Here is a 576,716-nt window from a genome sequence, read left to right as displayed (position 1 = left end):
TTATCACATAGAATTAGGCATTCCGTGAAAGTAAATGCACAGATACCCAACAAAGCAGTGACAGGTTTGATTTGCATTAAGTCCCAGGACTACTACATATTAGCATAGATTAAACCATGAAGATGTGAGGATTATATGGATATTATGATCTACGTTATGAATCGCTAGATTGCCTTTGAGTGAAAAGTTACTTGCAGATTTAAGTCTTCCACCTACTGTGCTTGCTTTGGCAGCCCATATACCAAGTTTTCCACCTACTGAATTTTGCAGGATTATTTAAGTATAATAACGTTCAAAATCAATCTAATATTTCTTGTGTAATTTTCGAGCAAATCTTTAATTGACTTTTATACCTCTCTAGGAATAATCTTTCAAATGAATACCTTTATTAGACCTATACTATGTGGTAAACTATGCAGAAAGTGAAAAATATCACATGTACTGTTGATAATCCACCACCTGTGAGAGAGTGGGCTGTATATTTTTCTGACTTAAGTAATAAAATGCCATTTATTAACAGGGGAAGTCCCAGGGGCATTCCCAGGAATCTTTGGAGGTCTGGTCACTGACCTGAGCTAAAGAGTCTGCTTCCTCCAGGGACAGTTGAAGATGCCAGAAGTTTGATGGGCCCATCTCTTTCTCCTGCTTTGTAACCCAGCTATTCACTAAAAGCAGTTTCCATCTGGTACAAGGGCAATTTGGGAGTCCCTGTGTATGAGGATGATGCTATTCCCTAAAGCCACTTCCCTCAAGTCCAGTAAAGGGGGGCCTCCTCAGAAAGCTCTGAGGCGACTGCATCTGGCTCGGCGCTCTGCACTCGGTGGGGAGTCTGCTTCTCTCTCTGTCTCTCTCTCCTTCTTTCTCTGCCCCGCCCCCCACTTGGGCTCTGGCGCACGCTCTCTCTCTCTCTCTAAAATAAATAAATCTTTAAAAAAATTATTTTTAAAAAAGCTCTGTGGCTCTAAGTATGGTAATTCTAGTTGCTGAACTTGGGCATCTGTTCTGATAAGTGTAATTATCAGACAAGGAGTTTAGCAATTTAGAAACTGCACCTGAAATTCGTAGAATTGCTAACGTTTATTTTATCTATGGTTGATTTGATGCACTGTTTACCAAATTTATTCAAGTCCCGAACTGTTTTTCTATCACACAGGTTACTAGTTAATGAACTAGTGGGTAATGGAGACCACACTTTGGTTTACGTGGTGATAGATGATCTCTACAAGCCACCTGCCCCTTGGTGCTATATCCTATTTAGTTGAGAGGGCAATCATAGCAGGTTAGTACTTTCATTACATGGATTTTATAACTGAAAGAACTGAAGCATAAGGAGTGTTAGCATAGGGCAAGGTCGCGCAGCTAGTGCAGGGCTTGCTGGCCATAGACCTAGGAAGTCTGACGCTACGGATCACATTCTTATTTACTGTACTATGTGGCCTCTAATATTTCCTAACTGCTGCTTATGCATTGAATACTCACCATGATGACCCATATATAAATGCTTGAATATAAATCACTGTACCATTTTGGATATTTTTACAGAGCCGATATCCTGCTGCAGAGCTCGTTGGCCAGGCCACTGCTAACTTATGGCTTGACTCCAGAGATCATTAGGTCAGTATCCTGCTCTGTAAAATGGCTACAGATAGAAGCAGTCCCTCACAGAGAGGATAATGACATAGTGAATCAGGTTAGCTGGCCTCGTAAGCTCTTCCCTGGCAACGAGCCAGGTGCTTGTGGAAGCTGAATGGTTCTTTCAGTCGATTAGGGCAATCTGGGGCATTGTCACTCCTATGTCCTAAATGTTCACCTAGCAGACCAAAAGCCCGACACCTGCCCATCCCAGGTAACACTCCAAGCCTCCTGCCCTCCTAAACTCCCGCCGTTTACTGTGGTGTGATAACAGTTTCAGCCAGGGAGCTCACGCCTAATAAGGCTGTGGGATTTTGTTTTGTTTTGTATTGTTGTAACTTCTTTTTTAAGATTTTATTTATTTATTTGACAGAGAGAGAGACAGCGAGAGAGGGAACACAAGCAGGGGGAGTGGGAGAGGGAGAAGCAGGCTTCCTGTGGAGCAGGGAGTCCGATGCGGGACTCGATCCCAGGACCCCGGGATCATGACCTGAGCCGAAGGCAGCCACTTAATGACTGAGCCCCCCGAGCGCCCCTGTATTGTCCTAACTTCTTAAAAGTTAAAAATAGTCTGAGGGCGCCTGGGTGGCTCAGTTGGTTAAGCGACTGCCTTCGGCTCAGGTCATGATCCTGGAGTCCCGGGATCGAGTCCCACATCGGGCTCCCTGCTCGGCAGGGGGTCTGCTTCTCCCTCTGACCCTCCTCCCTCTCATGCTCTCTGTCTCTCGTTCTCTCTCTCTCAAATAAATAAATAAAATCTTTAAAAAAAAAAAAGTTAAAAATAGTCTAAGAGTAAGGCAAGTCCATGTTAGGATCTGCTGGTTTTGTCCTAAATCTAACGCATTTTTTAATATTGCGACACATTTTATACTTTATTCATCTACTCATTCACAAAATATGTACTGAGAGTACATCATATTCATGAAACTGTGACAGCTACCTTGAGACACTGGGACCTCTGATTTGTGGGAATTATCAGGGAGGAAAAGCCTAATCATCTGTTCTTTCTGCAGAAGTTATGAAAAACCCAGAGTGTGTGTGTGTGTGTATTTTTTAAAGATTTATTTATTTATTTTAGAGAGACAGAGAGTGCTCAAGAGGCAGGGTCAGGGGAGGCTTGGAGGGAGAGAATCTCCAACAGACTCCCTGCTGAGCACAGAGCCCAACACGGGGCTCCATCTTGGGACCCTGAGATCATGACCTGAGCCGAAATCAAGAGTCCTACACTTAATGGACGGAGCTATCCAGGTGCCCTAACACCCAGTATATATTTTATTTGACTTTTGTTTTATTTTTTTATTTGAGTATAGCTGACGGTCTTACATTAGTCTCAGGGGTACAACATAGTCATTCAGTAACTCTGTACATTATGCTATGCTCACCACAAGTGTAGCTCCCATCTGTCACTACACAATGCTATCATAATACCATTGACTAGAGTCCTTACACTGTAACTTTCATCCCCATGACTTATTCACTCCATAACTGGAAGCCTGTACTCCCCTTCACCTGTTTTGCCCACCCCCACCCTCTTCTTCCAGTATATCTTTTAACTCATTTTTAATAGGATAGAAAAGAACTTATAGTCATAGAAAAACCACCATGGGTTAGGCATTATGATAAATCCTTTACATAGAGCTGACCCTCACTTCAATATTATAAAATTGATATTATGTTTCCATTATTTTTATTACTTACAAACGAGGAAATAAAATCTCAAAAATTAAGAAGGCAGGTACAAGGTCACATAGCTAAGGAAGGATGAGCAGCCTGGCTCCAGAAGCCCATGTTCCTGTCAATAACTAGGATCTCCTCTTCATTCTGGTAATTCTGAGGATAGGTTGTTTGTAATAATTGTCAAGAAGATCCACTGAGGAAGTGATCATCTGGAACCCTAATGCCCAAAACCCGGGATCCTTAGAGAGAACCTTTAAGAGAATGGGCTGTGGAGCAGTCTATGTTTTAACTCTGTCCTTGAAGAGTGCATTTATCAGGACTTAGCATTGTGCAACTTCTGAATTCTTTTCCCAATGAGCCTTCTCAAAATATAAGGTTGCCTGAAAGAGAGAGAGAGAATGGGGTTGGAGAGCTGTGGGAAGCCATGGGAGGAGAAAGTCATGATTAAATTCAGGAAAATGATTGGATGTTTAGACCTAGACATGATTTGGGGGGTTCGCTCACTGAACCTCACTGAATAGCACATATTCTCCAGGACATGCCAGCCCAGGGGTAAGACAGAGCCATAGTAGTCTGCTCTCTCTAACCACTTGCTTTTGTTACAGGGAAACCATCAGTTCCACTGTTTCTGGAAGGCTTATAGATATCTCACCCTTATTATCAGAAGTCCTCTTTAGAAACTTTCAACCTCCATGGATTTCAAGGGGTCCACCCTCCATGAAGCCCCATGAAGTTACCCACCCCCCACGGCTACCCTTGCCCACCCCAAACTCAGGCTGCCTCCTGAGACTCCATCCCAGGCAGAGAGCCACAAGAACAGCTGGTTACCCAGGGAGAGAGGGGCAAGTCCGGCACTTTGTTCCTGAAGCCATAGTCCCCAGGAGTTGAGAGACTTCTAAGAAATGCATCCAGTCATGCCCAAGGTTGCACAGCCCCTTCTTTACTTTGTCTTTGACAAACAACTGCGTGTGTTTAGGGAGAAGCTAAGGGTCACAGAGAATACCAATAGTAGAGCAGATATCAGAACCCTGAAAGTCAATGTTTACTAGGCATGTGATGTTTGTCTATATGACACACACATTAACTCCTCCGGGACAGGGCCTGTGTCCTGTGCTGGTATTTGCAAATCCAGGGCCCAGCACCTGTTCACAATACGTGTTGTGTCCAATACGTGTCGAGGAGAGTCAGATATTCCTCAAGACACTTTCTCTAAAGCCTGCATTGTTTGCCAGTCATCAACATCCTATGCCTTATTTCCAATAATATTCCTCTTGTTGATTTTCAGAGTGACGATGGGTTCTCCTTTTCATCATCTGGCCAAGAACTTTTTAAAGCCTCATGCTAGTGTTGCCTGCAGCATCTGGAACTCAGAGCATCCTCTTGGGACATTTTGCTCATGGCACCATGAGAAGCTGATGGCACCTCGGAGACAGGAAAAGAAGGGGAAACTGTAGGTGCAGGGATGAGTCCACAACCCCCCAAATCCTTCATGCCAAGACATGCCGAGTCAGGTGAGGATAAAAATGGGGAGGAGACACGGGAAAGTCCACATACTGACTTTGTCAAAGCTCTAAGGGAAAAGGTCATCTAAGCAAGAAACCACAAGTCAGCAACTCTGCAGAAAGATTTGGAATTATCAGGCTCATGGACACAACACCTTCTATAGGATGTCGTTTCATCTCCTTCTTTACAGTCAATAATTAGTTGTAAATACGTGGAAAAATACAAGCCTTGACATCTGAACACAAGGGTTTGACTCCCCAAGCTTTCCCACTGCGTCTAGAAAAGCTGACTCACTGGAGGCAGATAAGCTACAATGGTATATATAATATAACGATTTATATAATGAATTGTATATATATGGAATTCATACCCTGCTTGTACAACCATAGGTGGCAACATTTTATTCCAATGTGTTCTATTGTCCTCCCGGGATTCTAGGTTCTTTTCATAGCACCGGGCAGCTGGGAATCCCCAATATTACATTAGTTAAAATTGTAACTGGGCTCTCTGTTTTCAAACTAGCCTGGTTAATACTTGACAGGTGGCAGTGTTTGAAGGCTGCCTTCTGAGAGTGAGTTTACAAGAGCACCCCAGGCACCCTCTGCAGAAGTATTTGTGCTAAATTCACAATCACTTTATTATTTTTTTTTTCTTTAGAGTCGGCTGTAGTTTACATCTGTTTGCCCCATGAGTCCACTCGTAAAACAAGAGTAGAATTAACAGTTTGTGAGGATTCTTAGGGACTTTATATGTTTGTGAAAATGAAACTAATTCAGCCTAACTCCAATATAACCGCTGCTGCATGCAGCGCACAGTGCCCTCCATCCCAGTGGGTTCCGCTAACGGTTGTTGACTGACTGATAAACAAGTTCCAGGGTTCTAATTGGCCACGGCCTCCCTGGCTGCTCAGATGATACATGGCTTTGGGTGGAAGATCCAGCCTATATCACTCAGAAATGAGCAAAACAAAACTAAACAAAAAAGACGGGTTTGCATGGGTCCAACTTACCTAATGTTGAAGCCTATGCCTCTCCTTCCTGGGCAGCGCCGGCCAGCAGACAATGCACTCAGACCCAGTGAGGGTGGGTTAGTAACGCAAGCCCAGCCGGAGGACCTGGAGCCACCAGGGGGGTCCAGAGAAGGCAAATTCAGTTCATACAAAGGAGAGCATTCGAGCTCACCAACCTCATCGATTAACTTTGGGCCAAGTCAGACACTGGAAATGGGGATTTAAAAAAAAAATTTTTCAGTAGAGTAATAAACAAATACATAAATATGAGACTGCGCACTAAGTGCTATTTGAGAGTTACATATAGGAAAATGCCTTGGAGGGTCACCAAGTACACTGGGTGGTGGTGGGGGGGAGGGGAATTCAGGAAAGCTTTCCTGGGCTGAGATTTATGTGTAAAAATAGAAGGGATCCTGGTGAAGATGCCAGGGGAGCCCGAGCAGGAGAGCAAGAGGATGGGTATAGGAGAAAGCCCGGACAGCATGAATGGCCTTGTAACAACTAGCTCACACGTGCACTCGTGTGGTTTGCGAAGGGCCTGTAGAAACTGCTCGGCCTCTCTGCAGTATCTGGAATAGCCTGTCCCATTCACCTTGAGATTCTCTCTTCTCTTGGTCTCTGCACCACCTGCTCTTTCCAACTTATTTTTAAAGAGTTTATTTATTTATTATTTGAGAGAGAGAGTACAAACGAAGGGGTAGAGCGGGGAGAGGGAGAAGCAGGCTCCTCACTGAGCAGGGAGCTTGATCCCAGAACCCTGGGATCATGACCTGAGCTGAAGGGAGTTGCTTAACCGACTGAATCACCCAGGTGCCCCTAAATCCTCATTTTAAATGCTTCTTAGCATCGCAACTTCTACAACTCTGGTTGGAGAACTATCATCTCTTGTTTGAACCACTGCAATAGCTTCCTTTAGGTATTCATTCTCAAGCCTTAGGATCTTTTTTCATATTTTATTCATCTTTTCAAAGTGAAATCAAACAAAATTTTTCCTCCTTAAACGACTCAATGACTTCCCGTTGCAACGAGCCTAAAATCCAAACTTCTTGTCACAGCCTGCAAGCCCCTTGTCACCTCTCTGCCTTGCCCATCCTCTTCACTCTCTCCTCAATTTCTAATGTTTCAGACCCCTCAACCTTCCTTCTGTCCTCAGTTACACCAAACACTTTCTAGTCACAGAGCCTCTGTACTCACTGTTCCCTTGGTTTAAAGTGCCCTTCTTCATGACGCTGGAATGCTACCTCCCCTCCTTCAGGGTTCAGTTCAAATGCCCCCCCAGAAAGCTCTTTTCTGACCATCTGAGGCTCAGCAGTCACCCCCCAACCCCCTCTCCTCTCTATCCTTTTTTATATTCCTCAGAAATTGTGTTGCTGTCTAAAACTGTCTTGTTGGTTTGCCTACTCACTTATTGTCTCTCTTCCCTGTTGCGAGAACAGGGACTTTGATTTGCTCACCCCTGAATCCCTAGTGCCTAAATTAGAGTGTGACATGTAGCATGGGACCAGTAAATACTTGCCAGTGACCTTGTGAATGTCTGAACAAAGGGTGATTGGCAGTGAGGAGCGCCCAGCGGAGCTCACCTGGTCCAGGATTGTCGTTACTGTATTGTGATGGGCTGGACCCATCCATTGGACTGGCTCATTATGAATTGGAGACACTGGGAGTAAGGTTATCAGTTAGCACCAGGGGAGGTAGAAGCACAGATAGAAGGGATGTCGCTATACTGGTGGCCCATTAGAGTGCAGGGGAGTGGAAATGAGCTGCTGGGGAGACAGCAAAATTATCAGATTGCCAAAGCGCTGCAGAGCCTGGAATGTCCAGTGATTTTCTGGGAGGCCTCACCCTGCAGCTTGCAAGATGGTTGCCTGCCTTTCCATACTTCATCGTTAACTACGTTAGCCTGAATGTGTCTCTGTTCCTTACACTTCGCAAGAGACTAACTAATGGAAGTTCTTTATTGTATCTTCACTTTAGCTAAAAGCATGCCGGGATGTAGAGGGAGGGAGGGAGGGAAAGAGGGAGGGAGAGAGGGAAGGAGGGAGGGAGGGAGGGAAGGAGAGACTTGCCCAAGATTGCAGGGCTGAGTCAGGGCTTGAACTTTTCCACTATATCAGTTGCTCCCAACTGTCCTAGGAGATAGGAAGGAAATGAACTACCCCGAGAAAGAATCTCTTATCCCTTAGGTAATTGGCCTGGAAGCTGGATGACCACCTATAGGGAATGCCATAGCAGAGGTCCATGCTTTGGAGTCACAGGAACTAGACTACATTGGCTTCTTAGAAAAATTCAAAGCCTGGGACACCTGGGTGGCTCAGTCGGTAAAGCGTTTGCCTTCGACTCAGGTCATGATCCCAGGGTCCTGGGATCGAGCCCCTCATCGGGCTCCCTGTTCCACGTGGGGCCTACTTCTCCCTCTCCCTCTGCCTGCCACTCCCCCTGCTTGTGCTATCCGTCTCTCCATCAAATAAATAAATAAAATCTTAAAAAAAAGAGAGAAAAATTCAAATCCAGAGAATCCATGATGCCACATTAGAGGAGAGGGAAAGCATGGATGGGTATGACTTGAGGTGTCTCTCCTCACACTGGGTTTTCTTTTCCACAGTCCTGTGGAAGACTCGTTCATTTGGAGATCTTGGTAGGGTAATTCCTCTTCAGGAATTTCAGTCACCAAAACATTCTCCTAGTTAAACTTCTATTCAGGCCTAAATTCCACAGGTTTCTTTATCATCTGGATTTTCTGCTGTGACTCTTCTGGTCAACGAAGCTTTGAACTTCTGATCCATGATACCCTTAGTGATGAGGAGAAGCTACAATTCCTGGGACTTGCTTTCCCCATTCACAATGCAATAGTCCTTTGAAAAGATGGCAGCCGCTACAGCAACAGTATGGTCCCTCCTTGTGAGGTAATTTTGTGTTTTCATAGGGACAGTGACACAACACCACGAGAAAGTGATCTGCAGCTTCACATAGGCCACTCTTAGCCTAGAGTTCAACCTAATCTTAAAGTGCTATGATACTGGCTTTCCTCAGAAAGGACAAACCATGTCTGACCCAATCTAACCCTACCATGGTTCAGAGATCCCCATCATGACACACAATATCCCTTTCACCATAGTAAGCTATAAAATCTGGAGTGCAAAAAGTCAAAGAGATTTGTTCCCAGGTATTTTTTTTTTTCTCATTAAGTCACTGAGAATCATAGGCAAAATATTTGGGACTCTCTATGATGTATTTCAACGTATCCACCACTGGCTATGGAGGATTGCATCCTAGATATACTTCTGCTATATGGGAGGCTCAATGGTGCCCAGAGGTTGGCATCCCACCAAATGCAGCAAAGCATCTGGAGAGCTCTTATTTGCAAGGCTTTGAACATGTAGACACATACTACTGGGAAATTTCCACAAGCAAACCATCACATGCTAACCTGCAGAAAGCCCAGGTAGGGCCCATCACCGTGTAAGCTTGACCACTAGATAGGAGAAATTGGAGTCATGAACCTCTATTTCTCCGATACCTACACAAGATCAGGTCATAGCAAAAATGCAGGCTGTGCTTTCAGATCAGTTTTCTTATTGAGGGTGTTATACCTTACAGGGTGATATAAGACTTTTTATAAGTTAGACCATCCATGAAATTGTTTAAAAAAAAAATCCGGTCTTAAAGAAACGAAGTAGAACAATATAATATTAATTAAAAAAAAAAGATATAACATGGGCCTTAGTGTACTAGAAATGTACTTCAAATTAATGGCACTATTACATGAATCAGATTCTGTTGTTGGCAAGCATATTTACTGCCTTGAAGGTTTTTTGAACTAGTTTATAAAGCTAATAGGTGCTGGTCTACCTGGAAATTTGGGGGTGCTATTTTGCCCAAAGGAACAAAATGAGGGACTTGGAATATCTGTCCCCCTGGGATTCTTTCTAGACATATATGAAGCCACTAAATTCAAAATGAAAGCAAGAGAAAAATACCAAATTGCGTACATTCCATTAACATATACTAATCAAATACCTCCAAGACATCAGCCAAAAAAGGAGCCAAATACGCCGTGCCCCTACCCTAACATTCCCGCCCCACCCCCTCACTGTGTTAAAAAAAAAGTCCCCAAATAAGCAAAGAGTAGAGACCATGAATGCTGTGCAGTAGTCATTCAGTGAAAAACCAAATTAACACTAATTATATTCTGGCTTGCTGTGGTGCAGCCAGTGTGACTTCACAAGGGAAAATGGCATCCGTGGCACTAGGTGGCATCATTCTGACACATTTACAGACCATTAGCCAGCGCTAATATCATTTCAAAGGGCTGGTGTCAAAGTGGGGAGGGCACCCAAGGAGCGCCACTCAGTCCTGTGTGATCTGTGATTGCAAACTGGGGGCACCCAGTGGAGAGGAAGGGCTTGCACTAGGGTTGGGGGTCCCTGCCTAGCTTACCTGGCTCCCTCCATGTAGGTCACTCAGGGCAGGTTGTGTCCTCAGGCATATAAAAAGCTTCTAGAAACTTCTCCTTTTTTGAGGGGGGCAGGGTGGGGGTCTTGTCAGTAAATGCCCTTGCCTCATTAACTCATAGAAAGATGGAAGTTCTTCCTGGGTGCCTGAGACTAATGGCCACGTGATGCAGATGCTTCCTGGGTGAGAGCGGTAGTTTGTTTCCATAATTGGAGTTTCAGAAGTAGGCCCCCTTAGCCTAGCAGGCTTCTACCAGGGGGAGGTGGGCAGGTTGACTGTGACCTAAAGGAGATGCTAGACTGGTGGGGAACTCATGGGTTGTTATTCATGGGTTTCAGAGAACTAGGGCAGGAGAATCTGCCACTCACAGTATGGTCCATGACCAGCAAGCAGGGCATCCCTGGGGACCTGTTAGACGTGCAGTCTCAAGCCACAGCTCTTCTAAGTCAGAATCTACATTTCAGTGAGATCCCTGGGTGATTCCCCTGTGCATATTAACATTTAAAAGGCACTAGTCTGGTGCTTTACTCCTGACCCAAAGGATGCTTTCTAAGAGAAGGGGATTTAATGAATTTCTACACTCAAAGCTCTTGGATTTTCTTGGACCCAGACAGACCTCCACCAAATCTCTTCTATCTGCCTTATGTCCTCTTTTACCAATGTATCCTTCTCCCTCCTTCTACACACCCAGCTCATACACGCTGCCTTCATGGCCATCTGGATCCTGCCAGCAACAGGCCCATTCTGCAGTTAAAGCAGTTGAAAAGTAGAAAAAGCACCCAATTTAGACCAATTTAGACCATAACAACTGAATCCAGACCTTGGTTCTGCAGAATCCTGAAAAGTAAGTCTTTCCATTTCCTCTAATAACACCCTGGATGTTTTCCTGGATGCAGAGATGAAATCGCGTATGCAAAAGAACTTTATGAGCTGTAAAGCATTAAAGATAAACCTAAGGTCATGTTCCCCAAGGAGCTATTTTTGAACATATGCTATTCATAAAGGTGGCAATATTGTATAAAGTTTAAGGGCGTGGGCTCAGAGCAGATTGCTGGGGTTCTAATCCTAGAGCTACCACTTCCTGGTTTGAACACATTTGACCATTTCCTCATTTGTCATGGTAGCTTCTTATTACCACGATAGGGCCATTGTGATGAGTGAAAGAATTAATGTTCATGACATACCTAAACATGCCTTATAAATGTCAGCTACGATTACTATTTATCCCTAAATGTCCATAATATCTGTAAATATCAGCAATGATTACTACTAAGTGCGGGTAACTTTACATCTGGGAACTTTTGCCTTGAAGGTTTTTTGAACTAGTTTATAAAGCTAATAGGTGCTGGTCAGATATGTATCATCTGTAAGGGAAACATAGAGACATGGAATAAATGAACAGAAAACAAAAACTCACAGGCATTTGAGAGTGGGGGAAAGAGAAGGAGAGACAGAAATCCAGAGCATAGGCATAGAGTAATACATAATCTAAGCAAGAGGCAGCCCTAGGTAGATAGAAGGGTAGACTTTATATTATTCCAGAAAAATAAGCATGGGAGTTATCACTGCAGATGATTATTTGTCATAGCTCAGAGCCAACAGAGACTAGAGTCCTACGTCAGGTGCTTAACCACCTGCAGGGACAGAATTGACATGATTGTGCATGGAGGCTAATTCTACATATTACATGAATACATCATCATACCATGCCCTTACATAAATAAGCCCAAGTTAAAGAGAGCATGATTTTATGCAACACAATAAAATTATGAAAATGCATTGAAATGCACTTCCCATAGATCTCCAGAAGTTTTATATGCCTTAGATCTCCAGAAAGAGCACTTCATGTCATCCCTCTTTGTTTTGCTTTTGGTCACTAAACCAGAACCCTGCCCTTAACCGTTCCCTCCCTGCCACACAAAAGACCATAGGACTCTGTAAAATCTGGCCATGGCCCCTTTCCTATGGCCCTGGGAATCCCCATTCCCGCCGTTACCCACAGCTGCTCACATAGTCATGGTCCTCTTTCCTGGGACTTTCTTCTGTCTAGTCTTCTTGAAGGGAGTGTTTACTGTGTCCCTGGATGGTTATTTTCTAGACAGCTAGTTCTCCCTCTGCTTTCTGACGCTCTTTAAGCTCTTTGCTACCTATGCTTGTATCCTCACCTGGTCCAGATACAGGGCTTCCACTTTGGGGGGTTGAAGCAGCCTCCCCCAGTTCCTCATGCAATCGCGCTGTGCTCATGGTCATCATGTTAAAGACTGCACTCTTGAAAGATGATCCTTCTTGTACATCGAACACTTCTCTTCACTTCTGAGGTTCTCTTCCCTTCCCCGCAACGTCCTGATGGTGTCCTCTGTTGAGCCCAACACCCCACCGTGGTACTCCATCCATTCCACTACCATTTGTCGGACTTGCTGTCTGAAATCCTGCCATCAGATATTCTTAATGTAAGTGCCTCTCAGAGGAGTATGCTTAATTAAGCCTTAATGAACATGTGGGGGAGGTTAGCGAAGGGGGATCCAACACCTTAAAGTGTTTAAGACTTAACCAGATGGAACAAAATGATACAGTGTGAGGAAGTTCTTCTTGGGACAAATGTCACCTTGGCTTGAGAGAAAGTAAGTGGGCTCTTGCATCAGGACTTAATTCTTGGGAGGCTGCCTTTTGCAGTAAATGAGATATAATGAGATGGTATTCTGAGAAAGCTTCATTCTGCCTCAGTTATTCTCGAATGTTAATTATACCAGCAAGAGCATTTCCAGAGTTCTCTTAAAATAATTATACATATGAAATTTCATGGATTTGTGTTTGAAGTAGTCAAATCTTCCTGGAGTCCAAAAGACTCCACAGCTTCCTTGAAAATTCAGCTATCATCCTTGCCCACTGACACCAGAGTGCTGGATCGATTGGTATTAAAAACATGTGCTTTGGGGTCCTGGGTGGCTTAGTCAGTTAAACATCTGACTTCAGCTTATGTCCTGATCTCAGGGTCCTGGGATCGAGCCCCCTGTCGTTGGGTTCCCCGCTCAGCGGGGAGTCAGCTTGTCTCTCTCCCTTTGCCACTCCCCCTGCTTGTGCTCTCTCTCTCTCAAATAAATAAATACAATCTTTAACAAACTAACAAATAAACAAAAACATGTGCTTTGGCAAGGCGTAATTTAGTGACATTTGCATACATTTTCCTACAAAAGTTCTGGGAGACACTTTTGGATCTGCTGGTCCAACATATGCAGTAATGTGCCCAGAGGGAACTTAAAATAGTCAGCTAATAAAAATGATTGGGATGAATGATTATTTTTCTTCCTCCCATTCATGAAAATCCTTTCTCTGAGTGGACTCAGTGTATGTAGAGCACAGACTCACGAACGAGAAGAAAGGAACAGAGGATGAAACTGATGAGTGGCCTCTCCTTTGATTCTTAAACAGTCTTCAATATCCATTGATTACAAGCACGTTCACATGTACATTTCAAGGTATCAGTGTGGTTTTTTATTTCATTCACATGCGTGCCCTCCCTGTCTCTCTGCTACTCCTTATCTCTGACTCTCTTGAATTATTTAATGTTTTTCCCCAGTTAATCTAAATTAGAGGGTTTTTTTTTTAAGGGGGGGATGGGAAGACACTAAAAATAGTCACTGAAGCCAGGATATATTACACCAACTGCTTTTGCCTCTGGTGGTTACTGGAGTTTTCTTTGTTGTCCTGTTTGATTGTTTCATTTATATGGCAGGTTAGACAGCAACAGACTTCTGTTATTGCCTTTTCTCAGTGGTGGATTTTTTAGGCTCAGATCCCCCTGAGGCAGCCACTCCCCATCCGCAGCTGGTGACAAGAGGTGCCGTTGCTCTCAGTACTTACACCTACTGGAGAAAGATCAACAGAGATGCTATTAAGTGGCACAGAGTGTCTCCATTTTTAACTGCTTAGGCTTTTGTTGAGAGACACATGCGTGCACACACACACACGCACGCACGCATACACAGAAATCGGCAGAAAAAAAAAAAAAGGCTAAGAGAGAGAGATCACTGGACCAGTTGCACCTTCTAGATTCTTTCTGTCCTACTTCTGCAGCTGCTCGATTGCATTTTTCTTTGTTCTTGTCTTCCCATCCCCAACCTCCATCCTCTCCTTTAAGGATGTTCCGATTTTTGCTGCTATTTTTCAATAAACAGAAATAATTTTCTAACCAAATACATTGAAGTTAGAAAGACATCTGTAGGGCCAGGGTTTTGAAACAGAGTGAGAGTATGAGGATCAGAAATTCGATCCTCGGGGCTATGTTTTAAAGTTCTCCCAGGAAACTTGGGGTCATTAGTTCCTTTCTAACTTTCCATTACTCTTTTAGTTAATGCAGCCACAGAGTCATCCTTGGCATAAAGCTGGGAATGAGGAGATTTACGGAGGAAAAGGAAATGAAACTTTATGAAATTAAACAGATTAGACGGTTCTGGTAATACTTCAGGCAATAAATTAGCACTACAAATTGCAAAGAGACCCGAAGGAATCTTCGCAGTTAGGAGAGGGTTCCTGCCCTTCAGTCTTCGGGCACATTGGCTCCCTTCTTATTTCTACTTAAGTCCATCCAGCAGACAGCCAGGGTACAGAGTCTCCAAGTACTGTTGTTTTTGGTGGTGGTTTTTATTTTTTGTTATGGGCACTAAAAGCAAGGTAAGGTAAGGAAACGAAGGATTAAGGAATATGACCCAGTCTTCAATTTAAGGCCAAAACCACCTTGATCACCTACTATGTACATAATACTGAGTTATATATGACCATACTCCAAAGGAAACATTCAAAAAAATGTTAAAAAGGAGGGACACCCCAGAGCAGGTACCTAAATTTAAAACCATAACAGAGAGGATGGCACATGTCTTTTTTTTTTTTTTTAAGAGAGAGAGAGCATGTGCATGTGAGCAGGCGGCAGTGGGGGAGTGCAGAGGGAGAGGGAGAGAGAGTCTTAAGCAGACTCCCCACTGAGCAGACCCCTACATGGGGCTGGATCTCATGAGCCCGAGATCATGCCCTGAAGCGAAATCAAGAGTTGGACACTTAACCAACTGAGCCACCCATGTGCCCTGAGGATGGCAAATGTCTTTAAGGAGTTTATAAGAGATAGGCAATAGTCTCTGCTGTAAAAACAATGCAAGTCACCAGGTGACTAAGAGGCCAGGTTAAGTCCTAAAGAAGATCAAGGAGGCCAGAGTAATCAGAAATGGCCTGGCTGTGGTGAAATTATCATTGGGAATTGAAAAATGAGTAGGATTTGGACAAGTGTTATAGATAGAAGAAGCCATTTTAAAACATCTCCCTCCTTCCAAAACCACAAACCTAGGAGCTAACTTGGCTGTGTCTTTTAGAAAATGCCCAAAGTTCTGGCTGTTTTCTCATTTGAATAAACCTGATAGGCTCCTATAAATATCATGAACTCACCCCCTGAGCAAACCAAGTGAAAATTTGGTGATGTCATATCGAATACCAGCATGAGGAAGGCCTTCAAAATTCTGTGACTTCAATTTCATTTCTATCCTTGATTAGTCTAGAATGGGATTTCATTTTGAAACTGAGAATCCCTTTCACAAAAACATAATCTTGAGAACCCCCTGAGTAGTTTATAAATCATTTCATCAATGTTGCATGGCACAGGAGAAGGAAATTTTAAAAATAAGATATATTTCATTTAAAGACAGTCTATAATTCAAAATTGTCTGATACATTCTAATATAATAATTTAATATAATATAATATAATAATATTTATGACATATAAGAGTTAATTTTTGCTTTTCCCCACTTAACACATTTGCGCTATTTAATTTACTATTTAATTACATAAGAAAAAGCATTTTTTATGTACAAATTAATTTTTTAAAAAGGTGTTGAATTTGGTTTGGGGGCATCTATATTAAAATACGAATTAAAAATTAACTATTTTACAACATCAAAATCTTTTTAAAATGCTATTATAAGTTCTTATTTGAAATTTTTGCACTTTATTCTAAAGTAATTGCTATTTTTAAAATACTTTTTTTCTTGTGTTTCTAAAGGAGATGATAATGGAGAAGGATTTGGGCTACTATTTGCACTGCGTCTTTGTAAATGATACATCTTAGATATGGATACTCTTTATTCCCAACAAACGAACAGCCAAATTGGCCATAAGTGCTGTGTTTCCAATATGTGTTTTGCAGGACTGGAGACAAGGTAATGTAGAACTCTGATCAGATAAATGTACCCTGTGGGTTCTGGGGAGCCTTTTCAGGGAGAGCTAGCACAATGTGATGTTGGGAGGAGGACCCTGGAGCCAGGCACTTGAATTTAAATCCACCTTTCCCACGTTCTAGCTGTGTGACCTTGAGCAAGTGACTTAACCTTTCTGTGCATCAGTTTCCTCATCTGTAAAATTGGGATAATAACAGTGCCCACCCACCCTATGAAATTATTAAGAAAACTGAATTAATTAGTATTTTTATTTTTTATTATTTTTTAAAGGATTTATTTATTTATTTTAGAGAGAGGGAGAGAGAGAGGGGAGAGGGAGAGAATTCCAAGCAGACTCCCTGCTGAGCGTGGAACCTGATGCAGAGTTGGATCCCATGACCATGAGATCATGATCTGAGCTGAAATCAAGAGTCGGTCGCTCAACCAACTGAGCCACCCAGGCGCCCCTAATTAGTATTTTTAAAGCAATTAGAACAGTGCCCAGTATATGGTGCACACTATATACAGATATTAAATACAGATATTAAATAATAATTTATATTCTCTTCACTAAGTTGTATTAAAATTAAAACACCAGTGTTTTCTTTATGTTTATTACTGGTGTAAATTATATCCTGATGTCTAAGAGTAAAAATTATTTTAAAATGTGTAATGGTTCACATACGAAATGTGGCTAGATCACATACAGGCTCATAGAATCAATCAGGCAGCATGCGAATTACGTCCTTTTTTGCATATGTTCAAGATCCTCCCTCTTTAAAGGAAAACATTTAGATAATTATTTTTTTTTAAAGAATTTTTTTTTTTATTTATTCATTTGAGACAGAGAGATACAGAGAGAGAGAGAGAGAGTAGGAGCAGTGGGGAGAGGCAGAGAGAGAGGGAGAAGCAGACTCCCTGCCGAGCAGGGAGCCCGATGCGGGACTCGATCCCGGGACCTGGAGACCATGACCTGAGCCGAAGGCAGACACTTAACGACTGAGCCACCCAGGCGCCCCTAGATAATTATTTTTTAATTGAAATTGAAACTGACATCATTACCACCTTTTAAAACAGAAATTTCGCGGAACATCTTTACAAACCCCAGGATTTGGAAAACCAAGCCGACAGTGTATCTCTAGATCTGAAGGCAGCTCTTAGCATCTTTGTAAAGCTTGCTTGGATTTTTGGCTCCGTAGCGGAAAAAGTTTCAAGCTTACACACTCTCAGTGTTGCTGGTACAGCTGTGCAGGTTGTACACTGCACATCTTTAGGGCTCCTGCGCCATTTCTTATGTGAATGCTGCCACCAGTGTACAACTGAGCAGCCCCGGGTGCCCTACACCCTGTGTAATCCATTGGGCCATTTAGGACCTATGTTGTCCCTCTGTCACATGGCAGTCTTCCTTCAAATACTTCGAGATAGTGATCATATTATTCCAAGTTTTCTCTTTTCCAAGTTAAATACAATAACTTTCATCAGCCCTGCTTCATATGGCATGTTTCCAAATTCTAAGTTTGTTCATTCAACATTGATTGAGTCTTGACTCTGTCAGATGGTATGTTAGGCTGTGGGGATACCACACTGAATAATGTATAGCCTCTCCCCTCAAAGACCGTATATTCCATGCCCCAGTTTGTTGGATTCCCCTTGTATTCTGCCTAGAACTCAACAACATACTCGGTTGATGAGGTCTGGATTGTATCTTGCTTTCTTGGCTGCCACAGCCTAATGCCAAATTGCTGAGTGTCCAAACTCACATATTCTGTGCTTATCCATGTCTCTCTGTGCCCCACCTTTGGCACTTTGATGTGTGGAGCTTATTTTTGTCCTTGCTGAATTTCATATTCTGAGATTTAGTCTATCAAGCCCCGGTTATCAACATGTAAAAAATATTTGATATGTTCATTGTCATTCCAAATAAAATGACATTTTAAGTCTTCACTTAAGAATGTTAGACAAAGCAGAGTCCCCGATGAAGCCCTGCCCCCCACTTCCATTCCTACCCATTAGCCAGTTCCCTATGCCATCTGCTGTTTGCATGCTGACTATTCATGCTCTGGTCCTCAAACTTGTCCACGAAGCTCTCATGCAAGGCTTTTACAAATTTTTTCCCTGAAGTCTTGCTCTTATGTCGATTACATTTCCCTCATTCCTGGTCTCAGGATCCTATCAAAGGAAGCACTGGAGACGATAGAAACTGCTTGTTTTGGGTGACCCCATGTTGGTTCTTAATGATCACTACTACATTCCCCAGGATTCTTAAGCCAGCCCTTTAGCAAAAAGTCCTGATGCTTCTGGAAGGAGTAATACTAGAATTAAGGGCCTTAGCAGGTTGTTTGCCAAATTTTCCTTTATTCCTCTTAAAAATTACCCTCGGCAGCTCCTGGTCATCTGTTCTGGCATCCCTCTTGTTCTCTAAGATTCCTCTAAGATCAAGGATTACAAATTCAGCCATCTGAATTGCAAATCCTCTCTGCAGAGCTAAAGGCCATGGTAGAACTCTCCAAAGCTGGCAGGAAACATCCCTTGCCTCAGACAGGATCATCCTAATTAATAATAATCACAATAATATTGTGCTTTGCATTTTATCCAGGGACACCTGAACAGCCGAATGCTTTATGAACACTATTTAATTAAGCCTTATGACAATCCCGTGAGGGGAACCTGGAAACTGAAAGATTGGTTTAATCTCTGTGTAGGTAAGGAGACCTGTCAGGAGGAGCAGGACGATGGTGCAGGAGACAGGTTGGGAGGTTAAATAGAGAGGGGGACTGATGGCAGATGTGCACGGAAACCTTCCTAACCAGCCACCAGCCACCAGCCATGCACCTGGAGGAAATTCGCACAACTGAGTCTTTCTGAAATGCTCTGGTGGAGTTTTATGTTTGTCCCTCCAAAATAATAGCAATGCTGTATGTGATTCATTCGTCTAGATGCAATTTTAAATTTATGGAAGAAAATGCTGATTAAACAAAGTTTGTATTTCCTCTCACTCTCTTGCTATACCTCCCCTCTCTCTCTCCTTGGTCACCTCTCTGGGGTTCAGATTTGTCAGTCACAAGACTGAGGCACAATTAAGTAAAGCAAATGACCACATTCATTGTCAGTGCCAAGCCCAGACCCTGTTCCATCCTATCACAGTGGGTGGAGCCTCAAGGTCTAGCTGGAGAAAGCTATCCCAGATTCTTCAAGGGCAATTCCACTCTTGCCCAAGAGGTGCGGATGAGCGCACAGGTGCACAGCCCGGGGCACGGGCTGGTGTCTGCTCTGCCCTGGGAAGCCAGACTCTTTAAAAAACTTCCCTAGTCACCTAAAACACAACCAGAATAGACAGTGAACCTCTTCTTTGTGAAGCTCCCTTGAGAAATAAAGTCTGTGTGATGCTGAGTAATGGTAAAGAAAATAATTTGAAACTTCCTATATTGACTTAAACATAACACCCAGGGACTATTTTTTTTTTTAATTGTGGGCACTTTTGAAATAAAACTTTTACCTAAGAAGTACTTGCTAAGTTAAATTGTCTAAACTTTGCACCCAACCACAAAACCAAGGTGTGTTGAGTCGAACTGAAACACGTTTAATGGAATGCGCTTTCCCAGCTGAGTTTATTGTCCTCCTTCACACTTTGCCACCACGCGGCACTCACGTTGCTGAGAAGTCTCTCGGTAGGCTTCCCTGGCTACGGTTTCCTCTCCTGGGTCACTGCTCACAGTTCCATCCCCCGGGATGGACCAAATGATGGACAAGAAGAAAGCAGAGGCCTGAATAACTGGGCACTGAGAGAAGCATCGACAACCGGTCATTTAGGTTGCTCTTTGTCTTCTGTTGAAAATCGGTCTGGGCTGCCCTTGCCTGCACTTTGTGGAAAATCGCCGTAATTTTCACGTTCACCTTTCTGTAGGGGAACGAAGCCAGTGAAGCAGGCATCACTGGATTCAGAACCGTGAGAATTGCTCCCACCTCTTTCTCTGTTCTTGACTCCGTGTGTGTGCGTCTGCCTCTCTGTCTCTGTCTCTGTCTCGATATATATAAAGGATATACACATACCCAAACGTGGACAGAGAAAATGTGCACCCATTCAATATATGCACAAAGAGGAGATATAGATATTTATTTATATATCCATCTATCCATAGATTCTTCTCCCGTCCACTCACTGCCAACACCAATTGCTTCAGAGATGAGGAAATGAAATGCTATTTTTAGAGAAAAGACTGATCTTTCATACGGATTGTCCAGAACATGACGCAGCCTGCCACCCATTCAGTCCTCAAGGCATTCAAGTGCTGCTTTGTTCCAACGCTTACTTCTATTCAAAGTTCATACTCTCAGATTAAATGAGCCTCCCTCGGCCAAGAGAAAAGGCTCCACCAGCATTGGTACTGATGCCCTTCTTTCTGTGTCTGCCCTGCACGCGAGAAAGGATGAACTTGGGCTTTTCAAAACTAGCTGCCCAATTATATTTTTAAAAAGATGTTTTGCTGACATCTAGAGGCATTGGGTAATAACACTTATTAATAATGATTCTTCCCACTTCTAGGGTGTCTTGCGTCGTGCGAGCCCCCAGCTCTTTACACACATTAATTAATTACGCATCACAGCACCCCTGTGAGGTAGAGTAGGTAAGCATTATTATGTGCAAAGGATTTATTGATTTTTCAAAGCAATATATAGCTGAGGCACAGAGGGGAAAACCATATGAGCATGAATTAAGGAAGGAAAAAAGAGAGATACAGTGAATGTAAAAGAAAACAAATAAAACGAAGAATTACCCCCACTGTGCTCTTTAGAAAGGAATGATTACTTCACAAGTTTCCAGGGCCTGAACGTTAACTAATTTGGTTGTTAGCAACTTAAGCAAAAGGCAATAGGAAATTGGAGGGAGGGAATCGTCAATAAAATATCCAAGTCTTCCTTTCCAACCCTATTCGCAGTGCTCCCTGCTATGGGTGCTCTTCGCCTGGGTGCTCCCACTAGTTAGGAAGGGGCTGTGAGGGTGGGATGGCCCTCTGATTTACGATGGAGGCATTTTGTCTGTGGCGGTGAGGGGGTAACAGGATGAGGTGTATAGAGAAGGATGGGGGGAGAAACTACAGCCAAGTTTCTATGCAAAAATATGCCTGGAGGCTCTGGAATTTAAACTATGCCACTGAGCGCAGCTATAAATTGACTATTTTTTGGAATTCTTCTAGTCTTGTTTTATGGTAGTGGCTCAGCTGCGCTTTTTTAAAAGTGATAACTGTTCTAGGTTCTTATTTTAGGCATGATTCTTATTTATTTCCATGGAGCAAAAACTTCTGGGGCTTACTATTCATTTCCAAGCTGAAAGGTAATATTCTACTTAAAAAGAAAAGTGTCATAAAATCACTAGCTTGCAGACACCTAGACATGAGAGAAGACGCGCGAGATGCTTTATATTCTTCATGTAAGTTATTGTAATGCTTTGTTTTTATGAGGATAACAATAAGTTGTCTTTAAAACAGCTTATTTTGTTCAAAACTCATACTCATTGAGCTTGGAAAAGGCATAACAACAAAGTAAAATGAATGTAAGTGAGCATAAATGGCTATCAGGAATGTGGGGGTGCTTATCCTTGAAGTTGACACTGAAATTAAAAATTACCACCTTTCCCTCCACCTCTCACTCACTAGTGCTCTTCCCCCACATTCCCAGGCACATGGAACCCACACCTGTCACCATAAACACTGCCACCTCTGTTGCATCTTTGTGGAAAACTGAACCCTAGACCGAGGCTCAAAATTAGAAAGAGCAGATATTCTGAGGAAAGCGAGGCCCATCAGGAAAAACACCACTTCCAGGCACAACTTCCTGGTGGACTTCCTTCTTCCATTCTCTACTAGTGGCCATACTGACAGAAATTCTACCAACCCTAAATTTATTAGCATAAATTCTTTTCCTTTCTTTAGACTTCGTACATGACTGGCTTATCAATCATTTGCTCATTGGAATGAAGTCGTTTGATCACTGTGCGTTCCAGTGTGTCGCTCTGACCAGCTATCTTGAAGACGGTGGAGTTTTGTTTGAGGGGGAGGTGAGATGAGTCATTTGGAATTGTGGCTCACTTCGGGGAGAGGCAGGCCAGAGAGTTACATGATATTAGACGGGGGAGAGGGCTGCTGGGTAAGAGAAAGAGGTGTCTATTGGAAGATAGGAGATACCTGACAAATCAGTCTCTAAATGTTGCCTGGGTTCATCTCAGTGACTGAATGAGGGAAGAAACCCTTCTTCTTCCTCTTCCTTCTCCTCCCTCCTGCCCTTTGCCTGACCTAGCATTCCCAGATATCACATCTTTGCTACAATCTAACCATCTTCTGGGCCAAGGAGGCTTCAGGAGCTCATCTGGGAATCCAAACACCATCAATAATCTTGTTTCTCTGGGAAATGTCTTTCAAGTTCCAAATTATGGGATAAAAAGACACTTTGGGAAATCACCCCCCTCAAAAATCAGAGAGTGCTTTACTGTCATCACACAAGTGGTGGTAAGAGAGCCAAGGAATCCCCATAGTCATCTCTCCGGCACTACGCTTTTTTTTTAGTTCCAGGACCTGATTGAGCTCATGGGCACTGCCGTTCATACATTCCATGCTTCAAGAAAAGAATTTACTATCAACCTTTCTGTGTACAATCTTGTCCTACAAAGAGATATGCAGCCACTTGCCTAAGATAGCAACAATTTATACCAAGTGAATGTTAGCGAATAGGGATGTCACTTCTTTTTTATGGTTAGATGCCTCCTGGGTGATCAGCAAGCTGGGTTGTTAAAACATTGCCATGCACTGGTAACACATGCCCATTTGGGAAGCAGCTAGTGATATGAAAGAAAACATGCATGGGTTCTAAAAATCAAGGGATTGGTTAAGAAAGACTTTTACTTTTAGGACTAGGCCTTCTAGGAGGGTCATTTTCAGTTCTGTATTCTTTTAAGCAAAATTTTATTTCAGTAAAACATTTGGAGTTAGTGGAATCAGTGAATGGAGGTTGATACGGACTTTCTGCTGCTTGGCTTCATCTTAAATTCTGGATGATTTAGGGAAAGAGTTAGGAGATACGGAGGGGAGATGTGTTGTTGGTTATACTCAAGCATGGGAGCGCAGAAAGGTCTCTGCCTCATTATCACTGTCTCTCACCACACTTAGGACCTTCGTATTCTTTTTATGATCACAGCAGCAACCACTTGGTTCCCTCATCTGACTGTATGTACTGATCTCTGGTTCAAAAGATTAAAAGACACGCATAATAGAAGCATCTCTCCTTTGTCCAAAACCCCCCAATGACCTTCTATCTCCTGTACAGTAAAAGCTAAAATCCTTACCATAGCTGACATGTTCCTAGCTAGTCTGTTTCCCTCTACCCCTCTGACCTCAGCTCCTATACTCTCCCAGTTACTCCCGCCACTCAGGCCTCCTTGCTGTTCCTTAAGCACTCCTGCCCCGGGGCCTTTACACTTGCCCTTTTATTCTGTCTTCTGTTTCCCTGGATATTTACATGCCTCCCTGTCTCATTTCCTTTAGGTCTTGGCTTCAGTATCGTCTTCTCAGCGAGGTCCCCCTTGGCCTTTATCAACTTTTTCAACACTCTTTTCCCTTCCCAGAGCGTGTATGCGTCTCATCCTTTAACTCTGCTCTATTCTTCTTGTAGACATTTTGATAAGCATAAAATTATTTATATTTTACTTCTTTATCCTTGGTACCCCTCAAGCAGAACCAAAGCATATAAGGTCAGGAATTGTTGCTTTGTTCGCTGCTGTATCCTCAAGACTGAACCATTTCCACCACGTCGTAGGTGCTTAATAGACATGTGTTTAAATGAATTTTTTTTTTAATATTTTATTTATTTATCTGACAGAGAGAAACACAGCGAGAGAGGGAACACAAGCAGGGGGAGTGGGAGAGGGAGAAGCAGGGTTCCTGCCGAGCAGGGAGCCTGATGCGGGGCTCGATCCCAGGACCTGGGACCATGACCTGAGCTGAAGGCAGACGCTTAACTGACTGAGCCACCCAGGTGCCCCTGTTTAAATGAATTTAGTGGAAAGTCCTAGGGATCAAAGGCAGAAACTGTTCATAGAAATCTGATGTGTAAATGTGGGAGCACCAGGCAGTACATTTAAACATGCAGAGAAATTAACTTTCTTTAAAGTGGCCGGTTGAACAAATTGAAATCACAGACCAAATGATGCCAGCAAGCCTTTAATGAAACTGCTACAAGTTCATTCAAGGCCGCCCAGATGATTTCAAAAACAACGTGGCAGAGTGTGTCTATTTCAGAGTGATAAATGCACGTTCTACTGCTAATGCTTCTTTCAGAAATCTTGCATAGCTTCAGTGAAGCTAATTTATAAACCTTAACTACTGTAGCTAATTTAACTCGCTAATTTTAGACATTGTATTGCATTAAAATCTGCATTTTATTGTGTATCATTTTGTCTACTGCTAACCTTAATATGCATTTTGTAATATGGAGCTACAAATGTTTTAAATACATATTTATGCGTTACGAAGCATTTGTGTTAACTAGGTTTTTTTTTTTCTTTTGTATATTTTAAAGGCTGTCCTGTCAGATCGTACATCCACCAGGCAAAGCCTCACATGCTTAGGCCCAGATGGAACGAGTCAGGAGGGGATCCCCAGACTGGAAGGCCTGATAGGAATTCAGTAAATTCTTCCTTTTATTTCTCTTTCCCTATTGGAATAGCAAGAAAATGTGGTCTGGGGAAAGATGCTGAAAATACTGCAGTTGGTATCCACATGTAACCACTCAGACGGTGGAGCCGTAGAGCCAAAAACAAAACAAAACAAAAAAGATGTTATTGGCAAGTAGACTCAAGTCAGTCCAACGTAACTTGGAGGGTCTATAAGCATTTCTGAAGAGTTAATATGTATTACAAACCCTTTCTCTACTCTTTACTGTCCTATAACCTAAGTTGATAAAATGTTAAAAAAATTTCCACCTGTATTCAGTGTATGTTCATTCTTTCTCCCTTTGCGAGCTTCTCCAATTCAGGTCAGAACTTTATGATTCTTGCCTCCTCCCAGTATCCCCCAGACACATCATCCCTTCCCATACTGACACCTTCTGGTACATAACACTTCTATGTATGTAGAAGTAATCCGAACAAATCATTGTTTACAGAAACAAAATAAATCTTAGATTTATACATATGTGTGTACATGCACACCCATTCATTCTGGCCTCTGTGTTGAGACATAGTCGTACTCCTATCACTACAAGATTACCATACCCCCAGAGTGGAGACTAGCCATTCTTTTTCAGGCAGCTTTACAACTATTAAGCCACCCACTTTTTCAGGGAAAGGCCATATCTTTTTATAATTTATTTATCCTGCTTGTGAGATTGCATGTATGCATTTGACACTTATTAGTCGTAAGGGCTCGTGCTATGCCATCCATGAACACAAAAGACTTAGAATAAATGTTGGAAAAGAGTGGCTCCATTATTTGCAGGGAAGTGTACTTCCTTGTTTTTAAAACAAGAAGGATGAAGAGTAACATTCCTTTTCCCTTAAGCGTAATTGGCATTTCCTTTGAGTTAGTATCTATAAAGTACCTTTAAGGGATTGGCCCAAGCTTTAGTAAAAGTAATGAATACATGAAAGAAAAAACATGTATATAAGATATGACTCACAACAGACCTTGCTGGAAGACAGCAAGGGGTAGTAGAAAGAGTGTGGCAGTTGGTAAATCTTGGGTCCCTCACAAACTGTGTGTCATCTTTAGGAGGTTAGCACTTACTTTTATTATTTTTTAAGATTTTATTTATTTATTTGAGAGAGAGAGAGAGCGCATGAGTTGGGGGGGGGCAGAGGGAAAGGGAGAAGTAGACTCCCTGCTCAGCAGGGAGCCCAACTCAGGGCTTGATCGCAGGGTCCTGGGATCTTGACCTGAGCCGAAGGCAGAGGCTTAACTGCTTAACCAAGTGAGCCAGCCAGGCACCCCAGCACTTACTAACTTATTTTTAAATAAGTACTACCATCTTCATTTTATAGATGAGGAAACAGGGGCTCAGAGGGTTTGCAAAAGAAAAGGATCTAAGTACAGTGCTTAACACACAGTAGAAACTTGATGTATTTTAACTCACCAACAGTAATAATAAAAACACGACCTGCATTTATGAAGTCTTTATGGCATTCCCAGCATCCTGGGGATCACTTTGTCTGTATCACCTCATTTAATTGTTACAACATCTTCTGCCCCTTTTTGTAGGTGGAGAAACTGAGGCACGGGAGGCGCACACACACACGCACACACATGTGTGGGCACTATGGCTTTCCCTGGGAAAGACCATAGCTGCCAAGCATTTGCCAAGACCTTCTTGCAGCACCAACAATCAGACTTAGCTTTCCCGACTTGTTTTTTTTTTTTTAATCTCAGCACAAACCCAACCCTTAAACTCTCTTTATACCACAAAGGACAATTACACATTGCGTCATCTTTTCAGGTATTTCAAAACAAATCGCACATTTTCCTGAGCTACCGAAACTAAATGTGGTGCATCTTGTTTTGGAGAACCTAATCTTAGGTAGTTGCCTACATTTGCAAGGTCATTTTCTGCAGCCATGCACATTTTCCCTAAGTTCTGTCTTTCCTGAGATAGCAAAGGAATAAGATACTTGGCCCTATGGAAGTGTGTATTTAGGTGAGTGAACCATTTCTTATGTTAAGACTATCTGAGAGATAGCAGTAATGGTGATTATGATTTTCATAGCAGCTAACAGTTGGTTAGTGCTTTATAGTTGACATAGGATTGTCCCAACTGATGATCACTTTTGAGCCTCACAAGAAGCCAGCGAGATATCAGGGATCCTTGCTCTACTTCACAGATGCGGAGGCTGAAATCTCCAAGTTGAGAGAATCCAAGAGGAAGTTGGGGCTTCGGGCAGGCCTTGTGTAAACATGACCTCCAGCCAGCAGGACAACTCTGCACGGTCCAATTTCACATCCCCACTTTACCGAGAAGGAGAGAGAAATTAAGCAAATCGGCTGACAATAGAGCTGATGAGAGGCAGAAATGGAATTTGAACTCAAGACTCACTGCCTGGCTCCAAGGCCATTGCAGCAGGTCATGCTGACTTCCCCAGGCCTTTCCTTCCCCTCTTTACTTAGCTTCTATTTAGGTCTTTTTAGGTTCTGCACACTGTAAGCCAACCCCAACAGAGCTTTGTTAAGGATCATACATGGGGGGCGCCTGGGTGGCTCAGATTGTTGAGCGTCTGCCTTCAGCTCAGGTCATGATCTCCAGGTCCTAGGATCGAGCCCTGCGTTGGGCTCCCTGCTGGGCGGGGAGTCTGCTTCTACCTCTGCCCCTCCCCCTGCCTGTGCTCTCTCTCTCTCTCTCTCTCTCTCTGTTTTGTATCTCTCTCAAATGAATAAATAAAATCTTAAAAAAAAAAAAAAAAGGATCCTACATGGAAATAGGTCATTTCAGGTCCTTAGACAGATATCACCTTGGGTTCCTAGAAGGGCTGAAAATGTGCAGAGGCAAAGCATCAGCAGTGCTCCCGGTGAACGATTTCTCACAGAGAACAGTAAAGTGGAATCCGTCTAAAACATGTGATAAATGTCCATAAAATTCAAAGACATGGTGCAAAAAGATATACATTTTTTATAAAAAAATGTCAGCAAGACCAGAAAGCATATATGTCAGAAGAGCTTTGGACTCACAGCCTCAGATACCCACTACACTATTCCGTCTTCTGTGGTTTTCTCTTCCCCAAATGTGAAATTCAAGCCTTTTGTCAGATCGGAACAACAGGTGTTTATTGGGAATCTATTGTACAAAACGTAAGGAAATTGAGGTATAACCACTAGAAAAAATCATGTTTCCAGTTCCTCTTGAACCTCAACAGTAATCTCAAACTGCTTGAAAGCATATTTTGTTCCATTTTTCTTAAGCTTTCATATTTTATTTATTTATTTTTAAATCAGAGAGAGAGAGTGAGGACAAGCAGGGGGAGTGGCAGGCAGAAGGAGAAGCAGGCTCCCCACTGAGCAAGGAGCCCGATGTGGGACGTGATCCCAGGACCCTGAGATCATGACCTGAGCCGAAGGCAGCCAGGCATCCCTTTCTTAAGCTTTCTAATTTAATGAAGAATTTTAACGAAAATCAGCTAAAGCTTATTAAGACTCTTAGCCCATGAAATGGAGTGGAGTGTGGCTATATATCTACTTATGTATCTATCCATATATCTATGTATCTATGTGTCCAATGTACCTATCTGCGTATCTATCTGTACTCACCCATACATACATATATATGTATGCATGATTAAGACTTCCTAAAAATGATAATGGCCTCCACAAAAGTCATTGTTTTGCAGAGAGCTAGGGAAACATCCTTACAAGCCAAAAGCCTTAATTTCATTATATCAGAAAGAAGAATAGGCTGCACATACACAAACAAGTCTCCCCTCCCCTCTCTCATCCCACTGTGTTCTCTGCCTCACACAACTTTCCCTTTCCTTCCTCCGGTTCTTCCTCTCCTGCGTCTCTCCCTCTTTTTGCCTTTATTAGGCAGTCTTTGTCCTTTAGCCAGAGGCAAGCCTCCAGGCGATACCCCATGTTCTAATAAAGCAGCCCTTTTGTCAATGGCGGTAATGATGACCTCTTTTGCAGCTGCCCCCAGTGTTGCATTTTGTAACACAATTTGGCCTCTTTGGGCTCTGGTTAGTCCTATTTAACGTACTGCAGGGGTCCCCTGTTTGATCTCTAATTGATATAATTGACTGGGAATAATCGGGAAGGCTTTAGAGATGTTTATTGATAGCTAATTTTCCTTCATCCATTGTTTAATTCGATAAGAGCATAACCTAATTTATTGTCACTCCAATAGGGATCCATTACCCTTTTGATAAATGCTTCTGGGGCCAACTTGTCAGTAACTGATTTCAAAGAGCTGTTTAGCCCACAGAGTCCATCATTAGTTAATGGCAGTTTAGAAAGCTAATGATGTTATAAATTACAATCAATAAGAACATGGAAATTACAGTTGTTGGGCAAGATAACACTCTATTATTAAACCAACACCAAACCACACCTTTGCCTACTGTATGTGTGGAGGGTTTGTGCAGCCGTTTACTAATCTTCATGATTAACCCAGAAAGCCATAGATCAGGAGGGAAATCGTGGGAGTCCTGGTACTCACTCTTACAGCATGTTGCAGAAGGAGAGAGGAATTATGCTCTGTTCCTCTATCACAGAGGGACTCCAAGAGCCAACACCCGAGCACACACGTGTCTGCAGCAACCCATCTTCTCAAGTTTTTAGTCTGAGCCTATCACACCTCCTCGAAAATCATGACTTAGCAAAAGTAACACCTTGAATTTATCAACACAGGTGCTCAATTGACTAACCCTTGGAGTTTCCAGATAACATCATCTATTTTATTCAAAGTGTCTTGTTGACAAGCAGCAATTTTCTCCTTTGGAGAAAACTTCCCTGTAGTCTTTTATGCAGCTGTGTCCAAATACTTTCATATATATATATATATATATATATATATATATACACGGGAAGATGCACACATACAACACAAACACCTAAACATGCATTTAACTTCTTCTATTAATAGCACCATCAATTAGTCTTCTAGAACTTTTGGTGCTCAAAGTTGCAAACTAGCATGAACAGCCAGAGTTGATTCAGGACATCGTGTTGCATCTCCATGCTTACTGGTGTGATGGCTGTCTTCCTTGTTGAGTTCTTAATGGTTGAGACCGGTCAGCTTTTTTACTGATATAGATCATGGGCAGAATCTTTTTGTTTTATTCTCTGGGTCTCGTTTGTTCCTGGCAGTCACTTATCTCCCTCCACAGCTCATCTGAGTAATAGAGGAATAAATGCTGGTTCTTCCAATTACGCATTCCACTTTCCCCGTCTCTATACAATGGATTGCCCATCAATTATTCTCTGAGGGGAGAAAAAAAAAGAAATTGTTTCCTACTAATACAGCAGTGGGCAGGGTGGGCTCAAGACAGAGACTGAGTTACCAGCAGAATCTATCTTTCTGTACTAATGCTTTACTTTTCTAATTCCCTTTTTAAAAAGTCTTATTTGTACCACATAAAGTTAGAAAAACTAAGGCACTATAGGTAAATAAGACTCCGTTGAAAATGGAATTGTCAGATGGTAGAAAATAAAACTATACATTCTGAGAGATTATTCTCAATAATCAGATAAGATAAAGGATGAAAACATCTCTCAGAATAAGGGATTTGTTACCCGAAGAATGAAAGAAAGATAAAATACCACTACTTGGGGGTATGTCATACTTTGTAAGTCTTTATTTCCTAAGAATCTATAAAACCCGAGGCTGCTAAGTTCTGCCCTTTGAGTCCTTCTTAGAACTCCTTGAAGTAAGTGGGGGAAATTATGTACTAAATATAGGAAACAGCTTCTCCTTCCCTTACGTGAGTTATTTTTATCTCTATATGATCATTCTTATTCTTACATCATTCAGTGATGTCTTCTTGCGGAAGTACCCAACTTTCAACTAAATCAATATTCCTCATTGATATGCTATTTAGATCTCAGTAAAGCATAAACACTCATCGTAAACGTTACCAATGTTTCAATGATTAAAAGTAATATTCTCTAGAGGGAAGAGGAGATGGGGAGTTACTGTTTAATGGGTACAGACTTTCAGAGTAGGATGCTGAGAAAGTTTTGTGGACGGTGGTGATGGTTGGACAACAGTATGAAAGTATATAAAAGCACAGGACCATACACTTAAAAATGGTTAAAATGTTAAATTTTATCATACATTCATGTTACCACAATATAAAATTAATACTTCCTAAAGCAATGCTTGCTTTTTGCATTGCTATAATAGTTAGGATATATTAACATTCAATAACCAGAAATTTAATGCAGACAGAAAACAAGAAAACAACCTGGAGAAGGTTTAAAATGTAGGTGATTCTATCTGTGTCCACTCACCTATCCCATCCATATGGGATACTTCAGAGAATTTAACAAATCACACGAATCTTCCTTTGGTTTTTGGTTCTGCAGCAGAAAAGAGAAGCGCAAGCAGGACTAAGAGATTCTTGGTGCACATGGAATGATGTCAATTTAATCAATAGTTAGTTCCCATGGAAATTTTCAAAAGGAAGACCCAAACTTTAGGACTGCATTTCTTTGTCTGTTTGTACATTTAACAAAAATGTATTGAGTGGTTATCATGGGCCCAGTACTGGAGCAGGCACTGGGGATAATGAAAATATTTTTCCTGAGGAGAGCTGATTCTGATTGCAGAGCGAAAACACAAAGTGCAAGAAAAGGGTAAAAACAAAACTGAGCTAATGATACGAATGGCAATGTGGGATTAACCCAAGCAGACTAGGATTATTTGCCACATGAGCTACAAGCCTAGAGCAATGAAAGGTGATTTGGTGCTCGGATCAGAGACATCTTTTTAAAGAAGGTCATGCACAAAGTGAGTGTGGATGTGTGAGTCAGTTCAGAGAGAAGGGGAACAGGGAGGGGAGGGAGTGAGCATGAACAAAGCTAAGAAGGCAATGGATGCAGTACGTCTGGCAAGCGGTGGGGGCGCTCCTTTAGCCAGGATGGACCTTAGGGAGACTCACAGTCACACCGCAGTAAGTGTCCACATCTCAGATGACAAATCCATGTAAGCAAATGGGGTGAGCTAAGATAGAAAGGAGAGACTCTCAACACCATTTAGTGTGGAAGAATCAGGTTTAGACAGATTATGGGATAGGGTTATGGAAGGAGGAATTCAATGCTATAGTGACAGTTGAGGGCCTTTTGTTAACTATGAGAATATATACGTGTACTTATATATACATATACACATATATGCACATTTATAATATTGTATTCTCATATATATTCATGTATAAGCCTATTTCCATATAAGCATATATATATAATTTCTTATATCTAGTGCTGCTTTAAGAAAGCTGAAATGGAAAAAATGATTGGCTCCAAAAGATAAGATCAATATCTAAGATAAGGGGTTTATGTAAATACATAACAAAATATCACTCGTGATTTGAAACATCTTCCTTATTTTATTCACTCAATAAAAATGCAAGCTCTGCAAGGATAAGAGTCTGTGTCTGTCTTATTCACTACTGAATCCTCAGCACTTGGAAGAGCACCTAACACATACTAGATGCTCAGTAAATAAGTTATGGACATATTTGTTAAATGTTTTCTTGCAAAAATACAGATTTAAAGCAACCTTCTACACTATCTCTGTCTCAACAGGCTGGGATAGTTCATTTTTTTCATTCATTTATTCAATATCTATTTATTTAACACTTAATATGCGCTCGATGAGGATACAATAATGAAAAACCCTAAAATAGTCCCTGCTCCACTGGACAGTATACTTTAATTGGGAAGATGGATATTAAGGAAATAATCAAACAACAAAAGAAAATGTCAAACTGTGCAGTAAGAACTATGAAGGAAAAGTTTAAGATTCTTTGGGTGTACAATGAGATGTGGGTCCTTATGGTGACCTCAGGAACTTAAAGAATCTTAATTATCTTAAATCCCGAAAAGCAGGACTCACTTTTTTTTTTTTTTTTTTGGCACAGCATTTAGTTTAGGGTTCTGTACACAGTAATTGATCAATAGATATGTATTGAATTGAGTTATTTTCAAATGGGTGGTCCAACTATTTCACTCATTAGTGAAAATAGTCAATTAGCCAATTACCTAATCATTCTAGATAAACAGATTACTTATTCTCGTTTACTTTTTCCAGAAAAAAAAAAGAAAAAAATTACATGCACAATCCCCCTCATTATATAATTTACATGGTGTAAAGTTAAATTCAAATCAAAAAGTTAGTTATTTCCTGTTCATACTGGTTTCCTCCTCATTATGCCAATTTTATTAATTGGTAGGAAGAGGGAACTCTATTCAGAACTCTTGGAGGGGATGAGGGAACTCTATTCAATGATCATGTGTGAGGTGGGTGTAACGTGTGATGTCTACCATTTCTAAGCTTTGGATTTTCACTGAACCATCACATCAAAGGAACTCTTTTTAACACATTTTTACTGTACAAAGCATGAATATACTATTGTGCATATTTTATGTTTCCCTAAGGCTTCACATTGAGCCATATCATACAGAATCTCCATTTGGGGGCAGAAGGAGAATGGGGAGGAGGGGGGCGGTTTCCACCAAAGCCTCGTCTCTCCCTCCCTCTCCAGTTCTCTCAGCACCTCCACTCCTTCCTTGGTAGCATCAAAATCATTTTCATAGAAACCATTCGTAATCTTGCAAAAATGAATCGTGATACTGGGGTTGGGGATACACAGCAGAGCCGATGAAATCTTAAAAAATAAATGAAATATTCTACATCCAGACATGGGCCATTAACAATAAGCAAGGGAAGCACCGTGCAAGTCCCAGAGAGGAGCGGATCCGCGGCGACTCCGCATCTGTCTTCTGTGAGCCATTGGCGGCCCTCGCACTGCGTTCCCTTTGCTACTCTGAAGCCTCGGCCGAGGGGGGCCGAGGCGAGGAGTGCTTGCAGATTGATTTCCTTGCTTCAATAGCTACTTGACATGGCAAAATTTGGCTCCATTCTGTTTTCAAATTGAAAATTTATACAGAAATGAGAAAAACCACCACACCCAACAATGAATTAATAATAGCTGCCAACTAGCTGCAAGACCTATTATATTCATAATGCTTCCCGATGCTGTTCTCATTGCCTGCGAAAGAGAATTTGTCCTTAAGCTGCTTATTTCCAAACTACATGTGAAGACAACAAATTGTATGGCATGTTTATCCAATAAGGCATAGCAAGGAAACGAAAGAATCAGATGGGAGGGAGTGAAAAGAAATAGAAATTTAGCAGCTAGCCAGCCTGAAATAAAGCAGGCAAGATTACAAGACACATGAACATTCTCCACGGTCCCTAAAGTCTCTAGCGAAAAGGTAGAAATGAACTAATTTATTAGTAAAATCACATCAGGGGCAGTAATTTCATGTTAGTGAATTTACATGTAATAACATTAGGCTCCCCACCTCCATTTCACCAGTGTGGCCCTATCCGATGATGAATGAGGTGCCTAAAGAAAGATGATAGTTTGATTGTTTTCACAGCAAACAGATCAGCATTTTAATTTCTTGCTTCTGTGTTTATTGCTTATTTGGCCCCTTGCTCGGCTTGTAAAAACTTGGCTAAATGGAAATGAATAAATGTAATTACTGCGGGTGACAGTGGTAATCTGTGTGGGTTTTTCATATTGGCTTTGCCAGCGTTAATCTAATCACCGGAGAATATGTGTCACCACACAAATGCACTGATAGAAAGCAGAGTTCTCAGTCAGTGCCAAGCACACACGGGCTGGGAAGTGCAGATGCACAGGGCTGTTTCTGCTCCCACCGCCTCTTTCCCCTCTGCCGGTGGTGGGGCAGAAGCTTCCCAAGTGCCCTGCAAGGTGGATGTGTGTGTATATGAAATGCTTCCCAGTTCGTAGTAGGGGGGAACCCCAAAGGAGGCGCGCACGTGATCTTGAAAGCAAAACAAATGGCGACCAACGTTTTCCCCAGTGGGAGCATGAGGTGTCCCAGGGCACGGGGCTAAGTGAAGACTGAAATTTTCCATTTCTCCCCAATACTAAACGGCTGGGAGGGTTGGTTAATAAGTGGCTTCACCTTTCCGGTTTTGTTTTCCATCTAGAAGAGGGAGATGGGACGAGTCAGATTGTTTGATGTTTGCATTGCGGGAGAAGCAGCAGGGGGTGAACCAGGCAATCAGTGTGGGGTAGGAAGGATGAAGTGAGATAACGGATGGTAAAGTGTCTTGAGAACTACAAAGCAAAGCTAAATGGAGCAGAAGAGAGTCCCTTCAAAACAGACTTTATTATATACAAGATTTATTTTATCAAAGCAGCAGGGAAGCAAAGGATTATTCAGTAAATGGTAGTTGAATGGCTGCTTAGCATTTCAGGAAAAAAAAAGAAAATCAAGACTTGAAACTCCGAATACTGGTCAAAAGTCATTCCAGTCGGATAAAATAATTAAATACGAAAATAAAATGTTAGGGAAACCAGATGAGGAATTTAATATTCCCTGGATTTGGGGGATTAGAGAGAGGACTCTCTATACTGAAATATAGTAAAAGAAATCATGTAGGAAGAATAAACAAATTTGATGACATTAAAGCTACAAACTTCTGCAGTCATAATAAGGTATCCCAAATGGGAAAGGACACAATATTTTCAGTAAATAAGGCAAGGGCCAATAACTATGCTATATGAAAAGCTCCCACATATTTATTTGAGAAAAATATGACCTCATAGATAATTGTCAGAAAGGAAAGAGATGAGAATTGTCCAAAGAGAAACACAATTAACAGATGTGAGAGGGAAAATGTTCCAACTTGCCAAGAATCAAAGAAAAGCACATTCAAGCAAACTAGTAAAAAGGGATGATGCCTGGTTCTTTCCAAGGTGTGGACAGACTGAAAATTTCTAAACTACCAATGGCATGTGAAGTTAGTATAAACTTTTTGGAAACTAAGAAACATGAAAGTTGTCTCATTTTGACCTGGTAATTCCACTTCCGGGAATATAATTTAAATAATATTTTAAAAGACTATCCTCTAAAAATATGTATAATAGTGAAAAATTAGAAATAATTAAATGGTGCAGTTTATTGCTCAACATTCAAGTAATTAAGCAAATTGGCTACTCTTCTTATACAATACCTTTTTTTGGTAAATAAAAATGATGAAGGCTTTTCCAATGTGGCATTATTTGGTAGACAGTTAAGTGAAAAAGAAGTTCTGCAAAATTGTGCTTTCCCAGAAGCCCCCATTGGACTTCTCCAATCTCATAGGCCAGTACGAGGTCACAAGCCCATTTCTAAACCAATCATTGCAAAAATGCAAAAAACAGACAAACAAAAAACAAACAAACAAAAAAACACCCCACCCAAACCCCTGGAATAACCATGATTGACTTAGAATAATCACTCTGGAGAATGGATATTAGGCAATCCTATAGAAAGGAAAGGAATAAAGACCACCAAATGATACTCTTCAGGGAAAATTGATGCTAGACATGTGGGGGTAGGGGAAGAAAGACATGGTATATAAGAAAATAAGTAGAAATTACATGTATGTGGAAAATTGAAAAATTAGGGGAATAACTGTGCTTTCTTAAGTGAGATACCAAAAATAATCTTGTTCCAAAGTTTAGAAGGAAGGAAGGAAGAGAGAGAGAGAGAGAAAGACAGACAAAGAGGAGAGAGATGGGGTGGGGGGGAGTAGAGAGAGAGAATAGGAGATAGGGAGGGAAGGAGGGAGGAAGAAAGGAAAGAAAAAAGAAAATAAGGTAAAGAAAGGACGGAGTAAGAATAGAGAAAGAGAGAAAATCACTTCTATAGAACATCAGTCTTGGGAAAAAGAAACCCTGGTATCTAACCCCTTCTATGTAAAACAAAGACTTTTATCACCATACTTTCAACCTGCAGATGGTATCAAGTATGTAAGGCCTCAGGCAATCTGCTAGGATGGTGGCTGAAAGGCTTAGAACTTACTTATGAAGCCTAAGAAGCATGACGAAACCAAAGTGAGTCCCTCTCAGAGGAAGGCAATACAAGGACTAATCTGACCCAAAGTATAGTAGGGAGACCTCCGCTCTTTTAAGATTCAGTGTGTGAACGAAGTCATAATAAGAGACAGCAAACCAGGAAGTGTAGCAGTCAGTCAGACCTCTCAACGAAGAGCATCTTCACTCAAGAGAGTTAAACTTAAAAAAAAAAAAAAAGCCCTCACGGAATCTCATGTCAAAACCTCTAACCTCCAGAGATGGAACATCAGAGACCTGGGCAGACATGTTTGCAAAGTGCCTCTTGTTGGCAGTTCATTCGCAGAGGGAATGATAATCCATTTCCAAGTCCTTCCACTAGCCCACGTCTCTAGGGTGCGTTGTAATGACTTTGAATAGGAAAGCACGACAGGTGAGGCTATCACTAGGAGAACTAGCCTAGATCCAGGAGTCTAGATCCAGGAGTAGACATTAAACCTTCTCTGCTGGCTTCAGGGAGGCTGTGGACCCATCTTTCCTAGAAGAGAGTTTATAGCTGCTTTTATAGAGTATCTACATAATTCTTTCCAGATCAGGGAAAGATAGGCATTGAACCTTCCAGAAATTGGATTTTCTGGTTCTGTAAGTCAGTGATTTGGATTCTCATTTTGTCTGGCAATCAGAGATGGTTTTCCTCCATTGACACCCAGGAAGCTGGAACCAGTGATCCCAGGGGCAGAGATTTCAAAGCTCTAGCTTTATGTCACCAGCATCTCAACTTCACTACAAGGGAGAGGAAGTCCAGCGGCCTCACTGCCTCGAGTTTGGAAAGTGAGAACGAAAGTACAAACACAGTACTCTCTCTTGACAAAAAATAAAGATGGGGAAAAGTTTCTTTTATGTTTCAGGAAATTATTACATTTTGGTGAAGTGCTTAGAGGTATAATATGAGCTGGATAATTTTCACAGCATTTGATGTAGTGAATGTTGTGGGGCTTTTCCATGACACATAATCAGTATTAAGCCAACATTTATGAAATAAAAAATGAAACCAAGTTTCTCACCAGGAAAATTGGTTTCCCTTCAACAAGATGTCCTACGGCAGCCTTATAATTTTTAGGTTTCAGTTTTCAGTACTCACTTTTACTACAAGGGATGACATTTAGAAAATAAAGAATCCTAGGTGTCCCCTAAAAGGAAGTGTACCAAAATATTAGGAGAGTATCTGACCCCAAGTAAATCAATATTTAATTATAACCATTAGTTTGAAACTTCTTCTTGCCCTTGCACTATGATAAAAAACCCCAATATTGCTGCTTTCTTTATTTTTCTCTTTTGAATAATATTACAGATCAACCCTCTTCCTAATATTGCACTTAGCATAAAAAAATTATTTTGACATGTCTAAGGAGAACTACATAAATTAGTGCTATTATTATCATTATTTTTTTAATTTAGCCTCCATGCCCAGCATGGAGCCCAGGGCAGAGCTTGAACTCACGACTCTTAGATCGAGACCTGAGCTGAGATCAAGAGTCGGAGGCTTAATTGACTGAGCCACCCAGGAGCCCCTAAATTAGTGCTATTAATATTGATTAATATTGTTTAAATTTAAGACATTGTGTAAGATAAGTAGCAGTGTAAGATATAATCCCTGCCCTTTAATAGCATACAGTTGAACAGGGGAAATAAAACATACACACTTATAAAACTAACAAATGTATAAAACATCACATTGAAACTTCTCAACACACAATCTGTATCAGACATATTTAGTATGCTTGTTAAAATGCAAATGCCACCGGGCGCCTGGGTGGCTCAGTCGTTAAGCGTCTGCCTTCAGCTCAGGTCATGATCCCAGGGTCCTGGAATCGAGCCCCACATCGGGCTCCCTGCTCAATGGGAAGCCTGCTTCTCCCTCTCCCACTCCCCCTGCTTGTGTTCCCTCTCTCACTGTGTCTCTCTCTGTCAAATAAATAAAAAAAATTTTTAAAAAAAAATTAAAATGCATATGCCGGGGCCCATCCCAGACTTATTGAGTCAGAAATTCATGGGAATAGGGCCCTGGAAGCGACATTTTACAGGCACTCCAAAGTTTGTGAATATTTGCGTTATATGAAACTTCCAGAAAGGATCAAGTTATCTAAGCAAGCAGCAGAAGGGGGAGATTATATCTAGTTGAAATGGTCAGGAAAGGTAACTGAGAATGCAAGATTGAAACTTGGTGTTGAGCAATGAGAAGTATTTTGGCAGTGGTGGGAAGACAATACAAAAGATAAGGATGTAACATTTGAAAAATGCTGAGGGGGAAAGAAAGTCAACTGGTTTGGCTAATGTTGAGAAGTATTTGGAAAGAAGCTGGAAAGATAATTTAAATAGTCTTGAATGCCTAGCCAAGATCTCTAGACTTTTCCAATTAAAAAAAAAATAGTAAGGTAAATATTTAGTTACAAATAATGCAATTGCACTAATAAAATACTGTCTAGTTTCAAGAGTACACACATTTCTGAGTTGTTGAGATAAAGATGACCTCAACAGAGCATCCAGTATCTTAAAATACAAAAGTGAAAAATCCCTCAAATTCATCTTTCCTAAGTACTGTACCAGCCCCAGAGAAACCAGGAGTTTTATGAGAATTACAAAAATAATTTCTCCTTTTCATTAACTGCCACCGTGACAAACTGCTTCTCTGTTTTCTATTTACAATTCAAGGAAGCTACTGTATGTAATTCTTGCTCAAATGCATTTTCTCTCTTTCACAAGTGGAAAAAAGGGGAGCACTGTGGAAGAATCTATTCCGATCCCCAAAGCCAAACTCCTGTTTCACTGGTGGATGAGGAAGGAAAACTGGATGAAAAGTCAACTGTTAGAAAATCTGTCACAGCGTATTCACCCTACTCTGCATTATGTGTAAATAGTCAGATTCCTACTACTGCCTTTATCTGCAAAGGTGAAACCTGGTGGGAGCATTGCCTCTCCTTCCGGTGCCCCGCTGGTGGCAGTGGAAGAGTTAGGGTACCCGTAATTCACAGTTACATGTCAAGCAGACTCAAGTAAAAGTACACCATGCTGCTTCAGAGATCTGGCTCCTGGCTGGGGATGCCTCCCTCTCTCTGCGAAGGCTTCCTCCTCAGGGGAAAAGTGAAGAATGAAGGAGGAAAAGAGAAAGAAAGAGACTGGACTCTGCAAGAACAGAACAGAATGCAAAAGTTAAACCAGGAGGATGCTCTAAGTCCTCCATTAATAGGGCCATGATTAAGAATAGGTCTTGCACCGTTATGTCCCTGTAGGATGTAGGATCCAACAAGACAAATATATAAGGGGTAGTGGGGTTTAACTAATGCCTTTGAGACTATTTCTGTGCAACGTTTTCCTCCTATTAAGGTGAAGCATGCGAACACAGAAGCATTCAAAGGGACCTGGTACAAAACTAGAGGCTAAAAAATAAAAGTTTAAAGAGGCAAATGAGGTAAAGAATAAGAACGGGCTGTAACTGAAGCTACCAAAGGAGACGGACTTGGAAAAACTGAGGGCAGGTGGGAAGGACGTCGGGGAGTCAGGAGACTTCCTAGTAACCGGTGAAACATACTGAGGGAAATACGGAAAATGCTGATGAAGAAAGCAGCTTCAGAAGCTGTCCTCTGTCTCTTATGGTGTTCATGCCATTTTCCCAGCGCTGGAACACATTGACATTGGGCCGGCCACGTCTTCTCCTTCTGCAGCCCCCGCTGCGGATCCACTTCCATCTTCCGCGGGGCTGTCTTTTCTCACATCCTCTGAAGACCTGAGATCTGTTTGCAAAACTTCTGACGGTAATTCTCACCTGCAGAACCAGGGATGGTGGGAGCAGTGACCCCTAGCAGACCTTCCGTGTTATTTTTCAGACGTACATGCTTTGAAGAGTACTCATCATCACACTTCACATTTTTGTATTGATATGTATTTCAGATACGTCGTGTAAATTTAAGGTGTACATGTTAATTTGATACCTTTCAATAGTATAATACGAATGCCTACAGCAATGATTAACACGTCTACCAATCTTACAGAATTGTCATTTCGTTCTAGGGGTTGAACATCATTGTACTTTTTATTAAAACATGTTACCCACAAATATGGGGCAGGTTGAGAATGATCCTGGCCCTATATTTTGTCCTGCATTTCTGTCTGCTATTTTGTTCCCCTACATATTTAAAGTACACTTGAGTCTTTCTTTCCACAAAAGAAACAAGCAAACAAAATCCTCTTGAGCTTGCTCTCACTTTCTCTGTGTGACACCATGTAGATGAGACTCTTAGTAAGAGTGAGTCATTACATCCTGAATCTTCAAATACTAGCATCATTATTATATTATATTTATATTATGCAAGTCAAGTAAAATGATTATAAAAACAGTAGGTAATTGTTTGTAGATCTCACTATGAGCCAGGCACTGCTGAAGGTACTTCTCATGTGTTAGCACTTTAAATCATCAAAATAAAAGTAGGAGGTAGATGTGATCATTATCCTCATTTTACAGATGTGAAGACTGAATCATAAAGAAGTTAAGTGGTTTGCTCAAGATGACACAAGTAGGAAGAGGTGAAGCAATAGTTCTCATACCTGAGTTCACAATCCTTAAATGATAATAACGTCAAATAACTTTTTAACTTTTAAAAATAGTAAGTGGGATATATTGCCTCAACACCCCACACTCCCAGGCAACAAATACATAGAAGTGTGATTTATGCGAAATGAGCACTCTGTGTGTATCCAAGTGAAAGGTTTATAGAAAAAAAACCCAACATATATAATCATGAGGGACTTAATAATAGAGTCCAGAGAAGCCAAGTGCTAAAGATATGGCAATAGCACCAAAAGAATCAAAAAGGGTCAAAGACCGTGTTTTCTTGTGTTGTGGTGTGTGTGTGTGTGTGTGTGTGTGTGTGTGTGTGTGTGTTAGCTCTGACCTGGATGGAAGCTGTAGGTGTTCATCATGTAGGCAAACATTGGCATGAAGGATACACTCTACAAATTCTTTGAATTGTAAAATTGGAAGGGAATCTACTTGATAAAGGAGAAGCAAGTTGGTGGAGGTTCTCCTTCCCGAAATGCCTCAGAAAGGTCTTTGAGAAGAACCTTTAAGAAAAGGTTCACTGAGGGGTTCGGTGCAGCTAGAACTGAGGCTGGAGTATCTTTGGAAGTTTTCTCTTCACTTGGACCCACCCCTTCTGCCCACTCCACTGCCCAGCTGTCGGTAACTTAGCTTTCATGTGTGAGAGGGTACAAGAAATGACACTGGGAATAAACTCTTGCATTGGTCTTCTATGTCCATTGGCAGTTGTCTCAAGCCTTCCTCCCTAAGGTTTCAATTACAGAAGATAGTGTTAACTTTTCATTGGCTTCAATTTAACATCTGCTCCTGCCAGGTTTATTTCATCTGGCCTGGGAGAAACAACGGAAGGAACACTTCCCTTCTCTGTTGCCCTGCCTGATGAAATGGGATATAAAACCCAGGATGGTGGTAAGGAGGGAAGCACACAGGAGTTCCTCTACCTTTGCTGGATTAAGTCTTCAATGATCTAGGAGAATATTAACAAAGACTTAGGTGGTAGAGGGAAGGATATCAGATGCACTTTTTATTTTTTCTTCTGATGGGTTAGAGAATATGGGTTCTATGTCACTGTGTAACTATCATTAGCTCCCTAGTTTATAAGCGTACTAAAAAGGCTACATGAAGGAGGCTTGATACAAGAAATAAAAATAGTGACTAGAAATAATAATAATAGATGCAAAACTTTTGTATCAAAAGGTAGAAACTATATAATATTTCTTTAATCCTTATTTCTATTTCTGGTAAACATAATAGGAAGTTTTACTATGTATCCTTTAGAGAAACATAGTAGCAGCCCCATGGATTTCAGACAGAGACACCTAGAAGGGACTCTTGCTGACTTTGCTGTCTAGACTAGGGCTTACATTGATTAGTTTATATAAAAATAATGAAAGAACTGGCCAATAAAAACAGAATTAGCTAAAGAAAGGCTTCTGGACCCAAATGTAAGTCAAATGCCTGCAGCTCTGGGAAGAGAATGGGTTATTGGTTATTTGATTTGTTGTTGTTGTTGTTGCCTGCCCATAAGTAGTAGAAGTTAGTTTGGGTACATCCTTTGACTTTAAACCATCAAGGTTTCCCCCAAATATTATTTCTCAAATTGTATTTGTGGAGACAACACAAAGGCTATATAGTTCCCTTCGCTGGTGTATGGCTGCCATTGACAGGAAGTGAAGGTAGAAGTGGTAAATTAAGATAGGACATCTGACATTTTCTAGAAAATGTACTAATTGGACTTTTTTCAAAAAGTCCTTTAAAAAATGCAAAGAAGAATAAAGTTTTAGATCAAGGAAGAGTTTAACATTTTAAAGAAATGACCTTGTTCTTCTGGGTCTGGAATCATTCCCTACGATAAAAATGTCAAACCAGGAAAATCACACTCTTTTATGAAATTCAAGTACACTCACTCTTAAGGAGAGGCTGTGTAATTAAGTGAGACTCTGACTTAAACAAATTTTTATGTAGGTTACCATAAAAGTATAAACATAAACCCAATAAGTTAATTCACTCTATTTGTTAAAATACATCAGTAATAGCTCCAATATGTCACTACATATAAGACATCCATATAAGAATTTGGTTCTAAGGTGGGATGTTGTTCCCACAAAATAAAAGGAGAATACTCTGTAAAGGGTTGCATTGGTGAGACAGACTCTGGATAAAAAAAAAAAAAAATGTGACACCTAGTTTTAGTAGGATGATCAGCCTGGTGAATATCACCCAAGAATGAGAGAAAATCTTACAACGTCAACATTATTTTTAAGGTAGATAATAAATATATAAAATTATAACAAGGCAAAAACTGATTACCTGCTGTATAATCAAAAGGTAATACACCATCCATTGTTTTTTCCCCATATATTAATTATAAAATGATACATAGTAATTATATTTCTTTTTTTTTAAGATTTACTTATTCATTTTGAGAGAGAGAGAGCAAGAGGAGAGGCAGAAGGAGAGAATCTTACATACAGACTCTCCACTGAGCCTGGAGCCCGATGTGGGGCTTGATCCCAAGACCCTGAGATCATGACCTGAGCCAAAACTAAGTCGGACACTTAACCAACTGAGCCACCCAGGGACTCCGTAGTAATTACATTTCTTTAGATCAGTAACAGTTGGAAAATTAATTAAAATTTATATCATTTGTAATGATATTCCAGAAATAACATATTTAAGAATCTATAAAAATATATGTAAAACTTTTTATGGAGAATGTTACATACTTTATTGAAAAGCATTTTAAAGATCTAAATAAATGGAGACACACACTATGTTCATGAATACAAAAACTCAATATCATAAAGTCAAATTTTCTCAGATTGATGTACAATTTTAGTGACATTTCAGTGAAAATGCTAGAGTTTCTTTAAAATAAGAATTGACTAGATGTTTCCTTCTAAAATTTAAATGGAAGAGAAAAGCATTAAAAAAAGTGCCAAATACTCCTAAAGAAGAAAAAGAACTAATGTATGGCATGAGGGGTACATGATATACACCAACAACGAGAAACTCCTTTTTCTAAAGATATTATAGTATTAACTTAGGGTTAGATAATAAAGGGACCAAGGGAATAGAAGTTGAGCCACAAAACAGGTCCATGCATATATGGCATCTTGATATATGACAAAGGTCACATTGCATATCATTGGCCAAAGGATGGGCTATTTAAAACAAGGTGTGGAAGAAAAACCCAATTATTTCTTGGGAAAAAAAAATTAAATTCCTAGCTTATACATCACAAAAATGAATTTCAGATGGATTAAAGACAGTTTCATTCAATTTGAGACTTACTATTTAACAAAATATACTATAAAGGCAACAAAATACTTGGAATATGTATAACAAAAGGATTAGTATATAGAACATAGAAAGAACTCCTATAAATCAGTAAGAAAAAATGTTTAATAGCCAGGAGCAGGCATTTGACTTATAAGGACACACAATTGAACGATAAACATAAATAGAGATCAATCTCATTAATTATAAACGAAGAACAAATTAAAGCCCAAATGCACTAGCACTTCATGTCTTTTAAATTAGAACACAAATAGAAAAGCCTAGAAATGCCTTAGCAAGAATTAATGCAATAAAAATTCTCATCTTCTGCTAGTGTCATTAATGAGCCAAGTTGAATAAATATACCCTCTGACACTCAGTAACTCTACTCTGGGTATACACTTGGAAAAATATGGAATCAATGTTCATGACGACATTATTTGTGATAGCAACACCTGTAAACTATCTAAGTAATTGTCAGTGTAAAATGGAGTAAATTGTGGTATATTTATTCACAAAATGTAATATCAATAAAAATGAATGCTTATTCATAAAATGAGATATTAATGAAATGAATAAAGTCAACTACAAGTTTCAACATGGAAAAATCACAAAAATATGATGTGAGAAAATAATTTGTTTATATAAAATCAAAACAGGCAGAACCAAACAATATATTATCAAAGAATAAATATAAAAATACAAATTAAAAATGTAAAAATGATTAACAACAAATCAGGATTGTCATTACCTGGGGAGTAAGGGGGTGCAAAGTTTCATGAGTGGTTAGGGAGGGGGAAAGGCAGGACACATAGCTGGCTGGTAATGTTTTATTTCTTAAGCCAAAAGGTAGGTATATGGTGTTTATATTATTATTAATTCTTAAAATGAACAGAAAATTTAATAATTTATATATATTTTAATCTTAAAAAATTGTTCACATATAGTAGAGTTTCAAAATGAGTCTAAGATACATTCATTGCTGGGATTAAGGTAAGTTTAGAAATTTCTGGTAAACTGATTTATAGGGAGTGCTGAAGAGATCCTTGGGAAATAATGCAACCTTAAAGAAAGGGGCTAGGTGTGTTACCTCTATTACTGGGAAATATTAGAAAATATAGAGGGTCTTTAACAGGAGCTGGAGCTCCTATTAGACTAGAGGGTTAACAGAAAATTTTAGAATATCCACATGTATCTCATCTAATCCTGTAAGAATTCTTTAAGGTAGGTATACTTTTCTCCATGTTGGCAAAGTGGGCTTGTTATGCATTCCACAGAGAGATGGATACAATGGCATAATTTGTCCTATGGTCACATCTGAGTCAACAGATCTGAATTCTAATCCAGGCATCCACTATCTTTTTTCCTTAAACCTAGTATTTCTCAACTTTCGCACTATTGACACTTTGAAATAGATATTTCCTTATCATGGGGCACTATAAGATGTTCAGTTACCTCTCTGGCTTCAACCCACTAGATACTAGTAGCACCCTGTTCCCCCACCTCTCCTCTGACTTCTTATAACCAAAAAATGTCTCCAGACATTGCCAAATGTCCCTTGGGGCGCGAAACCTCCTTTACCCTCATCCTCTGATTGGGAATAGCTCAAATGAGACCATGATTTTAAATTTGTATGCTTGTATCTCTATACATTCTAATAATAGTGAGTTACTTTTTCTTTTCTTTTTTTAAGATTTATTTATTTATTTGAGAGAGAGAGAGAGCATGATAGGGAGAGGCATAGACAGAGGGAGAGAGAGTCTTAAGCAACCTGAGCCTGAGTGTGGAGCCTGGCTCGGGGCTTGATCCCATGACCCTGAGATCACGACCTGAGCCAAAACCAAGAGTCGGTAGCTTAACCACCTGCGCCACCCAGGCACCCAAGTAGTGAATTTCTGAAAGCAATTTGTCTTATTAAACTCTGTGCCTCTAGAGTTCACAAAAAATTACTTGTAGAGAGTATTTATTAATTTTGAAAGTCGAAGTAAATGTGCATAGAAATACATCTGTATAGACAATTATAAATATAGGAAAAATACCAGATCACATCATTTTTAAACACTGAGGTAGAGAGTCCTTTTTTTTTTTTAAGATTTTATTTATTTATTTGACACAGAGAGAGAGAGAGAGAAAGACAGGCAGAGGGAGAAGCAGGCTCCCCGCTGAGCAAGGAGACTGAAGCTGGCTGGACTTGATCCCAGGACTGTGGGCTCATGACCTGAGCCAAAGGCAAACGCTTAACCAACTGAACCACCCAGGCATCCCAAGAGTCCCTTTTTTAAAAAAAAAAAAAAATTCTGTCTCAAAAATTTTAGATCAATTAAATTCAAATCACTTGAAATAACTCCTGATAATATGAAGGCAAAACTAAGGAAATAAAAGTGGTGGCTGATGCATACATTTAATAAATCAATAACTTTGTCATTTATTGATTATTTGGTTTATTATAGCAGTAATTATTTACATGCCAATCTGGAGATGTTCTGCTGTCTGTATCTATGGTAACATCATTAACTGATTCAAAGTTTCTTGTAATTTGTTAAATTGCAAATTGGAAAATGCATCTCCCCGATTTTCCGTGGAAGGAAGCAATCAGGGGAATTTATCTGAAAATTGAGAATATAGTTTTTCATTTGTTAAAAAAAATATTAGCACCTATTTAATATTAGGAACTGTACTAGATATAAGTAGACGTGTGATGAAGATATTCTAAGATTAATTCAATGATGCTTATGAGACAGTGTTCAATCTATGGGTAGGAATAAGAGTAGAGAGATTTGGCTAGTTTTGTTATGGAGCAAAAGGCTGGCTTCTTGGGAAATTACAATAGCATACATGTGTTTTGAAGCCTAGAGGAAAAGAGACTTTGAAATCTGTTAATGATCTCCTTATACACTGTGCTTAATTAAGACTTCAGTATTGTCATTAAAAACAGAGGAAATATTACTCTTTTAACTAGTCTCCACACCAGAACAATTTTCATCCCACCAAAAGGAGAAGAAAACTGAGAAAGACATCAAGCGTACTGACAATACTTTCGTTCAGTGATTTCTCTTCATCTGACATATCTTCAACATGCTTTATCTATATTTCTATTTTATTAGTGTACACACACATAACAGAATTTTTGCAGGAGTCAGAAAGATAAGAAAAGCCTCTTATCTGAGGTTTTTTATATCTTTTATTTTAAATTATTTTTTAAGTAAATCATTTTTTAATTGAGATAAGATGGGCATATAACATTATATTAGCTTCAGGTAATAATTTGATTTTTGTATTCACTACAATGTGGTCACCACAATAAGTCTAGTTACCATCTGTCATCATATAATTAATCACCTTCAACCATTTCAACCACCACCAATCCCCTTCCCCTCTGATAACCACTAATCTGTTCTCTGTATCTATGAGTTTTGTTTGTTTATTCATTTGTTTTATTTTTAGATTTCACATGTAAGTGAAATCATATGATATCTGTCTTTCTCTGTCTGACTTATTTCACTTAGCAGAATACCTTCTACATCCATCCAAAAATGGCAAGATTTGTTTTCTTTTTGATGTCTGAGTAGTATTCCTGTGTGTGTGTGTGTGTGTGTGTGTGTGTGTGTATAACATCTTCTTTATCCATTAATCCATCAATGGACACTTTCGTTGCTTCCATATATTGGTTATTGTAAATAACGGTACAATGAACTTAGGGATGTATATATTTTTTCAAATGAATGTTTTCATTTTCTTTGGATAAATACCCAGGAGTGGAATAGCTGGATCATACGGTAATTCCATTTTTAATTTTTTAAGGAGTCTTTATACTGTTTTTCATAGTAGTTGAACCAGTTTACATTCCCATCAACAATGTACAAGAGTTTCCTTTTCTCCACATCCTCTCCAACACTTGTTGTTTCTTGTCTTTTGATAATAGCCATTCTGACAGGTGTGAGGTGATATCTCATTGTGGTTTTGATTTGCATTTCCCTGATGATTAGTGATGTTGAACATCTTTTCATGTGCCTATGATCTATCTGTATGTCTTCTTTGGAAAAATGCCTGTTTAGATCTTTTGCCCATTTTTTAACTGAAATTTTTTTTGCTTTTTTTCATTTTGTGATTGAGTTGTTTGAGTCCTTGATATATTTTGGTTGTTAACCCTTGATTACATAAAAGATGTGCAAATATTTTCTTCCATTCTGGAGGTTGCCTTTTCATTTAAAAAATTTAAAAAAAAATTTTTTTTGAGAGAGAGAGTGTGAGTGTTGGGGGAGGGGCAGAGGGAGAGGGAGAGAGAGAATCTTAAGCAGGCTCCACGCTCAGCACAGAGGCTGATGCAGGGTTTGATCTCACTACCATGAGATCATGACCTGAGCTGAAATCAGGAGTCGGATGCCTAACCAACTGAGCCAACCAGGCACCCTTTGTTGCCTTTTCATTTTCTTAAAGATTTCCTTTCTATGCAAAAGGTTTTCAGTCGATGTAGTTTTGTTTGTCTATTTTTGCTTCTATTGCCTTTGCTTTTGAAGTCTTATCCAAAAATTTGACACCAAGATGTTTATCAATGAGATTATTGCTTATATTTTCTTCTAGGAGTTTTATGGTCTTAGATCTCACATTCAAGCTTTAATCCATTTTGAGTTAGTTTTGTATATGGTGTAAGATAGTGGTTTAGTTTTATTTTTTTGCATGTGGCTATCCAGTTTTTATTGAAGATACTGCCCTTTATCCATTGTACATTCTTGGCTCCTATGTCATAAATTTATTGACCTTCTGTGTATGGATTTATATCTGTGCTCTCACAATTCTGTTCCACTGATCTATGTGTCTATACCATACCATACCATTTTGATTACTAGAGCTTTGTGGTATAGTTTGAAATCAATGAGTGTGATACGTCCAACTTTGATCCTCTTTCTCAAGATTGCTTTGGCTATTCACAGTCTTTTGTGGTTCCATACAAATGTTAGGATTCTTTGTTCTAGTCCCGTGAAAAAATGCCATTGGGATTTTGGGTAGGGATTGCATTGAATCTATAGATTGTTTGGGTAATATGGACATTTTGATAATATTGATTCTTCCAATCCATGAGCATGAGCATCTTTCCATTTATTTTTTTCTTCAGTGTATTTCATCAATGTGTTATATTTTTCAACATGCAGATCTTTTGCCCCCTCAGTCAAATTTATTCCTAGATATTTTAGTCTTTTTGATTGAATTGTAAATGGAATTGTTTCTTTTTTAAATTTTATTTTATTATGTTATGTTAATCACCATACATTACATCATTAGTTTTTGGTGTAGTGTTCCATGATTCATTGTTTGCATATAACACCCAGCGCTCCGTTCAATACGTGCCCTCTTTAATACCCATCACTAGGCTAGCCCATCCTCCCACCCCCCTTCCCTCTAGAACCCTCAGTTTGTTTCTCAGAGTCCATAGTCTCTCATGGTTCGTATCCCCCTCTGATTTCCCCCCCTTCATTTTTCCCTTCCTACTAACTTCTTCTTCTTTTTTTTTTTTTTAACATATAATGTATTATTTGTTTCAGAGGTACAGGTCTGTGATTCATTAGTCTTACACAATTCACAGCACTCACCATAGCACATACCCTCCCCAATGTCTATCATCCAGTCACCCCATCCCTCACACCCCCCACCACTCCAGCAACCCTCAGTTTGAGACAAAGAATCTGTACTCAGAAAACTATAAAATACTCATGAAAGAAATTGAGGAAGACACAAAGAAATGGAAAAACGTTCCATTCTCATGGATTAGAAAAACAAATATTGTGAAGTTGTCAATGCTACCTAGAGCAATCTACACATTTAATGCAATCCCTATCAAAATACCATCAACTTCTTTCAAAGAAATGGAACAAATAATCCTAAAATTTGTATGGAATTGTTTCTTAATGTCTCTTTCTGATAGTTCATTATTAGTGTATAGAAATGCCATAGATTTATGTATATTGGTTTTGCATTCTGCTACTTTACTGAGTTCATTTATTAGTTCGAACAGTTTTCTGGTGGAGTCTTTAGGATTTTCTATATATAGAATCACATCAACTGCAAATAGTGACAGTTTTATTTCTTCCTTTCTGATTCAGATGACTTCATTTCTTTTTCTTGCCTAATTACTCTGGCCAGGACTTCCAATTCTATGTTGAATAAAAGTGGTGAGAGTGGGCATTTTTGTACTGTTCCAGTGTTGAGTATGATTTTAGTTATGGGTTTGTCATATATGGCCTTCATTTTGTTGAGGTACTTTTCCTCTATACTCACTTTGTTGAGAGTTTTTATCATAAGTGGGTACTGAATTTTGTCAAATGCTTTTCCTGCATCCATTGCAATGATCATATGATTTTTATCTTTCATTTTGTTAATGTGCTGTTGTCATGCTGATTGATTTGCACATGTCAAACCATCCTTGCATCACTGGGATAAATCCCACTTGATCATGGTGTATGATCCTTTTACTGTATTGTTGAATTTGGTTTTCTAATATTTTATTGAAAATTATTGCACCTATGTTTATCAGGGATAAACCTCTAATTCTCTTTTTTTGTGGTGTCCTTGTCTGGTTTTGTTATAAGGGTAATGCTGACTTTGTCGAATGAGTTTGCAAGTGTTCCTTCCTCTTCAATTTTTTGGAAGAGTTTGAGAAAGATAGGCATTTCTTTAAATGTTTGGTAGAATTCACCAGTATAGCCACCTGGTCCTGGACTTTTATTTGCTGGGAATTTTTTGATTACTGATTCAATCTTCTTACAAGTAATCAGTCTATTCAGATTTTTATTTTTTCATGATTCAGTCTTGGAAAATTGTATGTTTGTAGGAATGTATCCATTTCTTCTAGATTGTCCAATTTGTTGGCATATCATTATTCACAGTGGTATCTTATGATACTTTGTATTTCTGTGGTGTCATTTGTAAATTCTCACTTATTTTCATTTTATTTGAGCCCTCTATTTTTTAGTAAGTCAGACTACAGGTTTGTCAATTTTATCTTTTCAAAGAAACAGCTCTTTGGTTTCATTGGTTTTTCTATTGTGTTTTGGTCTCTATTTCATTGATTTCTTCTATAATCTTTATTATTTCCTCCCTTTTACTAATGTTTGGCTTTGTTCTTCTTTTTCTAGTGTTTTTTAAGGCATAAAGTTATATTGTTTGAGATTTTTCTTGTTTCTTGAGGCAGGCCTGTATCATTATGACTGCCTTCTTGGAACAGTTTTTGTTATATATCATAGATTTTGGAATGTTTTATTTCAATTTTCATTTGTCTCAAAATATTTTTGATTTCCCCTTTTATTTCTTTGTTGACCTACTGGTTGTTTAGTAGCATGTTGTTTAATCTGCATTTTTCCAGTTTTCTTCTTGCAATTGATTTTTAGTTTTATATTATTGTAGTTGGAAAAGATGCTTGGTATGATTTCAATATTCTTAAATTTATTGAAACTTATTTTTCTCTCCTTCTCCTAATGTCCTTCATGCTATTCCCTATATGAAGGGGGGGAGGGATCACAGGGAGAGATGAACCATGAGAGACTATGGACTCTGAGAAACAAACAGGGTTTTAGAGGGGAGCGGGGAGGGGGGATTGGTTAGCCTGGTGATGAGTATTAAGGAGGGCACGTACTACATGGAGCACTGGGTGTTATACGAAAACAATGGATCGTGGATCACCACATCAAAAACTAATGTATTGTATGATGACTAACATAACATAATAAAATTAAAAAAAAAAAAAGAAACTTATTCTGTAGCCTAACAAAATTTGTCTTGGAGAATGTTCCATGTGTTCTTGAAAAGAAGGTGTATTGTGCTGCTTTTCAATGGAATGTTCTATACATTTCTATTAAGTTATCTGGTTCAATGTGTCATTTAAGATCAATGTTTCATTATTGATTTTGTCTAGATGATCTATTATTGTGTTGCTGTCAATTTCTCCCTTATGTCTATTAACATTTACTTTATATACTTAGGTGCTCCTATGTTGGGTGCACAAATATTTACAATATATATATATATAAAATGCACTTTTTTGCCTTTTATTACTGTGTTCATTTTATTTTCTATTACTTTTTTTTATATAGAGAGAGATAGTGCACATGAAGGGAGGAAGGGGCTGAGGGAGAGGGAGAGAGAGAATCTTAAGCAGGCTCCATGCAGGGTTCCATCTCATGACCCTAGATCATGACCTAAGCTGAAATCAAGAATCAGATGCTTAATTGACTGAGCCACTCAGACACCCCTACAGTGTTTGTTTTAGTCTATTTTGTCTTATATAAGAATAGCAACACAAGCTTTCTTTTTGTTTCCATGTGCATGGAATATCTTTTTTCACCCTTTCACTTTCAGGCTATGTGTGTCTTTAAATCTGAAGTGAGTCTTTTATAAGCAACATTTAGATGGGCCTTTTTGTTGTTGTTGTTGTTGTTGTTGTTGTTGTTTTTAATCCATTTACCTACTCTATGTATGTCTTTTGATTGGAGAATTTGGTCCACTTACATTTGAAGTAATTGTTGATAGGGATATACTTACTGCCATTTTGTTAATTGTTTTCTGGCTGTTTTTGTAGTTCTCTGTTGCTTTCTTTTCTTGCTTTTATGGTTTGATGAATTTCTTTAGTGGTATGTTTAGTTTTCTCTTTCATTATCTTTTGTATATGTACTATAGGTTTTTGTTTTGTGGTTACCATGAGGTTTATATATAACAACCTATATGTATAGCAGTCTATTTTGAGTTGATAACAACTTATGATTGAACACATTCTAAAAACTACCATTTTATTTTTCCCCACATTTTAATTTTTGTATGTCATATTTTACATCTTCTTATTTTGTGCATCCCTTAACTAATTATAGTTATAGTTAATTTAACTACTATTGTCTTTTAACCTTCATACTGGTTTTACAATATTTATAATATTTACTAAATATTTGCCTTTCCAGTGAGATTTTTTATTTTCATATATTTTACTGTTACTACTTTGTGCCTTTTCTTTTCAGCTTAAAGAACAACCCTTAACTTTTCTTATAAGGTTGGTTTAGTGGTGATGAACTCTTTTAGTTTTTGCTTGTCTGGAAAACTCTATCTTTCCTTCAATCCTGAATGCTAGCATTGGCAGGCAGAGTATTCTTGGTTGGAAGTTTTTTTGTTTTTCTTTTAGCACTTTAAATATATCATGCCACTCTCTTCTGGCCTGCAAAGTTTCTAAAAAATCAGCTGATAGTCTTATGGGGGTTCCCCTGTATGTAGCAAATTGTTTTTCTCTTACTGCTTTTAAGAATCTGTGTGAAAGCCTTTTATGAGTGGACTTTCTACTCCTTCCAACCTTTCGAGTCTTCTGGATGTAAGCTCTGTTGCTTTTCAGAGCGAGATGTTTTGGGGAACTCTCTCTAGTGTCGGTCCCAAGTGTTGGGGTGCCTCATGTGGAGTCTGAATCTTTCACTCCTCAGGGAAAAACTCTGTATTTGTTTGATCCCTCTAGATTATGGCTCACTGCACTGGGGGTAGGGTTTTTGATGAGACTGCATCACTGCCTCTCCTACCTGTCTTAATGTGCCCCTTTTATCCTTTGTTATGGAAGAGCTCTTCAGCTAGTTTTCAGGTCTTTTTCAGAGGGAATTGACCCATATGTAGCCATAGATTTGGTATATCTGTGGGAGGAGGTGACTTCAGGATCTTCCTATGTCACTGTCTTGAACCACTCTCTTCTTATCTGAGGTTGTAAAAATAATAATTACCTTTATTTCCTGCACAAACTTGAATCAATATACCCATCTTATTCATAAATGTGTGACTGTGTGAATGAATACTATAAAGAGAGATGGGTTATCTGGTTGACAAATTGGTTTGTTACATAATCTTATAATTACCAACATGAATACAATTCTCCCCCTTTCAAAATCTCAACAATCAGAAAGTGAGAGAGGTTCCTCATTTTTCCAGTCTTCTAAAGATTGAAGACCTAGATTTAACGTCGAAAATTATTCTGGATCCTTAATTGACAGTAATTGAATTTGAAATGTATCTATTGACTGGGAAAACATACTATAAAAAACTATAGTTCTATGAAATAATGATTTAAATAAATTTACATTTTATTTATTCTAACATCTACATATATTTGAAAAACAGTAACTTATATGTGAGACATATTGTTGAGTTCACAGAAAATGTCTGGCATGCAAAAGGAGTTCCTATTCTGCAGTTGCTCAGATATCAATAAATATAAAATGGGAAATACTGAAAGGGATAGGGGACCTGCAATGAATTTTTCTCCTGGATCTTGGGAAAGACAAAGCCAGTCAGACACAGAACCAGCAGGGTCCTTAGAGACTTCCAAGGTGTGAGTTTCCTTATCCATAGACTGTGGACAATATTTATCTTCATTTCAAGAAAAGTTTGGTACAGTTGATATTGAATAATTATAGACTAACAGGATTTTTAAGTGAAAAAAGAAATCATTGCAGGATAAAGGAAGTTTTATTCTTCTGAATTATTTTAGCCTATGTCACTCATTTGGTGCTTTAATAGAAATCCATGTAAAGTACTGTTTTCCTGGAGTCTGACTTATCTCCTCCAATTAGATTAAAAATTTCTTTGTTTTTCTTTTAATGTAAAATCCACACTGAGTGTGTAGCCCAACAAGGAGCTTGAACTCACGACCCTGAGATTGAGATCTGAACTGAGATCAAGAGTTGGATGCCTAACCAACTGAGCCACCCAGTCACCCCTAGATTAACAATTTCTAAAAGAATTTTCAGTATCTTTACACAGCCTTTTTGTTCATAATCCTCCTAGCACATACTACTTGTAAACTAGATGTCAAGCAGTCTTCTTGCCCCTTGAGATCTTGGTTCAGACTTTATATGTTTGCCTTGTGAAAGTTAAAAACCTTAGAAAGGGTCCTGTAAGTTATTAGGGAATTTAATTACATTTCTCTCCATTTTAGCTTGTGTGTGTGTGTGTGTGTGCATGTGTGCATACATGCGTACATGCTTGTTATTCTGCACTAAAGCCACTTCTCTAGTTTCACAAAATAATTCATTCACACAACACATTCATGCATAAGTAAGAAGCTTTTACAAGAAGTACTGGTGTGGAGAGGGAATAGAGTTGGGGTTATTGCCCAACCATAAATAACTATAAATAGAATATTAGGCATTGTTGTTTGTGTAATATCCTTTGGTTACCTTGTTATTAAGGAATTGTCACTGGCCTGACGCTGTCACCTTCCCAGTTTTTTTTTAATTTGTGAATTTCTCTCTTCTTTCTCTTACCTGTGGTTTTGGAGATGGTCCTATTTGTTGCCAACCCAACATTCACTTCCCTGTTTTTCCTACAAACAGAATCCTATTTTGATTAAGTATCCACACCTCCCTCAGCAAACATGTTTTAAGAAAGAAAGACCACATCCAGCACAGACATTCCCCTAAATCAGACTGTGGGTCCATTGTAAGTCATTTGGCCTAGGAAGATCCAATCAAGTAGAAGGGAAGGATGCTTGAAGAAGAGGTATTCTTTCTCCTGCTAGTCAGAAACAAGTTCTGAGGATCACTGGCAGCTAGCCTGCCATCAAAAGAAGAAGCTGTGAGTGGCAGAGCAAAGAGACAGAAAAAAAAAAGCTGATTTAATCCCTAGCACCTGCACCACCTCTGTATTTCTTGGAGTATAAGATATTGCTATTGAAGTTTATTTGAATCAGATTCTTGTTACTAAGGGGAGGAAGTATCCTAATTGATTACAGTTCTCTTTTCAATTGTCCTTTTTCTCAGGAACAAAACAACCTACTTTTTCTTTCTTTTTAAAAATTCTTATAAAACACTTTAGTGACCATCCCTTGTTTAGACCCATGTGAATTTTCATAAGTGTGGAGTCTCACACTACTCCAAGTGGGTTATCAGGATAGTTTTCCAAAGATAGTTTCTGTTCTAAGAATTCTGATAATATTTGTTAAGACCATTACCATTTCCTTATTATGCAACCATCAACTATTACTTCTTCTCAGGTCCACCACAGAGCTGAAGCAGTTCTCATCTTTCTACCCCCAGTGAAAATACCACTATGCACCCTCCCCGCAGACTGCTACATGATCTTGCTATCAGAGAGCAGAGGAGAGGGCCTGTATTTACTCTTAGCGTCTAAGAAGGAAATCTCCTGAAAATACCTCACTCTCTTCTTGACTGTCTTACCACCTGCAGCTGCAGAGAAAGCAGATAACCAGTCACCCCATTTAATTCAGCCAGAGGGGGTTACCCACTGTAATGGATGTTGTGCCCTGCTACCCAGATCTCCCTCTGGATTGAAGGACCTATTATCCACCTGCAGGAAGTACAGGTCCACATTAAGCCCTCTGCTTTCTGCTCTTTCCAGGAATTGCCTTCCACTGAAGAGAGCTTGACCCAAAGTTTTACCTTTTCCAGGGGGCAGCCTAGATCCAATGATGGGTTAAAGCAGGACAACAAAGGACCTGTCCCTTTACCTCAACCTGGTCAAACCTGCAAGACCATCTTGGCTACAGAGCTCCCCAGGAATTGCCTGAGCCCACTGTCGTCACTGTGTCCACATTATAGCTCAACTTCTCTTGCACCTGTGCTGCCTTTCTTTCTCCCACAGGTGCTCAATCCATGGGCACTCTCTAAGAAACCTTCTGTAGACATATCCCCATCTGGGGGTCTGCATTCCCTTCCTTGGGAAACTGACTGCTGACAGTTGATACCAGGAGTCAGAAAAAGCAGATGCTGATATGGGATTCTGGAGCTGGCTCACCTGCCCGCCAGTGGGCATGAGTTCCCTATCACTGGTGGAAGGTGGAGCATGCATAACCTGGCACAAAGCAGCAGTGAAGTTAAAACTTCCAACTGAGGTGAATTGTAATGGTACACTGGTGGAAGGAAATATGCTAGTGGTTGTAAGGTATTAGGTGTTTGAGAAATACAGAGATAATAATAACTACAGGAACAATGAAATTGAGTAGGTTTGCTGGGGATATTTGAATCTTCAGAAAACAAATAATGGGAGACTTGGAGTGATTAATCAGAAATTAAAGGCTAGGGATGAAAGCCAGAAGATCCCCTTGGCAATATATAAAGTTAGATCTATCTCACACAGTTGAAAAGCAGAACAACCTAAGGACCAAACCAAGATTTAATCATGAAAATGGCAGAACTCCAGAGAATCTGAGCTGCTCTTCTATGCCAAGGTCAGGGACCTGGGTAGGAAGAATGGCACCCTGAGATAAGTGACGAGATATCAAGCATTATGTGTTGAAAACCACAAACTCCCAAAGTTCCCCTAAACCAGGATTTCTCAACCTCTGCTCTAATGGCACGTGGGGCCAAATAGTTCTTTGTTGTTGGGAGGGGTCAGGGAGGCTGTCCTGTGCCTTGTAAGGTATTTAGCAGCATCCCTGCTCTCTACCCACTAGAGGCCAGCAGCCAGTAGCTTTTCCCCTGCATTTGTGACAATCATTACCAAACGTCTCCTGGGGGTGGGGGGAAACTCCCCAGATTGGGAACTGGTGCTGCAAATTCTCAGTGCTGGCAGGAGTGGCTTAAACCTCCCTGTTAGAGACTAGGGCACATCTTTGCTTCAAGATAGTGCAGAGACTTCTATTTCTCAAATTAAGTAGTTCCCCACTCAGGATATACTCTCAGCTTTCCTCATAGCCCTTAAGCCAATGGTTAGGTTTAAGTCACATACTAACCCAGCTGGGGAATGTTTTGCCTGCCAAGGGGAGTAAAGGACTATACCAAAAAGATGCTCCAGGACCTAGCCATCATACACCAGCAGGACCCTGGAGAGCTCATATAGAACTGGAACCTGAGAATGTTGGATTAAAGCTGGGAGAATATGATGATGGATAAGGGAGAGCAATCTCCCACAACACAGGATTTAATATCCTGGCAAGGACCCCAGGAAATGGTGCCAACGTGCTGCTAGAATGGCTTACAGAAGCTTCGTACAAGGTGAAGTGTAAACGCCGTAATTTCCGTGTCTGATGGTGGAAGAAGGAATCAAAAAGCTCAGAGAAGTAAGTATGCTGGTGTGGATGTGCTATGTATGGCTGCAAAATTTACTAGAAGATTATGATCCTACAGGAGTGTCCAGCAGATGTTTCATTTGCTAAAATAATGGAAAATGTGTTGATGAGATGGGCACCAGAATCACTGAGGGCCTTACAGTAGGAGATAGGAGCTGTTACTCTAGAACTGGGCTCAGAGGTAGTGATGGGGATGACTGGGTCCAGCATTAACAGAGGCATTATCACAATGGCAACTGGATGGCCTGGATATCCCACAGAACATCACACTGGTCCACTTCCTTGATGGCATCCTGCTAATTGGACTGTAGGAGTGTGCAGTAGTACACATGTATTCCAGAGGGTGAGACATAAAGCCTGGGTACTCAGGGGTCCCCTGCAACAGTGAAATATTCAGGGAGATGATGGTTTGGAACATGCAGGGACATCTCATCTAAAGTGAAGCACAGTTACTATATTCACAACGTCCACCATGAAAAATAAAGCAGAATGCTTGGTAGGCCTCATCAAGTTTCGGAGGCAGCATATTCTATACCTGGGAATACTTCCGAGCTGATACACTGATGGCATGGTTTGAGGTGAACACTGAACAGAAATGGCTCCGCACATGACCATGCTCCTTGGTTCACATGATCCAGTAGGCCCTATGAGCTTGGAAATGTATATGGTGGGAAGGATAGCATGTTAAGTTCACAGGAAGCCTTAATGGAATCACAATATAGGCCCCTAGGTTTCTGAAACAAGGCAATGCTACATGCATTGGAAAATTATGCACCTTTCAAAAATCAACTCCTAGTGTGCTACTAGAGCCTGCTTAAAAGGAGCACACAAGCCATGGACTCCCAGTGACCATGCAGGTAGCGTCGCCCATCATGAGCTGGGGTCTGTTAGAACCACTAAGTCATATGGTTGTCCAGGCTCAGCCGCAGTCCTGAATAATGAGAGTGGTTCATCTAGGATAACACATAAGCAGGACCAGAGGATACAAGTGAGCCCAGACTCTCCTATTATCTATCACTGTTGCATCACACCTCTCCTTCAGCTCATACCTGTGGCCACATGGGGTGTATTCCCTTACAACCAGCTGACAGAAGAGAGAAAAGGCCAAGCTTGGTTCATGAATGATTTGGCTTGGTATGAGGATGTAAACGAAAAGTGGACTGCCCTACATTATAGCCTCAGGGGTGGCCTGAACACACAGTGGTGAGGGGAAATCCTCCTAATGAATGGTCCTCCTGGCCATCTACTTTTTGTGGACTCTAATGGGAGCAAGGACCTTGTCTGTCTCCTCCAACTCTGTATTTTGCGTACCTAGAAGTTTACTTGGAGAGAAAGAGGTACTAAGTATAAATTTGTTGAGTCAAGTCAATATTCATTGAGCACAGACTCTGATCCAGGAACTTAATAATGATTGGGGGCTTATGAATTAAGACTCTTGTTGATGTTGTGCCTGGCACAGCAGATTGCCCATACAGAAACTAGGAAATGGGCAGAATCAATTTTTAAAAAGCATGGTTAGCTGCTGAGTCTTTACTGAAGAGAGAGTTCATGCGTGAATAGCCAAGACTGGGGAGGAAGCACAAGTAAGGTATCCAGAGACAGAAACATGGAGAAAGGAGACAGGAACTATCTGACACTATTTTCCACACACATTTCCATAATTCTAAAAGTTAAAAAGTGTTTCACTTATTTTGAGGTAGATGCACACACTGCTCTTGAATTTCTTTTGGAAGGAAAATTACAGTTCCCAGTCATTATTCCATCTTCTATGATAACCCTAACATTTATAGATTTCTGCTGAAATGGATTAAATTTAGTTTGGTGAATGTGCAGAAAAGACAATGAAACACGTAACTTAAATCAAGGAATAGTCTCAAGAGTGGTAAAATGTAATCAATTAGATTGATTTATATGTGACAAATGTGTGCAGTAGTTCACACCCTGCCTGTAGATTGTAATATGAATAATGTGCACACATACACGTACTGCCCTGGTCCTTGCAAAACTTCTGTTCAAAATCCCATATGTAGAAATAAGACTATGATCCAGCAATCATGCTGCCTGGTATCTCCCCAAATGAACCCATGAAATTTGTAATGTCCTTCACAATATTAAATCCCCAGTCACTCAGTCATATTTTGTTCTTGTAATCAGTAAATATTTATTCAGTGCTTAATAAATTCTAGGCACAGTACTAGGCCCTCTGAATCTTGTAGGGAATAAGGCAAATGATGCTCCTTCCCTTTACAGGATTTACAGATTAATGGGGAAGACTGGTTTTTCCCTAAATGAACCATGAAGGAAGAAGAGAGCCCAATGATGTGAACTGTTATTACTTTATTTAAAAAGGCACGGTGAATTCAACCACAGCATCTGACTCTCCTAATCACGTCTAGTACACATGCACAAATATAACCATGCCCGGTGACTTATGTTCTCCTGAGCAGGGAACATTTCTGGATGAATATAACTTTTTTGGAAATTGAGTTGAGATTAAATATGCATATAGTAGGGTCCTTGATTTAGCATCCATTTTTCAGAATTTTGGGGTTCATGTATATGTATTTTAATTTATAGATGAGTGGGAGCTGAATTAAGTCAGGATACTGTCTATACTACCTACCCTTCAGATATGTACCACCGATATGCCAAGATTTCAAGATACCAGCCACATGGGACATGGTGTCTGCTTTTTGGTACTTCTCATTTACCCAGGGAGGCAGGCTGAAGACATGAAAGTAATTAATAATGCGAAGTTCCAGTTCCTCTGCCCCAAATATGTGATTTAGATCATAGTAGTTATAAGATGTCAGGGGAAGAAGAGAAGATGGCTCCTTACCATGAAAATGTGTTTGAAAAATGACGAAGTTCTATCTCAAGCTTAAGCACATATTATCATTAGACAAAAACAAAATGTGAATTTTCTCCATTTAGCTATCTAGTGAGTGCTTGACAGGACACATCGAAATACCTGCAAACATAAAAAGGAGTAACTCACCAAAATCTTCTTTTTAAAAAAAATTATTTCTTTATTTGACAAAGAAAGAGAGAGACAGAGAGCAGCAGAGGGAGAGGGAGAACCAGACCCCTGCTGAGCTGGGAGCCCAATGTGGGACTCGATCGCAAGACTCTGGGATCATGACCTGAGCCAAAGGCAGATGCTTAACTGACTGAGCCACCCAGGCGTTCTCACCAAAATCTTCTGCAGCATAGAGTGAAATGGCACCTGGTACTCTGCAACTTTTTGATACCATTATGATACAGAAGCATAGACTTGACAACCTAAACTGCTTGACTATTTATGAATATGTTAAAACAGGTCACATGTCAGATGTACTTCCCAACATCAGGGTCTCTTGGAATTATTGTGACATCTATTTTCTATTTTTGGTGTTAAATGTTACAGTGGTGGCTACTTGACACCTAATTTTAATATATTTTAAAGATATATCATCTTTCTTTAGTCAAAATTTTGATAAATAACTCTGTAAGAATCACTGTCTAAAATTTGTAATATCCTTCACAATATTAAATCCCCAGTCAGTCAGTCATATTTTGTTCTTGTAATCAGTAAATACTTACTGAGTGCTTAATAAGTACTAGGCACAGTACTAGGCCCTCTGAATCTTGTAGGGAATAAGGCAAATGATGCTCCCTCCCTTTACGGGATTTACAGATTAATGGGGAAGACTGGCATTAACTAAATAATTCCAAATGTGAAAAATGCTATGAAAGTGAATATGTATAGACTCTGCAAGAGTGACCTAAAGCTAGTCTTGTGGGAAGGCATGTACTGAACATTTATATCTTTTCTCCATAATCCAAATGTGAAGTGCTAGATTATCAACCTTTGAAACTCTTTCTGCTCAGGATAAGATCAGAAAATGCTAAGTTCCAAAAGCATTCCATTGGGGGACTGGTAACTTGGGCCTTTGCCAACATCACACCAAAAATAAATAAGCAACGAGACCCATCTATATGCAGCTGTATTGAAAATTGTATTCCATATGTGACAACATATTATTAAAACAGCAAAATCATAGCTTCCATCTGCCTGTTGAGATGCACAGCGTCACTCTTTTCCCTGTAATGTTAGACTTTATTGCGTTTGTTGGCAGCATATTCCATTTTAATATTTGATAAATAGATATAGGAGGAATTGTTTCAAGCCACGATCCTGTACGGCTTCAGCTGTTCACCTCCTTTCTCAAGCAAACTCTCTATCCTCAAACTAATATCCCCCCAAAAGAAAAATCAATTTAAAACGACTGTGAAAATGTGTTTATTTTTCTACCCTCAGGATTAAAAAGCTGAGAAATGATTAATAATAATTTGTCTAGAAAGATAATGCAGGCATTTGGGGGGGTAGTGATTTTGCATCTTTAATTTTCATCAGTTCTCACATTTTATCATTAAAACTGCATGAATATATATATAGAGAGAGATAAAAGCAAATGAGAGAGGTAGTAATACCTCATATCTCTCAGGCGGTATTTCCTACGTTTCAGATTTCTACGTTGTCTGACCCCATTTCAGTCAATTTTCCATAGCCTGCCTGTCTCATATCCGCTGAGGGAACACACTAGTGCTGTGTTTATGCTAATTTTATGCTCTCTGAGTTGTGTCTGTTATTCAAAGCAGTTGAAGCAGTTATTGCCAGTAATCTTATTTCTGTGGGCGCCCCAGGGCAGACGAGGCCTCAAAATCAGGCGTGCAGACCGAGGCAAAACCATCACAGCCTGCTGCTAAATGGCAGTTCTTTCCCTCCGAATCTGATATCAGTTACTTCGCAAACACAGTAATAAAATGAAACAAATCAGATTTTCAAGTAAATAAACCAGACTTCAGTGGGAAGCAACAATGGTCAGGGCAACAGGACTTTAATAAGTGATACATAGGGGGAAATACAAAAGCACTATGGCCTGTTCCTCTACCCTCTTTATTTTAAAGCAACCTCCCAACCTCCTTGACACTGAAAAAAAGGAGGTTGTTTGAAGCCAAAAGCAAGAAAAGGGAAGGAGAGTCAAGTAAAACAAGCAGTAAAATCAATATGGACTTCCTCTTATCTAAAATCAAGCAAAAATACTGGAAATTGTATTATTTACTATTGAAGAGTGGCTAGGGATGTATCAACAGAAGACTCGCAAAGACAAATGGATTTGTCTGTTCTCCTCACCCACAGCAACTAACAGCCTTTTAGGAATCTCAACAAAATGGAAACAGAGTTACCAGTACAGTCTCCTGATGAAGGGACATTTGTCCTCCAGGAACACAAAGCAATGTGGGAGCTATGATGCAACAAGAACAGTCACCAAGGTCTCTTTACCACATCAAAGAATCGTGGACTCTGGAGATCATTTATTTTGGGCAACTTTTTGTTTTCCAATACATTCTTAATTCTACTCATTCTAAGCTACTTCCCCACTCAAGCCCCAGCTATCTTTATCATTTGTTTGTTACAAACAATTAAAATGTTTTCCCAATAAAAAAGAATAACATGAGGAGTATCAAAATCTAAGTTAATAGAGTGATAGAATTTTCCAGAAACCAGTGGTGAATATCTTTGATGAATTTAGATGAAGTGTTATCTTAATAAACTTACATTTGTATATTTTTTTCTTTAATCTCCAGCAACGTACCCCAGTCCTGCCCAATAGCCAACTCATTCATTCATTCAGCCAACATTTACTATCTGCCTACTTTATGCCAGGCACTGTAATAGGAACAAGGAATACAGACTCAGATTCCAGTGAAGAAGGAATTACAAAGTATTGTAACCCTGCTCATTCACCTAACTGCTATGAGTGAGCCACGTAAAAGACACTGTGGGGATACATAGAAGTACTCATGGTTGGAGATGGACTTCTTGAGAAGGTGACTTCTAAGTTGAATTTTGTTAGAAGAATGGACATTTACAAGTCAGGGAGAAAGAGGATGGTATATTCTAAGTAGAGAACTGAATAAGTTCACTTGGAGAATATCAAGGAGATCAATATGAATGGGGCAATTCCAAGGAAGTGATCAAGAAAAAGTCTAGGAAACTAGATTCATTAAAGACCTAGTATGTTAATTATAAATTTCCTACCTCTAGTGCACTTAAGGGTTTTACACAAGGTAGTGACATTTTCAGAATTTGTTTTTATAAAGATCACTTTTCTAAGCAGTATGTAAGATAGAAAAGAGAGACTTTAGCTGGAAACAAAAAAGGTGGCAAATGAAAAAGGAAAGATAAAACATAATGGAATTAGAGGATAGAGGTAAAGGAGGGGATGGATTGAGATATTGGTGGTGAAGATGTCTTGTTCAACATGGCATATCTATCGAGCACATGACTTTATCTCTGCATCTCCCAGAAAGAACACTAAAATGACAGTAAAAGAGGAAAATACTTAAGCCCCCACATAAACAAAGATAACAGAAAAGGAGATGATAAGAGATGAAAAGTGTCAAGAAAAGGTTGAAATGGAAAGTGGATTATGTGTGTAACTGAATTAGCAGAGCAAAGAAGCTAAAACCAAAGTTCTGTGGGGAAGCCAGCTGATTTAATACCTGCTTCAGAAACCCCAAAAGGTCTAGGAGTTGGGGGGGAGCTAGTATCTCTGAAAGATGAACAATGGTTTAAAATGAGGAGGATTGGTTGATAGTATGTAAAGGAATAGTTGAGCCCTTAGAATCTTTTTCCAACTCCAACAGAATACAGGGGATTCGCTTTCCAGAGAGATTGAGTTAGAGAGAGTTTGAATTCAGGCATGCAAGTGGATAGAGAGTAGAGCTGCATCCTAGACGCTGAGAATTTCTTAGCATTCTTTCCCTGGTCAGCTCTCAGAACAATAGTATCTTTGCTCATAAATCTCAAGTAAAGATCAATAGAATTTCTTTTTAGAGGAACTGACCCCATTCAAAATGAAAAAAAAAATGCTACAGATGTTAGTAAGTTATGAATCCAATGCAATAGTCAAATCACAGATTGATCAACCTATAGTCAGCCTTATAAGCTCACTTGTGCATACAGAGCTTTTAAAGTCACCTTTTTAGTGCCTCATCTTAAATATAAATGTACAGCCAAAGATTTCCAGAATTTTAAGGTAGACTTCTAACACACCAAAACAAACTAAAAATAAAAATTAGAACTTAAAGGATAGAGAACTTTCAAAGAAAAATGCGTGTGTGTGTGTGAGAGAGAGAGAGAGAGAGGGAGTATGTGTGTAGGGGTGTGTGTCTCCTATCCTAGGAGAATGAAGAAAAGAAGATATTATTTTCAGGCCTTCATGAAATAAGAACAGGATACTATAAGTCAGGAATATTCTAAGAATAAGAAAGAGATCTTGGAAATGAAAAATATGAAAGAAGAATTTATTTTAAAAATAGAAAAATTGAATGGTATAATAGAGGAATGTTCTCAGAAACTAGAAAAAAGACAAAAAGATGAATTTTTTAAAAGGCAATAAAACTACAGGGATGCCTGGGTGGCTCAGTAGGTTAAGTGGCTGCCTTTCACTCAGGTCATGATCTTAAGGTCCTGGGATCAAGCCCCATGTTGGGGGCTTCTCCCTCTGCCCCTCACCCTGCTCGTGGTCTCTCTCTCTTTCTCTCAAATATATAAATAAAATCTTTTTTAAAAAGGCAATAAAATTAGAGAATTTATATTGGACATTCAATATCTAACAAATGGAAGTACCTGAAAGAGAAAATAGATAAAATAGAAAGAAGTCATCAAAGAAGTAATTCAAGAAAACTTGTGAGACCTGAAATTCATGAGCTTCCAGATTAAAAAGGTCTATTGAATGTTGAAAATAGTAAATAGGAAAAGAAGATACACATTAATAAATTTCAAGGTAACGCTGATAAAGATATTATTTTAAAAACCTCTGAAAAGAAAAAAAAAGTGAGAATTAGAATAGCATCAAACTGTAACAAGAAGTAGAAGGCAATAGTTTAACAACTTCAAAATCCTGGGAAAAATGTTTTCCATCTTGAATTCTATATCCATTAAAATTATATATTAAGCATGAGTATAGAATAAACATATTTTCAGATATATGAGATCTCAAAAATGTGGTCTCTTCATACATCCTCAGAAAGTGATTAGAGAATGTGCTCTGCCAAAACAAAGGATTAAACTAAGAACAGGAAAGAGGCAAGGTCCAGGAAACTGGAGGTCAAACACAAAAGAAGAAATATGTATCACCATTCTAGGAGAATAGTGTAGATAGTCTCATGCACTGTAGTTGTGCAGGTCTATAGAATAACTAATCCTAATTGGAAGAAGAGCTTCACAAAGTATGGTATCAAAATAATGTGGAAATAAAATATACCTGATTGTTTGACCGTAGTGAAAGTATTTTACAGTTTTACTGGAAAGTTTAGGGCTGGGTTAGTGAAAAGAATATAAAAACTAAGAAAATAAAAAAGACAATTATTAACTCTTAGTTAAGTCATAATAGTACAACACATATTTACTATAAATTAGAATAATAATCATCATGTCAGAGTATTAGTTTGAAGACAGGAAGTAATATAACAATGCTAATAATTAAGTTCCATTTAAGTGATTACTATGTGCCAAATACTCTGCTAAATGCTTAATTTGGATTGGTTCACATTTAATCCTTAAAGTAATTCTATGAACTGGGTTCCATTTCTGGCCTCATTTTACAGATAAGACAACTGAGGTAAAATTCCTTATCCAGATGCCATTACAAATGAGGATTTGTCAGAAATGGACCAGATAAAGCAAGAGAAAATTATTTTTTGCAAAAATTACATTCTTTGTCATCATGCCACAAAATTCAAATGTGGAGGATGTTAAATCATACTACTACATAATTTTATTAGAAGAATTACACCAGCAAGGGACACTTCACTAGCTCAGTCAGTAGAGCATACAACTCTTAATCTTAAGGTTGTGAGTTCAAGCCACATGTTGGGCATAGAGATTAGTTAAAAACAAACAAAACAAACAAACCTCTTCCTCCCTTCTTCCTCCTCCTACTACAAAAGCCCCCTCCCCCGAAAAAGGGCTCTCAAATTATACACACCTACTGTGCCTATGAGTATAAAATATATCTCTGAAGAGCTATTATAAAAATTCTCATTTCATGTTCATTGACTCAGAAAAATTGCACCAAAATATAATCATTTACTATTTTAAGAACTGGTGTATTATAGCAATTATACTATAGTTAATGATTTATAAGATAAACATATTGTCATAAAATAATAACTCAATTGTTAACTTAGTCCTAAATCAAATTTACCTCTGTACTCAGGATTATTCTGCCAAATTGGGTAGATTCCATAATATGTTTTTTAAAAAACATATATGTATGTCAGAGTCTGGTGATATTAGTCTTTTCAAATGAACAGGGTCTTAGAAGTATATATGGGCTAGGCTTGAAGACATACCATACTAAAGACTCAACTCTGGCTTCCATACCCAAGCAAAATGAAATGAAAAATATAGTTAATATTTACTGAGTGTTCAATAATGCTCAGTTCTATATCAAGTATGTTACATTTATTACCTTAGTAAATGGTGGGCTTGAAGGTAGTAGATAAAAGCTTCTGAAATTATGAGTTATATGTTTGAAGGTGAGTACTGTTGACTTCTTATAAAACAACTTATGTGAATGGTACACTTTTACCAGAAGTTGCTAACCATCATAAAATCTTCCTTTTTGAAGCAGGAGTAACAAATTATCTTAATTTAACTCTGAAAATAAACACAGGTTCATGTGCTAATGGTCTAAAAGATCTAAAAAGAGGTATTTTTAGAAATTTAATTTTTTTTTTTTTCTTAAGTAGGCTCCACACTGGGTGGGGGCCAAACAACATGGGGCCTGAACTCATGAGCCTGAGATCAAGACTCTGAGATCAAGATCCTGAAATCAAGACCCAAGCTGAGATCAAGAGTTGGATTCTTAACCAACTGAGCCACCCAAGAGCCCCAATTTAATACTGTTTTTAAATGAAATCCACTCTATTGCCTTTTAAGTTTTATTTTTAAAATGATCATATCATAAAATTAACCTTTTTGTACAGTTCTGTAAATTTTATCACATGTATGGATTCATGTAACCATCATCACAATCAGGATCAATTCCATCACTCCAAAGCTTCCTCTTGTTCCATCTTTATAGTCACATCCTCTCCCATCCCAGTCTCTGACAACTACTGATCTGTTCTCCATCACTATTTTTCTGTCTTTTTGAGAATGTTAGGTAAATGAAATCATACAGCATGTGACCTTTTGAGACTGGCTTCTTTCATTCAGCACAATGGTTTTGAAATCCTTCCATATTGCATACATTAATAGTTAGTTCCTTTTTATTCCCAAGCACTATTCTGTTATATGGATGTACCATAGTTTGTTGATTCATTCATTGAAGGACATTTAGAGTTCCCTCCTCCCCCAATTTGGGGCAATTATTAACATAGTTGCTATAAACATTCATGTACAGATTTTTGTGTGAACATAAGTTTCCATTTCTTTAGGGTAAATATCCAGGAGGGGAATTTTTGGATTGTATGTAAATATATGTTTATTTTTTATAGGAAACTGCCAGACCATCTCTATAATAGATGAATGATTTTTTTTATTCCCTCCAGTAATGTATGAGATTTTCCATTTCCTCCATATATTACCAGCACTTGGTATTGTGCTAGCATTTTTTATTTTAGCTACCTGAATGGACATAGCGGTTTTAATTAGCATTTTACTAATGACTTATGATGTTGAACAACTTCTCATGTGCTTATTTACCATCTTTGGTCCTTTTCTGAAGTGTCTAATCAAGCCATGTGCCCATTTTTTAAATTAGGTTGTTCGTTTTACTATTGTGGAGAGCTCTCTATTGTATTATTAATACAAGTCCTTTGTTGGGTATGTAACTTGTAAATTTTTTTGTCAATCTGTAGCTTGTATTTTAATTATGTCAGCAGGGTCTTTCACAGAAGAATTTTTTTTTTTCCACAGAAGAATTTTTATAATTTTTTATGAAGTCCAATTTATCAATCTTTTTTTATGAATTGTGCTCTTAATGTCATTTTAAGAAATTTTTCCTCTAATCTAGGTCATGAAGATTTTCTTTTAGTTTTTTTCTAAAAATATTATACTTTTACATTTCATTTTTAAATCTATGATCCATTTTGAATTACATTTTGTATAAGGTATAAAAAAAGTTTACTTTTTTTTAACCTATGGACACCCAGTGATGCCAACATAATTTATTGAAAACTCTGTTATTTCTTGATTGTCTTATCTTTTCATGTTTCACAAAAGTAAATGGCTCTATTTTTATGGATCTATTTCTGGATTCTCTAAAATTTGCCATTGATTTATGTATCTATGCTTTTGACATTACCACACTGTCTTGATTTGTAATTTGTCTAGAACTTTGTAATATAGTAGTGTAGTTTAACTTTATTCTTCTTTTTCAAAACTGTTTTATTCTATTTCTTTTGCCCTTCCATGTACATTTTAGACTCATCTTGCCTGTATCTATACAAAATCCTCCTGAAATTTTTTTATTGATATTGTGATATATCTATACATTAATTTGGGGAGAGTTGATACTTTATTATGATGACTCTTCCAAACCAAGTATATCTGATGTCCCTCTATTTAATAAGGGATTTTTATATGACTTTCATCAGCATTTTGTAATTTTCAGCATATAGCTTCTGTACTTGCTATGTTAGAATTATACCTAAATATTTAATTTTCTGGCAATTTTTGTAAATGTTCGTTGAAGGAGGTCATTGAGAGGATGTGAGTGCTGGTTGACTCGAGAGCTGGACCCAGGCAGTTGGAGGCTCCTCACCACCCCCCCCATTCTTGGGATAGGTGTTCCACCCTCTCCCCCTCCCATTAAATAGCTGGAGCTGTTTCAAAGATGTAGCCTTGAGAGAGTAAAGTGTTGAGACCACCTGTACGGTGTAAGTGACTGAGTCCAGTTAATGCCTCTGTATAAACTTTTAAGATCCCAGAGAGTGGGTATGGAGATCTACTCATCTTGCAGCTGCTCAAGACAAGCCTTGGTATGTAAATTCCCTTGCTTATTAAAACTGCCTCTTACCAATCTGGAGCAGTCTGCTTCTTTTTTCAGCCTCTCCTTGCCCTTGTTCACAGGGGTCAGTCTCAGATTTCACCTGGGGAACTCCCAAGGTTTCAAATCAATAATGTTATTGTTCTGTCAATTTTTTTTCAGACTGTATGTTACTAGTATGTAGAAATACGATTGATTTTTGTGTACTGATCTTATATCTTATGACTTTGTTAAACTCAGTTTTTTAAACTACCTTGGGTTTTACAACATAAGAAATCACATTTGCGTGTATAAAGACAGTTGTATTTCTTCCTTTCCACTCTGTATGTCTTTTACTTCTTTTGCTTGCCTTATTTCATGACTAAGACAGAGTAGTGTAGAAGATTTTTGCCTTGTTCCTGATATTAGGGGATAAATCACTCAATATTTCCCCAATTAAGTACAATGTTTCCTGCAGGTTTTTTTGTAGACACCTTTATCAGATTGAGAAAGTGCCTTCTATTCCTAGTTTGAAATAAGTTTTTATCATGAATGGATATTATATTTTGTCAAATGCTTTTTCTGCATCAAAGGATAAGATCACATGGTTTCTCTTACTTATTTCATTGATAGAGTGAATTATATTGATGTGTTTTTAAATATTCAACCAGTCTGTATTCCCAGAACAAACCCAACTTGGTCATGGTGTATTATTTTCTTTATATATTGCTGGCTTTGATTTGTTAATACTGAGGATTTCCACATTTATATACATGAAGGGTATTGGTCTGTACTTTTCTTGTGAAGGCCCTTATCTGGTTTTGGTATCAGAGTAATTCAAGTCTCATAAAATGACTTGGAAAGTGTTATCTCCTCTTTTATTTTCTGCAAGGTATTCTCCAGAATTGCCATTATTTCTTTCTTTTCTTTTCTTTTCTTTTTTTTTTTTAAGGTTTGGTAGAATTACCAGTGAAACCCTTTGGGCATGGAAGATTCTTATTCAGGAGATTTTTAAACAACAAATTCAAGTTTATTAATTATTATAGGACTATTCAAGTTATCTACTTCATTTGGGGTAAGTTTTGGTAGTCTGTAGGTTTGGAGGAATTGGTTCACTAGTCTGTTTTTGGAGGAACTGGTCCAATATGCATTGAGTTATCTATAGTTTTCTCTTACTATCCTTTATAATATAATGTGATAAGTACGATACAATACAATGAAGTCTATGGCAATATTCTCTCTTTCACTCATGATAATGGTATTTTGTGTCTTCCCTCTTTTTTCTTTGTCACTCTTGTTAGAGATTTATCAATTTTGTTGACCTTTTCAATGAATCAGTTATTGCTTTCATTGATTTTTCTCCATTTTTTTTTAAATTTCAATTATATTGTCTTCTGCTATCTTTATTATTTCTTTCCTTCTATTTGATTTGGGTTTATTCTTTCATCTTTTTTTAATTTCTTAGGAAGAAAGTTTAGATTGCTGATTTGAGACACTTTCTTACTCTTTTTTTTATTTGAAGTATAATTAATATACAGTGTTATATTCGTTTCAAGTGTGCAATATGATGATTCAACAATTCTATAAATTATGTGCTCATCATGATAAGCGTATTCTTGATTTCCTTTAACTATTTCACCCATTCCCCCACCTAACTCCCCTCTGGAAACCACCAGTTTTTCCTCTGTATTTAAGAGTCTGTCTGTTTGTTCATTGGATTTGTTTCTTAAATTCCACATATGAGTGAAATCTAATGGTAGTTGTCTTTCCCTGACTTAATTTACTTAGCCTTATGCCCTCTAGGTCCATCCAGATTATTGCAAATAGCAAAATATTATTCTTTTTATGGCTGAGTAATATTCCATTGTAGATGTATACCACATCTTCTTTATCCATTCATCTTGATGAACATTTGGGTTGCTTCCATATCTTGGCTATTATAGATAATGCTGCAATAAACATAAGAATGCATATATCTTTTCAAATTTGTGTTTTCATTTCTCTTTGGGTAAATACCCATAGCAATCTATATATTTAATACAATCCCTACAAAAATACCAACAGCATTTTTCACAAAACAACAACAAATAATCCTAAAATTTGTAGGGAACCACAAAAGACCCTGAATAGCCAAAGCAACCTTGAAAAAGAACAACAAAACTGGAAGTGTCACAATCCCAGTTTTAAGATATAATATAAAACAATATGGTACTGTCACAAAAACACTCAAATAGATAAATAGAATGGAATAGAGAGCCAGAAATAAACCCATACTGACATGGTCAATTCATCTACAGCAAAGGAGGCAAGAATATTCAATTGGGAAAAGGCAAGTCTCATCAATAAATGGTGCTGGGAAAGCAGGACAGCTACATGCAAAATGAAACCGATCACATTCTTATATCATACACACAAAAAATTCTCAAAATGGGTTAAAGACTTAAATGTGAGACCTGAAACCATAAAACTAGAAGAGAAATTTTCTTATTCTAATATAAGCATCTAACTCTATAAATTTCCCTCTAAGCATTGTTTTAGCTGTATCTTTGAAATTTCAGTAAGTTTCATATTCAATTTCAGTCAGTTCAAAATGTTTCATAATTTTCTTTGAAACTTCCCTCTGGCCCCTGGATTATTTAGAAGTATGCCATTTAATGTCCAAGTGTTTGGAGATTTTCCTGTTATTTTTGTATTGTTTATTTCTAAGTTAATTCTATTGTGACCAGAGATCATACTTTGTTTGACTTCAGTCCTTCTAAGTTTGTTCAGATATGTTTTATGGCCTCTCCCCATGAATATGTATACTTGGAAAAGTACTGCTGCTGTTGGATCCAATGTTCTAGAAATGTCAGTTCGTTGATGGCATTATTCAGTTCTAGATTCCATCCAATTTTTAAGGTCTGTTGTTAGATAAACAAACAGCATTGTTATATCTTCTTGATGAATTAACCCTTTTTCAATATATAATGTCTCTTTTCTCCCTGAATAATTTTCTTTGCTTTGAAATCCAGTTTGTCTGATGTTAAGATAGCCATTCCAGCTTTCTTTTGATTAGTGTTTGCACTGTATATCTTGTCACATCCTTTTTCTTTACAATATGCATATCATTATAAAGTAAGTTTGCTCTAGACAGCATATAGTTTTGTCAGACTTTGTTCACTTTTTTCAATGTCTGTCTTTTGTTGAGATTAGATCATTTCTATTGATCTGTCTTCAATTTCAGTAACTACTCTGCTCTCTCTTCTGCTATAGAGCCCTTTGAATGATATTTGTCCTAGTTATTGGATTTATCAGTTCTAAAATTTTAATTTGGTTTTTTATCTCTATTTTTTGCTGACATTTATAGTTATAATATTTAATTCATGTGTTTGCAATTGATCATTACATTTGTATATTTTATGAGTTGTTATAAAGACTCTGTCAGATAATGCCAACATTTGTATCACTTCTTTGTTGGTGCCTATTGATTATGTTTTCCCAAGCATATTGTGGTTGGTTCTTTGTAGGCTGAGTAATTTTTTTTATTGTAGCCTGGACATTTTGAATATTATGTGATGAGACTCTGAGTATTGTATTAACCTAATGGAGAATGTTAATGTTTTAATTTTAGCAGCAGCTGACCTGGTTAGCTTTAGACTATAGGTTCCAATCTGAGTGCAGAGGCTGTGGTTCTAAGGTCAGTTATGTTATCAAAGCTTTTGAAGTGCTGTTCAGATTAGTCCCATGTATGAGACAGGCTTGGACTTGGGCAAAGGTCTATTCATTAGCTCAATTCTCAAAGTCTTTGTTATGTTAATTGGGATCAGATCCAGCATGTACAGGTTGGGGAAGAACCCTTGAGTTCATGAAGAAATTTATGGGGTTACTTTTCTAAGATCTTCCCTATTTTCCATATCCCAATACTCTCCAGTTCCCTGGGTCTCCCTTTTATTTTTGGTCCTCTGGCCAGAAACTGCCCACTTCCATGATCGCACCATGTCTGCTGCCAATCTTCAGGAGGACACACAGAGAGAAACCTCACAAGATGACCATCATTTGTTGAATGATTGAATAATTATAGCAATAAGAATCATGTTAGAGGGCTTATTAAATGTAGCCCTCTTGCCTCCATTTCTCCCAAGGCATTAATAGGATAGATATAAAGATCCTAAATTGAATGTGAGGCATCTACCCACATTCAGAATTTACAAATGAAATGTATCATAATCAGTTTCATGACTCTGGGGCTCCTCTAATAGAAACCCTTTGCTCCCAAGAAAATGAAAGTGTAAGGATAGATGTGTGAGTAGTTTTCTTTAGAGAAAGCTATTGCCATTTCATGAGGCCAAATTTAGGAAGTGATGGGACTGTAAACTCTGAAAGTGGATCTTGTCAAACCACTTGGAGAACTTGAAATACCTGCCCTTCAGTATAACATGGAGGATTGGTGCCTGACTCATGCCTAGGAGAGCTAACGTGGCATATGTCAACACTAGAACTGGCTTGCATTTGCAAAGTTTGAACATGTATGCCTTAGTACTTCCTATGTACCAGATGTTGGCCACATGGGAGAAAGAGCCTTCTTAGAGATTTTTAGGTCTATTCTTTTAAGAGTGAATACATTTTAACAGGCAGAGCCTGTGTAGTGTGAACGGATGGAAAATCAGGCACTGAAAAGGGAGCAGGGAGTCACAGGGAATGCATTACCTATGAGAATGGAACTGTAGTATAGAGGTTTTCCAAAGCAGATGATGCTGAGGATCTACAGAATATCTCCTTTTTAAGAATTGTGAAAGATTTGAGATTTTACCCCTTTATAAGCTAACTTCATGAATGATGGTAGAACAGGACTACTAGGTCATAAAACGAGGATTTATTACTCACATCAGTAGCAATACTCAGAGTATCAGCATTTTCTTGCACTAGTTTCTCAAGCTCTGATTTCCACAGGGATTTGCAAAAAGGGTCAGATGACAACTCCATGGGCAGTAGGTTGCATTACAGAAGAGGAATCCTGAGCTCAGGAAATCTAAATCTTTTTTATTGGACAATAAACATGCCTATCAGTTTCTTTGGAGGGAAACACTGTTCCTGTTTTTTTAAGGATGTTAATGATGTAAACACCCTTGAAAAGATAGTCTGGAACAAAGGCAGTCAGTGCCTCTGCTCATGAGATGCTCAGAAACCGAAGAGACCCATGAAGGATTATCTTCCAACACCACAAAATCATCTTTAAAATTCTGCCCAATGAGAGTGGCCCAGGAAGTGTAAAAGTCAACTTCCAGTTTGTTCTCTAGAGGGGAGGTGGTGGGGAGGGGAAAAATAGATAAAGGGGATTAAGAGAGGATTATCTTAATGAGCATTGAAAAATGTATAGAATTGTTGAATCATTATATCTTACACCTGAAACTAATATAACACTGTATGTTAAATATACTTCAATTTAAAAAAGGTAAAATTCTTAAACAAGGATGAAAAAAGTCAACTTCCAATGGTATCTGTTACCTGGCCAACAGGTACTTTCCTCTCCCTACTTTGTCACTTTGGCCCCAGCAGCTCTTAAGAGGAGGAAGGGATGAGCAGAGTAAGGAAGCAGAAGCCAACCATACCGATTTTCTCCAAGGCAAACTGTCCATCAGTGCAAGCTGGTTGGAGTAGTCTTGTTCTACCATCATTCATGAAGCTAGCTTATAAAGGGGTAAATTGGGAAAGAGTTACTTTTCAATGAAGTTGAAGTGTTGATTGGTACCTTGCATGGGACACTTTCTTTTTCTGTGTTTCTATATCATAAAGTGAACACAGAACTATTTAATACTTGTGGAAGAACAGAAAAATCATGTGGTCTGCTGATTTTTCACCTAGTGGCAGGGGAAAAGTATTCTCCACCCATAAAGTTTAAAAGGGTGGTAAAAGATAAACATGAGTTGCCTTTTGGTTATTACATATTCCATGCTATTTCATTTATTGGTTACAGTAATTGTAATGGCTCTCATATTTCAAATGTTACCAACCTTCAGCCACATTCATGTTCCTTTTACATAGATTAACTGATTTCGCCTTGTAACAATCCAAATAGTAGTTGCTACAATTATGCCCACTGAACAGAAAAGTAAGGCATAGAGAAGTTAAGCAACTTGCCCAAGGTTGAGGAGCTGGTAAGTGGTGAAGATTCAAACCCCAATAGCTGATTCCAGAGCCTCCCTCTCTAACCGCTAAGCTGACTTATGGCACCTTCCTCTGTTAATGTAAGCACAGGTGTAAAGGACCAATTGGAGAAGATAGGGAGGAAGAGAAGTTGCTTTATGGTTAAAATCTATTTAAATTTTAAGAGCATTCTAATGATTTCCGAAAGCCACCACTAAAACTGTGTGAGTGGATATATAGAAGGCTTACTAATCAGAGACTTTCAAATTGTCTTTGTTTCTTTGAATTTAATGCTTTAATCTATGAAATCTAATTCCCTATCTGTAATACAAGAGTAATAGATGGGAAGAATTCTTAAGTTCTTTACAATTCTCTAACTCTAGGGGCGCCTGGGTGGCTCAGTTGGTTAAGCGACTGCCTTCGGCTCAGGTCATGATCCCGGAGCCCTGGGATCGAGTCCCACATCGGGCTCCCTGCTCAGCAGGGAGTCTGCTTCTCCCTCTGACCCTCCTCCCTCTCATGCTCTCTGTCTCTCATTCTCTCTCTCGCAAATAAATAAAATCTTAAAAAAAAAAAATTAAAAAAAAAAAAAAAACAAAAACAATTCTCTAACTCTATCATGGCAAATCAAGACACCTATGAATTCAAACAATAGACAAAAGGAGAGAAATGTACTTAGAATGTATTTACAATAGAAACAGACAAATAGATAAATCTAGAAATAGAGAGAGTATATAGCCACATAAATAGATGGTATATGTGTTTTGTGTTGTGGAGTGAAGAAGTTGGCACAGTTTCAAGAAAGTGTAAAACATACTTTAGTTGAGATATGATCTTGTCCCAAACCGATATTTAGGTAATACAATTTTATTCCTGAAGTAAATTTTGGATCATGTCGTGTAAAAATGGAACCCACAGATCAAAAGGATGACTCAGAGTTTTGCACCTTGAGTAAGACACAACACCTGTGGTCTGACTTTCTGGGTGGGATAGCATGGATCATCATCATGCAACCACTTAGAAGAGCTAGCCTTGAGAATGACTTGACTTCCCTTTAACCAAAACACTGGTGTCTTGGGAGGTTCCTGGTTTTAAAGTCAGGAGAGTCAAATTTATTCAAAACTCAACTAGTTCTAATATGTCTTATGTTGGAGAAATCACTTTACATTCCTGAGCTTCAATATTGTTAAGAGCAAACAATAATTATAACAATACAATCCTCACATTGTATAAGTTAGGATTAATAACAGGCACTCTCCTTATTAAATGGGTTTGATGTTCAGAGTGGATCAGTTTAGATTTGTGATTTACAAAACTCTGAAAAGTCATTATTATGATAAAAGTCATTTTATAATTATTTCTCTCTATAGAATATAAAACGGTACCATACTTTTTAAGAATGTATTTATCTAGGGCTATTTATATGACACATTATATTTAATCAAAATGCTTGAATTCAAAAGAAAGTATAAGCTATCTGGTGTCCTGAAAAGGCAGCAAAGTGAATCTCAGGTGACATAATTTTGTTTCTAAGATGTATACGACCTTTGCTTAAATCTACTACTTTGCTCATCTGAAAAATAGGACTCAAACTATTTTATTACTATATTTTCCTCATTGGAAAATATTTGTATCACTACAAGCTATAATTATTGTTTCTATAATTATCAATATAAAGGTTTTTTTTCCAAGAAAACTGTATACTTGTCAATTCTCCTTTAACTTGCTTATTCCATTTCAAGAAATGTAATAAGTTCACGGTATTCATATAAACATTTAGAAAGAATAACAAGAAAAAAAATTCATAGGGGCAATCTAATTATCACCAGCAGCTGTAACCTGTTGCATTCAATGCTGGAACTACAAGATAGCTGCTTTAACCAAATGTTCAAGCATTTAAAAGACTTCTTTTATCTTTTCTGGGGATTCAAAAGCAAATTACAGAGGAAAAGCCTGATGTAGGATACAAATGTGTTTTCTACCACACAGAAAAAGTCTTAACCCATCTCCAATTAGCTTTGACACTTTGGAATTATGAGTCCCCTCACCTCTCAAAAAACTAATCCCATCTCCTAGAGATAGAGATGTCAAGTATTTCACATCACAGGCTTTCCTTTTCTCTATTATATATCTCTTTTAAGAAGATATCACTGTAGGTTGTCTTAGTGTACAATGACTGGAATAAACTGGTCTGGTTTTTCATAAGAGAGTGATCATATTTTAACCCAACACAATCAACAAAAAAATTCAGATTCAGCCTGATTATGTTTGGTTTGAAAATCATAATTTATTTGATTGAAAATCATCATTTAAAATAGTCACGATTCATTTAGATGGTTTGATTGATACACACATACACAATTCGCTTTGTGCTTCTTAACAGCTACTAGTTTGTGAAGGGAAGGATTCCTCTGATGAGGCAGGATCATTTCTCGAGTTGCAATAGGTTTGTCTATTCCCTTAGGTATATCATCTTAAATAAGCTTACTTATAGCACATGAGTGGTAAACTAGCAAAACTTTTTACCGAAGATTCTGCTTAGTATGAATGATGCTCTACTCTCTTTAATAAGAGAATTTTCCTCATTCATATGGGAAAAGGGTAAAAGCAGAAAGAAGCTTGAAAATGAAGTATAAGAAGAGAAACGTGTAAGAGACAAAAATAATTAAGACTTCTACAGACTATTCTCTTATAGATAACGCAAACAACATGAGTGAAACTGTAAGAAATCTTGTCTTCCTTTGTTTTCATTGAAACAAATTGTGATTTCTTTTTCTGGCAGTCATTGGGTACGGAAACCTTAATGATTTGTTTTATAGATTTTGAAAATTGATATTTTTCCTTTCTAGTTCCCTGTCATTTTTGCTGAGGATGTGGTAATGAAAGAATTTTGTCTGGTGACTTTTTCCCTCCCTCCTTCCTTAAAATAAAGTTTATTGCCTTTCCTATCCCTAGTAAAGGAAAAAACATATATTGTTGAACTTATTTTTTAAAAAAGAAACCTCAAATGTTGTGTGTTCAAACATTTCTCCCCTCACATAGAGGCTTGGGAAGAATTTAGTGCTAAATAAATGCTGCCTCCAACCAGGCAAGATAAAACATAAATCATTGCATTAAAACCTCTAACAAGTCTATCTGCTTTTTGAAATGACTGGAAGATGAAAGCGAGGAGTCTCATTTAAGAAGGCCCAGCGGATCGGTTCTGCATTTATATAGCTGTTATCAAAAGCAATTCATTTGGAGATCAAATAGACTGACAGATAGGACAAGCAGGGGATCACCACTGCCTTCAGGCAGCCCCGAGCCAGGACGGCTCCCAAGCACCATCACTGATATTGAGTCTAGTCAATGCTCCTGTACATTACCCTTCCATCCTGGGCCGGCTGCACCGTACTGCACCCTTCTTCCACCCCTTCTTAGTCAGGCGGCTGTAGGGAAAGAGCAGTAAGAATAATGTTTCCCCACTGGGTCTGGTGGAAAAACCTCTGTGATGAGCAGACTGCGTTCACCCTCATTTTGGACAAGGGTGAGGACAGTGAAGAGGAATAATAGCAAAAAATAAGAGGGGCTTGCCAAGGGACCTTGGGTTCCATGACCCCTTCCTGGCTGCAGATTATGCTCTGTCCTCTCCGGCCGATTCTCCCACAGTGGGGCAAGAGGGAAGCATGTCAGTGTAAAGTGACTTTGTACAGGTAGGCATTTTCAAGGCTAGCACGGGAGGGATCTGTTTATCACCTAGGAAGTTGGGGTCTCTAGTCTTAAAGAAAACTTACTGTTTTGTTTTTTTTAATCTCATTAAAAGGTAACATGTTAATTGTTGAAAGTCTGAATAAAACAAAAAGAAAAAAGAAAAAGAAAACAAATTGTGAGAGATAACACCTGTTATCACATATACATATATAGGGGCATAAATGTACGTGCATAAATTTATGTGAGATTATACCCTGTTTGCATGCTGTATATTCGACTTTAATATTAAAAATAAGGATTTTATGCAATTATTTGAAAACGTAGTTTTTATGAATCAAAACCTTTAATTATGGGGATAAGCCAATCTTGATTTAATTAAATTCACATAATTTTGTCAATAGTTTAGGGAATTTGTTGTTGTTTTGGCATATGAGTATAGTATATATTTTGTCTGCATATTTTTCAATAAATTATTTAGTTAAATTTTTATTTTTTAATCACTTATACAAAATATATGTGCATTTTAAAGTCTTTTGATAATGATCAAATTGCCCTCTATAAAGTTTCTACCAACTGATAGCCACACCAAGAATGCATGGGTATGGTTATTGGACTGTATTTTTGCTAGCATTAAAGAGTCCTCCCACATACTGAGTATTATCATTTCTTTAAATGTTTGCCAAATGCATGGGTGAAATGTGGCATCACTTTGTTGTTATTTGCATTATTATTGAAATGAAGGTTTTCACACGATTACTTGCATGTATTTGTTCTATTGTAAGTATGTTTGCTAGTTTTGAGGGGAGTTGGCCGTGGTTATTTTTTCCTAAAGAATTTTCAAAGGCTTTTAATTATTAAAATTTGTTTTCTATGCTACCAATAATTTTATCCAGTGACCAGAGCTTTGAAGAAGCATTAAATTAAAAATCTAAAATGGATGTAGTAATGACTACTTTAAGCCATTGTATCTCTACCAATGGTTCTAAAGCATCATGTGATTATATAAAACTTAGGTTTTATTTATTTTTTTTAAAGATTTATTTATTTACTTGAGAGAGAGTGAGGTGCTTGCGAAGGAATGAGGTGGGTGGGGGGAGGGGCAAAGGGAGAGGGAGAGAGAATCTTAAGAGTTTCTCAGATTCCATGCTGGGAGTGTGGAGAAAGAGGCAGGCTTGATCTCATGACCCTGAGATCATGACCTGAGCTGAGACCAAGAGTCGGAGGCTTAACCAACTGCACCACCCAGGCGCCCCTAAAGCTTAGGCTTTAAAACAGTATTTACACATAGTTTATATGTAAAATACTTCTATTTTTTTCCTGTAAAGTACTTGTTTTTAACTTGCAGTATTTAAGAAGAGAATAAAAGCTCCATCCTAAATTTGTTTTACACTTAAAACTCCAACCATTTGGATATAGAATATTCAAGAAAAAAATATTAAGCCAACTAATGCCATTAAAGTGAACCCAGAAAAATTTTCTTTCTATAGGACTTAAGTTATCAATCAATCAACAAATATTTACTGAGCACCTATTCTAATTCTGATTGCCTAGGAGAATCATAAATATTTAGAATATTTATTTATAAATATGTTAAAAGCACAGATCTTGCCTTAAGTCTGATTTAAGAAAACAAATTTTTCCTATTCTCATCCATTCAACATTTTCATCCACTCTGTTACTGAGGCACGGTATTAAGACAGTGACTCCTACTGTGTTAGGAGTGGTGGCGAATTCAGTGATACAGGAGACATGGTCCTTGCTGTCACTATGTTTACAGCCTAGTTGGGGAAACAGACATTCTATAAAACGCCAGCAGTCCCTCATCACCTAGGCATGGCCTTGTATTGTAATGAGGGCAGCATAGACAATCTCAGGTGAGGAAGAGCTCACTGGGCCATGAGAGACCAGAATTAGACCCTGTCTGGGCTCTGAAGAATATATAGGACATGAACTGTGGAAGGAAAGAAAGGCAAAATTATACTTATGAAGAAGAAGACAAGTATTCTTTCTTGTAATTTTTTGAGCTTCAAAATATAATCCTTTTGCTCCAAGATCCAATAGGCTCAATGACTTTCATCTTTGTGTCTGTGGTGCCTTTCTTTAAGCTTCTGTACCTCGGCCCCCGTAGCACTGAGAGGGGATCTTGGAGACAAGTGGACAGAGGGGCTTCATGCTATGACCTCCCCATTCTCCCTACCACATGGACTACAAAGGTGTATAGAGAGGTAGTTACCATAATGAGGGACTCCATCCTCAATTCCCAAATTATACCCTCAGCTGAATGCAGGATTGTCATTACTATAGCTTTTCCTTCCTACAAATGCATCTAAGTTGTGTTCTATATTAAAAGTAGAAACTTTTTTTAATGTAGTATCAGTTATTCTTCTGGCACACTCCTAAGTATCTGAAAAGAAAACTCAAATTCCTTTATGTTGACTACAGCTGAATCAGAAGAATGTTTTTTAAGCTTAACCAAAGTCAGGGAAAGTAGAGGCTAAGAATGCCATTTTTTCAGATATTGATAGTAACGCTCTCACCCATAGACATATACAACTAGCAAGGATATTATTTGTGGTAGGCTGAATGGTGGCCACTCCAGAGCTATCCCCATCCTAATCCCGGGGACTTGTGACTGTTACCTTACATAGCAAAGGGGACTTGCATCAGTGATTAGGTTAAGGATCTTGAAATTACCCAGGACTACCCAGATGGGCCCTAAACGTGATCACAAGGGTCCGTAGAGAGGCAGGAGATCAGAAAAACTATAGGAGATGTGAATCAAGAAGTTGGAGTGAAGTAGACCTTAGAGATAGGCTTTAAAGTTATAGAAGGGACCATGAGCCAAGCAATACAAAGAGCCACCAGGAGCTGAAAAACGCAAGGAAAACAGATTCTCCCCTAGAAATTCCAGAAGGCTTGATTACGTTTTGATTTTAGCCCAGCGAATCAGATATCAGACTTCTGACTTCCACAACTTTAAGAGAATAAATTTGGGTTGTTTTAAGGCACAAAGTTTGTCATAATAGCAGCAATAGAACACAAACACATTATTTAAGGTAACTCTCCTAAAATAGCCTTTTCCTGTAATTGTAATTCCAACTTTAGATATATTCTTTTAGGCCATGGCTTGAGAAATCTGTAAAAATAAAAATACTCCTAGTAGGTATGATATATTTAAACATCATAGAATTATTGTGAATTATAGTGTGAATTATTCTATGAAACTAGAAATTCTGGAAGAAACGGGTCACTGAGTAGGCTAAGTTTCTTGGGAAGGATGTAGAAGGGGTAGACCTAGAGCTTGAAACACATCTGGGATGAGCTCTTCTCATTTGGAGGCTGAGATTGGAAGTAATAAAATAGGACAAAGGTCAGGGCAAACCCAAAGCATTCATGTTAATAATTCCACGGTTTTTCCTCAACCTAGTCCTGCTTTCATGCTCTTTATACATATAATTCATACCCATTTCTAAAGCAAAATACTCTATTTTAATTAATTAGTGCACAAAAATACCAAAAAGGAAGAACAGTTAAGAAATCAAATATATTTAATTAAGCATCCAAGGACTGTGGATTCTAAATGCAATAATTCAAGTTAAAATTTCTACATTACCATATAAACTTTCTTCTTGCGCACAAGAGAGCATGACATTATTATTTTTTTTAATACTAAATGTAACACCTACTATCTCAGGGGCCAGACCTCTGCTAGGTGAGAATTCCCTCTTTGGGGAAGTGAATGCATTGTTTAGCCCAACACTTGATTTACATTTTTGGATCTTAAGTACATTAATGCATCTAAGTTGTGTTCTATATTAAAAGTAGAAACTTTTTTTAATGTAATATCAGTTGTTCTTCTGGCACATTCCTAAGCATCTGAAAAGAAAACTCAAATTCCTTTATGTTGACTACAGCTGAATCAGAAGAATGTTTTTTAAGCTTAACCAAAGTCAGGGAAAGTAGAGGCTAAGAATGCCATTTTTTCAGATATCGATAGTAATGCTTGAGCTGCAACCTCACATATTTTGGAAGTCTGAATTTAATCTACCAAGTCTGAGCAAATCAAATTCACTTCCAGATACATCTATAAGTTTATTTAGCTCAAGACCATTTTACAAAAATATAGTTGACGATACTAATAACTCATTACAGTAGAAGAAATTACTATTTTACATTAATTATAATGATAATATATTAGGGTGACCATCTCATCCTATTTTGCCTGGCACTTTATGGGGTGTCCTGGTTTCAGGACTGACAGTCCCATATCCTGGAAAACCCCCTCAGACTTGGGAAAATCAGGACAAGAGGTTACACAGGTGGCAAATACCTGACAAAATGTCATTTCAACAATGGTTTACATTAAATAATCTTCTTTTCTTCTAACATAGAGCAGTAGTTATAATTTTCATTTAAATGTATTCAGTGGAATATACCTAAATAGAATATTTTAAGTAGTGGTGGTGTTTTCAAGGTTCATTATTGGCTCAAATTTTACTTAGTCTTATTTTTATTTCAATGAGCAATCAATGTTCTTTTTTCGTTTTGAAGTTAATCACACTCCTCAGGTTGCAAATCAAGATTTTCTCTTACACAGATACCACCTGTCAAACCCCCAGACGAGCTGGTAATTGTCCACATATTCACACCCAGAATGAAACGTCTATACTTCTAATGCTGTGCATCAGATTTAAGATCTTTATTATCTCGAGATAATAAAGACACCTTATTACCTTGAGACAGGACAGCATGTAGATAAATGTCCTGATAGTCCAAGCTTTCAAAGAATGTCCCCATTTATTCTGCGGATATGCATCCTTGCGTGGCCACCAGACAAGACACCACTAAACACAAATCCGTTTGCCCAGTTCCCTTCTCCTTCCCCTTTGCTCCCCCATCTTCTCTTTTCTCTTTTCTGCTCCCTCTTTCAAATGTTCATTTGAAGATACACTTTTTACTGGGATTAAAACAGGGTTTGCATTTAAAATTTTCATTCACCAAACAGAAAAATATTTTACCGGAAGGGAATGGTATTAAGGAGAAATGATTTTCCGTGTGCCCCGAGGCCTGGCATAGACAGGATTTGATTTGCTATGTTCAGCTGGAATCTGGATTGATACGCAGAGATGAGAGGGGGTGTTTAATAAAATTTACATTTCATTTTCTCACTTGACACCAGTCTCCTGTCACTCAGGGAACTGATGGGAATGCTGCAAATAACTTTTGTCAGAATCGAGTTGGGGAAACAGACTGGGAAATGAGAAGACAGAGGGAGAGAGAGAGAAAAGAACAATCTGGCTTGTTTTCACCTCGTAGTTCCAGTGATGGGAGCAAATCCACTGTGGCTTGAGGCCCTGACAGCTGGAGGCTTTTCCAGAGAGAGCCAGCGGTCGACCTGGGAAAGGCACCTGGGAACTGATGGGATCCAGCTGCCTGCAGCAGGCCGCCATGCTGTTGGACGGGAGTCTCTGGACAGAAGGAAGGAGGAGTTTAAGTTCTGGAGGACTGGAAGTGATCGATGTCAGCTGAAAAGGAGATCAGGAGATACCAGAGCAAAGACAAGAGTGGAGGACTAAGCTCCCCTTTTATTCAGTGAAACCCTAGTGTCTCCATCAGTTTTCTATTGCTGTGTAACAAATTACCACACATGTAGTTGCTTAAAACAATAACCATAATAAATATTATTCAGTCTTAAAAAAGAAGCAAATCATGCCATGTGTGACAATGTGGATGGACCTGGGGAATATTATCTCAGTGAAAATAAGCCAGACCTGGAAAGATGACTAATGTATGGTCTCACTTATATGTGGAATCTAAAATAGTCATACTCACAGAAGCAAAGCAGAGAATGGTGATGGCCAGAAGCTGGGGTAAGGGAAATGGGGAGATGATGATCAAAGTGTACAAAGTTTCAGTTCTGGAGATCTGAAATTCTGGAAATTCTGAAGATCTATCTATTCAGCGTAGTGCCTATAGCTAAAAGTACTGTATTGTATACCTAAACTTTTCTAAGAGGATAGGTCTTACATTACGTGATCTTACCACAGATAATAAAATAATAATAATAATGATAATGATAATAATAAGGTGGGAAGAAACCTTGGGAGACGATGGATATTTCTATGGCCTCAATACTGGTGATAGTTTCACAGGTGAATACTTATTCCCAGACTTATGGAGTTGTATACATGAAATATGCATACAGCTTTTTACATGTCAATTGCACATCAATAAAATGGTTAAAAAACAAAATACAACACCTGTTTATCAGCTCTCAGTTCTGTAGGTCAAAAGACGGGACACTCAACTGAATTTTCTTGTTAGGGTCTCACAAGGCCAAAACCAAGATGTTAGCCAGGCTGAGCTTTTATCTAGAGGCTTTGGGAAAGAATCAGAAGCTCAGAAGCTCATTCAGGCTGTCAGCAGAGTTCATTTCCTGGTGGTCATAGGACTAGGTCCCTGTTTCTACACTAGTTGTTACCTATGGGCCACTCGTAGCTCTCAGAGACTACTTGGATCCCTTGTCAAGTGGTCTGCTCCATTTTCAAAGCAGCAATGACACACAGACTCCTTCTCATGTTTGGAATATCTCTGACTTCCTCTTCTACCACCAGCCAGAGAAAACTGTCTTTTTTTTAAAGGGTGCATGTGATTAGGTTAGGTCCACCCAAATAAATTTCCCTATTTTATTATTTATTATATTTTATTATTTTATTTTTTTAAAGATTTTATTTATTTATTTGAGAGAGAGAGAGAAAGCGATCACGGAGGGAGAGGGATCACCGAGGCAGAGGGAGAAGCAGACTCGCTGCTGAGTGGAGAGCCAGATGCAGGGCTGGATCCCAGGACCCTAAGACCATGACCTGAACCGAAGACAGACTCTTGACTGACTGAGTCACCCAGGTGCCCGTATTTTTTAAGATTTTATTTATTTATTTGTCAGAGAGAGAGAGCACAAGCAGGGGTAGGCAGGCAGAGGGAGAAGCTTGGCAAGGAGCCTGATGCAGGACTCGATCCCAGGACCCTGGGATCATGACCTGAGCCGAAGGGAGACGTTTAACCAACTGAGCCACCCAGGTGTCCCTTTTTTTTTTTTTAAGATTTTATTTATTTATTTGACAGAGAGAGAGACAGCGAGAGAGGGAACACAAGCAGGGGGAGTGGGAGAAGGAGAAGCAGGCTTCCCGCTGAGCAGAGAGCCCAACGCAGGGCTCGATCCCAGGACCCTGGGATCATGACCTGAGCTGAACGCAGACGCTTAACGACTGAGCCACCCAGGCGCCGCCCCCCCCCGGCGTCCCTTTTTAAGGCCAAGTGATTAGTAAGCCTAATTAAAACTGCAGTATCGCTTTTGCCACTTAATTTAATCATGGGTGTGACACCAGGTGACTGAGAAAATGGAGGCCATCTTAAAACTCTGCCTACAGTATTGTCATATATGTGATCCATGGTGCCAGCCCAGGGTAGACACAATGGTTGCTGAGGTTAGCTGGTGGTTTCTGAGAAGTCTGGAGATCCAGAAGGGTAGCAAGCAAGGCATCAACCAAAGGATATCTATAAATGTATTAATCTGTGTCCTTCTTAAGAAAAAATAAGACATAGAAGTTACAATTACTTGGTATTGATCAGAAAGATAATATCAATGCTAGTTTGGCACATTTCTCAGCATTAAGTCAAAGTGGTTCTTCTTTCACTAGATTTGATGTGACAAGCAAAGGAGGAATCTAAACAGCCTTTGGAAGCACTGGTGGAGGGCTCAGGTGTTTGGACAGAAAATTCAGTCTTGAGCAGTCAATTAATGGTCTAGAAAAGGTGGGCATGATGTGTGGTAGGCACATCATCTTGGCCACATGGACTCTCTAACTATGTGGAGGAAGGCATCGGGGGATGAGGGGAGGTCAAAATGGAGCTCTCTAGAGCCCAGAGCCTGGGGAAACTCTTCTTTACTGAGTCTAAAGGCAGTATTGCCTGGGACGCCATATTTCTTTGATCCAAACTTTATTTGATAGATGAAGAAATAAGAATATCTAGAGGTCATTTAGTCCATGATATCCCATTATATTTATATATTAGACTAGGAAAGTGGCATTTAACCATGCCTTAAAAATCTCAACAGAGTAGGATGTTGAAATAATTGTAATATTTATTGATATTTTTTCTAGGCAATAATTTTTTTTCCCCTAATGCCTAATCTCTTCATAAATGGTGGGTATCCTTCCATCTAGCCCAATCACAGTCATTTCTACCTTTTTTTAAATATAATTTCACATTTTAAAATGGTTATTAATTATCCATTCAGGCTTTTATTTCCTGTGTCCAACAACATTAATTCATTCTTTAAACAATCCAGATCTGGGATAAGTAACTCTTCCAGTCCAATTTATATATTTCCTCCCACCTGAAATGCATCTTTTTAAAAATTTATTTAAATTCTATCTATTTCCTGAAGTCTCACTTAAGTTTTTCTTCCCTTTAAAGCCTTTATTCCCTTATTTCAAAAATTATTATCCTCTCTTTTCAGTGATTATTCCTAGCATACAAAAAGACTTATCTATGGAGAGAATTTTCAAAGTGTTTAAAATAATGTAGAAAAAAGATCTTATGGTTTTCCAATCATTCCTAAATAGGAACAAAACTCAGACTGGTTTCTGACATCTCTTCTAAAACACTAAAGTCAGAAAATATTGGAATGTTGTTTCCCCAGTTTTGCAGAGTAAAAGTTGTGATTCAAATACTTTATACACAACCAAGTTGTCTTATGTGTCTGAAAACCATTTTCTAAGACAAATAGGCTCAGAAAGATACATCCCACTTAGCCATATATCAGTTCTCAGTCCTTTAAGTCAAAGGACTGGGAAGACTATGGGATCACAAGATTTGGGATCAGAAACCCAGCTTTCAGCCTTCACTCTATTGCTTACTGAAAAGGTGTCTTCAGTGACATAAGAGGGAATCAAGGAGAGGAACCATTACAAAAACTAAGAGAGGAAAGTGGTTCAAGAAAGAGGAAGAGAAAGGTTGGGTTAGATACTCCTGAGATGTCATGTAAGATGAAGATAAAGAATTATTCTTTAAAACTGGCAATATGGAAGTCACTGGGTTTGCCCCAGGAACAGTCCCTGTTCTGTAGATGGGTCAGAAAGCATCCTGGAGTGCCTGGTAGGGTGAACGAAGACTCAAACTAAGGAAGTAATGGAATGTGTGAACAAAACTCTTTTAAACAATGTTGCTGGAATAGGAGTAGAAAAATGAGAAAGAGAACTGAAGGGGCCTATAGAATCAAAGAATGTTTTCTTTTCTTTTCCTTTCCTTTTTTTTTTTTTTAAGTGGGAGTTACTTAACCACATTGGATAGCCGTGGGAATAACCCAGTAGAGGGGGAGAGATTGATGATGTTGGAAGAGAGCTGATAATGGAGGCAGTGACATCCTTGGAAACAGAATGATGACATGTGGAAAAGAATACTGGGCGCCTGGGTGGCTCAGTCGTTAAGCGTCTGCCTTCAGCTCAGGTCATGATCCCAGGGTCCTGGGATCGAGGCCCACATCAGGCTCCCTGCTCAGCAGGAAGCCTGCTTCTCCCTCTCCCCCTGCTTGTGTTCCCTCTCTCTCTGTGTCTCTCTCTGTCAAATAAATAAATAAAATCTTTAAATAAATAAATAAAAATCTTAAAAAAAAAGAAAGAAAAGAATACTAAAGAGAAAATTTGGTATTACTAGACTTATAGCCCAAGTTTATAGCACTTCTAGAGTTGTCTAAACTATAGATAAGCATATAGGATTATTTATTCATCCCCAATTTTAAGAAAATTTTGGAGTATCTTATTTCTCAGGCCACATCCATGATTTGCAAATTAAAGCCCACAGTCTTTTTTTCCCCTCTATTTATTTATTTATTTATTTATTTATTTATTTATTTATTTATTTTTTGATGTAGTGTTCCATGATTCATTGTTTGCGTATAACACCCAGTGCTCCATTCAATACGTGCCCTCTTTAATACCCATCACCAGGCTAACCCATCCCCCCACTCCCCTCCCCCTCTAGAACCCTCAGTTTGTTTCTCAGAGTCCATAGTCTCTCATGGTTCATCTGCCCCTCCAATACAAAAAAGATATAAAATTTGAAGTGCAAACCTGCTCCATTCCCTAAAGATAACTATTATTTTAAAAAATTATTGGCATCTCTCCATAATTTTTCTATATGTAAGTAAACTAGAGGTAAAAGCATAGTGTACACATTGCTTTGCAGTTTGCTTTTTTTTTTTTTTTAGCCTAATAGTATATCTTGAATAATTTTCTACATCAGTCATTCTACTGGATGGATGTACCATTACATTGAGGACATTTTAGAAAGAATCTGATACAGTCCAGACAAATTTCCAGTTTTGCCTTGGACCATTGCAGGAGTTTGGCAATTGACTGTTTCTTCATCTATAAAGTACAGAGAGAAGTGGCCATTTCCCACATTTTTCAAAAGGAAATTGACTCTCTTTCCCCTTATTAAAGCTACTAATTTTGAAATAAAATACATGGTGATAATAATAAATGAATCATCATTTTGAGACTGAAATAAGAAAAGAGAGAAACAATTCTTCAAAACCCAGTAAATTCTAGGGGAGCCTGGGTGGCTCAGTCGTTAAGCGTCTGCCTTCGGCTCAGGTCATGATCCCAGGGTCCTGGGATCGAGCCCCGCATCGGGCTCCCTGCTCCATGGGAAGCCTGCTTCTCCCTCTCCCACTCCCCCTGCTTGTGTTCCCTCTCTTGCTGTGTCTCTCTCTGTCAAATAAATAAATAAAATCTTAAAAAAAAAAAACCCAGTAAATTCTAGAAAGTCCTCCAAATGCATTAAGTGAATATTCTATCTCAAAAGATACCAGATTCATGGGCAGAAAATACTCTCTTCTTGAGTTGTTCCAAGCACAGAGAACCCTGGTCTTTTTTCATGTATAAAAATAACAAATGTTAGAAGAATATTTGTAAATACACAAATCTCCATATTCTACCATTTAAGTGTCATTTAACTTTATAAAAATGGCTTATCCCTTTTAAAAGATTACATTCAGGAAATGTGATCTCTCAAATATATCTGCAATTAGTCACCGTGCTATCACATAGATTGAAATCAACTCTTCTACACTCAGTAGAGTAATTCCTTCCACTTATAGCTCTTTCAAAATTGACACTGAATACATTATAAATTCTGGAAACAAAATATGGAATAAATGCATGAATTTTAAATGACAGAATTAATTAAAATCCTTTACTGTTATTGACATGTACGATTTTATAGAAGCTTGGTTGAATAATATTTGCATGTGATTTACATTCAATTTCCCCATACAAATTTTTGCATAGAGTTTGCATACATTTCAATGTATAGTAATTTCATACATTTGGATTTTATACTGCTAGATGGAAGAGAGCCATTCACTAAGTAATTCTTGAAAGGTCTGGGCCTCTTGGTTCTCAGTAGCCTCAATGGGCAACAATATGGGCAAATCTGCTGCGGGACACAACCCTGGTCAGACTGGGTCAGTCTGTCACTCTGAGGGAGACACAAAGTTCTGTCAAAGTCTGGTACCTTCTCTGAACACAACCCCTCAAACTTGAGAGATGGTGGAAACTGCCCTAGCTCTCTTCATCCTTCCTTCTTGATTTTAACATCCAGAAATATTTACAAATGTTTTTTGAACTCTTAAGAATTTTAGTTTGTTCAGTATCTTGGGGGAAAAGAATCCACCATATATACAAAATCAGAAATGGGAAGCAAAAAGAATTTCTTTGAAATAACAGAAGAACATGACACTTTTCAATTATTTATTTCAACAAAGAGTAAAGCCGGTCACTGCTGGGAAATATTTTCTGGGCCACCTGTGTTAATGGTCTGAATAAGTTTATGGTTGGCTGATAGTGGTGCTTTATCTAACAAGCTCATCTCCAGACATAAATGAACCAAGAGCTACCGTCTTGGCTTCCAGTATTTACCCAGTTTTCCCATTTTCTGAGGAGAGAAAGAGGACTGGCTTAATTATAGGTTAGAGGATTCTGACTAGACTCTGAAATTCCGTGCCACATGCTAGAGCCCTGTAAGTTACTCTGGATATTTCTGGCTTCTGTTAAGGCCCAAAGAGTCCATTTTGGCTTCCGGGATCCAAGCATTGTGAAGGGAGAATTAATCAATTAATTATGGTTATTCCTAAACAGAGGAATAAGATCAAACTTGCCTTCCAGAAAGACCCATCTTTTGGTACATGGAAGATTGGTAAGAAGCTAGTAAAACTTTGAAGAAGGGTAAAGAAGAGTAGATATAACAGATGTTAAATGACTGGGAAGAGTAAGATAGAACATGGAGTCCAGGTTGACCTCGAGATTTCCAGTCAGAGTGCAGTGATGTCGTGTGTTGTGTTAGGGCAAGCATGAGGAGGAGCAGGTTTTAAGGCCACATTAACTTCTTAGTGGCTGTGGGATAACCTTGTGGAAGTTCTCAGTAGGCAGCTAACTATATGGTGTAGAGCTCAGGAAAGAAATCTGGGCTGGAATTTGTGGTGGTAAAAGAAGTCACCGGAGTGAAAGGGAGAATGTGTAGACAAGCCCACAGAAGTAGTGCTAAGACTGCTATCATTTCATAATTCTCAAAAGCCTTAACTTCTGAAGTGCCTTTGTACAAAAAGATTACAGATCTCTGATGGCTCAACGTATGGACTACAGATTGTAAATACAAATAACTTCACAGAAACTACAAAAAAGAGATAAAGGACAGGTTATAGGGGGGGTTAATTAAACTAGAGAAGGCATAATCTGCCCAAACCAAGTTATTATTTTTTATTATATTTTTAAATACTGTTAGTGCCCAAACAAAACACAAAAAGGACTGCAGGAAGCCAGTTTGTACCTCCAGAGTAATTTCTATAGGCCAGATTGCTCATCAATGCCCTTCTTAAACACAGCCTGGATTGAAATTTCTTGGACAACATCAATCTTGATACCTAATTGTTATCTCCCTCAGAATCCAATACCGTGTCACAGAGAAAGCTGCCTCCCTCCTTTCAAGGCAGGTTTAAGGTTTGAGATGTCTATAATACATCTAAAGAATGGATAAAGGGCTGATAATGTTCCTGAAAACTCATAGTAGGGTAAGACACACTTTACCATTGATGCCTTGCAGATGATGACTTCCTGCTAGTCCCTACCCACTATGGGACTAGTTCCAGAGGATCATTATTTAAAATTCTGCAACAGAAGCATTTGTTTCCTTTCTCTGTTCTAATTCAAACATAGGAGAGCCTCTGAATCTTTCAGATTGGAAAATCCTGATTTATATTTTGGGAATAGCTGAGAGCAAGTTGTTGCTGGAAATTCTCACCTCTGCCATCTTTGTTTTACTCCCTTGGAGCGTAAGGCCTTTTGGATCCAGAGCCAAGGGCACAACCAGGCTGCTTAAGGTGTCTAGTTTGAACACTGATGAGCATTCTGCAGATGTTTGAATTAGGTGAAACTGCCTTTAGCATCCTTACCTAACTTGATACCAGTTGACCCTGCACTCTGGTCTTCATACACACAGCCTGGAGAGGCTGCACATGATATAACCTCTTCCCTCCTTCATTGGGCAGCTGTACACATTATCTTCTCCAAAAATCAGTGCTCTGAAAAATGAGTGCACTCATAATCTGCTTGGGCACTTGGTTATCTCTGGTCTCCCCAAATAGTTTTCTTCTAGTTGTAAATTTGACCCAGCTACTAACAGGAAGAACTATTAAAAAAAATGTGACTTTGGTCCATGGACAACTGCCTTCTCCAAACTTACTGTTTTTATATCTTTGACCTTAATGAAAGTCTCAGCAAAGCCCATGAGCATATCAATTTTTATGTGTCCATCACAGCTGTTCCTGAACAGTTTCCGGGTGTAGGGAATGAGGATAGAATGCCTGGGTAGCGCCACAAGAGGCTTTCTTCTCTTGAGCAAGCCCCACATGGCCTCTTTCCTGGCCCAACTGGCTCTGCCCCTGCATCTGCTGCCTCTCTTGTCTGAGGTCTGGGCAAAACAGCAACCTCTGATCTTGGCCTGCCAGCTGGTATCTGACCAACTGCTCTTGGGCCTCCTTCCAGTTCCCAGTCTCTTGCAGGTACATGTGCTGAGCAGGAGAGCCCGGAGCAGAGGCGTGCCCCCGGGATGTGACACTGGTAATACTGGGAGCAGGTGCAGCAGTCTCTTCTCGGCAGCCACCCTCCTCTCGGGCAGTGCGCCGGCCCACCTTCCTTCGGGACACTCCATTCAGAGACTGGTGGGGGAGCTGGTTCGGCTTGTCCACAATGACCTTCATCTTCATATCTGTGGGAGAAAAGAAGTTGGGGAAGAAATGGATTTAGTTAGGATCCAACAGTACATTAAAAGGATTATTCACCACGACCAAATGAGATTTATTCCTGGGCTGCAAGGTTGGTTCAACATCCACAAATCAATCAATGTGATACAACACATTAATAAAAGAAAGAACAAGAACGATATGATCCTCTAAATAGATGCAGAAAAAGCATTTGACAAAGTACAGCATCCTTTCCTGATTAAAACTCTTCATAGTGTAGGGATAGAGGGTACATACCTCAATATCATAAAAGCCATCTATGAAAAACCCACAGCGAATATCATTCTCAATGGGGAAAAACTGAGAGCTCTCCGCCTAAGGTCAGGAACACGGCAGGGATGTCCACTATCACCACTGCTATTCAACACAGTACTAGAAGTCCTAGCCTCAGCAATCAGACAATAAAAAGAAATAAAAGGCATCCAAATCAGCAAAGAAGAAGTCAAACTCTCACTCTTTGCAGATGATATGATGCTTTATGTGGAAAACCCAAAGGACTCCACCCCAAAACTGTGAGAACTCATACAGGAATTCAGTAAAGTGGCAGGATATAAAATCAATCCACAGAAATCAGTGGCATTTCTACACACCAACAACAAGACAGAAGAAAGAGAAATTAAGGAGTCGATCCCATTTACAACTGCACCCAAAACCATAAGATACCTAGGAATAAATCTAACCAAAGAGGCAAAGAATCTGTACTCAGAAAACTATAGAATACTCATGAAAGAAATTGAGGAAGACACAAAGAAATGGAAAAACGTTCCATGCTCATGGATTGGAAGAACAAATATTGTGAAAATGTTCATGCTACCTAGAGCAATCTACACATTTAATGCAATCCCTATCAAAATACCATCCACTTTTTTCAAAGAAATGGAACGAATAATCCTAAAATTTGTATGGAACCAGAAAAGACCCCAAATAGCCACAGGAATGTTGAAAAAGAAAAGCAAAGCTGGTGGTATCACAATTCCAGACTTCAAGCTCTATTACAAAGCTGTAATCATCAAGACAGTATGGTACTGGAACAAAAACAGACACATAGATCAATGGAACAGAATAGAGAGCCCAGAAATGGACCCTCAACTCTATGGTCAACTCATCTTCGACAAAGCAGGAAAGAATGTCTAATGGAAAAAAGACAGTCTCTTCAACAAATGATGTCAGGAAAATTGGACAGCCACATGCAGAAGAATGAAACTGGACCATTTCCTTACACCACACACAAAAATAGACTCAAAATGGATGAAAGACCTAAATGTGAGACAGGAGTCCATCAAAATCCTAAAGGAGAACACAGGCAGCAACCTCTTCGACCTCAGCCGCAGGAACTTCTTCCTAGAAACATCGCCAAAGGCAAGGGAAGCAAGGGCAAAAATGAACTATTGGGACTTCATCAAGATAAAAAGCTTTTGCACAGCAAAGGAAACAGTGAACAAAACCAAAAGACAACTGACAGAATGGGAGAAGATAATTACAAATGACATATCAGATAAAGGGCTATTAAGAACTTATCAAACTCAACACCCAAAGAACAAATAATCCAATCAAGAAATGGGCAGAAGACATGAACAGACATTTCTGCAAAGAAGACATACAAATGGCCAACAGACACATGAAAAAGTGTTCGACATCACTCGGCATCAGGGAAATACAAATTGAAACCTCAATGAGATACCACCTCACACCAATCAGAATGGCTAAAATTAACAAGTCAGGAAACAACAGATGTTGGCAAGGATGCAGAGAAAGGGGAACCCTCCTACACTGTTGGTGGGAATGCAAGCTGGTGCAGCCACTCTGGAAAACAGTATGGAGGTTCCTCAAAAAGTTGAAAATAGAGCTACCTTAGGACCCAGCAATTGTACTACTGGGTATTTACCCCAAAGATCCAAATGTAGTGATCTGAAAGGGTACGTGCACCCCAATGTTTATAGCAGCAATGTCCACAATAGCCAAACTATGTAAAGAGCCAAGATGTCCATCAACAGATGAATGGATAAAGAAGATATAAGGTGTGTGTGCGTGTGTGTGTGTATACACACACAATGGAATATTATGCAGCCATAAAAAAACCCGAAATCTTGCCATTTGCAACAATGTGGATGGAACTAGAGGGTATTATGCTAAGCAAAATAAGTCAATCAGAGAAAGACAAGTATCATATGATCTCACTGATATGTGGAATTTGAGAAACAAGGCAGAGGATCATAGGGGAAAGGAGGGGAAAAATGAAAGAAGACAAAACCAGAGAGGAAAACAAACCATAAGAGACTCTTAATCTCAGGAAACAAACTGAAGGTTGCTGGAGTGGAGGGGGGTGGGAGGGATGGGGTGGCTGGGTGATGGAGGGTATGTGCTATGGTGAGTGCTGTGAAGTGCGTTAGACTGATGAATCACAGACCTGTACCTCTGAAACAAGTAATACATTATATGTTAAAAAAAAAAAAAAAAAGAAGATAGTAGGAAGGGAAAAATGAAGGGGGGAAATTGGAGGGGGAGACGAACCATGAGAGACTATGGACTCTGAGAAACAAACTGAGGGTTTTAGAGGGGAGGGGAGTAGGGGGATGGGTATTAAGGAGGGTACATATTGCATGGAGCACTGGGTTTTATATGCAAACAATGAATCATGGAACACTACATCAAAAACTAATGATGTAATGTATGGGGACTAACATCACCTAATAAAATAAAATTAAAAAAAAAAAACAGGGAGACAGGGAGATAAAAAAAAAAAAGAAATGGATTTAGTTCTCAAATCAGTTAAGGTTAAGAACCCTCACTTTACATACTTCGCATTCCAGAAACAAGACTGTCAATTAAAGATTGAGTTGTATCAGCTTATTGATTTCCAAATGGCTTTAGGAATATATTTTTCCTAAAAAGGCCACTGTATCCCATGCTAAATTTATAATGAATATTAATTATCTAATAAAGATTTGATAGGGGCACCTGAGTGGCTAAGTCAGTTGAGCATCCAACTCTTTTTTTTTTTTTAAGATTTTTATTTATTTATTTGACAGAGAGAGAGAGACAGCGAGAGAGGGAACACAAGCAGGGGGAGTGGGAGGGGAGAACCAGGCTTCCCGCCGAGCAGGGAGCCTGATGCGGGGCTTGATCCCAGGGCCCTGGGATCATGACCTGAGTTGAAGGCAGAGGCTTAATGACTGAGCCACCCAGGCACCCCTTGAGCATCCAACTCTTGACCTCAGCTCAGGCCTTGATCTCAGGGCCCTGCATTGGGCTCCACTTAATAAACAAACAAACAAACAAACAAATATAAAAATTTGATAATATCACTTCCCCAAAAATACTTTTTATGATGTGGCTAAGTCAACAAGGTTTTCTCCTTATAAGCATAATGGCTTAAATACAAAAACCAGACCAGTCTGGTCAACTCACATTTGTATTAAGAAATTTGAGCTCTAGGGGCGCCTATGTGGCTCAGTCGGTTAAGCATCTGCCTTCGTCTCAAGTCATGATCTCAGGGTCCTGGGTTCAAGCCCATCTCAGGGTCCTGGGATTGAGCCCCACTCTGGGCTCCCTGCTCAGTGGGGTCTGCTTCTCCCCCACCCCCTACTCTCTCTCTCTCAAATAAATAAATAAAATCTTTAAAAAAAGAAATTCGAATCTAAAAGCTAGTCTTAACACTGTGGTTTTTATGAAAAATTCACAATTTGATTATCTTTGATTCTATAAAATATGAATTTAAACATCTGTAGAGATAACATAAACATATCAATAAACATGTACCCATATAAGTGTATACATATATGGTTGTATAATAGTGGAAGGAGAGAAGGACCACTAGACTGGAGTCACAAAACCAGGGTTCAACCCCTCTTCCCTGCTAGCTGGCTCTGTGACTTTCATCCTGTCTTTTAGCCTTTCTGGACATCAGTTGTATAATTTCATATTACTCTCAGGTACTACTTCACAATTTACTAAAATGTATTTCATTTTAGCAGTCTTGTTTTAATTACAGTTTTCTTCCCTTGACATTTCATTTGTATTTTATTTTCCTATTCAACAGAATGAATATTCAACTCAGAAGAATACAACATTGGTACTGCTACGGTAAACAGATGATCTGGGCACTTTTGCCCTAATCCGTCCCAATTCTTTGCAGGATATATTATATAAACCATAACACTTCTAGCCTTTAAAATGTGATCATGCCATATGTGAATGAGCTAACTAACCTATCATATTATTGGGTAATAAATAAAGATGAACTAGAGCTATATAGAGTTCTACTGATGCAGTTAAGTAAAACCTACTAAAACAGATGTTTATGGTATTAAATATATGAGAGATGGTCCCTAGGAGCAACAAGGCAAAGCAGCTAAAAGTACATACAGGCTTGGAATCAAACAAGTGTTGTTAGATTTCCTGCTTAGTCCCTTACTTGCTGAACACATGTGCGGATTGTACTTACTCTCCATGTACTTCAGTTTCCTCATCTGTAAAACAGTTATATTGATAGTACCCACCTCATAAGATTGTTTGAAGGTTAAATAAGATGAATCATGCTAAGCACCACCCAGAATCTATGATGTGATAGACTGGATAAATAACAATCACCGTAATTCAAATCGCTAATGCTCAGAGAGTACTCATCCCCGACAGGCACTCTTCTTTATGCTTTACATTCATTCACTCACTTAATCTTCATAGCCATCCCAGAAGGCTAGTCCCATTATTGTCCTCATTTTACAGATGGAGAACCAAAGGTACGGAGTGTGGAGTTACTTGCCCCAAGTCACAAAGCCTCCAAGTGCAGATATGAGATTGGAACTTAGCTAGCCTGGTCTTTACCATCTAACATAATTACCTAATAGGATTCCACATGCATATTTTTTGACTCTGTCAACAGTTTGTCTTAATAAAAAATGTACCCTAAATTAAAAGCCCTGTAGATATCTTTATCTCATACAGATAGAAACATTATACAAATTCACATTAAAATGAACAAGCAAGCACGCTCCACAAGAGAGACCCTAGAGGTCTAACTTGGGAGTATCTTTTTTCCCAAGATTGCTTATATTTTGTATATACATTCCATTCTCACCAATTTTCTTAAATGTCAGCTCTTAGATTTGCATTTATTTGCCAAATATCTTGGTTGCTGAAGGTTTGAAACATTTTCATTCTGAAGTTTCAAAAGTGCCTCAGATTCAATATCTCAAAAGAATGAACTTGTCAAATTTTTCTCAAATTCTACTCTTTTCTTTATTTCATTCATGTAATCCCTTTTCAGGTGCTCAAACTAGGTTGCAGGAGGAATCATTCTGAGCCTCCAGAGATTCTTCATTGGAGAGCTCATCTATTTTTTCACTGGTTTATTAGTTAATTAATTAATTAATTAATTATTTTCTGAGCACCTACTATGTGGTAGGCCTAGAAATACAGCAATGAACAAGAAGCATTCTAATATCATGGAGTTTATGCTCTAATAGTGGAGACAGACATAAATCACAAAATGCATGGAGGCTGTACTAGGTCTTATGATAACAAAGGTCCTGGGAGCATGTCCCCTGCTATCCAGGGGCTCCAGGAAACAGACCTCTAAGCTGATTAAGGTGAGAGCCCTATAGTGAGTGTGTATAGCGAGTGCGTAAGTAAAATACTAGGGAAGACAAAAGAGGAATTACTTAACACTGCCTGAAAGCTTAGGAAGACTTCACAAAGGAGATGACTCAAGTTTTGAGGCATAATATGGTGGGAAGACATTCTAATATACAGTATGGCATATGCAAAAGCAAGGTGACAAAAACAAACAAGATGTATTGGGGACTCTGAAAATAGCTCCAGACATTGAGAACTGAGGTTGTGTATATAGATGTGAATGTGGATGTAGGGTGGGGACTGGTAAAAGAAAAAAAGTTATCATACTTGATAGAGGCCATAAATAAATAAGGGGACTTGAAAACTCTACTAAGGAGTCTGGAATTTATATCACAGAAGACGAGGCAGTGGTTTTAGAATAGGGCAGTGACATATTATTTTCATCTTGGGAAGAAGAACCTTTCTATAATGAAGACAGTGAACTGTGGGGGAGTGAAGGAGGTCAGCTGAAAGGCTACTGCAATAGTCTGAGCAAAACATAATAAAGAACAGTAGGCCAGAGTCAAAGATGTTGAAGAGTCAAGCAGACATATTCTGAGTATGAGATGTAACAGTGGTGGGGAAGAGAAGGCTAATATTTATTGAACATCTAGGTATGGGTCAAGGACTTAAGAACTATCCCCATTTATAGACGAGAGATTAGAAGACAGAAGAGACCTTGTAATCTAGAGAAAGTAAAACAGAATGTATTTCTATTGCATCAGGAAAAAACATAAAACATTATTTGGTGCACATGAAAATAAACCAATTGAAAATAAAAATATTCCTCTCAGGCTGTATTACTGGTGGCTGTCCAAGTTCCTGGTGGCTGTAGGTGCTAATGAGTTTTTCTTGAATGAATACTGTAAATATAAGGATGTGAATATATTTTACATTTCCTCCCAAGAAATTATAGCTTTCTTGAAAACATGGGTTTGCTCTTACTCTGCTTTTATCTTCTGTTGAAATTATCTCACTGTTAACTGAACACTGATTTTAGTTTCCTTTTCTGTTAAGTGGGAAGATTTTTCAGACGACGTATATGAAAAGGCACTTCACGGTAACAAAGACCCTAATTTCAAATTCTGGCTAGTGCTCACTCTGTGTGTGTGCGTGCATATGTGTGCCCGTGCATGTGTGCACTCGCACATGACCTCAGGGCAGGTGGTTAAGAGCACAAGTTTGGGAATGGGACAAACTATTGAACTGATGTCTGGGTTTACTAGAAAACGAATTGACCCTTTGAATTGCAGTTTTCTTATTAGTGATATGGGATAATTTGGTCTGCTATCTCCTAAAACTGTCGTGAAAGCAGATGAGTTACAACATGTTTTGGCACCTTGTAAACTATGAAGGACCCTAGAAAGCTCAGCTGTTGTGTTGTGGTTGTGTTATTATTGTGATGATGACGATAACTTGAGGAAGAAACAAAAGAACCATTCCTTTGAGTATTTCATGAAAATTTAATGTACATACTGGCTTACACATTACAAGCATTGTTTTCAAAAAATATACCCTTTTCTAACTTTGACATCTTAAAGTATCTATGGCCGAGTGTTCAGGTCCAATTCCTTTCAAGTACTTTATAGATACGTAGTGCTTAGTCTCCGGCTGCATCCTCCTCTGAGCCCAAAAGTCTCAGCTCTTCCCCCTAATTACCCCATCTCTCACCTGTAAGAATTATCTTAAAATACCCTAGCCCTGAAATATTTTTTCATCCTATCTTTCAACACTCTCTGCCTTTTATTCATCTCCCCAAATGCCTTACTTCCTTCAGAAAATACTTCCTAACTCACGCATTTCTTATTGTCACAACACATTGTGTATTGAGGGATGTATCAATCTATTTTTATAAACTTTAAGGTATCATGATTCGATTTAAGAAACAGTTTTATTGGGGCACCTGGGTGGCTCAGATGGTTAAGCATCTTCCTTTGGCTCAGGTCATGATTCCCAGGTCCTGGGATAGAGCCCCATGTCCGGCTCCCAGCTCAGCAGGGAGTCTGCTTCTCCCTCTCCCTCTGTCTCTCCCCCTGTTTGTGCTCTCTCTGTCTCTGTCTCTCTCTCAAATGAATAAATAAAGTCTTTAAAAAAACAGTTTTATTAAATTATAGGTTTTTTTTAACAAATTAAAAGGAACTCAAGATTGTTCTGTTGAAGACACCCTTATTCATTTGTATTCCAGTACGTGTCTTTTGAAGAGGAACAGGCTAATTATTGAAAATAACACTTAAATAGCAATTATAGCAATTATCACATGTTGGGCACTAATTATACATATATGTAACTTAATACTTACAACAACCCCCTGAAGTAAGTGCTATTATTATCTCCCTTTTAGAAGGGAGGCCATTGAGGTACAGAGAGGTTAAGTAACTTCCTAAGACCACATGCAAAGTAGTGGCAGATCTTACTTACTTGACAGAATTCAAAATTCTTGGCTCCAGAGTCTGTACTTTAAGCACCACATAATACTGTGTAGAGTTGAGGATAGCAGCAGGAAGTTAAGAAGAATGTTGGTTTGGATACACGCATGGGAATATGGCATGCATGCAAAAGTCCTCTTTCATGGGCCTTACAGTGAAAACAAATGTTGAGAACTATCTTAAACTCCTTGGGGGGGGGGGGGCGGGGAAGGAGGCTGTGGCAATATTGTCATCAACATTGCCCATGTCTGCTTTTCTTATATCTCACTTCCAAATTCCTTAACCACTCTTTTATATGTAACGTAAATGCTAATTTATTAACCTGTATATTATCTCCTCTCTCAGTTTCCCAAGAGTTGTTTTGATGTGCATTAGCAGACAGTGCTCATGTCTGTATCATACTCTAACAGACAGCAGTGGGGCAAAGGGTACCAATTTCTTACCTCAATTTAATCTAATAATGAAGGGGAAGTGAGGTGAGAAAAGGGGGGTAATGACATAATATAAATAGATGTGATATACTTTTGATTTGGAGCAGTCAAATGAGATAAAATAATCATGTTGTTTACATTGTTTCTGTGATACATCAATTAATATTCTGCTAAACCCATGTTATTCCTATCTTCTCTCTCCTTTCCCACAGTCCTTTTCCCTGGCATGTGTCTGCTGTGGGATACGACCTAACTATGGGACGATTCTCTTGCTTAGAGCTATGAGAACTTTCAGGTTATCCTAGGTTTCCCTATGGGATCTTCAGATCCTTACAGAACTATTCCTGGACAGCTTAAACTACATTGATGTATGCCTCAATACTTGTTGACTAAAATTTCTCATCTGACTTGGGCAACTGCTTCTATTATTGGTCACCTTTCCTTGTATGACAGTCTCGTCTTCCTCTTGAGATGTTGAGTTCCTTCCAGGAGGAACTTTTTGTGCCATCCACCTTGTCTCCCTATTATGACCGGTCCTATGTCAACTACTGAACTTGGTGTCATCTCCATAATTACTGCTCCCACCAGGAGGAAAAGACATAGTTTACTGAGATCAGCAAATAACCAAAGAACAAGAATAATACATTGTCAGATAGAAGCAAACTTAAAAAAGAGAAAAAAAGGATTTGAATTTTTATACCTTGGTAAAACCAACAGCACTTCATAGAAGAGGAATCAAACACAACAAGTCACCTATTTTCAACCCATTGAAGATACTGTTATCTTGTTTTTGAGAGACCGTTATTGGAGATCTGTTCCCCCTTGTTCTTCAAGTCTGCATCTATTCATGAACACTAACACAAGCTTATCTTTCCTTTGGAGGCCCCAAAACATTTAAAAATCTTCCATGAATTATTTACATGGAAGCTCCAATCAGCAACAGACCTGACAGACTCCCTAGTCAAAATGAAAGTGCACTGTGTAAAGGTGTCCAGGGCGACTGGCCACCTCCCACTGTGAGGTTATAGACAGAACTAAGTCAGCACACATTATATGTCAGCACTGACATCAGAAGGAATCAGATCCTTTGATCTTGGACCTCCACAGGAAGCTTAGATCTCAGACAAATTCGATAAAAAATGAATTTATAGCAGATTATGTGTCCTAAGGCATTCGGCTGAATGTTTGGGTTTTAGCAAAGGAAGAATAGTGAATATCAAAACATATGAATTGGCATGTGTCTCTTCTACCTCCATCTTGTTGGTGAATCCCCATTAAAATGGAAAGATAAGATTTCAAATGGCCTCTCCATGACACTTAGTGTCCCATTGGTGGGTTCGATTGAGTTTTAGGAAGAATGGGATAAAATACGGGAACATATATCCCTTTTCTATGAAAAGGAAGACTTGGTGGTGTTAGATCCTTTCAGCTAGTGGTTTTGGATCCAGTTCACCATAGACAGCTATAATTTTTCCAGCTATCCTTAACCTCCTTTGTTTTCCAAAACTTTCTGGGCAACAAGTATATGGTGTGCCTGTGATTGTTTTAAATTTGTGTAGGTACTGCTCACTGGCTCCTTTTGCAAGGAGAACATTAGCAATGAATCTCTCCTCCCCCTCCCACCACCCTCACTGCTCATATTTTCCCAGCTCAGTCTCCATGTCCAGCATTCTGTGTTGGATGACCTGGACTCAGCATAGAAGGCAAATAGGGTCTGAAGTAGACAGATGTATAGTTGATCAACCAACAGAAAGAATGTACTCCACCTTGGTTTCTTGTTTGTTAATAAGGGCAACAGTCCTGCTCACATATTGAAGAAGGCATATGCAATAATTAAGATTAATTAATCTAGATTATTTGTTCCTGTAAGTGAAAAATTATCATATATTTTTTAATAAGAAATGTATTGCAAATCAGAAGGAATGGGAATTTTAAAAAGTTGAAGGAAAAATGCATTTAATCCCATATTTAGCATGAGTGATTTCCATTTTATTGTTTTTATAATATTCCAGCAATGGATGTGTTTTAATAAACCTGATTTAACTCATTAATCCATATGGAGTTTACTTTGGTGTATTTTGGGGGGTTTTATTGAGAGAGAGAGAGACAACAAGTGCAAGCAGGGGTGGGGAGGGGCAGAGGGAGGGGGAGGGGCAGAAGGAGAGGGAGAGAGAGAATCTCAAGCAGAGTCCCTGCTGAGTGAGGAGCCTGACCTGGGGCTCAATCTCACAACCCTGAGATCATGACCTGAGCTGAAAACAAGAGCCAGATGCTTTACCGACTGAGCCACCCAGGCGCCCCACTTTGCTGTATTTTTTGAAGTGTGAATCTAGATTGAGAAATGTTCTAAATAGTCAAATTTACTAACCCTATTTATAGACTAACTCTTGTTTTCCTTTATTTTTATTATTTCCTTTATCATATGTTATATTTATATATCTGATATTTATATCTAATTAAAGTTATTTGCACTAATATTTCCACATATTCTTGTGTCAGTATCACACTGCCTTAGTAATAGTAACCTAAATATTATTCCTTTGAGCTACCCATCCCTACTGCCATAAAATCAATTTCTTATAAAAAATTTGGCTTTGTATCATTGATCTGTATTTTCTGAAGAACTTTAGAATCATCTTATGCTGTTTTATTCAGTATAAAATGATTGTAGCTGCACTAAACTGAAATTAACTTAGGAATTACTGATGTCTTTGCAATATTAGTCAATCTAATTAGAAACGTTGCAATTCCTTATGTAATCGAGTCTCCCCTTTAAACAATTTAATAGAAGATAGTTTATTTTTTATATAAGTCCAATACTTCTCTTGTTAAGATTGTTTTCCAAGACAGTATATTTTTTAGTTGCTATTACACATTTCAGTATGTTTCATAACTGTATACCATTGGCTTATACAATATTATTTTTGCATAAATTGACATAATATTTGAGTAAGCTACTCAAGTTACTCATAAATTATAGCATTTAATGGTTGAAATCTTTTAAGTTACTATTAAACAATTATATCATCTGCAAACCATCACGTATTTTCTCTAACATTGCCTTATTTTGTTTTTATATCTGTGTTTCCTAGCACTCTAAAATATATGTTATAGAGTTGTGGTAATGAGTTGTTGTTTTGTGTTCATGTGAGTAGTACTTCTTCTAATATTCCATTGTTAAACCTGATATTGGATCTTGATTGCAAAGAGCATTGGAACTCTCTATCTAATTTAGCAGGAAGGATCTTATTCCTAGTATTTTTTAAAAATATTCCTACTTTTAAAAGTTTTCTTAAGGAATTAAGTGCTAGATTTTATTCACATTTTTAAGTTAGGAGGTGTTCATATCTTTTTAATTATATGACATGGGTATGCTATTTATTAGTGATTTCCAAATATAGTTTACTTTCCTGGGAACTTGGGACGATTTGTAGTCCTGAGCTATTTTGGTCTTCCCTGCTTCTGGACATCTTGAGGCCATCTCTCTCCTCCCCTCTCCCTGTCATTCTTATAGATTTGTACCTATAAAGGTAAACTGATAGTCCTTTTTATTTTATATTCACAAAATACACCATCTATAGTCAATAGGACTCTAAAATGGGAGACCTAAATCCCTGAAGTTGATGGTTATAGTCACGCATCCATAATATCTTGCCATTTTTACATGTCAATTTTCAATTCCCAACATTGGGTACATGGATTTCATAAAAAGAAAAAAAAAAGTGGCCAGTGGCCACAGATCAGTGTTTGCTCAGGAGAAGGTAGCACCGAGTTCTGTAGCAGCAGCTGTCCCACAAAGACAAAGGCAGTAGCAAGGAAACTAAAGTGGCCCTAGAACGCATTTTGTCTGGAAGTAAGAAGTCACATTTTGCCTGTTGTTAGGACCCCAAGGATGTATAGTCATTATCCTGCTATTAATTTTGTGAACCCGAATAAACTTTCCACATCTTTTAGAAGAGATAAGGGGACTTTTCTATAGTCGTTGAAAAACTGCTGGAATCCAGGGTTCTCTAAAGAGGGGGAAGGGCAGGAAGGGGTCTCATTTCATATCTTAATCGTTCACTCAACAACAATAGTTGTAAGTGGTCTAATATCTTAATGCCCTATGGTAACAGTGCTGCTAGAATTAGAAAAGATACAGAACTTCTACGAAAGGTTCTGGACCACACAAACACCAAAATCATGCTGTATATAAAAGGTGTTAAGAGAACAAGAGGGAAGTGTTATCAAAGTTGAGAGAAGGGATTATTCTTTCTAGCTAAAAAAAAAAAGAAAAGAAAATGAAAAGGAGGAAAAGAATTCGATCTGGGATAGGAAAGAGTGGAAACTTTAGATGTGTGGGTACATTGGAGAAGGACATTTTGAAGCTGGGAGAACTAGTTGTATATGGGGAATACTGTTCTGGAGGGAAAGAAGGAGTGGGGGGTGGTGGACATCTATAAGGGGGGTGTTAACTGAAACTCAACAGAAGATATATCTGTGAAAGGGAGTGGGTGAAGGTGGAAACCAAAGATTGCAAAAGAGGAATTGGTCAAAGTTGGTGAACAGGGCACAGGGTGCTAAGGGGAACACTACGAGGTAAAGGTAACTCTGAGGTGTCTCGCTTGGGAGATCTGCCCCCTGTCAACCAAATTAGGGGAGCAAGGGAATGGCTGAGAAGGAATGATACAAAATTGAGCTTTGACAGAGCAAAGCTAGCCTCCCTCCCTGGCATTTCTAAACCTGAATGTGTGAAAACTGGACAACCAAGCCCTTAGCAAATGGGATTTGAAACAGTGTGATATGATTTAGGAGCTAGAGGGACTAAACATGTAACTTAAGATAATGATATTCTTTCTCTCTTGGAGCATTCTCTCCCATCCATAAATGCATTGAATACATATTGTTTGTTGTGATGGCTTTACACTTAATTGTTTGTTGCCTAGAATTGTTCTTTCATTTCCCCCCAAATATTATTCTTGTGTCTCAACCATACTGCAAACTCATAAAGGACAGGGGACCAGATATCACCTCTTTGCAACTATACAGAAAGGATCTCATAAGGTACTAAATAAATGTCAGGAAGTAAATAAATACTTATTCAATATTTATTGGGAGACATCATCTAACTGCATTTATTGAGTCATTCCAGCATCCCCCATCTACATGTTACAAAGACAAATAATAGCTTCTGCCAGGGTTTCTCAACCTCGACATTATTGACCTCTTGAGCCAAATAATCTTTATTGCGGGGGGGATCTGTGCATTATAAGATGTTTACAGTGCCCTTGATCTCTTCTCACCAGTAGTATCTCCCCATCCCTGTGACAACTGTGACAACAAGAATGTCTCCAGATAGGGGCACCTGGGTGGCTCAGTCAGTTGGGCATCCGACTCTTGATTTCAGCTCATGTCATGATGTTAGGGTCCTGGGATCGAGCCCTGTGTCCAGCTTTGTGCTGGGCATGTACCTTGTTTGAGATTCTTTCTCTGCCCCTCCTCACCCCTCCCCCACTCTCACTCACACACTCACTCTCTCTCTAAAAAAAAAAAAATCTCTAGGCATTGCAAATGTCCTCTGGATGTAGGATGACCAACTGTCCCAATTTGCCTGGGACTGAGGGAGTTCCCGAGAAATAAGGCTTTGATTTTTAAAACTGGGAAAATCCTGGGAAAACCAGGATGAGGTTTTCATCCCACTTGGGGGCCAAAATTACCTTGGTTAAGAACCGTGGGCCTGTGGGAACAGGGAACTACCTATGTATGGTCAATTCTAAAAAACACAAGTCCATGGAGGCACACATTTAATATTCTTGGCACATAAAGAGGAAAATACTAATTTTCAATGAAGTAGGAGGGATTGGGAAAGACTTTATAAAAAACAACAACAACAACACATTGAGCTGATGCTTAAAAGCTTCAGGAGGTTTTAACAGGTGAAGACAAGCAATCCAACTGGAAGAAATCATGCAAGCCAATGGGTGGGAAGGTGTTAGACAAGTCCCAGGACGAGCGAGTTAGTGTGGGGAGTGTGAGCAGGGGGCAGGAAGGTAAATTGTAACCTAAGATTACAAAGATAGGATGGAGTCAGGCCTTGGAAGGCTTTGAGTCTTAAATAACAAGAAGAACCAACAACAAATAACACATATATATTACACACAATATGCCAGGGATTGTTCTGCACACTTTAGTGATATTAACTCACTTAATCTGCACAACAACCATAAGTGTGGGCGGTATTATTATGGGAACTTTACCAGGGAGGGAGCTGATGGGCACAGAGAGGATAGTTGGCTTCCTTGAGGCCAAGTCAATGGGAAAGTCAGGATTAAACTCAGTCTATCTGACTCGGCTTTCATGCTGTTAACTGTGGCATTCTCCGGCTCTCCAGCTAACACTGGAAATTCATTAGATCAACTGACTGGCAGAGTGACAAACGCAGATAGGAATTTTAAAAGCCAGCTCAGGTGGCTGGTAACAATAAAATATGAGGGATATATGCAGCACTCCTTTCTTCCTGCATTGTAACTTCACTCCCCCTATTGCATCCATGCAATTTTTAGAAAAAGCCATAACCTGATGAGTTTACAGTCTGAATCTATGGGACAGTGGAAATGCTCAGTTCCACCAGCTGAATAATTTTAGTGCCAGGTAGTACTTAGTGAATGCAATGTGCTCAGGAAAGGCACAGCCAATCCCAAAAGTTCAGAAAAAGAGGGAAAAGGGAAACTAAAGTGCCATGCAAATAAGGAAAGAAAACCAAACTTATTTGAAGCTAGCAGTAACTAGTTGTTTTGTAGCTGGTAATAATTTCTGAAGAAAAGTAGGAGATGCATCATTACTTGCCTTGGAATTGATGCTCTTCAGATTTGGACAAAGCTTAGAAAATAAGGAAAAAAAATCTGCTATGATCCCTAGGGGTGGATTTGGATAACACATCTTTCTATTTTTATCCTGGATGTCCCAATAACATGGCCTTTGATACTCCCATCCCTTCAATCTAAACTTTTCCACCGAAACCCTGTCCCTTATCTCATTCCTGATAATTTATTAATAAGCCACCAGATAAAAAATGTTCCTTAATAAAACACACAGGCATTGTGGACTGCTTAATGTAGTTAATTTAAGTAGGGCAACTGAGATTCATGTAGATATCCATATTAGATTAGGGGGAGATGAGCATCACTCTTGCTGTTTGCTTAAGAATGCAGCTAAGTATGCTGTGCTTTGCAGTGCTGAGTTCAGATGAGCATTTTCAAACACTTGTTCTGAATTTGCATGCAGTAATATAGACAAGAGGTTTCTAGAAACCAAAATTAATGTGGTCTTAGATGGAATCCAGAAAGAATTCCTGTGCATTTCTCTGTCTTCATTCTTCTCACACCTACCCACCCCAAACCTATCACCACCACCTACTGGTGTAGGGCCAGGCTGGAGTATGGCTGGCTAATTTGTTGGGACATTTCTAAAAAATAACTTCATTTCCTTCAGTGGAAAAATTCAAATAGGCAAACAAACTGATATTTACACACACACACACACCCGTACACACACACACACACACACACACACACACACACACACACGCCAGAGTTCATTGAACTAGTTAGAGGAAGAACAACATTGAATTGCTACTTTTTAGTTAAACATGGTACTAGGACCATTAAGATTCATATTCCTTTCTCAAGCAGAAAATGTCATGAATACTGACTATCGCTTAGAATAAATAGCAATATTATTCTCTTTAGAGTGTATGCTTCAAAGCGTTTCAGATCCATGGAAATTATATGAATATTTTTCATACACCATATCCACATTTGGCAAATCCATCTTGTGTTCCGCCCACTGTCTTCCTGTTTTCTGTGTCTTAGAAGGACAAGGGCAAACCTTTGGTCTGAAGTAAATGCTTACCTTTTCTTTGCTTGGCACCAATTCCAATGGCAATTAAAAAATATAACAAGCAAAATCATCTAGCATTAATGTACAATGTAAGCAAATAATACATTTTGCTAAAAGTATGGCTAAACGACAAAGCAGAGCTTAACAAAGCTGACTCATTTCTTAAGGGTTCCATATTCAATCCAATTTGTAAGGTTGGTATTTGGTAACTCCACTGTCTTATTTCCCAAATTCAATAATATTGCCAGATTGGCAGCTTTGCAATAGCTAAGGGAAAGATTATATGCCTATACTTTGGTTTTCCCTTTCTCTATGTAACAAATTCAAATGTTAAACCAATTATCATCTCCTAAGAAAAAAATATAAATGTCAACTTGAATAATTGGCTAATAGCTGAGTGAATCAGCTGGACTTGGGTACTCCTATCCTGGGGTGTAATTTCCTTTAGAGGAAGTGACAGTCTAAAGAAGGAGCTAACAACTCAATTGATCCAGAAACTGACAGCCATGGGGAGAGGGAGGCCATAGTTCATCCATGATGGGTGTCTCTTTTGGGAATCATCCCCACTGTCCAAGCTTACCTTCTCCCATCATGGCGTCTTCCTTTTTAGTCTCTTGTGATCTTTTGCGCTTGGATGAGAGGTGGATATGATCCTTTTGATTGTCAGTCTGGAATTCAGAAATATCTTCACTTTTTATTTCTAGATTAATGAGAAAAAGATGTGACTGTTTCTTGTTTTTTAGAGTAAAACAACAGTTTTATTTGTAAACAGGTCCTAAGTGCTAAGGTGTTTCTCTTGTATGCCCCAACACAATGATTGTGATATACATGCACTAGAATGCATATAATGTATTTAGAGTTTAAGGAATAATGAAATACAATCCCATATACTGACCAGCAACTTTAAGGTATAAAACTATACTATACTATCCTATAGCCACCATATATGGCTACAGAACACTTGAAATGTGACTAGTTCCAATTAAGATGTGCTGTAAGTGTAAAATATGCACCTGATTTTGAAAAACTGTAAAATATCTAATATTTTTATATTTATTGCATATTGAAATAAATGTTGATATATTAGGTTAAGAGGATACTAGAAAATTGCATCATGTGCCTCACATTTGTGGTTCATGTTATATTTTTACTGGACAGAGCTGGTATAGAATGTTACAATACTCTTTAACCTTTTATTTTGAAATAATGATAGATTCACAGGAAGTTGCAAAGAAATATACTGGAAGAATTCATGCACCCTCATCCAGTCTCCTCCACTGTTTACAACCTATATAACTATACAGTATGATATCGAAACCAGGAAATTGACATTGGTACAATCCACAGAGCTTGTGCAGGTGTGTGCTTTTGATTGAAGACTTCTGTTCTTGACTGATGAGATATTTTATATTCTATTCATTTATTTATTAAATATCTTAATCAAAAATGTATTTCCATTGCTCATGCCAGGAACTGTTCTAGGCAATGGAAAGACAATGAGTAAGGAAGACCTGGTCCCTGATCTCATAGAGCTTTTATTCTAGTTTGTATGGCAGAGGATAAACAAAAAAATTCGTAATGTAATGTCAATTGATGCCAGGCCATGGCATATGATAATTTTTCTCAAGGAAAAGCACTTTAGGGATTGAGTTTAGCTAAAAATCTGATTTCTTCATGGAACATCATTTTTACATTGAAAGAACTTGGAAGAATGACAGAGAGATTCTGGTTATTCATACTTGGGTACTTGGTAGGTTTTTTGTTAAGTGAATGAAGCCAGCCTGTAACTTCTATGAAACAACTGACAGTATTTGGCACCAGTGATAAAATTCAAGCTTTCATGGGAAATTTAGAATTTTGGATAACTTATATCAACTCTAAGTTTCACAGATACCTAACTCTTAAAGATTAATGTTGATATTAACAAATGCAATTTTTAAAAAATTATAGAATGAAATATGTCAGCATTTGAAAGATCTTTATCACTCAGTGAAACAATATTTTCCAAATGGCTAAAGCATAATGTTTCAAAATCATGCATAGGTAAAAGCTCCACTCAAAGTATATGATAGATTAGCGGGTTTTTCATGTAACAGAGTATAGAAAGTACATTGAGATGTACCTTTAAGTAACTAACTCTTGGCCAGTTTGGGTGCAGTATCAAAGAAGATTATCCACAATTATTTGTGAAGGCTATTAAAATACTCTTCCCCTTCTACTATGTACTTATGTGAGGCTGGATTTTCTTCATATACTTCAGCCAAAACAATACACTGCAGCAAATGTAATGCAGAAGCTGCTAAGACAATCCAGCTTAAGGCAGACATTAAAGAGTTTTATAAAAATGCCATTCTTTTCATTATATGTATTTGAAAACATCATTTTTAAATTAAAAAAATGTTAATTATGTTAACATATAATGCGTGTATTATTGTCATTTTAAAGTAAAGTAAATTTTACATTTGCTTTTTTAACTTCTAATTTGGAAATAGTAATAGATGGACACACATTGACAAAATCTCTTTGGGGTTTTCAATAATTACTATAAGTGGAACACGGTCTCGAGATCAAAATTTTGTAAACTGCTGACACACACCGTACAGCTGAACCGGAGAATCCTGTTCCAGGAGGAAGATGGGGAATGATATTTTTCATTCTAAAGTAACAAATACTAATCCTAGAAATTTGAAAAACACAGAAAGATATAAAGAAGAAAAAACAAATTACTCATACAGAACTGATTACTGGACCTTTTTTTTTAAAGATTTTATTTACTTATTTGTCAGAGAGAGAGAGAGAGCACAAAGCAGAGGGAGCAGCAGGTGGAGAGGGAGAAGCAGGCTTCCCACTGAGCAGGGAGCCGGATGCGGGGCTCGATCCCAGGACCCTGGGATCATGACCTGAGCCGAAGGCAGACGCTTAACCGACTGAGCCACCCAGGCGTCCCTGTACCTTTTTTTTTTTTCATACAGTGCTTCCATGATCTCTTTTCATTTTTGTAAAGAAAGTTAGGAGTCTGCATCCACTCAGGAAAATATGTGAATTTAATACAGGGAAATGTGTCCACAGATACTGAAAAGTTGAAAAAGCAAAAAAGAGGTTACCAAGGTAATGATATGCTAGTAACTGTAGGAAGAAGCTTCCTCTATCGCTGGGGAACAGAAGGGAAGAGATGGGGTGAGCAGAGCTTAGTGGGAGGTCCCTCCATTGCTGGTAGGCTTAGCTGTAAAATGGAGGATGAGAATTAAATAGGATATGTCACAGAATTGCATGAAATTAAAAATCATGAAAGGTCTTTGTTTTCAAGCCAAAAAGCAACACACACACACACACACACACACACACACACACACACAACTTTAGATGTAAAAACAAAGACCAAAACCTACATTCCACAAATCACAGGCAACAACCCAGGATGAGATCCCATTTTTCTTGAGAAAGTCAAGGTACCCTTGAGTTTCCTTGCAGTTTGCCCAGCCCCAGCAGGACAGGGAGAGAGGGAGGGATATCACACTGATGCTTGGTTCAAAATAAAGAGTGCGTCTCCTGGAGCTTCCCTCCCCCAGCATCTCTCAGAAACCCAAGCACCGTGAGTCTTCCAGCAGTGGCGCCATGCTTCTTCCTCTTTCCTTTCTTTATTTTGACCTTTTCTCTTTGCCTCACCTCTTTTGCACCCACACTTGCTTATCACTTTGGTTTCCTAGCATCTCCTAATCTCACAAGTGTTTTGTCCGCTCATTTGATGTGGTGGAGTCAGGGACCTCTCAGTACCTGGCCTGCCACTCTATCTCCTTCACTCTAAGAGCAGAATAGAAAGATAGAAAGAAGGCTCTTTTCCAGAACTTCTTTCCCTCCGTGATGCTCCATGTCTCCAGCCTAAAAGAAATGATCTGCTTCCGGGAAAATGTCTAAGAATATAGTTTCTGTGCTCCTAAGAAAGAAAAAAAAAAAAAACACCAAAAATTCTCTTCCCTCTTCTGATTCCCTTGCCCCTCTTCCTTAAACTTACTTTCTGGAAGATTACCTGGGCAGTGGAACATAATGTTTCAGAGAGTAGGATCTGGAGCCAAACTGCCTGGCTTTTCCCTGATTGTGTGGCCTTGGGCAAGTTAAGCTTTCTGTGCCTCATGCTCTACTTCCATAACACAGACCCTACGTCATAGGGTTGTTATGAAGATTAAATAAATCCATGTATGTAAAGTACTTAGAACCTGGCCCATAGTAAATATTCAATAAATACGTGCTCTCATTATTATCACTATGATTATTTAAGGTTAGGCAATCTTCATCTCTACTGTATGAACTGAATAATTTGGTTCCATGTGGTTTAATATGTTGCAGTTTCATAAAAATTTCTCTTTGGGGGAAGAAAAAGAAATGTTAGTATATTATACATGATGACATTTCCCCACCGATATTTTCATTCCAAAAACAAAAATCTACATACTTCTGCTTTTGCTTTTCTTTAGCCAACAGCACACCAGATAGAACAGAGCCAGCCATGAGGCCACTGAGCACAGGGAAGCAGCCAAGATGATGGTTGACTTCTCGGACCTAGCTGCAGGTAGGACAGTGAATGACCTTGACCGAGCTGTAAAATTGGCCCCTGTTAAAAAAAAGCCCCAATAATAACATGTTAATAGGGTATAAAGATGCTGATATAACAAAAATATTGTGGAAGAGGTATGTTTACAACAACACCTCCCACTTAGTAGGTTCAATAAATATTTATTAAATTAAGTGATTAAATGAACTAATAATAAATCCAAGATTTGTGCTTCTGAAGAACTACAAGAATCCAATTCCAACAATAACATACAATTGTTCTTTCCAATTCTGTCCGTTACCGATGGAGCATTCTTCCAATTCTCCCCTTTCCTTCTCAGACTTACCTTTTCCACCAATGCAAAATTTCAATTTCACTCTCATGTCCCACTAATTAGAACAGAAATGCTCTCAGCCCCAGAATGTGTGAAACTACTTGTTCTGACATATGTCTCCTATTCAAAAAATGGCATGTAACATATCAAAACAGGGGAACAGGGACTACTACCACAGGGCCAAGAGAATTTTCTAATGTCCATGAGAATTCTGTTATCTGGAAAACTGGGAGTACAGCAGTGACGAAGAGATAGAGCCACTTTGGTCACGATGATGGGGCAAAATGGGCAAGTTCCTTTAGAGACTGCATCTTTCTAAGAATTCATCTCAAAGCCTTTAATAGACTGAAGAATTTCATTCTCACTTCCTCACTTCAATGTTATTTTTGGAATAAAGCACACAAAATCCAAAAAAATAAAAACTTGTTTATACTCATAAAAATTGGTACATAAATGTTTATAGCACCTCTGTCTGTAATCCTCCAAACCAGCAAAGAACCCAAATGTTCTTCAACATGGGAATGAATAAACGATGGTTTATCCAGACAATGGAATACTACTCAGCCAAAAAAGAGGTGAAGAAAAAGAGAAAGAAGAAGGAATAAAAAAAAGGGGGGGAGTGAGAGAGGAAGGAATAAAGGAAAGAAGGCAGGCAGGCAGGAAGGAAAGAAAAAAAGAAAGAAAGAAAGAAAGAAAGAAAGGAGAGAGGGAGGGAGGAAGGGAGGAAGGAAAGAATCAGACTATTAGTAAGAAAGTAACAACTGGGATGACCATAAAAGGCATTATGCTAAGTGAGAGAAGTCCATCTCTAAAGGGTACACACTTTATGATTCCATTTATATGACATGGTAGAAAAGACAAAATTAATAGAGATAAAGAACAGATAAGTGATAGTCAGGGATTAATGGTAGTGCAGGGGAGGGTGTGAGGACAGAGGAACAGAATAAGGGAGATTTTTTGGAAATGTTCTATATCCTGATTGTGGTGGTAATTACATGAATCTGTTAATATATTTGAATCCATAAAAACACATACAAAAATAAAGTTTATTGTATGTTATTTTTTAAATAAAAAAATTTTAAATTTACCTACAATTTTGAGGGTGACAGATATGTTCATTATCTTAATTGTGGGGATGGTTTCATGGGAGTATATTTTCATCAAAATTTATGAAACCATATGTTTTAAGTATGTATAGTTAATCATATGTCAATTACACCCCAATACAAAAATGAAAAGTTAAAAAAAAAGCTTGCCTATGAACATGAATTAGTGATAGCCAGTGATTTTTAAGTAGCACATCCAAAACAAACCAACCCACACCAAACCTCGGTTTTCATCTGAATAATGCAGACAAAAACAGAGTTTTTATTTTCTCTACTCAAGGAAACATCATGCTTTTCTTTGCTGTGCTTTCCTTGGGCTGAATCTGATAATTTGATTGAAAGTTACAGTCAGGTTTTCAGTCTCTTGACTCCTGGCTGACTCGATCCCAAAGCTACTATAATAAAATTAGCTAGAAATGGTTCTCCTGTGTGTACATCTTATACTTGAGACATACTTGGCTTGTTATTAATTAGTTGCTTTTTATGAGCATCTGAATAAGATAAATCTAGCCCAGAGATGGGGGAATGGATTTTACTGGGGATTTGATGAAGTAAAACAAAATTCCTCATTCTTTTATCCATTTTCCAATGATTGCTCGGTGATTGTTTACTTTGCTAACTGGATAAGTCACTGTTCTCATTCTGAAGATATTTACAAGCTAGTAGATAAAATGAGATATATTTACAAACATTTGTAATACAAATCAGAATGTGACACAAACAGAATAATGCAAATCCATTGCTCTGGAAGGATATTTCCCATCAATATGGTCAGGGAAAGCATCCCAGAAGAGAGCATATCTAAGTGGGGCTTTGGAGGCTAAGCAAATAAAGGCAGAAAGGAGAGAAAAGCAATTGCTTAGGAAATTAAGGCTGAAAAATATTGGGAATTAATGCTGGAAAGCATTTGAGATAAACTTTGGTCACAGTAAATGTCAGCCAAAAGCCCCTTGACTATATCCTGAAGGCAATGAGGTGTCATAGAAGGAAGAATTCTGAGCTGGGAAGTGGCATGAACCAAGTGGGATACAGATGATCAGGCCATGGAAGTGTTTCGAACACAAATAATGGCAGAGGGGCTGAAGTCAGTGAAACTGGTTTAGAAGCCCAGAGAAGTACCTGGGTCTAAGGGTAGAGACCACCAGCTTTCAAATATTTTTAGCAGAAGAACATACAAAACTGCAGTCTTAGACATCATCTCAATATCCTCACTTGTCGTAAAGAAATAGTTGTGCTATGATGTGCCAGGTTTTTCTACACTCTGAAGATACAGTGCTGAACTCAGCAGAATTCCTGTCCCTTTTGGAACTTAGGTTCTAAGGTGGGGGGAGGGGACAGAGCCCAGAGACAAATACACTGATACCCTGATGCCATGTGGCAGTAAGTGCCATGAAGACCAAAGTGAGGTTGGCAGACAGAGAGTGACTGACGATGGAGCAGGGCTGGGAATGGTAGACTGAGTGATGCAGAAAAGGCCTCTCTGAGGAGGAGACATTTGGGAAGAAATCTGAGTGGAAGGATGAATGAGTCATGTGAATTTCAGGAGGAAGAGTATCCCAGGCATAGAAATAGCAAGGACAACAGAGTTTATCTGGATTTGGGGGCCAGGAGTAGCCCTGGCTCCCTCAGTCTCTTTTCAGCCTGGCAGCCCTTGAGAACCCCCTATGAACTGCATGGATCCAAGGAATGGTCAGTTCTCTGACCATCTCTCTCCCACAGCCAGGTCACAGGAATGATAAAGAAGGGGGAAAGCCTGGCTGGGAAGTCAGTAGAATAAACACACGGAAACCCTTCTCTCTTGGTGGTGTCTCAGGATGTTCCAAAATGAACAAGTGAGCTGGATTAGTCAACATATTAGAAAGACTTGTGAAGGTCCCATACACATCTGGTCAGACCTAGTTAATTTCTCAGTTCCTCAATGTCTATACTTCTAAAATATTGTTCTTCTCTCAAGATATTTGTCTTCTTTCTATCTTCCATCTGTTCTCTTCTAATTTAGACTCCGTAAATCTCATTCTGACAGAGCCTCACCTCCTAGAGGTGGTTTTGAAAATTATGAAGAATAATTGAAGGAAAAATGCTGAAGAAAACTTTTCAAGATAATTCCTCAGCTAGCCTGTTTCGCAAGTTATAGTGAAACCTAAAATAAAGTAGTAATCTAGTAAATGTGAACACGAAGGCTGGCTCAAAATCATAAATTGTCATTGAGAAGTTTTTGTCTACACCACGTTTTACATCTGGCTGTAAAACTTATTCCTTAAAATAACCTTGATGAAGTATTTAGTTAGTCTTGGTTAACCACTGAGGAAATTAAAGGACAAAGTTCCTTTAAATAATCGGATGGGGCGCCTGGGTGGCTCAGTCGTTAAGCGCCTGCCTTCGGCTCAGGTCATGATCCCGGGGTCCTGGGATCGAGCCCCGCATCGGGCTCCCTGCTCTGTGGGAAGCCTGCTTCTTCTTCTCCCACTCCCCCTGCTTGTGTTCTCTCTCTTGCTGTGTCTCTCTCTGTCAAATAAATAAAATCTTTAAAAAAAAAAATTTTAAATAAATAAATAAATAAATAATCGGACAAATCTGGGACAAAATATCCAACTCTGCATGTAGTGCTTTTCAAAATATATACTTGGGAATCCCATGGTCCAGAACACTGAACATGTATCTCCACAGATCTGTCCTATATAAAGACACTTTCATAGGTATTTAAAGGATATCTGCCCTGCAAAACTAAAATTAATAATAATATACTTGACCTCAGAAGGTATTCCCTTTGTGCAGAAAAAATTGTCCAGGACTTGGAATTAAAGGAGAAAAGTGATTACAGAACTGATCGATGCCATACCAGAGCCTTTTCAAATAGGCCCATGCAAGGTTTATCAAATTCTCTGGAGCATAGTTTTATATATATATTTATATTATATAATATATTTATTATAATATATAATATATAATAAAATATAAATATAATATATATAAAATATATATAAAAGTATATATATATATTTAATATTGATTAGGCCTAGTCTTGGTAATTTGCAGAAGATTGGTAAGCTGCAAATGATTTTTCTCCAGTACAGATGCAAATGGTAATTGTACACACGTAACCTCAAAGGTTGCAGCTTTATTGCCCTATATCCAATGTGGCAAACGTATTTCAGCTGGCTATGTGATCCGTATCTCTCAAATACTCTTTTTTGTAACGCTGATCTTTTAATTACGGTAACCTCAAATGCTCTTTAAACCAGCTTTGCCGTCTTCCTGGTACCCTCACTAGTGAGTTAAAGAACTTGTTGACGAATCCTCATTATATGTTTTCCTAAGAGCCACAGTTTCTGCTTTTTGAGAAGTATACTATGACAGTTTGAATTCAAGTTTCATGAGGCTAACTAATCTGTGGCCTTAATTAAACATTTGTTGTCAGGCTTCGGATATCTCACATCAAAACATGGGATTTCCCTGGCCATTTCCATCAACTATCTGGTTTAACTCCAGTAATGATTATTCGAACGTATTTTATAAAACGTTGCATTATCACGCCTGTGCACTTAACTGCTTTCCACAGCTGCGTGGCTTTAGTGTCAGACTAATTTCCTGCCCCAAATTAATAAGTGGTTATAAATATCTACTTTTTTAATTCAAATGTGGTGTTAGCATTTTTGGAATTCTTTTAAAGGCTCTCTTAGCTAAGGAATTTTTTTTCTGGTAAATCACAATAATGAATGCAAGAGTTAAATCTTTTTCTCTTTTTCCAGTGGATTATTCTGTGTCTCTATGAGAGCCCAATATTTTAAAAAGAGGATGTCAAAAACTACACTCTCAAAAAAAACCAAAAAGCAAAAACCAAAAAACTCCATTCTCACCATTCTTCTGTAGGAGACTTGGCTCTACCCTTCATGGAAATGGGAGAAGAGTCTTTTGCGTAGGTTCATTTGAAGTTCAATTAACATGTTATCTACTTCAAGCTTATTGAGTGGTATTACCCTCTAATAAAGCAAAAGTTGTGGAGAACGTTTCAGAAGGGAGAAGACCTTTTTTCAAGGTTTTGTCAAGAAGAACTGGAGCATATAAGCAATTTATATATACCTTATACCTGTACTTCTAAAATACCAGGATTTTGAATGGGTATGGTTGTAAGTTATGGAGTTGGGGGGAGGCAGTGGGTGAGGAGGGCAGAACAGAAAGGTAAAATTTCCTACTACTCAATATCCCATGACTCTCTTTCTTATCAATTAAAATGTTCTAGTTAATATCCAACCAAATGCCACCACATGTCAGAGAACGAATAAATAATAATAATAATTAAAAGCATTCAAAGTAAATTTTAACAACTAGAAGAAAATGTACATCTGGATTCTTGCTTACCAGAATTCTCCAGAGGCTTAATTTCTACATGTGTTCTTGCTTCTCATACCTTAATGATATAACCAGGTAATTTTTTTCTCTAAACTGTGATGACTTCCTATTCATGATAGGAGCTATTCCCATTACAAAGGAGAAGGAGCTATTTTTTTTTTTTTTTTTTTTTAAGAAACAGATAGTAAAAACACACTCTGCTGATATTACCTGGAGGGGAAGTGACAGTAAAAAGAAAGTGCCAATTTGACCCAGAGATCAAAACTGCCAAGTTGGAGAAGCTCACGTAACCATCTTGACTTTCTGCCTGAGTACATCCTATAAACAAACACAGAGACAAAACGTAAATGTTAGTTACCTACTAAAGAGCAGTTTCTTCAAGTCTTCTCTGTAAAGAGGCAATTGGACACTAATGGGAAAAAAAAAAAGATTTAATGAACAGATTACAAAATCCATCAGGCTTTTCTTAGATAAATCTTGGAACCAAATAATCCAAGAAAGAATAATAATAACAGTAATTGAAAGTGTGCTATGCCAGATGCTGTGCCTTCTAGACATCATTTTAAATAAACTACACAACAGGAAATAGATAACCTTATGAAAGGTGAAATTACTCGGTGTAGGGGTTATAACCACATCTGCCTGATTTCCAAGTTGACATTCTTAACCACTACTATATGTTGACTATTTTGTTATTAAATGTCTGTCAAGAAAGTCTATTATCTTATAGGTGGCCAGTTTCTAGGCTCTGCCTCTCTTTTTTCAATAAGTCTGTAGTTTATGTGGTGGCAGAGTTAGGCCAAGAGAGCAGGGCAACAGCAATGCGTCAAATCATGACTGATAAAGGCTACCCTGATTTAGCAACTTGGGTTGCCTGGGCTATAGTTTCCATGAATAAAATGCAAAAAAAAAAAAGAAAGAAAGAAAGTTTACATCTTCTAAAACTAGGTCATCCATTTTTAAAGTGAAAGAAGGCAACTTAACTCAGGATCACATTCACAATGCCAGTAATTAGTCTTCTGACTCCACTACCCTCAAATTACTTTGCTAATTAACAGCTGCTACAGTTCACTCTGGAAATGTCATGATGATTGATATGGTGGACAATGAGTTGGGAGAGTGGTCTTAAAGTTTATAAATTGGTTTGAGATCTTTAAGGCTGAAAGGTATCATAAAGATATAATATGCTTAGTGTTACATTTTTCAATTCAATTGCTTAATCCTTTTTGTGGAAACACTGTCTTTCCTCATCAATTTTGCAGAGCTAACTATAAGTTCTTTTTCAAAAACATCTTTTCCTTCATCTCTTCAGCATCCCAAAATAAATAAAATGCCCAGAAAAATGGAAATAAATAAGCCAAGACTCAAATAAATGATAGGCACCCAAGATAAATGCAGTTTATACTCTTTAAAACCTATATGCATCAAAATTATGGTCAATAAACTCTTGCAAACAATGAACTGCAGAGTACAGATGTTCAACATGAAATCATTTGCTGCAGTTTTTCCTTTGACAAACGTCCTTATTGTTCCCATCTTTGGAGGAATACAAAGCAGCATTTAATCGAAATGTGTCCGTCGAGCACAGTGAGTCTGGCTCGTAGAACAGCCGCCAAACTGCCTAATGGAAAGTGTTTTAGCTCCAAATGGGTTTGCTTTTGTGTTAAATACCAGCTTGCCTCAGAGATCTCTACAAAGATTCCCATATATATCTATGATATTCTCAGATTTGAAGCATATGTGCCCAAAAGCTGAGGCAGTTGCTGCCAAGTACAGTACATTACTCCAGGGTTCATCATATCTCTGGAATGGTAATTGTAAAATATACTAATGCCATCAACAGGCTCCTTGATCAAGCTGGTATAAGCAATGTACTGGCTGGGGGAACTTGGGATGAGATGGGGTGCTGGGCTTGAAGCAAGATTGAAATTGACTACATGACTTAGCAGAGAGTGCTACCTGAATGTGTTTCTGTGGGGCATATGGTTTGCAAAATACCTCTCTGCCCCAATTCTCCCCCACAACTATCCCTCTCATCCCTAGCAATATTAGCAAACTGGTATATCATTGATGTTGAGACTTTTTTTTTAATATCAAGAACATATTTTTCCTACAACCAGGATCTATAATTAAATATGAAAGCATCTATAGGACCCTTAAATAATTATGTTCCAGTATATAAATTCACTTTTTTTGTTAATTAATTATAACCTCCTTATTTACTGAGGAGGATCTACTGAGACAAGAATAAAAGGTTTAGACTAGACATACAGATATGGTTTTGTTGTTATTGTTTTTCTCCAGGAAATCCTTAGAATAAGCTAGGTCATCCATCCCAAATTGTTTTGGTTCCACTCTTTCTGTAGTTAAAGAGAAGTATTTCATGATGGCTTCAAGAGATTCTTTCGCTCATATGAGAAGGGTGTTCTGGTGATGTGGGCATTCTAAAAATACAAAACTCCGCAAGATTTTTTCCCTACTTCATGACACACGCAACAAAATGTGTGCATAGAAACAACTTCAGCCCATTTCTCATCCTTCCTCAGTAAATCTTCCAAGGAAGACAGTGGTGACAATACTAATCCAGATGAGTCAGCTGGCTGAGTGTGACATGGTTAATTGAATAAAATAGCAAACAGTTTCATTCATTTTGCATGGTCACAATATGATTCTAAGCTAGTCAATGATGATATATTTGGAATAACTGAAAGAAAAACAATGAAGGATTGGGGGAGGGTGTCAGGACTGGGGCAAAGTGAAGCATGGAGTCTGAGTAAGGTATGGTCCAGAAGAAGGTATGGAGGATGAGTGAAACAGAGAGTATCGGTAAGCTGGTGAGTATGGATAATATATGAAGAATGGTGAGTTGTGAAGTATGAGTAAGGTATAGAGTATGAGTAAGGTACAAAGTATGGGTAAATGTATGAAGTATGAGTAAGGTGAGGAATATATGTAACTGAACTGTACATGTAAAAATGTTTATGACAGCAAGTTTATGTTGTATGTAATTTACCACAATATTTTTTAAAAAGGGAATATGGGCAAGGTATGGAGTATGATTAAGGATACGAAGTATGGTTAAGGCATGGAGTATGAATAAGGTCCTGGATATGGGTAAGTTATAGAGTATGGGTAAAGGTATTGCTTTGGACTGAATGTTTGTGTCCCTCCAAAATTCAAATGTGGAAACTTAATCTCCAGTGTGCTGGGATTTGGAGGTGGGGCCTTTGTGGAGTGATTAGTTATGAAGCCCTTAAAAGAAACTCCAGAAAGCTCTCTTGCCCGTGTTGCCATGTGAGGACATAGCTAGAAGATGGCCATCTATGAATCAGGAAGCCTGCCTTCACCACAGGCCAAATTTGCCATCACCTTGATCTGGGACTTCCTATTCTCCAGAACTGAGAGAAATAAATTTCTTTGTTTATAAGCCACTCCATCTATGGTGCTCTGTTATAGCAGCCTGAAAGGACAAAGATAGGTATGAGTATGTGTAAGGTTTGGAGTATGGATAAGGTATGGAATATGGGTATGATATGGAATATGGGTATAATATGGAATAGAGGATGGGGGTAGGTGAGCTTCAGTACGCAGGTGAGGGTAGTTGATGTACACATTACTAAAACATGACAAAAAGCTGAAAATTGATATTTTTGACACTGTTGTCTTAAGGTCAGAAGGTAAACTTATTACTGTTCTATCTTATGAATCTCATATCAAAATGCGAGCAATAGCTAAATGGCATTGAAGAATGGACAGGATGACATCATCAAAACAGGCAGTTTAAAACTACCTCTTAATAGAATTTTGAATGTTTAATTTTCACTGGCCAACCTTGGATAGCTTTGCTTAATTATCTTACTTTCTTAATGATGTGGCTTGTTTTCTGCAAATTTGCACATCCCCATCATTTTGGGCTGTTCTCTTTCCTTGGGATTTTAAACCTAAGGAGTTTCAGACTTAACTACTTTGGTAAAGAAATGACCAAGAAGAGCAAAAATAGGAGTCAGCAATATGGATGGTACTTTCACCAAAGTGAGTAAAATATACATTGTTATGAGTGGAAGAATGGAAAACATGGAGTCTATGAGGTGAGTCTCACAGAATAAGCAGCATTACTGGGCCTTTAAAATTGGATCGTACAAACAGAAAGTGGACAGGGAGCTCAGGAGAATAACAAGACTACGGAAGTTTGGGAAAACCATTTTTGTGCACAGGCTGAAAAGATTTAGTTTCTTGATATAAGTAAATATATAGGGTAGGGAATTTATAGGCCAAAATAGTTGAAAGGCAACTTAAAAAGAGATAGCAGGCAAATTTATAGCTCTAACAAGAAAGGAAGAGAATGAGAAAAGCCTGAAACAGTAAGGGTTTTGAACCTATGAAATATTTAATCATGAAATGTCAATTGCCTCTTCAAGAACATTTTCAAAAGGGACTAATTCTGTTTTCTGGAATTGATGAGGGATAGCTTTACAGGAAAACAAAATGTATAAGCTAAATAAAAGTGATGTAAAAAAATTCTAGGATTAATTCATTAAAAACTATGTTGAGTGATAATTCACTAATGTGGAAACTTTATCATAAGAATTTTATATCTTTCCTTTTTTTAAGACATGTAACAAAGAACAAAAGGACAATATCCTCAGGAGAAACAGGCATTATATACCAGATGATAGTAATAGTTTAGGCCAAAAAATAAATGCAACTAGCAGGAATGGCAAGATTTAGTATTTCTACAATGGACTTATTCTTATACATTTTGGCATTTCATGTATTTTACAGAATCCATGTGAAGGAGCTTAGGCTCATAGCCAGGGTAGAGCAAGAAATAACAGTAAAGTCATGGCTTATTCTTGGAAACCAGCTATTTTATAGATAGGCTGATATTTTGAACTGGTAGATGAGACATTTACAAGTTTAGAAAAAAAGATTACAGATAACCCAAAACCAACAGAAATGTCCTAACCAATTCATGAAGTACATAGAAATCTGATAAGCTGATGTTTTAAAAGAGTTATCAATTCACCTTTTATTTTGCTTCTCACTGTTGCCTGTGTGTTTGGGATGTCATTGATGTCATTTGATGTCAATGATAAAATCATTGCCAAGACCAATGTCATGAAGCTGTCTTTTCTTCTAGGGGTTTTATAGTTTCAGGTCTTATGTTTCAGATTTTGATCCATTTTGAGTTACTTTTTCTGTAAGGTGTAAAATAATGCTCCAATTTCACTCTTTTCCATGTGGATATCTAGTTCCCCAACACTATTTGTTGAAGAGTCTATCCTTTCCCCATCGTGTATTCTTGGCTCCCTTGTTGAATATCAGTTGGCCATATATGTGTGGATTTATTTCTAGGCTCTTCGTTCGTTCAGTTGGTCTATGCATTTATCTTTAGGCCAGTACCATACTGTTTTAATTTTTATAGTTTTGTAATATACTTTGAAACCACAAAGTGTGATGCTTTCAGTTTTGTTTCTCTTTTTCAAGATTGCTTTGGCTTTTCAGGATCTTCTGTGGTTCCACATAAATTTTAGAATTGTTTTCTCTATTTCTGTAAGAAATGCTATTAGGATTTTGATAGCGATTGTACTGAATCTGTAGGTTGCTTTGGGTGACTATGGACATGTTAAGCAAAATTAGACAAGAAGGATTACATCAAACTAAAAAGCTTCTGGGCAGCAAAGCAAACAATCAACAGAGTGAAAAGGCAACTTACAGAATGGGAGAAAATATTTGCAAGCTATATATCTCATAAGGTGTTAATTTCTAAAATATGTAAGAAACTCCTACATCTCAATAGGATAAAAAAAGCTAACAACCTGATTTTAAAAAATAGGCTAAAGACTCAAATAGACATGTCTCCAAAGAAGACCTACTAATGGCCAACAACTATAGTATATGAAAAGATGTACAAAATCACTAATCATCATGGAAATGCAGACCAAAACCACAATGAAATACAATCTCACACCTATTAGGATGGCTATTATTTAAAAAAAAAGAAAGAAAGTGTTGGTGAAGATGTGGAGAAACTGGAATTCTTATACACTGTTGATGGGAATGCAAAATGGTGCAGCCACTATGGGAAACAGTATGGAGTTCCCACACAAAAATAGAAATAGAATTACCATATGATCCAGCAAGCCCACTTCTGGGTATTTATCCAAAAGAATTGAAATCAAGATCTCAAAGAGGTATCCAAACCCCCATGTTCATTGCAGTGCTATTCATACTAGCTAAGATATGGAAAAAATCTAAATGTTCATCAACAGATGAATGGATTTAAAAAATGCAATATATGCATACAATGGCATACTATTCAGTCTTAAAGAAAATTCAAAAATATGCAACAACATAGGTGAATCTTAAGGACATGATGCTAAGTGAAATAAGCCAGTCACAGAAGGACAAATACTGTATTATTCCACTTACACATAGTATCTAAAATAGTCAAACTCATAGAAGCAAAGAATACAATGTTTTTTTTATTTTTATATGCACAACTTCAGGGAAAGTAAATGAAGCTAGCAGTGGTACTAGGACTGAACAGGAAGGCAACAGAGGACAAAGAAAGGTGGAGAGGGGAAAGTAAACTCTGAGGGCCTGCTCTGGACCAGGTGCTTTGCATTTGCCATTGCATTTGCCATTGTATTTTTTCTTCATAACGCTGAAAGTGTTTCTATTTCCCCAGAGAAACCACATCATAGGGGCACCTGGGTGGCTCAATTGGTTAATCACCCGACTTTTCATTTCGATTCTCAGGGTCCTGAGATCAAGCCCTGTGTGGGCTCTGCACTCAGCAGGGAGTCGGCTTGGATTCTCTCTCCTTCTCCCACTGCCTCTCCCCTCGCATTCCTGCTCAATCTCTCTCTCAAATAAATAAATAAATCTTAAAAAAAAAAAAAAAGGAACCACATCATATCTGCGACTTGCTCCCTGGGCCAGTCCATGATACTGTACCAGAATCATTTGTCTTGGAGGACACGCCCTTTTTCTTACGACATATTGAGGATATGGTTATGACAAAAATGCTCCTCCATCATGCAAGGGGAGAAGAGGAGGTGGCTCCTTAAGTATTTACTGCCAGTCTAATCTTGCTTTTTACAAATATGGCACTGTAGACTGGGGATAAAGGAGATTTCTTCCAAATTACCCAAGATGCTGAGTATTACCGACCTTGCTATGAATTCTAATGGCTGCAAACATTTTCTTGCAGATGTAGTAGTAACAGGTGTCTGAATGTCACAGGTACCTACCTTTCAGCACTGAATCCGATGTCCCTTCCAGGGAAACAGAAATGGCCCAAGGCTCTGAGGGGGGCCCCAAGGACTCTATTCTCCGATTCTAGAAATAGAAAAAAAACAGGGTGAGGGGGGGAGTTGGATTGAGAAGAGAATTTTGTGAAGTTATCTAAAACAGAAAAGAATTCAGACAAAATCACAACTCAGTAGAGACAGGCAAAGGAAGGAAAGTGATGAATATTTTCTTTCTTGTGTTAAGAATATATCAAAATAAGCTTATCAAGAAAAGAGAGTGGAGATTATTGCAGGAGAAGTTGGGGCAGGTCGGTGAAGAAGAGAAAGGAAAGCTAAGTTTACAGAAGAGGAGAGTGGCAGTACGTGTTGAAGATTAACAAGGAAGGCAAGACTGAGAGAAAGAAGCAGGACTCAGCTGACTGAGTGCCAGATGACCCCCAAAGGGACAGGTTTCCAAGTGTGGACCTCAATCTCACAGGCTTCCTCCCCATGCAAACATGTCAGGGGTGCATTTCTACAATAAAGAGTAGAAAGCTGATTTAACTACCATATTTCTCTTCCTTCCCCCCGTGACTTGAGTAAATATAGAAAAGATAAAATAGAATCAGAGGGCACGGACACTAAAATCAGAATTAAGCACAGACGCCTTTGTTGATGATTTACTTAACCACATATAAGAGAAATCATTTACAATAACATAAAACTGTAATGCAGATGTGATAGCAGACATTCTTTCATTAGCATATGAAATGACTTCTTTGGGAAGGCCAGATTTCCAGAAGATACGAGAGACCTGCTTCAAGGATTTGCTTGGGGAGGAAAAGCATCAGGCTTTTATTTTTACTCTTGATCAAATTCTGGGCACTCACAGAAAGTGGAAGGAAGCCAGCTGTGAGGTGGAAGGCAGACGACAAAGTCCGTGCCGACAGCACACGGGGGCCACTCGGTAAATGCGTGACGTGTGCCGGACACGACACACTCCCAGCTCTAAAGAGAGACTGTTCCCCATGAACCAGTTACCTGCTTATCCAGAAAAACGAGCCGTGGTTGTACTCTAAGTTCTTTTCCCACTTCTCCGTCTGAAGGCTGGACCAGGACCGAGAGAGCGTAGGGCCGAATATATATCAAGTCCCCGGTTTTAAAACTGCTTGTATTTCTGGCACGTGTTGACAAAAACAGAATACATCCATAAGGTTACAGATATCATGGCAGGAACGATTTCTAAAATGCATTATTACCAGTGAAAATATTTGCATTTGCTGTTGTTTCTAGAAATCTCATAATGCAGTATATAGAAAATATGACCTTATAGCCAAAGAATCATTAAATGTTTATTTTTTACGTTTGCTTAGCATTGGAAATGGATGGACTGGGTGTGTGGGAGGGGTGGAAAGAAGCACAAATTATGAACTTAGATTTTTATCACTGTTCATTAATATCAGCCCCAAGAATGCCTAATCAGACTAAAATATTTAGAAGGTACAGATAGATATGTTCACTAGTCTGCTCGTAAGTCAGCTCTCCCCCAAAAGGTTCTGATTTGTGGTGTTTTCCAATTTTTACGGTATAAAGACTTTGACAATGGCTGATTCCGTGGTACTAAGATGATGTCACTGAAAAGAATTGGAAGAGACTGACAGCAAGCTCCGGCAACAACACTGTTTTACATAGAATAGCGCACGTAATCCTCACAACAACCCTTCCATATTTACATTCTCCACAGTGTGCTTGCACTAAATAGGCTCCATAACGGTGGAATTAATTGATTAATCTATTTTAATTGAATGAAGGCTTTAGGGAGAATAAGAACTTAAAATTCATATATGCTGAGCACTTACTGTGTACTAGGTACTATTCTAAGCTTTTCACATATAAACCCATTGAATCTTTAAAATGACATGGTGATGTAGGTACTTCTGGTTAAACTTGAAGAAACTGAGACCCCAAAGGCCTTAAGTAACTTGCCAAAGGTCTCACAAATAGTTAAGTGTATGATCAAGGTCTAGAGCAGTTAACCAATAAGCTATATTGTTTTTCACCTCTTTCAAGCACATTAATTGCTGATGTGACTTAGCAATAAAATACAACAAACATAAAATAAAACAAAATGGTTCTGCAGTTCATGATACCTCAAAACATCTTTTTCCCAAAGTTTTGGTGTTTTTGATGACCAACATAGCTTTATTAAAAGGGCATTACAATGAATCATGGAACACTACATCAAAAACTAATGATGGGGTGCCTGGGTGGCTCAGTCGTTAAGCGTCTGCCTTCGGCTCAGGTCATGGTCCCAGGGTCCTGGGATCGAGTCCCACATCGGGCTCCCTGCTGGGCGGGAAGCCTGCTTCTCCTTCTCCCACTCCCCCTGCTTGTGTTCCTGCTCTCTCTGTCTCTCTCTCTGTCAAGTAAATAAATAAAATCTTTAAAAAAACAAAACAAAAAAACTAATGATGTAACATATGGTGATTAGTATAACATAATAAAATAAAATTTAAAAAAAGGACATTATAGATTATATATCTGTTGTCCTGTTAAGCCTACTGTAAATCATACATCGCAGTCATGCAATAGATTTTTAGCAATTACATGGAGATATACAGATATATATCACATGTATTACCCTAGGATAGAGCATCCGTTGTTGACTTATTCTCAAAACAGCTTAGGTCAGTTCTAATAAGGTTTTGCTTAAAAGAAAAAAAAAAAAGAAGAGGCAGTAGCCTACCCTGTCCCTGTTAAATGCTTGTAAGTCAACTACTTTATTCCCCAACTGTTTTTTTCCCTCTCTCATCTAAGGAGAAAAGGATGAAATATTTATTTAACATGGAAGGTGTATATCAGGCAAAGATGACAATTAGTCCTAAAAAGAGGAAAGAGGCGAAGAGCAAATGCAGTGGATCATAGACTATGAAGTTTCTGTAGGAAGCACTTTCTCTCTCCCCTGAGAATCCTGGGAAACGGAGACAGGTTGGGAATATGTGGTCCTAAGAATCGCCTTTGGTCATCTATCAGCTAAGGCCCTGACCTCTGTGCTAGAATCACTCACTGGGAATTCAGCATACAGCAGCCTAATGATCATTTATTAGTTTGCTTAGCCTGAGTGGGTAAGGCTCCTTCTTTTTTTTTTTAAGGGGAACAATTTAAATCAGATTTTTAAAACCCATGCTATTAATTCTATCCTTCCATGGGGCCCAGGTTACTGGAAAATTCTAACATTGCTTACGGATCCTATTTCTCCCCTAACTCACTTCTTAAATGCTTTCCGATGTGGGATGGGGGGCAGGCTAGCAATGGGGTTAAGGAAGCCAAAAGACTCCAGCGGAGATCCTGACATAAGTACACTGACGTGTAGAGACGAAGAGATGGGAGCCAACGGCCTGAAAACCCGCTGAAAGGCCCGTCCCTGACACACTTTAAAGTTTATTGTGAGCAAACATCTCTTATTAAATGTAAACAGCATCTCACTGGAGGTCAGAGCCTTGCTGCTACAGCATATCCCAAGGTAATACCACTTTAAGCTCCACATAAACTCTTAAGCAGTTTCTATCCTAAAACCTGACCGTAGGTGGTACAGTTTTTTACGATATGTTATAATAGTGCAATAAATCTGTTAGCTTAAAATCGAATCTCCGTGGCCTTTTAGAGAAATCATCATTAAATGCAGGGTCCTGTTAATGATGCCATCGAAGTGAAATTGTTTAATCTGCTAAGGGGGTGAAAGGTCACCAAATGAATTTTTTATAATACATCAACTTGACACGCAATAGGGAAAACTGTAATAGATAAAAGCAAAGGAAAAGGGCATTCTCTTCTTCTGATAGGTCAATAGCAGCCAAGAGAGTCACTCATCCACTTTCCTTTCACGATGGGGCTCCTTTTGCATTTAATATGGACACCCAATTAATACCTCAGCACCACAGACAACCTCATTTTAGGTGACTTATAGCAATTTCTCCCCCTTCCCTGAAATGAAAGTGATCACAATACATCATAGCATTGTGCGAATTAACGTTAATTGATTCAAGTTACCAAGCAATGATGGGCCACTTATATAATCTAGGCGTTATTGGGTGCTAGAAGGGATGGAGGGAAGATTAGATTCCAGTGTCCGTTGCTGTGACGACGGGAGTCACCTGATGCCTTGTTAGACAGTTGTAAGGTTCTATTGCTGGCCCCAGTGGGGTCGTCAGTAAACTGGAGTGATGTCCAAACATCATTATACGCTGCTCCGATATTAAAGCAAAGGGATTAGCAACTTATTGCAAGCAACCTGGATTTGTCATTGTGCTGTCGTTATCCAATTTCCAACTGCTAATGTGACTGTAGCCTGCAGGCAGAAGGACCTACAGCCAAACTTTAAAAAATGGGGGAGGAAAGTTCCCTCCAATCCTCCCAGTTTTAACCACTATTTAACAGCTTCCAATACCCAGTCAGGTATGTGAAAGAATTTTTTCTTTCCCTTTAATGCTTAAGTACAAGCTAAAAAAAAAAAAAGAAAGAAAGAAAAAAAGATCAAGAGAATATGGACATTTTCCCAGTTCAGAGATCACCAGTATTCACTCCAACTCTTGCTTTTCAATCTGCCAGATCCCAAAACGCTTACTCTGTAGAGGAGAGGATTATTTCTATTTGCATGGCAAACCTAGCAAACAAAGAAATAAATCCTACTGAAAGCTGGCTCTGGGCAAGACCTATGGGAGGTGGGCTGAAGGTAGGGGCATTAGAGAGACTTCCTTGTTCCTTCTTCAACCTTCGCCTCCTCAAAGTTACTAAGTCAGGTTCCTATAAAAGTGCCCCATGTTTTGATTAAATGTTTCAGGTGTCCTGCATTTTCAATCAGTCCTGTTTTAACTAGGCTAGATAGGGCAGAATCTCTATGTGCCATCAGGGGATTTGAATTCCAAAGAAGTTTGCAAGATTCTGTACCCTCGGAGAAGTAAGCAAGCTCTCTAGTCAACTCAGTCTAACAAACACGTTAACCCTTCTACTATGGACAAATGTTGTGCTAGGCACTGTGAGATGTGCAAAGATAAATAAAACACCATGACCTCTGTCCCTCGGGAACATAGTACCTCCTCCCTCCCTTCATATACTTTGTAAGGCAAAAATGATTTCCTGGTTATCAGAGTACACACACACACCATTTTTATTTATATTTTCCAGTCTTTATGCTCCCTATTAAACTTAGCCAGATGCCTTTAGCTGCTGTCAACTCCTAGGGAGAGAAGAGGGAAGAAATGTCTTTGTGATCAGACAGTTTCCTTCTGGCACTACGACAAGGTGCTTCCAAACCTGAGACACTGTAAGTACCCAACACATGTTACTGTAGTAACACAGTGACAAATCAGTACCCACCATGTACTTCCTCTGCTCTTAGGTCTCTACCTGCCTCTGGAAAGCCACTACTTACATTGGCCTGGCCAACTGCAAGTTCTGGTATCCTCCTCATTTGGTATGCTTACTGTTATGCTCCAATACTTATTACTAAACTCTGCGGTTCTTTGAAATTATTCATTTTGAATTGAGACTTGAGTCACCCTAGGTGTAGGTTGCAGTGTGCCAGGAGTATATGAAGGCAGAGAATAAACATGGCACATCTTCCAACAAGGTCAACTCAAGGGTGAAAACCTAAGTATTTCAGATGGAAACTCACTTAAGATAATATTTTATAAAAAATTTATCATGACTGTCTTATCTGGGATAATGTAAACGCTGAATACATTCTTTAAGATCACACCCAAACTATTCAAAATGTCCTGTTTGCATTAGGGTGTTGTAGCAGTCATAGTGTGGCCGGGAAAACAAGATCCAAGATTTAGTTGATGAAAGAGATTCAATACAGGATATTGGTTCCACAGGAGTATCAGAATAGTAGAGGCCAAACAGGTTATATTTCACTGTTTGCAACAAATATTTAATGATCATTTATTGTGCATGACACGGTGCTTAGGCACTCTTGGGAATATAAGAGTAAGTTGAAGTGTTGACCTAATAATTATTATAAAGATAAAAATATACTAAAGTTAACATAACTAAAGTTAATTTTATGAAAAACTGGACTAATGATGAAGCAGGTTCTTATCAAATTAGTTTCTTTATAATTATATATAGAATTAGATTTAATATAATATATTCTTGTTAAGTAGTTGTGAATTGTTTGTTTTACCTATTCATTAATTTTTAAATCTCTAGATTTTCATCTGAGCCATATAATTTTTTGGACATAATAGCTGTTCAATTAATGTTTGCGAAATAAAAAACGTTGAAATGTAAGCTTTTATGAATCCTTATTATATTTACCTACAACTTCACCATCCATACACGGAGATCTTAATTACTCGATTTTAAGGTAGCAGGGTTCAATTTTGGAGTTAGAACTACAAACGAATATGATTGAGGATCTGCTGGATGCAGATATGTCAGCAGCAGCAATGGATTACACTTTACATCCTACTTATAAGGAAAATAGCAGAAAAACTTAACCTGCAGAAGTCATCTGGGGCCATTTAGTGTAAGAACAATGGTCCCTAAGGGTATCACTGCAGAAACAGGATTGTGAAATAAATGATAATTTTAATGATGACCATGAAACATCAACAAAAATGTGAATGGTCTACATTATTTCCAGTTTAATAAGGCTGGATAATACGTTTTTGGGTTTTTTTGGGGGGGTTTAAGAGATGAACGCTTTTAAAAATGTAGTGATAAAAGGAATAATTTTTAATTAAATGGAGAGTTTGCCTATGCAGAGCATCTCATTTTCCCACAGAGCCAGATATATGAAATATCATTATGACAATTTTGCCATTCACCTAACTCAACAAAGCAGCAAATTTGTATTGTAGCAAAAAGAAGAAATAGCACAGAAACATTCTTCAATGGTAGATCAGTGGTTTTGCCATGAAGGAGGAAAGAGACAAGCTGGCACTACAGAAATCTCTTCCAGAATGAACATTCTGCCAGTCTTGGGAAGAATGTCCTCCCATGTTGACAGAAGATTCTGTTCTCGTTTATTCCCAACAGCTGTTTCCTAGAGAGCAGGTGCCTGGGGGTATGGAGAGGTTATACAAGAGAAGACGCTAAATGAGACTGAGTGTCAGTAGTCCGTTAGTCTCACCAATGGTCTCAGCTAGTTCTCCTCTCTATTCCAAGTCGGCTTGTAAGGTGCTATTTACACAGAGTAAGGGAACTTAAAAAGATATTAAGGTGATGGGCTCAAGAACACACAGACACTCCTACAGTGTCTGGCTCACCCTCACTAGAACCATTTTCAGTAGCCAAGGATCCTGGCAATGTCATTAACAGAGAACTTTATTTGAGATAGCGTATTAGATTTTTACTGCTGCGTAACAAATTACCACAAACTTAGTGGCTTAAAATAATACAAATTTATTATCTTTGGGTTGTGGGTTAAGAGTCAGACAGGCTTGGCTGGGTTTACTGCTGTAGGCTCTCAGGAAGAATCCACTTCTAAACTTCTAAATTCGTGGAATTTATTTCTTTGTGGCTATAGAATGGAGGTCCATGTTTCCTCACTGGCTGTCAGCCAAGGTCCATTCTCGATTTATTCCACCTGCTTTTTTTCCACGTGGTCCCTTCCATCTTAAAAACAGTGGATACTTCAAGTCCATCTCACACCTTGAATCTCTCAGTCTTCCTCTTCTGCCAGAGCAGGAGAAAGCTCTCTTCTTTTAAGGGCTCATGTTATTATTTGGGCCCACCTTGATAATCTTGGATATTCTATCTTTGGGCCAGTGGTGCCACATAACATACTGTATTTAATGAAATGCTATCTGACCATATTCATGGATTCCTGGGAATAGGGCAGCACATCTTTGGGAGGCCATTTTAGAAATTTTGCCAACCACAAATAGCTTTGGCATTTCAATATTTAAACATCCATAAAAGAAACAGAGATATTTAATTTTACTGTATGACAAAGAATATTATTTAAAGGTGTTTAAAAAAGTTTTGTTTGTAATGAAGCAGGGGAAAGGGAGAGAGAAGAGGAGAAAGGAAGGAAAAAAATTTAAGAGAGCAAAAATCAAGTTCCTACTGAAAGAAAGGTAAGCAATATAAAATGTGTCCTGCCAGGATTCCAGATAAAAGACAGAATATAAAAATAAGACTCCTGTGGAGAATGCCCAATTTAAAAAGGGCAGATTGAACCTATGTTTATCTCTGTGTCCCCTACTCCACTGAAATTAAAAGAATAAAAATAAATAAAAAGGGTATAAACCATTTGGCATAAATGGGGTAAACTAACAAAGACAAAGAAGGCAGGAGAGGAAAGAAGTATTGACAACAGAAGTCAATGAAGTTTTGGAAGATGGAAAACAGGTTCATGGAATTGACTTAGCCTAGCAGACAGAATTTAAATCCAGATGTCTCTAGAAGAGGATAAAGACCAGGAGAGCCCAATTCACTGTGTATTATTTATTTATTTATTTATTTATTTTTATTTATTTATTTTTTTTAAGATTTTATTTATTTGACAGAGAGAAAGACAGCCAGAGAGGGAACACAAGCAGGGGGAGTGGGAGAGGGAGAAGCAGGCTTCCCGCTGAGCAGGGAGCCCGATGCGGGGCTCGATCCCAGGACCCTGGGACCATGACCTGAGCTGAAGGCAGACGCTTAACAACTGAGCCACCCAGGCGCCCCAACTGTGTATTATTTAATTAAAAAGTAAAAAGAACTCCATTTCTACCCCCCAAAAAAGAAGTTAGTAGCTTTTTGAAAGCTGGTAGTACTTTCCTTAAAAAGTAAATGCCCAGTATGGCCTCAGTTTGTTGAAATGCATGCAAACCCATTAAATTAACAATCATGAACCTCTCAGGAACATCCTTGGTGTTTTTCACTGAAAGGCCTGCGTCCCTGGGCTGATTCTGCTGTGTCAAGGTCAGTTCTTTAGCTTGTCAATGGCTCTCCAGTAAGTTCAATGGAAGTCCCAAGTGACACCGATCAAGGTTGAAAGAAACAGGGCTGGCCAGAGACCTGCACAAGGTTCCAGGGTTGTTTAGCATATTGTGCAATTCTTTGGACCATGGGACACCTTGCTAATTTTCCTTCAATCCCTTAGGACAAGGCATTTCTCATTCTGCATAGATTTATGCAGATATACTTAAGAAGCAGCTTTTCCTTATCTTCAGAAGATTTGCTTTTTGCCTTATGTTTGAAATCTCTCTTAAAATACTAAAGGGACAGAGAGAGATGGGGGAATAGAACACATCCCAACAGAAAAATGGATGCTATAATATACATGTTCGGCAGCTTCTTATTAAATCAGAAATATCTGAGTCAAAAGTGAAAACATGATGGCTATGATGGACGGTGGGCCATAAAGATGATCTCTTCTCTGAAACTGTCTCGCCTCTTCATAATGGAATGATATCCCCCACAGATATGTGTGTGTACCTAAACTGGTGCTGGATTCACTCTCTTTGCTGGGCTTCCTCTGCTATACCTCCATTGCTTCTATTCTTTGACTCTTCTCTCCTTCTAGTTAAAGGCTAAATATTCACGGAGTCTCTTTTTATACGTAACACAAAATCAATTATTTGGGAATGATGACCTATTAGAAAAGTTCAGTACTGTAAAATCTAAATAAAATTTAGCAATGGATTGGCCCTTTTTCTCTCTAGTCAGCCATACATATAATATATTTATAAGAACTCAGTGGGATCTAAATGAAATTGGGCTAAAGGGAAAAGATATTTAAATATAAGGTAAGCTGCATTGGCATCATTTTTTTTCAGGTTCTTGGTTCTTATATTACCATGCATTATAGCATAATGACATAACATGGTACAGTTTGGTGGCTGGTAAAAATATCCAAGATTTAATAGATTCTGAGCAATCGTGTCACTAAGAGTTCTTTTTAATTATAAGATAACAATTCCTAAAGCCCTTCAAATCAACAAGATTGGGGGGACAAAAAAACTGTTTGAGTTTTCTTTTCATATCTCCCATACATATTAATGTACTGTCAGGAAAAGGAACACCTATCTACATTGTAATTCAGGTAAAATAAGATACAAAAACACTAGCTAAGCTTTCATTTGGATATATTGCTCTGTGTTTAAAAAGGCAATCAATGTATTAGTTAAATATGCCTAACTATGTGAAGGCGTCTCTTTTTGTTTTTACTCTTATTTTATAGCAAATCCCATATCCATTGAAGATGGCACATGGATGTAACTAATATCCCTTAAATATCAATTGTTTCTTTGTTAGTACCACCACAAATAAGATGAAAAAGCAGTAACATCAGAATAATCTGAAAGAATGGAAATGTCCTAAAATCTTATTGAATAACATATCTCAGAATCTAAATAATTTTACCTATTTCAGGGACCCAGTATCAACTGAAACTGTGCACGGGTTTGAGCTTATTTTCCAGTAGTGGTGATAAGTTTATAAGGAATATCTATGTTGCCCACCTTTAGCCCTCTATAACCAGCAGTGTTCATTTATGAGATGGTTGGTTTTATATATGTTTCTTAAACATTGTAACAAGTTCATCTTGTCTCGCAGTCTGGGCTATCATTTTTGGTTCTTTTGCATCTGCTAAAAATTGGAGCTTGGGACTTACAGTCTGGACCTTCTGAGAGATAACCTTAGATGAACTTGGGCTGGTCAATTGGCTAACACAATCTATAAAATTGAGAGTAATTTACACTTGCCTTCCCTTATTGTGTACTTCTCATGCTTCTCCATTTACTAAGCTCAGAAAAACATTCAGGTAAATTTAATTCTGAAATGTCTATTGAACAGAAATCTGGTGAAGGACTCCAAAATAAAAAATAAGCATTTACAGTCAGAATAACATAGCACAAAAGATGTTACAGATCTTACACAGGTCTGTGCCATAAACATAGTTGGCAACAGGGATACTCCTGCCTCATACAATTTGACAAAGGCATCTTCTTCAGGGCTTTATAATCCTAAGCTAAATAAAACCCAATCAGAGTCATTGCATTACCCTAGTAAATTCCTAGTCATCCCTCCAAAATTTTCTTAAACATAAGTCCCTTCCCCAGGTGGGAAGAATTATTCTCATCCTCCTCAGTACTCATTTTTTAGCTTGTAGCTCATTGGAATTGTGATATGTAGCATTTCTGTCCCTTAAGGCAAAGATCGTATCTGTTTCACCTTAGCAAAACCTACTACTTAAATTTATCACATGAATAAAAGAATGAACAAACGAACTGAAAACAAACTGCTTTGGAAAAATTTCTTCCTATATGCTTTTCACTTTAAGGTACCAAAATATAACATCTTCAACCACCCAAGATATAGAATAGTCATGAAGAATATAGATTTAATAAAAAAATTTTTAAATTAATAATTTAAGTCTATAAGTGACTAAGTTTTTATTCTTATCTTAAGAAACAGACAGGTTGTGTGATTCAATGGAAGTCAACTGACATTTGCAATATGCACCCAAGAAATCAGCCCTTGTTTAGATGTTCTTATAATTAGTACTTACCCATAGCCAGCGACTCCCTTTGACTGAGTTACCAGTAAGGCCCCAATAGTCATATTCAGAACATTCTCCAGTACTCCAGTCTGTTGAGCAGTGATAATCTGGTGAGCCAAATTCTGTAATTTGTTACTTGATAAATATGGAATCGGTCCAGGGCTCCTTATTGTTGGTGGATCACCAATTTCAATGACTATCACTTTTGAGATAGTTTCCGTAGTGGTTGGTGGTGGGACCCTATATGAGCTCATTTCCATCATGAGAGGTCTACGTTGACCAAATTTGTAATGACTGGCACAAGTCACAGTTGGGCAATTGAGCTTTCTCTTTGCTTTATTATCAGCAATGGCCTTTAAGGTTGCTTCATTGCCAGGCATCTCATGAATAAGTCTGATTTGGTCTTGGCTAACCAGCAAGAAGTCAGTTAGTTTTTCAAGGATGATGATTTCCCAGCCTTTTTCTAGGACTGAAAACATCACAGTGAGGGCCAAATGAATGGAGACCCCTGAGCGTATTTCAATGGGCTCCTGTCCTTGTAGGACAACATACAAGAGGTTATCCAAGATGCTGAAATAGTTAGAACCAATAGACTCATCTAGCAATGAGGAAGTCGATTGAACCAGAATGGGTGGAATGAAACTTTCCCCTATGAAAACATGGGGGCTCTGAAGTTCATGGTAGAATATAGCCAAAAGAAGCTTAGAGGTACTTTTGTTCCCCAATAGAAAAAAACGCAACACTTGGGGAGGCTGATCCACAAAGCAGACCTTGGTGATTTCTCTGGTGGGTAAAATCGAATAGAAAGTAGATACAGGCGCTGAAGTAGAACAGGGAGTGTTGGCATTTACACTACTAAAGGTGTCAACAAAACCACGAGTAACAGATACAACTGGATATAACTTCCTCATTGCCCAAGTGGCATCAGCATTGTCAAGAATTAAGATTGCTTGGTCAGTCTGTTTGCAGATGTAGCCTTGTATCAGGGCTCGGTACGTGCATTTCTGTTCTTCCCTAAATGTACCTATAAAATAAAAGAAAGTAAGTGATATATAAACCACAATCTCTCAAAGATAATTTGCAATCCATCATTCTTATTATCATCTGTAACCTTATGAAACACTTATTGAACTTTTAAGTGTGCTAGATACTGAGTATGCAAAGAAGTCTGGGTAAAATGTGAAAGGATACATATATTAAATAATAGCTATTAATAACATAAATGTACATGTTACAAAATATGTATTATTTAAAGGTAATAATGGACTTTAGCTAAGTGAAAAAAGATTTAAATAAGTCAAATAATTAAGGAAAAGGAATAATCACTAAGGCCTCCATAATGGAAAAAGGATAGGGGAGAAGGAGGTAAGAATATTCAAGTCAATGAAAAAGGAGGTACATTAAGGGGGTTGGAACGGAGAATTTATGGAGGTGTATTAAAATTGAAGAGATATACTGTGAAAGGATGTGAAAGAGTTTGGATGTCAGACTATATAATTTTCTCATTCTCTCTTTTCTCTAAACATGGAGAGTAAAAACAAAATACAAGAAGAAGAAAAGAAGAAAATAGTAATTTGGGGAGTATTGCCATTAAATAGAGCCCAAGTTGAGGATGATTGGGGCTAAACAAGAATTTAGAGAAACAGCATTATCCATTATTCCTACTATTCCTAATCCTCCTGTCTATGAACAGTAAGTAGTTCTTGTTCTGAATCCACAGGGATATTTTAACTTCCAACAAACAGAATTCCATTGATTTAAAATTGATATTCACAAAATTATCTTGCACTGTTTTCAAGATATTTTAATTTGCCTTTAAGTGAGAGGTCATCAAATTAGCCTCTGGAATGGAATCAAAAAATAAAATTACTACATTTGGGCATGATCTAGCCTCTTCCTATATCCTTCCTTCCATATGATATGCTTAGAAATCTGTACCAACACTGGCTACAACATCAATAAATTTAATTACCAAAATCTTGCTTTGGGAGTGGGCACATGGTTTACTTGTGCCTCAACAATAATAAGAACAATAGTCAAAATTATGAGGAAAATTATAAAATATTTCAAGGTGAATAATAATGAAATTCTAGCATGTCAAAATTTGTTAGATGCAGTGAAAACAGTGTTTTGAAGCAAAGTTATAATGTTAAGTGCTTATATTACAAAAGAAGAACTGTCTAAAAGTAATAACTTAAGGTTCTGCCTTACAAATTTAGAAAACAAGCAAAGCAAACCCAGAGTAAATAGAAGAAAGGAAATAATAAATATAACAGCAGAAATCCATGAAATAGAAAAGAGATAAACAAAGAAACAAAAATAGAGAAAGTGAACAAAGCTAAAATATGATTCTTGGAAAATATCAATAAATTGTTTAACCCCTTCACTAGACTGATCAAGATAAAAAGAGAGCACAAATCATCAGTTTCAGAGATAAAAGGATTATATTACAGATCCTACAGACAAAAGTTAAGAGACTACTACAAACAACCTCATGCTAACAAATTCAACAATTTAGCTGAAATAGACAAATAGAAAACAGACATAGGATAAAACAGAAAATTCAAATTGTTCTAACTCTCTTAAAGAGATAGAATCACTAAATTGAATACTAAGTTATTAATTTAAATAGATATTTAATTATCAAACATAAAATAAGAGTTATTTTTACATAATATGTTTTCTCTCTATGGTCATATAATATGGAAACACTAATGTTAAATCAAGAATTGTTTTCAAAAGCATGGAACCAGTATGAAGGGAATTAATTCCATAATCTTAACGGACATGTGCTCTGAGATTCTGATACAAGTCTCTACTACAGATATATCCTTTTGAAATGAGATAGTTAGGCGGCCTTCTCTCATAAAAAAACCCTGACACACTACTTCCCCTTTTCTAAACTTTACCTCTCACTCTCCTTCTTTTAACAGTTTTTTTTTCCAGCCATGTTGATGTCATGTTGATTAATTGTTCACATTCCATCCAGTTTTATAGATTTCTGATTTTGTTTCTCCTGCTTCTGATTCAGGAGATACAATGTCTTTTAAAGTGATCTGTAGGGGTGCCTGGGTGGCTCAGTGGTTAAGCATCTGCCTTCGGCTCAGGTCATGATCCCCGGGTCCTGGGATCGAGTCCCACATCGGGTTCCCTGCTCAGCAGGAAGCCTGCTTCTCCCTCTCCCACTCCCCCTGCTTGTGTTCCCTCTCTCACTGTGTCTCTCTCTGTCAAATAAATAAAATCTTAAAATAAATAAATAAATAAATAATAAAGTGATCTCTATAGACTGCTAAATTTTTGGAACTGTCCCTAAATAAAATAAGCACTCTCTTAGTTGATACGATTTTCAACCACTCTGCTATTAACTATATGTAGTTTGATAAATTACATCGAATTTGTAGGTATTGGTGCCCTTAAGGGGTTATTTTTCAAGGCCAGGGACCATATCTTCTATTTAAACTACCACACGGTTTAACACCCTACCTCAAACACAGTAGATACTTCTTAATATGTATTAGTTGATTGATGTGTAATGTCCTTTTCAAAACTCTTATTTTTTTAAATAATTTTTGAAAGATTTTATTTATTTATTTGACAAAGAGAGAGAGAGAGAGAGCAGATAAGCAGGGGGAGCTGCAGAAAGAGAGGGAGAAGCAGGGTCCCTGACGTGGGACTCGATCCCAGGACCCTGGAATCATGACCTGAGCTGAAGGCAGATGCTTAACTGACTGAGCCACCCATGCACCCCTAAAATAATTTTTATCTATTCTTGCCAGGTATCTAGTTATAAGATTATTGTTCTATAGCTTGAATACATTTTAAATCAACTTCTGCACAGAATATACTACAAAAAGTTATTATGAGATTTGCCCCTGAATTGACTCTAATACATGATAAAGTTCAATACTTTGAGAAATCCATCTATTTTACATGAAACCATAAGATTGAAACTATGGCTGATTATATTTATAAGAATTTTCTTATGTCCCTAAATCACATATTGATTTGTCTGTAAAAGGATTCTGTTGTGACAAAGCATTTTTTTCTTGACTAATTCATTAAATAAATACATATGTAGAAACATGAGTTTTTATTTATTTCTATTCCTGATGGCAGGTGCCTTCCAAAGCTAAAATAACAAAAGTAGATGATTTATAATGTGATTCAAATATTCTTTTAGAGTAACATGACATAGGAGTATGTCATAGGAGTAACATACTAGTAGAATGCACATCTTCAAAGTAGTCCAGTATAGAGTTCTTTTCATTCATTCATTTATTCTTATATGTGACTCCCTGAAACTAGTCCACCAAGAAAGCTGGACCCCCAAGCCACTCTACCTGCAGGATCCAAAGCTCCCTATTTAGCAGTGACATTGGATGGAGCAGAATATGACTAACAAACGACGTTGGAGGCAGGATCTTAAGAGGAAGAATAGAATGAGGGAGGAAAGAAGAGTTTGTATAAGAAAGGGTCAGAGAAAGTTTGAGTGAGCACGTTCAAGAAAGGCACAACCTATGTTAACTGCCTGTGTTGCAAAGTATATGTAGTCCAGGACTCAGGCCCGTGACAAGCACAGGAATAAGGTGATAGAATAGAAGTCACTGTCAAATCTTCATAACCGGTCGGAATTTTTTATGAGTTAGATTATGAACCCTAGAACCAGGCAAGAAGTGCAATAAGCATTTACTGAATACCTTGTGCATGCTTAACCTGTTAACAGGAAGAAGATTTTGTTACTGTGTCACCTCTCTCTTCACTGTTAGGAGCGAGTTGCCTTTTTGTTATCATTAAGCACCATGAGGTGATAAAGATTAAACGCCAGACACATACGGCTACTCACACATGCAGGAATTATTTGCTTATTTAAACTTAATTACCTTTCTTATTCAGAGTAACTAGTGCAATGCTAATGACACACATTGTCTCTATTCCTAATGTATTCCTTAACTGTGTTTTGAAGCTCTGTGTGTGAACATTTTACTATAAAAGGAACACTTGCTTTCTGATGTCTGAGACATTTGGTTGGAGACTTACCACTCTGACCTTCATGAAGTCAATAATTAGTATCTCCTAAGTCAAGTAAAAAAAAGTTTCATGAAATATTGGTTATTATAAAATATTATCCCCATGCCTTCCTCCCCATACCCCCATAAAATGGAAGACATACCCATTTGATCCAATGTAAGTATAAAGAATATTTAAATTACTTCTTTGTTTCAGGTCTTCTTGACAAAATATAAAACAAACAAAACACCCTTCCTCCAAAATCATATGCCCTACAGTTCTCGCTATCCTAGGAATAACACTGTAAAAAATGTGTAATAAATAACATACTCATTATATTTTCAGGCTGTCCCACTTATGAGTGTTTCTCTGGCCCACATGCCTCAGAAGTCAAAGCTGAAGTTTCTTTGGCAGTAGTATGAGAATGATGATTGGGATGTGATTGTTCCCACCTCTTTATAAAACAGATAAAACTGCATACAAGTAACCGACTGGGAAAAGAAATTACATGGTGTATATGTCATTAGAGTCAACTAGAAAGTCCTTCTTTATAAACAAAGTTAAAACACAGAAAACCAAAAACAAAACCAAAATAATTCCACTAAACCAATATACAGTCATCTGATAGTACAGACTTACTTCTAGCAAGAATTTCTACCTTAGAGTTTTGACAATAAGGATTCTATACAAAGGAAGTGCTCTCTATGGGAGCTGAAAAGTAGGTTCTTTTAAAATTAATACTTAATTTTATTGAAGTACTTTGGTCTGGCACTCAAGATGAGATTGTGAAAAGCAGCTAGAGCATAACTATGATAATTCAGAGCCTTATAACATGTACTAGGAAACAAAAGTCAGATTGTTTCGTTTAGACACTAGCTAAAATTCTGCAGATGAGAGCGAATCCATAAAAAGGGACAGACTGGTGTTAGAGGAAGTGGATGAATAAGAGTAAACTCCTTGAGAGGCCAACGGAGAACAGGGTCCAGAGCTTTTAAAAATGGGTGGGATATGGTAGGTCAAAAGACTCCATGGGTCTCCTGGAGCAGGAAGGAGAACAGAAAGTGTTTGTGCAGCTTGAGGTGAGAGGCAGACTGAAGGCAGTCATCTGCTGGGACATGCTGAGGCAAAACAAGGGAATCAATTGGAAGTCAGGGGTGAGGATGTGTGTTGGGGGCTGGGATGCAGGGAGAGAGGATGGGTGGAATATTTATAGATTGAGAAAATAATGGGAAACTCTCATTTTGCAAGGGGAGTGAACCGAGTCGTTCTGGATTTTAGTGCTTATACGATGTTGGGGAACCATTCTGTAAAAGTAAATACAAAACTACGAATTCAAAATGAGTACTAGTTAAAAATGAGAAAAAAAGTCACAACAGTTATAAATGTAAACCTCATAAATACCATAAACATGATAAAATCTAGGGGAAATTAATATTATTAACTTTTTCCTATTTTTTGTTGCACACTTTTGTGTTGCTTTTTTATATGACAACAATGTTGTAATATTTTCTTCAGGGGGATAGAAAAGTAATTCAGTCTTGCCTTTAACCTGGATGACTGACATTTATTTTCTATCACTGGTAGTTTAGAAAAGTTCCTTTTAGCTTCACAATTCATGATTGGTATCGTATAAATCTTCAGAACTATCAAATGTGGGAATTCCTTAAAAAGTTTTCCTCATGTATGAGGTGTAATATTTGAATAACTTTTTATAGAGTAACTTCTGGGGCAAAGTCAACTCAAAAACCTACTTCTCCTCCACCTCTCACTTTCTTCTCATGCCTTAGGATACATTCATAACACATGAGACCTAGGGTCTGGTTCCTGTGTGTCACAGCATGGGTAAGGTGACATAAATGGCTAGTAGGAACTTTATATAGAAGTGATTTTTAACCACAGAAACCACACCCTCTTAAACCCATACCAAATGTGTGTCCAGTTCAACTCCCCCTTAGCTAGATCTTAAAAATGCTGTGTCCACTGTTACCCACCCCCACAGTGCTTATGATGAAGGAAAATTTAGAGCAAGAAGAGAGTGTTATCTTAAATTTTGGTTAAAGTGTCTCCAATTTGCAAATTTTACAAAAACATAGGGCCATGTAAACACATTGCTGGCATTCCTTCTGGAATCTTGGAAGTGGCCCGTGTAAGTGAGGACCCTGAAACCTCAACTCCATCACCTTCACAATAAGTCAGCCTGGGCTGCAGAGAGCAGATGGGCAAATGCTTTGGGTATGCCTAGTAAGATGTCATGGGAAGACAGGGTGGCTGGCTTCACTGAAGGTTAGGTTTTTGCCTGTGACTGAGATGAAGGGGCAGAGGGTCACAAGTACTAAAGATATTTTCAAAGAACCAATTGTAATGAAGCATAGCACATCTCAGCTGCAAAAGGAGGGAAATGATGCAAGGGGTGTATATATATATATATATATATATATATATATATTTTTTTTTAAGTATATATTTTTAAAAAGGGCACATGGCTATAGATTTAATGTCGCACGGAAAGGGCTCTTGACTGAGTTGGAAAGACATGAGTCATGGTCTTCAAGTAGGATACTTGAGTTTGTGATTTTGAAAGTTGGTGGTGATGACAATTTCAGTGCTATGACTGCGTCAGTGAGTAATAAGGTAGAATGGAGAAAAATCATACTCGAAAAAAAATAACAGTAACAACTTTTATGGAAGACTTTCTCTGTACCAGGTATTCTAGAGAAGCCTTGAAGATGAGCTGAGCAGTAAGAGACTGCATATACAATATACAGACAATAGCCAGACCATATATGAAAATAGAACTCTGAACCACAGTCTGCAGTGACTAGGCCAAGAAACCAGTCCATTATGAGCACAAGCAGTCCAGGAAAGTCACATTTCTATCCGCATCAACTAGTCCAGGATGACCAAACAACAATCCTCAAAACAATCAGCCCCAAATAGCTGGCACCTGATTAATAATGGTCAACTTCCCCAATTTCCTTCCCCATGTCCAGCTTAGGACCAAATGAAGAAAGCCACGTACATGTCTAATCAATCACATAGGATGTCCCATTTCTAATGAGCCCACCTCCAGCTTTCCCCTAACAACGACAGCTTCCAATCAGGGTATGCCTGAACTCTTTCCTTTTTTCCACCAGAAAGCTTTCTCACTCTCTCTGCCTTTGAGCCTCTGCCAAAAGCAAGTGATGGTGGCTAACTCGCTTGCTATAGCCAACTCAGAATAAATAGCCTTTGCTTGTTCTTATTTGGGTAGTCTTTATTTCCAGAGCAGTCAAGGTTTCAGATGAATTATTTACCTGGAAAAGAGTGATGGCAGAGTTAGAATGGAGAAGGAAACCGTGAATTAGTTTCGATGGCTTTCAGGGAGTGAAAAGTAGTGCCTACTATGTCAACGTAAGACACGTCAAGTAGAGAGAGCAGCGAGTGAGCCTAACGACATCAGCCTCAGAGAAGCAGGGGCTTTTACTTAAGGGATATGACATAGAGCATGTGAAGAACATCGAAACATGGAAGAACCTCAAGGTTTAAGGGTGTGACAATAGATAGGCTTGAGGTAAAAGGGTTCCAGAACACTCTATGAAAATAGACAGCAGTTTGCTGATTCTAATTTAAGAGTTCCACACAGCCCTAGGAGCAAGATTTGGAGAAAGAGAGTCAAAGGTTGGGTGAGCCCATGAATGACCAGGGAAGAGATGTGTATTCTCGAGGTGTAGATGGTGGACTTGTGGTGGTGATTGCAGCAAGCAGGAATGCTAAGCAAAATATGCTATACCCTTATACTCTCTAATGTGGTGTGGAAGCTGGACACTATCAGAGGAGTCCTATGGATTTCACAGCTTATCAGTGGGCGGGGGAGGGGCCTCTGGATACTGCTTAAATTGGTCTTAGGTGGCCAGATGGTGACCATCCCATGGTTGTTGCAACTGATATAAAATAGTTGCTCAGGAGAGCTTCAGGTATAGAAATATCTGACAGCAAGTCCACAGATTAATGGAAGTGGTATCTGGAAGGGGGACAGGATGGGATAGGGACTAGAATAGCAGAGGAAGTTTTACTTTACTACAAAGATGCCCTCAAGCCATCAGATTGGTGGTCCTTCCTTCCTTCCTTCCCTATTTCTCTCCTTCCTTCTTTCTTCCTCCTTCCCTAACCTCCTTTACCTAAAACTTCCTCATGCAAGTTTAATTATCCCTAGTTCATAGGTAGAAAAACTGATTCTCAATTTTGACTCACACCATTACTTAGTAATAATAATGAGGAAAAGGGGGAAGAGAAAAGCAACATAATCCAAATAACTTCACTTTGGCTTGTATTTAGATGCAAGGTCAGCTGTGACGAGTAATACTGGCCAAGAAGTACCATGATCATCAGGAGTTGTCTCTACAAAGTCTACTGAAAGCAACTCAGGGAGAGGTTTTGGGTTATTTATCATTATTTGTCAAATCACATATTTGGTGAGAGTCCATTTGCTTTTTTATATTGCCACTTGGCCTTTTTAGTATTTTAGCATACGATCCCAGAAGTCTAAACACATAGCCACAAATTTAGCAAAGGCACCAATCTAAAGATTATCAGCAAGTAACACTGATTATTCAGTTTTATAGCCAAACTTGGAGTCCTGGTGCTCATAAATAAGAAATTTTATTTTCATTTATTTTATTTTATTTATTAGCACTGACTAAGAGACAGGGTGGTTTATCAATATCTTTCCATCCACTTTCCTATGTCATCCCCAGAGTAAATCAATTCTAGTATTTTCATTTTGATGGGAGGCAAAGATCCAGCCCATGTAAGCAATGCATTAGGGTTCCAGAGCTGCTAAATAGGCGTGGTTTTTGCTTGTGCGAGAGAATACACGCTGCTTAAGAGAGGGGTGTGCACACGGCCAACAGACATCATCGTTGACTGTCCTGGCCATAGCCGGCAGAAGCCCACGGTGACAGTCTAGTGTCTCTTCGAAATAGTGTTCCATCTTTTCTTCCTCGGGATTTCTTTCCCTCTTGCTTCTCTCGGTTGGGGAAGGTTTCGTTTTGCGTAATGATTATCTTTCTCACTTGTTTCTGTCTTTTCTTTTCCCCCTTCTCCAAATGGCCTTATCTGCCAGTCACGATTTTTGTGGTCTGCAATTCTGATCACTTTTAAATGAAACCCATGCTGGCTTTGGTAATCATAATGTCATTTACAATTTACCACTAAACACGTTTATTCAGTTAGTAGCACACTGGAGAAAGAGAACTCCATATGAACTCACCGTGAAAGGCCTAATCTGATTATTTCCTCATGAAAATCCAGGCAGGGGTGCTTGTAAGAGGGGCTGAGAGGAGAAGGGAAAAAAAAAAAAAAAAAAAACAAGGTCTGGCCACAGCTGACTTTCATAATCAATGTGAAGAGATAAGTGACACAGCCTGTCAGGGCCGGCCGCCCAGTCACCCCAGGGCATTTTTCTCAAACAGGCAAGAGTGGACAGGACTTCATACATGCTGAGTGACCAGTGAGTATTGGCTTGGCATCTGCTATTGCATTCAAGATGGACAAGCACAGTGATAAAGTCCAGAAGCTCTTCTCTAAGTGGGGGAAATTAGATTAAGCAGGTTGTATTTGTGTGTGCATGTGTGCACATGAACACTTGTTTTGTGTATACGTTAACGTCCTAGAATATCCTAGACACACAATATGCCCAATCCACCTTTCCCTCAACTGGAAACCACAGACTTAAAAGCCAAGAAAGGAAGTGAGTTAGGTATGTCTGGTGAAGGAGGAGAAAAAGGAGAAGGTACGTATGCGTGTGAGTGTGTGTATGTATACTCAGGTTGCTTCCAGGGTTCTAACAAATATTAACTTTGTGTCAATATTTGTCCTTCCTGTCGTGAAATGAGGATTTTCCACCTCATTTCACATTTGAAAAGAAAATATGCCAAAGGGGTTGTCTTTGCTAGGGAAAAAAAATTAAAACAAAAGGAAAAAAAAAAAAAAAGAAACAACTTCTATCCTTTATTTAGAAAAATGGGTCAGAAGGAAAGAAAAAAAGTATTTTTAAAATAAATGTTTTGACTCAAAGGCACATAGAATCCTTCCATCTTCCCCTTTCAACAAAAGGGAAAAATTTATATGTTTAAAATTGAATGAAATACATCAACATTAATGATTTTTTTCCTCGAGGTTAACATCACCATTTCCCTCAATAATTTTTTTAGCCATTTTGTGATAGATTTCCCAATTCATGGTACAGTAAAGTATAGGAGATTTTGACAAAAACAAAATATATAATCATTCTCTTATTTTCACGAAATGAAAAAAAATCATTTACAATTCTTTTCTGTCAAACAACATTTACACCTCATTATTTCTAATTTAACAAATATAAATGGCCACAGATCAAATAAAGTGTAGACAGGTTGAATTTATCCCCATTTATAGATGTTGTTGTAGACCCTCAGGCTATGAAGAGTGAGACTCCAAAATCTCAAAGCTGTGTTCCTAAATACACAAAGAGAGTAACTGAAATCTTGGAAAGAAATATTAAAGAAAACATTTTGGTCATACTAGAAATAATAGACAAAACTGTCCACTTTTTTAGAATGAAGAATTCTAGCTAAGAGGATCATTCTTTCTGAGAAAGACAGCACTCTTAGAGCTGGTGATTGGTGTGGTGCAGTGGCTTCCAATGCATGGGAGTCATAAGGGGGTGGAAAAGAGAAGTCCTAAGTGTGGAGAGAGCGGTACTGGACTGAAGATACTGCACGGGAGCAGGAAGCTGCTAGATGAGAATATAAGTTCTACATTTTTTTGTAAATTTCAGAAATAATGATTGTGTGTTATATCTGTAAGGTAAATTGAGAATGATGGTCTTAGGCATCATACATTCAGTATGGTTGACTGAAAACACAGGCTTGCTAACTTAGAGTCTAGAATTAGAGGTCTGTAAATTCTGTTGAGTGACCACAATATGGAAGTACTAGTCATTATAAAGGAGATAAGATAGATATGCTTATACATACACTCACATACACAGGTGGCATTATAAGACAATGTAATTTGGGAAATTTAAAGTTCATTAAATTGAAAAATTAATGTATTCAGAGTTCAGCACTGGGAGCTTCAAAATTAAGGTATTTCCAGCTTGGCTTTCATAATTCGTTGACCAGTGGTGCTTAGGAACATAGTCTCCTCTGGCATCATTCTTTCTGAGAAAGACAGCACTCTTAGAGCTGGTGATTGGTGTGGTGCAGTGGCTTCCAATGCATGGGAGTCATAAGGGGGTGGAAAAGAGAAGTCCTAAGTGTGGAGAGAGCGGTACCGGACTGAAGATACTGCACGGGAGCAGGAAGCTGCTAGATGAGAAATACACACCTCTTAAGGCATACGTAACGGGCAGATTGGATCTCAGGGGCTCTAGACTCTAGGATTTGCCACAATTTCATGAGCAATCTCACCAAAGTCCTTGAACTTGGGTCTATTTTCAATGGGAATACATTTCCAACTTAATCTGAGAAAAATGGAACACTATATAAAACCAACCACTCCATGAAGCAAGATGTCTGTAAGGCCTTCTGTGAATGGTCTTTCTGTCTTTACTAAGTTCTCTTGATGAGTATTTCCAAATATTTGTTTCCTTTTTATAGAAGTGTTAACTTTGAGGGGAAAAAATGATCAGGAGATGAAAGTGATAAAATGACAATGAAGATGAGGGAAGAGTATCAGATATGTATCAAATAGACCCTTCTTCTGAATCTATTTTTGTTTTTTTTTAATAAAGAAAACACCGATTTTTATTGATAAAGTCCATGTAAACAGATTCCAGGAGACCATTTTGTATTCTTTTACTATGTTGAAATGTCATCTAGATTTTGCTTAAAATAAGTGGCTTAGAAAATGTTTCTGTATTTTTGTTATTTTATTGCATTATGATTTGCCCTGCAAACACCAATGAGTATGGTCTCAATTATGACTTTTATTCTTTGACTACTACATTGAAAACAGCCAAAGCAAATGCAAGTTCAGGAAGTACAGCTTGGCAGGTAAGAGATCAGGTTTTCTAGCCAGAGAGATTTGCATTGCACTTTCTAGCTGCAAAACCATGGGCAAGTTACTTATCCTGTCTCTGACCCAGTTAACTCATTTGTAAAAAGGATTGAAAATAGCACCCAACCCACAAGCTGATAGACAGGATTAAATGAAGTGATGTATGCGCAGAGTCGGGAACAAACATGTACTAATAAATATAAGTTCTACATTAGCCATAATCAAAAGAGGAGTATTTTTTAAGATACTTCCCACTCCCCTTTTGCCTTTTTTGGCACTACCCTCATCTCAAATTAATAACATCCGTCTTATAGTTTGAAACAGCACTTGTAAGTGTTGCAAGCATTCATAATGAACAATGTTGAAAGAGACAAGTTACAGGTGAAGAAAATGCTACGATGGAGACATATTATCTATGATTTTAGAAAATATGTGCAAGAAAGAAATACGCACTCACACAAACATATATATACATACATATACACACACACACACGTCTACAAGCAGGATGTGTATTTTTTCCACCAATTAAAAAATCAATAAAAACTTGCGAGATTCAAGATGGTTTCAACCCTTTCATCTAATCTTAACTTTCCCCTTCATTCCTTTGGTAATACTCTCCACCCCACTCCCCCTTTCTTTCCACCCTCGGATTTCCTTTTTGCTAGCAAACCTTGCCTGCCATCTTTGACCACAGCGATGTTCATGGGTTAGATTAAAGGCAGGGGCAGCCAACAGCCTTCTTTACAAATACAATCTGAGCATGCTCTTTCCCCAGAATGATAAACTTATCACCTCTCCAGCCCTCAGTGTGAAGCTGCAGCAGTAATTCTGTCGGATGCCAAAACTGAAATGAATGTGACTGTGCCGTGCCCAGCTCTGAGCTGTGGCTGTAATGAGATTTGAATGGGAAGCTCCGGACACAATAAATCTGCGCCATATGTGACCATTTCCTGTGTCAGTTCCTTTCTCATAACCAGTGGAGACTTTTTTTTTTCCCTCTCGTGACCCCACACCATGACTCTGAAATCTTTCATGGCTGCTTATGGGCCTCGGGCTTTTTACAGCAGTTGTATAAATAAATGAATTTGACAGCAAACATCATAACAGTTAGCAGTAATGGGTGTCGCCACAAGTGTCTCTACTACTCACTGGAGAAATGGCAGAGGAAACAGCTTGTTTTGTTACCTACACAAAAGTAGTTTCGTTTGACAAGTGGTGAAAGAATTAGTCAAATAAACTTGAAATCCACTAGGACTGTTTTTGCCAACTCTCCCCGCCAGTGACATGTTCCCAGCTCCTCAATGCCCATGACTCACAAGAGATAAATTTCCCTCTTTTATTCTGAGATAAAGATCCGGGCTGGGAATACAAAACCTTTGCCTGATATTTTATATTCATCTTCTTTGCAAGGCAAGAGTGGCATGTAGGGGAACTCAGGGCAAAGAGTTTCCAAGGGCACTTGTGGCAGAAAGGCCAAGGAAGGCAATCCCGGGGGAAGGGGGAGGTTGGCGGCAATAATGACCCACCCCACTGATGACCTGTGGAAAGCAAACTGAAGCTTATGAGGGCTCCCTTCTCTTTCACGTTGCCTTTATTCAAGAAAGGAAACTCTCTACGCCAGGCAGTTGCTGAAAGAAAGGGAGTTAGCATTTTCCCTGGATCTCCACACTCCCAGCAACATAAGAGCTGTTGTCTATATTGGGGGAATTTGTGGTCAATTTAGATAAGCACAAAAAAGCATAGATTTTGCTCAGTTACATGGATTGGTTGTTTATAAGTCCTTAACTTTTTCTGCTGCTCCTATTGCAATATCAGTAACAACCCCCTTATTCCAGCTGTGAAAAAGATGTTATAGCTCAGTGGTTATTCCCGTGGACTCTGGTCCAAATTGCCTAGATTCAAATCCTAGCTCTGATACTTACTCTCTGTGTGATTTTAAGCAAGTAACTTATCTTCACTGAGCCTCAGTTTCCACTTTTGCAAAGTGGGAAGAAAAATGGTATGGTGTCAAGCTCGTAAGGTGGCTGTAAAATTAAGTGTATTCTAAAGGGCTCAAAACATAAACGATAAATGAAGACATTATGTTAAGTGAAATAAGTCAGTCTAAAAAAATAAATACTGCATGATAGTACTTAAATGAGGTGTTTACAAGACTCAAACTCATAGAAGCAGAGAATAGAATGATGCTTGCCAGAGGCTGGAGGAGAAGGGGAAAAAAGGCTCAAAGAGTGGCTAGGACTTAATAAGTATTGTTGTTGTCATTATTGTTATTATTCCAAACAAAGAAACTTGGATAATAGTCTGTTTAAAAACACTAGAGCTCTTCTCTAGGATACCTTGATATTGGCAGCTGATCTGGGAAATAAAATTTAAAACCTGTGTGGGGAAACCATAATAGCACTTTCATTGAAGTCAATTACATTTAATGACAAGATACAGGACATTGTCAATAAAAATATCATCTGGACCTTGAAAATATTTTTTTTAGCTGTAGGTTATTTTCACTCTTTTGAAAGTAGTACTCTTTGTCATGGTCAAATAAACGTTGCCTCTGGAATCTTCTCATACTCAAAAGAAGTATCACTGTTTGGGGGAATAAAAGTTGAGAGCTATCCCCAACTAACAGATCTTGGAGTCTATGTTCTGCTCTCTGTTTTTATCTCTTTAAAATTTAATTATTAAAGTGGCTCACTAAAGTGTTCTGCTTGGGCGATAAAATGCAAGAGAGCACCTGAACATTTTTGAAGTATAGATTATAATCAATGTAATAGAGATATTTCAATTTATAGAGTCTACTACCTACACAATAAATTCCTAATGTCTTTGTTTTAACTGGCTGACAAATCCCCTTAAGTATACATTTCTCTATATCTAGTCAACTATTTCTGTGGACAAAGTAAGAAACGTGAATGAATTGAACTGTGTAAAACTAAATGAACTCTTTAAGTTCTGCTCTTAGAGCAGTACCTAAAAATGGAAAGAAGTTTGTCAACCAAAGCCAAGGAACCATTTGACTTTATAAAACAATGACAAACCAGGAGGGGGCAAAATGGGGTTGGTTGTGATTTGGGAGGATGGGTTTTGCTAGAAAACCAAATACATAAAGTGACATCATCCTGTGGTAAAACAGGCTTAAGGGAGATGCCATGTTTAGTAAAATAAACTGAAAACCCCATCTCATCGTTCTCCCTGTGTACAGGCTACAATGCTACATCTAGGAAACGTCCCCAAAATTGGTCTGTGAGAAAATAACTTTGTGCCCTAGGAACTTCACCGTTGAGGAATGTCATCTGACAAAACACCTCCCTCACTGCGTCCAAATCCTTTCCCAAGATCTGCTCCTAGGATGCATATCCTGATTCACTGTGGAAGCAGCAAAGTGAAGATTTCATGCAATGGATGACTCCAGCTATTCACACCCAACATGGGACCAATGCTGAATAAACACAGAGCCCAGCAGTGTCCTTTTTGATTGACTGGTCACTCCTACTGCCTCTTAAATAGCAAAGGAACACTGCCACCTTATAAAGTTTGTTTTGCTGAATTAAAGAGAAAACTGGGGGAGCAGAGAAATTCTAAAAGAGCAGTAGCTTCATCAAGCATTGTGGAGTTATGGAAATAACCGCTCAGCTCTTTCTTCATCATTTTCTGGTTATGTGTGTGAACACCTTTACAGGTTAGGCTTATCTCAGGAAGTGAAAGGCTTGTACTTCCCCATTCTCTTATGGTTGAGTAGAATCATTAGTTAGTCATCAATTACTGAGCAGAGGTAACAAGTGTCTCTTTGCGGCCATACAAGTTAATTGAGTTGGCAAAATATAGGCCATAGGCCAAATCCAGCCCACTGGCTGCTGTAAATAAAGTTTTATCAAAACACAGCCCATATTCATTTGTTTACATAGTATAAACTATTGTAAACTCCACATTTGCACTGCAATAGCAGAGTTGAGTAATTGTGACGGAAACTCTATGGACTTGAAGTTGAAGTTGGAAATATTTACTGTCTGGCCCTTTATAGAAAATGTTTGCCAACCCTGCTCTAAGAGTTCTAAGTTTGTTTCTGAGGCAGTGAGCAGCAAAGTACAAGATGGAGGCTTATCTCTCAAGCCTGGGTCCCTGCCAGAGACAGACAAGAAGAGTAAGCAAAAAATAGACCTTTGCTGTTTTAAGCTCTTGAGATTTGCAAGTTGTGTGTTATGGCATGCTAACCTAGCCTACTCTGACGGGTATGGCATCTTTACTATTCTCATGTGTATCTTTCTCGGCACATACATAATATATCCTGCTTTAGGGAAGAGAACAAAAAGCATAAGAGGACTTTATTTTTCTTTCTTTCTTTCTTTCTTTCTTTCTTTCTTTCTTTCTTTCTTTCTTTCTTTCTTTCTTTCTTTCTTTCTTTCTTTCCTTTTGTCCTCAGGAGACAGGATGAGGACATGAAATGTTTGAGTTCTCAGTCAACATTTAGACTGGAATTTTTCCCTTTCTAAACATAAATTTTCTTCATATAGTTTATCTCAATATTTGCTTCATCTAATACCTAAGAATCAGTCTTCTTTGTTAAAGCTCTTTGAAAATTTGTCCCACAAATCTCTACAAACCTGCCTTCCTTTCCATGTAAAGATGAAATTTCCTCAATATATTGTGCACAGAGGTTGTTGAAGTAATTAGGGAAAAAGATTTCTGTAAGCCCAGAATTGGCAGGCTGAAGTGTTTCAGAATGAGTTCTTGTGTTCGGGCTTTGGCAGTTTTAATACGGGTGAAAAAATGCATACATCTGGCTCTATTTGCTCATTTTGCTATGTCCAGATCTCCTTTGGAGGAAAAAGAAATGGGTCCATTTTTTGGCAGAAAACAATATGGTCTCTTTCAACCTCACAGAAGGACAAGTTGACTGGACAGTCTGCCACTGACACTGCTTTCTGGAAGCAGGAAGTGATGGAGGCCATTATGAGAGCATTGTGTTCCTGGTGTCAGCCATCAGAGGGAGAGCCAAGGGGTATCTTGCCAAGATAAGGGCTGTGATTTGATGGATAGGGACACTAGTTTGAAGATGGCAATTCCAATTTATTTTCTTCTTACTCTTGATGACCTTTGACAACAGACAGACTACCACGCACCTCAGTTTCCTTATCATAAGATAAGCAATATACATGGTTATTTACCTACAGAGAGATTGCATAAAAGTTGACCACACTCATGTCCATGAAATACTGCACGGGAAAGAGAATTGAAAGGGGAGGCAGTCACCCAAGCAATCTGTTCACTGAGGGCAATAGATATGAACCAGGAGGAAGAGTGGATGGCAAATGTGGTTAACCAGGTTAACCAGGTACTGTTCAGTCATTTGAACAAGTGATTTGTTAGAATTTTTACAAATAAGATATTGGGCCAGGGGATCCCAGGTAAGCTACTTCCAAGTCATCTTTCAAGTTCAGTGACCCCCCTTAAACTCTGGTACAACACAATTCAGCAAGGTGAAGGGGTTTTAAAGATATTTGGAAACTCAACTTGGAGGAACAAAACACAGCTAGACTACTGAGATGCACAATGGGCACCAAACATTCAGACAAAATGGCTTATTTATAGCAAAGGCTGTATACAAACAGGAGGCAAAGTAGTGTCTGGAGCTATAAGAACAGCTATAAGAACAGGTACTGCAAACTATATCTATAGACGCTAAAAAACACTATCTACAGATTCAAAATGGGAAAGAATAACTGATTAAGCAAAATTTTAGTTCTACTCAACTATAGATAAGATTTAAAAATTATTAACAGTCGTGTACTATGGTTTACATGTAAGGATACTTCAAGATGAAGTATCCTCAATTTGGATGAAGTCTGGTATAGAATCAGGAAATCCATAGTCATCCTATGCATTATCTTATCCTCTTGAATCTTTGTAAATTCTGGGGGAAGGGAGGGTGAGGAGAGAAAATAGGAGATGAGTATCATTTTCTAGCTTCTTCATTGTATAGTTCTGCCATTTTAAGCACTGACTTAACACTATACTTTGAGCATTTATCATTATCCTGATAGTGATCTAGACTCTGGAAATATGTAGTTAAAAATAAAAGGAGAGGGGCACCTGGGTGGCTCAGTCGTTGAGCGTCTGCCTTCGGCTCAGGTCATGATCCCAGGGTCCTGGGATCGAGCCCCACATCGGGCTCCCTGCTCAGCGGGAAGCCTGCTTCTCCTTCTCCCACTCCCCCTGCTTGTGTTCCCTCTCTCACTGTGTTTCTCTCTGTCAAATAAATAAAATCTTTAAAAATAAATAAATAAATAAAAGGAGAGTCACAGCGCTTGCTTTCATGGAACTTATGTAGAGTCAAGTTTCTAGTTAAAAAATATGCCTTCTTTTTCAGAGTGTGAACTCATGAGCAATCTGAGTACAGATGCCTGCCTTACTCATCTTGGCAAATTTGGCTCCTGTCCCAGGGCCTATTACAGTCAGAGGGAAGAAACATCAAAATTCGGGGTGTCCTCTGTGCCAGGTACTGCCATAGGCATTCAAAGTGTCTCATTTTGCTTAGTCATCATGCCAAGCTGAGAGGTCTGTTTTGATCGCTTCCGTTTTCCAAATAAGGACACTGGCTTGCAGCTGGATGTAGAGGACCCCAAAATGGCAGAGTCAGACCAGAAGTAGCCTAGATCCCTGAGTCACCTCCAAGAGCACAGCTGCCAGGGGAGCCACCCTGTCTTCTTTTAGGTGGAGGTGTGAGTGGGAAAAAAAAACAAACAAAGTTGTCCCTTTTTTGAAAAATTGACATTTGGGGGTTATCTGCTAACTGGGAGTTAATTACTCTGTATCATACAATATCCATGTTCTATGTGAGCAAATGAAATGAATAAGTACACAGACATAAAGAACAAACAAGGCTAAGGTCCCAGTTGGTTTAGAAGTAGTATCAAGAGGAAAGACTGAATGCCCTGACTTTCTGACCTAGACTATACCTACCACTTAAGGAGGCTCCATTTACGGGTGTCTGGGTGCTCAGTTGGTTAAGCATCTGCCTTCAGCTCAGGTCATGATCCTGGGGTCCCGGGATCAAGCCCCGCATTGGGCTCCCCACTCAGTGGAAAGTCTGCTTCTCCCTCTGCCCCTCAACCCACTTGTGCTCTCTCTCTCTCATTCTCTCTCTCAAATAAAAAAATTAAAAAATGGAGGCTCCATTTAGTGAGAGTGTTGCTCTCTCTCGGAAGTTCACTGAGAACTAGCTACAGATGAGTTTGCCCTCTTGGTGATCTCTACTTGGTGGCCAGCTCAAAACTCATTTGGGATCCCTTTAAGACAGCTAAAAATTCAGAGTTTCACTAAGGTCTGGAATACAAGAACACAAGCAGCATACTGCACTCCAAGAAAGTCAGAAACTATAAGCACCTGGTTTAAAATTTGAAAAAGGTTTGGCAAAAGGGGAAGAGCATACTTATAATTCCTTAGGGATAGCTCATGTGCTTCCTATTGGACCTGCTCTGTGTCAAAGGCCAATTTCCATCCAGTACAATACACTAAGTTAGTTATATGAATATTATATTCAGAGAAATTCACACACTAGGTCAAAAGCAAAATTAGACCATATCCACCATTGGGGAGTTTATCATTCTACCAACTACAAAATTCTTTTTGCTTGGAATCAAGGCTGATTTCTCCTGAAATACAGGATTTTCCAGATAAAACTAGCCACTGGTCTTTCAAGAATGGTTTTACAGGTTAATAGGAGCTGCCTCCTGAGAAAACTACACCCCATAATGCATCTGGCCAATTCTTTGGTGCCACTCAAATTGTTAGGGGTAAGAGTGGGAGAATTCCTTCCCTGTCCTCTGAGACGATCATTTTATGCCCCAAAGCTTCAACCTCATTATTCTTATCTTAGGGCATAATTACAATGTTATTATTGGTCATAAAATTAACCAGATTTTCCTCTCTTTTCTTTTCCTCTTCAGCATTTGACTCCTTGACCTACCCCAACAGAAAAGTCTATGGACCGATTATATGCTAAGTGTAGAAGTATTTCCTTTTATTTGTTTAAAATTTTCCCACTGTTAATTTCATTGAGAACATACTTGTTCTCATATGAAACGAGGTAAAAGAAAAAATAAAATAATTTTTACCACTCCTATAAAATGCAAACATTTTTATTTCTGTCTCTCAATGCTTTTGAGACTGTTCACTTTTGTTACCTCATGATCCAGAGAACCTGCTCTGCATTTACATCAACCTGTGGGTACATGGTTCACCTCACAACCCGAGATCCTTTGCCAATTTCTCCCCTGTACTCTGGGCCAACTTTGCCTAACTATTCTTCAGAGTAACTTCTTTGTTCTAGCTAACCAAAATGGCAGAAAGGTTTTACTTCTAGGGCTGGGACCTGTCTGTGGCAGTGGCTGCCGAAGTACCGTCTTAGAAAGGATTATGAAGCCATGTAAGGACTCAGTAGAAAAGTGCTATGATAAATTAGCAGTCCACTGGGGTGAGGGGTGGAACATTCAGTGGAGTCTCAACAGAACTTGTTGTCAGGACAAACACCACCATATCTATTACACAAACACCTCTTATGTATTATGTAAGCTCTCTGTGTTCACATATCCAAATTCTATCCATAGTCCATTATCCAGAATTCTATCCAAATTCCATCCACCAATCCACATCTGATACCTGTTAAGCTTGCTTGCTTGCTTTCTTTTTCTTTCTTTCTTTTTCTTTCTTTCTTTCTTTCTTTCTATTATTTTTTAAAGATTTTATTTATTTATTTGAGAGACAGAGAGCATGAGTGGGGAAGGAAGGGGCAGAGGGAAAGAGAGAGAGAGAGAGAATCTTAAGCAGGTTCCATGCCCAGCATGTGAGCCCAACATAGGGCTCGATCTCATGACCCCGAGATCATGACCTGAGCCAAAATCAAGAGTTGGATGCTTAACTGACTGAGCCACCCAGGTGCCCCAAAGGTGTATATTTAAAATCTGTAAGGAAATCTTCCTAAAAATGCTTTCCAAGAAGGACTGTGTATCAAGGTCACCATATGTCTCTAAGATGTCAGATATGAACTTACATTTTCTCAGATACTCCATTTTCCCTTCATTTTCAGAAAAGTTAATGCTCTTAGCTTCCTGAAATCCTAATACCACAAATGAAGACATAAGCTATCTCATTGCAAAAAGTGAATGGGAAGGAGAGGGACAAACAGAAGCAAGGTAGACATAAATGATAGTATTCCCAGTACTTCCTCCATAGAGAGGAATGAATTAAACATGAGGCAAGAAGGTCACTAAGTTAGGTGTATGATTTCATCAGATTGTCTGAATTGCAGCAAAATTTCGATGAGAATTGGAAGGTAAAAAGAGGAGAAAGCTTTACATTTGTATTGTCCCTTTTAATATTCAAATAATCATAACTCCTGCTAGTACATGCGAATATAGGTCCTTTTATGTAACAGATATATTGTATGCATTACATGTTTTATAGATGAAGAGACTGATGCTCAGAGAGGTTAAATAACCATAGACACCTATCTACTCAGTGACAGAGTCAGCATCTGAAGCCATATTTTAGTTGCCATTTCATGTACTTTGCCACCATTTTACCTGCCATAATCTGCCCTTCACGACAACCTCAAAAGATGGATACAGAAGACAGTATTTCCCTTTGCCTGATGAAAAAGCTGAGTTTCAGATAGTTTAGTATTTGCCTAAAGATAGAGTAAATTGATCAGAAATATTATTCTCCTGACATCTTAGTCCAATATTCTTGCCACAACATGATGGTCTTTGTGTTGGCTATAAAACTAATGTTTTACCCAATAGTCAGCCAAAGTCACCCAAATAGTGGGTGAACTTAAGAGTGAAAAAATCAGCCAAGGCTTGATTCTGTCATCTCCAAAGTGACCCTGAAATTATTTTTATAGTTTCAAACCATGTGGATTAATACTCAAAACATTTTTAATTAGAACATAGAGGGTAACTAAACTATCAGACTGAATTCTATAAATAGTATTGCCTTGAGGCCCATCCACTTGAATTAACCAAAAAGCACCACTAATTAGCTAGACTTAAGCAAGGGTTGGTGCTAGGCAATGTGACCTTTTTATGTCACATGTCACATGTCACCGGGATTACATTTTCTCTCTGATATACAAGTCATTGGTCACAGTAGGCTTCCAGGATTTGACACCATGGACTTATTTGATGAAGTGTACAGAAAATGTGCATATTGGTTTGTTAATTTCTAAGTACAATCAAGAGTCATTTTGTAATAATATGTCCTCCTTTACAGTGTTTCAAGTATATAACCGTGTGGTTTATTAAACACAGCCCCACATGGAAACAAGGGGAATTGGGTTCTACTAGCACTTTTGCCAAAATCTGCTGTTCTTTCTTTTTCTTTTTAAGGTTTTATTTATTTACTTGAGAGAGAGAGAGGGAGGGAGCATGCATGATTGAGGAGACAGGCAGAGGGAGAGGAAGAGAAAGAATCCAAGCAGACTCCAGGCTAAGCACAGAGCCCAACATGAGGCTTGATCTCATGACCCTGAGATCATGACCTGAGCCAAAATCAAGAGTTGGAAACTTAACCGACTGAGCCACCCAGGTGCCCCCCAAATCCACTGTTCTTAAACAAGTTGCCTTAGCTCTCAGAACTTCAAACTTACCATCTAAATAGACTTAAAAAGTTATAGACTAAATAAGTTATCATTGAGATCCCTTTCAACATTCAGCATGAAAATGATTTTATCACTTAGAAACCATCCCACTAGTCCCCACTCTAATGGCTGGACCCTGGCCCTTTCATTTCTCCATCTCTACCATCTTAAAAAAGAAAACTCACCTCTCCAATGAAACCTTCTGCTTTTTAATTTAAAAAATGTATTTATGTTCCTGCTGTATCTATTCCCTTACCTCACTGCAGCTTCAGTCTTGGTCCATCAGCCCTCTCCTGACTTCCTTCTATTACTCACCTAATGGCTACTTCTTCCATCACTGCCTTGGACCCTCTTCTCATCAGCATTCTCTGACCTCTCGTTCTTTCATCACTCATTCTCCACCCACGTCCACATATAAAATCCTTGACTTTGACATAGTTATGCATCCACTTCCATCACTTTTGCTCCTGTGAAGTTCAAGAACTCTACAGAAAATCATATAATTAAAAAGAATAAAACAATGTATGACCGTGAACTGTGTCATTTGGTGCTATCACAAATACTTTATCTCCAACCTCAATCAAGCCTCCCATGTTAATCAACCCATCTTCCATTCATCTCTAGTGGAAGTGTCCTTCTGTTTAAGGCTTTAGTGTTCCCTATCTTTCTCCCTGCATGACCAAGTCATGCACTTTACAAATACATTTGGGGACACAGGAAATTAATCCTCCCACTTTTACCCCGAACGTTTTCAAATAGTCACTCTTTCTTCTCTCCTCCTCATCTGACTCACAGAAATGGATCTTTCCTATTTCCCAAGCTAACCTCTACATGGGTGACCTCATCCCTGTCTCCTCCTACTTGAACACCACAAATTAGCCTCATCAATCACTGTCTGTTTCTTGGATCTTCAAACTTCTTGTAACGCATGTTAAGTTTCCCATATTATAAACACCACCTTTCTTTCTTTCCCTTTACTCTCAAATTCCTTGAAAAGATAGGTTTTCTTTTTATTTTGATTTATGTTACTTATTATTTTGTTTTTCTCATCTTTTAGACAGGTGTCCTTCTACTGAAGACTCTACCAATACTACTGCCAGTGATGTTACTAGAAGCCTAAGCTTCAGGTCCAGTTCTAAGGTCCAGTTGCCTTTTTTTCTGACTTAATCATATTTGTCATAATTACAGCCTTTGTTATTGCTGTTCCGGAGATGCTCTCTTGCCTTAATTTCTAGGACATCATTATCTCCTGTTTCTCTTACCTCTGTTCCTCCTCTACTGCTATTGTTTTATTGGGCGGCCCTCCTTCATCCAACCCTTTAAGGGAAGGTGTTCTTCAGGATTCAGTTCTTTGCCACCTTCTCCTAACAAATATGCCCCCGGAACAAACTCACACACACAAGAAAGATGGAGAAAGAGAAAGAGAGACAGACAGACAATAGAGACAGAGAATATCATCAGAGAGAGGCAGAGAGGATGAGAGAGAGACAGATAATAGAGAAAGACAGAGAGCCTGAGAGGGAGAAAGAGCAAGTCAATTCATGTGTTAATAGACCCTAAACTCATTATCTCTCCTGAATGACAAAACTGCAGTGTCAGCTACCCTCTCTTTCAAGGCATTTCACCCACACCTCCAACATACCCACGTTCCTGTGGCCCCCTCCATACTTCAAGAGGAACTACGTGCTCATACCTACCTACTTAAGAAATGATTAGATTTAAGAGACCCAGAAAGTCAATAGCTTACTTATTCCTCATCATATATGCGAATTTATTAGGCGAGGTTCCAATAGAAGGGCTTCTAACACTGAAGACCGAGCATGTCCCTGAGACTTGTGTGGAGTGGTTTTACAAGGACTGTAGCAAGTCTAACCTAAAAGTCTATGCTACTTTTATCTCCATCTAAAGATGTAGAGACAAACTAAAGTGAAGTTCAGAAATTTGCCCAACAAGTAAGTGGAAGAGACAGGGAGCCCACGGAGCCCATGCGGGTGCAGGGCTGTTCCGTGTGTGATACTGCCTCCAGGAGACATATGTGCAGTTTTGTTTAAGGTATTGGACGACAGAGGTATAGCCATTACCTCCTTTGCTCACCGAAAACAATAACAACAACAACAATAATAGCAGACTACGGGGGTTAAGTGCTTACAATATGATAAACACTGCTTTAAGTGCTTTCTAAGCATTAACTCATTTAATCTTCATGATGACTCTATGGAAGAGGTACTACTCTTACTCCCATTTTACAGATGAGGGAAATGAGGCATATATGGCTTAAGCATCTTTTCCATTTTTCAGTAGCTTAAGGAAAGTGAATACTAGGCACTCTATTTCAAAGCACATGTCCTTGACCTCTATGCTATACTCTATTGCTATTTAAGCACTTTGCTGTGTTTCTGGAAGCGGCACTGAGTGCTGGTTCCTATGCATCCCTTCCCTCTCTAGCACCCCCACCCCACCTGGCTTTGTCCCAATAATTAATAGCCCTGCTGTTACAATACTTACTTTTCTTTCCCCTCCTCCCTGTTTTGGCTTATTAGTTTATAACAATGTCTGCAAATGTTTTCTTTCTCAGTCCCCCCAGAATCCTACCACATTCTGTTTCATCCTGGATAATCTAATTTTACTGATCTTTTTACAAGCTACACACTACCTCTATCATAAAAAATAAGAACTCCTTGAACTATTACTGCTCTCTCCATATAGCCTTCTAAGTTTGGAGTGACCACATAACTGATTGTTTAAACCAAGATACTTTGAGAGTGGCTGTATTACAATGATGCTGGGACAGCAAGTATGGACTTGGGTTGTCCTGGGCAAACAGGAGTTATGGTCACATCACTTTAGACTCACAGAAGACTCGATACAGCTGCACAACCACATTGTTGACTCAAGAGATTTCCTAGCTAACAGCATCCCCACTGACAATGACATCATGGCTTCATCCAATAGCACTGACTACACAAGAATTGGAATTCTGCGGGGGCCTTCAAATAACAACAAGCACAAAGAAAACAATCTTGCCAAAATTTTAAAACAGAAAATGAAGAATAAAAGAATATGATTTAAGGCTCTAAGTCTATATAACCAATGGCAAGTAGACAGAACTGAATAAAAATGGACTTAAAAGTATTTAGTGATATTTCTTTAAATCAGCAGGGTTTAAAGAACAGAAACCTTACTTCTTAAAGTCTTTCCAATAAAATCCTCAGTTTAATCTCATTGAAAACACTCATTTCTTGTTAAATAAACATTATCTAATGAACAAAGGATTTTTGCAAAATCCTTTCATATCTTGTTATTCTCAAGTATAAATTAAAGCTTTTAACTCCTCTTTTTAATGCAACTTCAATCTCAACCCTCTAACCTTTCTCTATAGCATTTAATACTGTTATTTCTGAAACATAAAGACCAACTTGCCAAAAAAAAAGGATATAAAATGAAATCTTGAAGTTTATAATCTATTATATTGTTGGTGATCAAGAAATAACTTTTACCTATTCCACTTATTTTTAAGGTTCATTTCTATAGTTCTTCAGCTTAAACCAATGCATTTACCTGAGTCTCAGAAATTGATATTCAAGAACATTTTTTCCCTAGGCTGTGAAATTGATAACTGATGGCTATTTAATATCATTGGTTTAAAATAATAACACTATGGATAGATGTGGAGATCTCTGGGAGGTACATTAACTATGAATTCCTAGGTTTTGTAGAGACCGTAATGTGTATAAGATTCTCCTATGTAACAGTGAACTCTAGAATAGGAATCTTAATTCCTTCTCTTTCCTGCCTTACTATCTTTTATCTGCTGTACGTCTGGATGTGAAGTGTAGAAGGAAAATGGCACAAGCCCAAAGTGAAATTGTGAAATAGGGAAAGTTTGCCTTTGATGGCCTTTTGGTTCTTGGAAAAACAACCTCTCCCACTTTTGGGTTCCCAAAAATATCCTCTATTCCTAGAGAAGAAGAAAGAATCTGCTATCCTTATTTGAATTTTGATGAAAACTTGTTTTAATAAGCTAGCATTCCCAGTTTCCATTTACAAGTTTGAACTTTTAAACTCTCCAGTGGATTTAAAAGTCTATCTTCAAGTAAAGGAATTATAAGCACCAAGTTTCAAGCAGTGCTATGATTTTTAGAAAGGGGTCTTCCCTAGTCTGCAAACCCTTAGCATTCCGAAGGCCGATCTGAAGCCAGTTCTGCTTTAAGAATTTGGCAGTAATGGACAGACACCAAGGTAGCAAAGTATGGTTGCTGGTCTATAGCCCATAGATGCATTATTGATCTCCGGGAAAGGAGGGAATGGGGCTGAAAATTTTAGAAGGCTAACTCTCAGGAGCAGTATAGCAAGATTCATGAAAGCCCCTTGACTAAGCAAAAGTCTGCCCAAATGTCCTGAAAGTGGTTTTCTTTAGTCCCAAACCAAGGACTGAGATACCCCATTCTCTCCCCTACACTCTCCCATGGACATCTGATTATTTATATAAAATCATTTTCTGGTCGAAATACCCTACTATTGACTATCTCATTATAAAGAGTTTATTTTCAAGATCCAGAATTCAGAGAGAGGGGAGGGAGAGAGAGAGAGAGAGAGAGAGAGAGAGGGAGAAATCAACAGGATTTTCTGCTCCAAAATCCTTCAAGTTTAAAGATAAAACGGCTACACAGAGGATTAGCAAACTAGAATATTAGAGGCAAAACCGAAAACTGCAGTTCTGAACTGTCCTGGGAGCTGGGGAACCCCAGCTGGTAGGATGTGGAACCCTAGAAACTGTGTGCCCTTGATAGGAAGAGATGAGGAGGAACTGATGACTGATCCTCACAAACTAACTATAAGAGAGAGGAGAGGAAAACAATGCTTACTGGCACAGGTTAAAATATGATACTGGTAATAATCCTCTTAATGAGCTGCGTTCCATGTGTGCCTAATCAAACATGCTGCAAAATAATTGTAATGCATATCAACAAGTTTGCATTAGATTAACACTGCTTTGCAATTTGCTTGATTACAATAATAAATACTCTCCCTCCTCCATGCCCTGAGTCTGATTTGAGAAGTCCCTTGTGAAAATCACCTCAATGCGTACTGTGTACCTACCATGTTCAGGGCAATGTGCTTAATGCTAATAACACATTTTCTTCATTTTATAGAGTGGGGCTACTCATCCTTGGTACTTTTGACATATTGGACTGCATCAGATAACTCCTGGGAAGAGTTTGGGAATAATTCGTTCTGAGACCATAGCACATAAATCATTGAACAGTCATATTACAAATATAGAGCGGCTTATTTGCTTTTCCTCTTATAAAATATGGGACTTTGAACGTATAAAACCCATTAGATGAGATAGAATTTGCATCTAGTAGTTTTTGCAGCCTCACAGTAGAATGGAAAATCAAATGCTTGAGAATTAGGTCAAGTGTATCACAACATTCCTGTTACTTGGGATCTCAGCAGTATCATCAAATGGTCAAAATAAAGTTAGCTTTTAAAAAATATAAAAGCACTTAGTTGTATTATACTGTTTCTCTTTAGCCCAGCTCTCTCATCTACATCTCAGCAATGAGAATCAACACTATTTGAAACAATGGTCAATGCTTGATAAGGAAGATTTAAATGTCCCTCAAAAACATCAGACAATTACCTAAGCCAGAAGCAAGATGTTAGACTAGGCAGACTAATGATGTGATCTAGGATGGTAATTCCCATGGTTCTTAAGGAGCACAAACATCAATCATTTAATAAATACATGGTTTCCATTGGACTCCAGACTGAATGGAAAAAAAAAAAATCTCAGCAGTGAGAAAATTGCCCAAGTTTTCCTGGCATATCAATATGCATGTCCCTTAAAGCAAGGCTATGTCTAACCTAACACACTTCTAATCTTTCTTTCAAATTCTGTTATATTAATTAATGCCAGAATAAACACCAGAGGGGGAAATCTACATAACTGGGCAACAAAGTGATGGGTTCAAACAAGATTCCACAACTCTGCTTCAAATTTTGAATAATTATAGTAGAGTTTCCTTTTTGACAATAGTATTTTATGTCTTCTTGAAAAAATTATTCTAGGGGCACCTGGATGGCTCAGTTGGTAGAGCATGTGACTCTCTATCTGAAGGTTGTGAGTTCAAGCCCCATGTTGGGCACAGAGCTTAATTTAAAAAAATAATAATTTAAAAAATTATACTATAGGGCACCTGGGTGGCTCAGTCAGTTAAGCGTCTGCCTTTGGCTCAGGTCATGATCCCAGGGTCCTGGGATCCATTCCCACATCAGGCTCCCTGATCAACGGGGAGTCTGCTTCTTCCTCTACACCTCCCCCCTGCTCGTGATCTCTCTCTCTCACTCTCTCTCTCCCGAATAAACAAACAAAATCTTTAAAAAAATAAAAAATAAAAAAATTATACTATAGCTGACTTTTTACCTTTCCACCTCTCAGAAAACCATCACATGGCTTTCAAAACCCACGGTCTCTAGTTGTGTTGTTCCTGAGAAGTTACCACCTGACTGCAAGGAAGTCTCAGTTGGTTGAACAATTACCTAAATCTTATGGGCTGAGAGATTTTCTCATTTTATTTTTTAAATTATCATATGGTGGCTTTTTTTCTTTTGGTGCTCATTTACATGGAGTTCAATAATGTATCCACAATTAAGATACAGAACAATTCCTTCATGCCCCCAAATGCCCTGTGCTACAACTTTGTAGTAGTATTCTCACCATGCCCATACCTCTGGCAACCACTGACTGACCTTTTCATTGGCTTTCTAGTTTTCTCTTTTCCAGAATATCACATAGTTGAAATCATACAATATGTAGCCTTTTCATACTAGCTTCTCTGACTCCCACAGGTCTTCGAGAATTATCTATCTTACGTGTATTAATATCAATATATATCAATAGTTTGTTCCTTTTTACTTCTGAGTAGTATTCCATTGTATGAATATACCATGGCTTGTTTATCCATACCACTGTTAAAGGACATTGGGTTCTTTCCAGCTTTTGACCACCACAAATAAAGCTGTTCTGAACATTTGTCTATCGAATTTAGTGAGGACATAAATTTTCATTTCTCTAGGGTAAGTGACCAGAAGTAGAACTGCTGGGGAATATGTTAAGTAAATGTATAACTTTATAAAAAAAAACCTGCCAAACTGTTTTCCAGAGTATCTCTGTAATTTTGCTCCTACCAACAGTGCATGAGAGTTCCATTTGCTCCACATCCTCACCAGCTCTTGGTACTCTAGGCTGACAGTTTCAATCTAAGAATGCTAGAATGGTTTTATTAAAAAATATCTTTATCAACTGTTTTAAGGTAGTACATGCTTAATATAAAGCAACTAGCTCTCCAATTAGGAAATAGCATTATTTTCCCATAAAGTGTTTTGTAGAAGTACTTTGATATCGAACACTGGAAACCATAATGCAATGTTGCATTCAAACTATAAGATCTTCTAAAATTGTACTATGTAATTTGTCAGGAGAGCTGTAATTCCCCTGAACTTGTTTCATTCTTTTTGTGTCTATGGTAACTACAAAAATGGCCTCCATGCTATTGGGGCTGCTATAAGGACCAGAGCAGCATTCATTAGTTCAACAAATATTTGGTAAGAGATATTATCCTAGGAGTAGTCATAGATAGGACAGACTTGGCTTCTGTCCTCATGAGGCACATATATCTATCTAAATATATATACAATAATAACAAACTGCATGAGTAATCAACCCAAAGATCTACATAGGAAATATTAGCTGAAGATGTTTTAAGAGAACTTGGTCTTGGTTTGACAAGTATCAGGTACTCACTCATAGGAAGCTGTGCTTCAATTCAAACAATGAAATTATCTAGTGTTTCTGAGAAATTAGTGCATATTAGAAACTAAAATATAATCCAAATTGTGATAACCGAACAAAACCCTTCAATTGCAAGATTCTGGAAAAAGCAGGTCTAGAATGCAAACAGAAAGAAAACTATGAATGGTAGTTTGAAATATCATATCTCTTTTGATAAATGGAGAGCACATTTTTTAAAAAAGATTTTATTTATTAATCTACTTTAGAGAGTGAGGGAGAGAGAGAGTGGGGGAAGGGAGAGGGACAAGGAGACTCTGTGCTGAGTGCGGAGCCCGATGTGGGGCTCGATCCCACAATGCTAAGATCACGACCTGAGCCAAAATTAAGAGTTGGACACTCAACCAACTGAGCCACCCAGGTGCCCCTGGAGAGAACATTTTAATGTCACCAATAGCTGAAACTTAATTCTCCCCTCTGCTGAAAAGTGTCACCAGACCCCATCTCCTTCCCCCCTCCGCCTTCTTTCTTTGAACATTCTCTCTCTTGTCCAGATTCTCAGTGTCCGACTCATTATTAAGGATCACACCAGGGTTCTTATTCTCTAAGTCCTCTGGATTGCTGGCTCTGGATCAGATCTGCAGCTTCCTGGTGTCAGACGACAACCAGCCCATGAGGGACTGCATTTGCCCCCACCTCAGACTCCTAATTTCCTGTACCCAGCCCCTCTGCTGGGCCATCCAGAGAGGGAACCAGACATTAATAGCTCATTTGTGATTCACCAAGGGAAGGATAATATGCCAGAACCATTCTTTCGCGTGCACTTAACATTGCTCCCTTCGGTAAAATGCAGCCCATTACCTGAAAGCCCTGTGAAATTGGCGGGGAATTGAAAACCTCATGCTTATACAGAGGCTGACTTGCTTCCTAAGGGTTAGGCAAGGAACTCAAAGAGCTCTCTCGCTAACAAGAGTCTTCAGAAATGAAGTCGCCTGAACATAATCAGTTCACCCTAATTGATTGCATACAGTTTTATTACATAACTGATGGTTTTTAAACCCCAGCCAATTAGTTTGCCAAACAGAGGTTAAAATCTTGACTGGTTTATTCAAACTAAATTTAGGCAGGATTTACAATACAATCCACCTTACCCAGGCAGTGGAAAATGCACTCTTTTAATGAGTGAAAATTAGCAAGTACTTCCATGGAACCAAAAGGGAAAAAGAGAAGTTTCACTAAAATGCTAACCTTAACTGACCAAGGCATTAACTCTGGGTTTTATTTTACCCGATGCAATTCTTTTCCTATGTGGTTACCTGATTTTGAGATCTTTAAAAATATTTGTATGGTTGATATCACTGGTAATGTTGCATTTAAAATGATTAAATTAGAATTAAGCAAAAACCCACCCATTTGGCCTGATGTGTTAATTCAGAGGAATCTCTTAGGCTGTGTGAGTTATCACCTCTAGTCCTTAGGAGATTTCACAAACTTCTAATGTTTGGCAGAAAATTAAGTCTGTCTGAAGATTCCATTGTTTATTTCTGAGCATATCCCTCAGCATATCCCTCATAGTCCAGCCCAGTCATTTAAACTAATCCTCATTATAAGTATCTGTGTTTACATTGCATTTTTAGGATTCCATTAATTAAAATTCTAATGGGATAAGGCAAAGTGTTTTCCTAAAACTGAGCAGCTAGAGAAATAAATCAATTAACCGCTTTTTACTAAGTACCCATTATGCACTCAGCCCCACGCCAAGTCAGATAGGGTACAAAAGAAGGGTCAGACAGAAATGTAGATGAGAAGCAGAATTCAAGATTTCAATGTCCATGCTAGCGTTAGAAGGTTACATGAGGGAAATTTTTACAAATTGTTCCTTAAACTTATAAAGTATTTTATAGAACAGAGGTCAGAAAACTGTACTGTGAAGGTTTCCTGTAAGTATTTTAAGGCTTTTCAGACAGACGCAAAATTGAGAATATTGTATGTAATAAGAAAGAAAACAAATTTCCACAATTTTTTCTTGATGAGATTAAAAACTTGTATCAGATTTACATATCTCAGATAATGTAATTAGCAAGGTAATGGCTGTATATTTTATCTTCTAAAACCTCAATAAAGAATAGAGAATTCAAAGCCAAAGCCACACACTTATTTTATAAATTCAGAAGGAAACCAAAGTCTACTGTCTCCTCTCTCCTGGGGAGGCCTGTGGTGAACTACTACCCTAACATGTGACAACATGCCTGAGTGATGAAGTTTTGAAGCATAACCTTTTCCTCTTCAGATATCAATCAGATGACAACTTTAGCATATCCCTGTACTACCCCAAAAGGTCCACCTTTGTCTGAAATCCTGGAAAGCTTATCTGGCAATAAACATAAAGAGAAGGGTCTAGAATTTAAGATGCACTGCTGTTTCTGAGGAATGGAGGCTATTCACATCTCTGCTCTGATAGTCCTAGTTTGGAGGGTGCCCAGGACATCTCTGAAGTTATTTGTACCTCAGAGTCAGGCTAGTCGGACCAATCCTGATGAGAGGCAGTAGTAACCAGATGAGAAATGATACATGGTCTGCCCTTCCTTATCCTTCCCTGACATGGGCTTCAGTCAATCCACACCTACAGAAAGGGAGTTCACTCCACAATCCCTTTTAGCATAGAGTCTATTTTCTAGATCGGTAGATAAGACACAGTCATGAAACTACGAGAATGATCCAGAAGAATATACTGTCCAAAGGTTGTACTGTGAAGGGATATGGGGCCTGAAGAGGAAGCCAGAGTCTTGTGAATGAAGGTGGTTAGATCACAAAGCACATCAGATGTTACATTAATGAACCAAGATTTTATTCCGTAAAATAAAGGGAAGCCAGTTAGCAGGTTTATACCAATGTTTACAGATCAGATTTGCATTTTAGAAAAAGCACTTCTTCCTTGTGCAAACGCTAGAATTATAGAGGCTTAAAGTAGTAAAAGGGAGAACAGTACTTACTACTCTTGCTCAGATAAAGGTTCATACCGAGGCAGTAGTGAGAAAATGGAAGAGTATGAATTGAACAGCTATTAAGGAAATAGATTTAGCAAGCCTTTGGGACTGTATGAAGAAAGCCAATCAGAGGGCAAGGTGACCAAGAATGACTACTAATTTGGGAGACTGGATATGGTGGGAGGGGGGAAGAGAAGGCATTCTGAAGTAGGTAGAATGGAGATAACCTGATAGGTGGTTGGAGATTCAGATCTGGAAGGGAAGGGAGCCTAGAATAGAAGTAGAAATTTGGGACCCTGGAGTCAAAAGCCAGAGCGTTGGTCAGGTCAGGATGGGAGGAAAAAGAAGGTGGTTATTGGCAAAACTTTAGTGATCACTGCCATTGGAGAAATGGATTGAAGAAGACTGATGAGATGGAGAATATAAGGAGGAGGCCATACCTGGGCAGTGGCAGCTCCAAAATTTCCATTTTGACAGGATCCAGACCAGTAATCACATCAGAAGGAGGCTTGAATATTCGTTTGCAGAGTACTTGATGTAAGAATTGAGAAAATTCAAGTGTCCATATCAAGAAATGGGGAACGCTGCTGGATATTATGTTTTCGCATCCCCACCCCCAACCCTGGGTCCACTAGTTCCTCCAGAACTGAGGTTGCAGAACCAGGGGAACACATCGCCTTGCCAAGAAACCAAAGGAAGATGGGATTTTAAGAATCACAAGCAGACTCAGAGTCAAATTCAAGCAGAGATCGTATAGATAGGAAGAAAACATCTGGTCAATGTACAATTGCTGATGTTCGCCGGTGCAATTTCCATGAAGTAATGGGGGAAGAAACAACAATGAGTGGGCAAAGATGGAGTGAGAAGGAAGGAGTCAATGAGGGCAGACTTCTCTCTGAAGACGTTCAACTATGAGGAGATGAAGAAAAATATGGCAGTTGCCACAGGGGGATGCAGGGTCAAGGGGCCTCAAGAATAGTTTGAAGACACAAGAAGAGACCCTGTCTCAGAGCTAGTGCTCAGAACCCCATGTGACAGGCCTGCACTGCCCAGAGCATAAACTCCTGGCTGCCCTTCTCTAGAAAATGCCTCGCCTGCAGGGCCCCATTTCCATCTAAAAATCCATGGGGAAAGAATCATCGAGTTGGGCCTTGAAGGCTTTTTCCCTGTAGCAATTTTCTATTAAAGTGCAAATACCTAAGTAACAACTGGAAATGAGGCCAGGATAGATGCTTAAAGTAGAAAGAGGAAGTAAGAAGGCAAATGCCAAAGAAAATCTTTGCCTACCTCACAGTTTTGTCTGGGTTGGCCCCAAATTCAGTCACTAGTAATGCCAGAAAATTACACGTGTTCTGTAGTGGGCAGAGAACACATATTAATCACAGATGCTGTTGAGCTGAAATTATCCTCCACGCCCTACATACAGAGAGGCATCATACATAGATTATCAATCTCGAAGGCTAAAAATTCAACTTAATAAACTTAATACTAATTTGGATCAAAATGAAGTCTCTTAGGAGATACAGATGGTGCTAAAAATATTAAATGCCCCAGGGTCAAACCTATAGGAATCAACTGCAATTTTCCCTCATTATGATCACAGAAGTAAAGGAAGGATGTGGGGAAATCTAAGTCTGACGGTGGTTACTAGGTGACTTTCGAAAAGTAGCAGCATATGCCTCCCCCCAAAATACCACTTTGCATGAAGACAATTGAGAAGTAACAGAAATAAGAAAAGCTCTCTGCATTCCCCCTCTTTGCCTAAAGACAGGAGATAAATCTGTAAGGGTGCCTCTTCTCCTCTCCCTACCAGGAAGGACTGAAGTTAATCATCTGAGACTCTAGACCCCTATCAGCCCAGAGATGATACCAGAGGAATCTACATAATAAACTTTACTATGTAACGCTTGCCTATCATTAATTTCTCCACAAATTTACCTTCTCACAATTTGCCACCCCAGAAGCTCAAAGTCCCTTTATTTTGTCTTGCTACTTTTCTACACAATTAGTGTTCTTTGCTAACATGCTATATAAGCTCAAGTTCTAACCACTCTTCTGAGTTACTCATCACTGAGTCCTCCATGTATATGTGTGATGTACATGCTAGTAGACTTCTGTTTGTTTTTCTCTTGTTAATTTGTCTTATGTTGGTCTAATTTGCTGGACCCCCAGCCAGTGAAACTAAGATAGGTAGAATTTTTCCTCCTCTACACATTCCTCTCTTGATATTTCTTCAACAACTGAAACAACTCACTTACATTTGTGTCTGTTGTGTCTGCTATCCCCATACCAAGTTCTCAATCAGTGGATCCTAGGTCCTTGTTTTGTTTTCTCATACATCGAAGGAAGGTCATTCACAATTTATGTATGCCCAATGTCCCTATATATGCACATGAGCAACCGGAAAAAAACACTTTAACCTATATAAGAGGCACTGCAGCCCCAAGAAGGACCTTCCTTTCTATTTGCAACTGACTGTCCTTTCTCATCCCTATGAAGGACAACTTCATAAACCATCTATAATTCCCATCTCACTCCAGGATTGGCCTATATTGGTAGAAAATATGTAGCATTACTGGTAAAAGAGGGAGAAAAAGGAAGAAGAGGAGGAGCATGTAGAGGAAAAGGAACAAGTAGAATAGGTGGAAGAAGACTCATTTAAACACCAGAAACCACTTTCTAGCTATTCAATCATGACACTCCCCTTCAGTCCCTAAACTCTGTCCCTTTTTATCACCTGTCCATTCATGCCTTTCTCTATAGTCCTATCCCTGGCCAAACTCTTACATGAAATGCCTAGGAAAATGAATCCGATTCTCCTCTGAAATAAAAATAAATCTCACTGCCATTCTTTGAAAGTCAAGGAAGTACTATTAGCTTTTATATGTGAGATTGCCTTTCCCAAAAGCAACAGTTGAGCCCAGGACCCTGGCTTGTGGGTCTGAGCTAGGGCTAAGTTACTGTAAGTTGGATTATTGTTATCAAAATTATTGCAAAGAATCTGAGGATTCATATGCTAACCAAGCATTGTGTAGACTGGAAAAGTAGTATTTGACATGTACATTACCAACTTTCTAAAAATTTACATAGCTGTATGGTGATTACTAAAACATGTTCATTTAAAAGACTTGCTGAATATGTAGTAGCTTTATGTCAACATGTATTTTTCCAATATCAATACATAATTAAGAAATGATTACTACTGTGACAGTCTCATAAGTTTTTTGACATTGAAAGTGGGGGCAGTCTCCCAATTAAAAAGATTGGGAGTCACAATAAGGAAGAATATTGAACTGTCAATTCTGTCTGAAAAAAAATTGACAAGCATCTTTATGCCTCCTTTCTGCTTTCTATTGCCTCATTTGAGATGCTCCTATTCCTGTATAAGGCCACCTCTAGCCCAAAGGGTGACATTCTAAAAAAAAGAGCAAGGAACTCCAATATGATTCAGCCCTATGCTAGGACGAATGTCTTAGTGAGCAGAGCACAGGCTCAGGAGCTGCCTTGGTTGGCCCCACTGGCAGTCTTCATTATTCCACCTGTGCTCTGAATCCTACATCCTCCTGGTTTCTCGAATAACCTTGCTCCTATACCCTTACTTTATGTCTATCGACTTTTTCTCATGCACATTAAAACATGTTCAAGACCTCCCCTATTTTAGGAAACCCTGTCTCCATGCCCACATCCAGCTCTAGCTACCATCCTGTTTCCTTCTTTTTCCTCCAACCTTTCAACTTGTTAAGCTTCTTGATAAAAGGTTTTACTTTCACCATCTCCATGTACTCTCACTCACTCCTCGACCCACTGCTATCTGACTTCCAGCCCTGCCACTTCTCTGAAATTGCTTGTATCAAGATCACCAATGAAATCTGTGTTACTAGATCCAATAATTTCTTCTCCAACCTTATTTTGTCTTCCCTAGTTGCAGCATTTGATACTAGCACCATCCCACCCATTTTGAAATGCTTTCATTCCTTGAATTTAGTTCTCTACAATATCCTGACATTCCTCCTACATGTCTGTCTATTTCTTCTTGTATACTTTGTGAGATCTTCCTTGCCTAGACATTCCTTCAACATTGGGAGGCTCTTCTTATTCTGTATATGCAATTTCATTCAGTCTGTGGTCTTGGTTCCCATCTATATGATGATCTTCAAATCTCTGACCTCTCATGTGAACAACAGAGCTGTACATCTAACTCCTTATTGGGTATCACCATTTGGATATCTAGCACATACCTCATATTTAGCATGTCTAAAACTACATTGTTATTTTCCAAACCTGCTCCTTCTCTAGGATTTGTTTTCAGCCAATGTCACCACCAGCCACCCAGATGTTTAAGGAAGAAAACTAGTTGTTTAAGGAAGAACCTGGAAGTCATCCTTGCCTCCTTTCTCTTCCTCATCCTCTACACTCAATCAATCAACAAATCCAACCAATTTCACCTCATAAATTGCACTGAACCCGTATATTTGTCATGTCACCATCCCAGTCTATGCTGCCTCATTATCTCTCCTTTGGGCTTTTGCCACCATACTAGACTCCTTGTTACCTCTCTTGCCCCCATGCAGATCCGATCATGATACCCCTTCATGTAAAAGCCTTTGTGAATCTGTCTAGACCATTAGGATCTACCCTAAAATCCTTAAACATGGGTTATAAAACATTCTAGGAACAGATCTCTCACATCTCAGTGTCATCTTGAGGCATTCTCAGCCAGGTTGGTTTTCTTTTGATTCTTTAAAGATACAATACAGTCTCTGGTCTCTGCACTTTACACATGTTATCCCTCCATCTCATATCCTTCTTCCTACAATGCTTTATCTGGCTAGCTCATTCATTCATATTTCAAACCTCAGCTTGCCTGCCGCTTGCTCCAAAAAGCTTTCCTGATCTCCTAGATAAGGCATTGACAAACTACGGTCCGTGGGCCAAATTTGCTCACAGCTTGTTTGGTTACTGGCCTCAAGCTAAGAATGGTTTTAAAACTTCTAAAGGATTTTAAAAGAAGAAAAAGAGGAGGAAAAGGAAGATATGGAGGAGGAGAGAGACCATATATGGCCCTTCAATCTTAAAATAGTGAAAACCTAGCATATTTACTAGACCCTTTACGGAAAAATTTGCTAAGCCCTGCCTTAGATCATTAGCTGAGGGCCCCCTACTGGGTGCTCCCTTGACACCCTGGACTTCCTCTGTTATCACACTCATGCATTACTGCAATTATTTAATGTCTCCATCTCACACTAGCCTCCAAGCTCTGCAAAGTCAGGTACCGTGTTGTTTATCACACTATATCCCCAGATGTCCTACATGGTAGATTCCCAGGAAACACTGGTGAATAATCACAATGAAGAATGAAAATAAGTGACAGTGTCCATATTACTGTATCTACAAATAGGCTATGGAAGCACTTTCAGGGGCATATGACTAGGACAACCATACAACCTTGTGCTCTCAGGACAATGATGATTTATACTTGTCATCCCAGCAAAATTATTAGTAGTTCCCCCTTTCCCACTCAAAAGTGTCCCACTTTGGAGGAAGTTAGGATACTTGGAAAAATGTCATAGGTCCTACTCCCTGGGAAAGAGAGGCTCCCTAAGACCACTGGAGCAAAACCACAGTGGCCTTTGTATCAAACGGCAGAACTCTTCCTATGGGGAAAGAATCCTTGTAACACACAGTGTTCAGAATCCAGAAAAATATTAGTAAAATACTGAGCTTGTAGAACATCATGATTAAAATAGGCATTTGTTCACTGACCCAGAGATTTGACTATTTTTTTCCCAACATAATCATTGTGTGAAAACACATCCCATATTGTAAATAACAAACACTGGGTATTCAATCCATCTTGAATTTGGAGCAGTCAGTATACTTATATTTAATGACTATATTTACAAGAAGGTCTTTTTTTGTCCATGCCATATACATGTAAGTCACTTTGGGTTGGGGGGGCATGACTGGGAAATTAGATATTCTGGCTAATCAATATTTAGGAATGATAAAATAAGTTATTTTGGAATACAAAATTTAAGAATTGAAGTTAACTTTAAGAATGGTCAAGTTCTCAAAAAGTTGAAAATAGAGCTACCCTACGACCCAGCAATTGCACTACTGGGTATTTACCACAAAGATACAAATGTAGTGATCCGAAGGGGTACGTGCACCCCAATGTTTATAGCAGCAATGTCCACAATAGCCAAACTATGGAAAGAGCCAAGATGTCCATCAACAGATGAATGGATAAAGAAGATGTTGTATATAAATACAATGGAATATTATGCAGCCATCAAAAGGAATGAGATCTTGCCATTTGCAATGATGTGGATGGAACTGGAGGGTGTTATGCTGAATGAAATAAGTCAATCAGAGAAATACATGTATCATATGACCTCACTGATATGAAGAATTCTTACTCTCGGGAAACAAACTGAGGGTTGCTGTAGTGGTGGGAGATGGGAGGGATGAGGTGGCTGGGTGATGGACACTGGGGAGGGTATGTGCTAGGGTGAGTGCTGTGAATTGTGTAAGACTGTTGAATCACAGACCTGTACCTCTGAAACAAATAATACATTATATGTTTAAAAAAAAAGAAGATAGTAGGAAGGGAAAAATGAAGGGGGGGGGGAATCGGAGGGGGAGACGAACCATGAGAGACTATGGACTCTGAGAAACAAACTGAGGGTTCTAGAAGGGATGGGTTAGCCTGGTTATGGGTATTAAAGAGGGCACGTTCTGCATGGAGCACTGGGTATTATACACAAACAATGAATCATGGAACACTACATCAAAAACTAATGATGTAATGTATGGTGATTAACATAACATAATAATAATAAAAAAAGAATGGTCAAGTTCAACACGATTATTTTATGGAGGACAAAGGAAGCAAATGTTCCTGCAGCTTATAAGCCTCCTTTGGAATCAGTGACAGGCTTGTTTAAATTTTTTCCCATAAATTTAAATAAAATTAAACATACCTAATAACAAAATATCTTTTTATATTGTAATCCTTTTTTTAAATGATTTGGAATAACTTTGGGATCTTCATGCCTGAGAGTCATCTTAAAGAATAGCAGTCTTTACTGAATTTCATGTGTACAGGAATCATAGCTATCTAATGAAAGGTATGAAATCCTACATCTCTTCAAAATTTCCTTTTCACTTCTCTAAATAGTGTTTTGCCACCACTGATCTGAGCTGCAGACCAAACTCATCAAATACATGTTTAATATTAATACCATTAAATATCAATGATAGAATTTATTTAGTATGTACAATGTACTAGGCACCAAGCTTATGTGATTTACTTACTCATCACAACAACCAGATATATGCCATTAATTAAAAAATGATAAAACTGGCGCTAAGAGCAAATGCCATGCTCCAGATACATAGCTGGGAAATAATCCAGATGGGGCTTTAACTCATATCTTTCTGAGTTAACTCTGAACCACAATCCTATAATTACCATTTTTTGAGGAGGCTTATGTTGGATAACTCTGTATGCCACTTCAAATCTCCATGGTGTCAACTCTCTCCAGCTACTGACACAGCTCTCAGTTCTATGCAGGAGAAATCTAAAGAGAGATCTACTTGCCTTCTGCCTCCGGATCTCTCTGATGCTACTGCATGATGAACCACCTCACAATCATACATGTGCAACCAGAAAGTGTGTGCGTTGGAGCTACCTTTGACCAATCAGAGACATGAACCTGTGTCTTGTGTCTTCTCTCTTTGTCCACGGTTAGTATTGAGATACATTTCATAAGTTCTCAGAAGGCCTTACAAGATCAAGTATCTCCTGTAGGCATCTTGAGTTGCTTTCCCTCCTTCATTTCACTACTGCTGTCCCCCACATTTTTTCCCTGGAATCACCTTCCAAATAAATAACCTTGGTCTCAGGCTTTGCTTTCAGAGGCATCCAGGATAAGAAGGGACCATTTCCCCCACCATCTGAAACCATCTTGTCTCTACTCCTGAGTTTTATATCAGTAATATGCAACAGCTAACATACTTTATCTGAAGAGGAAATCCCCTGTCTCTGATGGACCTGACTTCTTCATTTCCTGTGAATAGCAGAGCTAGCTGCATCTGTAGGGTCTCAGGACAGCATTGAGAATATTTGTCTACCTCTGCTGGAAGCCCTTCTGATTAGTCAGGCTCCTTGAGTTGGAAACATAAGGATTTATAATGAAAAAGAATCACACAGTAAAAACAGAAAGAATGAAAAGAAAACAAACCAATAAAGAACCTATCCTATCATAACATTTGAGGTTCTGGTATTTGCTGGCTTTGGAGGGAGTTCAAAATAAATGAAAGAAATGTGTATTTTATTAAATGCTAATATTTAGAAGATGTGGGGGGGGGGAAGGAAGATAAATGCTTCCAATCATATTTGCAAATATGAGGCATCTCCTAGCTCCTTCAAAATAGTTAGATGTTTTCCTTGCATTTGAGCCACCTACTCAGTTTTGGAGGTAATGCCTGGGACAAGCAGAAAATTGTGTGAGGAGTAGCAAATTTGCACGAGCATCCAACCAACAGAGATGGGCACTGCACTGTGCTCTCAGCCTGGACTGTAATACAATAACCAGGCTTTTCTAGCCAAACTGCAGCTGCCCATCCGACTTCCTCCACAGGAAGAGCCTATTGCTTTTGACCCCACATAGATCTGCCTATCCTTCCCTTACAACATCTGCTATTGTTAACATGATCTCTGTTTGTTTTGAAGTATAAATAGGCCCCAAATTTCAAGAGTTCAAAATACACTGAACCATAACAGCATAGCTTCTTCCTTTTCTTCTTGGTAAGAGTCTTATCCCTCTCTTGGGTTTTGGAATTCATTTTAAGAACAACAATGAAATCAAGTGGAGAGGAAGAAGATTTAGAAGGATCAGGAGTGTTCAAGGCAGTCAAAAATGAAGAGTTGCCCCTTGTTTTTGTTTTTCTTATATTTGCAGTAATACAGATCGACTGTCAAGTTGAGCCATTTTCTGTATTCACTTTTCTCCATACTAATGTTAAGAGTTTGGGGCAAGAAAAGAAACTAATTTAATTATTAACTAGTACCCAAGGTGTTTTTGCAGCGTGCAAATTTACCAATTTAAAGTTTAAATTTTTGCTCGAGCAAGACATTTTCTTGTTCTTCATAGTTAATGTACTTGTTTTCAAGAAGAGAAAACAGGTGAGCATTGGTCCTTCCCTCCAATGTAGAATATGAACAAAAAGCAAGACACTGAGGCCCAACAGCCCTAGATTCTTAGCCTAGACTTGCCATTAGGTAAATTTAATTCACTCTTCTAAACCTCAACTTACTCATCCATAAAATGAATGAAATGAGTAATTATTTCATAGCACTGTTAAAGTAGTAAATGAAATAATGTATATGAAATGCTTGATAAGTGTGCTTACTAAATATTAGGTGATAATGATTGTCCAGTAGGTGTAATTTTTGTCTTCCAGTGAGACTCCAAAAATCTAATGCTTCAGTTTTCTGAACTACCTCAGATAGGGAGGAATCAGTTCCATAAGTATCTCCAGCTGAGGGGTTAAAACAGTGCTCAGAAGAGTACCTAGCAGGTTATAAACACTTGATAAATGTTAGCTATTCATCACCATCACTATTAATGTATCATTAATAATGTACAATTATCCTTAGTACTGTAATCAGTTTATTGAATGAGCTAGACTCAGCAGGTGCAAGAGAGAAAATTTAGTGTTTCTAACCAATTCTCATTTAAACTCATGCTGTCAAATGATTTTTCTCAGATCCTGAATGAAACCCTAGGTAGATGACATAGCTTTTCTGATTGCTTTCACATATGAAAATTCCAGTCCAATCCAATACAATCTCAAATTCTTTTGAAAACGTCTTCCTTCTCTCAATTTGGGTCTGCCTCAGGCTGAGAAATTTGTGATGGAAAAAAGTGTGGTTGGCTTTGCACCATTTCCCTCCCTTGATTCTTCTTCCTCCACTCACTAGGAAGCCACTGGTCCTCCAGGGTTGAGCCTGGAGCCTGGGGTTAAGAAAGGGAAGAGCAACATAGGAAAGAAGAGGTCTTCCTTTACCAACACATTTAAAATCTAGCATTGATATCGTCTGAGTAGTGCAGATTTCTAAAACAGTCTTTTTTGAGTTAGGTCCTCCTGAGGGTTCCACAGAGATTTATACTAAAGATTTGCAGTTGCCTGTTCCTGTTGACTGTTTAAGACTTCTTTGGTAACCCCTGCTGTTTTCTGGTGTCTACCTCTCACTTGAGGTCACCTCACACCTCTTGGGTGGGTCTGCAACGTGCTCCTCAGAACAGTTTTTTCTACCTCCCAATGAACGCTCATCTTCTCTTATATATCCTAGAGGTATCTAAAGGCTAGGTAGGCAGAGGCTGCACTAGGTTTTAGCCACTTCCTCTGCAAGATCAACATCAATTGTCTTAGTCTGCACTGCCCAACACAGTAGCCACCCACCACTTGTGGTTCTGTATATTTACATTATAATTGATCACAATAAAATAAAATACAATTCAGTCCCTCAATCTCATGAGCCACATTTCAAGTGCTCAATACTCAGATGTGGCTGGTGGCTACCATATTGGACAACAAAGATACTGAAAATTTCCATTGTTGCAGAAAATTCCATGGACAGAGCTGGAACTGTAGCACCTCACTTTAGAACGTGAAGTTTTTGTCATTATTTTTTGTTGTTGCTGCTGTGTTGTTCCCAGGCCTTGGAGCCTCTCCCGAAGCTACAGCATAAGGGAAAATTCACATTTACCACTTTTTTTTTAATATATAGTCAGTAAGTAGATAGATTTTGACATCTGGATTCTGGACTAGGGATATGTCAAAGCAACTGAATACAAGACTATTTTTCACAATGCTAAAATCTTAGATAAAATGGAAATAATTAATTAGAGTTCTCATGATCGAGCCTCAAGTCTAAAAAATATTTACTCAGGCAGAATAAACATGTCCATCATTTCTGCCCCCATGATGAGACAAAGAACAGTGTCCACCAAAGGTATTATCCTATATATTTATGGTGTTTTTACAGTTTATGAGCCACATGAATTAATCTTTTTTTTTTTTTTTTTCTAAAAGCAACTGTGAAAAGTAGGCAGAACAGGTATCATTGTACCTAGACTAAGGGAACATAAATGACCTGCCCAAAGTCACAGAGCCAGTAGCTGAGAGAGCCACATACCCAAGCTTCTTCCACTTCATTATGCTTGTTTCTAGAGGGCCAGACAATTCTAAAAACCAATTCTTACTATATACAAAGAAAGCAGGAATTCAGAATTGAATCATTTTCAGAGACTTCCACAATTTTGACTTATCCATCATGGATGACCTTCCAGATACCTGGTATGCTTAGAATTAAAATTAAATGCTATTCTATTAGCAGGATGTTAGAAACACCTGGTCTGATAAGGAACATGAAAGACACACACTAGACGTATTCTATCTCCCTCAGCAAGATTGGGATCTGGGTTTTGTCCTTGAGCACATTCCTGCTTTGCCTCCTTGCAGCTTCATGTCATTTACTCAACAGTACTAACAGAGTTGATGCCAATTCCTTGGGAGGATGACCTAATATGGAAAGACATTTAAACACAGCCAATAACAGAGTGAGAAATATCACTGCTACTGGTATATTCCCGTGTGGGGTAGAAGCTTGTTTATTCATTCTTTTGTTACCAAACTTAATAAAGAAGATAAAGTATAAAGAAATACATAGGAATAAGAAATACCAAATTCAAGATAGTTATCTCTGGGAGGGGCAGGGAAGGGAATTCAATTGAAATCACGTAAGGGCCTAAAGGGGATTCAACTATCTTTGTAAGTTTGTAATGTTTTACTTCTAAAGATGGATTGTGGGTACGTGGGTGTTCATTATGCTTTTTTTTTTTTAATACCACTGAACAATAAAATGCTTCAAAATCAACTTTTAGTGCTAGGAAATGAAAGTAAAGGCCCATTTGCTGGAACACAGATTATCTTTATAGGCCTGTTGGCCTTAAATTGTTGAAACACAATACTCACGTTGTTTGAAGTACTTTTCTATAACAAGGCCAACAGAAGGCTAAAACCTAGAATGTTCTCTGAATAGGGCTGGCTTCACCCAAGTGGGCTGATAAAATGTGGCATGGAATTGAAATGACTTTCTTGTCATTGAGCCTGACCATACCCTTCATACCAGTCACTAAAACATCCCTGAATCTAGGAGGAAGAGCTAATGGGAGATGCAGCATTTATCTAAAATATTCGAAAAGCATTAACTTTGGCAAGCTTGGAGTGTAAATATAGGTAAATACATAAATCTAATACAATGAATGGTTTGGATTTATTGATAGACAGAGGCACAAGGGAAGGGTTCCCATTCCCACCACAGGGTCAGGAGAAGCTTCACAAAGTACCTCTTCAGATGGGTCTCGGGATGTAGTACACTGTAGAGCTCCTGTCTGGCAGCCTATATGTCTTTGCCCCTCCCCAGTCTCCAGGTTGTGAATCCTGACCTCTGGCTAAGAGTGGATCCATAACCAAGCTCTGTCCAATCACATTCCCCCATTCCTTTGGGCCCAGTGATTGGTCCTAAAAGAGGCCTAAAGGCCAAATAGGAATTATCAGTCTTTCCCTAGGCCTGATATACAGATATTGGGAGAAAACAAAATTCCTTTTCAGCTGGGATTACTAAACTGAACTAGATGGAAAAGGTTCTTCAGCAGCAGAGAGGAATGAGGCCAAGAGTCACAAGGAGCAGAGACAAGCAGCAAGAACAGAGAGAGCGGCTGACAGCATTGAATCCTTGGTCCCAATTCTTGGCAGGCCTCAAGGCTCAGATCCTTCTGCCTCTTTCTTCCATTGTGTCAGGGATTGCAATATCCTCCTCGGAGGCCCAAGCCAAATATTTACATGTAGCTTAAGGTTCTCAGAGTAGTGATTCACTCCCTCACCCTGATTGATATTTTGAGTCAGCAATCACCAGAGGCAGGGCAGGGAAGGGGATTTTGAGAACATAATGCAAGGGACACAGGCATGAATGCACGAGGCAGCGTTAGAGAAGGTAGCCTGGGCTCAAGGGTACTGGGTCTGTTAAGAAATAAAGCCAATGTGGTAGGCCAAGTTCAGGTCGAGAAGATAGTTACTTGCTGCCACATGTGTCTCATTTCCAAAGGTCACAATACTTCAGCAAGGAATTGCAAAGTAGAAACCTTTGGCTAAATGAGCTAAGTAGTTTTTTGCTACTGGTTAAAAATTTCTGCTACATCTCAGAGCATTAACATTTTAATAGTGGCCTGATTAAGACAAGAAATCCTTCATTACACTTAATGATCAATCTTTTCTATGGGAACGCAGTGCCTGAAGACAGGTGGGCTGAGTTGAAGTTGGAGGAAGGAGAGGAACCACTTTGTGGGGTCCTTCAGATCATGCCAGGCAGACCGCTGTCTGCTTGGCCTACACACATACCACACTCTTTCTCAGTAGCTATGTTCCTCCACTGCGTCTACACCTCACTGCATCTGCCCAATGATGAGGGCCATTCTTCTGGATTCTAGTAACTGTAAGCACAGTTGTTATTCTCTGACTCCTACTTTCTCTGAGGGCGGGGGGGGGGGAATGGGGTAACAGTTGTCTTCATGGAACAGAATCACGAAATATTGTCATTAATGTTCACAGCCTAGAAATGTGGGTCTAGTCACTATTGGTTGGGAGGTTAAAATCTCTAAACGATACATAAATATATTAAAAACTTCTTTGCAGATGATCTACTTGAAGTTTAAGCAATAAGGGCATTACTGGTGGGATTTGAAGTTGAGCACGGAGAGATTATGCTATGTCGGATCCATTAAATAACATTTATTATCTATCATCTGATCTATAGATAAATATAGTCTCAATGAAAGTGATTTATGATATTTCCAGCCTCTTTCACATAAAATGGAACAAGTATAAATGGAGATACAATCAAATAAAAAAGCCTGGCAGCAACATTTCAAGTTGATAACGCGGTTCAATGTGATGATGCATGCAAGTGTACCACATCAAGACAAAGGGAAATACAAATGCAATATTCATGTGTTTGGAATTGATTTCTTATTTATGTTATGGGAAATTATTCATTTAAGTACTTATAATATAGCACAAGGGTTACACTATTTTTGGGCTTATGCTGTTTGGACATTTCATTGTTTTATTTGATTCAATGTATAGCTGGCTAGAATGACCAGGTCTTAATATGTTGACATGGCTGCTTCATAGAAATGCAGAAGAAATAGCCAATTTTAACTACATATATGAATACAGATTTAACTTCAATGTCAGTCAGATACTAAAACTTCTGGGACAGGTAATGCAGTATAATACAGAATGTGTCAAATTAGGAGTCAGATTATATTTTAGGCAATTATTTTTCTTACAGGTAAAAAAGGAAATAACTTACAGCAAAATTCCACACCGTCCTCAGCCCTACTGACATTTTGGGCTGGATAATTCTGTCATGGGGAGCTGTACTGTGCATTGTCGGATGTATAGTAGTCTCTCTGGTCTCTACTCACCAGATGCCAGTTGCACCCTTCCAGTTATGACAACTAATACAAAGTCTTCAAATACAGATGGTTCCTGACTTACAAGGGTTCAACTTAATGTTTTTTTGACCTTATGATGGTGGGAAAGCAATATGCACTCAGTAGAAATCACTGAATTTTGGTCTAGCGATATGTAGTATGATCCTTTCTTGTGATTCTGGGCAACAGCGGTGAGCACAGCTCCCCAGTCAGTCACATGAACACGAGATAAACAGCTCGTACACTTACAGCCACTCCGTACCCATACAACCCCTCTGGGTTTACTTTCAGTACAGTATTCAATAAATTATCTGAGATATTCAACACTGTTTTATAAAACAGGCTTTACGTTAGATTATTTTGCTGATGTGTTTTGAGCACATTTTGAGCAAATATAAGCTGATGTGTTTCGAGCACGTTGAAGGCAGGCTAGGCTAAGCTATGATGGTCCATCGAAGGATTTTATTTATTTATTTGTCAGAGAGAGAGAAAGAGAGAGAGCACAAGCAGGGGGAGTGGCAGGCAGAGGGAGAAGCAGGCTCCCCGCTGAGCAGGGAGCCAGATGTGGGGCTTGATCCCAGGACCCTGGGATCATGACCTGAGCCGAAGGCAGACGCTTAACTGACTAAGCCACCCAGGTGTCCCTAAAATCTCATGTTCTTAAAATGTCCCACAAGGCTCCTCAGGATCTGGCTCTCATCCATTGTCCAACCTCATCATAGGCTACCCATGTATTTGTGTCCCCACCATTATTCAGTCCCTCTGGCCTTACTTCCTCCCTCCAATGTTCTGCTCCTCCTGCCTTGGGATTTCTTTCTGCCTAGAAGGCTTTCCCTTCCACACATAAACTGGTGAATGCCTACTCAATTTCGGTCTTAGTTTAAATATCACTTCCAAGAGCAGCCTTCATTGACTCCCCACCACCTATTTCTACCATTCTACAGTATGGTGCACTTATGACACTCCTACTATGGTGTTTATCGTGTATATAATTATATACGCATTTGTTTTTATGTATATATTTGCCTCTAATTGTTTACATTCTCTAATAAAATGAGGGCAGGAATTATGTCATTTTGTACACCTAGCTCTATCACAATACCTGGTATATAGTAGCTGCCAATAAATATCTGCTGAATAAAGGAATGAATGAATGAATGAATGAATGTGTACATCTTAACACTGACTTTCTGAAGGAAAATCTCTGGCAGCAAAGATAACAGTTTCAGGGGCACCTGGGTGGCTCAGTTTGTTAAGCATCTGCCATCAGCTCAGGTCCTGATCTCTGGGTCCTGAGATCGAGCCCCATGTTGGGCTCTCTGCTCAACGGGGAGCCTGCTTCTTCCCCTCCCTCTGCTTCTCCCCTCTACTCATGCTTTCTCTCTCTCTCTCAAGTGAATAAATAAAATCTTTAAAAAAAAAAAATGATAGCAGCTCCAGGCTACAAAGAAGAAGGCAGTATGGGTAGGGGAAGTACTTAGGGGCTGGCAAGACCCTGGGTGAACCAATCCCCTACATCACATTGTATCTGCACCTACTTCCTCCATCAGTGCACAAGACCAGCCCAGCTTCTCCACCCACTGGATGACACTCCACCCCATCTTTGTCCTGTAAGTATCCCAGAAGCCAGTAAGTAAGCATATAGTGAGAGCTTGCGCTTCCATGGTGGGTAGTCCTACCTTTGTGCCTCCTTGTCTCTGTAACAAGCCATAAAATATCATGTATCACTCATCTGCTTGCACACTTTCAAACAAAGGCTCTCCTCAATGCCATGCATTCATCAACACTCTGGCTTCAGTTTATTTGCTTTCTCACTTCATTGGCATCTTTTTTTCCCCTAATGTTTCACCAACTGCCTAATTCCAGATAAATTTCAACTTTATCTCTAGCTGCAATTTATCTCCCAGTCTCTAATCCTAGAGATTCCAGCCACCAGCTGCATAGGTGAATAGTTCCTATCCCATACAGTGGGCAACCCAAACTCACTAAAGGCAAAGCTTAGGCAATGATCCTCTTTATCTTACTTCCCCATATTTGCTGTTGGAACCTCCATTCCCCCAAAATATGCCATGTTGACTTCCTCTTGTCAGTCCCCAGCAGTCAGGAGTAGGAAAGCCCTTTCTACGTCCTCTCTTTTGCATTTCTTTGACCTATACATCTTCCTCTATTCTGAAATTTTCAAAGTATCCCCCCCACCACCATTGCCTCTGTGCAGCTACTGAACTAAATAGAAGTATTGAGTCCAGCATTCAAGGCTCTCTAAAAATATGGCTCTGCTCTCCCTTTCATTTCAATGTTTCCCATACTTCAGTCTATGAAAATACCTACACCCTGTGTTATCTGTGTCCTTTATTCATGCCCCAGTGTGGGAAATTCTTTCTTCCTCTGTCAAAATCCCAACCACCCAGTCTGTTCAGAGTACTCTTCAGGTATTTGCAGGTGCTTATCTTATATTGCTTCATATTATAGTCAGATGCTTGGATTATTATACTAAAGTATCTCCTTGAGGGTCAAAGATGAATCTCACATGTAACTCTCCAGACAGCCTCTATACAGAAATAGTCATGGGCATTAAGAAAAAAAAATTTAGGCATTGAATTCAGACAGATTTGGATATAAACCCAGCTTTACCACTGGACATATCCTCTTAAACGAAGTCCCTAAATTCTGAGAGCCTCAGTTTCATTCATTCCGAATGATAAAAACAAGGCTTATTTTGCAAGTTATGGTGGAGATCTGACACGTAAGTCACCTAACACAATGGGCGGCACGTGTTGGGCACCCAGCCACCGCTTCCCAGTAAATGGAAGCTCGCACGATAGTAGTATCTGTTATCACTTTGTTTTGTGTTGTTTTAAGGTTTTTTTGATTTTTAAGTAGTCTCTACACCCAATATGGGGCTCGAACTTTCAACCCCAAGATCAAGAGTCCTAGGCTCTACTGACTGAGCCAGCCAGGCACCCCTATGATTACTTTGTAATAGAAAATCAACACATATTGGTTAAACAACTAAAATTAGCATAATAAATCTGTCCTGTCCTCCAGGAGGTTGTAATCAAATGGGGGAAAGAAGTCACCACTACATGCTAACATAATTAAGCATTCTAAACAAAATGACACTGGATCAAACCAGACAGGCCCAAGATAGCTGACAAAGCAAGCCAAAGTTCACATTACTCTTTCATTATACTACATTAACATACTAAAATCTCCTCCCTAATGGTGCCATGACAGGAAACCCCTGACCAAATACAAGAGAAAAAACAGGTAACCTTGCTTCCCAGAAATCCCCACCTCAAGCCATGAATATTCCACCCCTTTGTTAACAACTGTCAATAAAAGATAGAAACCCAAACCGAAGTGGGCAAGCTCTCCCTTGAGCTCACCCACTCTCCCATCTTGAGAGTATACTTTCACTTTGCAATAAAGCTTCTTCCGTTATACTTTACTCTAACTCGTCCTTGAATTCTCTCTCACAACAAAGTCAAGAACCTGGCACGGGCTGGTGGTGGAGGTCTCAGGGCCCAAGAACTCCCCCAGTCTGGTATCATGACAACACCACTAGTAAGTTCCAAGGTTTTCTGAGGAGAAAGACTTCATTTGTTCTGGAGTGGGAGAGGGTATCCCTTTGAAGGATAAGTAAGCCCTCTGCAAACTTTTGGAAAGATGGAATAGCTTCAGTAATAGGCATACTCTGAACAGTAAAGGGTTACTCTCAATTGTTTTTCTTTTTTCTTTTTTTTTTTTTAGGAAAAAATATGAAATTTGTTTTAAATGAGCCACTAATCATTTATTTACTTCACTAATTACTGATTTATTTTTTAATTAACTTTTTGTTAAAAGACATTCTAATACAGAGGGAGAAATTCTGGCTTGAAGACTATAAGACTGGTCTAATAGGTTATAAGATTATAAAGGAGACATTTTGCTCCTGGAATGTCCATGATAGCAGCTGCAAGTAGCAAAATGTCAGATATGCTTTTAATAGGAAACTAGAAAGAGTGAGGGGATGACCCAGCTGGTTATTTCCCTCCTTAAAAGGGGAATATGGAGAATTTAGTAGCCTTTCTAGTGACTGAATACTATCATATAGACCAGTGCCAGAGTTCATGCCTACAAACTGACTGGCTATTCAAGAACAATATAGGTTCAGGTGGAACAATTTTGAGAGAGGTGGGAAAATCAATGGTTGAGAATTTCAAATAGTATGATAAACCCACCTCCACAACTGGAAGTGAAAATGTTCAAAGAATATTAAAAAACAATTGATGGTTATTTTGGATCTGTTGTGAATTTGTGTGTGTGTGTGAGAGAGAGAGAGAGAGGGAGGCAGAGAGGGAGAAAGTGAGAGAGGGAGAAAGAGAGAGAGATTGATATAGGCAATTCAGGATATTTTCTTTCCCCACTCTCCTTCATCCTTTTCAAGAGGAGAAAGGGAAAGAAAATACCCTAAATTGCCAAATCTGGACTTTCCAAATTGAAATATATATAATCTTGGAATTTTGGAATCACCAAGCATGTTAGTCTGAACAATGGTCCCAAGATGTTCATTCCTTAATCATTGCACCTGTGAATGTTGCCTTTTATGGAAAAGGGACTTTGCAGATGTGATTGAGGATCTTGAGGTGGAGAGAGCATCTTGCATTATCCAGGTGGACTCTAAACATAATCACAAATGTCCTCACATTTGTAGGGAAGCTGAAGATTTAACCACAGAAGAAGAAAAGGCAATGTGACCACAGAGGAGAAGTTAGAGTGATGCAGTGACCATGCAAACAGCAAGAGGCAAAATGGAGAGCAAAACACTCCAGTCACACAGTGAAGGAAATGAAGACAAGCCCCATGTCTCTCTCAAGCCATGTGGCTCAGTGCTTCTTGGTTGGGGCTTTTAGCTCTGAAGTTAGAGTAGGTCCTTAGGGAAGGGGAAGGGATCCACAATCAGGCTCCTGGAAAAGAGAGGGGCTTCCTGTCACTGCTGTGTGTTCCTCCTCAGGGAAGGACCCCAGGCCAGTGAAGGAGCCTTACCAGTTCCCATGGTTGGCTTCTGCACAGTGGTTATTCAGCCACCAGCATGGGAGGATTGATGCCTACTCACTCAAATAGGCATTTGGACTTTCTTTTAAACAAACCTAAACAATTGCTCCTTGTTTTAAACACTTCTGTTTCTGTGGCTATTTTCATGTCCAACCAAGGCAAATGGAGAGCCAGGTTGAGGCTCAGCAATTGAAACCTTGCCCATTTCAGAAGAAATGTCACTCAGGGCATCCTGCAAAGGAATTTCCCACCATGTACTCCATAATGTCCCTCTTCCATTCGGAGAAATGGGAGAAAGAGGGGAAATACAAAGAAAAAGAAGAAAAATAAAGCAGGAACATGGGGGTAAGAAAGTCCGAAAAAGAGAGAGAGAGACCACCGGGTGCTTGTGCGTGACTCTCTTTCACATGGAATTAATGGTGGTTTAATGGGGTATGAAAGAATGTTTTACTGGAAACAATGAGGAACAATTGTCTAGCTCACGTTTCATTTCACAGGTCATTATTGCATTAAGAAGTAAATCGACCAAGTCCGGTAAATAACAGTGTGCGTATTGCCGAGAGCTTCAAACCAACAATTTTAGCCATTGCCAACTAATATCTCTGTCATTTTAACCCTTGCAGGGTAGTGCTAGGGGGCTAAACAATTACAGTCTTCACCCAGCTCTAGCAGGTGAGCATAATTCATTGCCCCTCTAGTCCCTTTTTTGCAAAACCCAGGAGGCCATATTTTAGCATTGTTGTTTTGTTGACGAGCCAGCCTGAGCCCACTGCAGCTCTTGAAAAACAACCCCCATTTTAGTGAGTGCTGCAGGCATCTTTAAACAGACTGCTTTCTCTGCAAAATTAATTGCTGCAAAATGCAGTGCTCCCTCATCGAAGCTTTTGCAAGCTCATACTCAGCTATTTAGGTGGGCCATAGATGTGTCTGAGAGAGCCAGGGAAAATGAGCTGCTTTCTTTTATTACAGAAGTTCACATTTGTGTCGCTGAGCATCATCAGGCACCGGAAATCCAGGAGTTTCTAATGCCTAAATTCTGCTTCCCTTCACTCAAGGGCAATTGGTGGAGGAGGCAAATGCTAGCATAAGAAATAAACACATCAAAGGTGGGATAGAGCAAACAGTTGAGTTAAAATACATGTAATAAAAGACATATTTAAATACACACCAAAATAACATTTTCTTGCTTCAACTTATAACAAAAATGAGACAAAAGTCAGGTTATGAATCATAACCCATCAAATGAATCAGGTTTCACTGGTAATTTTTCCATCAAAACTAGATGGTCACCCTGCAGAAGAGATATGGAATCCTCCATGTTTCTAGAATACCTCTGAAGCAAGACAAACAAGGTCTTACTTTTTCCCTGTAAGAGAAGAAAGCTTTCAGAGACAGCATCAGTGTTCCAACTTAATATTTCTTATCTCTGATTCTTTCACCTTTTACAACTAAAACTAACAAATAACTATGGTTGGCTGAATAATAACCTCCCAAAGATGTTCATGCCCCAACTCTGAACATGTGAATATACCAAAGGGACTTTGCCAGAGTGATTAAGGTGATGGATCTCAAAGTGGGGAAATTATCTGGGTTGGCTGGATCTGATCCTATAAACCTCTTAAAAGCAAAGAACTTTCTCTGTCTAGAATCAGATGTGGCAGAAGAAAAGACAGGAGAGATTCAAAGCATGAGAGGAACACAATCCACCAGGGCTGGCTTTGAAGGTTAAGGGGGCCACAATCAGGGAATGTGGGCAACCTTAGAAGCTAAGTGTGACCTCTAAGCCTGCGAGCAAGGAAATGGGGACCTCAGTCCTACAGTCCCATAGAACTGAATCTGGCCAAGAACATGAGTGAGATTGGAAGTGGATTCATCTCTAGATACTCCAGAAAGGAGTGCAGTCCTGCCAATGCCTTAATTTGGTCTTTGAGAGACTCAAAGCAGAAAATCAGCCAAGTCTAACAGACTTCTGACTTGCAGAACTGTGAAACAATGCATGGGTGTTGTTTTAAGCCACTAAATTTGTAGTAATTTGTTATGGCAGCAATACAAAAGTAGCACATAAGAATTGTTAAGACGTGGGGTGCCTGGGTGGCTTAGTCGTTAAGCGTCTGCCTTCGGCTCAGGTCATGATCCCAGGGTCCTGGGATCGAGCCCCGCATCGGGCTCCCTGCTCAGTGGGAAGCCTGCTTCTCCCTCTCCCACTCTCCCTGCTTGTGTTCCCTCTCTAGTTGTGTCTCTCTCTGTCAAATAAATAAATAAAATCTTAAAAAAAAAAAAAAGAATCGTTAAGACGTGATGCCTGAAATGTTCAAGTCATCATCCCAGCCAGAACCATGATAAATGGTGGCAACAAAATGGTGGTCACTAGTATTTACTTGGTGCTTATCCCAAGCCAGGCTTGGGGCTAAGTGTTTTATATGCATTGTGTCTTTTATAGCTCTAAGATCTGCTCCTTTGCCTGGAAAGCATTCAAACAGAGCGAATATGGCCTAGATGTAGGGATAGTCTGGTTTCCACATGGGCAATGCTCAAGGAGAGTTGCATCTTACCAACATCACCCAAAAGGGAAGACATTATTATCCACAGCCACATAAAAAAAAAAAAAAAATCAGCTTCAAGTCCCTTTCTCCATGGCAATTACTTACTTTCAGGAACTTACATTCAATTTTTATTAATATTTCTCCTGTGAGAGAGTTAAGCAAATTGGAATTGGGTCCTATAGGGAATCCCTAATTCCATAATAAAAAGATTGGCTTCTAGGTCTATGAAAATTTCTTTTCTTCTGTGTCCCTTTTCTTGACATGCTTTACATAATAACCAACCCATTTTTTAGGATTCCATTTGTTATATAAATGAGTTTTACTATCATTATTCTTATTAAAATAATAAGTAATACATATACATGATTTTTTAATATGGCAACTTCCCAGTTGTTCCCTCTGAGCAGTAGTACTGAAGATCAGGATAGCAGAGGGCTAAGAAGCAGGGAGTGTTTTCTTTCTCATTGTGTGTTTTACTGTTTTGTTTATTCATTTAACAAAAATCGCTAGGATAATGTCTTAAAAGTGGAGTTGCTGAGTCAGAACTTTTAGATGGTTACCAGATGCCAAGAGGCTACATCAAATGATATTTGAGAATGAAGTCCAAAAGTCTGAGAACTGTTTCTGTGCACATTCCCCAACATAGAGATGATCACACTTTTTAAATCATTGCCAAGACAATTGCTAAAGCAGTAATATTAATAGTAATTATAGTAGCAGTGGTCACCACTGTCTTAAGAGTAGTGGTGGACACTTTTGTTGGGCTTCTCTCTTTTAATCCTTACAATAATCATAAGTATATAATATTGATGTCTCTACCTCCTAACTGGGGAAACTGAGGCTCAGAGAGGATAAGAAACTTGCTTAGAGTTGCACGTCTAGTAAATGGACACCATCCAGGCAGTAGGATACAGTGTAAAAGCTCTTTTTTTTTTTTAAGATTTTATTTATTTATTTGACAGAGAGAGAGAGAGAGCACAAGCAGGGGGAGTGGCAGAGGGAGAGGGAGAAGCAGGCTCCCCATTGAGCAAGGAGCCTGATGAGGGACTCAATCCCAGGACCCTGGGATCATGACCTGAACCAAAGGCAGATGTTTAACTGACTGAGCCACTCAGGTGTCCCAGTGTAAAAGCTCTTAACTTGTGCTTTGATTATGAGAGAAATTGAGCTTTTTGTATGTTTACTGGCATTGGTATTTCTTTCTCTGTGAAATACATTTTGGAATCCTTTGACTATTTTTTAAATTGGTTTGCTCCTTTTCCTTCTTAACTATTAGTTAGAACTTTTTGGTATTATCAACTAATTAGCTCTTTTCTCTATGAGTTGTAAATTTTTCCTAGGTTTTTTAGTTTAGTTTTTGATATTCTTTGCAGAACTTTTTAATTCTTAGTCAAATTTATCAAATACTTATCTAATGTTTCCTGGATTTTTATTTATGCTAAGAAATATCTCCATAACTAGAAAAGTATAATCTCACCAATATTTTCTAGTAATTCTATACATTCAATTTTTTTCCTCTTTAATCCATATGGAATTTATTTTTATAAAAAGAAAAGTATGAATTTCTCCATTTTTTCCCTAAATGACTACTTAAATGTCTCAATGACATTAATTGAATAATTTCTATTTTCCCATGATTTAAAATGTCATCTTTTTTATAAACTAATTTCTCAAATACATTTGGATCTATATCTGACTTCTAAAATTTTGTTCCCTCGACACATGTATTTTCAGGATATTTTTAATAATTACATTCAAACCATCACAAAACAGCATTAGTTTTTACATCTAGTGAGTGTGCAAATATATGGAGGGAATCTGAGAACCAGATCAAAGAATCTTCCAGGTCCATAATATTGAAATGAGAAGGTCTGAGTCATGAACTTGTTGAGTACCTATTGGTAAGGCACAAGCATTTTATTTACTGATGGGACTGTTCAAGTATCTCCCTCCATTAAAATGCACATGTGTGCACGCACACACAAACACACATAAGAATATATAAAATAATCAAACAAATAAAACAAACAGCATCCATCTGTCTTAGGTGTAAAATAAGCTAGCGTTTGAGCTTCTGCCTTCTAAATCATTCAATGCTATTGTACCGAAAGATTGAACACAGCAATGCAGAATTCTTTCATTATTAAAATTTGAAGAATAGGAACACAGCTTACTATTCAATGAAGTCTGGAAATAATCTGGGGAGATGGAGTAGTGGATGGGGGCAGGGGCAAAAAAAGAAAGAAAAGTAAAGAAAATTAAGAAAAAAGAGAGAGCCAGTATATTATCACAGAAAAAAAGTCATGTAATTTCATTTAGTTACAGATATTCAAAAATAGTCCCTCTTGTGGAACATTGATATTATCCATCTTCTCATACAATAAAGCATAGAAATGTGAATAGACTTTTCAATAAAGGGTCTTTAACTTGAGTAGTAAAATTCCCAGTCTCAGAAAACCTTGATGCTTTATTGGAGGACTGGTTATTTGAACAGCAGCTCCTACTAATGGCAGATAATTCCGATAAGCTTCTTTCTTTTACTGACTGGGTTATATGCCCAGAACCAATTAGGTGATCTGTGGAATGGTTTCTAATTTTGGGCTTAGTTTCTAATCCAAAGAAATCTAAGTTACAACTAATGACCTATAAAAGTGACTTATAAAAATGAAATTTAACAGAGATTAATAGAGTCTACTACACAGGTTACAAAAAAAAAAAAAAAAAAATCAGTTCTCTTTCTTTGAACTTCCAGAACTAGGGAAGAAAGATACCCATATGGTAACCATAGCTACAGGTAGTTATTTAGCCCTCGAAATATGACTAGAGCAACTGAGAATTAAATTTTAAGTTGAATATAATTTAATTACTTATAATTTAAAGTGCATAAATGATTAATTGTTGGAAAATACTTAGGTATATTTGGAACAACTTGTACATGTGAATCTACTTTTTCAATTCAAATCTAGATACACAAAATATTTCTGATGAAAATGTAGTTTCTGAATTGAGATATGCTATAACTGTGAAGTACAAACAAAATTTCAAATACACAATATGAAAAAATAAATGCAAAATATCTCAATAGTTTTATATTGATTAATCTCAAAATGATAATATTTTTAATATATCAGATTTAAAAACATATATTATTAAATTTAATTCCATTTCTTTTTACTTTTTTTAACCTGTCCACTAAAAAATTTAAATTATACTTGGGGTTTGCATTATTATCTCTATAGGACAATGCTGCCTGGATAGATAATGTTCTAGCTTCTACATTTTGGAAAAATCATCAACAAATTGAAGAATATCACAAATAAGCCAGTTTAGAAATGAAGACCTAAAAACAACCTGTCATATGTTGACAAACAGAAGGAATTTGGAATTTCTTTGCTTGAAAGAAGCATACTGGGTTATTATAAGATCATTGTTTTACTGGTTTGGATGTGTAAAAGGCTGTAATATGGAAAGAATTAAACCTGTACTCTCACACCAAAAGGCAAACTAGGTCATGGGTGATGGAAATCATGGAAAGAATCCTAACAATTAAAATTATTCAAAATATATTAGGTAGCCCTGGAAGGGAGTGAATTCCCACTTCCTGAGAAAGTTAAAGGTAGAGACCATCTATGCACTGAATGAAAAGGGGAACATAATAACCTTCAAGGAACCATCCAAACTGAACATCCTGTAATCTTAGTTCTTTCCAATTGGCATGTATCCCTACAAACTAATGAATTAATATGAGCCAGTATTTCCCAAAATGCATTCTGAAGTACACTAATTCCAACGGACACTAATGTGTAGTATGAATAAGTATTCACTAGTTAAGAAGTTTGAGAAATACCGGATAACACAAATTTAAATAGCATTTTTAAATTTAATTGCAGAACTTATCAGAACCCTTAATATCTTAATGTACATGATAAATCTCCACAATGGGAATAGTCAGAGTTTTCAAAATTTAGCCATGGACCACATTTTGCACCATCTCCTGAGATGAGTGAATAGGGAACATTCTTTGAGAAAGCTAATACAAAGTATATATTAAGTAAATCTGTAAGATTTACTTTGTGGAACAGTTGACTGGCAACCTAAACTGGAATTCTTGACTTTTTTATTCATTCATTCACCCATTTACTCATTTATTCCCTCATTCAGCAAACATTTACTGAGCATATATTATGTTCCAGGGATTATACTAAAAATTCAAGGATCTTTGTCATCAAGGTATTCACAGTCTGGTGAGATGACAGGCTTGAAAGATGATGGCAGGAGAGCATCAGATGTGCTATGGTAGAATTCAGTGATAGGCAGAGCAAGGGCACAAAGAGCCAGAGCCCCAGGTGCGTCTGGAAACCCAGGAGCATTCCACAGGGGAGCGGCCACACTGCAACGCATTGTCTGCACTTTGAAACATCCTCTTTGCCTGGCTTCCTTCATACATGCTTGTCAAAGCTTTACCTGATGCTCTAGGCTCATGGCAAACTCCATTTCCTTTCTAGAGCCTTTGTCTAGATCCCCAGGTATACGTGGACTCTCCAGGGTATTTTGTGCCAATTTTATATTAACTCATTGTCTCCATCTCGTAGCCTGCCCCTGCCCCCCACATCCATGCAGGAGGGAAAGGATGGCTTCTTACCTACCTCGCTGTGTCCTATATAGGATACCCCAACAGTATAGAGTGCCTTGCTCTCACTGGACTCTCAAGAAACATCTAAGTTGGGGGAAAAAAAAAACTTACCTCAATTTATTGGGAGAAAGGGGAAGCTACAGAAAAATTACCATAATAAAGTTTTTAAAGATTTTATTTATTTATTTGAGAAAAAAAGAGAATGAGCAGTGGGGAGGGACAGAGGGAGAGAGAGAGAGAAGATTCCTTGCTGAGCAGGGAGCCTGACGTGGGGCTCGATCCCAGAACTGGGAGATCACGACCTGAGCGGAAGGCAGACGCTTAACTGACTGAGCCACCCAGGTGCCCGACCATAATACATTTTTGAGTTCATGACCAAAGTTTCTACTTCATACTGCTCTATTGTTGTCACACAACTGCCAGGGGTTAACACTGGCAAAATGCCAGAGTCTGTTTACCTCGTACACAGGAAATGGCTATATACATACGAAGAAGAGGAAGTAAGTGAGGCTGTTTTGTGGTCATTATTACCATCGTCTTTCAAAAATGTTATAGTAATTGACAGTTATTTTTTAAAATATAAAAATCGATTTGCTACCATGTAAAATGGAAAAATGTCAATTCTTTAAGAAATATCTCTCGGTGCAGCTGCCCACCAGATGATTTAGACCACATGATGATAATTATCTAGAAGTGGTTCCAAGCCCAGATTTTGGAATCAGACAAATATAGATTTAAATCTTGGTTCTGCACAGTCTAGCTGTGGGACCATGAAAAATTAGTTAGCTTCTCTAAACCCCTATTTCTTCGAATGCTGAAAAGGGATAACAATCCCTACACGTTAAGGTTGTTGAAAGGATAAATGGGAATATTTATAAACCACTTAGCATAATGTCTGGCACATGGAATATGCTAGATAAATGGTAACTATTATTATTGCTAGTTGGGGTGGATAATTGCTGGAATAATTGCACAGTCTCAGTTTGCTTTGTTCTGTGTAGACAGGACTCTGTGTGAGAAAGGCTGATAGATCTAAGAGAGCTAACACTGGAGAATGTAGAGAAAAAAGGAAAAAAACCTTAGCAAGAGGGTACCATGTACAGCATCGCACACAGTGTGAAAAACACGGGTTCAGTCCTGAATCTTCTATTAATTAGTTCATGGCTTGGCCAAGTTACCTAATATCTCTACATCAGTTTCCACAGCTATAACAGGTAGGGAATAAGAATATCTACCTCATAGGATATATTCTGTTGATGGGATTACATGAAATAATTCATGTGAAAGTCTTAGCACAAACTCAGAAACATGATGGATATTCCACAAGTATTAGCTGTTAATGGAAGATTTGAGGATTAAGGCAATCTCAGGAAGAATAAAGTGTCCAGATTGAGGAGAGGCAACAGAAATTATTCCCATGGCTCATATGCCTTCTCACATCATCCTTTACAAATCACACACAAAAAGCATTCCAACTCACACTCTGGACGATTTCAAAACACAATCCAACATGGTTATGCCATTCATGGCCTAGAGACGGGACAAGTCATGCGGGAGATAGAGAATCAGGTGAAGGAAAGGTGCTCTTTCGGTCTCACAAAGGATCATGGAAAGCTTCGCCCTCTTCTGCTTGGGAGAAAAATCCCTGCAGCCACGCATCCCAAAGATTCTAATATTTTCTGAGACTGTGCTTTTATATTTTAATACCCTGACATCTGGAATCCTAAAAGTCTAATGTTTAACCATAAATATCTGCTGAGATTAAAGAGCTATATACCAAGTTTCAATCTTTGGGGCCTATAATTGCTTGGGAAAAGAGAATGGTATTTTCCCCTCTAGCTAGAAGAAAAAGACCTCTGCAAGCACAGATATTGGCAGACAAACCGTTTCCTCTCTCCATTCTGTCCCCTCATTTTCTCCCTCCCTCTCCCTTCTCCCATTTTATAATACCATCTTGCTGTCATTCCCAGGACAAATGGGAAGAAAGAGAAGCCTAGAAAGCTTAAAGAAAAGACGCATTTCGAGATCTAGCAACAAAGAGTTGAGAAAATGCTCGCCCCTCCGTCTGCAAGCAGCTGAGCGTATGTCTCCCTGTTGCTGGAGCTTTCCCATTATTCAGTTGGAAACCACTTCATCACTCCATGGGCTGACGGTAAAATGCCAGCTTTATTTTCTTTTTTATCAACCTCATCTTTTATTTTTGATTTGAGGTCAGTCACTTTTAAGGTCTCCATAATGGTTTATAACTTTCTCAAGAAGCGACCAAGAAGGAACACCACTTGAAAAATGCTTCTTATCCTTTTGTGGCAAAGAATGGGAAACTCTCACCTGCCCCGAAGATGGATTTGGTCAGAAGTCCTGGTCAGACCACAGTACTTTGCTGGGAATGACGTCAAGGAAAGTGTGGGAAAAGCTTATCATGAGTTTAGGTTTTTAATATAATGATTCAATGTAGAATTTAAAAAATAAACTTAGCATTGAACTCATTTTTATCCAATGCTTCATTATTAAAGTGACAGTTTGAGGTCATTCAAGTCACTTTAGTACTAGCAAAAATAATCTACATTAAAAAAAGTTCAATATATTCTTATTATTCGAAGACTTAATTTAGATTGTGAAGACTCCTATATCTTTTTAGTTCATGTTCTATTCCCTTTCAGAAATACATCCAGTGTGTGTATAAGCAAGTATATTTATGCCTATGGTATTTGGCACAGGGAGCAAATTCTGGATTTTTCATGAAAAATTGAGACTGCTCACTTTTTAAATTAAAAATATTGTCTTCATAACATCCTGTCTCTTTACATCAAAGGAAGCATATTACTCTATAGTTAGTGATTCTCAAACCTTAACACAACAGAATCACTTGGGGAGGTTGTGTGTATGAATGAATGTGTATCTGTGTATATGTGTGTTTAAACACAAAGGCCTGGGCCTCACATACACCTATTCACTCAAAATACCCCCCAACATGCAAATGAATGTTTAATGTCCTAGATAATACTGATGATAAGTCAGCTACAGAAGCCACTGCCCTAAGCACATCAAATTTACCTCCTCAATTGAAAAATATTTGGCAAGAAACAGGGTATTTTGTTTTGTTTTGTTTGTTTTTGTTTGTTTTTAAAATTTCCAGGCCATTGAGGACCAATTTATATAATTTAAAAAATATAAATTATCTGACCAATTAGACATACAAAATAAAAGCCCCAAATTTTCTTTATTAGAGCCAACAGACATAAAATTACTCTGTCAAGTTGCTATGTTTCTAAGCGACCGATTCATGTCATTATCTCATTATAGACGAGTGCAAGACTTTGCGGGCCAGCACACGTCAGCAGACCACCCGTGGGGTGGTGCATCCCTAAGCCCCCCTTAGCTTTAGCTTCCTAACTGCACTGCCTGCTCCCAGTCTGACTCCCACTCCCTATCCATTCATTCCACGGCTGCATGTACCATCTTTTCAGAGAGTGAACATCATCCTCCAACATGCATCCTCCAACATCATCTTATCAAATCGTCCTGGCCTAGGAAGGAGCTGACTCCTGGCTACCTGCAACTACTCCTGTTCCCATTAATTACACACCGGGAGCACTGATCACCTTTCCACCCACCCTCAGACACGCTGAAGCCTCTGTCTCAGAGCCTCTGTTCTGGCTGCTCTCTGTCCCTAGAAGGCTCCTCCCTCTGCTCCGAGCAGTGACCCCTTGCCCCTCATTCAGGTCTCGTTGGAAATGTAACTCTGTTTCAAATAGCAGCTCCCTTATCTACACCTGCATGCACACACGCACAACCTTCAATCTACCACTCTGACCCAAAACCCTATACTATTTTCTTCGTACCTCCCATCACTATTGGAATATTTTTATTTGTTTATATATCTCTCTCCACTGGAACATAAGCCTGATGAAAGCAGGAGTGTTGTCTTTTTCACAACTGGAGCTCCCATCCTTAGAAGCCTTCGTAGACCGTAGGTGGCCAAAATGCATTTGCACAATGAATGAAAATGCCAACTTCAGCATGCGGCATGCAAAAGCTGCTCAAGGAGGGCCCCCTCCATGTCACCCCCCTTCTACTCTCTACATCATGGCTCAGAAATCGTAAAATGATGTTGAAAGTAAAGCTCTGACTTCTTCCAGTCTTCTCTCAACCACACAGGTACTCCACATGTACAAACTGGCCTGGGAGGTAAAGCCACCCATTTGTAGTCTGGGACAGACTGGAAATGACTAAGAAGCCAGAGTGGGATGCTCTGGCACCTGTCTAGTCCCACCTGAATGGGATACACATTTCAAGACTTGGTTTTTCTCCATGATTTTGGATCTTCAGATCATCAGCTGCTTCCATAATCAAAAGAAATCCCTTCCAGAATAAAATGCAAATGGTTCTCAGAGGATCTCCTGCTTGGGATTAGCTGCTTTGCACTCTATTGCCAGGCATGTTTCAAAGTTGGCTGCAAACGCAAACTTACAGATAAGTACAAATCAAAATTAACAGCTCACTTTTCCCCTGGCTACACACCCTGCATCACACAGATAGCAAAACCCACTGGCACAGTATTCCTTAGAGCTGATCCACATGGATAATTTTTGCTTCTAATGCTAGAGTATATGACAATATGCCGAGACCTGTGGATATCAGTCTGGGTTGGTAGCTCCGCTGTGAACTTATATGTGCAAATACAATCTGTATTTTTCAAATTAAAAATAATCCTCAAAGGCAAGGGACTCCAAGCTGTTTATTAATAGATCTGAGACAGAACATAAGGGTGTGTCACATTCAATGCCACTTGGAAAAAATATGAGAGTTGGTTCCAGTGGTCTCCATTTTAATCTCTGCCGCACTCCTTTCCTGTTCTACAGAATATTATAGATTCTTGTCTTGAAGGGGAAAAATACAAAATAGACACTCCTTCTCTTCAGATTAAATTTGTGCTTTTCTCATCTATCAGATTGTGTACAGGAATTGGAAAGTGGCATACAAGAGAATGGTTTAAAAAATAAAAAGGGATGGGGCGCCTGGGTGGCTCAGTCGGTTAAACATCTGCCTTCAGCTCAGGTCATGATCCTGGGGTCCTGGGATTGAGCCCCACACCGGGCTCCCTGCTCAGCGGGGAGCCTGCTTCTCCCTCTCCGGCTTCCCGCCCCCTGCTTGTGTTCCCTCTCTTGCTGTCTCTCTCTGTCAAATAAATAAATAAAATTATTTTAAATAAATAAATAAGAAATAAAAAGGGACATGAATTAGGGAAGGAGGATCTATTCATATTTTGGAAGTCAAAGGAAAACCGTACAATCCTGTCAGCACCTGGAAGACACCATTTATACTCTGTGCTGTCTCCTTCATTGCAAGAAGATACAGGTTGTATTTTTAGTGCAGTAAACAGCAGGTTCTACTGTGGGAATCCTTGTAGTTGGTACCTATAGCAACCTCATTTAAAATGTTATAAAGCTTTAAAACATCAGGAGTTGAAAGCAGTCAGTCATATACTCTTTCCTATATACATTCAACCACATATACACACACAGGCACACACACAAACACACACTCCCAATTATGCTTGTCTACACACTGACAGTAAGTGGAATGTTCTACTGTAATATCTGCTGGAGTTTTACCATTGAATCAGATTTCACAACCACATCAGAGAGTTAAGAAAAATAAAATATACATCGAGCCGCAAGAGCATGTTTATGCCTAACCAGTGTATTTATACCACATGGTAAGCAACTATCTGAGTTCATCCAACCACCCCATTACTTACACATGGAGTATTTTTTTAAGATTTTTAAATTTTATTTGAGAGAGAGAGAGCACGCACAAGTGGGGGGGGAGGGGCAGAGGGAGACAGAGAAGAAGACTCCCCACTGAGCAGGGAACCCGATGTGTGGCTTGATCCCAGGACCCCAGGATCACGACCTGAGCCAAAGGCAGACGCTTAACAGTCTGAGCCACACAGGCCCCCTACACATGGAGTATTTGATCACCATTTTAGAGCTCCTGTTTGTACCAGACATTTTCAACGCCACAGCCATATGTTTTTAGCACTCACCTTCACACACCAAAGACTGCTGGTAGAACCTACCACTTCCTTCTAAGAAAGGTTTGTTCCTGGCCACAGGAAAGAACAGAGTTGGCCTTTGTTCAGGGAAAGCCAAGAGGCTAGAGAGTTAATGTCCAGAAGCATCCTTCAGCCAATGACAAGCAGGGATTTGAATATAAATACCTTAGCCTCTTCATAGCTTAGCAGGGATATGTTTAGGTCATGTGCCCAGGGTCTCCTGGAGCTCCCCCCAGGACTTGAGCTCTAGCTGTCCACAGCAGAAACCAGTTTGAGTCCATCCTTCCTGGCTTCACCTCTTTCCCTGTCTTACTTCCCCACTTCTCTACTTTCCATGCTCACCCCCTCCCATAAACTACTAGAGTCTAAGCCTTATATCAATGTCTGTCTCTGGAGCAACCCAAACTAAGACACTCTTCAGTCCTTACTATTTTCTGAAATGTAATTTCCATTAAATACTCTGGAACACACGTCCCTTGGTACTGATTCTACAGCAATGAGGTCCTCACCAAAAACCACAAGTGTAGAAAACCCTCACAATTATGCCTGTACTTTGTTTGAAAGTAGGATCTTTTCTCCATGGCATAAACACCTATAACAGTGGGATGACTCTTAACACCAACAGGGTAACTTACTATAGAAAGCTATCTGAATAGGGGCACCTGGGTGGCTCAGTTGGTTAAGTGACTGCCTTCGGCTCAGGTCATGATCCTGGAGTCCCAGGATCGAGTCCCGCATCGGGCTCCCTGCTCGGCAGGGAGTCTGCTTCTTCCTCTGACCCTCCCCCCCCCCCATGCTATCTCTCTCTCATTCTCTCTCTCAAATAAATAAATAAAATCTTTAAAAAAAAAAAAGAAAGCTATCTGAATAGATATAGTGGCAAATGAGAGAGTAGCTGCCTATCTTTTTTTCTTTTACTATTCTGCACGTATTTTTCTCAATATATACTTTCCCTGCATTTTATTCCTCTGTGCAAAAATGTATTTGTTGTTATATTCAACAGATATGACCAACATATCAAAATGAATATTTACTTAGCATGTTCCACGCACTCAGCACTGACTTTTTAAAACCTATATTGTAGTCCCCACAGCATGTCATCCTGTTGCAAAGATAAGCCTTCAACCTATGAAAATATTTAAGAGAAATGTGAAAAAGTAGTGAAGCATGAAATCGTATGGTAATTAAAAGACTTATGTAGAAACTTCTGTAAATGCCAAACGTTAAAATAGCAGTGGTTCAAATGGAAGTAAGGTGGCAACAAGGAAAAAGAGACCTAGGAAAGTCTTGGTTCCAAATTTCCTATTATGGGTAAATCCTTAAACCTGTGACCTAAATTGAAGCCTCAGTTTCTTCTGTACGTTCTCGAATGGTTTGGGGCAAGCAACATTAATACTCTCCTTGGCTATCAACAACCCATTCACTTGATCAACCCATCAACTACTCTTTGTTGAGCATTCCCCAAATATGTAACAACGAACAGGACAAAACTCTTGCCCTCACTAAGTTTGCACTTTAAAAAGCAAACAATAAATCAACCAGTAAACAAGGGTCTTTACAATATAATTTTAAATAGTGGAACTCTGACAAAAAATAAAGCAGGCATAGTAGAGCTAGAAAAGAATGGGGGCATAATTCTTTTGGACAGGGTGACCAGGGATGGCTTCTCTGAGAAGCTATCATTTGAACAGAAGGAGCCAGGTCTGCAAAGAAATGAGAACAGGAGATTTCAGGCAAAGGAAACAGCCAATGCAAAGGCAAGCCCTGGGGTAGGAATAAGCTTAGCATGTTAAAGAAAACATACGACCATGATGAATAAGTAAAAAGGGTGTCACAGGTAGTCAGGGACCAGGTACTACAAGACTTATAGCCTTGTAGTTTGGATTTCATTCCAGGGGAATGGAAAACAATTGGAAAGTTGAAAAGATCACTGTGGCTGCCATGTGAAAAACAGATTGTGGGGTATAAGAACAGAAGAAAGAAGATCAAATTAGGAGGCTATTCCATTCCCTTGTTGGGTGAGAGATGATGATGGTTTACAAGCGAGAGCATTTATATCAGAAAAAGGAATAAAGTTTCACTCCTAGATTTTGAATGATGATACCAATTATGGAGGTAGGGTCAACTAGGCAAGAAGCAGGCTGGGGATGCAGGCAGAGCTCAAGAATCCATCTGGGGTATGTTGAGTCTGAAATGCCGATTGTACTTCCCAATGGAGTCAGTTGGATATACCAGACCAAAGTTCAGGGCTGGGGATACAAACTAGAAGTCATCAGCAGTAGAAGATATTTCAACCTTGGACTTAGCAAGATTAGGGAGAGAACCAAAGAGATCTGAGAACATAGACCTGGAACATTCATTCACTTAGAACTTAAAAAGGGAAAGGGAGACTAGAAGAGAAGTATGGAAAGAATCAACCACTGAAACAGAAAGAAAGCTGGGGAAATTCTTTAGATTTATGAGCAACAATTTCCACCTGAACTCAAACAGAAACTCAGAATCCCATTGTTTGTGGACATAGAAAGATGATGATCTCTCTGGGGTTCCAGCTATTAAAACTGATCCCTAAATGGGCTCTGGTTGCATAAGCAAGAAGAAGGAATTTTGAGTACAGCCCTTGGGGGACAATGAACAGATAGAGGAAAGGAAGGAAGCTACAGGACATCTACTCCACCACCCTCCCCAGAGTGAGAGCCTTTCTGTCTGCCCGGAGGGAAGAGAAATGTTGACTCGGATGGCAGAGGAGCAGGTTCCCTGGCTGACTGGAGTCCTGCTCCAGGCGCAGGTGAGCATGCTAGTGAGAGGATGTTCGCACTTGGGCACAGAGCTGCGTGTTGGGAATCTGCGCATTATACAGAGACATAAGCGATCTCATGGAGCGAATCACCATGCTGTCATGGCATTACTTAATCCCTCAGCGTTCCTGTGATAGCACAGACTCCAACTGGAACTCAATTCCTCTCCTGGCTCTTTTGTTCCCACTAGATGACCCAGCCAAACCAGCTCCTTCACATGCATCCTCCCTCTGCTGGAGGCATCGAGTTCAGATATAACCAACCTGTGTTGAAGAAGGATCCAGTCCACTCTGCCTCCGTTTTAGGAAATACAGACACTGGTGGAGGCAGACCCAGGGCTCTCCCATCCAGATCCTTAAAGAGGTATTTTCTTGGATCTTCACAATCTGATTCAGGGCAGACCAGCGTTCCTAAACCTTTCCTGTGAAGACAGACAGAAAGCAACCCTCTCATTCCATGATAAGCAACACAAAGAAAACAGATATTGGTAGAGCTGACATGAAAAAGAAATCCGGGATGCCTTGGTGGCTCAGTTGGTTAAGTGTCTGAGTCTTGGTTTTGACTCAAGTCATGATCTCAGGGTCTTGACATCGAGCCCCACGTCAGGCTCCACACTCAGTGTGGAGTCTGCTTGTCCCTCTCCCCCTGCCCCTCCCCCCCAAATAAACAAATAAATAAAATCTTAGAAAAAAGAGAAAAAGAAATTCAACAGGATTTTATCACTAATAATGTGCTACACAAATACAAAATAAAACTCTATAGAAAATGTTATTTCCCCATTATATGGGCAAAAAGAAAGACATTCTTATAACCAAATATTCTAGATACCTGAATATATAATCTTTGCTTCAATTGCTAATTTGGTAAGAAGCAAGATAAAATAAAATGCTCCTTCCTCTAATATCTACTGAACATAATGTAATCATTTCTTTATGAAACTTTGGGGCCTTGCAGGACTTTAAAATTATTATTATAAATATCAATTCTATTTGTGCTATATACAAAGTAAAAATAGATATTTTCATTCAACAAATATTTATTGAAAACCTACATTTATATGTTGGGGAATACAGTGGTGATAAAGACAGACATGGTTCCTATACTTTCAGAATTGAGAGTCAGGTGGGTTATATAAACAAGTTATAAACAATTATAGCATTGAATTATAGAGCATTTATTTGATTTCCCCTGGTCTAATAATTTTAGGTACCACTGGTAATAATATTAAATATTTATTGTATGCCAACCATGTGTCAGGTATTAATAATACAAAGAATCAGATGCTAATATCATTTAGCTTTATAACTATTTCATCCCATAAGTAAGACATGAACCTAAGGAAAATTGGGCAGGAGAAAAAATGACAGAATAAAACAAATTGCAAAGCTCATAATGTTTAGGTACCAAAAAAAAAAAAAATGGCTCAGGAATGGGCATTAAAAAGAGATTGGTGTTGGGCCAAACATATTAACTTTCTAATTAGGGCAAGTTTTCCTGATTCTTTTCTTTCAGCTAAAGGAGTTTTCCCCAATGTTGTGGGGAAAAGAAAGTAACCCATCATCCCTGCTCCTAATCTCCCCACTCCCTTTTATGACAAAAAGAATTCCTCATCCAGTTTTCATATCCCTGTCTAAAAGTCCCAGATCGTATGTTCAAGAACAGTAATTACACAGGGTCTGAGTGCCAGTATCTAAGCCACTTCACTCAGTGCAGGGATTTCTGACAACAGAAATCCTTTGACCTCCTAGTCCCTGCACAAGGGCTCCTGAGCCTTCTTCTGAAAACTAGTGACACCATACTCCATGGAAGATTCAAGAATTAGGGTAAATTTTTTTCCACTGATTTTGAAAACACCCCAAAGAAGTATCTCTAATAAAGATAAAACAATGAAACAACAATAGTAAAATTAGCATTCTATCACTTTTGCTCCCTTTTTTAGCCAGAAAAAGTCACATGGCTGAGCCCAAATTCAAGAGGGAAATAGAGCCTCTGCCTCTGCTATAGGAGAGATTGAAAAAATCTTGTATCGAAGGGCATGAACGTAGGGTAAAGAACTCGAGCCATTCAATCAATCTACCATATCTTTCCAGAAAACTTATTTCAATTTACATTGATGATCTTATTTTTTTCTTTTAAACATGCTTAAGGATTTGAGGAATTGCCAAATACTTCATAAACATGGCTTATTATAAATACTAAAACTGGTACCTAGCTTGTAAAGGAGGAAAATAGAACTTGTTTTTATCTTTGATCTTTAGCATCCTGGTCCTCTCTGCTGTTATTGGATGCATGATCCCAGTGCTCTCCACATTTGGCAGGATGCAGACATCTAGGTCATCACTATAGCAACTCTTCACAAAACTAGAAAAGGTGACATCTGAAAAAAAATTTAAGATATCATAACATTGGATCATAGAACCTACCAACCATAAATACAGAATACAGAACTAAATATTCTTATACCAATGCATATCTAGGAGTAAATTTAAGCCATCCATGGTAGTTCCAGGAGTTAACATAAATCCCAATTTAAAATATCAGTAGTTCTTCCAGACATGGACATTGTATGCGAAAGAGAAGAGTATTCCAACACATTAAAGTCTTAAGAGCAATACTTTTCATCAAAGTTTTGATCACGATCCAGTGGGAGTGAGTACAATAGTACCAAAGAGATCTGATGGAAGATTAACATCATAGGTTATGGTATAACTGGTTCTAATCCAGGTTGCCCTATCACCTACTAACCAACTTGGGTGAAGCACAATTTCTGCATCTGTTTTCTCCTTTTTATAATAGGAAAAAGAACACCTACCTAGAGAATTGTCATATAATCAAATTAAATAATCACTGGGAAAGGTCTTCAACATAAATAAAGCAATGACTTTTTAAGGAGCCACTCACTGTCATTATAAACCACCACTGTGCTCATCAATAGCCAGCAGGTTATCAACTGGACAGTAACCACTGGACTACATTGTACCCTCTTGCTGATATAATTTCTGAACGCTATTGAAGATCCTACGCACAGATGTATGAAGATCCTAAGCACTACACTGCTTGGAAGCTAAAACCTCCTACCTTGAAGTTTCATCATTCCTGAAATTAAATGGCCATTCCTCACTCTGTGCCATGGCTCCTGAGGCCACCGATTTGGTTCTGAGGTGAACACAGGCCACAAAATACCAACTCGGCCCCCTCTTGGATTGGAAGGAGCGCGATCTCTTGATGTCACGTTGGCAGAGCGAGGCTTAACTCTGTCCTGAATGCAGTCAAAAGAGGAGCTCGTGGCCACAATGACTGAATTCCTAAGTACAACCTGTACATTTTCAATGTGACCCTGTGGAGCAGAAGACACATACACCGCTGCCAAGAGACCAATAGTATTATCCACCAGAGTGATGTCCTCTAGCTCCACACTGTTCTCTGCATGCAGCATGGTGCCATAGTCAAAGTTCTTGAAAGCCAAGAAGCCAGAGATACCAGTACAGTTGTCAGGCCCATTTTCCTTGTAGAGATGAAGGCCATGAAGGCTTGAGTGGGCCACATTGTCAGACCAGCGAGCTTCAGGAGAGGAACACCTGTGGCCTTGGATGTGAAAGCCAAGTCGCTCCGATCCTGCCACAACATTGCCATAGAGGCTGATGTCCCTTGCCTGGTTCACTTTGATTCCTGCCACCCACACGGTGGACCATGCTGACTGTGTCATCAGAACCACAAGGTTATTAGAGAGAGAAAAGTTCTGACCCTCCAAGTCGATGCCATGGCCAACTGTGCCAAACACTAGATTGTCCTTTAAAATGATCCCATGACTGGCAGCCACACGAATGCCCCCACTGCAGCTCTGGTGCAGAGTGGACGATATTATCCAGGATCCTGCCGACGCATTAGTGAGCTCAATGGCTGAATACAATGGTGACCCAAAGTTCTGAATTTCCACATTTGAAAGTTGAAGGACACCTGCAAACAAAATGCAGATCATCAGGTACTCTCTCCTGCCCTACAAAAGGTAGAAGGATGGCCCATTTATGGGCATCAGGAGATGCAGAAAATTTTTTTAATGTAATAGTTTATTCTCAATACCAGCACTGTATTTCACACAATGAGTCTCACTAACAACATATGCATCACCCGAAATATCACATGAATGCTTGCCAAGGTTTCATGTGCAGTCTGAAGAGTCTGGCAATAGGATGGGGGAGAGGAAAGACAGATAGGGAAGAGAGATAGGCTTTGGAGATGAGCACGTTAGCTGGCAGATTCCATGTATTTTTCTGCTGAGCTGGTCAAGGACCTGGAAGAGAATGAAGGAAGTACGGGTTCCTGGCCACTCACCTCAATGCTGTGTCTCCTCTCAGCGACCCCATGTGAAAGGTCTATTGCCATCCTCACAAAGATATTACAAGAAGGAATATAATGGTCAATTATATAAAACATATTTTTAAATCATTTTAAAGACCCCATAAAATCTTTTCTGTATTTTTATCCCAGCCACACTGTGGTCCCTGTCTCATTTTCACAATAAAAAGATTCTCTACATCTTCTACATCAGGAGAGGATAGTGAATTATTTAGTCTTACCGAGGAATTTTTTGGTACTAATTTAAGTAGGTACTTCAAAAATACAGTATGAACTACAGCCATTAGATTGATTTAAAAATATAATGAGCACTAATATGTCAATGTATATACTCTCAGTAAAATAGATGAAAACACGATTATAGAAAAAAATGAGGTGAATTAATAACTTTTGCACCTACCTCTCATACAGCGCTCATTAGGTACCAGGCACTGTTCTAAGTCATATCTCAATAGGGCATGGGTGTTTTTGTATATATGTGTGTGTGTGTGTGTGTGTGTGTGTGTGTGTGTGTGTGTATATATATATTTAAACTCTTAACTTCACAAAAATTCTACGAGGTGTGTACAATTATCATCCCCATTTTACAGATAAGGAAACTGAGGTAGAGAAGGTTTAAGTAACACACTACACTTGGGACGTAAGCAAATGTATAGAGGATGTACTATTAACCCCCACAGAGGCACACTGTGGGGAGTGGGAGACGTGGTGGAATAAAAGGAGCAGCCTTGCACTGGGGTTCAGGCGACTGCACTACAGCTAGTGTGCCCGGAATTAGTCATGTGCCCTTAGCTGCATAGGTCACAACTTTATCCCTCACGTTACTTCTTTCTTCTTTTTCCTTTTTCTTTTTTTTAAGATTTATTTATTTACTTGAGAGAGAGAGAGAGAAAGAGCATGAGCAGGAGGGGCAGAGGGAGAGAGAATCCCAAGCAGGCTCCTTGCTGAGCGTGAAGCCTGATGTGGGGCTTGATCCCAGGACCTTGAGATCACGACCTGAGCCAAAACCAAGAGTTGGACGCTTAACTGACTAAGCCACCCAGGCGCCCCTTTTTTCTTTCTTTTTCTAAAGGTACTGACAAAGGTGAACTATAAAGTTATTTTTCTCAATAAAATTGGAGGGAGCTATAGTGTTTCAGTAATAGTATTTAAAGTTCAGAAGTAGTTCAGCCTAAACCCTCCACCTTCCCCACTCCCTTTTCACAGAGGAGAAACTAACATCCGGCTGCCATGGAGGACCAAAGCATGGTCTGGAGGACAGATGAAGTGAAAGATGATGTATGTGGGATGCCTGGGTGGCTTAGTCAGTGGAGCGTCTGCCTTCAGCGCGGGTCATGATCTCGGGGTCCTAGGGTTAAGTCCCACCTAGGGCTCCTTGCTGAGTGAGGAGCCTGCTTCTCCCTCTACCCCTCCCCTTGCTTGTGCTCTCTCTCTCTCTCTGACAAATAAATAAATAAAACCTTAAAAAAAAAAAAAAAGAAAGATGATGGATGTCTTTCTGGGGTTCCTGGGTGGCTCAGTTGGTTAGGTGGCCAACTGTTGACTTTGGCTCAGGTCATGGTCTGGGGTCCTGGGTTCGAGCCCCACGTGGGGCTCTGTGCTCAGTGGGGAGTCTGCTTGAGAGTCTCTCCCCGATCCTCTCCTTCTGCCCCTCCCCCACTCATGTTTTCTCTCTCTCTCTAAAGTAAATAAATCTTTAAAAAAAAAAAAAAAGACCATATATGTCTTTCTTTGTAACCAGGTGATAGGATTCCAATATATCTAAATTTATCAAATGACACTGATTAAGGAGGCACTGGTAGATGGTATAGAAATATTCACTGAATGATAAAACATCCAAAAACTATTTGTCTGGTGGTAACATTTTTGACAGTTCCCTCACCAATAGCACACAGCTGAAAGGGCTGTTGAACCTGTCTCCATAAGACAGTGGCCCAAAGCGTTAAGCGTCTGCCTTCGGCTCAGGTCATGATCCCAGCGTCCTGGGATCGAGCCCCGCATCAGGCTCCCTGCTCCGCAGGAAGCCTGCTTCTCTCTCCCGCTCCCCCTGCTTGTGTTTCCTCTCTCGCTGTGTCTCTCCCTGTCAAATAAATAAATAAAATCTTTAAAAAAAAAAAAAAAGACAGTGGCCCAAAGGACACCAAATGCTAGATTCCGCACATAAATAGCTTATTTTATAGAATAGAAAGTGGTTCTAGAATCTCAGGCAAGGCAATATATCAGTATTATTTTAATTTGTGGTTTTTTTATGTCTTATACTTACATGGTTATAATTCATAGTTTTAAATCATACAATATCTTTTTACTCGTGTGCATATTAACCAGTGGCTGAAAGCTAATGGATGAAAGACCTCAGTGTGAGACAGGAATCCATCAAAATCCTAGAGGAGAACATAGGCAGTAACCTCTTTGACATCAGCCACAGTAACTTCTTTCAAGATACATCTCCAAAAGCTAGTGAAACAAAAGCAAAAATGAATTTTTGGGACTTCATCAAGATAAAAAGCTTCTGCACAGCAAAGGAAACAGTCAATAAAACAAAGAGGCAACCCACAGAATGGGAGAAGATATTTGCAAATGACACCACAGATAAAGGTCTGGTATCCAAAATCTATAAAGAACTTCTCAAACTCAACACCCAAAAAACAAATAATCAAGTCAAAAAATGGGCAGAAGATATGAAAAGACACTTCTCTGAAGTAGACATACAAATGGGTAACAGACACATGAAAAAATGTTCATCATCATTAGCCATCAGGGAAATTCAAATCAAAACCACATTGAGATACCACCTTACACCAGTTAGAATGGCAAAAATGGACAGGGAAAGAAACAACAAATGTTGGAGAGGTTGTGGAGAAAGGGGAACCCTCTTACACTGTTGGTGGGAATGCAAGTTGGTACAGCCACTTTGGAAAACAGTGTGGAGGTTCCTCAAAAAATTAAAAATAGAGCTACCCTATGACCCAGCAACTGCACTACTGGGTATTTACCCCAAAGACACAGATGTAGTGAAAAGAAGGGCCATATGCAACCCAATGTTCATAGCAGCAATGTCAGCAATAGCCAAACTGTGGAAAGACCCAAGATGCCCTTCAACAGATGAATGGATAAAGAAGATGTGGTCCATAAATACAATGGAATATTACTCAGCCATCAGAAAGGATGAATACCCAACTTTTACATGAACATGGATGGGATTGGAGGAGATTATGCTAAGTGAAATAAGTCAAGCAGAGAAAGTCAATTATCATATGGTTTCACTTATTTGTGGAACATAAGGAATAGCATGGAGGACATTAGGAGAAGGAAGGGAAAAATGGCGGGGGGGGGGGATTGGAGGGAGAGATGAACCATGAGAGACTATGGACTCTGAGAAACAAACAGGGTTTTAGAGGGGAGGGGGGAGGGGGGATGGGTTAGCCCGGTGATGGGTATTAAGGAGGGCACGTACTGCATGGAGCACTGGGTGTTATACAAAAACAATGAATCGTGGATCACCACATCAAAAACTAATGATGTACTGTATGGTGACTAACATAACAATAAAATTTTAAAAATTTAAAAAAAATAGTAAGTACTTAAAATGTCTTGAGCATTTAAGTGAAGAATTAAATAAAGATTATGTTCACAACTACTATCCTATTTTTCCTTTTGAAAATCACAATTCTAAGTATAAATGGCTGGATGTTATTGGTCAGAAAAAGAATGACAGGGGCCTCCAATTTAAAAGTAGGAATTGTAAGTCCTGGCCCGATTTTCTATCCTATAATTTTTCAACGCCCATAGCTGGCATCCTTGACCTACACCTGCCGATTCCACTTCATCCAGGCTCTGGAGTATATTTACAGAAAAATGCAAGGCTTCTTAATTTAGTGTGGGAAACCGGATTAGATTCTAGAACAAAAAGGGACATTAGTGGAAAAACAGGTAGAATCTGAATAATATCTTGAATTTAGTTAAGAGTAAGGCACCCATGTTAACTTTTTGGTTTTGACAAATGTAGCAGATATGGCAGATATTAACAATAGGGAAGACTGGGCAAAAGGTACACAGGAACTCTCCATACTATGTTTGCCACTCTTCTCGAAGTCTAAAATGATTACAAAATTAGAAATTTATTTAATAAGGGCTTCAGAATCAGACTTGAATTTGAATGTTACCTCTGCCACTTTCTAGCTGGATGACTTTTCTTACTCTTCACTTACTTTCTTTATTCCCATTTATGGAGCACTCAATACACAGCAGTTCCTTTACTAGAAAAATGGTGATGAAAGATGCAACCGTACCCTCAAGTTGTTCACAAGCTCTTAAGTGAGTTTCACACATAAGCAGGCAATTTTATTACAGTTTCCTCATCTATAAAAATGTCTCTCTCACAAAGATATTAGGATTGCATGAGATAAAATAGGCATGAAAATCGGCATTAATCCCAGTCTATAACATCCCTTCCCCCCCGGGGATGATTTAAGAAACCCTAGATCAGCAATGCCGGAAATTCCAGACCATGTCAGTCTTGCTGCTCATTCAGTTCTGGCCTGGTGCTAACCTGTCAGAATTGGCCTTCTATTCTGTGATCATGTTCACATGGCCTGCAGTTTCAGTTAAAAGGGACCCTGTCTCGTTTCCAGAAGACCAGGACTCAGCCTGTGTCTCAGTCTTCTAAAGCATGGTTTCTCAATCTCAACACTATTGACATTTCAGACCAGAGAATCCTTTCCTGTGGGAGGCTGTCCTTGCTTTGTAGGATTGCAGGATACACTGTAGGCTCTTTAGCATCTACCTACTAGATGCCAAGAAGCTCCCCCAAGCTGTGACAAGCAAAATGTCTCCAGATACTGTCAAATGTCTTTTGGGGGGAGGGGAGGAGCAAAGTCACTTCTGTTGAGGACTCTTGGACACAGAGCCTATGGAAAGAGAGCTTGTTCCATGGGCCGGAAATCCTGAACTTTTGATTTAAGTTCGGTACGTATACTGCCGTTTACCATACTGGTAGAACAGACGTGCCAACAAAAAAGTGTTTCATGCTCAATATATTTTGGAAGTAGCTAGATCCTTTATTCCAGGCCTTCTCAGAGCCTTTATTATATTCAGGTACTCAGTGACCTTCTAAGAGGGAGCTACAGTGATATCCTCTCCCGAATTTATTTGACCAGGAAACAATTCTAGAATAATATTTAAGGGATACAAGTTTAAGAACAAGGTCCTAATCAAATAATGTTGCAGCATTCCAAAAGAGTTAAAGCTTGAAAGAAATGAGAAAGATTGAACTGATCCTTAAAGTAGTCTAGAATATGGAAATCATTTTTATTTAAATTTATGCTATTAATTTATAGCATGAGCTGAGGCCTGCCATCAGATATAGCATGCTACTGGGAAAGAGTAATAGAAATTCAGGAAAGAGATAAAACTCAAGTGGTCATTAAATCATCTATAATTTCAAAGCAGAGGAAATTTCACATCTGCTGAAGATGTTTTCTTTGAGGTAAAAATGTGCATATGTGCTGATCGCTAGTATATTATTTTAACATCACACTGATAATTAAGCACAGATTAGAACTGAAAATTCATAGCTTCTCAGAGCACAAAGGAGCCGTCTAATTTGAACGTTTTGTTTTATAAATGAAAATTCTCACAGTTGGAATTTCTGAATGTCCCAGATGAATAGGCTCCAATCGGTAATGCTTAGTAACTTAAAATTCAATTTACCTGAAAATTCCTCACTGCTGGATATTCTGAAGGACCCCACAAGTAGTCTCGCCCTGCATGATATATCAGGCTGGATTTGTATATTTCGGGTCAAAAGTCCAACCTCTGCAGCCAAACGAATGTATCGGCCATCCTCCATGACATGGACGCTTCCTGGGGCAATAGGAATTGGGCAAGAAAAAAAAAAAAAAAACTTTAAAAACCTATTTCGGAAATTGCCAGCTGGGGACCCAGAGAACCTGACAAATGAAAACACTCCTTTCCCCTCGGAAGTCCTACCAACATTAAGGTTGCTTTTCCTCGGGCATTCTCCACAAATGTCAGCTGAGAAATGAAAAGCTCGTTCACATATCTCTCTTCGGGATCAGAGTGAGAGTGTTCGAGCAAGAATTCATTTCTCCTTAATAACTGTGGGTACTGGGACAATGAAGTCAGGGCACACCTGTCCAATTAGTGGGGTCCCCAACCTCCTTCCTTAAATTCATAGGTGTGAGACTTGAGTGTTTGGTTGTACATCGTCCGTGGACCTCCTCGAAGAGAGTGAAGAATCCCAGACTGACTGAGGCAGTAACAGAGCTAAAGCAGCAATGTATAGGAGTAAAGGGACAAAGAGCAGTGGCAGTGTCCTCTCATGATGGGTCTTAAGCTCAGAATTGCCTGAAGGAGCCCCCTCAGGGACAGGAACGGAGTGCCCTGCTCGTCTGTTCCACTGAGCTCCGTTTACACTGCACTTTGCATCCTACTAGCAAGGACTGCTGGAGATTTCTCCACTTTTTAAAAAAGAAATCATCCTTGGAACTATGATTTAGAAATAGCTTTGGACATAATCCTGCTGAATACATGTATGTTCCTCTCCCATATCAGAGACAAAAAGATATTCCCTAACCCCTCTATTTCCATGTTTTATTACTTATTAGAGTTCTTGGATTAAACATATTACTTGGACTGAACCTGGAACCTCATGGCTATTTATAATTTATGTGCAAAGTATTTGAACTGTGCATAATGTATAAAAATATTTACACTTTTTTTGTGAAAAAGGTATTTGGCTTTTTATCTTTTTTTCTTTTTAATAGTAGTAGTAGTCAGTACATAAAGTGTCAGGAAGGACACATTCCTGCGTATGGAGAAAGAAAACATTATTTACAATAACTGTCGAATTCTAAGTGATTGTATGATTCAGTGTGTCAAGAAATGAACTGGAAATTCAGCTCCCCTGAGGTTTATTCTGGCTTAGCCATGGAAATGCCCAGTGACCTTGAACAACATGCTTAACCTTTCTGCTTGCTTCTAGACTTGCCATTATATGTAAAAAGTAAAAGAACAAAACAAAAAATTCCTTCACATCTAAGTATTCTTTAAAAGTTAAGCAATACAATTAATGAGGGAATAGAGGTAAAGCCTTCTAGGATGAGTCTAGGGAGCAGCAAAGTGTTATCCATCCCCTCTGAATGGCCACTGGACACAAGATCCCCAGGCAGGTTGCCAAACACATTCTTCCTGGCTCATCCTTTTCCCTTCTCCAACAAACCAAGCCTTACCAACATGCCGGTGTTTGAGCCGTTCATGGATCTTAACATGGTGAGCCTGGACTTCTTTCACAGTGAGGACCTCTGCTTCATGAGGCTCATAAGAAGAGGAGCTAAGGACGATTTTGTCATGGGGCCGCCAATCTACTGTGTCCTCTACTATAATTCTGTAACAGCATAAAAATAGTATCAAGTCTACTGGCCATGCAATACAGATCACCTACTAACTCCAAAGAGGAAAGGAAATCCACTGCAACCACCAGTTCCCACCAGGGAGACTGACTTAGAAATAACAAATCAAGACAGAGAAAAAAGGCTTCTGTGAAATGTTTAATGTTCATGGAGTCAATGGTGTGGCTTACGTGTATACATCACAAGGATTGCAAAGAGATTCTGTAGCCATAAGTCCAAGGTAAACGAACAAGAAAGAGTAAAAGTTCCAGAGTTTACTATATGCCAACTACCCATGGTTTCTTAGAACAGGCATCTTCCTCCCTGATTGGGAAACAGCTTGTATAATAAACGTGTTTCAGAAGAAATCTTTTCTCACATTTTCTAAAGAAGTGTTATGTCATTTTTTGGACAATTTATCATCATGTATTAAGGCTCCTACCTTCATGGTCAGACAGATATAATGTGGATCCTAGAGATGCCACTTACCAGCTACGTGACCTCAAGAAGTCACTTTTCTGAGTTTCTCATCTTCCTCTTAAAAGTGCCAATATTGAAAGCTTCCTTCTGACATTCCCATGTTACTGTGGGGACTAATGGGATGCATTTCTTGAGTGTCGTGCTTCCACCACAATATGAAACAACGATGGTTTTGTTCATTTTCATTTTTTTAACTCACATTTAATAAAACTTCTGTTCAGTCTTTCACTGCCGCCTAGCTTTTCCTAGTGAATATGTCTGCTTTATTCTTCATTCACAGTCATTACCAACCTCAATGGCATAAGTTTATTTTAATAACCTGCCTCTTTTGCTAATGTCCACATTTTAGGAAGCTTTGACAAGAGAGTCTCCTCTACCCATAAATATTCACCCAGGCAACAAGTCCATGTGAAGGCTATTCCATCATGAAACATTTATTGATTGAACACTGGTAGGCACCAGACACTGTAATAGGTGCTAGAGGCGTAATGGTAAATAAAACATATGTCATTTGCATTTTTAAAAATGACAACTAAGATTTTGACTAGTAGACAGCCTTAAAGAGTTTACTGCAAGGGAGGGGAAATACACACGTGTTTCTATATAATATTAACACCAAAAAAAAAAACCCCAAATAAATTACAGGGGATCGTTTGTGGGTCAATGGTACAACTCTGCTATGAACCAAAGACTGTAACTAATTCAAGTCTGTACACCTGAGCTTAGACAGAGAGAGAGTCACAGAAAAAAGGACTACTGTCAACTGCTATAATTTTAATGAAAGAATTTAGTCTTACCTTTGTTCCTGATTTGTAGTGACTTCCTAGTTACAGAATATTGAAGCAACTGCTAGTTTTTAAAAGCAAAGTAACTAAACTCCAAGAGAGGAAACGACAAAGCTCAAGACTAGATCATTGAATGGAGCCAGAGGTTGGATCAGGACAAAGGAAGACTCCTGATTAAGTCCAGGTTCTTTCCACTAAATAACATTGCCTCACCTGTCTGACTCATAGTCCTTCCCCAGCTGAATGGTAATAAAAAGCAATACCGGGGTGCCTGGGTGGCTCAGTCAGTTAGGCGTCTGACTTTGGCTCAGGTCGTGATCTCCGGGTCCTGGGATCCAGCCCCGCATTGGGCTCTGCTCTTAGCAGGGAGTCTGCTTCTCCCTCTCCATCTGCCCCTCCCCTCTGCTTATGCTCTCTCTCTCTCTCAAATAAATAAATAAAATCTTAAAAAAAACAATACGCCCACATCTCAGAATGATATCAAGATAATCCACAAAATTATGAAGAGTCTGTGAACCATACAATGGAATACTATGCAGTCATTTAAAAAGTGTTTTGTAGCAGAGCATGAATTATAAGACATTTTGTTCATGATGTTTGGATTGAAAAAATCAGGATATAAAACAATATGCCCAATTTGTTTTTTAAATAAAAACAATGCATGCAGAGAAAACAGAAGACAGGAAAGATGCACAGTAAAATGTTAGTCCACCTATGGATGGTGAGGTTATTAGTGATTTTCCCTTAAACCTAAATTTTCTAACTTAACAGAAAAAAAAATACTTTTTTTAAAAAGAAAATAAGGCTATGGATAAAAAGTCACACCAAAGTCAATTAGCAGCACAAATGAAACTGATCCTTTCCTTCATAGTCAGTATTATCTAGATAATCTTTTATTATTACCCATACTGCTGAATAAAGTTCTTCAGACGATAGGCACTATAATGTTCTGAAAAGTTTCTTATGAAATGAGTTGAAACTCATTTCTTGTGGACACGGGGGATTTTTACGGCAGTGACTTTGAGATCGACGCTGACCTCTGGACCATTGGCCACAGGGTAGTCTCCCCACAGGAAACAGTACAGCGCTGCCATGAGCTGTTTCTCCCAGAGACAGCCTGTGAGGCATGACGAGGGCCCACACCTGCTCCTAGGGACTTCCAGAGAGCTCCGCCCAGGCCTAAAAAGAGCCCCTGACCCTGTGTTGGGTGGGGCACTAGGGCCCCTCCGTCTCTGTCTTAGGAGGCCTGCCCTATATTCCCTCCTGCAAGGCCCACCTTGATGGGGCCAGAGTCTGCGTAGACAACCATCCCCAGCTGGTCAGCTTCTGCTGGGACCGGCTCCATCCTCCACCCCAATGGCCCCGACTACAGCTGCAGCTTGTACTTGTGAACACTGGGAGTAGGCATGTGCAATGTTGGTAGAAGATAGAGCCCGCGCTGCCTGCTTGCCTGTCCCAGACTTTTTTTTTTAGAAAGAAGTCCATGTTCTTCAATGTTGTACAAAAAAGAATGGGTAGACCCAAAAGTAAATTAAACATTATCACATTTATTTATACCACTATCTAGTTCTTCATATTAACTTTACTATTCAAACAAAAGAAAATAGGTAGCAATTTAGGGATAAGAAAAAGAGATAAAAACCAAAAGATTCTTTTCGACCATGTTTATCCTACATTGTGTCTACACCAAGTGCTCACAGAGATGGCTTCTTTTTACTTCGCTGTACAGGGATTCTGTTGTATATAAAACTGAACCTGCTCAGAAGCTGAGGGACACTAGAAATGATGGGTCCATCTCCTGGTGCACTGTCATACAATTCAAACAACAGTGCAGCTACCAGCTTGTAATTTTTAGGGACTGCAAACAAGGCAGTGTATGGTATGATAAGGATGGATGCATGTCATCATACATTTGTCAAAACCCACAGAATGTACAACTCAAAGAGTGAACCCTAATGTAAACTGAAATGAATGAAACTTCATTCCCTAACTTCCTTAAATAAGGGTTCTGCTCCAGCCAGATGAATCTGCTCACTCTCCCAAGAAATAGCTATGTGCTTCTCACCCATCACTTAAAATATCATTGTCCTTACTCTGCCCTTCAGTCCACTCATTCTTAAAAACTGAATGAAGTTCCTTTGCCTTCAAGAAATCTTCCCATGGGAGTCTCTTCCCCACTGAACACCCAACCCCCACCTCTGTTCCACCCAATTTTGACCTCATAGATACCACTGCCTTGCAATTGATTTTGTATTCTTGCTTTCTGTGGCTATTCAACTTTGATACTGTTAGATAATATTCAATAAAAATATGGCTACCTCGCTATATAAACACTGCAGCACATAGCAATGTTCTTGACAAAAAGAAAAAAGAACTTTGAAATCATTAGCCCGAGTTTATATGAAAAATATAAATGAACTTAAGCTGACCTTTTCCATTGAGTCTTCTGAAACTTTGCAGGTTCATGAAAATTAATCTCTCTCCTATACTCCTGAAGCCTTGGGAATCCCTATGTCACAAGGACAGTATACATATGGCAAAGGAGTATGGTCCCTTCCACTTCTGTGTCCAAAGAGCAATAGTGGTAACTTCTAAGAAAGTCATGGTCCCCGTTATCAAGAACTTAGATGGTTCTGTAGGTCAAGTATCAGTTTTCCTTCAATTCCAACATCCACTCTTTCCACTCACAGTCTTCTATTATTTGGTTACCCTTCAACCATTTCAAGAAATCCTATCTTCAGGACTGCTTGAAGCCCAGCTGTCCGCTTAGTACTAATAAGAGTCCTATAGCTACAGGGGAGAGGATAGACCTTTTTGTTCTGAGCAAAACACACCTAAAACAATAAATCAACAAAAAAATTAAAAGAGTTGTTTGCAACATAACTGGACCTAAATGAAAACCATATGAAAAGAGAGAGGAAACTATGAATAATCGCTGCAGAAGTCTCCCGAAAGAAAACCTTTAAAAATATATAAACAAGATGTCAGCACAGTTTTCTTTATTTTGGCACTAACATTTTATCTAGTTTGGAGAAAATATAATACCTTTGGTCAAAAGAACATAATTACGAAAAAGGAAAAAAATGTATGCTTCCTGACTTGATTTAAAAAGTTTTTACAACCATGCATAAGGCATCCATATATAAACACCTACCACTTAAATGGATTTGTTAACTAAACGCTGGGGGGTCTTAATGATGATGGCTGCATTTGACCACAGGCTCAGAGTGTCTAGAGTCCAAGATGTTTTCTTCCCAGCAATAGCGATAGCCATAGATTTCTGAATTCTACTAACACTGAAGGTTTGTTTTTAAATTTCAGTTTAATTTTTTTTTTTCATTTTTTTCAGTGCCATTGAAAGGTACTGCGGATCCTCAGCCTGCATTGGATTATGCGAGGTACTGAAGAAAGGGAATGGCTTTGGCACGATACCAACGCTGATGATGGTAATAAGAAGAGTTATCATAAATGTCAGCTATTTGTCTACCTGGCCTCCTTTCTCCTTTTTTCCCAAGAAATCCACCATATCATTTCTTTTTTTCTTTTTTTTTAAGATTTTATTTTTATTTATTTGAGAGAGAGAGCAAGAGTAGGGGGAGGGAGAGCGGCAGGCAGAGGGAGAAGCAGACTCCCCGCTAAGCAAGGAGCCCAAAGCAGGGCTCCAACCCGGGACGCTGGGATCATGACCTGAGCTGAAGGCAGATGCTTAACCTACTGAGCCCCCCAGGCACCCCTCACCACACCTTTTCTGAGAACTGCTCTGCTTAACCACCATCCTAATTCTGTGTCCTAGTGAACACTGCTGATATTATAGTCCCACAAACCCTTCGCGAAAGGGTAGGCGAGGGATCCAACCGGCCTTTGTCTGTGAAAATCCTTCCCTTGGACTTCATTGTATCAGCTTTATTGAGATGTAATTGACAAATAAATTTAAGATTTTTAAAGCGCACAATGTGCCGATGTGATCTACGTAGACGCTATGAAAAGATTGCCCTCATCGACTTAACTGACACATCCAACACCTCACACATTGACTTTTTGGGCGTGGGAACATTTAAGTTCTACTGTCAGCAAATTCCAGTGATCCAATACATTGCTATCAACGACAGCAGCCTGGACTTTTGAACTGAAACTAAGGAGAGAGAAAAATTTACTCTCTGGTGGTAAAGCTAGGAAAAGCCTGACAGGTCTGGGTACACTTGTACCCTACAGCACGTAGAAAATTTTTCTTCCATAGATGCTAATGAGGTCGAAATAGAGAAATAAGAGAGGTTGGGGGAGAGCCTGCCACAATTTCCCAAATGGATTGAGAAAGGCTACTTTTCCTTATTTTTACTATAACCACAATAACTAGCACGTCTTGAGGCTCACTTTGTGTTAGAAACTGGGCTAAGCACTTTATATACATTAATTCACTTAATCCCTCTAACTACTCTATTAGCCAGCCATTTTATTCTTGTATCACAGAATAAGAACGTGAGGGTCAGAAAGAGTAGTTTGCTCAAAATTACACATTTAGCTAATTGCACATTTAGAATTATTACAGTTCTGCCTTCCCTCAAAGTTTAAGCTTGTTTTCATTGTAGCATACTATTTCCATCCTATGTTCCTACCACATGTGCCTTTTCCCAGCATAGAGACAATAGCCAATCTGAGATTAGAACCCACTCGTTCACGGGACCAAACAGAATCATCTTCTTTTGGGGGCTACTTACATGATCCTGAACTCCTGCCAATAAATGAATAAGGCTGCCAACTCTACTATAAACAAAATTGTTATAGTAGAATAATGAAGTCTGAGTAATAAGCAAAATATAGTGGTTTTTAAAAATAAATATAAGATTCTCATTTATTAGATGATATACCACTGAATCAAGAGGCTTGATAAGTTCTGATTTCCAGAAAAGACACATCCATTCAAGGTAGCAGGCATTTATTAGAAGTCTTCTTTGTGTTCTGCTGTGTACTAGGTGCTAAGTAATAGACACAATCAATAAAAAACAATATTTTCCTGCCCCTGTAGAAGCCACTTGGAGGAACAGGACATAGACACCTTAAGTAGCTTAGGATCCGTCACCAGGCAGCATATTTTTATTAACATCATAAATCAGAAAACCACATTCTATAATTCAGATGGTGAGAAAATCAGTGTGTGCTGGAGGGGAGATTAAACGTCTTGTGGAAGATGTGGTAGATTCTCAGGATAAGCAGGGAGTGTCAAGGCAAGAGGAGACTGAAGAGCACTGTGCACCTCCTTATTTTACTTATCAAGTATTTAGGGAGACTCGTAAAAATAATTGTTCTGGACACTCATGTCTGAAGTGGGAATGTATCGGAAAGGAGAACAAGAAGTATCCAAACAAAGTACAGCCAAAGAACACGAGATGGCAGAATAGATGACATCAGCAATGATGTCAGCGCAGAAGGCCAGGGTCCTGGGGCAAGGTTGAGGTGAAAAATGATTTGTTGTTTAGTTCAGTTATTTCCATATAAATACCAGAGTAAGTTAGTATATCACAGAAGAAACATAGACAACAACAGGACAAAGGGACTGGATAAGGCTCTCTACACTTTCTTTCTTTAAAAAGTAAATGAGAAAAGGAATAAGAAAAAATGTGAGACCTTTTGAGGAAGGTTCCCTGTAAACCTACTCTTCGGTCTCCTCTTGCCCTGACACAGGAACTGACTTTTAACATAAAGAAGACCATAGATCAATGTTTAAAGAAATGGTTTGAATGAGGTCTGTACTTCAGTTAATACTAGACTAATATCGATTTGCTAGATTTTATCATGTTTAGGTTATGAAATATATCATCAGAGAATGCTGAGTGAAGGGTACATAAGAACTCTACTATTTTTGCAACTTCTTGTGAGGTTTCAATTATTTCATTTTTTAAAAGGTTAAAAAAAGGAAGGCTCTCCATAAAATGGATTCACTATGGTAATTACTTATCAATCATATAAACTCATTAAAAACTCCTCATCAGGACTCATACTAAGAAATTTTGTTCTTAATATTTTTATTATATAGAACACTAGAACATAAGTAATGGAATCAGACAAACCATGATTAAAAAAAAAAAAAAGTCAGCCCTAGAAACTCCTAGCTTTATAAACTTGGAAATTTTACTCAACTTTTCTATCCTCAGTTTTTGTATCTGTGACTGCAGATCATAATACCTAACATAGCACTGAGAGATTTAAATGAGATAATGTATGTAAAATGCCTGGTAGATGCTTGACATAGAGTAAACCCACATGATAAGAGCTCAATAAATAATAGCTAGTTACTCTAGATAGTTTTCATTCATAAAATTGAATTTCTTTTGAAAGAGCCAATTGCCCTAACTCTGAGTGAGGTTTTTAACACATTCTTTAAAGAAAAATCCATTCATATGGCTCTTGCCAAATTCCATCTTGCTAGCCTTAAAATTAAAGTTCCATATTTATCCCTGTTTGAACTGCCTACTTCACAAATCCATATGGGTATCAGGCACTTCAAAGTCAACATGACCAAATCTGAACTCATAATCTTTTTCCCCAAAATTCAGTCCTCTTTTAGTGAATGGCACCACCGTCTGTCTCTGCAATCCAGAAACTAAGAGTGCCTCACATCCAATACATCTTATAGACTTGTATCTCCCGTCTCTACATCTGCCCACTTCTCTCCATCGGCACTTCAGCTCCTGACTACAAGTTATGCTATCTCTTGCTTGGACTTCCTAAGCGGTGTCCCTAGATCCATTTTTGACTCCTCTGTTGTCTGCATTGTACCTAGAATGATTTTTTTTTTTTTTTTACATATAGGAATGTGATCACAAGCTCTACCTCCCATCTATATTATCCTCTTAAAAACTAAAAATAGTTACACAGTGCTCCTGGAGGGTAAAAACTAAACTTGTTATATTGCCAGTGAATATACCCTGACCACTAACTACTCCTGGGAACCCTATTGTGTTGGGTCCCTGTTCACCAGGTCAGCCAACCTGGCCTTCCTCCAAGTCCCTCATGTTGCCCATTCTTCCTCCCACCACAGAATCACCTCTTGGGCCTCTGCTTCTCCATCATCTGTGCTGACTCTATCAACTTGGAAAGAATTAGACTGGCCCCAGTCTCATTTCCAGGCTCCAGTTTTGTCCTCTTCCTGTTTTCTTGATCAGTGAAATTATCTACTTCCTGGATGACCACCTATCATGTTCTACCTGAGTCCTAAACTACATTTCTAATTGTCTTCTTGACATCTCCCCTTGGTGTCTCCAACTTAGCATGTCCCATCTGCCACCCTGACAAATCTGTTCCTTTTCCAGTCTTCCCATCTCAGTGCATGCTTCCACCATCCATCAGGTTGCTCAGTCAAAAAATCTGAAGCATGTCCCTCACCTCAACATTCAGGCCATTGGCATGTCCAGACAGAGCCACCTCCTCTCTCCATTCCCATTGCCTCCTCTATAGTCCTAGCCACCATGATATTTGGCTTCAACTGGCCTCCTAACTCATAGCCCAGCTTCTGCTTTTTTCTCCACCACTCATCATCTATATAGCAGCCAGAGTTGTTTTCAAAACATAAGTCAGAGTCTATCAACTGACCTCCGTAAACCCCTCAGTGATTTTCCCTCTGACCTCTCACACCTAAACAAGGTACCATGTGACCTGGCATCTACCATATCATACCACTCTCCCCTTTGCTCACTCTGGTCCAGCTATAGTGACCTTCTCTCTGTCTCCCACTCCCCAAAGGCCACCTGAGAGACAATGCTGGACCAGATGTCCCTCCTTCATTGAGCACACTAGCGCATCTACATCAAATAGTGGGATGCCTCCTACCATTCAGATCTCAGCTCAAATTTTTCTTCCCCAGAGAGGTCTCCCCTGTCCCTTCAATCTAAAAGGGTACCCTGTACACTCCCCAACTATTTTCGATTGTACCACACTGTTTATTTCCTTACTAGTGCATTTTATAATGTGCAACTATGTTGTTTATATTTCTGTATTAGCTTCTTTATTGTCTCTCTCTCCATGAAGATATAAACTCCCAGAGGACAGTGATCTCTTCAAATTTGCCTCTACATCTCCAGGGCTTACAGCCACACCTGGTACATAGTAAGTACCCACCAGATATTTGTTGAATGATTGAATGCTGTTTGCTCTTGCTGGAGTGCTCTTCCCCCCCAACACACTCCACTTTGCTTAATTAAGGCCCACTCATTGTTTAGTTCTCACCTCTGAAATCACTCTCCAGGGAAGCCTTCTCTAACCTCCATTACTGCCTCAAGATCCCGCGTATTCATGTTTTCAGAATCCTATAAAGCCCTCCTTCATAGCATTTATCCCATATGTAATTTTACATTTACTTTATATTTATTTCATTAATGTCTGGATACAGAGACAATGTCGATTTTTACTTGTTACTGTATTCCCAGACCATAACTCAATGTTTGACATAGGGTAAGAATTCACAAAAATTGTGTTGAATAAAACAATAACAATGTTCAAAGGTAATAACTACTCTATGAAGAAATTCTGTACATAGAGAAAAGCACACCAAAGCAGTAGCCAGCTATCATCTCTCCCACAGGGATCCTTGCTGTGCTGTATGTCCTTCCAGACATTTCTCTATCCACATATATGCATACATAAATGTTATTTTAGTTTATTTACAAAACTAGGCTAATATATAATATTAGCCTGAATGCCCACTTCTCCTCCCCTTTGTCAACATGGAATTCAATCATCATCCCCTTTGGTAATTAAATATTTTAAAATAGTGCTTAATTTTGTTTTAATTAACATTTATTTCAACTCTAGTAGGGAAGAACATTTTTCCATATGTTTATTAGTCAGATGTGTGTCTTCTCTTGTGGCTCATGTATTCAAACTCTTTAATGTTTATTCTTCTAGTATGTTCATCTTGTTTCCTTTTTATTCCTAAGTATTCTTTACATATAAAAAATATTAGCCCTCCATCTGTACTATCAAAAATTGCAAATATTTTCCATTTTATCATCTGCCTTTGCATTTTGTAATTGGTATGCAAAAATATTAATTTTCTTAAATATTGATTTTTTTATGTTGTCAAATCTATGACTTCTTGCTGTTATAGTTGTTGCATTTCTTATGATAAGAGAGGTCTTCCCTAATTTAATATTGCATAATATTTACTTAAATGTTCTTCACATAATTTTATAGTTTTATTTTTTTACATTTTTTTAATTTACCTATAATTTTTTCAGAGTGAAGCATAATTTGAGAATCTAATTTTATAGTTTTCCAAAGTGTTTACCAATTACTCCAGCACAAGTCTGCAACTAATTTGAAATGCTAATTTATTTAAATTCTAAGTAATAATACATACCTGAGTCTATTGCTAGGCATTCTCTTCTGTTTTGGTGCCAACAGCAATAGGAAATTATTCACACTGAAGGTATATATATATATATATATATATATATACACATATATAATTTTTTTTTAAGCTTTATTTATTTATTTGAGAGAGAGAGAAAGAGAAAGTGAGCGCATGAGCGGGAGGGACAGAGGAAGAGGAAGAGAGACTCTCAAGCAGACTCTGCACTGAGCTCCAAGCCAACATGGGACTTGATCCCAGGACTCTGGGACCATGACCTGAGCCGAAACCAAGAGTCAGACACTCAACTGACTGCACCACCCAGGTGCCCCAAGGTATATATTTTTCAAAAAGTAAGTGGTAATGTTGGCTATTTTCAAGTGTTTATTGTTCCAAAAGACTTAGAATTAGTGAATCAGATTTCAAATGCATATATTTGACTTGTTATTAAAGTTGCATTAGATTTGACATCTTTAAAATATTGAGCCTTTCTGTTGATGTTATGCATCACCATTTATTCTAATATCCTTTTATGCCTCTTACTAGTGTTTTATAGTTTTGTTTCCATTCCTCCTGTAATTTTTCTTAAGTTTATTTCTAAATATTCTAAATTAAAATTTAAATAGGATTTTACATTAAAATATTCAAAAGCTATTAATCTGTGCATTTACTGAATGAATGCAATGATAGTTCTTCAGATGATTCTCTAGTTTCTAAGACAAAATATATATAATCTACAAAAAACTGACAATTTGGATTCCTTTTAATAGTAACAACTAATGTATTTCTTGACTCAATACATTGGCTAAAACTTTAATAATAATATTTAATGATTATTGTAATACACAGTAATTTTTAATGTCAGTTTTTCCATAAAATAGAAAGTTGTTTGTTTGAGAGGAATTTTTAATGATTTAATTTGTGTTATTATTTAAAGCAGTGATTCTCAACTAATGGCTAAACCGCTCTATTAAGAAACATTGATTTAAAGGAATATCCTTAAAAAAATAAAATAAAGGAATATTTTTGTAGTCTTAATTTACTGTTTATTCCAAGAATGCAAGCTGAATTTTATTAAATGTGTTTCTGTTTTGTATCAAATTGATCAAGTTCTTAGTCTTTATATATATTGCTTCAATAAATTATATTAAGGAATTATTTTAAACCATCCTTCTTTACTTGAATAAATCACACTCAACCATGATTTTTTTTCCTAACAAATAACTGGATTTCATATGTTGCTGTTTTACTTAGGATTTTTTTTTTTTTTTGCATTTTATTTACATTTAGGTGTTGCCCCAGTTTTCTTTTTTTGAATTACCTTTAGCAGCTGTTTTAAAAATTATTTTATGAAAATAAATAAAAATAATAAATAAATAAAAAGTATTTTATGCTTGCTTCCTAAAATTAATTGAAAAGGTTCACATATTTTCTTATGCTATGGAACAGATTATACAACATAAAAAGTGTCTGATATTTGAAAGAATATGCCATCAATTTATTTGAGCCAAATTTATTCTCGGGAACAAATCTCTGATAACTGCATGTCTTTTGCTATTACTGGTTTTTTCAGTCATAGTCTTCTTTAACCAATTATGATAATTTATATTCCTACATATAATTTATTTTTGTAAATTTCAGAATGGTACTCTATAGATATATACATTTTATTATAATTCTAATCTCTGGTATCTGTTACATTTGAATTCTCATTTCTGAGGTTACATATTATTTTCTTTGTATAATTAATGTCATTAAAGATTAAACCATTATCTCTAAAAAAATTTCAAGTCTACTAATTTCCTACTTTCTAATTCACCAATTTCTGCCTTTATCTTACACAAATTAATTTCATTAGACTTATTGGATATTTTGTTTCTGGTTTCTCAAATTGACAGTTTAGTTTGTTTATTTTTGTATTTTATTATTCAGCAATGAAAGCATTTAATGTGATGACATGTTGGCCACGACTCCTGCAATACTATTATTGCTATTTTGCTAGCATTCTACCACTGGAGTTTTCATCTCCTCTCTGATACAAAAGTTATTTAAAAGAAAGTTTATTTTTTCTTTTCTGCTCTTTTATCTTGCAAGAGATTACGATTATTGGTTAAGAGGTTTCTACCTTTACATGTATTTTATTGTGATCATATTCTACACCATTTCTGTTTACTAAAATTTGTTAAGGTTTTAATTATATTTATATTCTGGGGTAAATTATATTTATATTTTTTTGTATATATAAATTAAATTACCTTTATTACATTATTCAGATTTCTTCATGTTTTCTTTATAATTTTTAACCTAGTTTAAAAGTTAAAAACTGAAAGAGGGGGGCATCTGGGTGGCTCAGTCAGTTGAGCATCCAACTCTTGATTTTGGCTCAGGTCATGATCTCAGGGTCCCCAGGCTTAGAATTCTCTCTCCCTCTCCCCCTCTGCCTTCCCCCACCTGTGGCTTTCTCTCACACACACACACAAAAAAAAAGAACTGAAAGAGGTAAGTAAATGTCTTTCATTACCATTTTTGTTTCTGTCAATTTCCTCATTTTTTTTGAGATCTACTTTATATATTTCTTTATTATGTTATCTGGTATAAATTCCTGACTATTGGGGTCTCCCTGGAGACTGAAGTCTTTATTAATATAAAATATATTTATTTTACACACTTAATTTTTTCTTTTCTTATAATTTTGAATCTTTTGTTTTTGTTTCTATTTCAATAATTCATTTTATCTAATATTTAAATAATTTTTTTCTATATTGGTTTTATTTTCCTCTAGTAAAAAACGTTGTGATTACATGTTGATTTATTACCCAATTTTTTCCTATGTGGGATCATTTTTAACAATCATATTTTCTTTATTTTTTTATTTTTATTTTTTTAAGAAAAGAACCTTTTTTATTTTTTTATTTTTATTTTTTTTATTATGTCCAATTAGCCAACATGCAGTACATCATTAGTTTTTGATGTAGTGTTCAATGATTCATTAGTTGGGTATTTTCTTTTTATAACTGGAAGATTTATTCTTACTTTCTTACTTCTGTTGTTTCTTTATGCCTTTTTTGTTGCTTTAATTCTCTTACTATTTAATTTTCTTCTCTTTTTGTATTTTACTACTTATTTTATGGTTTCTTTCATTCTCTTTTCTCTTTGGTGATTTGGAAGGTATATACCCTATTTTAAATTCTGCTAGAACAGACTGACTCATATTTACTTCATATGGCATTCATGTCCCATCGTCAGTTTCCTATGGCCACAGTCCCAGGTTGTAAACCCGGAGTTTTATCTGAGAATTATGACCTGTGATGGTTAGTTTATGTGTCAACTTAGCTATGCTGTAGTGCCCAGTTATCCTATCAAATGTTAATGTAGGTGTTTCTTCAAAGGTGTTCTGTAAATGTCATTAACATCTATAATGAATTGACCTTAAGTAAAGATTACCCTCAGTAATGTGGGTGGGCCTCAGCAATCAGTTGGAAGGCCTTAAAAGCAAAATCAAAGTTTCCCTGAAGAAAAAGAAATTCTGCCTCAAGACAAAGTTCAAGACTTTGCAGACTCCCAACCTGCCCTACAAATTTTGAACTTACCAGCCCTCCTAAGAATATAAGCCAATTCCTTGAAATACATCTCTTTATATATACTATTATATATACTACATATTATACATATGCATACACACAAAACCTATGAGTTATATATATTTATATAAACAGACTAAAGACTTCAGTCTCCAGGGAGACCCCCATAGTCAGGAAAGTTTTATACCAGATAACATAATAAAGAAATATACAAAGTAGATCTCAAAAAAAAAAGAGGAAATTGACAGAAACAAAAATGGTAATGAAATATACTACATATTATACATATGCATACACACAAAACCTATGAGTTATATATTTATATAAACAGAACCCTGACTAATACATTAACTTTTCAAATTTTATGTAGTTTCTTTTACAAGAATAATTAGACTTTGTCTTATTTTAACAGCCATATTTACAGTATTATATTTAACTTATTCCAGTGCTTACCTTTAAAATAGACACTTTATTTACCTTTACAGTATTCCTGAATTTTATTTATGAATTTTAAATCTGTTTAAGCTCTTTATCAGAACAATTTTTTGCATTTTTTTTCAGTTCTTACTGAACTTTTTTGCTTTTTTGCTTTCACATGTAAACAGCAATTTTAGCAGGGTGTCCAATTCTTTGATGGAAATCCCTAAACATGTGTATATTTTTCACCACTAAACATGTATATATTTTTCCCTAAACATGTATATATTTTACACCACTATCTTCCTATACTTAATGGTGTAGAGAATTCTAAGGTTAAGAAGCTTTATGTTCCCTTCCGTTTTTCTTTTATTTTGTTCACCGCTTTTTCTTGTACTGTGAGGATATGTAGCAATCATAATTGTTGGCATTGGTCTCTTCAAATTCAATGCAAGTACTCTCAGGTTTGCTATGTGTATTTTAGGTGGAGTTTTCATTATTCTTTCTGTTGTAATTACTCTGGGCTCTTATTAAAAATGAGCATTGTTTGTATATATGTACTTTGCATTCTCTGTTCTCTATTTCTAATACTTTCTCTTTTATAGATTTTTATCTCCTGACCTTGTTTTCCATCAGTTTGCTCTTCATGGTGCCTGTTCACTTTGAGGCAGTGGCAATTTCATTCTTCACCACCTCCAGGGCATTACTAAATTCTGTTATTGCATTTTAAATTCCAGAAGACTCTTCATATGCTTCATCTCACTCCTATTTTATTTCTGTCTCTTCGCCAGCCATCATCTCAACTCAGACAATCATGATGTCACTTTACAGTTCATCTATTATGTCATAGAATCCATATTTTTAAAGATTTACTGATAGCAGTAAACACGTATTATCTAACCTTTACTCCTAAATAAACGATAGACTCCTCTGCCTTTGGTTTGTTTTCTTCTTCTACTATTATGTTACAGAGTTTTTTTAAAATTCCTTCTAGTCCCTTATTTTACCATTTATTCATCCTTGAGTTTTGAGTCTTAATCTAAAATTTAATTTCATGTTGTAACAAAACCTGAATCATCAGCAAACCAAACAAGCAAATACATCCCTAACTTACTCTCCCTAACTTACTCTCATGTCTTACCTCTCATTGCCCGAGGCGATGTCAGCTGCAAGACGGGTCCAGGATTTCTGAGGACAAGCACCATGAAGCTGGGCTTTCCCATATACCCCTGAAAGGAAAAGGAGCATCAGTTGGATAAGAAATTTTCGATGGAATTAGGGCCACCTAAGAAAAACTCACTAGAGAACTTATTGTGCAAGATATGTGATATGGAAACTATATATGAAGATGTCTACCTTATCAAAGAATATTTAAGTTCTCTATTTTCAGCAGCTTGAATATATATTACATGGCTACCGAACGTACTCTCGTTCTCTTAAAAGCTATAGAGAAATTAATGCTACACCACATCTAGTAATCCAAAAGTTGGGAAATAGACCATTCCAATGACTAACTAGTTAAATTCTACCATTAAGTGACTCCAAACCATCTGTAATTCTGTTGGAAGTTAACTGGTTTTGATATTTTATGTTATAGGCTTCACTTTCCAAAAGGCAAGGGTAATTTTATTCCCCGAGGAAAGAGATTTGGTGCTATTAGCTTTGTTTTCAGTGGTTGGACCTCATATTTTTTTGTTATTACAGATATCAAAGGATAGATCTCTAGCTCCTTTGTTTCAAAATATAATTTATTTCAGACTCATAAATTAAAGTCGTACCAGGGACATGCTTGATGCAGTCCAGTTTTATTCCTTCAGGTCTTTCCTCTTACATGTTTTATTGCCATTTAAAATCACATGAAGCACAATTCCTCATATTCCAGTGGTCTCAAAATGTTTTGAGCACGAACCCAAGCAGTAACAAAATTATGATTGTGCACCCCTAATGCATGTGTATCTATTTATTTTTAGAAAAACATACGTATATATGAATATATGCACATATGTTTGAATAGAGTTCTAATATTTTCTTCCTGAACCCAGATGTATTGTCTGCATACTCCTGGATTACTGCACACCATGTTTTGCAAATCACTAATCTTGAAATCTAAAGATTTCACAATTTTTAGCAGAGAACATATGAATAGAAGAACCAAACACCACCCATAAGGTACAAATACTATGCCTTGGGTTTTAATTCAATGTGAACAAAAAATAAGTCTCAATCAATTAGAACCTAACCAACTGTTTATGTCACTACCTATATTTTTTCCATACTCTAATTCAGAAAAAAGTCATAAAACTTAAAACAGGATTAATGGAAATGTAAGAAATATTCTCACTTTCAGGACATGTCCTGGAATAATCAATCTTTCATAATAATAGTCATACATATATGACTATATACATATATATATATTTCATATGATATCATCATCATCATCATCATCTTTAAAAAAATTCCATCTTCTTTACTATTGGCTAAGTAACCTAGGAAGGGGAGGTATGTGAAGTAATTTAGAGAAATTTCCAACAACAAAGATTTTAGCATAAACCAGTTAGTTTCCTTAAATTTGAGTTATGCAGAAAATTCAATTGACCAGACAAGTAGATTTCTTGATCATTTTCAATCATCAAAGATCTACTGTAAAATTACACCATTTAGTTATTTCCAGATTGTAATACTTAAAGAAATTAAGATCTGTCATTTACTTATAATGTCACAAAATTTTAAGCATGCAGTGAAATAAATATATCATTCTTTATTCAATTTAATACCAGAGAAAATTTTAAAAACACTAGCTTCGCCGTATGGTTGGAGTCGAGGATTAAGACAGGCATCCTTGTATACAAAGATATACAAACAAAGTTTAACAAAAGTTAAAACAAAGTTTAATCCAACAGGGTGCTGCAAAAAACAGAGTGGACACCACAGGCAAAAATAAATTGAATGTTCCTATTATCCATTTAGTTTGTCAACTTGAAAAAAGTAAAAATATTCTTGAACCTCATATTCTTAAAAAGATAAAAGCATGGATGAAAAATCCTTTGGAAACAATAAAGCCCTGTCAAAGTACAGTACTATCTGGCAATGGCTAAACATTAAGAAACTAGGTATCAAACTTCACACCATCCTAACATGATTGCTTCCATTTTACTGGGTTGCTGAGATCTTAGAAAATTAGTAATGCCATTGAAAGAAAGTGATAAAATGCTAGAATAAACAGCCTCTTTTACCTATCCCTTACAATGGAGTTAGCGCGGCTCTCACATCCTGGTTGGTGCAAGGCTGGTCCCAGTTTCTGTGCTCCTACACAGGTCAATTTTAAAAGAGAATTTGGCGCTGTGACAGTACCAGGTGAAGAAACTGTCAACAGTAAATGTTTCTTAGTAATCTATAGATCTATTAATTAAAAAATATCTCAACAACCAAATAGTCTTTACAGTTGATAACAGACTCTTAGTCCAGGCTTCAGTGTCTGACCAATCTGGATATAAATCTAAGCTCTGACACTATAAAGCTGTGTGGCCTTCTGCATATCGTTCATCATCTCTAAGTCTTATTTTTGACAACTGTGAAATGGACACTGTTACAGGAGACCTGGTAAGTGAAATAATAAATATAAATTATCTAGAAGAGTGCCTGGAATTTAGTAGATGTTCTATGGATGGTACTTCTATATCAGAAACACACACATTTCATTTCATTTTTAATAAAAAACTGTATTATATTCTTACCAATTGTTCCTGGATCAATACGAATTCCATTGAAACGGTCACAGAAAACTCCCTCTGAGGCTCTAAGGAGAATCAGAAGCTTTTGTTCTTTTTCTAAGGGATTTTCCAAAGTACCTGTTTACAAAGAAAAGTATATTGTTTAAGTTAATTTGAAATTAAAAGAGAGAGGAGGAAATCGTGATGTAATTTAGAGAATGCAAAGTAGATGCTATCAGGTAGGCTATATGGACAAGAGCCAATGGTCACATAGATAAAATAAGAAACAGGAAAAAAACAGGTTGCAGTAAACTTCTCAGAGGTAGACTGGATTACTGTTCAGCAAATATTCACCGTTCTTTCTCCATTAGGAGGGTATACTTTCCTGACTCACTAAAATTTAGCCTGGTCATGTGACTTGTTTTGGCCAATGAAATTTGGGTAGAAGTGATAGTAATACCAGTTCTGAGTTGATGCTTTCAAATACTTTGCCAGTTTTCACCAGATCATTTGCAATTATGTTCTGTGTTATGAAAGGAGAATTCTTTAAATAACACCTAGTTCCTGAATGAAGAGACATACACAGCACACCTGAATAGTACACGTAAGCTGGAACTGACGCTAGCATAAATATTTGTGGTTGTAAACCACTGAGATTTGGGGGGGGTATATGTTACACACTATTACAGCAAAACCTGGCTGATACACTGTGGCTGGATCTCCAAATTGCTTTACATGCATTTTTGCATTTAATCCTCACAGCAAACCTGAGAAGTAAGCATGATTCTTATCTCAGTTTTAAATATCTATATATAACAAAGCTTAGAGGTTAAGGGACTTGTCCAAATTTATCCAACTAGTATGTAAGAGTCTGAATTTGAACAATGGTGAATTTGGACAACTTATGCCAAGCGATTTATTAAACAAGTACTAGGTTCTTTTCTAAGCCTAAATTATTTTAGCAGCATAAGGAGATAATCCGTTCAGGCTACGAAGGTCAGCATTGCTTTTGACTTCTGACTTCGTTCCATTGATGCAAACAGAGGAGTTTGGTCACTTTTACAGCATGCAAATTGTCTGGGGAATTCTGCTGGAAGAGTGTTCGTATCGACCTAACAAAGGGGTTATTTTCTGCAGAACATACATCTTAAGATACAGAAAGTATTACAAAGACTTTGTTTTTCAAGCCACTAGTGTGAAGATAGTCCCCAAACTATACACTGGATCAAACAGGTTGACAAAGAACATTTGTTAGCAAATGAGACTTTCCAGTTTAGAAATTCCTGAAAACATAACCAAAACTGAGGTTGCCAAATACAGTATGAAGTCACTGGTAAACTCAAAATTGCCTGGCTGTCATTTTGGTTAAGTGGTCTTTCAGGGGGCATAAAATCATTCTCCTCAGCCAGCATTCCATATATATACCTGGTCAGCCAAAAGGTTCCCATGTGAGTTGTGAGTTTGCAGCTTGCTACATCTTTATAGTCTAGCCTTCGCAGCCATTCGTCCATGAGGCCCTGTTGGAAGTAAGCCTCCCAGAGGTAAGAAAATCTGCCTGGAGCCATACAGCAGGCCAGTGGGCAAGGATCAACCCCCACAGCCTGTGTATTCCCAATGAATTGCTAAAGTCTGCTGTTACTCCACATAGCAATGCCAATCCTCAGCTGAGTGACTAATGTATCCTCTCGGCCCAAACAAAGATGTGCTAGAGCAGAAAGAAGGAAAGCAGGGGAGGAGGAGAACGTTAAGAAAAAATGTGTGTGGTGTAGCTCTTATCTGGCAGCTTTAAGTCTGTCCAGTAAGCCGTTTTCCAACTGTGATTTCATTTATTTCACGGAGGGTAGTTTAGGTTCTTGGGGGGCTGGGGGGAAATGGTCTAGCACTAAACAGATACCAGAGAGAAAAAAGTAGGACAGTTTTTGCCCTAAAGAAATGTATGCAGAGTCCCACAAAGAGAGTTCACCGTGCCTCTAAAATCAGAGATTAAATCAATTATGCAACCCCAAACTGTAGCACATGTGAGCTTTCACAGAAAGTCTGGGCAAAATTAGTCTCTGCCCTGATAGTTTGGTATCTGAAATTGACCAGAGTTTGATTTTTTTTTTTTTTTTTGTGATGTGGGGGAAGGGGACGATAGAGGATAGGGACTGGGTAGAAAGAAGACAAGAATGACCTAAGAGGAAAAAAAATTATGCTATTTTCACATTAAAATGCAGCACCTCTTGAATTTGTAAAAGCTGGTGAATGGGAAGCCCTAAAGGCCAGGCTCTTCTTTTATTCTCAAATCTAGCAATCAAAGAGAGGTGAGGGCTCCCACCAGCTTGGGCTTTGTCCCTAAATGACAGTGGCCACCTCTGAGAGAAAGCTCTCAAGATAATGCAGTTCCTCTCTGGGTTTCCTTTTCCCAGCTTCTTCAAGCTGCTCTAAACTGTAGCAAAAGGCATTTTTCAACCTGGATGAATTTAGATACCCATGCTGGAGGGAAATCATTATTGCTGCAGACATGCTGGGTGTTTTTGCATACATGAACTCATTTCCTTCAGTTCTTCCAACCCTCTGATGGATTATTGTTGAGTTCTCAAGAGGGAACTGAGACAAAGAGAGGTTAGGTAACTTGTCAGAAATTACACAGCTAATAAGTGGTGAGCCTCGGCTTAGACTTAATAGGTACCATCCTAGGACATGTGGACATAGGAGAATAGGAAAAAAGTAAAGAGAGGTTGCCATTACTTAGTGTGATGGTGGGCAACAGGGGGGAAACAGAATATGTTCCAGATGCTAAAATCACCTGGGGAGATGGAAGAAAATAAGTTCTGGTATACAAAAGATAGCTGTTATAATGATTTGAGGAATACGGTACAAATGGATTCCATGAACTTCAAAGGTAAGAGAAAGGGAAAAGAACCTTATATTATTTTATTAACTAAAGCTCTTTGATGGAATCAAGTATAAACCTAGTTTACACTTAAGCCCACTCTCTCTACATGACTCCCCACACCTTGTAACTAAGCCAACACACACTGACTTACTTACCAGTCCCCTCCACACTCTCCCCTCTGCACATGAGAGTCCCTGGGCTTTAATATCCCCACCGTTGTCCTGTCTAATTCCTAATCATCCCTCAAAGCTTGGCTCCACTGTAATTTATTTCTAACAGCCTTCTATGATTTTGAATTAGATGCCCTCTTTCGTGCATAAAAATGTCCATACCCGGGGCGCCTGGATGGCTCAGTCATTAAGCATCTGCCTTTGGCTCAGGTCATGATCCCAGGGTCCTGGGTTGGAGCCCTGCTTTGGGCTCCTTGCTCAGCAGGGAGTCTGCTTCTCCCACTCCCACTCCCCCTGCTTGTGTTCCCTCTCTCGCTGTGTCTCTATCTGTCAGATAAATAAAATCTTTAAAAAAAAAAAATGTCCACACCCCTTGCTGCAGTAATTCTCCCCCAAGGAGCTTGTCCTGAAGAAATAGTATGGAATATGGGCAAAGATGAATGCCCCTAGTTCTTCACTACAGTTTTATCTATTTATAGTAGCAAGCAATTGAAAATACTTTGAAATAACAAATGACTGGAAACCACTTTGTCCATTTAGATCCCTTCCTTCCCGCCCCCCCACCCCAGTTTCCTTGACATGCTCAAAAACTGAGTCACCTAAGTCCCTAAACAAGCCCAAAGCCAGCTCTGATGCCACCTCTTTTGGGATCTTTCCTTGTCAGCTAAGACTGGGTTAAGCGACCCCCTATGGGCTGTCATAGCATACCATGGCTTATCTCAGTACTTCTAAACTGTGCCCAAAGTGCCTTCTCCCTGATGGCCTCCTTCTCTTTACAGTGAGTTAATCGAGAGACAGGACTGTACTGCCAACAGAGTTCATTTATATTTTATCACAGAATTAGTGAACCAGTTATTTTTACCAATCTTCTTGCTTGCAGAAAACAATTAGAAATAAAGAGGAATACTCCAGAGTAAAAAAGACCCATTTCACCAATATTAGAATAATCTTAAGCATCTATGTGCCTAGCATCATAGCTGCAAAATAAGTAAAGCAAAAATTGACAGAATTACAAAGAAAATAGATATATTTATAACAACAGTGGAAAATCAAACATAACTCACAGAATAAACAAAAAGCAGTGAGCATATAGCAGTTTTGAATAATATGATTGCCAAATCTAACAATAGAGATGAAAAACTGAACTCATGAAGAACACGTATCATTTTCAGACATGCACAAGAGAGTCACAAATATTGATCCTATGGTGACCGTAAAGTAAGTTTAACAAATTTAAAAGGATTGGAATCATATAGCATGTGCTTGCTGACCACAGTTCAATCAAAATATACAATTCATATTGAGAAAGGTTTATAAAATGATCTATATTGAAACAAAGATTTTCCAATTATCTAGAGATACCATTAAGAGAGTGAAGAAACAAGCCAGAGAGTGGGCAAAGACATTTGCAATAATATAACCAACAAAAGGTATGTTCTACAATATATAAATGACTTCAATAAATCAATATAAAACAGATAATACATCATTTAAAAAAGGGCAAGAGAACATCTACTTCACAAAACAAGATATCAAATAGACAATAAAAAAATTTGAAAGTGCTCAATCGCATTAGAAATGAGAGAAATGCAAATTAAACAATAATGAGATTTCACTACATACCTGCTAGAATGGACTTCTGTTTAATTTAGCTGGGTAGTTTTTTATTTCATAAACTTTTCTGTATATGCATATCATATTTCATAATTAGTAAAACTTTATTTATTATTATGTTTCAAGGACATTCATCAATAAGTATTTGTTGATCAAGAGAATGGAAACTGACCAAAATTATATTTGTGTTACTGCTTCTCCATGCCATTAATATTTTTCAGCTTTATTGAGATATAATTGATATGCAAAAAAAAGTATATATTTAATATATACTGATTAAATTTCAACATATCTTTTTTTCAGTTTCTTTTCATTAAATCCAAAGCAACAAATTGTGTTTCTAAATAATTTGTATTTCTGTCCAAGTAAACCTTGAAATTCCATGAAATATCGTGATTGCACATGAAAGATAGGTTAAGAAATTACCCCCCAAAATCAATTTTGCATATTTTCTTTTGTCCTCTGAAATAGGTTATATGGTGATGACTTTAGAAGTTGAGCTTCTAACTGGAGCATAACTATTTTTCTCATGTCCTGCTATAGCTATTTTCTTCAGAGCAGAGCCTCTAGAACATTCTTTTTTTTTTTTTAAAGATTTTATTTATTTTTTTGACAGAGAGAGAGACAGCGAGAGAGGGAACACAAGCAGGGGGAGTGGGAGAGGGAGAAGCAGGCTTCCCAGGGAGCCCGATGTGGGGCTCGATCCCAGGACCCCAGTGCAGGGCTCGATCCCAGGACCCTGGGATCATGACCCGAGCTGAAGGCAGATGCTTAACACCTCTAGAACATTCTTACTATCAGACCCAAACTGACAAATGGTGCTAAACCAATTAAATTGTGAAGCAGATTTTATTATGAATTAGCTTTTAATTCCTAGTGTCCATTTGACCCACCTATTCCTAAAATACTCCTCTCCTATAAAATCAAACCTGGATTAAAAAAAAAGAAAATGCAGGAGAGAGGGACTCTCAGTCCAATGAAATAATGATTGGTCATAAGAGTAACCAGCAGGCACAATCAAATGATAATCTCTAACCCCCCTGAGAGTGATTTTATTAGGCTGACAAATTTTTATCATGATGAGACCTATCATTTTGTCCAACAATTGATAGAATATTAAGATAAAAGTTAATACATAATTTACTCATTCACATACTGGCAAAATGTATAAAAATCCTTAAACCTTTATAAACAAGGGTGAGCTTATTCACTTCTGTAAACCTTGGTTTCTGCAACTAGAAAATAGGCACGATAATAGCATATGTTTATTGAGAGTTTAAAGATGTACTGCATGTTAATGATACATTGGTCCAGTGTCTACATATAATATAAAATGTTTTAAGTGCTTTTAAAAATGTTGGCTCTTCGTGGTAATGATAGTAAAAAATAGTAGTAGTAACAATGGAGAAATGACACATTTTAAAATTAACATTTAAATTTAGAAATTAAGAAAAAGAAGGCAAGCCCTTCCCAACTAGTAATGTTCTGTTTCTACAGTGCTAGAAACTAGACATTTCAATGGTAAAAATATTAGGTGATTACTTATTTGAATGTCCAGCCCAAGGAACTGCAGAAAATACAATTAAATTTATCTTAAACTCAAATGCTCTGGTAAGAGGTTGCTAAACAAGGAAACAAATTACTCATTCATTCATTTAATCACCTGTTTACTTAAAATAATTTAGTTTTTCCATGCAAAAATAATTAAATAATACTTAACAGTTATTTTATTTATTACATAATTCACTATTTAAATCATTTAAAAATAATAAATTTCTAAGGAATCTTTTTTTTTTTTTTTTTTTTTTTTAAAGATTTTATTTATTTATTTGACAGAGAGACACAGCGAGAGAGGGAACACAAGCAGGGGAAGTGGGAGAGGGAGAAGCAGGCTTCCTGCGGAGCATGGAGCCGGATGCGGGGCTCGATCCCAGGACCCTGGGATCATGACCTGAGCCGAAGGCAGACGCTCAACGCCTGAGCCACCCAGGCGCCCCAATTTCTAAGGAATCTTATGTTATTGTAACAGAAGTTCAAAAATCCAAAATATAGTTTGGGGAACACCGACTTACAAAATATTAAAATATTAAAGGAAGGATGTTACTGTTTAGTAGAAACTGATAGCCTGACAAAACAGAAGAATCATTTCTTGTGTTAGTGTTTTGCTTTAAAATACATATATATTTAAGTATAAAGTGATGTTTATCTGTCAGAGAACTAATATCCACCTGCAAATAAAGAGATATTTCGGTGCTTAATTTCATTTTGAGATACGTATTAAACATTGGCTGCCAGTTTGCTTCGAGACTCACAGAAATGGAGTTTAGTGTTTTCCTGAACCTGTGAAGAATAAAGCTTTTATGCTTTTGTCTTAGAGTTAAATAACTACAATAATTAAAAGTAACATCCCTTTTGTGTCGCTTTTTTATTTCATCAGCTAACATGTAGTTTAATTAGAGAACTGTCAGTGTAAACAGAAACTGATCTGTTGACTGATGATTCATATCAGCTAATTTATAAATGATCTATTTTGCAGGCATCTAGGTATACTTATAGTCACATTAAATGTGTGATTATTTGTATTATTTTCTAATCATAGTTAAACCTGAAAGAGGATATATATATATATATTTTTTAACTTAATATGTTATTTTTAAACATCACTACAAGATTCTCTCTGGCTACTCAATGAGTCTAACTACTGGGTATTGTGGCTTTAGGCTAGAAGATATGTTTTAATCTACACTTTTCTCTGGTTTGTCTCCTTTTTATTACTTAATCATCCAATGAGCCTTACAGAACTGTCAGTTTGGAAGGCAATAAACTGTGTATGGATTTTTCTTCTTTAGGATTGAGAAAGTCCCAGTCATGGAAGAAATGAAAGAAACTTCCATACACCTAGTACTTCATTTCCTGACAATCAAAGTCATGTGCTAATGATGACCTTAGGCTCCTGGCTACAAATGTGAGACAGGGCTGACAAATACCCATCACTAGCTCTGCAAAACAATATGTGACAAGTTTTAAGATAAAAACCCAGTTCTTAGCATAATTACTGAGCAACTAGGCAGCATGTCATGTGACCTGGTTGTGACAGGCCAAAGACACAATGAACTGCCTTGTCCTCAGGGAAATTGATGTGCGGGGCATGTCCTTGCTTACTTAGTGATCAAGGAGGGTTCTATTAACTTTTAAAGACACTAATTATTACTGGTAATCCCTCTCTGAAAGCCACCTACAAACTATCAGAAGAGCATTGTCCATTTGCAATTTTAGAACCATGAGATTAAAATACTCTTTCCTGGGATACCTGGGTGGCTCAGTTGGTTAAGCATCTGACTCTTGATTTCAGCTCAGGTCACGATCTCAGGGTCGTGAGATTGAGCCCCATGTTGGCCTCTGTGCTGGGCATGAAGCCTGCTTAAAATTCTCTCTCTGCCCCTTCCCACCCTCACACTCTTTCTCTTTAAATCAATCAATCAATCTCTCTATTGAGTTGAACATTTGAATGAATAACATGTTAACCTCATTGATATCTAAAATAACAAAGAACACATTTTAAGGCATACAAATGATGTCTCCTCTAAGAAGAGACACTGGTGAAAATGATGACTTCAGATAGCTACTCATGGTCAAAGAAATGCAAAATTTAAAACAATCAACAAACCAATGTTTATTAAACAGGCTTTGAGTTGGGCATTTTTATGAGTTTTCTTCTCTTAGACTAAAAATTGAAAATACTTTGGATTTGTAGAATATCACCAGCTTTTCCAATGTGTTTCACCACTGTTTTATTCCTTTCATACTGGGGTGGGGGGTGGGAAGCACTGCAGTCATTTACACATTAACACTATAATTCCTTCCTTACAGATGTGGACATTTAAGTCTAGGGACAATGAAAATGTTACAAGAAAAAGGCATTGAGCTGAAAGAAAGACTTAGGCTCATTTGTGTCTTTAATACTTTAGCAAGTGACACTACATTGCTTAAAATCCAGCCTTCTTCATGTGTCTACTGCTCAGCAGTCTCCAGCTACTATTTTGCCATTCTGCTTTACAACTACATAAAGCACATTCCTGCTCTATCTTGGCACTTTTGTGCTAGATCTGCCTTCTGTCTGGAAACCTGTAGTCCGAATCTTTGCAAGTCTAGCTTTTTCTTGTGTCTCTGGTCTGAGGTCACAATGACTTTTCAGAAAGGCTTTTACTAACTCCCTAATCTATGGTGCGCAGATCCAACCTGGACTTCATTTCATTAAACAGGAATCTTATCTGTCTTGCTTACTGCTGACTACTCAAGTCCCAGGAAGAATTTTTGGCACTTAGCTGGCATTCAATGAAAGAGTAAGAAAGGAAAGGAAGCAGGAAGGGGACAGAGACAGGATAAATCTATAAATAAAACTTTGGACAGTCATCATATCAGAGAAATTATTCTCTCCTTAATATTTACTAATTTGCCACATTTGCTCATCCAAAAGAAAGTTATTCATGAATGCATATAAAGGTTTCATGACATCACTCTTAATGTGGATAACTGTTCATTGTTAAACATGAGATTTAATATGTTCAATTGTACTTAAGATTATATTAAAGCCCAAAAAAATGAAGTTGTTGAAGAATAGATAAATGGTATTGAACTCATTAAAAGTTACTGTCCCTCAAATAATGTGTTGAATTTTTTCTTTGTTCCACATGCAAAATAACATTTTGTATCAAAACTATATTGGACAGCCATTATAAAAAAAAAAAAAGCCAAAATAAGATGGCTAATTTCCTTTCCTACTTTCTTTGCTCTCTCTGCTATATCTTATATTAATGACCACTCTCTCTTTCTTGTAAATTCCCTTCTGTGTTTCAAGATATTATTTTCTTATCATTTCATTTTCATTCTACCTACATTGCTGTTTCTTTTCTATCCTCCTCCCTGAACTCAGCTTCCTCTACCACCCTTAAAAGGGTGGTGCTCCCCCAAATTTTAGCCACTTACACACTCCATTGAAATCAAATTTTGAGGTGTATGAGTCTATGTATTCAACAAACAACTATAAGGGCTTCCTATGTGCCTGACACTATTCAAGCACTTTAATAAATACTCACTCATTTAATTCTCATGAAACACCATGAAATAAGAACTATTATTATTCCCATTTTGGAGGTAAGGAAACTGAGACAGAGATAGATCCTATAACTTACCTATAGTCACTCAACTAACAAGTAGTAAAAAGGTAATTCCATCCTGGCACTACCATCAACCCAGATCTCCCAACCTGAAATGTGGGATATATTCTAAACAACTCCTTCTCACCTCACATCAAAATTGCCACTAGGTTCTAGTGATTTTTTATACCCTCAGTATTTCTGCAATTTATTCCTTCTCTTTAATGCCAATGCTTTAGTTCATTCCTTTGCTCTCCCGAAACACTTCAGTAGCTTCTCACATTTCACTGTGTCCCTTCCAATACACCATCCACACCACCAGGAGTGACCTTTTTTTTAAAAAAAGATTTTATTTATTTATTTGACAGAGAAAGACACAGCGAGAGAGGGAATGCAAGCAGGGGGAGTGGGAGAGGGAGAGGCAGGCTTCCCGTGGAGCAGGGAGCCTGATGTGGGGCTCGATCCCAGGACCCTAGGATCATGACCTGAGCTGAAGGCAGACACTTAACGACTGAGCCACCCAGGTGCTCCAGGAGTGATCTTTCTAAGACCACACTTAATTATGTCACTTCCCTACCTAAAACTATCCAGGGACTACCCACTCACTGTCTTCATGATAAGCTCTAAACTCCTTAACATAATGTATAAGGCCAAGAAGCTTCACCAGCTACCACCAATGTATACATCCTGCAATTCAGACTATTCCCTACAACTTCCTAAAGGTGTGATATATTTCCACAAAGATGTGCCTTTTCAGATCTCTTCCTCTATCTTTAAGCTCCCTCCAGGTTGGAAGATGGGACTCTTCCAATTATGTTTTTACTTCTTTGTCTCCACTATTTTGCTGAGACATCTCTTGAGAACTAGGGTGGTTGACTAGTATTTCTGTACATCCAACTTCTCCCATGGTACTTGGCAAAAAATAGGCAATGAGCAATCACATGATGAATGAAAGAATGGACACACAAATGAAATACTCTAAGCTTATCCCAAATGTTTTATCAGATTACTGAGACAATCACTGAACAAAGAATGAAATTGAGTTTGGCATTTGTGATGCAGCTATAACCCTCTAAGCAAAGCTTTGATCTTAAACTTCCCTTCTAATTCTATAGCATTCTATCTTTCTACTCTACTAAAATTCAGTTGATACCTTTTTCCAGCACCAGTTGACTTAAAAGCAGGACGACCAAGAATATAATTCCACAATGCTAGGACTTGGATCAGATGGCATCAGACAGCAGACATACTCTGACAGTGTTCTCTGCCATTGTCCACATCTATTAAGTCTGTTTACTAACCAGTCTTATTATTTATTTCATGTTGGGATTTCTTTAGGGTGTGGTAGAATTAGACAGATGGGTTGAAAGTTTTCCTTCAGGCATAATACACATAAAATTGGGCAGATGGGTTCCAGTAATCAACCTTTAGGCTTGGAACACATGGACAAAGCAGGGAGAAAAATAATACACCATTGTCTACTAATAGGTAAAAATATAGTGGGGAATGGACAAATTTTAAAATAAGATTTGAAATGAATAAATCAAAACTGAAAAGTTTCTGTGTCACTTCCCTTCAAAGGTATATTTTTTCAGGTAACAAGTTTTTATTATAGTGATAAGTGAACTCAGAAGCCCAAAAAACAACTTATAAATAAAAGACTAATTTTACAATAGATGTCAACCTGAAATACATTTTTCAGACTCAGTTTTATTAAGTATTTCTATCAGTTAGCTGAATGAGGATTTTATAGACTATTAAATAAATGGGCAAATGAGATTAATCTGGGAAAAAAAGATCAGAATCTAAAAGGATTTCCCCACTGTGGAAAAAATGGATTAAAATGATAAAATAAAGAGATAAGTAAAAAAGTATAACACTTAGATCCCCCTAAAACTCAGGGGAAAATAAAATCATCCTTACACAAGTGTGCAATGTAGAGATATAAACATGCAGAGGCAGCACATATAAAAAGAATAGGAATTAGAGTTGACAATATAGTTGTCAGGACCAACAGCATGAAGGGTTGGACAGAGAAGTTAATTTAATGTTTGGCTGTACTAATAAAAGGAGGGTATATATTAAGGTAGCTGGAAGCTGATTGTGCTGGAAAGCTTCTGTTGACACCTCCATTTCCAAACTTCATCTTTCTTTCCTCTGCTCAGTTCCCCAGCATGCTGCTGACCTGCATGCTCTATATCAACTTCTCCTTTCCTCTGAGCTTGAGTTTAGCCAAATGGTAGAACAAGCAAGAGATAAGGGAAGAAAGAAAGTGAGAGCAAGGTATTTTTTCCCATAGGTCTTTCCCTGTACTGAGTCAGTCCCAGATACACAAAGGGTCATGGCACTGTCTGGCAATAACCTCCATAATTCCAGCAATGACTTCCTTTTCTCACTCCTTTAAAGCAAGGGGTAGTAAGGATGCTCTGCTGTTACTAGCCTTATGGAAAGTCCCATGCCATTTGGATTTTTGTGAATATTTCCTTCATTAACATCTCCTCAAATTGTCCAATTCAGTATGGCATCTATTTCCTTCAAGCACCCTGACAGGTAAACTTTCATCAAATACCGATTACATGCCAAGCATGTAGAAAGAGCTGTTATGTTTAATGGTTTTAACATTCTTCCAAGGAAGTTTCTATTTTGCCATATACTTTACTGATGAATAAGTGGATGTGTCCAGAGGTTGATTTGCTTAAGGTCAAACAGCAAGTAGGTAACCAAGCTGGATTTGATCCCAAGCCATTTGACTTAGAGCCCATGTTTGTCACTATACTCATTTTACTCTGTTCAGAGTAAGTCAGGGTCCACCCAGGAAAATTTCTTTCCCTCTGGCTTCATACTCTCAGAGGAATTGAAAAAAGTGGTGTTTAAAGGCAATGTTAGAGAGTGTGAGGGATCTCATAACTCTGAGATATGTGAAGTGAGTACAAATTTGTAAAATCTTTCTGAAAAGCAATTTGACAACATGTATCAAAGACCTTAAAACATGCACTTACCTGAACAGAAAAGAAATAGAAAAACAACCATAAAACAAGTAGCAAAATGGCAATGAGTACATACCTATCAATAATTACTATGAATGAGAATGGACTAAGTAATGGTCCAATCAAAAGACATGGAGTGATGGAATGGTTAAAAAAGCAAGACCCATTTATATGCTACCTACAAGAGACTCATTTCAGACCTAAAAAGACACATGCAGATTGAAATTGAAGGGATAGGGGTGCCTGAGTGTCTCAGTCGTTAAGCATCTGCCTTTGGCTCAGGTCTTGATCCCAGGGTCCTGGGAACTAGCCCCGCATTGGGCTCTCTCTCAGTGGGAAGCCTGCTTCTCCCTCTCCCACTCCCCCTGCTTGTGTTCCCTCTCTCACTGTGTCTCTCTCTGTCAAATAAGTAAATAAAAAAAAAGAAGAAAGTGAAGGGATAGAAAAATATTTATTGTACAAATGGAGGTGAAAAGAAAGCCAGGGTAGCAAGCAGACAAAATAGACTTTAAAACAAAGACTGTAACAAGACACAAAGAAGGACACTACATAATCATAAAGAGAACAATCCAACAAGAAGATATAACAATTGTAAATATTTATGCACCCAACATGGGAGCACCCAAATACATAAAGCACTTATTAACAAATATAAAAGAAGTAATCAATAGCACTGGAATAATAGTAGGGGAATTTTACACCCCATTTATATCAATGGATAGATCATCCAAACAGAAAATCAACAAGGAAACAGTGGCTTTGAATGACACATTAAGCCAGTTAGATCTAACAGATATATTCAGAACATCCCATTCTAAAACAGCAGAATACACCTTCTTTTCAAGTGTACATGGAACATTCTCCAGAATAGATCACACAATAGGCCACAAATCAAGTTTCAACAAGTTCAAAATGAGCAAAGTCATACAATGCATCTTTTCCAACCATAATGCTATGAAACTAGAAATCAACCACAAGAAAAAATCTGGAAAAAGCACAAACACATGGAGGTTAAATAACATTCTACTACAGAAAAAATGGGCCAACTGAGAAATCAAAAAGGAAATTAAAAAAAAAAAAAATACATGGAGACAAATGAAAATGAAAGCATAATGGCCCAAAATATTTGTGATGCAGCGAAAGCCAGTCCAGGAGGGAAGTTTATAGCAATACAGGCCTACCTTAAGAAGCAAGAAAAATCTTAAACAACCTAACCTTACACCTAAAAGGAGCTAAAAAGAAGAACAAATGAAACCCCAAACTAGCAGAAGGAAGGAAGTAATAAAGATTAGAGCAGAAGTAAACAAAATAGAAACTAAAAAAACAATAGAACAGATCAGTTAAACCAGGATTTGTTTCTCTGAAAAGATCAACAAATTGATAAGCCTTTAACCAGACTCTTCAAAACAAAACAAAACAAAAAAAAAAAGAGAGTGAAAGAGAGATGACTCAAATAAACAAAATCAGAAATGAAAGAGGAGAAATAACAACTATCAGAAATACAAAGTATACTAAGAGAATATTATGAAAAGTTATACGTCTACTATATGCCAAAAATTGGACACACTAGAAGAAATGGATCAATTCCTAGAAATATATAACCTCCCAAAACTGAATGAAGAAGAAGTAGAAATTTGAATAGATCAATTATCAGCAATGAAATTGAACCAGTTATCAAAAAAAATCCTTACAAACAAAAGTCCAGGAGCAGATGGCTTCACAGACAAATACTACCAAACATTTAAAAAAGAGTTAATGCCTATTCTTCTCAAACTATTCCAAAACAATAGAAGACAAAGGAAAGCTTCCAAATTCATTATATGAGGTCAGCATTACCCCAATACAAAATCAGATAAATCAGATAAAGGTACTACAGAAAAAGAGACTACTTCATTTCATCTCTGATGAACACTGATGTAAAAATCCTCAACAAAATATTAGCAAACTGAACCCAACAGTACATTAAAAAAATTCATTCATCATGATCCACTGGGATTTATTCCTGGGATGCAAGGACGGTTCAGTATTTGCAAATCAATCAATGTGATACATCACATCAACAAGAGAAAGAATAAACATCATATGATCACTTCAATAGATGCAGAAAGAGCATTTGACAAAGTACAACATCCATTCACGATACAAACCCTCAACAAAGTAGGTGTAGAGGGAACACACCTCAACATTAAAGGCCATAGATGAAAAAAACCACAGCTAGCATCATACTCAATGATGAAAAACTGACAACCTTTCCCCTGAGGTCAGGAACAAGACAGCAACGTCCATTCTCACCACCTTTATTCAACATAGTACTGGAAGTCCTAGCCACAGCAATCAGACAAGAAAAAGAAACAAGAGGCATCCATATTGGTAAGGAAGAAGTAAAACTCTTACTATTTGCAGATGTCATGATACTTACTATATATAGAAAACCCTAAAGACTCCACCAAAAAACTACTAGAACTGATAAATGAATTCAGTAAAAGAGCAGGATACAAAATCAATATACAGAATTCCATTGTATTTCTATACACTAATAATGAAGTAGCTGAAAGAGAAATTAAGAAAACATTCTCATTTATAGTTGCACCAAAAATAATGAAATACCTAGGAATAAACTTAATCAAGGGGATGAAAGACCTATACTCTGAAAACTATAAAATAATGATGAAAGAAATTGAGGATGACACAAAGAAATGGAAAGATATTCCATGTTCATGGATTTGGAGAACAAATATTGTTAAAATGTCCATATAACCCAAAGCACTCTCCACCTTTAATGCAATCCTTATCAAAATACCAACAGCATTTTTCATAAAACTAGAACAATTAATCCTAAAATTTGTACAGAACCACAAAAGACCCTGAATAGCCAAAGCAATCTTGAAAATGAAGAACAAAACTGGAGGTATCACAATCCCAGGTTTCAAGATATACTACGAAGTTGTAGTAATCAAAAAAATATGGTACTGGAACAAAAATAGACACATTGATCAATGGAACAGAATAGAGAGCCCAGAAATAAACCCACTATTATATGGTCAATTAATCTTTGACAAAGCAGGAAAGATTATGCAATGAGAAAAAGTCTCTTCAACAAGTGGTGTTGGGAAAACTGGACAGCAACATGCAAAAGAATGAAACTGGACCCCTTTCTTACACCATACACAAAAATGAACTCAACAAGGATTACGGACCTAAATGTGAGACCTGAAACCATAAAAATCCTAAAAGAGAGCACAGGCAGCAACCTCTTTGATATCGACCATAGAAACATTTTTCTAGATATGTCTCCTGTGGCAAGGGAAACAAAACAATACATCAAAATAAAAAGCTTCTGCATAGCAAAGGAAACAATCAACAAAACTAAAAGGCAACCTACTAAATGGGAGGAGATATTTGCAAATGACATATCTGACAAAAAGCTAGTATACAAAATATATAAAGTACTTATAAAACTCAATACCTCCAAAATGAATAATCCAATCAACAAATGGGCAGAAGACATGAACAGACATTTTTCCAAAAAAGATGGATTCTTAACTATAGAGAACAAACTGGTGGTCACCAGAGGAGAGGTAGGTGAGGAGATGGGTAAAACAGGTGAAGGGGATTAAGAGCACACTTATCATGATGAACACTGAGTAATGCATAGAATTGTTGAATCACTATATTGTACACCTGAAACTACTGTAACACTGTATGTTAACTATACTGGAATTAAAATTTTTAAAAATGTTTTGGAACTAGACAAAGGTAATTGTTGCACAACATTGTGAATGTACCAAATGCTCCCGAATTTAACTTGATTAAAATTATGTTATGTGAATTTTACCACAGTTAAAATAAAATCTTGCACTTATCCTTAGGGCCATTAATTCTACTTACAAAAGTCTATCCCAGGGAAATAATCAGAGATATAAATAATGATTTAAGTGCTAAGATGTTTATTGCATAGTAAGTTACTAGGACAAAAAGAAATCTGAAATAACCTTGATATTCAACAACAGAAAAATGGTTAACTAAATTGTTATACATGGATGCGTATGTATATACTCACATAGATAATGGAATATTAAAATTATTAAAATCGTATTTTGGAAATAGAATGTGTTGGAGAAATTCTCACATTGTTAATACAGGCTCCAAAAAATTATCACACGGTATATCCTGTGTTTTAAAGTAAGTATGTGTGTACATGCCTGCATGTGTCAGAAAAAAATGATTTTAAGACAAGAGTACAAAATATTAACTGTGGTTATCTTCACAATTGGGAATATGAGTGACTACTTCATTTCTGCTGTATAACTTCCCATTTGCTCTTCTGTATTTCCAGTTTTGTACAACAGACTGAAAAAATAAAAATTATTTTAAGACACCAATAACTATAATTAAAATAACTATGATTTAACTATAGTTAAAATAATAGGAACTGCATAATCTGAAAAAATAAAAGAGAAGATTCAAGAAATTGTGAATGAAAGGCTATCAAAGGGAAGGGAATTTGACACCCATCCTGTATGGATCAGAGAGAAGAACCCAAAATAACAAATTAGAGAAAGACAGACTGGCTTACTAGAAGAAAAATAATTCCTTTTTTTTTTTAGAAGAAAAAGAAGTCTAATAGGATTTTTAAAAATGGGAACAAGGAACAGGTTGTCTTAAAATGTTTTGACTTTTCTGTCATTAGGAGTATTTGAGAAGAGCCTTGACCATAATTTTTCAGGAATTATCTCGCAACAATTTAAACTTTGGACAGGTAGTTAGGCCTAGAAATCTCTTTCACGACTGATTCTAAAATTTGGATGCTACCAGGTAACAATACCTAAATATTTCCTTACCATCAGTGATTTATTTCTTTGGGATAAGGTATTATTGTTTCTGGGAATTCTCTTTTAATCTCCTTTGGGGGGTGGCAAAGCAGACTGCCTTACTAAGCTCAAAAGTAGTTCCTTGGGGGGCACAATACATGTTTTTCATCATTATTGCCTACAACAGTCCCAAGTCCAGTCCACCTATAGCAACTCATATTTTTATTCATGTAAGCCAATGCACCAGACCTGATTAATACACTACCCCCAGATCTACTCCATCCTGCTTGTCCCTTGGCCCCAGCAACATACTTCACTCCCAGCCAGAGGAACCCCATCTCCTGGAGCTACTGAGCCTCTGACCCCTCCACTAGCTACCCAGGGAGCTGCAAAACATAACAAAGACAGAGGAGTTCGTGGGTTTGGGGTGGACGAAGTGAACTGCTGTCCTTCTCCCCAGCTGCTCCCCTTATTGTCCCAAGATGTGGTGGTTCTATAAAGCTTCTCTTGAGGCATCTCACGTAGCCAAGCAAAGAGCCAGGTTTCCTTAAGCAGCTGTGCCCACCTTCTGTTTGCTTCCCCCCTTCTTCTTTCACTTCTCTTTTATCCTCACTCCCACTTTACTGCAATTATTTGCCCCAGTAAAGCATTAGCACCTGTTTCGCTTTCAGATCTGTATTCCCAAGAAGCTGCACTAAGATAGCAATTGAAATTTTACCGTGAGTTAGTTAACCAAAGGATAAATCCTTCTGAAAGAGTGAGCTATAGGTAAATTCTTAGACAAAGGACGAGAGGCAGAATTGATCTGTGGCCTAGAGGAAGCCAGGAGCCCTGCCATGAGCAGTAACATGGGAACCCTAGGGCCAGAAACGTGGTCTGATGACCATCGCTGGCCATGAAACTGACCCATCAAAGTCACCTCTGTCTGTGGTGTCTAAAGCTTACAGAGGAAAAGCTTTACTAGTAAACTCGCCCCTTCCCTTAACCCTCCCCAAAGTCCGTTAACCAACCTGTTGGATGACACCACCATTTCCCAAGGCCTTTCTAACAGAGTTAATTCCCACTGTGCTCCCATTCCTTGCGCCCTGTACTTACCAACTTTCAGCTCCCCGCCTGCAATGACCATGCACACCACACTCAGAACGTTGCTTCTGTCCACAGGGAATTCTAAAGTCCCCATCACATAAAGGCCTTTGAGGAATGGAAGATTTGTATCCACAAGGACCGTCCTGTCTGCAGAAGAAAAAGAAATTGCTCAGACACATAACCAAAAAAAGAATTGCCTTCTCTCCTCCACTGATTTACTCTGGAATTCTCCAGGCGATTCAGGAGCTGCTTACATTGCTACCCATGCCGGGACAGGTGTAGCAACTAGAACAAATAGTTTGTTAAAGACTAGGTCTTAATAAGGAGGCAGGAGGAAAAAAAAACCCACATGATTAATAAATTCTTCCATTGCCCAACAAACCAAGTGTTATGGCCGAAAGGCAGTGTTTATACCCCAAACCTATATATTTTATTTTTTAGAGGGCGGGGAGGGGCTGAGGGAGAGGCAGAGAGAGAAAATCCTCAAGCAAACTCCCAGCTGAGCAAAGAACCCAACACGGGGCTGGATCCCACAACACTGAGATCATAATCTGAGTTGAAATCAAGAGTCAGATCCTTAACCGACTGAGCCACCCAGGTGTGCACACACCCCTCCCCTGTCCAGACCTACTTTAGTGCAAATGCACTAAAAGTTCCCTATCCTTTGTCCCTTCCCTTCACTTTGGCCATAGTTTCAGGGAGGTAGAGAACCACAAATATGACCTTGGCCTCTGAAGTCAGATTATTTGGACGTGAATCCCAGCTCTGCTACTTATTAACTGTGTGAACCAACACCTTTGTCTCTCTGTGCCTCAGTTACCTAATCTGTGAAATGGGAATAATAAAAATACCTGCTTAATTGTAGGGTTTTTGTGAAGGGTGAAATGAGTTCATAGATCTGAAGTACTTACATAGTACTAGTAATCTCCCGATTTAGAGAGAGATTTACATTTCCCGATTTATGTTCCTACCACATAAAGCTAAGGTCTGGTGTGTGCTCAAGAAATGCTGGGCATTTTCATTACTGGTACTGTTGTCAATTAGTTTGGCATGCTTGTAGAATTCACTGGACAACTTAAAACCATTGTTCTTCATCTCCCCTTTCAAAAAGTTTCCATATAACTTCAGAAGAAAGGAATCATAGATTTTTGTCTGAAAGTAACAACAGGGAAATACATGAATAAAAATTCTCATTTAAAACAGTAAATATTTCATGTATGCCAAAGTATTAAGTGTTACTTTATGAGGCTTAGTAGTAATTCAACACAAATTAAAGATCTCAAATAAATGCTTCTGCTTGAATTTCAAGTACCGTAATCACTGACACATGTAAAGTTTTTAAGGAATTTTGTTAACATAATCTCATGTCTCATTCCAGGAAACAACGGACCCTGCTGTTTTGAAGGACCTGCCCTCCAAACTAACGTCTCCGAGGTTGTCTTTCCTAGTCCCCAACTACTTCCCTAGTTATAAGACAGCCAGACCCTCCTGTAGTGGAGATTGTAGGGTTGTAAACCAACTAGTTCCCTTTTCCTCCTGGGTTCACGGTTAGACCATCTTTTCTAGCCTCCTTTGTAGTTAGGCAAAGCTACACGACTGAGTTGCAGTCAGTAAAATGTAGGCAGAATTGAAGTGAGATATCTCCAGCATACACTTCCTCCTCTCCCTTGTCTCTCAGTCGGAGTAGAAGAATGGTTCTCAAGGTATGGTTGTACCAGAGCTGCCAACAGCATCAGCACCACCCGCTGACCCATCAGAATCAACCCAAGTTCTAGCTCTGCTCGTAAGACGTTTCCAGTCTTCTCCCCATTGGACCACCACTCCTCCCCCATGGAAATCTCCCTACCTTCTGATAACAGAACATGAAAACACATTATTGTAATTACATCCATAACTACTGTATGTAAGGAGATAACTGTCACTGGGCTCTTCCTCAGTGTAATTATGCCTTTCTCACCCACTGTAACTTTCTTAGGGGAAGCAACCGTCCATTTTTAAAAGGCCCTCGTGCTTACTGTGACATCAGAGACAAAGTTGTTAAATAAATGTTGCCCAGATCTGCCAAGTTTATTCCCCTACACACCGTAAATTCAAGAGCACATTAGTAACTAATACAAAATGAACAAACAGGCTCAACAGATAAAAATGAATATATATTTCAATTTCATCTCAGGTACTTTAAAAACATTCAAACAAAAGAGTGAAATATCTAGAGGATGTTCTAGGTTTAACACACATTTTGTGTTTCATGAGTTTTATACGATTTCGAAAGCAAGACAGAAATTATTTCAAGTCAGCGCCTTTTAAAAAAACAAGAGTTCTATACCAATGGCCTTTATCTCTTCCAGTCTATGGCCCACACTACCAATGTTTGGCTGCTGGGCCTGCTTGTACAAAATGATTAAGTTCCTCCAAAAATTTTTTCTTTCATTCATAGAGTACTCACACACATAAAAGCATGATATTAGGCTTCTTTTTAACAAACTTATTGGGTAAAATATGACAATAACACAGAATCTAAAATTTTCCTTTTGGTCTTTATTACATATCCTTCTTAGAAGAAATTTGTCCTTTTAATTGCCTTATCGACTCCAAATATACCAACGAATTTCACACAAATCATAGATAGCCTAACTATTGTAAGCTCCATGAGAACAGAGATCATAGCTGCAATTCTCACTTTTATTTTCTGAAGAAACTGAACTCTAGATACTCAGAATTAATACCAAAGAACATACACACACACACACACACACACACACACACACACACACACACCCGCATGTAAAATCTAATAACTATTCAAGGGGAAGTTTAGGATGAAGACAAGAGTAGAAACATTGCTCTAATTGCTTTTGGTACCATTTTCCACTTTGAAATTTCCTGTCTAGGGGCACCTGGGTGGCTGAATCGGTTAAGCATCTGCCTTCAGCTCAGGTCATGAGCCTGGGGTCCTGGGATCAAGCCCTGCTTCAGGCTCTCTGCTCAGTGGGGAGCCTGCTTCTCCCCGTCCCTCTGCCTTCTGGTGCGCTCTCTCTCTCTCACTGTCAAATAAATAAATAAAATCTTTTTTAAAAAGAATGAAATTTCCTGTCTATTCACCTTTTCTTCTTTCTTTTCATTCCCCATGATGTGCAAAATCTTGTTGGGTGGTGGGAAATCAGACATGAGTAAGACATATGTCCCATCATCAGATGAGGATAAACAAATAAGTACAATGTGATATACTTGAAATGATAATACAGTTGACCCTTGAGCAATATGGGTTTGAACAGCATGGGTCCACTTATACATAGATTTTTTTTTTTTTTTGTAAATACAGTACAGTACTTACTGCAAATGTCCTTTATCTTCCTTATGGTTTTTTTTAAAACATTTTCTTTTCTCCAGCTTACTTATTGAAAGACTGCAGTAGATAATATATGTAACATACAAAATACGTGTTAATCGACTGTTTATGTTATTGATAAGGTTTCTGGTCAACAATAGGCTATTACAAATTACATTTGGTCAAAAGTTAGATAAAGATTTTTGACTGCACAGGGTAGGGGATCAGCACCCTAACTCCCATGTTGTTCAAGGCCAACTGTATATTTTTTCACGATATATAGGTTGACCTCATCTTTACTCCCAACTACTTCAAAATGGAAAGTCTATCAATGTGCCTAATAACAAAATTCTGCTAAGATGAACGAAACACATGCCCTATAAATATTTCCATAAAGGAATTTTCATATCACAGCAACAGAGACTACAGCCATCATTGCAAGTAACAAATGCAGAAAAATTCATTCCAATGTAGTCTCCACAGCAGATCAGCTGCAGGTCCAAACTGATGAATCCTCAACTATAATGACAGCCTGTAATGGATGTTTCTCTCTTCCAGGGGTGGAAAACTGGGATCAATATGCCACTTTCTCTGAGTAGCTTCATTTCCATGAAATTACTCAAAACATTTCAGAGGAAAAAATCACTCAGAAACAGTTATTTATACAACCCACTTAAAAACATGAATGATAGACCACCTCTAAATAAACTGTAGCCCGCTGCTTTTCATCTTGCCTTGCTTTGACCAAGGCTGTTCCATCCTACTCTGTCAGTGACCCATCTATCCTACTTGAGAGAATGAGCACAGGCATATGGAGGGAACCATCTGGAATTTCTGTTGCTTGATGGGAGGCTGATGGGGGAACAGATCTGGGAAGAGACTCCAAAAAGAATTAACGAGTACCAGATGTAATTAAAGACTGCTTTTTCCCCCCAAAGGAGCTCAGGACCAGCCTTGGGGTGGCGCCTCTTGGTTCTGAATTACACCCCCTTTCCACTTGTTCATCTATCAAGCACTAAACATCCCACCATCTTTATTTTAGCATCTTTTGCCAAGCAGTGTTGTTTTTTTTTTCCCCTTAAAGAGCTGTATGTTGACAATTATAAGGACGAAGCCTTAAAAATAATATCTGGAAAGTTAACGCTAAAGAGGAATCACCTGATTTCCCCATGTATCAAATACAACAACAACAACAAAGAGGCTTTAGTCTTCTATAAATGCACTAGCTACCTTTATGACCAGAAAGCTTGAACCAAATCAAAAGGCAGATGTCTCTGACAGAGGGCTAGGGATTCTTTTGTATTGGAACTAATGTGGTTACAAAGCATTCCATATCATTTCAACACTAGATTTAAACTCATTTTTTTTTTTCACAGCGAAATCAGGGAATCAAGGTCACTATTGTGTAGCATTCCAAGGGTCTGACACTTGTCTAAATCCTGTAGAAATGAGATCAAGGGCGAAGGGCACAGATCCTGGGAATAATGATGGGGTCACATTAACAGGCATAATTTAGGGCAGGCCGACCCACTGCTTGTATGGTATCACTGTATCAGGCCCCATAACTTAGGTGGTGAAGACAGTTTCCATTACAACCCTGCTATTGTCAGAAACACAGCTTACAACCAACTTTGGACAAAGCTCAGACTTCTGAGGGAGCGTGATGGCATGCAAGGGCAGAGCAGGACATACAAGGACTATTTGTGGGCTTGTCATTTTCCTGTACCTTCCATAATTAACAATTAAACACAACTGTTTCTACATTCAGCCTTGCCCACAATACTTTCCCATAAATATATGAACCAATGGAAAAGTAAGTTTTAATGCCATTTGGAACAGTGATGGGTGGTGTTTTCTTTCCTTTGTAGTCTTGCTTAACTTTTGGTGAATCTAACGATTTATCCAATATTCTGTCTACACAATTTATGAGAATGGCTGGTGCATCCACAAAAAAGTACTCTTAAAATAGAATGGGAATTCTCATACATAAATAGTTCATAGAGATGAAGGGTTAGTGTGATTGAAAATTAATGTCAAGTAGACCAATTTGCACAAATGATGGTATTCGTTTATCAATTCATTCTATTGTAGAAAAAGCAGAACAAAGAAGCGCTAGAAGGTAAGGATGCATTCTTTCCATAACGAAATTCTTTTCAAAGAGCTGGTAACTTTATAGCCTGACTTTTTACCAAATCCACACAGGTGGTTTCTTTATTCTACTCTGCCCATTTTTTTTCAAACTGGTCTTTAAAATAGGCAGAAGAGGCAGTTTTCAAAGTGCCCGGAGGCACATGATTCAAGACTGAAAGCCAGCTTCCTTAACACCTTGAAAAAAAGCCATTTGCCTGCCTGCATGTGGACGAGGTTGGGGGGGAGCTTGGGGGAGGGGCAGCTTTAACTTTGGATAATAAATACCCATCCCACTCCCCGTGTACACTCTCTGTCTTTCTCAGTCACATACAGACATGCATAACTCTCAGAGTAGAATCAACATTTTAAATTATGATATTTTAATTGATCAATAAAATGTTTAACATACAATGTTTATCTCTTCCTCTAGTCTATACCATCTGTTCTTCAAAAATATTTTGAATCTATTTAATACGAAGGTCTTTAAGTAAAATTACTAACTGTATCAGATCAATCCTCTGAATGCCAAATTCTGAAAGGAAAATGCCAGAAGGTGCTGATGTTTTCATAAAAATAGAAAAGAATCTGTGCCTTCTCTCATTCCAGGCTTTCTTTGTTTTATTTTTTTAATCTTGAGATGGTGTTGTGCTGCTCGATCTCTCCATTAGACCTCAAAGAATTCAGAGTGACCAACTTGGTGTTGCCTTTTTTAAAAAACTTTAATATTAAAAAATATGGATATATAATTAGCATACAAAAATCTGTACACATTTCATGTATACAACTTAATGAGTTTGGAGATAGGTATATATTCGTGTACCCATCATCATAAATCTATCCATCCTTTCCAAAATTTTCCTCCCACCTTTTTTATTTGTTATATTATTATTATTTTGTGTAATAATAAGATGTACCCTCTAGGCAAATTTTTGAGTATATAACACAGTATTGTTTCCTGTGGGCACTCTGCTGTATAGAAGATCTCTAGGATCTATTCATCTTGCATAACTGAACTTTGTACGCTTTGCCTACTACCTCCCCATATCCTCCTCCTCTCAGTCCCTAGAAATCACTTGATTAAAAAAAAAATAGGTGAATGAGTGAGATCTCATATGTAGAATTTAAGAAACAAAACAACCATAGGGGGAAAAAATTGAGAGAGGCAAACCAAGAAATAGACTCTTAACTCTACAGAACAAACTGATGGTTACCAGAGAGGGGAGGTGAGTTGGGGGGGATGAGTGAAATAGGTGATGGGGATTAAGGAGTGCACTTGTTGTGATGAGCACTGGATGTTGTATGGAAGTGTTGTATCACTAGACTGTACACCTGAAATGAATATCACATTGTATGTTAACTAACTAGAATTTAAACAAATTTTTTTTAATTAAAACATTTTAAAAAATTTAAAAATGGACAAAGAAACTGACTAAACAGTTCTTTACAGAAGACATACAAATAAACAACAAGTAATATAAAACAGTACTCAACTTCACTAATTAATCATCAGGAAAATGCAATCAGAACCACCATGAGATATCACTTCATACCTGTTAGTATGATTTTCATAAAAAAAAAAAAAAAAGACAAAAAACCCAAAACAAAGATAACAAGTATTGGTAAGGGATTAAAGAAAAGGGTACCCTGGTGCACTGTTGGTGGGAAGGTTCCTCAAAGAATTAAACTACCCTATGATCCAGTGATTGCCCTGCTGGGTATAGACCCAAAAGAAATGACAGCAGGTTCTCAGAGAGCTATCTACATTCCCATGTTCATTGGTGTTCCATTTGAAACAAGGTCCATGCTGTTCTGATTGCTCCGATGTCTTGAGTCTCAAAAGGAAATCTAGACCTTGTAATCCCCAGAAGACCTAAATGTGAAAAGTATACATTTTGATAAACTTGAGGTCAGATTTAAACTATAGTTTGGCTTTATCCACATAATTTTATTACCTCTATAGATCATTGATGAATCTATACTAACCGTAAGTTTGGGGACAAAATCCCTCTTCAATCATTATAGTGAATGATACATATACATGTGGAAAGGCATAAATGGGTAACTCTCAGGCAATGGAATTATTAAATTTCTGCATGTTACAGTTAGTGTCAAAGCCAAAGGAGGCACAGAACTTATTTTCCTATGGTTTTTTTTATTTGTTTCCTTAAGAAAAATAATGAGACCAATTGCTAGTTAACAAATATATTTTCACACTTCAACCATGAAGAAAAAAAATGAATATCCATAAAATACATGACTTGTTCCTGAAAGAGGCTATTCAGGCGTAGGCCCATGTAGCAAACATTCTATTCAGTGAGTTTATTTCCCCCATCAAATATTTTCTTACTTGAAAATAAATCCTCTCTTTCTGTCTCTGCTTGACCTGAGAGAAGGCAATATGTCCAGAACAGGGTGAGATTTTCATTTTTTTTAAGTTATGTTTTTTCCCAAGCTTTAATTGCTTCTTCTAACTGGGGGGGGGGGGGGGAGGGGAACCCAAAACCCTAAAACACTATTAAATTTCTTAAAGAAAGATGTTTATATCCTTTTTGTTTAAAAATTATATCTATTATTTCATAAATATATAATTAATGTTTAAGAGAGAGCTTAGAATATAGTACCTGACTAATAAATATTGAGTAAATAACCTCTATTCTATAGCCACTTTGGAAAACAGTGTGGACGTGCCTCAGAAAATTAAAAATAGAGCTACCCTATGACCCAGCAACTGCACTACTGGGTATTTACCCCAAAGACACAGATGCAGTGAAAAGAAGGGCCATATGCAACCCAATGTTCATAGCAGCAATGTCCGCAATAGCCAAACTGGGGAAAGAGCTGAGATGCCCTTCAACAGATGAATGGATAAAGAAAATGTGGTCATATATACAATGGAATATTACTCAGCCACCAGAAAGGATGAATACCCAACTTTTACATCAAAGTGGATGGGACTGGAGGAGATTATGCTAAGTGAAATAAGTCAAGCGGAGAAAGTCAATTATCATATGGTTTCACTTATTTGTGGAACATAAGGAATAGCATGGAGGACATTAGGAGAAGGAAGGGAAAAATGAAGGGGGGTGGAAATCGGAGGGGAAGATGAACCATGAGAGACTATGGACTCTGAGAAACAAACTGAGGGTTTTAGAGGGGAGGGGGGTGGCGGGATGGGTTAGCCCGGTGGTGGGTATTAAGGAGGGCACGTACTGCATGGAGCACTCGGTATTATATGAAAACAATGAATCACTACATCAAAAACTAATGATGTATTGTATGGTGACTAACATAACATAATAAAATAAAATTAAAAAACAATTTTTAAAAGAATGTTTTAATAAATTCCAATAAATAATTATATTTATTTAATGCAAAGAGTTCTTGCCTGGGGGTTCCAAAATAAGTTCCTTTCTCCTTGAATTCAAATACTGTCCCAGAGACCATGAAGTTTCCTAGAACTTTTACTCACAATGCTAAGTATTTCAATAATAATATCCAGATCTTACAATCTCTGCCAAATTCCCAATGCTCTAAAATAGCTCCATGTTGCCTGGCAAAGGTACTGAAATCCCCATTTTTAGAGTTAATCCCTTTTTTAATCCAGGGTACCTAGAAGTTCCTAAGAGAAGAATGATATGTAAAGAAAAGCATTATTATTGATCAATAAATATATTCATTCGTCCATTCATTCACTTAGCAAATATCACCAAGTTGCCTTGCCAGATACAGACCCATGCCAAAGAAACACATATAGGGGGCGCCTGGGTGGCTCAGTCGTTAAGCGTCTGCCTTCGGCTCAGGTCGTGATCCCAGGGTCCTGGGATCGAGCCCCGCATCGGGCTCCCTGCTCCGCGGGAAGCCTGCTTCTCCCTCTCCCATTCCCCCTGCTTGTATTCCCTCTCTCGCTGTGTCTCTCTCTGTCAAATAAATAAATAAAATCTTTAAAAAAAAAAAAAAAAAAAAAAAGAAACACATATAAATAAAACAAGGCTCTCACTCCACATAGAGGAGTGAATGTTTTCATGAGATTGATCAGGTGGAAGGAAGAAGTAGATCTGAATCATTTTTAGTATTTATTTCTGATACCCACCAAAATAATCATGGCAAGGCCCAGGTAATGTTGCAAAGTAAGGAAAACTGTATCTGTTTCTCTCTTCCTTCTAGTGCCCATCCATCCCTGAGAACTCAATGCCCTCATCTGCTCATAACTCTCTACCAGCCAGAATCCCCACTGATGCCCCCATCTACCTACACTGCACACATATCCAGGGTCTAAGTGGTTCTATAGTTTCAGTCACTTCTCAACTGTGCCCTCATTCTCTCCAGGCTCCATTCACTGATACCTGACTAATAAAGAATTAGTATAGGACAAATACACTGGCTGATTCATCTGTTACTGTTTGCCCCAAAAACAATCCAGTACAATGGAATGCTCACCAGATTGGAATTCAGATAGACCAAAGTTGGAATCCCAAGGAAGCCATTCCTTGAAAAAAATTGCTTAGCTTCTCTGATTTTCTTTTCTTCAAGTGCAAAATAAGAGAAATAATACCTCATGGAGGTGATAGTTAGGATTAGGTGAAATGCCACATATAAAAGTATTAACAGCGCTTGGCACGTAACAGGCATAAAATGATTAGCTATCGCCTGTTTTGTATATCCAATATATATTTTTGAGTATCCACTCTATATACCTGTCTCTGTGCTGTTGGGTGAGCCAGAGAGGCATAGTCCTTACTCTCATGAAACAGAATATTTTAGAGAAAATTGACATTCAACAATAATCACACACGAATAGCTACATAGCACAAACTGTGCTAAGTGATAGGAAGGAAAATTCATGATGCTATGGGGATAACATGCTCTAGAGTATACGTGAAAAGTGAGAGACGGGAAAGAGCCCCATACATTCAAAAGACGGAAAAGCAGCAGGAGTGCCTGGACTATAGAATCTGGAGGAAACCAGTGAGAGGTGGTACTGGAAAGGTTGGTGAGCAAGCAGATCAAGCAGGATTTTGGAGGCTCTGTAATAATTGGAGACTTTATCCTAAGAATGACATTAAGCCAGGAAAGGCTTATAAGCAGGGAGATTACACACACAATTCATAAATTACAAATATCACTTTGGTTGCAGTAGAGTGGATGAGGGCAAGAGTAGCAGGAGGGAAATAAGAGGGATTCCAGTGATTCACCCAAGAGGTGATAATGCCTTGAGTAGGGTAGTGAGAGGAGAGATAAGAAAAGCAGACAGATTTGACAAATAGCTAGGAACAGAATATACAAGATTGGTTGAAGTGTTAAGAACAACTCAAAGCAATCAATAGTGGAAAATGATGCCAGGTCCTGGAATGGAAAAAGCTGGAGGAGGACAAGTTGCCATCTGGGAATGGCAGCCTCGGGGGCAAAAGAGGATATATACAGAGGATTTTCTCTGGGTTGTTCTAGTTTGAGATACCTTTAAGTTATCCCAGTAGAGATTTCAAGTTGACAGTTGGACATATGGGTCTGATACTTGGAAAAAGCAAAAAGATTTCACTGGCTCCCAATGCTGTCTTTAGGTTGATGACTATCAAATTTATGTTCTCAGGAATCAGCAAGGAAGCAAAGACAGAATGAGGAGAGAATAACTAGAAGTCGATGAGGGCTAGAGGGAATTATTTAAATCATATATATATATATATATATATATAAAAGGTGGGGGTATGCTGCTAGATAGTATCCTGAAGGAGGGAAAGCCTGCAAACAGGGAGAGAAAAGAGACACCTGAGGCACCTGGAAAGCAAGACTGGCATTGGATGCAGAGGACACTAGGTGACACTGACCTTTGACAGAAGGTAAAGCACTTTCTCCATCAGAACAGGAGAGAAGATAGGAGTGCATGCAATCTATATGTACTCACCTCCTTTCAAGAGGAAACTGAGGGTTGGTACAGAGTGTAAAAATTAAATACCCTGGAAAAATGGTGAAGTTAGGACACACCTTCAGCTTTCCTCTAAATCAGATAATAGAAACATTCAACTCCACTGCCAACAACCAATCAGGGATGACCTCTACTACAAAACTCTTTGTGTGAAATAAATCTATATACCAGGGTGTTGGGCTTAGTATCTCCCTAATAAACTGTGTTACCTTAACATCTGAAGGGGATTCTTTTTAAAGTAATTGATGAGAATTAATACATAAAGATGAGTGACTGCTATATGAATACATGAAATTATTAATGTGATTAATGTATGTATGTATACATCCACATATCAAACCAAACATATATTTTATATATGGGGTCTTTTTAGCCATCCGTCCATTCTCAAAAAGAGACTGGTTCCATACTACAACATGGATGAACCTTGAAAACATTATACAAAGTGTAAAAAGCCACTGTATAATTTCATGTATATCAAATTCTAGAATAGGCAAATCTATAGAGACAGAAAGTAAATTGGTGGTTGCTTGGGGCTGGGAGGGATAGAGGGATTAGGGAGTGATTGCTAAGGGGTATGGGGTTTTGTTTTGTTTTGTTTTACTGGTAATGAAAACGTTCTAAAACTGATTACAGTGATGATTGCACAACTCTATAAATATACTAAAAGTCACTGAATTGTACCCTTTAAATGGATGAATTGTATGGAATGTGAATTATGCTTCAATAAAACTCTTAAAAAATGAAGAGGTATTTAATGTAATACTATGGAAAAATCTTCAAATAATATCTTTTAAAGCAAGGTACAACACAGTTTATAATATGTTATCATTTATGTAAGGGAAATGGTTAAGGAAAGATATATGTATACATGTGTAATTTAAAATTTTTTTGTACATGCAGTAGAATATCACTGGAAGGATACCCAAGGAATTAGTAACATTGTTGTTTTTAGGAAATGAAACTAGATGGAAGACAGATGATGAAGGGAGAATTTCCAATGAGTAGTTTTTGTGTGGGTTTTTTTTTTTTAATTTTGAACAATGTGAATGCACTATTTTTAAACATTTTAAAAATTGTAACCAAAATTAAAAATAAACTGGTTATATCTCTTATTTGCTTAGGCAAAATTGTAGTCATGTGTGTGTATGTATGTGTCTGTCTGAGGAGAGAGAGGTGGGAGGAGAGGGAGAGACATTGACAGAGTCTTTTCTTGAATTCTCTTCTTGTCTTTGCCAGACTTAAAATTTTTTTCCACTGCTACCAAGGCCTTGAGGAAAAGAGTTAGCTATGCAGTTTCTTACTTGACTTGCCTTTTTTGACTTCCTATTTCTAGTGTCTTTAGTTTACATGGTATGTAGTGTTCCTTTCCCATTTATTTCCATTTTTTGCCTCTTTTACATTTGGATTATTTGTGAAATGCCTCCTATTGCTGAGTATCTGTGAATCCAGGAAAATTTTGACTCTGCCACTGGGATTGGAGATTAGTACGTTTTAATTTGTTCTGATTTCAGTCTTTGCTTGCTAAATTAATATTTGGACAAAACCAAACTCCAGTACCTTGCAGAGATTACATTGCTCTTCAGAAAGTTCTCCGTATTACATTTTTACTCACCCAGAGTCACTGGAGACAACTTAATAAAACAAAGACCCATGGATAGGCAAACAAGGAATTGTAAATACAAACATAAACAGAGAACCATAAAAGAGAGATACTGAATAATCAATAATCAATTTAATAATCCCAGAACCAATACCAAATGATACAAAATAGAGCAAACAGAAGGATCTAGTTTGAGCATATTTCCAGAGATATTTTAGAAACTATATCCATGAGAAAAAAACCCAATTAGATGTATGGTATTTTTAAAAATTATCATACAAAAAATTTTTATTGAAGTATAATTAACATACAGTGTTATATGATCAACAAAATTTTTTAATCAGTAGACTGAGTAAATAGAACAATGGATAGTGCTAGAAGTTTGAAATGCAAAATCAAGCACATAGATTCTACCCAAAGCAAAAAAAAGAGTAAAAAATTGAAAATTGGGGGAGTGGGGGAAGCTTATAAAACATACTAACATACCCTAAAGTCCTAATACCTATTTATGTGTTTCAAAAGGAAAATACAAGCAAAACATCAGGAAGAAAACCATTAAGGAAATAATTTACCATGGTCAAAGAAAAATATATCCTCATAATAAAATAGTCCAGTGAGTAAGAGAAAATCTTGAAAGTTTTCCAAAGATTATAACAAATTACATACAAAAATAAAAACCAAAAGGATTTCAGTCTTGTGTGCTAGAAAAAAAAATGGACAAGATCATCAAAGTTCTTCAGTTGTTCTATGAATGAATTACTAGAAGATATGTGTCAGGAAGCAAAAAGTAAATCCAGAAAAAAGGAAGATGTGGGATACAAAAAAGGTAGTATGCAGAGAATCAAGTACAAGTTACAGATTTCTGTTAATGTATAATGTTAATAATGTAACAGTTTCAACTAAACTCTCATCTATAAAGTGTGGATAATAATCATACATATCCAATATATCTAATAAGGTTATTAGGAGGATAAGAATGTCAATGTATTGAGCACATATATAGCAAACAGCAAGTACTCAATTAAGTGCTAACTTTTATAATCTCAGTAATCTGTGTTAATCTGGGAGCCAAAAAAGGATATCTAACTTTTTCTTTCTCTTTATTAACATATAATGTATTATTTGTTTCAGGGGTACAGGTCTGTGATTCATCAGTCTTACACAATTCACAGCGCTCACCATAGCACATACCCTCCCCAATGTCTATCACCCAGCCACCCCATCCTCCCACCCCCCTCCACTCCAACAACCCTCAGTTTGTTTCCTGAGATTAAGAGTCTCTTATGGTTTGCTTCCCTCTCTGATTTCGTCTTCTTTCATTTTTCCCCTCCTTTCCTCTATGATCCTCTGCCTTGTTTCTCAAATTCCACATATCAGTTAGATCATATGATAATTGTCTTTCTCCGATTGACTTATTTCGCTTAACATAATACCCTCTAGTTCCATCCACATTGTTGCAAATGGCAAGATTTCATTTTTTGATGGCTGCATTATATTCCATTGTATATATATATACCACATCTTCTTTATTTTTTTTTTTTAAGGTTTTATTTATTTATTTGAGAGAGAGAGAGAGAGAGAGAGCACGAGCAGGGAGGAGAGGGAGAAGCAGGTTCCCTGCGAGCAGGGAGCCCAATGCAGGGCTTAATCCCAGGATCCTGAGATCATGACCTGAGCCAAACGCAGATGCTTAACCAACTGAGCCACCCAGGTACCCAATATCTAACTTTTTTAAATTAACATTCTCCTGATTAATAGTGAGGTTCAGAATTTTTTTTATGTTTTTTGGCCATTTTGCTCATTTCTCTGTGACCATCATTAGTGTTTTTCTTCTTTCAGAAAAAAATTGTAGGATTTCTTTGTATATTGTAATAATATGTATTGTCATGTACTGTGTATTGCAAATAGTTTGTCCTCATGGCTTGAATTTTAGCTTTGCTTACAATTTCTTTGATCATAGGGAAGTTTTTAATTTTTATGTAACCAAATTTTTTCCATCTTTTCTTTTCCTGTTTCTAGATTCTGTCTTATTCAGGAAGGCCTTCCACAGAATATAAGCAAGAAAAAAAAAAATAGTCTCTGATATTTCTTTTCAATCCCTTTATGTTTAATATAGGGCTTTTTAGTATAGCCTGCATGATAGAGCTTGACAATAGAACAAGAATTTTTTTAACATATGGGTAGATAATTTTTCCAACATTGTTTACTGAAATTTAGTCTTTCCCCACAGTTTTGAAAAGCCATCCTAACCATCCAGTAAATTCTCCTATATCCATGGATCTGTTTTTGGACTTTATTTTGTTTCATTCACTTCCAGTTTTTCTATTCTTATGTCAATACCACACCACTCTGATTGCTGAACTTTATCTAGAATAAGCCTCCACAAATTAACCTCCTCTTAAAAAAAACTCTTGCCTATTGTTGCCTATTTGCTTCTTCCTAAAAATGTTATAATCACCTTCTCCCATTCTATTTTTTTAAAAACTAGCTGCAATTCTAACTGGAACACTTGAATTTCTAGATTCATGTAAAAGGGAATCTCTGCAATAGTATTTTCCTGTACTGGTATGTCATTCTACTTACCAAAGTTTTAAGGGTTGTTTTTTTTTTTTCATATGATATATGAATGCCTTGTTATGTTTATATCTAAGTATTTTATGATTTTTTAAAATCAAAAGTAGAATGTTTTGCCTATTGCCTTTTTAAATTAGAAATGCTATTGCTCATTGTATGTTGGTGTTATTTCCAGTCATTTTACTGACCTCTCTTATTTAATAGTATTTCACTCAAATCTATTGTATTTTTGTAGGAAAAAAAATGATGCAGGTTTACCAATAATTATTTTCCTCCTTCTTTCTAACAGTTATGACCTTTGTTATATTTTTCTCTTATTCTACTGCATTGTCTTGCACCGCCAGTGGTAAAAATGATGGTAGACATTCATGTTTTGCTCTTGACTCTAGTTGGATGCAATTAATCTTTCATGGTTATTTATGATGTTTCCTGTGGATTTCTTCTAAGTATTTTATATCAAGTTAAGGAAAATTCCTTCTATTTCTAACCTGACAATTTTGGTTGTTTAGCAGTTATTGAAATTGATCAAATACTTTCTCTTCTACAGATTGAGTAGGCTTTGAGGAAAATCCTCTTGATACCACCACGTAATCATCTTTCCTTCAGGTGGGAAGCAAGTTTGGCACACTGTGATTATTAGCTTTTGTCCTTAGTCAAGGCATACAAATAGCTCTGTGCCACATTCAAGAGGGAGCCTGCATATTAAAAAAAAAAAAAAATGGACATGGAATACCTTCAAAAGTCTTGCTTAGATTTTATATTTATTTGCCCTAAATCTTATGTGAAATAACTTGGAGATGTTTTCCCCTCAGTGTCCCAAATATGCTGAGAGACTTATGATGGGGTACCATTAAAACTTGTAATTTCTGTCTTCAATTTGTGCATTCCTCCTTCAGCGCTTACTATCCTATCCTTCTCTCTGCCCCTAAAATAGTTTTCTCTGCTCACTCATACTTAGCTCCCTACAATAGACAACAATTCCATCTTCAACTCCCAAGACCCTGTGGGCTCTGGATCCTCGGACAGTCTGGGTATTTAAGAAACCCATACTTGGGTAGAGGAACAGAACAGTGTAGATGGAGACCATCATTGTATTTGATAAGGTGGGGAGAGGGAAAGTAAAGTTCTTACGATTCTCTGGTTCTCCATATAGTGAAAATTGTGCCTCATTATTATAAAAAAGAAAGTGCAGTCTTGGGGAAGGAAGAGAGAAAGTTCTCATTTTGCCTTAATGAATTATGCTAATAGATTTTTTTTTCCTGAAGTAGAACCATCCTTGCATTCCTAGGATTAAGCCCTATTTAATCATTTATGAGTCTTCTAAAGCATGGGCACATTTAGTTTGCTAAGATTCTCATCAGTGTCAATTAGATTAGCCTCTAATTCTCTTTCATTGTACTGTCTTTGTCTAAATCTAGAATTAATTCTATCGCCTTGAGAATGAATTGGGAGGCCTTCCATCTTTTTTTTTTTTTCTTCTGGTCTTTGGAAGAGTTTATAGTATGGTGATTTTATGTTTCTTTAAGGCATGTTTTGCATTTTTTTAAGAAGGAGCCTAGTAATTTCAGATATAGGTAGGCTATGGACTCCACTTTGGGTATTAACTGGGTGAGGAAATTCTCCCACTTATACAATAAGGGATATTTTTTGTAAAAGCAAAAAAAAAAAACTGAGAAAAATAAAAATCTTCAGTGTTTATCAGTAAGATAGTAATTCAATAAATCATGTTACATTCCTACTCTGGAATATTATACAGTCATACAGAAAGGATAGGATAGCTTTCTCTTTGCTGATATGATAATATCACCAAGATATATTGTTAAATTTTTTAAAAGTCACATATGAATACTTAGAACATAGTTTCATGCTGAAATGAAGGAATCCTTAGCATGGCATGTAAGAGTTCCAGTCAGACTTCTGGGTCCAAATATTGTCCCTCTACCAATGAACTTTACGGTCTTTAAGTCTCAGCTTGCTTGACTGATAAAGAAGGATAGTAATAGTGCCTCATAAGGTGGTTATGAAGGTTACAAAGTGTATTCATCTTAAATGCTTATGATGGACAAGAAAGATTTGTAGCAGTGATTTAATAATAGTAACAGTAATTACAGTATGGTATTAATAATAGTATTACTAGTAATAACGGGTCATTAAAATAACAAGATAATAATGGAAGTTCAGTTTTTTAAATGTGCCAGGCATTGCATTAATATAAATACCACTGAAGCTTCCTCAAGATGCTGTGACATCAGCACCACACTTTACACACAAGGAAGCCAAGACGGAGAGCAGAAGTTCTTAAACCTGAGCCTGCATGGGAATCACCGGAGATGGTTTTAAAATAATAGTGATCTGCATTGGATCTGCATTTTGAGTGAACTCTGCAATTAGTAATAAAGCAAGGTGTCCATGGACCACACTTCTGAAAGCCCTGGCTTAGAGTAACATTCCCTCGATTACACAACCAGAAAGGACTGAGTCAGGATCAAACCCAGATCTGTCTTATTCCTGCTGCCTTATCCATATTTTCCTTCATGGTGCTTTGCACCCAAATAAAGGAGTAATACTTTGCTTTCTTGCCTTATACACCCAATTTCATACACTACTGGACATAGTATAAGTTAGTTAGTTAGTTACAGTTAGTTTGGCTTCTGTAATTTTATTCTTTTATAAAAAGCTTAAATAATATATGAAAAATCTTTCTTGTCCAAAATAATATAGAGATACACAAAGCAAAATATCAAAGAATTCTTTAACCCCTTCGTGTTGCCCCCTCTTGGATATCTGCTATTCTCAATTGGGATTATATTATCCTTTCTAACATGGTTTTTACTTATATAATGTATAGCTTTTCAAAATTATTAATGAACAGAGCACTTTACTATCTGTCAGGCTCCGTCTGAATATCCTGAACCTGAATATCCTCAACGTGTCATATCTTCCTATGGCCTTATATTGACATAATTTATGCCCTTTTTTGGCTCAAAAAATTAAATTTAAATACCTCTGCTATTTTCTACATCATTTCTTGCTGATAATTGTTTATGGCTTTCTGGTTTAAACAGACCACTGTTATTCAAATAACGTGAGATCTTGAAGGGCATGTTCAGCACTTGGCACCAATATTCTGGCATGCCCCTTATTAACATGATGTGATTTGCTTCTGCCCGTGATGGGAGATGGTGGAATTAGACGGGAAAAGAGAAGATAGTAAAACAGAAGAGTTTATAAAAATTGTGGTGAAAGTTTTCCTCCCAGAGTGAGATTGAACTCAGCCTGGTGTAGCAGAGCTGTTATCAATGAATCTTCCATTTTCAGAATACCAACCCATCTCTCCCTTCTTTTTGTCACCTGAAAAACCTTGGCATGAAGAGACACGCACCTTTGGTCCTAGTTCTGCTTTTCCCTCAGGGGAGAAAAATGCACACTTCTCGCACAGCTTTGGGGAAGAGACTCATAACCGTACTTAATGTATAAAAGCTGTGATTTCCATACAAACTGCTGCTTTCCCAGAAAAATGGAAAAGCCCTTTTTAGCAGTTTAAAATCCTTTTAACTATTTCCTTCCCCTCCTACTTGAACTACAGGGCCAGCTTGCTCTGCCTCATCTCAAGTGGTGCTTCCAGATGAATAAGATAATTTAAGCAGTGTTAGAAGCCACTTTAATTCATTCAGACCCATAAGATACCATTAAATACACACCAGGTACAAACACGAGGATCATAAAAGACTTACGATACCTCTGTAAATCCCCTCAGTTACAAATGACTCCCTCACCAGTACTATGATATAGACTTTAACTTTTGGACAAATAGCCAAACTTGGGTCCCTTTGCAGTAGCCAATGTCATGGCTCTAAGCAGGCACCAGTGTTTTCCCATCTACACTCTTCCTTTTGTAGTTTCACCAGAAAAGAAAACAAACAAAAACAGGTGCATGCACACTATGCAAATGAGAAAAGGTAACCTCTGAAACTATTTCTCAGCAAACAGAAGATCCTCAAGCTGCTCGCTAGCTAAAACCACAGGAGGTGTGTCAACCGCCTAGATGCTAAGCCACGGGAGGCCTGCAGGCTGGGAAGGCAGTAAATCCACAGAGTGCTCTAAACTCCTGATTGGCAAGCCACACCAGGCCCCTCCATTCCTCAGGTGCTGATCCACAGGGGGCCCATCAACCATTCAGGTGGAAGGTGCGGGAAGGAAGGAGGAGACAAGCTGTGTGGAGGAGTAGCTTGAATGAGAGGCCACCAGCTCACCAGGGGAGAAGGGAAATGGGAGGCACCTACTGGGAATAGTAGAGTTCAGAGAACTCCATTAAGCAAAGGAATGAGCCCGAGTTCTCTTGCATAGAGTATCTTCATACCTGTGGGAAGTGCATCTCACAAAGAGCAAGTTTCAGGCTCAAGGGTTCTAAATAAATTCTGGTGTTGAATTGTTCCCAGACTGGGTTCCATGGCAGACCACCAGGGCTCCCCAACATGGTCAACACCTCCCAGTCAACTGCTAAGGTTCTTAGGGACCCACCACCCTCCACCTATCCCTTGTTTGACAAGATTCTCAGCATGACAGTGATATCTCTCCCATCAGCTTCCCAAGTCCCTAGAAGTCCTTGAGCAGGAACTGACTCTTTCAGTTACTCACTCTCACATTCCCTAGTATCAGCTACATGCCAAATCCTGTGCTTTCCCCTGGAGATATAAAAAGTCAAATGAGGTGTGGCCTCTGTCCTCAAGGTGACATAAAAGTAAATCATAATTTCAGAATACAGGCACGTGATAGAAATACGCCCCAGGTGTTGTAGGAACACAGGGAAGGAGAATTAAATCAAATGGGATTTAGGGATACTTTTTGAAAGAGGTGACACTAAGTCTAGTGTTAAAGGACAAAAAGGAGTAACCAGAAGGGAGCGTTAGGGTGGAAAGGGGAGGAGAGCCGGGAGGAGAGGTGGGGAAAGCGAGGCACACCAGAAGGGAAAGGAGAAGAAGCTGATTCCACCCAAGAGCAGTAAGCAGATGGGTGTGATTGGGCAAGGCAAACAGGGACGTGGTGGGTGATGAGGCCAGATCACAGCGGGCTCCGTAGTCCAAACAAGTGAGTTTGAGATTTACCTTGAAAGCACTGGGAAGCTCCTGAAATAATATACAAAATCAATACAAAAGACCAAGGCCTTTGGGCGCCAGGGTGGCTCAGTCAGTAAAGCCTCCAACTCTTGATTGCGGTTTAAGTCCTGATCTCAGGGTCGTGGGATCGAGCCCCAAGTCTGCTCCGAGCTCAGCACAGAGTCTGCCTGTCCCTCTCCCTCTACTCCTCCTCTCTCTCTCTCTCTCATGAATAAATAAAATCTTAAAAAAAAAAAAAGACCAAGGCCTTAGGAAAATGACTTGCTGCTTTTGACCATTTCAGTTTTCCAGATTTCCATAGTTTAACTTATGTTTAAGCTTCTTGAAGTCAAATTTCTAATTTTACATTCTATCACTTAGTTTTAAAAGCTTCTGTAAAATCATATACATATAGAATGATGTGTATCGTATACATCCCATATTTTACTAGTAAGTACTTTTAAAAGGGATTCTTACTATAGTTATTAAACACTACTGTGGTATTAAAATTCAAATAAATGTCAAATATTCCTTCTCTAGATGAATAAAATGTTAATCATCTATTCTCAATATTTATTTACTTCTAAATTTAATGATAAATTTATAATATAATACATATTATCTACATCATCAAACATATACAAAGGTAAAATTTCCAAGGGATGGGATAAAAAACAAATTAAAATAAAGCTTTTAGGATTTTTTTTATCTGCTTTTCCATGGATTATCTTTCATGCCCCATTTTTGGAAGCCACTCCACTAGACAGCTAACAAATGCCTAGACTCACCTCCCCTACACTCATATATATGCATGTAGATAGATGTCAATATGCCGTTCATGAAAGCAAATCAACTAAATGAAGGAAAACACAGACAAGGAGAGTAATCAAAGATGGTGATGACATAAAAGATTGAGGCAAGAGATCACAGCTTGACATCCCTCTCTCATTATCAGGCTTGAAGCTAGCCCAAATTAAGAAGCAAGCGCTCGATCCCCCTTATAGCACAAGAAAAGCAACCTGGATAAAGTCAGAGTACTCGAGGCAGGGTATTTCACCTGAGGAGTGAGGGGGGAGTCATGGACTTCCAGGAAAGCCTCTGCTCCCGTATTACCAGAACTCTAGAATCTCAGAGACAAATCCGTATTTCTAGGGGCTAATTTTCCAGTTGTCCCTCAGGAGGATCTAGGAGTCAGCGCTCTGGAACCCGCTCTACGTCAGAGGAACGTGTCTGTATTTCTTTGCCAGAGGTAGCTGAGCTTGAATCCTACTCCCAGGATCCTGCCCACTTCCCTTTTCCCCAGGGTTTTCGAAAGAAAAACCGCCACAGGGGTGAAGATTGGAATGATAAATACCTGCATCTGTGAGAGGAGGCTCTGTTCTAGACCCTCGTTCCCTAGGTCTCTCAAGAAGAAAGCACTTCCACACCCTGCCCCCTGCCCTGTGATGGGCTGAAGGGAGAGGAAAGGATCTGGCTTGTCAGTGTCCACACTCTGATTCAGAACTAGAGCCGTGTCCCCAGGGCAACCACCCAAGGCGTTCGCCAACAAGCGACTGTTCCTGCTGATCTATCCCAGATCCAGCAGTTGCGCCATCAATATGGATGGAAGCAAGGGCCCGGGATTTAATCAGAGTTCTACCCGATTCACTCTTCACTCACTCACTCACTCATCCACTTCTTTAAAGAAGATGCGAAGAGCATCCACCCTGTTCTGGGCTGTCCCGGACACTGGGAGCACGGAGACGACAAGTTCTCGTTGGTACCAACAATGTCCTGCAAGACAGCAGGGTGAGGCTGCCATTCGCACTGCTGAGCACAGCCCAGCCAGTCCTGACACAGCGCAGTGAGTTCACCACCTTTGTGCAAACCCTCCATGCGGGCCTGATGGACACCATCTCTCCACCCACTATCACTGCCTGAGAAATGCAGTCAGAGGGATGAGCCCGCTGTCGTTAAACCAGACAAAAACCCAGCTCAATCTAGGTAAGAGCAATGTTTTTTATCCAGACACTAAATTGCCATCAGGTGATGTTATCATGTAAATAAAGAGAGACAAACAGATGGCTTCATACAGGATCCAGGGCATCACTGATGTTACAAATGAAGAAAAGCGAGGACAAGCCGTTTGCGGCAGAGCGGGCCTGGCGTACACAGCAGCCTGACGACAGAATCCTGGTCTTAATAATACATCCACAGCGAAAGGCAGTCACACCTCACTTACAGATTCTGTTAATCAGGTGCTGCTAATTTCCAAATATAGGGATATACCTCTAATATATATTCCTACCTTTCCCTTAAAAATATACTTGACAATGGTGTTATCTGTTTGGATCATCAGGTTTAGACCTGTTATCTGTTTATATCACATCCTTTCAAAGGCTCTATTCTGATCCCTCCCAAATGTGTAAATAGGGATAGTGTAATGAACTAGAGAGACCCAAGGAATCTGGAGGCTTGGATTTGAAGCTGTGCTGTCTCTACCATCCCTGAGCATTTTTTGGCACCCCTTTTGGGGCCCATTTTTCTCAGCTGTAAAATGAGACCACTAGCTGCCTCCTAGTATTTTCCCTCTCCTTCCTTGTAACAAAACTCCAATTTTTAGCTGAATATATTGTTACCTAGTCAAAAGATCACATTTCCCAGCCTCCTTTCCAGCTAGTTATGGCCACTCAGTAAGGTCTGGCCGATAAGATGTAAGAAGAGGTGTCATGTGTGACTTGTAGGAAGAATCCTTTTATACGTCCTGCTGCTTAGAATGCAGTTGCAATGGCTGGAGCTCCAGCAACCATACCGGACCACAGAGTGACTTTGGGAATGGAAGCAACACGTGGTGAAGCAAGAAGATAAATGTAGTCCAAATCCCTGACCCTGTGGAACAGACTGCTATTATTAAGGAGACATAAACTTCTATCTCAGGTCTTTGTTATTCACAGAAGACCTAATCTTACCTAATACAAATGAATACCCAACCCCATGGAGCCCTTGCAAGGATTAGATTAAGTGTGAGATTACTTTGTACTCAAGAGTGTTTCCCTAAAACTCTGGCATCATGAGCTGCTCTGTGAATAAAAGGATTACATGGTTAAACATCTTTGAGAAACAGCACATACTATATCCCCTCTGGAAATTACACAATCCGTATTCCTATACAAAAGGCTTTGAAGAGACCAGATGCAAAGAAGTTATTTTTCTGTGTTTAGTCCAAAATTTTCCAAGCTCATTTGACTTTGTTATCTTTCTCCCATGTGATATTTATAAAAGAGCCAGTTTCATAGGAAACAATTTGAGAAATTCTGGATACATTTATTATTAGCACTAATATACAAATGGTTGTTTTTAGCCTTACAATATTGTTCACCTAGTCGGATTCACTTCCTTTCCAGTCCAGGCCCTCACGGTATATGCTTTCAGAACTCTCTAAATATTTCCTATGGCACAATTCTTAATTTTATCAGTTTATAATTGTATGTGTGATTACATTTCTGTCTCTCATACTAAGCAGTAAGTTCCACCTAGGTATTGAAACTGTTTTACTCACCATTTTATCCCCATCATAAGGCCAAGTGCCTGGCACATAATAAAACATGTACCCAGTAAATAGTTGTTCAATATAGTCATGATTCCTGAACTCTGCTTTAATATCAGGCACAGTGTGCAAATGGCATAATGGAATACATGTAAATCAATTTTGGGGAAAAAAGATCCAATGTTCACTTACAGGGGAAGTTTTTTGTCACTTTTTGCTCTCTTGGATAGCATGGAGACCATTAACTCCTCTAGGGCCCATGTGGAATTCTAAAGGACAGAACCTTATTTAACCCTACAAGAAATCCTGAGTAATACTGGCCCAAGGACAAAACAGGAGATTTTTAATGTGTTTTCAGATAAAGGAAAAAAAAAATCTCTCAGAGTTGTCAGCAAGACCCCATTATTGGGCTCAATTGGCCTGGATGTCCAAGATAGATCACTGACATGGCTGGAAATTGGTGTTGCCTACAAGCTAGCGTGCATCTGGGGCCAACAATCAGTGTGAAAGACATGGCCTCTCCACATGATTTGGGATTCCTGTAGCCTGAGCCCAAGGGATTGAAATGGGAGCATCCCAACGGCAAGTGAGACATTCAGACAAAAAGGTCTTCTTATATAAGGGTTCTTGTGACCTACCGCCTGGTAGTCCCAGAACATCACTTCTACTGCATTCTATTGGTCAGCTCAGATTCAAAGGGAGAGGAGTGAGCCCCGACTTCTCCAGAGGAGGAACAGCACACAATTACAGGGAGAGAAGGAATATGTGGCAATACTTTTGGAAGAATAGCTACAACAACATTTAAATTATGATAGTAATTAGAATCAGCACTAGATATTATCATTTAGTGCTCTAATAAAGCATATATATCACAAATTTTATTATTTAATATTTTGATAGCTGCATTAATATAACATATATATAATCCTATTTTTTTAAAAGATTTTATTTATTTGAGAGAGAGAGAGAGCATGAGCAAGCACAAGCAGGGGGCAGGGGTAGAGGCAGAGGGAGAAGCAGACTCCCCGCTGAGCAGGGAGCCTGACTTGGGGCTCGATCCCAGGACCCTGAGATCATGACCTGAGCCAAAGGCAGACGCTTAACCAACTGAGCCACCCAAGCCCTATAATCCTATTTTATCTTATGCATGAAAAATATTATTATGAGAATGGATCTAGTCTTCACCAGACTGCCAGTCAGACCTAGAGCACATGAAAAGTTAAGAACTCCTGGGTTGCATGAAAGCGTGGTGACTCAGGAGTTGACAGCAAGCTCCCTATGCTCCTTCTGCCCCTGCTGGCTGGGCTTTGCCCTTAATCGCCTCCTCGCTGGACACACTTCTTTGATCTGTAAAGCTCTGCATATGAAGAAACTCCAAAAGCAACCTCAAGACAGTATATAATCAACTCAAGAAATGGCAGCTATACCTACTAAACCAATACTTGGGAAATCATGAATTATTTAATTCTACGTTCCAAGAATATCTGCATGGAAAAACAGACCATGAAGTAAAGAGAAAAAAGATGTAATTCAATTAAAGCAAGTGAAAAAAGCCCTGCTCTATATTCAGGCCCCATGGGCAGCTGTTCCTTACTTGGCTCTACTTCCTCAACCCCAGCCAGGAGGGCAAAATGCATATGCAATCATTCAGGTCCCCTTCGCCCATAAGAAATGCCTGTGTCTCTTCAAAGAATGTTAATTCCATGAGACAAATTTCCTGAGGGGATAAAACTAGGTAAAATAACAGTTTATGTATTTAAAGCAAGAAAAAATCCATTAATTCTCAGCAAATTTGTAGCAATGCAAACCATAGAACATGGGGTTGGTAGGAACTTTAAAAGTGATTTCTTAGTGGGCTGACCAACCCATCCTCGTTTTCCATAGACTGCCTAGGTGTTACCACTGGAAGTCCTGGGTAAACCAGAGTAGTTGATCATTCTATTTACTAATGACTTTAAAGAAATTTGTTCCTAACATCAACACCCGAAAATGAATATCAAAATCTCCGGATGCTGCTTTCAGTATCCTGAAGTTGAAAGGAATCCAAAGTGCTCTGATGACCTACTCTTGCCTGTCTTAAATATGATCCTCAGTTCTTACCTCCAGAATGAAACCCACTGTAAGAATTACACATAATCCTCTACATATTTTTAAAAATTATCTATTGTCCTGTTCTGTGTTTTTGTAAAACTGTACCCCTTTAGGAAATGACAGTTGATATCTTAGAGATTATAGTCTATTCTATTTTCCCGAACGGATTGAACTGTACAAATTGACCGATTATATTAGAATTAACCTATTATAGGAGCTTATTAATTTAGAACACTTAGTATTCTAACCAGAGAGTGACCAGAGACAATTTGGTTGCCACCCTAGAAGTGCTCCTGTCTCATCTGAGGGTAACTGGTTTTAATTTTAACAAAGATATAGGGATCCTTAAAGACACTGATCTCTACAAGGGTTTCCATAAGGATCCAATGTAGATGTCTGAAATTGTAAGACCAGACAAGCATTAGATTTTGCATTTGACTTGTAGCAGCTTCCAGGGAGTAGGTAGTTCATCCTTGGGCATTTCTAAATGACCATCCTTCTTGGCCTCCTTGGAACATTTACTGTTAACGACCTCCACCATCTTGGTGTTGCTCTTTTCTTGCCTTCTGCTGTCCTAGCTCATGTCCTAGTTTCATGATTGCTCCTTCTCTGGTTTCTTTTCCTGCCACTTAAATTAGAATTTCCTCCAAGATGCTGCATCCTACCGTCTCCTTGTAGCCATGTGTGAAGGCTCTCCTGTTGGCTCTAACCCTAGTTCAGTCCCCAAGGATTCCTCAGGCAACTCTTCAGAGGATTACCAAATCTAAGTCCAGATTCCCAACTGGCTTCCCTCCCAAACTTCTGGTCCACGTTTCCTGTTACCATTCAGGCATCTGCACATGAAATTTAGTGTATGTCTGAGGGAATGTATTATCCTCCCTCTTAAATCTATTCCTTCCCCTGCATCCTCTCTCTCTACTGACGGCATCCCCAGCCATTCACACATGCACAAAAGCTCTGAGTACTCTTTTCAGGCTCGTTCTCTCTACTCTTCACAATTACTAAAATGCCAAGACCTGCCAGTTCTGCTTCCCACCATAGCCCCACGGTTCCATAGCAACCACCTATGCATGTATTGCTACTATGAAGCTGGTAGTTTATACTGTTAAGGTCAAAGTATACTTAAAAGTTCTAAGGAAAATAATGCATAGTTTCTTGAAAAAGTAGTATTTACTATGCATGGACGCATTCAGAGGTTATGGAGGAGAAAGAAGTTGTTATAGTAGCAAGAAATCACATCTATTGCAACTGAAGGTAAAGTACCATGGGTGTTTTATAGGCATACCCGTTTGGTTGGAACAGAAGGTGCCCAGAAGAGTCACACTTTTGGAAGCCTGGAGTCAGGAGTTTGTAAACTGATAAAAGCGGTGACTCTCCAGGTGGGGGTGACTACCAAAATAAGCCCTGGGCCTCTTAGATACCTCACACTTGTCAATGCCAGCCTGCTCCCTCACCTAAATTATGATCTGCAAACCCTGAGGAAATATGTCCCCTCCTAAAAAATCACTATGATACTAATACTAATGGACTATGACAAAGAGTATGTTTCTCAGGTGAGTAATGACAGCAAAGGGTTTGAAAAACCACTCAATTCAAGTAGAACTCTCATTAGTTCCAGCAAGTTAACAAGCCATAAAGAGTGTAAGGGCCTACATGACTTTGGGTCCCAAGAGAAGATTCTAAGTGAGTTCTAATTAGCCCAGAAACAAACACCATTGAGCCAGTCAAGCAGAGATTGACAAATGGAGATTAGGAAAAGGTATCAACTTATTTTAATATATATTTTTAAAATAATGCTCCTTTTGTCACTTATAGGAAGTAAAAATTTCTGTGCTGCTGTTATTTTAACTGGACTTTAATTTTGATGGAGAAAACCTATATAGCTATAAAAATACTTTTTTTTTTTTTAATTCCAACTCCTGTTTGGAATTGTTCACTCCTCAAAAGGGCACTCCATTACAGGCTTTGGTCACTAGTTAGGGCACTGCTACTATTAATTTGTAAGAAGCCATTTGAATCATGGTCACTGCAACTAGAAGGAACTCCCGAGGCTACAGCTGTGTCTTGGAGATGTAATCCTATTTTAAGGAAACAAATCTAAAACAACAAATAAAGCAACAATATCCCTTCTTATAAATTTTAGGAGGCAATTTGCAACACTGGGTTGAGAACAAGGAGACAGAAATTCTGCTCTTATCCTTGGTACAAAATATCATAAAAGTCTGGGCAATAATAATGCATTTCACAGCATTTTACAATTTCTAAAACACTTGCATTACCTGAGCTCATTTCAGTTGAACTAGATAGCCACTAAATTCCCTAGCAGCTTCAACAATGCTATGTATCCATATTTTTACATATATATGAATATTTACTTAATACAAGTAAATCTGCATAAAGACACCCCAAAATAAAACAAATTCCTAGATAATCATTCAGTTCATCAAAGGACTCCATATTGCAAAGGATTTTATACTTAAATTGCTTTCAAGAGTGAGCTTCTATAGTATATTCTTAAATTAATGGATATATGAAAAGTCAATTTACATGAAATATTTCAAAACTATTTGGGGAGGTCTATGGAAACACTTGCCCCATGAAATCTGAGATATTGAGTTTTCCTTCTTGTGGGAAGAACGTGGCCTTAACACCCTTTACCATTAAGCAATGTTCACGGTCTGTATTCTCCTCCAAGGAACTCCCTAAAAGGAAGGAGATTTATACAGTATCTAAAGATCCTTTGATCTTTGGTTTCAGATTTTCTTTTTATTTATTTTTATTTGGCAATAATACTGATTCAAGTTTCTGTGTCAAAAGGACCTCTTAAAAAATCATATTCATCTGTTCTTCCCCATAAAATCTTAAGGAATGGCTTTCCCATTCATATTCTAAATAAGGGAAAAGAAAATCCTGACTGTCGTCCTTGTGCACTTTTAATTTCTGCCCCGAGAGAAATAAAATGTTCAAAATATTTGTGCTGTTTTCCCCTCAGCCCAGCACACTCCTCTCTCCCAAGAAGAAGTTTCTGGTCATGCACGTAAAGATTTGGACAGATGCTGCAGCCCAAACACTGTCATCCGACCCCCCCCTCCCAAAGTGAGCAGTCCCAGGTCAGGGGCCCACAATTTTGTTTGGAGGGTTGAAGAATCCTACTTTTGGGCGGCAAAGAGGCAATACAAGACCACCAAACATCATAGGTTGTGAAGAATAAAGAAACTAAAATCTTTTGGCCAGTCTGTCTCCTGGTGTTCTTCAAGTTCTGATTCAGGTAAGCCAACAGAATCTAAATAAATTCTGCCCAGAGAGGGAAGACAGTACAAATTTAGCAGACCCTAAAACCCTCAAACCTTTTGAAATAAGTCAGGTACATCTGCTCCTAATTACATGCATGCACACACACTCATACACATAAACACATACACCGTGGTAAGATTAAAGACAGCTGCAAGTTCTTTGCTGGCCCTCCCATTGAGAGGTGGAGCCCAGTTCTCCTCCCTTGTATCTGGGCTGCCTTTACCGCCTTGCTTGACCAAGAGGATGTGGTGGTCATCATATTCTGAGGCTGCTAAGGTTGGCTTAGAAGACAGTAACTTCCACCCAGGTCTCTTGGACTGCTCACTCTTGAAGAACTCCTTCATAGCCTGCTCTTTCTTGGAATCCAGCTGCATGCTGTGAGAAAGCCCAAGAAGCTCCACAGAGAAACCCACATGGAAAGACACTGAGGCCTTTTAGCTGACTGCCCTGACCGAGCTCCCAGCCAATAATAACCAACATCGATTGCCAGCCATGCGAGTGAGCCATCTTAAACCATTCACCAAGGCTGAGCTTTTAGATCACTACAACCCAGCCATCATCTGGCTATAATGTCTGGAAGATCCCAAACAAGAATACTCCAGCCTTCCCCACAAAATTGTCAGCAAAATAAAAGGTGGGTTTTAAGCTATTAAGTTTCCAGGTGGTCTGTTAAATAGAAATAGATTTCCAGAACATGTCAGTCACCATTCTGATGCCAGGGATCAGAAAAAGGACCCCGGTAATTAAGCTTAAATTTCTTCCCTTTTCCATTTGCCAGTAATCCAGAATAAATAGGGTGATGGTTTGCAAGACGCTTTGGTCTCACCCAAATGAGACGAGGTCAGAATAATGAAAACTACTCAAGCTACAGGGATAGAACATACTATTTACAATATCTGATTTCTAACTGACTTTGCAGACTTAAATCTTTGTTACATGTATCTTATCCTCAAGTAGTTATAATCTCAAGTAAGAAAAAGGTAAATCAAGCTAATAATGCTATGATTACAACATTCTGTAGCAATTCTGCCCCCCAACATTATTTCCCAGTTTATGATCATTTCACCTCATATCACCAACTTTAATGCCTTGTGATTTAACAGAGAAATGCTTTAAATATTGCCATCTTTGAACATCACATGGCTTTGATGAGCTTCTCTGCCATTTAAAATAGCCAAGTATTGAAAATCAGAACAAACAGAAGAACTATTATAAAGGAAAAACAGTATTCTTCCATTCATTTCTTCAAATAAGGACAGTTCAAAGTGATACAGAAAAAGGGGAACACAGTGAATTCTATCATACACGCACACACACACGCACACACACACACATTCACACTACGCTGGAGGCTATATGATATCATTTCTGTACCCTTCAAAACAGAATCCTATCATTTGGAATTAAAACACATTTTCCTTTCATTAAGCCTACTCTGTGTGAAAAGGATGTCATCCTGTCATGGCTGCAATTCCTTCAGAGAAAGCCTTGGAAACATCATACACAAATCCATCACGTCCTTTCAGGACAAAACATGGAGTACAGGTTAGCAGGATTATTTCACCCATGGACCATCTATGCTTGCGAAAGTGCAATTTGTATAATATGTTAGATAGAACTTGTTTCCACTCTGTAAGATGTCTAGAATGCATTTGTACCAACTCTCTCAATATTTAGGCGGCAAAGACAATCAGATATACTTGTTTGTGGGAAGCAAAGTTATCACAAACTAAAATGCAAAGCAAATTCTTCACCTTAGCTTACTCCATACAATACCGCCGAGAAGAATTTACAGCTTTTTCAAAATCCAATGTCTGTAAAGATAGAACGCCTTGGAGGAAAATGGTACCATACTTAAGATAGTGATATCTTTTATTAGTACAGTATAGTCCTATTTTTATGGAATAGGATGGGTCTGAGGTCATTCCATAAAATTGATTTCCCAGAAAATGGAAATAGGCAATTTACCCTAAGAATTTTATTGAAAAATTATGCTATTCTATTTGAATAATGATGGGAATGTTCTACACGTTTCCTTTATTAATGAATTAAAATACACAAAACACCATAAAATTATATTAGAGGTTCAAAAGTATCACTTAAATCTTCTTTACCAGTCACTTTCATTTTGTAAAATCAGCAGTTCCATTAAAATCGTATTATGTAAAAATGGGTTTTTACTGTAATAATAGTTATTACCTATTTAGCTCCCAAGGATGTTGTGAAAATTAAATAATAAGCCATTGGAAAGCAAATACAATGTGTTGCTAATACCAGAGGCCAAGAGGGGCAGCCAGATGGAAAAATGAAGGAAAAGAGCACCTGATACATTAAAAATCACAGCTTTCATCTCTAATTCCATTACTGCCAATACTCTATGCAGTGGTCATGTGTACTGACATTATCTCATTTAATCTTTTCAACACCATGACATCCATATTAATTACAGCCCTCATTTTATAGATGAGGGTCAGAGAAGTTTAAAACTTGTCCAATGTCACACAATTGGTCAATGTCAAAATGCAAATGTGAACCCAGGTTTATCTTAGTCAACAGCCCGTCCTCATCTCCTGAAGCATCACTAACTCCCCAGTATGCCTTTGTTTCTCCTAATTGTCCCTCAGATTCTTACTCCATTTTTCAAAGTCCTCTTCTGCCATGAAGCCATCTCTCTTCCCTTCACCTGAGACACTTTGATTCAAAACACTTCTGTTGCTGATTCCAGCTATTTGTTGTATTATTATGTATTCTGTGTTTTATTGATTCAGCTAAATCCCTAGCTATTTGAGGTCATGGTGTATCTGACTTGCCTTTGGAGCCCCAGATCAGGAGCACCTGGTACAGTGCCTTGAACACAGTGAGTGTTCAGTAAATGTTGCCTAAACTGAATTGGAAAAAAGTGTTAACTCGAATTACAACTACATTTGCTGCCAGATGCAAAGCACATGCTTCTACTAAAGGCTCGTTACATCAGATACCTCTTTGGGAAGTTTTGCCAGTTCTCCCATGTATATGTACCTAATGGGGATGTGGTAAGATTGAATTCTTCAAGTATCTCACATACGCTAGGTACTCAGTAAATAGTTGGGGTTTTTTTTTTTCCTTCTTAATTCCAAGTGAAGGAGACAATATGAACCATAAGCAGAGAAGGATAAATCCTGTATAATATGCAATCAGATTTGGATGAATCAGAACAGGCAGGGATGGTGAGTTTTGTTTTTTTCTTTTAAATAACACTATAAAAAGGGCTCTGGAATCACACTGATTTCCTGTCACAGCCTCTTGACTTACTAGCTGGAAAAAACTTGGGCAAGTTACTTAACCTCTCTGTGTCTCAGATTCCTCGACTATAAAAAGGACAGCAGCAGGATCCACTCATAAAGTAGTTGTGAGAATTAACTGAGAAAATCCATGTAGAACATGTAGAGCGCAGGGCACACACCAAGCAGTCAAATTATATTTGCTGCTATCATCGTCAACAGCATCATCATAAAAATCGTAATTCATAGGTATCTGCTCAAAGGAGAAGACATTATTTTTCACAGACCTGCACGGTCTTATAGTTGTGCTGTATCAAACCCGTCAAACTCAAAGATTTAATTCTAATATTAAATTATGGGTGGCAGCATTGAGATTGTGCACGTCACTCAAGCAATATTTGTTGTCTATTTTGTGCCACGCTTGGGTGAACAAACTGACTTGATTCAAGGAAGACTGGGAATGAGTGAAACCAGGAGAGCTAGGCAAAGGTCAAGAATACAAAACCACAAGTAGAAAGAGAAGGTACATTTAACCTAAAGGTCCATCAGAGGTCAAAAACCTGAAAGGAAAAGTAAGCCAGAACAGCTCCTACGTGAGACCCCAAACAGAACAGAGCACCGGATTAAAATGCGGGTCACTGTAAGATCATTTGTTGGAGTTAAAAGAGAGCTTAGAAGAGAAGGGAAAAAAGGCAACAGAACAATAAGGACTTCATTTATTACATATTACACACCCGTTTTCATTCACTTATCTTTCCGTTTGGAAACCAGAAATAATGAACAATAACTGCATAGTTGAAAAATCTTCACTTCTCTGATTCCCACAATAGCACTGAAGGACCAATGGAAAGATACTTTATACAGCCAACATTTGTGCCTCACCCTCCTGCCCCCCCTTTTTTCCTGATCTGTGCTATTTATTTTTATATTTTATTTATTTTTATTTATTTATTTATTTATTTTTGCTCAGTGCTACCTAAGAGCAGCTTCATGGAGAATTCAGGCCCATCTTATAAACTGACCATGCACAAAGGATTGAAGAATGACGGACAATGCCAGGGGGTCCCCAAAGTCAGGACACAACAGTGGATACAGCCAAGCAAGATAGCTAAGATTACTCCTCTCTCAGCATAAAGGTCCCAAAGGATACTAGAAGCTTGGCAACTTTCAAAAGCTTCACTTGCTTCCTGCATGGGGTGGGGGAAACAGCTTGCTCAGTGGGAAAAACCATAGCCCAGGGCCAATCCACTGGCTACATTCATCAAAGAAATGGCTGAGACAGAACAGATTTTTCCCTTCCGTATGGGAATGACTCATGAGCTTGTGTATTCAAAAAGTTACATTCTGCATTGAGAGAGGTGGATGATAGGGGAGCTGGACGATAATAATAGTGCAAGTTCGTACCGGTCAGCCCACCCCTCCTGTCCCTCACCTCTCCATACGCAGCTGTACCAGCATCCCACCAACGCCCAGAGGTGGTGACTGTGTTTAATCACCCTGCCTTTGTTTTTTTATCCTAAATAAAACAAGCGACACAACTACTCTTTGTCATTTCCTCTTTGTCCTTTTAGAAAGGGAATGCACTTGATGGGTTAAGAATAAGGCCTCCGAGTCAGACTGCCTGGGTTAAAATTCAGACTGCTGAATTGCAAACTGCATGAACCTGGGCAAGTTACTTAACTGCCCTGGGCCTCTGTTATCCTGTCAGTAAAAATAGGGATGATCAGGGCGCCTGGGTGGCTCAGCTGGTGGAGCATCTGCCTTCGGATCCAGTCATGATCTCAGACTCCCCGCCCAGTGAGGAGTCTGCTTCTCCCTCTGCCCCACCCCCCAGCTCATGCGTGCTGGTCAAATAAATAAATAAATAAATAAAACCCTAAAAAAATAGGGATGATAATATCACGTATATCACAAAGAAGTTCTTGTCAGGGTTGAATTAGTTAACGTATGGAGAATCATTCCTGCCATGTTGTTAGTTGTCAATAAATGTTGGATATTATCATTGTTATCACTTCGCAGATGACCAAACATTCTTCTTCCAGTATGGATCTTTTTAAATTTAGTATTACCTTAGGAAGTTCATTAAGCCATAAATGAAATTAGGTCTTTTAGGGAAAATATATTTGTTCTTTGAAAAACATTTTCTTCTCAGGCTAGGGCGATTTTCTGGGAGTTTCAAGACTCACTCTTAAGAAAGAAAAATTGGGGGGGCACCTGGCTGGCTCAGTCAGTGGAGTATGTGACTCAGTCTCAGGGTGGTGAGTTTGAGCCCCATGTTGGGTGTAGAGATTACTTAAAAATAATAATAATAAGATAAAATCTTTAAGAAAAAAGAAAGAAAAATTTTTAAAGTATGGGTGTGTGTTTCTGTTTATCTGAAGAATCATCTTCCATATGTGTCTTTGTGGGAAGAGAGTTCTAGATAGATGATACATAAATACATAGACTTTTATTTTTCTGTTTTATTTATCAGTTTCCTTTTCCAGCATCTTTGAAAAATCATGGCAACAGAAGAACTTATTCATCATTTTTCTATATTTGAAAGATTCTTTATTTAAAGTTTAAAAGTTCTATATTTAAAAGATCCACAAAAGGCAAAAAAAAGAAAGCACTTGCAAATTGCTTCTTTCCAACACAGGGACACTAGAATTTTTCTGCAAATCTCTGTTCTCTGTCACATAAGAAACATATCCCATTAATGAATTATTCTAACTCCTTGTGGCATTGTAACTACTTATTCCACCTTTAATGAAGGTAAGCTGAGCTATTTTTTCTGGATTTCATAGGATTATGAAATTCTTCACTTATAATGCAAAAAAGGAGGTTGTAGACATAAGTGCCCACAAATAAGACTGCCCACATTCTTTACTTGTACAATGTATTTAAATGACAAATAATCCCCAATTGGATTATCCTCGTTCAGTCTGTCTGTGATTATTTAATTCATGGACTGTTTTACTCACTGGGTAAAATCAGGACGTCATCCCCAGGACCTGGAATGGTATTGTTGTGTCCTCCCCAGCCCTCTTCAATGCCTGTCCATGCTTCAGGAAGGGACCATTTTAAAGCTGACTCAGGTGTAGAGGTAGAAGCTACGAAACAAAAGGAAAATAGCAAGTAACTATGAAAATCTGATTCACTATAATAACTTGCAAATTCTATCCTTATTTTAGGATATTGATAATATTTTTACCTCCCAAGGTAGCTGCCTTTTGATATTTTATAACCTTTTAAAAATCATGTTATCAGTGTAAAGCAAGTAATTATTCAATCCTTCAGTTACCTCTACTTCTAGGGAAAATATATTCTGCTTTTGTTATTACACATTTGTGCTTTGCCTGATATGACATATGCTTATCACGGAATATTTGAAAAATGCAAATATAGAAAGAAAAATAGGGGCGCCTGGGTGGCTCAGTCATTAAGCATCTGCCTTTGGCTCAGGTCATGATCCCAGAGTCCTGGGATCAAGCCCCACGTCGGGCTCCCTGCTCAGTGGAGAGCCTGCTTCTCCCTCTCCCTCTGCCTGCCTCTCTACCTACTTGTGCTCTCTCTCTATCTCTCTGTCAAATAAATAAATAAAATCTTTAAAAAAAAAAGAAAGAAAAATAATAATAATGGCCTATAATCTCACTACCTAGAGATAACTGTCATTAACCTTTTATTTGCATTTCCTTCCAGAATTTCTCAGCATTTTTATATAATTGAGATTATATCATATATGCAATTTTATATTCACTTCTTTTTCTACTTGGCTTAGCCATTTTGATATGCATTTCCTAATGTCATTAAAACTCCTTGTCAACATAATTTTAGTGGCTACATAATATTCTATCATATAAAAAGTCTATCATTTACTCAATCCTTAATGTTTGGTACTTAGGATCTTTCCACTCTCTTCTAAAATTATAAGTAATGCAGTGTTAAATATCTCCATACAAATATGCCAGTAACAATGATTTCTTCTTAAAATAGAATCTTAGCAATGGGATCACTGAGTCAAAAGGTATAATCTTCTCATAGCTCTTAATGTGTGTTAAAGGCAAGATAATAACCTGGACACCTCTCACTGAAGTAATTTACATACAGTTCATATGTTCCAACTGGTTTTTCTTGATTCTGCCACTGATGATCAAGTGGTATTTTCTTTTCAACGATCCCACTGGCCTCTTCATCAGGAATTATACCATAAATCTAATAATTTCCAGTGGCGACAGCACAGTAGCCATCACACACAACACCGTGTTGAACGGCAGCCACATGTTCTTTTCTGGAGTGTGACCCCTAACGCAGAGACTGAGGGCAGAAAGCGTCTCTAAAAAGAGGATGAAAAGATTCACAGATGACTCCAGATGTTCTTAGAGTTTCAAGAGCTCAAATGATGGGGGATCTCACATGTTTGGGGAGGGGTGCAGAATCTCATCCATTATAGTAATCTCACAAGCACAAATAATGAGTGCCTTCTCTCCCAAAATCTCCTAAAAAGTAGGGATACAAAAAGGAATAAAATGTCATTCTTGCCTGAAAGGAGCTAACACTGTCGTGTAAGTTGTATAAATAAATATTGGGAGGATAGAACTCTAAAGGGAGTTCTCTTTTTTTTTTTTAATTTTATTTTATTATGTTAGTCACCATACATTACATCATTAGTTTTTGATGTAGTGTTCCGTGATTCATTGTTTGCGTATAACACCCAGTGCTCCATTCAGTACGTGCCCTCTTTAATACCCATCACCGGGCTAACCCATCCTCCCACCCCCCTCCCCTCTAGAACCCTCAGTTTGTTTCTCAGAGATCATAGTCTCTCATGATTCGTCCTCCCCTCCGATTTCCCCCTCTTCATTTTTCCCTTCCTACTATTTTCTTTTTTTTTTTAACATATAATGTATTATTTATTTCAGAGGTACAGGTCTGTGATTCATCAGTCTTACACAATTCACAGCGCTCACCATTGCACATATAAAGGGAGTTATCTTTAATGATATCCCACAAGGAGAGGAAGTGAGACCTTGCCAGGGGAGGCTTCCTGGAGAGGGAGCATCTGAGCTGCATTTTAAAGGCTTAGGAGCTATAAAGGTAAAGGGGATTGTGGTGAGGGTTTGCACTCCAGACAGAAGGATGATCATAAGTAACGGCAAGAAATAAGAGATTAAGTGGAGGGTCTCTAAGGAGTTTGGTGTTGCTGAGCCACAGAGCTGGGAGGAGGCAAGTGATGAGGTTGGAGAAATAATCAGAGATCCAGGTGTGATGGGTAACAAAGATGGAAGAGCCAAAGATGACCCCTGGATTTCCAGCATAGGTGGTAATGGGCAGAGATGTCCATTAAGACGGACATCAATGAATTCCGTTTGAGCCATAAAGGGTTTGGGGTGTCTTCGAAAAGACCTCCAAGTGGAGATACACAGCAAGGAGGGACTGGATATGAATCTGAAGAGTGGGAGAGAGCTGAGTCAAGAAGATGGATTTTGCAGTCGTATTTGAAACTCTAAGGATGGTTATGATAGCTCGGGAGGATTACAATGTGAAAAGATAAAACGCCTGAGGTCAGAACCTTGAGGAACACCCAGTTACTCTGTCTACGGGAACCCAACTCCCTCGTAATCATGGTCTCATTAGAGCCCTGGGATGAATGAAAAGTATATAGATTGTGGTCAAGTAGAAATCCTAGGCAATTTAATTAGCACAAAATAGACCCCACACCATGGGAATCAGGCATGGGCTTGGCACAAACTTCACTCAGAAAGAGGCTTTATAAATATTTTATAAACACCAAGACTATAATACCTAGTTTCCTCCCAATTTTGCTTCCTTTCCAACACTATACTATAAATATGCAGGTGGGGGTAGGGTGGGGGCTCTGTTGAAATGGCCACTAAGTAGCACCACAAAGGCCAGAAAGAGATATTCTGATACTTTATTTCCAGTGATATTTCAAAAGGGCAATGACCAGGCTCTTTAAAACCACATACCAGGCTTCTGAAACTCTTTCTATCAGAGATGTTGGAAACAGATTCTTCACTTTGAGATCTTCACTCTTATTTATAAGAGGGCTGAAACTGTCTTTAATTGAACAAACTAAATCTTAAAGTAACTATTCTAAGAGTTGTTATTATGAACAACTTTGGTCATTCTATACCATTCTGCCTTAAGATAAGAAGAATTCATGGAGAAGAAAACACATTTCAGTCTCTTGCAAAGTTATCAGACTCCTATAGTTAATATCAGGCTTCTGTATGGCTATTACTAATACAGAAAGTGGGGAGAGAAGAAGAAGCCTACAAGAGTTAAAGAAACAGAGACGTGCAAGGAGAATCAGGAGAGAGGCATGTCTTGGAAGCCCAAGAAATAGAGCATGTCCGGAGGGCAGAAGCGATCTTGTTAACAGCAGAGTTCTGATAAGAGAGTGAGTAAGAAGTGACTGCTGAATTCGGCAACCAGAGCATGGATGATCCCGGTGAGAGCGGCTCCAGTGGTGTGGTGAGGTGGTAAGCAGCGTGGCTTACAGTGGATTGAGAAATGCACCGGAGGTGAGGAAGGGAACGCACTGGGTCAGATCGTCCCAAAAGCTCACTGAGGAACGAACAGCTTTAGGATTTGAGACGCTCAGGCTTTGATCTGTCTTCCCAATCTTTAGATAAATGAGTCTTAGCTTGAAATAGGATTCCGTGAATTTTGATCAGGACCAACATTTGTGAGGAAGCCTCACCTTGCTTTCCTCTACAAGTCTGTCATTCAGCAACAGCTATGGTTTAAGATGGTCTCCAACTTGAGATCTGAGCCAAATATTGCCCTCTCCACCTTGATCCTTCATCCGCCCAGCTTTTTATGGCTCTGCATCAAGAGACTAGTCTTTTGAGAAGTTTGTAACAGAGATACCAGCTAGAGGAAGACTCAGTATTTAGAATTTTGTTTTGTTTTGTTTTAATTGAGAGGCACTGGCCAGAAGGAACCAGTAAAGGAGAAGTTAACTACACAAGACCGAATCATTTACTGATGGGACAAAATTCAGAAGATGCTGAAAGGGATGAGTTGACTTTAAAAAGGAGGAGGGCTGACAGATTCTCAGAAACCTGAGGAAAGGAAATAAACTTAGATCTATGGGGAAAGGATGGCCAATTTAAGAGAATATCTGATCATCATAGTCCCATATGACTATGCACTTATTTCCAGTTAGCCCCCACTGAAAAGACAATGTCATCAAGATAAAGGCTCTTCAGAAATATTTTTATCTTTCCCCCAAAAGTGGGTTGCTTTGCCCATTTTCCCCTCTCTCATTTTTTATAAAGCATTATGCCCATTGGAAGAACATGAACGACCTGCACTGGGGTGTTCAGAAACCTGGATATCCTCTTGACTCTAATTAGCATAAATCCTCACCACAAACCCACTAAGCATCCATACAACAACTTACATCACCACCACCTCCTCTGTCTCTCCTCAGCATTGGCCCATATACACCCTAATTTCTACTGGTTCTGGAGTTTCCTGTCAGCATTTCTCTACAGTGTCCCGCACAATCTTGTACACTCAGAATAAACCTACAAGTGAGTCAACTAGGAGACTCTCTGCAACAGAACACCCTGACCCAAAATGTCTCATCTGCATTATATATTCATATTGAATCTCAGAGTGGATTAACATATAGATAGAACTCCATTAATCAGGGCGCCTGGGTGGCTCAGTTGTTAAGCATCTGCCTTCAGCTCAGGTCATGATCCCAGGGTCCTGGGATCGAGCCCCACATCGGGCTCCCTGCTCAGCAGGAGGCCTGCTTCTCCCTCTCCCACCCCCCCGCTTGTGTTCCCTCTCTCGCTGTCTCTCTGTCAAATAAGTAAATAAAATCTTTAAAAAAAAAAAAAAAGAACTCCATTAATCATTCCATTGTTGTTTTGTCAAAGAATTTTTGATACTGTAATAATTTTACTATTTTTCATAGACCTTTTCATTAATCAAAATACACACTCATATTTAAATTTTGACATTAGCACATCTACCCCCCATCATGAGAACCAGGGAATGTCTTAGAAGTATCTTAGTATTTGAAATTTCTTTCTGATGAATGGTAAATGTATAAATTCTGTAATTCCTTGTGTTTAAGATTGTTTTCTCTTGCAAATTATATTGGCTAGGAAAACTGACTATATACAATTAATTTTAATTGAAGTCATAAATTAATATATGCCAAAAAAAGGTACTTTAAACATCTTAGAGTTTATATGGCATAGCAGAACGAACACTGGACTGAGTTGAGTAACCTGAGCTCTCATCCAAGTTCAACCACTGACTAGGTGTGACTAAGTAAACTATTCAATCTCTAGGCTTCCGTTCCCTTATTTGTAAAGTGGGGCAATTGGACAGGATAGCCTGTGAGGTTCTTTCCCTCATTAATATTCTATAACTCTATGAATCTTTCTATTTCTTTAGCATGTTGTAACTGATAGGCCAAATGAAACATCTTCCAGTTAAACTGACACCTGCTAACAAGCCCAGGAGCCTGGCCACCCACGTCTCCTTCCAACAAGTCCTTAATACAAAATCTTCCTACTAAGTCCTGAGTGGCATGGCATCCTGACTATGTAGCTGGTTGAATGAGGTATGGCCACCCATAAGTAGTCCAGTATCCTCTGAGGGGACCTGGCATGAGAACAACCCCCAATAGATATGTCCTCTGCAAATGGCAACTGACCCAACCAATTGAAAATTTGAACACGGAACTGTCAAAGAGAGAATTGCAAGATACTTTTCTTGGCAACTGTTATTTTAAAAGAGATTTATCCATTGATTAGTTAGTCGTTTAACTGACATCCACATGTGACCATAAGACCCCATGGAGTCAAACATCATTGCTCATCATTGTATCCTCCTGCATCTTGCACAAGAGGCCCTCAATAAATAATGCATCGTGAGCCACCTGAAGGAAAGGAGGGATAAAGGACAGGGGACATAAAGAACAAAATGCTATGGTAGCCCAGAAACAGTTATGAAAACAAAGAACCACATTCTTCCCAGTCCAATAAGCATGGAGTAGTAGCCATCAGTACATCTAGTTTATAGTTTTAGGCTAGTACATTTTCTTCATTTATTTATTAATTTAAATGGAGCAGTTGGATCATTTTCTGATTAGCATGGGCTCTGCTCTGACATAACACAAAAATGCCACTGGAAATCAAAGGAAAACTTGGCCTTTGAAAAGATTTGTCCCTAATGCAAATGCATAGTTAAACTGGCCTAGGATAAACAAAAACAAACAATGAAATGCATTAGAAGGTGCCTAGGAGTCTTTTAGTCTTTGAGAATTTGGCTTTTATGAGTTAGAGAGATTTCACAGAACCATCTGACTTTTGGGAAGGGTTTGTTTACCCTGATGTCCTGAAATCACTGGGAACAATTAAAGTTTTGAGATACCCTGAATTTTTCTTTCCATTTGGTAGAGGCCTAATGGCCCATCTGCAGATCTGGACTCTTGTGTGCACATATGGTCCATAATTTATGAAATGTGCTTATTTACATGTTTTAATTCTTTACTTTCCAACGTTTTGAAATACACCCTTCTTATATCTTTCTTTGAAATGCAGACACGTATTTCAGCTATCAGGGTGACACAATAGGGAGTCGTTAGGCATGATAGCATTAGGGCTGATGCCTACCTGCTTATGAACAATTTGATGCAAGCAATTTATAGAACTGTTATTGGAGGACATTCTACTGTACCAGGCACTACTATTTGGTGGGTAGGTTAATACTCACCTGAAATAGTTGGGGGCACACCTTCCTTCACCTGGAGAGTCACTTGAACGTGGCCTTCACCTGAAACTGAATGCAAAAAGCCACAACTTGGATGTGATGCAAAGAGCATCTTAATACAGAAGATATTCTTATGTGATAAAGATGGCTTTATGCTAAACTCCCCCCAACCTAACTAAATTTTCAAAATTAAAAAAAAAAATGAACTCCTTGTTAGTTAGTCTAACAATTGATTTCCAACATTTAATTTTGATTGCTTTTATTTGATTAAACTTAATTGCAGTGAGGTCGCCAAGAGAATTGGCACATAAATAATTAGGCGGGGAGGGAACCCTTTAGCCATATGTTCTTTGGAGGCCAACATTGGTCAGCAGGGCACACCTCTTATCCTATTTCCTCTCCATCATTTTGGAGGCTTAGCTTTTAGAATTCATGTGTTTTTCAATAGAGTTCAGATCACCCATGAAATGTATTTGCTTTACCTTTATCTAAACAAATTGTCCTTTTAATGAAGGCTTTTTTCTACCCCCCTTTCTCCTCCATCTTCCAAACCAACTGAGCACATTTAGAAGGCCTGGGGTTCATTAATTTTAAGTGTTCAATAAATTAGTGGAAATAATCAAAAGGCCTGATTCTTTCTGATAATGACAATTTGATGTCAGTATAAACCAGCAGATTAAGCTGGGAACATATGCTCCTTTGCCAAGAGAGGCTGCTATAATTAAATAGTGAATGCATCTACAAGGTGCTCTCACGCCTGATTAATTAGTAATCAGGTGTGCCAACTCCACTTTTCAGTAACACCTTGTCTCTTATTGGTTAATTACCTTTCTGCCTTATCAGATGTCATGTGAGCCAACACCTCCCACCACTGGAGGGCCCAATGCTGTCAAAGGCTGGAGCCTTGAGGACTTGGTCAAACTCATGCTCTCCATTTGCCTTTCCATGGAACCCTAAACCTTTTCCTTCATCACAAGATGGAGTAGACCAAGGATCATTTTTTTTTTCTAATTACAAAGCATGAGCTTCAAAATATTACAAAATAACAATAATAATAATTATTATTATTATTATAATCCCCAAAGGGATCTATGATGAGAACTCTCCTATTCCTTTCTTCTTATTTTGATAATTACTCTCACTTTCCCGTTATAAAAAGTGGCTTTCCTTTACACTGTACATATTTTGAGACCAGGTACAATGACCAACATGTTCTCTATGTGCTCTACTTTATCACTACTTCTGAGGCTTCACTTACATTGTTTCTCTATCCTGTTGCATATTTTACCCACTTTTTTATCTTAAGTAAATAAATAAATATGCCATCAGCCCAGCATTTCATCTCTCTTTTTTTCTATAATGTCTAATTTACCCATTTGTGCTCATAACTGATATTGGTGATATTTATCCCAAGCTTGCTCTCAATTTAGCAAGTATTTATCAAGCATCAACTGTGGTAAATTTCAGATTGCATCAGTCATGAGCTCTGTTTCTAAATCTTGGAGGGAGGGACTTTTCTCATGTACCTTAGGACACCAGACATTGCCGGACATGTAGATACTATTCATGAACTAATCGAGAAATCCTAAATTTATAGGGCTCTACTCTGAATACCCAGTACTTAACTGACAATTTCAACCAGTTGAGCAAATAGAGGCAGGAAAAAACCCTTTTAAAGGAACCAAAAGAGAAAATAATAAAATAGGCTCAACTGGAAAAAAAAACAAAAGAGAATATGGACAAGATGACATCTAAAAACATGCAAAAGGCCATAACAACAGAGCACTCTTCCATATGAGGAAGGAATTAAGTGTTGTAATAGAATCAAATTCTAAAGAAGGCAAATTAGAAAAAATTCCAGGAATCATTTGGAAAGGGTTATTAGGTTCATTTAAAGATTTTATATAAATCATCCTTGTTAAAAGCAGCTTCCAAGTAATGGTAGACTTCACTACATCTGTGCCCTCTTCCTTAAGACAGAGCCACACGAGTAAAGAGAGTAAAAAAGTAAAGTTACGCAGGAAAAAGTCTTTTTCAAAACCACTGTAGTCATTTTGTAATGCATCATGCATTGTGGCCATCATGGTGATTATTAACCCAGAGACTGAAAAGGCTAAACCCCACCACATCCAACCCCCATGATAGACTGTTCCACTTGCCCTTCCATTCAGGAAGTCACTTCACCCAGGCTCTGTTCTTGGTCAGCCAAGGCTTCCTGCTCGGGGTGCTTTCACGTCTGCAGCTCTACACGGATGGCTTCTGAACTGTGTGGCCACTGATCTTGTTCAGCCTCTACATATGCATAAATGTTTCTTACCTCTTGGGGAGCCTCTTCCCCAAAACATACCTTGAAAAGCTATCGCTCCTTTTATTAAAGCAGGTGTGAGAATACCATTCAATCTGAGAAAAGGAGTAGTTTCAGTATCCAAAGAAATGGAGAAAAGTTACCAAAAGTAGTAAAGACTGAAAAAGTCTGATTTCCTTCACCCACCACTTGTACATGGCCCTCTGCAGGCTGGTTCTGAGACATGAGTGCGGGTCAGAGGGTTATTCTTCCCAAACACCATTTCTACACCCTGAGAGCAGAGCCATAGAGAATCACGGGGAAGAGTGTGGCTGCTGAACGAAGTCCAACAGCCTGGGTTTGAATCCTGGGTCTTCCAGTTCCTTGATGTGGGCAACCAACAAGTTCTTCATCATTTCTGAAACTCACTTCCTTCCTGTGAAAAATGGAAATAGTCGTCCTATCTACCTCATAGCATGATTGGGAAGAAAAGATAATCCCTATAACATATTTAGCACAGTGCTTGGCACATAAATGCTAGTCGTTACCTATACTGCGACCATGGCATGCTCATTATTCTAGCAGCCAGACAACAAAACCCAAGAAATATGCTTCGACTCTTTTTACTCTTTTTTACAGCTGTACCTAATCATGATGAGTCATAGTATTCAGAGTTGGAAGCAACTTAACCAGATCTTCTAAAGTTTGCTAAGTGCTTTGACTCTATAAAAAACAGTGTAAATGTTACACGTCGTTTCCAATTTGGACAAACACAAAGAGGGATGAAAATTGTTTGAGAATAAAGGTACTGACTCAGGAAGAGTTTAAAAGCCTTACACAAGCTGTGATATTATACATATGTCTTCTCAGCGCTTATGATTTCTGAGTGTGTATTTGTAATATGAGAGTGGTTAATCTACTTTGTTTATAAATGGACCCTCATTGCAGTTGATCCTTCCCAGGTTGTAAGAATATCTGGTCTGTCCTCAAAAAGAAAACAAGCCATTGGGTCAATTATAGTCAAATTATTCTGATGGGTGCTATATGATGTAAGGTTGCTATAAACACAGAGATCTAGAAGAAAGCACGAAATGTGCCGAGAAGGAGGAAAGAGAGTTACTCAGCTAAACATGATACTAGGGTCTTCCAGAATTTTGTATTGTGCCCGGCAAGTTTTGTCTTCACTAGGGCACTAGGATAGACAAAAATGAGTTCTCTCCTTGAGTAGGTCCCATTCTCTTTTGCAATTTTGAAGGGAGAATTAAGTACCTAGCTATATTAAAAAAAAAAAAAAAAGGTGGCATCTTGATGGGCCTTGACTCCTTTCCTATTTCATTCTTCATCCAAATTCCCATTTGCACTCCACCGTTGAGGTTTAGCACATATTTGGACCTCTCATTCAATTCACATTTATATAGTGTGAGTCAGCCATTGACTACACGTGGAGAGAATCTGAAATCTGAAACAGTGACCGCAATCTCTGTCTGCAGATTTCAGCCATTCTCTTCCTGATGCACACCTTCTCTCTCGGTCTCTGTCTGCCCTGGACCCAGGCTCCAGCTCTGTCTTCATGAGCCAGCTGCTGGCTTCGGTCCTCTCTCTCTGCATTGCGGCTTACCTTGCCCTATCTTCGACGACTACCTCTTCTCTCAGATCTGTCTCGTACACCTGTACATTCCTGCTCTGTCTCTCCTTCCTTGTTCAGTGAACTTGACCTCACTCCCCAGAAATTAGCCTTTTTCACTTAGCCATTGAGCATTACTGGTCAGCTGGTCCCTGGGCAGCTAATGCTTGATTCACAGGACCATACTTCTGTCTGAGTCCAGCTTCTCAGGGGCAGCCACAGAACCAGCTTGGCCCTCATAATGCAGGATCTTTCAAAGTCCCTCACAGAAACATTACATGAAAATCCTGTGATCACCTTTGAGTCTTCCATTATCCCCACTAACATTCATTCATGGAAGGGTATAAATGTTTTCTGAGGTGTGAGAATAAAAGAACTTACTCAAGGCACTGATGGATATATCTACATTAACTTCAGTCCTGAGAGTTAGTTCAATTAAACCTTCTTAATTAACTCAGAAAACAATAACAATTGTTATTCTGACTCAGGGATATTTGCCACACTTGCACTTCCTGTGAAAAATGGGGCATTTGTGCAGATCGACAGAACCAGAAATTCCAAGGGTTAGCATTCCAGTTGTTTGTCCATGAGGCACATTTAAAAAGCCCCAAATTGAGGAATTTTACAATTTCTCTCAAGAATGTGGTTTGTTAATGGAATATTACTCAGCCATCAGAAAGGATGAATACCCACCACTCACATAGACATGGATGGAACTGGAGGGGATATTCTGATTATGCAGAGAATTGTCTCTGTTTGACTTATTTGACTTAACATTTTCCCTCATATGTGGAACATAAGGAATATAGCACGGAGGACCGTAGGGGAAGGGAGGGAAAACTGAAGAGGGGGAAATCAGAGAGGGAGACAAACCATGAGAGACTCTGGACTCCGGGAAACAAACTGAGGATTTCAGAGGGTGGGAGTTTGGGGGGCTGGGGTAGCTGGGTGATGGGTATTAAGGAGGGCACGTGTGGTGATGAGCACTGGATGTTATATGCAACTAATGAATCGTTGAACACTACATCAAAAACTAATGAGGTACTGTATGGTGGCTAACTGAACATAATAAAATAAATAAACAAATAAATGTCCCTGGGTAAAAACAAACAAACAAAAAAGAGTGTGGTTTGTTCTCAACAGCAGGTGTTCTTAGCAAGCAAGGAAAGAGACCCAGATAAAAAAGAGATCCCTGGCTCACACTTCTTACTTTTCACCAATTATACCAAAACCTTGCAGACCACATTGTAGTCCCAACATATAAACTGTGAGGTGATGATTTTAGTGGCACTAATGATTTATTTTCATAGCTATGGATGCTAATGTATTTTAGAAAAAGCAACTAGGTCATTAAACCCATGATTTTATGGATATTATTGCTTAAAAAGAGGTTATGTTTTAAAAATAAGATGGCGTGGGAATTGATTTAAGAAAAATCTTAGGTAAATAATAGAACAGGAGGCATAGGGTGTGACAAAGGGTAAAGTTGGTATTCAAATATCTAAAGTTCAGGAAGCATAGAGCCTTCAATAAGCCCAAGGTTTTCCTCTAAATAGAAGGAAGAAGAACTGGTTTACAAGGGTATATACATAAGTTTGGATTTAAAAAAACCAAAACACCCGTATACTAGAAAAAGTACTGACCCAGGGTCAGAAAAGCTGAGTTTGAATGCGGGTTACACCACCTACGCTCTGCATGAACTAGGGTCTGCCATCAGCATCGCTAAGAAATTAGCTCCTGAAGGGGCGCCTGGGTGGCTCAGTCGTTGAGATTCTACCTTTGGCTCAGGTCATGATCTCAGGGTCCTGGGATCGAGCCCCGCATCGGGCTCCCTGCTCGGCGGGAAGCCTGCTTCTCCCTCTCCCACTCCCCCTGCTTGTGTTCCCTCTCTTGCTGTCTCTCTCTCTGACAAATAAATAAATAAAATCTTAAAAAAAAAAAAAAAGGAAATTAGCTCCTTAAGCGGAGGGCTTCCTAAGAAAAAATATTTGATCCTGACTGCTTAGTTTTCCCTCCTTCTTTCTTTCCTTTTCTCATTTATTTTCTTCCTTTTCCTTGCGGGAGACAAGTTGCTTGCAACCAAGAGGCAAAAGTCCTTCTCCCATCACCAGCTCCTGTTCCATTCTCTATACGTTTGCCATAAAGGTTAGCGCAGTTCCCCAAAGTCAATCCTCTATATTACTGGCAGAAATCCTTGGGGATCTTTGGGGAATGAGTTTTCTAGAAGAATGTAAATTAATTTATTAACTAGAATGCTATGGATTGCCTTAGAGGGCCTCACCATGGGAATGGCAGCAGAGTTTCCGAGGATTAGGATTCTGCTCTGCTTATAAAACCCTCCCAAAATGCTCGGGGCAGCCGGCTGAGTCCTCTCTCCTCCACAGACGCTAACAGAATCCCTTCCCGAGTTGCTGATGGGGCTTCTGGACCAGCTGAACAACAGAAGGATGGAGGCAGCAGCCGGCTCCGTCCCTGTGCCCTGAGCGCTTTTGAGAAAAGAGAAACCCAGGCAGTACCCTTGAGCTCCTGGCCGCAAACCCAGGAAAGCCCTCCTTGTTTTCGGGCTCTCCCCGGTTAACAGCACCTTTTCTGAGCCTTCTGTGTGATGTGACTTGACTTCTTCAGGGCAACGGGTGCGGACAATGAAGTCCATCTGTCTTTCTATCTGCAGCCCTCTTGCCCTCATGGAGAAGGGCCCCGGCTTCTTGCCAAACAGCCTGCCTTTATCTTGGCGAGGGGCGCCATTTGGAGACAGTCACTGGCCGGCCTGGCTAGACATGTCTTTTTTTTTCTTTTTCAGTCGGAGCAGAAGAAGGTGGTAGGCAGGAGCCTCTGCGCCTCGCAGGCGCTCGCTCAGCTGCCGCCTCACACAATATCCCGGCTCGGCCGCCGCTCCAGTGCGCGAGCGGGGCTGTGTGAACCCGGGAGGGCAACCGTGAATGGCCCAGCATCTGACGCGAATTTATCACCGGCTGCTGGTTGGGTGTAGGAGAAAGCAAGGGGAAGGGGCTGTGGGTGTTTAATGCACCCTGCCACAACCCAACAGTTTGCCCTCAAGAGCCTTTTCCCGATATAAAAGGACAGGGTCAAAAGTAAGTTGACCCCTGACAGAATGGACAATTATTAGGAGAGGACTGTGCACCAGCAGCTGCTGGAACCCCACTGGCTCCGCATCGGGCTTCCAAGAGTCAGAATATGAATAATCAACTCAAGATTGTTTCCTCCACCCCCATCAACCCCTGTCACCTCCCCCTCCCCCCAACCGTCTCCTCCCGTTTTGGGCAAGTCCTATTATCTTCGTACAGGAAGGAGCAGAGCCCTCCCTAGCAGCTGCAATAATTGTGTTCCTATTGTGATGAAGACCTCCTCCCGGCCACCCCCCTACAAGTGGCCATTGTGAGGGGAGAGTCAGTGATTATACGCTCCGCCTGATGCTTTGGGGGACCCAGCTGCCGGAGTGCTGACACACGAGCGTGCGTGCGGAAGGCCAGGGAGGGGGCTGGTGGAGGTGGAGGCAAGAGGTGGGGGGATCCTGCGTCTGTGAGACGGGACCCCGACACACCAGACCTTTTTCATAAGTCAAGCCCAGAACAAATGAGGCTTTATCGGGCCCCAGTGACGAGGGGGTCTCATCTCCCTTTGAAGTGGAGCTGCGCATGGGGCCTAGCAGCTTTTCCTCCTTTGGACGAAGCAAACATCCTTCTTTTGATATGCTACATGCTCATTATCTCTGCCCCATTTAATGATTTTTGATTGAAGGGTGGCGGCTGGGATGCCGAGAAGATCGTTAGAGAGGCTCCATCCAGCCAAGCCTGCAAGAAAGGCTTTCCTTGTGCCTGGGCCTAAATTTGGAATTTCTTAACAGTGTGCGCTTGTTCTTAGAGGCAGATAAGGGCTGAGCGTGAAATTCTTAATTAAGCAATAAATAGAGAGTGGGGTGTCAGCAGATGTAGCCAGTAGCCATGGCAACGGGAATCACATGGGCAAGAGAGCGGAGACTAGACGTAGGCCCCAGGCCTGGGCCTGACTGACAGCTCAAGAATCCTACAAAGCTTGTAAACCAGATTAATTAGCTGACTAATTATTTCATAGCGTTAATGTAACTAAAAAATAAAAATAGTTAACCATGAACTGAAACATCCCTGGAAAAGAAAACAGCAGGGAAAGAGGCAGTGGGGAAGGCAGAGGCAGGAGTTACCCGTTAATCAAATCGCCTAAACGGGAAAAATGGGCTTGCTGGATTTGACTCCGACTCGGAAAATATAAAAGAACACTTGTCCTGCAGTCTTGCCCATTCCCAAGCGTGGCGTAGAAGTTACAGTTCGGAACTGCCACTCGTAATCATTTCTCACACCAAACACTGCTCCTCCCGGGTCCTAACACAAGCTGTAGCGCATGAGTCCTTCGCTGTGGTCTCTTCTGCAAGTGGCTTCTTGGGCAAAATTCTCAGGGGCTTTACAAAGGCAACCTGAACCAATCTCCTTAAAAGATATTTTTAAATGAGCGAGGTGATCTTATTCTGTGGATAACAATTGCTTAAGTGGTATTACATTTCAATCATGGAAACCATATATCATGTATGTCATGTTATCAGGAATCTCGGTTATCCTACAAAATCTAGTCAAGAAAAATAGAATGGGACCCTTTCGGAAAGGCTGTGATGTGTACACTTAGTTCAAGGCATGTGACATTGTTCATCTTCTGGGGGAGAAAAGAACAAATCTAGAGAAATAATCTACTGAGAAAATGTGTAGTAAAGTAACAGGGCATACTAATCACATTTAAAGATATCTGGGTGCTTTGTACCACAATTCCAAGATATAAGTAGGTATTCTTAACCTCGTTGTAGAGATGAAGCCATTGAGGCATGGAGCATTTATAATTCCATGCCCCAGGTGAAATAGCCAGCCAGCCACTGATTAAAACCCTAAACCCTAAGCTCTGGCCACGAGCTTTCCAAAGAACCTGCATCCCATAAAGTCATTTGCTTAAAAAAAAAAAAAAAAGACAAAACTTGCCTTGGTAGAGAAGAGGAATACTCTCAAAACATATTATATGTATAGGATTTTTTTCTTTGTCACTAGGGATCAGTGAGTTTTCTCCCACAAAGCTGCCTAGCACCCCCCCACACACACACACCCTATTTGGTCAGTGATCAATGATTATTTAGTGGGCAGCACACTCTAGTGGGGAGATCCGGGGCCAGGAGCTAGAATGCCTGGGTTCTGATTTTTTTTTTCCCTTCTCAGCTGGATCTAAGATTAGTCAGGTATCTTCAATCACACACAAAGTAGCCAAATGGAGGAAACAAAGATATTTGTGATTTTGTTTGAAACTTCCTATCTTGGGGGATGTGGTAAGGTTGCAAATAAACAATACAAAAAAGACGGTCCACTTAGAAGTGGTCAACAAATTAATGAAACACAGCCAATTGTCAGTGAAGCGGTACTCTGAACGAAAAGCCAGCCAGGAATAGGAACAGGGTCTCTCCATTCCCCACACCTGAAAGTCAGGCAGGAAATTCAATGGCCCTGAAACAGGTCAAGCAGTCTCCCTACTATAACAATGAAACTTCTGTATACACGACTCTCCCTACATTTTTTTTTTTATCTCAGGAATATGTCCACATAGACTGTGAGGTCTCAACTTATGTCTCTCTTCTTATTTTATGTAAATTACTCCAATCGCAGACCTATAAAGTCACACGGTCCAAAAAAAAAAACAAAACAATTAAGTGAAAGTAACAAACTAATCAATGTAAAATGCAGGGCAGAGAGCTAGAACTCTATGGCTTGGGGTCCTCTTGGGGTACCCATTGCCAACTACCTCACTGCCAAATGGCATTATAAGCCTTCCCAGCGATGTTGTAAACTTGACACAGAAGATATCCGAAATCATAACCAAATCTACCCAGTCCGACACAATTGCATGGGACGCCACCACTGAGGAGCAGCGCAAGCCTCAGTTTCCCCTGAATCATCATATCCTCACTGTACCAGCCCAGGAATGAGAACAGAAGTGGCTCTAGCCACCTACCTACCCCATTCACTCAGAGGATACCGGAGGCACAAATGACCTCAGAAGCCAGTACGTGGAGCACTGGGAATCGTCTTAAGGAACAAGGGTCTCCATGCTCATTAAACATCTAACCAACCCTCTGTGATTTCCTGGTCCTTTTCCAACTCCTCTTATCTAAAGGTGGAGATACTAGGGTATTCTGATACAAAGAATGATTTCAATTAATAAAGGCTATCTACCTAATAAAAATGTTTTATACTGAAAAATGCATCTATATCATATAGATGCTCATAAATACATACAGACGTACATCTATATATAAATATACACACTTACACAGATGTGCATTTCTACCATATATATGTGTATAAATAGTATAAGAGTATAATTTGCTATTAATTCAATAAATAATGATTTAAAAAAGGGCAAGAAAATCTGTAGCTGCATGACTTGATTTTTTTTTCATTATGCCACAAATATTCCTTTACCATGCTTGGCTCATGTGGCCATTTAAGTCAGTTTGCAGTTTGTGAACAAAATCGGACCAATGGACAAGACATGCTAAGTAATAGAAGGAGAACAACTTGAAATTAAAATTTGGTCCTAGAATATACACCAAGTAAATGGTCATAGTTAATGACACCTCTTTGCTCTTACTTAATGGCTGCATTTAGCTCTAGAGGTAAAACAGTCTCAAGGATCTCTGTCCACCCTGAGTTTTTATAGTTTTAGGTTACATTTATGGTTGATCAAGTCAGAAATAAAATTTGAATGGTAAAATTCAGTGCAAATAAAATATATAGCAATCCATTTGGCAAAGACAGCAATACCAGGGAATTACCATATTCTCCTTTCTAGTGCTATTAAAATTTCATAGTCACAGGGCTCAAGAGTAGATCAGGCTCAGGTGACATGGACTAGGCACAAGGGAGAGGGACAAGGAACTCAGGACAACTGCCCAGGCAGTATGATTTCAGAGCCCAACCATTTAACCGTAACACACAGCTCTCCCCTCCAGGTCCTCATCCCTTCACAGTACAAATGTTTGGAATTCAAGAGTGAACGGTGGCTTCCGACTTCGTGCCCTCAATATTCTCATCCAATTATACTTACCCAGATAGGTGAGTTGCCTCAACTGCGTATTGAAGAACCAGTCACAACCTTGGTCCTGACCAGGTGATGGCAGAGACAGAAGGGACTGCCCCACCTGACTCCCACACCTTACGAGGATGTCAGGGTAAGGCCACAGGACCTTGTGCACCAACAGGAGGTAGTTCCCAGGAGCAAAGCTGCCAAAGGTTGCTGAGTACTTGAAGTGAGAGAACAATACAATAATGCTCATTGAGTAAGGAAAGATTTTGCCAGAAAAGAGCTACAAAGAACACAGATGGAGTACTTTAGAAATATAGCAGTTCACACCCATTTTATGGATGAAGAAGCTGAGGCAGGCGAGGTTCAGTAACTTGCCCCACACCACAAAGCAGGGGAGTATTGAGCCAGGATAGACACTAGGATCTCCACCTCTACCGTCATCATTCTGATGGCTTCACCTTAAGAAAATTCCCCAAAATGTTCTCATGGGAACCTCAAGGGAAGGAAAGAACTCTCCTTTCTGAATAGGGTAGTGACAGGATCAAAGGAGATTCTGCCTTGAACTATACACACCTAAGACCAGCTCTCATGACTTTAAGGAGAATGTGACGGAAGAAAGAAATGCATTAAAAGGAAGAGGAGAAGCTTGAAGAAATCCACTGGCTTGTCTTTTTTTTTTTTTTTTTTTTCAGAAAGTGCACCCACTTTCCACATGGCTATTCCTATCTTCACACCTCCTAACTATTGGACTCCTTCAACCAACCCCAATGAAGGTCTAGACCTTTATTTGCAAGTTAATCTTTGACCACAAGGTGGCAGTATGCAATGTAAAAATGCTTTGTTAAGACCTTTTCTCTGGCTACAAACACTCCTCTAAGGGGTAAGTTGGTTCTTAACCCCTAATCTAATAATATAGTTCTATAGAATGCTTAGAAGGTATTTTTCATTGTATTAATAATGTTAAAATTTCATGCAGAACCATTGTGTTATTCAAGACAAGATTCAAACAGATTCTAAAATTTTTAAGTTAAAAAAATTAAAATTAAAAATAACCACCATATCTTATATTCAGATTACATTCATCAGGCCAAAATGCTGTGACAGTTTTCTTTATCAGCACCAGAAGATGCTAATTCCTGCAAACTGCTATTTCACAGGTGGAAAGATAAGAAGCCCTGGGGAATGCACCATACCCGTGAATGAGTTCCTGGGGTTACCTGCAGAGATCTGTTGATCCAAGGGGTCTCAAACTGCAGTGAGTAAGTCTCTTGATCCAAGAGCAGAGCCATCCAGCCATAAAGGTTAGACAATGTATCATGTACATAAGTGACAGTGGTTGTCTTATTTCTGCTGTCAGTCATGGTTAAATCGTAAGAAACATCTGGAGCATTAGCTCTAGGGTGATTTAAAAAGAAAAAAAAATGGGTGGTAAGTTATTTGTCCATTCTGGATCTAATCCACTCCTCTCCCATCAGTGGTAATTCATCTTCTATTCTTTCCACGTATGTCTTGGGCCATCTTGTCTGTATGTGTACAGAGTTTTTTACAATCACTGTGTGGCTCAAACAACCCAGTTGGGAAGATATCATTGGATCATTTGTGCATTCCACTGGTCTGGTGGGTTGAAGGTAGAGACATTCAGATCTGAGACCACCGATAAATGCCATCTTAACGAGTTCATACAGGCCAGGACTATATACTATTATTTTAATAAAGAAATGTCCATGTCTGGAATTTTGCCATAGACCAATTTTATCAGCATCAGAGAACATATTATATCGTTCTTAGATATACTTATGAGAAGCAATGACTGAGACCCAGAACCTAATATGCCTAGACTCTCAGAAGCCCACCTCCAACCACCCAGCAGAAATGGCTTCAGTAGCCTTCCCTACTGAGATCTTTAAATTAGAGATATTTTGTCCTTTTTGGTCTCTTCCACCCTGGTACAGGATCTGCACACAATGGGCACTCAAACCATGTCTGTTATATGAAGGAAGAGTGCATGGATGAGCTCTCTCTAAAGCAGCTGGTGCCCATTTCCTAGTTTATGGAACGCATCTCTAGAAGTGAATTTCAGCAAATTAGGAAATTGAGGCAGAGCATGGCAAAAGCATTATGTGAATGTTACAAGGCAGAACCGGAAATTTATTAATTTCTACAAATTACACAACCCACCCCAGAAAGTGATTTTTAAGACTTCACTAGAACAAACAGATTTAGCCACATGCTAAGACCCTAAAAGAAAGTCAAAAGTGGACAGAAAATAAAAGGCAAAAGTAAAAAAAAAAAAAAATCAATACACATTATGACTGTCCTTCCCCCTTTGGTTTGGTTTTCATGAGAATCTTTAACTGTGGCATTTTGCTGCAGGCAGATAATTAAATTCTCAAAGTAGAGGGAAATGAGACGAAGGAGGATGTTGGGTTTTCAAAGTGAGGTGTGGCATGAGCGTATCCAAAGCCAATTTACAATCCAGTGCATTTTATAAAAAGGAAACTGTTTTTAGCATGAAATGCTTGGTCACTATGATCAAATGGCATAAACTGGAAATCTATATCCACATACGCGAGGTGGATGCATTTGGGTAAATTACTGACCCTCTTTAAGCTTTCATTTCCTTTTTCAAAAAATGGAGGTAAATAATATGTATCTTACATATATGTAAAACTGTGAAACTCAGAGATAATTCAGTAACCATCACCAAGCCCAGTTAATATCTACCACAGCTCATTTAAGAACAAACCTCAGGGGGCGCCTGGGTGGCTCAGTCGGTTAAGTGTCTGACTCTTGGTTTTGGCTCAGGTCATGATTTCATGGGTCCTGAGATCGAGCCCCGCATTGGACTCTGCACACAGCAGGGAGTCTGCTTGAGATTCTCTTCCTCTGCCCCTCCCCTACCTATGCAGTCTCTGTCTCTCTAATTAATAAATAAATCTTAAAAAAAAAAGGAACAAACCTCAGATGTGCCAGATTTGCCATTCTGTACTATTTATGTTAATGCTTAGCAGTTTATCCAGGATATTTGGTCATTTAAAAACACACTCAAACCCTTCATGGTGCAGAGCCCTGGCCCCAGCAATGTAGTATTTGATACATACTTCTTGAAAGAATATGTGTGTTTCTTTCATTCATTCATTAATAAAATGAAAAGGATGAAAAATGTTCAGGGCATTTGGGAATAAAAAAAAAAAAAAACCTACTCTTTTCCCAGATTTCCTGATGCAACATTAACTGAACCTTTAGAAACTTGGGGTGAGAGACTTTCTCTGATCGGGCTTGGGATACTTAGCGTTTTTCACATGTGTATCAGGATTTACACTGGAACCAAAGAACAATACTAAACTCGTATTCTTAGAGTCAGAATGGACATGAAGGTCATCTGTTCTAACTTTCAACCCACTGTAGGAATTCCCTCCACATTTCAGCCTGTCCCTTCCTCCAGGTATGGGACATCACAATCTCACATAGAAGACCATTACATTTATGGAGCTTATTTTTACATTTTAATCTTTAGACAATCTTTAGAAAGCTAAATTTTCTTCCTTGTACTTTCTACCCATTTGTCCTCAATCATCATGGCTCTCTTTTCCTCCAACTGAAACCACACGTCCCAGAGTCCCAGGAGATGATCCAGCACAATTTGGCCCAACTGATACATTTTAAAAATAGTCTTCTGAGAAATAAATGTAAAACAAATGCATTAAGAAGAGATAAAGTTGGAACCAAGAAATACCAAAGAGGTCAATAGGTTGGCTAGAGTAAGTATCCCGATCAGTATGTAAAGTGGGATTCCTCAAAGTCCAAAGAATGATTCTGAGTATTTCAGATTCTGAAGGTGTATCCTTTCAGTTTTCACAGAAACATATGGGCCCTGGAAAATGAATCACAAGAACTAAATCCAGGAGAGACTCATAGATAAATCAGAATTCCCATTTAATAATTCACAGTAAAAAATAAGGCTGCCTTTCACATAGCAGGTATTTGATAAATATTTGTTGAATGAATGAGTGTTAAAATGGACCAATACACTCCAAACTGATACTTGGTGATGTTTCTCCCCAACAGGGAAGTCTACCTGGAAAATCCACATGAGGGTGAGAAGATTTCCTATAAACTTATCAATTAAAGAAGACAAGCAATTTGATCGTAAGTTATCAGAGCCTGATACAGCCAACCCCCATCTCAATAGGATGCTTGCCATGAAGACTTAAACATTTATATATAATGGTCAGAAAACCTCTTCTGGACATATATAAGCAATCTACACTCTAGTGAGCCCTGGTTTAAAAAAAAATGCTAAAGAAAAAAATTAAAATTAAAATTAAAAAACGCTAAGGTTTCCTTATGAACTGATATTTCTTTTATCCTAGTCAAGTGCTCTCAATTAAAGCACTTTTACAAAGTTTTTTAAATTATAGACCAAAAGAAGATTTCCACTTGTTCAAATTCATCCATCTGTTCACATTTAGTTCCTCCAACCTATGTTTTGTCACTTACGTTGTCTTAGCAATCTATGTTTGTCACACTTTTCTTAAGATATCATGCATACCATCTTGAAAATTATGAAAATACTACCTCAGTATGTTACAATACAATCAATTGGGTAGATAGTTCCAGAAATGCTCCTTAATTTCAGCAGTATGGCCCCAAGAATCCTCCAAGTCATTTTGGTTTCTTTTTGTTTGTTTGTTTTTTAAGATTTTATTTATTTATTTGACATGGAGATAGAGCCAGAGAGCACAAGCAGAGGGAATGGCAGAGGGAGAGGGAGAAGCAGGCTCTGCACTGAGCAAGGAACCTGATGAGGGGCTCAATCCCAAGCCCCTGGGATCATGACCTGAGCTGAAGGCAGATGCTTAACCGACTGAGCCACCCAGGCGCCCCCTCCCGGTCATTTTGACTAGATTTAAGTATTTCTCAAATTTCTATCAGCATCCCATTTATAAATCAATCTTTAGGGTACAATTTCTCCTGGGTTCAGTTTCTATGTATTGTGACTTCAATTATTGCAGGAGCCATTTTTTCAGACCATAGTTCCTAGTTCCTAAAAGCCCTTATAAACATGACCCCCTCTTCAAATATTGTAAAACCACCAAATGCTAACATTCATTCAGTTCTATTTGTCTCTGGGACTATCGTACCTTCCTTTAGATGCCCTTCTCCTTCCAAGTGGCATCCAGGCATCTGATGCTAACCCCTGATCAACCAGAGACCCACCATAGCACATTGTGATCCTAAACTATCCTTTCCTCTTCCTTCTTCATGCATTGCCCTGGTCCTATCAAGCCATCCCATCCATCCCAATTAAGGTTTATGTGGGATGCAATTTTACAGGTCCTCATGTGCAGCACCAGCTTTGTATAATTCAATCCAGGTAGAGAAGGAGGTTATCAAAGAAGCCTTCATTACAGCTGGTAGTGGAAAAGGTTCATTCTGAAAAGAAAATCAGAATGTAGAAGACCCATCTCCCCATAGGCAAGATGCCTTGTGTTGACCATCACTGGGATCCAAAAATCCAAAGTCAAATCAACTCCTCTCCTTCTAGGCCAAATGACAATGGTGGGCTAGCTCTTCTGAAAAGCTCCAAAAGAACATCAAGTCTCGAAGAACACCATGAAGAGAATTTACTAACCATAATGACTACAATTTTCGCTTGCCCTAAATAGCCACCAATTTCCCTGTGCCCTAAATAGCCACCAATCTCCCTCTCTTTACTGTTAATGAAGCAAAGGAGTACAAAAGTATTTCTAATTTGGAGGAGCCAAGGGAGTCTGCATGGGCCATTAGCAGCAGAGAGCTTCATTACTAGGGGAAGAAGTCTCTCCCTGAACTTCTCATGGCTTTATGTGCAAGAAATCAGGAGGCAACCAGTCCATTTTAAGTGTTAACCCTTCCCTCTGCATCAGCAATAGCTCTGTATATAACCAAAGAGACAAAAAGACTACAAGCCTTTCCTTTTCTTTTCCTGTTCAAGGGGGTGCCTTAATTTTTGTTCTTCTTTTTTTTAATAACTGAGATTGTTTTTAATTAAGGGATATTTTCCTTTAGAAATACAGCACTATCACTGATAAAACTTCCCAGTCTAAGTATTAATTTAAGATACTAGTTGCATAAACAGTTATGTAATTTAGTGCCCATACACTGTGTGGAACTGTTGAATGTGTACTGCCCACAAAGGATTTGTTAGGCAATCAACAACACCAATGAGAACAAATATTAACTCCCTGGTTTGTGTTTACCATTAGCTTACTTTTCCTGAGGGTCCATATCTCTGTGTATTAAGACAAACATTGCATTGAGCTCTAAATGCTCTCAATTCAGAACAATTGTGAAATAAACCCTTTATAATTACACATCTCCTAAGCCAGACACATCCTAATAACTAGCCTCAAATGGTGCTACATCTCCTGAATATTAGTGCTTGCTGCCGTCACTCTCATCTTTTACTGCACAAAGAGGACAAAATCAGAATTTCGAGCACAGCCCACAATTTTCTGTGGCACAGCATTGCTTGAACATCCTTTAAAATACCTTGAGCTCATAACAAGTCCTTGTCAGAAAACCACTATCCTACCTCTGACCTGCCACCATCCAGTACTATTTTCTATGTATCAATAATTTTTATATCCCCTTATTGATTGAGGACCACTTAAAAATATTTCTCCTTCTGAGTAAGACACCTAAAAAAGGAAGAAAGCCACGACACTCAGTCTTTCCCCCAAACTTTTAACAATCCTTAAATTCACATACCAAATAGAACCGGTAAGCAGAGAGGAAGCCATATGATTTAATAATCTTTGTTTTCTGACAGGCACACCCCATCATTACTCCTCCCATGATTTTGCAGGTATCCATCTCTGTTTATCTTTTTTCAGAGTTGGCTAAAGCAATAATAATTTATTGTAGAGAAGTCCCTGAATCAACCTAGCACCTTCTCAAAGATGGTGTCTATAGTTTTGGCAGCATACTTGGGACAATACTTCTTGCTTATTATATCTGAATCCATGAAAAGAAGCAATAGACAGCTAATGTCCTACCTAAGATCATCCTTCATACATGATTGCATCTCTTCTCTTGATCTGTTGAATCCAGCCAGAATGACTACCTCAGAACATGTGAATTTCACCATGGAAGCTATCCCCCCAGAAGGCAAACAACTACTTCTCAGGGATATTGAAAAACAATTTTATGCATCAGGTAGGAAGTTAGACTAAGAAACTCATCTTCCCTTCTACACACACACACATACACAGACACACACACACCCTTGGTGCTGTGGTGGAGCTGACGACCCTTACTCACTACTCATTGTCAGCCCTTCTTCCCAATGTGTTCAGTGACAGCACGATGGTAGCCATGAATAGTACATATGAGAATATTTTCACCATGGAACTGGGCAAATGCTACAAATCAGGGTTTTTTATTCTAGAGAGCTAGTTGTTAAATATTTACCGGCTCGCTACTATGGCCCTTTATTAGTCATGAAATTGAATAACCATATAGTATTGTTGAAATTCCTCAGTCTGGGGTCCATTATGATTTTTAGATCTTTTTCCGCTTCTGTAACCTCTGGTGACAAGAAAGGATACTTCTTGGAATTTTCCTGTCTCACTTTTTTTTTTTTTTTTTTTAGGACTGAAAAGATACCATTACTGATGCTATGCCTTTATCTCTAGGAAAGAGAGTTAGGCGATTATTAAAGGAAAAGCTAGGCCAAAATTTCCATTTGAACTCTTCTTTACTTTTGCATTTGCAGAGGCAGGGGGTGCCTCATACTTTGAACACTGACACATTAAGAGCAGTTACATAGGTAAAAACTGAACGCAAGCACTACAGGAGAGGATATTAAGCAAGATCTAAGAATCAAGGTGATCAACAAGAACATTAACCTTTTCTTCTCCAGAAGTAGGAAGAAAGAAGTAGAAGGTATTGGAGCACAATGAATCAAAGCCTGTCCAGAATGACTCCATATTCTAGGAGTAGCTGGGAGGTTTGGCTGGATTGGTACAATGTCATGTGACCATTGGGAAGTATTCCTTATTTTTCAAGAATTGGATTAAGCTGCATTTGAGCTTACTTAATTCCCTTGCCAGGCATTTGTTTCTCAGAAACATAAAATCTATAGTATTTTATTCAATTAGTAGTATGTTTAGATGTTGTTTTGTAAATCACAGCTGTAAAATAGAGACTTTTTAAAGACGACATTTATTAAGTACTCACTATATGCCAGGCAATGACCTTGTGAGATAAATACCATTGTGTCCATTTTATTGATGTGAGAACTGAAGCAAAAAATAAAGGTGAAGCACCTTGTCCAGAGAAACACCCCTTAGGAAGGGTGGCGAGTTATAGCTGGTACCCACAAATAATTCCTACTTACTTCTTTATTCTTTAGTCTTTGAAAAATAATTTCAAATATATGCTTGTGTCCTGACTATTTTATGTACATCCTATAAACTTGGAGGGACTGGTTGGCCCATCTACAACATCTTATAAACTTTTCATTTCTCCCACACTTAATACAGTCAACAAGGAGAGAGAGATCAGGGTTTGATTTATTGATAATTGAATAACTCTATGACAATTGAAATAACTATAGAGTGCTCTAGACTACTACTACGAATAATAATAATGACAATAATAATAATAATTCCCAGATGGTAATGGTGAGGATTGAGTTCTTATTCTCCCCATCACAGCTGGATGCATCTAAACCACCAGGGAAGGAAAACAAGAGTAAATGTTGACAAACTGCTAATTCGGTAGGGGTGGGACAGGGGCAGAGTAAAGAAGGAGTCATCTATTGGAATACATCGTCTAGTCAACCGATAGCTTCAGGAAGCAAAAGCCCAGAAGATATTATGAAAGAACATTCTTAAGTATTACATATCCCTAGGAATTTTAGAAATAAAGTCAGGATAGTATCTCAATCTTGGGTCTTCTAAACAAACGTTGAGCGCCATGAACTCCACACAAACATGTCCTAACAGAGAAATGGACAGCAAGAACATGAGAGGAAAATCGGGGAGAATCCACAATTTTTTCAATTATATTCATTTATTAAGTACTAATTTTATTGAGTTACTGTGTGTTCAATATTGGGCACTGTAAGTCAAACAAACAAACAAATAAACCCTATCCTGGCTCTGCTTACCAGCTACAAGAGATGGACAATCTGTAGAGCTATATCGGAGCTTTGAGTATTGGGTAGAGCAAATATAGAGAGCCAGCACACAGCAGGGCTACCCAAACCTGTACAGGAAACTCAGGGAAGCCTCCCCGAGAAAATGACCTTCGTGCTGAGTTCACGAAAACTGAACCTTATGAACTGAAAGGCACAGAGAAGGTGAGTGTGGCTGAGGCACAGGATGCAGGGAAGGGAGGGCAGAGCACTGAGCAATGAGGCTGCAACTATAAACAGGGAGCAGGCCATGAAGGGCGTGCAAGACATGAAGAATGTGGGACTCTCTTTGGGAGGTACTAGAAGCTCTTAAAAAGTTCCAAGCAAGGGAAAGAGTGGATGGCAAGACAAGATCTGCATTCACGAAGTTCAAGGATAAGGTCACTGCAAGGCAGCCAGCTAAGAGGCTGTTGTGGTCCCACAGGTGAAAGGACTAGAGAGGGGAAGTTGGGAAGGAGAGAAGTAGAAAGACGCAAGAAGGATTTTTTTTATTTTACAAGAGAAAGTGGACAGGACTTGGTCGGTGGTGTATGTGGGAAATAAGGTAAAAGATGAGTCAAGGGTGACTCCATGCTTCTGGTTTAGATAACTGAAGCATTCACCTGAACATCCAGGAATTCTCAACACCCAGACAGCAACAGCCTACGGATAAAGAACATGAATTCAGGTTTGACAAGTTGAGTTTGAGAGGGCTACTATATATTCTAGTGGAAAGCATTGCTGCTCAGTAGAAATATGATGCAAGCCAAAAGGCAAGGCACAGGTGTTACCTTAAATTCTATAGTAACCACATTAAAAAAGTAAAATGAAATAGGTGAAATTAATTTTAGTAATATATTTAATCCAATATATCTGAAATATTATTCCTTCAACATAATCAAAATAAACAAGTTATTGAGATATCTCATTTTTTTTCCCACAGCATCTTAGAAATATGGAGTATAATTTATACTTACAACACATCTCAATTGGGACTAGCCACATTTTAAGTGCTTGGTAGCCACATGTGACTAGTGGCTACAATATTGGACAGTGAAGATCCTAAGGGCAATTGGATAAATGGGTCTGGAGTTCAGTAGAACAGTATAGACTAGAGGAAAAAAAATCTAGAAACATCACTGTATGTTAACTGAAGTGGTGAAATAACCCCAATCACCTGGGAAGAGTATGACTTGAGAAGAAAGGAAAGTGCTTCACAGAACCCTAAGGAATGCTAGCATTTAATTTATTTTTTCAAGTAATCTCTGCACCCAGTGTGGTGCTTGAACTCACAACCCTGAGATCAAGAGTCACACACTCTACTGACTGGCCAGCCAGGTGCCCCAACATTAGCATTTAAGCGACAGGGAGAAGCGCTTATAAAGGAGACACAGAAGGAGACACAACAAACTCTTGGTATATTACCTTTGCTCCATGTAATTATCCCTATACAGAAGAAAACATCTATCTAAATTTGGGGGAATCCGTGAATCAGTGAATTATGTGAGGCATATCATCATTACGGGACCTCTGGAGAAAAATGGCACAGATGTATTTTTCTGAAATGAAGTCCTGACTTACACAATAGGGCTAACACCACCCCTGTCTTACCAGGAAGGATGGGGTGGGTAGAATGAGACTTGTAGTAACAGAAGCTGGGACAAGGACACTATGCAGAATACCTGTGGCTCCTACATAAAGAAAATGCTTTTACAGTTGGTGAGTGAGAGCAAGAATATAAGCAGCACTCATACAGATCAAGCACATTGCCATTTTAACAAAACATGAACTAGAATCTGCCTTGTAGAGAGTGGGAATTTTTTCTTCACCTAAGTATTAAATATTATTACCAACTTCAAATATATACATACACCTCTGCCAACCCAGCTGGAGTCAGAGGAAGCTATAAAACAGGAAATGCCACAAACATGGGTACCCATCAGACCTAAATAAGGTAGTGCGGGACAGAAACGGAAGGTCTCCAATGTCAAACAAAAAACTTAGAGTGAAATTGGACCATAGACGGGGCCTTCCCAAAAAGAAATCACACTCCAGCCACTTGGTTGTTAGCAAAGGGAGGGGAAGGATGCCTTGTTTATGTAGCTCTGTGAGGCCTCACACCCTGCCCTTGGGGGGCCTCGTGCTGGGGGAGGGAGGTAAGAGCTGAAAGTGAAGACAGCAGGGTGCTTGTGCCATATCAGATCTCCATCAACACGCAACCCCAAAAGATCATGACTGTGGGAGCTTTGTAAATCAACTCTTAGGGTGCTTGCTCCAGGGCAAATAGCACAACAAATTAATCCTTTCACCATGAAATGCAGCAAAGTTTGTATCTATGCTGAATTCAAATTGCTCATTAGCTCTGACATGTTCCTAATGAGGTTATAATGCTCTGGGACAGAGATCAAGTCACTGAGCACAAATAGCTAGAGATAGAATCATAGAAAAATAAAGTTAGAAGGACCTTAGAGCAGTGCTTCTAAAACTTTAATATCAATCACCTAGCGATTCTGATTCAGGATGTCTGTGGTGGAGTCTGAGATGCCCTATGTCTAATGAGCTCCCAGGTAATGCTGATGCACTTTGACTAGCAAGGCCTAAGAGATCATTGGATCCAGTCACCTTATCTTAGAGGTAAGGACGTTATAGCCAAGAGACTTATCATTGGGAGTGTGCCGCAACTTCCCTGAGGATTATTTTGGGGTAGTTGTGCATTTGTCCATAGACCTGTAGGTCCACCTGAAACTTTTTAAACAGAAGCATAGGGAGTAGGGTGACCAACCATCCTGGTTTCCTCAAGGCTGGGACATGAGATTTTCTATTTTAAAACCAGGAAAATTCCAGCCAAACCAAGACAAGTCTTTAGTCTTTCATCCTAGTAGGACCCTTCTGAATCTCCTCACAATATTGTATCAGGACTATTATCATTTTTACCTTGTCAGTCCCTGAGTGCTGGGATCATGACCCTGCCAAGGTAAGCACCTAAATATCCTGTTCTGAAGTTCTCCAAGAATAGATGCTCAGACAAGATTACATCTGCAGAGCCTTTTACCACCATATCGATAAGTACCCTTCATTTTTAATTTTTAGATTTTTTTTATTTGAGTAGAGTTGGTGGACAATGTTACATTAGTTTCAGATGTGATTCGACAACCCTATATGTTAAGTTCACCACAAGTGTAGCTCCCATCTGCCACCATACAATGCTATTAGAATACCGCTCTGTTCCCGGTGCTGTACCTTTTATTCCCATGACTTATTCATTCCATAACTGGAAGCCTGTGCCTCCTATTCCCCTGCTTAGTATCTTTCTAAGAGACAATCTCCAGTTCTCAAAGGAGGGCATAAAAAAGGAGTATCAAGAACACAAAGAAATAAATATACAAGCGTATCATGTTCTTTTTAACTACACAAATCTATTTTAATTTTCCCCCATTTGAAAAAAAATGTATTTAAGAAATAAATCTTTTATAAGTCTCAAACACTCATTAACAACATCTTTGGTAAAATCACTAAAATAGCAGTAATACTCAGGATGCATCCCTGATTTGAAAACAGAAAGTATGCTGTGCACAATTGAAATGATTAGAAATGAAAATCTCTCTCCACATTGTTATTTTGCTTGCTGGAATTAGGCCCATTAACATCTGAAAGAATAATAAACAGTTGAGGAAACAAAAGTGGAAAGTTTTTAGACTAGTCAATGCTAGCAGTGTATTGCTCTGGCTTCTAAAAAAGAATGTCAGGATACTGATTCCATATGCAATCGAAGTGCAGACTTTGCACAGTCCTGATCGCATTGACTTACCATGGAGTTTACCTGCTTAAATAAGACGCCAACATAGTCTGGCTGAATGACTTGACTTAATATTTATGCAGTTAGGACACTTAAAACAATGGAAGGAAAGTGTGGCTAAATATATGCAATGCATTTGAAATAGGTAAAAGATAGAACCCTAGACACTCAGCAATCATTACCTGGAAATTAAAGAGGGCAGAAGCAATCCTATTATGCATTATAAACAGCCTAGCTGCTGACTTAATGGTAGTTTGACTAGCATAACCAAGGAGTCCTTGCTCCAATATTAATAGGAAATGTATTGTACGGATCCAATAGTTCATGAAATTAACAAGGAAAATGAACTGGAGTGGAGCAACTTTGCAAGTAATAGGAAGGCATCAGCAATTGCTTCCCCAGAGCATATTGAACACTTAAAAAGAGCTTGGGGAGAGTACATGTATATAAATGAGAATGGACATTATTGGAATTTTTTAATAATACTTCTAATTTAAATACTTTTCAAATTCTCCATTGGTTGCAAATCTTTTCAAGAAGAAGCCATTAGTTCAAAATGCCAATAAGAGGTCATGGGCTATGGGATCTGGCCCACTGATATTGAAAGTTAGCTGCCACTTGAATCAGCTTAAAATGACCATAAAGGTATGATTTGACAGCTGTCAAAAGTATTCCCATATCATTTTTATAGAACTAAATACTTCTAGTAGAATCTAGAAAACAATTTCCCTTCTATAAACCCCAACAGCCTGAACAATATATGCCTGCTCATTGGCAAGCTGAAAAGTATGGTGAAGTCAACTTACAAACCAATAGACATTCGGTGAAAGAGAACATCTTCCCCACAGACACTGCCATGAACAATCTGACTGAAGCTTGCATTGACCAAACAAGACGCTGGAAGAGTTTCCATAGAAGCAAGAATATGACTTCTATTTCTCCCAGACAGAGACCCATCCAAGTCTTCCAAAATTGCTGCATGAGGAAATGGAAATGCTACTAAGTTTGGAGAGTTTATAAACTTTAGCTGGTTGGTCTTCACAGTAAATCCACCTATAAATTGGAAAACAGAAAGACTGTTACACATGGCACAAAAGACTATTATAACATATGACAGGTGAATTCACTGAGATGTTTTTAGTACTTTAAACTGCATATTTATACAGGTAAATGATTCACTCACTTATTTATTCAAGGAAAAAGTCATGAGTGTTTGTTGTATGCCAGGCTCTGTGGTATGCGTTAGAGACACAGAGGGAAACAAGAGCAGGATTGGCATTGCCTTCAGGCAGCCTGTGTTCTAAGGCAGTGAATCTCAACCAGGTGGGTTTGCCCTCTAGGGGACATTTGGTACTGTTTGGAACCATGTTCGGCTGTCAACACTGGGTGAATGGCAGTGCTACTGGCATCCGGTGGGTGGAGGCAGGGATGCTGCTAAACATCCTCACTGCACAGGACAGTCCCCACAACCAAAACTTATCCAGCTTAAAATACCACCAGTGCCAAGGGTGAGAAATGGGTACAATGGGAAATAGAGATGCAGAACACTAATTTACTAGTTACTAACTGTAAAGGGGTCGTGGCTCAGTCGTTCGATCTTTCGGCACTAGTTCTTCTATAGGAAGTCTAACCCTATCTGTTATGAGGCTCATATTTTAAATATTCACCCTCAAAAGCAAGGTTCAATCAACCACGTGGGCAAATGGTAATAGCAGCACCCTTTTTAAGTATTAGCGGTAGGACTACACTTTTTGCGGTCTTTCTCTCACCCGCCTGCATGTGATTCATCAGTACTGCTGCTGGTCCAGCTGCCTGGGCCTTCTAATTCCCACACCCCTGTCATTAAAATGTAAAAACTGAGTACACATAAGACTTCAGTACATATGCTACTATATTTCTGTGTTATGTACATTATAAAATATGCCCAAAAGGAAATAAAAAGAGTAAGATACAAATAATTAGTGGCCCTGAGGTTTTCATTCCATATCCCAGTAGAGTCCATGCAGTGAATTAAGTCATGCATTCAAGACTCCAGGATTCCACCTCTTGCAATTTCTATAGTTCATCTAATACCACAACCACCCACCGCTCTACCATTCGGTCCTATTGGAATTTCAATTTTTGCATATGCTGTTCCTAATTCCTAGAAACTTTTCTCTGCATATGCCCCCTTGCAAATTTCTATTTGTCTTTCAAAACCATGCTCAAGAGCCACCTCTATAAAATCTTGCCTGACTCCTTTCTTGCTCCCTTCCCTGACCTTGTCTAGTCCTCTAGGATTGTACTCATCACAGTTACTACAGTGAGTGGCTTAATATTTATTTTTGTGCCTAGATCAAGAGCTCCTGGAAGAGAAGAATTATGTGTTTTTCATCTTTGTACACCCCAGATCCTCAGACAGAACCTGGAATGGATAATTTTTAAGCAAATGAAAGAAATAGCTTAGCCCAGATCATCCAGTGAGAAGAGATTCGAGGTCATAAGGAGTAGTATGCTTTTCTTCAGTGTCTTATGAATGATATGAAACAGTGAAGCTATTAAAGAACTGAGGGATTATAATTTGAAGGGAATGCCATAAGGCATTTTTTTATTCCTATTATCATTTCTACAGTCTTCAACTCAGATACCACCCAAATAAAAACAATCTTTGACTCTGCCTATACAGAAAAAAAAAAAAAAGTAAAGTGGAGACTTGCTGATTATTCATTTAATTAAAAAAACAAACAATTATCTAAATTGGTGATTCAAACCACAAGAGCATATTTACTTGAATTACTTGGTTTGGCTGTTTACAATGATCAAATCAACTAGATTGCTCTCTACTTCTTTTTACCTTGGCCCATGAGTCCTCCAAGGTATTTCTCATCACCTCAGAGATGTGGTTAACAAGTGGACGAGAATTCCTATGGTTCTCTTTGTGTATACAACAAGCTGTTGAAAACCTAAAGTACCAAATTCTGGCTCTTTTAGGAAAGATTGCATGTGTGTTAGTTTATACCCATATGTCTATCCACCCAACTCCATTTATTCAATCAATGAACTGCCTAGTAGGCACCTAATGATACTGGGTATTGGGTACCCAGTACCCTGGGTACTAATGATAAACCATAAACTTATGATTTGCTGGGTACTAATGATAAATCTCTGAGCAGGAGAGACACGGTCCCTGCCTTTATGAAGCTCAGAGTCCAACAGAGACATGACGCCATAAAGATGGAGTATGACAGATGCCATCATAGGGAAAGAATGGGGGGTTACAAGAGTCGCATTGGGAGCACCTGGCCTCCTCTGGGCTTTCTTTCAGATCAGAGCAGCAGTTTCTACTGATGCAATCTTATAACTGAAAGAAATGATGAATCACAAATGTTTTATCACTATTTATCACATTTACTTGAATGTTGGCCTTCTTCAGTGACTGTCTTATCTCTTTGGCCTTCTTCAGTGACTGTCTTATCTCTTCAAACAACTTACCCTGTCCTCGGGAACAGCCCGCACAGGTCCTGATGGACACGCAGTCAGTGAGATCAAAATTAACAAAGGTTGTGTTAGAGATTATCAGTTCCCATCTTTTGGGAGTTTTGATCCCAGCTGACATACACAGGCTTCCCTGTGATTTAGAAAGAAAAAAAAAAAAAGAAGAAAACTGGCCACATGAAATACAATTTGTAATGCACAAATAAAAACAAGAGAACAAAAAGACAAGCTATAGAGTGGGAAAAAATATTTACAAATCGCAAATAGGACAAAGGATCACGATAGGCTGCACTACACACACACATTAGAAGATTAAATAAAAAATAGTGATGATAGCAAGTGCTGTGGCCACTACGGAATATAGGTTGGCAGTTTCTTATCAAGTTAAACAAACTCTTATCATATGATCTAGCAGTCCAACTCCTAGGTAAATGAACATTTGTGTTCATACAAAATCCTTACACAAATGATTATAACAGTTCCATTTATAATCACCAAATCTGGAAACAACTCAAATGTCTTTAAACAAATGAATGGATTAAACACACTGTGGTACATCCATACAGTGGAATACTACCCAGCAATAATTAGGAATAAAATCCTGCTTCTTGCAACAACTTAGGTAAATCCCAAAGGCATGTGAGAGTGAAAAAAAAAAGTCTCAAAAGGTTGCATGCTCTATCTGATTCCATTTAGATGATTATTCAAAAGACAAAACTATAGTGTCTTTTGTCAAAAGACAAAACAATAGATTAGAGATTCCCAGGGGTTAGACTTGAGAGGAGGCTGCGGCTACAAAAAATGGAACCTAAGGCAGTTTTTTGGGGTTGAACCAACTGTTTTGTATCTTCATTATGGTGGTGATGGTGGTGGTTACACTAATTTATATGTATGCTTAAAATCATAGAATCAGTTTTACTGTATGTTAATATAAAAAATAAAAATTAGAAAATCTAAAATGAAACAGAAACTGCTTCTAGTATTTTCTACAAAATCTCTTCAACAAAACTCCGTCTAGTCAAGTTGTTAGTGTTTCACCCTTCTATTCTTAAAAATAATAGCATGCCTGAGAATCACCAGAAATTTATCAGGGGCCTCCACCATGAAAGACAGTGCTGAAAAGAAAAAAGAAAAACAAACCAGTGGAGACAAAGTCAGTATAGAAATCAGAAGAACACTTAAACACTAACATTAAAAACCTCAGGGAAATAAGTATATTATATCCATGAAACAAGAAGCCCCAAAAGGGATTTTTCAGAAAAGCGAAAAGAACAAAAATGAGAGAGCAGAAATAATCAATTCAATTAAAAAATTGAGGAAACACCCCTGAAAATAGAATAAAAAGACAGTTGACAAATCAGAGAGAACATTAAGAAAAGTAGAAAAGCAATCGAGGAGGCTCAATATCCAAATAATAATACTTCCAAAAAAGAAAAAGAAAAAGATGAGGAGAGAATTATCAAAGAAATGACTGAAGAAAACGTCTCAGAAGAGAATAATAGATTTTCTAAACCACAAAGTCCCATCCAGTGCCTAACACAGTCGTTAGAACAAAAAGCTACACAAGGGACGTCATCCCGAAACTGCAAAATACCAGGGACAAGATTCTAAAAACTTCCAAAGAAGAAAGCCTAAAAGGTTATATAACATAGAATCAGAGTATCTTACAACTATTCAACCTCAATTCTAGAAGCTAGAAGACAATGGAGCATTGCCTTCCAAGTGCCAAGTCCGAATTAACTCCAACGTGCTATTCCATAACCTACAACCTATGAATAAGGGGGTCTCTGTTGGTAGCTCAAAATATTTACCTTCCATAGAACCCCACTTTGTTAAGAAGGTTACTAAAGGCTACATTATAATAATATGAGGAACTAAATCAGAAAGGAAGAAAATGTGGGAATCAGGAACAAGAGTTCCAATACTAGGGAGATGGGCAGGAAAATTCTAGGATGTTGGTCAAGAGAAATTTCAGGGTGCAGCTGTTAAAACCCTTCTCCAAAACTGCTGGTGCAAGTGTAAACACTTGGAATTGTTCAGCATTATTCACTAAAGCTGAAGGCATATCCTCTGAGCCAGCAATTTTATACTTTGGCATATATTCAACAGAAGTACGTGTGCATGAACACCAAGAGACATACGAAAGAATGTTCATGACATCATTACTGGTAGTAGCCCAAAACTGAAAATAATCAAGTGTCCATCAATAGCAACATGCCTTTAAAAAACTGTGGTATATTCATAAAGTGAAATACTACATAACGATTGGAAGAACAAATTATTGTAACATATAAAAAAATATAAAAACATGAATGAATCTCACAGATATAATGTTGTGCCAAAGAAGCCAGGCACAAAAGAACTACCACTCTATGATTCCATTTATATAAAGTCCAAAAATGGAATTCAAATTAATCTATGTCTCTAGAAGTCTGAGTAATGGTTCCCCTTTGGCTGGGGGGCTAGAAGAGGAGTTGGGTGGGAGGAGGTGAGCAGGGATTTCAAAGGAACAGGTAATGTTTTATTTCTTGATCTGAGTGGTATCTACATGGTTTTTACTTTATAAAAATCTACTGAGGGTGCCTGGGTGGCTCAGTTGGTTAAGCAACTGCCTTCAGCTCAGGTCATGATCCTGGAGTCCCGGGATCGAGTCCCGCATCGGGCTCCCTGCTCAGCAGGGAGTCTGCTTCTCCCTCTGACCCTCCTCCCTCTCATGCTCTCTGTCTCTCATTCTCTCTCTCTCAAATAAATAAATAAAATCTTTAAAAAATAAAAATAAAATAAATAAAAAAAATAAAAATCTACTGAGCTCTTCACTTGTGATTGGTGCACTTTTCTCTATAAATGTTATATTTCCATGAAACGTTTATTTTAAGAAGTGGAACGGATATGAGAGAAAAGCAAAATACAAGATGGGAAGGAGGAAAGAAGTTAAAGGAGCTTAAGGTCCTTGCCTTGCTCAGGTAAAGTTTAACAGTGCTGTCATAATTTAGACTTCATTAACACAAGAGGGCATGTTGAAAATTTAAGTCCAATAACTAAAATAATCATAACAAAATGAGTAACTTTCAAATAAGTAAATATAAAAAAGATACTCTTCAGTGCAAGACAAATCAAGTTTGAAAAGTAGAAAAGAAAGAAAGAAAAACTGATTGCCAACTGGGAACACAAAGTAAGATGGTAGAAATAAATGCAAATATATGGGAGACATCAGCGTGTGGATGGTAATTGAAACCACTAGAGAAAATGAGATTTCGCCCAGGGAGAGCAAGTACATTGAGAAGAGAAAGGGCCCTGCCACAGAACTTAGAGAAACAAAAGGATGAAAAGTCTAAATTAAGGAAGACAAATCCACAAGTGAAAATAGGAACTAACACGTGCCCCCCCCCCAAGAAATAGTAGGAAGAATGAAGCTATCCATCAGAATCTGTCTGAATAAAATATATGTTGAAGTATGTCATCGGCTCAAATGAATTTCGATAACAATGAGAAGGCAACCATCCCACAGAGACTTCCCAAAGTAGGGTGACCATAATTTACATCCAAATCAGGACATATTTGAGAGTGAAAGGAGATGCTAATGAAATAGGATTTTAGGACAACAGGCATAAACAAACTACACAGCAGACTGGGATACCTAGTGTGAGGAGAAGGCATCTCTTTTTCTTGTGTATTAAAGCCATCCTCCCTGAAAGTTAGTCCAGCCACCTCAATATAAAGGTAGTGTTGAATGTGAGGGTACCAACATATACACAAATATGCATAAAAGAGAAAAATTCCTTTTAATAAAAAGTTTTCCCAGAAATTAGCGTTTGTTTTAGGATAGGACTCACTGGTAATTGCATGCTACCAATTATGTGTGGGTGGAAGGTCGAAGAATGGATAGGCCACATCTCTGAAAATCCTAATTCCTAAACGAATAGCAGGCACGAAAGAGAGAAGCTAAAATCAGAGTTCCACAACCACAGAAGGTCGGGGCATCCTTTTTTTTTTTTTTTTTTTTAACAATTGACACAGTTTCACGTGGCAATAAAGTGGTTCCCAAATAAATGTGAGCAAACTTGCATTAAATAAAGATTCATAGATGTTTTTCTTTTTTTGTTTTTAACCTTAGAACTTCACAGAGCCTTTAAAGTGTGAATATGCAATGTGAAAATGTCAGGGAATGGAGGTACTGTAAACAGCATATCCTAAACGTAATTAACCTAAGAACCTTGCTTTTCTCAGACCCCCTCTTGGGACCAGCCTTCCATGAAAATCACTTTAGAAAAAACTGGAGTAGGCAATGCTCATTGCCAAAGCTATTTTCCATGTGCAACTGGACGAGTGTTCGGCCAGGAGTGGGAGGGTATGCTGGTGGTCCTAGCTCCACAATATTAGGCATAGATCTTGGGCTATCATTTGACTTCCCAAATCTTCCATCGCTTTACCTGTAAATTCAGGAATTCTAATTAGATCAACTCTCAGGTAATATTTAGCTCTAAAGTTCCATGGTTTTATGATTTGGATGCCTAACCAGGATCTAGATCTCTCCTAGAACAAACCTTTTAACATCTTCTATGCAGAGACTTTTGTCCTGCACTTTCTTAAGAGACTGAGAGATCCTCACTTGGCTGCATGGCCTTTGTGGTGAATCACACCCCAGGGGCAGGATTATTTTTTATTATCTCATGATAAGCACCCTTTTGTCATAATTTATATCTTAATTTGTGTCACTCTCCCATTAATTATGATGTCTATTTAGTATCAATTAAGATGTTGTAACATTAATTTACCAGGACAGTTTGTGACTCAGCTTGATGGACATTTTGTTTTTGGCATCTTCTCTAAGGTTATTTCTGAGGAATTTAAGGGCCTTTGGTATACCAGTATCATAGAATCTAAATCTGAGTTCCATCCTTTCTTGAAAATTCTGCAATCTAAAAAGAATATTCATCTCTCAAGGTGGTAATCCTTTCAAAGGAAAGGAAAAACGGACAGGTATTTCCCTCCTGAAAAGGATGGTTCAAAAAAGATTTAACTAAGTTTGAGAATTAAATGTAGGAAATGAAGCTTAGTAAGAAAATTATTTTTTAATCTTAATATTTATATCTATACCTACAAAATAACCTCCAAGGGAAGTACAAAGGGCAATGATTATTTAAATTTCAATTGGTCAAAGCACTGAGAAACAAACTAAAGTGAATGCTTTTTCCTTGGTTTCCAGAAGTACTATAGGTCTGTTCCATCTCTGATGGTTATGACAATGTGATATGAATATACATGTAACTCCTTCAGGAACAAGAACTTAGGGGACCCATTACAGGTCTGAAGCCTACTGAGACCAATGGCAGTCATGAACTTCCCTTAAGGGAAGCCAATAAGTCTAGTTCCACGCCTGGGAAATTTTTTTGCCTCATCTACATTCTGGTACTCTGTCCATGCAGTGGCAGAAAAGTTACCTATAGTCTGATGTTTATCATGTAGAAACCCACATTTAGGCAAGTATTAGGGGATCATCTAAAAAACCCTAGTATACTATACAATGTAAATTTATGTTACCTTCTTTGGGGGGCACTCTAAATAGAATAAGGGTCCTATAGACAAAATGTTGATGTCAAAACTTGGCAAACCATAATACAAAGAGAAAATGTGGAATTATGCTATTTCATAATCCTTGTGAGGGTAGAGTGAATTAACCTAAAATTATTAGGTTTTTTTATTGAATTGGTATGAAAATAATGTTAAATAGCAACTGAATAAGAATTCTGCAAGCTACTCATGACTTCTATGATGTATATGAACTCATAACATTGAAACCTTGTGTATATTTGAATTTTATCATAAACATCACCACGGTTACAAATGAAAAGCTCTTCCAAATTTTACCAATTAAACACAAGATTCACTGAAGAATGTTATTAAAATTACATATCCCAGATCACCAGGGAACCTAGCACATATGATTCTGTTTTGATGGACAGCCTAAAACAACGACATTAAGACACTTACCTCGTGGGCAAAATGGCCAAGTAATAAGCTGTCAGTAACTGAAGTATTTGCATCACTTTCCAAGATGTCAATTCCAAAATCTCTGCATGAATAAACTTGGAAGTTTCTCAGGTGAAGATTGCTACTTCTAAAAATCTAAAAAACAACAGCATATGTTATGGCAAAGGTCTGAGGCTTGGTTTTTCTTGCAGACTTCCTATAGCTTCTTTAATTATTGATTAAGTATAAATCAGCATGCTATACCATATTTAAGCAGCTTTTGTCCATCAATATCAGTACAGACATCCCAAAGTTGCGTGAGGTCAACACTAACTAGTCCCCTTTGGTAACATCCCCTCTGTACTTTTCATTTCTCCTCATAATAACTGTTACATTAAAAATGTCAGTGTGAATTCTTCACATATCTAAAATAAACTTGCAGTTGTCATATCACACAAAATTAATAGAGAAAAACAGAGCAACCAGGAACTCCAGTGCTTACTATTTTCCTCAGTATAGTGTATCTTAACTAATATTATCAGAAAATTGTAAATATGAAATAAGTAATTCAGCATGACTACAGACTCAAAATATGTTATATGCATATATATTCATGACAACTTAGGTTAATCGAGTATTAGCAAAATTAGCTTGTTAGAGTTGAAAGAATCCCTCTAGTTTGGGGGACAGAGCTCTTGGTTTTGAGCTAGCACTGATATTAACTAACTACATGATCTTGGGCAACACATTTATCTTTTCCTAGACTTCAGTTCAACCATCTTCAAAATCAGGGTGGAGGTCTGGACTAGCAATTAACCTAACACAGTCGTTCTTTTATTTTTTAAATAGGGTCATATTTACATTCGTATCTTCAAGTAGAATTTTCCCATTGATTAAGTCCAAGGTAGCCTTGACTGATACTGATTGATTGATTGATTGATTGATTTTTGGTAGCCTTGATTTATCACAGTATCATGCTTCTACAGGTCAATCAGTCTTTGTGTTTGAATTTTCAAAAATCGAATATCTTGCATATCCCATTATGTATGCGCCAACAGCTTTTTATAAAATGATACATCTTTGAGGACACAAAGGCTTATTTAAACAAAATAGATATGATCTGAACTGTTAACTTGACAACAATTGTGAACTAATTACAGGCATCAGCCCAAGTTCTGGCAAATATACTCATATTTAAAAACAAAGAACACCCAGCATTAGCTAGAGAAGCTGGTGATTTTAAAAGAAAACCAACACATAACAGCAAAAATCACCTATTTGTGGTGTGAATACTTTCATAATGTGCTCTCCTAAGGTGCCTCGTTTGCGCAGTAGGTAGCGCGTCAGTCTCATAATGTGCTCTCCTCTCTCTCTCTCTTCTAAAAGAATCACTTTGCATTTATGAGACATGGTGAGGAAAGAGTATTCTTCTCAACTCTTACTAACATGCATGCACAAGGACCAGATTATCTGAGTTGGAATCCAGCAATTCTTAGCTGTATGACTTTAGCAAGTAGTTTAACCCCTACGCAGAAAGTTTTCTTACCTTCAAAAACAAGTGTAATAATGGTACAGCTCCCTCAAGGTTATTAAGATGATTAAATGAGAAAATAGCCCAAAATGTTAGCTATCAAGCTATCAATATCATCAAAGAAATATAAACTTATGTTTACACACAATAGGAATTTTACCCAATGGAATCTTCTGATCAAGTATCTATATACATGACGCTTATGTCTAATGACCAGAATAGTCAGATATATCTAATAATGAAAGTTTATTAAATTTAAACACAATGCATTTTTGATGGATGCAGAAAGCATTTCTCAATGTTAAAATGTCCAGAGACATTATCGTCAACATTGATCCATCACTACCTATTCCTGTTCACTAACAATGATAAGAATAAGAGCTCTTACTATGTACCCACAAACATCCAGGCATTCTTCTGGGCACTTTGCATGCAGGCACTCACTTAACTCTCAAAACAAACTAATCCTTTAGGTATTATTACTCTTTCCATTTTACAAATGAAGTAAGAAAAATCATGGGATTTGCCCAACATCACAAGGATAGGACTTGGTTCCCTTCACTGAACATAATGTTTCCAGGGTTCATTCATGGTGCAGCATGTTGTTTCTTTTGTATCAATATACCACACTGTATTTATCCATTTGTCCAATGGTGACTATCTGGGGTTGTTTCCACCTTTTGGCTATTATGAATAATGCTGCTATAGACATTTGAGTATAAGCTTCTCTGTGGATCTATGTTTTATTTCTCTTGGATATATACCCAGGAGTAAAGTTGATAGATCATATGGTATCTTTATGTATAACCATGTGAGGAACTGCCAGACTGTTGCCTGAAGCATCTAGACCATTTTAAATTCCCACCAACAGTGTGTGTGGGTTCTAATTTCTCCACATCTTCATCAACACTTGGTATCATTTTGATTCTAGCCTTCCTAGTGGGTGTGAAGTGGTAGCTCACTGTGGTTTTGATTTGTATTTTTCTGATAACTAATTATGTTGAACATCTTTTTATATGCTTTTGGACATTTGTGTATCTTCTTTGGAAAATTGTCTATTCAGATCCTTTGCTCATTTTTTTTGAATTGGGTTGTCTTTTTATCGTTGAGTTGTAAGAGTTCTTTCTACATTCTAGATACAATTCCCTTATCAGATATATCATTTGCAAATATTACATCTCATAAAGGTTGTATTTTCACTTTCCTGATGAGGCCCTTTGAAATACTGAAATTGTCAATTATGATAAAGTCCAATCTATCCATGTTTCTTTTGTTGCTTATACTTTTGGTGTCATACCTAAGAATCTTTAACTAAATCCAAGGTCATGAAGATTTACCCCTTTGTTTTCTTTAAGAGTTTTATAGTTTTTGGTCTAATGTTTAGGTTTTTGATCCAGTATTGAGTCAATTTTTATAAATAGTGTGAGGTAAGGATCCAACTTCATTCTTTTGTATGTGGCTATCCAGTTGTTCCAGCACCATTTAGAGAAGGCTATTATTTCCCCCACTGAATGGTCTTGGCATCCCTGTAAAAAATCAGTTGTGTGGGTTTATTTCTGGACTCTCAATTCTATCCATTGATCTATATTTCTATCCTTGTGCCCATACCACACTTCTTGATTACTATTGCCCTGTAGTAATTTTTAAAATAAAGAAATGGAAATCTTTCTTATTCTTTTTCAGGACTGTTTTGGTGGGAGTTACTTTTTAAATTCCCTGCTGTCATGTTAATTACTCTCCTTTACTCTCTTCATCAAAGTAAAGTTCCAAAAGCACTCTCATTATTTGAACTTTTTGATTAATTAGAGTATACAAGAGTTTCATCTTTAAGGATCTGTGTTTTCTTTCATGGGCTTAGCACTTCTGACTGCAGAACTTAAGAAAACTGACGTTAATGATCATCTTTTAATATGTTCAGGTTATTTTGTGATTTCCTTTAGAAGAAAGCTATTCAAGAGCATGGAGACAGAGTATAAGTTTCTGTAAGGCATGAATTGCTTCTTTGCATAAGACGACACTCAACGAATGTTTCTACTGGATTTGTCACCCCTATATTCATAATGTTTATGGGCAACAAAGTACTTTATAAAGTTAAATAAGAACAAAACACTAAGTACAATTGGGCTTCTTCCTGTTACTTACCCTAATTATATATTTTTGGGCTTTCCCTATCCACAATTTTCTTCCTCTTATTTGATACGTGAAATAACTTTCTTAATGTAACTTAATTATATGTTTTTATTCTACTTCCTGAATGCCCTGTAAACATATTTCTTCATCTATGTATCTTGGGCTCCAGATTGCTAAGTGGCAGAGACCAAGTGTATGTAATTTTCTCTGTGTAACACCAAATAGTGACCCTGGATAATTTTGTATGTTGCTGTTAACAGTGAGCACCCAAAGCTTCCTTATAAGAAATCACTGTGGTAATGAAAAGTGAATGATTGAACGTGAACTTTTTCCCTTTCGAGGAAAAGAGAAGAAAATGTGGCTCATCGATAAAGGTGAGAATGGCACCTTGTGCTGAAATTTTTGTGTTCCAATGATGAACAGCATTTTTTTCTTAAGACTGAAGCATGCATTATTCAGGATATTAAGATCTCAAATGCACAACATTTGGAGTCTGGATTCTGCACCAGGCTGTGTTACTAACTAACTAACTAACTGCGTGAACTTTGGCAAATCCTTTTACTTTCTGACCCTTCATTTCTTATCTTTAAATAGGCATGGGAGGTGAGGAACGGATGACCTCTATGATCCCTCCTGCTTGCAAATCTCTATGATTCTGTTGTTTCCATTAGAGCTGCTGAAAAGTCACCATCGAGGAAATGAACTGACCCTGGCTTCCTGAGTAGAAATTGGCTCATTCAACAACTTTTCCACACACCTATGACGTTGTTTGCTCCTTAACACTGTGATAATGGTCCCAAACCGCCCCCATTTAAACAGAGAAACATAATAAACTACCATAAAAAAACAAATGACAATTTAATGAAAAACTAACACAGCTTACCTGGGCACCACCTGCACTTCCCCAAACTGTGAAGTTCTGGAACAGGGTGGGGCCCCTGCCATTATCCCAAGGTGGCCGTAACTGAGGGTATATAAAGAGACCAGACCTTGAATGCAAAACAAAGAGTGAAAATCAGCCACTTTCTATGTTTCAAATGTCCCAATTTTTCTCACTGGGAAATATAAAATGACGGTAACGAATAAGGAAAGTGGAGATGAAGGCTGTGAGCCTTCTCCCTGCCTAGCATTGCCCATTCCTTAGCCTTCCCTCCCTGTTACCTTCCATGACCTGCTCCTGAATCTCAGCAGATGCAGATTGCCATGATCCCAATCTCTTCTCCCAGCCTCTCTCTAGGTTCACCCCTTCCTAGGAGTCTGGACACCTACGCCTAGCCTATTAGAACATGCTAGGAAAGTGGACACGAGCCCCTTTACTCCGTCCAACTTTTGTTCTTCTCCTTGAAATGCCCCACCTTCACAGGATTCCGGGTACCTTCTTTGTTCACACTACCGGGCTGCTGAGAGCTCCTTGGTAAAACTTCATAATCTTAATGATAAATTCATGGCACATGTGCTAATCCTAGCCTCAACTGGCACTTCAACAGGACACAGCAATCATTCTTTTTTTTTTTTTTTTTTTAACATATAATGTATTATTTGCTTCAGAGGTACAGGTCTGTGATTCATCAGTCTTGCACAATTCACAGCACTCACCATAGCACATACCCCCCCAATGTTTATCACCCAGCCACCCCATCCCTCCCACCCTCCACCACTCCAGCAACCCTCAGTTTGTTTCCTGAGATTAAGAATTCCTCATATCAGTGAGATCATATGATACATGTCTTTCTCTGATTGACTTATTTCGCTCAGCATAACACCCTCCAGTTCCATCCACATCGTTGCAAATGGCAAGATCTCATTCCTTTTGATGGCTGCATAATATTCCATTGTATGTCTATACCACATCTTCTTTATCCATTCATCTGTTGATGGACATCTTGGCTCTTTCCACAGTTTAGCTATTGTGGACATCACTGCTATAAACATCAGGGTGCACGTACCCCTTCGGATCCCTACATTTGTATCTTTGGGGTAAATACCCAGTAGTGCAATTGCTGGATTGTATACAGCAATCATTCTTAATCCTTATTCCACTCTGCCCTCACTGTCCATCAGAGCAGTATCACTATACTATTACTATCGTAATTATGTGTAGCTATCAATTATTGAGTTCCTACTATATTCCAGGTGTTCTCTTGGGTGCATTATATGAGTCATCTCTAATTATCACATCAAACTTTCAGTGTAGATCTGAAATTTTACAAATGAGAGATCTGACTCTTAAAAAAAAAAAAAGCCGTAGAGTCAAGATTTGAATCAGGGCCTGACTGACTCTGAAGTCCACAGTTTCCCCCATGTTCCCACCATGCTTCTCAGCAATTGCTCTTAGCAGATGACCTTACCTCCACATACCAAAAAGACTTTGAACAGGTCCTCTCTCCTCTTACAGAGTACCCGTCCCTGGCAAAGAGCCTCTTCCCAAAGGCTCCTCACCCCACTCAGCTCCTCAGCCCAGGCACTATTGCCTCCTGGTTGCTCCCAGGCCCTTAGAACTTTAATAGCTCTCTCTATTGAATTCTCCTCTGGATGTAAAAGATGCACTCTGTCCTGCTGAACTCTCAAGTGTTTTCCCTGTCCCTTTCCTTCCCTTCAACACCAAACTTTTATGATCCAAAATGGTTACACAGGTGCATCATCAAATCTTACATGGAGGCCCCAGATTATACCCTCTCTGAGAGTGTTGTACCAAAAAAAAAGTTAAATCATAAGTCTTACATCCAAAAGGTAGATGAATTTCCCCAAAGTTACCTTGTACAAGAATGTGCAATATTCTGAGTGAAGGAGAGAAGTGGAGCTTGTGATGTTTGGCTGGTCACAAGATGAAAAAAGTAGCCCAAACCAGCAACATACACCCTGTTTCCCTAGAGAAATTAAGGATAGTTAAATAATAGTTATTCCAGATACAATAAGGTTGTCGGAAAGAAAGACTCTCCTATGTGCTCATTCTGCTTTTTTATTTACTTCCTGTCAAAGTATATTGATACTTTCATGGACTCATTTACTCTTCACACATCCCACTCCTCCACCCCTCACCCCAGGAATCAGATATACTCATTTTTCTTCCTCAGTGCATCTCAGCTAGGCTGTAATTCGCCCACCTTAATAAGTGATATCTCACATTAAAGCATTCTTTTTTTAAAGATTTTATTTATTTATTTATTTATTTATTTATTTATTTATTTATTTATTTGACAGAGAGAGAGAGAGACAGAGAGAACACAAGCAGACAGAGCAGCAGGTAGAGGGAGAGGGAGAAACAGGAACCCTGCTGAGCAGAGAGCCCGACATGGGACTCGATCCTAGGACCTTGGGATCGTAACCTGAGCTGAAGGCAGACACTTAACTGCTGAGCCACCCAGGCGCCCATCATGTTAAAGCAAGCATTCTCGTAAGCTTCCATAGTGAGAAGTTTTCTTCGTCATCAATCCAACAGTATTGGGGGCAAAGGCATACCTTAAAGCCAAGTCTACACAAAGTGTCCTCACCAGTCCTTCAAACAAATCAATGATTTGACTATGGGCTGAAGACCAATGATTGTACTAGCTATGCCTCAGTTCTGAGACATGGTGCCTGAGCTCAAACACAACTTGAATCTCCTCAATGTACTCTTATCCTGATTAGATCATTTTAATCACCTTAATATTTCTTTATAGGATTTCCTATCTAAATAATTTGATGTCTTTTATACGCTGATATAAAATCTAAATTCTCCATTGGATCACATGAGTTCGGGGCTTTAATTCCGATCAAACTGGACACAATGGATTCTCTTTACAAACTCAATAAAATAACTACAATAGAATCATCATTGTGTAATATACTTTAAGACAGCGTAGCAAATTAATTCCCTACAGAGTCTATTATTGTATACAGAGGTATTTTGCTTGGCCTACCCAATGTTTACAAAAATTGTTACTTTGTTTCTAATATTTTAAAATTGGGACACTTGATATAAAAATTTAGACTCTCGGTTTTTTAACAACACTAAGCCCAAATTCCTGTGGGGTAGTCATGGACCAGCTGGAGCTAAGAAGCGCCTGCCTTCTTGGATTATGGTTATTCTGGCATAGTCCCCACCCTTCCTCTTTCACTTATTTATGATACCAGCCTAGCACCCATGGGTATCTGAATTTGCAACCTCTAACTCCAGGCAGTAAGGTAAATGGTATGTTGGCTGTTCTATGTTCCAGGAGGAGGAATGAAGGGCCAAGAGACCAAGCTGCTGGACGACTTCCTAGGCAATTATGTGCATCTTTTCTCTCTCAGCCTCAGAGGCTGGTCTGAGGCCAAGATGTCCATGTCTACCTAGAGAATAGAAGTCAAGAAACAGGCTGCTCACCCAGCCTCAGGCCCAAGCTTTGTGCTCCAGGGACACAGGGAACTCCGGAGGCTTCCACATAGTTCATCCCTGATCAGTTAGGGGGTTGACATGGCCTGGCTCATGTGACAATAAGAAAACTGCCATGTCCCCTCTGTGAGCAGCTCATCTCCTGGGAGCACATGCTATGGGACTAGGACAGCTCATCCTGAACATTAGCATCAACTCACAGAAGAAGACAATTGAAAGCAGAAGGGACTACGATGCTGTGCAACCCAACAAGGCATTAAATGTCTTTTTATAAAACAGTACTTCAGTGCCATAGTTGCCTCTCTACAGGGCTTGGTGGGACTGTGCTGGGATTGTCTTGCTAGAACAGTTTCTTAAACTTTAGTGTGCATGCAGGATAGAGCTGTAAGATTTAGCAAACAAAAACACAGAAGCCAAGTCAGATTTAAATTTCAGATTTGAAAAAAAAAAAACTTTTGTCCAGTATAAGCATATCTCAAATATTGTATAGGATATACTTATACTAAAAATTTATTAGCTACATCTGAAATTTAAATTTAGCCAAATAAATAAATAAATTAAATAAATAAATAAATAAATAAGTAAATAAATAAATAAATTTAGCCATATATGTTGTATTTTGTCTGGAAACTCCAACCTGAGGTATACAAAATACAGATTTCTAGGCCCCTACCACTAGATATTCTGACTAAGCAGGTGCTAAAGGTGATGGTGAAGGATTGAAAGACAGTATTCTGCACTCTTGAGCACCACAGGTGACACTAGGTGATCTTTTGACCCCATTTTGAGAACTACTTCTCTGGAGGTGACTGAGACACTAACAGTGTACTGGCTAGTTACTGAGGGCTCCAAGAGAGGTTCAAAAAGGAGAGAGACACTGAAAAGAATTTACTTCCTGGCGATTTTGCCATGAGCTGCTTGGGAGCCCCCTGCACATGGAAGCCACCATAGAAAACTGGAAGAGGGTAGAGACCTAGAAAAGCAGGGTGGGAATCTATTCCCAGATCCCCAGAGAAAATGTTGTCCAACTCAGTTCAAATTACATTTATGTCAAATTTTTCTTTTCCTTAGAAATATTTATCTTGTTCTTGACTTAGAACCAAGTGTGATAATAATACTCAGAGTAAAGATTTCTAGAGAAGCTGCTATTGTCCAGTTACCAGATTTTAGTCTCATTTACTTTCACAACAATTCTGAGTTATATATTATTATCACAATTTCACAGACAAAGAAACTGAATCTTGGAGATGTTGAGTAACTTCCTCAAAGTCACAGAGCTAATAACTCAGAGCCAATTCCATTCGTGTCCAAACCTAGAAGTGTCAGAGATTGTAGGCTAAAGTAAAGAAATGAAGGCAAGAGCCAGAACCAGGATGCCAAACAATAGGGCACAAGTGAAGAAATGTAAATAGTAGGGTGCAATACAAAGTCATGTCACCAGGCCAAGGGCGAAGTGGAGAGTTTGTCATGGCCTTCCCAACAGTGGATAAAATATATTGAGCAACATTCTTTGCAGAAGGCTATGTATCATGGACATTCAATCAAGAGAAATCCCAGAGAGAAATTAACTGTCCTAGTAAACCGGCTCTTTGAGGTATGCATTTGTAGTCACCAGAAAAAAAGTAAGTGAACCCTTCAGACACCAGGTAACGTGGTGTACAAGACTGGAGTAGTGTTTGATATTGCTACATGAATATAGGTTTCCTCAAAATTGGAGATCATTTTTCAGGTCAGATTTAACTAAAGAGCTGTTGTGTTCACACCCAAATTCCTTTCCATTCCCACCAAAGGGAAAAATGGCATGTTCAGTTCAGAGGGCACAGAGAGACACATGGGTGAGGAATTGAGCCAATTCCCACTAGTCGGCAGGAAAAGACATGTAATTTTGAAGAGTATGTTTAAGGAGGTCTGAAACCCCAGCATCAAGGGATCGAGCATTATCAAGGCATAGACACGAAGTTAACGAGGACTGGCTACTGACAGGCTTTTTGAACAACAGAAGAAAAGATTGAGACTGCCTGCAATGTCTATTGAATGCTAATACAGAGTGAGGAATATGGATGTTAGGACAGGACACCAAAAAGGGTTAGAACTGAAGGAGAAAGTTCTGGCTACTCAGGGCAAAGCTCTCTCATATACTTTCACATGGCTCAAGGAGTTTTACTCCAGAGTGAGGGAGGACTGATGGTAGAGACTCCAAACACACTCTTTTACTTATAGCTGTTCTCTATTTATCCTTAGGTTGAGTAAAATCATTTCAGCCCATAGCTTCAGTCATTCTAGACTAATACTTTCTTGACTTTAATTCCTAAATGAAAGGATTTTAAGTACTATTAAAGGTAGGTCTCTGAACCTGAGTAGACCACCGGCCGTCATTAGATAGCAGTGCTCCCCACAGAAGGGGATTTTAAAGAGACTTGTCCTGGGGCACCTGGGTAGGTCAGTCAGTTAAGCATCTGCCTTCAGCTCAGATCATGATCCCAGGGTCCTGGGATCGAGTCCCACACGGAGCTCCCCACTTGCCGCTCCCCCCTGCTTGTGCTCTCTCCCTCTTTCTCTCTCTCTGTCAAATAAATAAATAAAATCTTTAAAAAAATAGACTTGTCCTCTCTGGGTGTGCTACATGTTCCACTAGGAACACATACGTACGTGCACGTGCGTGCGCGCGCGCGCGCACACACACACACACACAAGCAAGCAAAGTCAGTATGGAGGAAAAACTGAAACAGGTTGTTTTAAAACCAGCAATATGCAACTTCTGCCTCATGTGAGAAGAGAATCGAATGCCCCAGTGCCCTGGTCCCTGGAGGTCTCCTGCCTCTGGGGAAGCGTCAGGAAGGGCCAGAGTTAACCGAGACTGGAAGCCTGGCCAGCAGGTAGCAGCAAGGACCTGATCGGGGAACCAGCACATGCTGACACAATCAACGTGCTGTTTCCTTAACTTTTAGCTTATTATCCACTGTGTGCCAGAAGGATCTCTCATCCTGGGTATTTGTAATTAGCCCACCATTCCTCATTTTTTAATCCATTCCAGAACATTTTCTTTCTTTCCTTTTCTCCTCACTTCATTATTTTGGATTCCAAGCATTTCTCCAATTTCCTGAGGCCATTTAAAATTCTAATCACATGTCTCACCTACCACACGGAACTCGGCACAAGTGACTTTTGGACATCATGTAATATGAATTGAATTACTATTAAAGATGCTTACAGGACTTCAGGAAACCTGGGCTATCACTAAGACTCCAATCATCTTGAGGTGGCATGGTCTAGAGCTGGAGCTGTCAATCAGAGATGATTTTTTTTTTCCGGAGAGCATCTGGAAAGCTCTAGAGAAATTCCCAGTTATCACAGCTGAAGGGGAAGGATGCTCCTGACCTTAAGTTGGTAGAGATCAGGAATGCTGCTCTACACAAGATAGCTTCTCACAGCAAAGAATTAGCACCTAAAATACTAATACTGTCATGATTGAGAACCTCTGATCTAGACTGATGTTATGTGTTGTTGAAAGAAGCCAAGCCTGCTTTCCAGCAGCCCATCTCCAAATTTTGACAGAAAGACCACCTAAATATAAAAACATGGTTAATCACAGTAAGAATACTTTGACAGTCTTCACTAGGAAGGTATTTATATCATTTAAAACATTTAAATCTGATATCAGGCATTCCCCAAAAGAACACTTACTAGCATCAAATCAGTTATCTCAATTTTTTCCTCATACTAGAAAACAGGAAATGCACTCATGATTCTCAGCTTTAGGAAGAATCACTGTCGCTAGGTTGGCAAATACAAGTGCCCAATATGTCTCTTCAGCCCTCATAGAAACACAAGGGAGTAACATGGCTATTGATTTTGTTATGATTAAACAACTGGAAGCTTGCGCGGGGAAGTCCATGTGAAGTTCCACCTTCCACATAGCCTCCATGGAGTAGCTATGTCTCTAGCACGCATCTGAGCCATGGGAAAAGCCAGGAGTATAAAAGCACTGAGAGTTAGGGAATGGGGGTTTCTTAAACCCCTACCTTTTCTGCAAGTATATAAACAATGAGAAAGGTACATCTCACTGGGATATATACCTCTATATCATTACCAATGAAATGCTCCATCATTACCAAGACTCTACCAGGAGGGAAAAGATTGAAATATTTCAAGAATATACTCCACGAACTACATCCGTATTCATCACCTTGGCCAGACAGGTGCTCAGAGAGTACATATTCTGAGCAAATGAATAGATTTGTAGAATCATCTGCCCTAGTGTTATTAGCATTTATGGAACATCTGGGTGAACATATATAAATATAAATGCTTTCCAAGTGCATTTATAGCTGGGCAGGATATTGTAACTTTGGTCTTCTGTTGCTGGTAAGGTTCACTTTTCTTAGAAAAGAAGCACTTGAACAGTCAGATCACATTACTTCCCAGCCCTTTTTACTCTCCATTCCAATTGGGTATGCTACAAATGATTCATGAGGAAAAACCACATATTTATGCAGGCAGCCGGCGGCTTGTGGGGAAGGGTTTAAGGCAAGCAGGGAATTTTGTGTGGAAATCAATTCTTTGCGGAAGTCAATGTATTATGGACATTCAAGCAAGAGAAATTCCAGAGAGAAATTAACTGCCCAAGTAAGCCAGCTCCTTGAGGTGTGCATCTATAATCACTAGGGAAAAAAAAGTGAGTTAACCCTTCAGGCAGCTCTTAAATATACATTAGCTATTGAGTGGGGAGAGCTAGAGAACTGAAATTGGCCTTTAAACACAGAATTCCTTACAAAATTGATTCACAAACCAGAACAAATTCCCCTCAAATTAAATGGATGTTTCCAAAGGGCTTGTCTCCAGGGTTTTTCCACGGACTATCCTAAACAGGAGTCTGGTCATGGGAAATTTCCAGTGCCTACATAAACATGGGATACTCTAGAGCTCTGGAAGTGAAGAGTCCCTTGCTGTTTGAGGGCAAAGACTTTCCAGCCTGAGGTTGACATAGGTTATGTCTACTGAAAAGATGGAGCCATGGAGCCTCTCGACAGATAGCACGAAATCTCCATAAACAGAGTCACAGACTCAGATGCTGGAGAGTCGAGGGAAGACAGCCTGGAAATGGAATGCTCTAAACGCCGCAGGTGAGGCCCAGAAGAACCACCACCAATCTGTTTTTCAACAGCACGGCAAAGGCCTACCTAAGGAGTATTCGGAGGAACGCCATGAGTTCCTCAGACACTCAAACAGGAAGAGCATTCTTGAATATCCTATCCCTAGCAAGAAGACACAAAGCACAGGTTTTGCCTCTCAGAGAAACCGTCCCTGGCTTGGCTCAGCTGCAGCCTGGGCCGGGAGGCAGACAGACCACTTATGCTTATGAAAGCTACAAAGGAATATCACACTTGAAATCCCCTTCTACTGTGCAGGGTTGAAGATGAGTGAACTGTCGAGGCGGCTGACGAGAAGCCAGGGTGAATTCCACGCGGTGGCAGAGCATTTGGTCCTAGGCTCTGGGCCAGGACAGCTGGGAATACCATGTCACCATAAATCACTGCAGACACTTAGGGATCAACTCCTTCTTCCCCGCCTGCCTGCCAAGCTAGAGACTGCATACTAGCGGAAGCGTTTAGGCTCTCAGAAGCGGCTGCCCAGCCACTAGGATTAACTCACCTTCTTCAGGTCCAAATAAGGGCTTTAGTTCAGTTCATAGTTTTGTCCCAATGTCAACGTCCTGGTTTTGATACTGCTATGGTGATGGTTGATATGGTGACAGTTATGGTTACAGTATCACTGAGGGATATGGCAATGGTTATGGTGATGGTATCACTGGGAGGCACTGAGGGAAGGGCCCATAGGGACTCTTGGTTATGCTTTTGCAACTTCTTCTAAGTCTAAAATTATTTCAAAATTAAAAACTTAAGAAAACAAAAATGAAAAATCCCAATAAACCACACAAATAGAGTGACTTTTAAAAAATATTTTGCCAGACTGCAAGAAAACTTCAGAACAAGGCAGGAGCAAAGGATACAAAAACTGAGCACACCCAAGACTTGACTGCCTTCCATTTAGGTGTAGTCTGACTCTGAACCACTCACATAGCAGGACATAGAAGCCAGCCCCCAAACAGTTCCTCGGAATACAGGAACGTCTCTCTCCTGAATACCAGAAATACCCTGGAAGAGGGCAGGTTTTTCTACCACATCCCCTCCTGTTCCACAAATCACACACACGTATCATTGTTATCATAGCTTCCTTGTCATCCTTTTGGAACTAAGGCATATTTCTAAAATATATTTTTCAAAGTACTCTGTGTATTGCCCACATAGGATACATTTAATAAACTTGAACTTAGTGTTTGCTCAATAACTGAAATGACCTTCATTGTCCCTCAGGGTCAAGAGAAGTTCATAAATTTTAGGTTTTGTCATATACACCAGTTATCACCTATGTCTTTAGTAGTGATACATTCTAAACAAAAGGATACAAAAGAGACAGCATAGTAGAACAACAGTGACATGCAGCTAAAAAAAACTAGAGTGCATTGTGCAATATCTAACCCTGAGAGTTAAGTCCCATGGGATTTAATTGCTGCCTCAGATAAACATCTTATTTTTCAGTCATCAAAATGATTGTAGGATCTTGGAATCTATTTTTTACTTTTCTCTTTCCTCCCTCCATTCTTTGATTATGGAATCATACTTTCATTCATTCATTCATTATATTCAATTAATTCTTACTGAGCAACTACTATGTTTCAGATACTGTGCTAGAGTCTAAAAGCCTAATAAGCTAATGAAAAGACAACTACAGAATTTTAAGATCATTGAAGATGAAAATGTCAGGAATACACCTAATGAATATGTTTAATGAATCGGTACTACCAGCTTAAACTAAAGCCTCATTCTCAAAACATATACGTTATATTTTTTTTCACTTTTGTAAAGTGGATATAAGAGGAAAAAGTAAATGAAATTGAAATAGAAAGCATCTAATGGGAAACAAACAGCTTGCTTTAGACTCAGTTTTGTCCTTGCTGACTTGGTACTATTCACAGGTCAGTCTGCAAAAGCTCGGGTGACCTGTCAGCTTTTTAGATGGCCCCCTGGTCCTCTGCACCTCTAGTCAACTCAATTACGCCAGTAGACAAGAGGCCAGGACCTGTGGTCACACTACAGTGGGCTACCCAGTGAAGCAAAGTCAGATGGACAGTACCCCTGGCATTCAATGCAGGATTTAGATACATTCCAGCCTCAGGCAGGAAGATGAACTGGACAAGGCTGAGGACTTACTTTCCTCTGGATATTTCAATGTAGTCAAGTTACGCTGTCTGAGAAAGCATACAAAAACAGAGTTCTTTAGTCCCCAGAGCTGTGGGCATAACTGTGGAACAAGCCCCATCGTCACCAACACATTAAATGCCGCTCTTGTTGTTCTGGGTCTGGAGTTTGGTTTCCTTCAGTCTAAAGCAGTTCAGCTTCCTTTCCTCACTGGCATATTAGCTGCCCCTATTAGGCACCTAAAATGGTGTGTAAGTGCTGTGCTTGGAATAACCGTAATTAAGAGTCTGGAAGAAGGTTGAGGAGATAACCATGACTTTTATTAGGGGTTACTCAGCTGAAGGTAATTAAAAACAGATGATCAGAGAGAGAGAGACGTTCATTCTCTCAGTTCCTCAGAAATCTGGCATAATTGCCATGATACAAGAAATGTTCAGACTAGTGTCCCGGAAGACTGAGGCCCTTAACCCTTCGGTAGATGATCCATAGGATAGACTCATTAAAAGCAGAAACTAAATGGCCTTCCCACTATTCTGATGTAACTCTTCAATCACAGATCTATGGTTAAACTGTACTCTAAAAAATTAACTTCTTAAGGTGTTCAGAGAGAAATTTACCAAGGAAAAGTAATGTTAAGTTGTACTAAATAATGTGATGAAAAAGGCCATCAGAATGTGCTTTATTTGTCCTGGAATCTGACATGATCTCATATACGTCATGACTTTGCTGACCCCTAGTTCTTTTTTTTCTTTTTAAGATTTTATTTATCTATTTCAGAGAGAGAGAGAGAGAGCATGCACAAGCATGAGAAGGGGGAGAGGGAGAGGGAGAAGCAGGCTCCCCACTGAGCAGGGAGCCCAACGTGGGGCTCGGTCCCAGGACCCTGCGATCATGACCTGAGCCAAAGGCAGATGCTTAACCAACTGAGCCACCCAGGTGCCCTGACCCCTAGTTCTGAATACTCTTAAAGGGCAACAATATGACCATATTTATAGAGTAAGATAATGAAGACTTAATAAGTAATTATTATTGGAATTGAGACAGAAATCAGCAACCACAGCAGACAGCTCAGGAAGATATTATAGTTTGCGTTAATCTCAAGGACCAGAAAATAATCAATATCTACTTTGTTTTGCTACAGGTAGCTAGATATTGCTTCAGAGAGTATTCATAGGAATTTCTGAGAGAATGATTACGTTTATTCTAAAGCACTTGTTTAGCATAAAATCATAAAGTTGTTTTTCAATACCAGTGTGCCACAAGTAAACATTTTATACCATCCCACAGCTGCTGTCCCTCCAAATAACTTTTGGAGTGAATCTGATGGCCTCTCAGCTCTGACCTTCTTAGTGGAGCTACACGTCTTACCTCTACAACGTTGGTGGGATTGCGGATATAGATACCAGATGGTGTCAACACTTCAGGACTGGAGAGTGCCTCGGTGCCAGAAACACTGATGATCACATTGTTTCTTATTATATTTCCCTGTTCTGACCAGTCTAATTTAAGAAAAGATAAATCAAACCCAGAGGAGCCACAAACATAATTAAAATTTACACACCTCGACAGTCTTGCTTCTACTAGTACACATCACAGCCTACGTCATGCATACATAAATATATATTATTTAGAAAACATTTAGTATGTTCCACAAATTTAAGATACCTAACATTTTGCCATCAGATCTGTCCGTAAAACACATGACAACTTAAGGGGAGTGTAACTCAATTTAAAACCAATTTCATGGAACACTACATCAAAAACTAATGATGTACTGTATGGTGATTAATCTAACATAATATAAATAAATAAATAAATAAATAAAACCAATTTACATACTTACCCATTTTTTTTTCAGGAGTCGCTTCCCAAGAGATGTATTTTATGTCCATGTCTGTACCTGAGAACAAAGGTCGTTACTTCATGTATTTCATGCCACCCAGGAAGATGAGAGATACGGCAACACTATTTCTTCTTCTGGGTGTGGCTTATTTTAAATTTGTTTGTGTGTTTTTAATTTATCGACCAGACAAAGAGATATAGATTATATGGGCTTTTTAGTTCCAGAGTATCCTAGTGAATCAGAAGTTCATTTTAAACAGAATAAAGAACAAAGAAACAGAGGTACTCTTTTACTTCTTAGGAAGAGTCTAAGTGACTGTCTCTATAGTCAAATGCCACATATGCATGTGTCTGCTCCAGCCCCTTCCCTAGCTGTTCAAACTGGCCACCAACTATCCGCAGTGGTCTGGAATAGAAGAGAATAAAAGAGCATGGGCCCTGCTACAGAGACCGATTAGCCATGTATGGGGCATCAGTAAAGAAGAGCCCCACAGACCCTTCTCCTTATTAGGTATTTCGGTATATGAGCTTCCCATGTCCTTTCATGAACTGGGTTTACAAACCCATTTTGCATGAAATTAAGTACTTTATAATGCACTAATAAACAAATATTCTAATTTCATCACCTGCAGTATAATAGATGTCAAGAGCTTCCAATTCAAAATAAGCACTAAAGGCTAAATTCCTCCTTCAGGTTTGTTTCCTTGCCTAGTTAATGTCTATTCCGTATAACTGTTTTCGGCTAAATTAATATTGTTAGGGTACCTTCCTGAATTTCTGCTCCAGGTTTTGGCAAACTTTTCCCTTACACAGACAAAAGTAAGAATAAACAAAGTCAATCTCCACCTGTTAGTTTAACTGACCTGTAATTGTTCTTTTCCAAACAAAAGATTTTCCTGCACCTGATTGCCACGATTGTCCTTAGTTCTTTGTCTTCTAGAGCTGGAGTTTGTTTTAAAGCAAGTTTATATGATCCATATTTTCTCATTAAACAGTTTCCCTCTCAGGATTAGGACCTTTATAGCTTTTTTCTCAACAGATCGTTCTTAAATGAAACACATACATGTTCCCACTGATGGTATCACAGAATTAATTTAAATATGAAACACTATTTAACAAATATAGTCTGACTTTCATTGAAAACCTCTGATTTGCTTTTGTATTGCAATATATTCAAAGACCTTTTGTTCATTAATTCATTCATTTCTTTCAACAAATATACCTACAAAGGACTAGTTAATGTGCTAAATGCTAAGGAAACAATGTTCACATTAAATCTGGTGGTACAAACAGACATTAATCCGATGATCAGAAACATGATATGTAATTTTAAATCAATAAATGATGACTGGTGCCCAAGGAGCTTAAACAGAGGGACTTGATTTGGGGGTGTGGGGGAGAGAACTTTTCAGGAGGAGAGCGAGCAGTATGAGTAGAGGGAAAGAGTTTGTGCAAAAGCCTTGAGGGGAAAAAAAATGTGGCCTTTTGAAAGAATTAAAACAGTCCAGTGTAGCTAGAGTACAAAGGAATAGAGAAAGAGCAAGACAAGTTCACAAACGTTAATAGAGACAAAATCACTGAGGGAGACTTCTAAGCCAGGTTAAGGATTTAGGATTGTATTCTAATAGCAATAAGAAATTCTTAAAGAGTTTTAAGGATGGGAGTGATATGATGCAATCTGTGTTTTTTAGGGATAATTCTGGGTTCTGCAAGGGGAATGAACTTTAGGAGAAAAAAGTGGATACAAGTGACCAAGCAGAAGATTCTGAAACATGAGCTTCTTTAGCAAGCCACAGGAGAAACTAAGAACAGAATTCAGAATTTTTAACTTCCTGTCCAACATCAAGGCTTAACACTTCATGAGACTGTACAGAGATTTATTTACGTGACTTTAAATTATGGTGAAAATTGCTGACAGTAAATTTGAAAACCTCCCATTTCATGTTTATTAACCTGAATTGAAATGTCACCTTCAAAAGATCAGTTTCCTCTTGATACAGTTGAGGAAGCTAATTAGTGTTGGGTAAATTTAAATTCAGAATTTTAAACTATGGCCTATTTCCAATGATCAGAGGCTAAAGTTTTTACAGATTGGGAATTCAAATTTTGGGAAAATTCCTCTTGAAAAACTATTTGTCCTACTCAAGAATGCCAAAATTAAACAAATTCATCACTTACCTACCAGCAGTGCATGGCCTAAAATATCGTAGAATACATTACTGTCCACCTTCAGGCCCAAGGTCCTTGACATGCTAAGGCCTCTACTGAAGGAGCTCCACACTGTGCAACCCTGTACATAGGAATCTGAAGAGGAAAGAGTAAGTCAAACATTTGAAGTGAATCTTGAAGGTTCCTTAGATTCTGTTGATCATTTCCAAAGCAAACTGTAATATAACTGAGAACACTCCCCCTACAATAATGAAACTCAGGAAATGAGGAGTTGGAAAGAAAAATCAAATCAAGAAAATGGGCAACCCAGGCCAAGGCACCTCAAAGATACCAAGGATAAGCAAGGTGGAATCCAAGAGTCAGGTGCTAGAAAGAAAACCATCTGAGAAAGAGACAGTATGGCCAAACTACCAAAGAATTCTTGGCTGTCAGGATTTCCAACTGGCCACCATCTTTGCTATCCTCATCACAATATGGCAGACAGTGGCTAAAGAGAAGTCAAGGACAATGTGAAGAGTACTCTTGAAGGACCAAACCATGAACTTTGAAAATCACATCTTCCATGTGGAGATACAGTCATTATTTCCTCAGGCTGTGACATATTTTTTTTAACTTGCCAGGCAATTATATCCTTGGCCCAAGACAGCCAGAGATTCTTATTCAAAATGTAAGTAAAGCCAGAGGTTGACCTGAGGATCATGACTTTCACATTTGAACGTGGTAGGTTGATGAAAGTGAAAGGCAAGTACCTCTACTATGCTAAAAGAAATTGACATTTAGGAAAATCATTACCCTGGCTCCATGGGCATATTTTATACCCCCCCCCCATGAAGTTATATCAACTGGATCAGTCAATAAATAAATATTTACTGAGTATCAACTATATATTTCAGGACTTGGACAAACAAAACTAAGTAAATTCTGCCCTTGTGTATCTTCATTCTGGTGTAGGAAACTTACATTAAAATAATAATGGATAATTAAATGATAAATCCTGATAAAGGAGTTTTATATTATTTCCAGGTAGTGAGAGATATTATATAAATATCAAATGTTTGAAGTACTGAAAAAATTACTTCGGTTTATGGAATAATTTGACTTTTAAATTGGAGCTATCCAGAAAATTCTCAACGACAATGTCACTATAGACACTGAGCCTCCACATTCTCCTAGATCTCAGCTCCTCTGGTACCAGATACCCTCACATTACTCACCAATAAGTTAACCCATCCATACCCACCTCTGTAGGAAACACTGCCTGCTGCAGACTTTTCCTGACTCCAGATCTCTACATACACTCATTCAGTACAGGCTTGCGCATCTGAACAATCAATAAGCACTAATGTGTTTTTGGAGCTGTTATGGGCGGAATTCAGGCATTTACCTGTAAAAGTAGCAGAGATGCCAGCACGTTCTAACTCTAGTGTCCAGGCGCAACTGGCCACACAGGGTACAAGAGCCTTCAGGGCATGAAACAGTAAGAGACTCTTTGGCAAGCATGCCAGAAGCTTCTAACCCCTCCCAGGAAAGACAATTGCATTTTAACAGAGACCTACAGGGGATAATGTATGAATTCAGTGCTTTTCAAACTTTTTAAAGCACTGAATCCTTTCCAACTAAAACTAAATTTAAAAAAAAATAGATAAAAGTGTAGCTATTCTGAAGCAGGTTGGCGGAGGCAGATAGACTTTTGAGCAAGGAAGGATTCTGATTACATTTAATCAATATAACTCATATGTGACTTCTACCCTGACTGATACTGGAGCTTGTCCCACATCAAACTTTATGCGGCACTATAAGCACCAGGAGACCAAAGAGCCAGGGAGGAGGGTACAAAGGTACTGATCATCCCAATGTGCTAGGGAGGGAGCCATGTTAGGAAACATCTCCCTAAATGAATGTCAAAAATAAATGATGTGGAGATCTGGAAAATTAGGAGAGACATCCTTGGTGTGCGGATTATTGGAGGTGAGAAAAAAAAATGCTGCAGGTGCCAGGATTCTGTCCTCAAGGATCTCAAGGATTACTTTGTCATTGTCTGCTGAAATTCTACCGTCTCTCTAGACCCGCTTGAACCACCAAGTATGTCCTGATACTTCCTGTCAGACAGCACCCCCAGAGCACCAGCCCTTTTCAGGAAGGCAAAGCTTGAATGTGTGGGTGTTGGAGAAGCTGGGGGTGGGGAGGGTGATTCAGAAAAGGAGCTGCTGTCCTCATTACTTAGCATCTCTGGTTCTCTGCATGTCCGCATCCGGTATTGGGTTTTTGCCCTGGATGTTCCTATGTCTCTCCAACTTCGGTTTTAGAACCTTTATTTACATCTGGTCATATTCTTCTTTTCTGGTTCTGATCTTGTTTTTCACCTAGTTGTTCTCACCTGCATTTGATGTTTCCTGCTCCCTTCCTATATCTTTAGCTCTGGCCAAGATCTGCATACTCTGCCTGCTCAATGTGCCCAGGAGAAGTACCTGGTTCTCAGCCCATTCTCCCCTATTTTCCCAGGTAGAAGACTCCTCTGAGTTAGGACAACTTCATATGGAAATGCTTTCTGCTGTGCTGGGCTCTCATAGCACGGATTATTTATACTATTCAATATCCATTTACCTGCAGTCACAAAGTAGTAAATGACAGAAGCAGGATTCAAAACACAGATTTGTGTGGCTCACTCCATGTCTGTTGTACCTATAGTGATGTTTCCCACAGTGTATTCCTTAGACTACTTGTTCCAGAATCACAAGGCTTGCTTTTAAAAATTCAGATTGCTAGGCCTACCTTAGACCAGAATTTGTCAGGGCAGAGTCTATAACCCTAAATTTTAGTGAGTGCCCCAAATAATTTTTGTTAGGCATACTAAAATTGGAGAACCATAGATCTAGAGTATAAATTATCTACCTTTGAACCCCCCATGTCCCCATCTGATACCTATCATGACCCTTGCATGTACAGCCTTGAACATGGAAGAAGAGAGAAAAATGAGAAGTCATAGGCCTGGGCCTGCTTACCTCTCATAGCTCCCACCAGAGTCAGGGAGCTCAGATGCTTACGGAAGGCTTGCCCCAACACCCGAAACTGCACTCCCTTCAACTGGACCTGGCTGGGCTCCTCTGGGAAAGACTGAACAATGACTCTGGCCCCCAGATCCCTGGATCCCAACATCTTCTCACTCTTGGAATATAAACAGTCCTGCAAATCCCCTGAAACACAGAATGAAGCCGGGGGGTCCTGAAGCAGGTGCATCATGCTTCTAGACAAATCATCTGGTATGAAATTTACTGTCAGCACAAGGGACAAACCATTATTGTTTGTTTCATTTAATAATCTTATTTCCCTTTTACTTTGATTCTCCTCTTTGGATTATTAATTAAAACATCTGATAACTAGGACATGATGTTGCCTTCACTCTATTATTTCCAGAAGCCCCCAAATCAATCACCTTAATTACTGTCACAAAGAGGCTGACTATAACCCACAAAACCAACCTAAATAGATGCTTATTTCAATCCAAAAGATCCCCTGGAGGGAGTGTGCAATAAAATGACCTTCTCGTGGTTGATAATTGTAGGGAAGAAATGTGAGCGCTGAATGTAATCACAGCTCTTTTTAGTCTTAAGCTGTCCAGTGGAGTTTCCCCCCTTTATTTTGCTGCTTTGTAGTTTGGAGACATAGCAATAAGGCCACTGCAGAAATGGCAAAGGGCTCCAGAGAAGCAGCTGAGCAGCATCCTCCCCACCCCCACCCCCAACGCCTCCTTCCCAGACAGTTCCCTAGTGAGGACAACAAACTGCACAACTCTAATACACTCAGCTACCATTGCGTCAAAGTGTTGTGACCTCAGGATCCAGGACACTTTCTGTGGACACGTGGCATTTGGTGGTGTGACCTAACCTCAGAATGGATAGGAACTCATCTTCTGAATTAGTTCTTTATTATCCATGTTAATAAATCAAAATGCCACAAATACAAAATGATGTATCATTCCATAGTGAATAAGTCACAGTAAATTTGCTAACACCCAGGAATAAATATATAAGCGGTAAATAAAGAGGTGTTTCATATTTGTATGCTTTATCACAATTTTGATTATTTCTGCCAGTGATCCATAATATTTTGAGTGGCCAGGCCTCATATTATTTATTTGGCTACCTCATTTCCACACTTCAGCCCCATACAAAGAAAGGGCGAGCGATATGTTATTTTTTTTAAGGAATGTCTATTTTTATTTATTTTGAGAATTTTGTAATAACATTTAAGAGTTGTGATGAAATCAGGGATTTTTCCATTAGGAGCCAACAGATTTGCAATGGGCCAGACCTAGAAGCATGGGCTCCCTAGCAGCACAATCAAATGCAGCATTTTAGACAATATGATCTGAGAATACCTGTATGAGAACTACCGAGATAGTTTGAATACAGTGCAGTTCCCATTTCAGCAAAATTGTTAAATTTGGCAATCATTGGATTCTAACCCACAGTATCCAAACCTTTTTCAGAATGACATGTTTGTGAGCTAAGTGACTGGGTGGTGGAGGGTAGAATCAAGGTCTCTCTCACCCAACCACATCCCAACATGACACCCACATGCATCTATATGTAGACATGACTCAAACCTTTAACTCCAGCCATGACATTTCTGCCAGGCTCCAGACACTCCCAGGCACCTCTACGCAGGTCCTGGCTTGGCATCTATGCCGACATGTACAAAATTAAAATCATGATCTGTAGCCTCCCACTCCAAAAGCTGTTCTTCTTGCCATCTCACTAAATAGCCTCATCATCCATCCAGAGCCCATGCCTGGGAGTCATCCTTGACACCCACACCATCCTAAACCAAAGTTGACAAATGATATCTTCACAACATGTGAAAGCCTCATAATCTACAGCCTGGGAAACTAAAACATAACCTACTAAACTAACCATCCCTGAAATAGATGTTTAATAGGCACATCAGTGTGATTCAGTGCCTGTTATTCTTCTAGAAGATAAATTGACTTTTTCAACCACTTACTTAAAGTATGTGGTAGTTCACTCAGAAAACAAACTCTAAAAGTAGGGGTGAGGCGGGAGGGGGCACAAGAGCCCCATCAGTCTAATCAGTAAGAATGTTCTGCCTGGGTCTATGACTCTGGCATTAAATTGTTTTCCTGAGAATTTTAGAAGGGGCCTGGAATCAGAGTTAAGACTTCCTTATAAATTTCCTTGGAAATTTAATCTGACTCTCTGGATTTAATTATTTAACAGGATTTTTTTTTCCCCAGAGAAATAATTTCACAAGTGGAAACTTGTTTACCTCGTTTACAAGGTCGTGGAAGGCAAGAGACGAAATGACAATTTATCAAGAGCATTCTGAAAACTAAAGAATATTACAGACATGCAAAGGTTAAGGGTTTATTCCATTTTGAAGGAAGTCGACATTACTACATATTGTTTGACAGGAAGAACATTCTTTTTCACTCATTGTCTTCCCAGCAAAATACTTCTCTACCTTCTGAAGCACAGGCCTCCTGGCATGAAGCAAGGTGCTTCATCCTCTCGGCAGTGAGATTTCCTTGTATGGTAACACTCCTGCTAAGCAGCACTACCATGACTTTTAAAACATGGCGTTCTCCAGCCACCCAATTGTCTGTGAAGTTGTGAGAATATCTGAAGAAAAAACACATGGAAAACACTCATCTGAAGATATTACTCCAAATCTGACTAAAATAGTAAGCCACTAGATTAGCATAATTCTCCTTTGGGAGTCTGTTTCTTTACAAACTCAGGTACAGAAGAGTTGAACTATGGGCACAAGTGTGTGAGAATTAGGTGCACTGCACCATAAGACGGAAGTTCTAGAGTCTTACAGGAAAAACTTATTCAAGAAGTCTGAATCTTTCAAACATTTTGTGCTTTGTAATTTTCTCATCAACACATCTAGCACTACTTAATGTCAAAAGACATCATGGAAAGACAAGCAAGTGTCTAGACGCCAACACAGTTAAGACCTCATCTGCTTCCGTCGAAACAGAGCCAAGCTGACATTCAGTACCTCAAGGGTGACCTCAGATGGAGGTCTGTATTGTGCACAGCTTCCACAGTGACAAGCTCTTCCATGGGTTTGGCACCCTCAACACCTATTCCGCCAATGATGACAACTTCATCCCCGGGGCGCCAGTCCACGGCATCCTCCAGAGCCAATACCGTGTCCCGGGCTGAGGTAGCTGCTCGAAGATGGGTGACAGTTACTTCTGGGAGCAAACCTAAAGCCGAGTGAGGAAAGCTTGCCTTTAGACATTTTAATAGTTAACATGAGTTTGATGTTATTCAGCCAAAGAATCCTGTGAAGGAAGAGTCTGGGAAAGCAAGCTTCAGGCTTGATGAGCACCAGTGCTTTTACTTTTTTTTTTTTTGGATATTACTTTTCTCATCTGTGACATGTTGCAATAAAAAATAATGCAGGATTGAACATGGCAGGGGGTGAAAAATACAGGAATTGGAGGCAGACTCAACTGACAATCGAATCAGTTTTGCCATGTTCTAACCAAGGGTAATATACTCAAGGATGGGCTCCGGTTTCCTTCCCCACAGAGTGGTAAGAGGATTAACTGAGAAAACTATGAAACATCTAGGTTGGACCTTGCACATAATAGATCTAAAACATATTTTAGTCTTTTCCTTCCTGGCATCACACTGTTTTGAGAATGAAATTTTACCACCTCTTTCTTATGCCAAATAAAAACAAGTGGCTATGAGAGTCTCCGATATAAAAGTTCATAACGAATCTCTAACCTGAAGACTTCAGCTCAGTTTACAGATAGAGTTAGTAGAATACAGAATCAAAATTACCTTGGATTGGTTGTCCTAAGCCCTGATGTATTAAATGATCCCTTCAAACTCTAAAGTGTGTGTGTCCAAGATGGCTTTGCTAAGCAAAGTTGAAGACGGGGGAACTTGAGACTCTAGAGATCTTGGTTTGTATCAGGGTCCAGCTCATCCATCTGATCCTACCCATGCCAGGATGCTACTGCTTAACTATCAAAGATTCAAGAAGGTAGTCTGTCTCCCAGTTTACTCTGGCCTTTCCCAACAAGGGTCAAGGCAAAGACTTTTTTCAAGCCATTATCTGAAGCAATAGTTCAGAAAACACATGGCTTACTCCCAACTCCTTCTTCTTTCCTCAGTACATTTCCTTCCTCCTTTGCAATAGATCATAATTTACCTTTAGCCCACAGCAACTTACTGTCCTCCCTTGTTGCACTAAAGTAAAGTAATAATACTTGAATCTCCAACTACAGAGGTAGCCGACAATAAATCATTTTCAAATTATTTTAAACTTCCCTCTTTATTTATGTGTCTGTGTGTGCATGGGCACTTGTACCAATAATGTTGTTCTAGGCTTAGAAAGGTCCCTAGGTTAATGATGTAATTTCTGAAGTTTACTTGGGCAATAATTTTATCTTGAAATAATTTACAGAGTTCAAAATTTCTAATTATAGGGCAGGCAGAAATTAAGACATAAATCATCCCAAAAGAAAATAACTTTAATTTTATTCCTTGTTTGTATGTTTTAACCTTTGGGAAAATAAAATAAAATAAAGTCTCTTTATATGTATATGCATACATATGCAAATTTCTGTGATCCGTTCTTGAATGTCTATACGGAAAATTTTCTACCAAGCATAGAAAATGTTTATCAAAGACAAAAATGCTCTTAAACTCTGTGATCAATTGTGCACAATACTAAATCAATATGCCAAAAACCCCTACTCTGCACCTACCAACATGCAAGCTTCAGGTAGCAGAACCAAGAGTAGGGACAAAAAGGTATTTCTCAACTAATCATTCTTATAACAGTCAAGTCAGAATGAATGAAAAAAAAATCACAGAATCTTTGAAGTGCATTTTTAACTATTAACATAAATATATGTCCTTTCAATTGTTGACAGAGCTTTTAGAAAGCAGTAAAATCATCTCATAACTTATGCACTCTCATGGCAAAATAACACCTGTCTATGTGTATGACCAAAGCATCAAGCTTGGATGTTTCATCAGTGCCTGCGTTGTATCTCCAGCTACATGGTAGATATTGACATTTGGATGAGCTACTGTTATCTCAAACTCACAAATGTCAAAATAATTATAATATCACCTGAGCTAGACCCTCTACAAACACCTTTTTCTCTTCCGACCATTCTGCCTTATTCTTTTTTTAAACTTTGCTAAGTTATTTTAGTTACATTCTTTTTTGTTTATAACCTGCAGTATCTACCTACAATACTCAGTAACAAAGCCCCAAATTCCCTTCCTGACTTTCAAGACTCTCCATAATCTGACTCTACTTGATGGTCTTTGACTCTGTAATAAACTCTCTATTCCAGGAAGCCCAGTCTGTTTACCTCTTCTCATTTGACAGGATCATTCCTTCCTCTATCCCTTCACCCATTTTACCCCTTCCACCTGTGTGCCTTGCCTGCCTTCCCTCATCTATTCTTCCAAAATGCAGCTCAAGCCCCACTTCTTCCATTGGATTTCAGGGAGCACTTCAGCCCATGGCTGATGTCCGCTTCCTCCTATAGACCTTGTAGCGATGTGGAGCTTGTACTGGAGCAAAAGATCTGTTTATATCTGGGATTTGGGCATGCCCAGGTTTGTGGCTAGACTGTGGGCCATTTGTCTGAGTTGCTTTGTGTGGTAGGAGAAGCTTACGCAAAGGAGCAGAGAGAAAAATAGAGGATGACAGGGTCTGTCTCAGATATAGGCCCTTTTTCCTGAGCCCCTGGATCCACGACTGAACCTGAGAAAAGGACCTGAAGGAACTCTCCAGATGGCTTTTGCACCTGAAGCTCCTCTGCCTGGAACTCTAGCACTAACTCACTCTGCCTCAGTCTTCAGAATGATGTTCATTTTGGTTCCTCAGAGAAGCCTCCAAGACCTCCCAAATGGGCCCAACCTTGTGTTATAATCAGTCCCATCACCATGTTCTTCTCCTTTCTAGCACTCAACACACTGCAATTTGATCTCTTACTGTAATTCTGTCTCCCCTACTGCACAAGACAGTAGGAACTATACCTACATTTGCTCACCATCACAGCACCAATGCCTATCACGGTGTTTAGCATATAATGGGTGTTCAATAGATGTGTACTGAATGAGGAAAATCATGACTGAGACACGGAGAAATAAGCACTCCAATGTTCTGGTGTCCAGGTGATCAGGTGGAACCCCAAGTGGCCAAGAGAGGTGGTCACCACACTTCATCACGGGACACAATACTCCCACATGGCAGGGTTTGACCAACTGGGTAGCAGTGAAAGCCTGCTCCCTTAGCACCCACGCTTTCAGTACTCTCATGGCAGCTACTAGCAGCAGGGACAGCACCTTCCTGAATGGATGACAATGACCAAGAAAGCCCAAAGAGGAGGTAAAGTGGATGAAAGAAGCCTCACGGTGACAGCAACAAACAGATTAGTTGATGAACTCACATGACATTTGTCATGATGACACCTATCACAAGCAGTCAGGAATGCTGAAAAACACTGGAGATTCTGCGAGAGTTGGGGGGAGGGGGAGGGAAATAGATTTTTTGTTGTCACTGCTGAAATACACACAGGCTGAGAAGGCTCGGAGGGGGGAGGGAGTGGCGGCCGTGCTGAGGAGACAAGCTACGTAACCTATAGTCAGTACCATATATTTCAGTATTAAATTATTCCGTAATTATCACAGTGCCTATGTCTTATCTCCCACCTCAACATTTACTACCTGAATGCACGGCCACTGCTTTATATGTTTCCTTTATATATGTCACAATCCCTAACCCAGTCCTGGGCTCACAATTAGCATTCAGCTCATAAGAATTTAAATTAACTATTTTGAATACTGCCTTCTGGATATTCACTTGCAAAATCCCATCAGATATATGCCTAGGAACGTCTGGGTGGCTCAGTCGGTTAAGTATCTGCCTTGGGCTCAGGTCATGATCCCAGGGTCCTGGGATCAAGTCCCGCATCCGGCTCCCTGCTCAGCGGGGAGCCTGCTTCTCCCTCTGCCTGCCGCCCCCTTGCTTGTGCTCTCTCTCTCTCTCTAACAAATAAATAAAAAAATCTTTAAAAAAAAGATATATGCCTAAGTAAGTATATAATATCCAATATGCTTAAAAGCAGAACAAACAATGCAAACATTTATTAAGAACTTAGAATAAACCCAACCTAGGCTAAGTCGTTTCACTTGAAGTAAGAACTGTTTGTTTTTTCTTGTTGTTTTTCTTTTGACAGATTAAACAGATTAGGAAACTGAAATGCTTCAGGGACAAGATTTGACAGTCAGGAGACATCAGCACTGAGTTCTGAAACCGGGGCTTCTGAGTCCAGAACCAAAGAACTGGACACATAATCGAATTGCTGGCCTCTGGAAATAACTCTAAATTAACTGTACCCAGATAGCTTTGATACTCAAAAAATTATTTTCCTTACTTCATAAATGTTATTTAAGTGCCTCACAAGGCAAACCAGCCAGCTTCTGTGATGAAGAAAGCGTTGCCCGCATTGTAAACGTGAGTCATTTCACTTCAAGAACTCTTAGAAAACCCAATTTGGGCACCTCTCTTCCTTTCTCTACCACAAATCAAAAAACATAAAAATACAGTTTAAAAGCTCAATAATTTATGAAAATGTTCAAATGAAAAGGGTTAAGCTCTTAATGTGTAATTTAATACAATGTTTAACCACTTTGGGCTTTCAACGTTGACCTGTTAACCAACAAACTATTCATTTACTCCCACTAAAGACTTCGACTCATAATTGTATTTCCTACAAATTATTGTCCAAGCATTTCAGTGCCATTCATCCGTAATTGCACAGTCCCAGAGAACCATCTTACCAAATGGGCATGGAGAGAAAGAAAATAATCTTTGTGGGTTAACACACTTTAAAATCACTAATTGCCCTCTGTTTATTTTGTAGGACTTCAATCTTTATTCCAAGTGAGTAACTGCCAAGACCTTCCCAAATCACTGGGGGTGGGGAGGTAGTGAAGGATGAGGAGAGGAAGGGAGGGAGAGAGAGTGAGGGGAGGGGAGAAAGGAAAGGAAGAATCATTTCATTAAAATAATATTCACATCAGAATAGAAAGATAAAGGAACGCACAAAAGAACCAGAAATATTTTTCTGAAATACATGCAAATGATTTCCCCCTATTTCTGCATGCAACTTCACATTATGCATAGCAAAACGATGAATGCTGTCTTGTGTGTGTGTGTGTGTAGATGAATATTTCTCATGCACTGGAAAGACAGACATGAAGAAAACAGAGTCCCTGTTTGCCAGAGTCCATGACCAGTACCGGAAATGGACAAAAATCACAGATGTACCGTGTTAAGTGTTAAGACAGAGGGACATCCAGGGTCTACTGCTGCACAAACATGGAGCACCAAGCTCACACAAAAGGAGGAGTTGTTTCTGGGATTGCTTCCCAGAAGAGGTGATGACTGATCTGGGTCTTTAAGAATAAGTCCTAGTGGGCCAGATGACAAACCAGGCAGGGCACTCCAGGCAAAGGCAATGATATATACAATGGTGTGGGCCAACGTGACACATTTGAATAGCTGCTATATGCAGCATGGGCAGAATGCACATACACAGAAGGGGGCATGCTGATAGAGTGAGAGTGTACCCGGGAAGGCGAGCAAGACCCACTCAGAAAGGGACTCCCAGGCCCTCCCAAAGAACTAAGAGTTTATCCCAAAAGTAGCCACCAAAGGAATACTTGAGATGGTAACAACGAAATCACACTTTTGTGAGACCAGTGATATTTTAAGACCATGAGTATACAAATCAAACCGAGGAGAGAGAATCCTTGGTGAGAAAATGTACTCACTGCATATTTGGGAGAATGAGAAAAAACCTGAGTCAAGTGCTAAGATAAGCAAGAGCCAGCCAGGGGGCAAGAGGGAGCTCTATGTGTTCCAGGAACGAAATGGAGATAGGAGGTTCGGGAGAAGACAAATGAGATGGCACGGTGTGACTGGGCAAGATGGTGCAGGACCTTGTTGGAGTGTTTTCAAGAACTTAAATCTAACTTAAAATAATTCCGTGATCAAATTTCTGTTTTTACAGGTCACTCTGGCTGTTGAGTGAAGGGAAGGGAAGGGAAGGGAAAGTAAGAAGTCTATGTAGCAGGCTGCTGCAGTAAATGGAGAAGGATGAGTGCAGTGGTTCAGACAAGAAGTTCAGGAAGTTTGACTAAGGGTTAGGCAATGCATCTGGAGACTATAAAAATTTGAGATCTCTTTTGGAGAACCAAGAGGACTGGATGATTGGATCTAGACATAAAGGAGAAGATGCCAATAATACCTCATAGCCCCATAGCAGAAGCAAGTTGGTAGATAAACAGGGGCATCTGGGGAAGAAAATGAAGAGTCCATTGAATAAACATTTATTGAGCACCTACTATGCTATGTCCCATGTGCTCTTCTAGCCACTGGGAATATAGTAGTGAGCAAAACAGTCAAAAATCCCTGCCCTCATGTAGTTTATATTCTAGTGGCATTCACTTTTAGACATACCACACTTTAGATGACCATTTTAGGCAGGTTACATTTTAGATATTAAAGAGAATATCCAAGTGAAAAGTCTGGAGCTCAGAAGAGATGTCTGAGGTTAGATAAATAAATATATAAACAGATGTTAATCCATGGAAATTAGTGGGATTGCTTGGGAGGAAGTATATAGTTATAAATGAAGACTATCCAAGCCTGAGCCCATGGGAACATTGTCATTCCAAAATTGAGTAGATGAGGAGAAACCTAAAAGGAGCAGTAGAAGGAAGAAAACCAAAAGACGAAGATAACACACTTGCCAGTAACTAAACAAAACAATGCAGAAACTCATTCCTCCCCATCTCCTTACTCTGTTATTATTTTTAGGGTCTGGGCACCCCTCTCAGTGTCTCTTGTCCTTGAGTCCTATTCCCCACTGTTCATTTCATCTCTCTTCCTGCAGAGTAGCAGGATATGAGCTTTGAGGGGAAAGAGATGAAGAGAAAACCCAGCCCTTCTACCATTTCTCATTTCTCCCTTCTTCCTGCTAGCTCCTGGCCCAAATTCTCTAGTCATATAGTATCTCCAACAACAGGAGGAGGTGATGAGTAACCAGAGAAACTGGGGAAAGGCTGACTATGACTTATGATTCCACCTTGCATCTGAACTGGTTCTCTCTACTCCCAGAAACCACACTGCCAGAAGTCTGCTTCTGGGCCACAGAAGCCACTCTGAGGGCAGAGGGACTGAGAGCACCCTCTGTTACTAGTACTCAATAAGAAAAGAATTAAGATAGTAGAGCCCCAATGGAGAGAGATGTGTCCCCAGCATCCCACAGTGGAAATGGACTTACTTTCCCACACAATTAGTCTTATACTCAGTGGTCAACTGCTACACTCCCACTAGCATTAGACAGCAAGGAGATTTCGGTGAAACTGGCCTTTGAGAGCTCACCTGGATCCTTAACCACAGGGTTATCCGGATTTCTTTGAGAAAAATGCATCCTAAGTTCCAGACAACCATCTCACAAAGAGAACTCTTTGAACTCAAACCATTTGTGAATTGGAGGCGATCCAATTTACTGTGCTTCAGAAGAAGAGACTGTGACATTAGCGTTAATAGAAGATTATCTAGCAGACCAAAGAGGAATGGGGCATTTTTCATGTACCATTTCCCTCTGCCCTTGAGAACCACTTGCTGTGATATCTCTCCTGGTTGAAGACAAAACCTGGCCCAGGAATCCTGCATGAGCTCAGCTCTGTGTCTGTACTGGGAGCCTTTGGCATCATTACTGGTTAATCTCTGGTGATATTGACGGAGCAGGGAACATGTGCCTGTAGGAAGAAGAAGGCTCAATGGAGCAATCCTCTAAATGTGCAGATCAGCTGACTGCATCCACAGCTGAGCAGGAAACATTTCTATACTGTGATGAAAGGGAATTGGGCATAGGCTGTTCCCAATGCTGAGAAGAAGTCTACCATTTTGTTGGCACAGGGTTTAGACCAAGGCTAAGCAAGGTTACTTGGATGGTGCAGTGAGCCATGCTTTGATCGAAGGCCTTTTCTAAGGCATAAAAGAAAAGCTAACCTGGTTTCTACTCAATCTGAGCTTTACTATTGCTACTGTGATTAAAAATAAGTGAGAAGAATATAAAGATAAAACTCAACATACCCAGGAAATAGTGAATTGTAAAATATGTGGAAACAGCTATAACACTGTTCCTAGATCCTTCAAGGATTTCAGGCCAATTAAACAAATGGCATTCTTAGATCCTATAGAACTGTACTGGCCAGTCCTTTACTCAGAGGGGCAAAATCCTATTGGTCAGAGCAAAAGGCTTCTATAGCATGCCTTTAATTCCCACTCGTATTCATTGTCCAAAAAATTTATAAAACTTCAGGTATATTTCAGACCAGATAGATAGTATTTTTTATAATCATTGCTACAGTTTATGGTTTGGAGTGGAGGCAGCAATGAGGAAAAAAGGGCTAATTTTTAATAGCATAATTTCTTTTTAGAAAAGCAATTGATAACTGTTTAATATAAAAATATAGAGAAGCTAAAAGAAGATAATAAAAGCATCCACAATCTTACTACAACAGATTAATAAATATCTTTTCTTTCCTATCCCTTCTATCCTATGTTCACAAGTTGACAAAATTTCACATATAAATAATTAATACTATACATACTATAGAATGATGTTATAATTTTTGACATACCATTTTTGTAAATTCTCTTTACTTAACATAGTAAATATTGATATATTAATATATTCTCTTTACTTAATCCTATACTTAATGATAGCTGTATTATATATTATTTAACATCATAATGGTATCATAGTACCTCATTTAAAAGATGTGTATTTTAGGGGCACCTGGGTGGCTCAGTTGGTTATGCGACTGCCTTCGGCTCAGGTCATGATCCTGGAGTCTCGGGATCGAGTCCCGCATCGGACTCCCTGCTCAGCAGGGAGTCTGCTTCTCCCTCTGATCCTGCCCCCTCTCATGTTCTCTCTCTCTGTCTCATTCTCTCTCTCAAATAAATAAATAAAATCTTAAAAAAAAAAAAAAGATGCGTATTTTATATAGTAATCCCTTATTTCTTTATACTCCATTTTTTCCCAATATTTTGCTCTCATGAACAATGCAGACATGGACATTCCTGAGCACAATTTTTATGCATGCTCACGGTTACCTCCTTAGAGCAAACTCCTAAAAGTGGCATCGCTATATCGAAGCATATACCTACTTTTAAGCTTACTGATATAATTACCAAATTGTCTTACAGGAAGACTCACAACTTCTACATCCACTAGCAGCACATATGAGTGTCAGTTCCTCAGACTTTCTACTACTTTTTTTTGGTCTTGGTCAATTTGATTGTTAAGGGAAAAAAAAAAAAAACACTTTTGTTTTAATTTGCATTTCTTTGATTACCAATAAGAAGGTAGAAGAAAACTCGTAAAAACAAAAAAGAATCTCTTTTCTGTCAACGTAGGACAAACCTGAGCCCCCTCCTCATGTACTCAGATTACCTGGATATTTAATTCATGATACAGTTATGCCTATTCACATTCTTTGCCAGATTTTAAATTTGTTGGGTGGGGGGATGGGGAGGCTGGGTGATGGACATTGGGGAGGGTATGTGCTATGGTGAGCGCTGTGAATGGTGTAAGACTGATGAATCACAGACCTGTACCCCTGAAACAAATAATATATTATATGTTAATAAAAAAAATTTTTTTAAGACATTAATTTGTATCTATATCAGATAAGAATTTGGCATGTGATAAAGGTAATATTTAAAATTCTACGGAAATGTTGCTGTATTAGTTTTCTATGCTGCTGTAACAAATAACCACCACATTACTGTCTTAAAACAACACAAATGTATTACTTCATAGTTCTGAAGGTTGGAATTCCAGTATATGTGCTGCCGAAGCGAGCACTGAAGGTTGGAATTCCAAAAGTGGTTTCACTGAGCTAAAATCAAGGTGTAGGGAGGATTGTTTCCTTTTGGAGACTCTGAGGAAGGAAAATCTGTTTCCCTGCCTTTCTCCACTGCTAATGGCCACCTTATATTCCTTGGCTTGTGGGCTCTTCTGTCTTCATGGTGCATCCCTACTATCTCTGTTTTTTTCAATCCCATCCTCTTTTTTTTTGCATGACTCCTCCTGCATCCCTCTGATAAAGACTATGGTACTTACATTAAGCCCATCCAGGAAATCCATGATAATCTCTCCATTTCAAGATCTTTAACTTAATCACATCTGCAAAGTTCCTTTTGCCAAATAAGGCAACCTTCATGGGTTCCAAGAATTGTGACATGAACATATTCTGGGCCATTTTTCAGCCTATCACAACTGCACTGTTGAATAAATAGTATCGAGAAAACGTACTAGCCATTTGAAGAAAAAATTAGGTAATTGACTTAAACACTGTATCAAAATAAATTCTAGATGGATTAAAGCAGGAGTTGGCAAAATTGTTCTGTAAAGAACAGGATAGTAAATTGTTTTGGGTTTGCAGGCCAGATGGTCCGTGTTACCACTGCAGCATGACACGGCCATAGGTAATACCTAAACACATGGATGGGCATGGCTGTGTGTAATATAATTTTGTTTACGAAAACAGGCAATGGGCCGGATTTAGCCCATGGGCCATACTTTGCCAACCCTGAATTAAAGACACTAATGTGGAAAAATAAATAAAAGCACCAGGAAACAAATAGGTAAATTTTTATATGTCTATATAGGAAAGGGTTTTCTGGGGTGCCTGGGTGGCTCAGTCAGTTAAGTGTCAGACTCTTGATTTTGGCTCAGGTCATGATCTCAGGGTTGTGAGATCCAGCCCTCTGTCCAGCTCACACTGGGTGTGGAGGCTGCTTAAGATTCTCTCTCTCTCTCTTAAAAAGAAAAAAAAGGAAAGAGTTTTCTAAGTGTGAAAACAAAGGCAGAAATCATAAAAAAAATACTTGTAAACTTGCTATTATACAGGTCAGAAAATGCCATAAAAATATTGAAAGTAAATAACTAGGAAAGAAACAGGTTCTTTATGCCCCTATCAAGAATATTACAAAGGGGGAGGAAGAATATTACAAAGGGAGCCAAAAGGTGTACAAGGCCCACCTGGAATCCCAAAATAACCTGAAAAATTAAAATTGAGAAGATTGTTCTGGAAACCTGAAAGGAGTATCTTCAGTTTGTCTTTCTGCCACAGGTGAACACCAGCCATGTGTATGCAAAATAGAAGTGAGCCATGGGTGTCTTAAGTGTATGAAAAGGATGGAATGAGTGTTACCATCCTGTCTGGGCACAGTTTCATAATCTGTAAGATGAAAGTAATAATTCCAGTCTTTGCTACTTCACAGAGTTGTTGTGAGAGTTAAATGAGAGGAAAGAATGGGAAGTGGTTTTGAAAATTATAAAGCACCAGGATCTAGGTAAAATCCAATTTTAACAAATACTGAATATAATGTCCAATTCAATGATACTCTTCCTCCATGACCAGGCTGAAAGCAATACTATTAATAGTACTGCTTTGATGATATATATGGAAGAATTCTCTTTGAAGGAAAAATCACAAGCTCCAGCCCATGTAACAGTCCATTTACTTAGCAACATTGAATTTCTTTTGATACTAAAAAATGTAAAAAATGTCAAGTCAAGACTATTATTAACCATTTGATAAACTAAAAGAAGGTTACCAAGACTGGAACACTGCAGTGAGGCAGGGCAGAGTAAGAGGGGGCTGGAAAACATGGCAGAAGGAGTAGGCAGGAACTGCGTCAGGTAGAACATTGTAATCATGTTAGAAATCTTGGGACTTCAAATCAGAAAGCACTGGAGAGCTTTGAGCTGCAGCATGATATAAAGAGTTCCGTGTTTTTAAAAGATCACCTTGGCTCCAGGGTAAACAATGACCTGGAGAGTGACAAAAATGGCAACTAACAGATAAACCAGAAAGTTTAAACAGTAGTCTGGGCACAAGTTGGTGGTATCATGAAGGAAGGTGATAGTAATGGGGGTGAAAAGAAGTAAATGGGTTCAAAAGTTATCCAAGAATTAAAATCAGGACTTGATGATGGACACAATATGGGAAATGATAGAAAAGGAGAAATCAAGAATGACAACCAGCTGATGGATTACTAGAAAACAGTAAATACCATTCCAGCCTTCTTAGAATAATAATGAGGCAGCTTCATCAAATCAAAACTGTAGGTATATGATAACAATGAAAATAAGTAACATCTACTGAGTAGTTGCTTGATGTTTGTCCTTGTGCTAAGTGCTTTACATGTTTTAGTTCATTTAAACCACATAGCAGCACCATGCGAAATGTTTTTGTTTTAATTTTATTTGGTGGACAGGGGATTGGCAGAGCCACCTGGGGCTTCATTTTTCCAAAATTGGGTTGGCTTTTAGTTGGAGGCATGGGCAAGGGGGGGTACCCAGGACAGTAGACAACCCCCAAGGGTAGGATAAGAACTGGGGCTGAGCCTTAGGTGGGTTCTTTGTTCCCAGTGCTCCCCTGCACAAGCTCCCTCCCCCAAAGGCTCTATGGCAGGCACAAGAGTGGGGAGGCTGGGAGGGACCACAGTGGTTGTTCACTTGGACAGGACAGCAGACGACTCAGACACCAGCCTCCCATCACAGGTCTCGATCTTCTTCACAACTACAGCCTTAAAGGAGCTGCCCTGGCTGAAGGCACTGGAGTCCCTGCCAGAGTCAAAGCTCTACTGGAAGAAGCTCAGGCCATAGTTGAGGTCAGGGCTTGTGAGCCTCCCATAGGCCGAGCTCAGGCCACCTGAGTAGCCGCTGGTGGTCTTAGTATGGATACTCACGTTCTGTATCCCAGACTCCAGCCAGCTCTCTTCACCCTCCAGCAGCTTGCGGTAGGTGGTGATCTCAATGACCAGGGCCAGCTTGACATTCATGAGCTCTCGGTACTCATGCAGTTGCCGTGCCAGGTTCTGCTTGGCTCACTGGGGAGCAGCCTCCAGCTCAGCTACCTTGGCATTGGTATCCTTAATGGCCAGCTCCCTGTGCTCTCAGCATCAGCTATGGTGACCTCCAGGGAAGCCCTCTGGCTTTTGAGGCCCCTGAGCTCCAGCCTAATGTTGGCTGATGTTTCGGTTCATCTCAGAAATCTCCATCTTCTGAATGGATAAAGAAGATGTGGAATATATATACAATGGAATATTATGCAGCCATCAAAAGGAATGAAATCTTGCCATTTGCAACGACATGGATGGAACTGGAGGGTATTATGCTGAGCGAAATAAGTCAATCAGAGAAAGACATGTATCATATGATCTCACTGATATGAGGAATTCTTAATCTCAGGAAACAAACTGAGGGTTGCTGGAGTGGTGGGGGGTGGGAGGGATGGGGTGGCTGGGTGATAGACATTGGGGAGGGTATGTGCTATGGTGAGTGCTGTGAATTCTGTAAGACTGTTGAATCACAGACCTGTACCTCTAAAACAAATAATACATTATATGTTAAAAAAAAAAAAAAGAAAAGAAAAGAAAAAGAAGATAGCAGGAAGGGAAAAATGAAGGGGGGGAAATTGGAGGGGGAGACGAACCATGAGAGACTATGGACTCTGAGAAACAAACTGAGGGTTCTAGAGGGGAGGAGGGTGGGAGGATGGGGTAGCCTGGTGATAGATATTAAAGAAGGCATGTACTGAATGGAGCACTGGGTGTTATATGCAAGCAATGAATCATGGAACACTACATCAAAAACTAATGATATAATGTATGATGATCAACATAATAAAAAAAAAACTCCATCTTCACATGCGAGAGGTCATCCCCATGCTTCCCATCCAATGTCTGCAGCTCCTTGTACTTGATCTGGTACATGGTCTTGGTCTCAGCCTGGCTGCAGTTGGTGATTTCCTTGTAGTGGGCCTTGACCTTGGCGATAATGCCATCCAGGTACAGGGAGTGGCTATTGTCCATGAACAGCACCACTGACGTGTCCGAGATCTGGGACTGCAGCTCACGGATCTCCTTTTCATACAGCTGCCTTAAGAAGCTGATCTCACCAGTCAGCCCTTCCAGGAGGAACTCCAGCCCTACCATGTTCATGTAACTTTGTCCATATCCTTCTTGATGAGGACAAATTCATTCTCCATGTCTGCATGCCCTTTGATCTCCTCCTGTTTATTCTTAAAGTCCCCCACTAGCCCCTGCATGTTGCCACGCTCCACCTCCAGCTTCAGCTTCTCCTGGGCTACCGTGTGTCTGGCTGCCGCCAAGGGTTGTTGATATAACTCTTGAATGTGTTGCCCATGTTGCTCCAAGCAGGTTTCTGCTGCTGCAGGAGGCTTCACCTGGACTCCAGAATTTTGTTCTGCCACTCCAGGTACCACAACTTGTCAGTGAAGGAGGCAAACTTGTTGTTGAGGGTCTGGATCTGCTCCTTGTCCTGGGTGTGCACAGCCTGGATGTTGGGGTCCACCTCCAGCTTAAGGGGGCTCAGCAGGCTCTGGTTCAGTGAGACAGCCATGATTCCCCTCATACCCCTGGCCCTGTCATAGCCTCCAACCACACTCATGCTGGTGCCCAGGCCACCCCGGAACCTGCTACCCACCCAGGAGAAGACGGAGAAGCTGATGCGTGTGCCAGGCGCTCTCATGTAGGAGCGGCTACTGAAGGCCCCGGGGCTGGAGGTGGACATCTTGTAGGACTTCTGGGTCACCTGGATGACATGGTAGAGGCTGGAGTGGAGGCTGGGGTGGAGGTGAGTAGGCTGAACCTGACAGAGGTTCATGAAGGAGCCAAGAAGCTGTTTCTAGGTCAAAATGTTTCAGAATCATCTCTAGTTTATAGATATAGAAACTGCAACATTGAGGAATTGACTTTTTCAAGTTCCACGAGATAATCAGTGGTAGAGATAGTATTTGGACCCAAGCAGTCTACTTCCAGAGCCTAAACTCCTGACATTCATCAAGAGAAAGATGAGTGAGTGAGTGCTCTATAACTGAGTCAGGACAAGATCATCTGGAGAAGATGGAGAATGTCAGCGAAGATTCTCATGTGCTAGCAGGAGAAAGTAAACTATAGAAATCTTGAAAGAAAGAAATGGATCATAGAGCTAGCTATTTCCCCTTGGGAAGTTATGTGTCAAGACAGGAGCCTTGCTAGCTCCCTGGATTATGTGTCCAATGATAGAGAGTCAGTTATAGAAAATGGGATCCATTTTAGTGACTGTGATGGTAAACTGTATATGTCAACCTGACTGGGCTAAGGCCAAAGACAACTGGCCAAACATTATTCTGGTGTGTCTGTGAAGATGTTTCTGGATGAGATTAACATCTGAATCCATGGACTAAGTAAAGCTGATTGCCCTCCCTAATGAGGATGGGCCTCATCCAATCCATCAAAGACCCGTATAGTACCAATAGTACAAAAAAGGCTAAGTGAGAGGGAACCCCTGCCCAACTGCTGAGCTGAGACATTGGTCTTTTCCAGCCTTCAGATTTGGACTGAAACACTGGCTCTTCTTGGGTTTCAAACCTGCTGGCTTTTGGACTGCAACTTACAGCATTTGTTCTCCTAGTTCTCAGGCCTTTGGACTCAAACTAGAACTATATACATCAGCTCTCCTGGATCTCCAGCTTGACTGACTTTGGATCTTGGGACTTCTTAGCCTCTATAATCACATGAGTCAATTCCTTATAATAAATCTTATTATAGGGTGCCTGGGTGGCTCAGATGGTTAAGCGTCTGCCTTCGGCTCAGGTCATGATCCCAGGGTCCTGGGATCGAGTCCCGCATCGGGCTCTCTGCTCCTTGGGAGCCTGCTTCTCCCTCTGCCTCTCTCTCTCTCTGTCTCTCATGAATAAATAAATAAAATCTTTAAAAAAAAAATAAATAAATAAATAAATAAATAAATAAATCTTATTATAATCCACAATGTTAGGGTTCTCAGGATAAATAGAACTAATATGACCTATCTATCTATCTACCTAACTGTTGATAGGATGAAGTAGTGAAAATAGTACCTAAGGCCTTAAATTTCCTATCTAAATCCTTATGGTTCCAAAGTTTTCTCTAAATATTTTTTATAATATTATTCATGAATGAATAAGTCACTGTGTTAGCCAGTGTTCTCCAGATAAATAGAACCAATATGATATATGTATGTATGAAAAAAGTTTAGAACTATAGGGGTTTACATAGGAAATGTAAGGCCTTAGGTATTATTTTCAGTACTTCATTTTATTAACAATTGGGATTTTAGAAGGAAGTAGCTCACAGTTTGAAAAAAATCTATTGTTCTAAATTGAAAAATATCTTCCCAATTTATCTTTGTGTGGTCTAAATATTCTACACAGCTCTCTTCCCTGCCTCCCCCTCAAGTCCCCCAAAGAGGTTGCTATTGATCAATCATTTCTAGAGTATACATGGCACAGCCCTAGGGAATGGAAAATTCACCAGGCCAAACAAAAGGGAGTTTCTGCTTTCACCCTCTTTTCCCTCACAGCGATAGGGAAAAGGTTCAGGAGGCAGCTCCTTCAAATCTGCCCCTAATCTAGAAAAGCCTAAAGTAGATAGGCCAGACAGGCTCTCTCCCGAGCACTGAGGCAAGTCTGCTCTCTTCTCTTTTTGAACTCACTGGCCACACTGGACTTACCTTTTGTCAATCAGCAAAGCCCCCAGTGTCTTATATGGCCTTAGAAGTAAAGAAGGAAAGCAAGCTTGTTGCCCAGCCCCTTCTACCTTAGTCAAGAAGAATTAGTCACATGATATATCATTGCTCACTAGAGGTCCTCTTTTGGCTTAAGCCAAGTCCTAATACAGTTGAGCCTTGAACAACATGGGTTTGAACTGCATGGGTTCACTTATGCAGAATTTTTACACTACAGTACTGTAAGTGTATTTTCTCTTTTATGATTTTCTGAATAACATTTTCTTTTCTCTATCTGACTTTATTGTAAGAACACAGTGTATAATATGTATATTATACAAAACATGTGTTAATTGACTGTTTATGTTATCGGTAAGGCTTCCTTCCAGTCAACAATAGGCTATTAGTAGTTAAGTTTTGGGGGGAGTCAAAAGTTATACACAGATTTTCAACTGTGCAAGGGATCAGTGCGCATAAGCCCCACATTGTTCAAGGGCCAACTATACTCAGGATTGATGCCTTTGCTGGCCATTGCCTTTCATGTACATATTTACACAAAAAAGTGACCAATCCAAATCAAAATTCATGTGGTCCTAGATCCCCTAACTGAAAACTATCTTAAAATCAATGTCATTCTTTTACTAACACTTTCTAGCCATAATCAAATCTAGAAAATATCACAATGCTATTATATATTCCTTAATTCTAAATTTTCAATTAATTGTGTTTCTATCAACTGTGGCTTTGGTTTTGCTTAGTGAAGTGACTTGTTGGTTGGGGTTTTTTTCAAGCCAAACTGAAGAAATCAGAATTTGTTTGCTATCCAGTAAAATCTTATTAATTTATAATTTCAAATTAGTAAAAGTAGTAAAAATGTGGCTTTGGTTTTGCTTAGTGAAGTGACTGGTTGGGTTGGGGGTTTTTTCCAAGCCAAACTAAAGAAATTGGAATTTGTTTACTATCCAGGAAAATCTTATTAATTTGTAATTTCAAATTAGTAAAAGTAGTAAAAACGTTAGATTGTCAAATGTTTAAAAACTAGACAAGCCATTGTTTTTACCTGTCCATTCTCTTATTCTGGTTAGGTAACACACCTCTAATGTCAAACTATCCTCCCTCCACCTCAGACAATGTCATTCTGGGTGGTTGTCCACACACTTGCTCCCTCTTGGCCCAAAGAATACCACTTCTCTAGTCATAGTAGTGGTTTTAGTGATAGGTTTCTGACCCAAACAGGGCCAAAGTTAATCCTGAGGATTTTGCTCAAGCTTTTCATTCAGTCGTTCACACAACATATATTTCTTGAAAGCCTACTATGAGTCCAAGCACTATTGTAGGTAATAGGGATGTTATAAACGAATTTAAAAAAACAAACAAACAAACAAACAAAAAAAACAACGGGAAACTCCCTGCCATCATGATGTATACATTCCATTAAGGAAGTCTCTAGAACAAGTACAATAAATATGATAAATAAACTGTATATAGTGCATTAGTGTTAAAAGCTAAAGGTGAAAAACAGAAGGAGAGATGTGAATGTTGATGGAGGGAAATGTTGGAATTTACTTAGGGGTCAAATAGCCATTGGAAAACAGTCGCTCTTTCATCTGGAGCTGCAGAGACCTGTTTCTACCTCCAGGAGAGGAGAGCTTGATTGAAAATGACACCAACTTGGGGAGCCTGGGTGGCACAGTCAGTTAAGTGTCCAACTCTCAGTTTTGGCTGAGATCATGATCTCAGGGAGCGTGAGATGGAGCCCCACACTGGGCGTGGAGCCTGCTTAAGATTCTCTCTCTCCCTCTCCTTCTGCCTCTCCCCCTGTTCACATGCACATGCTCTCTCCCTCTCTCTCTCAAAAGAAAGAAAGGAAGGAAGGGAGAGAGGGAGGAAGGAGGTAGGGAGGGAAGGAAAGAGGGAGGGAGGGAGGGAGGGAGGAAGGAAAGAAGGAAGGAAGGAAGGAGAATGAAAGAAAGAAAGAAAGAGAAAGAAAAGAAAGAAAGGAAGGAAGGAAGGAAGGAAGGAAAGAAAGAAAGAAAGAAAGAAAGAAAGAAAGAAAGAAAGAAAGAAAGAAAGAAAGAAGAAAATGAAAGACAACTCAAAGGAAAGCAGAGCCTAGAGTTGTGATGAAACAAAATCCTAACAACTTCATTGGAGCACCTGGACTCAGCTGTGCCTCAAGTTTTGTTTTTGGTTGTTTTGTTTTGTTTTTTCAGTTATATGAGGCAATAAATACTCTTATTTTTTTTCTGAATTGGGTTTTCTGTCACTTGCAACCAAAAAAGATCTGACTAATGACAACACTTTCAGGTATATATAGAAACTTAAAGTATCTTACAATGTGTTTCTAAGTGGGGTTCCTGCTGTACTTGGATTATTGAATAGCTAGAACTCATTTCTAATTAGCAGTACGCATTTACATGTAAACACCTAAATTCCTAAAGACCTTAAAAACAGCAGGTTCACTTTAACGTGTTTAAACAAGTTCCTTAAAGTGTGGTTTATACTCTTAATCTAAGGACCTCTTTCGTATAGACTGTTCCAAGGTCACTCTTATCCAGATCAAGGAATTACAGATTCTAAGTTATCTCAGTTAAAAAAATCAATTAGATTTTACCAGAAATATTTCTGCCATTGTGCATTGGATAGTTGTATTTTGGACTTTTCTGAAGCATACACAGAATAAAGAAAATTCTCACCTTACCTTTCGTTGGTGGTGTTGGTTATATTTTGAGAGACATGTATGTAGTTGAAGACCAATCCTCATCTGCTCTAAAGGGAGAACCAGTTATCCGTCACTGGCCATCCTACCATGCTAAGGGTTCCAAGTTAACTTGACTGCACAATGATGATCTGCTAAAACATACCAGCTGACCAGAACCCCAATGTTGTACTGAAGTTTGTTTGAATTTAAGATAACAGAAGGCAAAGAATAGGTGTTAAATTTTCCCCATCCTTCTTCCTCCATTTCTCCCCTCAATTTGATCTTACTTCCTTCCCATCCCTAAATCAAAATGAATCAGAGCAAAACACACACACACATAAACAAAAACACAAATATGAAAGGTTGCTTTCTCTTCAACCCAATATCTCTTGGGGCACCCTTTCATATGGGTGCAAATGTAACAAATTCTGAAGTAGGACTTCTATTCTCCCAAACCAACAAAGAAGGCCCAAGCAGGAAACAAAGAGATGATAAAGGCCTCACACTGTAAGTGAGCCATGAACAGTTAGGGAGCAGACATTTCCTTGGGGCTTACAAAAAGGAGACTAATCTGACTCTGCCATCTGAGCCATCCCTGGACAGACCCCACCTCAGGCTATATGAGCAACAAAAAGAGGACATTCAAAGGAATTCTCAGAAATGGGAGTGAGTCATCAGCCTGGTAAATGGGACATGGCCTTTTCCTCTCCTTCTCTTAGAGGGAAGTCTGAAGGTACTTCTTTCCACTTAAAGAAAAAGGGCTTCAAAAGTACCAGGCATAGGGTTGCCAGCAAGAATAGGAGACTGGCTTCTTTTCCCCAGGTTGGATGTCTGCACATGCAGCATATTTGCTGGACTGCCCATGCCTATCTGAACAGGAGAAAGGATGATTAGAAAAAGAGAACTGAGCAGGGAAAGGGGTGGTGAGTGGAACATCTTGGGTGTGCAAAGATTGGTAACTTTCTTCTGATCAAGTGGATTCTGGGGAAGGTAGCTTGCCTTGGGCCAGTATTCTGGTACTCCACCCAAAATGGGCCCTAAGGTGGTATTAAGGGCACTGCAAACCCAAAGGGGGAGGGGACTCCGCCCTGAAAAACAGTGGGAAGGTCTCTTACAAGGCTCCAATGATCTTATATAGAAATCTTTGGAGAGGGGCGCCTGGGTGGCTCAGTCGTTAAGCGTCTGCCTTCGGCTCAGGTCATGATCCAGAGTCCTGGGATCGAGCCCCGCATCGGGCTCCCTGCTCAGCGGGAAGCCTGCTTCTCCCTCTCCCACTCCCCCTGCTTGTGTTCCCTCTCTTGCTGTCTCCCTCTGTGTCAAATAAATAAATTTAAAAAATCTTAAAAAAAAAAAAAAAAGAAATCTTTGGAGAGAGAATCAACAGTTGACCAGTATTATCCAGAAAAGCAGCCACACCTAGCAGAGGATACAAGCACACAGTTCAGTAAAGCCTTCAGTGAGCCTTCTCACCTCACCTCTTCTTCCTGTCCCAGCACCAAGAAAATATAAGTAAAAAGGATGGATGGAAAAGCAAAGGAGCAGGCTAAACCCCTGTCACTCCAAGTGCCTTAGGCCAGAGGCTCGAGAAGGAGAAAGGAGCATTACATGAGAAGGAGACTGAAGTTTTAAAGTGGATGAGTTCATAGGGGCACCTGGGTGGCTAAGTGGGTTAAGCATCCTCCTTCGGCTCAGGTCATGATCTCAGGATCCTGGGACCGAGTCCCACATCGGGCTCTCCGCTCAGTGGGGAGTCTGCTTCTCCCTCTCACTCTCTCTCTCTATCTCTCTCAAATAAATAAATAAATAAAATCTTTAAAAAAATAAAGTGGATGAGTTGGAACTGGCCTTTTTTAATATCTTAAATCAACTGGAAAGTATGGTGCCCAAGGTGGTGTTGTTAAAGGAAAGGAGGAAAAGATCTATCGGAATATGGATTAAGATAGTAATTAGAAGAAAATAAAGTCTGTTCTGAGTCAGATTTCTGTCTAGAAGGTTCAAGTCTCTCAGAGATCCCTAAAAAGGTACCTCTTCCATTTGCAAAGACCTACGGCCAATTTACACACCACACCAGCTCCAGATACCCACGAGATCTCAGGGAATGATTTGTGGTAAAAAGTGCTAGGGGAAGACAAAGAAACTCTTCAATATTGAGAAAATCCAAGATCCTTGAAAAGGAGGAAGAAAAACCATAGCATTTACAGTAGTCCCCCCTTATCTGTAGGGGATACATTCCAAGACCACCAGTGGATGCCTGAAACCACAGATAGTTCCAAACACTATGTATCCCGTGTTTTCTCCTATGTATATATACCTATGATAAAGTTTAATTTATAAATTAGGCACAATAAGAGATTAACAATAATAACTAATAATAAAATAAAACAATCATAATAATACACTGCAATAAAAGTTATGTGAATGTGGTCCCTCTCTCTCAAAATATCTTATTGTACTGCACTCACCCTTTTCTCCTTCTTGTGATGCTATGAGATGGTAACATGCCTAGGTGATGAGATGAAGTGAGGGGAATGGCATAGGCCTTGTGAAGGAGCATTAGGCTACTACTGGCCTTTTGAGGATACATCAGAAGTAGGATCATCTGCTTCCAGAGCTCTTTTCTTTGGTGGTGGAAAACTGGAGTCCACATGAAACCAGACATTTCAGTGGCCATGTAGATGTAACCAGTAAGGAGCAGGAGCATGAAGCCAATACGTGCACAGAGACACAGAAGACGTGAGAGACTGTGAGTCCTGACAGGACGGGGGCCCGGAGGCAGTCATCCCCCAGGCCCGTGGTCTTCCTGTCCACCTTGTGCTTGACAGAGAACTCACAAATCCTTTGTTCTAAGTTTGTTTGCCCTGTGTTTCTGTCCCTGAAAACCAAGCAATTTAAGAGGAGTAAAGCTACACACAAAAATGCTATACCACTGCGATGGTTTATATTCCAGCCCAAAGGAATGAGAGACAAAAACGGGAAGACTGGCGGTCTAGAAGAACTAGGTAAGACGCAGGGGCAAGAGGAGATGTGACGGATGTAGAGGAGACGGAACTGGAAGTGGCTGGTCAGGTGACAAAAGAGCAGAGATATGAAAACCTATTGTTGGAGGAACTGTTCTAAGATGAAATAGGCTCTGGAAAGTTTCACCCTACATCAAAGAGCAGACGGTAGGAAAAGTCCCCGAGCTCTATCAGTCCTGGGGAAAGAAGGGATCAGAGAGGAGCCTGGAACGGGCGCCTGGGTGGCTCAGTCGGTTAAGCGACTGCCTTCGGCTCAGGTCATGACGCTGGAGTCCCGGGATCGAGTCCCGCATCGGGCTCCCTGCTCAGCGGGGAGTCTGCTTCTCCCTCTGACCCTCCTCCCTCTCGTGCTCTCTGTCCCTCATTCTCTCTCTCGCAAATAAATAAATAAAATCTTTAAAAAAAAAAAAAAAGAGAGAGAGGAGCCCTGAACTCCTCAAAAGGATCTACACACCACAGTTAAAAGGATGAGCTAGCAAACTGTGGGAAGAGCTAAGATGTCCATCGACAGATGAATGGATAAAGAAGATGTGGTATATATATACAATGGAATATTATGCAGCCATCAAAAGGAATGAAATCTTGCCATTTGCAATAACGTGGATGGAAATGGAGGGTGTTATGCTGAGCGAAATAAGTCAATCAGAGAAAGACATGTACCATATGACCTCACTGATATGAGGAATTCTTAATCTCAGGAAACAAACTGAGGGTTGCTGGAGTGGTGGGGGGTGGGAGGGATGGGGTGGCTGGGTGGTAGACATTGGGGGGGTATGTGCTATGGTGAGTGCTGTGAACTGTGCAAGACTGTTGAATCACAGATCTGTACCTCTGAAGCAAATAATACATTATATGTTAAAAAAAACAAAAAGAAGAAGATAGTAGGAAGGAAAAAATGAAGGGGGGGGAATCAGAGGGGGAGACGAACCATGAGAGACTATGGACTCTGAGAAACAAACTGAGGGTTCTAGAGGGGAGGGGGTGGGAGGATGGGTTAGCCTGGTGATGGGTATTAAAGAGGGCACGTTCTGCATGGAGCACTGGGTGTTATACGCAAACAATGAATCATGGAACACTACATCAAAAACTAATGACGTAATGTATGGTGATTAACATAACATAATAAAAATGGAAAGCAATAGAGCTACAAAAAAAAAAAAAAGGATGAGCTAGTAGAGTTGCTTTTAATCACCATTTTAGCAATGGAACTCTTTCTTCTAATGAAATATTACTTTGAGTTCAAACAGAGAGATAAGCAATGGATTACTTGAGCAATTTAAACCTTCACTGCTTGGCACCCAAACACTTCACTATCTGAGGAACCCCTGAAGTTCCTCCAGGAAACATCTGGATTTTGTGGAGAAGGTGAAAACCAGGAACATGCTTCTATATGCGTGTCTACTCCACGCACCCGGTACCATGCTTCAAGACCGCCCGATGCCCTTCAGCAACTAAAATAGTGCCCGTGACACCATACTTATAAAAAGCATGGAATTTAAATAAAGATACTTGATACATTTAGAAGGAAAACAAACCATATCTAAACTCGCCTATATTTGTTCCTACCAAATTCTTATGTTCATAACAATCGCACTAGTGTTTTCCTCAACCATGCTCCCACATACCAGCTTTGCTCAGAAACTTCCATGTATATTTAATGCCAGTATCTTATAATTTCTTGAAAAGGACAAAGACAGAAGTCCATTCAAGGCCATAAGACTGCTTTTTCTCCTAAGAAACTGTCAGCCAAATTTCTCAGGGAGGAACTGGAAATGAAGTGAGAGACATTGATAAATTTCCCTGCTGAACAATCAATAAAAGCCCCACCATCCTGTTCAGACTCCCACTGTGGAAGCAAGGGCCGTAATTACATTGTCAAAAATTCAAGTTGCCCAGGCTGACAGCGACCCCCTTGAAAAGTGACAAGTGATTGGCACTCAGTTTGGGGTAGTGAACCTGGATCGGCAGACAGAGTGGGGAAAGAAAAAGGCACGAGTGAAATTTCCTTATTGACCACAACCAGCCAGACCCCAGACAACCACTCTGGAGGCGTCCCGAGACCCTAGAGTCACATTTAGAATCCCAGTGAGCAGCTGACAGGATCTCCTAAGCAATCTGAACCCCATCAGAGATTCCGAAGGGAATAGCCCTGCCCCAATCCACTCCCAAACCCCGAGAAAGAGAAAGACGGTGTCGCATGTGTGTGCGGGTACGTGTGTGTGTGTGTGTGTGTGTGTGTGTGCGTGTGTGTGTGTGTGTGTACAAGTGTGTGAGAGTTTTCCTACATTAAAAGAAAAACATGAAATGTGCTTTCAACTCCATCGTTCCTTATGACAGCTTGAACAGCAAAGCCTGTTTGCTTAGCGATATGAATCCATGAGAGAAATCAGCTGGAGCAGAAGGGTTCCAGGGGGTGGCAATGAAGAAGGAGATGGGGGAGGGAGGGTGGGAAGGCCATAGTCCTGACATGCAGACCATTTGTGTGATTCTCCGTGACCCGAGCTGGAGCTAAATTAGTACCCGTCAGTCAACCCTCTCACTGTCGGACGTGAGGGATAAAATGCCTCCAAAAAGACTCATTGCTGGGCAGTGCTCTGCTTCTGGCTATTCTGGGGCCCATGTAAATGGTTTCCAGAAGACTCTCTTGTAACACACCCAGGAACGGTGGTTTTCCACTGCTGGGAAGCAGCTGCACAGAGATTAAAATCAAAAGGTGTTCACTGAGCGGTGGGAACAGAAGAGACCTGGGAATGTTGCTAAAACCTCTCTCTTGCTCTGGTCAGAAGAGGTAGACAAGGAAATTAGTGAGGAGAAAAATCTCTAGGCAGGGCTGGCCTCATGCCAAATTTTGAGAGAGAAGCCCCTCTCGCTCTCTCCTCGCTAAAAGAAAACATGAGATAATTGGCACTGGGTCCTCACTGCTTTAGGGGGGTGGGGAGAATATAATAAAATAGCCGTAACTAACTCTGCTTGAGTGTCAGTGTGTGCCAAATACTTTGGAGTAGTTCACAAGCAGCAAATCTACAAGGTGGGGACCATGTTTTCCTGGTTTTATGGAGCTTCATTTGCCCAAGGTCATGAGTGATTAGTGCCAGAACTGGACAGAGCTCCGATTCCAAAACTATTAACCACTAAAAACAGCATTTCTCCAAGTGTAGTCGGTGAGCCACAGGAATCAGATCACCCGTTGAAATGCACATTTCTAGGCCCACTCGGGCCCACCAAGTCAGACTGTGGGGGTGAGGCCTAGAAACCTGGATTTTAAAAAAATCCCCTGGAGAAGAGTCTTCTATGCACTAGGTGGTGAATCTCACTACATCATGCCAGGAAGCTGAGTGAACGCCGGGTCATTAGGGATTTAGGGTGCGAAGCAGTGAATCAAGTTGCTCACTGTTTTGCATACTTGACAGCAAAAGAAAATTAGTTTTTCCCTAAAGCCCCAGTGTCACCAGACCCATGTCTGTCCCTGGGAAAAGGCCAGGGAAATGACGTAATGATTTTAGCCATGCTATACAGCGCTGCCCGAGGGGAATCTGAGACCTCAGGTGTGCAGGAGACGGGAGAGGGGACTGATGAGCTGCAGGCTGGGCAGGGGGGCGGGATTCTCTGACAGACACTAAGGGAAGGGAACTCTCACTAGGTGACTGTGCTCTTTTCCACACAGTGTTTCCTTCAAATGAATGAGAGGCAGCAGCATCATTTCAGAGAGGACAATAGCTTGCTTTTACAAGTGTTCACTGCGTAAGCTCTGTGGCTCTCCAGAGAGCCTAGTTACTCCCATACTGGCAGCGCTCTGGGCAAATGGGTAAACCAGTTGCTGAGGACAACCTAACGCTGGGAATGCAGGAAAGGAGAGGGGGAGGAGGTGGAGGGAACAGGAGAAAGAGAAGGAAGGGAGGGAGGGAGAGGAGGTGTCTGCACTCTCAATATCCAGTAACGTCACAGGACTAAAGCTGCAACATTGATTTGTAACTTTCAGAATTCTCAAACCATCGGAGAAGCCTCTATTTGCTTTGGTTGGCCCGTATTGATTGATTATAAGCAATGGCATTAAGGATTTTCTTAACTCGGTAACTGTTTAAACACAAAGGCTTAGGAGCATAGGGTACCTTGAAAATGCAGGCACATAAAGGTTTATTTATGAGCTGTTTTACTGATCCTTCATAATAGAACGTGAGCATGAGAAGGTTTGGAATGAAAGAAGCAGGCTAAAATGAATTAGGAGTCTTCACCCTTCTTCGTGTGTATTTCCATTTCTAGCAAGAGTTGAGCATCTGCATTGTATAGGACAGTGGCTCTCAAACCAGAGGACCGCTGTTAAGCTTCAGGGCTCTTCAGACGGTCCGTAGCAAATATTGATCAGTGAGGGCCCTCTTGCTGTTCTGTAGCTGTGCTTCTTCACTGGTAAACAACAGCACGTTGGGTTGGTAGCCTAACTGGGCTGCAGGGCTGCCGCAAGCACTTGGAGACCCCGGTGATGTGTGTCATGTGGATGCTGGACCACAACATCAGTGTAAGTTCTTACTGATGAAGCTAGGAGAAAAGAGTCCTCCATAAAGCAGAACTTAAGAATCAGTACTGTAGGCATTTTAAATTTCTGTCCGGATAGTTATGGGGTTTTTTAAGCCTTACAAAATATATCCCCAGTGTGATAGTCTGCAGTCCAGCAGTCTGGCTGGTCCAAAGTCAACACTTACTAAACGCTTGATGAAAAGATTTCACTTCCTCTTGTAGGAAAGCCAAAAGAGGCAAAAGACTGCATTTTAGTGAACTGTGATTAAGGCCCACAGATTATACTAGTCCCCCCTTATCTGTAGTTTGGCTTTCTGTGGTTTCAGTTACCTGTGGTCAACTGCAGTCTGAAAACAGACGATCCTCCTTCTGACCTGGTCAGAAGGTCACCAGGAGCCTAGCGCTACGCCACAATGCCTACCTCATTCCCCTCACTTCATCCCCTTGTGGAGGCATTTTCTCACCTCACATGATCGCAAGAAGGGTGAGTACAGAACAGTAAGATATTTTGAGAGACCACATTCACATAACTTTCACTTCCATATATTGTTATAATTATTTTATTTTTGGTTATTGTTGTTAATCTCTTATTGTGCCTAATTTACAAAATAAACTTTATCATAGGTATGTATAGATAAGAGAAAACAGAGTGTATATATGTGTGTGTGTATGTATATATAAATAGAAATATATATATATATATATATATATATATATATATATATGGGGTTTGGTACTATCCATGGTTCCAGGCATCCACTGGGGGTTTTGGAACACACCCCCGACAGATAAGGGAGGGCTACTGTGTAATAGACAGAGCCTTGACAGAGCAAAATAGCAGACCCCTCAGCATAGCTACTTGCCCACGTCTAGAGTAATTAATCTATGATAGGTAACGGGGTGTTACGTTGTCATGCCAATATAGAAATGCCAACGTCAGTGACATCAAGTTTTGTGGAGATTGGGCCACTATCTGGAGCCTACATTTTGATTTCCCTTTTTTCTCATGCTGTGTAACCAAAAGTATGTAAGTATGTACTGAAAGATACATAAAGCTCATCATTTTATACTTACACATTTTCCAGTTGATACCGAGGATTCTCCTGGTACACTCAGTAATTTCCTGAATCTCAAGGAAAATAAAAATGTCCATTTTGCAAAGTGGGACTAAGTGATCAGAAGACAAAACTGCAGCAGAAACACATGTAGCCTAATTGCTGTTTTGGGGGGGTTTTTTCCCCCAGAAATCCATAAGCACCCAACCCCTCTGTAACAGGATTCTAAGTAGAACTCTAACTGAACGCTGCTCCCAGGAGGGGAAGACAGCCATGACAACAACAAAATAAAGTTGTCTCTATTTGATTTGTGATGCCATCAATGTAAATGGCCCATCAGTCAGTCTGCACTACACTATACTGCAGTTACAAACACCAATCTCAGTGGTTTAGGTTGACAAAATCATTGCCCATTCCCATTCAGGACAGCAGGAGGTGGGCTGCAACTCTGCCCCAACTGTCCTCATTCAGGTTCCCAAGCTGAAGGAGCCGCCCCTACGTGGGACAGGCTATTCTCCAGCAGAAGGAAAAGGACAAATGGCCAAAGCAGTGTGACAGCTCTCAAAACTTCTACTTGGCCATGCAGTCTATCATTTCCACTCACATTCCTTGACCAAAGCAAGTCCACGGTTGAGCTTCACATCCCAGTGGGACAGGGAAGTATGGTCCACCCAGCGGGAGGCACTGAAAGTCACCTGGCAGTTGGTGGAGGTATATAATCCTCTTACAGGAAGGGGAGTACGTACTCGGGAACCAAATATACTCTGTCTGCCACAGGACTCATAACAACTAATATTTCTTATTTAAGGAAATAGTGCCCATGCTGTCATTAACTTTGTTGTCTCAGCAACAAATAGCCAAAGATTTTTAAGAGGTTTTACCATTTGCCCATCACTAGCAGATTGTCTAGACACCGTTCTACCTCATCTCTTCTGGTCAACTGTCTCACTCACCGTGCAGGGAAAGAGTTCCATTCCTCACAGCCAGGAACTTGACACCATATGGAAAGAAGGGAGTAGAGTGGGAACTCCCATAGAGTTTGATCTCAGCTTTGCCTTGGAAGGGCTTGTCCTCGGATCCAATCCGGAGCTCTCCGCCATCAGTAATGAGGATGGAGTGTGCCCTAAGCTCAATGGGTCCTGGATCCATGAAAATCAGCTTGCCTCCTAATGACCAGAAAGAAGATTGTCAGTCCTTCGGAGGATAAGGTTCACCTCCTTTTGATAGTTCCAACATCTGATGAAATCCTCTGCATTTATATACTTCTGGTGCAATTTAGACTTATTTTATCTTGTCCTCTCTTTTAGAAGCACAAGAGAATATGGATTGGACCCCCAAGGGTAGAAGCACTATACTAAGCCAGTGTAGGCTAGCTATCACTATTTACTGCAACTTTATTTATGTTATTTTTAATGGTAATATCCCAAATGCCCAGCAATTTAGGGCTGGCTAAGTAAGGGAAGAGAAGGTCACCATTTTAGTCACCTAGCAGCAGACAAAAGAAGCATATAAAATTAAGTTTAGAAACACTAAGAAACAAATGAACGAGGAATAGAAGAAAATATGTCAAAATTACAAGAATTATGGTAAAAGGAAATGTAATTAGGACTACCATCATGGCATTTGCAGCACTTTAGCTGGCCAACATCCATTTTGCTTTACTTTTGATAAGAGACCCAAATTTCCTTAAGAAATTGCTCTGTGCCACTGAACAGGGTTGAATGGGACTATCAATCACCGTATTCCATCCTACCATAGCCTAAGTCATGTACCCAGGCTTCAAATGGAAATCTGGAACAAGAGGGAATAGAAGACTGGAAATGTTTAGAGTTTAGTAATTCCAGCGGTGGCATCTAAAGGAGCCTGAAAAGAGTTGCGTTTCTGAGGCCCCCTGCCCTCACCTGCAAAGCTCCTTCAGAATGCCCTGATCACTATCACTTCTACACCTGATTTTCCAGACTCTCCCCTCAATTCTGTAAGCAACCCAACATATTCTCAATAAACATCCTTCTATAAAAGAAAGTCGGTTTCTGCTATTTATAATCAAATAATCTTAAACTGATACAGATATGTTTCCTCTATTATCCAAATTTTCTATAACATAGGAATATTATTTTATAATAAAATTATATTGTGAGAATAAATACTTAAGATATTAAAACATACTTTCACCTCTATAACACTTCTCTTTAAAAGGATTTAGAATATTTGCATTCCGTGCAGAATTTTCCCTGTAATGACAACATAATTAAAGCAGCCCATGTAAACAACCACTTTAACCTGCATGAGTTACTAAATCTATCTCCTTCCTGTATGTCGTTTGCAAAAGTACAGGACGAGACTCTTCTATCCTGTAACAAAGTGGTTAGAGTTGTGACTTCATACTAGAAAAGCCAGGGGTCTTCTTTTCCACATCCTACAACAACGTCCCATCCCATTCAGAATAAAAGTCAAAGTCCTGGTACTGGGCTCCAAAAGGCCCTTCATGATTCACCACCCACCTCCAACACCCCTGCAGCGTCATCTTGTGAGCCTCACGCCTTCCCTCACCTGCCCTGCACATGCGGGCCCGCTTGTCAGCTCTCCAGCAGGCCTCAGTTGCTCCCTTACTGCAGTGTTCTTCTGTCAGGCATCCCTGTGACTCACTCCCTGTTGTTTCCAGTCAAATGTTGACTTCTCGCGGAGGCCCTCCCTTTCCAGTCTATGTAAAATAGCATGCTCTAGCCCCTTACCCAAAGACGTTTTTCTTTATAACACTTACCATCAGGCATATTATATATTTACGTGTTTATTGTCTGCCCACCTCTCACTAGAGGGCATGCTTTGTGAGAGCTCTTCTCTGTTTTGTTCACGTCTGTATTGCCAGTGTCTAGAACAGTGACTGATAGGTGGTTGGCACTCAATATAGAATTGTGGAGCAAATCAATATATGGTTATATCATTTTAGAGAATCTGATTTAAGTATCTGAATTTCCTTTATGGACACACACACATACACACACACACACACTCTCATTTTCTCGGAGAGGATGTTGCTATTACATGTAATCTATAAATCCATACATTGTCTCAATGAGCCAAAGGTAGGCAAAGGATGCGAAGAGGCAACATGCCAGAAAAGAAATGGCTCAAAAAGCAGATTCTTCTGTCGTAAGGAGGGTCTCAGTGAGTGAGTGGCAGTGAAAGCCAAGACTCTTCGGTTGCTAAATTTTGTCCTAAGTCCAATGTGCCAGGTTATTGAGCCGGATTGCTGTTCTCCAGAAATCACAACTGGAAGGACTCAAACATGCACTGGAGGAATGAGAGGGACAGAAGAAAAAGGATAACATGCATTTTGTCATTTTTGTTTACCTCTATCTTAGCACAGAGATAGTGATCAATATACATTTGGCCCCATAGTCAAATGTGGAGGCCACCTCACCCCGAACCTTCAGCTCCAACATTGCACTTCAACTCTCCTCAGCCTTCTTCATCGAGCCTTCTAGTCTCGCATCCTAAAGCCCAAGCCACACACCGTCAGCGACAGTCCCAGGATGCTGACGTGGACTCGACCCCTGAAAGTGTTCTCTCCTTGCAGCCACAATTTAGAACAACATGCCCCACGTGGGTATCCAGTTTCTCCCTCGGGAAGATGTGCACGGTAAAGGTCCTTCCCTCAAAGAACTATGATGAGATTTCTTGAAGTGATGCTTGTAGATCGCTGGTCTCGGGTCTGACACCTGTTAGACACTTAATGTAATGGTGGCAGTGGCTACTGTCAGACTCATCTGCTCACCCCCCACTGTTGCCAGTACTACTCATTTACACAGTTCCTCCGACACTCAAGCATTACCGGACCACCTCCTTGCAACGTCTCGCCACTGGCAGGCCCACCTTTCCTTCTGACAGCTGGCACAGCAATCGCGCACTCGGGTGAACTCTCTGAGAAGCGAGCAACTCTCCTTTGACCTATAGGCTTGACGCTGGAGCAGCAACACTTCCAGACTTCCAGAGGACCTACTGGCGATTTGGACTTTAATTTTCCCTTCCACTGTCATTCCAATGGCAAGAATAATCATTAGAAATGCAATAATAATCCTTAATTCTGCTGTGAACGAGAGGAAAGAAATGTGACCTGTTTCCTAAAACTTTTCATTCCAAGCCACATGTCATTAATGTCCCAACTAATTCTCTTCAACTGGTGGGCCGTGGATTTGCATGGCATGGCATGCCTCCTCCATTACAAACAGGCAGGGAATCTGAACTGACCTTGATGAGCAAGTGGTGGAAACAGGCGGCAGAGTGTCTACTGGCCTCTGAAGGACCCTCAATAAGTCCCATAAAATTGCTGGGTCTCCCCATTACCCAGTTTCCAAATCTGTCCTACTCTGTGCCTGGGGATGGTCTGTTTTTTCATTATTCACATGCAGAACAGAACCATGCATTCACTGAGATTCCTTCCAGCTCTAGAACATTGGACATCTACATCTTCAAGAGTGCACTCGGGTGTGCCAATACTGGTGGAAACATGGAGCTTGTGTTTTCCTGACACCACCCATCCTGCAGGGGACTTTGAATTTCACTTGAGAAAAGTATCCCATACACAATCAGAAATCCAAATAATACTACACGGAAAACAAGGGTGCTAACACTTACTGAGCACCTACCCTATGTCAAAATCTTTAGACATGTTGTCTGAAATGACCATCAAAACAAGCCTACAAGGTCGATATCACACCCATATTTTGCAGACCAGAGAGCGGGCTGGGAGAGGGGGTCTGTCTCAGCCTAAAATAAGCCAAGCCAGCGTTCGAGCCCAGGACCACCTGCCAGAAGAGCTCATATTTTCTCCACTTCTGCAAACCCTCCCAGGGTGCTTTTTTATTAATTAGAATTATCATAGTTACATTTAAGGAAAAACACGTGTTAGCTTAAGTTAAGTTTGCCTGTGGCTTGTTTATATATGATTTATTTTCACTTTGTTAATGTAGATATACCTCGCCTCATTCCAAACAGGATTTGAGGCAGATTACAAGGATTAGCGGGTGAATTTATAAACCTGGGCTTTGTTCCTTGTTGCATCAAGCCAACTATTCAACACACTAAAACAAATTGGTAGAAATTTAAAAATGTCATTTACTGATGGGAGCTAATAATGACGCTAATGAAGGGAGAAATCTCAGCCCAAAGAAAATGAATGATTTGTGTTGGCAAGAGTACTAAAAACAGGACTAATTAATTAATATGATAACCATTATTCCCGGCTAAAAAGCCTCCCCTCCTTCCTTATCAGCGGCAAGGATAAGGAAATCTAGGTAAATTAAGAAGAGAGTTTGATGAGGAATTCAGCTCTTTTTAATTGAAATAATTAAAAGCGATAACCAAAATGAAAGCTTCTTAGTGTGAAGGAATGGAAGGTTTATACTCAAGCTAGCCCTGCGCCGAGGCCCTGAGTGTTGTATCCTCACACTTTATTAGCTTAAAACAAATATCCAGTGGGCCGGTGCGGAGCATAGTGGCTTCGTATGGGAGGGCAGAGGGAGGACTTTATTCCTCCACTTTATAGAGCTTGACCACATTTCTGAACACTGAAATAAAGTGCAGGGCTGAAAGTGGCCTGTGGCCATGACCCTTCAATGGCTTGTTATGATTGTTCATGAAAGCCAGGTCTGTCCCACAAGTGACCTTGGGTAATTTCATAAAAATCAATCAACCATCATGATTGTTACTTCCCCTCTAAAATAAATAAATGAACACAACTTTTTTACATGTAATCACTTCTTTCCATTAAACATCCCTTTTATTTCTTTTAAAGGGAAGTCAAAGAGACTTTTAGCAGCTAGCTAATGTTTGCAAAGTACATCAAAACCCGTTTTTGGCTAACCCTACAATTAGCCATCCTCTGTAATAACCGCAAAACGATTTGTTGTATGTGTTTTGAAAAAAAAAAAAAAAGAAACACTGTTCTAGCTATTTTCCCCCTCACTGTAAAAATTTGGAGTATAAATATTTTACTGCACAATAAGACTCTCAAAGAGCCGGCTATACCTTCCATCCTCAATTCTTTCCCTCCCTTTCCTTGAGCCCGCCCCAGCGGGACCTTTGCCTGAGAAGTGTATCAGAACCGGTCCTGTTATGGTCACAATGGCAACCACATTGCTGAATCCAAGGCCCAATGCTCTGTTCTCACCTGTCCTGAGTGGCCAGCACTATCTCACACACTCGGTCACTCCTTCTTTCTTGAAACTCCTTCCCCTCCCTTGCCAGTGCTGGTTTTCCTCCTCCCCACCCCCCAAGCCTCCCCTCCCAGCTTCCCGCACCGGATTCCTCCCGATTGTCCCAACTACTGGCACCTGGAGTGTCTCCAAGTAGCAAGATTCTTGGGTGTGGGTCAAAGAATTAGGTGGATTAGAACACTTGGAAGATTGTAGAGACATAAGCTCTAGGAAGAACTTTAAGAGGTGTGAAGGTGGTAGATGAAGATGTCATTATGTCATTTTTAGGAGACTCGGGGGAGAAAGGGTGCAGAGCAAGAGTGCACTTGTTTAGGTGAACAGCAGGTGATAAAATGAACCCAGGGAGAGTGACTCCAGGGTTAAGCAGAGGGAAAGCCAGAGGTGAATGGAGGCAAGACCCAGGCAGGCATCTGAGGACTTCAATTAACTAGATCAATCTATAACCCAAACTAGATCATTCATCGCTCAAAGCCTGAACTACCTAAATTTTTATATGTAAATTATCCAGTTTACTTATTTATATTGATTAACCTCCACTCAGCTTTTTGTGTCAACCGCAAATAATTCCTTAAAATGTTTAGCAGCCTGTATCTGGTTATCTTTCCAGTTGCTATGCAGTCAAATAGATAGGGAGGCTTGTGGAATTTCCTTTCCCTGGAGAATTATAGATGACTATCCATTCTGGATGGACAGACCCCCCCCTCTGCCTGGGTAAGAAGGGCTGGCGGAGTGATCCGGGCACATTGCTGCACCCTACTGTACCATGTGGCTGGGGAGGTAGGCGTCAGGAGGAGGTGAGAGAGTGGGGGAAAAGGTAGTAGTGGGGGAAGCCAGCCACAGCCCGAAGCCTGCGTTGTGTTGGGGATGCACACAGCTTCCTTTGTTGGCTAGATCCGGATTAGGCTTGTGCCTGATCCACTGGAGCAGAGCCTGGAAGCCTTCGAGGTGGGCTTGTCCCCAGCCAGAAAGGCGGAAAATCAATTTGGCTGGCAAACGAGAGCCCCCAAGAGCTCAGTGCACGCTCCATAATCCTATCCACTAGCAGCTCAGGAAATAGATGCCTGAGCCCTCACATATTCATGGGGGATGTGAGGCATAAATCAGGCTTTAAGGATTGGGGGCAAAGGGAATGGACTCTCTGGCTGGCTACTAATTAATCAAGCACAGGACACCTAAACCTAGCAACCTGGGAGCGAGCCATACACACACACCAGCACAGGCTGCGGCTGCGGCTTTTTCTGATGGTTTTTTTGGGATTTTTTTTCATTTCAATTAAAATAGATATCGAATGAAATTTTCCCCCTTAGCTGATGCTGCTTATGCATCCCCCTGTTCTTCCTTTAATTAAAAAACATGCTTATTGCAATACTTGCCAGAATCACTTTAATGGTATTTTAATTGTAATGTCTCTGCCTGATTAAAAAAAGAAAATATGAACTAGAAAGTGTGGGCAAAAAGGTTCTCAGGATGCAGGAAAAGAGCCACCCACCTCCCCGAAATGGATGCCACATACTAATTCCTTAATTAGCCTGGTACGCCTGTTAAATGGGCAATGTAGAGGGGGAAAAGACATATCTGAAATAAAATCACAGACTCAGAGCCACAAACAATAGCAGTCGGGAGAAATCATTTTTAGCAGCTCCGTTTTCCCTGGCAGGACAGAGAACTACATCTAACAAAAACCACCGTGCTCAGGATTGGCCCATGGAAGGTGCCGAGCCAAGGTTTCATAGCTCTTTGCAAAGGGTCGCATAGCCTTTGGGAAAAGAGTAGCAGGCCTGGGTTAATTGGCTTCCAGTCCTGACAATAATATATGGCTCCCTTTATTGTTTTAGGCTAATAGTTCTCAAACTTGAGCGTGCATCTAAATCCCCTGGAGGTCTTAAAACACAGATTGGCAGGCCTTCTGCCCAAAGGAGGTCTGCTATGGGGCCCCAACATTTGCATTTCTCGCAAGATCCCAGGTGATGCTGATGCTGCTGACTGGGGACCACACTTTGAGAACCACTACTCTAGTCAATTAAGCAATTGATCTAGGTGTCCATAGTCTTGGGCTGTTTGCTATCACCTAAAATAGGTGGAGAAATACAAGGCTGGGATTGCAGATTAATTCACTTGATCATCCAACCAACATTTGCTGTTATTTCCCAGCCTTTCTGCTAGATGTTGAAGGAAAAAAATGTGAAAAATACAGTCTCTACTACCACAAGGTCAAGGTGAAGTTTAATTGCTCCAGGTGAATAAAAATACCCTGGTTTTAGTGCATTGGCCAACTTTACAGACAATGGAGAAAGAAGATAAAGATTGTGAGTCAGCTTTCGCTTCTTCTATGACACATAAAACTCATTAAATTAACTTTATAAATTAATTAACTCTATATTAATTACAACATTTAAACCTATTTGTGGAAAAGAAACTACATAGAAATATTTAAAGGAACTGAAACACAGATACAAATAAATGCCTTTGTCATTACAGCTACCACCATCAAGTGTTACTTAACTAAACCTTGGTTTCTTTTCTTTTTTAAGATTTTATTTATTTGTCAGAGAGAGAGAGTGCAAGCACAAGCAGGCGGAGTGGGAGAGGGAGAAGCAGGCTCCCCACCAAGCAAGGAGCCCAATGTGGGACTCGATCTCAGGACCCTGGGATCATGACCTGAGCCGAAGGCAGACGCTTAACCGACTGAGCCACCCAGGCATCCGAAGAAATTATTACGTCCTTTTACCAACACAGCTTCTGGCATTTAAGTACACAAGGCCCTCAGCTATTCCATGGATTTCTAAAAAGTCACTTAAGCCCTCAGAACGAAAGCTCTTTATAAGGAGAAAAGAAAAGACCAGGAAAAAAAAACCCACAAACAAACAAAACAAACCCAAAAAAAAACCTACCTTTTCTTTAAAGTCTGTACCAGGCAGGTAAAAATCTCCCTTCCTACCAAGTTACTCATTCATTCAAATAATCTTCTCCCTTCTACCAAAGTTCAAATTAGCATTGACCCAATCACATTTTTGAATAGCCCTCCAATTTGATATATTTCTCTAAGCAATTCAAAATGTTCCAAATATAATTGTTCTCTGAATATTATAAACATAAATTGTCTATAGCATGATAACTTCATGAGGTTTCAGGTCACGGTTGTTTCCTCATAGAATTTATTTATTTAAAAAATGAGAATACCTTCTACTTTTTCCTGACCCCCAGGAATATTACAGTACATGAGAAAGTGATGAAATGCTTGGTCTCTGATATATTTTTATATGTATAAGAATCCCGGATACATAAGCATCCCAGAGTTCTAGTCCTGCTTTCAATCTGGATAAACAGGATGTGGAAATCATTAATCAACAAATGAGGTAAAGCGGTAAGGAGAGACCAAACCCTGAAGGACTCCATAAGCCATATTTAGGAGGTTAGGCTTGATCTCAAAGGCTAATGGAAAGCCAGTGAAGGGTTTTAAGTAAGGAAGTTTAAAATATTTATCTTTCATTACTGAAAATATTATAGCTTCTGTGCTAGGAAGGGACTGGTCCCTTTCGGTAGCATTTTTCATGTTACAACATTCAACTTGTCAAGACATAAAACTGTAAATTGTTTAATATCTATCTATCTGTCTGTCTGCCCATCTATGGAAAGCATGTCCTTTCTCATAGCAATGGCTTATCTTTCATTTAAGGCTAATCAAGTGTGTCTGGGACTGTTCTCTGGAGGTAAATAATGTAAGTCATTGTCTGATTGGGAAAAATAAGGGGTTTCAGAGCCAAGTGTCCCCCACAGTAAAAAGCCTTTGTCTCTGATCTCCTGATACACAAATAGTAAATGAAATTGGTCACTGTCTGGACTAATCCACTAACATTTGCGAATACCAGGAAGGACTCTGATTATAGAGAAATCCACAACTAACATTAATCTGCCTCTTTAGGTCAGAAATTCGTTCATTAGTTCACTCATTCCACAATTACTTGAATACCTACTATGTGCCTGAAGATATAATGGTCCTGCAATATAAACGTGAGCAAACACAGACCTGGTTCTTGTTTCCTTGAGCTTATAGCCTTACACCGCACCTTCTCCGAAGGTAGAAGGAATTAAAAAACACACTCTAATATTAAATATGTAGTCACCAGGAAAAGACTGACACACAGAAACACACAAGGTCAAGGGAGTTAAGGGTGGATTTCAAAAAAAAGTCCAGTTATTTCTCTCTGACGCTGACTTCTTCATCAGGGTTCCCCTTCTGCCTACTACAAAGCCCAGTGCGTTCTGGAGCACCATGCTTGAAAATACGGGGAAGAAATTACATTAACTCCTTTACTGCACTTCCCTTCTACAAAGGGGAGAGAGTCACCGTCATCTGCATTTTTCCACTTTGATTTGAGGTCCGGCACCTTACTGAAAGCTAAAGGAGAATCTGTGGCTGCCTCGAATTTCAGCTCAGGCCCCCAGTTTCCTGACCAAAATGTAATAAGCCCTGTCTGCACCTCCTGATTGCCCCTCCTGCCTTGAAGGGTCGCTATGGTTCAGCCAGAAGAGGAGGCAATTCAGTCGATCTTTTTCAGCCAACTTCCAGATAAATTATTTTAAATTTATAAATTTATAATTTTATAATTTACAAAATTTATATAATTTATATAACTATATATAAATTTATATAATTTATAATTTTATAATTTATACAAATATAAATTTATAAATTATTTTAAACATTTGTAACAAATGTTACCAGCCCCCCAAACTCCCTCATGTTGACCAAGATATTATATAGTTAAGAAAGAAATATTAATGCGGAATATTTCATTTTTAGCAAAGCTCCAGCCTGCCCGCAGATAGATTTCTTTTAAATCCGTGCTGACATCTGTGAAGTCGAAATTCTAAGCAGAGGGTAATCTGCCCAGTGACTCACACAGACCTGATGCACAGAGAAACCACAAGTTCTGTCCCAGGGAAGTCCTGCCTCATGGCATTCCCAGATCACGGCACTGCAAAACGTTATCTGAAGCACGCACCTACTGCAACTGAGCCTGACTCCGTACTAACTAGAAGGCACCAAGTGGAGAATCCCTGGGGTTAAAAACGCTGTGCTGGGTACAGCACTGAGTACCTCACTCCGAACTCCTCAAATCCTTGCCAAGGGTGAAGAAACTCCACAATGAACTCAATAGTGGCTCAAGAGAAGGTGGCTCATCTCAATGGGCCAAGAATATGCATTTGCATGCCCTAGACATCCCAAATATAACAGACTAGAAAGATCTGAGCATCTTCACAACTGGAGACCACAAAAAAATGGGAGAAAATAAGACCATATGCCGAACAGCGCCAGAAAAACACGCTTCCGTGAAGTCAAAATAACAAGGAAAATGGAGACAACCAAATGGATAGACTCTGCTACTGCCATCTCTGTGTCTTTCCCTCTCTCGCCACAGCAAGAAAAGCACTTCAGTATGTATTCCAAAGATAACAGAAGCAAAAGCAATCCAAGGTCCTTATTACCAAGCTAATTCTTTCAGTAATCCAGTTTGCTTTGTATATGGAAGCAGCCACTATCTGTAAATAAAATTGCAACTTAGGCCTGATATTTCAGCCATCTCTTCTGTTATCCCATCAGTCCAGAAAAAAACAAAACAAAACAAAACCTGTCATTAATTGGGTGCTTACTCTGGACCAGGCCCTGTGCTAAGGGCTTTACAGACATTCCCCCATCTAATAATCCTCAAAACATCCATCTGAGCTGGACAACACATCATAGACTTGCCCCACAACAGTAAACAATAAAGGTTAGCTATCATCGTTATTGTTGCTGCTGTTAGAACAGGCATGACCCTCATGAGGAGAAATGTGAGGTTTATGGAGGCTATGCAACTTGTCTGAGGTCACAGGGCTAGTAAGAAGCAAGGCCCAGATTCAGACTCAGTTCTCTCTGGCTCAAAAGCCTGCCAAGCATTTAACTGCTTTGGTATACACCAGCAGACCAAGAAATAGAAAATCACATTAAAAGAGACCAGTGCACTATTCAGCAGCCACAGAGACTAGAAACAAGTCTCTGCTCAAGCACTGTAAAGGGATGGCATTGTAAGTAGTAAGAAACTGAAATGTCTTCCTTTTGAAAGCCCAACACCAAGGGAAGAGTGGTTTCCAGAGTTCATCCTCCCCTGATTGGCCCTTTCTTTTTTTTGTAAGATTTTATTTATTTATTTATTTATTTATTTATTTATTTGAGAGAGAGCACGAACATGAGAGAGCACAAACGGGGGGGGGCGGGCAGCAGAGGGAGAGGGAGAAGCAGACTCCTCACTCGGCAGGGAGCCCGATGCAGGGCTCGAACCCTGGACCCTGGGATCATGAACTGAGCCAAAGGCAGACGCTTCACTGACTGAGCCACCCAGGCGCCCTATAATTGGCCCCCTTTTTTGATCATTATCTCTAGGCCACTTTATGTCAAACTGCTTGACCACCAGAAGAAACAGAAATTCATTGCTTCATTCAGAAAATATGAATGTTTCTCCAACTGCAGACTGCAAACTCAAGTTCCTTGCCCAGGATGCATAACAGCTCTGACAAGAGGGTAACATCCCTCCTTTGTTATTATGGCTCATCATAATTACTTGGGATAAAATAATAAATTTTAATTCAGCAATGCCTATGGCCGTTGGGCATCTTAACATAAAAGAACGAAAAATATAATTAATTAAATCAAGGCAATATGCCTATTTCCATCCAAGCTCATTAGTATTAATTGATTGGGTTAATTCTCTTTTGTGTTTAACAGTACCCCCCAAAAAATAATCTAAAAAAAAGACAGAAATGGAAGGAAGAAGTAGAGATAGATGGTAAGTAAATGAAAGTTCTGGATATCTTGTTAATTAAGGCAAAATAATAATAAATACAGCTGAAGCTCTTATGGTCACAAAATTAAGATGCCATTTTTTAATAAAGCTCAGGAATCAGGATGTACAGCATCATAAATAATGGTGAAAATTTTGCCTCAAAGACATTTATAACCCTCCTTTCTACTATATAAGTTGTACTAGTAAGAAAAGAACGTCAGTTCTATTTTATAGATGGAAATACAAGTAAGGCACAGAGAATTCAAGACTCTTGGGGGCCATATATAGAAGTATTGCTTTTCCTGATGTAGGGGCCTAGTCTTCTACATATTGGGAGGCTGGCTTCCTTGAATGGAAAAATAATATAGAGGATGCAATATTTTCATAAAGTAGTTCTAAATATAGTTGTCAGGTGATCTAGTTTCACTGTTACATAGCACAAATCCTTTCAGTCTGTACCATACTTCATTTGGAATGTCACCTTTGGAATACCGTGGGGATGGCTGAGAAAGTGCTCCCACGTTCACACTTTCTATTTCATTTGTTCAAATCTTTTGAAGAAATTATTTTTGGGCTTGAAACCGTTCGTGCTTTATCGTGGCCCATAGATGGTATCAGAAAAAGAAAGAAAATTCCACTCAGCTACTTTTCTGATACCATGAATGGGTATGAAAAAGAGAGACAGTAACAGAGATTCAGAGACTGAATTACTGTTGATGATGATGATGATGAGTCAATCTCATATTTGAATAACTTTTTATTACCTCTTAAGAACTTTCATGCATATTATAGACAAGAGAAAACATTAAAGGTTTAGAGTTATGCTAGCAACCAGATTTTTGAGAGTTGGAGTCCTTTACCAGTTTCAAATGCCTTTTAGAAACAGAAAAATAACCTACCAATGGATCTTATATTTCTCACAACTCATAACTGCATACATTTAAATATAGGTATATGTATATATGTATGTAAATATATATGTACATTTGTGTGTATATGTATGTGCATATATACATGTGTGTTTACCTGTGTACCTATACATACATATATATCTATATATGTGAGAACAACGAAGGACAGTAAAAGTTAGGAAAAGTAATAATTAGGGGCACCTGGATGGCTCAGTCGTTAAGCATCTGCCTTCGGCTCAGGACATGATCCCAGGATCCTGGGATCCAGCCCCGCATTGGGCTCCCTGCTCCGTGGGAAGCCTGCTTCTCCCTCTCCCACTCCCCCTGCTTGTGTTCCCTCTCTCGCTGTGTCTCTCTCTGTCAAATAAATAAATAAAATCTTTAAGAAAAAAAAGAAAGAAAGAAAAGTAATAATTAAGAAAGCAAGAGTTTAAAAATTACGCTTCTTAAATTTCATCCAGGATCTGAACTCTGCACCATTTTACTTGTCCATCAACCATCAATACATGGTTTTATTCAACCATCAACACATATTTGGTGTCCTAGATACTGAAGAGATGGTAGCAAATAAATTGCTGAGGTCGTTTGCCTTTTTGAGCTTTTTCTAGCAGAGGAAGCAGACTGTAAACAAACAAGGAAATTTATAATATGTTCTGTGGTGATAAATGTTATGAAGAAAGGTAAAGCAAAATAAATAAGAAGTGGTTCCAATTTCAGAAAAGATGACCAGCAAGGCCTCTCTGATAAGTTGACATTTTCTCAAAGAGCAAACAAAATAAGTGAGCCACATGAATAGCTCGAGGAAGAATATTTCAGGCAAAGGACATTATGTGCAAAGCCTGAGGTAGGTGTACACCTGGTATAATTTTAGAAGAGCTGGAAAAGAGTGAGTGAATGAGGAAGATGGATCAATGAAGAGATCAGAGGTTTGATAATGGTAAGGTTAGATGGGAAGCCACTGGGAGGTGTTAGAGGAAAGAAGTATAAGATCTGACATGTTTTTAAAGGATGTGTACAATAAACTATTGGGGGTTTATTCTTAGCATATGGCATAAAAGTCAGATACCAATGACTTAAACACATGAAGTAACTTCAGAGGTAGGCAATCCAAGTTTCCATGCCACTAAGGCAACTCCAAAGTCATCAGGGTCCTGGGTTTCGCCCATTTTTCTGCTTCGCCATTCTTAATGAGCCATTTCATTGTCCAAGATGGCAGCTGAAAATGGAGCTATCACATTTACATTCCAAGAAGCAAAGAAGAGGAAGAAGGAAGGACAAATAGGGCATGCCTCCTATTGGGTCCACTCTACTTTAGGACATTTCCCAGATGTCCTGTACCACACCTCCCCTTATATCTCATTGACCAGCTCTTAGCCACAAGGCTATGTCTAACTGCAAAGAAGGCCAGGAAATATAGCATTTTAGCTGGATACATTGCTGCCCCAAATAAAAATTGGGGGTCTTCTACTAAGGAAGACAAAGAATCAGGAACACGAGAACCAATTACAAGGCCATTTGAAATGGTCCCAGCAAAAATTATGTTGGTTAGGACTAGGTTGGTACCAATGGAGGTGTTGATATATGAGGCACATGTCAAAGGTCTAGACAAGACTCAATGATGGATTGATCATGGGATGTGAGAAAAAGAAAGAAGTCCAGGATGATTCCAGTGTTTTTGGCCTGAGCCACTGAACATTTACAGTTCCAATAAGCAAGATGGGGAAGTTCCTTAAATTTAGATTCTCTGTGTATATGGATACTCAAAACTTGTCTCATTCATAAATAATAGGCTCTTCACCTCCTATCCACTACCCAATTCTAATCTTACATCCTCTATAACCTGAGTCCTCTGGACCAGATTCTGCCTAACTGCTTGCAACACATATTTTAGAATTAGAAATTTTACTTTTTTTATATTTGCTCCCTAATTAGTTTCTTTAGTGATATGCACATTATTGACATTAAGCATCATTCTTCACTTTTTCTCATATGTCATACGAGTTCCTAGGCCACTTACGAAGTATCCGTAAGTCATTGACTGAATCAAATTTGACCTGTGCCCCTTCCCTGTTTTCATTCTTTCTAGAAGCTATGACCCATACATGTATGACAAAAAACTCAGTTTCATTCCAGGCAACCCTGCTTCTTGCCAACAACTCCTGTACCTATATGTATAGAAACTGGTATCTACTACTTAGCCTCACCTTCCTACCAATGGCCCTACTCTCCAAGAGAAAGACAGGATCCTTCAGATAACTCCCTCTCCCTCTCCACAGGATGAGGGTTTGCTCTTCCAAACCTAGCTCACTTACTTCAAATAATTTGAGACTAAAATAAATTGCCTGGACTGGGAATATTAATAAAAACCACTTTTGGAAGGTGACAGGTTGGGGCAAGTATTTGCATTATTTTGATTTTGAAATCTCCAAGAGTGAGAAGCCAAGTGTATATTCCACATGTCCTTGCCTTTCTCTTAGCCTTTGCTCTCTCTCTGATGCCTCGTCCCCATCTTTAGTCTCTGGCCCTATCAGCACCTTTCCTTGATTGAACCTGGAACTAATGGGATATCCAGAGACTCAGCTGGGCAAGACTTTTAGCTGGGAAAGTTCTCCCAAATGATATCAAAATAAGGCAAAGACCCTGAGAGCCTAAAGGTCATCCCATCCCCCAGCAGCATTTGACTCCTGGTTAAAGGTCTACAAAGAGCATCTTTAAGTTGAAATTTTAAGTCTGTAATTTTCCTGTGTCATTGCTAGTCCTTAGGTAGTTGATGTCCATCAAAAGTCAGTATTCCCCAAAGCCACTGATCTTTCTCTCTCTCTCTCTCTCTCTTTCTCTCTCTCTCTCTCTCTCTCTCACACACACACACACACGCACACACACACACACACACAAAGACAGGTCAAGAGCTCAAGCTGACAGACCATTTTTCTTAAAGGGTACCAATTAATTGATTTGTCTGAAAACTTCTTCCTTGCTACCAGGGGGTGAAAAAAAACCTTCTAAAATATAGAACGTAAGACGCCTCATCAGAAAAACCTGATGCCATCCATAAGAGACAGGTGTCAATGTTACATCGGTTTATCCCTTTCAAAATATTTTATTTTCCCTTATGTAGCCATGCTCTTACTTCAACAAGAGCAAATGCCCCCGTAAGTGTTAAATATATTTTTAATGAAGAGTAATGTTTTAGTGCAGAGTTTTATAGCTACCCATAACTAATCACATTTCCAAAGCCATTTTCCTTTGCAGGTGAAGACCGACACTTTGATCACCATTCCTTATTATCAGCCACTGAAGTAGGCAGTGATTTTTATTCTCATTTAGCAGATAAGGAAACAAATGGTCAGAGAGGTGGACTAAGGACTCAGTCATTTGGTGACGTGGCGGAGGAGTTCAAATTTGCATTCTCGGTCTAGTCCAACCTCCCACACCCTAGAGCTATGTGGCCGGCTGTGCAATAAGGAAGCCTCTTTATATGACTTTCCATGGGACCAGGAAGTCAAAACCACAACAGGGTAAAAGCAGGAAGACATTGCTTTCTTGGCAGGGAATTTCAAAGGCAACAGCGTCAACCGGTTTCTGAGCATTTTGCTACATTGTGGGGGCTGCCCTGGACAAGCATGACTACAAAGTGCGTGAATAAAGACGCATATTCTTTGACAACACTGTTAACCTTCTTGTATTTGAAAAAAAATAAAATAATTAAGCTCTGTGCTTACAAGAAGCAAAAGACAGGGCCTTCATTTTGAACCCTCCGGCCACTTCTTCCTTTTATAGTGAAATTTCAATTTGTTCCCAGAGTTATCAGTCAAGTGCTGGAACTTATCAAAAAACTCCCCTCCCTCCTGCTCCCCCAAAGTGATAGAATTATATAGAGTAATGCCACCACCAAACTCCACAGACCTTTAACGTGCAGTAAGCTGAGGATGCTTGTGTTGGTATCAAGCAGCAGCGACTGGCCATTCTCTATCGTGACGTTGTCGCCATCTTGTGGCACTCTCTCAGGAAACCAGCTATGAGCCCTCGACCACCTCTGGCAGAACTGAAAGGAAAAGTTGCCCTGGAAAACAGTTTTAATGTTTTGTTTTGTTTTAAAGCAGGATAGTATGGAGGGGATCGATCTAAATGGAAACGTCTTAAACTAAAATTAATTTACATATAATGTCAAATGTCTCAATAAAATTAGTCATCCTCTCTTCCTCATACCACTAATTCAAAAAGGGAAAAATACAGAAAGGGCAAAGTTACACTTCAAATGTCTCTGTGTTGGCCACTGGAATTCTCCAACAATGTCCCGTTGCTAATGTTTTCTTACCTTCTTTTTTTTTTTTTTTCCAGGACAGGCCCCCTTCTACCTAACAGACGGGGTCGATTCCATTTTTTATTTTTGCAGACATGTATTGAGTCTTGAACAAAAAGTCATAAATAGCCTGGAATAGAGAGAATTAAAATGTTCTGCTTGATGGGTGGCATTTTGCTTTATGTAATTGGTATCATTTTTCACTGGCTCTACTGCCAAGTGTCCCTGTTTTATAGGAACATTCCTCTTTCCAAGTGTTCTGATCCATCCTCCCACTCTACCTTTTTTTTAATTTTTTTTTTATTGTTGCCTTTCCCTCTGAGCTTGGTGCATCAGTGCTGAAAACGAAATGCATGGGTGAAATGCCCACTGACTTCAAATGGTAGTCCAGAACCTTTGAGTGAGGGGCAGGGAGAGAGGCTGAGAGGAGTCGGGATGAGGAAGCAACCCCTCCCCACCCAGCCTCCAGTCTCCCTCCCAGAACTGTTAGCTTTCCTTTTTTAATTAATGGTCAGACTGAAGTCACATATTTTCGAAAGAGGAATGTGAATACCACAGAAAGCAGTATTCAGCTCATGCAAGAGGCCGAAAACATGTCTAAATGTCTTGTGCAGTTATGGGACTATAATTATGATAAGTATAATAAAATCAGAATCGAGAAGGTGTTTCCCTCAAGGTAGTGCATACAACATGTGTCTGCCTCTTTCCACATGCTTCTTCTTCCTGCCCAGATTCCAACCAAATGTGAAGCCTGAGTTCCTATAAAAGAACTGCCTAGAAGGTCCTCTCGTGAAGTGTTAGAGGCAGATGGGAGAAGATCATTAAGAAGGGAAGGCATGTTTATAATACCAATAACTACACCTACACAGAGAAGAGTACCCTAGAGTATTTCTGAGAGACAAAATGGAAAAATGTGTAGCCAGAAGAGCCAGCAGATTTTCCAGGAGTGTGTACTGACCCCTAGCTCAATAGTCTTGAGTTGTCTGCCCAACCCAATCACCAACAAGCCTTTGACATAAGGAAAAGCAGGATCTTTTCATTCTCTCCACCTACAAACGAGAAAAAAGCCAGTGACTCCTCTCAATTTAAGAGACGGAAAAGCAGAAGGCATATTGATCAGCAGCACCAGCACCATGAAAAGAAGGGCTGGTACGTGAGCATCTTTGCGAGCTGTATGAACCATATCCCCACGATGACCATCCATAGACTCAAAAAGTCAGAGAGAAGTTTAGCTCTCTACTGATTTCACACTGAAGCTAGGCAAAGGGAGGTGAAATTTCACAAAGTGGTCCTTAACAGGCTATACATTATATGTTCTTAAAATCTCTTAATTCACTCCCATAAAATCCATAAAGAGAAAAGGGGGGTGAATAGGAGGAAACTGGAATGGAATTAAGTGGTGAGAAGGTGGAAGATGCTGAACCGGATGAAGAAGGTAAAGTCAACAGCAGAGAAGGTGAACCACAGGACTTTCAAAAAAGCCTAAGGAGTGCCTGGGTGGCTCAGATGGTTGAGCGTCTGCCTTCGGCTCGGGTCATGATCTCCAGGTCCTGGGATCGAGCCCCACATCGGGCTCCCTGCTCAGCAGGGAGTCTGCTTCTCCCTCTTCTTCTGCCTCTCCCCACTGCTCCTGCTCTCTCTCTCTCGCTCTGTATCTCTCTGTCTCAAATAATAAATTAAAAAAAAAATTCTAAAAAAAAAGCCTGAGTTCCTAGAAGGTCAGAAATGGAAAGATTCTAGAGAAATCCTGTCCCTCCATTTTAAAGGAAGTCTCTCAGCTTAGAGCTGTGTAAGGTGCAGAGTCCCTCAGCACCACCATGACAAAATCAGGCTCAGGAGGTGGGGCCCAGGGAACTGTCATGTTCATGATCCATCAGATAACACTTCCGCATCAAAGTTTGAGCACGAACTCAAGGCAAGGGCTAGAGGGGAAGGAGATTATCCCAAAAAGGAACCCAGATGTTTCCTCCAAACCAGCCTCTGAAGCTCAGGGTCTTAAGGAAGGCCAGCAAGCCTGGTGAGATGGGGTGTGGATGAGTTAGTTGTAAGGAGTTTGAAGGATTCAGCAGCACAGCTCTTCCTGAGACATGAACCTGGTGATTACATCCATACCCCAACTACAGAACAACAAAAAAAACCAAAACTCAACCAAAGCTCATGACCCTTACGGTGGAAAGATCTGGAACAATTAGACATTAATTAGGTATGTGAGAGGGTCAAAGGAAGGCCATTCCATGGTATCTTCCATTAATTGAGAACATCTGAACACTTAACAATTAGCACTGATACCTGTTATCTAGAGCTGTCTTCCATGTGTTATAACATCTTGGGCCAGCCTGGCCACCTTCAAAAATTGCTACACTCAGCCCCCACCTGGCAAGCGGAAAGGTTAAATATTGTTATCTCCTCCTCACTGTTGAGGAAACAAAGGCTCAAAGAGTTTGAAGGACGTACCAGAGGCCACCGTGGTGACGACAGATGGGACCCATGCAGAGCAAGCTCCCAACTCAGATTTTTTCACTTATCTTGGCCTCTGCTGGAATGCTCTTCCTTGAAATATCTGCTGGCTCCCTCTCCTACTTCATTCAGGTCTCTGAGCAAATAATAGCTCCTACCCTATCTCCTTAATAAAATAGCACTTCCAATCACTCCCTGTCCCCAATACTGCTTTATTCTGGTGTAAGATCTTTAATTCTGTATGTTTTTATCATCTATTGAGCTTACCCAAACAAAAGCCAGGACTTTGTTTTGGTTGTTGCTAAATCCCCATCCCCCTAAAAAGTATCTGACACATAGCAGGTGCTCAATGAAAATCGATGAAATAATGTCCTAAGTGAATCATCCAACTGCTAATCCCATACACGCATTTACAGATGTTGCACACATACACACACACACAAACAGCCATGCATGTGAGTGCAACCACCTTCCTGATACAGTAGGTGAACAAAGAGGTGGAAACCCAGAATACTTACAAATCTGCAGCCCACGGGTTTGATCCATTGGGTTTGGCCCACATGCTTTCACATTGCTTTCTGCATTTTCAAGCTCTATTTAACTTAAACCAAATGACGGTGAGTGTATCTAAATTAGGACTCTAGACTCAGATTCTGTCTCCCTGTGAAATCTTTTATTTTCTTTCACCTTCAGTTTCTCTATTTAATGTGGTAGATTTCAAATGAATATAAATGTTAAGCATTAAATTTCAGGGGACCTAAGCTTCCTTTGTGCCCAAATTTCTCCTTAGCATAATAATGGTATCTTGAGATGTGTACATTTTTATGGATAGTTCATGCTTCAGTGCAAAACAATGGCTAAGGGGCCCCTGGGTGGCTCAGTCGTTAAGCATCTGCCTTCGGCTCAGGTCATGATCCGGGGTCCTGGGATCGAGCCCCGCATCGGGCTCCCTGCTCCGCAGGAAGCCTGCTTCTCCCTCTCCCACTCCCCCTACTTGTATTCCCTCTCTCGCTGTGTCTCTCAAATAAATAAATAAAATCTTTAAAAAAAAAAAAACGATGGTTAAATACTAAAAGTTCTAAAAAATTAATGCGCCTCAACTACCCAGCAGCCACCTGGGGAAGTGAAAGAGAAACGTATCGCCATAATTGCAAGGTGTCAGTGAGCCTGTAGTTACAAACACAAGATCTTGGCTCTTGACTTTTTCATATGACACACTGGTAGGTAGCGTCATTCCTTGTGTCAGCGGTAGTCCTGCGACTACCAGGGCAACACTCCAGGAAACTGTGGGAGTGGCTCACTTTCCAACATTTTATCTTCTGATCCCCAGCACTTTGATCCAATTAAGCAAAAAAGAATGCTAAGAGGATTTTTTTAAAAGATTTTATTTATTTATTTATTTATTTATTTATTTATTTATTTGAGAGAGAGAGAGCACAAGGTTGGGAGAGGAGCAGAGGGGGAGGAATAGATGAGAAGGAGCAGAGGGGTAAGAGCAAAGGGGAAGAAGAAGAGGGGGAAGAGGAAACGGGAAGGAGAAGAGGGGGCAGAGCAGAGGGGAGGGAGAGGGAAAGGGAGAGAATCCCAAGCCCCCTGAGCTGAGCGCAGAGCCCTAAGAGGGCCTCCCTGGATCTCAAGACACTGAGATCATGAGCTGACCCTAAGCCAAGAGTCAGATACTTAACCCAATGATCTACCCAGGCGCCCCTACTAAGGATATTTTAAAAGACATCTTGTCAATATACCAGAAAGCCTCTCAGTTGATACCAACATGATGTATTTGGTGAAAGCCATGTTCCGTGTCACCACCCCAGCTGGTCAATGCAGGTTTCATTTCTACTGAATATAAGCTCTTTCCCCTATACTGCCCAGGGTGCTCAGGCTTTAGCTTTAGTTTTCTTCTTTGAGATAAACAAATGACTCATTGCCATCCCTAAAACCATTTCTTCACAGGCCTATGGGGGCGGGGGTGGAAATAGAGATTTAAGAACTATCCAGAACATGCCCTCATCTTTACCTCAGTACATACAACCTCAAATAAACCTATACCACATATATATATATACACACACACACATATGAGCAAAAACTTTTCTGCCTCAGCGAGGAAGCTTATGCAATTTGTTTTCTTCTTACAGCATGTCAGCACTTCTCTGAACTTCAGGGAATGTGCAGTGTCTGCAAATCTTACATGTCACCTTAAATGTACTTGCAACACCACCAGAGTCATCTTGAAAGAAGTCATTGATCAGCAAGTTGGAACACCAAGCACAGCAGAGACCTATTTGTGAGCGTATGTGTCAAGCTGGGCTGGTGGAGGAGGCAGAGTGGGGGCCTCTCTCCAGTCACAGTGTCTCCTGGATGACAAAGACAAGGAAGAACGGTCTTGACACCTCACCAGAATGCCTTCTTGAGCATGCAGGCTCAGGAAACAGGAAAAGACAGGTCCCTGTGACCAACATTCTCTCTACCCCTGACCCTCATTTTCTCCAAAGGTTTTGTCATCATGGGAACACTGTATACTTGTTTATAGTCCATCAACCTCCAATAAAATATAAGCTTCATGAGAGCTTCTTGAATTTCTGCTGTACCCCCAGTTCCAACAATGCCTGGCATGTAGTAGGCATCCCCAAAATAGGTTTGAATGAATGGTCAGCTCTTATTTGGGCTCCTAATCACTATGCCATCACTTAATAACTAAAATGATTAGACATGAAGCTGCAAATTTTTTTCAATGCTCTTTCACATAGAAATGTTTTTTTAAGTTTTATGAAAACAAATGTATTTATATTTTCTCTTGTGACATCCTCTTATTTTATGCATAGGACACCCTTTTTTCATTCTGACATAAACATCACTTATATAGTCTTCTTGATTTGTAGGGTTTTATATCTGTCTGTTAATCCTCAACGAATTTAGAATTTATGTTGGTGAGAGGTTTCCGATTTTTCTTTGTTTTTTCCCCCAAATAGTTAGCTGTCTTTGCATCATTTATTAAATAACATTTGCTCTCCCAACTAATAGTCTTGGCTATTTTAATAATAGTATTATAATGTTGGGTGACATTAAACTTGTGAGCCAATTAAAATCCCAAACATTTTATGTTTGAACTAAGATAAAGGCATCTATTCCAGGTGCATGTGACCTCATCCTTGTTCTTAAGGTGCTCATATTAACATTGAGAAAAAGATAAACAGCCAGATAATTAATATAAAGTGTAATAACTAAAGGGATAACCAAGATGCTATGGGGGTTCAGCAGATTAGCTGACTGACCATGGTTGGGACTACCTTAGAGGTGAAACTCAGTTTACTAGTCACCTTTTCTTTTCTTTTTTTAATCTGGACACTGCAGATAAATTAAGACAGGCTGAGATTATTTCAGCTGATTATGAAACAAAAAATGCTTATTTTAGAAAAGTCAACCATCTACAAATCTAGGATTACGAATAGAGCCTCTGACCTATAATCTAATAACTCCTTAGGGAACAAAAAGGAAATTAAATTAGTTTGGCATAATTTGTTCTTACTGAGCTCATGCTGGCTCTAAGTGATCACTTTCTTTTCTTGGTGCTTATAAACCCTTCATGATTATGAGATAACATGAGAAAGCCCTTCCACACCATCCAGCACATTGACTCCTCAAAGAAATGGCAACAATACCTTTTGCCAGAGACGTGTGCCCAGTTCAAATTTCCCCATCGTCCCTGTTAGAAAACAAGGCAATTTACTAGCTTACCTCTGGGTTCTATACACATCCTAAACTCCCATTATTTCACAACAAATATTGATATTAACTGAATGCTTCTTACATGTAAGTTATTTTCACACTTTTGAGCTTCAGGGGACTATTAACAGTCTGCAAACAGGACAAATTTACAGAGCCTCTCTTTATCTTCTCTTCCATGTGAATCTTCAGATCTCCTCTAACAAAGACTCTTCTGAATTATAAACTAGGAGATCATTCCACTTGCCAGAGAAAGTAATAATGACAATGATAGCTACGGATTCTTCCATTCCTCTTCTATCCCAGGCACTGTGCTAGACATTTTACTTACAGTATCACTACTTCCTCACAACTGAAAAACACACGTATTACCCTCTCTACTTTAAATTGAAAATTTAAAAAATTTTTAAAATTAATAATAATGGCTACATATTTCTGCATGCACTTAACAAGTATAATCCCGCTTCCTAATCCCAGTCTCTTTTCAGTCTTCCTGGAATGACAAAGCAGGTGGACCTCTGGATTCAACAAATATTTATGGAGCACCTGTTACCTGCCAGACACTGGTCTAGGCACAAAACAAAACAAATCCCTGACCTCATGGAGCTTATATTTTAGGGAGATAAAGTTAAACATATAAAACAAATAATGTGAGGGGCGCCTGGCTGGCTCAGTCCGTTAAGCGTCTGCCTTTGGCTCAGGTTATGCTCTCAGGTTCCTGGGATCGAGCCCAAAGGCAGGCTCCCTGCTCAGGGGGACTCTGCTCCTCCCTCACCCTCTGCTCCTGCCCCCCCCCCCACCAGGTCGTGCTCTCCCTCTCTCTCATTCTCTCTCTCTCTCTCTGTGTCAAATAAATAAAATCTTTAAAAAACTAAATAATAAATAAAAATAAAACAAATAATGTGCCCTGAAAGAAAAAAATAAATAAAAGCAGGGTGAAGAGTATCAGAAGTGCCAGGGTGGAAGGAGCTATTTTATATCTAGCGATCAGGGACTGCGCCTCTGATAAAGGACTGGAGCCCGAGGAGTGGAGTATGAACCAGAGGCTATCTGGGAAAGAGCTTAAGGAAGGAGCATGCGTGGAGTGCCACGGGGTCAGCAAGGAGGGCAGGCTGGGCGGAGGTCTGAAGGAAGACTGCACAGCTCCATAACCTTCCTGCTGATGCAGTGGGACGTTGGTTTTCCTTTAAGCCACGGCATAAAGGCCTCAAGGTCTTTATATGCCACAGAGAAAAGAATCATGTAAAATATTCAGTAGTACGTAACAGGGTCAGCAAACTACAGCTTACATCGGTCCACCCACTGTTTGGATAAATAAATTTTTATTGGAACATGGCTTTGACCATTCATTTGCCTATGGTTTACAAGCTGCTTTTAGTTTGTGACAGAGACGATATGGCTCACAAAACCTAACATATTTACGATCTGGGTCTTTATAGAAAAAGTGTGCTGACTCCTGGAACGTTCCAATTCATACTACTAGGTTAGCAATAAGGACTGATATTGCCCAAGTACCTGTACTACGCTCAGTACAGTACATCTATATACTCCATCAATATTTAAATATGTTCAAGATGAAACTTTCTATAATTAAAAATAAATAAATATAATACAGCTACTTAAGAGTGTGGGGACTGGCAAACCAAAAAATCTTAGTGAAGGATATACACCAAAATACTGGAAACTGGTTCAGTTCTCCTTATCTTCCAAGAAGCAATAATCCAGGTCTCTGAAGGCTACATCAATGCAAATAAAAGCAGGGGCAAGTGTGTATGTGTGTGCGTGCGTGCACCACACACACGTCAATGCACACATACACTCATAGAGCCAAGTCAGAAGATTGACAGATACATGCTTGCCTTTTCCATGGAGCTGACACACTGCCATTTAACCAGCGAGCACAGAGCATGTGTTTCTGTTCCCAGTCACTAGTAAGAGACAAGGTTAACATTTTAAGTGATGGACTACAGCACGTTATTTCCCCATGCAATGGACCCATGACTGCACCTCCTTTGAAAACACTTAATTTCAGTGATTGAATACACGGAAGTACACTTTCCCTGCTATGAGCCTTTGATGGCTCCTCCATTTCATACACCAGGGGAACCTTTGTCCCCTCCTTCTCTCTTTTTTCCTCCCCTTTATACCTGAAGGGAAACAAAAATGAGTATGTGGTGGCAGAGGGAAAAGAAGGAAGCCAGAGAAGGAAAACCATTTATAAGCATCAGTGTATTTTACAATAGAAGTATTCACAGCCATCTGCTCTAATTACTTTTAATGTTTGGGCTACCATCTTCATACTGTAGAAATAATGATCTCCTTAAGGGCAAAAAGAAAAAAAAAATTTTTTTTTACAGAAACAAACAAAAGTTGATTACATTTCGCTCCCAGGCTGAAGAACCATCAAGCTACTTTGTAGTGAGCAATCAGTTAGGAAAGTGGGTAGGTCTCTGATTAACACCAACAAATTGGGTTCCCTTTGTGGTTACTCCCACTCCCTCCTTTTCCCACCTCTCTGGAAGAGCCGTGCCCACAGCTCAGAGAGGGCAAGGAGCTGGTAGGCACATTTCAGGTCTGAGGTTATTTCACACCGGTTCCTTACATTTGGATCAGAGCCAGAAAAGGCCGGGTCTTCTGCCAGACATGCCCTGCCTATGAGAAAGACTGAATATGGAGATGAATATTCTACTAAAAGTACAGATCATCTCATGGAGTGAGCTCCTGGGAGGCCACCCCGCACCTGAACTCCTCATGGGAAGCTAGAACTAACGGCCTCATGAACGTCTCCAGGAATAGAAATTACCCAGACGAGGCCCATTCCTTGGTAGTCCAGGACAGCCCAGGACTAGGTGAAATAGGTAGAGGCCGGGAAGACTTGAATAGATCACCGCAACACCAGCAGGACCTTGAATTTCACAAAGGCAATGGCTAGAGACCTTCTCAAATCCCCAAATTCAAGCATACTACCTGTATTAAAGAAGAATCCTGAGGTGGCCCCCCGGAATTCCTGCACCCTGTGTATGAGCCCAGCATAATCTCCTCCCCTTTAGTAGGAACAGAGCTGGTGAATATAATGGGATAGCACTCCCATGATTAGGTTTCGGCAATGGTGAAGGAATTCTGCAGGAGCAATGAAGTTCAAAAATCAGTTGGCTTTCACTTAAGCAAAGGGAGATGGGATTCACCTACTCAGGAGAGCCCTTAAAAGAGAGATCACCCCACTGGCCTTGAAGGAGTGAACTGCCATATCACAAAGAGGACCATGCAACCAAGAACCAAGAGCAGCCCCTAGGACCTGAAAATGGTCCCCGGCTAACAGCCAACAAGAAAATGAGGACCTCAGTCCTACAGCTGAAAGGAACGGACTTCTGCCAACAACCTGAATGAGCTTGCAAGAAGACCCTGAGCTCCAGATGAGAAGGTAGCAAGGATGACTCCTTAATCATTTCAGCCTTGTGAGACCTGGAGCAGAGAACCCAGCCACTCTGTGCCCAGACTTCCAACTTCCAACCTAGAGAAACTGAAATAATAAGTAGGCATCGCTCTAAGTCACTGAGATTGTGGTTACTTGTTATGCAGCAATAGGAAGTGAATATGGCACCATGATGGCCTTCTCTGGAGAGTCATTTTCATTCGTTTACAGTTGGGTTTCCCCCCCTTCATTGAGCTTACCTCTCAAAAGGATGGATAACAACACACCAAGCTGATGGCCAGGTTGTTCTTTCAGTGACCCCACCCCCCACACACACACACACAGAGGACATGAAATATAATTTTTTTAAATTTATGATGCCAAGAAGTTTAAATTAAGACCTGATAGAGACCTTGTATTTGTTCAGGAAGAGCTAAGACTACTGAAGATAAAGAGCAAATGCCACAGGACTGCTGTCCTCACAACCTCTCTGTCTTGAAGCTGAAAAAATGCAAAGCCTTCCCGATCCTGAACACAGCCAAAATGTGTTTCCTTTAAGAGATACCAAGAATATTTAAAAGTCCCTATTCTGACTCTACTTCTGAGAATAGTATTTGAATATAATTGGCTTTAATAGCACTACTCTTTGGCTTGCATTGCTTCCTTAGGAAAGAAGATCTGACTGACTTTTTTATTCCCTCACAAGAAAAAAAAAAGAAAAAAGACAATGCTTTGCACGGGAAAACCAAGCTCAGAAACCAGAGAAATCCATCCTGTACCTGGTATCTTCACCTGTCTTGACTAAATAACTTTTCCCTCATTCTTTAAGCTTCAGAGTAGAGATTAATAGACTTTTTTGGAAGGACAAAGGGAATGTTAATTTAGGTTTTTAGCTCTCCTGATATCAAAAGAACATTATGTTTTATCTTTGAGCATTCATGCATGTATCACCTGGTATTTAATGATGCAAAAGGTATTCACTTTAAAGCTAATACCACAAAATTATCAGTCCTACCTAAGGAAGGAGAAAGATGAAATGATGTGTTTCAGAGCTGGGATGAAATCTCAAGTATCTAGAATTTGTGGAACTTGCCCAGGCACTGCAGTGCTGGTGCCTTTTTTATATATACAGATTATGCCGATTAAAATCATCACCATCATCTTCGAGAATGTTCACTGGGTGCTTACTAAGGGCCAGGCATTGGGGTACCTACCCCTGTACCCATGAATGCATAATTGAATTTCTAAGCTCTTAGAGCCCGGTTTCAAGTGCATTGTTCCCTTTACTCCAAACACATCCGCCACACATTGTCCCCTTTCTGCCAAACTCTGCTTATTGGTTCCAGATGCAATGAATCATCTACTGACTTGAGTGACATTAGAGGTAAACACCAAGGTAAAATGTAGAGATAATTGAATAACACCAACTACCAGTAACAGCAGTCCAGGCAAAGGAGGAAATAGACCCAGAGATTGCAGATAGGGCAGTCTGATGGAAACCCTCCACTCTCAGGATCAAAACCACATGCCATTTTGACATGATGGAAAAATATCTGTGTTTTATTTTTCCAAAATTTCATATGCCAGCTATCAGTATGGGTAGTGGCAAGCGGGTGGTGACATAATCTAAATGTCCCTGTGATTAAAAATAAAACATCTAAAAATCAACTGCCATCTATTTAGTATATCAAAGCAGTGTGCTTTAAGCTATCTTTAAAATACATATATAATTTATTTTTTTGACCGCTGATAAATAAGATTAATGAAATGTATGCATTTTCCTTTCTAGCAAACTCTTCTTCAGAGAAAAACCTCATAAAGCAAAAATGTTTCAAAGCCTTTTCAAAAATTCATAAAGCTCAATATAATTTCCAGGTAGAAAAAAAATGCACTTTAATCATTTGCTTTACAGTCACCTGGAATTCATTGTATACAATGCACATAATGTAGAAACATGGGCTTATAACATATACACTTAAGTTTATATAAACATTTGAAAAAAGGTCCATATATATATATATATATATATATATATATATATATATATATCTTTAAAGGCAGAAAATTCAGAACCCTTGGCAAATACCAAACAATCCACAGACATAGTCATCACCTAAGAAGCTCCTCAAAGTTTAGAAGTTTGAAAGCCACGAAGACCCCTATGAAATGAGCCAGAAAGCAACAGTAATCAACTATACAGGGATTCAAGACCAGAATAATTCAATAAGCAATATAGAGAGGGATTGGAGGCCATCTGCAGAGATGGCCTTTCTGCAGAATTCTCTCAGCTTCGGAGCATTAGCCCCTTGCTGGAAATCAATCCCTTAACTTGCTGAGGATTAATTATTCATGTGGCCTCTGTTTTGCCTTAAGAAAATAGAAATTTCTCCTTTCCCCATTTTCCCGGCTCTCCATAAGTCCCTCTATTACCTCAGAGTTGCTGAAAGCTTAGGTATCTGTTCCAATGCAGTGATCTCCCCTTGTCTGTGGGGGATACATCCTAAGACCTCCACGTGTGCCCGACACTGCAGGCAGAGCAGTGAACCTTACAGATACTGTGCATTTTCCTATACATACATACCTTCACGACGTTAAGTTTGGCAATGATTTCTTGGATGTGACACCAAGAGCACAGCAACAACAAAAATAAAGTGGACTTCACCAAATTAAAAACTTTTGTGTATCAAAGGACACCAATAGAGTTAAAAAGCAACCCATGAAATGGAAGAAAATACTTGCAAATCATATATCTGATAAGGGATTAATATCCAAAATATATAAAGAACTCCTACAACTCAGTGACAAAAACCAAACAACCCTATTTAAAATGGGCAAAGGACATTTCCCCAAGGAAGATATATGAATAGCTAATAAGTGTATGAAAAGATGTACAAGATCACTAACCATTAGAAAAATGTAAATCAAAACCATAATGATACCACTTCACATCCATTAGGATGGCTGTTAGTAAAATAAATAAATAAAAATAACAGGTTTTAGTGAGAATGTAGAGAATTGGAGTTCTTGTGCATTGCTGGTAGGAATGTAAAATGATGCAGCCACTTTGGAAGTGATATGGCAGTTTCTCATAAAATTAAACATAAGATAGGGCTCCTGAGTGACTCAGTCGGTTGAGTACCCGACTCTTGGTTTACGCTCAGGTCATGGTCTTGGGTTGTGGGATCGAGCCCCATGTCAGGCTCCATGCTCAGCAGAGTCTGCTTGGGATTCTCTCTCCCTCCCTCTCCCCTTCTGCCTCCCCCACCACCCCACTTGGGTGTGCATGCACCATTTCTCATTCTCTTTCTCTCTCCCTCTCTCTCTAAAATAAATAAATAAATAAAATCTTTAAAAAGAAATTAAACATGGGATTACCATATAACCCAACCTTTTCACTTCCAGGTATATATCCAAAAGAATTGAAAGCAGGGGCTCAAATATTTGTACCCCCAAGTTCATAGCAGCATTATTTACATTAGCCAAAAGGTGGAAGCAGCCCATGCCTTCATCACAATAAATGGACAAACAAAATGTGGTATATACATACAGTGAACTATTATGCAGCCTTAAAAAGAAAATTTGGGGGTGCCTGGGTGGCTCAGTCATTGGGTGTCTGCCTTCGGCTCGGGTCGTGATCCCGGGGTCCTGGGATCGAGCCCCACGTCGGGCTCCCTGCTCTGTGCGGGGCCTGCTTCTCCCTCTCCCACTCCCCCTGCTTGTGTTCCCTCTCTTGCTTTGTCTTTCTCTGTCAAATAAATAAATAAAATTTAAAAAAAAAAAAAAGAAGAAGAAAATTTGGCACATGCTGTAACACAGATGAGCCCTGAGGACATTATGCTGAGAGAAATAAGCCAGCCAGGGGCGCCTGGGTGGCTCAGATGGTTGGGTGTCTGCCTTCGGCTCAGGTCATGATCTCCAGGTCCTGGAATCGAGCCCCACGTCAGGCTCCCAGCTCAGTGGGGAGTCTGCTTCTCCCTCTGCCTCTGCCTCTCCCTCTGTTTGTGTTCTCTCTGTCTCTCTCTCTCTCTCTCTCAAAAGAATAAATAAAATCTTAAAAAAAAAAAGAAGCCAGCCACAAAGGGACAAATATTGTATGATTCTACTTAGATGAGGTACCTATGCTGATAAATTCTGTCAAAAGCAGAATGGTTGGTTGCCCAGGGCTGGAGGCAGGAGACATGGGAAGTTATTCTTTAATGGCTATGGAGTTTTGGTTGGGGAAGAGAGAATGTTCTGGAGATAGACAGTGGTGATGGCTACACAAAAATATGAATGTATTTGAACTATACTTTACAACTGAATATAGTTCAAATGGTAAATTTTATTTTATGTGTTTTGCCATAATTTAAAAACTGGGGGGTAAAAAAGACTTTTTTTGTTTTTATTTAAATCACTAAACTTCTTGGTTTCTCTAGTTCTCTAGACCAAAGCAACAGAATAAAAATGAAACTTAGCCAGTTGTTTTGGTGCTCCTAAAGAGCCTCGCCAGGCATTGGGGAATTTTAGAGCACTCAGTCTCCTCATTTCAGATGAGGGCACTGGAGCCCAGAGAGGTTAAATGACTTTTTCAAGGTCCTGAATAAAACCAGATGAACGAAGGAAAAACCAAAAAAGAAGACAAGTGTCAGCATACAGGTTTGCCTTATTGCTCTGTGGAGTGTGGGTTTGCACACTGTGTGAGTCTACGTGCATGGACATGTCTACAAGGCCTCTCTGCTTGAATCCCTGTTCACCTCTCTGGAGACGTCACCCACCTACTTCGCCAAATGAGAAGGGATTCAAAGGAACCAATGGGAGAACGTAGTGGAAAAGGCTCTAGCACATTTGATTTGCCCCTGCAAAGTCTGCAGGTGAGAGACTGTGGTTAGAGGTGCCCAAGGCCAGCAGAAGAGGGAAAAAAGGGTTGGGATGGGTGCTAGCTTCGTGTCACTGCTGGACAAAGGTGACCGCTGGTCCCATCAAAGGGAACAGATCTGAGGTGATATAAAAGGATTTTTTCCAAGAGGTGGACTGGACCACTGGGGGAGAGCAAAGCCCCCCACCCCATAAAAGCAATGGGCCAACCATTCAGAGACAGGTGCAGTTCAAGGACGTCAGCAGGAGGATTTCTGATGAGCCCACAAAAAAGCCCAGGGGAGACTGAACAACTATACATCTCCCACCCACTGAGCACATGTTAACATGCCTTGTAACTGTGCCTGCCAAGTGTCGTGTGTCCTTTTACTCTCACCCTCCATCGCCCGGAGTCAACTCCTAGAAGAAGTGGGGAAGGAGATGGAAAGAAGAAATAACCATTCCCCCACTGGAGGCTTCCAAGCCACCTGGAGGTGCGAGAGTCTTTAAAGATTGACGAAAAGCTTGAGGTTTTGAAATTACACTGTACTGAACTGGAGTTGGGTGATAATTAGAGCCCAACAAGACCAACACATTCAAAAGCAGGTCATAAGGACTTAAATGTAGTCCTTATTCAGGAAGAGGTTACTGAAGATCTTGGCCAGGGCCATTTCAGTGCTGAGGGGCTGTCAAAGCCAAGAAACTTGAGGGGAAAGATGGAACAGAGGTCAGGAACTGGAAATAGCAATGGTGTTACCCTTTCAACAAGCATGGCTGGAAGGGAATGAGTGAACACAACCACTTTGTGAAAGGAGCCTCACAGTCCAAGGAAGATTAGGGAAAGTTCGGAGTTCTTTGCTTAAGATTAAACAGTTTAGCTACTGAGGAAAATGAGCTAACTGAACAAGAGATATTGAAAATGGAGAAAAGAGAGGGGGTCATTGAGGATGTCAAGTGGTGCCGAGAGGAGGCAGTCTAGAACACACAGGCAGAGACACCAGCCTCCTTCTCTGTTCATCCTACGAACAATGGCGGTTCCCACGTTTCCATCCCCTTCTTCCTCATCTGCCCATTCTTCCTGGATATTGTCACTACCTCCCATAGCCTCTATTATCATCTACCTTATAACACTTCTCAGATGTAGATCTCAAACCCCGAACCCTCGCCTCAATTCTAAACAGCTTCGTATCTCCGTATGTTACGTGGAGCACTCACCCAGAGCATGTGTAAACCTGCGTTCATTATTTCCCTCTTCCCACACACTTCCACACTCAGCCATCAATACCGAAAATACCACTTAATGATGCCACCATCCACCAAATTACAGAGTCCCCCCCCACCAAAATTACAGTCACCTACAACTCCTCCCATTCTTCACCTCTGACATCCAGTAAGTCCCCGAACTATGACCATTTGCTTCGCAAATGCCTCTCAGCTCATTCTATTCCTTTCCACGTGTGGGCTATAGGAGGTGTTCGTCTCTCACCCAGATCTTCTTGACTACAGGCTCCATGAGGGCAGAGAGCAGGTCTGTTTGTATGTGTAGAGTTTAGCACAGTACTTGGCCCACAGCAGGTTTTTAATGAATACTTTCTGCTTTCACTCTGCACATATCCTTCCACTCATCTCCACCACTAATACCGCTAACATTGTCTTCCTAGGAAAATGAACATCACTAATTCATATCCTCTCCCTCTCTCCCTTCCCCCCCACACACACGTGCACACAGGCACACACACCTGGCTCGCCCCCCACTCCAACACTAAAGCATAAAGTCCAAATTCAAATAAGTATATAACTCTCTGCCCCATAATGTAACCCTCACCCCATAATTGGTCTCCCCTGCCTCATCTCCCGCTCCTCCTGATGCCTCCCCTGGGACATGTCCCATCCTCAAGCTATGCCAAAAACCACAGCGCCTCCTAAACATACTGTGACCATGCTCATGTATATGTTCCTTCTCTCCTGAACAAAAGAGTTCTCTTTCAAGATCTGGCCCCATTTTAAATTCCCCTGTGATGGCTTTGTTAAGGCTCTTGAGAAGCTATTCTTTCCTCAGCACCTGCCCTGCACTCTGCTCTTACTGCTTTTGGGGTTCATATTTACATCAGCGCTTTACCTTGCTAGACTGTAAGTTCTCCGGGGCGTGGTCACCTGTGTGTTACAAGCCACTAGCACAGAATGGCACGTAATGGGCACTGACCAAGCCAATTAGAGCAAATTCATGAATTAGTCCTGCTGTGTGGAACAGGCAGCCAGCAAACAGTGGACTGCGGGGACACCAAAAGCTTTCTCTTGCTTGGAATTTTACAATTTCCTTGTCTTCTGTGGAAGTTATTCCGTGTTTTTGAAAAGATTACAGAATATATTCATCAAGGCATAACTCAAACTGCTCGCATTGTGTCTGCTGACAGTCTCCGGAGCGGCTTCAATAAATTGATAGCACTTATTTGTAATTGGCAACCCCCATTTGCATGCAAATAATTAATGTGCTAGAGTCCATAAAATTGATTTTTCTCTTAAGTTAAATATTCCGCCTAGAATCTTGTTAGTGTATCAATTAATGAAGTTTTACTATATTCAACCAGTAAACATTTATTGAGCCAGGTACTACGGTAGGCCCTAAGGATAAAACGATAACATAAATCCCTGCTCTCAGGAAGCTCACTGTCTAGAAGAAACCAACATAGAACCCAATTCTTACAGTACCACACACACTTGCTTCTTTTCTTAAAAGGGCAAAATCTGGATGTTTACAGGAAAAAGTAGAGAAGATAAAAGCTTAAAGAGTATTCTTAGGAATACTCCCCCAGACTATGATCCTACTTGTAGAAACATAATTACTTGGCTTTTAAAAAGAAATCATTCTAACTTTTAGTACTCTGCACAATATAGCCCACTCAACATGATCCTATATTATTTTTTTAAATTTTATTATGTTATGTTAATCACCACACATTACATCATTAGTTTTTTATGTAGTGTTCCATGACTCATTGTTTGCATATAACACCCAGTGCTCCATGCAGAACGTGCCCTCCTTAATACCCATCACCAGGCTAACCCATCCCCCCACCCCCCTCCCCTCTAGAACCCTCAGTTTGTTTTTCAGAGTCCATAGTCTCTCATGGTTCATCTCTTCCTCTGATCCCCCCCCCTTTATTTTTCCCTTCCTTATTATTAAACCTTTATCTGTGAGCCGAATCTCATTGAAATCTGTAAATAATAACGGAACACCCACCCATTTAAAGAATGTAACTAGATTCCTTTTAACAGCAAGATGGTAGACTGCTTACAATTAATGATCTTGGCAGCACCACAACATTTGTCCAAAATCAGTCCGCTTCTTTAAAAATCTAAACAGAACTGTTCCCTTGTTTTGATGAAAAATGGAAAAAAGCCACGGGGCTCACAAACCTCTGTTAGGGACTCATGCTTGCCCCCCAAGAGAATCAGCGTAACTACTCTGAAGAAATCCCTGATACAGCACCATCCCCTGATACACACGCCCTCTACAGACTCTCCCTGTGACCCTCAACCTCCACTCGGATCGGAGTCACACAAAACCACAGTGCAACCCGAGCCCAAGTTCCTTGAGGCAATGGTGGCCACAGAGCCCAATCAGAGAGGCTCCAAGATACCCACACCAGACCACCTCTGAGGCATCTGCCCTGGCTCCTTAAACGTAGCACACCACACCCTGAAATGCAGGCCTTGCTTACTCTGTGCCCAGGGAGCCTTGCAGGGCTGAGGAAGGAAGCACACTCCACTGTGCTGCTAGCAAAACTCAGAATCAAAGGGGAGGCCAGACTGATGTCAAATTTGTTCTTGGTAGCTTAGGTATCAATTAGCTTGTTGTAGAATTTCACACAGCGGGCCAGCCCACAGTCACGACTGCCCAAGTACATTCAGAGCAAGTTTTTAAAAAATTTGTTTTCATTTGATTTTCCAGGGAGCCACAGTGGTGAGAACCAATGGGGCTATGAGGACCGGGGGGTGCTTGCTTGTATTAATATTTTCATTTGAAACCTCCTTATTGTGTCAACGGAATCTCCTCGTGCATTTGTATTCAGACAAGGCTGGAAACGGCATCTGAACGCATAATCATATCACAGTGTGTTTCTCCCGCTCCAAAGCTGAACCTTCTGCCTTAACACTCTCACAGACTCCTCCAGGCCCACTTCAAACAGACAAAACACTCCTCCTAAAACTCAAAGAAACATCGCAACACCTTTGTAATAGGCCTATTTCCCAAGGGGGGGATAAAAGGACAAGGCGAATTAAGGGAAATGCGGAATATAAACTTGAAACCTACTGTCAATAAAACCCAAAACAAACTCAAAGCGGAGGTGAGGAAAGCAGGGGGAGGAAAAGCAATGTTAAATGGTCATCTTTCTTCTCATTTTATTTGAGGAAGTTAAGTTTGCACAGCTCCTTACAAGCTGTCTTTGGCTAAAATCACTATTAATGAGCTTTGACATTTGAAATTTAACTGAGCATGAGCTAACAGCTTCCAGCACTGCACCACCCATGAAGGCAACTGGAAATATTTTGCTAGGGCCCTAACGGTGTGTTTATTGAAAAGACACAGCTTTCAAGAGAAAGTGTTTATAGCAACCACTTTACCTGCTATCCCTGCCCTGTGCTGTTTGGTTTCAGGGTTTGGGGGCTTTTCTTTAACTCCTTCAAGTCACTGCCCTAATTGTTTTTTCAAGTCTAGCAGGAAAACGTTAATGACGTTCTTTGCTCTACAGCAACCTGAATCCTAAGGACAGATTTGAAAACTTGGAGTTGTGATAAAGGGGCGGGCCACAAGGCAAAAAAGAATGAACCCACGGAGAGACTTCAGCTGGCAAGATGAAAATGCTTTTTTTTTTTTTTTTGTCAATAGCATAAAAAATATTCTTTTCCAAAAGAGAACACAGTGAAGAGACTGATGAGGCTAGGAATATGCCATGGATTCTTCTTAGGTGAAATTCTGGTTCATTGAATGGAAGTGAATCCATCATTAACCAAGTAGTTTCCCCAAGAGAAAGACCTAGAAGGAAGCTATTCACTCTTCTCTTCACCAAAGAAGGCCGTAGGGACACTGGCTTGTTTAAAAAAGGAGGACGATGAAAAAGAAGGAATGAGCTTGAAATAAAAGTATACTCACACACACCCTGCTCTTGCACAGGGTTCGCCTGTCGTCAGCCTCCCCCTCCATGATGTCTTAAAACAGAACGGGAGCATGACTCTGAATCTCATGCCACAGTCCCAGGAACATCGCCGTGTGTCCAGTGACCCTGTAGAGATTCTTGACCTTAAACATGCCTGGATGCCAATATCGGTATGAAGCTCAGAACCACCACCCTTTCCCTGAAGCCAGTGTTATGCTGAAGAATTTAGGGGTATCCTTTGCTGGAGGCATTCCTGGACCAAGTAAGAGTAAAAGTAAAAGGAGAAATTAGACCCTAATCTGGAATGCCTCTGAGGAATGCAGACGGAATCTCAGTTACAAAGAGAAGGAAGTTCAGAATCTGTGAACTAGAAAGCACATGGGATTTCCAGGCTTTCATTCACCAAACCAAGGCTGCACCACCTCACAACACAAAGGAGGAAATGCTCAAGGATGAAACCTGATAAATCATGAAGACCATCCGTGGGTCACAAGTGAAAGAATGAGGAGAAAGCAGGAAAGGTGGGCTCTGTGTCCAAAGACATATTTGTCATTACTAGATTTTTTTCATAGAAAAATCAAATATTATTTGACTGTAGTTCTTTTAAAACACCATATAGAATCTTTGTTATATGTTCCCTTATTGTCACATGTTACAAGACTTCTGAATTATTTCTAAAAGCTATACAATGGGCAGCTTTTTAAAAAATAACTTATAATCATCATCAGTGAATCAGAGTGCACTTTTGACAGTTAATGGCTTAACAAAGGGCCCGGGTCACATTACCAATTTATTTTTCTTCTTAGCATATTTCCAGTTATGAAATTGACAGAGTGAAGGAAAAACTTAATGATAAACAGGAATAACTGTCCTGGAAATGTGTCTAACTATAATTACCTTGTATCTTCGGTTAAAAAAAAAAAACCATAAATACAAGTAATATATAGCATCTGGCTCTAGCTCCATAAGAACACTATACGAGGTCTTGATGGTGGAGAGGTGCAGAGCCCATGCCCCACAAACTCCATCCTGAAGGTGACCAATGAGAAACGGGGGAGGGGAGGAGACTATGGCGTCGTATTCACACACTAAACCGCATGCACTTCTTCAAGAAGTATTTCTGAAGGCTGCACTCGGAATCTTTTTACTCTGATTTTGAACATGTATCTATTAAGATTTTGTTACCTTGTCCCTCGGTGAAGAAAAGACCAGAAGGATGGATTAGAAGGAAGTGGAGGCCGCTGACAGCAACCAGATGTGACACCTGACCCCCGCAGTTGTCAGCAAAGGAAGGGCCAGAACCTATCAGCACAGTCATGGGCCATTTAGTGAGGAGCACACACGTTCCTGCAATTTCAATACCACCTAGGGTAGAGGTATTCTTTTTGAAAGTAAAATAGCTGATGTTTATGTAAATGACGCAGAGGCATCAAGAAAACATTTTATTCTACCGCCTATACTCAGTCAAAAAGGCAGCACCTTTACTTTTTATAAAGATAATATACAATTTTTATAAGATAATATACAAAATAAACATGGCTTGGTATTTAAAGGGAAATTTTTTGGTCGCCCGGAAAACTAACTCCCACATGATTCCTCATTCCCCAAGGAAAACAGAAGAGTAAGGAATGAAATTTGCAAATGTCATTTATTCAACAAACAGTGGCGCAGCACCCACTAAACTCCAGGCACAGTACTAGGTGCTCAGGCTACCCCACCAGGGGCACATAATCTAAAGGGAAACAAGTATATTAGCAGGTGCTGGGTATACCAATGAGTACGGGGGACATGGAGGCACCATGATGGAGCACCTCATGAAGGAGAAGTTCTTTTTCTTCAGACCTTTTTCCTGCAAATGTGGACTTTCAGTATCTCTGATTCTGTGGAAGAGCCTCTGGTCCCCAAATCACAGCAACTGTTTTCTTTTGCCAGTTGAAGAAAATAGATTTTGGAGTCAGCAATACAAATTCAAATCTCACTTTCACCTTTACTGTGTGCCCTTGGAAGTCACCTAATTTCCTTGAAGCTCAGTCCCTCATCCATAAAATGGAGATTTTTCAAGGGTCATTATAATGAGGGAGCTGATTACGGGAAGACTCACTCAGTGCCTGATAAATAATAGGTGTTTAGTAAGTGTCGTTGCTTACTCCTTGCTTTTCTCATACTTCTTAAACAAAAAACAAGGAGAAGACAGATCTCTCAAGATTCAGTTGTTACATCACCATTTATGGCAAAAATATAAAAAAAAAAACAGTTAAAGCAAAATCAACTTTCTTGGGTGATGAAGATGTTCTATACCTTAATTTGAATGTGAGCTTCACAGTATACAGATATCAATGAACTATATGCATTTAAGATCTATGCGTTTTATTATATGTCATTTATACCTCAATTTTTATAGAGATAAATTCTTACAAGATAAACTTTTAAATTTAGTATCTCAAACATATTAATTCTATGAGCTAGCCAAATTACACAGCAGATATTTTATATCGCCAAACTAGAAACTGGTAAAAGCCAAAAAAATCCACCCTATGTATTTTTCATCTAGCCCTAAAATTTTATTCCTCTACCTTGCTCCCACTTTAATCAAGTGTATGGAAATTTCCAAGAACCACTGTTTCACTGCTTTATAATGCAAATGCCGCATTACAGTTTTCTATGCAGGCACTTGGCCATATTACAGGCAACCACCACCACAAAACGCCACTGGAATCCACATTAATAGGAGAACTGTCAGAGTTGAATAGTGCCTTAATGTTTTCTGAAGGTTTTCACATCTGTAGACTCATTTAAATCTCAAAACTTTGCAGGAAGATATTATGAAGCAGTACTGCAATTTTATACCTGAGGGCAATTATGGCTCTAAGAAACTAAGTCATTGAGTCCGGGTCCCTTAGTAAGATGGTGCTGGCAGGGACTAGAATCCAAGTCTTTCAAAACCAAGGCTCATGCTCTTCCCTTACTCTGATGCCTCCGCCAGAGGAAGGGATGGCAAAACGAAAGGGAAGTCCTCCAACTTGTGCCAATTAAAGATGACCCTGTGCAGCACGGGCTAGTGAGAACCAAGGACGTAGGCCAGGGGGTCACATTGTTAAATTCCTCTGGCCTTAGAAGAGGAGAAAACTCTGCCTCAAATATCTTTCTCTACTCTTTCCAGAGTTGTTTCTGGGGACCCATATTTTTATATCTGACATGACTATTCTCCTTTGAGAACATGGATCCACTCCAGCCTTAAGACCCCTTGCCCTAGGACCAACATCATATCTTCCATAAACACTCTAGAAAGGGGGGCGGGGGGAGCCCTGGATTTTTCCAGGTCAAATAAAAAGAAAAAATTCACACTAATTAAGGCCATATTCTTTTAGACAAAATTACTCAGTTCTTCCTTCTTTTCTTTTTTCCCCTGCAAAATTTGTTTCAAGGCTAAAGGGAGCCAATTAAAGTTTCTATTATCATAAAATAGAACTCTGTTGGTGCAGCAAATACTGAGCAAAAGCAATTTTATTCCTGCCTCTCCAAAAGGGTGTATAGGCGCGTGTGGAAAACACGATGCATGTGGGCCCACCCGCAGGTATGCATGTGTGCATGAGGAGGAAGACAGCAGAGTGATTACACCAGTGAATTCCCATACCCACCACAAATAAATTAACAAGAGCAGATTATAAAGGAGTATCTTTCTATTATCTAGAGGAATTTCATTTTATTTGTTTTGGATCTTTCACTCTTGAATTATCATTATTTCACAGACAAAGTGCCAGGCTAATTAATGTCTTTAATTTCACCTCTCCTAGAAATTAAGAAAAAAAAAAAAAGACTTAACAATCTCAATCAGTCTATTTAAAAAGTTCAAGATAAAAACAAAGACTCTGTAGCTCCATCTGCTAAATTCCCCAGAACAGCTCAGGGTTTCTCTTAATTTGAAAAAAAAAAAAGGGGGGGGAGAGAGAAGGGAGAGAGTGAGGAAGAAAGAAAAGGGAGAGAGGAAGGAAGGTGGGGGGGAGGGAGGAAGGAAGGGTAGAAGGAAAGAAAGAGAAAGGGGAAACAGTGATTTCACTTATCCCATCCATGCACCTAGCGGCTGCTTTTATTGTTATTTATTTATTTCCTCCCCTTTTGAGCTAGATCCTTTTTTCTCATTTAGTCCGACAGAGATTGTCCTCCTGGAGTGACCTTTTATTCTTTCCTTTTCCTTCACCCCTCCGGGCTATTGCCCTCATGCCAGTAACTAGATAACACATTCTATCAAAGATTTTTTTAAAAAATCATTGGGAAGGCACTAGGGCTGATAGTGGCATCAATCCTAGCCTGACACGGGCTGGGGTCAACCATTTATCTCTTCACATAGCCTGTGGTTACTTTGGCGGCCATCTTGACTTGCTGTATCTTAACAACCTTGTGCAGATGTTGCCTCTCCCAGCACTGATAATATCTGCTCCCAAGTCCTTTTCTTCCCTTGTTTGGCATAGTTCTTTGTTTTATTCCAGTGGACATCCTTTCATACAAAATCAGAGTAGGAAGCCCCTCCCTTCTTTCAGAGCCTTTCCACGTTCCAGGGCCAGGACTGCGAAAAGCATCTTGCTTTTTTGTGCCAAAATTTTCAAAACAAAATTGAAACACTTCTGTCCCTTAGCAAATACAGCCATGTCCTTGAACTTAAACTGTATTCACGTAGCATTGTTCTAATTTTATGAGACATGAAATTTCATTGATTTCTTTTGATTCACTCAAACTTATTTTCCAGACTACTCCATCCTTTCCCCATTTCATTCTCTCCCCACCCCTGACATACCATTTGCTAACATCTTTAGTAACTTATTCGGCAGGCAGCATCACCGTTAAGAGAAAGCTTAACACTAGGCAGACTGCATTTCACAATCCCTGCTCTGACATTATTAGCCATGCGGCCTTGGGCAAGTCTCTCAGCCTTCAGAAGCATCCATTTCCTTATCTGTAAAATGGAGCTAATAATATATACTCCATAGTGCTGTGAAAATAATGTACACAAAATAGTTATATGCCATGTGTCAGCTACATATAAAAGCTTAATATACCTGAGTTACTATTTATTCCCTGAAAGTTACTGAATAGTCAGTCAGTTGCTCAGGCAATGGAATTTGACGGGGTACCAAGCATGCCCCACGCCATATGCAAAAATGAACCTCACTGCCTATTTTTCTACCATTATACCGTCATGTATTTGGGTTTCCAAGAATTCTGTATTAAAATGCAAATACACCTGGAGAGTTTTAGACCTCAGCCTTAAATAGGAGTTGAAGTTGAATAGGAATGAAAGAAATAAAAGAAAGAAAAAATAAAAGGGGCTCAAAGAAAAACTTTGCATATATATATATATGAACAATTTTTAATCTAAACTCCAGATGCCTCATTGTTCCTATAAATGCCAATAAATGTGAAATACAATCATCCTTTTCACTCTGTATATATTCTATATAAAATTCTGTATAAAATATGAAACTATGAGAGAGTTCTGGGTTAAAAATTGCCTTTATCTTTAAAATTCCCATTAGCAGATTCCCTTTTCAAAGGTAACCCATATAAAAGAGTCTTCAATTAAAAAAGCAAATGTAAATAAGCTGATAGCTGTTGAAGGTGGGTAATGGGGTTCATTATGTTATTCTCTCTACTTTCATATTCAGTTGACCTTTGAACAACATAGGTTCACTTATACACTGATTTTTTACAGTACAGCACTGTAAATGTATTTCCTCTTCCTTATGATTTTTTTTAAAAGAATTTATTTACTAACTTGAGAGAGAGAGCAAGTGAGAGAGAAAATGAGAGCACAAATTTGAGGGGCAGGCAGAGGAAGAGAGAGAAGCAGACTTCCCGCTGGGTAGGAAGCCCAACATGGGGTTCGATCCCAGGACCCCAGGATCTTGACCTGAGCCAAAGGCAGACGCTTAACCGACTGAGCCACCCAGGCGCCCCTCCTTGATTTTCTTCATTACATTTTCTTTTCTCTAGCTTCCTTTATTGTACGAATACAGTATGTGATACATATAACATACAAAATATGTGTTAATCAACTGTTTGTGTTATTGGTAAGGTTTCCAGTCAACAGTAGGCTTTTAGTAGTTAAGTTTGGGGGAGTCAAAGTTATACACAGGTTTTTGACTCTAAAAAAGTGGGCCAGCTGTTCAAGCGTCAAATGTATTTTATTTTATTTTATTTTTTTTTTTTTTTTTTTTTTTAAAGATTTTATTTATTTATTTGACAGAGAGAGACACAGCGAGAGAGGGAACACAAGCAGGGGGAGTGGGAGAGGGAGAAGCAGGCTTCCCGCGGAGCAGGGAGCCCGATGCGGGGCTCGATCCCAGGACCCTGGGATCATGACCTGAGCCGAAGGCAGACGCTTAACGACTGAGCCACCCAGGCGCCCCAATTTTAAATTGTTTATAAAAAAGTTAAAGAAAAATTAAGCCCTAATAAGTATATTGCCTTAAATAGACCAAGTGCACTGTTCTTCCAATTTTACCATAGAAGTGTGTGACATTCCAGTAAAGAATAGGGTCAATTTCCCATGATTCTGAAAGGGATGGTTTCTTAAGATGGAACACAGAAGTCTTCAAAGTTGTCTTAATGAGGGATTTTTGGATAGATATATAGTCATAGACATAAATATATCACCCCATGCATTACCAACATTAAACTTATGACCTTTCCAAATTTACTCATCCAACATATAGCGAATATCTTTTAATTACTTCACCAAATTATCACACTTCTACACTCAATGTCTGTAGACATTAAAATCAGGAGTTGCCATCTTTAAACGCTCCACCTTGAAAGTTACAAGGTGAAGGTGCCAAGGAATCCGTGAATGGCTCTTGACATCACCAGTCAATATTTCCTTGGCCAGTATCAAAGCAACTGGATGCTGAAATTATGGATATTTTTTGTCTCTTTCTATTATCACTTTTTAAATTTTCTACTCTAAGCATGTAACATATTTGTAATAAGATGAAAAAGTGTTTTCTCTTGTTTTGCATACTAAAGTACTTAAGTGATATTGTGGAGAAGCCAAAATGGTAGGAAGAGTGAAACTGGAATTCTGGGGCAATATAAAATTGGCAAGTGCCAATTTATGAAACTTCTGTGTCTCCCACACCAGCCCCCCTCCTCCCTACCTTACCAGATGTACTGCCCCATTCCCCAGAAAACGTAAAAAGGAAGATTAAACTGAACATCCTGGAACTACAGACCTGGTCTCCCACTACTTCACTAAAATAATACAGCAAAGAAATTATGAGGTTCCCTCTATATTACAAAATGAGTAATTTCTACTAAATATTACATTATCAAGACTTAGCGAAAGAGTTCAGAAAGATACCATGAAAAAATCAACTATGTCAAGCATATCTCCACCTCTGCAACCCAAAGGAAAACCCAGGTAGCAAATGGTAAGACTATTATAGTTCTAGAGGCTGAATGCCTTTCTATGAAATGGGAGGGCCCTTCTGAGTAAAATCACCCTTTGTATAACATTTCTCTGGTAACAGTAGGATTCTTTGGTGTTTCCCAATGTCTACCGTCTCAAAACAGTCTCTGAAAGTTTGCAATGAAAGTTTTGAGAACGGACTTCAATCTAATGACCATCGACCTTAATTATGTTCATGCACTTATTCATTCAATAAAACTTTACTCTTGTGGTCGTTACAGAGAAGATGTAAATACTAGGCCTTACATCGCACACTACCCCACCAAGATGAATGTGTAAAAACACACACACACAGGCACTTCCACTTAAATCACTATCATTGCAAAAGAGTAAGGGAATCAGGAAATCTAACTGGAAGGACCTGGAACACAAGTGGTAGGCTAACACCCATAAGAAGGCAGAAGCTGTGGTAGGTGAAGTGGGCAAAACTATACCCATGCTCATAGCTGAGGTTGAAACTCAGGAGATAAATTTTAATATACTTATATTTTCTCCACTACCCTGAGATCTACTTCCACAAATTGATATTATAATTTCACATATTTATTTTGGGAAACATTTACAAAAGAGAACAGATTTTTTCTTTTTTTGAAATATTTTTCAAAAGAAAATTAGCTATAATAGTATGGGCTCCAGAATTCTTTTATCTTTGAGTCCCTGCTCGGCCACTTACCTAAGCTGTGAGTCCTAAAATCGAAGCTTTCTGAGCAGTTACTAATCTGTGAATTGGAGATGGTAACAGCAATCACTTCAAAGCTTCATTCTGAGAATTAAGCAGGTAGTTGGAATCAAGGGCTTCACTCAGTTCCTGACAAGAAGTAAGTATTCGGTGAATGTTATCACTTTCTTTTAGTAGAGGTAGCATTTCTTTACAATAAAATACAGAATATACCTCTCTACATGGCATCAGGCCCAACATTGAAGTGCCTTATCATGTTTTTCCTCCCACTTTCTTCAATCTTTCATCAAAACCATAATTACATGTTTGGTTGTTTCATTTTAATGTGTAGAAGCTATTGGTTTATCCAGGGGAAGTGATGAATTCTAGGAGAAGAGATTCCTCAAAGGATGAAGAATTACCTTCTGATGGAGTGGTCCTGGATTAGATGGAGTCCAGTGTGAAGAACAATGTAAATGCCAGAATGGCTCTCCAAGAGAGCTCACACAATCTCCTTTTCAGAGAAGCTCCCAGCCTAGGAAAGTTTTAGCACAATCTGACGGAGACAAGGAGCTGGCAACTATTCTCCATGTGTTTTCAAGGCCCCCTCAGGCATGGGCACTGAAGGCTTCCATCAGCGTGAGGCCAGAGGACCTGAACTGTAGCCCAAATTGCATGCCACCTGGCAGGGTGAGGCTTTTTTCCAGGAGCAGTGCATTGTTAGCATATAAGCAACATTAATAAATTCCTATCGCAAATGTGCAGACACGTCGCACAAAGAGAGAAGCCAGCTTGTTCTCTCGCTGCACTGTTCCATCTCTGGGTTAAGAAGGTAACAACTTTCAGTGCTGCTGGTACAAGGGTCCCAGTTCAAACCTTCGGTCCCTGCCCCCATTAAAATTTAAAACCAGATTCGACCCATCACAGAGTGGCACCAGAGGATTGCAATTTCATTCAGCATGATTTTTATTAGCCTTGCAATTTCTTAATGGGCTCCCCTGAGGGCTGGCTGGTAGAATGCTGCACTACCCGTCCGGGTTTGCTACAGGCAGCTTAATAAACATGGCATCTGCCCCGTGACAATTGTCATAACATCCGACCAGGGTGCAGAAGGCAGAGCTAAAGGTTAACAAAACCACCGCTCAGGTGGCAGGGAGGTGAATGGGGAAAATATTGGAAACCATAATCTGAAGGAAAAAAAGGCTGCTCTCCCCGATCCGCGCGGTTCTTCCTGCCCGGCCAGAGTTCCCGGGAGCGGAGCAGGCAGCTCGCCGCCTCCTGCCATCAGCATGCTTCACACATCTCATCAGTGTCACCACTCGTGACATCTCATTATGCACCAGAGGTGGAAGTGGACAGGTATGGAACACCCGAACTTTTCCTTTTCTTATTATTTCTGAGGTGCACCATGAAGCTGGGAGTTAATTAAGTCCTGTGGGACAGGCAATCAGTGTCTTTTTTGCTAGGTTAAATTACATTATATACAGATGCAAAAGAGAGAAGAAAAAAAAAATAATCCCTCAGCTCTTTCCTGGTTAATAGAGTACGTTAGAAATATGATGATTCCAAACTGGAAGTTGAAGTTGATAGCTCCTTAGCATACAGGCTTTCTAATGAAGTCACGTGACAAATCCACCAGGGATGTTCTTCATCAGAAGATCCCAAAGCACTTTAAAAGACACTTTTAAAGAACTTCTTGTCTCAACCCTGGAACAAAGTTGATTGGGGGATGATGGTAAGTCCTACATTATAGGTAGGAAAATGTACTCAACCAGAGTAGAAGAGATTACATCCTTTGGATCTGTAAAATCCTAGAACCCCTCAGTGGTTAACCCACAATCAGAGAATGTGACAACGAGATTTTTCCCTTACAATGATCGAATTTGAAATTCCCACAGGGAGTCAATAGGGTTGCATGGAAAAAATAAATAAATAAAATCCTCATGACCAAAGATGTCTGGGGAAGGAGAGTTCAGCAGAGTAAAACTGCGTCCCTTTCTGCAGGACTCCCCACGCCTCTCACATGTCACTGAGTGTCACGACTCCCAGAGTGGAATGGTGTCTGCAGCATTTCTCACACTTACTCGACCACAGACCCTTTTTCTCCAATGGGACATTCAATGTCTGAGTAAAATCATCAGGTAGTGTCCTTCAAACTCATATTAATCAGTGCCAGGCAGGAACAGAAGAAAATATACGTGCTTCTGCTTGGCTGTGCATACTTTTCCCCTCTGGGAAGGGAAAGCAGTTGAATGGCGGTGGCTTTGGGCAACTAGTACTGGACCTGTGAGCCCAGGAGTCGGGGTCCTTGCTCTGACATTCATTCATGGAGGGGCTTTAGTCAGTTGGCTCTGTCAACTTCACTCCATATAAGTAGATATTCATTGCACAGGGACACTGAGAGGTTTAGTTCACTAGTATTTGTAAAGCGTATGGGAGGACCCATTATGAGAAACAAACACTATAACAGACCATTTCTTTCCCTAGATGGCTCTTTTCTCTATTATTAGAGAACTGAATGATGAACCACCACCTTTAGGAGCTGGTACATCATAAAAACAACTACCATCATTTTGAATCAGGAAGATTGCACATCACCAAAAACCATAACGGATTTTGAGGTCCTGCACGCTACTGAAGGTATATGTGTTTTATGTGCTCGTTATGCTTTCTTGTTTGCTTGTTTATTTGTTTGCTTGTTAAAAGCAAACACTCTACTGAATTCTTTTTTTTTTTTTAAAGATTTTATTTATTTATTTGAGAGAGAGAGAATGAGAGACAGAGAGCATGAGAGGGAGGAGGGTCAGAGGGAGAAGCAGACTCCCTGCCGAGCAGGGAGCCCGATGCGGGACTCCAGGATCATGACCTGAGCCGAAGGCAGTCGCTTAACCAACTGAGCCACCCAGGCACCCCTCTACTGAATTCTAAGGGAGATTTACCAATTCTATGGTTCCTTCTCATTGAGCCAGTTTTTTTAATAGGTAGATCTTGCTGGGTATTTTTTTATTTTATTTAAAGTCAATTAATTAACATATAGTGTATTATTAGTTTCAGAGGTAGAGTTCAGTAATTCATCAGTTGCGTAGAACACCCAGGGCTCATTCCATCAAGTGCCCTCCTTAATGCCCATCACCCAGTTCCCCCATCCCCCCACCCACCTCCCCTCCAGCAACCCTCAGTTTATTTCCTAGAGTTAAGAGTCTCTTATGGTTTGTCTCCCTCTCTGATTTTGTATTATTTTATTTTTCTGTCCCTTCTCCTATGTTCATCTGTTTTGTTTCTTACATTCCACATATGAGTAAAATCATATGATATTTTTCTTTCTCTTGCTGACTTATCTCGCTTAGCATAATACCCTCTAGAGCCAATTCTCTTATACAGAAGAGGTGCTTTGTTTTCACACCTGTCAAAATGCTATGCAATAGCAATGCATTAAGTTATCAAAAAGGATCAGGGAGGAGGACCAGAGGAAGAGGCCTTAGTTTAGAGCCATTAAGAGAAAAGTGAGGCCATTGTAGTCAAGCATTGGCTGATCCCCCCAATTTCTATTCTCCAGCTTCCCTTCATCAACAACCACAAGATTTTCCTTCCAGGCATCACTGCTCTAATATTCTTACCCAGGTGTTGGGGTGGGATTAGGTCTATTTTAAGGTCCACTGTGGACACTCATTGGCCATAAACAACCACCAAAGCCTATCTCTCTGTGCACAGGGCAGTGTGGTCAAGTAACTCAATTTGGACCAATGACTCGTGAGGAGATATTTGTTGGCGGATTCTGGGAAAGCAGCTTCCTCCTTCTGAGACTGTACCCATAAAAGACCCTTTCATTCCCATGCAACGTGAAGATAGACGAGAGCAAATAGCCTTGGGAGCTGCTGGCAGCCATCTTGAGGGCACAGAAGAGGCAGCCTTAGGTTGAATCTGACCCTCTGGTCAGTAGGGCCATCCAGTAGTGAGCATTGAGCTGCTGGATCAAGCCATACCTACGATTCCTGAGCTTTCCCATTCTGTGAGCCATTCTGGGAGTCTCTTCATCATTTAAGTCCATTTGAGTTGTGTTACTTCCCTTGTGATTGAAGTCCTTAAAAAAAATTTCCTTAAAAAAGTAAAATTTAAAGAGACAAATAAGAGAACATGAGTTATGGAACCAGAAAAGGCCCTGAAGAGCCAAAGGAATGTTGAAAAAGAAAACCAAAGCTGGAGGCATCACAATTCCAGACTTCAAGATGTATTACAAAGCTGTAATCTTTAAGACAGCATGGTGCTGGCACAAAAACAGACACATAGATCAGTGGAACAGAATAGAGAGCCCAGAAATGGACCGTCAACTCTATGGTCAACTAAACTTTGACAAAGCAAGTAAGAATATCCAATGGAAAAGGACAATCTCTTACACAAATGATGTTGGGAAAATTGGACAGCCACATGCAGAAGAATGAAACTGGACCACTTTCTTACACCACACACAAAAATAAATTCAAAATGGATGAAAAACCTAAATGTGAGACAGGAACCCATCAAACCACAGGCAGCAACCTCTGTGACCTTAGCTGCAGCAACTTCTTGCTAGACACGTCTCCAGAGGGAAGGGCAACAAAAGCAAAAATGAGCTATTGGGACTTCATCAGGATAAAAAGCTTTTGCACAGCAAAGGAAACAATCATCAAAACTAAAAGGCAACCTACAGAATGAGAGAAGATATTCAAAGATGATATATTAGATAAAGGGCTAGCATCCAAAATCTATAAAGAACTTATCAAACTCAACACCCAAAAAAACAAAAAATCCCGTCAAGATATGGGCAGAAGACATGAACAGATATTTCTCCAATGAAAACATACAAATGGCTAACAGACACATGAAAAAATGCTCCACATCACTCGGCATCAGGGAAATACAAATCAAAACCACAAAGACATACCACCTCACACCAGTCAGAATGGCTAAAAATAACAAGTCAGGAAACAACAGATGTTGGCGAGGATGAGGAGAAAGGGGAACCCTCTTACACTATTGGTGGGAATGCAAGCTGGTGCAGCCACTCTGGAAAACAGTATGGAGGTTCCTCAAAGAGTTAAAAATATAACTACCCTATGACCCAGCAATTGCACTACTGGGTATTTATCCAAAGGAAACAAACATAGTGATTCAAAGGGGTAGATGCACCCCAATGTTTATAGCTGCAGTGTCCACAATAGCCAAAATATGGAAAGAGCCCAGACGTCCACCAACAGAGGACTGGATAAAGATGTGGTATATATATAGCCATATGTCCCCACAAACTCCCCAAGTTTGCAACAACACTACCCAAGAAAGTGATTCATTTCTCAGCACGAGAAAATCCCACAATCTTCAGCTGATAGGAACCATGAGTGAGGATGGAAGCACACCACCAGTGAAAGGGGAGAAAAGTGGGAAACAAGAATATAGAAAGAAGCCGGTTTTACCCCTCTAAATCCTGTCAGTCCATCATACCTGTCATCTCATATTCCAGCTTGTCACACCTGCCACTAGCATGAACCAGGTCATGATTCCATGTGGTCAGAGAGAAGAATTAAGGACACTGTGTGGAAGGCTGTGGGTAAGCCACAAGGCTAAAGGTGAAAGATGATGTCATTAGTCACCATCTAGGGCTGGCTAAATTATATGCAGTAACAAATGGTCTCAAATCCAGCCAGAAACAATGCAATAAGTGCTTATTTCTTGCTCACACAAAGTCCACTTGAATGTTAGCAACTCTCCAGAGTAAAACAACTGTCCTCTATACGTTGTCGAGCCTGTGCTCTGAGCCATTTGGTCATCATGGCAAAGGAAAAGAGAGGGCTGGAGAGCCAAGCCCTAGAAATGAAATGCCTCTACCCACATTCTAAGCAACTCATATGGCCCATCAGACCTTAAAAGGGTGGGAAAGTGCAAAGCTTCCTTGTGCTCAAAATAGTTGAGAACTGGATATTAGAGATGGTTATCACAGAGGAGACTAAATGCAGAACTGTGATACATTCTCTTGATTAAAACAGAGAGACAGTTCTGGAAAATCACTCAAATATCTATTAATCGTAGGAGGTTCCTAGCACTTAACTGGAAGTAAGGAAATACTTCACATTGATTCCTTCTGAGTTATATCTGCATCTCCCATCAAAAAGAGAACCTGAAGAAACTAGTACAGTGATTATCATATCCTAGAAAGGCCAGAAGTTCCTTTGGCAAATCAACAGAATTAAGACATGCCTTTCCTGTTTTTCATTTTTGATGTTTTTTAACGTATAAGCTACTATGAGCAACTTATTCCCTCATTAAATGGCTGCTTCTATACAATTCCTTCCTTCCTCCTTTAGAAAGGACACATTTCCCTCATTTTAGTAAAGCTGAGGTGATCTCCTGGTGTATATTTTATGGAAAAGCTTCCCTCATCCACATATTTTTCCCTTGACTTGCATTTATGATGGTTCCATAGAGAAGGGGAGCCAGAGAGAGAACTTGAACCATTGTTGGGGTCAGATACACCTTCATCATACCCCACCAGTAGCCTGCCATCAACAAACTTTAGCCATCAACAAACTTTAGCCACCAACAAAGGGCCAAAAGAGATCCTAACTGCCCTACCAGGGGCCAAAGCAATCCATGAAGATGGCAGAACAACAGTAACCGAATGAACTATTAAGTGGAGTAGGGCATATGTACCCTCCATTGATCTGCCCAATGACATTAGTTCAATCCCCTCAAAGCTGAAATGAACCAGTAGGAAAAGAAGCAGAAAATCCAAATTTACGCAGGAAAGCCTATGCCTGAGACAACCATTTCATAGACCCAAAAACAAGTTAACATCAATCAACTCCTACAAATGACAATGCCATAAAGAAGATCTCCACCTCCATAACAGTTTTTATCAAAAAGCAGGTCAGTACTCTTAATTCTACACAACACCCCTGCTTCTCTCCTTCTGGTCCCCCTTCTTTTTTTTTTTTTTTTTTTAGATTTTTTATTTATTTATCTGAGAGAGAGAATGGGAGACAGAGAGCATGAGAGGGGGAGGGTCAGAGGGAGAAGCAGACTCCCCGCTGAGTAGGGAGCCCAATGTGGGACTTGATCCCGGGACTCCAGAATCATGACCCGAGCCGAAGGCAGTTGCTTAACCAACTGAGCCACCCAGGCGCCCTCTGGTCCCCCTTCTCTCCACCTCTAAAGCAAGCCCCTGAGAGACAGGAGTTCTTTCTCTCGGAGCCGGATGTTCAGCTGATGAAGTCTGCTTCCATGACACTTTCAGTGTTTGAATAACCACATTCTCCCTCATCTAAAATGAGATTTCCTTCCTATCACTTTCACCCGAATTTCTTCACCCTCAGGGCTCCAGCTGGTACTCTAGCTAGCCTGACAAGGCTCTCCACATGCCTCTCCTAAAGACATGCATTTTAGAGGCAGTACTGTGTGACTCTTCAAAGAAGGAGCATACCTCAGAGTCATGGCAGTAACAGTAAGGACCTTGAAGAAGAACATGAATGACTGAGCAAACAAGATTTCCAAGAGGACATCACTGAGTGGAAAAGCCCAGTTTTCCAAATTAACTGAGTTGCCTGCTGCATTTCAAGACTGGGATGATTATTTGCTGTTTCAAATAGAAATGCTATATATATGAGACTCAAAACTGATAACATTTCATAGCTTTTAGCAAAATTAAAAAAATGTTTACCATGATTAGTAAGAAGCCACATATCCAAACACTTATGAAACTCGTATTGTTACTTCTACCAACACAAACACCACCACATCATTTACCACCACACACACACACACACACACACACACACACACACACCCTTAATCTACATCTAATTTCTGAAATCCATTCAACTACTATCTGAGACCCTTCATGCTTGAGAAGGGAGCCTACTCATAGTTGGGTGTCCCCTTTCTTCCTCATCGGGTTCAGGAAGATGGTGATTCACTATAATGTCTCCAGGAAATGAACTAATAAACCTCTGAAAAAGCAAGCTTTTCTCTCAGATGAAGGATTCAATATACTGATAATGTAACATATTCATATATCACAGTTCTCACAGTTCTCACTAAGGGCTAAGGGCTTCCATATAATCCACCCTTGTCACAGATGGGGAAACTGAGACACGAGATTAGAAAACTAAGTTGTCTCAGGTCACCAATGAGTCAGCAAACAGGCTATATTGAACATTTCTGGTTCTTCATTCACCAAGTCCCAATGCCCCTATAGCATCTAAAGAACCCTATTATGGGGCCATCCTACCACCCAAAGCAATTTCTTAGCACCTACGCCTATCTGCAGGCTAGCTAAAGTCTCATATTTGGAAAGGCTCAGAAGAAATCCGATCATTACATTCCCATAATCAGACCCAAAATGAGCCCATGTATTTTTTCACGATATTAGGTTTCCTGAGAAAATTCCGCACAGTATTTATTTAGACCAGAACGGTTTCCATTTACGAAGCTGCACTTTAGAAGGAAATAATCATGTCATGTCCCAATGGGACTGCCCTCTGCCTGTCATTAATAGAGTCATTTTCACCGGGCTAATAAAGCTCACTGTTTTCCAATGAGAATAGAAACTATTATTTTAAGATAAAAGTTAAGAACAAATTTACCTAAGATGATTTAAACTCCTGTATGGTAGTGTAATAATTACTCAGTGATATTATAATGCCTAAGAATAAGGACTTTGTTTGGCCAAAATGTGATAGAGTCTTTGAAACCATAACCTCATTTGTTGTTAAAATACCTTGGTGGGAAAGGAACAGGCAGATGTCATGAACTCATTTAATACAAAGAGTCCCTGAGAAACAGAGAGGCAAAATTAATTTGTTCAGACGAATTTAAGCCTGCATTCAGGCTAAACATTGCCTGAATTCCCTCTTCTTAAAGAAAGAGCAAGAGAGGGGCACCTGGGTGGCTCAGTTGGTTAAGCGACTGCCTTCGGCTCAGGTCATGATCCTGGAGACCCAGGATCGAGTCCCACATCGAGTCCCACATCGAGTCCCGCATCGAGTCCTGCATCAAGTCCTGCATCAGGTTCCCTGCTCAGCAGGGAGTCTGCTTCTTCCTCTGACCCTCCCCCCTCTCATGTGCTCTCTCTCATTCTCTCTCTCTCAAATAAATAAATAAAATCTTAAAAAAAAAAAAAAAAAGAGCAAGAGAAAGAAGCCTTCAAAGTCTTGGGCTCAAAAAAGTGACAAGTCCCCTTTTACATAGCCACTTCTGGTTATGACAACACCACAGTAAACAATGCCATAAATGATAACAGCTTACCCGTTCATCACAGTGTGCAGAACACTCACACACTCACTATCTTTCTGAACTGCAGAGTCCCGCTCTGTATTTAAGCAGAGGTGGTAATATCTAGCACATTATGGAGGCTTCCTATGAATGAAACACTGCACTAAGTGCTCTACATGTATGAGGTAGGACTTAACAGACTGAAATCAAGAAAATTTGCCCAATGTTATACAATAAGTAAGTAGGAGGCTCAGCCTTAAGTCCAGTTTTTATTCAGAGCTCAGGATCATCTTGAGTTCTTAGTTTCCTCCTATTATTACCCTTTTATATGAATTGTCTTCCTCTCTCCACAGCCTGGAAGTCAGGTAGTACTAACTTTAATCAACTGAAAGGTTAAGTGACTTGCCACACACTCAGAATCAGACAGGACATCTCTAGAACTACAAGCCAGGTCGCAGGAGTCCTGTTCATCATGTAACCCATCTATCTCTGCTATCTGCCTAATCATCCTAAGGAGGGAAAGTCCCTTTCAGATGTGAAGCCACCTGCCTTCCCAACTCACCCTGCCCTCACAACAGGCAACCAGTATACCTTAGGGGCCTCACTTCACAGAGAAACTACAGGCACAAGGGATTCTGTAAGTTCCCTCCAGGTCAGAGATGGATGGTTGAGTTCCTACATCTTAGGTGTCTGGCCTAACAACCAGCTCAACCTTGCTTTCAGTAGCACCTACCTCCACAGGCACACAGGTCTGATGATAAACAAGGAATAAAAAGGGCTTTGAAAGGAAGGAGAAGAATAAGAAGAGAAGAGGAGAAGGAAAGGAGGGGAGGGAAGGGGAGGGAGAGAACAGGGAGCAGAGGAGGAGAGGGGAAGAAAAAAGTAAGAGAAGAAAAGAAAAAATAGGGAAGGAAAATCAAAAGGAGAGGAGAGAAGAAACAACAGCAGAAAAGTATTTTTGTGTTTCAGTAATAGGAGGAAAACAACCAATTAGGGAATGGAAAGTCATTTCAAATTAGTGTCTATCTAGCTATACACATTATTTTTAAAATGTAAAATCTAGCACATTGCTGTATTACACTAATCTTCTAGGAGAATCCCCTTCAACAAAAAGTAAAGATTAAATTAAGCAATGTGATTTTGCTTTTTAAATAATAATCCAGTGCAGATATATACCTTCATCCATCTGTCCATCAAAAAGGAATCCAATATGGATCCCACTCTCAGAGAATTTAGTGTCTAGTTGGGAGAAAAGATATTTTAATAAATACACATAATTTAAATAATTTAAAAAGATAAATTCCTGAGACGGTACTATTGGATTTCCCAAGAGAGAAATCCTTCAATTTTAAGGAAAATACAATCTTCCTGAGGGAAGTGTGCCCTGAAGAGCCCAGGTAAATTTAAAAATATAAGTATTTCCCAAAAGATGGTGATGATTTGGCCACTTGACATCAGGGTTGTGTGGGAGCTATTCTATGGTCACTAGATGAATGGATGTGGTGAGAACCCTATGGAGTCTTGGTCTTGTCGAGTTGAGTAACACACTTGAAGATCACAGCTTTAATCCAAGCACCTTTAACTGAAGAAACCATCTCTAGCACTAGTGATGGTGAGTCTGGGCATGAAGAAGGTGCTGCCCAGCCATAATACTCATCTGCATCCTTCTTTTCTCTTCCTGCTTGTGATCTACATCCTGCTTGCATTTACTTGCCACTCCCTAACCCTCCAAAATCTGGGTCTTCTCCCCACCAATACCATCTTACAGCCTCAAATATTACTAAGGATCTCCTGATCATGTTATTTTTGGTACACCTCATCGCACTGTCCCTCAATCTTTCCCCTCTCCTGGGTTTCATGATGCTGTGGCAAGAACTTTCAAACATACATTTAGCAATAGAACCCTTCTTTCAAATGAAATCATAAAGCTCCAATAAATTATCAGAGCTTTCTGGTAAGACTTGAAATCAGGCAGTGTTAAGTCCTCAAAATTTGTTCTTTTTCAAGGCAGTTTTGGCTATTCATTGTGTTTCCATAAAATTTTTAAATCAGCCTAGAAATTTCTACCCCCCCAAAAAAGGAAGAAAGGAAGGATAGAAGGAAGGAGGGAAGGGAGGGAGGGAGGGAGGGAGCTGTTGGGATGTTATTGGAATTGAATTGACTCTTAATATTAATTTAGAGCATAGAACTTAACTGGAAGAACTAACATTTTAACATTACTGAGAATTCCAGTAATGGATCTCGCTCATTATGTTTCCTCTGTTTTGGATTCATTAATTTTAGATTTGTGGGTTTGTAATTTTCATCAAAGTTGGAAAATTTGGGGCCATTATTTCATTCAATATTTTTCTATCCCTCCTACTTCTACCCCCTTTTCCATACCAGCTCCCTACAATTGGATTGTACTCCAATCTTGGATTGCTCCTGCTGGTGAAACTGCTTCTCTCTTCTCTCTGCTTGGGTTCTGTTTCCCAGTGCGCTGTGTCTGGAGTTGTGCTCCCAGGCAGAAAACCACTCTCCTGGTGTGTTCCCCTTCTCTCAAGGATCACAGCCTTGTGCTGACTATTATCTGATACATTTTGACTAGTTACGTAGTTGCAGTTGCGTATGGCAGGAGGGTAGTCTAAAACTCATTATTCTCTCATGGCCAAAACCAGAAGCCCACACATTCACATTTAAGAGCAAGGCACTAAAAATCTAAGTGGATGATCTGTGCAAGCAGGACTTCATGACGCTTCCTAATGTCAAAATCTGTGGGTCTTTACTGTGATTTAATCTCTCCAAAGAAGGATCTTTGTCTCCTTTCTAGAAGGAGGAGAACTTGGGTTGCCAGGATTCTGAGCTGGGCAGAGGAAAGAACATAGCAGTATCAGAGGAGGTTGACCTCTCTCTAATGAGCAGGCAGACTTCTCATTCATCTGCCAGATTTCAGTACCAGCCTCCATCCCCATCTCCCTGTGTTTGGCATCAAGTGCCTCACTAATATCTTACTAATCCAATTTGTCCACAAATTTTGCCTCTGCATCCTGGAGGGAGGGGTGGAAGAGATGTCTGGTTGGGTCTGTCAGGAGCAGTGTCCTAGGGATTTAGACACTCTTTATAGGGGATTTCAAATAACCCCCCACACACATAGCTTTTAGCACCCTGCCTCAGACCTATTTCCTGGTACTTATATTTCTCTAAATCTAAAGCTTCTTTAGGGTTCTTTGGGGGCAAACTGTCTTGCTTTTTATCTAAATTTCCCTTTGCAGGAACTTAATTTTGACTTGCCTCCACCCCACCCCACTAAATCATTTGCACCTCTCTTACTTTTCATCTTCATATAATACTTGTATTTGTGTTATAAATGTCCTCTCATTTTATCAAAGAAGAGATTTATGCCTCTGTTTCTTGTTCTCCTTTTATTATACCTACATGAAACAGGTCCCCGACTCTGGTTAAAAATCCATTCTTAGCTATATTAAGCTTCATAGCCACATTTTCAATGATTTTTATGTTTTTTGCTGTTTTGGGGGCTATTGGTTCATTACTGTTTCCTGTATCCCATATCATCTCCGTTCCTGGATTCCTTTTACAATTTGCCAGAGTACATCATTTTTCAGAGAGTGCACAAGGGTGATAAGCTTTCTGAATTTTGTATAGTGTGTATGTCTTTACTTTGTTCTTACTCCAAATAGTACTGCATATAGGATTCCAGGTTTAAAATCATTTCCCAGATAACGTTAACAGCACTGTTTTCAGACTTCTTTTTCCACTGATATGGCAGATCAGATGTTCAGAGAAACCTCTTCCAGTTATCACAACTGAAATTGCTGGTAAAACATCTGGATGAGTCAAGTGAACGTAAAGGAATTCCTTGGAGGCAAAAATGGAGAGGATGCTGTGCTCCTGCCCCTCCGCCCTTCCAGAGAGTTTCAGAGCTGCATGGATTTAACTGAGTTTGAGAGCGCTCCTAACATCCACAGTAGACCAAACCTATCTCCTGCTCCCAAACAAATAATTCCTCTTTTTTTACGAGCTACTCTTAAGGCTTCACCTTGACAGAAACAGATCTAACCTTTCCTGTACAAAGGGAAAGAGGGAGGGGGGAGGGGCAAAGGGGAGGAGAGGGGAAAAGGGAGGGAGAGAGGGAGTGAGAGAGAGAAAGAGAGAGAGAGAGAGAAGAAATGTCAACCCACGAAACCAGAGAGGGAGACAAACCATAAGAGACTCTTAATCTCAGTAAACAAACTGAGGATTGCTGGAGTGGAGGTGGGTGGGAGGGATGGGGTGGCTGGGTGATGGACATTGGGAAGGGTATGTGTTATGGTGAGTTATATAAGACTGAAGAATCACAGACCTGTACCCCTGAAACAAATAATACATTATATATTAATTAAAAAATTTTTTAAAAAAGAAAAGAAATGTCAATCCAGCAATTCCCACAAGCAATCCTTTCATTAATTACCCTGACTCAATGTCTGCCCTGACTCAAGCTTGGAATTTCTCCCAGAGCTCCATAGAAGAGTATAGCTGTATTCTATCAGTTCTCTCTCTAAACCTACTTTGGTTTGTGTTTATTCAGCTCTGGTTTCTCTATGCATCCAACCCAATTTGTCCTTCAGAAATCCCTCAAACCCACAGATTGTCTTATAGCACCCATTCTTTCAGATTCTTCGTTCTAATATACTTTCTCTTGTTTCAATGTATCACAGTGATAGATAGTAGTCGTAATCAATGTCTTCTGAAAAAAAGAAAAATGTACCTGAGCTAAAATGAAAAGAAGACCATGATGTAGTCATTCATTTATAAATCTATTCATCCATTCCATAATTGTTAATGAGATCTGCTGTGTACTAGGCATAGTTCTAAGCATTTGGAAACAGCAGTGATAAAGTTCTTCTATTCAAGAAGCTTATATACTAGAGTGCCATTAGATTTTTTTAAAAAATACAAGTTGAAGAATAATACAAATAACACAATAACATGTTTGTGTGCAAATGTATGTGTGTATACTTGTGGTGTATGTGTTTGTGTGTGTTTCCTTTCAGATATAATCTTCAGAGGATAGGATTAGAGAAGCAACATGTGATTTGGCTTCTTTTAACTATCCTCATTTGCATTTCTATATTGTTCATTAGTACAGTTCATTCAGTCTCTGTTCTAGCTACTGGGGATATACCAGTGAACAGAGCAGGCAAACATTTCTGCCTTCTTGGAGGTCATATTCTAAGCAAGAAAAGCCAGACACTAAATAATAAACATAATAAATTAGTAACTTATGTAGTACATTGGCAGGTGGTAAGGACTATGGGAAAAAAGAACAGAGTAAGGGCAATTGCAAGCATGATATATGGGGTGAGCAGCCCTGGGTTGCAGTTTTAAATAGAATGGTAAGTGTCGACCTCAATGAGGAAGTAACTCCTCAGCACAAAGTTAAAAGTGAAAGGTGGTACTTAAAAAAAGGAGGAGGAAGAGTATTCAAGCAGAAGGAACAGTAAATGCAAAGGTTTCAGTGTGGAAGCAAGCCTGGCATGGTCCAGAAACTGCAAAGAGCCAGTGGCTTGGAACAGAGCAGACAAAGGTGACAAAAATCAGTGGTGAAGGCAGAGAGGAATTGGAGGAGGGGGTTGGTGCAGAGAATGGCCCATTAGGTCAATGTCAGGACTTGACTTTTAATTGCAAGAGAATTTGGGAGCCACTGGAAAGTTTTTGAGAAGAGTGAAATCATCTGACATATTTTGAAATGATCATTAGGGCCCCATTAATATAGACCGAAGGGAGGCAAGGGTGGAAGCAGGGGGACCCATTGGGTGAGCCTTGTAACACTCAGCAAAATGTGATAGTGATGATGATAGCTAACTTGCTACAAAGACACAGCCAACATAATTTCCTGATGGATTTGATAGAGAATTCAGAGGATCAAGGATACCTCCATGGCCTGAGCAACTGAAAAGACAGAGCTGACACCAGCTCAGTCCAGGACGGTGGGGGATGGGGGATAGCAGGGACAAGCAGCAGTGATCAGGAGTTCAACTTAGAACCTGCTAGACTTGAGATGCCACTTCCATATCCAAATGAAGATATCAGTAGGCCTTAAGGTTCGGGAATTTAAAGTTCAGAAGAGCTCTGGGATGGAGATTACAATTTGGGAGTCAGGAGCATGGGGAGAGATATATCTATCTATATCTATCTGTATCTATATCTATCTATATATATATATAGAGAGAGAGAGAGAGAGTTCAAAAGTTTGCAAAGATCATTTTGGAAAGTCAGCTTGTCATTTTCTACCTGCCCCATTTGATTTTCCGTATCTTTGAACACTTTGACTAACACAAATTATCAAGTGCAGATTACTGTGTGTGTTCGTCCTCTCCATTCTCTCCATCATTTCCCTAGTTCAATTATCTCTATCCTGCCTCCCCTAGATTCCCCAGGGCATCCCACACCCAGCAACCAGATCAATGTGACTGAAGCACACCTGTGATCCTGCGGGGCCTCCTTGAAGATGATCCATCACCTGATGAATTCAAGGGCCAAACCCTTAACCTGCCACCCCCAGCCCATCCTACCTTCCCAAACCTAGAACTCACTAGTCCCCTTCAAACACATCATGTTCTTTTCACTATTCCCATGGGCTCTTGCCTCAGTGACTTGTCCATAGTGGTTCCTCCACCAGAAACACCTTTTCTCCGCAACCCCGAATGCCTAAACCCTGCCCATTCTTGAAGACAAGATACAAATGCCACCTACTTCAGCTGACCTAGACTGCTGCCCCATCTGGAAATAATCTTTCCCACTTCTGATCCCACACTTGATGGTAGGGGAAGAGCATGGCATGAGCAACATTTCCTAAAGAGAGAACAGCAGGACAGATATGAACCTCAATTCTGAAAATAAAGTGTTCCATGAACAAACAAGTTTGGATAATACTCCACACAAAAGCTCTCTCTTGGAAATTCCCATTATGTTCTTACATGTGGAATGTTCTCAAATGTCCTTTGGTTAAAAAAAAATATATATATATATATATACATATATATATATAACTTTGTTTAGCCCAGTTTTCACAAATGCATTTGACCTTGGAACACTTTTATCACAAAATATTTATTAACATTCTATGGAACGTGTGTTCCAAGGTTCTCACCTAGTACTTAGAGCTGGAGACCTGAATTCTAGCCCTGGTTAAGCACCTGTCAGCACTGGTTTTCCCCAGATCCATGTCCAGATAAGGCAATTGTGTATGCCAACACAAATGACAGGTCACCCCCACATCCGAGCTGGGAAGCCAGACATCCCAACATCCATAGGGTAACCAGACATCCCAGGACTGGGGTCTCCTAGACACTGGCACTGGCCTAGTAGATTTTGACAGACATGCCCTTCTGGTTCCTAAAGATTGAATGGCTTACTTCCCCCATAGTGATTGATGGTCACACAGGCTATCATGCCAAATTACTAGGTGTGTGACCTTTGTCAGGTCACCTCTCTTTAAGGACCTCAGTTAACTCAGCTCTTGAATGAAGGGGCTTGTCTAGAGGGTGTACAACCTCTCCTCCAGCTGTGATGAATTGACTCTATGTGTCCTTCTTCAAACCTTACCTACTTCCTATATGGTCTCTCTTCCTTATTATCCCCTAAAGGGGTCTCTTTCCATGTTACTTTTTTTTAATCTCCTTCAGAGCATGGCAGAGAACCTTGACAATGGCTGCAACTCAATAAATACATGCTGCACAAATATTTAAAGAAGACAGGCAATTAAGCCTCTGGCGAAAAAAAATTCAAAATTATTCTTTGAGATGATGAAAATTTAAATGAAATCTAAGAAGCAAAACAGTGTGGTCGAAGCGCAAGCGCCCCCGAGAAATCATGCCGTACCATTTCCTAGCACTACTGCTAGCGGACGGACACTGCTAGGGATGGCTAACGGTGTGCACCCGCTCAGCGGGAGGGGCAGATGCAGCGGCTCACATGTCAGGACACCAACATCCAACCAATCCTATCAGGTGGGTACTATTATTATCCCCACTTTACAGATGAGAAAACTGAAGCACAGAGGGGTTAAGTAACTTGTCTGAAGCCCGCCAGGTAGCAAGTGATAGGTTCAAGTCCCCACAGTCTAGCTCCAAAGCCCTCTCTTCAGCACCGTGCAACCTGTCTCTCCTTTCTTTTCACTGGCATTGCTCCCATGAGCATCCCAACAACTCACATCATTGCCCAGACAGAGACTGCGGCCCAGGAAGACGTAGAGATTGCTCGGTGTCCCACAGCTCTCGTTCCACAGTACAACACTGATACACAATGCAGCTCAGCAGACCCGCGGCCCCGTGATCAACATTTGAGACGTCACGGACAGCCAAATGCAAGAAAGCGGCACAGGAGCGAGGAGGAGTCTATGATCCGAGGACTGTAGTCCCGGAGATGATAAAATGGGCAATGGACTGAAAGGAAAAGGCATATTCAGGGGACACAAGGAAGCCAGAAGTGACAGGCTGGTGCAGTCTTCCCTGCAGGGAAGGTGAAGGGGTGTGAGGAGCCTGGGGAGGTGAGGTCAGGGAGGCCCCTGGGGGCGGCGGGCAGGAGGCAGACAGGGAAGAGTTAAGGAAGAACAGAAACGTTGTATTATTTGTAATTGCATACATTTTGACACTAGTCTGAAGTTATTCAAAAAAAAAAAAAAAGAAAGAAAGAAAGAAAGAAAACCATGCCTACCCACCCAGGAAGTATAGTTTGGTATTGGGAAGGTTTGACTGAATGAAGCTACATTCACTGGTGAATCTCCAGTAGTGTGTGACACATGATGGGCACGCCGTAAATGTTTGTTCCAAATAAAGGAGACAAAAAGAGGAAAACTGAGAATGGCTTTCATAATGAAAAAGGCACCTAAGGGAGTAGGTGCTCAATAAATATTATTTTTTATCTGTGTATCACGAGAAGCCCAGAGAGTTGTAAAAGATTATCTGATATATTTCCAAGGAGCCCTCAGCCTCTGATTTCGATTCTCGAAAATTCCCTGGGGAGGCTGTGGAATCTCTCAGGGGGGACTTTGAAGAGCACATTCTTCGGGGAGCCACTGGGAAGAGTGGTTTAGATGATGTCAAAACGGATAAATTAAGGTAAAGAGCCCCAGCAGTGCTTTACAGTTCTGATTTTCACGTAATGCCCTCAAAAGCCAAAGCTTCCACTATGCCCTCCACAGAACAGATGAGCCAGATGGACCAGCAGACATCATTGTCCCACCACCTGAGGATGGCTGAGTGATTTTTGAAACCTTCCAGAAGGGCCTAGTTAAATTGAGGGCCATTTATTTCGTGAAGAAATAAACCACAGAGAGCCCCTTTCAAACATGCACGCGGAGAGCAGGACAAAACACCGAGGAGATTATCTGTTCAGAATTTGCTTTAAAAGAGCCCAGGCAGCACTCATTTGTTTTTGAGAAAATATATGATTAACCATAGTTAACTATGAATTCAGATGTTGTGCATTAGACCAGCTTCTCAAAGTTTGAGAGCATTTAATATTATATATCGCTGCCATTTGGACTAAATTGTTTTTTTAATGTACACAATATTACAAATTTAATTTGAGCTGTTTGAATCAGTCTGTAAAAAAGATTTGATTATACCTGAGTGTTCTGGCCCCGGCTCTTCCGTATCTCAGTAATCTTGGCGGTAATTGGCTGATTAGGCGTCTCACACTCCATCTTTGCCTCAGTTTCCATGGCGATGTTACAAGAGCTATTATAGATGAGAACTTCATCTCTTTCCACTTTAGGGCTGAAACGAGAGGGGAGGTTAAATGGGGTGTCATCAATCTTAATGAAATGCAATTATTTTTACTCTTATTAATCATTGCAAGCCATTAGCTTGTGGCAACTACAGGCCACCATTTGTCAAATTTTGCAAATTTCTGTAATTTTGTTTCCATTCTTTTATTGTTTATTTGTTTTCCTTTTATCTGCACACGCTGCAATGAAAATGCACATGGTAAATATCTTTCACTGAGGCCTTTCTCTTTTCCGAATCTATTAGGAACATTAGCAAAAGCTTCTCCAAAGCACAACTTAACAAGCAATGTGCACACAATACTTCCAGTTCCAAAAATGGAAGCAAATGTTGGGCAGAGGTGTTGTTTTTTTTTTTCTTTTTTTTCTTTTCCCCTTCCCTCTTTCTGTTCTTACTCACACTTAGTGTTGGGGGAGTGAATTGCCTGAATCCCCCCAGGGCAGATGGAGAAATTGGAAAACCCACACAACTGGCTAACTGGTCCCTAATTCCAACTGTGAAAAAATGAGCTCATTTAGGCTTTCAATTCCCTCTCCCCAGCTGATGGCAATGAGGTTCTGTTGCTAGCAGTGGAACATTAACTTAGTAAATTAATTAAACTTACTTAACAGCCCAGACTAAGGAGATTCGATATATGTGCCAGTTATACTACCAGCCACTTGCTTTAAAAGTCCTCTTGCTTTAAGGAGAGAAGCCAGACTGGATTTAAAATGAAAAACAGCAGTGTAGCGCTACAGAAAGTCTAAAAATACGCTGTCTAGAGGAGGTGAAAGTGTGGATATTGCAGGCTATAGTCCCCAACAGGTGTGATATTTATTCAACAATAATCCTGGCTTTAGGCATTGTTGCAACTAACTCAGAGATTATTAGTAACAATAATGCATGATGTCTCATACTTTTCAACAACTTCATTCGTATGATCTCATTTGGGCCAGTAAAGTAGATAGAGGCATAAAAAATGTAAAGAGATAGAGATCAGGAGATTTGCATAAAGCCAAACACAGAAGTACAGCAGCTCCGAGATTAGAACCCAGGGGTCCTGTCTCCTAGAGCAGGACTCTCGAGTTTTGAGATGCTGTTTGAACATCTGCACGAAGAAGGCAGATCCCATGGGAAGACCAGCAAGGGCCACGGAAAGGACAAAAGGTCACTGCTTGAGAAACTATAAATCATGTCGAACTAGAGCATCTCTTCTCAAATTAATGTCAAAATGGTTTCTCCCGCAATTTGCTAGAAATACCAAGAAGGAGAACTACCACACCTACTTAGTCTTCTCTTCCTCACAGTAAAATATTCCCAGCATCGTATTCACCAAGTCAGGGCTTCCACACCCACTGTGCTCTAGACCTACTAGAGATTGTCCATATTTTAACACTATGCAGCCCAGAACTGAACACACATAGCTTGAGCTGGCCCCCGGGGCTGTGGTTCTTCTTTTACCTGAGTCCTCCTTCCCATGACACCTAACACTGTGCTTGCTTTGTAGCCCCATGCTGAAATTAAGATGGTGGTAAACTCAGAGTCTCAGAGCCACAATGCCTGAGGATTTCGCCATGTTGTATTTGTTCAACTGATTTTCTGAGAAGCATTAGCATGCAGAGGTTTGGCTAGGAAGCAGACCAGCTAGATTTGAATCCCCGAACAGATATCTACCTTCTATAGGACGTTATAAAGACGTGACTCTCTTGGGGCACCTGGGTGGCTCAGTCGGTTAAGCGTCTGCCTTCGGCTCAGGTCATGATCCCAGGGTCCTGGGATCGAGCCCCGCATCGGGCTCCCTGCTCGGCGGGGAGCCTGCTTCTCCCTCTCTCTCTGCTGCTCCCCCTGCTTGTGCTCTATCCCTCTCTCTCTCTCAAATAAATAATAAAATCTTAAAAAAAAAATTAAAAAAAAAAAAAAAAAAAAGACGTGACTCTCTAAGCTTTGGTTTCCACATTTATAAAATGGAGTTATAATCATCGGGTACCTATTTTATATAGGTGTTGAGGGGATGGGGTGAAATGCAGCCTACAAAGTGATTTGCAAAGAATCTGGCACACAGTAAGTGCCCAATAAAGTTACAGTTTTTGGTGGTACTGATGTTGGCGCTATTATTGTTGAAATGTAAATGCGGGAATTACATGTCATCTCACTGATACAGATCCATTGCTCAAATGCGTTTTGAACCTGGAGCCTGTCTTGTAACTACAAATCCATTTAGCTGAGCCATGCATGATCCAGCGGGTAGACAGAGCCACAGGATAAATAAAATGTTCACTCCTAAAGTGTCACTTGTACTCAAAGTTTCAGAAAAGAAAAGCAAAGTAATTTAACTTGTAAATTAAAATGTAATGTAATATTTAGATAAATATGGAAACATGATTGAATAGAAGGCAAAGTCCACATGGATTTTCCAAATAAAACACCTGACTTTAAAGCTAGTTGGTGCTGGCAGCAGGCCACTTTGGGCTTGGCAGCTAGAACCTTCCTTTTACTCCTGGGGGTGGGGGTTGGAGTTGTTAGAATAGTTGGAGAGGCTCTCTCTCTCTCTATTTCCACCAGAAATCACTTATAAATATATCAGGAAGGAAATAAAGTTGGTTCACCACACCATCATGTTCCTTATGAACCAGTACCCAGATAACTACAGACAGTCCTTGACTCACAATGATCTGACTTAGGATTTTTTGACTTTATGATAGTGTAAAAGCAATACCCACTTAGTAGAAACCACACTTCCAATTTTGAATTTGGATCTTTTCCTGACTAGGGATATATGGTACAATCCTCTCTCGTGACGCTGGGCAGCTGCAGCTCCCAGTCAGCCACACGATCATGAAAATAAATAGCCGATACACTTATAGCCATTCTATCCCCATACAACCATTCTGTTTTTCATGTTCAGTACAGTAGCCAAGAAATTACATGAGACATTCAACACTTTCTTATAAAATAGGCTTCATGTTAGATGATTTTGCCCAACTGTAGGCTAATGTAAGTGTTCTGAGCATGTTTAAGGTAGGTGAGGCTAAGTTATGATGTTCGGTAGGTTAGGTGTATTAAATGCATGTTCAGCTTATGGTATTTTCAACTTACAATGGGTTTATCAGGTCATAACCCCGTTGTAAGTCAAGGGAGATCTGTACTTCTATTTCTGAAAGCTCACAAACCATATGATTAATAATTCATTCTAGAATTTTGTCAGGGATAACACAAGCTTAGGTGTCTAAATTTCCAGAATTCCCTTTTTAGGCAAGGGAAAGAGTATTTGGCCATTTCCTCTATCTGTTGTGTGCCCCCACTCATGTTCACTACCAGCAACTAATGATCCTCAATCCTACAAGCAAGTATTTTGTACTAAGTATATAAATGATCTGGGATATAGACTTGAACTCAAGGAAAGGAGTGACCAACTTCCTGTACAACCTTTTCTGGTCTTGAGCTTCTACCCTGTTGATGAGCCTTCCTCTGCCCTCTCTAGGCTCTTCATCTGCAAAAACTAGAGAAAAATGGGTTAAGTCACCCAACAATCCTCTCATTTGTCAGTGGCAATGCACTGTCTTCCATAATCATGTTCTTCTTGCTCTGAAAGAGTTAAAACCACTTTCTGTTAGCTTAGACTTTTTTACAAGCTTTAGATCATATTTCGTTTTGTATCTTTCCCTGGTAATCTCATTAGAGGTTATTTTTCATTAAAAGTCCATCATCAAAAATAGCCAAGACACCAGGATATCAATAGACTAATATTTATGAAACTTAGAAGTTTCCTAATAGCTACTATTCTGTGTTTTCTTCCACAATAATCCTATGAATTAAGTATAAATAGTGTATATATAGACATACACAAATGTAGATAATATAGTTGTGCATGCACACACGCACGCACATAAATATTTATTTTGAGGGAATGTGATAAACATTTTTGGTCCAAATGGTGGAAAAGAGACTTCTAGCACCTAAATTTCCTGACTCCTAATCTGTGGCTCTTTCAGTTGGTCTAATCAGATCCAAAAGTAAGCAGGTAATCATGCACGCACTCTCTAGGATAGGCATCAAAAACATTTGCAGTGTTTCTGTCTCCCTCACTTAGCCTGAAATTGCTTCTGGTGGTTCTGGAATCTCACTGAACCACACACTTCAGCCCAGGCTCTCATTGCTGATGCTGAAGGCACATCATCGTGCCAAGTACACTGTCAACCGAGGGGTCTGGGTTCCAGTCCTGACACTGCCAAGGCTGGACTGTGTGACTCTGGAAAGATACTTAGTGTGTCCTTAGAATAGAATCTAAACTCCTTACTAGGGCCTCCAAGACCTTAAATACCTCCCGGAGCTCAAGTAGAGAACTTTCCTTCCTTCTTACTCTACTCCTACCCTTCTGGCCTCTGACAGTTCATAAAATGTGATGGGGCCTTTGCATTGCTGCCCCTACTGCCTGACCATCCATAATGACACCTTCTTCTCCTTAGCTCAGCAAAAGACCTTCCAGAGAAGCCTCCCCCGAGCACAGTGTATATAGTAGTCCCCCATGATTTTCTATCACATTATAGCCCTTATCACAACATGTGATCTTGTTTATTGTCTGGCTTCCTCCTCTACCCTTAAAGGTGGGGATTTTGCCATCTTGTTCCTCACTGAGTTACCAGCTCCTGGCACAGTACCTACAACATAGTAGACACTTGATAAATTCTGAATAGATGGATGGATGGATGGATAGACAGATAGATGGATGGATGGATGAACTGGGCATATTTTTGCCACAGATATATGTCTACCTTTGCCAAATAACATCAGATCCATAGAAGTAGTGGCTAGCAAGCAGATAGGATAAAGCATTTAATGGAAATGAGTTCCTTGCAAAGATAATGGCAAGTAGTTCTCCAGGTTCACAAGCATAATCTTAAGAGGAAACAAGGTAAGCCATTTGGCATATAATTTTTTAATACTACTTGTATAATTATAGTTTGTTTTCTGGTTATTAAATTAGTATATGTTCCATGAAAAAAAATTCATAAAAACTCAATGAATAAATGTAAGTAATACTCCAATCACCTAGGGTAGGCACTCAACATTTAAGAATACATTCTTCTAGTCTTTTTTCTGATCATCTGTTATATGTGTATAGAAACATATGTACTATATACACCATTAATATTAAATCGATACAGGGATGCCTGGGTGGATCAGTTGGTTAAGTATCTGCCTTCAGCCCAGGTCATGATCCCAGGGTCCTGGGATCGAGTCCCACATCAGGCTCCTTGCTCAGTGGGGAGTCTGCTTCTCCCTCTCCCTCTCTCTCTGTTGCTCCCCCTGCTTGTGCTCTCTCTCTGATAAATAAATAAATAAATAAATAAATAAAATCTTTTTAAAAAAAGATTAAATCGATACATTATTTTGAGACCTGTCCTTTTTACTTCCCAACATATGGTAAGCATTTCCATCTTCAGTTAAATATTCTACATCATGATTTTCAAAGGTTTCCTAGGATATTAGTATTTAAATTCATCCTTTAATACTAAATACTTCATTCCAAATTTTTTGTTATTATACCTAAAACTTCAAAAAATGTAGTTTTTCATAAATATTACATCTTTCTAACTGCCTTCTTAAAATCCTAGAAGTGAAATTACTAGAACACAGGGAATGGAGACTTTTAAGTTGATCAGTGCCTATTGCCAAATGATATCAATAAGAAGGGCATCACTTTTAATAGGGTCTGAGGCTGTTCCCTCAGCAACTTCTTGAGTAGAGAAGAACATAGAAGAACTTGAAAGAATTGCTGGGGGGATTTGGGGAAGTCTTCATATTCAGCTGAGCTAGGACCTGACATGTGTTTCTTGGTATCCAGCATTCGTGAGTTCTGAAGTCCAGTCCTGCCTGAGTACAACCTCCAGTACCCCATTCCCTGTATGACCTAAACAGGGTTCTTCACACCTTCCAGAAAGCAACCAGCCAAGGAGGCTCCTCTCTTCCTCTGGCTAAACACAAACCTCTCTCTGGTGATGATTCGTCCTAAAACACAGGCTGTCTTGGGACATCAAAAAGTCAGACTGTCAGCAAAAGTGCTGGTTATCTCTTTCATTCTGGGTAATGAGTCTTGTTTATTTTTAATTTTGAATGGGAAGATAGGCCTTCATTAAACAACCAGGTGTGACCTCTCTATCTAGATAAGAAATAAAGAAGAGTGCAGGGCGACATTCGGCACTAAAATTTCACACTGCATGGGAAAAGAACTGCTGGCAGAAATTAAGGCTGTCCTGAGTCACCAACAGGATCACACGTTTTCCTTAAGCGTGTTTAGAAAAGAGGGTTTTACCTGGAAAGTGGTGGTATTGATTTGTTTGTTTTTTTTTAAGTTCAAAAAATCTTCATAAGCTTATCGCTCCTAAATCCTAGATCTACAGTAATTCTGCCTGCACATCCCCCCTTCTTTTGAATAAACATTGTGCAATCTGCTAGATTTCTCTATGACTTTTTTTCATACTTGTGAATCTGTTTGGAAAGAAAAGAAAAAGGAAAAGGGAAAAGAGCCTTCTGTTTTTCATAATGTCTAATCTTTTTCCCCATTGGCATTCACCAGATGTTGCTTTGGATCGGAAGATAAATATTAAAATCTAAGCAAGAACAAAGTGAGCTGTTTACTGGGCAGATTTTTCAGATGTTCTCTCAAACACTTGAAAAGACAGGAGATGCTTTGATATGCAGACTGGCTGGAATCCACAACGGAATGGTGCCTCTAACAAGAGTGGTAGGCCCTGGGGGCCATGTCCACACAGCCTGCAGTTCTTGATGGTTCCATCTGTCCGTTGGCCATGCATTTGTGGGGAAGGTCAGGGAGGGAGAAGACAGGGTTACCTGATGAAAAGGCCTGAGAACCAGGGGGACGTTGACTCTGTCCAATGATCTGGTGCAAAGAGGCATTGGGGACTTTCTTCACAAATGTAGAGGTAAGGCCATGATTGGGGCAGTGTCTCTGTCCCCACAGTGACAGTCAAATCACACTGCACGTATGTGCGGCTGGAGGCTTCACAGCTCTCCTCCACATGCTTCAGGCCACACAGGAAAGCCAAGGACACTGCGGGAAACACTCACAATTAGGTTAGGCAGTAACCACAGAAAGAACTAAAGAAGATGCTGTTACATAAATGCATTTCATGTGTTGCCCCTTGACCAATAGGAAAATAAAATTATCAGTTTACTTTTCTTAAACATGCATGATGTGTACAAACACATACAGAAGAATTTTGTAAAATATGAGTCATCATAATAAGAAAAACTCATATGACTCTATAAGTTAACATAAGGTCTAAAACAATTGTGATGCTCTCGAATCTGTCTCTTCGTCAAGCCCATCATCTTCCTCCTCATCCTCATAAATAACCCCTTGCATTTTTTAAATCACGTCCTCACATGGGTTCGTATTCCTAAATGAGAGATTGTTGAGTTTTACTTGGTTTTGAATTTTATACAATAGAATACATGACATATTTTTGGACCTGCTTTTTTCCATTCAATATTACAGTGCCAAGATTTACCAAGTTCCATATTATCACATAAAACTTGAGAATACATTTTCACTGATGTTCAACACTTCATTGTGTGAAATTACTACAGTATATTTACCTATTCTCTTACCAATGGACTTCTGGCTATTTCCCAGTTTTTGCTACTACAAACACATACTAAATTTCCTCTAGGGTATAGGCCTTAAAGAAAATTACTTGTTCATAGGATAGTACTAGTTCAACTTTGCAAGATAGTACCATATTATTTTCAAAGTGCTTGTGCCATTTTACTATAGCCTACCAACTATAGTCATGAGTTTCCATTACTCCACATAACCATCAGCACTTGAGATTATCAGACTCTTAATTTTGGCCAGTCCAGTACAAATACAATGGCATCCCATTCCAACCTTAATTTGCATTTGCATCATTCCTTTTTAGGTCAAACAACTTTTTATATGTCAGAACTCATATTTCCTCTTCTGTGAAATTCCTCTTTCTGTCATTTGCCCTTTTTTATACTGGAACGTTTGTCTTTTTCTTATTGCTTTGTGCTCTTTATATATTTTGGGTACTAATCCTAGAAGGTTATATGGTTACTCATACTTTCTCCAGGTTCTTGGAGAGCCTTTTCATTCTCTTGATGGGATCTCTTGATTAACCGAAGTCCTTGGTTTTTATATAATTTTAACTATTAACATTTTATGAAGAAGAAAAGCAATTATTTGAAGCCCTTTGACCCTTAGGCCACTTCTTTCTCAGTCATGAGACACAATGTAAAAAGCATCAACAAGGCAGACTGGCAATAACCTTTAAGAGGAAGATTAACAAGTCTCTACATGAGATGGTTGGGGAGCAGCTCTGTTTGAAAATCTTAATAAAGCAAAAAAGAAAAAGAAAGAAAAATCTCTCCAGCCTTCTACCTCTGCAGCTAACCCGTCAATGCAAGTATGGAACAAATACTACCAAGGACTGTGGGCTTGAACCCAAGCTGCCCTACCTACATCACAGTACTGCATACATCAAAGGGCACAGGAGACAAGCACATGTGAGAAGGTTTATAATTGTTCAATCACATCCAAATAGTATTATGGCTGCTGGTACATTCCAAAGCCCCTGACACATAGTAGGTTCTCAGTGAATGTGTTCAGGATGAATTCACAGCAATTAAGATGGCTGACAGTAGGACTCTTGGGTGGATAGACAAAACGAATGGACTTTCCAGTTAGTAAGCCCTAGGGCAAATATAGGCTCAACCCCTATAAAATAATGAACTCATTATGGGTGATGAGGTGGATGCAAATTGACAAGGTGGACTCTGAAAAGTACCCAGGGCTGGCGGTCAGAATCCAAGGTTCTGCCACGAAATCGAATTGTGTGACCTTAATCACTGCAGCTTTTCATGCCTCATGGAAAAATTAAAGTTCCCATGAAGAAGTCATGCCATCTAACTCAAGGTATAAATGCAAGAAACATGAACATCAAAGATTTTGCTGATTTTTAAAAAAATACAAAGTACTTTCATTTCAGTGAACAAGATGTTTTGGCAACCCATCATATGAAAGAGTAGAATCCTTCTTTGGTTAGAAGCGCAAGCGGGGGAGAGAGGTAAATACAGATGACACCAAAAGCAGCAAAAGCACTTCCTCAGAGCTCCACCTTTATCGCCCCTGCCCCCCTCCTGAAAGAAAACACATGAGCAGCACCCGGGCAGGGGAAAAGCAAAATAATAATTAGGGAGGCTGGAGTTCTAGGCCCTCATCCACAGCCTGGAATGAGAAACACCACTATCCTTAGTGTGCAAAATCACACTACGGAATAAAACTCAGAGCGTGGGTCAGAATTCAAAGTGACCTTGGTAAATTAGAGAAATTACAGAAATAAACAAAAAACCGAATGAAAATAGGAAGGCCATAAACCACAGGAAAAAAAAATAAGAAAACTTGTGTAAATATCAGACGAGGAATGTCCAGCTGTGCACAAGCACGTCAGGGGAAAAAAAAAAGAAGGAAAAAAAAAAAAAAACCATCCTTGGAATAATCGTAGGTAACGGTAAGATTATAAACCAGCAAGACAGCGACGTGGTTGTAAAAACCAATCCGGTGCCAGATTCAAGGCAGGCAATCTTCTGAGGCTCCCTGATGGGGCCAGAACTGGCTTACACAGAGGAGCTGTGTAGTTGGAGACTTCAAATTAGGGGGAAAAAAAGGTAGGAATTCAGAGAGGGCTCAGAAGAGAAATGCCAAAATGTTTAGTTAGTGGAAAGTTTCTGATTCATTAGGTTGCCCCAAAATTTGCATTTCTAACAAACTCACAGGTGCTGATGCTGATGCTCCAGCAACAACATTAATATGATATTCTCGGGGCGCCTGGGGGGCTCAGGCTGTTGAGCGTCCGACTCTTGGTTTCGGCTGAGGTTATGATCTCAGAGTCCTGGGATTGGGCCCCACATCAGGGTCCGCACTCAGCATGGAGTCTGCTTGAGACTTTCTCTCCCTCTACCTTGCCCTCTCTCCCTCTCTCCCTCTCTGTCTTTCTAAAATAAATAAATAAATCTTTTAAAAAATAATATGATATTCTCAATAATAATGTAATTCTCAGTAATAATACCCTTGAGAACCACGGTGTTAGAAGGACTGAGATTAGTCAGCATTCTGAAAGGCTGATTAAGTTTGAAAAAAGGAGTGTGGGGAGCATCAGTTAAGTAAAAGGATGGATTGCTCTGACAATGGCAATTGAGGAACACGGCTAAATGTTGCTGCTGTGAAATAGTCCTCTTCAAAAACCTTTTAAAATATAACAGATTCTTAACTAAATTGGTTATATGCAATCCTATCTGAAAGTAGGGGAATTATTAGCAATTTCTAACAATTTGTGAGACACATTCTGTTTGATCATTTGATGTCCATTACAGACCAACTTTCTTGAAAAAAAAAATACACAAACAAATTCAAAATGTTTTATCCAACTCAGGAAGTTGACAGAATCCGTGAATACCATCCTGGATCTGAAGTAAGAAACCAATAGAGTTGGCTTTCATCAGTTCCTTTCCATTTTTAGACACTGTAATTAAAAGTCTTTAAAAAGACTTTTTCTTTTTTTATGAAAGAGGAAAGTAAGTCCAATTATCCATTTCCCAAGTGAATGAGCTGCTCTTGCACAATCAGTGGGTGTTTGGTGACACCTCGTGGCAAAGGTCAGAGTTACAGCTTCCAGCTTCTGCTTTCCTTCTTTAAAAATCAAGGCATTTTGATAAAAAGCTTTTGCACAGCAAAGGAAACAGTCAACAAAACCAAAAGACAACCGACAGAATGGGAGAAGATATTTGCAAATGACGTATCAGAGAAAGGGCTAGTATCCAAATTCTATAAAGAACTTATCAAACTCAACACCCAAAGGACAAATAATCCAATCAAGAAATGGGCAGAAGACATGAACAGACATTTTTCCAAAGAAGACATCCAGGGGCACCTGGATGGCTCAGTTGGTTAAGCGACTGCCTTCGGCTCAGGTCATGATCCTGGAGTCCTGGGATGGAGTCCCACATCGGGCTCCCTGCTCAGCAGGGAGTCTGCTTCTCCCTCTGACCCTCCCCCCTCTCATGCTCTCTCTCTCTCATTCTCTCTCAAATAAATAAATAAATAAAATCTTTAAAAACAAACAAACAAAGAAGACATCCAAATGGCCAACAGACACATGGAAAAGTACTCAACATCACTCGGCATCAGGGAAATCCAAGTCAAAACCTCAATGAGATACCACCTCACACCAGTCAGAATGGCTAAAATTAACAGGTCAGGAAACGACAGATGTTGGTGAGGATGCAGAGAAAGGGGAACCCCTCCTACACTGTTGGTGGGAATGCAAGCTGGTGCAGCCACTCTGGAAAACCGTATGGAGGTTCCTCAAAAAGTTGAAAATAGAGCTACCGTACGACCCAGCAATTGCACCACTGGGTATTTACCCGAAAGATACAAATGTAGTGATCTGAAGGGGTACGTGCACCCCAATGTTTATAGCAGCAATGTCCACAATAGCCAAGAACCAAGACGTCCATCAACAGATGAACGGATAAAGAAGATGTGGTATATATATATATATATATATACGATGGAATATTATGCAGCCATCAAAAAAAAACAAAATCTTGCCATTTGCAATGACATGGTTGGAACTAGAGGGTATTATGCTAAGCGAAATAAGTCAATCAGAGAAAGACACATACCATATGATCTCATTGATATGAGGAATTCTTAATCTCAGGAAACAAACTGAGGGTTGCTGGAGTGGTGGGGGGTGGGAGGGATGGGGTGGCTGGGTGATAGACATTGGGGAGGGTATGTGCTATGGTGAGCACTGTGAATTGTGTAAGACTGATGAATCACAGACCTGTACCTCTGAAACAAATAATACATTATATGTTAAAAAAAAAAAAAAAAAAAAAAGAAGAGAAGATCGTAGAAGGGAAAAATGAAGGGGGGGAATCGAAGGGAGAGACGAACCATGAGAGACTATGGACTCTGAGAAACAAACTGAGGGTTCTAGAGGGGAGGGGGGTGGGGGGATGGGTTAGCCTGGTGATGGGTATTAAAGAGGGCACGTACTGAATGGAGCACTGGGTGTTATACACAAACAATGAATCATGGAACACTACATCAAAAACTAATGATGTAATGTATGGTGATTAACATAACATAATAAAATAAAATTTAAAAAAAAACTAATGATGTATTATATGTTGGGTAATTGAACATAATAATAAAATAAATAAATAAATAAATAAAGGCATTTTGAGAAGTACTCTTCTAAACTTAAATCAAACCTTTTAAGATATAACAATTTCTATACCTCTTCTTCTATGAGTTATCAACCTTCCAATATCACAATTTACCTGTCCCAAAAACCTCAATGATTTTTATTTTGTACTTCTAATCAAAACTGTGTCCTGACATAATACTAAGGAGTTTTCAAAAGTTAATTAACTTAAGCTGTGTATGCGTGACAGCCTTTTAAAAAGACTGTAGCAGTATTAGTTATATATTGGAAACTAGAAATATGGAGTCTTGGTTTTCTGTTTGCACAATTTCCCAATTCATTCATTCCTTCATTAAGCATCAATCTGACACATGCACTGTGCCAGCACTGAGAAGAGTACTTCTCAATGGAGTCTATGCCCAAGAGGGAGAGTGGAGAAGCTTAAACCTAACTCTTCCACTTTAAGTTTCCTATTGTTTCCAATAAGCAGATGTTTTCAACAATTCCACCTCAGAACAAGACCAAGAGATTGTTTACTCCATGATGTCTAAGGCTGTCATTAAAACTAATATTCAGAACTCACAATTACTTTCTCCATCATCATACGACAACCATCAAGAACACGGGTGATAATTTTCCATTGCCATTAATATGACAAAAGTTATTCTGAACCGTTTTAAGAGGCAGTCCCATCTAACATTTTAGATGGGGAATAGAGAAATCCTCTTCCCAAGAACACATAGAAAAATTGGGTGTCAATACAGCATTGATTACAAAAATGCAGTTAACCAAAGAATATCATTTTTATGTACACCCTTAAAAAAATATGTGGCATTTGTACAGACCATCCAGGGGCAGGACCAAGCAGCTGAAGGCTGACACTGTAGCATTAGCCAAGACCTGGCAGGGAGCACCACACACAGCAGCTGAGATGTTCCCTGGAGAAAATCCTGCTCCAAACACATGCACAAGCCTTCCACCCAGGCAGCCTTCAAAACAAAATATAAGTTCATGATTACAAACGCAAATCTCTCTTTCTCTACTTAACTCAAAATTCAGATCCATGCTTTCTTGCTGCCCCCTCATTCTTTTTCTGCCCTCCAGAATCTACAGAACTGGCTTTATGTTCCAGTATCCTTAGCATCTTCCCACTAAGCTCTGGCCTCCAGAGACTGGAGTCCTTGTTCTGTCAGATTCCAATCATATTCAACAATCTATAAAAATGTAATGATTTTTATATAGAAAAGTAACGCTTATTTATCATTCTTAATTTTTTTATACCAAAGAGTATACAATGAAAGTAAAAGTTCCACTAAACCACCTAGCTCACTCCGTAGAGGTAGCCACGTTTGGTTTCTTGTGAATCCTTCCAGAATTTTTTAAGCATCTATATTTTTATACAAAGAAATTTTTTCTAGGGGCGCCTGGGTGGCTCAGTCAGTTAAGTATCTGACTCCTGATCTCGGCTCAGGTCTTGATCTCACAGTCGTGAGTTGGAGCCCCGCACTGGTCTCCATACTGGTTCTTTTCTTATTTCTCCTCTCTCACTATAATTAATGGTGCCGAGGAATTGTACATTCATTTGCATAAAACTGTTGCAAACTGTTAGAAGTGGGATTTCTAGGTCAAAGGAAAAGTAAGGTTTTAGATTTGATGGATATTGCCAACTTTCTCTCCAAAAGAATGTTGTACCAGTTCACACTTCTACCAGCAACACAGGACAGCACCCATCCCTGATGGGTAAAAGTGTAACGATTCCAAACAAACATCATGTTTTGCTTCAGTCTGAGAACCAAAAAAAGTAAATGTCACCTGGACTCTCAGAGATGTGGCAACCTCTAGTCCACACTGAGATGGAGTTCCAGTGTCTACTGCCCTCAGGTCAAGTCTCGGTGGTTCTTATACCCACCTGACAAACCCAAGAAGAACACTTTGCTTAGGGTGCATTTCATAGCCCTGCTCTCTCATCATAAAAATCATGGAATCGTAGAAGGAAGGGGACCTAGGGATCATCCAGCCCAAACCCCTTTATCCATAGAAATGTACCCCGCTAAATTACTAACACACTCAGGACCAAAATCTCAATCCCTATAGCATTCCACCCAGCCGAGGCCAGAGAAATTTGTTCTAAGAATTGACTTGGTTAGCACTTCATCGGTGTTAAGATTCAGCTCCCTTAATTTCCCTGTTACTTTCTGCATCACAGTCAAATTTGAGCGGTCTCAAGTGCAGTAGGGCTTTACCTGAACAGAAACCAAAGCCATCACTGGAAAAAAAGGCAAGGCAAATTTCAGTATATCTATCTAAAAGGAGAAAACAGGGGCGCCTGGGTGGCTCAGTCATTAAGCATCTGCCTTCGGCTCAGGTCATGATCCCAGGGTCCTGGGATCGAGCCCCACATCAGGCTCCCTGCTCCACGGGAAGCCTGCTTCTCCCTCTCCCACTCCCCCTGCTTGTGTTCCCTCTCTTGCTGTCTCTCTCTCTGACAAATAAATAAATAAAATCTTTAAAAAAAATAATAAAAGGAGAAAACAGTTCAACCAATGCAATCATACTATGCAGCTGACCTCTTAGTGCTGGGGTGTGGATTCATCTGTGAAATAATTCCAAAATGATAAAAGTTAATGATATTTAATAACTTTTAAATAATTCCGGCTGGCAGAGAGGTCTAAGAAAGAGGTGACGGCACCTATGTACTACTTACGTGATCAAATTATGAGCCCCTCCAGGTGGAATCATGGAAGACACAAATTAAATCACGTTAAGAAATCAAATTAAAATAAAATCACACTTCTGGGATCTGCACAAATTCCTTGATTAAAAAAAAAACAAAGCCTCATACAGGGGGCATGCCAAAGACAAGTTTTAGGAGGAAACGTGGACTGTAGGAGGCCAATCAGTCTTCTCTCTCCTTCTGTCTTTCAGATTGCGGTTGATTTCCTACCTTTTAGAATGGTAACAGTAGCTATTAATTCATTTACATAAAAAAAGAGGTCTGTCTGATTTGCTTGACTTACCAAAGTTCTCAGTCACTGCCGAAATAGTGACTGTGGATGTGAAGACCAGGACGGATGAGGCCCAGCCCCTCATGCGGTCGTACCCTCTGACTGGGTACTCCCCAGCAGGAAGGGATCTGACCACACACTGGAGAACCGTGTGGTTGCCAGAGACACCCGCACATGGTGACATCCCAAGAAAAATGTCAACGTTCTCAGCTCCTGAGACCCGGGCCACCACAAAGGTTAAGACATCATCAGTCTGAGAAATAGAGAGCAACTGGGGGGTGAAGGTACTGCTGTAACCAATGATTCCCATCTGGTATGAAAGTCCATCTACCTCGAGGACCAGGCCCACAGAGCCGTTTCCTGCAGGAACAACGCACTGGATGAGCTCGGAGCTGATGCTCACGGTCAGGCAGGCCTGCCGGCCAACGAAGACTAGTGTGCTGTTCTCTCCTTGCAGAGCTGCACCCTCCATGGTCAAGAGGCCTCCGCCATGGATGCTGAAATTCTTGGGGAAAGAATGAGACACTTGAGGCAAAATGTAGAAGTGTCTGGAAACGTTGCCAAAACAAGCATATCCAATTCTTGTATGAAAAACAGATACATAGTGGAGTCCTGGGGTCAAGTCACTTAGCCAGCATGCCACATGGCTTGCATTCAAGAAAGTTACAACACAGGGAAGGTGATTATCTACAAACACCATTGGCTCATCTGCTGTGATGTCTAACTTCTGACCCCTAATTAGCACCATGGTCAGAGACCCACTGATGTTAGTGGTCAAGGAGTCCACGATGGGAGTTGTCTCTTCCTGCAAGAAAAGAGTGCAATTGCCCTGACACTCACCGAGTAGCCCATTGACCAGGACTGTGATGTTCAGGGTGAAGGAAGCATCAGGCAAGTGGTCACCCACTCTGTTAATCTGGCAGAGGACTGTCTGGTCTGCCAAGCTCAAAATCACACAAGTAAATGGACCTGAAAGGTCCACCCGAACTGACCTCTTCCTAGAGTTGAGAGCCAGCCCCCTCACTGTGAGTACAGTCCCGCCACAAGCAGATCCATGGGTCGGCAAGATGGCCATTATCCGGGGTGTTATCACAAATTGTTGGGACACTGCAGACATGTTAGCAAACCCCATCTGCTTTTGACGTACTTGGAGAGGATAGATGCCCGCCTCCAAACTGTGAAGAGGAAAAGAGCACCCAGACAGGCTCATGTTGCTCTTTAAAGACTGTGCCTCCAGATCACAGTTTAAGACCCCCAGAAGGATCACTGAGTTGGGGAGATTATTTCCTTCCACGGAGAGTTTCAGGCTGCTACTGGTCATTTCTCCTCGCACGGCAGTGACCACTGGTGTTGTTGCCGCTTCATACATGAAGGTAAAGCCCTTCCCCACCAGGCTGGGTAAGGGTCCTCGGGCAGAGGACACATTGCCAGCCCAGACCTCCACCGGGGCTGGGACAGCAGGAACAGCTGCATCAAGCAGCAGGGCAGTGGGCGGGGTCTCACACCAGATGATGGTGTCTGTTGAGTTCACGATGTCACAGGTCTGATTACCCACAAGCACCCAAACCAGAGCGCAGTCCCTGCTGAATCCTACTCCCGAGATGCTGAGGATGGTTCCACCTAAAGCATGAACATCGAAAACAAAACTTAAAAGCTGATATTCAGAACTAGGAACTCACAGCACCTGCGCAAACCCCAGCGCAATTTAAATGGAAGGTGGGCTGTTAGCAAAACCTCAGCAACTTCATCTCACCCCATCAATGTTAAATTTGTGATCATTTTGGCAGGAGTTAGATGGGCTGAAATTCACGTAATAGTAAAACAATGTAAATTGTTATATAGGGGAAGGATGTTTATAATACTTCAGACAAAATTTTCAAGTATATTTATAGATCCTAGAAGCCACTTTGGTCAATGTAGACACTAATGAAAAATCTTATTTCTGGAAGTGTTCTTGTCACTGCTATGTTATCTGGCATGTTAATCTGTAATAATATTTTATATAATTATTATGTAGACAGAGTATATGTATAATGTCTATGTTAATGGAAAATCAAATTCCTTAGTCTTCTTGTCATTTGCCATATGATCTCACATATTATTCCCTATTATTCTATATGTTATGATGTAGAGTATATGTAGATGGTTCTGTATATATTCAACTTATACACTGATAAAAAAATCCAACTTGTTGAAGTCTTATACTTATCTTCTATATTATTCTATGTGATAGTCCAATAGTCCATATATCATGTAGGCATACCTCCGTGTGTGTGCATGTGTGTGTTTTGAGACATCTCAAGAGCCATTGAAATATTGAAACATGCTTGTGATCCTGCTACTATATTCCTAGATTTTGTCTCTCTAGTTGAGGGACGAGCAAGCTCCATCTTCAGAACAGGGGTTGGAGCAAGGTACCTCATATCATGACCAAACTTGCAGTCTAGGCAAGCAACCTTAAAAAGGATTTTACTATACTCAAAAAGGATAAAGCACTATTGCATACACTATCACAATGATTATTCACATGGAGATATAGAGCTTTCAATTTTTTTCTAAAAATGAATAGTTTTCCAGATTTTTGTCTTGTCCTTATATCTCCCATATTGACATTTGTGTTTCTAACTCCTTCTGGGTCCTTCATCTGCACCCCTAGAGGAAAGTGAAGACACCAGACTCATTCCTTCTCTCCTTGCACCTCCAGTATCTAAAAGGATAACATAGGATGCTCTTCCCTTGTTTTTCTAATATCCTCTAGAGATGTGCTATCCATTGGGTGTTTCAGCCTCTTCTCATCAGACAAACAAAACCAGGCACATCTTGTCATAAAAATTTGTCAATTTCCTGAGCTCACTGGGGCTCACCGGTTTCCACACCCTTCAAAGTACACCCCTCAATTCCCAGAGCACAAGGAAAGCTCCTCTCCCTGATGTCCCACCTCTGGTCTCACTGGTTCAAATCCAGGAACACAACCTGAATATCCAGTGAGCAGACCTGCTGAATAAATGATATGAGAACCACTCACCCAGAAGGGACCCACAGCAAGGCTCAATGCTGAAAACTTCTGTGATGTACTGGATGTGAAGATCAACCCTGTGGAGAATGGGGAGATTGTTATAAAATAACTGAGTCAGAAAGAGAGAAAGGAAGGAACAAGACAGAGAGACACTGGTATTGGGGAGAGAAGAACACACAGGGAACAGTGATGGAGAGCAGGTGTGAATGGCACTGCCTCACAGAAAAGAAAGGACACAGTGGGGAGAAAATGTTGTGTGGGATATTTTCCTGGGCCAGTATCATGTGGTGGCATCAGCCCCATACAGTTTAGCTAACTTTCTGGAATGAGGAGAGGGAACTTCTGGAGAAATACTAGGCAGAGGGACTTTGGGGCAAAGAGGATCTGAGCACAGCTTGGGCAACAATTGTAAGCCATTTATTCAAAGCCCCAGACACAATCTTATTAAAGGTCTTATTTAGTCACAGACTCTAATTAAAGCACAGAATATACCCCCAACACATATAAATGCTCACCGCACCCCCACCTTAACCAAAAGCCATGATATCCTAGTTCCAGAAAGTTTCTCTTCCCCAACTAATAAGCCAAACATTGCCTTTGGATGGGTCTTTAGAGTGAATTGTCCAGGAGGGTCTCTAAGATTTCTTCAAATTGTATGATTCTCATGTGTTTATCGCCTAACTTCAGAAGAAGGGGGGAAAGTGAAGACCTAAGTCAAAGCCAGAATTCCTCAACTGAATCACTAGACCATGAAAGAGACCTAAAATGAATGGCAAGCATCCACCTCACCCTCGTGAGCGAATGCTGACCCCATTGATGGAGACTGAGAGCCTATGGAGGCCGGCGGGCAGCGGAGGCAGCACCACCTCTAGGCCCTGAGGCATTTGCACGTGAGCTGGAGCCACAGTGTCCTGAACGTGAACTTCCACATCCAAATCGGTGTAGTTTACCAGAAGTGCCATTCTGATGAAAAGGGTCTCGCCTCCTGCATTGAAAAGAATCCATTAGCCTCTACGATGTGGGTTTGTGACCTCAAGCACTTATGCAATCTAAACTTATCTTTCAGGATTAAATACATGATCAGCCCTGTGCATACCACTGTAACTGAACATTTCAATGCCAGTCGAATTTTTTTCATGAAACTTCTAGTAACTCTCAGAATATTTGAGCCACTGCCTACAATCTCAAGGCATAAAAAGCAAAATTGTCAGGACTATTGTACTCCAGAGGCACTAATTTAACTCCATGCAAAAGCAAATCAAGATGCAAAGATAAATCGAGAAGTAGTTTGGGGGGCTGATGGTCTTCACAACCAGCACCCAGCACCCCAAGTCTTTTTTTTAAAGATTTATTTATTTTTGAGAGAGAGAGCGTGCATGCATGTGCATGAGTGGGGGGAGGGGCAGAGGGAGAGAGAGAACCCTCAAACAGACTCCCCACTGAGTACGGAGCCCAATGCGGGGCTCGATCCCAGGATCCTGAGATCATGACCTGAGCCAAAACTAAGAGTCGGACACTTAACCCCCCCCAAGTCCTTTTCTTTAACTTCCTCTTTGCTGCTGATAGAAGTCTAAAGCTATACTTTGTGTACATTGAACCCCTTAATAATGCTGTGTAGGAGTGCAGTACCACAGAGCACGCTGACCACTTTCACACATGGCATCCCATTTCGTCCTCACGCTGTCCTCATGACATAGACAGAGCACTTAGAAGCGCTAGCATTCAGCTTTTGAGGAAAGTAAGGTCCAGCAGTCAACGTTTAATAGCTACTTAAGGGAAATATCAAGGCCTAAGCCCAGTCCTCTCTTACATTTCAATGCCTTTTTAGTTTAATGAGCAACTTTACTAAAATGCCATGTATGCTATCGACACTTTAATTCAATTCCTTTTACCTTAAATAGTTACTGAGTACCAAGAAGATGCCACAAAGGGAATAAAAATAAGTTAAACACAGACCTTGCCTTCAAAGAGACTTCAAAGTTAGTAAAATAGGTGTTAAAATAGCTTTAGTACAAGACACGCTGTACGAGGTGAAAATCAAGCAGTGGGTTTGTTCAAACCACACCAGCATTCTGAATATCAAGAAAGACCTCATGGACAAGATGGTGCTTGAAATTCTATTAGAAAAATAAGTCCCAAGAGGAAGTGATAAACAATAGGGGGTTTACAATTCAATTCTAAAAACTTCACAATTTTACCCAAAGTTTTTTGTAGCACTTTCTCATTTAACCGTCCAGTGGCTTGGAGAGAAGGAAAGAGAATTGGGTGACTTTCTGGAAGACCAGATACATGTACATAGTCAGGGACTCTATGGGACTAGGTCAGGTTGATGGTGGGTATATGGCTGAAGACCAAGAAAGAAATCCTAAGGGGTTTTTACCTAATTCAGTAGATAGCAGAGCCCTCCAATGGTTTCTAAGCAAGAAAAGGATGTGATTGAAGCTTTCTTCCAGTCTATTAAGTTAATTGGAGAGATAGGGGAGGAGAAATCCAGTCTTCAGACAACAGAGTGTCAACATGAGCCAGAAATCAAGCATGCAACGGCAAGAGTGGAAATAAATACATGTACCTCTCCTGTGTCTCATAGAGACTCAGCTCAGGCTAAAGCATCTCTAAAACTCCTTTAGCTGCTAACGTTTGAGAACTACAGAGTTGGCATCTACAGAATAGCACAGTCCATCAGGTGAGGAGGAGAACAGGCTACTTGAAAGAGAAAAGTCAAACACAAGGGGTTGTGGGGTTTGGGAAGACTGACTCTAGGTTCAAATCCTTGCTCTGTCATTTTCCTATCTGTGTGAGTCTGGATGACTTACTTTGGGCTCTCAAAGCCTTGGATTTTTCATCAGTAAGATGGTAAGCCCACCTTACTGTAAGGATTAAGTTAGACATCCTAGGACAGTCTCTGGTACAGTACATCATTCAAAAGCCCTCCATTAACTTCATTTTGTTTCTTGCTCCACACCCTCTTTACTTCTTCATGCCTTCCCAACTTCATTTCTACTGTGAAGTCTGAAACCTCAGTGTATTGACTTTGAAGGATTTCAGGGTTGAACAAGAAAAAAGACATGACAATGAGGTGGCAGGAGCACAAAAAAATGAGTTTTATATGGGTGGTGCTTTGACAGGTTTGCATGGCTACCAAAATCTCACAGCATGAGACCTTCCACAGGCAACATTAGGAGACCACCACCCAGAAGGGTAGGAAGGCAAGGGAACTCCCCGGGACGAGGGATAGGGGGCTATGTGTTTAGATGATGTCACTTAGCAGTAGTCTCTGGCTTGGAGACCTCCAAAGGGCACCAGTGGCTTAGAGTATTTTATAGCCCCCAACTTTATCTTATCTATCGCTAACAGAGGTTGGATACAGTTTTGCAGGGTATGCAAAATGGCAGGCTCTAAAAGGTTAAAAATCTGGGGTTTTATTGGGGGGCTTATATTTTAAATAATTGGTTATGTAAAAATTTGAGTTTGACATTGGCATGTTTTTGAGCGAATGGGTCCCAGCCTGCTGTCAAGTAGTAAACAACATAGGGCCAATATACACAGGACATCTTTGGCTTATCTATATAACACTCAGCATCTGGCAGAATGATGCCATTCACTCCACAAAGCATTTGTTGAGTACTTACTCCATGCTGGTGCCTAGATTCAATTACTTTTACCTAGTTTACCTCCAATTTTCACAGTAACCTTGAAAGAATTATTCCCACCTAGCAGGTAGAGACACTAAAGATAGAGGAATTCAACTATCTTGCCCAAGGAGTGGCTGAGTTTGGATTCATTCAGATCCAGTACTGCCTAACCACAAAAACCACATGCATGGTTCTGCACATTAGGTTCACCCTCCCCCTCTCCTGTCCCTCTTCCTCTCTTTCTTCAATTTCATCTTGGCTTCACTGTTATCATCAACATCATCATCTCCTGGGTGGAGATTTATAGCATTCCAACTATCAAATGAGACTTTCCCAGTAGGCTTCCACTCTTTGGGGATTTTATAACATGTTCTTCTTTATTCTGCCTGTAGAAAGATTTAAATGCAAGTGGAAATTCTGCAAATCATGCATCATGTTGTAAATATCAATAACATGAACTCCTTGGGTTCTTGTTCTATTGTCAAGCTAATCCTAGATGCCTCTGAGACACTGATGTAATGTACTAATTCTTTTCATCATAGATAGGAAATTGTATTAAAAGCCAAAATCTTGGAATCTGAATAGAACACAGAACTCCCTCCTTTCTTTCCTATTTTGTTGGGAAGACTCTATACCACTAAGGAATTTTACACACTTTGGTCACCTGAGGCATCAAATCCTTCTTCTGCACTAACTGAGCTGAACAATATTGAGAGGCTAAAGGACACATCCCTTTATTTATGTGCTCTTGAGCAATGGAAAATGAAAATAGTACCAGAAAAATTGAGTCCAAGTTTTTTCTTTGGGAAATGTGTTGGCCTTTTATAATAAATCCTTAGATATGGCTGCCATAAACTCTCTCTTATCTGGCATCCAGTTAACCAGAAAGGCATGTTACCTGGTACTTTTCTAAATCGATATGGTATGACATAATAATAAATTGTTATAAGCTCATCCTATCATATCATCTGAGTTATCAATGAAAGATTAAATTGTTTCAAGTAGTTCTATGCTAAAGAATTCCTTCTTTTTATACATAGTATGTCTCAAGGAATAAGAATTCTTGGTTAATCAGAACACCTTATTCTCTAAGCATATCAAATAGCCACTGCAATAGAACTTGATGCCAAAAAAATGGTATTTTACAGCAAAGTATGAATGGTTAACTGCTTAGAATCTGCAACCAGACTGCTTGGGTTCAAATCACAGCTCTGTTACTTACTAAAGGTAACATCTTAGATAAGTTATTTCAGTTCCCTGTTCCTTAGTTTCTTAACCTATAAATTTAAAATAATAATCTTATAAATTAATGGCAGGGATTAAAGTCTATTACATGTCTGTGCTATCATTAGCATATAGCAGGTGCTCAATAAGTATATATTGAATTGTTACCTTTGAATTCTCATGTCATTTTCATGATGGAAATGGTCCCAATTTTATAAAGGAAAAAAATAGATATAAGGAGATTTACTCAGTGATGGCTAAAATGAAAATAGCAGTGTTCCAGTTTCCAGAAAAAATAATTTCCATTCAAAATATAATGCTATCTTTGATATAATTAAGAGACCATTGTTCCCCTTCTTTATAGGATCAATGGCCTAAAAATAAAAAGATGTTGCAGTATCATGTATTTTACCTGCTATGTTGCTCCTGTTTCTGCTCAGGGACATGATCACTGGATTTAAAGAGGAGACATATGTAAATGCCATAGGAAGAACTGCAGAATGGTTCCCTGTAACCACAGTCAAATTCACAATGGGTCCATCTTTCCCCTGAAAAATCAGTTTTTAAAATCAAACCTCTGTAAATAAGACTGACTTGAGAGAAGTCCATATAGAATTAGTTTAAAAGGTTAATTTCAAGAAAATTATTTTTTTTAAAGTATATTGCTACTTTCAAGTCTCTCACTCACACTCTCTCTCTTTCTCTTTCTCACACACTCACACATACACACAGTGACAATTACTTAGAATAGGCAAGTGTGGCATCCAACTGATTAAAGAGTAAATAAGAATGATTTGCAATTAACACACCAGTTGGTTCTGCAAAAAAATGGCAATTTCAAACATATCTATACTTAGCTAAACTATCCATCAGGTGTAAATATTATTACATGGAAATACTCAGAAAACTTCCCTCCCACATATTCTTTCCTAGGATGTTTCTTTAGGCTATGGTCTCATAACATAAACAACAGCCAAAAAAGAAGATATGAACTCCGAAAGACAGTGAATCTACCCAAGAGAGCAATCAAGGGAAGTGCTAGGATGAAATCTGTAGAACAAACCAAGAAAACACCAAGTTAGATTGAAGCAGGAGAACAGACAGCTTCAAGGAAAAAGAGTAATTGATGTGATGAAATTTTTTTAAGGTAGAGGATTTTTATTATGAGGAAAACATATTAGGAAAAAGAATTAGAATCTCTAAGAAAGAAAACTATAAAATAAAAAATATATTACCTGATTCTGCCCACATCATTAAAATAGTTATAATAATGTAAACATAGTTTATTGATTTAACAAAGAAATGGTACTGTAACTATATTCAAAAAATTAAAAGTAGTTGTTTCAAAAAAGGGAACTTGAAGAAGGGTGCAAAGAGGTAAGAGAGCAGGATTGTTTTACTATTTTCCTTTTAATCTTTGCATGTATTACTTGGATCAAAATTTAAAGTTTGTTTTTTAATGCTTATTCTCTCTAGCAAAAGAAATCTGAACAAGGCAAATTTTACCAAAAGAACTTTCAGATAACAGGATACTACATATCAAAAGCTTTAGATTCATTTATCCTGAGAAAAATAAATATGCTCCAAAATGTAGTGGGATGACCCAATTTCTGTTGTTTAAAATAGGATATTTTGAAAATTATCTTAATGTCCAATAATAGGGAAGAGTTAAACAAGTTACTGTACAACTATATATTGGAATTCCATACAGTTTATATGTAAATGTGAACATTTCACAATATTTGAATAACTAGATAAGATAAAAATGTAGGGCCAGAGATCAAAGATGATTCTGAAATTTCTCTTCCAGGGGTCTTTATCTGTTCAGTAAACAGTCATCCTTCGGGGTCATGAATGTGCTGAGAATGTTGATGACACTGAACTGGGAATAGATAGTTCAACTTCCACTGTGAGCATGACTCTCACCAACAGAACCAGGGAAGAATGTGGACTCAAATCTCCTGGTAGGCTATGAGATAGTACTAACTGAAGAAGAAAGGGAAAGCTCAGGGACTTGTTTTTAAAGGAAAAAAGAAGCATAAGGGAATAATTAGGAAGACATTTTATAGGAACCAGACATTCTAGAAGTTTCTAAGTCCCACCATTTATATCCATGCCAGAAGACAAAAGTGCTAGTGAAAACTAAGTTATTGTTGCTTGCTTAAGAGAGAAATGAGATGATAATATATGTAAGTTTTGCAAATCAATACCCAGAATATGCACTAGATAAATTCATTTATTCTGTGGCATTATTATTCACTGAGAGTATGAACTGGGACTGCCTGATTGTGTTCTTTTAAAAGAAATCAACTGATGTTAATTGCAAGCCCCACTGGTGGAGTCAGCCTCCCACTTTATTGCAAGATAGGCAATATCAACAATATTAGCATACTCTCATAATGAAAAGGTCATGTTGGTTAATTAAGTTCTAAAAAAGATTCGTGAAAACCCTTACACTACATGTTAACAATGGCCACCCACCTGAGAGGAGATTCCACTTACTCTGGGGGGAACTTTGCATTGAATTCTTCGTGAACTGCTTGTGGTGATGTTGATGGCACAAGACCGAGATCCAAATAACACCAGGCTCACATCTTCCAAACCAGAGCCTTGGATGGTGGCCCAGAGCCCTCCTGCAATAAATCAAGCATTTTCAGATGGAATGAAGAGCCATACAGGTAGACAAAAATTATTTGTCCACAAGAGAGAGAAAATGAAATTAAAATATGAAGCTCCTTAGTCAAAACACAAGTCCTGCTCAAACTGCAGAAAAAGACTGATGCTAAATATATAAACTACTATATAAACAGGGAGAAATGGTAAGTAGAAGGCAGGGAGAAGGAGTAACACATCCTGGAGATATTTAAAAATAAAACATAGATAAATGCTGCCAAGAGTCAGGGAAGTAAAGTAGATGGTCTCTGAAAACTCTTCCTGCCCTAGAGTTTTAAATATCATCCCTGCCAATCCTATAGAACTTATTCTCTTTCTGAGATATCAAGTATAAGAGAGCATCATGGTACAAAGTGCTGGGGCCCAAAGTCAGGGCCACAGATCACTCTGCCACTTAAAGCAGATCATTTGTAACATTGACCCTGAGTTCACTGGTTCTCACTCCCTCATCTTTAAATGACAGCCTTAGCCCTTCCAGTTCATGATTTGATACCACAAATACCAGGTTCTAGTCTCCATGATGCTGTAGAGGTGACTGACATCACCTTCCGCTGCCATCAGGATTTCTGTACTAACCACTGAAGAACAAACACAGATACTTCTGTCTCCTTGCTGTAGACATCGGTATGAAGAGACATGGCACCAATCATAGTGATATTATGCCACACTTTTGGAGGACCAGCACTTGATCAAGCTAATGAATAGAAAGCTCATTTATTATTCCTGAGGGCAAGGATTCCAGTCTGCCATCTCCCCAGAAGGGGATACAAGAGAGGCAGGGAGGCCACCAAATAGGGAGACACATACACCTTGAGAGTGGGAAGTGGGTGCAGGAACAAGGTTATCTTCCCCAAGCATGTTAGGGTGAGACAGCAGAACTTATCCAACCTGATGAACACCTTTCAGGAGAATGTGACTGCATGGAATTATACCCTGAAGTTAAATATATGAACTTGCCCTGAAGATTCAGAGATAGAGAATAAAATTGAAGAAAAGAGCCAATTTACAATAGTAACACAAAAGATACAATATCTGAAAACATTGTTGACAAGAAATATTCAAGAACATGAAGAATTTGAAGAAACCTTTGAAATGCTACTGTGGAACTTAATAGATGGATTAAAACTTAAATTTAAAAAACCTAAAATAAATGGGTAGAAAAAGTGAACCTCATGAAGGTAGCATATCTTTCAAAATAAACTGAGGCATCAATACAATCCCAATAAAAATACAAAGAGGATTTTTTATTTAACTTAGACAAGCTGATTTTAAAATTAAAAAAAATAATAATAGCAATAGACAGAATACAAAATTTGAAAAATAAGAGCAACGGGGTCTTCTGCCAGACATTAAAATATCTTATAAAACTACTATAATTAAAATGTAAAAAATGCAGTAATAAAACATGCACATTCAGACAGATCATTGAAACAGAATAGGAAGTTTAGAAATAAACCCAGAAAAGTAAGAGGCTATAGGAAATGATAAATGTGGCATTTCATATAAGTGAAAAATAGATGAATTTTCTAATAAGTAAAATAAGTGAATAGTATTGAAAAAATTAAATCTGATCTCCTACCTCACATCCTCACCAAAATAAATTCCAAAGTGATCAAATATTTAAACTTTTATTTAAAAAAAAAAGAAAACATTAAAAGAAAGAGAAGGCAATATGGGAAAACTTATTTTTATATAATTTCAGAGAGGCAAAGCCCATTCTAAGTATTTTATAAATCCCAAAGCCATAAAAGAAAGATTGATACACTTACTGCATAGACACATCGCCAAAGGTAAGGGAAACAAAGGCAAAAATGAACTATTGGGATTTCATTAAGATAAAAAGCTTTTGCACAGCAAAAGAAACAGTCAACAAAACCAAAAGACAACCGACAGAATGGGAGAAGATATTTGCAAATGACATATCAGAGAAAGGGCTAGTATCCAAAATCTATAAGGAACTTACCAAACTCAACACCCAAAGAACAAATAATCCAATCAAGAAATGGGCAGAAGACATGAACAGATATTTCTGCAAAGAAGACATCCAAATGGCCAACAGACACATGAAAAAGTGCTCAACATCACTTGGCATCAGGGAAATGCAAATCAAAACCATGAGATACACCTCACACCAGTCAGAATGGTTAAAATTAACAAGTCAGGAAATGACAGATGTTGGCAAGGATGCAGAGAAAGGGAACACTCCTACACTGTTGGTGGGAATGCAAGCTGGTGCAGCCACTCTGGAAAACAGTAGGAAGGTTCCTCAGAGTTGAAAATAGAGCTACCCTACAACCCAGCAATTGCACTACTGGATATTTACCCCAAAGATACAAATGTAGTAATCCAAAGGGGCACCTGCACCCCAATGTTTATAGTAACAGTGTCCACAATAGCCAAACTATGGAAAGAGCCCAGATGTCCATCGACAGATGAATGGATAAAGAAGATGTGAGATACACACACACACACACACACACACACACACACACACACACACACAGGAATATTACGCAGCCATCAGAAAATGAAATCTTGCCATTTGCAACGATGTGGATGGAACTAGAGGGTATTATGCTAAGAGAAATAAGTCAATCTGAGAAAGACAATTATCATATGATCTCACTGATATGTGGAATTTGAGAAACAAGGCAGAGGATCATAGGGGAAGAGAGGAAAAAATGAAACAAGACAAAACCAGAAAGGAAGACAAACCATAAGAGACTCTTAATCTCAGGAAACTCCAGGGTTGCTAGAGGGGAAAGGGTGGGGGGATGAGGTTGCTAGGTGATGGACATTGGGGAGGGTATGTGTTGTGGTGAGCGCTGTGTGTTGTGTAAGACTGATGAATTACAGACCTGTACCTCTGAAACAAATAATACATTATATGTTAATAATAAAAAAATGAATTACAAAAATAGTAAACAAGTAGACAAACATATAAAGGGCTTACATCCACAATATATATATTAAAAAAAAGCTCTTAAAATCAATAAGAAAGAAAAATAATCCAATTGAAATAAAGTGGGCTAAGGAGATGGACAGGTGACTGAAAAGAAAATACAATGCTTCTTAAACTTATGAAAAGATACTTAATTTCTCTCTTAGCAAAGTAAATACAAAGTAAAACTACAATGAAATGTTATTTTTCTTCCATAAAATAGGCAAATATCAAAAAGTTTGGTAACAACACTGTGTTAGTAAGATGTGGTAAGTATATAGTCATATATATTGCTACACAGACAATAAACTATAAAACCTCTAAAGAGAATATTTTGGTATTATCAAAATTTTAAATGTACATAACCTCTTGACTCAGCAATTCCACTTCTAAGATGTTATACTACTATTTTTTTCACATACATGCAAAATGGAACAACTGCATACCCACATAACAAAAGAATGAAGTTGGACCCTATTTTAGGCTGAAATGTTTCCCCCAAAATTCATATTTTGAAGTCCTACCTGCCAATACCTCAAAAGGTGACCTAATTTGGGAAGAGGGTCATTGCAGCTGTAATCAGTTAAGACAAGATGAAGTCATACTGGAGTGTGGGCCCCAATCCAATATGACTAATATCCTCATAAAAAGAAATAATTTGGACACAGAAAAGATACAAGGAGAACACCAAGTGAAGATGAAAGAGGGGATCGGGGTGATGTTTCCCCAAGCCAAGGAACACCAAAGATTGCCAGCAAACCACCGGAGGCTAAGGGAGAGGCACAAAACAGATTCTCCTTCATAGGCTGGTTCAGAAGGAATCAACTTGGTCGAAACCTTGATCCTTGACTTCTGGCCTCCAGAACTGTGAGACGATAAGTTTCTGTTGTTTAAGCCGTCCAGTTTCTGGTACCTGGATAAGCAGCCCTAGAAAATTAAGACAGACCCCTACCTCACACCATAAGCAAAAATTAAAATAAATGAAATACCTAAATGCAAAAGCTAAAACTATAAAACTCTCGGGAAAAAAATATGCATAAATCCTAGTGACATTGGATTAGGCCATTATTTCTTAGATATGACACCAAAGCGTAAGTACCAACAAGAATAGGACAAACTAGACTTCACCAAAATTAAAAACCACAAACCGTGCTGCACAAGCCATGAGAGAGATAAGCAAGAGAAAAAAGGATTAGAGAAGATGTATAAAAACAACCACAAAACAAGTAACAAAAAGGCAATAAATACATACTTATCAATAATTACTTTGAATGTAAATGAACTAAATGCTCCAATCAAAATACATAGGGTGACGGAATGAATAAAAAAGTTAAGACCCATCTATATGTTGCCTACAAGAGACTCATTTCAGATCTAAAGACCCATATAGATTGAAAGTGAGGAGATACAGAAACATTTTCCACGCAAATGGATGTCAAAAGAAAGCCAGGGTAGCAATATTTATATCAGGAAAAATAGACTTTAAGAGAAAAACTGTAACAAGAGACAAAGAAGGACACTATATAATAATAAAGGGAAAAATCCAACAAGATATAACAATTGTAATTATTTATGCACCCAACATAGGAACACCCAAATACATAAACAGTTAATAACAATCATAAAGGAAATAATAGATACTAATACAGTAACAGTAGGGGATTTTAATAGCTCACTTATGTCAATGGACAGATCATCTAGAAAATCAATGAGGAAGCAGTGTCTTTGGAGGACATATGGGACCATATGGATCTAATGGACATATTCAGAACATTCCATCCTAAAACAGCAGAATACACATTCTTTTCAAGTGCATATGGAACATTCTCCAGAATATATCACACAATAGGCCATAAAACAAATCTCAATAAATCCAAAAAGATCGAAGTCATACCATGCATCTTTTCTGACCACAACACTACGAAACTAGAAATAAATCACAAGAAAAAATCTGGAAAGACCACAAATACATGGAGGTTAAATAACATGTTACTAAACAATGAATGGGTCAACCAAGAAATCAAAGAAGAAATCAAAAATTACAAATGAAAATGAAAACACAATGGTCCAAAATCTTTGGGATGCAACAAAAGCAGTTCTAAGAGGGAAGTTTACAGAAATACAGGCCTACCTCAAGAAGCAAGAAAAATCTCAAATTAACAACCTACCCTGACATCTAAAGGAACTAGACAAAGAACAAACAAAACCCAAAACCAGCAGAATGAAGGAAATAATAAAGATTAGAACAGAAATAACATAAAACACAATAGAACAGATCAATGAAACCGAGAGTTGGTTCTTTGAAAAGATTGACCAAATTGATAAACCTGTAGCCCAACTTGTCAAAACAGAAAGAGAGAGGACTCAAATCAGCAAAACCAGAAATAAAAGAGGAGAAATAAAAACTGACAACACAGAAATACAAAGAATTGGAAAAGAATATTATAAAAAAATTATATGCCAATTACTGGACAATTTAGACAGAATTGATAAATTCCTAGAAACATATAACCTACCAAAACTGAAGCATGAAGAAACAGAAAACTTGAAGAACCCAATTACCAGCAATGAAATTGAATCAGTAATCAAAAAATTCCCAACAAACAAAAGTCCAGGACCAGATGGCTTCACAGGCGAATTCTACCAAACATTTATAGAAGAGTTTATCCCTATTCTTCTCAAACTATTCCAAAAAATAGAAGATGAAAGAAAGCTTCCAAATTCATTCTATGAGGCCAGCATTACCCTGATACCAAAACCAGATAAAGATACCACAAAAAAAGAGAACTAGAGGCCAATATTCTGGATGAACATAGGTGCAAAAATCCTCAATAAAATATTAGCAAACTGCATACAACAGTACATTAAAAATATTCACCATGACCAAGTGGTACTTATTTCTGGGATGCAAGGGTGGTTCAATATTTGCAAATCAATAAACATGATACATCATATCAAGAAGAGAAAGGATAAAAACAATATAATCATTTCAATAGATGCAGAAAAGGCATTTGACAAAGCACAACATCAATTTATGATAAAAATCCTCAACAAAGTTGGTTTAGAGGGTACATACCTCAACATAATAAAGGGCTTATATGAAAAACCTACAGCTAACATCATCCTCAATGGTGAAAAACTTAAGAGCTTTTCTTGTAAGGTCAAGAATAAGACAGGGGGGCACCTGGGTGGCTCAGTTGGTTAAGCGACTGCCTTCAGCTCAGGTCATGATCCTGGAGTCCCGGGATCGAGTCCCGCATCGGGCTCCCTGCTCAGTGGGGAGTCTGCTTCTCCCTCTGACCCTCCTCCCTCTCGTGCTCTCTGTCTCTCATTCTCTCTCTCGCAAATAAATAAATAAAATCTTTAAAAAAAAAAAAAAAAAAGAACAAGACAGGGATGTCCACTCTTGCCATCTTTATTCAACATAGTACTGGAAGCCCCAGCCACAGCAATCAGACAAAAGAAAGGAATAAAAGGCATCCAAACTGGCAATGAAGAAATAAAACGTCCACTATTTGCAGATGATATGATACTATATGTAGAAAATGCTGAAGACTCCACCAAAAAATTGCTAAAACTGATAAATGAATTCAGTAAAGTTGCAGGATACAAAATCAATGTACAGAAACCCATTGCATTTCTACACACTAATAATGAAGTAACAGAAAGAGAAATTTTTTTAAAATCCCATCTACAACTGCACCAAAATTAATAAAATAAATTTAACCAAATAGGTGAAAGATTTGTACTCTGGAAACATAAAATATTGATGAAAGAAACTGAAGATGACACAAACAGAAAGACATTCCATGCTCATGGATTGGAAGAACAAAAATTGTTAAAACGTCCATACTACACAAAGCAATATACAGATTTAATGCAGTCCATATCAAAATACCAAAAGCATTTTTCACAGAACTAGAACAAACAATCCTAAAATTTGTATGGAACCACAGAAGACCCTGAACAGCCAAAGCAATTTTGAAAAAAAAAAAAGGAAACTGGAGGTATCACAATTCCAGACTTCAAGTTATACTACAAAATTGTAGTAATCAAAACAATATGGTACTAGCACAAAAAGAGACACATAGATCAAAGGAACAGAATATAAATCCCAGAAATAAACCCACAATTATATGGTTAATTAATCTTCAACAAAAGAGATAAGAGAATGGAATGGGAAAAAGACAGTCTCTTCCACAAATGGTGTTGGAAAAACTGGACAGCTACATGCAAAAGAATGAAACGGGCCCACGCACTTAGAGCATACACAAAAATAAACTCAAAATGGATTAGGGACCTAAGTGGAGACCTGAAACCATAAAAACCCTAGAAGAGAGAACAGGCAGTCGTTTCTCTGACATCAGCTGTAACACCATCTCTCCAGATGTTTCCTGAAGGAAACAAAAGCAAAACAAACTATTGGGGCTACATCAAAATAAAAAGCTTCTGTATAGCAAGAAGCAACCAACAAAACTAAAAAAACAACCTACTGAATGGGAGAAGATATTTGCAAATGACATATCTGATAAAGGATTAGTATCCAAAATACATAAAGAACTTACACAACTCAACACCATAAAGCAAATCATCTAATTTAAAAATGGGCATAAGATATGAACAGACATTTCTCCAAAGAAGACATACAGATGACCAACAGACACATGAAAAGATGCTCAACATCTCTCATCATCAGGGAAATGCAAATCAAAACCATAATGCAATATCAACTCATACCTGTCAGAATGGCTAAAATCGAAAAGTCAAGAAACAAGTGTTCATGAGGATGTGGAGAAAACAGAACCCTCGTGCATTATTGATGGGAATGCAAACTGGTGCAACTACTGTGCAAAAGAGTATGGAGGTTCCTCAAAAATTAAAAATAGAACTACCCTACAATCTAGTAATCACATTACTGAGTATTTACCCAAAGAATATGAAAATACTAATTCAAAGGGATACATGCACCCCTATGTTTATTGCAACATTATTTACAATAGTAGAATTATGGAAGTAACCCAAGTGTCCATCAATGGATACAGAATGGATAAAGAAGATGTGAGATATATATATCTATATATCTCAGAATATTATTCAGCCATAAAAAATGAAATCTTGCCATTTGCAACAACATGGAGGGAGCTAGAGAGTATATTGCTAAGTGAAATAAGCCAGTCAGAGAAAGTCAAATACCATATGATTTCACTCATATACAGTATTTAAGCAACAAAACAAAAGAACAAAGGGGAAAAAAAGATAAACTAAAAAACAGACTCAACTATAGAGAATAAACAGTTACCAGAGGGCAGGTGGGTGGGGGAATGAGTGAAATAGGTAAAGGGGATTAAGAGTACACTTATCATGATGAACACTGAGTAATATATAGAACTGTTGAATCATTATATTGTACACCTGAAATAATATAATACTGTATGTTAATTACACTGGAATTAAAATTTTTAAAAATTTAAAAACAACTTTTGTGCTCCAAAGAATACTATCAAGAAAATAAAAAGACAACCCACAAAAAGGGAAAAAAATACATGCAACTCATATATCTGATGAGACTCTTACCCACCATATATAAAGAACTCTTATAACTCAATAATAAAAGGACAAATAACCCAATTTTTTAAATGGCCAAAGGATTTGGATGAGCATTTCTCCAAAGATACACAAATGGTTAAGAAGGACATGAAAAGATGTTCAACATCATTAGTCATTAGGAAAATTCAAATCAAAATCACGATGATAGTAGGTTCCAGTTCAAGATGGCAATGTAGGAAGACTCTGAACTTACCTCCTCCACAGAACATACCAAATTATACCTCTTAATAGAACAATTCCTCCTGGAGAAGAACTGAGAGCTGACTGACCAGCTAGCTATTAAACAGCCAAAGACAGAGAGAATGGCAAGAGAACAGTGAGAGATATGCAAAGACAGTAACAAGAACCCCCACCCCCGATGTTGAAAATGGCTGTGGTGAGGAACAGTACTGAAGGACCAGGAACAGATCCTTCTGTCCTTGGGAACACAAAAAAACCTGCAGTTTAAAGAGCAACTAGCATATAAAAGAGACAACACTAAAACTCTGTCAAGTGGTTGAGTTGCTGCCAGAAAGCTCTTCAGATCACAGGGACTGGAGAATGACACAGTTCACAATCCTATCCCACCATAAAAGCCTAGACCAGACTAGGGTCTAGACACCATAACTGGAATGTTCAGTCATCTTGGTGAGCTTATGACTTTAGCAAGCCCACGGTCCACAAGCTTGCACCAACCACCCTGTGGTGCTAGGGCACAGAAAACAAACTGTGGAGTTGTGGGGGGTTTTGTTTGTTTTAATTTATACTGTTTTATTGTATTTTTACTTTTTAAAATGTCTTGTCTTATTTTGTTTTTATTTTTTTTCTTGGTTTTGTTCTTTTCTTTCTTGTTCTTTTTTCTTTTCTCCTTTTTTCTTCTTTTTTTTCTTCTTCCTTTTTTCTTCTTTCATCTTATTTTTTTAATTTTATTATTATTTGTTTCTTTATTCTCTCTGTAAAAAGTCATGGTTTAAAAGAGTAACTAGCATATACATCCATAGCTCCAGTCAGCAAAAATACACACAGTCTGCCCAACTCCACAGAGAAGTAGGCATTTTGCCTAATCCATAGAAACAAACACAGAAAGTCATGCAAAATGGGGAGACAGAGGAATATGCTCCAAAAGAAAGAACAAGAAAAAAACTTAGTAAAAGAATTAAGTGGAACCAAAATAAGTAACATACCCGATAAAGAATTTAAAGTAATGATCATAAAGATACTCACTAGGCTGGAGAAAAGAATGGAAAAACTTGGTGAGAGCTTCAATAAAGAGAATATATTTTTAAAAACCAGTCAGAGTTGAATACAATAACTAAAATTAAAAAACACACTAGAAGGAATCAACAGATTACAGGATGCAGAAGAATGTATCAATGATCTGGAAGACAAGGTAATGGAAAATTTAGGCTCAGGTCATGATCTCAGGGTCCTGGGATCAAGTCCCATGTCAGGCTCCGCACTCAGCAGGGAGTCTGCTTGAGGATTCTCTCTCTCTCTCTCTCCCTCTCCATCTCCCCCTCACACACTCTCTCTCTCTTAAAAAAAAAAAAAGAAAAAACCCTTTCTAGGGTGCTTCTGCATATGGGCAAGTGGTGATTTCAAATGTTATTGATTACATTACTTTATGTATTCATTACATATAAAGCTATTCTGTAAATTCTTTGCTGGTAGGCCTCAATCTGGTTCTATTTAAACTCCCCATAGCAGCATTTCTCAAACTGTACTATTCCTAGAAATTGCCTGAGGATCCTGTTAAAGTGCAAATTGATTCAGGAGGTCTGGGGTGGAGGCTGAGACTCTGCGTTTCTAAAAAACTCCCCGATGATACAGATACCACTGGTCCAGAACCACACTTTGAGTGCCAAGATCTTCAGCATCTAGCGCGGGCCTTTATAATGTTGATTGATTGATTGATCGATTGACACTGGTTGATACTAGGTAAGTGGCAGAGCAGAGGAAGGGTTAGCAGGGAAAGTTTAGAGCCAGTAATTAGAAAAGTAGGAGCTAGAGCCTCTCTCTAGCTCCTTCCCTTTCCCCTTAGTCTTACTAAAAGCCGACTTGTACCCATCAGACGCTACCCCTTCTCGGAGTCTTCCATCTTTTACTAAAGTATAGAAGGATGAAGTGCAATCCTCCTAGACAAATCCCTGCACTACGCATCGCTGGTACCGCATGCCCTGATAGGGTGACCGACTCATCCTGCTTTGCCTGGGACTTGCCAAGGTTTAGCACTGAGTTCCACAGCCTCACTTTAAAACTAAAAAGTCTCATGTCCTGGGAGACCCCTCAGTCCCAAGAAAACAGGACAGTTGGCCACCCCGCCTGTGAAAAGCACTCTACAGAGGGGAAGTGAAGATGACAGGGTCCCATGTGTGCACTTGAGGTGTGTGCAATCCAGTTGGTGGGGGGGGGAGAGGAGCTGAAGCGGGGTTTGTGTGACCTGAACTGCAAAGCCAACCTTCTAAGAAGATCAAAGCCACTTAAAAATCTCAGGAGAAGACACTGTTTTAGGCCCTAAATTCAAACCAATAATTACTGAGTTCCTAGAGAATATGATCTTTCACCCCGAGCTCCCCATATCATCTGGTCCCTGCCTGAAACCACCGAGAAATAGAGCAAGCTTGCTCGGTTCCTGTGCAGAGATGAGGCAGGGTGGGCCTCATAATTCACTCTTCTAGGCAAAGTCAAGTCAGAAATGAGCTGTTCCTTTGAGCAATGAGTCTGTGGCAGGAAATGCTTTAAAAAAAAAAAAAATGTTCTAAGCCACAGTTCTTTGACCAAGAGAATAAACAATGACACAAATCCAAGACATGAAAGAAAGTAGTTTTATGCTCTAAAAAAATCATACATTAACACATATAAGTGTGAGTTTTCCTGACATTCTTACAATCTGGCTGGGTTGTTTTTAACTGGTTGCGTCCCTCAGAAGGCATGGAGAGATCCCTGGTTTCCATGGCACTAACCTACAATCCATGGGGTCAATGTCGGTAAGACCCACTGCCCTCTGTCTACCGCCCACTCAAATAGTAGTTGGCTTTGCATGCTAGCCGAGTATCCAACTGTACATCAGTCCACAAACGATTGTGTACATGAGGCCTGTGCTTCATATTTGCAAATGTTTTTACTTTTCAAGGTCCTTTCCCACCTGTTGGCTCATTTTAATCTCACACAGAAGTAGGAGGCCTGTGAGTCAGGCATCATCAGGCCCGCTGCAGAGCTAAGTCAGCGGGGCGGCATAGAAGAGGCAGGAGGCTGAGCTTCTGAAAATCCCAGTTCGCAGCTAGCTCTACCTCTTCCCATTGGAAAGCCTTGGGCCAGTCACTCTGCTTCCAACCACCATTACCTCATCTAAAAAAAAGTGGATAATAATTCCATCTTTGGAGCAGCTCTAGGCATTTAGGGAGTGCGACTGCCCAGATGAGGTACTCAGTAAATGATACTGTGCCCATCATCATCGTTATTAGGAAACCACATCCCATAAAAGTAACTGGAACTCCTAAGGTCACATATCTGACTTTCGCAAGACAAGAACCCAGGCACGTGTCCCAGCTCCCAATCTGGTGGTGTTCCCCCTGGACCAAACTGTCCCAGTGCCTCAGTGACTGACCCAGTTATGCCTGACACCCTCAGCCAACTATGATCCTTTATGGGGCAAGTGACTTCATTTAAGGGCTCAAAAGTCTGTAGCTCATTAGACAAAATTGCTGATGGCAGAAAACAAAAAGCTGTGACTCGTAGGGGATATAGAATTTATCACGTGACAGGACTAGGTTCCTCATATCGGCAAGCATGCTAGCTTCAGAGGGTCAGAGGCATGGTGGGGTGCTCCCCAGCTTACCAATCTCTGCAGCTCTGGAAGGCTCCACAGCATCCAGTCTGGGCTCCACGCTTAGGAAGAGGGCTTCTCCGCTGGCGTTGATGGCACGACCAGAAGGCCTCACCACCACGGAGAGCCGGTGCATTCCGACAGGGAGCAGGTCTGTCTGACAGACCACGTTCGTTTGGTTTGAGAAAAGAACTTTGCAAATCGTGTTGTTCACCGTAACCTCCAGGGCCTGGGGGTCACCGGAGAAACTAGTTCCAAAAATATAAACCAGTAGGTTGGTGTCACCATCTTAAAAGAGGGAAAAAAAAAATAAAAGAACAAAGTCATCTCTCAGTGATATAACTCCATTTAAGAGAACTCTGTCTAATGTCAAATGTTCATTCCCTCTCACCTTCCCCTCCCAAAATTCAAGGAGTTGAATGCTGACTCAAATATTGGGCATCTATATTTATTATGGCAGTATACAGCCCCCATCTGAAGTTTTCTCAAACTAGGAATAAGAGATCACTAGTCAACTTTTAAAAAATGAAAAAAAATCAAAATAAACAAATTTCAAAACAAGGGACAAAGAGAATAAAACATTTTAGGTCATCAAAACTCCACCTGTCTCGGGGCACCTGGGTGGCTCAGTCGGTTAAGTGTCTGACTCTTGGTTTCAGCTCAGGTCATGATCTCAGGGTTGTGAGATTGAGCCCCATGTTGGGCTCTGTGCTCAGCATGGAGCCTGCTTGGGATTCTCTCTCTTCCTCTCCCTCTGCCCTTCCCCTGCTCAGGTGTGCACTCTCTCTCTCTCTCTCTCTCTCTCAAAAAAAGAAAAAATGCTCCACCTGTCTCCATTTCAAACCATAACCATATCATTTAGATTGAACAAAAAATACACTTTCTGCTGCATCACTTAACATCCACCCCATGAATTGATGCACCTTCTGTCCACCCACCACCAGGTACACGGCCTCTAACAAATCACTCTGAGTCTGAAGTTCATGACTATCTCAATGCCAACTCACAAATCATACCAAGGGAATACCACACAGAGTGGACCTGGGGAGTGGACCCTTCAAGGTACTGGAAAGAACAGGAACCTGAGCAATGGGCTGGTATATCATTCACTCGCACAACCACCTGAAAAAAATGCAGAAGAATTAAAGGCAAATGTATGCATTTCATGTGCTCAAGAGTATTCAGAAAGCACTTGTGAAATGTGCCCAAATTAACCTGTTTAATGACTCATTTTTTTTCTTTCTTCTATTTCTCAGTTACAAACCCTAATGAGTGATTCAAAACATGTTAGGCTTTCTTAAAATGACAGTTGTTTTGCTGAAACCTAACATTTCTACAATCAAATATGCTAAATCTTGAGTAAATTTCCTCTCTGTAGTAAATTTAATAAAATTCAAATTGCCCAAGGACTTTTTATCACTCTAGATTATATTCAACTGGATACCTGTGAAAAGTCCTTTATTTGCTGGTACATGCCAACAGAGTAGGCACCTTCCTTCCATTGTACTACGTGGATATGCACCTGGAAAACAGTGTACTTGGGCATTTGGTTTGGGGTCTTTTCGTCCTAGAATGGTAGGTCCCCAATAAGAGACTGCATGACTCTTCCTCTCACTGTTACTAATGTTAATCTGGTGGAACTCTACAATACTTGGAGATGGGGAAGGTGAAAAAAATAGGACTTGTTTGATGCTCTACATATAAAATATGGATTAAAAGCACACACTATATTTATAATACTGTTTGCTTATGGAGGGAAGGGGTGTGGGGATGGCACGAAGGCATACGTGATAAAGAACATTTTGATTTTATCTCTAGTGTTTTCTTTTATTCATAAACACACACAAAACATAATCTATCAAAATATTGGCAATTATTTGGTGTTGGTTACATTATTCTTTATAGTTTTAACATTTTAAATTTTCTCAAATTAAAAGCAGATGACTTATAACAGGAATATGGGCAGATGGAAAAGATAAAAAGACATTTTAAAGAGATAAGGCACTGACTTAGCTCATTTACTTTCCGGTGCCACTGTGTGGAGGTAATAAATCCTATGTAGCTACAGAGGTTCTCCATTTTTGGTACCATAATAACAGCGTCGATAATTATAATAATAGGATGCTGTGCTTAGAAAGCGCTTCTATTTTCGAAGCGTTTTTTATGCACTGTGGAAGTAGAGAGAGGACAGGCATAACTGTCTTTGTTTTATGGATTGGAAAACTGATCCTTGAAACTGGTCCACGTTACATATCCGGGAGGGACTGAGACACCTGGAAGTGGTACTTGCACTTTGGGCGGTCCGTCCACTCTCACCTGAGTGTGCTGGTTAGCAGTAACCAACATGTCTCCGAATATGGGTCCAAGAAAAACTCCACCATCATACACCACCCGCATGGTTGCAGCAGGGTTCACTCCAGTTAGATTTGCATCAGAGACCTGAGATGGTTATATTTCTGGTGAATTCTGTCACGGAACAGACATCTAATCTAAAAGAAGTCTAAATCTCATGATAAAGGGTCTTTTCACATAAAGGTAAGGGGCAAAGTGCTATAAGATGACTCTCATCCATCCTCCATCTCCACCCCAGTATTTTGTGTGAAAACCAGATGACCCAGAATACCATATAACGGGGATAAAATTTTATCTTGGGTTTCATTTTATAATAACCAAATGCTAGATGATCATTAGATTATTTTTTAAAACCCTAAATATGCAAGAGCATCTGGTTTTGTCATTATCCAGAGACAGCAAATCCTTTTTGAAACTTCCTTCTGCTGTGCCATCTGCCTCCATGATAATCTAAGTCAATCACATCTGCTTAAATTATCTAATAACAGATGTAGAATTATTGTATGGTGGACACTGACCAACAACTTCTACCTACACTGAGTTAGGGAAGGAGATGTTGGGTTTAAATTGCTTTACCAGCAATTTAATGTATGAGATGCAAAACATGCCTTGAGAACTTCCCGAAAGAAGATCACTGAACCCCTTTACGTGAATATTCCAACAAAATTAGTAATTCATGATGGTTTTCACTCATATAATTCTGATTTTTTTTTTTTTACAAAATTGCTCCCAGACACCAAACCCACACCACTACCATACATACCCTCATGAAATTGGGCAAATCTCCAACTTGGGTGGACCAGGAGAGGGTCCACACATGCTCATAGCAAGACTTCAGCTCCTCCGTTACAATGAGGTCAGTGACGTTGAGGTACCTGGATGTAAGGCTATCAGCATTGTTCTGTAAGAGCTTGCGAAGGTGACTAGCGGATATACGCACAGGGACATCTGTGGGACAAGGTTTTGATATAAAACATACAAGATACGAATTACTCCACCGCATGAGGTTTCCTCATCAAAATAACAGAGAAAAAATGTCAGGGTGTCCACTAATTATACAGGAGACCCTCAAGTTCAAAATATGCCTTTGAGTGAAACCCCAGCCCAGTTAACTGTGTGTTTCCTAAGGCAAATACAAGGAGAGGCCTACTTTTTATATTGTGATACCTTTAATCAGTATCCCATCTTATAGCAAGCAGAGAGCATCATCACATCAGACAAAACCATCTTCACTGTCAACTCCAAATATACACTCCAGACACCCTGGTAATGCCTGAAAGCCTTATGAAATAGTGGGTTTCCCCTGGAAAACTCTAGCTGGCCCTGAGAACAGAGAAAAGTTGGCCACCTTTCACAGGCAGTTGGGGGAGGTACATAGCACCTGGCGCCCATAAAAGCTTAGCCAACCCAGCTGAGGAATGTTGGCATTGAACTTCGGCTTCTCTATTAGAATTCTTTTAAGCCCAACCATCTGCTTCCCCATTCCACAGCCCCACAGAGAAATAACAGCCCTCTGTGCTTAAGCCCTGCTCGTGGTTGAACTCTGGTTCTTGCTTTACCGAAAGTTTCCATTTCATTAGCTACTCCCGAAAGCCCTGTGAGGTGGGCCATTTAGGTATCCTAATGCCTACTCTAGAGATGAAGAAAGTGAGACCCAAGGAGATTCAGAAGCTGCCCAACAGCATCTGATTTCTGTTGTTTTAACCCACCAAGGTTTCAGTGATTTGTTACGACAGCCCCAGGAAGCTAATCCACTCAATCTCCACATCTACATCTAAGAGAGATGGGTTTACACTTAACCCAGAATGCCTTCTAATTCCTCAAGGGTCTTCCTCTTGAATTCCACACGGCCTGGGAGTGTTAAGAAAATACCACTGTATTTCTAAAGTGCAAACAAAATTCTCCTCCTTTTAAAAAAGGTTGCTCTACATTTAGATAATTTGAGGCCATTACCATTTCCAAAGGCCAGGTTACGGCTGACTTTCCTGGATTGTTTGGCAGTGGTGTGAAGGGCATCACAATAGAACATGGTGGCAGGAAGAGGATCTACAGACAGGTTGCAGCTCATGAGAAGGGAAGCATGACCCAGGGACAGACTTCATAGACACAGGGCACTATTGACCCTCACTCACCCATTTATCAGACTCCAGTAGCCCACAGCCTTCAGTTTGTCCTAAGTGGCCCTATTAGGGTAAAAATACCATTCCTCCCACCTGAGAAGATTCTTGCAAGCCCAGCCATCTTTCTTCTTGGGAGGGCAGAAGACTTTTGGACCATGTGCCAATTTTTATACAGCCACCCTTGACCTCTCCTGAGCCTCCTTTCTGATTCTCCTAGGGTTTTACCAAATAAATAGTGTGATCACTTCTATTCCTTATCCTCTGTGAAATGTGTACATTCTTAGGGATTTAGAAAAGGTTCCACACCACTTACATCTGAAAGCTCTTTCTACATTGTTATGACCACTAAAATTCTCAATAGCATATGGTGTCACCATGGAGTTTAACTTGGAAGGACCAAGGTTACCATAGAAATTGGCCTAGGAAACTCCAGAGAGAATAGGACTGACCTGATAATCAAATACCCAAGTTCACACCCAGACCCTGCCATCAACTATTTGTATGACCTCTGGGCAAACTCCAGTATACTGGGCTCAATGGTGGACTTCCGAAAGATATGTCAATATCCTAATCCCTGGAACCTATGACTATTTCCTTATAAGGCAAAAGAGTGTATATTACCTTATATTGCAGAAGATGTGGTTAAGAATCTTGAGAGGAAGAGCTTATCCTGGGTTATCCAGGTAGGCCCTAAATGCAATCCTATGTATCATTATAAGAGAGAGACAGAGGAGGTTTTGAGACAGAAGAGGAAGAAACAGTGAGACCACGGCAGCAGGAGTGGGAGTGATGTGGCCACGGAATATGAGCAGCCACCAGAAGCTAGAAGAGCAGGGGAACAGATCCTCCCCTAGAGCCCTTGCGGGGGAGTGGGGCACTGCTGACAACTTGATTTTAGATTTCTGGCCCCCAGAATGCAAGAGAACAGATTTCTGTTGTTTTAACCCACCAAGGTTTCGGTGATTTGTTACGACAGCCCCAGGAAGCTAATCCACTCAATCTCCACATCTACAAAACTAAAAAGTTGGGATCGTATTCACAATGATATGGTATTGTTATTGTCCAGATCTTTAATTTTAAGAAGGCCACGTTCAAAATAGCTTTAAGACTATTAGCTACTCCCTGCCTGTCACCCTGCCTGACAATCTCTCAGGATGCTGTTTGCCTGGGGATGCCCCTAAAAAATGGAAGTGAGACATTGATGCACCCCAATTGCCCCTTTACCAGGAATCACTGTGGTAGGAAGTTGGATGCGAAAGTATCCTCCTAGAGGTGGACTTGTCTTCTGGATCCTCTGTGTTGTCACCTGGACCAATCCGGATCCTTCTTCTCCTCCTTCAGTGGACACAGAGCTGTGGCATGTCAAAAACAAAGCCTTAACCACAGTAACCATCCAGAAGTGCCACTCTAGACAGAATTTAACTCCATCTCAAAGACCAGACAGTCGGCCATGTTTCCAGGACACAATCTCAACCTCCCAAATATCGGATATCCCTGTCCCATCACGGCAGAAGAAGTGCAGTGTAAATATTAGCATTCTTTTTTAAAAAAACATTTTATTTATTTATTTGAGACAGAGAGAGAGAGAGAGCACACAAGCAGGGGGGAGGGGCAGAGGGAGAAGCAGACTCCCCACTGAGCAGGGAGCCCGATGCAGAACTTGATCCCAGGACCCTGAGATCATGACCTGAGCCGAAGGCAGATGCTGAACCAACTGAGCCACCCAGGCACCCCAGATATCCTGATTCTTACAGAATGTTCCACCCTGCCCCTGCATGGATCCTGGGAGCATAGGGACCCAGAGTAAAAAGTGATGACTCCGGCCTCCACAGCTCTGGCCCTGAAGCACAGAGTGGACAGAGAACGTGGTATTCTCTAACCCATTCATATCATCAAATGAGCATTTGTGCCCTGTTCCACAGATGCTTCCCCACTCTGTATCCCCACCTGACACACAAGCCACTCCTTCTGGCCAACTTCTTAGCTGGTGCCCGTGTACAAACACACTGCCTGCCTAATCTTGCTTTTAATACAATAAATGGGTCAAATAAATCATGGCATACTGTGAGATGGAATATCATTCAGCCAATGAAATCATATTTTAGAAAAATCATACCATTCCCCCTCAATGATATGGGGAAATATTCCATCTAGGCCATTAGGTGAAATGGGCATGTTGCCAAATATAGTGTGTAATGTGTGGTCCCAATTTGAGGTTTAAAAAGTAAATATATACATATATATGTGGGTATATGTATACAAAAACTGCTTAGGAAAAAGGGAGTTAGAATATGGATCCAACATGTCAGTAGAGGTTACCTCCAAGCAGAGGGATTATGAGTGACATTTTATCTTCTCCTAAGTCTTTTTCTGTATTTTCCAAATTTTCCATAATGAACATGTATGATCTTTATCAATATTAGGAACTACATGTTGATGGGGATGCCAGGGTGGCTCAGTCAGTCAAGCGTCTGCCTTCGGCTCAGGTCATGATCCCAGGGTCCTGGGATCGAGTCCCGCATCGGGCTCCCTGCTCAGCGGGAAGCCTGCTTCTCCCTCTCCTGCCTCTTCCCCTACTTGTGCTCTCTTTCTCTCTGACAAATAAATAAATAAAATCTTAAAAAAAAAAAAGAACTACATGTTGATGTACATAAATATAACTATACAGAAACAGAGTGATACCATCTGGGTTGGGGATGAAGCTAGCAGAGGCCAGTCCAAGGGGGTCCTGTCTTGCTGAGGCGGGAAGCTCCCAGAAGGAGTTAAGGGACTTGAGGAAATATCAGAAAGGAAGGCTGCCAGGACCATTCTGTTGTGGTCCCAAGTCAGCCTCTAGCATTTCTTTTTTTTTTTTTTTTTAAGATTTTATTTATTTATTTGATAGAGAGAGTGAGAGAGCACAAGCAGGGGGAACAGTAAAGGGAGAGGGAGAAGCAAGCTCCCCGCCAAGCAGGGAGCTCGATGCGGGGCTCGATCCCAGGACCCTGGGATCATGACCTGAGCCGAAGGCAGACGCTTAACCATCTGAGCCACCCAGGCGCCCCAAGCCTCTAGCATTTCTGAGTTAAAGTTTTGGCACTTGGAATGCAGGACTGCAGGCTGGCTAATATGGCAGCCCCCTCCACCACCTCAGCTCCTTCACTCCTTGATTCTGTTGATGGTTTTTACGTCTTTCCTGCCCAACGGGCCATGGAACACTAAGTCAAGGAGAGTAGACCCCAGATTCAAGCTCTCTGCACCTGCCTTTCATACACCATCCCAAGCATGGTAGGAGTAGAACTCATCTTGGAACATGTTAGAAAAAGATGGAAAGAAAAATGTTAAAGGCAGAACATCTCAATTCTTTCATTCTATTGGGGTTTAAGTGAAAAATGAAAAGAACGAATTAGAGCACACATGTGTTCCAGAAGTTGGGAGGAGCCTGATCCTTAGTTACTGCTTTATAAATTGTGGCTGGACTCTTGTTGACTATTAAGAAGCAACGCTTATGGGCCTCTGGTGCCATCTGGTGGTAAGTTCTTAGAAACAGCTGTTTTTTGTTCCTTAAGTATTTCCATTCACCTCGAAAGATTCCAATAAGATAAATATATGGGAAATGGAATGAGGGAAGTAAAGAGAAAACATTGGTAATGGGAAGCGCTGAACAGCGTAAAAATACAACTACTTTAAAACAAATTCACTAGAAACAAGTTCTCAAAGCGTAGTCCCCAGACTAGTAGAATCAGCATTGTCTGGGAGCTCATTAGAAATGCACATTCTCGGGCCTAACGTCAAACAGACTGAGTTAGAGACGGAGTGGTTAGGGCCCAGCAATTTGTGTGTTTTTTTTTTCTCTGTTTATTTTATTTTTTATTTTTTTATTTTTTTTATTGTTATGTTAATCCCCATACATTACATCATTAGTTTTAGATATAGTGTTCCATGATTCATTGTTTGTGCATAACACCCAGTGCTCCATGCAGAACGTGCCCTCCTCAATACCCATCACCAGGCTAACCCATCCTCCCAACCCCCTCCCCTCTAGAACCCTCAGTTTGTTTTTCAGAGTCCATTGTCTCTCATGGTTCTTCTCCCCCTCCGATTTCCCCCCCTTCATTCTTCCCCTCCTGCTACATTCTTCTTCTTCTTTTTTTCTTTCTTAACATATATTGCATTATTTGTTTCAGAGGTACAGATCTGAGATTCAACAGTCTTGCACAATTCACAGCGCTTACCAGAGCACATACCCTCCCCAGTGTCCATCACCCAGTCACCCCATCCGCCCCACCCCACCCCCCACTCCAGCAACCCTCAGTTTGTTTCCTGAGATTAAGAATTCCTCATATCAGTGAGGTCATATGATACATGTCTTTCTCTGTTTGACTTATTTCGCTCAGCATAATACCCTCCAGTTCCATCCACGTCGTTGCAAATGGCAAGATCTCATTCCTTTTGATGGCTGCATAATATTCCATTGTATATATATATACCACATCTTCTTTATCCATTCATCTGTTGATGGACATCTTGGCTCTTTCCACAGTTTGGCTATTGTGGACATTGCTGCTATAAACATCGGGGTGCACGTACCCTTTCGGGTCCCTACTTTTGTATCTTTGGGGTAAATACCCAGGAGTGCAATTGCTGGATCATATGGTAGCTCTATTTTCAACTTTTTGAGGAACCTCCATACTGTTTTCCAGAGTGGCTGCACCAGCTTGCATTCCCACCAACAGTGTAGGAGGGTTCCCCTTTCTCCGCATCCCCGCCAACATCTGTCATTTCCTGACTTGTTAATTTTAGCCATTCTGACTGGTGTGAGGTGGTATCTCACTGAGGTTTTGATTTGGATTTCCCTGATGCCGAGCGATATTGAACACTTTTTCATGTGTCTGTTGGCCGTTTGGATGTCTTAGCAATTTGTGTTTTAACAAGACTTCCTGGTCAGTCTGTCCTGCATTCCTAAGACTGAGATCGTGGTTTTAAGCAACAATTCAGGTAGCTCTTCCCGATAAAAGTCCTACCTCTGTGTCCCCAAAGGCCAACTGACAATCCTAAGGAAGGACAAGTGAGCAAAGACCGCTCCCTACCTTGCGGTGATGAGTGGGAGCTCCCGGCCGCACCCCACTGTCCAGAAGCTTACATTGTAGACTGGAGGGGATCCCACCACACAGAGCGACTCCACCAGATTCCCACCTGGGCGAGCTATTTTGGAATCTGCTTGAGAAACTATAGAGACCAATGATCCCATCATTAGGAAGCAACTGGCGTCTGGCGGAAAATCCCAACTGCAAATGCTGAGTTACTTAGATCTCAACCCCCACTCCCAGCAGAGAGTCCCACCTGTCTGCCACCATGAAAAGCAAAGGAAGAAGAGGCAGGAGGACTCAGCTTCAGAGCGAAAGGAAAATGTAAGGTCACGGTTTAGGGAGACAAACGCTAACTCCATAGCAACGTTTTATAAGGCCTGCACCAGGCTAACCTGCCTCCCGATGCTATGGAGGCACCCCACACAGAGGATCTACTGCAGCGTGGACTGCTACCCCTTCCCTTTCCTCCCCAAGGCCCCTGGCAACTCCGGGAATGTACAACTGATCCCCTTCAGGAACACTGAGTGCACAGGCGCCTCCTAGGGGTATGTGAGCACTCACCCACGGCGCGGGCTCAGCATGTGTGCAGAAACAGTGCAAGCTTTCAAACCGACCACTGTGCAAATCCTGATTTTCCACTTCCATTAGGTAACCATTTGGCTGATCAACATAACCTCTCTGTTTCCTCATTTATAAAGTGGGAATCATAACACATTAATCGGCATGGCAGGGAGAGTTTAGCGGGATGGCAGATTCAAAATGACCAGCACAATATATTTTAATATCCTCTTCCCCTGGGTAAGGGACGCATCTTCCCCAAGACTGGGGAAGGGCAGCATCTTTGCATGTCCCCTGCTTATTTAGCACAATACCAGGTGCACAGTAGGTGCTCAATAAATGCCTCTTTGCTCAGCTGGGCACAGAGTCATTGAAGGCTTGGCTCTGGTATCCAGATTTCAATCTCCCCCACATCCCAGCTCTGTGATTTGGGACAAGATACTCAACCCCTCTTAGTTTTGGTTTCCTCATCTATAAAGTAGAGATAGTAGGACCATTTCACGGGCTTCTGAGATCTGAGTGAGAAGTAAGTGGTAGGCACCACTAGGTAAAAGGAACTTTCATAGAGGAGATTAGGTGAGAGAATATAAAGTGTGAAGCTGATCAGATAAATCTCAATTAACTATGACTATCAGGCCTGATCTTGCCATTAAATAATCCTCAAAGCAAAGTCATCAACAGCAGGGAAACTAGACAAAGTGGGAAGGCAGCTGTTTCACCCAAGTCACCCCTCCCTCCCTACCTCCCCCTCCCCTCATCCCTAGATGGTTCCACATACTGGAGCATTTGGTGGCTAAAGGGTGGGGGCAGTGAGCAAGAGCTCTGGCTCCTGGTCTTTGGGGGTGTGGAGAGAATGGAAACAGTATTGATCAACTAGTCCTGAGTTCCCAGTCGATGGTTCAAGTGCATGAAATATTGATCCCCTCAGCACTCCGGGGATCCAGACAGCGCTTGGTTGGGGGGCGGGGAGGGCACCAAAGGGCCTAACCAGTTGTCTCGGGCCCCAAGAAATTCAAGTGTTTACCCCAGCACACCATTTGAATATTATCATCGTCTAAGTGTGCCATAACATGAACAGGGTTTGAAATCAGTAATAAGTCAACGCAGATGCCCCAAAACACTTAAACAGGTGAAACAGGTAAGAGATGGAATTTTGATGAGTATCCTAGAATGATGAGATTTCAGGGCTGAAAGTGAATCCTCTTGCCACCCACCCCCAAGCTCTCCTGCCCTCAGCTCTATAACTTTCAGACAAAAGACTATAAAGGGAAAAGGGAAAGTGAGCAAAAATTTGAAGCCTCGAATCGTGGGGGACAGACTGCACCGTTCTGTCTTGGCCGTGGGCTTCTCTTCCCCTGAGTGCCCGTCATACTTGGCCAGCCTCAGTAGGACCCCTGATGACCTCTTTGTCCCTAAGACTCATGGACAAGCAAAGCCAGGGGAGGCCACTCTGCCTAAGGGAGATCAAGGGGGACTTCATGGAGGAAAGGCCAGCCTTGAGCTCCAAATGGTGAGTAGGAGGAATGTGGATAGGCAGAAAGCAGAACAAGCCTGTTCTCATGAGGACATGATTAACTCTCTTTTCTGAGTCTGGCTTGAAGGCATAAATGAGACCTTTAGTCCATTTACAGAGCCAGATATTGCCTTGTTCCTTCCAGCACTTTGCATGACAGATATGAATTCATGGACAGGTATAGAAATCCTGCTGGTCTAACAATAATAATGATAATAGTAATAATAACAACAGGCTGGGCCCACCTATTGAGCACTTACCATGGTCCAGGACCTGTAATTACTTCACTACATGCTATACTTCAGTTAACCTTCACAGTAATTCAATGAGATGGGGCCCTGCTTATGCCCATTTTACAGATAAGGAAACCAAGGCTTCTCAGCATGAAAGTAGTAAAATTGGGGTAAGAGGACAGAAGCAAGAGCAAGCATTGGATAAACAGGAGAAAAGAAAAAAAAAGGAATTAGCTAGAGAGATAAAAGGACCAAGGGTGCACAATCCCAAACCCATCTTCTTTCCAGAACCAAGTCAGACAAGATGGGGAATCACGTGTTCCCTCTGCATTAAAAGAAGAACCGCCCCTAGCAGAAAAGTTTGAGGTCAGCATTTCATAGACAGGCCCCTTGATGAGAGCAGATTCGATAATCACCTGTTATGTTTGTGTCCGCAATAATAATTTCATCCACATAGAACCCACCCGTCTCCTGAGACAGAGGGAAGAGGTCAATCCGATGAACCAGCACAGGGGAGTTTGCCAGAGGCGGCTGGAGATTCACGGAGCGATGCACACAAGTCTCCCAGAGGTCAGTGCAAGTGAACCACCAGCTGAAAAACAAAGCCCACAGCAGAAATGGAGTTCTCCATGTGCTCCTGAAGCCCCTTTCCAAAGAGCCAAGTTCACCAACCTGGGGGCCTGTGGACTGTGCAATCAGGAGAGACACCCCAAGAACCCCTGCACCCCAACAGTCCTGTGTGCCCTGGGTAGAGGCATCCCATCCAAGACAGGCTCAGTTCGGCTTGTGGTATCACGCCAGTGAGTCACATTTCAAGTCAATCATTCATTCATAACACTCAATGTCGGCAGCATTTTCAGATTACAGTATAATCATGCATCTGAAGCATGTCATACATTAGGCTCTAACCACAGAGAAGATTAATACTCCTGGACTTACTCAGGTGTAAGACCACTTACAAAAGTGTCACCCATAAGACCTATGTGGAAAGCACACCGAATCAAGGGAGCAAGATGCCTGAGTTTTACTGCAGAGTCTTTGTTTACTTACTATATGAATTTTGGTGACTCACCAATTCTCTGGGTCCCAATTTTTCTCATCTGTAATGTCAAGGAACGGTCTCTATGGTCTCTTCCAAATATGATGTCCTATCATTCTATCCCCACAAAAAGTGTGAGAGTACTTCTAAAAAGTATTATATTCCTAACAACTAACTACTCTTAAATCAAACTTCTTAGTTGAATAAGATGTGTTCAGAATCCCAAGTGAAGGGGTGCCTAGGTGGCTCAGTCGGTTAAGCAGCCAACTCTTGATTTCAGCTCAGGTCATGATCTCAGGGTGGTGGGATCAAGCCCCACATCGGGCTCCAGGCTCAGCGGTGAGGTGGAGCCTGCTTGAGATTCTTTCCCACCCCTTCTGTCTCTCCCCCTGCTTGTGTGCACGCTTTCTGTCTTTCTCTAAAATAAATAAATCTTAAAAAAAAAGAACCCCAGGTTAATATCTGAGGCCCCAAATAAGAGATCGTTAGTACCGCACATGGGCCCCTGTCCCCAAGAGAGCTAATCATCCCAGCCAGCAGAATTCCCACCACACCTCCCCACAGATTAGCTACCTATTAGGACTGGTCCCCACAAGACTCCAGTCACAGGTGATGTTCTTCTTAATGAGGTTTTGAGAGCCGGTTGTGAAATACACGGTCACCTTCAGGATGTTATTCATGTGGCCTTTGTATGCAAAGCACAACTATGGACACCAAATAAAGAACATGAGTTCGATTAGCGCAAGAAGCAGCCATTCAAGCCATGTGTCGTCAGGAGGTCCCCCCTCCCTAGGAGACTCCCTGGTGCTGTGAGAGGGAGAGTCAGCCCAGGTCTCGTCCTCCTGGAGCTTACTAGTCTCACCAGAAAGACAAACAGAATAAACTGTGATTGACTCCACAGAGAGTTATTAAATGCCTACCACTGTGCTTGGCAGTCAGTACTTTGGAGCATCTCAATTAGAACACCCTTGCTCCGACCCAGTTCCCTGTGCAACCTTGAGCAAGTCACTTCACCTCTCTGAGCCTCAGTTCCTGAACTCTAACTCACCGGCATCCTCAGTTTCTGAGTTAAGTAAAATTGTCACAAGAAGACTTTATAGCAGGATTTTTTTTCCACTGTTGGCCTTTTGGACTGGATAATTCTTTTCTGTGAGGGGGCTGTCCTGTGCATCAGGGGATGTTTAGCAACATCCCTAGAAACTTCCCACTGGATGCCAGTAGCACTTCCCCAGGTGTAACAACCGGCAGCGTCTCCATAATTGCCAACCTTCCCCAAGCGGGCAAAATTGGGCAAAATCGCCCCTGTTGGGAGCCTGTCCTGCAAAGGGCAGGCCGGAAAATGGGTGGGGCCCCAACCTGACCCGTCTAATCCCAGCTCCCATGGTAGTTCCACTGAGAACACTGAAACAGATAGGAGATGGAATTTTGAGGAATATCAAAGAATGATATGATCTCAGGGCTGAAAGAGAGTCCTCCTGCCACCCACCGCCCCCAAGCACTGCCATGAGTTCAGCCAACCCGTTAGGTTCCCTCTAGCTCCCAAAGGGCAAATAGGCTGTACTCTTTTTATGAAAGATGGCAGAGCTTGACACAAAGGCTATGTTATTTAAGAAATGTGCCAGTCAACCCACCAATAAAAAAATAAAAACTATAATAAATAACAGCAACTAGCATTTAACAGAGTCCTAACCAGTGCACATGTTAGTAGATTATCTCTTTTAATCTCCAGCACAATTCTAGACCATCTGACTACACATTTCACAGGGGGTTAAACTAAAGAGAGACCCTGAGGACATGTAGTGGGTAGAGCCAAAATCAAAACCAGATAGTCTGTCTACAGAGTCCGTGCTCTTCCCTAGGGAGCAAAGAAGATCCTGGAGCACATAAAAACATCCATAGGTCTCACAGTTAAAACAAAGGCATTTCATTTCCATGTAACAACTAACTAATGAAGGACCAAGGTGTCGGTTCACCACTTGAAACAGCAGTTAAGAAACCTGGAACCTCAGCCTGAAATGCACTGGGCAGATCACAGCAATTACTCCTTTGTGCTTCTGCTTCCTTAGCCTCAACCCCAGAGAATAATGCCAACCCCTCCCTACCCACATCAGCTGGAAGTGTGAGGGCTGCTACTTACGTGCGTGTACAGATCTAGCCGGTAGCCCTTCTGGGAAGCTGGGGGTGTTAGGACAAGGTGTCGAGGCTGGTGGAGGCTGAACCTCCCACAGAAGGGCTCTGTCCCACTGGTGAGGTCCCCCTCAAAGCTGGAACCTTCTGGGCCTGGAGGCAGATAAAACAGGAAGACCGGCATAGACATTGGTAAGACAGAGCTTCCCAACATGTGTAGAGGGGTTGAGTTATGAGTTCACCATGACAGCAACCCTTGAGCCCTGGGGTGAGCGGGATGAGGCTTGTGCTTGAAGGCTTGAAGTCTCCTGATGTGAGAACCCCATTTTGTCTGCCACACAGCATCGAAAATCAATTACGATTTTCTCTTTGTACCATGGCATCAAAAACTGCTGAGGAGCAAAGAGATAAGGAGTGCCGAATGTAATTGAGTTCATCTTAGCATCTTAAAAACCTCATATTTTTAGAATTTGGTAAGATGACTGTTTCATGTAACAATTCCTTTATTTGGATACAATTTGAATTAAATAAAATATGCTGTTGTAGTGTTTTCGTTCCTGCCTGTATAGTTTGCCCTGGCTACCAAGCGCTCCCCATGCCGCCCAGTGGGGAATGGCTTTTCTTTCTCTGACACCCACACCAGGCGGCTTCCTCCCACGTGTGTCGTCACTCTCGGGGCCACTAGGTGTCTAAAGCCAGTTTCCATAACTTTTCTTGACTCTGGTAGCAGGAAATGAACATTGTTCCCATTTTACAGAAAAAGAGAGAGAGAAGACAATGGAGAAGAGGATCAGTATTTGTCAAGCCAAGGAAAGCACACCTTGTTCAAATCCGAGCCAGAGTAGGATGCTAGCCGAAAGCGGTTCCAGTTTGCATTTGATGGCAAGTAACTCCTCAATGGCTGTTTGAATCTGTTTAAAAACAAAAAAAATCCTCAAGAGTTTATACCATGGGCATGAAGACCCCCCCCTCAGCTCCCCCACCTGTCATTATTTGAAGAAGGTTCCCACCTGATGGGCTGTGGCATTTGCAGGGATTGGCTGACTGGTGACATTGTCCCAAGTAAGGAAGAAGCTCCCTCTGCCAAACACAGTCAGCGTCTGTCAAGAATGACAGGAATAAATGATGTGTGCTAATTAAGCTGGAGAACCTTGGGACATATCTCCTCCACTGGCTATTTCCTTTTATTTATAATATCAGTTTTGTCTAAACTCACTATCATCTAGAAATATCTACGAGCCCAAGTGTCAGCACCGGACAAAAACGTTTATATGTCGATCTCCCTATTCATCCTTGTCCCCCCTTCTCTTTAGGGTGTGAGACTTCAATAGTGCCGCTGAATGGCCCCCTTTCAGCCCTTCTCACAAAGTGCCCTCTCCCAGGGTGGGTGGCCTGGTGGGCAGGAGCAGAGGTTTATTCAGTCTCTGCTTTGCTCCTAGCATATTCCCTGACAGGCACAATATACTAAGATCAGTCATCTTACATCACTTGCTCTTTTCTACTTTGTTCTATGGTTACTTGTGTTCATGTTTTACTATTAGACTCTAAGCTTGAAAAGCAGAGTCCATATGGACTCATCTTTGTACACCAAGAAGCAAACAACTGAAAGTACACTGATACTGTTCAACACAAATATGGGCGCCACTGAGAGACCCTTTACAAAGCAGATGGAGAAAACACCATGTGTGGGGAGATAGGACCTGGATCAGTAACAGCAATGGAATCACGTGTGTGCACACTCATGTGCATGCATACATGGGTGTGTTTGTTTGGAGGACTTTATCTCTACTCCCGGGAATAAGATTCTAAAAGGGAATTTACCTGGAACTTAAATTCCTAACACTAAGACCATGAGTAAAATTACCTTAATAATAAGACTTTGCATTTTTTTGAGATGTTTTCACAACTCTATTGGATAGATATCCTATCTCTTTGGCAGCAGAACTGTCATTACAACTCAAGTCCCTGGCTCCCAGCTGTTGATCCTTCCTCTAGGCAAGACGATGTTCCTTCCAGAGTTCAGTCCCAACCCCACAGGACAGAGAAGAGACACACACCTGGATTTCTGGAAGTCTCTGGGCATGGATTCGGATTTGATGCTTCTCCCGGAGGTAAGTGCTGACCACATCAGGATTCAGCCAGGTATTGTGGATCTGGACGCCAATTCTCATCCCCCTGCTGGGGGCTCTCCCACAATGCTCTGCTTCCAGGTAGTACCTGGTGCCACCAACCAGCTCCAACTTGGGAGTCTTCCGTTGCCAGGTCCCTTCATGCCCATTCTGCTCCCAGGTGTCAAACCAGTCAGCAGTGCCCACCCTGATGGAGGCCATTTTCACCTGTGGCCCAAGAAGCATATCACAATCAACACCATGACGTTTATGGGCATTTCTTTCTCAAATAGCAAGTGTCTGGACAGCTACTAACAGGGTCTTGGAAATGATCTGTTTTTCCAACAAGTTAGCTCAGTCACCCTGGGGCCTGTGCTTATGTATGCTTCTCCACTCCTCACTCTGTCTCTGTCTCTCTATTAAATTGTATTCAGAGGAGGCTGGATGGGCCATGTTTAGAGCAGAAACAGCCAACCTGAAACCCTAGCTTTACATGATACTATGGATAAAATAGTACTAAACCATTTGAGAACCCTAGAACGACTTGACCACATCAACATCTATGATGTTCCTCTAGCAGCCAGCAAAGCAATTTCATAGAAGCGTGTTAATAATTTGAGGGGGAACATGTGGTTCTTTGTCAATGGTGCTAGGGAATTTTGGCTTTTTGTTAAAAGCACTTTTTCTTATCCTTCAAAGCTGACCAGGACATTCCTAAATAAGACTGGCTACATCTCTACCGAAAAATCAGAGGAAAATGCACAAGTTTTAGAATCAGACAGATATGAGTTTGAACTCTAACTATGCCTCTTATGATCCAAGTGGCCCTGGATTGGCCATATAATCCTTCTAAGCCTCAATTTCCTTATCTGGAAAATGGAGATAAATATACTTAGCTCACAGAGATGCTGTGAAGATCAGAGACAAGGTACATAAAAGATGTAGCTTAATGCTGGGCTTATAGTAAGTGCTCAATAAACATGCCAACACATTCAACCAAATTCTTTTTCAACAATTAAAATCATGTCAATTATATCTCAATTTTCAAAAAAATTAATAAAAAATAAACCCACCCACCCCCCGACAAAATGAAACATTAAAATCCCTGGTTGCTTAGTGGCATGTTACCACTATTAGTAGAAGATGAGAGCTTTGGTGTTTATTCTTATTTTTTTTCAGGAGTGAGGGACTGGGGACCAAAAAAAGGAAAGTAAGAGGAAGGCGAATACCTTGGTCTTTGGGTCCTCTGACTGACTGAAGTACAGGGAGGCTTCGTTGTCAGCCTGGATCCAGAAAGTGTAATTATTTGTCTCTGGAGCCACAAAGAACCCACTGAGCCGTGCTCTGTAAAGGAGGGAAACACAGAGAACTGAGAGCAACAAACGCCCGAATCACTGACTCAACAAATGGGTGCCCTTGTACTTTGTTTTTCTTTTTTTTTTTAATTTTAAGGTTTTATTTATTTATTTGTCTCAGAGAGAAAGAGCACAAGCAGGGAGAGCGTCAGGTAGAGGGAGAGGGAGAAGCAGGCTTCCCGCTGAGCAGAGAGCCCGATGCGGGCCTCGATCCCAGGACGCTGGGATCATGACCTGAGCCGAAGGCAGACGCTTAACTAACTGAGCCATCCAGGCGCCCCACTGTACTGTTTTTCTTTGTGGCAATGAGGAGGAAACACTTGACTCTTGTGTCACGTGAGTGGCCAGCGTACTCTGGAAACAGCTATTCCTGAGGCACCTGCTAGTCAATACCTCAACCCAGCCCTTCACAATGGCTATGACTCCCTTGGCAGTCAACATGTCTTCGGGAAAGTTGTAGCCACAGCACAGGGCTGTCTAGAGGCTTAGCTGAAAACATTTACTAACACTTAGTGCAGGGCCTGGCCCATTGTAGGAACTCAATTAATAGTAAATATTATTATTATTATTATCATTATTATTATTATTAGAAATAGAGATATCAGCAATCAGAATCTGTGCTGACTTGTTCTGGAACCTTCATTCCTTGTCTCCTACTCCAACGTATCATACTTCCTGAGGTATGTTAGATCACCTCTCTGGCTCAAGTCAGTTATTAGCCACACTACATGTGTGCATGTGCATAGCGGTGAGTGTATGTGGATAATCATAAATCAGCAAAGGTGCTTCCTGCCGAATAATCTTACTTGATTTGTGGACAACGTTTTGCAGTTCTTTATGAAGGGAGTAAAGTGATAGATTGAAATGGCCCCAAGTGATATTAAGAGAAGCTTCTGTTTTGTCTCCCTCATGGTAGACATTAACTTCACAGAAGCAGGTGTTTATGTGGGGTTTCCCAGACCGCTGTGGCTCTTTAAATATCATATTCCTATGGGTGAAGAAGGACGTGTGCCGTAATGTGGCAGAGGTGGACTTCTGGAGAAGTCACAAGACTTGAAATCAGAAAAATTCAAAGCTTAGTTCTGCTACTTGAGATTTGTAACATTAGAAAAACACTTTACCCATTGGGAACTATGGTTCCTCATTGGCAAACTAAATCTAAAAATACCTCCTCAGTTGTTGCTTCTCATGAACTAACTTGTCTTCAAAGGCCTGGAACATGGCAGTAAGTCAATACATACCAGTTGAACTGAATAAGAAGCTCAGGAGGCACACTGGATATGCTGAGGAAGGTGGGGGGGAGTGATTTGCTCTGAGCCTACCAGTTACCTCAATACCTACGGAGAGTCTTTTTCCAATTAAAAATATTACGGCCACAGAGAAAAGTCAATCAAATGTGTCAACAATTTCAAATTAAAAGACACATCTTACAACTTCAAAGAATGCAGGCACTTTTATGAAACACTTCAAAAATATGACCATATTTTTTAATGTTTAAGATCAATTCCAGTGACCTTAGTATTAGAGACAGCAAATGATTAAACTATCTCAATAAATACCAAGAATATTTTCTGAAAATCATTTTGAAAATAACTATTTTAAGGGTCCACCAATATAACAATTTATCAATAAATCAATAAATATTCCAATTTTTTAATTTAAAAATTTTAAATTTTAAAGAACTGAAGGACAGAGAGAATGGAAAGAGTTACTCTGGTTTGTGGCTCCTCCAAATGGCAATTACAGAGACATTCTCTGCAGGTGGTAGCATATAGCCAAAATGCCCTTTTGTATTTTGAGGTGGTCTGACTCTCTCCTTAACACTCCCCCACACACTGAATATAGCTGAAAGGTTTTCCTTTGAACATTATTGATGGTTCTCAAAAACTATGATAAAGATGTATCATAGGTGCCACAAGGGACCACAACGATTGCCACTTTAAAACTATACACTGGTGGTTAAATACCTAGTTAGTTAGGCTTCTGGGACAATAGAGACTACTCTTTTTTGTTCACAGATTTTCTTCCCTCCTTGGCTTCTTTGATGTCTGAAATTCCCTGAACAGGGAACAAAGTCTTTCATTCCACAATTGAGTTGAAATTTTAAATAGCCAAATCCTTGGAGGAAGTCATGGAATGGCTGGAATTCACATTCAGGGGTCATGACCAACCTCTTTGAGAAGAGGTTTGAAAGGAGAAGAGATCCATCACACAGTAAAGAATCCATCCCTCTGTATAGACACTGAGGGCACACGAAGGAAACAGTGTGTCTAAGCAATTCTCAACTTTTTATATTTTTAAGACCACTTTAGAAAACTAGACATTTTGGCCATGTCCTTGAAGGGATCAAAAATACTCAGAACGACACTAATAGGAAAACAATAATTACATTGCTATAGAAAACAACGTTATAGAAAACACTGTTTTAGAAAACATCACTGTTATAGAAAACAATGTCTCTCAGAGCCCATAATAGCTTCCCCTGCTACGCACCAGCCGTTGGGTTGACCTTTGACACTGGGTGCTTGATCCAAATGACCAAAAGTCATATTCTTGCTTCTTTCTTTGGCATCAGCCAGATGTTGGTTTCACGTCTTAGCCACGTACCTACAGCAAGTTTTACCCTGCTCTCTACCAAGTCTTCTGGCTTATTCAGCTCAATGTTCCAATTAATAGTCATCTCCCAAAGCAGACTGGAAACTGACTTGTAGAAAACACAAATTTTACTTATTGATCAAAAGTTCACGTGCACCTCTAAAAGGCTTGTGTTGCACTAGCATGATGGACACTGGTTGAGAACAGTGGCCAAACTGTTGTTGAATTGGTGGCTGTTCGAATTTCTCCCCTGGAAATCTCATTGCTTATTGTCTCTTGGTCTCCCCTAGGCCAGTAAGGACACTTTTGATAGGAACTCCCACTTTTCCTACAGCATACCTGAAGGGCTGTCCTTCTTTTGACCAAAATCCAAATGGTGAACTGGCATTCGGGACAATCTGCCACTGGTACCCAGGAGTGGCTGCAGTGAGATCCAAGCCCTCGACAGCATCTCCGACTTCAAACAGAAGCCCTCGGTTGCCTGTAAGACATGCATACCTCATACATATCGGAGGACATTCGTCCCCAAATTGGGGAACTACTTTACTTCAGATAACAGAGTGATGGTGATCCAGATACTCTCTACGAAGATGAGTCCACCGAGACCCAGATGGAGTAGTCATGTGAGAGGTTCTACAGATAACACAAATGTTCTGGAAAGCAGAAATATTGTGTAGTGTAGGATTGAGCCTCTTGGGAAGAGATATTTGATAAGGAGCAGAAAGGGGAAATATTCTCAGAGGACCACAGAAGGGTAGGGAGCCCTTTTTAATGGGAGCATCAAGGAAAGAGAAGCCAGTCATGGGGAGAACTGACCAAGCAAACAAATGCTATGATTGAGTAAAGGAGGACAACATAATCGTGCGCTTTGGCTTCTCTTGTTCAGGAGTGAACTTCAGTATCTTCTTTTTTTTTTTAAAGATTTTATTTATTTATTTGAGAGAGAGGGCGCACAAGCGTGAGGGGAGGGGGTGCAGAGGGAGAGGGAGAAGCAGGCTTCCCGCTGAGCAGGGAGCCCCATGTGGGGCTCGATCCCAGGCCCCTGGGATCATGACCTGAGCTGAAGGCAGACGCTTAACCGACTGAGCCACCCAGATGCCCCCTCAGTATCTCTTAAGGTCTAGTTCAGCCTGGGAATTCTATTCCCTACAACCCTTTTTTCCCAGAAAATAGGCAATCCTTAAATTTTTCACATGTCATGGTCCCAACGTGTGGACTCACACATGGAACAAATTATGTGGCATGCTGTCATTACATGATAACTTCAATGACACTGGACTGAGCAAACCCTGACACCAAAAGTAGCTGTACGATCAGTATTGCATGACTGCCCCCTTGGACTAAGGGTGCAGCTAGGGGATCATCCACTTGCGGATTCGGATCCCAGCTCTGCCACTTCCTACATGTGCAGCTTTGAGCAAACTGCTTCATGCTTTCATTTTCTTGTGCATCAAAATGGGGACAACAATAAATAGAGATCATGCACCAAAGACTAAGGGAGATGGAGTTATATGTCAATTGTATCTCAATAGGGCTGGAGGGAAAATGAGTCAATTTGATAATTCTGGCAAAAAAAAAAAAAAAAAAAAAAGATTAAGGGAGCTTAAAATATATACACAAAGAGCATGAAATATAGTAAGTACTCAATAAAGGATTGCTGGGGTAATTATTATTATTTTAAACTACTACTGTTGTTCCTTGTGAAATCCAAAAAAAAAAAAAAAAGGAAATAGATAAGGAACAAGCAGAAAAATAAAAGCATATTTTAATATAGTACTTGGATTACTGGAGAACTATTTTAATGCCTTTCCCGTGCATGGAAAGATGTTCTGGGCACCCCTGGCCTCCCATCAGGAGAGACCAGCCACACCACCCCCACCATTTCCACTGTACCAACCAGTTGTTGTGAAACGCCCTCTGCTTTAGGAGCACCACTGCTTTACATAGTGATTTGGCCTCCTTTCATGGAAAAAACTTCAAAAGGTCTCCATAAAGGACGCTAAGTCCCCCAAACAGCTGCATTCAGGAAATTATCCTACCATTACCCAAGTAGCTAACGCAGGAACCACTTGAAGAGGGGACAGCTCTCTATTTCCTGGCAGGAAACACACATTCTCTCTATCACCTGCTTCAGTAGTTTTGTTTGCTGGGAAGGGAGCTTTCCCTGACTAAAAATGGCAGATCTGGGACCCGGAGAATGCTCAAGCCAAAGCTTTGCATGCATTTTCACACCTGAATGGCCTTTCTTTAGAAAGGCTTCTCCCCCCGCTGGGTTACTTTCCCTGTAAGTGCAGAGCTTCTGGAGTTGAGGTCCCTGTCGGTAGTTGAACCATGAAGTCAGCCCCCGTGGGGCCAGTGAGGACCACAGATGCACAGACCGTGGTTCCAGGCTACGGAAGCCACCAACCACCCTCAGTCCCTAACCACACCTGAGCTTCCAGAAAAGTGCTCCAGTGTTGCGCTCTTCATCTGCAGAGAAGAACACGTGGAACTGTCCCCTTGCCTGCCCCACTTCTGCCCAGGTCAGGCATAAACTTCAGGCAATGGGACAACACATCCTTACTTTTCAAAGAAGCAGGCAGCCACGCAGAGGGAAGAAGAAATGGCATTTAAATGCACCCCACTGCCCCCCACTCCCTGGCCTTGCTTGCTGCTGTCATTCAGAGCATGCTCTGGTCTTCTTAGACGGACCCACGGTGTGGAGGGAGGCAGCTTAGGGGTTTCCACCAGTAGCTACAACAATGTCTTGACTGAAGTTATGCTTTCTACGTCAGGTCTCCCCTGAACCCCAGTGGCCGTTGGTCTGGTTGGGGCTAGAAGGACAGTGTCACAAAACATCAGAACAAAGCTAAGGGCCTCTCTGAAAGGAAAGCCCTGACAGTGGTATCTCAGGCCCAGAGCTCACTGAGCTAACCAAACAGCTGAGGCAGCAAACACTCATTTCTTCTTCCCCGTCCCTCGTGGTTGTAACCGGAGTTCACTGAACAGTCGTGGTGATGACTTCCTTACCTGCCTGAGGGGCAGTGAGCCTTGCACCTTTTCCTGGAGCCCTGGTGGTGCACTCAATCTTCCTGGGAGACACGTGTCTAATATCACATGGAATACCTGAGGAGAATTTTTTAAATTAGATAAATGGATAAAGAAAGAGAGAAAGAGAGAGAGAGAGGTCTATAGATGTAATGGCAGGACAACACAACCACACTGAAGTTGACAGGCTCCTATTCTAAGGCAATGAACTGGATGTGGGTCACATAGCAAACGTTGTCCCCCCAAATGAAGGGGGCCAGGAAAGGGAGAGCGCAGGGCAACAGGACATAGGGCAGCTTATAGTAATCAGAAAGAAAGCCAGGCAAAGCAATGCCATTCACTGAGAATGCGCCCAACAATTCAGCTGAGCGTGGGAGGATAAGCGTGACATGAGATGGTGAGGACCTTTTCCCTCATCCTTGGCATCACCAACTGGAGGAGCCTCCCACCTGGCAGAACAGAAGGTTCTAGAAGAGTCCCACAAAAGGATTAGCCAAGAGGGCATTCCAAAAGAATCTGCATACCAAATGTCTGTCTACTCCAGCTTATATAGAGGGCTAAGCAAGGAGGGTGGAAAGAGATGTTGCCTTTCAGTAGGAGTAGACCTTTGTGAAGAGGCAGCTGTATTTCCCCTTCTCTTCATTCCCAGGATGAGGACCCCTGAGGGAATTGCCCGTGAATTATGTGTGTCCGCAGAACACCCTGTTCCTGCAGGACTGCAATCCCACCTGGTCTCAACCAAACAAGTCAAATATCTTAGGACAGGATGGCATGAGTTGCAAGAGGCAAAAATTGCTTCCCCCACTCTCACCATGCTGTAAGATATACATAATCTCCTGCAGCATTTAAAACTACGAACTATTTTCAGCCATTTCAACTTAGTTACCTGCTATGGTAACCTGGGCAGGATTGTCGAAGAAGTCTCCTGTAATTGTGAGTTCTGTTCTTCCCCCAAGGCTCCCAGTTTCTGGAAACACCGATAGTATTTCTGCAAAAGAAAAAAAAAAGTAAACTTCCAAATATAGACCAGAATGTGACCCAAATAATAATATAATAATAGAAGGAAAGCTATCAATAATGTATTCCTTACTTGAACTTTTCTAAGATGAGCAACGGTTGGAAATTTTTCTAGTAATAGTCATTTAAAACACATATAAGGACTCATCTATAACTATATGAATAATACATATAGGATCGATATTTGAAAATGACTGAATGCCGTCACTCACACTATTAGCAGAAATCTCTACATACCATGATGCTTTCTTAGTTAGGCAATCTGTCACCAGAACTCAAGTACTCAATGTATAAGTCACAGAATAGTAGGTTATACATTATAGAGGAATCCCAACTTTGGAAGCACCAAGCAAGGCTTCATTCACCCTTATGAGTCTGCAGTTTGCACTAAGCAAAAGAACGCATCCCACCATCGTCTTCAGGAGCCTTGCCCTCCTCCCCATTCTGCATGCTCCTCCCCCTGTGTGCACTCACCACCTCAAACCTTCCATGCTGTCTTCCATGTGTTCTTCCATACTGTCTCCTGACTGCTTCAAAACCCCACTGTCATATGCCACATAGCCCCCAGAATGTAAGATTTTCTGGTCCTTTCTTCTCCTATGATCCAACTTTTACCATTTTAAGTTCTATTCCCTCCAGGGGAAAGAGGAGTTGTGTTCTTCAATAAACTGAAGATACAAAGAAGCTAATCGTGAATGGTCTGGAGTCTATCACGGCATTTCTTACATAATGCTCTTGCCCATGAAACAGTATAATTATGACATCCTGGGCTAGTGGTTAGAGAGAGCACATGAAAATGCACAGGGGAGGTTTAGGAGTGCAGCAAGGGTCTGGTGGAGTAGAAAGAAATTTCTAGAAATGACTCCTGAGCCAAATCTTAAAGCATGAATTAGAACTGGCCAAGTGAAGGAGAGAGAGAGAAGGGAAAGGGTGTTTAAATAAAGCAAGTGATAGTCTGAGTGTGGAGAGAGGTTGCATTTCAAGTCCATGTCAGTGTCACTGGAATATAGAGGGAAAGACGGAGCAGGAGAAGCATATGAGAAGACCAGAGTCTGGTACGTGGTACCATTTCCTGTAGAGGGTGGCCAGCAGGGGAGAGGCATCAGGTGTGTGTTTGGTGTAGGGCGTGGTGGTGGCGATGTAGAGCGAGGACCATTCAGGGGACAGATGGCAGATCGGGGCCCCTGGGAACCATTTTGGCAGGCCAGGCAAGAGATGATGGGGTTCTGAATTGAGGCAGTGGTTGTAGAGATAGAGTGGATACATCATCTTTAAGAGATCGATGGGAGGTCTAATTGCAATAAGTAATCTAAAACCGTATCAAGAAATCAATGGGAGGTAAAACCAACAGAAACTGGTAACTGAATGGATTAGAGACGAGAAAATGGAGGAAAATTGTAGATGAATCCCAAGACTCTTGCTCATCTCCCTTTTTTGACAGCTTTTGGAGTTAGGACAGACACCATTTTGTCCAGCTTGTAGATATTTAATTACAGCTCAGAAAAGCTAAACGACTTAACCAAACTCAACGAGTAATTGAATGGCAGTCCTCGGGGAGCTCTGCCAAGAGCTCTCTGTCATTGTCCACATCCCATCTCCCATAACCCCTCCTGTGCTTTGAGAAAGTTCTGGCCTGAGAGGCCTCATCCCAAGAAGACATTGGTGCTGGAAATATGAAATAGCTGTGTGATTGGAGATACCTGTCAGCCCGTGTGGCATTCAGGGTTCAATTGTGTAAGGCACACTCACAAGGAAGCTTGGGGTCAGGTGGCCAGGAAAGTGTACTGCCCATTGTATATTGCCTATGTGCATAAGATTTCAAATCGGATCTGCACTTTCTAGCATTGGGACCTTTGGTTTCTTTGCCTTTCTGGGTCTGTGTCTTCATCTGTAAAATGAGACTAGCACTGTCCGTCTCATAGCTGAATTAAATAAATATTGAGATCACATGTAAAACACTCAGCAATCCCCAGCCATGCTTCTCTCGGCCCTCACTATCACCTTCCCCTCAGGTGCTTCTTCAAATGGACTCCCAAAGAGACTAGTTACACGGGTTAAAGAAAATAAAGGCAAGGGTCAAAATTCAGCTTTTTACACAATTAGACTATCTAGAGAGTGAATGACATTTGCCCCATGACCTACAAAATTTCTTGCACTTTTGGCAAAGGTAGATCCTGCTGCCCCTGGAATGTGTTCCTCCCTCACAGACTTGTCTGCAGTGGTTTTATGATCATCGTCAAGACTCAGATCTAAGCACTCTTCTTTAGTGATCAATTTCCTACTACAGAATTGGGTTCACAATTTCATGCAAGCTTCCAATTTTCAGTATTCATTTTTTAGCACGGAGGTTTACCCATCAGATAGCAACACCATAGTTGAGCATGAATATCAGCAAGTCATAAATTGTTGGATGAATGCTCAGAAGTGGTATTAAAGTAACTGGAAGACACACTTTTGTACTTTTCAGGGCCACCTCTTTACTGTTATTTCTCAGAACATAGAATAAGGATGACCTCCTTTCTTTCAGTTTATATCCACAAACTTTGTATAGAAGCCTATGATCAAGCCTCTTTTAATATAGTAATGAAAGCTGACACTCACATAAGCAACTTCTTGTCAAAACCCAAGGGTCACCCATCATTATGGCGGGGATGGCTTCAGGTGCTCATGGTTATAGAGAAATGGTACCAGGAGAAAGGGAAGGAGGATCCAACATTGAGTGAGGTGTGAGGGAAGGAGCGAGGAGTTCAGGGAGAAGGACAATAGTACCTGAGTATGTCTGGTACAGGAACAGGTCCAGTTTAGCACTGACCAGCCATGCATTCTTGTGTACCATGGACCTTCCAAGACAAAGTTTTGTTTTAGATGAAAAAAGCATTTAAGATTGCATTTCTTAAATCGGCTGCCTAAAACGAAGATTGGGAGCCAACTTCCCCTGATCTTTAGAACAGTTTGGATACCTTTGATGAGCAGAGAACGATACCAATGGGGCAACATGTGTTTTGTGATTTAGAAAGTTTTTGATAATAATAGCTACTTCACAGAGCGTAACAAGTGTTAGGGAAAGATGAACATGAAAGGGCCTGGTAAGGAGCTGGCCTATAGTAGATACTCCAAGGATTTTAGTGTTATTCCTTCCTAAATTGGAGAGAAAGAGAGAGAGACCCTCCATACGTGGGGCTGTGAGCTTTAGGTGACGTGTCACTATCACCACAAAGGGATGAATGTCAGCTAGAGAATATGCTTGTAAGGAAAACCCCTGACAAATTATATGGCGTCAGAACATTAGGTAAGGCATGCAGAAACCATTCAGAATCATAATCCACTCTCCAAAACTCTGAAATTTGGATCCTTTCCATCTTGAAGAAGGCATTTCCTGGAATGGCACAATGCATTTCCTGGAACAATGTACTGTTTTAAATTGACAGCATTATGAGATTACTTAAGACCTAATTCCCACAATTTTGTGCCACCATCTCATTGAAACATTTACATTACCTCAAGATGAGTGTGTAGGACACAATTTTATTCACCTAAGTAAAGGAAATCAAGTAGGTACAGGGGGGTTCATTATGCTATTCTGTCCCTGTATGTCTGGAATTTTCCATTATAAAAGATTCAAAAATATAAGAAAGACAAGAAGGAGATCAATAATATAAGGTGAGGATAAATTTGCTTGCTTCCAGTTACTTACTTTCCTTTGTTAAATACTGAGAAACTAACATTCTGGGAGCCTGTAACAAAAAGAAACAGACATTAACACAGGAGTCTGCCTGTATCACGGGGACCAGGCCATTGCTACCATAAACCCTAGGACTCCAGATATCACCAAGTTACCACCCAAACCTGTAATTTCTTTAACAGTGCCCAAAATAAACACCTCTGAGACTCAGCACCATTACTGTTGACTTCCATCAATAAAAGGATAAATGCGGTAACACACAGCAGGTAAGAGCCCAGGCTTACAGTTACACTAAACTAACCAGCTGCACTGGTTACTAGCTGCAATTTTCTCACCTATTAAGTGAAAATAATTCCACCAACCTCACCAATCCACTCACTGTGACGATTAAATTAGTTTCTATTTAAGCCGTTTCAGGTAGCTTTTTAAACAGTTCTCAATACATGGTAGTTACTATTCTCATCCTTGTGAGAACCAATTCTTGAACAGTATTTTTCTGATACAGAAAAAGAAACAGATAAGACGTTCAACTTATGTTACTTCTTGAACAGACCGATGTAGTTGCCTTCCACACGGCACTGCAGAGTTCCAAGACCATGGTCTTCCTGAAGAGGATAACTAGAGCAAGAACCAAAACCTGAGGTGAGAATTACCAGACAACTCAGTTCAGAAGTTCTGACTCTTTAGCCAGGAAAGTAAAAAAAAATAAAATAAAAGGCCAGTTAGTCAGTGAAAATTGGCAGATACTGAAGGCATAATGAACTCATTGGAGCAAATATGTAGAATAGTACTAACTAGAGTTCTCATCAGTACATATGCTATCAGCCAAACACAGTGTGAGAGACAAAATTTAACTTGCTCTTAACCTTTTTTCAGACCTTTCCATTCTTTCCAAAACCTTTACAACAAGGACAGCAAACTCTTATCAAGAAAAAAAAAACCTACTAAGTGTGAACCCCCCTACGAACTGGGATAAGATATTTATAAATGGCATATCTGATAAAGGGTTAGTATCCAAAATCTATAAAGAAGTTATCAAACTCAACATCCAAAAAAACAAATAATCCAGTTAAGAAATGGGCAGAAGACATGAATAGACATTTTTCCAAAGAAGACATCCAGATGGCCAAGAGACACATGAAAAGATGTTCAACATCACATATCATCAGGGAAATACAAATCAAAACCACGATGAGATACCACCTCACACCTGTCAGAATGGTTAAAATTAACAACACAGGAAACAACAGATGTTGGTGAGGAAGCAGAGAAAGGAGAACCCTCTTACACTGTTGGTGGGAATGCAAACTGGTGCAGCCACTCCGGAAAACAGTATGGGGGTTCCTCAAAAAGTTGAAAATAGAGCTACCCTATGATCCAGTAATTTCACTACTAGGGATTTACCCAAAGGATACAAAAATAGTGATTCAAAGGGGCACCTGCATCCCAGTGTTTATAGCAGCATTATCAACAGTAGCCGAACTATGGAAAGAGCCCAAATGTCCATTGATTGATGAATGAATAAAGAAGATGTGGTGTGTGTGTGTGTGTGTGTGTGTGTATATATATGGAATACATACCCAATGGAATATTATTCAGCCATAAAAAAGAATGAAATCTTGCCATTTGCAACAATGTGGATGGAACTGGAGGGTATTATGCTAAGTGAAATAAGTCAGTCAGAGAAAGACAAATACCATATGATCTCACTCATATGTGGAATTTAAGAAACAAACAGATGAACATAGGGGAAGGGGAAAAAAAGAGAAGGAAGCAAGCCATAAGAGACTCTTAACTATAGAACAAACTGAGGGTTGATGCAGGGAGGTGGGTGGAGAATGGGCTAAATGGGTGATGAGTTTTAAGGAGGGCACTTGTGTTGAGTACTGGGTGTTATAGGTAAGTGATGAATCATGAAATTCTCCTCCCAAAACCAGTATTACGCTATATGTTAACTAACTAGAATTTAAATAAAAATTTTGGGAAAAAAATTGTCAACCCACAAAAGAAGGATCCTGAGCAAACAAACTGAAGACACCAGGAAGAAACTACATTATGGAGTCTGGCTCTACAACATGCCAGTCCTATAAAACTAAGCTATAGAGTATAATTCTTGTGATGGCCTCAAGAGAAGGTTAAATCTACTAATCCTGAGTGAAGTGAAAATCCAGCAAAATGTTGGTTAGCTAAACTGTAAGCATGTAGACACTCATTTTAAAAATTTATTGTAATACATAAACAAATTTTAGTTGTTTTAGTTGTTTTTTTTTTCCTTCCTTTGGCTGGTCATTATAGTGGAGTGGTTAAGAGCATGAACTTGGAACCTGGCTAGTCAGCCCAGATACTCATTCCAGCTCTACCACTTTCTCTTTTCAAGACCTTGGGCAAGTTACTGGACCCATCCGTGCCTCAGTTTCCTCATCTATAAAGTGAAACTAATAACCATTTGTCCTCACAAGGATATTGGGTAACTTAAATGTAAAAGTGTTAGAGCAGGGCCTGGCCTAGAATGAGCACTTAGTATTAGCTATTTGTTTTCAAGAAAGTTTTCAGAATCCACTTCAATTTGCATTTTGAATCAATTACCATGTATTTTCCAGTAAGTCTAAAAATAAGGCAGTCAGCAGTTATGGGTGATCTATATGAAAAAATAGATGGTGTGTGTGTGTGTGAGAGAGAGAGAGAGAGAGAGAGAAACCCTCATGGAAGAACCTAAAAGCATGTATGTAGACAGGAAAGACACTCACCGGCTTCCTGTCTGCCTGTTTACAAGAGAGCAGGCTGTGACCCATTTGTCTCCTTGAGCTTCCAAGATCAATGGGCTGGATAAAAAATGGGGGGGGGGAAGACATAAGACAATAGCGTAAGGCTCCCAGTAAACATTCCTGGCAAAACTCATAGGAAACATTGTTCTGAGCATTCTCCTCTGGATTTATGGGGCATTCTGCAGGTGGCCAAAGCCTGTCCCCTGAGGAGATGTTGAATCAATTCTCAGCCTGCAGGTAGGAGCGCATAGCACTATTTCATGGTCCACATTTTCACACAGCAGAAGGAGCATTTCCCTTTTCCCCCAAATCTTCATCATGTCCACATTGGCTCTATTGGGTCTACACAGAACCACTGTGGAGTTTATGCCTTTGTTCCCCCTTTCAAATGCTGTATCCCAGACCCAGGCTGACATGGTACCAAGCAGTGAATGTGACATATTATTAAGGATGCACTTGGGGCTTCTAGCCTCCACAGAAAGAGTCATTTCCTTTCAAGACAAATTAACCATGACTTAATGCCAGAGATGTAGATCCTTAGAGTAGCCAGATCATGTCCTCTTCAACTAGGGCAGAATCACAGAGAGGGAACAGAACAGAGGAGGATACCCCATCCTCTCTAGGAGTACGAGCAAAATTAGACACAGTATATAGAATCTGCTCAGCTATAGTAAGACTAGATTCCCTCTACCTCATCAATCCTCACAGTAACTACTTCAGAGGTTGCATAATCAGGTGCTTAGGGCTTCCGCCAAAGACGACAACTTCACCACTTTCCCTCTGGTTCTCCTCTTTCCCTAGCATGCATGATTTAATAGTAACACTTTCTGTTTCAAGAGTCTCTGGTGAAGAAAGTCATGTTGGCAATCCCAATCATTCCCACAAAACAGTAAAACTCAGCGGCTCTCAGTGCCTTCTCCCGCATCTTCCTCCCATCACACTAACATAATTTCTAAATGCACAAACGCATACCAACCAAACAGGGAAGTTATAATGGTCTTTTGGGTTCACACATCATTTTATAAAAAATTTATTTCAGCCTGAGAAACAAGGTGGAGAAGGGTAAGAATCGAAAAAGAAAACCCACAGATGCAATTACAGCACGATTCACGCTGAGCCCAGAGTGACTAGTTGTCAGTAAATAAATGGACCAACTTAATTGACCAGTTGCAGTTACATTAACAAAGTTTGCTGAAGCCCAGCTCACCAGGGACCATAAACTGCAAAGAGGAAAACAGCAATTCTGTGCCAACTGCTTACAATTTATTGCTATCGGGGAAGCTGGTCTCAGGAAGCAACCCAGCATATTTGTAACTAGCTGAACACCGAAACACACACTTACCTATCAATGTACTCAGCATCAAAATCAAAGGTTTCTGATCTTCCAGTGATAATCCAGCCGTACACATGTATTAGTTTTCCTGTTTTAAGGAGATTTTTTAAAAATTTAATAGACTTAGCTCCAACTATAAATTATAAACTATTTCTTTTTGGTTTCATCTATTTAATATGGCCAAACTGGTCATGAGTCAGAATATCAATGCTTTTTCACAAACTGTACAACAGGAAAGGAGCCCCAAGTATGATCCGGTGATCAATACTACACATTGGAAAGGCTAAAATAACCAGTTATTGCAATCACAGGCTTAATCATCTATGTATGGAGCACAGCAGTAATAACAGGTCTTCCTCACAGTCCCATGAGGCTTTCAGGAGGAAGGGGCCGGTTTCCACACGCTGCCTCGTTCTATCCCCTTGGCTGTGTGTAGACCATCCACCTAACGTGGGATTTAAGGACCACGTGCCTTGGGGTGCTCCGCATTTCATGAGACTTTCCTCTGGACACTTGCTAATATGGACAACCCAGGAGGTGCCTATCCCAAGACCTGGATGGGTATTCGGGATATTAAACTTTTTTCCATATCTCAAAGTACAAAAGATAAATGTCAAGGATGACCCACATGGATGGGAACTAAGAAAGGAGGGGACGAGATGAAATAGAACAGAGTTATGGCTTAAAAGATGGGCAATGGCACATCCCATTCATTGAACCAATATGTTTGTGTTCACAGATAGGGCAAATTGGGGATCTGCAGACAGTCGGTGTCTGCCTTGCCCCCTGACAAACGGATGACTTCTACTGCTGAGCTCCTCTATGTGACTCACAGGGATTTCCACTGGGTGGCAAGCATTTCCTTAATACTCCCCTCTTTTGGTTCAAGTTCAAGAGGAAGTGCGGGCATCAGCTATCCCCTCTCAGCAACTCTCAGTCCTGCCCCTACCCGCTCTGCTCACAAGAGGTGAGAAAGGAATCTGATGCAACTCTTTCTCAAAAAGAGTTTGGGGGCCCCTCCCAGATGCCACATGAGCTGCTTTGTTCCATCGTTTAAAACACCTAAACTCCCCTCTGCGGAACTACACGAGGCAAAGTTTTAAGCAAACGCACCACAGTGAGGTGATGTAGTTAAAGTTCACCAGACATCCCCACGACCTGGAAATGTGTGCCTGCCAAATAATTAGAGAATTTAACCATCCGTGCTGTAACCTTGTAGCATCACAAACAACATTAAGAGATGAGAGAGGTTGGGGCGCCTGGGTGGCTCAGTTGGTTAAGCGACTGCCTTCGGCTCAGGTCATGATCCTGGAGTCCCGGGATCGAGTCCCGCATCGGGCTCCCTGCTCGGCAGGGAGTCTGCTTCTCCCTCTGACCCTCCTCCCTCTCATGCTCTCTGTCTCTCATTCTCTCTCTCAAATAAATAAATAAAATCTTTAAAAAAAAAAAAAAAAAAAAAGAGATGAGAGAGGTTTTGGCTAATAAGTAAAACCTCAAAGATGGAAAAGAAAAGAGCGCCTATGGGGCTCGTGAGGTCACTGAATGCAGAGGATTTGGGATCTCTTCACGGCCACATTCAAAGTCACGAAAGAACATTACCAAGAAGTCGTTCCCTTCACACTATGCTTGTGTAGTATTAATCCGAGATGCTTTCAGATGCGGTCATTGGAGGACTGGCAGTGAAACCCTGGGAACCTTCCAGGAAATATGAGAGCCACTGTACAGTGAATGGGTAGAAAGGGAGGGAACCTAATGCCTTAGACAAAGGTCACAGACATGAAGAAAGCCTCGAGTCCGCAGTTCTCCACTCCTATTAACAACTGGCAAAATAATTTCCCTTCATTTTAATAGAGCTAAATTATTGATTTCCTGGCTTTGGTGGGCATGATTTCAAGCTCTGATGGGCATAATTTTAAAAATTGGTAACAAGTTATAGAAATTGGGAATTCTGAGTTTTTGTCTTGTTCCTAAACAAAGAAGCCCAACGGAGGCTGAGAAATGGCTGAGCCTGCCCACGGCGCCAGGCAATTCTGTGTCACAGTGGAGGGCTGTTAACCACAGACAGAAATTCAACTACTAATGGAACGTCATCGCTCCTGTCCCCACCACCTCCCCCATCTCCCTGGCTGCCACCCTGGGCAGGCTTCCCAAATGAAATGAGAGTAATTGTCTGGAAAGTGATTTCAAAGATGCCGCCGCGTGATCCTGCCTGGAGGGACCACTCCACTCCAACCAGGCCAGCCACCAGTCATTCCCCCAGAAGGTGGAGGAGACAGGGTGCAGCACTCATACTTGGTGGGAGAAACGGGCCTGACAGATCTGGGTGAGCCAACATCCCATTTCACACCTCTGATGGCAGGCTCCTTCCTCATCCCTCACCCTGTGGACTTCTGCCATCGAAACAAGAGCTTTCTAACACCAAAACAGCAGGGACCCAAATGTCTGCATGTGATTCTCACACCACATCTCTTTTTAATAAAATATGATCATGCCTTGATTATTCAGACAAATGGAAAGAAACAGATCTCTGAATAACCTGCATTAATAAAATCATGCCAGATTCATATTCTTCAGGATATCTTTAAATACATGCATACATAATCTGTGTCTATACACACACGCATACACACACACAAGCACAAACACTTTTCAGCAACTCAGATACTCATTTCGACATTCTTTAGTCGTCAAGCCATTCAAAACTCTATCAGTTTATGCATTTAGACACAACTACATATAAACATTTAGCAACTTGTATTCCCATAATTACACCATCTGGAAACCCTAAACAAAGGAAAAATCTGAAATAGACAGAGGAATTTGGAATTTGCCAAGAATCAGACAGCGAATTATATATAATCCTAGCTGTGCTTACTACTTAGTTGTAAGGCAGGCTTAGCAATTCTTGAATCTATTTCTTAGCTGCAATCCTTTCTTTTATGTATATCTCTCTCTTCTTTCTCTCTCTTCTTCTCTTCTAGCCCCTGGCCTTTGCATGTGTGTGTCCTCTAACTCATAAACAAGCCCCCAGGGTAAGTATCAGGGTTGCTGGCCTTCCATATAGTATGCAACACCACCACTCAACACAGAACAAAACGTTGGATATACCAGCCCACTCTGGATTCTGCCTGTCTGGGTTCAAATCCCAGCTGCACACTCACTAGTTGACTCTAAGCAAGCTGCTTAACCTTTTAGTATCTCATTTCCTCATCTGCAAATGAGAATAATAGTCCCTATGTCATCAGGTTCTTGTGAGGATCTAACAAGATAATACACGCCAAAAGCTTAGAACAGAGCCTGGCTCACAGAAAGGTTCCAAAAAGGTTTGCTATGAGATGTGGATGATTATAAAGTTAGGAGCAATGATGATTTCTAGTTCCTCCATTCTCTGGCAGTACCTGGTTTGATTTTGCTGGCCTCTTTCTCTTTTCTTGTTTGGATTCTTTTGTTATCAGTGAAGTAACAGAGCAAAAGTGCCCAGAGGTGAAACCAAACCCGGTTAAAATTAAACCAAAAGTTGACACTTATTTTTAAAACAGCATCAGAGAAGAAGCTCAATGCTCCTATTTATAGAGAGCACCCACCTGGATAGAAGAGTTTGCAATAGCTTTGGCAAAGGGATCCATAATTATTCCTGTTTTAATAGGAGATTCCTTACCTGGAGCTCCACTTGGTGGTGTAACTTGGTAAACAATGGGTGTCTGCCCCCTGGAAAACTGTTCAGGAAAGGTCATCACAAGGGAGCATTTCATTAGCATATCACAACCACAAACAAGAAGCAAAAGTCATTCTTCATTGAATATTAGTCTAAGGTGGTAAATGGTTACATTTCCTCAAATCAACTAACATCTATTTCTTTTTATCCCCATAATCTATCTGTGAAGCAGAGGTGACGGATATTACTATAGTTCTTCCATTTGAGAGGTAAAGGAATTTTTTCAAGGTCCCAGAGCTCTCTGCCCTGCACCATATTGTCCAAACTTTGGCAAGTTTCTTTCTACCTGTCCACCTGCCATACCCAGGAACACATTTTACCAGAAAGAAAGGTAGGTAGGCCAGGCTTGAGAATTCCATTATGTAACTTGGTATCTTGTAATCTTGAAGGATTTTTTAATTTTTCTAGACAATAATTCACTTTCTTAAATTGAAAGGATTGCAACTTAACTTATTATCACCCAACACGTAAACAGGAATTAGCAAGCTAAAAAAATTGGAAGTTGGGTAGACACACAAGTGAGGTGTTTGTTGGGAAAGTGGACGGTGCCTATTGGGAGAAAAATGATGCAAATGATTCAAGGAATGGGAAGGAAACTTATTCTTTGAGAAGGAGGAAGCAGCACTGATGGGAGAGGGGAAAGCCTGGTCATGGCGCTCCAAATCATCTTTCTATGCCCCCTCCCCACAAAGCCCATTCTCTGTTAATTATAAGCTCCAAAGAGGCAGGGATGATGCCGGACTCAGTCACGGTCATATCTTTGTGACTAGCCTGGGATAGAGAAGACATTCAAATCTTTGTGAATGAATAGAGTGGCCCCCTGTGAGATCATTGATGTGGTGCTTGTAAGTAAAAGAGAGAAAAAGACAACTCCAGGAATTCCATCTCACCTATAGGCATCTGGGTTAACCCAAGATTAGTGCACTTCATGGCCAGGGCCAGTGTGAAAAGAGGAGCAGAAGGATGGACTGACCAGGCCAAAGTTTGACCCATGAGCTAATGACACTCAGGAAGAGACCTGGTCTCCCCCTCCGGCCGCCCTCACCCCCAACCCCCTCTAGATGCCCAGACTGCCTTCATTCCCCATAAACTACACTGCTTCCCACTTGCAAATCCAATGACAGCAGATCGTTTAGCTTGGTCTGCTTCCAGCATTCCAGGAGTCCACCTTCCCAGGGAGAATATCACCAAAGAATAACTCCATTGTTCATCCACAGCCCGAAGCAGAGGGGAGAGCCAACAACATTTCAACAAAGCTGGCGGTGGCCTGGCAAGTGTGGGTTTTAGGCATTGATCCACATGGCTGTACAACCTGCCATCAAGGCCAGTTTCCTCCTTTCTAAGGGAGAGGTTTAGAGAACAGGTCACAGGAAGTATGCACAAGCAGGAGGTCAAGGTGAGACTGTAGTGACCTCACTGACTGGGAGCAGCTCTGATCTCACCAAAAGATAAGGATTAATGCAATTCCACACACACCTGCCAAACTTGCACTCCCTACCCTGGCCTCCCAGCTTCCTCCCGCACCCAGGCCTTCACCTCCCACTGGGGCGCCTTTCATACCACTGTCATTTCCATTGGAAGTATATCCTAGGAGCCTCAGGAGGCAGAGCAGCCTTACTACTCCCTCTCATAGACGTTAGAAACTGAGGCAAAAGAACAATCGAGTCCAAACCAAATAAGGAAACATGGCTCTGGATTTCCAGCTTGCAGCGTCAGCTCTAGCGCTCAGTCTGTGAGCCGTCCACCCCAAGCGTGGGGGCAGTAGAGTGACTCCTTGATCACTCCTTCCCGTTCCTTGGCATGCTGGGGCGGCTCAGAGTTCAACCTCAGAAAGAGTCTTCCCTGTGATTCCCTCTGAGCTGACACCACATGAAAATGGTACATTTCTAAGGAAAACAGGCCCCGCTCACCCAGCAAGCTAGAGACAGGACAAAGTGAAAAATTAATGAGCTTCCAAATCAAGCTTCCCGCCTGCGGATCCCTGAGCGCCAGCGAGGTCAGGGGCGGCAAGAAGGGGGAGAGGAAAAGCGGCGGATTAGGAGAGTGAAGCCACAGCCCCCAGCTGCTTGATAAACCTTCTGTGAGTTGTTCAAACTTGTCAGCGCCCGCAGCCGGCTCTTTGAAGTGGACTGCGAGATGGAATTAATTTTTAATACTCACGGTTCCCCCAGTCCCAGTCCCAAAACAAAGAGACACACCGTGTTTTATTTAGCTTGGAATGCCTCTCATTAACTGCGTCCCCTGGTGATTATTCATCAACTCGCCAAGCTAAGCCGAAGCACTCAAGGACTTGTTTTCTTTAATGTGCAATTTTAGGAAGTGCTTCTCCTCTCTCCCCTTGCTCTCCTTTCCAGTCTTTAATAAGTAGGAACACTACTATCTGGGGTGAAAGGAACATCAAAACCAAAAACAGCACGGTGATCAGGGAGGGTGCTTGGCCATCCGTCTTCTGTTACATTCACAGAGACAGTGGAGAGGTGGGGGTGCGGGGCTTAATAAGAAAGAGTGATCTTTTTTTTTTCTTTCTACTGCATATGTACAGAAGCAAAATTCCAGAAAACAAGACTCTCTGGGAGTGAGAAACAAGTTGTTAAATGTGAACTGACAGCAAATTCCAAATTTGTCAATGAATTGCCTGTATAAAATGTAGATCGTAACAGGGATGAATTTAGGGGATGAAGTCTTGTTCTAAAGGAGCATTAATTAATGACAAAGACTTTTATGAACAACTCTTCAGCGGAGGCACCCTGTGGGAAGGACAACCATGACAAAGAGCTCTGTCAAAACTCAGCCTTTTATGAAAAGTCTAGGGCCTACCCTTTCAGAGATTAGTGGAAAACTAACCCGAAATGGACAATAGGCTGAACCAAACACAGAATTAAGACCAAGTATACATATTGCTTCTCCAACATAAGTTAGGCATTAACTCATAAACTCTCTGCTTCCGTTTAGCTCTGCACTTGGAGAATGCCACCAGCAAATGCCCTTTCAATCTAGGATTAGAAAGAGAAGCAGAAATCACACGAAGCAGAGGGCAAGGTAGAACCTGGGTCTCTGAGTCCCTTCCCCCCTACTAAGACTTAGGAGAATTGCAGCTGTGAAATGAAACACTGACCAATGATAATCTTTGCAGCTCCTCATGGGCTTAAGTTTAGATGAAGATTTAGAATCCAATGCTGGGGGACTCCTGGGTGGCTCAGTCAGTTAAGCGTTTGCCTTTGGCTCAGATCATGATCCCAGGGTCCTGGGATCAAGTCCCGTATTGAGCTCCTTGCTCAGCAGGGAGTCTGCGTCTCCCCCTCCCTCAGCATCTCCCCCTGCTTGTGCTCTCTCTCTCTCTCTCTGTGACATATAAATAAATAAAATTTTTAAAAAAATAGAATCCAATGCAGGTTCAAGTCTTAGTTCTTTTAGACTCCACATGTAAGTGAAATCATACAGTATTGGTCTTTCTCTGACTTATTTCCCTTAGCACAAGACCCTCTCATTCCATCCATGTTGTCACAAATGATAAGATTTATTCTTTTTTATAGCTGAGTAACATTCCATTGTGTATATATAACCCCTCTTCTTTGTCCATTCATCCACTGATGGACACTTGGACTGCTGCCATATTGTGGCTATTATAAATAATAAACATAGGGGAGCATATATCTTGACAAATTGGTGTTTTAGTTTTCATCACATAAATATCCAGAAGTGAAATTGCTGGATCATGTTTCTATTTTCAATTTTTTTGAGGAACCTCCTTACTGTTTTCCATAGTGGCTGCACCAATTTACATTCCCTCCAGGAAAGGGAATATAGTTAATAACACTGTAATAACTCTGTGTGATGACAGATGGCAACCTAGACTTATTCATGGGGATCACTTTGTAATGTATAAAAATATCAAATCACTATGATATACACCTGAAACTAATAGGACATCATATGTCAATAATTAAACTAATTTAAAAAAATCCTAGTTCTGCCATTTAGTACCTGGATGACATAGGCAAAATTATTGATGAGATGGGCACATTATTTCATCTCCCTGAGCCTCAAGTCACTCATCTGTAAAACCAGGATAATAAATAGTTGCCCCTTAAAATTGTTGTGAACATCAAATTAATGTATATAAAGCACAGAACCTGACATACAAGGGCTCCATACTTAACTTTCATTGGTATCGTCTCAGACACCTCACAACTACCACCCACCCTTCTTCTTACCCTGGCAAAGCAGACTCCGGCTGACTTATAACTTGCTTCTTGATAGCACAAGCCTATCCTCAGATGAGGCAAAGACACATTCCTCCATCCTTAGAACCCACCTTGAACGTACAGTTGTTTCGTGGTCCAGGACTCGGGCTGCCCACCACCTGTCCCCCAGAGTGCACTTCCAGGTAATACAGACCCTCGTGTGCTTCAGACAGCAGAGATCTGAGGGCAGAAAGTGGAAATCCTTGTGAACCAAAAACTGTGAACTACCAAAGCCAGAAGCCCCACGTGACCACTCCAAATTTCCTCCGGCACCTGTGAAACAGAGCTAACCAAGGATTCCTAGGTTTCACTTTACACCGTCTAGATCCACTCACCCACTAGACTTTAAAGATTGGATCCTTCAGCAACATGTTATAATTGTTTTACTGAAGGTCCTTAAAATTAAAAAAAAAAAAATTCTGTCTTGTTCCTCAGAATTGTAGGTTCATAGGACTTCAAGACGTGGAAGGGACATTGATAGATAATCTAATCCTAGTTTCCATTAAAAAAAAATTTTTTTTGGTGGTTCCTGTAATGCCTGGGTGGCTCAGTCGGTTAAGCATCTGCCTTCAGCCCAGATCATGATCCCAGGGTCCTGGGATCGAGTCCCACATCGGGCTCCTTACTCAGTGGGGAACCTGCTTCTCCCTCTGCCTGCCGCTCCCCCTGCTTGTGCTCTCTCTCTCTTTCTCTCTCTCTCTCTGACAAATGAATAAATAAAAAATCTTTTAAAAAATTTTTTGACAGTTCCAAATAGATTAAGAAACTTATGTCTGCAAACACCACAGGTCAAGAGCAAAGTAGGGCTTGAATCCTAGGCTCTCTCTGATAAAAGGCATTGATTTCACATGTTGCCAAAAAAATTCTTGACTTCATAATATTCAAGCAGTCCATAAACACTTCATATATCCATCAGGAGAGTCCTAGACCCCCTCTCCTCTTTTCACAAATATCACAGTGATTTCTTCCCCTCTTTGATGCTGCCATTCCTGTTCATTTTTGTAAGAGAGGGAATATGATGAATAAGGAGCTAGAATTAAGAAGTGCCTCCCCTCCAAGAGTTTCTCACCAAACTTTTCAGCATGACTTTAAGTATTTAAATCTGCACCATCCAGTGTGTAACCATTAGCCATATGTGGTTACTGGGCACTTGAAATGTGGCTAGTCACAAATACAATATGCTATAAGTGTAAAATCTCAGTGGACTTTGAAGACTTGGTGTGCAAAAAATATATAAAGCATATCATTAATAATCTATATATTGATTACATATGAAATAATATTCTGGATATGTTGAGTTAAATAAAAATTATTAAAATAATTTCACTTGTTTCATTTGACTTTTTAATGTAGCTACTAGAAAATTTTAAATTACATTTGTGGCTCACCTAAGGTTTGGATTAGACAGTGCTGATCTAGATGCTACAATGTCAATCCTGGTGAAAGCAGGTATGTCTTTAGGATAATGAATATGACAGTATTTAATTGATGATAAAATGTGCATTTTTTCACATTTGGGGGTTAATTGAACTTGATATTCATCTTCCAGCCAATGAGTACCTGTAAGAGGATAGTGTTTCTTTTCCTCTAAAAAAGATTATATAAAATCAGTGGTGCATCTGAAAATCATTAGCATGTTGGGATTGAGGAGATAGAACATATAAAACTTCAGAGTTTTGATCTATTTCATGGCAAGTTCTTGCAGGAACTCTATACCCATACCTACCATAAAATGTAAGGAAGACGTACAACTCAGTTTTAAAACAATTAGCAGCAGGGCTGAAAGAAAGTTCAGTTCAAGAGACGTCTATGGGGCAACATCTACTCACAAGGCATTGTGCTAAGTACCATAAGGACTACAAAGGTGGTATTAACACACCCCTTGTCCTCAAGGCACTTCATTCTAGGATGAATCTGCAAGGGAACAACTGACCTAAGTGTCATGAGAAACACAGGGCTGAGGAAACAGGGCCACTGCGGCTACACGTGCCATGCCTGTGTGTAAATTACAAAAGGTGCTCCTTCCTCAAAGCTGTGACCACCACCACCTGGATGTCAGCCCCTATCTGCCTCCCTTTCAAAGAAGGGCAAGATTACACTCAGCTGTACGTTCAGGGAAGAGGTGACATTTGCAGGTTAGATTTCAGTAGGCAGAGACGGAAAAAAGGGGGACTTCCTGAAGGAGAGAACAGAAAACAAAAGGAAATGACAATGTTGTTGTTGTTGTTGTTTCTCTTAAGCAATGATCCACTTTCACGGGGCATCTCAAAGACATGAGTAGGGAAAGAACGAACTCGTAGAAACTTCGTAAGACGACAAAAACTTGAGTAAAACAGCAGATGACCTGGAATCCTGTACAAATCACACCAAAAAGGAAATACGCTGAGGACTAAAGCAAATTTCCTAACGGGTTTGGGGTTTAGGCACAATCATTCCAATTATGCCTATTTCAGAAGATGAGTTCTTTAGATGGCTAATGGCACCATTTATTGAAATCTTAATAGCGATAGAGCTCCTTGCAAACAACAATAAGAAAACACAGCTGGAAACACAATCCAACCCCTCCTTATAAATGTCTCAAGTTTCTCAAAATTCTTCCCTGTATTTTCATCCTCCCTTAAGCCCCAGAGCCCTGATAGGGAACTTTTCAGAAGCGTATTCACACAGAACATTTTTAAAGCTATAGCTGATAACTGCAGTCATAGAGGGAGTTGCTCTAATTTGCCACCCCAAAACTACCGAGATAAGCAAAGCACTCGCCCTGTCTGATCTTCTCCTTCCCAGACAGGTGTACCTGGTCCTGCACATGACCGCCGGCAAATCCAAGAAGACGGGAGAGACGTCACAAGGGATGCTCGGCAGGACAGGCGCAGCCGCATTCACCAGGTAGATCTCCAGCTGAGAGCCACTGGTGGGATAAAGGAGCTCCGACTCCCAACCTAAACACAAGGGAGAGGGGAATCTCGGGCTGAGCAGAGTTGTTGTAATCCACACAGGAGAATATAAAAACACAGCCACATAGGGGCAAGGTGATAAGCTGAGCTTGCCTGAGGATTAAATGACTACTCTTCATTTCCAAACGCATTTATGACTGCGGTGTAAACGGATAGTCTCATTTATGAGTTTATAAGAAGAATTTTCCTCTCTTCAGGTCCATCCACTGAAATCCAGGACTTTCTCAGCCCTAAGCTAAACCGTGGTTTAGAAGTTCCCACATATAGAATCATGTGCAAGGAAGATAACTAAGATTCTGGGCAACACAATGCTAAGGACTATCTACACGCTACCGAATCGTGTCATTTAGGGTTTCTAGGGTCCCATCCCACAGGTTGGGATAAGAAAGCGGACGTGGGCATATGAGGGTGTCGTGTGCCCTACTTCTGTGACACCAAGTGAGCATCTGGAAGCACAGAGGTCAGTGTCAGTGGGTCCAACAGCCCTCAGGCCCTCTTTTACACCTGTCCTTAGCCAAGGGAGAGCCAAAGACTCATATTATTTAGGATTCTTAACACCAATAAATAAGAAACTGACATTTGGTAAGACCCAAACCTACCATCAAAAATGACCGTGATCCACGTTCCCCCTGCAAGACTACCTTCTTCAGGTTCAACATGGAAACTCAGGGACGGCACTGTCAGTAAGTAAGAAAAACACTGGGTTTAAAGCTCAGATTCAATACATCTGCTTCCCTAATGTTATAAAAACAAAAGATAGCATTCCTCAGAATCACCAGAAGGGCTGGACAAAGCACAGATTGCTGGGCCCCAGCCCTGGAGTTTCTGACTCAGTAGGTGCAGGGTAAGGCCCAGGAATTTACAGTTCTGACCTGGTGCTGCTCGTGCTGCCGGTTTGGGGATCACACCTTCAAAACTTTCATTTTAAGGACAGTTCTGGCTCATCCTCTTATTTTGGACATCCAAAAACCCACAGTTCACCAGAACAATCCTGAATTTCTACTTCCTTTGGGAAGGACTTCAAGGACACATTTGGTTCCTAATTAAACAGAATATCTCTTCTCTCTTTCCCACCCTTTAATTAGGTAGTCATAATTTAGTTGTAAAGTCACCCCTTATTACTTGTAATTCCACTTCCCCAGAGGAGAGGAGAAACTTCTAGAAGCTGTCCCTATTTCAATCATCCTGCTCAGTATACCATCTTCTGATTTCCTCCTTTTGAATATATGATCAGAATGACTCCCCAGATGGATACAAAATTCTGTAGATTTTTTTGCCTTGCCTGCTGAGAGAGAGGCTGAAGCATGGATCACTGCTGGAATTTCCTTGAAAAAAAAAAACAATATAGACTACACATGCTAGGCTAGATTGGGTTCTCCCATCAATACCATTGGCTGAGCATAATAATCAAATCCTTATCTTTGAAGACACCTCTCGACATGCCTTAGCCGAGGCAAAGCCAATTCAAGGAGCCATCAAAAATCGGTCAGCTCCTCAGTGAGATCATAGATAGGGAAAGTGTTATCTACAGAACACTTTTCATTTCCTGTGTCAGAAAAGATAAAGGATAATCCAGGCCATGCTAACTCTGGTTAACCCAGACCTTCCATGTACATTTACAAAGGGGGCATAATGCACAACCAAGCGTGGTGGGCAATCATTCACATCAACACAATTATTCACGGCAGGCCCAGCCAGACCAGCCCATGCTTACCCTTCAAAAGAGTACTAGATACTTCTACCTAAAGAAGGGCCAAAACTAATGCCATCAAAAGATACCAAGGAGGGGCGCCTGGGTGGCTCAGTCGTTAAGCGTCTGCCTTCGGCTGAGGTCATGATCCCCGGGTCCTGGGATCGGGCCCCGCATCAGGCTCCCTGCTCAGCAGGAAGCCTGCTTCTCCCTCTCCCACTCCCCCTGCTTGTGTTCCCTCTCTCGCTGTCTCTCTCTCTCTCTGTCAAATAAATAAATAAAATCTTTAAAAAAAAAAAAAGATACCGAGGATAATCAAATTCACAAAGAAAATTAGAGACGTGATTTGAGAAACAAAGAGTTTGATACAAGCAGTCATTAACCTCTAAGACGAGATAAGCTATTCCCTTCGGGAAGACAAAGCAGTAAAATCTAAAAAGAATTACATCATATGGCTCAAAAAGGAACTATAAAAAGAAGGTTATAAGTTATTATTAGAAGCTCAAGACTATTAACAGCAACCTCCATTGGCCATTAAAAAAGTATATATTCGGGGGGTGGGAGGGATGGGGTGGCTGGGTGATAGACATTGGGGAGGGTATGTGCTATGGTGAGTGCTGTGAATTGTGCAAGACTGTTAAATCACAGATCTGTACCTCTGAAACAAATAATACATTATATGTTAAAAAAAAAAAAGAAGAAGAAGAAGAAGAAGATAGCAGGAGGGGAAGAATGAAGGGGGGGAAATCGGAGGGGGAGACGAACCATGAGAGACGATGGACTCTGAAAAACAAACTGAGGGTTCTAGAGGGGAGGGGGGTGGGAGGATGGGTTAGCCTGGTGATGGGTATTAAAGAGGGCACGTTCTGCATGGAGCACTGGGTGTTATACGCAAACAATGAATCATGGAACACTACATCTAAAACTAATGATGTAACGTGTGGTGATTAACATAACAATAAAAAATAAATAAATAAATAAAATTTAAAATTTTTTAAAAAGTATATATTCATAACTAATACATAGCCTCAACTACTAAACAGGAAAAAGTAATCTCTAAGCAGTGAAAATTTAAACCCAGAGTACATACTTCAAGACTTTCCCCCAAATAATATTTTAAGTATCGATAAACTAGTTCTCAAGGTAACTTGTTGTGTTCTATCTATAATCCCTTCAGAACACATCCTACTCACCTGCCAGAAGTAGTATTTCCATCCTCATCAGAGAGATCAGCCAGACAGTCATCCTGTCCACTTAAATCAATCCTCTCAAAATTTTCAATTTTGCGGGAGCAGTGTAGTTTTCGTGCTATATAAAAAAAAAAATGAAAAATTACCATCATTTTTGCTCACATACTATTACTTGACTGTGCCAAAACTTGGAAAATTAAGGAAGTGATACCAACACGGCCCTAGAGTCTTCAAAGGGACCCACCATCCTCCCAAGCTCAAGAGAAAAGGATAATCTAAGAATCTTGTGTAAAATCATCACTATCCGACCCCTTCCCCCTCTCCCACCAACTTATTTTATGCATGTTTAAGCTGGGTAAATAAGAACAGCCTCTTTCATTAACTCATTATTGAACAAAAGCTTAATTTAAAAAATAATAAATTCTAGATCTCAAGATACTAGTTAATAGTGGTTGTAGGGTGGGGGGTAGGGGGAGGTTGTTTTGTTTTGTTTTGTTTATAGAAGAGTCTCAGTCCTCCAGGAAACCAATCAACACAAAAGAGTAAAAAGTTTAACAAAGCAAATGTTAAGTATGGTACAGTGTTAAAAAAAAAAATGGTACTAATGGGAATTTGGGGGTAAACTGTCATGTCCTCACAGCAGAGGAGAAAGGGAGGAAAGAAACAGGAAGAAAAAGCTGGACCCTCCAAACTGTACCCCAGGATGCCAGGGTCTCTCTACCCCATTCCTGTGGAATGCTGGCCCAGTCCACCAGGCCTAGCTTCCCTAAACCCTGCCTTTATTTTGCCATTGTTCTGCTTAATGCTTTTAATTCAATGCAAAACCGCCATCATTCATAAAATGATAAGAATACCTCTCAGTGGGGCTCCTAGGTGGCTCTGCCCGTTAAGCAGCCCACTCCTGATTTCGGCCTAGGTCACATCTCAGGGTGGTGGGATTGAGGCCCCCATCGGGCTCTGCGCTCAGCAGGGAGTCCACTTGAGATTCTCTCTCTCCCTCTGCTCTTCCCCCGGTTTGCACTTGCTTCTCTTTCTCTCTCTCTCTCTAAAATAAGTAAATAAAATATGTTTCTAAAAAAAGAAGAATACTTCTCAGGATCTTTATCAGCATTAACTGAGGTGATATATACAAAGAAATTAACACAGGGCCTGGCACATCCCCAGGCATGTTAGTTTTTCTTTCAAAGGCTCTCTATTTCCAATGCAAAGCCCTGTCTCTGATTTCTCCGTTGGCCACGATCTGGGACCCTACCTTTCCAAGTTTCCCTGCATGGCTTTCCAAAGCGAACCCTGCACTGCACCAGATGGTTCTCCCCATCACCTCGCAGACAATCCTTTGTCAGGTCAGCCCCTTCCTTGGCTCCTGGGGCTGCCTTCTGTACTCCCCAAAGTCTCTCATGGCCTAATGAAATCCTGGCCTTACTTCCCTTCCTGGCACTACTCAGGAGCTACCTCCTCCACAGAATCTGTCCCCTGTGTTCGTCTGCTGCCCCCCTACCCGGAGGGTAAGGAGAGACGGAGGAAAGAGGCAGACAGACCTCTCCGGACTGGAAGGCGGCAGGTTCAACAAGCAAGGAAACGTACATACAGGCTCATCTTGGGCACCCTCAGGACGAGTAGATCTCCGCACCTGCCTGCCTGAATCTTCAACGCTTATATAGAGGCCTCAGTGGGGTTCAAACCATACCAGGCAGGGAGTCTCAGCACCACATTGTTCTCTCAAGGCCGCGTCCTTGAAAACGGTCGCCACTGTGGGAAAGGAGGGCGGGGTGTACATTTCAAGGACGGGGGAGGAGTGAGGAGCCTCTGATTGCCCGACTGCCCGGGTCAGCTTTCTGGTCAACTGGAGGTCACGTCCTCTCCATGACCCCTCCTCCCAACATGCCACCCCTCCTAACCAGTGTTTACAATCTCACGTGCCCCCTCTTCTGCAATGTGCCCTGAACAGTCAGCAAGGGCTTCCGCCAGCATCGAGGTGGCTCATTTGGCGGCTATCCGGCTGCACTTAGAGGCAGATTCCACAGCAACACCATAGCACGTGCAAGAGAAAACACAGACTAAGATCATGATCCCCAAAATAAGTAACAATTTTTTCCATCAAGAGCCCCATGACCCAAACCATTCATTTACTAAGTCCCCTAGCATCGTGGTCGAATGGCTCAGGGCATTCACTTGTGTCTTTGTGATTTAATTAGCAGACTCTCACAGGTATGAACAAACAACACTCTGGAGAATGGCATAGGTACCTCTTCCTGAGGCAACAATAATGTCCAAAGCCATCCTATTTTGGAGGATAGTTTTTCTCATTAGAGACATTTCGGTGTTCAGTAAGGACAGACTTTGCCAGCTATCATTTAAGTCTTGCTGTGTGAATGTAGTGAGGGTTTCTATGTGTTTTATGATGTCCTCCAGGCCAATGGAGGGACAAAGACGGTGGCCAAATTATAGTACCAGTGGAAAACAGAACATGCTCACCTGGCCTTGAGGAGAGGGAAGTTGGCAGCTTTAGGAACTTGACCGGGTTGTGCATACCGTACATGTTGGCTGGGGAGGTAGATGAGAGGAGATGAATGCCAGACCAGGACCTTCACCTTCTCCCTCTTTCAATGGTGCATGTTCCATTCCAAGCATAGTGTGTTTGGACAAGTCCAGCTTGCCACAGAACAACTGGATCCCAGAGGAGACTGAGTAGTTCCCATTTACCAGGGATGCGAAGTAATTCACCCTTTCCAGTAGGACATCTCATTGTAACTGCCGTAGATAATGCCTTTCCCAGGTATGATGGGGTTTGGTGTTCTCAGCAGCATCGCACCTTGAGCCACATGAGAAATGGGGCAATGGCTGTTTTCCATGACTTCCATATCTTTGCCATTTGGGGTGTCTCAGTAGGGGTCCCCAGTCTGGTATATGGGGCAAAGGGTCCTACTGATTTTTCATTCAAATGTATTAAAGCCTGGGATAGTATTTTAGCCCAGCCAGCCAAATGACTTTGCTTATTAGTAATTTAATCTGCTGCTTTAATATTACATTTTTCCTTTCTACCAATCCTGCTGCTTATAGGTTATAAGGGAGAAGGACCCTCCACTCGATGTCATGTTCTTTTGCCCAGTCTTGTATATCACGACCTTTGAAATGTGACCTCCTATCACTGTCTATTCAATAAGGGTATCTGTACATGGTACTTAGCTTCTCTAATTCCCTAATGGTAGCAACCTGGTTGTGCTGTGACAGGGGATAGCTTGGGTTAAGCCAGATACAGTGCCCATATAAAACAAGGCATATTTAGAACCCACACTCAGAGGGAAGGGACCATTAAAATCAATCCCTGACTAGTTGGAAACTCCAATTGATGGTCCCAGACTCCTTTAGTAGTTGCCTTGGATATTATTTAGAACAAACAGGACATGCTGTTACTGCATTAACCAAGTCACTGTATTTCAGGGGCAATATGGAACCTTGGCAACATGCCGTCTTATGTGAGTGCTATGGTGACCTCTCTTCATATGTACCCGATCTGCTTTATCTACTGATGGATCAGTGGCTAGCGCATGTGCTGGGCTAGGGCATCAGCTTCCTGATTGCCATGGGGGTCAGTGCCTTACTATCTGCGATGTGGAAGACAGTGAGGACTCTTTCAGGCTCTGGCAGATGGACCCAAATGTCTTTCTGCATATCCCGACCCCTCAAGGGCTTATTCATGATCATCCATCCCTTGGCTTCCCATTATATAAGCCATGGGGGTTCCTCTCTTTGTAAAGTCCAACTGTCAGTGCAAAGGGTTAACAGGCAGGATGCCTAAGTGATCACCAGCCAAACCAGTGAGCTCAGCCCAAGGGCCGCTGAGGTTCCTTCGGGCTTGCATCCCCATGGTGCCAGGGTTGGGCTGGACGGTAGCTCCAGTCCCTACAGGAGGGTTGCCCTGCCCAGACCCATCTCTATACCAGGCATCAGCAGGGATTTCCCCCGTTTCCTCTCTCCAGGCTGCCGGGGCTTCAGGGGCTGCTGTAGGAAAAGGGCTGAGAGCATCTGGAGCATCTACATACTCCACATGGCCTCACAACACCTGCATTTTTGAGACGGTGGGCGGCTTCTCTGTTGTAAACGGGCACGCCACTTAGTCAAAGTGGGGGTTTGACCTCCACCGTGGCAGAGGTGGGTCAATGGAACATATTTTTAACACATATCTTGATGGGAAGGGAAATGTTTACCACAATATGCTCTTCCTTCCTGTGAGGCTTTACCTGGAGGAGCACCAGGTACACTGCTAGGAGCTGTTGCTCTGCAGGGGCATATTGGGTTTCTGCCCCCTTCTAGAGCTCGCATTAAAATCCTAGAGGTACTCTCTCTTTCCATTGTCTTTGCTATCATGCCCAGCCCATACTTTATAGCATCACAGACACATCTAATTCAAAGGGTAGCTCTGCTTGGGAGAGGCCCCGAGACTTAACCTGCTTTACTAATATTTTCACCTTCTCAAAGGCAGCTTGTTGTTTTGATCCCCAGTTCTATATGTGTCCTTTCTTTACTAAGTGGTATAAGGGATGGAGGTACTGTGCCAGGTATGGAATTAAAGTACCCCCAAGCCCCCAAATCTATACAAAGTCTTGCATCTCTTTCCTGTTCTTAGGGTTTGGAAGGGCTTGCATCTTATCAATCACAGATTCCAGGATAACATGCATCTTATCCAACCAAACAACTCCTCAAAACTTGATGATAGGGCCTTGGCCTTGAATTTTCTGTGGGTTCACTGCCCATCTTCTCCCGCACAGATGTTTCAGCAAATCCTGCAAAGTGTCCTGCCGCAGAGACTAGTCTTCACATTTTAATATGATATCATCAGTGTAATGGACCCATTTTTATTGATGTGGGGAAGAAGAGGGACAGATCTCAGATTACCATCTGGGAATATACCGTGGAGCTGTGCAAGTAGCTTGGAGAAGTATCTGAATGGCCCATTGTTGCCCCTCCCACATGAAGGCAAATTGATCTTATGACTCAGTGGCCAGTGGTAGACTGAAAAAAGCTTTTGCTAAGTCTGGCACAGCATAGTACATTTCTAGGATGGTGGTCAAGGTATCTAGGATGGTGGCAATGTTGGGCACAGCCACCTGGTTGGGGGGGCATGACATTCGTCAATTTTCGATAGTCTACTATCATCCTCCATGAGCCACCTGGCTCTTTTACTGGCCGTACAGAGCTGTTGAAAGTATTATGGGCAGTATATACAATACCCACCCGATATGGTTCTTGGACAGTTTTCCTAGTTCCTTGTGTCCCCCAAGCAATTTGTACTATTTGACAATGAGCATTTTCAAGGGGGTGGTAGACTTCCTGATTCCCAACTGGCGCATTCCCTCAGCACTGGTTTGATTACTCTAACCTGGAGGCAGAATTCACCAATTCAGCTTTGCAGAGTTTGACCTTGTAGGCTATGGATGCCCAATGTGCTCTCTGGCAAGAGAAACTTTGTGTTCTTAGGGCACCTGGGTGGCCCAGTTGGTTCAGTGTCCGGCTCTGGTTCCAGCTGAGCACCGAGTCTGCTTAAGACTCTCTCTCCCTCTCCCGTTGCCCCTCCCACCTGCGAGCATGCACTCTCTCTCGATAAAATAAATAAATAAATCTTTTTTTTTTTAGTTTTTTTTAAGATTTTATTTATTTATTTGACAGAGAGAGACACAGCGAGAGAGGGAACACAAGCAGGGGGAGTGGGAGAGGGAGAAGCAGGCTTCCCGCTGGGCAGGGAGCCTGATGCGGGGCTGGAACCCAGGACCCTGGGATCATGACCTGAGCCGAAGTCAGACACCTAACGACTGAGCCACCCAGGCGCCCCTAAATAAATAAATCTTTAAAAAAATAAATATAACCTTTTATTCTTGTGGAGAAGAATGCCCAATTTGTGGTGTCAAAGCGAACTTCCTGACCATAACTATTTGTCCTCTATAACCATCAATGGTGCTCAGGGGACCAGAAAACTTCTGAGGGTTACCGTGCATTAGAGTGCATTGGGCTCCGGTATCCACCAGAGCCATCACCTTTTGATAATCTCCGGTGGACCAGTGAACAGTGAGCTGAACATGAGGCCTCTAACCTCCTTTACTGGCCCTAACCTGGAGGCGATCCTGAGCTGCATCCTATATGGAAGGTGTGGAAGGCACCCACCCCAAATAGGACTGTATCCTTGTGGCCTCTGCTGGAGCAGATGGGGCAGCAAGGATGGTGGGGGCCAATGGAACTGGTCTGAACTGTTGTTCCGGTTTAAAGTTTTCCACAGGCCGACCAACAGAGCACTGGATTGCCAGGCTATTTTTTCAGGGTGGAGTCCTGCAAGCAAGGATGTCAAACCACAGTGACGTCCTCATTACTTTTATCAGACCCTTTACAGCCAATTGGAATAGCTTTTCAGCTTTTTGAGTTCCCTCTCTGTCTCAGGTCTTTATCGCAGCCCATTCCCACTTACAGGATTTGTCAGTTTTGCCTAGATCAGCGATGGATTGCCCAACATCATCAATGTCTTATCCCACGATTGGACTCAGCATGGATCTCAGCATCCCATACCAGGTACTGAGGGCACGCTGGAGATCTTGGCTTTCATTCTTGCTGTGAATGTGGCCTGATCGGGGCCTTCAAAGACAGGGCCATCAATTCCCTGTCTCATTTCCAATTCTCTCAGAATTTGTGGTACCCTCTCTATAGATTTCCACAACCTCTTGTACCCAGGGAGAGCCCCCTTGTTAGGCCAAGCCTCCCTATGGGCTAGAATAATCTAATCTATAAGGAAGTGGGTCCCTTGAACCCCCGAACATCGCACAGGCATGGCTGGAGGGCAGAGTATGTGGCGATATTACTCGTCTTCCCTGGCTCCTGCTTATTCAGAGAAATGACATGGCCCCTTGTATCCATCCCATAGCTACACTAACCATGCCTGGATACTTACCCTTTGCTGGAATATGGCATCCGTATCAATAAATACAGTGGGACTATATTCTCTCCTCCTGAGTGTTTCCTGAACTGGTGGCTGCCCCGGCTGCCTGGGGTTGCTGTTGCTGTGCTTTTTGCTTTCCTTTGTATTAGGGACAGGATGGCACGGGGCGCTTTGTCCGTTTTTCAACATCCCCCTCAACATCCTCCTCCTTGCTCTCCTCACTTCCCCAGGGATTCCACCTCTTAGCATCCCAACCAGGCTTTGTCGTTAAGTGCTGGGATCTACAAGAAGTTCTCCAACTGATTATCCTGCTCTTCTACCTGGTCTGCCAGCCCCAGAGCCAGCAGGGTAGTGGGTGGACATCTGCACGTCCTTCTCCAATGTCAGCTCTTCTTCCAACTTTCTAGCTTTGAGCTTCAGCCTGGAGTGGGGCATTGGGGTCTGGCCAAATGGCCCAGAGCAGAGGAGAGCCCACTGCAGCAGATCTTCATTTCCCTCTCTCTGCCACCAGGTGCTCTACGCAGTTCATGGGTCCAGCTGGCACTTTCTGGTGTCCCGGCACTCATGTGGCAGTCCACAAGCATCTTACATCCAGGCCACCCCCCTGCATGGAGACTGCTGGCAGTGCAGGATTTCCCCTGCAGATACCCCTTTCCTAAGGCCCATGTCTTTGGTCTCCTGGCTGGATGGCCAATTGTTGGCTTGAAAACACTCTTGTACTCAAGGGCAAGAAGAGACCGAAGAAAGAGGCAGGCTGCTCCAGATTGGTAGGTAGCAGGTCTAATAAGCAAGGGAATTTAGATATGAGGCTTGTCTTGGGCAGCCCCAATAGGAGTAGCTCTCCATATCTGCCTGCCTGAATCTGAAAAGTCTGTATAGAGGCCTTAACTGAAGTTAGTCACGTAGACCATCCAGAGAGTCTCAACAACACATCACTATCTCAAGGCTGTCTCCTTGAAGACGTCTCACACTGTGGGAACAGGGGGACAGGGGAGGGGCTGAGGAGCCTCCAATTGTCCATGTCCAACTCAGGTCAACCAGCAATCACATCATCTCAGTGACCTCCTCTAACCCCCAGCCATTCCATTTCTCATTGCCCTTTCCACTCTGAACCTCTAGCTTATGTCCTGGGCAGCCTGGGCCACATAGTGCAATATACCTCTTCTTTTAAATTATCCCTTCCTCTAAGAGGTCCAGGGCCCAGTCTTCTATTTCCACAACCATCTCTGTGCAAAGGTCCCACACAGTATTCAGTAAATTTTAACTGGTAAATATATATTTTAAAATTTTATGCCCGGTTTACCTAATCTGAAAGAAATGACTTTCACACACGTGAGATGGGCAGAATCCATGGAAGCCTAGCTAAAAACCATATGCTTTGGATAAAGCCCTGATGACTGCTCTGGACAGGCTGCTGAGCTCCTCCCGGGGCACCCCCCAAGTCAGAGGACACAGACAAATTCCTCTGAAAAATACTGGCTGTGAAATTCTCTAAAAGTTTAAAAAATTCTACTGGATATTTACCCAAAGAATACAAAAACACTAATTCGAAAGGATATAAAAACACTAATTTGGAAGGATCTATGCACCGCTACGTTTATTGCAGCATTATCAACAATAGCCAAATTATGGAAGCAGCCCATGTGTCCACTGATAGATGAAGGGATAAAGATGTGGATAAAATATGCAATGGAATATTACTCAGCCATGTAAAAGTATGAAATCTTGCCATTTGCAACATGGAGGGACCTAGAGAGTACAATGCTAGTGAAATAAGCCAGTCAGGAAAAGACAAGTACCATATAATGTCACTCATATGTGGAATTTAAGAAACAAAACAAACAAAGGGGAAGAAAAAGAGACAAACCAAAAAACAGACTCTTAACTACAGAGAACAAATAGAGGATTACCAGAAGGGAGCTGGGTGGGGGGATGGGTAAAGTAGGTGAAAGGGATTAAGAGTACACTCATCTTGATAAGCACTGAGTAATATACAGAATTGTTGAATCACAATTCTGTATGTTACTCTATTGTTCAACAGAATTGTTGAATCAATATGGTACAGCTAAAACTAATATAACACTATATGTTAACTATACCGGAATTAAAATTAAAATTAAAAAATAAAAGTTAAAAAAATTGACAGAACTAAATACATGTATATATTACTAAATATACATTTAATTTATATTTTTAAGAAAACACTGAAACTAGCAAAAATAGTTACACCCTTTCAGAAAACATAAAAGCCACAATAAACTCACAAAAAAAAAGAACATCTGCATGCAACTTAGAATAAACTTATAGGACTGTCCTGATTAAGATAACCCAATATATGAAATAATCTATATTTAATTAAACTCCACAAACATTTATTATATTCCTAGTATATGCTGGGCACTGTGCGAGGAGCTGGGAAAACAGAGGCAATCTGAGTACATGCCTTCAAGTCCCTGGTGGATGGGTTAGGGATAGAGGCTACTTACATTTATGAAGGGAAATCTATAATATCCAAGTGGATTCAACAAGTGTTCCTATAGGTTGCAAAATTCTCTACCTTTTTACATCTATTTGGAATAGAATTCAATTTTAAAACATTCAATTTTCAGAAATACATCTACCGCATAGAGAAAGGTGCCCAGGAGTATTTGCTATTCAGTCCAAAGAACAGGATCTGACTTGTCTATTACACCCAACAGAATATTCTCAGCACAGGAGAGTCTATTTTCAATCTGGCTGCATGATTTTAATATTTCATTTCAATGCCTGCTTCCCAGCTTGGGACAACAGAAGTCAATATTTACACACTGGTTTTCTTAAAGTTCTATGCTCAGACCTGCATCTTTTCCTCTAGAATAGAGCAGTCAAATCAATAATAAGTGTCATTTTTCTTAACATGATTAATCCACTAATTCTTCCTAAGGATAAACTCAGCCTCCACTTAATTCTCCCAACCAGAGAATTTCCAATCAAACAAGAGCTATGTGCATTTGGTCAAGTCTCCTCTTAGCCCCTGTCTCTCTCTGCTCCCATTCCTCCCCTTCCTCTTTTCCTCCCCTCCCTGTTACCCTCCCCTCCTTTAGAACTCAGAGACAGAGTGGTAGGTTGTTAATACATATCCTCCATTTCCTTTTGCTCACCCAGACATTGGCAAGAGATGCAATACCTAGAGAACAGAGAGCAGAGACATTTCTGAATCACACAGTACCTTTTCTGTTTCTGTCTCGTTGTGACTCGAGGGAGAGATTATCTTTCCTTTCTAAATGATCTTGTCTCTCTCTGATGAGAACCGACGACTGTGTTTTCTGGTTAGAGCCCAGCCCATAGCTACTGTGCAGGTAACCCACTCATGCTGGACTGTAACTCACCTAACTCGTTTGTGTCCTGGCCAAACATGCACCAAAGTAAGAGTTCAGAACTGACCATAGGGCAAGTTTAATGATTAACACAAGCTATTTAGGCTTTTTCCTCAGGGACTTTTATTAATGACTAAAGAAAGAGTGTCTCACATTTTTCTCCACTTACTGCATGTGCCCCAGATAAGAATTTTAAGTAAAAGTCCACCCAGTGAGACAAACAGGCATTCAGCAATTGAAAGTATTTGCCAGTAAGTCAGTGGCCAAACACAGGGCCCAAGACACAGGGCCAGCGGAGGGCTGGTCCCCATTCATGAACAGTCTTTTCATCCAGGGAAATGACTCGTGAGTTCCCTGCTATGGGCTGACACTCTCCCTACAGGAGTGTGCGTCTAAAGAAACAGAGAAAGGAAGTGACTTGTTCAAAGTCTTCCTAAGAAAGGGCCCACTAACCCTTTCCATTGTTTTACTTTCCTCCCTCCCTTCTGACCTCGCTTTCTGGACCAAGAAGAGGCCCTTGACTTGTACTCATCACCCAGACCATGGGTCTCTGTCATTGGTTTGAGTCTTTTGATAAAGAATCAGAGAACAAGCAGGCCCAGGAAGTCAACACCAGCCACCTTTTTCATTGGTTCATGTCTGACTTTTCTGTCTCTGTCCCACCATCCATTCCAATTTATATCACCAGCTTCCTGACCATGTCAGCCTACGCCCAGTGGTTCCTGACCAGAAGAAATTCTCATCTTTTCCTGACCTTTCCTTTGGGAGGGGAAACTTTCCAGTAGAATTTGATAGCCCTGAGTCTCCACCTCAAAGGATCATCACAGACCTGGGAAGCATCCCCCATAAGACTAGATTTAATGCATGAGAACATAGCATAACTCTGATGCCAGCCTAGCTGTCAAGATTTTATCCAAAAGCACCCCAAATTTCTTATGGGTAGGTTTACTTTTCCATTCTTAACCAAAAGAATCCTAATGACTTCAGCTTCTGTGCTCTAGGAACGTCCTGGTGGGCACTCAAGCTCTCCTGTTAAAGAAATGAAGAGAAATGAGCCATTTAATATTCCAAGGCCTAAAACAAGAAGTTGTAGAACTCTACAGCGAGTGGTATGCCACCTGAAAGCTTGGGGAGTCTCAAGTACTCCCCTCTGTGAGTTCCCTCATCCACCTCAAGACCCCCAAATCTAGGTATAGATCTAATTTTGCCAAGCAAACACAACCTCTAGATGTCTAATCATACTCCAAATTCCCTCTCATAAAGAAAATCTAAGTAAAGTCTTGAGCTCAGGTCTGTGACCCAATAATAAGGACAGATGTTCCTCAGAAGGCAGCCTGACCATGGTTCTCCTGCCACCACAACAGAGGTAGCCATGCCCACCCCCAGACTTTGACACTGTTCCCCAGGAAGCTATTTCTATGAGAGTTTATGAAATCTTGGCACAAAAATTTTTGCTCACGGCTATGAAGCAAACTTGAGGAGGTCAAGGGAGAAAGTCATTCTCTGACCCCTTTCTCTAGGATTCTAACACCACTCCAAATTCCTGGGGACTAGCAGCTCTGGGAAATGAGGGGAGAGGGGCACATGAGAATGCACCTCACAGATCCCCAATTATGAAAAGCATAATCAAATCAGGGTCTAGCTGTTGTGCTCTAAGGTTCATCACCACATCTGGCCAAGGCTGCTTCCAACCAAGGACTGAATGGGTCAGGACTAGCAAAGCACAGGACTCCTCTCATGAAGACTTTGCTTTGAAGGCTCCCCATCAACCTTGCAGAACCTCCCTTAGACTACATTGCAGCCTAGGATGCTTCTACCCACCTCTCCTTCACGTGGGATCAGTTTCCCAGCCTTGCCAGCTCATCCCCATTTTCTCTCTTCAGCACTTCCCCTAGCAAAGTCCTTGCATTTAATCCTGTCTTGGCATCTATTTGTCAGAGGACTCAGACTAACACAGGTACGCTGGAAGAGAACACATTGGCAAGAACTTCAGACATTTTATTAGTCACCCCAGGAGCAGTGTCAATGGAGAAAATCCTTTAGATCATTTTGCAGGCCATGGATCTTAAACAAAGGAAGCCAGAACAAAAGAGGAAGGACAAGGGGATATCACCTTACAAATGCTCTGAAATCAGTGTGCTTGACATCTTCCATCTGAACCTCCAGATCTACTCTCTACCTTCTCTGCTCTGCTCTGTGCCCAGGAAGGGTGACCTGTGTGGACTGCACCAGTGGGCTTCCTTGCCCATTGGCTTCTGGTTGGTTTCACAAATGGAGAACACCACCAGGAGCCCAGGGGGAGGTGCAGAGGGGCAAGATGTGATAAGGGTGTTTTTCCCCCAGTTGCTTCCCTGCTAATCTCGGCTTCTGACAAGGCACCCTTTCCATATAGCGCTCTCTCTCTCTCTCTCTCTCTCTGCAAGTTCTGGTAGCCCTTCTCTTTGTCCCTTCAGGCCCAAGACTAACAGCTCCTATCATTGCTAGCTTGCATTTACCACACCATCCCTTATTGCTTCTCCTAAACCTTGGCCACACCTCTTAGAATAGTCCCTTTATTAATTTTTCAGCCTGAATGTTCCATCTGTTTCCTACTGGAACCCTAACTGATATATAAGCTCTCAGAGATAGCTAAGTTCCCAGATGGGAAAATGTAGAATTCAAAGCCATCAGAAATTGGATGCTATGGTAAATGTGACCTCATAAATACGCCCAGGCTGGCGAGGCCTGGCAACATTTGACCTATACATGTCATTCCCAAACCAGATGCTGCATTTCTTAAGGAAAAAAATTATCTTTATTTCTCTGTACCCTCAAAACATTGTACGCTGTACCTTATATAGTGTAGGCATGATAAAATGCACAGGAATGCCTTGTAAGTCCATCTCCGGAAAAAACACTGAGTGGATGAAGGCCACAGAAGCCACAATTAGGTTTTAAATAGAAACCAAGTCAATGCATTTTGCTTTTTCACTTTCTCTTCATCAAACTTGTTTTTTATATGCTCTACAAAATATATGCATGTTTCTGATAGAAGGCAGAGGCAGACCATGGAGCAGGATATTCGTGTGGCCCCTTTGTTTAAGTAAGAACTTCATCTTACTTAGATGAAGTAAGATGGGGAAGAGGAACTCTGAAGCAAGCTTCGCTCTTTTTCTCCAGGGACACATCCTGTGTGACCAGCCATGGTGATCTGGTATGCTGCTTCTATGTTGGCAGACTCCTCCCAGGGCAATTCTCCTTTCACCTGTCTAAAATAGACCCAAGTGGGGCACCTGGGTGGCTCAGTCGTTGGGCGTCTGCCTCCGGCTCAGGTCATAGTCCCAGGGTCCTGGGATCGAGCCCCACATTGGGCTCCCTGCTCAGTGGGAAGCCTGCTTCTCCCTCTCCCACTCCCCCTGCTTGTGTTCCCTCTCTCACTGTCACTCTCTCTCTGAATAAATAAATAAATATAATCTTCTAAAAATAAATAAATAAAATAAAATAGACTCAAGTGGTCCTCCTTCCTTTTCCTCAAGGCTTCCTAGTATCCCTTTTACATGGAGAAACAAAACTAAAGCAATGATATTCTCTCTGGTTTAATATCATATTCCTAATTAAATTGAGATCCTAAAGATAAAGGAATGCAGGCGCTCCAATTTGGGGGGAAACAAATCTGTTCCACCAGAGGGTCTAAGGTATGGGTGACACACCTGCTTCATAATTTCTTCAGATAAGTTTTCTTTCCCACTAAGTAAAATCACTCAAAAGTAATTTGTCATGATTGCCTCTGTCTTGAGTCAGTTTTGCTCATTAAATTATTTTGATAACAATGACCCCATTTATCCAGAAGCCAAACTGTAGTGACCTCCATCATCTCGATGAGAGTCCTGAAAACCAACAAGGTCCCTGGGGGGCACAGGTGAAAACAACTTACAAAGCCTGCACACTTGGGAGTAACATTGAACTGTAGGTAGTTCCTCACACAAATGAGCAGAGCTGACAGGCGACTCTCCCATCATAGGGTCTGAAGGTACACGGTGCTATATGCCTCAATCATCCTGAGGGCATCATTGGATTATAACATTCAACACAGCTGGGTCCCTACCAACAAAACAGAGCAATCAGAAAGCAGTGAAATCAAGTCCATATCTAAATGTAGGATGGCCATCTCCCCCAGTTTACCCTGCCTAGGACCTTTCCCAGGACTTGGGACTTCCAGTGCTAAAACAGGGCAAGTCCCAGACAAACCAAGACGGTTGATCACCCTACATCTAAGAAAACAGGGAAATGAGTATAACACATGTTATATCTTATTCTAAAAAAATTAAAAATTTTATAAAATACATTGGCACTCAAAAGGGGTAGACTTCGGTTGCTCATAAAATTCACTTACGTGGAGTAACTCTATTCTTGTCACGTCAGATAAAATAGATGTTGCAATATCCAGTGCCTTCCAGACTGCAGATACATCCTTTGCTCTGAATTTGGAGCATCTGTGAGAGATGGAGGCGAAACAGCATATGTCAGTTTCTGAGTTACAGTAAAGCTCCTTCTCCCTGGGTTCAGCAGACTTTAAAATAAATCATACCAGCAGGGAGCAACAACACAAAAGCAATTAATTTTTTTCTAGTTTGATACCATGTTACTCTCTGAGTCCAGAAGCCCAGCTGAGATTTCAGAAGTGTATCTCACACTCAGTTGTAAAATTATGAGTGACACTGAAGTCATACATTTCTGCAGCCCAGTAGAATGCTTGCGTTAGCAGCAGAACGTTAAGATACTGTCAAGTTCTATATCTTAGAGGAAATTGTTTTAAAAATGGAAGAAGCGTTTGCCCCTTCTCTGGCAAATGTTGCACAGCTGATAAAACAGCACAGAGTGCAAATACCTAATATGAGGAACATAGAGGTGATAAACAGGAGGGGATTCCAAAAATCTGGAAAGAATTCAGAATTCAACAATAAAACAATAAAAACAACAAGTTAATGGATCAAATTAGTCAGTAAGACTTAAGGCTATTCATGTAGCTGAAGAAAACCATTCAGATGGCCTATTTGTGAAGATATGTAATGTGGCAGTTCTACAAAAATGGTCACAAATTCTTTGTCAGCTATCTCAGGGGAAGGAGAGTCCACGTCTCCCTCCTCCTGAAGCCGGAGGGGCTTGTTACTCACTTAAAACTAATAGAAGGTGTCAGAAATGATGCCGTCTGACTTACAAGGCTAAGTCAGAAAACACAATGCAGTTTTGCCTTGTGTGTTGGAACACTGATGCTCGGAGCTCTGAGTCACCCCCCGTGAGAAATCCAACTACTCTGGGGCCACCATGTTGTGAGGAAGCCAAGCCACATAGAGACGCTTCCTGTAGGTACTCCACTTGGCGGTTCCAGACACCACACCCATGAGTGAATGGACCTTCTCACCATTCCAGACCCCAAGCATCCAGTCACTGCCAACCTTTGTGTCTTCCTCTCTGAGGCCTCACACATCATGTTTAGAGACAAGCCATCCCTGCTATGCCCTTTCCACAGTCTTGATTCACAGAACAGGTGAGAATAATAGAGTGGCTGCTGTCTATGCAACAATAGTAACCAGAATCAGCCCTAAAAGCTTGGAAATAGGTGAGCCCAGGGATAAACACTTACGTGATCCTCTAAGCTCTGAACTAAGAACCACCCCACACTCCTGTTACCTCATTGTTAATTCCTATTCATCCTCGGATCTCCAAATGACCACGCCATGGTGAGTTTTCCTCCTACTCTAGATGAGGTTCCCCCACTCTATACATGGTTAAATCTTTTCTTCTTCATTATAGCATTTAATCTGATTATACTTAAATAATTATTACAGATGTATTAAACTCTGTATGCATCATTATTGATGGAGGTGAAATGGATTTCTTTTTCTTCAGTCACTGCCTTCAGTCATGCTCATCAAATCTTTTTTTATTACTTTTTTAATAACACCTCAGGCATATCTCATAGCTTGCAGCTTATATCTATTTGTTAAAACAAATCCAGTCCAGGTTAAACATGAATAAAGTGTGCAGTTGAGTTAATAGTATTATATCAGTGCAAATTTCTTAGTTTTATAAAGGTTCCATAGTTATGTACGATGTTACCATTAGGGAAAGCTGGATGAAGGGTACACAGGAACTCTGATTTTTGTAATTTCTTGTCTTTTAAACTATTTCAACATAAAAGTATATTTTTGAAAAAATCCAGTCCATCTTAATGAGTTCCACCTTGTGTGGAGACAGATGCATCTTGTATGTACCTGATGCCCTTAAACATTCAAACCCTATATCCAGTCCCCAAATCTGACTCCACGCCACCAAGCAAACATTTTGGCTCTCAGGTACAGGTGTAAAGGGGGAGCTACACCAGCCAGGACCTGCCATACCACAAGCAAATCAATGAGCACCGGAGGATAACGGAGCAGTCGCTTAGGATTTGGTGAAGGAAAACCCACCCGAAAAGTGGAGATTCATTGGTATGCTGGCCAATCAGGTTTCTGAACCATGCTTCATCCCGAACTTGGGTAATTTGCCTGGGGGCACAACTGCCTATGAACACTTGTCTGAATGCCAATCAGTCTTCCACAGGTGGGACACCCAGTCTCATCACATGCTGAGGGAGCCTTTTTATTTTGGTACACCATATCTGATACACCATAAGCACTCAACAAATAAAATAATGGAGATGGGTGGATAGGTGAATAGATGAATTAATAAAGTCACAAACCACGAACACATTCAATATGTAGACTATGTCTGAGGCACTGAGCCATCATGCTGGGAACATTCACATCCTAAAATAATGCCTGATTTTTTTTTTTACTTTTTCAAGATTTTCATTTTCATTTTTTTTTTCACACATTAACTCATATAATCCTTACTGCAGTCCTACAGGTTATTGTACCCTTTTATTGTGACTCCCAAAAATAGGAAGCAAGCTCTTCTAAAGTCACAGTTAATTAATGTGGAATAAGGACTGGGAACAAAAATCCCTGGACCACAGACTCCAATGTGTTTCCCCAGCTGAAATTGGTATACACCTGCTGTGAGAACTGGTAGGCACCAAAGCCATGAGGTAGGCTTAGGGCCGACATGGTGGAGTGAGAGGCACTTAGGAAGAAACTTCTCCCCTGGCCCCCATGAACATCCCCAGTGCAGATGGCCACTCAGCAGTAGTCCTGAAGAACTGGCCCTACAAGGAAAATGTGCTGTCATTAATTGCAATTGTTGGTTTCTCACTTAATGAAGAAACTAAATGGGGAGGTGGAAAATCAGAACTTCTGACTCTAATTCAATCTCATTAAGCAAAAAAAGCAGACGTTGATTGAGTACCTGTGATGTTACGCTAGATGCTCTGAGGGCCACAGTGTAGCCTCTGCCCTCCAGAAGCTTTCAATCTATTTGAAAAATATAGAACACCTACAAACAAGGCAGCATAAGGCAGGATGTTGGAAGCGCCCTAGGAGAGGAATGAGAGATAAATCCAGAGTAATCACCTCAGGGAGGACTTGGGAGCCACTGACACTTACATGGGATGCAGAAGGATGGGTGAGATTTCTACGGACAGAGGAGGAGAAAGGCTGTTTCTTTGAGAAGAAATGGAAATCCAAAAAGTACAGTTGAAAGCTACATACTGAGAAGCAAAGCAAAATAAAGCTGCAGAGCTAGGGCAGGGCCAGCTGGTCTCGGGGAGAGGCTGCAGTGCAAGTTTGAAACGTATATCCATTGAAGCTTACTGGTGTGGTATGGACATCAAACCACAGCCCTGTGCTCTATCAGCCATTTCTGTGGTCACATCCAACAGCTAAATTGCCATGAACATTACAGCAATATGTGCAGCAAAAAGGAACAAAAGACCTTGGCCTATGAATAAAAGAAGTAACTTGCATTACATTTCTAAGTAGTAGGTTGACATATGGAGAAAAAGATCATTGAAGAAAGAAAGGTGCAATTTGACAGGATCCAGCTTTGGCTAGCTCCCTAAACCTGAGGCGAAGGACTGCCCTCCTCGGTCTCCACAAACCTATTCTCTTTGTCCATCTGTCTGTGGTCGCAGCCTTAGTAACTCAGCCCACTCCCAAGGAATGCTGCATCCGGGCATCTCCTGTGATACCTGGGCCCACACTCACGTTGGGCAGCTTCTCCCACCTTCTTCTCAGCTTCACACCTTGTGTCCCTCAGCCAGGTCCACCCGTTCCTGACCAAAGCTGCAGGGAAATAGTTCTATTGGGCTCTTTATTTTGTTATTACCTGTATATACCAGTCCCGTCACCTTGAGAAATAAAGGATTTCTCCATATCTTTTCAATTTAGACCTGGATAACCTCTCTCGGATCCCCAAAATAAGTTGAGCAAAATGGGTTCATTGTGGGGGTTGAAGCAGAGCCTCAGCAGATTCAAAATAGGCAAAGTTCTGATCATTCTAGAATAATCTCCAACTTTTTCATATTTAAAAGGGAAGCAAGAAAATAAACCTTTTTTTATTTTTTTTATTTTTTGAAAGAGAGAAAGAGAGAGAGTGAGTGGGGAGGGGCAGAGGGAGGAAAAAGAGAGAGAATTTCAAAGCAGGCTCCATGCCCAGCCTAGAGCCCAATGCAGGGCTTGATCTCAAGACCCTGAGATCATGACCTGAGTAGAAGTCAAGTGACTCAGTGGTGCCGTAGGAGAATGAGAGACAGAGATAGACAGGTGGGATGGGCCACCTTGGGAAAGCATTTTGGGCCATGCTACAGAAACAGTCATTTTCTCCTATAGGCTTTGGAAAACAGCTGATGCTTTTCTGGTGTCAAATGACATCAACTGACACAAAGGTTAACTGGCAGCTGTGTAGACTGGCCAAGGGGAAAATGGATGTCGGAAGAGATGTGATGAGGCCTTGGGAATGATTGGAGGAAAATGGACTAAAAGGAAAATAGTGGTTGCCTGAACCCCGGCAGCAGTCAGAGGAGAACAAGCAGAATTTCTGCTATAGATCCAGGAGAACTTGACCAATGACATAATGTAACAGAAAGATATCAAAGAGGAGTCTGGGGTTTCTAGTTTGAGCTGTTGGACAAAAGGCAGTTTGACCACTGAGATGTATGGTGGAGGCTATTGATGCCCAGCTCAGATCCCCTTCATCGGGTTGGTGGTCCTGTCCCTCTGCTGCTGAGTGTAGGTTCCCTGGTAGCTGTGCCTATCTCCAGAGAGTCACCCTCAGCCCTGGGAGCCACCTTGCCCAGAATGCCTGGGAGATTACACCCATCCCACAAGGCAGCCCAAAGCCATTTCCTGAGGGATGTGGAGTTCAAAAGGGTCAGCTTTGGATCAAAAAGGGCTTTGGGGTACTGGGGTACTCCAGAGCTCCCCGAGGGATCAGGCTCATCTTTGCCTGCCTTCCAGGATCCTCAACCCATTCCTTTACACATTATCTCCTGAGGTCACCCCTCAGTAAGCACCTTGCCCAAGGATGTCACAGGTTCTGCCTCTTGGGAACCTGACCTGAGACAGGCAGCAGGATAACTAGAAGGAGAAGATAAGTTAGAGGCAAAGTGATTATTTTAGCTTGAGATGCTTCCAGAGAGCCTAGCATTTACAAGGGGAAAAAAAGGAATCTGGAAACAAGAATCCGACAAACATGGCTTCCAACTATGACTTCCTCGTCCTGCAGTCTTGGAAAAGTTGAGGTGTGCTGAGGTCTCACCCGCTTCAGCACACTGCTGGGTGGTACCTCAGCAGCTGGAGACCAAAGCCCATCACCTTCACCTTGAGCAGCTCTATCATTTTACCACAGGATGAAGTTCAAATGTTACCACTTTCTATGTGTGCCTAGAAGTGAAAAATTGGGGAAAGCACCACTTAACCTCCCTGCAGCCCTGACTCCCCAGTTGTGAAATGGAAATTCTTACACTCCAACTCCAGGAAGTAGTCATGAGGACGAGATGGGGAAATCTAGCATAGTCGAGTCAAGAGTAAGCCCCAATAAATACAGTTATCATTAGTGTTACCACCCAGAGGGTCGTCCAGGAGCCACCTCTGCTCAAGGAACGTCTGAACAGATGGATGTTGGCTACTGGGCTCTCATCCAAATGCTCATTTCTTTCCTCTTCCTTCTTGTTAAAGGGAAGCAAGAGAGAGTCTGCCAAGTGTGACAGAGCTTTGATTATTCTCTCTGGGGCCTTCATGTATTTTTTACACGCAGTTAAAGGTGGAAGGATGGAGGGAGGAAAGGAGGGGGAAGAAGAATGAAACCAGGGTCGCTCCCTAACATTGCCCTGCACATCCAGTGTTCTTGTAAGTGAGTCGTGCCCTTCATCTCAGAAATTTGATGGCACAGGGCATGCCTTATTTATGGACAGCAACTGCTACAAAACTTCAAAGGGGGCACCCAGCCAAGCCAGAGACGTGGCAGGAACACTCTGAAATGCTAAGTTCTCAAATGCAGTGTGGAAGGGACTGTACACAGCAACTTCTGGGATCCAGCTCTTAATCATGCCAAGAATGCCCAATTGTCCACCCTGAGCATAGATGGCCAAACCCTGTAGGTCAATCCCAGAGGTGCACCTTTTAACCAAGGTGGATGATGCAAGAGGGCTTTCTTTGACTTTCTGCCACCCTCTGACAAACTCATATTTATCAGATTAATCCATGGCCTTTGGAGACCATGACTTCCAGAAAATAAAAAATATCTAATTCTTACCTTAAGTTCTAAAAAAATAAAACAAAAAACAACAGAAGAAAGAAAAAGCCAGTGTGGTAGACTGAATTGATTGAATTACACCCCCCCCCAAAGATATCCACACTCTCATCCCCAGAACCTGTGACTGTTACCCTATGTAGCAAAAGGGACTTTGAAAATGTGGTTAAGAATCCTGAGATGGGGAGGCTCTCCTGGACTATCCATGTGGGCCAAATGTTTCATAAGGGTCTTCCTCCTAAGAGGAGTCAGGAGGATCGGAGTCATTAGTAGAAGTGACAATGGAAGCCAAAGTGATGCGACACAAGAAAGGGGCCATGAGCCAAGGCATTCAGGTGGCCTTTAGAACCTGAAAATGGCAAGGACACAGATGTTCCCCTCAGAACCTCCAGAATGGACAGGTGCTGCGAACACCTTGACTTAGGCCCATGAGACTGATTTTGGACTTCAGACCCGCAGAGCTGTAGGACAATAAAGCCACATTGTTTTAAGCTCCTAGGTTTGTGGTACTGCTACAGCAACCACAGGAAACTCACACAGCCAGGAAGGTTGTCTTTGGGTGCTGTTAAAGTGTGTTCCTCTCGGAAGACGTTGATGCAATTATCCATAAAACATAGTGAGCTACTTAGCTCCTGAGTTACCCCTTCAATACTTCACCCTCTCTCTCCTCCTGCCCCCTTGATTTTTTTTTAAGATTTTATTTTATTTATTTGACAGAGAGAGCACACATGCAGGGGCAACGGCAGGCAGAGGGAGAAGCAGGGCCCCCACGGGGCAGGGAGCCCAATGCAGGACTCGATCCCAGGACCCTGAGATCATGACCTGAGCCGAAGGCAGATGCTTAACTGACTGAGCCACCCAGGCGCCCCAGCTCCTGCCTCCTTTAAAAGGACCGAAAATATTCAAGGAGCAGGTTCTCAAATGACATTTAAATGAAACACACACACACAAAGGCTAGAAAAAAAATTTTTTTTTTGCTTAGGAGCAGGGAAGGTATGAATTTTTATGTACACATATAAATAAAAAAAGACTGGAAGGATATGCATGTCTAAAGACTAATAGTTAACTTTTGAGCAGCAAGATTATGGGTTATTCTTATTTTCTTCATTTTGTTTACCTAAATATTATTCTTACTCCAAAACAAACACATATTATTGTGTCATGAAGATTTTTAAGTGCTACCCCGTATGAGAACAGTATTATCTTTTTTGTGACTTTAAAAGATTTTGTTTTGTAGAAACTGCCAAGGTCATATCCCAAGTTTAGGACAATTGCACAGAAAATCCAGGATCTAGCTGGACCCACTGGGGGGCAATATTGAGCCCTTAAAGATGAACACAGAACCAGACTGCTGGGAGCAAATACCAATTAGGAAAAGATAGCCATTCAAAATGTAAAATTTCAGGCACCTCAGTGCCCAATCTGGCCCAAAATATCTTCCCACCAATCAACCTCATGGGACAGCATTATAGCAACTTCTTTAATTTGAAAAAGACTTAAAAAGGATATTCTGTGCATCTGAATAATTTAGAAAGACAATCTGTAAAAAAAAATCGAGTTCTGCAGACAAATAAGTTTGGAAAATGCTAAAAGCTATCCCCGTCCTTAAAAACTTACAAAGTAGATTGAGTTATTAAAGCCCCTGAGAAGTCCTGCAGAAAGGAATCCTATGTAAGATGTTCAAGTATCTCACAAATACTTCATCACAGATCCATCGTTTTGCTTGAAACTAGCATTTCTGAACATTCTTGGGAATTTCTGGTGTAAGATTGTGATTTGTAATGGGAAATATATATTTGGGGGGGCACCTGGGTGGCTCAGTCAGTTGAGCATCCGACTCTTGGTTTTGGCTCAGGTCATGATCTCAGGGTGGTGAGATTGAGCCCCACGTCAGGCTCTGCACTCAGTGTGGAGTCTGCTGGGAATTCTCTCTCTCTGCCCCTCCCCCCACTAATGGACTCTCTCTCCATCTCTCTCTCTAAAATAAATAAAATAAATCTTAAGAAAAGAATATATATTTGGTCTTCTTCCCATTTCTGGCACAGAGCTCCTAAAATTCTTGGAATTTCTTCAGTAATAAGAGCAATAAAGGTCATTTGATTTAATAACAAACCTCTTTCAACTACATCTGACATGATGTTACTGAGATAGCTTTTGGAAAGCACCTAGGGAAGGGGCTGGTTGCCAAGGGAACCAATCCTGTGATTAGAGGGTTGGAACTTCCGCTCTCCTGACCTCCAGGAAGGGGAGAGGGGCTGGGGATGGGGTTCAATCACCATGGCCAATGATTTAATCAGTCATGCCTAAGTAATGAAGCCTCCATAAAACCCCAAAAGAACAGAGTTCAGATAGCTTCCGGGTTGATGGAAATGTGGGGGAGAGTGGTGCCCTTAGACAGAACATGGAAGCTCCCTGCCTCTTCCCACACGCTTGCCCTATGCATCTCTTCCATCTGGCTGCTTCTGAGTTATGTCCCTTTATAATGAATTGGTAATCTAGTAAGTGAAATGTTTCTCTTGAGTTCTGTGAGCGCTCTAGCAAATTAATTGAACCTGAGAAGGGGATCATGGGAGCCTTGGATTTATAGCTAGCTGGTCAGAACTACAGGTGATAACCTGGATTTGCAATTGGCATCTAATATGGGAGCGGTCTTGTGGGACTGAGCCCTTAACCTGTGGGATCTGACACTATCTCTAGATAAGTAGTATCAGAATTCAGTTAAAGCATAGGACCACCCAGCTGGTGTGACAGAATTGCTTGATGTGGGAAAAACCCACATATCTTGTGTCAAAAGGAAGTAGTGTCATAGTGAAGTGTTAAGAGTAAGTACTCAGGAGAATGTTTTCCCATCTCATCTGGTGTAGAGAGGTAAATGAAAAAAGCCCAGGTATGTTCCTTGAGAGAAGCAATGTATTCCACAAACACCAGCTGGGATTTCAGAAATTGATTTTCTGTAGTTTGGTAGAATTTCATCATTTCCAGGACTAAGTGCCTGGTCCACATCTATCCTTCAGATTGCTAATGTGTCCTTTATTTACCAAAGAACTTTTGAGATGGGCTAGGAGCAAAGAGATTTGATCTTAAAAGTCCTGGCTTGTAGGACCAATGCAAGAACTTACAGACATTCTGGGAAGTAGGCGATGGCCCCATTGTTCTCTACAAATAGGACTCTTCTCATGGAATTCTAAGCCGGGGGTACCCCACGTGTTTAAGTATACTTCTACAAAGAGGTGATCAAATAAAGGTGTGCTGGCTCCAGTGTGTCTCTTCAGATGGCCCTTCTTCATCACTGAGGGAAACTGAGGCAGCTTAACAAAGTCATCATCACTAGGTAGCCCATTAGCAAGATCCATTCCCTAAGGATATGGGGCATCAGAATGATGGGGTTTAGGTCTAGAACAGAAACAGTGTGGCTAGCTAGATCTATACTAGTGATGGGTGAGAGGGAAAAGGAGCCAGGAGTGGGGAAGAGAGGAGGGGATGAGGGAGGTTGTAAGGCAAAAGGTAGTCATGGGTCAGGGCACCTGGGTAGCTCAGTCAATTAAGCGTCCAACTCTTGATTTCAGCGCAAGTCCTGATCTCAGGGTTGTGCGATTGAGCCCCATGTCGGGCTCCATGCTGGGCGTGGAGTCTTCTTGAGATTCTCTTCTCCCTCTCCCTCTGCCCCTCCACAACCCCTGACACTCTCACGTGCCCACGCTCCCCCTCTCTAAAAGTAAATAAATAAATATTAAACAAAAACATAGTCAAGGGTATTCAAAATCAGAGAAGTGACATCCATTAATCCGTGTCCTTGTTGATCTCCTAGGCTGGGAGACCAGAAGATATTCAAATTATCAGTCTATCAATAATCAATATCAATATTATTAATATCAATCACTTAGTCCAATCCCCTCATTTTAATGATGAGGGAAATGAGGCCTGGAGATAGCAGATGACTTGCCCAAGATCACACAGCTGACAAGGGGCAGAGCCAGGCCCAGCCTCCAGGCCTTCCCATTGTACCTTTACTTGATCTTAAATGGGCCCCCTTCCCTATCAGAGGCACTTGACAAATGGAAACTCTGAGGCACACTGCATGTGATTTTTCTTAGGCTTTTTTTATAAGCCTGAGCCCATTTTGCCACCATGCTTTAAGGAGACGCTGTTTTCCCCAGTTCTCCATCTCAGGGGTAGCGAAACTTCGTTCTAATAGCTGAGATATCAGGATAGGGAGCAGACCATACTGAAACCAAGGCCCCTCAACTCAAGCCCATCTGAACCCCAAAGGATGGAGCCCAGACAAGGTTGGGCCCCTTTAGTGGAGTGTAAGGCCCAGAGCAAATCATTCTCTCAGCTTCCCCTTCAGAGCCCCAAACTCTCCCTAACAATATGTTTATGCAGGTGAAATACGATCAAATGAGCTCCAAGTATTGAGTTAAATAACCCAAGGACACATGAAATAGCACTCAAGGTGAATGGGTGGGAATGGAGAGAAGCCATCCCACATGGCTGGTTTGTCTTGATGATTATGGGCTGCACAGGGGGAGTGAGGGAGGAAGTGGGCCTGGAATATTGATAATATTACCCAGGGGTTGCTATTTGTGTGTTTTGTTGTTTAGCTCTAGCTGGCTGCCTCCTTGAATCCCTGCCCAAACCCTGGATCACCAAATCAATGCACACTCCCCTGTACCGGTATGGGATCTAAGAAAGTCATCCCATTTGAGGAAGGTGACTATAATAAAGGGGTTGGGCCAAGCAAAGAGCCACACAGAACCTCCTGGGCTGTGATTGAAGGACACTGACCAAAATTAGGAACTAGACGAGGTTCACCTCCTGACCTCCCACCTCCATCTTTCTTCCTCTTCTTCCATCCCCTCAGCCTCACACTTGCTCTAGAAAAGTCTGCCAGCTTGAGGCCTTCTCCCAAGGTCTTTCAAAAGATTTGCATATGTGCACCATCAGCTGAGAACACCTTCTAGAAAATGTCCTGTTTTTGCTCTATCCCACTATCCTCAGGACCCTCTTGAGGTCTGATCCACTCTGTACACGTGGAGGCAAGGAAGCTACTGTAGAGAAGACAGAAGATCCTACTTTGACTCTTGCTTCAGCATGAACACAGGCAAATCCCTCAATCTCTCCGCCTTCCAGATTCTTCCTCTGCCAGATGAAGGTGATTTTTTTCTTTTGAAAATCAGATTTGAAAATAATTGTGATACACTTTGCAAACTGTAAAGTGCCCTCAAATGCAAAGAAATGGTGTTACTGGAGTATTTTCCTAAGATGTATTTGTATATGATATGTGTGATTTTAAAAAGGAGAGAAAGAGATGGTCCTGGGAATGAAGATATTAATGATATGTTTCAAAGCCAAAGGACAATTAGAAAGAAAATGAGTACAGTGATATTATTACGTGTTCAGTTAATTTTAATAAACTATTATAATGTAAATAGGTTTCATAATTGAAATTGTGAAATTGTTCCTAACTCTTTCATATTTCATATTTATGAAATAATATTTATGGGATAGTTCCTAATTCAAATTTAAATAAATTTAATATGTTTCAAATTGGATTGGAAACTAAATTGAAATGAAATTTAAACGTTTCAAGGAAGGGAAAAAATAAGATTAGATGAAACGAATAATTAATTTTTTTAAAGTGTGAGTTGTTATCATGTTGATAGTTCACTTCCATGGAAAGTTGAAGAGGAAGCTGGAGGTATCTGACAGCACTCTGCCCCCAACCCCTCCAGAAGACCCCCTTTCCCCCCAGTGCCTCGTGACTCATCATTTCTCTTTGGAGTCTTCTTATCCCCTACACACACTTGACAACCATCGGCATGGCTTCTCAAGGGCAACACAAGATTCCTGAAATGTGACCCAGCGTGCTGTCCTGGGACAGTTGTTCACAGTGGAAAAAATCTCCCTGTGGTATTCAGCCCACTTGGCAGCCTCTGCTGGGGAAGGGGGAAAATTTGCAAGGGATTTGGTGGCATGTGGCCCTCTTGCCCCCACCTGCTCCCACTCCTCCCAAAGGAGGGCAGCTGCCTGTTCTCAGAGCACACCATCTCCTGCCCAAGAATTAAGATCTGATTGTACCCCCAGGTGCTTTTCAGTCAAAAGCTGCCCAGAGAAGCCACATAGAAGACCCCAGCACAAGCAAGATATTCATGCATGGAAAACAGCTGCTACAAAGAAACCTGAGTGGAACCAGAGTGAATCATGCTAAGCTGCTGAACGCAACCAAATTTGAATTTAAAACAAAATTTAACAAGACAACCCATTGAACCACTTGAAAAAGAAAAAAAGGTGCAGAGGAGGAAACAGGACTTGTATTTCTCATTTATACCCTTCTACACTGAACTTTTTACAATAAATATATCATCTTTAAAAAATATTTTAAATAGAAAAAGGAGGAAAAAAAAACAAGCCAAAAACAAATGCATAGTTTCCTACAACTGTTAAATCAGAATGAAACAAAGACACAGTGATATCAAAATGTTCACAGAACTGTAGCAAGAGCCATCTGGGTTCAATTTAAGGCATTTCCATTAGCCCTGTGCTCTTTATTTCTTGGGTTATGTGTCCCTCTGCCCCCCCCAACCCTGTAACACTGAATGACTGTGCTCTGAGCACAGATCCAAAAGCTTTGAGAAAAAATTGCTCCCACTTGCAGCTGGGTTAGGTGACTGTCACCATCCCTCATATCTTCTTCACAGCCAGGTTGGTTGTTGGGGAAGACTCAGAGGTGATGCAGCAGGGAAACCCGAAAACAGAGCTCATTCAAGAGACAGAGTTGCAGTAATGTCCAGAGTAACCCTGGTGGAAGGGTCACAAGTAGAACTCAACAGAAAGTTTAAGGCTCCAGCTGGAGATTGAGAGTACTCTGACGCTTAGTATAGGAGTGACTTAGCAAACAAGCCTTACCAGAGAGAAACAACCATAAATGCTAGAACTATAAAATTGTTCGATGAACTTTTGGTCTCACAGATGCAACCTGATACTGGTTTTTGTTTATAATCTACTGCCATGGCTTCATGTACTATCTATGTGCCGATGACTCAACTATTCTGAGCTCCTGACCTGAATATCCAACTGCCAACACAGTATTTCCACTCCTCTATCTCCCAGACATATGAAACTCAGCAGGTCCGGATACTTTGAGCCCTTGATCTTCTGCATGAAATCTCTTCCCTTCTCCAGGGTTTTCTGTTTCCAGGAATAGAACAACCATTCACACAGGTATTCACACTAGAAACCTTAGATTCGTTCTCGACGAAGTTCAGCTTCCCATTTCTAATCAATCACCTGTTGTTATACATTCAGCCTCTTAACTGTCTCAAAGGCACCCCCTTTCTCCATCCACACTGCTACATCCCTAATCCAGGCTACCACTCTGTCCCCCAAACTACTGCAAGTTCCTCCTACCCTCTCACCCAAATGCCACATTTACTCTCCCTATCTTTCACAAATCTCCAAAGCAATCTTTTTTCAATGGAAATCTGACATTCATCTCCTTAAAATCATTCAATGGCTTCCCAGTAAAGTCCAGAATTTGTAATGGAACCTACCTGCTCTTTCTTTTTTCACTCACTCAACAAAAGTTTACTGAGAACGACTGTGTGCCAAACACTACCCAAGCATTTGATATAATAGTAAACAAAACAGACAAAAACCCTTACCCTCTTAGAAACTACAGTCTAGTGGGAGAAAGTGAAAATAAACAAGGAAGTGAGCAGAATATATAACAGGTTAGATTGTGTTAAGTGCCAAGGAAGAAAATTAAGGAAGGAAGAAAGAAAATGTCAGGGCAGGGACTAAAATTTGTGATAGGAAAGGGAAGGAAATCCCCAGATGAAGACACAAAGAATGAAGAGCAAGCCCACAGATGGCTCAGGTGAAAGAGCTCCCATCAGAGAAACAGCGAGTGTAAAGTCCTTGAGAGAGGCATTTGCTTGGTCTGTTCAATGTTTAAGATTTATTTATTTATTTGAGAGATAGAGAGCACAAGTGGGAAGGCAGAGGAAGAAGGAGAAAGAATCTCAAGCAGACTCTACACTGAGCACAGAGCCTGATGCAGGACTCAGTCTCACAACCCTCAGACCATGACCTCAGCCAAAACCAAGAGTTGGATGCTCAACCAACTGCACAATGTTTAGTGAGCAGACCAGTGAGACCAGAGTAGAGTAAGAAAGATGAGCTCAGGGAAGTGGTGGTTGGGGGACAGGGAGGTATGGCAAATTGTATAGGATCTTGTAGGTCACCAAAAGCACAAGACCTGACTTACCCTAAGATGGGAAGAAGTAAAAGGTCATGAGCAGAGGAATAACTTATGAGCATCAATTATGTACCAGATGCCATTGTAGGCACTGGAGATTGAGAATTAAATGAGACAATGTCCATGTTCCCACAAAGCTTACATTCTTTTGGAGGAAGACAAGGTACAAAAAATAATAAATGAACAAGATGATTTCAGATAGTAAGAAACCTGAGTAATAAAAAGTAAAACAAGATGGAGAGCCTGGGTGGCTCGATTGGTTAAGCGTCCAACTCTTGATCTCAGTTCAGGTCTTGATCTCAGGATCATGAGTTCAAGCCCCACTTCAGGCTCCAAAATAAAAATAAAACAAGATGATGTAATGGGGGGGTGAAAAGGTTGCCTAGAGCTTTACATATCCAGGGAATATTCTGAGGCAATGATATATCAGCAGAGACCAAAACATCCAGAAGGAGATAGCTGTGGGTGCAGAGGATTCCACATGAAGGAACAACAAATGCAGAGTGCCTGAAGTGGGCATGAACAGGAATGTCTAAAGACTGGAAGGGAGGTCAGTGTAGCTGTGAATAGAGCATTGGGAGAAGTGACAGCAGTTGACGTGAGAGAAGCTGGTGGGGTTCACATAAGTTATAGAAGAGGTCATAGTAAGGCTTTTAGATTTTATTTTAAATAAAATGAAACTCTATTAGAGGGGTTTAAACCATAAAATAAAACATTCTGATTTGTTTTTTTAAAAACCTAATGGCTAATTAGGTACAAATTGATCAAAAGGAAGCAAGAGTGGTCATAACCCAGGCAAGACACACTGATGGCTTGGAATATGGTGGTGAAACAAAGGAGGAGACAGATATGGAATGTATTTGGGAGGGCTTGCTGAAAGACTGGAAGTGAAGAGTGAAGACAAAGAGAAATTAAAGATGACACCAACCTGGATTTGGGGCCTGAGCTACTGCATGTCACCTTCCAAGGTAGAGAAGAGAGAGGGAAGAATATAAAGTGGAAGAGAGCATTAAGAGTTAACAATTTGACCATGTTAAATTTGAGGTACTTCTTAGACTTCCAAATGGATAAGTCAAGTGGGAAGTGGGATATATGAGGTAGAAGGTTGGGGAGAGGTAAATCTGGGGTTGTCTGTGTAGCTGGACACTAGGTCAAGCCACGGGGCTGTGGAGAATCACCTCAAGAGAGATTACAACTAGAGAAGAGTGGGGGTCAGCAGGGTACTCTAATATTTACAGGCCAAGCAAGAGAGAAAGAGCTGACATCATTACTGAGAAGATGCAGCAAGGAAGCAAGCGAATGATGGCTCCAGAAATGCCACAATGGGAACTAGAAAGCAATCCTTGAACTTGGCAATGTAAAAGTCATTAGTGACCTTGCAAGAGTTTCACTGCAGAGAGGAAAGAAGTCCAGCTGCTAAGAAGAGAAGAGAATAAGAGGTAAAAACATGGGAAGGAGACAACAGACATCTTTCTCAAGAAGTTTTGCTATGGCGGGTTTTTGTTCTTGCTAATGGTGATCTTGGAACACACCTGCATGGCCACAATGGAAATGATTCAGTAGAAAAAGAAATTGATTCTCAACAAGGGGCATCACCCTTGTCCGAATTAATTTCAAGTTCCCAAAGTTGTATTCCGGTTAATTTTCCTACCTCCAGAACCACAGGTTGTGCCCCCGGGTATGACCAGTCACCTGGGAGAAGATGGTCCTTAGTCACCAGGGAACTGGATGCTAGAGTATGCATGGATCAACTCGAACCCATTAGCTTGCCTGGGAAAGAACTCCAAATGCAGGCATCAAGAGGGTGGGGAAGCAGCAGCACCAGCGTAATAGGTGGCTGGTTATTGTCCACTGCCACACAAAACAAGCCTCCTTCTGGATTTAGGGGATGCTCTCAATACACAGCAAGTGTAGACAACTCCTCAAGGACAAGAAGGGCTCTTAATTCGTTTCAACATCCACAGCACCTAGTATAATAGGCACATGGGGACTACACAGTAACATTTGTTGGAGGAAGGTAGGAAAAAAGAAAGAATGGAAGGAAAGGAGGCCAAGGAATTATGTAAGATGCAAGATTGCTGCCCTTCTAGTTTTTTTTATGTTATGTTAATCACCATACAGTACATCATTAGTGTTTGATGTAGTGTTCCATGATTCATTGTTTGCATATAACACCCAGTGCTCCATTCAATACGTGCCCACTTTAATACCCATCACCGGGTTAGCCCATCCCCCTACCTCCCTCCCCTCTAGAACTTCTAGTTCTAATGACCCGTGTAAGTTTCTATATGTCTCCTTCTTTAAAACTCTTCAGTAACAGGATATAAACTAAAACACTCATTAAAATTCAAATGTATTAGTAAGTCATCCCTTCTCAACACACACACACACACACACACACTTCAGATAAAAATGCAAAATTTATGTATGGTGTATGGCCCTATCATAGAGTCAGACACAGGGCCCCACTTGAATGGCCAAGATCTTTATCTGTAAACCGCAAAGGAAGAAAATGAAGTAGAGATAAATTTACAGGATTGCTCTTCCTCCTCTGTAAAAAGACATGTATGATGCCATAATGATCAACAGGATAAGGAGCCCCTGCAAGGCCCAGAAAAGGGATGCTTTGTTATTGACCTCACAACGGGAAGGCTCTCCTGGAAATGGGACCCAGCCCAGTGGTAAAACTACTCACCAGGTTGGTGGGGAAGAAAAGCCTGACTAAAGGAATCTAAAGAAAAATACAGGTCATGGATTTCTTGTCTCCAAGAAAGAACCTGGAATCCTGCAGCTCTGAACTGAATAAGAAAACCAAAGGGAAATCTTTCTCAACCATAGCTGCCCCTGTTTCTCTCCCTCCCCTGGGTCTGCTTCTGCAAGCAATTTATGGCTCATGCAGCTGCTTTGACAACAGGTTTGGGGCTTCTTTGGTTTCAGCCATCAGCTCGTGCAGCCCTCCTATATCTGTGGGGGCTTAGGAGGTGTGCTCGTAGCCACCACCATCATAAGGACAGCAGATGTTCTGCATGTGGGGAAGGGTGAGATTAATGGGTCTCTCCCTCTCTACCCTTGCATCCAAATAGCATGGAGTATGAACTTGGCTTTCTGCAGCCATGGCCAAGAAGAAGCTAAGACGATGGACTTACACCACTCAGTGGCGTAGATGGTGCTGCTCACACTTTGGCTTATTTTGACACGAATGCATGGAAGCAGAAGAGAGAACCAGGCAATTTCTTTGCCTTATAGTAAAGTGAAGATGTTACTTATTCCTAAACATTCATCTTCAACAAAGTTCTCTTTCTCTTAAGAGTCAAACTATTTATCATGCATCCTGCTGGATATCATCACTCCATGCTAGAATTGAACCCATAATCTGTCCTCATAACCCCCTGCCCCAACAAATGGGTGTCTTCCTGAATTTCTCCCTTCCCTCCAACCCCCAGTAGCCGTGTCTGTGAAGTCCTCTTCCCGGTCTCTCAAACCCAGCCACCTCTCACCTTCCCACAGCCATTTGCTCACTCAGGCACCATCACCTTCTGCCTGAATTACCCTCACTGCCTCTTAACTAGCCTCACTTCCCCAAGCCTTATCTCCTTTTGACCCTTGTTACCCTGAGGGTGGTGTGTTCTCTCTAAGCACACATAAGATATTGGGGTCCCCCGCTTCCAACCCTTCAACAGCTCCCCAGGGCCCTCAGGTTGAAGCCCAGGTTCCCCAAATTGGCACTTGTGCTTTCCCCACTAGGACTTTGCCTGACTATCCTCTTTTCTGTCACTGGCTAATTCCTACCTACCTGTTAGTTCTCTGCGTCAACATTCCTTCCCTGGCCCACTGAGGTCTAACAGCCCTGCTATGTTCGCTCCTGGTGCTTTCCACTTCCACTGTTTCTGCACTTGTCAGACTGTCTGAATTTCCCATTTACCTGTCTATATCCCCAACCAGCAAAGAGCAAAACGAACACAGTTTTTCTTAAATGAATGAATGAATTAACTAGTCTACCTATTCTCCACATTCCCCCAAACCAGAGAGAGCCAGAAAGACACGCTCATCCCAGCAGTCCTCCACTTTTCTGGTCAAAACTGGCAAGAACAAAGAAGAGTAAAGAATTTCAGGAATATCATAGCACCTGAAAACACTTTCCTAAAGCCCAAGTGACATGATATCCTGGACCTGTGCTCTTAATCCCACAAGCCCCCCCTCCTCGTAAAGTTTGTTCTATCAATTACCAAACTTGTGTTATAATTAACTGTGGAGTTTTTTAAAAACACCAATTCCCAGAACCCACACCAGTTGCATTAAGTCAGAATTTCTGGGAATAATGTGCCGTTAGGGATATGAACCTTGAATTTGGTTTTTGCTTCCAGTATCTGCAGACTGATTCCACTCCACTTAGAGCCATGCTCATATCTCATCTCTAGGGAGACAAAACTCTTCCTTTTTCTTATGCTTTTTTTTTTTTAGAGAGGGAGGGGGAGGGGCAGAAGGGGAGGGAGAGAGAAAGAGAATCTTAAGCAGACTCCACGCCCAACGCAGAGCCCAACCTCACAACCCTGAGATCATGACCTGAGCTGAAATCAAGAGTCGGACTCTTAACTGACTGAGATGCCCAGGCACCCCTCCTAAGCTTTTTTGTAGCCACTGATGCACTGTTGCTTCTCTTCTCATTCAAATTTTCTAGAAGAGTAGATTATGCCAGCCAGCACATCTTCCTTTTTCTTCCCAGCCTAACGTCTGCTCTCACCACTCCACTGAATCTGGTCAGACAGCGTATTTTGATATGCATCCATGTTGCTACGTGTATCAATAGTCACTCCTTTTTACTACTGAGAAGTATTCCATCATATGTCTGTGCCATAATTTGTTTATCTATTCACTGGTTGATTTCCAACTTTTGTTTTTACAAAAAAAGTTGCTGTGAACATTTGTGTACAAGTCTTTATAAGGACATATGTTTTCTTTTCTCTTAGCCTAGGAGTAGAATGGCTGGATCACATGGTAGGTGTATGTCTAACTTTTTAAGAAATTACCAAACTGTTTTCCAAAGTGGTTGTACTAAAGTTACATGCCTACCAGCAGTGTGTGAGTTCTCTTTCCTCCACACATTCACCAAGACTTGATATGGTCAGTCTTTTTTATTTCAACATCCTACTCGGTATCTCATTATGGTTTTATTTCATATGTCCCTAATTACTGCTAACATTGAACATCTTTTCATGTGCTTGTCATCCATAAATCTGCTTCAATAAAGTGTCTGTTCAAATCTTTTGTCCCCTTTGGGGGGAGGGTAGGAGGCATTGTTTGTTTTTATATTGTCGAATTTTGAGAATTCTTTACGTATTCTGAATATAAGTTCGTTAGGAGATACAAAATTTTGCAAATATTTTTCTTTTGGTACCATACCTTTTATAACCCAAGGTCACAGAGGTTTTCTTGCATGTTTTCTTCTGCAAGTTGTGTCGTTTCAAGTATTCCATCTAGGCCTATGATCCATTCTGTCCCAGCACCACTTGTTGAAAGACTATCCTTTCTCCATTCAATTGCCTTTGCACCTTTGTCAAAAATCAATTCTATATATGTGTAGGTTTATTTCCAGACTCTCTGTTCTGTTCCACTGTCTATCTTAATGCCAAATACCACACTGTTTTGATTATTATGACTTTATAGTAAGTCTTTATTGTAGGGAATATGATAGGTATATTAGAGGTATGTCAAGCAATGTCAGGTCTCCAACTTCGTTCTTCTTTTTCCAAGTCGTTATGACTTGGCTCTTGTGAATTTTAGAATCAACTTGTTGTTTTCCACTGGGATCCCTGTTTGCAGATATTTGGTTTGGGGTTGCACTGAATCTGTAGATCAATTTGGGGAGAATTAATATCTTAACAACACAGTCTTCCAACACATGAACAAAGCATATCTGTCCATTTATCCTATCTCCTTTAATTTCTCTCAGCAGTGTTTTGTAATTTCCAGTGAAATTGGCCTAGGATTCTTAGCGCTGTGTCCTCAACTCAGAGAGTCTGCTGGGCTCCACTTGGGCTCCCCTGCACCACAGCCTGGTGACTGTCTCCAAGCAGTAAGCTGAGGAAACCTTAAAACAAACCTCATTTGTTTCCATCTCTCAGGGATCACTGTCCATGACCTGATGTCCAGTTTCCTGAAAACCACGCTTTATGTATTTTTCTGAGTGTTTTGTTTTTTTCAGGCAGGAGGGTAAGTCTGTCCCCTGTTATTCCATCTTAGCAGGAGCAATAGTCTCTACTAAGCTGATTTTCTGTCTCCCCAACATACTCTTCTGTTTCCTGCTTTCATGCCTTGCTCATGCTGTCCCCTCTTTCTGGAGTGCCTTTGTCCCCTTATTCACCTGGGTAAATCTTGCTTATCTCTCAAAACTCAATCAATACGCTTAACTTCCCTAAGGACATCTCCCATGTGAGTGACACTCTTCCTCCTCTTTGCTTCAGTATTATTCTGTGATTGTGGTTGCTTCCTCTTCTAGCACTTTCTATTCAAATTATCTGTTCATATAATCTTCTTACCTACTTGATTATAAGCCTCCAAGAGAGGAGCCATGGTTTATTCCCTTTCTCTCCTGAGTGCCTGGGAAAGACCTTGGCACATAGTAGGTACTCGATAAATACTTGCTGAACTACATCTTTGAGACAGAAACTATGAACAATGAGTAAGAAATGGTTATCCTCCCTTAGAGACTATAATCTCCAGGGATGGAGTGGGGCAGGGATGAGTATCTCCTTCTGAACACAACAATTTAATTCACTATCTCTCAGTGGAGTAAACTGCTTCTAGAAGCTGGGTTGCTGGGTCAAAGAGTATTTTTTAAATGGATAGTTACTGCCAAATTACTTTCCAAAACAGCTATCAATTTATGCTATCAAAAACGTATGAGAGTTCTCACTTCTTTCCATCCTCACCAATACTAAATAGCATACTTTATTTCGGCTTTCCCAGTCTGATGTGAGAAAATAGCATCCTATTGTTAAAATTACATTTCACTGCCCATTAATGAGGTTGAGTTTTAAATAAATTAAATATTTATTAGATATTTATGTTTAAACTGTGAGTTTCCATTTATGACTATCCTTGTTATTCTCTGTTCCTCCAGCCCCACCACAGGTCCATTCTTTACCCTTCTATGCCCTGCTCTGCATGTCTGCTCAGGCTCAGATCCAAGATCCAGGACCTACAGGGAACCCCGCTCTCTCCAAGCTTTAAGAAGCCTTTCCTTCCGCTTATGCCTCCAGACCTGGGAGTGGTAATGGCTTCCTAATTTTGCCAGTACCATTGCTGTTGTCCTCAATTCTGGTCTCATATCTGTAAATAGTCCCTTCATTAAACTTCTTCATTGAAATCTTTGAGGAAGCCATTGTTTTCTGCCAGGAAGTGACCAATAAAATAACCTTTGCCTGTTTTTACATTGTAATCTTTACTATCTTATTGATTTTTAGGAGCTCTTTATATATTGTGGATATTTTACTTCTTGGATGATATAGATGTTACAAATATTTTCTTCCAATCTATAATTTGTCTTTTAAGGTTGTCTTTGTATTTCATCACCATACATAAGATTTTTTTCTGTTTTTCCCCTAGGTTTAGCCTAATAGTTGCAACACTAAACCTGAGTTAAAAACATACCCTCACTCCCAGATTTGACTCAAATACTTCTTTATATATCATTCTTAAGTATTTTCCTATGGCCAGGTTAGATTTCTCCTGGAGTTAATATAACCTTCATTACATAAGGCCAATTTAGCACCAAAATTCTCCCAGTCTTCTACTCATAGATTCCTTAGAAAGAGTTCACAGATTGCCACAGGCCTTTTAACCATCTATAACTCCTCTCTCTTTCATTGTCCACTGGCATAGGTAGGAAAGATATAACTTCCCTGAAAGACTGTAAATTCCAGGAAGACAGGAATTGTGTCTCTGTTTTACCACTGCATCCCCAGCTTCTAACGACCAGAGTTTGTCACAATAAATATTTGTTGGATGAATGAATGAATGACAAAGGAGAAGGAATAGCATTTTGTCTCTGGTTTCCTGCTCCTGAATTCTGTACCATCGTGTGATATATCCATGACACATCAACGTGACTGATGCTGGGCCAAGTAGTCTTCCTTAGGAATAAAGCTTTTTCACTTCTTCTATCCTACAAAATACCCCATAAGTAGCATCTATGTTCCCTAAGAACCTTTAGAAATGCAATGCAGGGTAAGAGCACACAGAAGGGAGTATTCAGACTTCACAGGCAGGTAATTTATTTACCCTGGGGCAAGAATCTTGGTACAGTTGTGGGGTTTTTTCTTTCCCTTTCTTCATTGTAAAACTATAAAGGCAGCTCTCCTTTGGGTTGGGTATATGTGGGGATTGGGGCAGATACCTTAAGACAGAGCACAGGAATGCCATAAGTTAGAAAAGGGAGTATAATCAAATTTTCATTGATCTTTTTCGTGGGAGAGGGCTAAGATGAGGGGCAAGGGAGCCGTGACCTGAAAAGTACAGGTGCAGTGCACCGGGAAAGCAACTACCATAAGAAGCATCCAAGCATCGGAAGCTGTGCTGGCCTTAGCCATAGCTGGGCTGTCCATCCCACCATGTGAGTAGGGCCATTCATTTATGTATTGATGTTCTAATCGTTTAGGACATATCCATGAACAAAATAAGGAATTTACATTTTAGCTTTCATCCTTTCTGTGCACATAAGCCCTACCTATCCACTCTCTAGATATGGCCTATGTGGCAATGTGATCCTACAGAAAAAGTCCTCAGATTATTTGTCCAGCTGTGGGGTCAACCTCTGATACACGCTGGACGTTTAGAATCCTGCAGGGACTATATCTAACTCCTAGCAGAGTAAGGAAGGAAGGATGCCCCTGAGGGGTCTGCTTGGGCACTCCCAGCTGGGCAGGAAGGGATAGGGACACTCCTATCACATGTTCTTTCATTCTTATCAAGTAATTCAAAGTAAAATACCATTTATTTTAGTAGAATCCTCCATTACCTCCTCTCCTCAGATCACAGGCAGAATGTCAAACATTTACGTGGGTTTTTTTCTCTTGCTGCCC

At 39.9% G+C, this 576,716-nt stretch overlaps 1 protein-coding gene and 1 pseudogene across 1 annotated transcript; both read right to left on the bottom strand.

The window, feature by feature from the left end:
• Window positions 1-94,659: 94,659 nt before the first annotated feature.
• Window positions 94,660-538,488, bottom strand: PKHD1 (PKHD1 ciliary IPT domain containing fibrocystin/polyductin). The gene is made up of 66 exons (XM_078054411.1): window positions 538,437-538,488; window positions 536,153-536,230; window positions 535,394-535,538; window positions 532,671-532,779; window positions 528,299-528,356; window positions 524,650-524,728; window positions 523,290-523,364; window positions 521,096-521,160; window positions 520,555-520,594; window positions 519,630-519,700; window positions 516,730-516,831; window positions 515,826-515,921; window positions 513,156-513,297; window positions 510,096-510,210; window positions 508,816-509,094; window positions 507,769-507,858; window positions 507,579-507,669; window positions 506,769-506,911; window positions 505,205-505,335; window positions 504,009-504,184; window positions 501,289-501,427; window positions 497,444-497,571; window positions 494,863-495,047; window positions 494,064-494,186; window positions 492,764-492,869; window positions 491,760-492,035; window positions 479,224-479,354; window positions 477,134-477,269; window positions 472,655-472,850; window positions 471,875-471,942; window positions 468,862-470,469; window positions 466,690-466,833; window positions 460,440-460,659; window positions 453,449-453,599; window positions 406,498-406,654; window positions 389,595-389,807; window positions 360,727-360,937; window positions 360,184-360,341; window positions 357,705-357,896; window positions 354,712-354,837; window positions 352,535-352,591; window positions 352,060-352,190; window positions 341,833-341,945; window positions 339,962-340,067; window positions 335,439-335,573; window positions 329,445-329,580; window positions 326,780-327,026; window positions 314,232-314,409; window positions 313,036-313,231; window positions 302,000-302,065; window positions 295,216-295,344; window positions 259,440-259,577; window positions 240,753-240,866; window positions 238,157-238,244; window positions 222,251-222,405; window positions 220,710-220,862; window positions 213,723-214,601; window positions 212,853-213,021; window positions 210,908-211,065; window positions 140,580-141,594; window positions 130,112-130,247; window positions 129,092-129,179; window positions 122,046-122,153; window positions 115,947-116,105; window positions 112,077-112,196; window positions 94,660-95,114 (listed from the first exon to the last, which is right to left on the bottom strand). Exons 1-66 carry the CDS (start codon window positions 538,486-538,488, stop codon window positions 94,660-94,662), a joined length of 12,234 nt encoding a protein of 4,077 aa, XP_077910537.1.
• On the bottom strand, window positions 373,321-375,453 carry LOC118528571 (keratin, type II cytoskeletal 8-like; annotated as a pseudogene).
• Window positions 538,489-576,716: the final 38,228 nt, after the last annotated feature.

The sequence above is a fragment of the Halichoerus grypus genome, chromosome 9, assembly GCF_964656455.1.
Source record: "Halichoerus grypus chromosome 9, mHalGry1.hap1.1, whole genome shotgun sequence".
Taxonomy (NCBI): Eukaryota; Metazoa; Chordata; class Mammalia; order Carnivora; family Phocidae; genus Halichoerus; species Halichoerus grypus.
Note: the sequence above shows the minus strand (reverse complement) of the source record. Positions and strands in the feature narration are given on the sequence as shown.

Coding starts and splice junctions, on each gene's coding strand:
- PKHD1 (XM_078054411.1), bottom strand. CDS start 538,488: ATGACTGTCTGGCTGATCTCTCTGATGAGGATGGAAATACTACTTCTG. Junction 314,410..326,779: donor CACCGAATGTCTATTGGTTT/GTAAGTTGACTT, acceptor AAATCACCCTAG/AGCTAATGCTCCAGATGTTT. Junction 302,066..313,035: donor GAGGCAACTCACCTATCTGG/GTAAGTATAATT, acceptor TTTTGCATTCAG/TTTCAGGTGAAGGCCACGTT.